The 537,023-nt window shown below is 37.0% G+C and overlaps 3 protein-coding genes across 9 annotated transcripts; 2 read left to right on the plus strand and 1 right to left on the minus strand.

The window, feature by feature from the left end:
* Window positions 1–6,596: 6,596 nt before the first annotated feature.
* Window positions 6,597–34,570, plus strand: ikzf2 (IKAROS family zinc finger 2). Of its 2 annotated transcripts, none has more exons than XM_058787876.1 (11): window positions 6,597–6,755; window positions 6,888–7,137; window positions 7,225–7,347; window positions 8,711–8,885; window positions 12,001–12,049; window positions 16,991–17,095; window positions 20,780–20,962; window positions 23,199–23,366; window positions 30,725–30,862; window positions 31,493–31,621; window positions 32,722–34,570. In XM_058787876.1, exons 5-11 carry the CDS (start codon window positions 12,016–12,018, stop codon window positions 33,447–33,449), a joined length of 1,485 nt encoding a protein of 494 aa, XP_058643859.1. In that variant the 5' UTR covers window positions 6,597–6,755; window positions 6,888–7,137; window positions 7,225–7,347; window positions 8,711–8,885; window positions 12,001–12,015; the 3' UTR covers window positions 33,450–34,570. The 2 variants fall into 2 exon arrangements, with proteins under 2 accessions (XP_058643859.1, XP_058643858.1); XM_058787875.1 differs by having other exon boundaries at window positions 6,598–6,755; window positions 20,780–20,974.
* Window positions 34,571–47,750: 13,180 nt separating this feature from the next.
* On the plus strand, window positions 47,751–393,502 carry LOC131547520 (receptor tyrosine-protein kinase erbB-4-like). 5 transcript variants are annotated; one of them, XM_058788155.1, is made up of 29 exons: window positions 54,834–55,148; window positions 160,083–160,242; window positions 201,772–201,923; window positions 246,179–246,365; window positions 280,576–280,707; window positions 283,049–283,114; window positions 291,763–291,881; window positions 294,005–294,146; window positions 296,486–296,599; window positions 298,788–298,914; window positions 299,909–299,982; window positions 304,734–304,824; window positions 307,085–307,284; window positions 310,920–311,052; window positions 313,090–313,161; window positions 315,338–315,431; window positions 329,234–329,388; window positions 330,826–330,870; window positions 339,803–339,935; window positions 342,388–342,510; window positions 343,414–343,512; window positions 346,878–347,063; window positions 378,797–378,952; window positions 380,576–380,651; window positions 380,831–380,977; window positions 382,162–382,259; window positions 382,423–382,593; window positions 386,177–386,510; window positions 387,793–393,502. In XM_058788155.1, the coding sequence occupies exons 3-29, from the start codon at window positions 201,867–201,869 to the stop codon at window positions 388,485–388,487; spliced, it is 4,026 nt and encodes a 1,341-aa protein (XP_058644138.1). In that variant the 5' UTR covers window positions 54,834–55,148; window positions 160,083–160,242; window positions 201,772–201,866; the 3' UTR covers window positions 388,488–393,502. The 5 variants fall into 5 exon arrangements, with proteins under 5 accessions (XP_058644139.1, XP_058644138.1, XP_058644135.1 ...); XM_058788156.1 differs by lacking the exons at window positions 54,834–55,148; window positions 160,083–160,242 and adding an exon at window positions 47,751–47,765; XM_058788152.1 differs by lacking the exon at window positions 160,083–160,242.
* Window positions 393,503–473,249: 79,747 nt separating this feature from the next.
* cps1 (carbamoyl-phosphate synthase 1, mitochondrial) lies at window positions 473,250–532,636 on the minus strand. 2 transcript variants are annotated; one of them, XM_058787596.1, is made up of 39 exons: window positions 532,189–532,635; window positions 532,006–532,079; window positions 531,757–531,866; window positions 531,226–531,370; window positions 530,731–530,820; window positions 530,595–530,651; window positions 530,409–530,501; window positions 530,247–530,336; window positions 530,039–530,167; window positions 529,597–529,703; window positions 529,243–529,384; window positions 528,720–528,797; window positions 528,427–528,525; window positions 528,236–528,331; window positions 527,057–527,246; window positions 526,812–526,969; window positions 526,545–526,673; window positions 525,831–525,975; window positions 524,802–525,012; window positions 520,542–520,740; window positions 520,175–520,351; window positions 517,708–517,826; window positions 513,283–513,424; window positions 513,134–513,199; window positions 512,556–512,619; window positions 512,237–512,418; window positions 506,472–506,666; window positions 503,416–503,483; window positions 494,337–494,412; window positions 491,804–491,881; window positions 490,644–490,751; window positions 489,849–489,938; window positions 489,390–489,560; window positions 483,981–484,055; window positions 483,260–483,358; window positions 481,494–481,553; window positions 481,234–481,346; window positions 474,490–474,619; window positions 473,250–474,413 (listed from the first exon to the last, which is right to left on the minus strand). In XM_058787596.1, the coding sequence occupies exons 3-39, from the start codon at window positions 531,825–531,827 to the stop codon at window positions 474,285–474,287; spliced, it is 4,371 nt and encodes a 1,456-aa protein (XP_058643579.1). In that variant the 5' UTR covers window positions 531,828–531,866; window positions 532,006–532,079; window positions 532,189–532,635; the 3' UTR covers window positions 473,250–474,284. The 2 variants fall into 2 exon arrangements, with proteins under 2 accessions (XP_058643579.1, XP_058643578.1); XM_058787595.1 differs by having other exon boundaries at window positions 532,006–532,636.
* Window positions 532,637–537,023: the final 4,387 nt, after the last annotated feature.

Below are 537,023 nucleotides of genomic sequence, written 5' to 3' on the forward strand. Positions count from 1 at the left end.
TGACAGTCATGAACAAATCTCAGTGTGAATTATTGCGCAATCCCTACATTGAATAAGTTTTGTCTTTCTGTGCTTTGTTGATTTCTGTTTTGAATTTGTGAACCGATGAGGGGGAAAGTGTTTTACACCCGCATATGTTGAATCTATATTTCGCTGCCTTAGGCAAAATGACAGAAAACATTCATCTAACATAAAATTAAGCAGGGTTTATGTTATATTTTAAAAACTGACTGTGCAAACATGAGTTTAATAGCAATGTTTTGTCTCTTTTTCTCATCATTTCTATGGTTCAGTCATCTTTTAAGAGGAGTAAGAGGGTTGAATAATTAAGTAATTTATCTGATGAAATCTTTTGGATGTGAGGAGATGGAGTCAGGGAAATGGGCTTATTACTTAACATGCTGTGTGAATATTGAATTGTGTTCAGCTGGAGGATCTGAAAGACCAATAGTGCCATCTACCAGCTACCAAAGGCTACATATCCTTGTCCTAATGGAACTGTATAAGCATCCAGTCTCCTTGTGTTACAGCATGAAAGCATGATGGATTAAACTGCCATGTTTAAATGCCATGATTTTGTTGAAAAACCTTGCGTCTTCTCTCATGTTTTGGTAAAAGGCACATTGAAGGAATATTCTCCAATCCGGATGTTTTCAAACTGGGATAGGGGGCTGGAAGGGGGTGTTAAAAAAAATCTATTTTTGTGATGTCATGCTAAATAAAAATAAAAATAAAAAGGTATTAAACCTTTCTGCATCAGGAGCTGTACAACCCATAAAACTCAAGAGAAGCATCAATGGATGAAGTAAAGAAACTTCCTCTAGGAAAGCATGTTTTGATCCACAAGAGCACTTTGACTCTTTGAGAGCGATTTATGTACTGACAGGGAACATAATGGCATGACGCAAAAACCGAAAAGCGTATGTTCTGGAGTGGCTCAATCAAAAGCCTGGTCCACAATTCAATGTGAGCGTATTTGTCTGGATTTTTTAATCTTTATCATCCTTTAACCTGCTTGCATGAGAACCGTTAATAGCACTTCCAGACTGAAGTTATTCCACAGATGCTAAATTGGATTGAGGTCTGTGCTTTGACTGGGCCTCTCCAGCACATACATATATTGTGGATCATTGTCCCATTGGATGATGACTCATCCTCTAAATCCCAGTGATTTTGTGGATTTCAGTTGTCTTTCAGGATTTCGCTGTGCTCTATTCATTCTTTCTTTCAATTTTATGAGTTTTCCAGGCCCTGCTGCAGAGAAAAACTACTAACGAATAATGATGCTATCACAAAGCTGCACGGGTAATTGCACTTTGTTTTGTTGTTGTCAAACATAACACTTGAAACCTGAGAGATTATATACTGTACACATTGTATTTATATATATTTCTTAAAGAAATTATTACTTTTATTCAACAAGGACATATTAAATTGATCAAAAGTGACAGGAAAGACATGTTACAAAATATTTCTTATTCAAATAAATGTTGTTCTTTTAAACTTTGATTAATAAAAAGTGTCAGAGTTTCCACAAAAATATTAGTCATATTTTTGTGTTTAGTTTTCAATATTGATGATAATATGAAATATTTCTTGAGAATTATGTCAGTATGTTAGAATGATTTCTGAAGAATCAACAATGAAGACTGGAGTAATAGCTGCTGAAATTCAACTTTGCCATTAAAGGAATAAATGACATTTTCACAGTATTACTGTTTTATTGTATTTTTGATCAAATAGATCCAGCCATGGTGAACATAAGATACTTTTTTAAAGACATTAAAAAATCCTACCAACAACAAACTTCTGAATGGTAGTGTGTACATTCCTATTCTCTAAGTATTAGAGAAATGCATCATACTACAGCCTGATTTATAAAATTATAAATACTTAACAGCTGTCATACTATTTATATGCTGTCACTAGGCAGTGAAATGCTTCCTATGTGCAACGTTAATATGCTTGAGGTGCCTCATTTAGTCAAAAGCAGGAAATGGCTTTCTCCTGTGAAAGACCTTGGGTTGTGTTCCAGTCTTGGGTATGAAGATGTTTCCTGTTTAAAAGTGCGTCAGTGACTGTCAGAGAAGCCGATATGCACCCTGCACGCTCTCACATGCTTTCAAACATTTTCACATCTATGGCCATCGATCCTCTGTGCAGGTTGTGCAGATATCCAACCTCACTACATGTGATCTCAGTGTGGGTGTCTGAAACTCGAACCTATCTGAGGTTTTGCTTTGGTTCTCTTTCTGTGTGCAAAGAGCACAAGTCTGGTGACACACGTATCTGTGGTGAATTAATACAGGTTGATTATGTGTGTGTGCATGCTAAATGTGGCATAAACCTCACTTTTGGATATCTTTAGTTATATAAAACGACTTGTAATTTTTTTCTTTTTTTTTTTGTTATTATAAAAATGCTAAAAGTTTTCTTTAGGGTGGTTTGTGAGTGTACAGTATGCATGCTTGTGTATACATACATGTGATTTGAGTCCATCAGAACAAGATACTGGAGTAAAACATCAAATGTAAAGAGCATAAGTGCAAAACATTAGAAAGAGTGCAGTGACAGTTGTTGTTCATACATATCTATTTTTTTTTTTTTTTATGTGTGTGCGCTTTGGGGTACAGAGGGTTGGAACTGGGGGAGGTGAGTGAAAAAAAAAAAAGAAGAAAAAACATTCTCAATTAGAATATGAGGAAAACGAGGCCTGTGGTTTAGGGTGTTTTTCTAATCAGTGGTTTTGTGACACATTTTTTAAGCTTGAATTTGTGTTGCATGATGTTAAACGCACATGAGCATATGCCAGATGAGGATGAAACAAATTCTTGTCTTCTTGTCTGAAACCAAGTTTCAAAAGTTTTTGCAACCATGATAGTCAGGCTCAATCATATGATCCACACTTTTGTCAGATTTCCTGACAGGTGTTTCTTATTTTGAGACCTCTTAATCCTGATATATCCTCCTCAACTTTGTTTTTTAAATGGAGAATAATTAAATGCTTTTAGAAACATAAGGACTCATACCACAAAATAGTTCTGATTATTAAAAACAGAAGGGACCACGCTCATAGGGAATGCTGTAAAATCATCCGAGGGATTCGGTTGCCTTAACTCTACCAGTGAACAGAGAAACCATATATATATCTGTGACATTATTATTCTGAATCATACTGAAGTCATAGGAGATGATTGTTCTGGAGAAATAGTTCATCCTAATCCAGACATCTTTCGACTTTATATTTCCTTTGTAAAATCCTTATTCTGCCATCTAATCCTGATAGATAGAGACAATACAATCCTATTTTATCTACACGAGTTATGTTGAAGTGAATCTAGTTGAGAAAAATAGAGAGTACCCAAGAGTAACAGTATTGAAAGAAGTGAGATAAACTACTGCAGGAATGAACTGGAAAGTTTACTATAGAGATGAAATGACTGATCGACTGGTAGTGAATTATGATTCTTTTTTTTCTTTCTTTTTTTTCTTTTTTTTGTGCTCAGTAGGAATCCAAAATGTTACTATTATTGTACAATGAACATTTTGAGGAAGAGTGATATACTCACGGGTGTATTATTTCATTGATTGTATATGTAGAGTACAAAGGGCTTAAAGGTCTCCTGTGCTAAAAGGCCTATTTGTGTGTGTGTGTATATGTGTCAAAACACTCACACACAACAGCATTTTCTCAAACACCTGTTGTTGCATTAATCTATTGGAGTGTAAGAACAAAATATCAATTTTGATGTCATTTGATTTACATTTTATGTGGCTAATTGCAAACATTTGTTACACTTGTTTATGATTTTCACTTTTTTGTAAGGTGATTAAATCAATAGTTTTTCAGTAATTATTGAATAAGTGAAAATATTTAAGCACTCACACACTACAACAACAAAAAATAAAAAAGTTCTTAAACTTGTTTCGGAATTGTTATTAAATTGTAATGAATCTATATTTATCTGACACAATCAACACAACTCCAGTCTATCAGTAATGAAGCTAAAAGCTGCATGACTGTAAGCAATGAATCCATCATTAAGCCATCTTAACTTCAAACCATTGCTTCTGGCCAAAACACTAGTCCACAATCCATAATAATGCTTCCTCCAGTGAAAAAGTCTATCCTGTTTCTCTCATGCTGAGACAACGTTTTTACTGGAGAAAGCATTAGTATGGATGGAGGATTTGGTTTGAAGTTGAAACGTCTTAATGGTGAATTTGTTTCTTACAAACAGGCACACGTCAGAAGTCATTAATTAATGAACTTTAGTTGTCTGGAGTTCCTTGTTTTATTATTGTGATGTTTGTATCAGCTGTTTTAACTTTCATTCTGACGGCACCCATTCACTGCAGAGGATTCACTGGTGAGCAAATGATGTAATGCTAAAGTTTACAGAATCTGTTTCAATAAAGAAACATTCATCTACATCTTAGATGTCCTGAGGGTAAGTAAATTGTAATTTTTGGGTGAACTATTCTTTTAAGGGTACCTTTTACCTTTAACCTAAGTGCAAGGAAAAACATGCAACTATGTTTTCATGTTTTTAACATCTACCAAATACAGAAAAATAAATTCAACCCATGTAACTATAAGAAACATTGTTTAAGTTTAAGTACAACACACTTTACATACATTGGGTGAACCTCGTTACCCACGATTAAACCAGCACAGGATGTACAATGAACTTCATGCTTCAGTTAGTACATTTGCTTTTCTATTGTCAATATGTGCCCTGACAATATGTGCAGTGTATTTCATATCATCAACTACATCTTTAAATTGAAATGATCTGCTTTATTGACTTATATTCTTTTTATGTTTTATTGTGCGACTGATTTGTTTTCTCATTTCATAGTCTATTGTTTAACTTTACTAGTTAAAGTTTGCCAAAAAAAAAAAAAAAAAATGATTGCTTGATGAAGTCATTTTTATTTTTTTGTTTAATGTGTCATGTTTAATGTAATGAGCCTTTAAATCAAATCTGTGGAATTTAATTTTAGTCATCTACTGAGTCCAGTTACAGCCTAAATTGTTCACTAAACCTAAATGATGCTGACACTCACCTGAGAATCCTTGTTTGGGACTGAGCTTAAGTCTCTGTCCGTTTTACTGGCATTGAATGGATTATGATCATGTAAGACTGTGGAAACCATTATAGAATGAATGAGGTAATTCTTGGATGGCTGAAACCTAAAGAAGAGAGAAAAGTAGACGGCAATGTAAAAAATAAATAAAGACATAAAAGAAAGGTAGGGGAGAGGGGGGCAGAGGAGGGGGGCGTCTAACGGTTTCCCCTCTACTTCAAACAGTGCTCTATAAACCATGGAAAGTTAACCAGCAGCTTCTGAACAAAAGCAACTGATTGTTATCTGAGGATACTTTTACAAATCAGAGAGCCGATGTTAGTGTAAACAAACAATGCAGCCTCAAAGAGCACAGTTGAACACATAAACGGTGACCTTATTAAATTGTTCAAAGCAAATCAACTTTTGCTCATTTTCCACAAGATCACTTTTACAAATATTTGTGGCTGAGAAATGATCTCAGCCTAATTTTATAATTGTTTGCATAGTTGTTACTGTGGTAAACATGTTTATTTGTTTATGCGTGTATGTATTTAATCAAATTATTATCTTCTTCTGTATGCAGTAACAAGAGCGCAATTTCTTAAACCATTTCAAATGGTGATCTATTTTTATAATTGTGTGCTTTTTTTATTTTTTTTTATTCATTTGGTTCACCTTTTTTATTTACATTTTGATTGTTTAAAATGATTGATTAAACTTATTTTTGTATAAAACACAAATAGCACAATTTTTAAACCATTTTAAACCTTAGTTAAAAACTTTAGATTGATCCAGGTGTTGAACAGGCATGTTTCAATTCACATCACCAAACAGTCAAGGAAAGAGAACTTAGTGAAATTGAAAAGCAATGCAGTTGGTATAAAATAATTGCAACTTTTCTCCTCCTCAAAACACCTCACTTACAGTAATAAATTTTGATTCAATTTACTGTAAAAGAAACAATGAAAAATGGAAATGCACAACCTTTCATGACTAATATGACCTGCTTCATTTCCTTCTGTTACAAGCTATTCATCTCAGTGAAACATCTCAATGCCATTCTTATGCAGATCCTAAAGACCACACTGATTCACTCTCCAAGGATGATAAAGAAAATGACAAGATCATTAGTAGCAGTGGTTTCACTGACTGTATAGGCTAGTTATACTGAAATTACTGCTCAAAGTTTTTTTTTATTTATTTTTTTTTTATATAAAGATCTATCTTAGATTTTGATCTGATATGTATTGTATTGACGTGAATTTTAATAATGTGTGATTTCCTCAGCATTTGCAAAAAGTACTTCACTGACATCACCAGCTCTCCACAGTTCTGACAGGATTCCAACTAGGTCAGTGGTGTACTGCTCTCTCTGGTCAGTAGAGGGGGCCCAAGAGAAGAGAAGAATTACTGTCATTTAAACTGATGCCCAACCTGAATTTTTTATTTTTATTTTTATTTTTTCTCCATAAAAATCAATTTGCATGTAATAATTGTGACACATTTCTCACCTTTTTCTTTCCCATTAGAAAAGTGTTTGGAGAAAAAAAAGCTTTAAAACGAAAACTATGTGGCCTATATGCTAAGGAACCAGTGAAGAGGCATATAAGGATGTATAAGGGAGAGCAGCCCAACAGTGGTCATTGCATGATCTAGAATGCCTAAAAATAGACCAAATAACAGTAACAGAGGCTTAATATGTTAACAATTAAAATATTTTGTTGTAACATAAGGTGTGAATATATTATAATATGCCACGGGTTTTGGAATAACAGGTTTAATTCCAGTCTCTCTTCTTTCTTGCGTTCCTATAGATATCTAAATAGTGGAGATCATGCCAAACGCATTTTAAATGCACTGATAAGGCGTCTAATCGATTACCGAGTGGCACTGATAGATCCGTTTCTCTGAGTCAGCCGGTCGCTGCTGTCCGTTCTGAAGATGGAGGAAGCAGGGGAAGGGAATCACTATTGCTGCGCGTCTATCGCACTGCAGTGGATACACAGCATTTAGATGCTCCATATCAGATTAGATGGATGCGTGGCACCCTGTCCATTGATAAAGGTAAGCTAAAACGTCCGTTGCGAAAGTCAAGGTTTTCCTTTCTTTGTTTAAAGGGTTTATTCGTGTGTGTATTCTGTGTTTTGACAGGTCCAGGAGGCGTCCGGATCAGGGTGCGAATTATGTGGGAGTTTGACCCCTTTAAGGGTTGAACCCCTCAAAACAGGTTAAAGAAAAAGCTGTGGGCTCTTAAAGTGTTTGTTCGTTTTACATGTAAGTATACTTGTGTTTCTGAAGCTTTTTCAAATAACGTTTCAGTAACCAAAAAGTTACATTACAAGTTACAAGTGCATACGGTACAAGTCAGAGTGCGCTAAATGTATTGCTCGCGAACAGAAATGAACCCAACGGCTAATTGAGGTAACCATAGCAACAGGTGCTTAATTGCTTTCGGTCCCGCGTAAAACATAAATATTTCGTACATTGTCCGGCGACTGTAAAAGTATTAGTCGCTAACAGTATATGAATTGTTTAAAATAAATAAATAGCCCTATGTAATGAATTGTTTAAAAAAAATAAATAGCCCTACATGATACACATACATGCATACATAAGGGCGGGAAATGTCTGACTATTTTTCTGGGGCAAGTCCCAGTTTGAGTTTTGGCGCCTCTAGCGTACATTCCAGATAATAGCTAGCAGCCTAAATATTAAAGCTTATTTTTTTATTTATTTTTTTTCCTCAAACTTAAAAAATATATATATTTTGTTATATATTTGTGATAGGTAAATGCGTATTAACATGATTAAATATGATAGTACTTATTTTTTTGTTGACGATAAACAGCGATCAAGTTGTTGTTATCTTTCGAAGCAAAAGCGATTTGTAAGCATAGGCTATATAGCCTATTTAGCACACTCAAACTAACTTATAATCTAACTTTGTAGTTAACAAAAACGTTTAAAAAAATGCTTTTGAAACGCATGGGGAAAATAATTAGTTACATACATTTAAGACCCCCTCCCCCATTTTTTAAAATAATTGATACCCTAATCCTCCCATAATTCGCGCTTTTATTAACATTTATGACTTGTTTGTAAATAAAGGAATGATTCATTGCCGCGTTTATTGCGCATTGGGAGAAGTCATGACGTCTCTGCCAAGAGTATGCGTTTAAATTGATGAGAATTAGCCTACTATCGGCGTATGTGTCACATGAATACTGATACACTGAGCTGCACATGAAGCATATAGAAAACACGCACACAGTCATCCCACAACCTTTGACGGAGTGTCAGACAGGTGGAAATATTGGGCTCTAAGCCTGTTGTAGGCAGTTCCCATCATTTCCTTATTTATGGCTTAATTCCCTTGGAACCGGTGGATCCAGTTGAGTATTCGTCTCAGCCTGACATAGATTGACCCAGGTGTTGAACAGGCACAGGTTTCACTTCACTATGTCAAAGCAGTTTCAGATCAGAGGAAGAAATCTAATAGTCGGGGGGAAAGCTCTTAGACGCGTGTGAAATGGAAAAGCTGACGGGCTTGTTCAGCGCAAAGGAAGTCACCAAAACATACAAAGCCAAGCTTGCTTCCTAACTTTTTTTTTCTTCTTTTTTTTCGTTTTGGTGCAAGATCGTCCCCTGTTTGTGACCAATATGAACTCCAGTTGAACATGACAGTCATCAGAGGACTTCATCATCACAGTAGAGACTGAAAAGCCTCTGTCATTGGAAATAATCGATTGTTTTTACGCAAGGATTTCTTTGGACACATTTGCGTTTTCACAGGGGGGAGACCAAACAAAAAGGTAAACGTTTCATTTTTTTATTGTTAATAGCTTACCTCGTAGAGTCTTGTAGTTCAATTAAAGTTCGGAAAGACGTTTTTCTATATTATAATGCTTATATTTAATTACCTTTTTTGCCATTGTGTATTGATACTGCCTCATAGCTAAAGTGACACATGTATATAAAATCTTCATTAATGTCCGTTTATGGGTCAATGATGTGACGCTAATTTTTGTTCGGATCTAATAACTTTATCAGCACTTCTTGAGTACACATCCTCTATAATTAACATGTTTTTAGTGTCTTAATTAAAGTCATTTTGATATTTTTTTTATCTTTATTCCTGTGGGGCTTGAAGTAAAAATTGTCTAGAGAGATTGTGGGAAATAAATTAATTAAAAAGTGTCATTACCGTTCTTGAAATTGTTGGTATCATTAACTTGGTAGTCTTTTATTAGTATTTATAAATTTATTTTTAAAAGCAGTCAATTTTGAGATCATTAATTATATATTATATAGGAATATTATTATTTCAAAAAGTCAGTGTGGCATAACCAACATGCAGGAAGCCATTTTGTTTTCATGTGACAACCCTAAAACAGAGACCCCTGAGGACCCTCATAACTGTGTGATGATTTTTTTCTTCGTATATTTTGACCTTTTTATGAAGATATTTTATTTTGTTTTTAAGTCAAATAGATTAACCCTAAAAAAAAGTCCCGATATTTCTCAAACATTTTATATTTTCTCTATTTTGACTTTAGTTTTAAATGTTATAAAACGTCAGTGAAAATAATGATAATGTGGTGTAGAAAAATATTTTAGAAGTTCTTACTTGATGGTTATACCACATGACAATTTTAGAGTCATAAAATTGAATTCTTCATAGAAAATATTTATTTTTTAATGTGTAAATCTAACATGAATCCAAAGATTACATTTCTAAGAACAAAGTGCATGTGGTTTGCATTCAGTTTTTAGCAGTTCTCTTTTTTTTTAAATAATTTAGGACATCCTTATTCGTCATTGACCCATATAGCACATATAACGTCCATTAAATCTCAAAGTAGTTCAATTAGGAATTATTTTTTAACTAGGAAAGAGATATTAGTTGTATGTCGACTGTTCATATTGAGGAATTAATAGGGGTCGGCAGTGTTGTGCTGTAGTGCTGGATGAAGGCTGTGTGCCGTTATCAGTGTGTATGCTGGGGCCCCTGGAGAAGCGCGGCACCATACATTAAGGGCAACTTCACTCCTAATGCTTTGCAAGACATGTTGTTTAGTGCATTTAATTTGAAGGCTAATTTTGTCTTCTAATCTGGTTGTATTTCCATATCAAGGAGCTGTAATTTGTGTCTTGTTTATTCCAGAAACTTTGATCTGGGGTCAGAGTATCCAGGTGCACTTTTGTGTAATGTCAGATTATTCGTCATGATTTATGGAATTTCAGGGAAGATGGTTCTTGATATTGTGTGATTCCTTACTTTATGAGGGCTGATTGGGTAGCAAAAAGCTAACTTTATAGTTTACTGATTTATCAGTTTTTAATATTACATGTGCACATTATAGTTAATATTGCTTTTAAGACCGTGCATTTTCACAGATCATTATTTAAGAGTGCAGGGCAGAGAAATTATTTAATTATTCTATTAATCAGTAGTATTCTATTAAACAGTTATTTTCTGTCTTGTTCATTTGCTTAGATTTTTTAAATTATGTTCGATTTAATGAAGCACAACAGTGAATGTGTTAACTCAGTATTAAGCTACTTAATTGGGTTACTTGATATTAACTTAATAGGTTTAGAAATACTATGTTTCAGCCAACTTTTTTTGTACAAATGCTAATGTCAGTGCTTTATGAGCTAAATCATAATTAGTTGTTAAAAATTTTAAAGTTGTTTAATATATATATATAAAAAAATATTAAATATTAAAAAAATCAAGTTTCTTTCCAAACCTGACCCAGTGCTTATAAATGTCATACTCTCTAGCATAGAGGTTCTGTAAGGATTATTTGGGTCTAGGTCAAGAGATTATATTTTTACAGATGTACATGGAGCCATTTATGCAATTTCCATCTATCAGCAAACCACAAGCAGCGTGCAGTAGCTCTTATTTATGATACTGTTCTAATAAACATCACAGAATTTCTCATTTTATGTGTCATCACTAATGAAAATTGCATTCCTCCCAGTCCGTTCTAGAATATTAAACAGTGAATGCTTGTTAATGCTGTGATCAGTTGTCTTTGTAATATTTTATGTTTTTTTTTTTTTTTTTTTTTTGTAAATGATTATTTCATATGACTGTGCTCTAATATGGGCCTTAGATTTATTGTTTTAGTTTACTTAAATTAAAGCTGTATAAGTTATGGAATATGTTATATCGTGGCGAAACGTGTTTCTGTCCTGCAGTGAGGTTGGTTTGAAATGATCTAATGGACGATATACATCCGATGAGGCATTACTGATTTTCGCAGCTTACTTGCTCTGTCCAAGCATTTAATTTTTGACTTGTATTTCAATAGAAGGACCTGAAACTCAGTGAAAACATGGCAATTTTCACACTTTGCATGCATCTTTTTTTGCCTAACCAGGAAGTTGTCACTTCCCTAATACTTCACAAGACAATTTAGAAATGTTTTATATAAAATGCATTTAACGTTTTAGAGTATGCATGGCAGTAATAGCGTAATAGACAGTTGCGTTCAGTTCAGAAGAGCTCAAATTTGTAACAGAAAAGTGCAACATTGAGGAGTCGTACATTTGTGTATTTCTGCACAGCAGCTTGTTTATGTTCCAGAGATACTGGTTTGCTGATTTGGAAATGAAAAATTTATTACAAAAACTGTCGACATTGAACGCCTGATGTTTGTAACTTGGTGTTGTATAATTTAAGAGGCAAAACTGAACTAAGCAGTTTAAATGATTAAAATCAAATTATTATATAATTTTTTGGTCACTCATTTCTTTTTAAAATATCTTCTTGTTCTCTACATTAAATCTCACTAGATATGAAAATGTTCACTGTAATTATTAAAAGAAACCTATGCCAGTAATGTTTGTCAAATGTCCATTTTTAAAGTCATACAGAATCATTCATCTAATTTATAACTCATCTTGATTTTACAGTTCTGCCCCCTGAATATGGACATGGAGGCGTCAAATGGCTATATTGCAAGTAAGTAAGGTTTTTTGCATATGGCCATATTCAAGAAAGTATATTTTTAAAACATAAAAGCATGTTAAAAGGTATTTTTGAGGGGTTTATGCTTGTCAGGTTAATTCAAAAGTGTTTTTCTTGGGGAAAAAAAGTGTCTTCAGAGATTGTTCTTTATGAATTATGTCTATTGCATGGATTTAGTTTTGTATTTGTTTATATATCTCCTCAGTGTTGCTTACTGTAGATTTAAAAAAAAAAAAATTTATAGGAGAGTTAATTGGAGACATTGAAATATAAATAATAGCACAGTAGTAGTTTTACTGTAATCAATCAGAGCACATAAAGACCTAAAATAGTCAAGCAGTTCCGCCATCACAGTGATTTTATCATGTCACCTGCTTCTCTCATGCTGGGTTTGTTTACAGCACACACTTCATTAGGTTTAGACTTTAGCATATTGGTAATTGTCATTTTGCTCTGGCTTCTGAAAATTAGCTTCACATATTTGGATCAGGGTTTATCGAGGAATGCTTTCTGTTTGGATAGCCTGGTCATCTAAAAGCTTAACGTTTTTACATTGTAGACATAATTTGTTGCTTTATTTTGCATGTGTATTGATTTATTTTAGACATGCTATCTAAATCCAGCAGCACTGTGGGAGTTTTTCTGCAGCTGTAAAGCCAGTTCTGCTTTATGAATATGTGCAGTAGTCAAGCACACTAGCTGCCCCCAAGATCCCGTTCAAAAGCTAACTCTTGGCTCCTCTTGAGATTTGTTATCTGGACGGAGCTTCAGTACCAGGTGCTCAGTGGTACCTTCAAGCCCGTTAACTCCCCCGGCAGATTCCCTCAGATGGAACATGCTGATAAAACGTCCCTCATCTAAAAATTCTTGCAGGTGTCTTGGAAAATGAAAGGTTTACAGTTGAACTTGGTTCCATGCACTTTTAAAGGCTTTTTCCTTTCTTAAAGGGCTTGTTATATTTAAAAACATGATTGAATGCCGATCCACACCTTGTTTTTGAATAGCGTTATCACATTTCAGAAAACATAACTCTTTAGAGTAAAAGATAACAAAGTGCTGATGACTTTAAACTGTGTCTCAGAAGTGTCAAAGTGTCTTCACAGAAATGTTTTGCTTATTTTCACATCATTTACACAGTTTCTTTCTTTCTTACTAAAACCACTTAGTGATAGTTTTCCAAATTTGGGAGTACTTGAACAGCAGCTTGGTTTCGGTTTGCTAAAAAAGAGAGTCTTAAGTTTGTCCATCTCAGATCACAGGCTAATACTTCAGCCTTTTGTACAGTAAACTGCTATTGATATGCTAATAAGACCTTGTCCACTTCAGCTTGTTCTTTTAAACAAGAGTAAATCAGTAGTGGCAGGTGGTGAGGAGCGTGAGTGGGAATGTGCTTTGTGTTTGATGTGGAAGGATGGTTTGGAGGTGTGTGGACGGACAGGATAAACCTGATCCACGTTCGAACTTTAGCATCTACGACATGCCACAACCAATCACTCTCTTTTCTGGGAGAAGCGTTCCTGTTAAAGACTCTGTTTTTTTGTCTAGTATCGGCACTCTGGCACAGAACCTGCCTCCAAGCTCCACCCCAGTACTGGAATAGAGCCGGTTGGCAACCATGATGCACAAATCACTTCAGTGTTCTATCAGCCATTGAGTTTAATGATAATATTTGCATAGTAACCCAATCCTATGCATAACCAGCTCGATTTCAAACAGTTTCTGGTAAACTATGCAGAGACATTTTGCTTGTTTGTCTTCCTCCTGAACTTAAAGTCAACATGAAATCCAAATTGACCATTTGTCATATGATTCATTGGTGCATGAAAAAGCTATTCATAATTTAGAGTTAAACTGAACTTTTTCCAGTATTCAACATGCACGTTTTGTGCTTCAACCATTACCCGATGAATACAAATCTTATTATTATTTTTTTTTCTCACTGAATATCCAGTTTCACTGTAAAATCATTATAGAAGTCACACGTGTTGCGTTTCACGTTGACTTTAACCCGTGGGCCACTATTGAAAACACCCCCAATTATTTTCCTCATCGATCCACTAAAAAAAGCGCATGGAACAGTCCATTCTGTAGGTTGCTGTTTGATTGGTATACACACAGCCTTAGCGAATGAGTGAATCGGGATCTGATTCTGACTCAGCAGTGGCACAGGCCAGACCTGTAGTCACTCCAGTAGTCTCCAAAGGGCCTACGGATTTTCAGCATGCATCACTACACGGGGGAAGATGGTAGCCTTATTAATATAAACTGTATGCTGTAGGCCGTCATTACAAGAGAGCTCTCGACCCATCAACAATCATATGTGTGGGAATGTCAGTGTGATTTGTAGAACAAATTAAACAAAGTGGAATCATTGTAAAACTGTGAAAGCCACATATTAATGTGCGTCAGAGATTGTTCATATGATAGCAGAGCCAAGCACAGACTGCAAGACTGTGTAATTGGGAAGCTGGACCCAAAAAGAACCAAATATAACATTTTTTACCAATCAGAAGTCAGTAGGATTTTTTTAAAGAAATGAATACTTTTATTCAGCAAGGATGCTATAAACTGATCAAAAGTGACAGTAAAGAAAGTCATGATGTTGCAAATGATTTCTATTTCATATATATTCTGTTCTTTTTATCAGGGTTTCCGCAAAAAATATTAGGCAAGGATTGTGTGATGCTGAAAATTCAGCTTTGCCATCACAGGAATAAAATTAATATATATATATATATATATATATATATATTTAAAATATTGCAATTAAAAGATGTTATTTTTATGTAATTGTTTAACTATATTTTTGACAGAAGAAATTATGTATACTACCTACTATAAATTCATCTAAAGATAAGTTTTAAAGACAATCTTTAAACACACACAGGCTAATAAACTTCAGTCTTGTAGCGTGCGCTTGGCATTGGAAATGATATTTATCATGGTTCAGTTTAGATTTGGGATAAGAGAGCAGTTTCAGTTGCTACTGTACAAGAGTTTAATTTATTCTCACAGATCTCTTTTCCTGAGAACCTTTCTCAGGCCGGGAGGCCATCAGACACAGCGCTCTGTTATGGAAAATCCTCCCCTCGGCCGTCACTCAAATCGGAGTGGCTGCTTGTTTCCCGTTGCCAAGGGACTGCCGGTTACCTGAGATTTCCCTCAACCCCGGCACCGTAACCGGAGACGGGCTTTGGGATTGTGTCATTGGCTGCGTCTCCCCGAGTTGCTCTCCCTGTCAGAATGACAGTGTCTGTCGGCCAGCGTGACAGCACAGATATCCTCAAAGGCCCTCATTTACTGATTCATTTACTTTAATCACAAATGTAAAACTTTTATGGGGCATGAAAGTTAAAATAGTATGGGGATTGAAAACGGACCTGTTGATTCACAAGAACAACACAGGCAAATGAATCGTTAAAAATGCCATGAATACTGTTTTAAAGCCCTTTGGCAGGCTGACTCTGCTACCCAACAAACCTGTTTGAAGGAGGGACTGACTAGATTTAGTACATTGGTTAGAGATATAACAGCCAGCTTAAAAGTGACATCCAAGGTACTTTCCAGTCATAAACGCGGAGTTTAAGGAATGATCTAAGCCGCAGTACCGCCCTTGGTGGCTGTGTGTATGCATAATGCAAGCATTAAGAGCCATCTAATGTCGTTGCCGTTGTATTGAGTGTTTGGCTCTGAAGCGGTCAGTGGGTAACGGGATCAGGGAGCAGGAATCGCTCCCCCTGAGTGGACGTGCTGAAGCCGTATTATTTCCCGAAGCCGGTGCGCGGCGGGTGCGGAGAGATGAGGAAATCCAATCTGAATCTTAAGGATGTGGCTGAAAGCTTAACAAGCTCTCCCCACATGAGATGATGGCACACCGTCTCTGTAAACTGTGTTGAGCTGGTCACTGACCCTAGAGAAATTTCATCTCAGGTGACAGAGACGGGTGCTATTAAAAGCAGTTAGTGTATACAGTACCTGAAAACCATTTTGATACTGTATGCTGCTTTCCTTTACCAAGTTATCAATGGGTATTATGGAGGATCAAAGAACATTTTAGATGGATATCTATTTAGAGTATTCAAATGTACAGAAAGTGAATATGAGCAGTTGTGTAAATTAATCAGTCGAGATGATTCAGTCATTTTATTTAATAAATAATATTTTAAATATTAAATTATATTTTGAGTCAAATAAAAATATGTATATATGATAGACATAATGATATACATAAATAAATGTGTATAATTTATTTCATTCATTTAAATGGACCACAGCTTACCTGAAAATCATTTTTAATTTATTAACTGTTAAACTATATAAAATTTTTTATATGCATTATTACATTATGTCAGTATTATGTAATATAATTTAAAATATTCAGTTCAATAAATTTTTTTACATTTTAGGTGGTATATTTTAGTTGTATGATAGAGTAAACAAAGAGTGTTAAGAAGCAGACTGCAGTAGGAAGTAGATTTGAGTTTTAGTAAAAAAAAAAACATTATTTCATGAGTGATATACAGTATACAGTGACTAGTTGAACATGTGAAATACTTCATATCTGTTGCTATATTGTGTTGTACACTGTATTAACCAATCATCATCTCAGACCAGAACTGTAATAGGGTTTTGAGCAGTTAATAAATTGCTGTAAAAAGTATAATAACCAGTATTCAGCAGAAAGTTTTACAGTTGAAAGTGTATTTGAGTAATAAATGACAGTAAGAAATAAATCTAGAAGACTTTTTTGTTGCAGTTATCCTTTATTCAGCTTCTTCTTTGACTGATAATCTCCCAAGTGCAGTGGTTATGCAAGGTGTTCCTTGAACTGTCTGCTTGTATAGATCTGAGTTCAGAGCTGCATTTAGCCACAATAGCTGCGCTGCCTGGAGCAAGGCGATGTCCTCAGTGCACTTGTTTCTGTCTGTCTCCTAGGTAACGGCGACTGCTCTCCCAGGAAGGAGAACTCGAGAATGCTGGTGGACCTGTCGACCAGCACACCCAATGGCCAACGTTCCCAAAGTCCTGATTCCCCTGCTGGTGAGTCTTCTAACAAGTCCACTCCCAGCAATACCTGTTTTCATTTGACTTTCTTAGATGTGGTGCATTGATTAGATTATCTTAAAGGGATAGTTCACCCAAAATGACGTTTCTATTATCATGTAACCTACTTGCCCTCATGCATCTCAGACAAAGGCATTACCTTAAGGTACAAAAGCTAAAAGGTTCTCTTTAAAAGTACCATTTAAGGCAGGGGTGTCAAACTCAGTTCCCGGAGGGCCGGAGCCCTGCAGAGTTTAGATGCAACCCTAATTAAACACACCTGATCCAGCTAATCAAGTCATTTAGGCTTATTTGATAACTGCATGGTTTGTGTGTTGGAGCAGGGTTGGAACTAAACTCTGCAGGGCTGCTGAGTTTGACACCCCTGATTTAAGGTTTACATTTAAAGTACCATTTAAGGTACCGATATGTACCTTTTAGCTTTTGTAAAAGCTAAAAGCTGGTACCGGCCCAGTGACAGCTTTGTACCTTTTTTTTTTTTTCTCAGGGAATGTGTTATTCTGATACTGTATGACATTCTTTCTTTTCGTGTGACACAAAAGAACATGAAAAAGGAGAGCTAAAGCAGAAGTAATGATCTGTTTTACAAGTGAATTGTTCTTTTGACTCCGATTTTGAAAGGAATCACTGATTCAGTTCATAAAAGAAATGATTTGTTCATTTGAGTCAGCTCATTGACTCACTGAGTGATTCAGTTGAAGCAGTTGTCATGTTAACAACTTATTAAGAGAGGAGTTTTTCACACAAAGCTTTCATATTGCTTCAGAACATTTGAGATATAGCACACAAGTTATTATTTACGATAGTTTTAGTGCTTTTACATCCTTTTTTAAAGCTTGAAATAAGACAGCAAATGCTGACAGAACTGCCATTTTTGGTTAACTATCCCTTTAGCCTTAGAATAAGAAGTACAGTATCTCACTTTCTATTGCAAAAGATCTGAAAAAGGAGAAATGAGTGTGCATCAACTCACAAGGGACAGAGGAAGGACCTTTATCTTGCAGTATAAAAAATAGAAGTTGCAGCTTGATCTACGATACGATGGGATAGGCCCAGTCTGTGACATGTCCCTTCCTCAAAATCAACTGCTGGTATGATGGAGGGCTTGTCAGCATGAGCTTGCATACTGAGAAAAGGGAAGCGCTCGCCGATGAAGGATGGAAGTGCAGACCATGATCCCAGATGGAGATTGTTCTTCTAGATAATTTATTGGTCATGTTGCACAGGACGTTGAGAAACATCTTACTGGGTAAAGAGAAGTCTAATCTACACATTTGGTTTAGTTAACCCCATGCTTGCACTCGGAGGCGGAGAGATGCGTTCTGTGCAGAAATTATTTAAAGCCTTTTGCCAGAAGAACTTTCTGCAAAGGTGAAATTTTAATAGAAAGAGACCTGACACATTATTTATGCATCTGACCATGTCGGTTTACTCTGCTTTTGTCATGTGAGCCTGTTAGCCGCTGGCTCGGGTGTATGTATCCTCAGCACTGAGTGCGTTTTGTTCTCATTCACCTCCTTTGATCAGTTGATGATGAGAATGCTAAAGGATTCTGTATGTTGTCCCGGCAACCATTTCAAGTTCACTCGGCTGCAGCCATTATAGACACTCCATAACGTGTGTGCTAGAGCTGTTTTCTGAGGTCAGTGATTGACAGAATGGACATAGAATTTGGAAAAACATACTTCTCGTCACATTAAGGTAACTGCGTTCGATTGTGATGTGTTGACAGGATTACACGCATTTGCTGTGGGTATAGAGCAAGTTTTATTTTGTGCACCGAGGCTTGCCACTCTTATTGCGAGTCATACGTGTTTCTTTGAAAGTGAAGATCTCTTGTGCAATATTAAGCAAGTACGCTTGTAATACTTCGTTGGAAGTGCTAGCGGGTGAAGTGAGGGTTATCGTTGTGGCACTGCCACAGAGCACTTATCTTTCAAAAGCTCTGTGAACCTGTATGTTATCGTGTGTAAACAGTTTCTAAACTGAGATATTCAAACAGATGCTTGATATATTTGACAGTAATTTTTGTCTGTGTATGGGATTTTCTAAACTGATTCGAATGGGATGGGGATCTTATTAGTTGACACCAGGGTGAGAATGTGTATTGGAAGAGGGCTTTTCAGTAGGTCATGTGCTGTAAAATGTGCCATTTTTAAAAATGTTTTAATTACCATTTTTATATACCAATTCCACCTAAATATTTTTGGAATAATTAAGATTTTTGAAAGAAGCTCACTTTTATGCTCACCAAGGCTGCATTTATTTGATCAAAAGTACAGTAAAAACTGTAATATTGTGAAATATTATTAGAATTTAAATAAACTGTTTTATTTTTTTAATATATTAAAATATGTAATTTATTCCTGTGATGGTAAAGATGAATCTTCCGCAGCCATTACTCCAATCTTCAGCATCACATGACCCTTCAGAAATCATTCTGATATGCTATATATGATATAATATGCTTAATGGATGAATTAACAGAGTTTATCTCACACTCAGACTGATCAGACTTTCCTTATTGAATTATTATTTTTTTTTTTTACATTCAATAAGATGAGTACTTGAGTCACCAGCTGTTAGAGCTACAAGTTGGCAGAAAGGAGAAAATCCATAATGAGGTTGCACTAGGGAGCACAACGACATATTTAGCCTTACTTACAGTATTCAAAGGTCATTATAATCAGAAGAAGTCTAAAACTATGGGTAATTTGCTTCATAATTTTTACCAAGATTGCTTGAGGAAAAAATGCTGTTCAGACAGATCACAAAGTATGTTTGTGAAACACACATTTTCCTCCTCAAGGCAAACTAGTCCCATCTGAATAGTGTTTATGGGTGATATTGCTCTGTTGTGAGTGTTTGCGAAGATTGGGAGCTGCTGACCTTTTTTTAGGGGGATCAGAGAGATTTCAGTCATACTCGCAGACTGTGACTCAGATCTAGTGAAGCAGCAGAGCGGTTTGCCTGAGGGACAACACTCACACGGACGGGAAAGACGGAGGTGACTCAAAGCTTATTCTCAAGCTCTCGCCCAGAGATTAAACTCGCGGTAAAATTACAAACAGGTTTGTCAGGATGGCATAGAAAGCTGCCTGCTCTTTTTCCACCTGTCTTGAAACCTGGAGAGTGTGCGTGGTTGAGACGGAAAACTTGAGGGCCGGGCTGTCGCGTGTTTACGTGTCGCTATGTGTTTATATGTCCCTTTGCATGTCTATTTTTGTCACGCTCTGTGTGTCTGCTCGTGTGGGGGTGGCCTCCCTGGAGGTGCTTGACAGCCTGCGCGCTGCGATAAATGGAGAGGCCCGCTCAGTCCAGACCAAAGCGCTGGCCCTCCTCCTCTACGCTGTCTCCCACTGTCAGTCATGTAGAACTCCACCTGCCCACCGTTTGCCTCGCTACCCTAGAGACTACAGCTGCGTCTGTCTTTTTTTCCTGTTTGCTGTCATCCCGATGCTGTTATCGTGTTGGAGGACAGATTTCGTGGTCACTGTGCTGTCATAGTAACCAGTGATTTCAAAAGAGTTGCAATTCACACTTCAGTTCTTGATCATGTGTATGGAAACTACTGTAGCGTGTGTAGTGGGCGATGAAGTCTGACTTTTGTGTTTTGTAGTGTGTGAAAACTCGTTTAAAAGCTTGAATGTTTTCGCACAGCACGCACAATCAAACAAGAGGAAGGTACTGAGGAGGAGACGGAGAGAAGACCGGATGAGGCGGGACACAGTGGTGAAGAAGGCTCTGGATTGGAGGAGCCCATGATTGACAGCCCAAATAACTTACAAGATGCTGGGCCAGGAACAGAAGTGCAGAGTGAGACGGGGATAAGACTGCCAAATGGTAAATATAATGGTAAATATATTTCTAATTTATATATAAAATACTTTTTTTCACACACACACACACACACACATATATATATATATATATATATATATAAAGCCTGGACATGGAAACCTTGTCCAGGTGAATATATTTCTTCTAGGATTGATATCATCTAAAAATTTCTTCAGCTAAGTATTGGTCTTTGTGGGGTCTTGAGCAACTAAACATACATCATCATAATCATAAAATGACAGAAAAGTTATGGAAAAGTCAGAGAATTAATAAAATGTGTGTTAACCCTAAATAACATGAACGTTTAAAATAAAATATATATATATATATATATATTTATATATATTTATAAAAGACAAATAAATGTATATTTTATAAAAGAAAAAATATTTTATGCAACGCACTATAATCCAACAATGATTTGCCTAAATTCACACAACACTGTGAAGTAAGCTTCGACTGAAAACATTTCACTGACTTCCCATTAAAATAGCAAAACCCTTTCGTGACCAAGGCTTGTCACTCATGCGTTCTTCCTTTTTTCAGTGTTAAAAGGGTGTGGAGCGGGTAGCTGTTCTGTAAGAAGACAATAGTTAAGACTAGGAGTTATTCTCAGGGAAAACATCCCAGGAATCCTCCACAACCTGTTCCCAAGCCCAGGGCTGACGTTGATACTGCCAGACAACACGCTAACAGGACAGGGTCATATTTCACTTTTCCAGGTTTTCATCTCCGCTCACAATGAGAAAACATTTAACTAATTAAGCCACGGCAACATCCCAACCCTCAGTGTGGGGTTAGAGAAACCGATGACTGAAATATGCGTGTCCATCAGACATGTGTTATGGATCACAGGCTATATTTAGAGCAGGTGCTCACGCAGCAGGTCTAATGCATGAGTAATCCAATTAATTCTACATAATTAGGTTCACAATCAGCAAAACCTGAAAATTGTATCTAATAGACTTTGCATACTTATCATAGCTGTGAAATATATTTTTTAGATCCTTAGGAGTGCTCATTTGGTGACAATGGCAATGACGGAGGTCACATGGTATCATTTACATAATATTATGTTTAACCGACAGCAAATGCATGGTATTCTGTGGTGCTAGTAATGCTGGGTGATACATTTAAAAATTATATGTAATTTAATATTTTTTTTTAATATTATTATGTATTTGTGTAAATGTGTGTATATTTGCATAAGAATGGTTTAATGCGGGTAAATATTTTCAATCGGAGAAACATAATTTGAACCAAACTGCCATTTTAGCCAAGTAAACTCAAAATCGATGTGTAATTAAGAAGGAGAAGACAGTAAAAATCTAGATAACGTTCAAGATATGCCTTCATCGTCACTTTTAATTATTATTAAATGAACATGCACCACCATTCAAAATTGTGGTCCAGTAAGATTTTTTTTTTCTTTTATGTTTTTGAGAGAATCTTATGTTCACAAAGGCTACATTTATTTGATCAAAAACAATAATTTTGTGAAATATTATTACGCTTTAACATACATGTTTTCTGTGTTAATATATTTAACATTTATTCCTGTGAGGGCAAAGCTGAATTTTCAGCAGTCATTTCTCGAGTATTTAGTGTCATCAAAATAGCTTTTATTTAAAATAGAAATGTTGTAATATCGTCATGTTTGATCAATGTAATGTACATCATTGCTATAAAATATTATTTCTTTCAAAAAAACTTTTGAATGGTACTGAATGTCAACAAATTTAAATGAATTTTATTTATATTCATCAATATAAACAGCAGTATGTATCTACGCAAATGCCTTGAGATTTTTTGATTCATTGAATCAGACAGTTTGAACCAATTTATGAAAATGAATCAAACTCCATATTTAAGATATGCAGACATTTTGGTTTCTGAAATGATTTTATGGTTGTATACATTTGAACTTAGAGTGAGTGATAGTGCAAACGATTAATATAAATAGACTGATTTGTGTAAATACATTTTACAAATCTTACTCCATTTTTTCCACCGAAGTTTGTATCAAAGCCATTATTGAAAAGTCTAAATGTTGCTTCATTTGATATTTTTATATTCAATATATCGTCCACCCTCGAGTGGAAACAGCAGTCCGTGCATGTGCTGTGTGGTGAACAGTCTATATAAAGACAGCTACGCTGAAAACACTGCAGTATTTATATGTTTTTTAACATCAGCATGTGTCTCTTGTTTGTGACTCTGTTCATCCTCTGTCCATCAGGTGAACGTCCGTTCCAGTGTAACCAGTGTGGGGTTTCATTCACTCAAAAAGGCAACCTACTGAGGCACGTCAAACTCCACACGGGAGAGAAGCCCTTCAAATGCCCGTTCTGCAGCTACGCTTGCCGCCGCCGCGACGCCCTGACTGGACATCTGCGCACACACTCAGGTCAGGCTCCCACAACTCTATGCAATTGCTATAAGAAGACACACGTATGAGCGGTAGTGCGGTATCAATGTGTGTCGTAGCCTACAAAACGATTGCGGTTCTGTGACCGCAGCTGACATGCTCTGGAAAAACCGAGCAGAGCTGTTCTGTCCTGAGGGACGTGCATAGAGAAGCCTAGCAAACTCTGTGGTTAGGCCACCTAGGACATGCTGCTCTGTTGCCTGCAAGTGTTGCACTCCACCAAAGGAAATGCTCTCTGTCAACCAAAGGGAAGTGTCGCTTTGGTGAAGCATCACTCTCTAACCCACTTTCATATCAGCCCACCATCAGTTGTCTAGTCCTCATCGTTGAAGATCCGGGTCATATGATACCATCAGCGCTCGGCTCGGGACTTCACGAGCTGTCACTCAGGGACGGCTTGCTTAAAATGCACAGGGAGAGCAGGAGCGACCTATCACTCTCATCGTGTTTTGCTGCCTTTCTTTGTCTTTTGTCATTTCCTGTTTTGCAGCTCTAATCACAGCGCAGGGATAACGTAGTTTTTTAGGCCAGGCAGCTGATGTCTGTGGTGTCCTGTTTTTGTGGGCAGAATTTATGAAATAATTCTTAAAGACGTAGCTACCTTTGGTTTCACATATGCGCATTGATGGTCGCGGGTTTTTAAGGGCTGATGACCACCATGTATTTTTGTTCACACAATTGACCGAATTTCTGTTTTTCATGATACTGTGTTAAAAACCATTTGATCGAAATATTTGAAATTAGTCCTTTGATCTTCAAATTAGGGCTGTCAATCTTTAATCACGATTAATCGCATGATTGTCATGAGTTAACTCGTGATTAATCGCAACTTAATCACACATTTTTATTTGTTCTAAATGTGCCTTAAATTAATACCCTTCAAGTTTTTAATACTCTAATCAACATGGGCATGGACAAATATGGATGCTTTATGCAATATATGTTTATTATTAGTGAAACCATAGTCAACATAGAGTATGAAGTCTAGACATGTTTCAAAGGTCATAGATGTTTTTCAAATAACTTATTCATGTCTTTTAGACACATGAAAAAAGAAATACCAGGTTCCCATTACTTCTCTTTCTTTGCACTGACCAATTTACGTACACAAACCTGTTTACATCATGCACGGCAGGGCAGCTCACTTCTTCTGAACATGCAAAATGTACATTTATTATTTATTATTAGACTTGTTTGCCTCTCTTTGCCCACATACTGTATTTTGATACAGCTAAATTCTCAATAAAACTGTCTTAATTGATATATTTTACTGTTTCTGTTGTCAGACAATGGTATGAATATGAAATAGTGACTGAAACGCGACCCCTTAAGACTACATAACCAGATCTCCCTTCCAAGATGTTAATCTGCACAAACATCCTGATAATCAAGCCGTTGCCTGATGAAATCAAATACACATGAGACAATGACAATAGCTGTGCTGTGATTTCTGCTATAGCCTACTTGCATGTAAAATTAGAGAAGCATCATAATATCTGTGTTTAACTGAAAGCGCTGCTCCTCTCCGCCGCTCGCTGAACAGAGCAGACGCACAGAGAGAGAGAAAGGTTGGTACTGCGCGGCAGTACCAACAAGTCTCAGAAACTAAATAAGGTTTGGGCAAACCCTAAAGATTTGTCGCTAGGTGCCTTTTTTGAAGGGGGCTAGTCGCTAAAGGGGTCTGCAAAATCGCTAAGTTGGCAACACTGTGCATCTCCATTTCTCCAACTATGGGCTAGGCCACGGGTCAAACAGAAAATGCGCGCTGCTTTAATCGTGCGATAATAAAATTAGTGCCGTTAAAATGAATTTGTTAACTTTGACAGCACTACTTCAAATTGATACAATTGAATATTAAACACACTCCCGTTTCATTTATTGGATTAAAAATATTGTAAAAACAGTAATATTGTGAAATATTTTTACAATTCACAATAACTGTTTTCTATTTTAATATATTGTAAAATGTAATTTATTTCTAAGCTGAATTTTCAGCAGCCATATCTAGTCATCAGTGTCACATGATCCTTCAGAAATCATTATATGCTGATTTTTGTAGTTCATAAAAAACAGCATTTATTTCAGATATAATCTTTTGTAACACACTGTAAATGTCACTTTTGATCGATTTAATTTGTCATTACTGAAAAAAATAAATAATAATAGTACGAATACAGTCTTGCTGACCACAAACCTTTTAATGGTAAATTGTGCCTAAGCATGAATTTCTTTACAAAACATTTACATTTAAAACGTTATTGGTCACTAAGTACTTCCATTTGTATTATTTCATAGCTTTGATGACTTTACTATTATTCAATGGTAGTCATGATACAGAATGAGTAGGTGTATCCAGTCTGGTAGTATAGATTCTCCATCATTTAATAACTAACTAACTATGCAAAATTTGTGGTGTGTGTGTGTGTGTTGTGGTCTATCATATTGATATCAAATGTCAGTGCGAGAACTTTTACCACCAAAGCCTACGCACCAAACTACCTCAGCATATATACGTTTGTGGCCGATGAGAGTCATTAACTCATTTGCACATCCTTTTCTAAAGGCATTGTAAGGAGATGCCACAAGAAAGCTTTGTTCTACCACAGTGTGAGATGTGTAGTTGTTGCTGGAGTCATTTTAAGGAGTAACCCAAGCAGCAACGTCGCCTGGGGCGGTCTCGCCCTTTTTGCCATAAGTCCATCCCCGGTCCTCGCTGACCCGTCCGCCTTCCCGCCAGCAACCTCAGTTGGAGCGGAATGTGAGTGACTTAGCAGGTCTGACGGCTTCTTGTGCAACGGGCACCACATGAAAGGCCCTTTCCTCTCTGGCCCTTGGCAACAGGAGGATTGGTGGCAAACAGCCTAGGAAATTTAAGTTAAGAGGGAGTGAAAACGTGCAAAACATTGGCTATCCGATCGTTGACAAACGGCTGTCGCTGGAATCCATATGCATGCACGCAGACCACAAAGTGCTCTAAAAGATGAAACTGAAACAGCATATGTTGCACCACAGTTTTAGGCATGTGTCATAATGATGGTGACTTTGCCTTGGGTTGCTTTGGCTGTTTTTGGCAGTTTAGTAAAATAAGAAACGTGAGGTGAGTGGCCAACGTTTGATTCAGGGAGAGGATGCTTTAAGCTGGGTGTGTGTTTAACTACCAGTTGAGTAAGTCGAGCACTTTTGCTGATGCTCTACAATTGATAGGCATTTACTTGAAATGAAATGTCATCCTCATCTCACTGTTTCCTGTTTTCAACCCGAATGGATGCGGTTTAGAGGGCTTTAATGCAGCACTATGTGCATGAATTTGCATTTGAATAAGTGCTTAGACAGGGATTTTTTTTTCTGATTTGTCCAAACTTTGCTACAGGAACTCATAGGGTTTTGAACAGCTGCTATTAATCGATGAAGCAGCTTGTTGCGTTTCTTTCGCACCATACGAGTTTGCATCTTTCTCTTCGTCGCGTATTAGTGTGAATTCCTGTCCCAGACTTTTGCAGTTTGCAGGTGTTTTTGACAGTTCATTGAACCAAACAATTCAGTTCTCTTTTTTTTTCCATTTATAGTGTAGATTTGTCAGTGTGGATGAACTATATCCTCTGTATGTCTGTTCCTAACCATTTCTCATGTGCTGTCATGCGCACACCTAAATTTTTAAAGCCTCGGGTTTATTAGAAATATTGAAAGTATGACAAAAACTGACACTTTCAGAGCTGTCTCATCAGGTGAAACTGTTTCCAATACAGTCACCCACTGACATATAAAGACCCCAAAACTATTGACGCATAAATGTCTGCCCTAGATCCCTTGATTACCTGACATTTACAGAATGACATAAAGACCACGTTTATGAACTATTTAAATGTAGTAATAATAATAAGGGAATTTAGTCATTCTTCACAGTTGATATGGTGTGAAAGTTTACGTGAATGCAATATAAGCATAGATATTTATATTTTTATATGTATTTTTATTTTATTTTATATATTTTTATTTTATTCCAATATTATATATTCTAACATTATAAATTGTTAATCATTTGTGTATGAAGAAAATTTATTATATGAATTTTGGTAAGTAATATTATATATTGTTATTGTAAAATAATATTTTATTTTATTTTTTAATTTTTCTATGAATAAAAAGAGTTTTATTTTATAATATTTTAAAATAATTCATAATATTTAAAATATATGTATTTAATATTTACAATATTTAATATTTAAAATTTATAATACTTTTGTTATGAATAAAATACAGTTAATATATATATATATATATATATATATACAGTGCTGCTTGTACATTTGCAAACCCTTTAGAATTTTCTATATTTCTGCATAAATATGACCCAAAACATCATCAGAGTTTCATATAAGTCCTGAAAGTAGACAAAGAGAACCGAATCAAACAAGTGAGAGGAAAAATATATTCTTTGTCATGTATTTATTGAGAAAAATGATCCAGTGTTACATGTCTGTGCGTTGCAAAAGTATGTGAATCTTTGCTTTCAGTATCTGGTGTGACCCCCTTTTGCTGCAGTAACTGAAGGTAAAGTTTCTTGTAAATGCTGATCAGTCCTGCACAATAACATTAGGAGTTTTAGCCCATTCCTTAGTGCAGAACCACTTAAACTCTGTGATGTTGGTGGGTTTCCTCCTATGAACTGCTTGCTTAGGTCCTTCCACAACATTTGAATTGGATTAAGGTCTGGACTTTGACTCGGCCATTCCAAAACATTAACTTTGTTCTTCTTTAACCATTCTTTGGTAGAATGACTTCTGTTGTTGTGCTTGGGGTTGTTGTCTTGCAGCATGACCCACGTTCTCTTGAGACTCTGTTCTTAAACAGATGTCCTGACGTTTTCCTTTAGAATTTGCTGGTATAATTCAGAATTCATTGTTCCATCAATGATGGCAGGCTGTCCTGGCCAAGATGCAGCAAAACAGGCCCAGATGGGATAAGATTCTTGAGCTGGAATGTGTTCTTTTCTCTGAACATAATAGCTTCTCATTTAAACCAATAAGTTCTATTTTGGTTTCATCCATCCATTAAACCTTTCTCCAATAATCCTCTGGCTTGTCCACATGATCTTTAGCAAGCGATTTTCTTTTTGGAGAACAGTGGTTTTCTTCTTGCAACTCTGCCATGCACACCATGGTTGCTCAGTGTTCTCCTGATAGTGGGCTCATGAACATTAACATTCGCCAATGTGAGAAAGGCCTTTAGTGGCTTAGAAGTTACACTGGGAACTTTTGTAACCTCGCAGACTATTACACATTCTGCTTTGGAGTGATCTTTGTTGGTCGACCACTTCTCAAGAAGGTAACAGTGGTCTTGAATTTCCTCTATTTGTACACAATCTGTCTGACTAGATTTGTGGAGTCCAAACTCTTTAGAGATGGTTTTGTAAACTTTTCTAGCCTGATGAGCAACATCAACTCTTTTTCTGAGGTCCTTAGTAATCTCCTTTGTTCGTGACATGATTCACTTCCACAAACATGATCAGACTTTGATATATCTCTGTTCTTTGAATAAAACAGGTCACGTACTGACATTTGATAGTGATTGCACTGACTGAATTCTATTTCCACAGCATGACGGTAAGATCTTATGGATTTGTGAATAAACCGCTTGTTTTAAAATCATCCCGGCCTACTAACATTTGTGAACCTGGACCACAAAACCAGTCTCAAGTAGCACGGGTATATTTGTAGCAATAAACACAAATACATTGTATGGGTCAAAATTATCGATTTTTCTTTTATGCCAAAAATCATTAGGATATTAAGTAAAGATCATGTTCCATGAAGATATTTAGTAAATTTCTTACCGTAAATGTATCGAAACTTAATTTTTGATTAGTAATATGCATTTCTAAGAACTTCATTTGTACAACTTTAAAGGCGTTTTTCTCTGATTTTTTCTGATTTTTTTGCACCCTCAGATTCCAGATTTTCAAATAGTTGTATCTCAGCCAAATATTGTCCGATCCTAACAAACCATACATCAATTGAAAGCTTATTTATTCAGCTTTCAGGTGATGTATAAATCCCAATTTTAAAAAATTGACACTTAAGACTGGTTTTGTGTGTGTGTGTGTGTGTGTGTGTGTGTGTATATATGCATTAAAATTTAATTTTATTTATATAATTAAAATTTTATTTTATTTGAGCTTAGTTACACTATAAAAAATTTCAACCCACTCAATCTGAAATGTCAGTGATCTAATGTATGATACATTGTCTTCCAGGCGAACCAAAGCTATTTTTTCTGTTGCTGTAATCCATCCTTTCCCACAGAAGTGACAGGGCCTCCGTTGTTTGACACGCGTTCTACATGCAAAAGGTCACTTCACAGCGTCTCAGTCAGTAGCTCTCACTTTCACTGTTTGCTTCAGACTGAAAGCACTATGGCGCTTTGAAGAGGGTTACCGAAAAGTGTAGGGGGTATTTTTACAATTGGCACACTTTACAGGTAATCCCACAGGCTTGCTAGTAACAGGTGTGAATTTTCATTCTGTTCTCACGTGCAGTAAGAGACTGGTTAACTGCGTTCATACAGCATGACTCAATTCACTAGGCTGTTTTGTTTCACTGCCATGCTCTTTATGAATAATTCTGAAAGTCCCTTTTACCAGAGGATTGACCACAGAGCTGAAAGCAGCCCCTGTCTCAAATTCTATTAGGTTTTTAGCTGACATAACAGAACAGAGCAGACGTAATGGTGGGCTATGTTCCGATTTGATACTGATGAGTGAAAAAGAAAAACATAACAGATAAATGAATGACTCAACCAATTGATGAATGAAGCTCGGAATGAATCAATGAACGAATCATTCCATTAGCTACTGGAAAACTCACATCTGTTTCTGGAGGCTAAGCATCGTCCTCCTCCTACTCTCCTCTGCCCACGACGGAAGGACAAGGTACTTGTTCCTTTTGCATCTTTCTTTGGGAGGTTCTGTCCCGCATTATCGCCCTTGCACTGACCTAATCTTAGTGGAACTGACTGTGAATCACTTCACACCTTATCCGGCTGAGGAGAAACACTCACTCCGTTTCTGTTTATTGTTCAAAGAGACTTTCCAAGTCATCACTCGTGGTGCCAATCACAGATCGATGACGATAAATCAACATCAAATACTACTACTATAGTACGTAATTCTATGGAGCAAACCCCCTCACCGTGTTGTAGTGGTTGCATCATCACGAAAATCTGGCTGTGCCCACTTTCTCGCTTACTCAGTTGGAGACCGAAACTCATTTGTGTGAACGGTCTGAATGAGTTATTTTACATCTAATACTTAATTTTGCTATTCTTTGATGTCTTTTTAGTGGGCAAACCACACAAGTGTAACTACTGTGGGCGGAGCTACAAGCAGCGCACGTCATTGGAGGAGCACAAAGAACGGTGTCATAATTACTTGCAGAGCGTCGGCATGGACTCCACCTCCAATCCTGGCCCGTATCCAGGTGAGTGGCTCATTACTTTGACGTTTTTCCACCTCATTGGTCTAGTGTTATGCTGACTTATTGTGAAAACCTCGTTCCACAACGGTGTTCCACATGCTGGTCTAATTTCTTGGAAACAAAATTATATTAATTACTAACATAGAATTGCTACATGTAACATTTATGGGGTACATTTTGTTTACACAAAGGTTTTGTTGGTTAGTATGGTTAGACCCTGTGTTATCTAGTGTTATTGTGAAATCATTACGGTGTTGGATGACACAATGGTGTTCCACAAGCTAGTCTGTTTCTTGGAAACAAAATAAATATGAATTACCAACATCTAATGGCTACTTTAAACCTTTATGGGGTACATTTTGTTGACACCAAGGGGTTTTGCTGGTTAGCATGGTTTGCCTCTACTGGTAGTTTGGTCCGAACCACACCATCTGACAGCAAGAAGCTTCTTTCTCCATTTAAACTCACTCAAACTAATCATTCTAGATAAAATCAGTGTAGTCCAGAGAATTTGCGGCTCAAAACAACCTGGCTGCAAAACTTTGAGATTTGTGGGAATGATAACGAATAGTTTTCTCCAGGTATTATGGACCAGCTTTGTTGATATGCTGAATCATTTTATTGTTTTCCCAGGGGAGGTACCAAAGGATCAGAGGCAGCTGGAGGCTGCTGGGATGGCGGCTTTTGACCGGCCTCCTGTAATTGAAAGACTGCAGGGGAATGTGGGTAAACGGAAGAGCACCACGCCACAGAAGTTTGTGGGTATGTGTCACCTCAGCAGTAAATGTGGTTGAATCTACTGTATGCTACACACTGATCTTCAAAGTTCTAGCTGGGCTAACGAACGCACAAGAAACATTTTCAATCTCACAAATAAAGTCCCTGTATGTGCATAGTGCAAAATGGATGTGCTGTCTGCGTTGTTTTAAATCAGGTAACGGCACATACACGGCCAAAATGGGCATCTGAGTTGAGTCCAAAAATGCTAAAAAGAAAGCTTGTCTTAAGTGCATATATCTGATTATTATATTTCATTGCTTAATCATCATTTCAAAAATTACTTCCACAATAATCATTACAAATGTACACAAAAAAAGAGTACCTTCTACTTTTTGTAGGAGCAACAGTAATTGTGTCAGGCAAATAGGTCTGGGTTTTGTGAATTAGGCACAAGCTATAATAGATCTAATTCAGAAAGTCTCACAAATAAAGACAATGGCTTATTTAAATACAGCACATTACTATTTTAGAGCATTTAGCGCCTGGTTAAACTAGATTGCCGGTGGTTAGTGAGTAACATGCAGGTTTTGGAGCTGAAAATACCACATGCAACTGTTTAGTCAACGCTGAGTTTCCACATGAAGGAACAGAGAGCAGAACTACATTTCAAAAAATAAAGAGATAATTAATTTGTCATGGAAGATCTCTTAAAAGAGATAAAATGTATGCACAGTAGCACAACTTTATCAGAGACATTATTTGAAATGAAACTCATTACATGCGTTGTAATGACAATATCTGCGGAAATCAAACTAAGTATTAAAGTGAAAGAGAGAGAGAAAAAAGTTTGAGTAGGAGTTGTTTTTTTTTCATTCTGTGGTTTTTGCACACCTGTAACTTTGCCATTGCTTTTACTGACTACACCAGAGCAGTTTACCGCATCCATATTATGCAGGGGTTAAATTTTCTCACTTCGGTCTCCAAACGGGGCTTTCCGTCATTAATGCATCAAAACCCTAGTAACAGTACTTTAGATGCACTTTTTACAGTAAATTGCAAGGTTAGTCTATTTTTTTTTAAATCATAATGAAAAGTACTTTGGGGCTGTTCCTAATGTATCTTTTATTGCATTGTCTGTTAAGGTGAGAAAATGGTTCGCTATTCGTACCCCGAGCTGAGCTATGAGATGGGCCCTAAGTATGAGAAGGAAGCTGAGGTGATGCATGCCCAATTGATGGACCACTCCATTACCAATGCCATGAACTACTTGGGCGCCGACTCCATGAGGCCTGTGATCCATCACCCATCCCTCTCCATGGCCGAAGTGCTGCCTATGGTGAACCCGCTCTTCCATCCGATGTACCCGCTTGGGCCCCGCATGGACCGTCCCAGCAGTCGCGAGCCTCCGTCTCTGCCCCACCCGAACCCAGAGTTCCCGCACCCAAGCAATGGTGCGATCCCCTTGGTCAGGCCCAAGAATCCTCAATTGGCCCGAGACGTGTCCCCGTGCAACAGCGGACAGGATTCGGCTGATTCAGCACGGAGCAGCCCCCGGGACAAGCTCAGTGGGGCCGGGCTCAGGACGAGATCCAGCCCGGGGTTTGGCCGGGCAGAGGAAGGCAGGGCAATCGATGCCGCCCGTGTCGCCGCCAGGGATGGCGTCCGCGTCTTCAGCCGCGAAGGCCAGGAGCTGAGGGTGTTCCAGTGTGAACACTGCCGCGTCCTGTTCCTGGACCACGTCATGTACACCATCCACATGGGCTGCCACGGTTACAGAGACCCACTCGAGTGCAACATCTGCGGCCACTGCAGCAAAGATCGCTACGAGTTCTCCTCGCACATTGTCCGTGGAGAACACACCTTTCGTTAAGAATCCCATGCACTCTCGCAGTCAGTTTACTGCCGAAGCATTACGTGAGCACCAATCGGCAGATATATGAAGGTTTGGGTCCAATAGAAAGTTTTCATGTTGGAGCTGTTTGAAGATTTTTGTTCTGGGTAAGGGGATGAGTATGTTTATGTTGTGAATGTTTTTCGTTTTAAAGTTCTTTTTAATTTTTTTCACCCCACACACAATTTATTGTTGCATGCAGTCATGGCCAAAAGTATCGGCACCCTTGGTAAATATGATCAAAGAAGGCTGTGAAAATTAATCTGTATTGTTAATCCTTTTGATCTTTTATTTAAAAAATTCACAAAAATCTAACCTTTCATTGGATAATAAGAATTTAAAATGGGCGGAAATATCATTATGAAATAAATGTTTTTCTCAAATACACGTTGGACACAATTATTGGCTCCCCTAGAAATTCTTATGAGTAAAATATCTCTGAAGTATATTCCCATTCATATTCACAATTTTTTTAGCACTCCAGGGTGATTATGAACATGAAATTATCCAGCCATGGCTTCCTGTTTCACAGAAATATAAATAGGAGGGAAAACAAAGCCCAAATTCCCTTAATCATCCATCGCAATGAGAAATGCCAAAGAATATATTTCTAATGTGCAGCAAAAGATAATTGAGCTTCACAAATTTTAGGCTTTAAGGAAAGAGCTAGAGCAGTGAAAATTCCCATTTCCACCATCAGGGCAATAATTAAGAATTTTCAATCAACAGAAAATGTTACGAAACTGTGTCTATATCGTCCTAATGCACGGTGAGAAGGAGAGTTTGAGTGGCTAAAGACTCTCCAAGGACCACAGCTGGAGAATTGCAGAAAATAGTTGAGTCTCGGGGTCAGAAAACCTTAAAAAAAAAAATTGTCAAACAGCACCTACATCACCACATGTTGTTTGGGAGGGTTTCACGAAAAATTCTCCTCGCTCATCCAAAAACAAACTCCAGCATATTCAGTTATCAGACACAACTGGAATTTCAAATGGGACTGGCTTCTATGGTCAGATGAAACTAAAAAATTTGTAATTCTTATTATCCAATAATGCTAGATTTTTGTGAATTTTTTAAATAAAAGATCAAAAGGATTAACAACGCAGATTAATTTTCACAGCCTTCTTTGATCATATTTACCAAGGTTGCCGATATTTTTGGCCATGACTGTATGTACTGAACCTTCTAACAGAGCAGCTATGTGTTATATAAAGTTGTGAAGTTCTTTCTCTTTTTTTGTCATCTGTATTACCTCGACGCATGCTGTCATTCTGTTTATGGACCTTGATCAATATTACAGGTAAACCGAGCAACCAGAGGACCACTGGAGAACTAAACCGCTTAATTTTGCATACAAAAAAGACTTTAATTCATAGCTTCTTGCTGCTGTGGCTTCTTAGTGCCTTGCTAATGTTTCGAATGGCACGATTTTGCCTTTTATGGAGTGTTTTGTAACTTTTTAATGTCTATTCTCATCACTCGCTCCCTTTCGATGAAGTTCTGGGGTGTATGAGCTGAAGCTTCAGTACTCGTGCTAATGTCCTCATGTTGGTGCTATTCTAGTTTCACAAAAGCAGTCCTGTAGGGTGGCACAAATCTTTTAGACACATTTTAATGAAGTGTTGATGACAATCCCCCTCGTGTCTCGTAGATTTTAACGGGAGACTTAAGGACAGAAGAGTTTTCCACGCTGTGTTTTGCTGCTGTTTCACACTTACTATCATCTCTTGCGTTCTTATGCACTTCGCTGAAAACAGCACTGCGACATGCCTTGATAAACCTGTTTTTGCACTATTAGCTTGAGGCCTTGGGCTAAAATATGCTATTTCCATGCTATTGATAAAGCAAACAAAGGTCAGTGTGTAGTTTAGCTAGTATATTGTCATCTGTGATTCAACAGGGAACAAGTCTGCACCTATATTAACATGCTTTAACAACAGGGTTGCCATACTTTGGATTGAAATCTGTGAATTTCATTCAGCCTTCAGACCAAATGCCTCATTATTAATGCCTCGTTAAATCCAACTCCTCTGACTGTCTTCAGTGTTAACTCAAAAAAGAGTTTAGATTTTATTGTTTTCTCTTTTTTTTTTTTTTTTTGGCCCACACATGGACCTACAGTATGCGTTTTATATTGAGCTTTCTAAGAGCTAAGATCTGAAATATGCACTTACATGCACTGCATATGTATTTTTGGTTAGACTCTGGTTAGCTAATACATTTTATCATTTAAGTAACCTTTGCACAATGACAATTGATAAAAAAATCTGCCTGGTAACAGAACAATGCAGATCTTATAAAACAACAACTTTTATAAATGACGATTAGACGATTGCCATCGAGATTTCATCACTAACCCGAACTGCACAAGAGCTTTAGTAGATAAAACGCGGTTTATTAATCAGACAATGTTTGGCCCCCTGAACAATTTTCCCATACTTGATGCAGAGACTTTTTTCACATTGTTTTCAGGGCATTGAAATCAGTCAAATGTAGACTGTTTTGAATGTTCACGTAGCCGTTCATTCTCCTTTCCTGTTTCTCTTCCCTTCTTTCTTTTTTTCTTTACTCAATGTTGATGAATATTTACATCGAGCATTCTGTAGCACAACCATAAATCCAGCTTTAATCAATGCATACAGCTTAAAGTGTACCACCGCAGCCTTCACGACGTTCAGAACCTCCCTTGCACATTTGTTGGGCTTTTATGTCAGCGCTAAAAGAGCCTTACATCGCTATCAGACTTTGTTGTACCTATTGTTTTTTAAAGCTTTGCTTTTGTCTTTTCTGCTTTGAGAAAAACTGCAAAAAAAAACTGTGAATATGCCCTTTAAACGTTATGAGGAAAAAGACTTAAAAGGCACAACAGCACTGATAGAAATGCATTCATATTGTTTGAACACATGATTTTATTGTTCTTTAAAATATAGCTTTGCCTTTTTACACTTCCAAAAGATGTCACAAATCTCACACACACACGCCGCCTGAAACATTTTGAAGAATTTTATTTGTTCTTGTGAAGCATGAATATCTTTATGCATTTTAGAATTTTTTTTCTTTTTTTTGGATTGGTGTCACATGCAGGCATGATACTGAATGTGCTCCACAATTCCAGGGCATTTTAAAGATTTATTATCAAAACTTATTGTATATTAGACATTGTTTTTTTTTTTTTTTTTTCCAAAAAAGGAACAAGGTGAAGGAAATATTGATGTAAGACTATGTTTACAACCCGAATGAACAAGAGCACAAGAACAAAATGTGTTCTTACGATGAGTCCACACTTTTGGGACTGGAGAGTACTTGAAATTACAAGAAAGGCACTCTAGAGTCAGGTTTCACTTTTTACCTTAAAGTGTATGGGACTGCTATTTTCTCATCTGTGTAAATATATATTTTTTGTGAGAGAAAGGTGTTTTTTTAACTGTTCTTATTCACTGTGGACCTTACAAACAGTAAGACAAGGGTTTGCAGTGTATTTTTTTATATAAGTGAATAAATGTATGAATTATATACAGTATATTTTGGTAAAAATGTTGAAAGGGGGTTATCTTTTGCTGTGTGACGGTTCGCTTTTTTGGGTTTTCTCAGGTACAGTGTTGTCAAAAATCTTCTTATAAGGCATTTGTATGGAACTGTTGGAGAGAATTGAATAAATATTGAATTGTTTAGTACTATTTGACTTGAAATCCAAAGTCAAATATCCAAATAAATATATATAAATATATATTTTTATTTTTAAAATATAGAAATCTTATACAGTAAGTACGACCAAGGTTTACTGTTGTAAAACTGTTTCTGAGGTTGACTTTTGTAACCTTGGCATCTTTAAGGAAAGTGTGTGTCGTTCTATGTTGGTTTTTAAAGCATGGGCTTTTCTGCATTAAATACTGTTATCATCTGAACCTGTTACTGTCTGTTCTGCTCTTTTCCTTCACACAGAACTGTTTTCACATGGTTGTGTGGTGTTTATATTGTTGCTTGTGTGAATCTCTCGATCTTGTACTGAGAATAGATATGTGGTCTTATATAGAATGAGGCCCCCTTTTTTTGAAGGACTTGTGGTTTTAGTCAAAGGCCATCTCTTTTCTTTCCACTGCCCCTCTCCGGTATATGCTTAGCAGACTGAGAGAGCAAATGTTGAAGTCAAACCAACAAACACACGCAGTGTTACAGGAAAAACCAGCAAGAGATTGATAATACTGGTACTGATAAAGAAAGCAGTAATTACCTTAATTCGGATTAATAATTTTAAATTAATATACACCACTATTAAAAGGTTTGGGGTCAGTAGGAGTTTTTTTTTTTTTATTATTAATACTTTATTTCAGCAAGGATGCATAAAACTGATCAAAACTGATACAAAAGATTTCTATTTCAAATAAATGCTTAAAAAAAATAATGCTAAATAATGTTGTTTCTTCAGCACCAAATCAGCATATTAGAATGATTTCTGAAGGATCATGTGACACTGAAGACTGGAGTAATGACGCTGGAAATTCAGTTTTGCATCACAGAAATAAATTACATTTGAAGTTATAATGAAATATACAACAGTTGTTTTAAATTGTAATAATATTTTACAATATTGTTGTTTTTACTTTGTGTTTCATCAGATACATGATTCTTGGTGAGCGTAAAAGACTTCTTTCAAAACATAAAAAAGTTAGCAACCCCAAACTTTGAACTGTAGTATGTGGGTACAATAAATAATATATAATAATATTAGATAATGCAAGTAATAGAAGTCAGTAAGTTATTATTTATTACTATATTTTAAGTGCAAACAAAACGGATACATTTGTTTGATTCAAGGTAGGTAAATAATTTTGCAAGTTGATTTAGATTGTGCTTTTATATATGGATTATTAGTTTGGTCATTTTTTTACTGATTTATTTACAAATTAATAATTCAAAGTTATTATAAACCAGATTGGTTGCTGAATGGCCTATGTTTCAGTTATGCTTAAATGCACAATAACAGAAGGTTGGCAAATTTTTATTATATATTTATAATAAAAATAGTTGTAAAGAAAATTTGTCCCTGATATTTCTATTGCATTAACCTTTTTATAAAAGCAATGAGGCCCCCGAGGCTGTTTATTATGCTTACCTGTGTTCTTTAAAACTTAATCTACACATTTGTACCTAATTGTTTCATTTAAATTGCCTTTAATTACCATCTTTCAAAGCTTTCTGACTGACTCAAGTTTGACTGACAGGTAAAGGCAGGTATTGTCTGCCTGCAAGCGTCTGCTGGAGCAGGACGTTTAAATGTTTTATTTGGACACAGACATGCGATACTGTTTATTTTACACTGGATGTGTTCTGAGAAGCCCTTGAGGGACCTCTAACAGCACTGAACCCGCCGGGGCTCCTCCAGCATTGCAAAAAAAAGCTGCTTCTTGTCAGAGTCCATGACCTTTGCTTTGGCTCGTGTGTTTCTTGAGTGATGCTCCAAATGCCAGGTGGCAGTGGGTACCTCCTTGTCTGTGGCTTTTTATGCAGCAACGCTGGCATCCCCTCTACCTCTCAAAGTCCACATGCATCAAAGTCCTGCTCGATTCTGTGCGCCCACAATGTCAAAGCCCCCCAGAGATGCGTGCAGTTGCAGAGAGATTATAAAGATATGTTTGCGTTGAAGGGGCTGTGTTGGTTAAGAAATGATTGCAACAGAATATCTCTAAACCTGCGCTCAGCCCTCCTTATTGTTTGGGGTTTTGTCAGTTTGCTACTGTCTTTCTCTCTCTCTTTCTTTCTCTTTTTTTTTTTTTTTCGTGAAATGTTGCTGGCCTGATCTTGTCTGAACATGACTCATATCCTTAACAGTGAAGGTGAGCTTTATCTCTTCAACAGTTTTTTTTTTTTTTTTTGCTTAGCTTTGATTTTAGGAGTGCTGCCAATGCACTGCCTCATACAGGCAAATAATCTTTTAAAGCCACACAACATGAGAGCTTTTCTGTATATTAATCTGAAAGATATTGTATCAGAGTGTTCAATTGCTTTTATAATGTTTTTATATATTAGAAAACTACAAACTTCACTTCTGAGGACTGTAAGTGCCAATGTTAGGGAAGCTCCTGCTTCACATGCTAATATTTTAGCTTGTTAGCTGAAAGCTACAAACAAGTAGCTAACAACTTTAAAGCTACTTATCTTTTTACATAACATAAATCAGGTTATATAACTTGTCATTTAATCATAGAACTTAAAATGCTAGAATACACAGTAATGTATACTGAGGTGAATGGCAGTGATTAACAAACAGCATTGAACAAAATATTTTAATATAAAAAGAAGATGCCAAGTAAATTGGTTCATTTACAGAAATCATTCAAATAAATCGATTCACTTAAATGAATCAGATTTTGCAATGATATAAGAGTCAAGCTAACCGTGCTATGAAGCTAGAAGTGTAAACACAGTAAACCTATGTGACGTTAAAATAGAAATGTAGTATTTTGCCACATTAAAACGCTAATGGTTGTAAGATGTAGATGTTTACTGAAAAAGCTATGCTTTTTGAAAATAGCTTGAGCTATATTGCCTATAGAAAATGTAGGTGGTTTACCTGAAAATGAACTCTCGCTTCATTTTCTCACACTCCCCTGCTGAAAAAAAAACAGTAGAACCCTGCCCAAAACACAATAGAAAATGTAATGGATTTAATGGTTATAATGGGAATTGCATTGGTTTTAATGGAAACTATAATGGTGTCTACTGGTATGCGATGGATTCTATTGGTGGGATGTTAAATCCTATTGTAAAAATGCCCAAAACACACTACAAAAAGGAATTTTGTAATGGTTTCACTGAAAAAAAAAAAAAAACTAAAGGTTCATAATGGTATTTTAATGGAAACCACTGGTATTTCTGTGATGTTTCTATTGGGCTTCTATTGTTTTTGTTTTTTTTAGCAGGGTCATGTTGTTCCAAACCTCTATGACTTACTTTTATCTGTGAAACACAAATGAAGGTGTTTTGAAAAATGTTGGTAACCAAACTGTTTTGGTGAGCATTGAATTCCATTGTAAGGACAAAAAAAAACATTTCTCAAAGTATATTTGTACGCTTCACAGAAGAAAGAAAGACACATGAGGGTGAGTAAATGATAATAGATGATTTCATTTTTTGTGTGAACTATGCCAATAAATTAGAAGCATTGCTTCTGTTTGTTAGTTACTTACCAACATCGGTTAGTGCTGAAGGCTGGTAGTGCATTAACAAGTGGGGATGTTCATGTCTCACATTTTATCTGTGTAAAATCTTAGGGAAGCTGGAGACCAGAGTCTACCACAGTGTGAAGGAGAGCTAAAACTGATGTGTGACTTGTGCCATAAAATGCTCTTGGCCTTTAGCCCTTATGCTGCGGCAAATGTACAATGAGCCCTCAGCTAGGTGTGAACTTACTCTGTGGCATTTTGTTGCTTCCTTATTTCAATATTCTCACACAACTTGAGCGTCAGAATGGAAAGAACCGTATAACTTTCTTGTAACTTGTTCTATTCATTTGGCACCAATAGGTTTTGATGATGGGTTTTAATGAGTTTCGAATGGCATGTGTTATATATTTACACTACTGTTGAATGAATTACTTTTATTCAGCAAGGATGCATTAAATTGATGAAAAGTAAGAGTGAAGGCAGATTTATGTTAGAAAATATTTATTTTTTCAAATAAATTTTGCTCTTTTGAACTTTCGTCTACTTTCATTTCATCATAGAATCTTAAAAAAGTATCACACAAAAATATTAAGCAGCACAATCTTTTTCAACATTGATAATAAGTTGTTTCTTGAGCATCAAATCAGCATATTAGAATGATTTCTGAAGGGAGTGCATCTGTAATGGCTGCTAAAAATTCTGAAAACTTAATGGTATATATGCAACAAGATCTTTCTTTTACTTTAAGTGCCTTTTAACAAAGATTGCTTCTCATTTTTCAGTTTATGAATGGCCGTCACTCATCTCTTGAAACTTCCAGCCGAATTCAATGGAACAGAGTTTATATTTTGGAACATTCAACCCTTTTTTCACGCTTCCCTCTTCTCTCTAATGATCAGAACCAATCAGATGAGTCAGCTTTATGAGGGCTCCAGTGAAGCGTGCCAACTTTTGGATGGTTATTGTTGTGTTGGTAGGTAAAAACTGATCACTGTGACCCAGAAATATCTTCAGGATTGTTGTGCAATCATCACAGGTGACTCCTATTCCAGTTTTTCCAGCCCAGCAGTGTGGGGGTTGTCTTAGCTGGCCTTTGTGCCATCCATTGCACTGGAGAACACACCCTATTAAAATGCATGCCTTCATAAGACCAACGCGCCACACACCTCCACAGTCAGAGGCCAGGATTTAGCATGTGCTATGACGGGACATCCAAAAAATGTACGGAGCTCAAATCTTAAGTGTCACGACTGTCACGGTGTCTATTTACTAGAGTTATGAAAATGATGTGGGGAAAACAGAGCGATTGTCATTCAGTGTTTAGCACTGGGAGTGTCAGGAGAATCCAGCTCCACTGGTGTGGGCGGTTTACTGCCACTGTCACGAAGTCCCAACAGCCAGTATCCTTTCTTACAAAGCCTCAGGAAAGCAAGGCCAGTATCTTAAGTGCCTGAAGCTACTGTTGTAATCCTACACAGACTCAGGAGAGGTGAATATCTGCGAGAAAGGAAAAATATGTGCTGTCAACATTGTGCCTGAAGCCACTTTCGTGAAAACTAAAGAGAAAACTTGGGTGTGATCTACCGAGTCTTGATTTTTTTTTAAATTGTTTACCCAGAAAATAAGCATTTTATCATTACTTTCATGTTCAATATTAGTTTCTTTTTTTGAATTTAATTTGTTAATATTCGTAGTAGATGTAGACCATTTATACTGTGGCTCTGCTGGTTACCCAACATGCTTTGTGGTCAGGATCAAATTAGACTGAGTTACTTGCTAGGACTACAAAAGAGTGTGAAATGTTTTTTGGTGGGTATTCAAAACATATTGTAGGTTTCCATTTTACTATAATATTGCATGTTGTGCATGTGTTACTGGTGTTGAACTATATAGTCCCAGAAGTAAAGTGCCAGCTGTCATCCACATTTGTCAGGGATAGTTCCCCTAAAAATTTAAGTACTTCCTCTTTTATGTGTCCCCATGTAGTTCTAAATGTGAGTGACTTTTTCTGTGGAGGATAGTGGCACGGTTGCCAAACTACTTTTTGTCTTGGAAACTAGATAAGGTTTGTCCAAGAAGTTACTAGTTTTGTCACTAGGTGCATTTTTTTTAAAAAGTTGCTAAAGACATCTGAAAAGTTGCTAAATTGGCAACTTTGTAAGTTTGATTTCTGTGGAAGCTTTAAAGAACATTTAGCTCTATTGATATTCTTTGTATATATTGTTAAAAAAAAAATAAAAAATAAATTAGACAGTTTTTTTGGGGGGGGGGGAATCCTTTTTCCCTCTGTAGTCCTCTTCCTTAACACATTGACATGGTTAACATCAAACAGGTTAAGTCCTCGCTTATCATGTGTTTGAGCTGGTTTAAGCCGGTCCTTAGCTGGTCATGAGCTGGTTTAAGCTGATCATGTGCTGGTCCTAAGCAACTAGCTCCTGCTCAGGACCATCTTAGGACCAGTACATGATCAGCTAAGAACCAGCCTAAACCAGCTCAAACCAGCAGTCATGCTTCAATGCTAGTGTTTTCAACAGTGACTATAGAGTTAACTAAATTTATTATGTGTGTATTATGTATAATGTTTGAAGTGGATGTCATAACAAATGTGACCTTGGACCACAAAACCAGTCATAAGGGTCAATTTTTGGAAATTGAGATTTATACATCATCTGAAAGATGAATAAAAAAGCTTTCCTTTGATGTATGGTTTGTTAGGACAATATTTAGCCGAGATACAACTATTTGAAAATCTGGAATCTGAGGGCGCAAAGAAATCTAAATATTGAGAAAATCACCTTTAAAGTTGTCGAAATGAAGTCCTTAGCATTGCATATTGCTAATCAAAAATTACGTTTTGATATATTTACGGTAGGAAATTCACAAAATATCTTCATGGAACATGATCTTTACTTAATATCCTAATGATTTTTGGCATAAAAGAAAAATCAATAATTTTGACCCATACAATGTATTTGTGTTTATTGCTACAAATATACCCGTGCTACTTGAGACTGGTTTTGTGGTCCAGGTTCACAAATGTTAGTAGGCCGGGATGATTTTAAAACAAGCGGTTTATTCACAAATCCATAAGATCTTACCGTCATGCTGTGGAAATAGAATGCAGAGTTGAAAAGGGACGAAGCTACACAAGGTCTATCCACCTTTTTCTTCAACACGGATGTAAGCCTACGGGCGAGACTTCCGGTTCATTAGCTGCTATAGGTAAATAGCGAGAAGAATAACAACGTGCAGTAAACGGTAAAACTGTTTGCACTACAAACCAGTGTGTTCATAATTAAGATTATACATTAAAATAATATGGTAAGTCACACCAATTTTCAATATCAAGCAGCTATTTTTGTTCAGCTAAAAATAGCTGGACGAGGATAAGACCGGAAGCTAGACCCATAGAAATGACATATGGCTGCGCCCATTTTCACGGCAAGAAAAAGGTGGATACCATAAGAATGTGAGTTTTGTTAATGTAATCCGGACATACTACATCCGTCATGTTGTCATTGTCATGTGACCCACAAGCATCAATTGTGTTGCTTCGCTGTTGTTCACAAAGCCTCTCCAGTGGCCTCATGGGATAGTAAAGTGTCCATTACATGTGCACGTCAGAATCTGGCTAGAAACAGTAATGTAACTTTTGCGTGACAATGCAAAAACTTTGAAATACAAATTTTCTTCCATGCATTTGTTCTCCCTCCATGGACCGCTTTTATAAGATTGTATGGTGCTCTTTGGATGCATCCGAAAAAGCGTATTCTCTGAGTAGGTACTTCTTTTGAATAAGAAATAACTTTACGGTTGTTAAAAAAAGTTTGTTCTATATATTATGAATATGTGGAGTATGAATTTAATCTAAACGTATTACTATCAAACACTATCTACTATAATCACTATCTACTTGCATAGGATCTTCTGCCTAAGATCTCCTGTTGTTTTTCAGTGTTCAGTCCAAAAGTGCTTTGGAGGCTACATGAGCACCTCAGAGTACTGTTGCCTCCAAACTCCTCATTGCTTGACCCTCTCTGCCCTGTAATATCACACCTTTGCCTAGCTACGGGGATGCTACACCTCCATCTTGGTTTGTCTGAAGGGGCTGAGGATTGCTATTTCCTGTGCTGAGTGTGAAAGAAAGAAATTGAAGAAGAAAAAAAGAACAGAGAAAGAGGGAGAGAGAGAAAGAGACTGCTGCAAAGACCTCTGGGTATTGGCTGGTTTGTGGTTAGGCTAGGTCGCTGAAGCGAGAGGAGGAAGGAGGAGCGGGAGGGGGGCTTCCACTTTCCTTCCTACCACTCACCAAATTGATACAGCCACTGCCAAGGGGAAACTCCCAAAGCGGGACCCATTTAGGGCAAAACAGGCCAAAAAAGCACAAAAATAAGATGGCACAACCCTAAAGCTCGCAGAGAACTTTGCTCTCACTCGAGGAGGGAATGCACTTCAGCGACACAGGCAGAAAAGCGAGGGTTGTGTGTTTGCACCTGTGTGGAGCCCGGCTGAAAGGAGATGTGTGGAAAGAGACATCTGTGGAGAGGTGGAGGAAAGTGAGAGAAGGCTGGAGGGAGTTGTATGTGTGGGGAGAGAGAGACAGATAACTGGAGGAAAACTGTGAAACAGTGGTTTGATAAAAATGGGTGCACAGCTGTCAATAGCTGAAGTGAAAACAGGAAACAAATGAAGATGACATCTCCCGACACATCTGACAACCCCATGATGACATTCAGAAGGTATTTTAGGATGCAAGTAAGAGTGAGAATTCACGGGCGTTTTGACCTCTGTCCGATCACACAGACCCCTTACTCAGTATCGCACCATACCCTCCTTGCGGGTACGAGGCAGACATTAGGCCTCAGAATCTGAGTGTTAGCGACTTGCTTGCTCTGTTCACACTCTCACATCCTGAGCAGGCGTTTGAGCGTTGCGGACTGAAAAGGTCAGTGGAACGTAACCACAGAGGAGCTGAAGGAGCCGGTTAGCTGTGACAACCAAAGGCCTAACACTGGTCTCACATGGTCTCTGTATGGAGCGCGGTGTCACTTACTCAGCAAACCCTTATTGCAAAGATGTCCCTGACACTGTAGAAGTGTTTCCAGACACTGTCTTGACAAAATACCAATAACAACAAAAGTATAATTAATATTAATATTAATATTTTAATTGAATTAAATTTAGTTTATTTTTATTAAATGTTTCATTTCATGTTAAGTTTAAAATATAATATTTAACTGAATAAAATATTAAAATGTTATTAAATTGTGAAAAATAAGCAATGGACAGTAACAGTGTAGAAACATTTCAAGGAGAATGTCAATGCAACATAAAATGAAATGTTACATTTAATTTGATTGCTATATTATTTTTTGTTAGTTTAACAATAATTAAATACAATTTATATTAAACTAGTATAAAATATTAAACTAATGACAAATAAAACCTTGTATTATATTTTAACTTTTTTGATAGCCCTTTTCGCCTAGATAAAACATCCTGGACTGATCTGTTCATGAAATCCATCTAGTGTTATTTTAGTATGATTGAGATAGGGCCTACTGTTATAGTTTTTATTAATATTTGAAATGTATTTATTTTTTTTATCTATTTTCATTTTAGTTAAGGTTTTATTAGTTTTGCATGCTTTTTATTTTAGATTTTTTTTTTAAATTATTTGTATATAGTTTTTTATTATTATTTTGTTTTCAGTTTTAGTTTTAACTATTAGTACATCAAGTTTAACTACAATAAAATAATAAATGTTTTGGCAACTAGCGGAATTTTTGTTTTTATATTTTATTTATTTTAATATTTTATTTTAAGTATTTTTTAAATATCTTATTACTGTTTTAGTTTTTGCTAACTATAAAACCCTGGGTCCATCGTGGGCTGTGCTTTATCAACAACAGTTTCAAGCTGAAACTTTTTGACTGCTTTTGTTTCACTACCTGTATCAATTTCAGTGTTTCAGTTAATTTCAATTATTTTTTTTAAAAGAAATTCATATGTAGGTACAATTTATTTATGCATTTATTTATTTTCAAACATTACAGCCTTGAAAGCCTTTAGATCAAGAGTTTTTAAAGATCACAAGAAATGTAAATTCGGTCAAATTCCAACCTTTTGGTCGTGCAGCTCTTTGATTACATCACTTGTACTGTCTAGCCCACATAAACGTATGTGACAAACTACATTTGGCATTGTGCCTTCTTCTCCAAATGTCACAGAGACTGCTGTGTCTCCACTGTACTGTTATGAGTAGGAAGACTTTTGGTAGTTAACTGCGGATAAAGTTATGTGTGTGGGCTGGTATCCAGCGAGAGGTTATGGCAGGTTAGATGTGAAACACTTCAACAAATGACATAGACACATATAGTTTGGGTTGAGAATTATTTAAAAGCAATTGTTTGTGCCCTGACAGGAGGATCCAGACGTCATAGCTACTGTAAGCAGCCATTGTGGTTTCAAAACTTTTAGGATTTTCCCTAAGACATTGCAGAAGGCATTATATATGTTAATATGAGCCCAAGTAAAAATTAAATAAAAAATGTAAAGCAATTAATTGTCCAAACACTGTTTAAAGGAGATCCCATATTTATTTATGATTCTTTTAAGACAATAATAAAGATAGTGACTATGCTCAGACTTGGAAGTGACAGATAAATAGAATAGAGTAACACACACACACACACACTATAGGCACATACACACAACTACCTACCAGCCCTCATGAGGCCTTGCATTATAATAGTGATGTTTGATTCGCATCGTTGTTTTGAGGCTATTCATTTTAATCATTCACTTGAACAATACACAAGAGATTTGTAAACTTGACTGTAAAACCATCAGGTAGAAACAAACTGATAATTGATCAATTTGGTTAAAGTATATAGTGCTAAATATAAAATATAGCGATAAACAGCAATTTTTCTACTAAGACAAATGAGACCTCGTGGACTCAAAAGAATCGGTGAATCATTTTTTAACCGATTCATGTAAAGGAGCCGTCTGAATGAACCGGTTCGCTTAAGTACAAGGAAAACAAACGAATCACAATTCAGTATGTAAATAGATGTTAGAAAGAAGACCAATCACAATGTAGTTTGGGAATCTTCCTACTGTTTGAAAGGTGAGCGTCCAAGTTTTAAGTTTAGTCAACTGGCAATTTTTCAGCTTTAATCTTTCATTTTCCTGAAGTGTGTACCATCTATAAAATGTGAAATAGCACATTTAAGACTTAATTGATCGCACAGGCTTAAGACAAACCCCAAAGCAGATTATTTGACTCACACACAGTTCAAATAGTAGTTACAGTAAGTTAAACGAATCGAGTTCACTTAAGTTATAGGTGTTGAACCTTATGGCGTCCCATTCACGCGTGATTCAATGTTGAATATTATGGCTCATTCGACCCTCTCTGCTTTCGATAATGACGATAAGTTAATAAATAACGACAATATTAAATATAAAAGAACAGTTGATTTGTGGTGAGCATACAGTAAAAAGACTGTGGTTTGTATGTGCTGTTAGTTGGTAACAGACCGTTTCTTCAACCATGGCCTCCACTTCAAGGAACTGACTGTATGTGCATGACTGTAAGTTTCTGTCTGTGGCCGTGGGCCTTTCATTACAAAAGAAGTAGGTTGAATAATTAGGAAATTGTGTAGAGTCTGGATGCTGCTGGAGGTTAAGTGGTGGGAGTGACTTAATTGTGTGATAGTGGAAAGTTTTAGTGTAGGCCTACAGAAACAAACTGACACTTGTACGTGGACGAAATCACTCACGCACACGTGCAAACTTCTGCACGCTTACAAATAGGCTACTACCCATACATGCAAAGTCAAGCTTGTGATCCAGTTTGTACATACATATACATATGAGAGCGTTGACACATGATGAGCTGGTGTTAACCTCCTTCTCTATCAATATAGAAATAGTGATAGCTGTGAATATGAACTATCGGGTCCATATACCCACTCCAGACCGCAGGGCTGCACTCTTGTCTTTTTATAGAGACTCAGAGCGGGTTTGTCAGCCCTTTTATCTGTGAGAAAAACATATGTGCATGGCTTCTTAGTGGCCCACTGTACCTCAACGACAGATAACTGCTGTAATTATGTAACAAGTTGTAACTGAACTTTCGGTGTTTACTTGTTGTCTCTGTGTCTTGCATTGTACTTTTTTTTTTGTTTGTTTTTCATGTCTGACTTCAAAATGCAATGGTGCATGGCTACAAATGCAGTTTTCATACCAGCTGGAGGAATGTACAAAACACTCAGTTTACCCAAGTCTGATGCTGCCTCCAAGTGGTAGAGACTTTTTTTTTATTCTTCTGTTAAATTTTAGTCTCTGGTTTTCTTTTTCTTTTTCTTTATTACCTAACTAGTGGCGTGTTTTCCCCAAGTGCCCAGCAGATGTCATCATTTCACAAACAATATAGAGGTACATTTATGTTTTGAGGTAATAGTTCATCCAAAAATGACAGTTCTTTCATTATTTACTCACTCTGGCACACTTAAAAAAAAAATAAAAATAAAGCTCCTAAAGGGGGTTTTCGCAGCAAAGGCATAGTAGAACCATTTTGGGTGAATGTTGTCTGTGGATGTTAAAGGTTCTTTATTAAATCATCAATGCCAACAAAGAACCTTTGATTTTAAGTGTTTGCTGCTAGATGTTTTGCATGGAAGACAAAATGAGAAATTGCTCATATGATTGTACTGTTAACTTCTGAGTTTTCTGAGGCCGTACAGTAGATTTGTGTGAGAAACACTGAAATCTGATGTCCAAGTTAAACCATTGTAATTTAATTACTGATTTAAAAAGAAAAAAATACATCTAATTTAAACACTTTTCCATTCTTCATATTCAAACTGGCACTTTATGAAAAATATGAGAACTAATGTTGTTTTAGCATTGGTGATGTCAAACATGCCACAACATCTTAATTTAGGTCTAAATTCATTAATTTCTAAAAATGAAATGTCAAAGATTTTCAGGATTATATATATATATATATATATATATATATATATATATATATATATATATATATATATATAATTTTTTATTTATTAATTTTTTTATTTTTGTGAGCGAATAATGATAGAATGGCATACTTTAGTGTGCATTTTCTATTATTTATTTGTTGTACATAAAGAAATGTTTCTGTTGTTAATATGTGAAGTCATGGAATTTTAACCTTTTACATTTTATTTAATTTCCTTTAAAAAGTTGGTTTAGTGTGATGGTACCCCGAACCCATCCTGTAATATACCAGCAATTGTCAAACTCTCTTAAAGGAATAGTTCACCCAAAAATATTTAATTTAGTCACTCAGGCTATCCAAGATGTAGATGAGTTTTTGTTCATCGTAACAGTTTTTCAATGAATAAATGCTTAAAATTATGCTTCTGGACAAAACTTCAGCAAATTTTCATTTGTGGGTGAAATATTCCTTTAAAGGTGCACAATATATATATATATATATTTATTATTATTTTATTTATTTATTTTCTCTGTCAATTCTATGAGTTGACGTGGAGTCTTCATTTTATAGCCTACATATTTTCAGAAAAACTTTTTGACAATGGAAAAAGTACATTTGTGTACCTTTTAATACTGAAGTCTTTATTATCTGTTGACTGTTTCATCTTCTACTGACTTTGAGCCACATTTATCACACTTTCTGTAGTGCTTCTGTGGTCCTGAAGATGGCAGCATCCTATAGCAAATCCTGCTGTCATCTTAATGGTCTGGAGTCACAAGATCGCTGTTAAACAAAAGCACACTTAAATTAACAAGCTGAAGCGCTTTTGTAGAAGGCGTATGAATCATTACAATTATATTTCATCAGTCTGTTAGCCAATGATTCCATTCTCTGTTCAAATCTAACTCCACTTGAGTCATATGAGGGTCCCAGTGAAAATTACGAGGAATTTAAAACCCAATTGACAACATCTTCACACAGGCTGCTATAATTAATCAGCTCTTAGCTAAACCATAGACTCCCTCACTCTCTTATTCACACAGCTATACATTCATACCTCTCTGCATGTGTTTTAGTGGGTAAATGTTTATGAAAGGTCTGAGCAGATGAAAACAGCAAGAACCTGAGTCAGAAAACTCTCGCAATGAGACTGTAGCAGAGAGCATCCACCGAATGGAAAACAATTACACAGTCACTGAATCCTCTTCTAAGTTCTGATGAGGGCGGTTAGTAATGGCAGTGGCCACGTAATGGTGTGTGTGTAATTCGGTAATGCTTCTCATTGCTCAGCGACTCCAGATCTAAGCTGCCTAAAGACGACACAATTTGTCAATTGACTCTGGGCCATTAAAAAAGGAACAGATCATCAAACTTTAAGGCAGCTTTAGATTACTGAATGCAGACTCATTCAAAAGAGCATAATTATGTCATAAGTTGGTAATTTGTACATTGTGATGTATTGATCTCGATTATGGTCTGAGATAGTAAAATTAATTCTGTGTCATTCAGCTCAGTTATTTTCTCAGAAATGGATCATTTGTTCTCTGCCGTTCGTCTTAGACTGATTCAGTTCGGTTAAAGAGTCAAATGTTTGTTCAGACAGGAAATTAAACACACACAACTATATTATTCTATGGAGTTTACTAGATGAGGTAACACCGTTTAATTTGCAGACTATATTTAAAGGAATAGATCATCCAAAAATAAAAAATAAATTGCTGAAAGTTTACTTGCACTGAGGTCATTCAAGATCACTTACTTACCTGCAGTGAATGGGTGCAGTTGGAATGAGAGTTAAAACAGCTAATAAAACATCACAACGTGACTCCACTACATCAGTTGACATCTTGTGAAGTGAAAAGCTGCATGTTTGTAAGAAACAAATCCATCATTAAGACTTTTTAACATTAAACAGTCATTTCATGCCAAAACACCATATTAACGTATCCTACCAGTGAAAAAGTCCATCCCCTGTTGTCCTTTCCCAACCAAATCCACTGGCGTATTTGTTTAGAACTGATGTAAATGGTGCTTGATCTGTGCATATTTCTCTCCTGATTCAGGTGAGGCAACTTTTTTTTTTTTTTTCTGAAGAAAACAATAGTATGGATAGAGTACTCAAAGCTTTTGCTTCACAAAACGTTGATTGACTGGAGTTGTGTGGATTACTTGTAGATTAATGTGATGTTTTTATCAACTGTTTGAACTTTCATTCTGACGGCACCCATTCACTGCAGAGGATCTATTGATGAGCAAGTAATGTAATGCAAAATTTCTCCAAATCTGTGTGGCCTGAGAGTGAGTTAAATTTCAGCAAATTTTAATTTTTGGGTGAACTATTCCTTTAGAGAGTCAAATGTTTGTTCAGACAGCAAATTACTACTATATGGAGTTTACTAGATAAGATAACACGGCTTCATGTACGGCCTATATTTAAATAAAAGTTTTTACATTGATTGACACTTTAATAGGACTGCTTTTTTGCTTTGATGACTAACACCTGAGTTATTATTTCAGTTCAGTTTGTACCCTGAACCATTTCTGCCCACTTTTGTAGCCGTAATACATTCAGTCTGATATAATCTTTAGTGATTCTGGTGGTCTGTCGGGAAATAGCATTTCCTGAATGTAAATCATTTCAGTTTTTTCCAAAATTAACTAATTCTCTGGCACACGCTGCTGTTGGTCTTTTGTGGCAGGCTGTTGAGTGTCGATGCCGTTTGAATGCAGGAAGTGTAATGGGAGATAGCAGGGGAGAGAAGGACACTGGTGGAAATAAGCTCTGCCTAGTTTGATAAAGCCGCTTCATTACTTGGATATTGTGTGTCTGGAATCATTATGCACGGAAGGGCCTCTGGAGGCTCAGGTTTTATTGGCGGTCCTTGCACAGCTAACTCTCATCCATTAAACAAATCATGGAGTCATGTATTAGATTAGCTCTACACCCGGCATCAAGGGTGTTTTTGCCAACCGGCGGAACCTCTGCTATTCACTCTCCTAATCCAGAGAATGAATTATGCGATTGAGAGCATCTGGAAGATATTGTCATACATACCATTCTGAGAGATTTATTAAAGGAACAAAAAAAGCCCATTCGAATATTTTGTCGCTTAATTGTGTTGTTTGCTCTTGAGCTGACAAATGAGAACAGGAAAGCGTCTTGTTAAGTGACAGCCAATGCTTTATAATATTTAATCAAATCGCAAAACTTAGTTGCTTCTTTAAAAGAGCTCCTTGTCTGCATATAATAAGAACGAGAAGAAGCCAATGTCATTTGCAGGGCTGTATGCTTGGGTGGAAACAGCTTGATCTCCTGCTGGCTCTGACCCTCGGTAACCCCAGAGGTGTGGTTATGACTCCCTCCTGTGGTGAAAGCTCAGTACTACAGTAACTATGCAGTTACGACACACACCAGGAGAACGGGCTGTCAAACCCTTCTTCGACTCCATCATAAATGTAATGTGAAAAGCAGAGTTTACAGGAATAAGAATGAAGTGAAAATGAAAGTGCATAGGATTTTCTGGGTCAACCCAGTTTCATTTAATCACCACATGAGTGTGTGTGTGTGTGTGTGTGTGTGTGTGTATGTATGTATATAATGTGTATGTATACATACACACATGTTTGTTTTTGTGAAAAGTGGGGACATCGCATAGGCGTAATGGTTTTTATACTGTACAAACCATATGTGCTATTGCCCTACACCAACCCTACCCCTTACAGGAAACTTTGTGCTATTTCAGATATTCAATACACTCCATTCTGTGTGATTTACAAGTGTCTTGAAAAATGGGGACATGGGGTAATGTCCTGAAAAGTCACCTTCTCTTTGTAATACCTATGTCAAACCCTTGTCATTATACAAATTTATGTCCTCATTTGTCACATAAACGTGGACACACAAACACACACACACACACAATATTTAAGATGTAAAAAAGTGTATATGTATGTGATTCAGTTACAAATATCTTGCAATATGAATATAATAAACATATAAATCTTGTAATATTACATATATCTTGTTACATATATTTTGTAGCAATATTGACAGATATATATATATTGAGGTGCACTGAAACATTGGCAGTTTTAGTCAAATTCAAAACAATAGCGTATCCAAACTTTGCATTGTATATTTCTGTTGTTCTTGAGTAATGTGACCTATTTATATGAGGGTGTGTGTGAAGCATACCAGATGCTTACTGTATTATTGCATCTGACTGTCCCCGTCTTTGATAGCAGGTGTGAATGACGTGCAGTGCATCATTGAAGTGACTTGGCTAAGTGTCAGATTGTAGCTTGTTGGTCCGAACCAAGAGTTTTTCTACTTTAGAGACCCAGGGATGCTCAACTAAGTCAAGTGCTACTATTATAGAAAGCTAGATTTTCTCTGTAACACTTTATAATAGTGATCTTTTCATTGATAACACTGCAAAGCTCACACAGTAATAGATGCCTGTAAAATATTAGGAAATTTTAAGATTCTGATTTCCAGCTCTGGAGAAGTCATGGGAATACATTAAATAATCAATACAAATGGTTATAGTTATATAAAATGCTATACTGTGATTTTTAAAAACTATTACAGTAATCCAAGTAATCGAGAAGGTCATAATAAAACCGTGTAAATTCATTTGAAATCTGACATTAAAAGACTGACAAACACGAAGCTTGTAGCTACCGTCTATATTATAAATATTATAAACCATTTTTAGAGATATATTAAGACAATGTGTGTTTTATACGCACATAGCCTTCTATAGCCAGCCTTTACAAAAAAAGGCTGGGGTTGTCCTGAGTGACTCCTCTGGTGCTACATAGTATTTCCCGTGGAAATGCTATGGTACTTTTTGATACTTTTATAAGTGTCCTACACAACTTCTGTAGAGCTTTATTCGAAATAACGACGTCAACATGCGTTCTCCGGAAATTCATGATGGGAGAACCTTTGAAAACCTCTTGAAATGTGAACAAACGCCCAGTTGAAGAAGACGCCGTATGCAGAACAAGACAGGTGTATTTAAAAGCAAGCGCTTCTTGAGCCAATCAAAAACTTACGCTGAGCGTGAGAGGGCGGGTTCTTGTCTAATTATACAGACTTTGGACCAATCAGATCAGCGGAGGGCGGTGTGGAGTTTGGTGGGGGCGTGCCTTAGGCTTTGTGCCGTCGCAGCGCTGAAGAGCGTCTGAAGAGAGTAATGGCATGAGCCTTGCGTCGAGATCCTGTCAAAGCACTATACAGCGAATTTCTCGTACCTGAACTTTTACACTCTTTCCTGAGGACTATTTTACCATTTAAACGGGACGTCATATCACGTTATTTACTCTGACACGCAACAGCAGCACTTGAGAAGTCACTCCGCCGCAGTTGCGTTCCTGTCTTGAGACATTTAAAATAAAAGGATATGGTGTTGGACATGTGAAATACACGGGCAACTTCAAACATGAAGCTGGCATCTTCTCTGTGTTGCCTCGGGTTTCTTCTCACTTCTGTGGCGGTCCGTCTCAGCGACTCGCAGCAAGGTGAGTAAACGACTGACCGTCGTCTCGTGCGCAAAGGTGTTTATGCGTCTCGTGCACGCACCTATGAGCTCTGCTTACTTTTCGTGGATGCTTCTCGGGGTACCCATCCTCTGGTGCGAGGAACCATTATTGTTTCTTTTCATTTCTCTTAACAATAAAACCCTGAAGTATATATGCGTTATTGTGATGGTAAATGAGTGCCATTCATTCAGCATCACAATGATGCATAGATTTCACGCATAGAGTCTCTTATGTGTCTTGGTGTGAAATAAGCTGGCATACAGTTGGAGCAGTGGCACTGATAGCGCAGAATGGCACTGTTGAAGTGGTACTGAAAGGGGCATTCAGTCTCACTGGACGTTTGTTTTGTTATTCTCAGTCCGTACACTGTCTGAGAAAGAGTTGGAGTGGTCATTGCTTTCCATGCATGTGAAAAGTCACTTCTGTTGCCTTGAGTCGAACCTCTGGTGCGTGTGACTGGTTTAAGGTTGACTTTTCGGGGGCTGACAACTTAAAATGTCAGCGTGCAATCAAATGCACAATATTTGATTTCTCATCCGTTTCATTTTTTATTTTTTATTTATTAATTTATTAATTTATTTATTTTTTTGATGTAGAAATGCAAACATACTGTTATATGTAAGCTGTCTTATTGTGTCATTTTAGTAGGAATTCACGGTCTATTCCGAATGTGTGTTATGGAAAAGTTTGCTCAACTAAACAGACTCATTGTGTTTGGAATGCAAATAGCTTTTCGGAAAATATAACACACAACAAGATTGGCAGATTTGCTGTTTTATGACATAAGAATAACCTGAATACGCGTCAATGTGGCGTTCAGATCTCCACATGGTGGTAGTAGATGAACCGAGATGGTCTGAATCACAAATCTCCTTCCCTCCCTCTCTCTCCCTCTTTCTCTGTAGGCTACTTTATTGGAATGTACATATATGCATGCAAATAATGCATAATCCAAGTATATATAATGTTTAAAAACAATGCCATTGAAACTATAATTGCAATATGTAATATAAAATAAAACGCAAAGCAATAATTTAAGCAAAGCATTCTCGTTCTCTCTCTCTCACACACACACGCAAACACATGCATTGATGAATAGTCATCATGACTAATTTTCAGACGTAGATCATCTAGAATAGGCAAATTCATCAATATGAAACCTCAATATCGATTATAGTAGTATGAATGATGCTGTTGCCACCGATCCTCCATCACAGTCGAGCTGAATTGACCTCATTAAAAGCATCCAAGAAAACTTTATAGCGAAGCATTACGCCATTCGATGAATTTGAAAACCTCAAAACTATTTAAAATGATTCTTCTGTGTCTTTATGCGCGGTTTGCGTTCTTTTTTTTAACCCCTAATCAGTTACTTATTATAGTGAAGATTAGACACACTGACTGTTAACTAACGGGTAAAATCGAGCCATTTCAGATGGCTAATCGAAAGCAGGTAAAGAGCACGAACTAATCAGGTCTTTTGGTTCGTTACTGATCTCAGTGTCATTGGCAAAGGCACGCGCTCCTGACTCACTTCTGCGCTCCGCTGCGCTGCCGGAGGAGACGCGATGCTGATCCAATTGTTATTTTAGATTAAATAAATTAAAAAGCCTGAAGGGAGAGCGATTTTAATAGGTTTACAGGTAAAAACAACAACAGCAACACCACTGTAAGATATTCAGCAAAGTTACAGTTGCTAAAAGTAAATAAATAACACATTTATTTGGAAAAGAAATGGTATACTGTAGCTCCGGATTGTTTTCTTTTGCTTGCAACAGTAGCAGAACCACTTTTGTGTCGAATAGACTTTTTTAAGTTTCACAGAGAACTTTTTTGAAAGTGCAGGTGTGAAGAACATTAACCTTCACAAAAACATCCATTTTAACAGTAACTGTTTTACACTGAACTATTGTTGGGTGGTTCAAGATGTTGTGTAGTGGTCAAAAACTGTTGTAGGGTAAATGTCGAGTTCATCTATAATTAATGTGAATGCTGGTTTTGTAAGCTAATATTCATATGGAGACATTTGACATTTTGATACACATCACAGGTGGATTTTAATTGAACAAAAAATGTGATTAAAAAAAGTTTGGCTTATGACATATACTTTTCCATATGCAGGACAGTTTAGTAAGTCTAAATACAGAAGTCTATAATTGCTTTAGTATGTATAGCTGAAAAGTATGAATAAATAAAATATTAAAAATACAAATATATATATATTTTTAAAATAATCTTGTTTTGGTCAATAATATGTTCATATTTAGGAGTTATTGTTGTGTATAAATTGTCTCATCAGTTCCAGGTTGTAATATGGGCAATTCATGAAGTACGTCCTTCTGTTGATTGCAATGTTAATGAAAGGGTTAATGATTATGATGATGAGAGATCTGACCACTGCAGTGTGCTGTTGTTTAGTTGGCTGTATTACTCATTATTGTGATCTGTATCGGTTATCGCTTCAGTCTGTCTGAAGACGGCTGTGAATTTAAATCAGTCTCTTCCTTGACATTTAGGAGCCGTGCCAGTAGCAAGACTTGTGGGGAATAGTAGGAACACAAATATCAGTTTGTTAATCGGCTTAGCTTTGGATTAAGTCCCGTCAGTGAGACTGGCTGCTGATGAAAATTAATCGTTCAGCAATTTAGCTCTCTTTTTTTCTATCTGATCTTTTTCTTGGATAGATTCCCTGTTACAATGGAGCTGTGTAACAAGCATAGAAGTGAATAACACAGTGTACACTAGTTCATCTGTATATCACACTCTTAATATTGAGGAAAAAAATAGTTAAAATTGTGCCAAACTTACCTATATTAGTGTTATTTGACTTGTGACCGTAGCATAATCATTTTAGGTGGTCAGTTTCCTTTTTTAATGTAGGTTGCATAAAGAAACTTGCTTTGGGAAAAGTGTGTGTTTAAATCAAGGGAAATCATTCTTTAGTTAAAAATGATTAAAATAAGTCGAGGTTTATTCATTTATTTATTTATGAAGATTCAATTTTTGATGACTGTGGGAAAGTAAGTTTTCTTAGCTCACCTCTGTCCATTCTGATCTAGCCTCTTGAGGTTTCACACAAGCTTTTGATTGACAGGTCCCATATGAGGCCAGAGTATCCCATGGGAATATTCTCTTGTTTTTATCCCTTCACTTTTTTGGAAAAGTTTCACTGCTCTTATAAAATGCATTTTAAGCTTGCGGTCTTCCCTAATGGAATGCTTTTTTCAACACTGTTGTTTACTCAGATCTTTTTGTTTTTGTGCTTTATAACATGTAACTCCATCTGGGGCTTATGATATGGCACAGACTTGTTTGCAAGGCATTGTAAATTTATTTCCAGGCTCGCACCTCTCAAGTTCACAGTACATCTAAATGTTTACACAGTGTGACACAGACAGGAAGCCCTATCAACAAAGAAGGGTAAAGTATTTACTTTTATCGTGGCAGTCGAAGCGCAGCATCCCTCGCTCCCTTTTTATTTCGTCAAAGCGAGAGGCCACAGTGCTACAAACGCCTGCCCACACAGCAATAACCCATTGTCTCACAAAGCCCATTTATTCAGTTTTTCTCCATCTTGGTCCAAGAAAGGCAGGCTGACCTCTGAGCCCATGTGTCTCAATGGGAAGAAAAGCAGCCTTTGATTCTGTTAGGAGCGCCAACTCCTGCCAAGTGAAGGCGGGTTCCTGCGCAGCGTGTTGCTCTCTGCTCCGGCTCTGAGTGTCTCTCTCTCCCACTGGAACTGCACTGACTGACTGCTGCCGCTGCTGTACATGCGCTGCCTCATCCTTCCAGAGGCTAATGGGAATTTGATGAGTTGTTTGAGGATTTGATCACGGTAGACCCGCTACTGGCTCAGAATGCTTTGCTTATTCGTTCTGTCACTTTCTCTCTATCTCTTAGACTTGTCATAGATTTCTACACTGATTTAACCAACAAAAGCTGCCCCCTGGCTCCTTTGACAGATTTGTGTGAGGCACAAGGTTCATACCTAGATGGTAACGTCGTCTTAAAGGAATAGTTCACCCAAAAAACTTACATTTTGTCACATTTACTTTCATTGGATCTACATATTACTTTTGTGCTGCACAATGAGAAAAATTACATGAAGGTGAGTAAATGATGACAGAATTTAGATTTTTGGGAGAACTGTCTTTTTAAGAATTATCTAGCAAGATTCTTTTTTATGGTGTTCATCTAGTTTACATAGGATGTGTTGCGTTATAAACATCTATATTAGCTGTGAACTGACATATGGAGGCATGTTTTTAGATACGTTATTACACTGTTGGCCAACATAAAAACTAAATTAGCTCTTCCATATGTAATTATGTAAACACAGAACATATGTAACACGTATTTGCATGCATCCTTGTCTACATATAAATATACAAACAAAACTTTACCCAGTTTAAAAAAAAAATTTTTTTATGAGAATTTGTGGGATTTTGCATAAAACATGCTGGATGGAAACACCAGAATGTGCATAAAACAACACGTATTCCTGTTCGGGCGGATACATTTTTTATTCAGTAAGAATAAACTGCATTTTTAACTTGAAACAACATCCTAAAAATGCTGTGTTCATGGTATGAGGCGCTGAAAAAACCTAGTGAGGTTTGATGTAATGTCCAATGATGTCCATCTGACAGATGCACGTAGACAAATAATTGCAAAATACCAAAAAAAAAAATCATACTAGAACACATCCTGTGCACTTTCACCAAACTACTTTTTTCTTCTCGGCATCTAGAATAAATTAAATTAAATGACATGACCTTTTAGCAGTTACTAAGCAGAATTGTGCTACAATTAGCCTAGTGCCAACAACAAGTGTGAAATGCCTTTATAGAGCATGAAGTTTAACACTTACAGAATACCGTAAGGGAGAGACACTGAAAGAGAGAGAGAATGTGTTTATAATGTGGCCGTTCTTGTGAATTTATGTTCACGTGCTGTGTTTACAATCTTCTATTGCTTCGACACATTACTGAATTGCTATCAGTATTCATGCATGCAGTGTTTGACCATGGGTAAAAGGACATGGGAACTCATGTGTAATTCATAACGCAAAATTGTTTGCAGACCAAACGTTCAATCTGACAATAGCTTTTCCCAAGTATACACTGAGTATCTAAGAGAATCGCATCAGACAGTAGCTGGCTATTTTCCTTTCTAGGCCAGTTACACGGTAAGTCAGAAGTTCAAATCATTTAACCTTGGACTGCACAGCTCTGTTGGCTAGGGATGCTTTCTCTTTATCTAGAACAGCAGTGATTGCCAGATCGACCCCATGTAGCTGTTTTCTTGAATCCCATCTTTACAAGTTCAGCAGTGATGTATTGAAACAAGAGCAATCTCAGCTTGAAGAGAATGTGATGGAATCGAATTGTTTTGAGCTAAGAGAGGCAGTAGAACGGTTACAGCATGACGAAACCTTTCTGTCCATGTTCATGCATCTCTTTGTAACTTTTGATTTCCTCGGTTCCCCCGAAAATGCAATGTTCGGAGTTCAGTGCAAGTAAATAATCAAAAGCACTTGTGGTACAATTTTGATTACCATGAAAAATCATTTTGACACATCTCTTCTTTTCTTTAAAAATAATAGAGTACGGTGAGGCACAAGTAAAAGGAGACAATTTTTTGAGGACATAAAAGCAGAAATGTGAAGCTTATAATTTTAGCACTTACATTAATTCCTCTGCTAAAACTTATTATTTTAGGTGTAAAGCAGTTTAAATAATTTTGTGGTGTTGTAAAATTGGCTATAACTACGGTACACAGAAAAGGTTAGTAAGGGAATTTTCACTGTAAAGTGCACATTATTTTTTGTGATATTCAACATTGACGCAAGTGCTGTCGATTGAGATTGCTTGTACTGAATCATTGTTTGGTTTATTGTATGACTAGTTTGTACTGAGGAAAAACAACAACAACAACTTTGATTTTTGAAGGCTGCCATGAGGTTGCTAGGGTATTCTGGGTGGTTGCTACTAGGTGGCCTAAGTCATAGTGATTCTTTCACATGTTTCTGGTCTCTCTTTTAATGTCTATGGGAGTTTTTTTTTTCACTTGTTTTGTCATTCACCATGCAAAATTTTAAAACTTAATATCTCATCAACAAAACACACAATTTAGGTCTCATTCATGTCTGTGGTGGTAAATGAGTTAAAATAGTGCCAAAAATGTCATTGGGGTTTGACATTTTTCTAACCCTTAAGTATGAGTCTTAGCCATCACTGCTATAGATATAATTTAAACATTCCAGCTAATCATTAGCTGCAATTTTCAGATTTGCAGACTGTAGATTTTGTCAGTTTCACCTGAGTCAGAGTTCAGATTAACAGACAAGTTTAATAATAGTTCTGTTCACTTTTAAGTGACAAGAGTGAAAGAGTGACAGCCAAGCAGGCAATAAACAGCACAGCACCAATCAGTGGCAAACAGCCGCTCGCTGTTGTTTCACGCAAACTCAAGTTCCACCTCTCGGCACTGACAAAATTCATAACGTTCAGTGCTCTGACTCATTATACAAAGTGCTATTCAGATGTACATGAGCTGCTCAGACGTCTGTGACTATGATGTTTGAGAGCTGCTTTTGTCCCTCTCTCCCAAAGCCAAAGACAGGCTTTGTCAGCCTACAATTAAGAACAGCAGAGGGGCTGTTAATAAGTGCCATTCTGAGGATTTTCTACTGCGTGAGGACAGAGATGGAGAAAACGAAACATTGGCTCTGATTGACACTGCCAATCGTTTAATACAGAGTCATCCTGCTCTCCAGGCTTCTCCTCAGTCTGCTTCAATTCTTCCTTTCAAGTTCTTTCATCCCTTTTCTTGTGCATGCCACAAAAGGAAAAAATTAGTGTGACAATGGATATAGGCCTAATCTTTGCTAAAACGCACTCATTACTGCAGCGCGTGGAATTAAAAGTGATTGTACGGAATTAAAGTTAATTGTGCATCCCCAATTTCTTGTCTTTTTTCACTTGTTGTTCCCTCTGAAGTCGCTGACAACTAAGTGAGCTGTTTCTCCTTATATAAACCCCGCCCTCCTCCCCTTTTCGCTTTTTCCGAACTCCTGAATAATGAACTTAACAAATAAAAGAATAATTACAGACTCGTGTTCTTGGCTATAAACGAAATGCACCTCCCTCTAATGAGCGTTTCATGTTTTTCTTTCTTGTGAGGGGCTGCTGAAGGGGCAGTTTCTCTGTATGCCTCGCACTCCTTCCCTGTAATCCTTTTTTAAAATATTCGGTGCTAATCTGCACTTACGATGTAATTACTGGAAGGTTTTGAGTGATACTGAATGTTGCAAAATAACTGTGGTGCACGATTGGACTTAATCTTGATTTGCTAATGTGTGTGAGTAAATATCAGAAGAGCAGTCAAATATGTGGATGAATGGATTAGCGCTGAATATTTTACTGGTGCTTGTCTTTTAATATATTTTATATATAGACCTTTTTTATTTATTTATTTATTTATTTATTTTACATATTGTGATGTGTTTTTTTTTATTTTTTATTTTTTTAAATTGCACTGAATATTTTAAGGTACATATCTTTTTTTAAACATATTTTATAAATGGACAATTTGAGTGATGGAAATATTTTTTTCTATTCAGACCAATGTAATCTTTTTTTTTTTTTTTTTTTTTTTTACGAAATTATGAGGAAAATAGGAATGCAAAAATATATCCCTTTCTGTTAAAGGGATAGTTCACCCCAAAATGAAAATTCTGTCATTTGCTCACCCTCAAGTAGTTCCAAACCTGTATGAATGTCTTTGTTCTGCTGAGCACAAAGGAAGATATTCTGAAGAATGGTGCCCCAAAACAGCCTGGTTACAAACTTTCTTCAAAATATCTTCCTTTGTGTTCGGCAGAACAAAGAAATTCATACAGGTTTGGAACTATGTGAGGGTGAGTAAATGATGACAGAATTTAATTTTTTGGGTGAACTATCCCTTTAACCACTATTGAAATTTATGTATAGAATATATATTCATTAATCATTCATGACATCACCATCACCAATAGCTAACAATTTTTTTTAAGTTTATTTATTTAATTAGTTAATACAATTTTTGACAGTTTTTTGACAGATCGTTAAAATGAATTTTTAAGTACTGATTAAAAAAGTAGATGAGTGTGTAATTTTAGCAACATTAATAGAACCAAATTGCAGTTCTCAAACACATTTCAAACACTCCCCCATCCCACCCTAAACTCATACCCTTTGCTTTAAAATCAGTGTTTTTATCAGTTTTAATAGACAGATTGCAGTTTCATTTGTTGCCACTCATGGTGCAGAGATTGCACACTTCACTTTTAAGTCATTTCTCTTTCTTTCAGTGTTCCTCTCTCCGTTTTTTTATGCCATTGCTGTATAATTAAATGTTTGTATTCCCTGGATTTTCATTGTGCTGCACACAACAGACACATTTTGTCCCCACTAATGAAGCTCTTATGGATATGAGCAGTTATAGGTGATTTTGCAGCTTGTAAGGAGACATCAGGGAGAGGGGAAATAGAAGAGATGGAAAATGTGAGCGCAAATGAAAGATTTAAAGGGGAGGAAAAAGACACTGAAGTATAAAAGAAAGTACTTAAGAGAAAAGTGAATGCTTATGCTATTTATGAGAGCAAAAAATGGAGAAATGTGAAATGAAAGTTAATGGCAAAGTATAGAAAGAAGCAATAATGCGATTTAAAGACTGCAGAAATATAAAAAGTTGAAATGGGAAAACAATGAGACCGAATTACAGGGTCAGGCCAGCACTGCATCTGCTGATCTCTAACGTTTGCCAGCAGTCTGTGCCAGTCTCTTGTGGGCCAGCAGTCACCTTGGTGCAGAGGAGAAATAACGTCGGCCGTAAAGGGACATAAAGCATTGAATGAGAGGAAAGGGGGAAAGGCAATTGACCTTGGCTGGCTGACTGACTGCAGGAGAGATGAGCCATGTGCTGAGCAAGGACTGTCGTTCAACCTGAGGAACGGAGAGATGCTGTCTTTGTGTCTGTCTGCTGAGTTATTTTTCTCTGTGAAAGTCTGTTTTTAGATTCGTTTTACCTGGAATTGATACTGAGCAATTTCCCCAATGAATGGACTTTGAAGCGAGCTCATTCTTCTGTAGATGGCAGAGTTGGAAGCCAAGAACATTTTTTTTCTTCTTCTTGCTTTTTAATACCAGGAACTGAATGATGTTTGGATGGCTCTCATGAGCTGATTCTTTTTAGATCAGAACCATACAGTGCAGCCATTGTAGGCCAGTCAATTTCTGAGTGAATGGCTCTTATATGAACCAGTTCTTTTTATTAAGTTGATGGTCACACTGGTTTATTAAAGTAATGGTTCACCCAAAAATGAATATTCTGTCATTAATTACTCACCCTCATGTTGTTCCAAACCTCTAAGACCTTCATTCATCTTCGGAACACAAATGAAGATATTTTTGATGAAATCTGAGAGTTTTCAGACCCTATAGACAGCAACACAACTGACATGTTCAAGACCCAGAAAGGTGGTTAGGTCATCGTTAAAATAGTTCATGTGACATCAGTGGTTCAACCTTAATTTTATGAATCTACGAGAATACGTTTTTGCGCAAAGAAAACTAAATAATGACTTCTCTTCTGTGTCAGTGTTCAACATGCTTTCATGAGAGTAGCACGGATGCGTGTGGTGCTGCTGATGCAGGAGTCAGCCTTTTGATGTAGAAGCAGAGGAACGCGTTGGAAAATGTCAAACGAGGGAGAGCAGATGAGTGAAAGAGACTTTCTCTGCCCCTTTAAGGCCCTGTGAAAGCAGGGCTACAATCTGTACACAGAGTTTATACACTAAATAACTTTGGCAACACCTGCATTTGAAGCTCTCTAGAAAAAGTAATTTAAACATTAAATATACATGAAATATATGAACGCGTTTTTTACAAGCAGAGGAAGACGCATGCTGTACATAAAACTGTCTTTGTAAACATGTTTTATGATTGACAGAGAGGATGACTTGCAAGTCGAAGACTTGCGCACAAAAAATATTCTCACAGCTTCATAAAATTATGGTTGAACCACTGATGTCACATGGACTATTTTAATGATGTCCTTACTACTTTTCTGGGCCTTGAACATTTCAGTTGTGTTGCTGTCTATGCAGGGTCTGAAAGCTCTCGGATTTTATCAAAAATATATAATTTTCAAAGATGAGCAAAAAAAATGACAATTTTCATTTTTGGGTGAGCTATCCCTTTAAGTCCGTGTTACTAGTGCAGTGCAAACTGCAATTCAATAAAAAGAACACATACCGTATAATAAATTAGTAAAATGAGTTACCTTTTTTTTATTATTATTACTGCTATTTAAATATAGTCAGTGGCCTGGACTGAATTTTCTGCCACCTCTAAAACAACTGAGAAGTCATCAAAAAATTAGTCTAAACAGACCTTTTTGCATGAATTTAGAGATTTATCTATCATTTCATCATTTGGAAATGGAATTGCATGTCTGATTTCCTAAATAGTTTTCTTTCAAAACTACTGAAAAAACTGTCAGTGGAACCACATTCGGAAACGGAACGTTACGTTAGATTCCTTAACATTCCTTAGAATTCCTATCTCTAGTAAAAGGTGATTCAGTGGAGTAGAAAATGAAGGGCAGCACTGCAGGGTTTAGTAGGACTTTGGGCTTTGCATAGCAATTTTGTTGCAATGTCATCTCTGTTGAATTTTGCCTTCTGTGACTATTTACTGTGGACAGCGGTGCTTTATCTAGGAGGCCTGCTGGTGACCTGGCTATAGATTTAATGGTTTGTTTCACACTTGTACACACGCACACATGACCGAGACTGAGACTTGCTCTGTAAATGCTTCATGCTGAGGTGTCTGCTGGTTGAATGTCCCCTGCTTCCCGATGCACATGCATAAAGACACATTAAACCCCCCAGCAAGGTGAACGGAATGCTGATGCAGGATCATTTTGGAATATGTAGGGAGAGAGACAGCAAACATGAGAGGCGAGGGAAGAGGGTCTCTAATTTTAGCCGCAAAGACTCGAAGGCCAGATATTCGCTTCTTTCTTTATTCGTTCCCTTTTTTGGCATGGGGTTGAGTGAAAGGGGCATGGGTACGGTTCCCAGGAGTGCTGGGCAAAGCAGCCGCTATCAGAGAGGCTGGACAGCCCAATTAATCAGAACTCACTCTGGGGAGCCACAAGCCTCTGACAGGGACGTTTTATTCTGGCCTGCCACCGGACACCCAGAGTCTGTCATCTACACAACCGCTGCATGTCGCTTGCTTTTTCGGTCTCTATCTCACACCGCTGCTCCATCTTTTCTCCCTCCAAACTTACCCCTAGCACACCCCAGGGATGCCTGAAGGATTATGATCTGTGATACGCAGAAGAAAAATGTACCATACAAAAGTTATGAGTCATGCCACCTACTGTACTGCGTTCACTTCCTATGCAAAACACCTCAGATTAATTATTATTATTGTTATTTAGACCGGTAAATTGCATACCAGTATGCCTACTCATATCATATTTACTCGATCAGCAAAATCCTACGTTTCAACCTTCCATCGGAAGCCATCACATCAGACCTCATTGATAACGTCAGTGCGAACATGGATAAAATCTATTGGACCGTACACCTTCTACATAAGTTTATAATGGATTTTTCTGGTAATTTTTATATTTCTTACACTACTATTTTAAAAGTTTGGGGTCAGGTTTTTTGAAAAAATAAATTAAATTAATGCATTAAATTGATTAAAAGTTACAGAAGATATGTTTACGTTGTTACAAAAGATTTCCGTTTCAAATAAATGCTGATCTTTTGAAGTTTATATTCATCAGAGTCTTGGACAAAAACTGTCAGTTTCCACAAAAATCAGGATCATGTGACATTTAAGACTGAAGCAATGGCTGCTGAAAATTCATATTTGCCATCTCAGGAATAAATTATAATTTGAAATACATAAAAATATAAAAAACATACTTTAAATGATAATAATGTTTCAAAATATTACTGTTTTGTGGCATTTTTGATCAAATAAATGCAGCCTTGGTGAGCATAAAAGACTTCAAAAATGTGAAAAAAATGTATTGACTCCATGGACTTTTGAATGGTGGCTTTTATGGATATGATTGTTATTAAAAAGGAGTTCAGTATAGTTGCTGTAGTGAAAGGCCGGATGCTGTGCATATTGTGACGGGAGGAGCCAACGACAGACACAGTGGGTGTGGCGTCAGGCCTCGGAGAGGCTTTTATTAAACAAAAATCAATAAAATAAAGTGTCCAGGGGGAAGAAGTGTCCAGACGAAACAGGGGGATCTGGTGTCCTCGTTGTGCTGCGGGGCTCGTGAAGGAAGGCAGTGTTCCAGGAGGAAGGGTCCAGGGAAGGGGCGGAGTCCGGTGGCCGCACGTGCTCCCGCTCTGGTCCGGTTACGAGCGGCGGCTCTTCCTCTTCTTCCTCTGCCTTTGGCGGGACTTGAACGGCCCGGCATCCTGGCCCGTCGGCCGTGGCTTTCATCCTGACTCTGGATCCTGCGGCTCACATCTCTGGTGGCGCGACGTCCCTCAACACACCCTTCCTGGACCCACGAGGACACCAGCGTGCATGCACGGGGGAAGAGACCGGTCTCTCGAGGAGAGGCGCGCTTGGCATTTAACAGCGGCGATGATGAGGCTTCATTCAGTCCAGCTGTGCCTCATCACACGCCGCCAGCCCTCGCTGTTTCCACGCCCCTCCTCTCTCACACACCCACTCCCGTCGGGAGCCTGGTGAAGGGCGGCGAATAAGGGACGGGGTGGTGATGAAGAAAAGGGGGAGGGCAACCGACTCGTCACAATATGTATTGAGGTGATTGGAAATGTGAATGGATAGCTTTCTACAGGTACTGCAGACCTACCTGATTAAGGTTTGGATTTGAGTTGGAGAAGCTGATCGTAGACTAGCTGTTATAGTTACGATTTTTTTCCCCAGAGCTGTAATCCGAAGCAGCAGGCAGTGAATTGAGTGAAAGAATCCCACCCCGAATTGCTAGCATTTGCATTTAACTATGCATATACACACAACATGCCCATGGCCAGAGGAAGAGTTCCGTTCTGCACATCCTAAGCTGCTTATGAGTTATATATATATATATATATATATATATAATATTTCATGTATATTTAACGTTTAAATTACTTTTGCTAGAGAGCTTCAAATGCAGGTGTTGCCAAAGTTATTTAGTGTATAAACTGTGTACAGATTGTAGCCCTGCTTTCACAGGGCCTTAAAGGGGCAGAGAAAGTCTCTTTCACTCATCTGCTCTCCCTCGTTTGACATTTTCCAATTTTCTCCTTGTCGCTTGTTAAGTCATGGCTTGGAATTTGATTTGAGAGTGATTTTATTTGTGATTGCGCATTTCTGTGCAGGGTCGTGTAAATCTTCCGACATCCTCTGGTAAATTCACAGCCTTTTTTTTTTTTTTTTTTTTTATCATCTGTCTTTCTATTTTGAGTGAACAAACTCTTGATCTTGTTTTTATAGCCTGACTAAACACTGTTTGGGGGGACCCACTGCTCTCTTGTTCTCTCTCTGCATCCTTCTCTCTGAACTCTTTCATTAAGGTGTTGAAGCCAAAAGCTAGTGTGTGTGATTTTATTTTTCTTGACCAACCATAATTGATTACTGCAAACAATATGAGTAAGCAGAAATCTGTTTAAGGAAGAAAAGGAAGTTCAAAGGAAGTGCTTGGCACAGGGGACACAAACACATTCAGGTTAATGCATCAGTTGTTAATGAACTAAGCTAATAAAAAAATACACTATCAGTATGATTTTTATGAAAGAAGTGTCTTGTGCTGACTAAGTCTGCATTTATTTGACTAAAAAAGTGAAATATTAATTAAATTGTGAAATATTATTATGTTTTTATAATAACTTCATATATTTTATATATTTATATAAATCATAATATCCAGATTTAGTGCTAAAGAAACATTTCTTATTATTTTCAGTTTTGAAAAACATTCATATTTTGCTTAACATTTTTATGGGAAGTGGGTTACTTTTTTTCAGAATTTTTAAATTAATAAACAGAACAGCAGTTATACGAAATACAAATCTTTTATATAAATGTAAAAGTCTTTATTGTAACTTTTAATCAGTTTAATGCATCTCGCTGAAATTTATAGATTTTTTTTTCTTATAGAACTGGACTGTAAATTTAGATCTTATTTTTACATTTACATTCATGCATTTGGCAGATTCTTTTATCAAAAGCAACTTACACAGTACGTGCATCCAAAGTATATATTTTAACAGTTTTGTGTGTTCTCAGTGAATCAAACTCATGACCTTGGTGTTTCTAGCACTGTGTTCTACTTATTCTGCTACAGGATCTCCAATGGGCCAATTACTATAATTTGTTATGGCCAATTGTGCAGCTAACCAATAGCATTACAGGCATCCAGCAGTAGGAACGCCCACTATGACCAGCATTACAGCCATTTATTGAACTCTCAAGTGTGAATCCCCAATAACTGTATCTGCTGAGTATCCTGAACATCCTCTCGTGTGATCCTCGGGTACTCCCATCTTCTTCTGTGCTTCTCTTAGCGTGTGTTTAGGTTTCTACACTGTGGCCTGTGGAGTAATAATAGCTAGCTTGGTGCTTCCCAGACTCCTCTCCCATTACCCAAGTCCTGTGTTCCCTCCTGGGGTTGAGCCTGTAAAAGAACACCGTGCTCGGAGACGGGCCAAAGCCCCGAACAACAAACATGCAGTCTCTGAGTTAAACAGCCCCTGTGATGGAGGAGCCATCTCTGAGGAGTTTCTTTGATCACGTGATCCAATGTGGAACATATCCAGCATTTTTTCTCCCCTCAGACACTGTCTTCTCAGGTAGCTCAACCTGAAAGCAGTTTTGTGGATTCGGATTTGCATTTATTCAGTGTAAATACTGGAAGCTGCAAGTGTGGGAAGTAAAAGTGCTGTCTCTTTCTCTGTATTTCCCACTCACCTGCTGACAGGCACAGGATGAATAAAACATTGTACAAGACATCGTACAGATTTTCTCTTTGGGAAAGAGAAAACTTGCCATTAGTTGTAACCCTTCTTTTCAGTTTACCCAGACAGTGATGGTAATTTTATACATTGCTATGCTTTATAAAGCAAAGTATTTTTTTTCCCACCCCTCTTGCATTTGTTGGTTGTTTGTTCACCAATGGGGGCTTTTATGGCATGTTTATGGCCCAAGAGCTGGTTGATTGATAGATTTTAATTTTATTTTAATTTTTTTGTTATATGAAAGTAATTATTGGTTAATCTTGGAAATTAGTTAGTTTTCTTCTTTTTGTTATATGAAGGTCAAATTGTCCATTTAATAAATGAAATCAAGAAAACACAGAAAAGTCATAGTTAAATGTTACTTATGAATATAATATTCTATTGTGTGTCATTTCCAATCATACACAATTTGTCGAATTATGCAGAAAAAGTTCAAATATTATTTAATTGTATTTAGTATACATAAAATGCTTGCTAATAAATAAATAAATAAATCTTAAAATAAACCTTAGCAGTATATCAATATACATGTGATGTAGTTTACATTACAAAATATAGGCTGCAGTGCAGAATGTTGTGCCCAGTTGAAGAGACACTTATGTATTCTTGTTTCTGTCCCATGTGAAATGACAGCACACATCCAGCTGGGCCTTTTTTTGTGTGTGTATTCTTGTTATTCTTTTTTTTTTTTTTGCTCTCTTTCTTATACAAACTGGCTTTTGCATGCATCCAGCTGGGCTTTTTTCCACTTCACGCTCTCTTCCCGGAGTTCATGACTTGTTCAAGCTCACATCTAATTAGAGTACTTGTTCGACTTAGTTTATACATGTTTTCAGTGCCCCGTCTCTGCCTGAGCAAACCAAGCTATGGCAGCTATTGCCGTCCCAACCTGTTTGCATGGTTTGCACTACATATCTTCAGCAACATTTTTGTCATCCAAGAACTAATCAAGCCAAACCTTGCTTAACTTCAAGAGGTCAGATGAGATTGGGAGTACCCGTGGTTGTATGGCTGTAATACTTTTGTTAAAAACATTCTTTAACATAATTTTTCATTGTGCTAACGAGCAAGTATGGAGTACTTTAGGTTTGGGATTTAGAGCATAGTCTTTTAAGGAATATCAGTACTGCGGTGCCTCGCAAGCCCTGTAATCACACTGTGACCTCCCCATATGCCCAACCTCATGCCACAATGCCCAGAGTCCATCCCCTCACACCCTGCCCATCCTCAACGAGTTACAATCAGCCGTGTTGCCAGTGTCAGTGTGGCATGGGTTTAATTAGCAAGGTATAAGGGCACCCAGCTGCCAGATCCCATCATTCTAATGGGCACTCATACTCCATGCCCCTGGGGGAGCTGGCAGGTTCAGCTGCTCTCCCCACTAGCACTCCTCCATGAGCCAGGTCAGCAAAGAGAGAGTCTCATTTTCTCTGTTGTTTTGTAATTGCATGTATAGTGAGGTCTGAAAGTCCACTAGTGAAAATGGTTGTGTTTTGCGCTTTAATGAGAGTAGAAGACATGAACGTCAGGTTTGTATAAAACCTGATTATAAAGTTCTCCAGCATGATTTGCAGATTATCAAAATCATCTTGTGCTTTAAGGGAAGCATGAAAATGTGAACTTTTGTCAAATAAGTGACAAAAATATTGCAGAATCTTGAATATTTTTCCCTGAATCTATTCTTTAATTCTTTTTTTTTTTTTTTAAATCCTAAAGCCCCCTTTTTGTTTTGTTTTTTAGTTTAAATTAGATTTTAACTTTTGGACCCCACTGCACAAGTGAGATTAAATATTACCATATTCTCAATGCCATAATTGAATTTTTATTCTTAATGTGCTTTTTGATATCATAGCAGTTTACACAATGTTATGAATCTCAGCTGTGCAAGTTATTAAATGTCATCTAATATTTTGCTGCCTAAGAAGCTTAAGTTAAAAATTAAATTTTTGGGGACCTTGCAAAGCTCTATGCAGAAGCTTCTGATTCAGCAGATTTAGCACTTTGTGTTATTGATCGCACTGTTGCTTCTCTGTAGCCATCTGTCATGTTGTGAAGGGAGAAGCCCAAAGCAAGGCTGAGGGAACTCAGGATGCTCTGGTCTGAACAGAGCATTGCCACTTTACTGGCCAGTTTCTCCAACAGTGTCTGTGCCATCTTCAGCTGCAGAGCACAGCAACTTTTATTTTCTCTGCTCAGCTGCCAGCAAGGATTTATAATAACTCAACACATGGGACATACTTGTCCCACACACACATAAGCAGTGTTTTATTATTTTTTTTCAGGAGTTGCAGAAGTTGAGTTGTGCAGGATATGAAGTTGGGTTATAATCATTAACTAAAACTAAAACCATTAAAAAAAAGCATTACTTGAAATAAAAATGAACTGAAATAAAAAGTATGAAATATTTATAAAAAGTTAACCTATTAACAGCATTTTTCATTTTTGTTTGGTTTAAGTTGAAGTACTAAAATAGAAAATAAAAATAAAATCCAAATTTAAATAGTAACAAAACTTATAATACATCAGTGATACTACAGTAACAATAGGATATTAGGATATTAGTTGATTCAATATCATGAGAATAATTATAAAAGATATAAATGTATATATTATTTTATCACGTCAGCAGCATCTAATCAAACATGATTAGTGTCCTGGCTGCAGCTTGTACTCACCGGTCCTCCAGCCACCACATCTGTACCAGCTCCCTGTGGAAAGTTCTGGGGGCATCAGAGAGGGAGGAAGTGGGAACATTTCCCTGCTTTGTAGCCATCTGCCCCTGCATTTCCCTAATTGAATTAATTAGAGCAACAAACCTGACAAAATGCTCATTAGAGCTACACTCCAGATTGTAGCGAGTCACAGTGAAGTATAGGAGGGGCGGGGAGGACAGGTGATGCTCCGCCCCAACTTGAGTGCACAATTAATCGAATATGGAATGGTGTTTTGTTCTAGTATCACATTGCTCACTGTCTGTATTTTCAGCCATATTACAAGTACACAGGAACACTGCTTGATTTATTTAATGACTTGCAGCTCAGTATGTAAGTCAGATTAATTCAGTTATCACTCTAACTAATAAGTGGTTTTGATTCACTAAAAATGTATGGAATGTGCAGAAACACTTGTATTGAATATTTTATAAATGATAAATGTAATACACACAATGTAAAAATAACTCTGTATATATAGCCCTATACACACACACACACACACACACATACAATATATATATATATATATATATATAGGGCTTCGTTCATAATCGAAGGTGATTCATCTGCGATTATGAACACGATATTGCGTAGCTTGTCAGCGATCTATGGCTCATTGAATTAAATGCCGCTCGATCTGAATGCACGTGATGGAGATTTGCTACTAATCACAGAACCGGCTTTACTGACGACATGCGCGTGATAATTGCATGCGATTTATCGTGCAGCCTTAAATTCAGTCAGAAATTGCTAGTAAATTTAAAAAAATTATCGCAAAGAAAGACTGAAATAGTATTTTAAACTTGAATAGTATTTTGAAATAGTATTTAAATGGTAAGCATGCTTACATAATCTGCAAATAACAAATATATATTAAATTAACTATATTAAAATACTGTATGTATGTGTGTGTGTGTGTGTGTATTATACAGTGCCTATAGAAAATCAGTGCCTATAGAAAATCATCATACCCTGTGAAAACCTTTTACCTTTTGTTACATTACACCCTGGAAAATAAAATAAATGAAGTCTAAGTTTTTTGAGCTGCATGCACACATTATAACCCTCATCATTAAAGTAAAAATATAATTTAAAACAATTCTGGAGAATTATTAATAATTAATCAGTGAAATGCCTGGTTTGGTAAAGTGATCAGCCCCTTAGAGAATGCCATTATAAACATGCTCAGATGCAAGCAATCAACTTCCAGATTAAACAACAGGCTAATTGCCCCACCTGATATCAAAAGTAGTGGTGTTGATTACTTCACAATATACAAGCTGTTTCTTGAAGATTCCATTGTTAGTAGTTCATGGTACGGCAAATAACTCACCATGATTGGGAAAGTGCTTTCAAAAGATCTCCGGGATAAAGTTGTAGAAAGGCACAAGTTAGGAGAAGGCTACAAAAACATTTCAAAGGCTTTAGCTATTCCTCGGAGTACTGTTCAGAGCATCATTAAGAAGTGGAAAGCGTATGGCACCACCAGCACATTGCCTAGATCAGGCCATCCATCCAAAGTGGATGACAGAGCCAGGAGGACATTGATAAGAGAAGCTACCAGAAGGCCAAAGGCAACTTTGAAGGACTTAGAAGGCTTTATGGCTGGGTCTGGTCAGTCTGTGCATGTGATAACTAACTCCCAAGCTTTACCCAAAGCTGGCCTGTATGGCAGGGTGGCAAGAAAGAAGCCTTTCTTGTTTGCACTATGCAAAAACACATTTCGAAGAGTCTGATACCTTCTGGTAAAAGGTGCTATGGTCTGATGAGACCAAAATGTACCTTTTTGGACTGAACCGCAAGCACTATGTTTGGCGAAGAGCAAACACAGCACACCACCCAAAACACACCATACCTACTGTGAAGCATGGTGGTGGCAGCATTATGTCGTGGGAGGTGTTTCTCTTCAGCTGGGACTGGGCAATTGGTCAGGATTGAAGGGAAAATGGATGCTGCCAAGTAAGTTCCAAAATTCTTGAGGAAAACCTGCGTCCGTCTGCTAGACAGCTGAAGATTGGCAGGTCATTCACCTTCCAACACAACAATGACCCTAAACATACTGCCACAACAACAATGAAATGGCTTAATGATACGAAGGTGAATGTCCTTGAGTGGCCAAGTCAGAGCCCTGACTTAAATCCAATCGAAAATCTGTGAATGGATTTGAAGAGAGCAGTCCATTGCCGCTCACCACAGAATTTGACTGAACTTGAGCAATTCTGCAAGGAAGAATGGGCAAATGTTCCCCAATCAAGGTGTGCAAAGCTAGTACAGACATATCTAAACAAGCTGATGGCTGTAATTAAAGCAAAAGGTCTCTACGAAGTATTAAATCAAGGGGCTGATGACTTTTCCAAACATGTTATTAAGTTTTTTTATTAATTTGCAGAACTGTTGTGTTTTTTCTTTCATTGGTATGATGTTGTAAGACCAAAATTGTAAATAAAACTGGAAAAGTTATTTGGAATTTAGGCTTTAGGACAAATTAGGTAATTATTTCAAAGGGGCATGATGATTTTATGTAGGCACTGTATATATATGTATATATAGGTGTGTGTGTGTGTGTATGTGTATAGTATGTATATATTAAATGAACTCCTAGTTCACACGATATTTAATTAGTTATATTTAATTTGATTCGGTAAAACATACATACATACATACATACATACATACATACATACATTTGAAGAGTTCAGATGCAAAAGCCTCTAAGTGCCATTTGAAATTTTTTTTTATCAGGCTCCTATGTGTAGGTTCAGTAGTTTCATAAATAACTGAGCATAAACATGCTAGCACATGAGCATAATCATGCTAGAAAAATGCTAATTTTAGAAGAAAATTTCAGAAGATAGATAGATAGATCAAATGTATGCTATCTTTTGACTCTAAACTCCAAAAAAAGGTCAAGGTTTGTCTGTTTAATTGGCATATCATTATTTTAAAAGCTAGTTTAATAGTTTTGAAAAGTCTAAAAGAAAGCCACCACTGGTAAAAGTGTAGATCATGAGCACAAAATACATTTGTTAAAACCCAAATCTTTCATTTACCTCTTGCTTTCCTCTCACCGTTCTTGCTTTGCAAGACCATTGGACCCAGAGCATTAGGATTGCAGGACGGCTCACTCTCTTGCTGACAGACGGGATGTCTGCCTGACGGGCTGTGAAGGGTAGAGGATTTAGCGCTAATGGTGGGGATGCTAATGAAGGCATGAATGAATAACTAAGAGGAGGGATTGTTTATGAGAGCTGCAGGTGAGGCGAGGAAATGTGCAGTCGTGCTAGCAGAAGCTCTAATGACAGGCAGCTGCAAATTGGCAGTGGTGTTCTGCGCTGTAGTGCGTTTCGCTGCCTTCCCAGTTGTGCACACACACACACACACACACAACTGTCACCCGGACCCATATCGTCCATCAAACTGGCATCTCAGGCTGAGCGTGAGGCTAAAAGGCCATGCACCGATTGGCATGGGATGTCTCCTCACTTTAGCGCATCGGCTTCTAACCTCTTTCCTTTCTCTTTTTTCTGCCTCTGACCCAGTTTTTATGTGCAGTGTTTGTATGCATGCAGGGTTTTGTTTTTTATTTGGACTTCTAGGAAAATGTATACATTTTTATATTGTGTAACAGGTTTAACTACATACTATATTTAATTCTGCAATGCTATTCTGAATTTTCAGCAGCTATTTGTCCAGTCTTCAGTGTCACATGAAACATTTCTTATTATTATCAATGTAAACAATTGTGCTGCTTTGTCAAACAGTGTTTACTTGAAATATAAATCGATCTTTACTTGAAATATAAATCTTGAGCCAAAAATTTTGAACTGTAATGAATTTTCGTTAAATCTGAGAAAGTGGATACAGGTATGCAGGAAGGTAGGCTTCCTCAAAGTTCTGGATCAGCAGGTGTCCATTGGTAAGGGTCACTAATGCTAGCATGCATGGCAGGAGACAGATGATCCAGCACTTCTTGGAGTCATTGTGTGAGCACAATTGGAAATTTTCCTCCTCTCAGTATCTCATCAGGGGAAACAACTGCTGTCAGGAAGCTCTTTTACTATGCTTTAAAGTTGTTTTGATGACATGGGCCTTAATAGGGTGCTTTTGCATATGAATACTGTAGATGATATTACATAATATATTTGTTTTGACCCTTTGAAAGTAAGAGATGCAACCAAAATTCACTGCTATACAGTAGATGCAGACTTCTCTTTCACCACATACACACTGCAGAGCTTTAGCAGTGACTGTACTGTTAAGTATGGTTATGAATTCCCCTAATTATTTCTGGTATACACTAGATGAATTTAATAAAAATATGATAGTTGCTGGGAGTTTATTTACTTGTAGAATGTGGTTGTTACTCCCATAAATAACCAAACTTAGAAGACTCATCATAAGAAATTTAATACAAACTGATGGTAATAGCAATAGTAATAATATGTATTTTTTCCATGTTGATTGTGTTTAAAGAAATTATTTGGCTAATTTGACGGAATTTCAACTAAAAACGGAAAACTTGTATTTTGGCAGTTCATTTACACGACAGTGGCATTTTGGGGGCATGAAAATGTAAACTTTTGAAAATAGGTTTCAAAGTATGCAAAACTTTTCAAGAACGCAATAGAAAAAATTGTTAATTACTGAGTAGTTTTTAGTACACTTGTTGTCGGGAAAATGTAACATTGTGTGTATATGGTCATTTAGGACCGGCATGTTATGATGGGACCAGGTCATCATTGCTGGGACAGTCACATATTTCTAATTCCAGAGTGCACAAGTACAGTGAATGTGGCATCAGGTGCAAATGGCATTTGGGAAGGTCTTCAGTGTATGTGCCCTACCAGATTTGCTCATATTTTCCGCATTTGTGTCTTTGCGAGCGAAGGCTGCAGTCAGCATCTGTGCTCAACCATGCAGCTTGATTGCATGTGACTGCTCATCTGTCTCTTATATTTAAGGGTCTGTTCTTGTTGGAGCTGAATGAGCTTGTTTATGTTTGTTTGCTTATCTAGGTATCCGGTTTCCCGTCTCCCCTTGGTTTACCCAGTTGAGTTTCTGTAGCTGCTGGAAGCAAAGCAAAACTTTCAGAATAGGCTCCTAATTAGTGGAATTAGCTGCAGATCAAAGAAGACAATTAAAGGTGGTACTGGCACAGGGGCGGGCAGGATGCCGACTTCATTTGCATCACAACACTGCAGCCGTGGTCGGCACGCCGGCGAGCACTTGCTCCTCATTACTGCCAGCCTAAACAATATGGCTGATGGGCCAGCTTGCTCGTCAGATGAGTCTGCCTCAGTTGCGTTAACTGCCCTCTCTCTCTCTCTGACACATATACTGTACAGACACTTATTCTGTACAGATTTTTTTTTATTTTATGTTCTCTGAGGCTGCATTGTTTTGATCAACAAATACAGCGAATACTGCAATATTATGAAATACTTTTACAATTTAAAATGACTGTTTTTGTTTTGATTTATTAAAAAAAAAAATAATAATTTTTTAAGTTTTAACAAAGCTGAATTTTCAGCAGTCTTTACTCCAGTCTTCAGTGTCATGTGATCCTTCAGAAATCATTCTGATATGAGCTGTGCTGCTTAACATTTTTGTGAAAATCATGATACTTTTAAAACTTTTTTTTCAGGATCCTTTGAATAGAATGTTCAAATGAACAGCATTTATTTGAAATATAAATATTTTGTAATATTATAAATGTCTTTACTGTCACTTTTGATGAATCTGATAAATAACTGTCTATATCAAAAGGTAGCAGTAGTCTATATTATCATTCAGAAAGGGAAGATATAAAACCTAAATAAAGCTCCTGTTTTTAATATGAATCCTGTTAGTTGCTTTCTTCATTCCAGACGGCCATATCGTTATGATAATATTCACGTATTGGAATGCTCAGCTAAAATTATGTAAAATCGACACTGATTTAACATGCTCTATCAGCAAAAAGCTACCATAAGGATTTGGGTAGTGCCAATGGCGCAGAACAAACCGCAAAAACTGAGCTGACTGGTGCGCAATGTCAGGCTGACGTTGGCTGACCCTTGACTTTGTGTGTCAGGCCTTTAAGTGAAATCTGGAACCGAATTCTGACAACAAAATCATTAAGAGCAGAGCACTGTCATGAAGAATTGTCTTTCCAATTCGTGAAAGTACTGAATCAAGTAGCCCATAAATCCAGCCCTTTTTGTCCTATTATAGAAGGACACACTCAAAAATGTTCTTTCTCAGATTATGTGGTCAAAAGTGCAGCAGAAGAAAGCAGACTTTATATGTTTTATGCATGTCTAAGATGCTTTTATCATTGTGCACCATAAATAATCAGACAGTTGTTTTTATTGTGTAGCATTCGTGATGGCCAGACATCATTGATCTCATGTCATACAGGAGGGATGTTTCGCATCAGAGAGCATCATGGGATTTATGTCTGCTGGTTTCTCAGTACTGTCACTCAGTTTCAGTGTATAGCTGTAAGCTCCATCTGAAGTGTTTGATAAATGGCAGGTCTGTAACTGAGTTGACCTCTTGTTTCTGCTGAAGTGTCATTCTTTAGTGCTCAGGAGACCCATCCACACTTATGATGGAGTGGAGTGCAAGAGTGTAAATGTTGCTCATTCACCGCTACTCGTACTCTGACCGTTTCAGCTTTGGGCAAATATAATATAAACATGTTATAGAATGAACCACTTTGAATGAAAGGTGAGAGCCGAAGACTCAAAAGGGTTCGGTCATGAGTTCAGTGTGCTATATTAACAGATGACTTTCAGAATTTGCAACTCGCAAATCTCTAAATCTCTAAAACAGTTAGATAAAGTAATGAGGAGGAAGCAGGCTAGATACTATTTTGCCAAATGCCAGAATAACCAGTAAGTGTAAAAGGTGTCGAAGTCTATCTAAAGGATCTAAAAGTTAGAAATAAGTGGTTAAAGTAAATTTTTTTAACAATAATCCTGATTGTATTAGTCAGTTAAACTTATCGTATTGGAGTGCTACAAAGAACTTTTTTTTATATGAAGAGGATATTTACATATGGAAGCTTTTTTCAGCCACTGAATAAAAATGTAAAAAAAAGGATTGCGACTTTTGCGAATTCTGACTTTTTCTCAGAATTGTGTGATATAAACTCAAAATTGTAAGAACTGGACTTTGTATCTTGGAATAGCAAGTTTATATCTCACAATTTGAGAAAAGAAGTCAGATTTGCAAGATGATAACTCACAATCGTGAGATAAAAAGTTGCAATTACCTTTTTATCCTAAATGGGTTTTGAAGGCACAGCACAAAAAATGTTTTACCATAAAAACTGTAATTATATATTATTATATATACAAATATTATACTGCCAACCTAAGAGGGAAGAATATAAACAGTATGATAACCCTTTAAATACTTTATTATAGTGTTATAATTACATTCAAGAAATTGTGCTGCTTCATATTTTTGTGGAATATTTTTACAGGAGTCTTTGATGTCTGAATAGACTTTTTTTTTTTTTTTTTTGAAGTTATCTAACTTGATGCATTTTTCTGTTTTATATATGGCGATGGACTAATGTATTCTCAGGTCGCCGTGTCCACATGGCATACTAATTGAACAAAGCACCGCTTTTTATCTTCTTCAAGGAGGGCAGAAGGTTGAGGCTTTGTCTTTTATGAGGTGTTTTAATTGTTCGTCAGCATGTCCCCTTTAGCTTCTGGGACACTCTTTGATTGATGTTGCTCCTAATCACTATAATAGCTGCCGGAGCATAATTCTGCCAACAGCGTCTCTCCACCGGCTCTGAGAAAAGCCCCTGGAGTGTGGCCTTCTTCTGTTCCGATTGGGCGATGAGAGGAAGACAGGGTGAACCTGGATCACAGAAGAGCTGGGAGAGACAAATAAATGCCTTCTCTTCTTAATGTAATCATCAGATGTTCAGCGGCGGTCTGGGAGTGACAGATGCTGCTGTAGAGAGCATGCAGGTCAAATCTGAGAGTTTAGAGATTACAACGAGCGCATGTTTCTACCTCCTCTCTTTTGTGTGGGATTTATAGGCAGTTTTGTGGCGCTCATGTTCAGCTATTTAACATTTCCAAGTTGGCAGTAACTTTTCAGAAAGCAAACGCTAAACGGAGACAACAATGTTCTGTGCTTTTTCTTTTTAACGCTTCTCCTTCAGCTAGCCTTTGGTGTTATCCTCGTATTTCTGTCCTCGCAATGCTTTAATTTTCCACATTTATTCAACAAAATTTCCTCGTTTTCTATCATCTTTTTTTTTTTTATTCTTCTGTCTTCATCCTCTGTTTTCATTTTCCACGCTATCTCTTCATTACTGTCGGTAAATAGCACTCACGAAATGGGATTGTTAAATATTGTAGTTATCTATAAAAGAGCAGCTGTAGCTGAGCTGATAGTGGCGCGTGAAGAACAGCCAGCAGCTTTGGTACCTGCAAAGGACTTCTGCGGCTAAAAGAGTGAATGAAAATACTCTCTTTCTGAGCTTCCTGATCAACTCGTTTGAGGCAAAATTGCTCTTGAATTGTGTTTATTAGACCAAAATTACGTGACGACTCAATACGGTGTATACACAAAATGTTTATAAACTCTGCTGTGATATACTACTGTTTTTTTGTTAACCTGTCTAATGGGATATATACTGCTTTTAAAGCAATAGTTCACCAAAAAATAAAAATTCTGCTATCATTTATTCAGCCTTGTGTCATTCTAAACACATGTGACTTTCTTGTTCTTGTGGAATACAAAAGGAAAAGGAAAAAGGTAAATTATGAGTAAATTTATAAATTTTTCATTTTTGGGTGAACTATTTTTATTTTTTATTTTATAATTAATGTTACATTTTGATGGTGGACATGAACATGAAGTTTTTTTTTTTTAGGTTAACGTATATATTTGTACACTGAACATATTATATAACTGTAAGTTGATGCAAATTGCCAAGTATATTTAATAGTATTTAATGAGAATAAAATGTAGGACCAGACTTGATTTAACCCTTCTGGAATTGATTGGAACATGAAAAGATAATAGAGATAAATAGAGTTAGATTGAAAGCAACTTGCCACGTCAGTGGCAAAAAAAGCTACTGGCTGTTGGTTGGTTGGTTATGAATCATATTTAGACAAATAATAGACAATAGACCCATTTGATATAATGACAGGTGCTTTTTAAATTTGATTTTGACAAAATAATTATTAATTTAATGGAATAGCACTAGAGACATACAATGGAAGGCTGTATATCCATGCAGTTGCATGATTAAGTTGAGATGAGAGAGGAAAAAAAACGAAAAAAAAAAACTCCACACAATTCTCTAACGTCACCATTATTGTCTCTAACATTCCAGATGTACTTACTTAATTATCTTTTTGTAATATCATTGCACAATTTATATATAAATAGATACAGTTGTGCCTATGAATACACATGACTAAAATGGAAAATTGCATTAGTAAGAGTTGATTAAATTTTGGTGGGAGAATGTGTGAATAATGAATCTTATTTTATTTGTACCTTCCTCCATTTTCAGCCAACGGAGACTTTTTTTTTTTTTTTTTTTTTTAACAGTGTGGGCTTTGATTTCATTGCTGGGAACAAAAGACATTTCCTTCCTTGTTTAGCTGACTGCATTGTTCAAAAACACACTTAAGGAAAAGCCTGTCTCAGCTTTTCAGCCACACTGCTCCGCTGCCTTTTACAGCAATGTTGTCACGGTACAATGGCCCAGGTTTTACTCCCTGGGTCATAATCCATATCTCTTGACTGTCATTTAATTAAATGCCTAACGGCTTTTCCTTTGTGTGTGGCCCACGCCCCGGCTGGTGGAGTGGTATGCTGTGATTTGGCAGGCCATCAATCTGCGGCCGTGTGAAGGGTTCTCCCTCCGTCCGGCCCTGGAAGATGAATAGATAAATGAAGTTTCATTATGCTCCGGTGTCACCTCCTCCACCTCCTCCTCCTCCTTCCATGAATGCAAATGCAGCGATGCTGAGGTTGTTCTCTCAGTGTCTGATTCAAATCTTGGATAGTTTTGCAGTGGTGAATGTGAAAAATCACACACCTAGAATTGTGTTGAGTAAGGAATAATGTACAGCGAAATTGAGCTGGACAAAATCAAAGTGCTCTTATACCACCCTGAAGCAGTTTATTAAGCGATACTGAATGCCAGACTTCCATTTTCTGGCTTATTACACAAATACTTGCTAACAACTAAATAAATGGACTTTCTGTTAGTCCGAACAATGTTTGGAGAATCAGTTTGATTGTAATTATTTTTGCCTTTCCATATCTTGTTTACTGATGATTTGGAGAAATTTAGCATTATGTCACTTGCTCACCAATGGATCCTCTGCAGTGAATGGGTTCCGTCAGAATGAGAGTCCAAACAGCTGATAAAAACATTACAGTAATCCATACGACCCCAGTCCATCAATTGAAGCATTGTGAAGTGAAAAGCTCTGTTTTTATAATGAACAAAACCATTACTATGATATTTTTATCTTCAAACCATTGATTCGGAATCCTATATCCATAATATTGCTTTCTCCAGTGAAAAAGTTGTCTTGTCTGAATCAGGAGAGAAATATGCACAGATCAAGCACCATTTACAGTTCAAAACAGTTTTAAACATATGTCTGTGGATTTTGATGTGGGAGGACAACAGAGGATGGACTTGTTCACTGGAGGAAGCGTTATTATAAATTATGGACTCATATTTTGGCCAGAATTGGCATTTAAAGTTAAAACACATTGAAGTATTTGTTTCTTACAAACACACAGATTTTGGCTTTATAAGATGTTAAATGATGGACTGGAGTCATGTGAATTACTTGAGGATTATTGTGATGTTTTTATCAGACGGCACCCATTTACTGCAGAGGATCCATTGGTGAGCTGTACATTCAATGCACTACACAATTCTGTGGTGGTACTGCAAAGAATGCAATATTAATTTCAACCATAGCTGCTGAGTTAAGAAACCAAGGTTTAGCTAAATGTTCCACTGTTCTTCCCACATTAAAATGTATTGAGTAAGATTTCAATTTAATGACTTTGAACATCAATAATGATTGTTTTAATGGCTTTGCATCATAACAAAGAATGTACATAAATTAATATGCTGATATATGCATGTTTTTATAAGCCAGACTTACAATGCAACACTGTTTTGTAGAATATGCATCAGGGGGTCCTTTCTCCATCTCTCTCTATCCACCAAGAAGTCCTTGGCATGAAAAGAAAAGAAAAAAAAAAAACCTGAACTGAAATATTACATATATGGTACATGATTTTCTAAAGAACTAAAGAGTAAAATGGAACATGTCGTTGTTTACTTTAATGGCCTCGAGCTGTAAAAATCATTTTGGATGTAGAATGTTTATTTCTAAACATAAAATGAATGACTTTTTTGTGCCCAATTACTATACATATTCTGCTTTTGCTGAATGTAATTTGTCATTTTGGAGTCGAGAAGTTTTGTTGTGAATGTGAATGAATGCATGTTTTTAATGGCTTTTGGCATGCACTCCACTTTCTTAGCTGTACATTTTACACTGTTTGGAAAACATAAACTACTTATAGTATATAATTGCAGAAATATGTAGTTTTTCTGTCAGAAAAACTATACCCACCAGACACAGTATGTCTCCCCTCGCTACTGTACTCAAATCATCATTATCGTAAAAGATGTATTTTACAGCAACCTCACTCTCTGATGAATTTTATATCTTCTTTGTCCAATAGCAATTAGTCCAGGCAAATGGCAGGAATTAACAGTTTGTAAAATCTGGTGAGTGTTGTTTGCCAGCTGGAGCAGATGCTCAGAGAAAGCTGAAAGATAAAGTCCAAAGCTCAAAAGGCAAGAGGAAAGACGGTTGGAAAGAGGAGAGGAACCGTGCGGAAGTAAGAAATGCTTCCTGTTTAAAAACTAAAATAAGAAGGAAATTGAAAACAGAGGGAGAGAGAGAGTGTGAGAGTAAGTACGTAAGTGAGTGAGAAGAACAGAAGAAAGAAATTAGATTTAGCCAATTAGGGTGGGAAGCCACTGGTAATTATCTCTCAGGGGACCCCGATGAATAGTTCTGCATATCGTTTACATAACAAGGAGGAAAGCTTTTCTGACGCTTCTCTCCCTGTTTGGTCAGGCAGGATGTTCTGGTCTATATGGATCTGTGTTGTAAAGCTCACTTAATGTAATGCACTGTCCTGACAGTCAGTCACTACAGTAAGTACAGAGACAACATAGAAAACCACAGAGGGATTTAAATCTGTAATAAGCAAAGTTTTGAGATTCTGGACTATTTCTAGGTCACTAATCGAGTGCATGTTGTCAGTAAAGAAAAATGAACATGTACCAAATTCACTCAAATGTATTTTGCTGATGTATATGAATTTGCACTAATGGTCTGAGATTTTTGGACCCACACTCTATAGATAGCCATCCTGGGTTAGATCAGAAACAGAATTTAAACATAATTCAAAGCCAGTGTATTTGTTTTTTATAAGTTCCCAAAAAGTTTATAAATGGAAATTTATGATAATCCTTCTGTCTTCTGTCATTGCTTTACAGCAGGAAAACTCTGAAAATTTTCCTTCTGATATGCATGCATTCCAGTTTCACTCGACTCAGCCGGTCCGCCAGCTTTTGAGGGAGCTTTTGGGCCCTAAATCGTTAGAAAATGGTAAATTGAAGTATATTTTTTATGTTCAGTTGTGCAGTACAAAGTAGTAGTTTTAAAACCAGTCTTTTGACTATCTAAAACAAGACCCAAGTCAATTTTTAAGTCTTTTTCTTTTTCTAGCTTGCGTTCTGCTCCAAATGAGTGAATGTGTTTGATGAAGAGCACAGAGATTCATAACTGCAGGTTATGTATTTCTTTTTTTCCATTTCTCTGCTGCTGCCTTTGATGGCAAAGAGAGAATTAAAGTGTTAAGTTTGCTTCCTCTTTTATTAAAGGAGGCTTAATTTAATTAGTCGCCCATTATCAGGACCCTCTGCTGCTGTGTGAAGGTTTCCGTCGCTCCGAGGGAAAGGGAAGTTAGTGTCTCCTGGTCTCCAAGGAGGAAGTGTCCTTTTAATCAGGCTTCTGTTTGCCTTCCATTAGCATCTGTCTTACTTCGGCTAGAACCGTTGATGTTGTTGTAGACACACTGTTTGAACATAAAATATGCCTTTTGTTTTCTGAATAGAATTTAACATGGTGGCAGAAATTCATCTTTAATATTTCATTGCTTCAAATGATGCTGTTAGCGCTGTCAATTTAATGACAAATATTAATCAAATGTATTACATGATTTGCTGATTTGATTAATCAGATTAATTGCAAAGTATTGGATACATCCATATTTGCTATGAAAATGCCCCAAATTAAATTTTTGTTTGGTTTGGATTCTGTTTTTGGATTGGTCCTATAGGATGAGGTATTAGAGTTGTATCTGTCTTAACCTGAACAATGCAAGTGCGTAAAGGTGTTGTTTTGGCTCAGAGGTAGGTGGGAAAATGTGTGTCCCCTGCAGGATTTCAAGGGCTCAGGACCGAGGAACGTGTGCCTCTACAGACTCAGACAGCCTCATTCTGTCAGGATGTGGACGGTCATTAGAATGTATGTGCTGACAGCATTCACTCACAGCCTTCAAACTAGGCCAGAGTGACACCAGTTCCTCTTCCAAAATGTACACAGCAGGGTTCATCCTTTACTGCTTTTCAAAATAAGCCTTTGATTGTTACTACCCATGGGAAAGAAAGTCAAAAAGATCCCTAATATCTCAATTGGTTCTCCTTGATCAGTTTAAATGGAGGCTTTTGGTACAGTATTAGTTTCCTCCTTCTCAGATTTTTCACCTTAGAAAAAGACCCTAGTAATTTCAAGTGTCTTCTGTTGAGTTGATCTGGACAGGGGTGTGTTCCCCAAAAGCAACTATGGTCGCAAGTTCTGAAACATACCCCAGACTTGTAAAGATACCAGAAGTTTATAGCATTATACTCTTAATGTATGTCAGTGCACTCATTTTTGTAACCACAATTTTTATTGTAAAACATAGAGATGCATAATATATTGCTTAATGGACATTCGTTCATTCATTCAAATATCTTAATTTATTTTACTTAATTAATTTTTTTTTTTTTTTTGTATCGGTCGATATTGGCTATATTTAGGCATGCTCATTCCCCTGTTTTTACATTGCATTGCTGTATTTTAACACTCACTTATAGTTGATCTTAAATTATTTTAATGACCCGGATAAATTGAATTTTAAATGTTTAAGGTATAACCTATATTTTATCAATTCATGCCTTCACTGAGAATTGAGCCCATTCTCTACTGTTAAAAAACATGCACACATACGTAACTGTGAACTCCTGAGAAAGGAAAGAGCAACCTCTGAGCAATAAAGTGTTCTTCTGGGTGGTGGCTATGCAGGAAGTCAAGCAGATTGTCACTACAGGAAGTCGATTTTTATTTTGTTATGTTATTGCGGTTCTATGATATAAGTATGAGTCAGGTGTCACTGGTATGTGATGAGTTATATTTTTCGATATGCACAACTCAAACCATAGGTTGAGTCAGCTCACAAACAAACAATGTTGAAAGCACCACAGAGGCCCAGTGTCTTCTGAAAGTCAAATGTCTTATATTTTAACATCGAAAAAGTTACATGAGTTTTAAAGTGTCTGCTAAACCCCCAGCTGAGGATACTAACCACTTTACATATAAATACAGCTTAGCCTGCAGGCCCCAGTGTTTCTTCAAGTGGAGACATTGTTATTTCATCCTCTTGAGTTCAGCCGAGGGGCCGCGCTTATCCTTTTCCTCCTGCGATGCTTGAGACTTCTGGGAAGAGCGTTGGAGACCTTACCCTCTGACACCATGCACCTCCTCTAATACCACCCCAGATTCTCATGAGGAAAATGGGGGAGTCCAGACAAGAGGGCCATTGATTAGCCCCAGACAGCTCCTAAAAAAGGGGGTAATGGTCCTTGTGATAATCCGTTTAGAAAGAGGATGACGAGGTGTGAGTGGAGGGACAGAACTCATTCATGATGTTGTGTCACACACATTCAAGGCTTGCCTCAGACAGACTGTAAGTCTGTGTGTTTAGAAGATATAAGATTTTTGAAAAATGAAAGAACTTGAAAACTTTTCTGAAAATAATTATTAATATTATCTGTATCCAAAGGGAAATATTTTAAACTTAAATATTACTTTTTGCCTTGTAGTTGCACTATTTGATATTTTAGATGCACTATTTTTTTTTTTCGTTGTGAAAATGACTTTTTCAACATGAATACCAAAATCACATGCCTTGCAAATTAGATCTTACTGTAAATTTTCAATGACTTTATTCTAGTGAGCACAGCAAGTTATGTAGACTGCAGTATCTGAATAGTGGCTCTACACCAACTTTAATACTCTACTACAACTTTAATACTAGATTAGACTCTGTGTCTCCATACACTCTTTCTTAAGAGCAATATGAATACAGTTGTGCCTACATTAGACATAATGGATTTTAATGAGAGCATCTCTGGACATTGACATTGTTTTCTCTCATAAAGTATAGATTATTCTCTCTCTTATTGCATTTGCAGAGATGTCATGCTGTGCTACTGTATTCTAGTTTGCCTCAAGTTGCTCGGCGCATTGTGAATTTTCTATTTATTTATTACATCACAGTCTTGGGATGGGTTTTATATGTATATATTAATAGTTTTATTTCTTACATCATGCAATGTTTTTTTGACCAAAAATACATAGTTCTGTACATTCCAAATATAGATACACTTTCTATCTCAATAGCTTCCGTCTGACACTTTATGGCAGTGCTAAGAAATGGTGTTGTGTTTCTGAGGGTATTTACTCACTGATGCACTCATGAAATGCCACAGCTTCTCAGTTTCTTGGCTGCTTTTGCCATTGTGACGCATGGCCATGAGTAGCGAGGTCTGTCTAAAACTGACCCTCGAATGACCTGGAATAACAACTGCTAACACAAATCTGTGAATCACTCATGTATGGCTCATTTAACAGTACTGTCCCAAACAACAATCTCATAATTCATGTGTGAGAGACAGACTCAAAACTAATTTAAACAACTCCTCCGCACTGAAGAACCCTTATTAATGGCATAGTTCACCCAGAAATGAAAATACAGGTTTGGTCCAACATGAGGGTTTGTAAATGATGACACAAATTTACATTTTTGAGTAATATGCTCCTTTTAAGATAATGGCTACCGTCACCATGTCTTAAAAACATTGCTTTTATATAAAATCTGACACTAGTAGAATGGTTTCTAGCACTCATCTGAGTCCCAAGCGGCTGTTTAACAGGCAGAGCATTTGCGTGCCGCTGTTTTAAAACAGCGGGCACCTGTTGTTTTTATAGTAGCGTAACTAATAACATCTTGGGCCCCATGCTGGAGGATGTACCTCTCTGTCTTCAGTTACAGTGTTAGCAGTAGTGTTAGCAAGGTGAGGTGAAGAAAAGCAGACTTGTAAAAGAATAAATTGAAGGGTTGCTTTCCTGGCCCTCCGCTCAGGCTCCATTAAAACCCTCTTGAGTCTTTCTAACATGCTTATGCATGTGTTAAATGAACATGGACCCCACAGTTAGTAAGCTAAAACCCCCGAGGGAAAGGTAGCTTGCTAATGTGGCTCATTTTCCCGTCACTACATTGGCAGTAATGCGTCTAAATGCCTCCCAACACGAGCTTGTTCTCTCTCTCACAGATACAGTACTTCTTTACAGCTGCACACTGGATTGCATAGTCTGTATAGTATTTTTGTAACAACTTCTGTATTATTTTGCTTTTAGTAAATGAGCTGTGTACATCTTAAAGCTGTAATTTTAGTACCGGCGTATTTCGCAAATTAATCTCTGGTGTGACTGCTGCAGTCAACATGGACCCATTTTGCGCATCGCAACAAATCCATTTCTCCTTATGCAAAATAATTTGGTGCAGTACTACAGGTGTTTTTAGGAAAAAGCTGTAGCATTTTGTGTGTGTGTGTGTGTGTGTGTGTGTAGTGTTTTAAGAGACTATTGCATCCAATTTTGTTCTGGGGAAGCTTTAGTCCCATTATATCTTGTATTTCAAATCATGATGGTATACTGTATTATTCAAAAGTTTGGGGTTGTAATTTATTTTTTTAAAAGTCTGTTATGCTCACCAAGGCTGCATAATGATTAATATAGTAAAAACAGCAATATTGTGAAATATTATTACAATTTGAAATAACCATTTTGTGTTTTAAATTTTATTTAAAATGTAATTTATTCCTGTAATGAATAGCTACATTTTTGGCAACCATTGCTCCGGGCTTCAGTGTGATGCGATCCTTCAGAAATCATTTTAATATACTGATTTGGTTCTCAAGTAATTATAATATAATATAATATAATATAAAAACTTACAATCTGTATTGTGTAAAGCACTATATAAAAAAAATGTGACTTGACTTTATATATCTAAATATCCAGCTCCTGGTCACGTCCCTCTGTACAGGGATTCACATAATATGCTGATAAACAGTCTTTGCTATTGTGTTTGGCAAACAAACCAAACCAGGTTTCTTATTGAATCACAGATTAGAAATTATATATATACACCTGTTTTGCTGTCAGAATGCAGTTCTTTGCAGAATGTCTATGTCAAGTTATGGCTGTGGTGGTCTGGTGGATGTGGCTATTATGATTCAGTAGGATTTGCCCATGGTATGTACTGGGTTTTGGTGTGGGTTTGTATTGCTGAGTAGTGTTCATTTTTGGTGTGTGTGTCTGAAAGTTGGGGTGGGTTAATGTTTAGCTCTATTCTGTTTTCACTGTTTGCTGAAGCTGATAAGCGGTGAGGTCAGCGCAGTGAATGCGTCCCAGAGCTGTATGCTGCTGCACATGACTTCAGTCAATATCATAATTGCAGTGAAATCATGCCCGTTATCACATATGGGTAAGTTGAGTCAACAACACACACAATAAACACAATGACACTAAAGCTATTGACAAAGTTACAACACAGATAATTAGATGGACTTTCAATCTCTTTGGGCCGCTTACCCAAACTCCATCACACATACAAATGAAGCTGTGAGCTTCTATCTGTCTGTCTGTCTGTCTGTCAAGTCACATTTATTTATATAGCGCTTTTAACTATACAGATTGTGTCAAAGGCAAGGCAGCTTTACAGTATCAAATAGGAAAATAGTGTATCAATAATGCAAAAGGACAATAGTAAAGTAGTAATAGTTTTCAGTTAAAGGCAGTTCATCATTGAATTCAGTGATGTCATCATCCAGCTCAGTTCAGTTTAAATGGTATCTGTGCAATTAAGTCGACGATATCGCTGGAAATTAAGTGTCCAAACTAAGCAAGCCAGAGGCGACAGCGGCAAGGAACCAAAACTCAATCAGTGACAGAATGGAGAAAAAAAAACCTTGGGAAAAACCAGGCTCAGTTGGGGGACCAGTTCTCCTCTGGCCAGACGAACCAGCAGGTTGTTCCATGCTGCAGCAAAGTTAGATTGTGCAGAGGACTCATCTGGTTCCCGTGGTCTTGTCCCGATGGCTGTCTAGGAGACAAGGTCTTCACTGGGGATCTTTCCCTGGGGCTCATCTAGCTGTCCTGGTCTCTGCTGTCCATCTATCTATCTATCTATCTATCCATCTATCCATCTATCCATCTATCCATCTATCCATCCATCCATCCATCCATCCATCCATCCATCCATCCATCCATCCATCCATCCATCCATCCATCTATCCATCTATCCATCTATCTATCTATCTATCTATCTGTCTGTTGGTCTGTCGGCCTATCTATCAGTCTATCGGTCTGTCAAAGTTTGTCATTTACTTTACTTATTGTCATTATTTATTTATTCATTTATTTTAATTTAGAGGTTTTTCAAATATTTGAAAAGTTCTAATTACTTTTCTGAATGCATTTGAACGTTATGAAGTTCCTATTTATTTTATTTCATCTACAGTTTTGTTAGTCTGAGCTGTGTTTTCAGTGACTGTGGTGTGTTTAGAGATCATCTCAGTCTGCTATAGTTTCTGTATTTGCCATTGTTCCTTAGCCCATACATTCTTCTGTTTTCTTTTCCTGTCATAATGGGGCCTATTGATCATCTTTCATACTCTCTTTTTTTCCTTTCTCCCTGCAATGGAGCCACCATCCCTGGACTGCACCCAGGTCAAGGTTCCTTCAGCCCCGATCGCTCTCACTGTTTGGTTTCCGAATTGATTGGGCGAGTTCGATACCCACACAAATCTGCAGGAAAGGTCAAGTGGTTCGGTGGCGAGAAGGGGAAAAAAACACTTTACATTCGGCTGCAGTGTTACAAAGACCCCAGGGGCCAGTAAATGTGTCTGGTGCTTAGTGTATAACGTTAAAGACTCAGACTTCAGGAGTTCTTTAGCTCCGATTCAGCTATCACCTCAGGCGGCAGACATTGAGCGCAAAGCAAAGGCATAGAGACAGCAGGGGCGGTGGGAGCTAATGAAGTTGGCGGATTGATGAGCAAAACCTGCAATGTAGGGGTCAAGCAGAAATAAAGTGCTCTTTCGAAAGCACGACAAGTCCTGAATGAGATGCTCGTCTTAATATGTCAGTGCTTGCGAGTCTCGTGTTGGGTGCATTCGGTTGAGCTAACAGCAGAATTAGCAGCGGCCTCTTGTTCCGCCACGTAGTGATGCATGTTCATTTTCATACAGGGATTTTCCTAATCAATGCACTGGCATTTGAGTGAAAGAGTCTATTATTGTAGGATGAGTGACTCAATTAAGTAAATGTGTGCTGTGTTTACCGGGTCTTGCACTTCCTCCTCTAATGAATTTAGTTTATGTAGACGATGTCAGCATGGCTAACACAGAGTAACCTCAAATGCTTGTTTAAAAATGTGACCAAGTTCTAAAATTAAATGCCAAATGGAAAAAAAAGGCTTGGCTGAGTACATAAAACTTAAAAAAATTGTTTGGTAACTTTATTTGGAACATTATATGGTTTGAACTGTTCAATTGATTTAGATAATTCAAATTCAGACATTAAAAATGTCTGCTAAAGAAGAAGAAAGACATCTTTCGCAACTTGTGCATTATCTAATAACTATTATGTGTAATTTAACTTTATATATTCATACACATTAAATCTGTTTATATATACTACTGTTCAAGAGTTTGGGGTCAGTAATATTTACTTCTACTGTTTTGAAGCCTGGAGTAATAATGGCTACTAAACATTCAGCTTCACAGGAATAAATTTCCGTATATAGCAATGGGATTTACAAGTGCATATTCATATTTGTCAAATTAGAATGCAAAACTGCATCTTTTAATTACAAAAAGTAATATTGTGAACTTTTAAAATATATATACATATAATAAATATATATATATATATATATATATATATATATAATATGAATACATATACATAAATATGAATGGGAATATACTTCAGAGATATTTTACTCATAAGAATTTCTAGGGGTGCTAATAATTGTGGCCAGTGTGTATTAGAGAAAAATATTTTAAATTCTTATTATCCAATGAAAGTTTAGATTTTTAAATAAAAGATCAAAAGATTAACAATGCAGATTAATTTTCACAGTCTTCTTTGATCATATTTACCAAGGGTGCCGATATTTTTGGCCATGACTGTATATATATGTATGTGTGTATATATATATATATATACTGCCGCTCAAAAGTTTGAGATCAGTAAGTTTTTTTTGTTTTTTTTATTGATCAAAAATACAGAAGAAAAAAAAACGGTAATATTGTGAAATATTATTGCAATTTCTAGTATTTGTTTCCTATTTTAATATACTTTAAAATATATTTTAATTCTTTAACACAACGCTGAATTTTCAACTGCCATTACTCCAGCCTTCAGTGTCACGTGATCCTTCAGAAATCATTCTAATATGCTGATGTATTATCAGTGTTGAAACTGTTGTGCTGCTTTATATATATATATATATATATATATATATATATATATATATACACTATCTTTTTCTTTGATGAATAAAAAGTTAAAAAGAAAAGCATTTATTAAGGTACAGGAAGTTGTTTTGATAGGACAGATACCAAAACATTAAATGAGGAAAAAGTTACTGTTACAGGAAAGAGTACTTGTGAGCAGTTCTCACACATGCTGGCATTTCATTTCATTCTGATTGCCTGGACAGTCCTGCAGGCGGACACTTGCTTACACTGGCACCACCAGCTGCGTCCCCCTGATGTTTTATGCTGTTGTGTCCCCCATTAGGTCTTGTAGTCGTCAACTCTCATTCTCACCTCCTCACAGATGACCTCTGATTGGTGATGAACCCAGAGCAGCACATACTGCAATACAAAAACATTTCTTCCTCATTTTTCCATTGTTTTATTCTCTCTAACACAAACTAGAACCTTGTCAGATTTAGTACATTGTTGATTCTAGAGGTCTGTGCATAATTTCATCATAAAGGAATTGCTTCATTTGCTTCCCTTTCCATTTTCCATTAAATGTCGTCGGCTTGCGGGATTCAATTTTTGCTAAGCATCTAAAACAAGTTAATGTTATCACAGTGGATTTCGGCACAGACAAGCAAATAGCTCTCATAATCATTTCTTGAAAACATCAGCTCTGTTTCAAAGCATTTTAAACGTGGACTATGAGAGGGTTTCCCATGTTCTTCACCTGACAGCATGAAGAATGAGTGACATGAGGAGAAAAAGTAAGTGTTTGTTTTTCACCATGGCACCGCTCATTAACATAAACATTTCATTTGCATACGCACATAATGACTGTGGCGGCATGCCACAATATGCATCATTTTCACCCTCGATACTCAGCTACAGCAATCTCTACTTCATATCGTTCATTCCTGTATTTCATTTGCCTCACAGATTTGCTTTGGCGCTGAGGAATGTGTGCATGTGTGTGTTTGGCATCAAATCTGTCTCTATTGTTGTGTGTGTGCGCCATGCGACTCGCTGGTCCGTCTTGTGTGTTGTCTTGTCTCAGTCTTGATGTAGAGGGTGTGTGTTGTGTATCCGAGTCACTCTCATTATCTTGTTCCTTCTGCTCTTCACGAGTGTCATTATTCTCTCCAGCCCTCCATCTCAGCGTCGCTCTCTGCCTGCTCCGCATTTAATTAGCTCACTTTGCCAGCCATTTGTTGGAAACAAAATCCACACCGATGGAGCTCTTCAGAATAATTATCCCAAATATGATGCCGGACTCTTTGGGTTGGAACTCAGCCCAAACCTCTTTGAATTTGAGCTTCTCTCTAACAGCAGCAAGAGTACCACGACGGAGCTCTCTGAGACCCACCTAGTCTTGCTGGGCCACACTTTTGACTATTTGTGTAAAGTCTTGTCCTCCTCCATTCAGATTAGAAATTAGAATGCCTTTTAAATTCAAATTGGATTCCTGATTTTTTACATTGAAACAGAAAACTGGATGCAGAATTTGAATGTAGGTAAATTTGAGCGAAAAGGGGGAAATACGTGAATGTTGGCATCACAAGGCCTTGTTTGAATGTTTTTTTATGAAAAAAGTTTTTAAAAGCCCTGCAGTTTAAAGGGTTAGTTCTTACAAATAGATGAATGGATGGATGGATAGATTTATCGTTTTTTTTTAGTTTTTTATTTTTTGTTCGCTCACCTTAAATTTTTTGATTCATCTTTTTGCTTTGACTTGAGAAGTTTTGTTGTTATAATGCGAAAATATATTGAATATACGCTTTAAACCACTTGTGCAGTCTTCCTTAAAAGCTAATTGTAAAGTTAAGTTTTAAACCAAGAAGTACAAATATTTACTTAAAATGTTCACCATCATAAAATTTGTTAATATTTTGAAAAGAAGCTCACAAAGATAGCTGACAAACTAATTCTGTCTGTATCTGTCTTCATGGATCTTGTGATAATTGCATAATGTTGGTGAGAATGTGATATCGTTCAATGCATGTTTTGAAGTTGAGGGGCCAAATATTCTAGTTACGTCAACTTACAAACTAGCAGAGATGTTGAAACTTAAATGTTAAGTTTAAAAAAAATAATCAGAAACTGCAAGCTGTATCAGTTAAAAGCATTTAAGCAACTAAACTGCAAAATATGTTTACACAATAAATATAGCATTAAGAAATGTCAAAGTTATTTTATTTTACTTTATTAATTATTTTTCCATTACCTGTATTAAATGCAATTCATGCAATTCCTTATTCCGTCATTCAAATTTAAGTTCCAATTCAACTTCCTGTGGTGTCCAACTCCGTTTAAATTCAAACTAATGCAAAAATATAATAAACCAATGAGGCCTGTGGGGAAAAAAATATGTGGAATGTATATTATTTAAAATTTAATAGGCAAACAAAAACATGATTTTTAGGACTGTGATAAGAGGCCAAAAGGGGCATGAAATGGTAACACGGAGTCTAACAAAAACAGCTTATAATTTGAAACCTTTTTTTCATTTATATATAAAGTGAAATGCATTAAGTAAGTCGTCTGAAAAGAGGTAAAATAATGTGTAAAATTGTGAGGGGGTTAAAAAGGACACATATGCACAGGCAGAAACAAAATGTGTCGCTGTGTAATTTCAGAGGATTCTACCTGGCAAAGGATCTAAAATTCTCGGCAGCAGAATGAGTGCAGATCCACGTGGCCCTGATGAAGCTCTGTCCATCTGGAAGAATCCTGCCTCTCAGGACAAACACTCTGCTCCATAAATGACATCATACCCCTGGCACAGAGCTGCTACAGACTGGGTTTGCATGATCTTGGATGCTGAAACTCTTTGGAGCGTAGCAGGGGAAAAGCCTTGTTCCACACAGGGAAAGACCATAGCAAGCAAAATTTTCAATTTTACAGGTTAAACAAATTAAGAAGACTAGGATCCAAAACACAACATATACTGGTGCATTAACAGATTGCTAAAATATTGATTTTGAAGGAAAGTAATCTGTGAGTTTCATTGGTAGATCTTTCACCTTGAAAATGTAGTCTCAGAGTGTGGTGGCTGTCACCAGCTGAGCATCCGTCACCTCACTGCCCACCAACAGGGACGTGACATTTCCACTGGCCGTCACAGATCGATGGCAGCCGTCACGCTCACCCCACTCTAAGAGCTTCACACACCAGAGCTGCTCCTCTGCTAACAGATGGAAAGGAACCACCCTGCACCTCATCGTTTCTTCCGTCATTTTCCCTCTTTTCCTGCCTGGTAAACACCTTCTGTTTTTTCCTCTTCATCTATTTGGTGGCAGGAACTTGGGCTCAAACCAACAAACACTCATTTCTTCTCTCTCCTCTTCTTCTGTTCAAACACGACTCCACTGACCAAACTCAATTACGAGCTATATTTGTCATGTCCGGGAACACTTCCATGTTCAGGAGTCTAGGAGTAAATCTTCGGCCCCAGTCAATATTCTGTTCACCAAGACGAGGGCTCTCCATTGTCATTAGCCACCCAGCGGTGAAAGGAGGAAGACAAAGACTCGAGCAGTCATCTGTCTCTTTAATGGTGGCATGGTCACACTTCATTCGAACTCTGAAGACAGCATCATATATAGTACAGCACTGTAAACTATAGAACCACACAGTTTTGTTTTTTTTTTGTGAGGGGTGGGCTTGAGTGATCGATAATGGAAAAACATGTTCATTGCTTGATTTATTTCCCCCCTCCTCTAACTGTAAATATGTATAGTAATATCTGCATGCAAAAATGCCAAATTTGGAGCTTTCTTTATTTTATTTTTTTTTGGCTGGGCAGTTAATCAAATTGTACTTTCAATTAGAATTTTGGCTTACAACGATTACAAAAATGAGATTAAAAAAAAAAGATGATCATGATCCAGTACAACTATAAATGATTTTGTTTAAGGTAAAACACTGTTACTAGTACAAATAGTATACAACAAATAATATACAAATATGTATTTTTTATTATTTAAATATATTTTTTTTAATTATCTAACTAAATTATCTCTTATTTATTTATTTATTTATTTTATTTTACTTTTTTATTTGTTTTTTAATTACTGCATGATGCTTCCAAAGCCAAAAACCATGTTAAATAATAATGTTTCATTACATGTGAGAGAGAAATTACCTGCTATTTTACTATTGCCGTAAAATTGTGTTTTTTTTTTTTTTTTACCATTTTGCTTCTAAATAATACTGATATGCCTTCCATGTATTTTCCCTTAAGCCTGATTATTATCTGTTTTTCTTTCTCATCGTGTTATGTCGGTACAAATAACATTTGCACAACTGTGGAACAGGCCTTGGCGAAGTTGCTGAGATGGCAAGTAACTCTTCAGAAGAGGTCGTTTGTTAAATATATTGACCAATCTCAAACGCTGCTGGTTCTTAATGAACTGAGAACCAGTGTGGTGAAGCATCGGTCAATACTAGGGGAAATAAATAATTAAAAGTGATGAGGTTTTTACCTGTGAAATCTGCATCCAGTCTGAGATAGATGAAAAGAGGGGAGTTTATGGGTTGTTGATGGATCTGTTTTTCTAACGCCGCATCCAGAATATAGATGAGCCGAGACTTATTTATAGTTGAAACATCACAATTTACATATGAAGTTTAACTCGGATGATGTTTTAAAAGTTTGCAAGGACATTGAGCCGGGTGACCGATGTTCCCCAGTGACACATTTGTCACCAGTCATTATTCACTAATGAATTTTATGTAAAGCGGAGTCATATTGTCAAATATGGATGGGATATTTCTGGGTTTTTAGATCTGTGGAGACTCTTTCCTCCATTAAAAGCTTCTGTCATTTGGGCTAAACTCTAGATCTGTTTTCTTCAGCGGTTTTGACTTACTGTTCTGCCCTGGACACTTCCTCATACAAACCTGGCCTGAGCTCTCTTGAGTACTACCCTGTGCGTTTTATAACTGATAACTGCCCTCTCCCACAGCAGGGAGGCAATAACAATAAAGCACTGAAGCAATTTATCTGGAGATTATCATGAAAATATATGGTTTTCTGTCGTAAACAGTCAGAGGAAACGAGAGAGAGAGAGAGAGCGAAAGAGACATTATCTGTAATGAAACAGTTTATGAATGAAACCAGCACAGCTTCCTACAGATTACTCCCGCTCTCTCAAAGAATGAGAGTTTGACGAGACGGTAAATGACGCTGAAGCCTGCAGTGATGCAGGTATAATTTTTTATTTTTTCCCCCTGTGAAGTTGTTTGATGCTGTCTTAGCTTGTGAATCACAGTAGTGTTCGGAATGCAGAGAGCAGACTTCATCTGTGTTTTCTGTAGAATGGTTTTAGAGAACAGAGATCTGAGGTAAACGCATGATCTACCTCTTCTTTAGGCTCTTTCATCTCTGCTCAAGCAGATGAGAGCTCATTTATGAGGTGTGCCGTGGATCTCCTGTGTGTACTCATTTAAATTGCGTGTTTTTTTTGCACAAGTATCATTCACACTCATAAATGCAGTCAGAATGGCTGTGTAATTGTACAGTGTTTTGACTTCAATCCCTTCCACTTCTATTCAAGGTCTGCACAGAGGATATAATGTACTTAAACTTGGCCCTCAATCGCTGTTTTAATGAAACATTTTTTCCAACTACTAAATTTTCAAGTAGACATTTTTAGTTTTTTGAGGCTGATTATGCATACTTTTAAGAGTTACTTCTTGGAGTTGATTATCATCCCAGAAAGTGTCATTTTCAGCATGTATAACTTTGAAAGTAAGTACACAGTGCTTGTTTTAGGAATCTGTGAGCTGCATCAAATTTTTTGGTAAATGCATTTATAAATGTATAGAACAATGTATATGTATTTTATATAATATTTATACCACTTATAATTCTTATGTAAGGCATATCTTATATAAGCTTATGCAATATATTTACACACACACACACACACACACACATACATATACACACATACAGCTTATAGAAATATCTTGTATAAGCGTATACTTCTTAAAATAAATGTAAATTATTATATATTCACTTATGAAATAATAAATAAATAATAAATATGTTAGAAAACAATTTACATATACATTATACATATACATTGTTTTATAATAATATATTCATTCATATGTGTGTGTGTGTGTCTATATATATATATATATATATATATATATATATATATAATAATAAAAAAAAAAAATTAACATAAAGTACTTTGTAAAAGCTGTACAAATCTTTGATAACGAGATAGGGGAAGTTTTTTTTTTTTTTTTTAATTAAATGTATCATGCCATCAAAGTGGCACACTCATATCCACATGGATGCTGCGCTTGAGGCATTATATTGCTTGCTTGCGCTGTTTCCAGATCAGTGTCCATTGCATTTGCCAGCAGGATTTGAAAGCCTGCAATTATCATGTCAAGTGTTTGGCTGGAACACTACCGATGATGGTTTGTATAAAGGTGTGGGGTAGAATAGTATATCTTTTATTTTCTTGAAAGAGGTGGAAAGCGTTCTCTTTAACAAAGAATCAAAGTAGTGCAAGGAGACACTTGTGTTTCTAATCAAAGCAACAAATCCAGGTCTAATCTTCGCTGTCATCCCATGTGGAGTCTTGTTGAACAGTGTCTTAGAGCATGTATGACTAAAGACCATATCGAAGTCATTAGTTTTAGATATGTAATTAAACCAAATCCCTTTAAAGGACTGAAGCACTGACTCAACAGTGAGCACTCTATTAAAAGAACATTTAATCATTAATCTCAGGGGAGGCTAATTCAGCTCTCACTCAATGCCAGGAAATTTAGGGGAAGTTTAGCCTGTTAATAGTTTTGATAGGTACTTGCATACTGTGTTCTTGAAGAGTCAGTACCTCCACCACATTTAAAACCCTCTCTGTGTGTCTGTATTGAGTTTTAAAGTGGTAGAGATCTATGTGCAGACGTTCAACAACTGTTAATGATGACCTAAATTTAGACCCAGCAGCCCGTATACAGCAACTGTCCAGTCAAGATAAGCCTGACCAGTCCTGGACATTTAGCACAGATCTACTCCATCTCTGTCTAAACATAATATTGGTTTTGTTGTTCTGCTTTCATGACAGCTCTCGTGTATTGAAATGAAGTGAGTTGTGAATGAATGTTCGCATTGGTGATGTCTCTGGGGGGAATCCATGAGTTGTTCAGACTCCATCTGTCTGAGAGCACAAGTTTGATGAATGAGATTCTGCTGTGATTTAGTGATGGCAGTGAGAGTGCTGGCTGAGGCCAAAACTTTCCCAATCCCTCCACCAGTTTGTTTAGACTTGGTTAAAATCCAAACTCCAAAATCCAAAAAAAATCCCTTTGCATTTCCCTGTTCCCCCTTCCTTTTCCTTGTTTCTTTTCCCTTCCCTCTTTCCTTACCATCTTCATGTGTTTGTCTATCAGTCTCTGTCTCCATCTCCAGTTAGTTTCCTTTCCTCCTTCCTGTTCCATTCCCTCTTTCCTTACCATCTTCGTCTCTCTGTCTCCTGTCTCTGTCTCTTGTCTCTGTCTCCATCTCCAATGAGTTTCCTTTCCTTTCCTTTTTCTTTGATGTTCTAGGATATGTGTATGTATCTAATGTGTTTGAGCATGTTAGTGTGTGTACACAGTATCTATGTGTGATTGGCGTTGCTGCATCAGCAAGTTTGAAGCTGGGCTCTGTATAGAGGCCTGTGGTAGCATGACAGCAGGCTGATGGGAGTCTGACTAGAAGAGGTGACAGGTGGACGTATTGCTTTTTGTAACCTGACAGGCATGCTGCAGACAGTCCACATCACTCTGGCTGTTTGCCTCCAGCTCAGAGCAAACAGCAAGGCTAAAAGGAGGAGGAGAGTAAAAGAACAGCTCCACACCAGGACAACATGGAGCCTGAGAATCGTTTCAGCATGCAGACAGTCAAGCCTTCCAGATGCCTGCTGACAATCCCACAGCAGACCTCAGGTGTGTACACAGCTGCCTGTCAGGACATACCTCAGTCACTGTAGACTTTTGCTGTCACTGAAAAAAGCATCATTCTGGATTTTCTGTGTGTGTGTAGAAACGTACATTCACGCTCACGCTTGGAAACGCTCCCCTAAATCCCCTTGAGTGTTGCGGCATGACTCGTCACACTGAAGTAGAGCAGATGAGAGACAGATGGTGTCGTTGGGCTCTCCCCGACACAGAGCCAGAATCCAGTCTGTCTCCTTTGGGTTTCGACAACCGGCCACCCCAGCCTGTGACTCAGGACCCCCTGGAGACAGATGTCAAGGGCCCCCGAGTGCAGGGTGGAGCCCAGCACACAGTTGTACTAAGCACTCAGCATTTTCAGCTTACGCCAGCCAGCTGGCAGGAATGTGTGCCCTGTTGCTGTGTGTGTGAGTGCCGGTGAGTGTGATGCTTGCAGTACTATGTCTGGTGTAAGGCTTGAGATATTTTTGGAGTGGCCTTCAGAATTAAGCCCATTCACCACGTATCACCTGCTAATTTCTGTCAGCAAATTGTCTCTATCGGTATTCATATGCTCACACTCAGATAAGATACATACATAAGGTCTGTTTCCAAACCTAGTTGAACCTAGAGTTGCCTACTTCCTACATAGACTGCTGCCTTCTAAGGCGGTATCTTAATAGAAACGTAGCCTCATAAGTGGCTAAATCAGAATGCTCTATATATGAAAAGTTCATATTTACAAGTTCGAAAGTCGTAATTACAACATCAGGTGCATTCCAGTCACTTTGGTCGGAGCAAGATGACAATGTACCTTTTATACATAAAATTCAACAAGAATTTTTTTAATCTACATCTATAAAACGATAAAGAATGCACATTGGGTGTGTTTTTGCTTTTTAATGTTTTTATTCAGTTTATGAAGATGCTGTAAATTAAGTTGTTATATAGCCTAATCTGTCGTAATTGTCATAACAATACTGTGGTATTTTAGTACATGTAACTTAGTTTAACTGTAAGTGGGGAAAAAAAAACAAACATTAATTTGAACAAATTAACCATTAATATACACTCTGCATCCATTGCGTCCGACATGTTTTCTAACTGACCCGCCTCCAACTTGGAAACTCGGGGCTTAAAGAAAATCCAGAGTTTCCCATTCATAATTATGATGATGTAGTCAAGTGCATTCAACTGGTGTATTTATAGTAATTATAATTACATTCATACATTAATCTTACATCATTCACCCTTTTGGAAAGCAACAGATCTGTATTGTGACAAATATCCAAGAGAAATGAATTACTGAAATAAAAAATAAAAAAGTAAATGAAGAGACTTGATTTTATCCTTAGGCTGGTGACATGAAGGCAGAGAATGTTCAGGTGATTGAGTAAAGACATTTTGATTAAAAATTACAAGCTCAAAACGAAATCATGGATGAATTGTTTGCAATTAGATTTTTTCTTTTTTTAATCCCTTTTTTCTATTCCTGTTCCTTTCCTTTTCTTTAACAATTTCATTCATTACAATGCTTTCTGAGCTCATTGCAATGCATTCTTCGTGAAGTATAGCGCCTGCACCTTAAAATGGGACTCACTAGGTTTTGGAACAAATCTATAGGCACACACACATACACAGGCAGATTTCTCAGGGATATTTAGTGTGTTTTGTTTTTTTTTTTCGCCTCACCTTCAGAGCTGTCTCAGTCTGTTTGTTTTACTCCGTAGTCTCTGCCAAAGACATTTGTCAGGATTGTGGCTGACAGAAATCCCTCAGTTTGTGGATTTGCTGTCGAGTCTAAACCCTAATATCCACCCACCCACACCTCGTCGTTGCTACTACAAATTGTTTGACACTCATGAACGTGGTTTTGTATTGCATTCAACCATTGAACATCATTTATTTTACAACTTTATGCACATTGAGAACAACTGGTTTGGTTACCTAGTTTGTGTCGTACTGTATAGTGTAATGTCTTTGATTGATTGTCAAACAACTTTTGGCTTTGCAATGACTTGAGAAAGAAGATTGCTGAATTAAATATTGTAATGGTCACGTGACATTTTTCACATTTAAGAAACTCCTATTTTGAAAATGTAGAGCATAACAGATTGCTTTACATGTTTAACAAATGTTGTATGACAGTATGCACTGCATGTACTACTGTGCAGCGAGTAGTAAACTAGTAAACTGTTCTGAGCATAGCTATTGTAAACTAACTTTACTCAGAGATCAAGGCTTATGTTAAACTAAAATGCTCAACCCAACCCCTTCTGTAACACGGAAACAAAACAAGCGCACATGCCTGGCATGCACAGATCTCTCATGACTCAGTAACTCAATGCTTTATAGGGCCGTATCACCCACCTGTCTGAGCCTGAACAATTCTGCCTGCGGTTCTGCCAGCTAGCACCTCCTCAGGAGAGGAGCAATCGCTAGCGTTCAAAGCCAGCGGCACAGCATCGCTCCACATATATTCACTGCTCTGCTGTTGGAGTGCCATTTGTGCTTTTAGAGCCCATGCTGTTTATTTTATCACTCTCTTTGGTCAAAGTCAATATTATGAGTTAGATGTCTAGAAATGTATCGTGAAAAGCTGTCGTTTGATTTTTTCTACTGGCACACACTACCATAGAGAACCTAATTATGTCATGATGTTAGGGCATTCAGGAAATTAGGCATAATATTATATATCTACTTGGTCTTGTGAAATAATCGTTTGCTCTATCAGGTTGCTGGGTTAATGTTTTCTTTTGCCCGCTGTAGGGTCGTGTTTATAGCACTGGTCATATGCTGTGGATCCTCCATAGCCTACCACGTGAAACTTCGCTAATCATCCATGTACAGCTGGGAACTGGACACCTGATTGTTGAAATTGCAACATCTCTCTGTGACTAACTAAACTAAAGGTTAACTGAAAGGAAAATGGATAATACACTTTACAATAAAGATCTATAGTACATTAGAATCAGTTAATGCATTAGGTATCATGAACTAACCATTAACATCTTTTACAGCATTTATTAATCTGTTAATAATAACTGTTACTATATATATACAGTATATATATATATATATATATATATACGCTGTCGATCGATTAAAAAATTTACATGGACTGTGATTAATCGTGATTAATCGCAAATTTAAAATACTAGGATTTACCTGTAAATGTGTTGAAATAAAGAAATGTATGACAAACTAGTCTAAGGAAACAGAACCTTTCACACTTCTGCCAGGTATGAGACATAATCCTTATTCTTTTATCATTATTCTTTTGTTTTTATTCAGCCATTATCAGCCTTTATACTGGCAATAAAACGTTTACCAAGCCACATCACTTCAATCCCAGTGTACATTTACCCAACTATTATCAAAAGTATTTCTAAATAAATACAACAAAACATTTTCTTGTGACCTTACATGAAGTATTATGACAAAATGCATTATAAAGAAGAATTGGACCTGTTCTGCAGGTGCATTAGAGCTAATATTAGCATCATGTTTCATAAGACAATTTATGAGATTAATAGTACACTTTTACTCAGAACTCACTTCAAACCACCATCGAGTGTTTGTAATAACTTACTTTTGCGATCACATGTGGAATTTGGTCGTTTGCTGTTGTTAAAATATGCTATTTATAGCCTTTTATATTGCTGCATAAATTAGCATTTATATATTCATACAAATATCCTATCGTAATCGTGTGTTTATTATCTTATATAATCTATAGTGGCTGTTGTCAAGTTTATTTCTGCTGTGTAAAAGCTTTAACATGTGCTCTGCTGAAACTCACGTTATTTGATGATACAACCACCTCTCTGTTCTTAAGTTGCCAGGGATACATTCCAAGTATAATACACATTAGTAAAAGGATCTATTTTAATTTTTATTTGTCTATATACATCTTGGGCTCTGTAATTTTTCCCGCGACTGTATTTTCAAAATAGCCCACTTGTGCCGTTACCCTGGCAACACTGGTTCGCTGTACCCTCATCACACAATAATAGATAACCTTCCGCGCTGCGATGGTGGGAAGAAGTTGGGCTCAAACCTTACCAAACGATTAATTTGCGTTAAAAAAATATTAACGCGTTAACGTTGACACCCCTAATAAATATATATCCTTAAATAGTTATATTTCCTTTCATGTTTAATATTGTATTAGCTATGTTACATGCTGTATGTTACATTTCTGTTAGCTTATGTTGCACTAATATTAAGGTAACATTAGCCCATCTGGAATAGTTTTTACTCTATTTTACCCAGTAAGCTACTGTACATTTTCTAAATGGAAAATGTTTGTGCAAGGGAGAAAAAAATAAATACGGTAAAATAATGAAGCAGAGATTTCTAAATTGCCCAAAATCACTTTCTCCATCAGTGATGGTTTTTAACCTTGAAACAAGTGCTACTGTGTGATGTCACAACATGACCCGTTTGTGGAACACCGCTAGTTAGAAGCCAAATTTGGATTCTACATTAGAGAGAGAAACATTCGCTTTCATTTTATGTCCTTAAGGCAAACATGCCTGTCTCTACAGGAAGCTATGTTAATGATCACAATAAGTGCACTGGTCCTTTTACTGCTCAAGGTTCTTCTGTTCGTATTTCTATCAAATTCTCTTTTGTGCCGGCCTCATCTGAAAAATGAGAGAACTAGAGGGTATGTTGTGTCAGATATTTTTATAGTGCGGTGTAAAGCACATTTCTCACGACAGAGGAGGCAGACACCTGTACCGCTGCTCTTTTATTTGTTTCATGTTAAATGTCAACTGTTATTAAGTGCCAAACTGGCTGTACCAGATTGTTCTGGACCGTGAGGTATATCTTTACGATTCCTGTCACTGTTCATCTTCGACAAGTTTGGCTTTTACCTACATGAATGATGCTCTTTTACTGCGGTGCCTGTGGTTATTGGTGGAGGACACGCATTATTCATGTTCTTTTCAAGTAGATAAAATATCATACGAACGGCGATGAATGAGCCATCTTTGTCGAAGCGCTTCAATGATTTCGATTATTGATTTAATTAGTAGAGTAACTAATGATGGGTCCATTTCCAAGCCATTTTTCTATTTTGTAACCTTCATGTCTGGTCGCTTACTCACCAGTTACTGATAAAAGAGCAAAACTCATTAAAAACTCTAACCCTGGTTAATCTCATTCCCACTTCTATTTTCAAGCCCTTTCATCACCACATGCAATCCCTAATGGATAATGGGACTCTTGTGGACTGCATTGGACAAAAGATCCTTCTCACTGAATGGTTAACATAGACTTTCATTTTCAATTTGAAAGGTTGACTTCAATTATATTTGCAGAGGTGTTAGCCAGGCATGAAAATATGGCGGCAGACTCGTGGCGGTGCTTTATGCGCGACGAAAGCCGAGCAAATGTTTCTCAGTCGAGGTCAAGGTCAAAGTGGCTTTCCTCCAAGCCCGTTCCCCTGGAGAAAGGGGCAACGGGGCATGTTTGCATGCTCTAATCCCATCTAATGGGCCGCACCAGCTGCTAAGAAGGGACAGTTGTGCTTCGTGCCGCCTTGGTCCCCATCAGCCCCCATCATCGAGCTATGGGAATGTGCAGCTGGGGAATTCTTCTCCACCTGTCTCCCTCCACGGGCGGCCCTGCCAAACGCGGTCACGGCTAAATATAGCTTGCGTGTTGGAGGCTGTGGGGAAGGGCACATGGGGGAGGAGGAGGAGGAGGAGGAGGAGGTCTGAAGTGCCAGACCTGGTTGGGGGTGGGTATAAATAAACAGAGGGCTGGGTGGCAGGAGTGGGCGCCGACACTGAGATTCAACAGCCTTCTCGTTCGTGCCAAGCCTTAGGCGCTGAACGCTGCTGACGGGGAGTGCCAGCGTATCTTGGCCCTCGGTCTGACAAGCGGTGTTGCATGCTTGCAGTGTAGGCTGCTTTGGTGATTAGAATGGGAGTGTTGTAGCTTTGTTGTGTCACATCATGTTGTTCAATTGCAGTGTAGACAGATGTTTACTCATTAACAAATAGATAAATAGGCCTAAAAGAACTTAAACTCTTTGGGGAAAGCAGGTTGTGTGCAGAAATCATCAGTCTTATTTCATTTATAATCAGGCGTGGGTATTGAAAACCTGTTGTTATTCAGTATTTGTTCTATTATATAAAATATTGGAACCTAATTTTGTGCTAGATAGATAGATGGATGGATGGATGGATGGATGGATGGATGGATGGATAGATAGATAGATAGATAGATAGATAGATAGATAGATAGATAGATAGATAGATAGATAGATAGATAGATAGATTAAAACATTACAAATGACAAAAAAATTACAAATGAAAAAAATACAAATTGCTAAAAAATTACAAATTACAACATTTTTTTTTTTTTTTTAACTTTTTTTATTTAATTTAATAGATTCACAGCCTAAATAGAAACCCAGTAACAAGACAATTTGCCCAATGATATAAATAAGTGACAAAACAGTACTACTTCAAATTTACAGAATTCACAAAACAATTGTTGAAAAGTAACCAGATGACCTATTACTTCTAGAAAGATTCTAAAGTGTGCATCCAGTGGACCCTTTACTATCCCATGAGGCCATGGGAGAGGATTTTCTGAATGGCAGTGAAGTGATGCAGCTGTCGCTGGTAGGTCACATGACAAAGACAACATGGCAAATGTAGTACTTAAAGATTACATTCATACTACACGCATGCTATAGAAAATATGGTCACAAAGTAATTACTTTTTAAAAAGAAGTACCTGCTTAGTATGTGATTTCAGACACCGTCTATGGTTTTCTATTGCATTGTCTGATTCTCAAACCAACAGCTTGTGTGAGCCAATTCTTAATTAATTAATTGGTCAAAACACTCTCAAACTAGTCTCGATCACTCATTGGAGTCGATGTTGACTTGCTTTACTCTAATCGTGTGCCTCTTGAACTGAACCAGAGAACTGTTAAAGTATTGTTTAGGTTTCGTGATCAATGTGATCAATGTAATTACTGACTGGCTGTTCGTATGTCGTGTTTTTGTTTAGAATAAAAGAACGATTAATGGAATCATCAATCAGCAACCGGAATCATTAAGTGCCTTGCGATTTCAAGTATATAATGAAACAATAAATGGTCCATCATTACACTGATCTACAGTGTGCAAACTTCGTGAGATTCTCTTGTGGTCTCGTCAGAGGCTTTGACCCGTAGGAATTCAATCACCGCACAGTCATGCTACAGAGTGGCCCGGCCTGTCCCTTCTCAAAGGCACTCAGAGGAATAACAGGCCCAAATAAGAGAACCAACGGCCTACTTTATCTCCACAGTCCTTAAAAGCCTGACGTACCCTCTTTATTTTTAGGATGCACCCTGTGAGGAAACTCAGCCGTATGCAAACACAGACACTTCAAAGCTCCCTCACCCCTCCTCGCCTTTGCTTTCTTCTTTTTGATTATAAGGCCTTACATTGTTTTTATCTTGTTTTCGTAATGTAAGAATATGCCATATCAGCCGCTTTGAGGCTTCTGCTGCGTGCTCTGAATCGCCTCAGAGGTAGAGCTCATTCTCGGGCTTGTGTTGGCATTTTTTTTCTCTCTCTTTTGTGATACGATCGAGCTGGAACACTTGGATCGGCCTTCTGCCGTTGGGGATGGTACTCTCATGAACATGCTCTCTCAAGTCAGATTCAAAGAAACATTGCAGGGGCCTTAACAAACTGTTCAGTCGTATGGGAATTTGTAAGGAGGGAATATGTGCGGGAAGCAGCTGCGCAAATATTATACATAAAATATTTCTCTCATTGAAGGATTCAGAAGTAATCATGTATTTTGGTCAGGTGCATATACTATATACTTGAATTAGATTTTTGTGTAAAATGAGCATGGTTGATATGAATAGTTCACAAAAATGAAATTGCTTTTGTTATGTACAGTACTCATATTCATGTTACTCCAAAGTGTATGATTTTCTTGATTTGTAGAATGCAAAAGGAGATATTTACAAAAATGTCCAAGCTGCACATAATTACATAAATGAACTATAGTGTCCTACACCCACTAGTAAAAAAAAAAATCAAAAATTATATCTGGTGTCTGAATAATTTTTGGTTTGACTGTATGCGAGATTGCTGGGTTCTTTTGATCAGGAGGAAACGCATAGAAACGCAGGAAGTCACCATTTGTTCTCCTTTTAATCTCAGTGCTGTCTGTGGAGCAATGATAGAGATGTTAAATAACATACTGCACACTTTTCAAGAACGGACCACTACTGACACCCTTACACAATATCTCCCCTCCATCGACGCCATGTTTTGTTCATTTTCCATGAGAAACTCAGCCCAATCAGTGAGATGAGAATCTCTATTTGGCACACGGTTTACCAAACAGGCTGCTGGTGGTGGATTTTTCATGTCTGCGGTGGTGTAGTGGAGGCTGATGCTATCTGTAAGTGCTGTTGTCTGCAGTGAAACCCATGACTGTGGATTTTCATGGGTGAGTGGCAATCCAGGGCTTCAGCTGAGAGAATGATATGGGGTGCGTGGACTTGCACTGTAGAGACCTGTATCAAATCCTTCCTGTGGGCAGGTTATTTGGGGTTTTATGATTTGATTTCATTACAGTTCTTTGCTTTATTATTGAGATTTTGTCATTTGTTTAATTCAGTTCTGTCTAATTGAATTATTTGGGATCAGGGCTGCATTTATTTGATCAAAAATACAGTAATACTGTGAAATATTATTACAATTTAAAATGACCGCTTTCTATTTCATCACAAAACCAGTCATAAGAGTACATTTTTCGAAATTTTTCTATATTTGGCCGAGACACAACTATTTGATAATCTGGAATCTGAGGGTGCAAAAAAAATCAAAATATTGAGAAAATCGCCTTTAAAGTTATCCAAATGAAGTGCTTAGAAATGCATATTACTAATCAAAAATGAAGTTTTGAGATATTTACAGTTGGAAATTTACAAAATATCTTCATGGAACATGATCTTTACTTAATATCCTAATGATTTTTGGCATAAAAGAAAAATCGATAATTTTGACCCATACAATGTATTATTGTTGTGATTACTTATGACTGGTTTTGTGGGCCAGGGTCACATTTAATTTTGTGAAGGCAAAGCTTTTCAGCAGCCATTGCTTTAGTCTTCAGTGTCATGATCATTCAAAAAAAAAAAAAAAAACATTCTAATATGCTGATTTGCTGCTCAAGATTTAAAAAAAAAATTATTATCAATGTTGAACAAATTCGTGTAATTTAATATTTTTGTGGAAACTCATGCATTTTAATGATTATTTGATCAATATAAACACTTATGTAAAATAAAAGTCCTTTGTAACAATTAAAAATGTCTGTATTTTGCACTATATTCGAAAAATGATAATATATCAGGCTTTATGTTCAGTCTCAAACTGAAAATTGCACATATAAAATTTTAATAATGAAGAATAATCACTTGTCAAGGCATGGTAAAGCATATTTTAAACTAGAATAGAATAGAGAAGATCTAGAATAAAATTCAACTGGGAAAGAAAACAAACAATTAGCTTACAAATATGAATGATGATGCTGAAATCTAAAATCAGCAGCATGAACTTTATTCATTTAAAATTTGAAATTGTTTCTTCAAACTTACGTCTGGTGTGAAAATGTGGATGTAATCTGAAACATCATCTGTTACACATTGGATATTATTATTATTATCATAATAATTGGTTATTAAATACTATAACCTAAGCATTTATTTTTATTTTTTTTATTTATTACAGTTTTTACACCCCTAATTATAAGTACAGTTTCAGACAAAGGTTTGCTCACAGGTTTATAATACATGCACATGCATGGTTAGTGAATGACACCCTTTGTTTGGCCTACATTGTGTTGTTTTTTTGGTGACACAGGCAGTTAGCAAGAATGGAGTTGCATGTTTTGTAATACAGTGCCGTGTTCTTGGAGACTGCAGGTGTGTCTGTTTGCGCCTGAGGTGTTCTTGAATGTTTATGTATTTTTGTGTTCTGCCATATGGGCGTTTCAGCATTTCTGCTGTCACACTTCACTAGTCCTGAACGGTGACTTCTCCGAGGAAGAGGAATGCATCTGTGGCTCAGCAAACTACCCAATCACCTCCCTCTCTCCCTCTCTCACTTCCTCTCCCCGAGCAGAATGCGATAAGAGAGCAAACTGACGCGGTCCATCACTTTATCTTGTTCCTCCGCTTATCTGTGTAATATAAAACCATCTCTTATTTCTAAACAACCGACCCATCTGATTAGGAGCTGCATTGCGCTGTCAGTTGGTTTCAGTCTGGAAGAAATCTGTGAAATCAAGTGACAGTGGTGTCTAGGTGTAGTAAACAGGAAGTTAGTGTGTAGATAAATAATGTGAGAATCTGAAATTGATTAATACGTGCTTTTTCTAATGACGTATATTGACCAAGTGTGAAATTACATTTTTCATCACTACTAATCACTATTGGCAGGTTTCCCAGAGGAGTTCTTCTTAATTGATATTATGCAGGTGTTGTTGGATTGTTCGTAGGAGTTTTGTGTGAGATGGAGACCAAACAATGGAGGAAACGAGAGCGTGAGCGATTTATTTAAGCACCCAGAGTGTGCGCCAGATATAACAGCAGGCCATTCCTTAATATTTTCCCTCCTGTGTGAAGTTGTTTGATTACTGTTCATCCAAAGTCATGTGCGCTCTATCAAATCAATGGCCAACATATTGAGAGCTGATGTACTGAGGTAATTAGAGCTCTTAATTGTCTTCATCGCTCACTGTGCAACTCTCTGAACCGCTAGCAGCTGCTGTGTCACCCCGTTGTGTATGTTTGTGTGTTTAAAATGTGTCTGGAGGGTTAGTTCACTTAAAAATGAAAATTCTGTCCTGGTTTGACCCCTTTTTTTGAGAAAGTGGTTCCTGAACCAATGAGATCAAACTGGTTCCCTCAGATCGTACTCGACCAACAGAATTGAAAATGTGCTTTAAGGGTCAAGGAACACTGAAGCACATTTTTCAAGATGTTAGCAGATACAGGTGCATCTCAATAAATTAGAATGTTGTGGAAAAGTTCATTTATTTCAGTAATTCAACTCAAATCGTGAAACTCGTGTATTAAATAAATTCAATGCACACAGACTGAAGTAGATTAAGTCTTTGGTTCTATTAATTGTGATGATTTTGGCTCACATTTAACAAAAACCCACCAATTCACTATCTCAACAAATTAGAATACTTCATAAGACCAATAAAAAAAAAAAAAGCATTTTTAGTGAACTGTTGGCCTTCTGGAAAGTATATTCATTTACTGTATATGTACTCAATACTTGGTAGGGGCTCCTTTTGCTTTAATTACTGCCTCAATTCGGCGTGGCATGGAGGTGATCAGTTTGTGGCACTGCTGAGGTGGTATGGAAGCCTAGGTTTCTTTGACAGTGGCCTTCAGCTCATCTGCATTTTTTGGTCTCTTGTTTCTCATTTTCCTCTTTTTCTCTTGGTCAGGTGAGTTTGCTGGCCAGTCAAGCACACCAACACCATGGTCATTTAACCAACTTTTGGTGCTTTTGGCAGTGTGGGCAGGTGCCAAATCCCGCTGGAAAATGAAATCAGCATCTTTAAAAAACTGGTCAGCAGAAGGAAGCATGAAGTGCTCCAAAATTTCTTGGTAAACGGGTGCAGCGACTTTGGTTTTCAAAAAACGCAGCTGACCAACACCAGCAGATGACATTGCACCCCAAATCATCACAGACTGTGGAAACTTAACACTGGACTTCAAGCAACTTGGGCTATGAGCTTCTCCACCCTTCCTCCAGACTCTAGGACCTTGATTTCTAAATGAACTACAAAACTTGCTCTCATCTGAAAAGAGGACTTTGGACCACTGGGAAACAGTCCAGTTCTTCTTCTCCTTAGCCCAGGTAAGACGCCTCTGACATTGTCTGTGGTTCAGGAGTGGCTTAACAAGAGGAATACCACAACTGTAGCCAACTTCCTTGACGCGTCTGTGTGTGGTGGCTCTAGATGCCTTGACCCCAGCCTCAGTCCATTCCTTGTGAAGTTCACCCAAATTCTTGAATGGATTTTGCTTGACAATCCTCATAAGGCTGCGGTTCTCTCGGTTGGTTGTGCATCTTTTTCTTCCACACTTTTTCCTTCTACTCAACTTTCTGTTAACATGGTTGGATACAGCACTCTGTGAACAGACAGCTTCTTTGGCAATGAATGTTTGTGGATTACTCTCCTTGTGAAGGGTGTCAATGACTGTCTTCTGGACAGCTGTCAGATCAGCAGCCTTCCCCATGATTGTGTAGCCTAGTGAACCAAACTGAGAGACCATTTTGAAGGCTCAGGAAACCTTTGCAGGTGTTTTGAGTTGATTAACTGATTGGCATGTCACCATATTCTAATTTGTTGAGATAGTGAATTGGTGGATTTTTGTTAAATGTGAGCCAAAATCATCACAATTAAAATAACCAAAGACTTAAACTACTTCAGTCTGTGTGCATTGAATTTATTTAATACACAAGTTTCACCATTTGAGTTGAATTACTGAAATAAATGAACTTTTCCGTGACATTCTAATTTATTGAGATGCACCTATATAAACGTGTAGCGTCAATAATATCACGATTAATATCATATTCTGAATATTAAAGGGATAGTTCAGGCAAAAATGTTTATATATCGTATTGTTTCAAACCTGTATTAAGATTGGGTGATTTAAAAAATGTAATGAAAGTCATTGGGGTCCAATGTTGTTTGGTACCCCAAACATTCTTCAAAATCAAATTAAAATCTTATTTTGTGTTCAACAGAACAAAGAAAGCCATAAAGGTTTGGAAAAACATTAGGACGAGTAAATGATGACAGATTTAGATGGTCTTTTAATGGTCTTTCGATAAAATTACTGCACTGACTGATATATAGGTGGCACCTGAAAGCTGAAGAATGCTTTTTGCACAACATCCTGTCATGCAGTTTTATGATAATTATAAGAATAATTCATTTTTGAAACGTTGTAATTCATCTGACGATTTTCATTTTAGCATGATTATGTCTAAAGCTCATTTGAATTTGCTCTAGGGCCATAAGACATGAAATTATGGTGCCTTAAAAGTCTGTCTACAACCTGTTTCCTGAGGTACTTTCATCTCAAAATTCTGTCTTTTGTGAAGATACTGACCTGCTGGGCTGCAAGACAGCTGTCTAAGTTTCAAACATAGCCATGATTCTCTGTGCAAAGCTGTGAGTATCTTTCTTAATTACTTAGAGCAGGAACTCTCAACTGCGGCCCACAGGCAAAATTCAGACCATTGATCATTTTATGCGGCCCCTCAATTGATTATGATGAAATCATTCCAACATCTGGTACATCAGAGAGCAAAACTGATGAATAAGTTCAAAAGCAACCAGTGGAGGTCTATATCTGAACATAATCAAACATGTTTAAACTGTTTCTGGCTGTAGTCCTGATACCCTTGTATCTCAGACACTGACCAGAACCATTTAAGAGAACATACATTACTGTACAATTTTTTTAAAATTATTATTATTTTTTTATTTTATTTTTTATATATGTTCATCAAGGCTGCATTTATTTGATCAAATAAAGTAAATTAAGTAAAAACAGCAATATTGTGAAATATTATTACAGTTTAAAATATTAGTGTTCTACATTAACATATTTTAAAATGTAATTTATTCCTGTGATGGCCAAGCTGAATTTTCAGCATCATTACTCCAGTCTTCAGTGTCACATGATTCTTCAGAAATCATTCTAATATGCTGATTAGGTTTTCAAGAAACATTTATTATTATTATTATTATTATTTTCAATATTGAAAACAGTTGTGCTGCTTAATATTTTAGTGGAAACTGTGATACACTTTTTCTTTGATGAACAGTTCAGTAGATAAAGTCCAGATAGATAGAATCCAATGCATTTTCCACACTTCTCTTGCAATACATTGAAATCAATGGATTTCCAGCTTTCTCTGTCCACAATCAACCATAGTACAGTATGTTTTCTTATAGTGAGACTTTCTACACATAAAGTGAGCTTCTTTAAACTTGGCAAACCAAAAACCTTCTTAAAAAAGCATATGGCACTGGTGACGTCAGCATTTTATCAAAACCATCCTGTGTAATGCCTCTGCAATTCCCACACCTCATTCCTCATTTCCCTTCAGGAATGTCCCCCTGGGAGGTTTCAGACATGGGAGAGATGTCAGATTTTTCCTGTATCCATCATTTGTCGCTCTGGTGAGCGGCAGGCAGATGGGCCGTGGTGGCGTTAGGTTTGAAATCCAGCGTGCTGCGAGTCGATCCTCATTACTTTCCATTAGGCCGCTACAGAGTATGACTCCCCACTGACTCGCTGTTACCGCCTCAGAGCAGAAGCAGGAGACTTGTACACGTGTGTGCACGTCATTTCACACTCTGGTGCCACTAATGGAGGTCACACTGAACCTATCGTACTCCAACTCACTTCCCCAGCAGCCTCTGCCATTGTGTTATGCTAATGAGACTGTCTTTGGGATTTGTATTTAATTTGACATTTTAAGCATAATACTATTTCTCTGCCCCCATCGATACAATGACTTTTTGCTTTTTTCCCATTCCTATTCTTTATATCTCTCTCTCTCTCTTACTCTTTCTGGAGGTTGAATGAGAGTAAAGCAGTCAGAAGATGAGAGGAGGCTCCTCTTCAAAGCTCTCAAAGCGAAGGCCTTATCAAAGGCCCATCCCAAGGAAATCAGAGACTTGTTTTTCCTTTAAATTTTTCAATTACTGAGCTGATGAAAAGGACTCGTGCGGTTCAAGTGAGATTCCAAAGTGCCGCGTGAGGGGCCGATTCTTGCGCAGTCTGCAGAAAGGTCCGCTGGCGGGAAAAAGATGTAGCAGAGACGTATATCGGTGGATGTCATCATACTCTGATCTGCTTTGTAAATGACGCACTTGTGTCTATTTCTATTTATGAATCGTGCACTCTTAATGAGGAAAAGGAAATGAAAAGTCTGTCATCATTTACTCACCCACGTTATTCCAAACCTGTATGACTTCCTTTTTTCTGTGGAACACAACAGATGAAATTCTGAAGAATTATGTTGGTTGCTATTTTCAGTGAATGGGGACTGAAGCGTTCATGGTTCAAAAAGGGTGCAAAAGCATCATAAACGTGACATACAGTACACTATTGTTGAAAAGTTTGAGGTCGGGACACTTTTTTTTTTTAAAGAAATAAATATGTTTATTCCATAAGGTTAAATAGTGATAAAAAGTGACTGTTTTCTTAAAAAGTTACTGATTTCTGTTTCAAATCATTTTGAAAAAATCAGAGAATCCTGAAGGGAAAAAAAATACGCTTTCCACAAAAATATTAAGTAGCACAATTGACCCTTTGCAAAAACCTGCCCTCCTTAGTTACTGTTGCTATCTCCAACAAGCCATGCCACTCTCTCGCTACACATCACGTTCTCACGCAGTAAAAGTACATCGCAGAGCACAGAGGAAACTGACAACATGCTGACCGACAAGACAGAGCAGGTTACTTCTGGTATGAAACAAAGGGCCAGATTTACTAAATTAACATTAGAGCGCAATTCAATAAAAGCGCAGATGGGAGGGGAAAATTCTGCAGGTGATTTACTGACAACGCGCACATTAAAGAACACAGACGCAGCCAGAGCATTTCCTTAATGACCAGCGCAGTCTACCAAGAGCAGCGCAAATAACTGCCTGTTTTTTGGGTGCTAAATAATGGCACAAATACCAGTAATCCGATGAGCGCATTCATTTTAATACTCTCCTCCCATAAATTTTGGGTCTGAAAGGGAAATTCCTGCAAATGCGTATTCAATGAGGTCAGGCGCAAAAATAACTGTGTCCATGCCTTTTCAGTGATAATTCTTCAAAAGACGGTTTGCACTGGCGCAAGCTGTTAGTAAATCTGCCCCAAAGTCTCAGTTTTCAAAATTTGTCATTTTTTTAGAAATTCAAACAATAAATACAATTTTGTGGCTCTTTAATGTACAGATCACTGTACTGCCTCAGATCAAGCGGCACATGTGAACCGAACGTCTTTTCATATTTACTTAAAGCACGGAATGAACATGAATGAACACCAGAATGTATTTTATTTCAACTGTGGAAAGACTTCAATGCACACCATTTTTCACGTTTAAGTCCACTGAAGTTAATCTACGCTCCCGTCTGATTTGTTTGTCGGACAAGATCAGATCGCCTGTCAATGAAGCTCTTTGTGAACAGTCAATTGCTTTTAACATCAATAATAAGATTAACTTAAATTTTGAGCACCAAATCAGCATATGTTAATGATTTCTGAAGTGACACTGAACACTGGAATAATGATTAAAAAAAATAAATAAAATAAAATAAAAGCTTTGCCATTACAGGAATGCGTAACATTTTAAAATATATTAACATATAAAACAGTTAGTTTAAATCTTAATATTTCACAATATTTCTGCTTTATTTTTGATCAAATGCAGCCTTGGTGAGCATAAAATATTTTATAAAATAAAATACAATTACTGACCCAGAACATTTGAATGGTAGTGTAAAAACTCCCAGTCCATGTGACCTCTGCACTATATTCAAAGTCCTCTAAAGTTTATATTATATTATAGCTTTATGTGATTCAATTTAAGCTATTGTTCGTGATATTATTCCCCTTTATTGAGCTGTTACCTGCTGCAACCAGATCATTCACCCTCACTCTTAGCGAGTTCATTCTCACTGATCAATGGCTCATTCAGGCCAATTATTGAAAACATATGGTTCCATTTAAAATATGAATTTTGATTTACTTTAAGTTGGATTGATGTTGTTCATGTAGACCATCAAAATTAGTCCATTTTAAATGCACGATTCAAGCCACAGTTTTTCAGCCCAGTTTTTCTCCTGAAAATGAACAATATGATTCATTCACATTGTGAGCAGTAAAACATGGAGTGTCTCTCATCCGAGGTGAAGCTGTGTACACTATTAGAAGAGGCTGCAGACAGTGTGGGTCAGGGCTGATGTGCTGTTTGAGAGGACTGGATGAGAGCTGAGGACATTGGGTCTCAAAGAAAGGAGAACCAAAGCTGAGCTGTTTATCCCATCATTACTGAGAGGAAGAGTACTTAAAGCAACAGTACTTAGAAAGACAAGAGAACTGGGCCAAGGCAAAGCAAACATAATGGCTTAGACTGTGTTCTGTTTGCTGGGTTTCAATTAATTGTCATTGGGCATTTTGTGCTTTTTTATTTTCAAATGCATGTGCAGTTGAAAGCAAATTCACTGTATGTCTTACTAAAGAACATTTTCTTCAGAGATTTTTCTGTTTTCCAGTTATGTTTTCCCCACAATATATAGTTTGATAGCAGGGTAAAATCAGAAAGAAGCAATGATTTGCTTGAAATGTCTATGGTTATCAGTGTTTTTAATATCAAGATACTTTTATAGTTTTTATTAATATTTCAGATTAGATTTATATATAATTTTTATATTTCTCGTTTTCTTTTTAATTTGTTACATTTTTATTCATGTATTTATTCATTCATTTTTTAATAGTTTTTAAAATATTTAAATAGATTTTAGTTTTTTTTTTATTTCAGTTTTAGTAATTTTAGTGCATTAAGTTAAATGAAAATGAGAAATGTTGCCTTGTTAACGTATATATGGTTTTGGTTTTAGTTACCTTTAAAACGCCTGTTGGATATTTTAAGTAATGGTAACCTTTTAGAAAATTAATCTTATAAATGAACTTGGATAATTTTTATTTTACTGATTTTTATTTTATTTTATTTTATTTTTCCATCAGAAACACTCTGCATTTCCTTCACAAACCCCTATATTGATTTTCACTGGCCGGGAGAAAGAGGATTTTTGTGTCCAGACTGTGTAATTATGGCATCTACTAACAGTGGGGAATCTTGTCCCCCAACCTTCACATCTCTGAAATAGCTATAAATTGAATAAGTTCACTATTACAAACCTGTTTATCCCATAACGCAACTGAATGATGCATTGCACATCTTAACGCGTTTGCATTACCATCCTCAGTGAAGTGTTTTCTGTCAGATTGTGCTGGCAAGTTCTCTGAATCTTGGACAGAAGAAGAGGGTCTTGTGAGGACCATATGGAGACGATGAGAGAGATGCTTGTGTTGCTATCACACTGCCTCAGTGCAGTGTTGCTCCTTATCATTGCCTCATTTTAGTAAGTAGCTCTAATTGACCGCGAACGAGCCTGTGCTGCTGTTCTCTCTTCTGCACGCTTATATAAGCTCCACTGCTAGCAAACAGGTCTGACCTGAAAAGGCAAGGCGTAGGACACACTTACACACAAATACACTTTCGTACAGCTTAAACCAGAATATGATTTCCTTTTTCCTTTTAAAAGAGATCCATGCCTGTTTTCCTAATGGAAGTGACAGGGCTAGTTAACTCTAGTGGCTCGGCAGCAACCAAGCTTTCGTGAACAATAAACCCAAAGGCTAGAAGCACAGGACATGACAGAGCGCAGGATATAACAGAGCGGCCCAATTTTCCACCAGACTGCTTCCCGCCACAGCCGTCCGCTTGTAACCAACAGGCCTTTCAACGTGAGAGGGATATCTTATAGCCAGTCCCGCTGTGAAAATCTTATAGCGTGGTACGACTGAGAAACGGCTCCAGAAACCTTGGCCCAAGTGCCCTTGCGGACAAACTTAACTCCTGGCTGTGTTTCTGAACAGCGCTAAGTCTGTGAAGCAGAACTGGGCTCATTATAATTGCCGCTGGCATATCAGGCCACAGTTATCAACGCCGGCTTATTCAGTCTTTAATTGCCTCATTTAATTTGTTCACATTTGGCGCAGAACAGCGTCAACCTGCTGCAGTTGAAAGTGATTAGCTCCAAGGACATGATATGCACAATACAAGCCTATTGGCTGTTACCTTCATCGTTCCTTCACTTTGAAAAATGACCTACTATTAAAGTATCCCAAATGAAAACACGTTACAGATAACGCCAAACTTTTTTCTTTTGTTTTCATCTCCACACAGCTTACAGGCAGAATTTGGGCCAAAATTCATAGTTTCAGCTTGTAAATTGAGGCAATTTGTACAAAAATAAATAAATAAAAAATATAAAATATAAAATTAATGTTAAAATAAGTACTCAATAATACTACAAAAAGTGTATATTTATTTATTAATGTATTTATTTAGTTATGTTTTTTTTTTTTTTTTTGCTTTACCTCTACACAGCTTGGGCCAAAAATGTATAAACATATTTTTATAAAACAACAACAATAATAATAATATTTTATATAATAATAATACAATTCTTATTCTTATTATGTGTAGTTATGGTTTATTATTATTATTATTATTATGTATTTTTTATACAGTGTACCAGGGTTTAAAGTGAGTCAAATTCACTTCAAATTGGCTGGCAACAAACAGTAATACTTAGTTTAAAGAAAAATACTATTTATTTATTCATGGATTTTTAATTTTTTTAATAAATATTAATGGTAACAGGAATATTAAAATTAATATTAAATTAAATATTCAAATTTAATGGTAAAATTTCTCAATTATCTCATTTAGCAGGTGTGGCAAAAGGTTTGTTTTGGACTCTGTATATGCCACTTCAGATACAGTCACAATGACCCTGCAACCCCCATCTGTTTCCCACTCCTCTACCTTCCAAGCACAAGTTAAACTGAAAAGTGAAAATTGTGTATTTCAGATAGAGCGATATTATGCTTGGGCTAACACTTTTGTGCTAACCACACACACACACAGAGAGAGAGAGAGAGCTGGGCTGTGCCTGTGCATAATTACCTGGTTAAACATCTAATGAATGAGCTAATGTATTCATTTATCCATCAGCCTATTTATTAGGGCAAATTGAAATGTTTTATGGCAGAGTTTGGGGAGCAGTCGTTTTCACCTTGTCTTTAAGAGGAAAGAACAGGGACATTGACGCTAATGAGACTGAGAACATGTCGTATAATACCGTTTATGAGACTCCTTCAGGCTACTTTGTTTAAAGAGCCTTTCAGTAAGTTGGTTTTGGGGCTAAAAAACCACGTTCCTTGTATTTTACAAAAAGGACGTAGTTGTTAAAGCCTGTGCTTTGCAAAAGATGTTATTTGATTGTTATTACTGTGAGACAGTGTCAGGTTTTTATTATTGTGCCATGTAACCAGGGTCCAAAATGAAAACTTGCCAAGTGCCAAATGGCACTTAGAAATAGAATTTCTGGTCAGACTTTATATTAGGTGGCCTTAACTACTATGTACTTACATTTAAATTAATAATTTGGTACAATGCACTTATTGTGTACATACATGTTTTTACATTGTACTTATATTTTTAAAAATACCTATATGTAATTACATCTGTAATTAATTTCTGTAATTACATTTATAATTACACTGTTGACCCATCACTTACACCTTAACCCACCCTTAAACCTACCCATACCACCAAACCTGTCCCTGACCTTACCCATATAAGCAGCAAAAGTGTTTTGCAATACAACATGAATACAATAAGTACATTGTACTTATTTTTTGATGTAAGTACATAGTAAAGGCCACCTAATATAAAGTGTGACCGAATTTCTTGTAAAATAAATCATCTCCCATAATGTTTTATTTACTACTTCATTATTTATAGCGTAGCAACATTATTAGAAAATGCAGTTTTATACTAGCTTTATATAAATTTGTAATAATTTTAATCTGACACTCCACATAAAGAGTTATATAAATCTCCATTATAAGACACACAAAGGGTTTGCTATGTTTTTACTGGTGTTTTTTTTTTCTGTACATTTTATACTTTTCAGATTTTCTGCATTGATCCACTTTTATAAATTATTTATAAAAAATTATGCTAAACAGTAAATTTTGTCCCTTCATTCGCAGATGTATCAAAAGTTAATTTTTGACTATAATAAATATAATTTATTATAAAATTAGATGGATTTCTTAAAATTTCCTATATAATTCTACAGTACAGTAACAAATTAATTCTAAGCTTAATATTCCAAGATATCTGTGAATATTTTTAGTGACACAGAGGATGCTTTAGCTCTCTAACAGGAAGAAGAGTGACAGTACATTTGGTACAAGCATTACTCTCACCTGCTTATGGAGCAGAACAAGGCATTGTGAGCAAGCTTTGTAAAGCAAATCGTCCAGAAAAGGCCCTGCTAGCCCTTTTTGTCACTTTGTTCGGTTAATGAGGTCTGGGTTGAACACAAAGACCATTCTGTAACATTGAGACCCTGTCCTGTAGATTCAAGCAGGGTTTTACAGGACACTATGATGTGGGCAGAATTATTCATGAAGTATGGTTCAGGGCAGAGTCTTGCCGTAGACATTAATGTGAGCCTAGGAGCTCGGGTATGTCTGTTCTCACAGCACTCAATACCACCTACAATTCAGGAAGTTCCACTTATCCCCTGGATAAGACACACAGATCCTTTGGTCGGTGGAAGATATTGAGATTCCCTATGTGTGTGTGTGTGTATGTGCGGTCACTGCCGGAGGCTGTTTGCAGTTGGGTGATCATTACCCAACTGTCTGGAAGGAATGTAAGACTTAAAACTGTCTCACTCTGCTTTGGCGTCACATTCTTTTTTTATTAAATAATCAGAATGTATTATTTATATTATAAATATGCACTGCATAGAATTTAGTAATAACTCTCTCTGGGACTAGCAGTAAGTTTAAGACTACATATGACCAAAATCTTGTAGTGCAATTATGAGTAATGTTAATGGTGTGTGTGTGTGTGTATGTATGCATTTATGTATGTGTATATATATATATATATATATATATATATATATATATATATATATATATATATATACAGGACATTCAAACCAAAATTGTTTTATATACTACAGAACCATATAGTAATGTTTTTTTTGTTTTTTTCATTATTATTATTATTGATGCCATGTGTAAAATCCAGTTTTTTATTATGTTATCATGTATTTGTGTTTTATTGTGTTAGTTATCTGCTTTTTAAAGTAATTTTTAACCTAGTCAAAATAACCCAACGGAGTTATTGTAATACTTATACTTGTTATGGTTGTTTTCCCTTTGATTTTAAACATTGTAGAGCTTTTATTTTGGCTGAAAACTGCAAGGAAACATCTCTTTTGAAATGCTTATCTTTTGTTGACAATAGATTTATAAACCATTGCAAACTTGAGAAGATGTTTGGTGCATGTTGCTATTTGAAATGCACGTTATAAGCAACTCAGGTTTGTGTGTGTGTGGGTATTTATTTGTTTACTTTATATATTTTTTATATATATATATATATATTATAAATACACATTTAAATTTAATGCCCAAGACAGGTATCTCTAGGAATCAGTCTGTAGAGATACAGGGGATGTGGAGGTTGAGAAGACCTCTGCCAGTAAGAAAACAGCCAGATTGGTATCTGCGTTGCCCGTGGCCAAACACAGAGAGCACTGTGGGCGGCAAAACCCCATCTCACAAAACATCATCGGAGGTGTGAGGAAGTAAAGATTGGCAAAGAAGTGTGGGTAGATGATTTCCCCACCTCACCGAAGATCACCCGCCTCAATGTCTTCATAGCTGGAGATCTAGCAACTTTTTACGGTATAGCGGTAGACAAAATGAACTTTTCTCTGTCACCTTTTAAATAAACAACTCTTTCTCTCTCCATTCTTCTCACAGTGACTGATATCCAATATGACGAGGCTTAAATCCACAGCCAGTATAATTCTGTCATGCTCCTGGGACGATATCACATACTTCTGCTCATCTGGATTATGCATGCGTTATCATGACAGCTGTTTTATGACACTCATCGATCCGCTTTACCCAGGGTACCCATTGATCTCAGTTATTATTGTCCCAATCCCGAAGCTGCACGAGGAGTCACGAACCCAGCTTAAAGGTCAAAAGGTGCTCCGGTTGTCATCAGAAAACTCCGCTTTTCCCCAGACTCTGAATTAGTATTGTTTGCACGGATCTATTTATTGTAGTGTTTTGTCTGATCCATTGTCTTTCTGTTTTTAGCCTGATGGCTCTTGGCAAGTTCTCTACAGCCCCATTTGCATTGCACAATCTCTCGCACGCCACTGTGCCATTGCTGCTTTGAAGGGGCTCCCAGATGCACTTATTTCTGCGCAGTGGTTCGTTTGGGAAACTTAGTTAATTAGTGTGTATGTGCACGCCGCTTGTTTTACTGTTAATAGAGTCTCAAGGCACCCGAAGCAGAGGCGCTCGATACAGCGTCTCCTCCTGTTCCTCTCGCACTCCCTCACATCCACAAAGATGGCCTCATTCCACCAGAACCCTTGAGCTGGAGGCCAAGTATTTGATAGATCTGAAGGTTTGTAGATGTCTTTATCGCTTTGTGCCATTAGTGTTGTAATACTCTGAAGTGAGCTCTGAAAGGGACTGCTTTGAGACAGTTTTTCAAAACCTACTTCATCACCGGCTGAATGAGTGTCTGTGTTCACACTAAACTAAATATTAAATAATGTGTGTGTGTGTGTGTGTATATATATATATATATATATATATATATATAAAATATAAAATTTGACACGCATATTAAATATAAGATATTTAAAAAAAAATATATATATATATATATATATATATATATAGTTCAAACATAAATATAAATAAAATATAAAATGTAAAAGTGTATAAATTATTGAATATATATATATATATATATATATATATATATATATATGAGAAAGAGCTATATCTATATATCTATATCTATCAACCTATCTCTATACGTGTGTGTGTGTGTGTGTGTGTGTGTGTATATATATATATATATATATATATATATATATATATATATATATATATATATATATATATATATATATATATATATATAAAATTGTTTTTTTTTTTTTTTAAGACAGATATGCTATGTTTATATATTAAATATTCCAGTTTTCATTCCAGTTGATCTCAATCAAACTGCAGTTGGGTTATTTTGATTAGGTTAAAAATAATTTAAAAATACAGCTAACTAACACAATAAAACATGATAACATAATAAAAACATGTTTTTTTGAAAAAAAATAAATAATTATTATAATGAGTGTACATTAATGAGGAAAAAAAAAAAAGAACTTAAATGATTTTAGCAAATTGCTGCAATATAACAAAGAGTGAAAAATTTAAGGGGTCTGAATACTTTCCGTACCCACTGTATATATATATATATATATATATATATATATACATATATATATAGAGAGAGAGAGAGAGAGAGAGAGAGAGAGCATCTTATTTCATTAAACAATAATTTTGCCCTCAGCTGTGACATTTAGGGTTTCATGGCTTGGGTTCTTGATTTAGTGGTTTGATTGGCCAGCTGTTGGCCTCCTTTGGAATTCATCTGTGCTTCTTTTGCTCTGGGCTTTTTCCAGACCTCCTGCTCACTTACACTGGCTAATCTCATTTTCTCAAGATGGTGCCTGGCGATCTGTAAACTACAGTATTCTTTTACCGATTGGTTGTGTTGTGCAGCATGGAGCCGCATCCTCTTTTGTGGAACAATAAAATTTCACATTCTGCATTACTTATTAGATTAAGAAACCCTAATAGGTAATTATGAATAAGCACAGGCCAGTTGGAACGCATTCAAATAAGGAGATTAATCTATTCATTGCAAGTAGGAGGAGAGGGTTGGAGCTTTACCAGTCGAGCATTCCTGTCCCAGTGGCACTACCACTGCTCCGGCTGAGTAAGAGTGAGACAGAAACGGCTCTGCATGGTGAGCATATCTCCGTAAATGCTGGCCAGAGGCCCCGGGGAGTTCCTTATCTCTCAGTTTAGCTCCACTTACAGAGGTGAGAAGGCCATGTTATCTCCGAGCCTCTGCCTCCTATGGTTCTCTCTGCCAGGCTCTGCCAGCAAGCAGAGAGGCCGGGGGACACCGAGGTACAAGGTCTGATTATAGCCCACAAATGGCAGATCTATAGAGCTCAACCGGAGGCCTCATCGATCAGCAGGCATAGGGAAGCAATTTACTCACATTCTTAGGCTCATTCGTCCCGGCCGGGGCACTAGGGCGTGAAATTCAGATTGTTATTGCAGCCAGCCTGTTCCATAAGGAGGAGGCAGGACATGCGTCATTGGCTGCTTTCCTCTATAGGGGCGAAGACTTGCCCTTTGCAGCCTAGACAGTGGTGACTTTAGGTGTGTTCAACTTGAAGCGGCGCTACGCAGAATGATCAGTGTATGGCACAACAGAAAAACATTTATTTCATAATGATATTTCCCCCCATTTTAAATTCTTATTATCCAATGAAAGGTTAGATTTTTGTGATTTTTTTAAATAGAAGATCAAAAGGATTAACAATGCAGATTAATTTTCACAGCCTTCTTTGATCATATTTACCAAGGTGCCGATATTTTTGGCCATGACTATATATAGTGTATATATATATATATATATATATATATATATATATATATATATATATATATATATATATATATACTAATTTATAATAAAAATTAAAAGACACTTCCTTGCTGAATAAAAGTATAATTAAATAAAAATAATTAAATAAAAATATTAAGCAGCACAACAGTTTCAACACTGATAATAAATCAGCATATTGGAATGATTTCTGAAGGATTGTGTTTTATTATAAATATATATATTAATTGAAATTAGAGCAATTATGAATTAAATTGGCTGGTGGAATTAACTGGCAAAGCTTAGCAGAAGTGTAATGGCTAACGCCGCTTACTGCACCTTTAAATACCTAACCATTCTGAAGCAGTTCACACTGATATGACCTTACACAGTGTCATCACAATAGCTTTCTCAGGCTTCGTATGTTTACATTGTATGACAAGATGCTTTACTGTGTAAGATCAATGTTCTGAACCTCCTTTATGGGGAAAACAGTGGTAGATGGTCTCTTGACTCTAGGAAAGAAAAAGGTGGACTGTTTTAGACTTAAGTTTCCAGCTTTGAGCTGAGATTTTTTTTCTATAAACATTAAGGCTGGAAATCTGTTTAAGTATGTCTATAAACAATCAAGGAATACAGAAAGAAGTGTAGAGAGACACAGAAAGCAGTATGAGAGTGTTGAAAAACAGAACGGCCATTAAAACCAAGCTGCGCGGGACAAATTAACTGTCGGTCGTTGAACACAGTGAGGAATTTTGTTCTCTGGCCTTGGATCAGAATTAATTAAGATTGCACTGTCAGACATGTGAAGAGCACAGTCGAGGTTGATTTAGCCAGCGTTTGTGTGTGCTAATGGAGAATCAATGGGCTCTGTAGCGAATGGCTGCAGGTCATAGAAGTGTTGTCTTTGTTGCTTTGCCTCCTCTAGAGAGATTCTTCTTTGCCATATGTCAGTACAGAGGTTTACTGCTGAAAAGGAAATGTGAATGGTTCGTTAATCATGTTCTTATAGGAGGTGCATCTATTCCTGTATACTGGATTCCCTCCAAAGTCTTTTTGCTACTCAAGTGTCACCATTCATAGAGTTTCTTTCCTGCCAGATCCTTTAAGCCATTTATAGAAAGATCTATAGAAGAATCATCTGTGGGCATCATGGGTTTGCAATGTAAATCCATTCTCAATCCGGTCTGGTCTTGGATATGAGGACTTGATGAACAGTTGAGCATTGTTAAAAAGCATAGATTGAGTAAGACACTGTTGTTTTGTAGGTTATTTTAGTCAGGCAGTAGATTATTGTTGTTGTATATGTGTTCTTAGAGTTTAAAAACATAGTTCATCCAAAAAAGTTTTGTCGTCAAGTTGTTCCAAACTAGTATAAATTTCTGTCTTCTGCTCATCACAGAAGATATTTTTAAGAATGTTGGTAACCAAATAGTTGCTGTTCCCCATTTACATCAGAAATAGTTTATTAAGCCAATTTGGTTACTTGGTTACTACTACTGCCCAATGGCAGTCGCAGGTGATTTGTTATCTCCTGCACATAGCAGCAGCGGTAGGCTTTAGATATTCAGGGAGTTCAGGGAGAGATGTTGGGTCTGGGATTTTCTCTCCATCGTCTTATCTTTTTCATCTCTCTCCCATGAAATCAACATGACAATAGATCCTATCAGGAGATGAGGGGAATATTAAGTCCATTTGAGTCAATAGCTTCCTGTGCGCTGCAGCAGTCAAGTTTACACACACACTGGCCCACTGAGGCTTAAGCCCAAAGTCACTGATATTCCTCACATTCTCCAACATCTGCTGAGTGCCAAATTGCTCAATAGCACTCTATCCCAATTTACATATTCTCCATCCAAAATAGTATGCAAAATAGCAATTAGTGTGTCCTAAATCATAGTATTTTGAAAAAAGTACACCAAAAATACACTTTTTTTCCAGTGGATTTTAGAAATATGAGTCGGTAGGTGATTTCTAGGGTAATATGTCCCGCAGTTCTATGTGCAATGGCGCATTAGATAAGTTTGTGAGGTTTGTGGCTTTTCTTTTTTGTTTTTTTATCAGTTGAGGAAAAGCTACTACACATTTTTCAATATGTTGAAATACTTGTGTAATATGTAAAAAAAAAAAAGGTTAGATATTTATCATGACATAGTTTTCTAACATTGATGTATGTCACATTAATTAAAGTCTCACTACAGTATATACTCAAAATTATGGATTTTTGCATGGCCGGAAAAGTATATATATTTAGTACACTGAAACAAAAAGTAAATTAAATGAAAATTGAATTAAATAAAATAAAATTTTGAAGTATGTGTTTGTATATACATATATACACACACACACACACACACACCAGTATATAATACTGTTTTTGGTCCCCAGTTTTTTGAGTTTTCATTACTTTTCGATTGATTGATTCAAGTAGTCTGTCCTGAAAGGGTTAAACACTTGAAGTTTTACCTGTGTTGCATAGTAAGATTGCGTTAAGTTGTCACTGCCAAGTCAAATTTGCAACCTGTCTGTCTGGTACAGAGAGGCAGAGGGTAAAAAAATAAAGTTTTTCTGGCATGTGTCCCAGCTGCAATCAGGTTTCTAACCTGTTCACGGCCCCATGTGTTGAAGTTATGCATAACCACTCTCAGAATGCACTGATTGCTCAAGTAAAATGGATTCAGCAGAACAAACAAACAAACAAACAAACCAAAATATGTCCATTTGCATAAATAAGACTGTTTCCTATGGTTTGAACAATGACCGAGGCCAATAAACAATGCAGAACAGCTTGTGTGATGTCAATCTTTTGAATGTTGTTTGTAGTGTATGTTTGTGAATGGAGCTGTGATGGAAAGTTCAATTGTCTTGTTTTTTCTTTTTTTGTCTTTGCAGGTAAGATATGGACATTTGTTCTCCTCTCTCAACTACAGCTACGCAGCGCAAGTCATGAGTAACAGCAAGTTTTTCACACTGCACTTCTTTTTCCTTACAATACTGGAACAATCAGTTGGCTTGTCAGTCAGTTTGTCAGCACACAATGGTCTCGTAATAATAACCTGCTGATCTCTCTTTGTGTGTCAGATGACTGTCTGAGATCACTGTGTTTTCTTCTTAAAGCCGCTGAGCACCAATTCAATCTGGTTGTGTCAACACAAAATAGCATTTGCAACTCATTGTGGTTGCGTAATCTGACATTTTTTAGAGTGAAACAGGATGCTAAAGGGAAAAAGTGTAGGGTGAGACTTAATTTGGTCCATTTTGAATTCATTGGATTGTGAAAATGTACCAGAATGAATAGAGGTCATAAGAAAATGATTGGTGATGTCAGCTGAAATTGCAGTCGAAGGATTATGCAGACCTTTTTCAAGAAGAGGTCCATCAGACTTTGAATGTTGTCTTGACAAGTCTTGGAGGTTTAAAACAGTTTGAAGGTTAGTTTGAAGCCTCAAGGTTATATAAGCCTCATGTACATCGAACACTTGGGTTGATTTGGAGATTTGAAGTTTGAAGGGATGTAGGCCTTCAAAAAACAAACAAACAAAAAATCTTACTGACCCCAAATATTTGAATGTGATGGATGGATGGATAGATGTGTATGTAAGTGTGCATTCCAGCTGGGTTGAGTTCTCTGATGTGGAGGAACAGGTCTAGCAGTACCTATCTTTCTGGGTCATGCATCCAACCTGTCTTTCAGTTTCACAGCACAGGCACTGCTTACTTTGAGCCTATGTGTGAACTGTATTGATTTGTACACACTCCGTCACCCAAATTGAAGCATTGTGGGAAATTATTCAGTCTTTTTCCTATAGCTTTGATGCATGGGATCCCTCAGCCAAAGCTTGAACTGAGTGTATTTGAATAATGTGCACATCTGATGCCTATATTCTTACTGAATTCAAGATTAGATACTTATTGTACAGTGTTTACCAGAAATAATAATGTAATGCCTGGAGGTTTATGTATAAATGCTAGGTCATTGGTGATTATTTGCCCCACATGCTGGGACTCAAATGGTTTCAGGGGCTTTCTGAGAGCAGATCTTTTGCTTCTTTTGACACACACTGATGTGCAACTCCACCTCCAGCAGAGCGCTGACCTTAGACCTGGCCGAGCAGCTCATATAGCGCTTATTAACACAAACTCCTACTGTTCCAACAACCTGTTACCACAGGTCGAGAGTGAGAAATAGAAGGAAAGAAAAAAATGAAACCGAGAAATGGAGAAAGACCTATAGACTCTTTTAGTGCCGACGTCTCGATTACGTCGCAGCGCTAGCTGGAGGCAAAACAAAGCGAAAACTGGAGGTGGCCCATTCAAAACAGCGCAGATTCGGCTACACAAGGAGCTTAAAATATTATCTTGTTGTGATGTTGGGTGCCAGAATCGATGTAGTAGAGGCTTCAGTTTGAAATTCTAACACATACTGCTGCCTCTGCCAGACAAAAAACGATGACAGCTGTGGTTAAACGCGATAAAACGAGAGGACTGGACAGAAACGATCGTCAAAAATGCTCGCATTTGCAGTGCACTCTTCTCATCAGAAAAGGTTAAATAAAGTATTGTCTTTTGTTGTTATGGGCGCTTTTTATGCGTCTCACCACTATGTTGTGTATGAAATAATGTCTGTGTACATGTGTGTAAAACAACAAACTGACGATTTATATGCTTAATCATTTATATACATTGTTGTGATTTAATTGTGGCTGGAATAATAATGTAGCTGTAAAAATAGTTGCCTATTGAAATTAAAATATATACATCTTCACGACTAGACAAGGTGAGTTTGTCTTTACTATACAGCTTAGATGTGAGTCACTCAACCGGAGGGAATCCTGTCAGATCATCCATCCTTTGAGTAAAAGTGGCCAATCTGGTTTCGTCCGTTAAAGTTAACCTTTTCAAATAACAATCGCGGTCCCGGACAGTGAGTGACCTTATATATGCAGGTAAAATGCGGAATTTCTCCAGTTATTGTTAAAAAGCAAGCTAACAAACTTCATAGCAAGCGTTAGTGAAGCGGTCAGGGGAATCTTTCTGCCTCCAGCTAAGCTCCGTCCACAGAAAAACGTCACAATGTTTACTAACAGAAAAACGGTCTATATAAGACAGCATGAGAAAGGGATGTGTTCCTGGAAATTCTCTGTGAATCTCTTCTAGTCAGTACTGGGTTGTCATGGTCACTTGGCTCAGGACCAGCCACCGCTAAAGGGGTCTGCGGATAATTTGGTCACGGAACATTGTAAAACAAACACATGCTGAGTAAATGCCTAAGGTGCTTTTCACTAAGGGAGGGACGCTAAGATCATTTCAGTTGATCTGGTGCCCAGCACTGTCGTCACTCCAAAACGTCATTAAGCACTCTGGAATTTGACTTTTAGCACCAATACTATGACATTTTATTTTATTTTTTATTTTTTATTTTATTCCAAGTATTCCAAGCAAATTAATAGTTTACACTGCAAAAAGAAAAAAAAAAAAACAATATTTGCCTTGTTTTACACTAATGTTATGTAAACACCCATAAAACACGTTACATTTACTTACATATACCATTATCATTAAAATTAGAGCAATTTGCCTAAAATAAATAAATAAATAAATAATTGTATTTAAGGGATGTTTAATTTAGGGATTTTTTAATTTAGGGGTGTAAGGATAGGCCTATATATCCGTGTGTGTGAATAAATGGATTTATATTTATTTATATTTAGTCATTTAGCAGACGCTTTTCTCCAAAGTGACTTACAAATGAGGACAACAGAAGCAAACAATTGTAGTATTAAAACAACTAAAACAGATCCAAAACTAAAAGCTAAAATTTTATAAATACTATATATACACACATTTTAAAAAAATAAAGAAATTAAATAAAAATGACAAATGCATACAACAAAATTTCAAAACTTGACATTTAAATGAAAACAAAAAATAAAGCTAAAAACAATTCAAAATATTAAAGAACAAAGGTATAAGAGTATAATAATGATTCTAACATAACACTAAGCCAAACACTAAAAAACAACTACATATACTGTATGTGTATGTACAACCACACACACATACATATATGTAAAGTTTTATCTAAAGTTGGAGTAATGTTTGTCATTTTATTATTATTATTATTATTTTTAATATTATGTCTGTATAGGTTTTTTATTAAGTTTTAGTTTTATTTAATTTGAGTTATTTTAGTACTTCAACAAACTACATGGAAATGAAATAATATATTAATATATATTGAATTTATAAATGTACATGTTGTTATTCAAGCGGCATCTGTAACCATGAACATGTTGACATTTTAACTGAAATTAATATACTTGTAAGATTTACCTTAAAATTTAGCTGTGTCATGACAGTGGAAAAATGCTTGTATTACAAGAAATGTACACGAGTACCTGTTATGGCCCTTTTGTCTGCAAATACGAATTCTCCTCTACATTTCACAGTGCAAACTCAAATTGTGTAGCTAGCATTTTTGTTCACATACTTGGCTAGGGTATGTCTCGGGCCTAAGTGTTGTAAACTAGTTTAAGAATTGAATGTGACACATTTTGCCCATCTGGAGGTGAAGGTACACCTGACACCTCAGATAACATATGACCTCTCTTGGTGTGTATCCAGGCGTGCTCACCAGGCCATTACAGTTCGCACCATACTTGCAAGGCAGTTCACGTACTTGTATGACCAACGTAATAGCTCCAGGCTATTTGCAGTATTTACAAATGCGTATTCTTCAGAACAGGTTGTGGTTATGTTGTTTAATATGGGAAGCTAGTTTGGTGGTTAGGGTGGCCGGTCAAGTACAGGTTCAGTGTGGTGCAGTCATGTGACAAGCCTCATGCTACCTAACTAGCTCTGTAACAGTGGTGTTCATACACACACACAGAGAATATTATGTTTTGGCAGTAATGTTTTATCTTTTTTAATAAATGTATAAATTAAATGTTAAATATTTGTAATTTATTATGTAGTTGAAGGAATAATTCACCTAAAATGAAAAGGTGAATGGGTGCCGTCAGAACAAGAGTCCAAACAGCTGATAAAAACAGTAATGGTTTAAATGATGCTAATTGACGTTAATTGATGGGCAAGAATGGTGTGGATTACTTGTGAATTATTATGATGTTTTTATCAGCTGTTTGGACTCATTCTGACGGCACCCATTCACTGAAGAGGACCCATTGGTGAGCAAGTGATGTAATGCAAAATTTCTCAAATTCTGCTCCGATAAAGAAACAAACCCTTTACTTAAAGCCTTTATATATAATGCATTATAGTTTAATGCATTAATTATGCCATGTAATGCTGCATTGTTGATGTCTTATAATTGTAAAAACGGTTATAATACATTTATAACAATTATCTATTCATTGTTACACCTTGTGTATTAAAACACACAACAAGCAAATCTTCAAATATCATAATGCATTTTAACTTTGGTTACAGATATTTATGAAAAGATAATACATTACGATGTACATATACCTTTATACTGAATTATGCATAAAGGCTTTAAGTAAAGTGTTACCACAAACTCATCTACACCTTAGATGGCCTGAGGGTGAGTACATTTTCAGCATATTTTCATGAACGCTTTACGGTAGCTTCTGTTCATAAGTTGGAAAACATTGGTTTTTGTGAAGGCAAAGAGAAGACAAATCTTTGGTCAGATGCAGTGCTGAGTTCGACCAAACGAATGAAATTATTTGATGCAATCCTACTTATTTCAGTTCAGCTTCACATTTTAAATGAGTCAGTTTTCTATCCATAATATGGCATGTTATGAAAGACAGAGCTCTTAATTAAAGGCTAGAACCCCCATCCCTCCACCTCTGCTGTTATCCTCCTGTGGTCAGCCTGCCCTGGACTCCAAAAGCCAGGATCAAAAGGTTGACCCGAGGTGCGTACTGATAAGTCGAGGGGGTTGGCAGCTGCTATGAACCTCTCACTCATTATCGCTGACCTGCACTAATCAGGGGAGGAAGGAGGCCATGACCTGCTCCTCGATAGACTCCCACCAAAATATATCAGCAATTAGCCCAGCTATAAAGCCGCTAAATTACACACCCCTGCAAGTCATTTGAAAAATGCGATGAGAGTGAGACATCCCAATTAATTGATACAGGTGATGCATATGGACATCAAAGGTTTAAACATGAAAAGTATCTAGATTTCTATTTCTTTTATGATTCTATGTACTTTCTCTTCCAGTCTGTCTGAATCTAGATGATTTAAGGGGTCTATTATTGCAAGTTAGATTTTGGGCTTTGTTCTGTCCTGAAAACATGCTGCTTTTATGAAATTCACTCACATAATTGGTTTGGAAATTGAGTTTTGTTCTGTGTTTTTTGTTCACCTAAGATGTCACAAGATAACAGTCATAAAAATGCCTTTTGCTCACCAAGTGTGAGCTTGACAACAAGTAGCTTGAGCTCAGGTACACACACATCATACTTTGACTGTTTTTCCACTGCAATAATTACAAAAAAAAAAAATCAAATTTTATCTAATTAATAATAATAATAATAAAATAAAAATTATATATATATATATATATATATATATATATATATATATAATGTGTATTTATATATACTGTACATAATAAATGTACAAATATTATGTAAACACCAACTTTTATTTTCGATGTGATTAATTGTGATTAATCATTTGACAGCCCTATTGTGAATTTGACCCTAAAGTAACAGTAAGAATAAAATAGAATAGAATAGAATAGAATAGAATAGAATAGAATAGAATAGAATAGAATAGAATAGAATAGAATAGAATAGAATAACCTTTATTGTCATTATGCAGAAGTACAGTGAAACTCTGTTTGGCTTCTCCCCTGTAAATAAAAAAAAAATAGATAAAAGCATAAGAAATCTAGATTAGAATATAAGAGATTCAATTCAAGTTTATTTGTATAGCGCTTTTTACGATACAATCGTTGCAAAGCAGCTTTACAGGAAATTAAGTTTCTACTATACACATACACATATATATACATACATGCATACACATATGCACACATGCACACATATATACACATACATATGTGAAGAAGAAACCCAATATATTTAAGAGATCTAGATAAAAAACTATTTCTGTTTTAAGTAAATGCTCTTGTTATGCTCAAATGTTCTTTTGAACTTTTCAATTAATTTAAATTCACTTTTTCAATTCAATTCATAAAAAAAAACTGTAAAAAATGTTATTTCCACAGAAATATTAAGCAGCAAAACTGTTTTCTACATTGTTATTAACAATACATGTTTCTTGAGCACCAGATCATTATATTAGAATGATTTCTAAAAGATCAAGTGAGACTGAAGACTAGAGTAATGGCTGATAAATTACATTTTAAAATATATTAACATAACAGAAAATAAGAAAATAATAATTTAAATATTTTAAATTAATATTTCACAATATTCCTGTTTTTACTGTATTTTTAATCAAATAAATGCAGCCTTAGTAAACTTCAAGGGATAGTACACCCAAAAATGAAAATTTGATGTTTATCTGCTTACCCCCAGGGCATACAAGATGTGGGTGACTTTGTTTCTTCAGTAGAACACAAACGAATATTTTTAACTCAAACCATTGCGGTCTGTTAGTCCTATAATGCCAGTCAATAGGCACACAATCTTTGAGAGAAAAAAAAACATGCACACATGTACAAACGATCGGTTTGTGCGAGAAACTGAACAGTATTTATATCATTTTTTACCTCTGATACACCGCAATGTCCAACTCTCCTGAGCTCATCCACAACATCCGGCGCGTGACGCGTCAACGGCTCTGGAACATAGCTGTATATATACATAGATATATACGTAGATCCTTACGTATCGTGTCTCATAGAAACCGTCGCTAATGAGGCATCTATGTATATATATCTATGTGCCAGAGCAGGTTGATGCATCACGCACCGGATGTTGTGACAGTTGGACATTGCGGTGTATCAGAGGTAAAAAATGATATAAATACTGTTCAGTTTCTCGCACAAACCGATCGTTTCATGTCTTAGGACATCAATGTATCGTCACGAGCCGCAGGGTTTAATTTGGATTTGTGTGTGCATGTTTTTTTTTCTCCCAAAGATTGTGTGCCCATTGACTGGCATTATAGGACTAACCGACTGCAACGGTTTGAGTTAAAAATCTTTGTTTGTGTTCTACTGAAGAAACAAATCTTGGATGCCCTGGGGGTAAGCAGATAAACATCAAATTTTCAATATTTTTGGGTGAACTATCCCTTTAAGAGACTTGAGAGACTCCAACCCCAAACTTTTGAATGCTAGTGTATGGCCCACTCCTGATAACTGTTATATAGCTTTTGCCTGTTACTAAAGGAAATATTCAATAACCCAGAAATCATTGCCTCAGCTGCATTACATAGCAGAAGCGCTGTCAGATTAAAAACACAACGCAAGCCTGCTGTTGTAGGTACATTTCTGTGATGCAGGAGGCAGGGCATGTGTGAAACAGACTTTAGGCCCGTAATTCCTTGCACATATTCTGAGAGTTTGTGGTCTTGCATGTCTGTTTCTTGCTTTATCCATCACTCTGATCCCCCGTCTAAGGCTCCGCTTCCTCTCGGACTCCTGGAGCTGTGCAGGCGGGCGGATCTGATCTCTCCGTTATACCCCTCTCCCCAATCTCCTCTCAGCTCAGCGCCAACCAGTTCCCTGATCCCCCCTAATTCACTAATCCACTTCCTCTTACAATTAATGTCTGCAGGAGATCGGCTCAGCCAGGCTTTTTCCAGCAGGATGATACTTCTCACATGGCTAAAACGAATACTCTAAGTTTTTTTTTCCTTCGAGAAACAAGGAGGACTGGGAAATTGGATCATTTGAACACAAAAGGGTGAGGAGAAACTCTGTAGAAAGAGGATCGAGACCTCAGAAAAAGTGTAGAAGGAACAGTAGGAATAAGGCCTGTATCCGCCCCCGTTTTTTTGTCTGTGATATGTAAGTGGCACATATTCATTTTGGTGTCCTGCTGCAAGTAGCATTTCAGCGCTGAACTTATGTGATAACCCAGAAGTAATTTCATTTTCTGCACAGAGCCACAGCTCTGTTATGCAGCAGAAACGCTGTCTGTGTGAAAGCTCAGTGCAAGCCTGCTGTTGTAATTGTGCTGCTTCATTTATGTTCTGTGGAAGCAAGATTTGTGAAACGGGCGTAAATTGTTTGTGTTGTCAACACTGGGTTTGGAAACTGAAAACTGGATTTTATTCAGAACAGTAATGTATCAGATCTGAATGATGAAATAGGCAGCCACCACTGTAGTCTGTTTCCCAAGTGCATGACTCTTATGAACCAGTTCTTTGTAATGATTCAAAATCATACAAGTTATTATTTTTTTCAGCAGAAACATACAGCACAACCAGTATAGTCAGATTTCTGAACAAATGACTCTTATGATTTGGTTCTTTTTAGTTAATCAAAACTGTATAGTCTGACCATAGTAGTCATAGAAATTAAGTGTTAGATAGTTTAAGTATTTTTAATTGAATATGTTAAGGTCAATTATTGCATTGCATTTATGCCATCTCTAAAAAGACTGAAAAATCATTTAAAAATGTGTGTGAACAGACCTTCTGCTAGAGTTTGTCACATTTGTTTACTATTATCAAAATGATGTCATCATTTGGTAATGGAATTGTATTTCTCTTTTTTTTTTCAGATTTTTAGATTTTTTTGTTTGTTTTCCTCAGATGTGCTAAAACATTTTATTAAGAAATCTGATTTTTAAGAGGAAATGGAACTATAGGCTTAAAATATGTTTATATGACAATGTACACAAGTGTTAGAAGTAGTATTTGAAAAAAAAAAAATTAATAATAATAAGTATTTTCAATTTAATATGTCATTAAGGCCAGTGCTGAATCCAGACTAAAATATTTGGATAAACTGACTTCCATAAGAACTTTGTTCAATTTGTTTACTATTATTGAAATCATGTCAGCGTTTGGTAATGAAGTTGATTTTTTTTTTTTTTTTCAGATTTTAGTTTCTTTCTCAAACAGAAATTTAAATATTAAAATAATTATTAATGCTGCTGTTGAGCAACCAAATTCATTAAGAGGAACCGAATTGGAATGTGTTACATTCCATTTTCCTTTTGCTTCCCATCCCTATAGTCAACGGGATGTTTAATAAGTGTTGAGTATGAGTATGACTTTAATATTCTGCAGTGGCAAGTGCCAACCACTCAGTCTCAGTCTTATCTGTCAGTTGAGTGCTAACATTACAAACACCCTTAATGCCACAGTGAGTCTTATGAACTGCAGATATAGTGGCTTGCTCTATCTTTGAGCTGTTCTCTAAATGTTGGTGTTTGTTTTCCCGCTCTCAGTGGATAGTTTTGGCATTATGGAGAACATCCCTTCTCCCTCCCAGCAGCACCCGATGGGGTGCTTTTTAATGAGATGGCAGAGAGCCACAGATCCGGGCCCTCCCAGCAGAGCAGGCACAAGTACAGACGCCCAGGGGAGCGCGGATCAATCTGCTAATCAATCAGACTGGATCACCGCTCATAATGAGGATTTATTCTATGCTGTGCGGTTACATGACTTCACATGCAGTCATTCATGTTCCACTGACATATCAAAAAGAATGACTCTTTATTAATTATTGAACATTTATAGTGTCAAACATGAGTCAGCACATCTGAGCATGTATTCTATAAACAAGTGGCTTGCATTACACAGATTTATCGGTTAATAACCTTTAGTGATAAACAAGCAATTTCTGATTATTACAGTGTTCCTCATTTAGGAAATGTTTTGTAAGTTTTGTCTTGAGACTGTAAAGGCTCCTAATGACCATGCTGGTGAGAGTGCTTAGAATGTGGATACCATAAACTAAAACGATGAAATTTAGTTTCCAGTAATTTAAATAAAGCTAGAGAAAAAATCTAAATATTACATGACAAGCTTAAACTTATTTCAATTATTTGCTAAGGCAACATTTGTAATTTTAATAAGTACTAAATAAATAAATAAAATAAAATAATGAAATGTCGAAAGCACATGACAAAATTAATACAACTAAAATGAAAACGTAAACTGAAAATATAAAAAGGAAATTAGCTAATTCAAAATATTAATATTTATGTAATAGTATATAAATAATACTAAAATAACAATGATTCTTGATGCAAGGATTTAGGGATTAAGGCATGAGAATTTCCTGTTTCCTCCAGATCGATTTAGCTGCCATCTCCCCACACTTTGAGCTGTCACTCCTCTTTCAGGATTCCATCCATCAATCACTTTGTCATATTTCTTACAATAAACAGTGACGAGTCAGGCAATCAGGTATGCACGACGTAAAAAAGCAAACAAGACAGTTTAATCTGTCAGATTTACTTTAGACAGTTCAATTCATCTTGTAAATTTGCTTTTTGTTTATGCAAAAAAATTAGCTTATAAACTGGTTGTGACAATTGATACACACATGCTAGAAACAGTCAAAGCTGTCGTAAGAGAGTTCATTAAAATATTTTCATCTATCTATCTATCATTCTATCTGTCCATCTATCTATCTATCTATTCATCCATCCAGACACATGCATTATTTCAATTAATTATTATGCGTTATTATAATAATTGTTATTAAAATGCAACAGTTATTAATATAGATGATTTCTGCAACAGTGCTCTTTACTCATTTTAAAGAGAATTAATATGTCCATTGTAGTAATATTAATGATTATTAATGATTACTAAAGTTTTGGTGTCGATTAATTGTTACTTTTTGTTAGCCTGGAACTGTCTGTTTCATACTGTAGGTTTTAAGACCCCCGACCCCAGTTGGGACAGTCCATTCCTACTTGAGGGGTCACTCTTTTAACTTTTTTCAGTCTAATCAATGGCAGACAATGAAGCAGACTCCTCTACTACGTGACATCACATATTTTTCATCAGCTCTTTATTACGCTTTCACTGTGTTCTCCTTGCTCTCTCTATCCACTCATCTGTATCCCCACAACCTCGTTGAGATCCCCAGGTCTAAATGAGCTGCTCTTCTTTGCTTACCTCAGCCCCTATCAATCAGCCTAAGCTCGACTCGATATCCAATCAGCTGTGAGGAAACGTCTGCGCTTTAGGCACCGGTGATCCAGAGCGCAGCTTCACCGCCGCTGGTCCAGAGCCAGAGAGGACTCCGGGGGCCCAGCGTGTGTGTGACGGCGCAAAGGCTCTGTGGCTTAGGCCCTGCTCAGTCAGGACTAATCCCCCCAAAAGCAATTAACACCCCGGTGCAGTGTGGGTAAACAGGGAAGGTGGCTGGGGAGGCATGACTGTCTCTCTGCTCAGTGCTCCAGGTGTGGGAGAGCGTCTCATTCAGCTCTGAGATTGTGTTTGCCCCTTGACTCCGCTCGCTGTGTGGGATTAGTCTGCCAAACCTTGGGAGAGAAAAGAGAGCAGGAGAGAGGGAGAATAGGTGAGTGACAGGTCAGGGGATGATCTTTTAGCCGAGGTCTTTGGTGTGGACCCAGCCATGTCATCCTCCTTATTAAAGACTTCTCTTTCTCTTCATGCACACTCCAACCATATTATCTCTCTGTTTCTGTGACCTGTTGCCATGAAGGCCAGTTCGCTCTGGCAGACGTTCTGATCCTCTTCACATTAGTGTAATGATTTGCATGCCTGACAAAAAAAGTGTGATTCTGCTAATGATCGGGGGCCTGGAAGAATACATTTTTTACATTTTTTTGAAGATTTTTTTTTTTTTCATTTTACTTTTTGTTTATTTATATATTTATGAACAATTTACATTGTTAATCAAACATCTTCTTCCTTAAAAAGTCATTATTTTAACATGACAATTAGGTTTCATGCATCAGAAACAGTCATTATTTTGTTTAATATGACCAATTTGTTGGTAGATTATTATTTTTATTATTATTAGTTTATTTTTTTATGAAAATGTGCAATGTTCACCAAGGCTTCTTGCATCAAAAACAAGTTTGTAGATTTATTTCTTAGATTTTTAATGGAAATTTACAATGTTCATCATAGTCATTATTTTGTAACATAACAATTTTCCATTGTTTTCTTTACTGTTATTGTATTTCCTGTTGAATATGTTGTTCTATAACTATTATTTATTTATTTAGGATTGAAATGACTCTTCTTCAATACCTCCTCTAAATAAAAGTACATTTTCAAGAGTAGCTTAAATGTAGATAGAAATTAGATATTTTTTATTTAGCAAGGAGGCATTAAATGGACTAAAAGTAACAGTAAAGACCTTTTACAAAACATTCAAATAAATGTGCTCCTTTCTATTCCTCAATTAATCCAAAAATCACAGGTTTTTCCACATAAATATCAAAACACAACTGTTTTCAATATTGATATTAATCGGAAATGTTTCTTGAGCACCAGATCACCATATTAAAATGATTTTTGAAGAATCTTGTGACACTGAAAATTCAACATTGCATTACAGAAATAAATTGCTTTTTTAAAATATATTCAAATATAAAACAATATTAATAATAAACAATTGCAATAATATTTTACAATATTACTATTTTTACTGTATTTTTGATTAAATAAATGCAGTCTTGGTGAGCAGAAGAGGCTTCTTTTAATAACATTAAACAAACTCTTACCAACTTTTGTCTTACTAAAAAAAAATCTTACTAAACTTTTGAAGAGTACTGAATGTCTGTCTGTTGTATTTAATATTCATATGGCCGGTGAACATCACTCCAGTGTAGTTGTGCTCTCATGGTAGCTTAAGTCATTAAAAACAGCAGCGCTGTGCACAAATTGTTGATGCACACTGTTAATGCTTCCTCTTTCCATGTCTCAGTAACTCTTTCACCAACAGCCTCTTCCATCATTTTAATTTGAAGCCGTCTTGTATTTTTTATTGACTGGTGAGATATGATACCAAGCGCACACAAACACACACCCGTCCCTTTACAAATACCATACACTAATACACACACAAAGACTTACAGTGTTCATGTAAGCAGAGTGGATTGCAGGGAGGCCTGTGATTGATGCCGCCTCATTTAGAATGCAGAACACCTAATGCTCAGTGAGAGAGAGAGGAGCTGGTGGCAAGGAATGGGATGTGGAAACTGACACTAATTTATCTGCTGAATTGAATCTCATGTATTACAGAAGACCATGACTGCTCTCTCTCTGATATCTGTGTACCGTGACAGATATGCGTGGCGAGAGAAATGCGACACGGGGGAGAGCAAAGCGAGTGTGTGTGTGAGCATTTTGGCATTTGTGTTCAAATGCATTCGCAAACACAATAAACTGTTAGTTTGTTTTTCCAAATTGAAGATGAAAAATGTTGAAAGTTTCTAAGAAAACTAATTTAAATGTGAAAAATATTAAAGCTAAATCCCTCCCATTATAATCAGTGATGCTGTCTACACTAGAAGCATTCATTGTATGGGTGCAATCTAGATTCTAGATACGTCCAGATAATTCTGTTTCTAGTTTTGATGCACTGTATTGCTACTCCAGACACTTTATTTTCCCTGTCTGAGATATTTGAGATATAAATAATTTGTTTAAATAAGGGATGCATAATATAGTGGTATATGTTATTTCTGTATATATTGTATATTTAATTGTTCATTTACATTCCTACTGGTACATTTAGATTACCTTTCCCATCGTCTAATTCACTTCTTATAATTAATTAATAATATATATTTTAATAACTCAAATGTTAAATGTATCAAATCAAATGAATGTACTGTGGCCATGCCTAAATTATTTTAATTGTAAAACAATTCATTTTAGTTTTAGTTCATTTTAGTTCATTTTATTTATTTATTGTTTACCAAGAATACTTCAACATTTGAAAATTGGCCAATTATCAGCCAGAACATCAAGATAATTATTGCTTATTTTATTGCACTGTAATTGTAGTATTATTAATATGCTAGTATCACATTTCTGAATATTTTAAATTAGTTTCTTTATACATTTTAAGTTTTAATTTAAATTTTAGCTTAAGTATTAGTACTTTTTTTTTTTTTTCATTTTTATTAGTTATTTTTTAAATTCTTTTAAAATACTTTTAATAATATAATTTTTTTGTTTTGTTTTAGTTTTAGCCATTTCAGTACTTTTTTAAAAAATATATGTTTTATTTTATCCAAGACATTTCATTTTGGTTATTTCCCTCCGATATTTATATTTTATTTTATTTAAATTTAAATTAAACACTTGTTGGCCAGAATTTTGATGAGGACATCCCAAATTAAAATTTCTCTTACTTTCCCACCTTTTGATGTTTCTGACCTGTGATATGCTAATGTAATGTGTTGGCCTTTACCATATTTAGCAATATTAGTATTATTATAATAATAGTAATTATAGTAGTAATTCAATTTTAATACCAGTGAATTTGTGTTAGTAAAGAAGTATATAGAAGTTATTTGAACATTTTACCAACTAACATAAAACCTTTACAGCTGAGTGGTCAAAGATGGAGGATGGCCATTTATATAGAACTGGACAGTGAAGACAGCTGAACCAGAGACCGCAGATAGAAACCATCCATTCCTCCCTGTAGGGACAGTAGTTTCTATCAGCTCACAGATATCCGATAGCTCTATACAGTCAAATGTGGCCCTCGTGCATATACAGCGTCTGATTCACGGCTGTCACACTGCCCTGCGCTGCTCTCGGGTCTCCTTACATTGAACTTGGATGATGGGTGAATGAAGCGGTGGGATGCATTAGTCCTTTACGAGTCTGACGCTAATGAATGATAATGGTGCTAATGGTCTTTCTCTCTGACCATCCAGTCACTAGTCACAGTATTACTCTGACAATGTTAAATCTACTCAACGATTGCACATACAGTGAGGAAAATAAGTATTTGAACACCCTGCTATTTTGCAAGTTCTCCCACTTAGAAATCATGGAGGGGTCTGAAATTGTCATCGTAGGTGCATGTCCACTGTGAGAGACATAATCTAAAAAAAATCCAGAAATCACAATGTATGATTTTTAACTATTTATTTGTATGATACAGCTGCAAATAAGTATTTGAACACCTGAGAAAATCAATGTTAATATTTGGAACAGTAGCCTTTGTTTGCAATTACAGAGGTCAAACGTTTCCTGTAGTTTTTCACCAGGTTTGCACACACTGCAGGAGGGATTTTGGCCCACCTCCACACAGATCTTCTCTAGATCAGTCAGGTTTCTGGCCTGTCGCTGAGAAACACGGAGTTTGAGCTCCCTCAAAGATTCTCTATTGGGTTTAGGTCTGGAGACTGGCTAGGCCACGCCAGAACCTTGATATGCTTCTTACAGAGCCACTCCTTGGTTATCCTGGCTGTGTGCTTGGTCATTGTCATGTTGGAAGACCCAGCCTCGACCCATCTTCAATGCTCTAACTGAGGGAAGGAGGTTGTTCCCCAAAATCTCGCAATACATGGCCCCGGTCATCCTCTCCTTAATACAGTGCAGTCGCCCTGTCCCATGTGCAGAAAAACACCCCAAAGCATGATGCTACCACCCCATGCTTCACAGTAGGGATGGTGTTCTTGGGATGGTACTCATCATTCTTCTTCCTCCAAACACGTTTAGTGGAATTATGACCAAAAGTTCTATTTTGGTCTCATCTGACCACATGACTTTCTCCCATGACTCCTCTGGATCATCCAAATGGTCATTGGCAAACTTAAGTCGGGCCTGGACATGTGCTGGTTTAAGCAGGGGAACCTTCCGTGCCATGCATGATTTCAAACCATGACGTCTTAGTGTATTACCAACAGTAACCTTGGAAGCGGTGGTCCCAGCTCTTTTCAGGTCATTGACCAGCTCCTCCCGTGTAGTTCTGGGCTGATTTCTCACCTTTCTTAGGATCATTGAGACCCCACGAGGTGAGATCTTGCATGGAGCCCCAGTCCGAGGGAGATTGACAGTCATGTTTAGCTTCTTCCATTTTCTAATGATTGCTCCAACAGTGGACCTTTTTCACCAAGCTACTTGACAATTTCCCGTAGCCCTTTCCAGCCTTGTGGAGGTGTACAATTTTGTCTCTAGTGTCTTTGGACAGCTCTTTGGTCTTGGCCATGTTAGTAGTTGGATTCTTACTGATTGTATGGGGTGGACAGGTGTCTTTATGCAGCTAACGCCTCAAACAGGTGCATCTAATTTAGGATAATAAATGGAGTGGAGGTGGACATTTTAAAGGCAGACTAACAGGTCTTTGAGGGTCAGAATTCTAGCTGATAGACAGGTGTTCAAATACTTATTTGCAGCTGTATCATACAAATAAATAGTTAAAAATCATACATTGTGATTTCTGGATTTTTTTTAGATTATGTCTCTCACAGTGGACATGCACCTACGATGACAATTTCAGACCCCTCCATGATTTCTAAGTGGGAGAACTTGCAAAATAGCAGGGTGTTCAAATACTTATTTTCCTCACTGTATGTGCTTTAGTCACCCGTAAAATCTACAGAGACGATGTAAAACAGAAAATTGCTCTTTTCCATGTGAAAGTGAATGGAGACTGATACTGTAAAGCTCCAAAATGACACAAAAGGCATGGCAAAAGTAGTCCATATGATTTCTGTGTACCAATATTTAAGTTAATATTAATGGAAGATATGTATGATATGCTGTAGCGCTCTAATTAATCTGCTCAGAATGCAGTGTTGGGCAAGCTACTTGGAAAATGTAGTGAGCTAAGCTAACAGTAACTCTTCATTAAATAAAGCTTCACTATACTAAAGCTACAGCCCTGGGAAATGTAGCAAGCTAAGCTACAGCAACATGGCAAAAGTAGTTTAATACATCTAAGCTATTTTTTTAAAATTCATTTTCATATTGTACCAACATCATACCAAGTCAGTGCTCTCTCAGTGATCAATAAAACTGTCAATCAAGCAGATAGAAAGATAATAGTTTAGTTTGTTTATTCAACAACTGTTCCAAACCAATTTGTCAACAAAAATCAGTATCATGTACAGGGCCGGATTTACCTCATATTGTGACATAGGCAAAATAATGTTTTGCTGTCAGCCGGAAACCTCCTATTGGTAGTTGGTATTAGGGTAACACTTAACAACAAGGTTCATTAGTTAACATTAGTTAACTAGTGTAGTTAACATGAACTAAGAATGAACAATAATTCTGCAACAGTTATTAATGTAATGTTAATTTCAACATTTACTAATGCATTATTAAAATCAAAAGTTGTGTTTGTTAACATTAGTGACACAGTGCACTGTGAATTAACGTGAACTACGAATGAACGACTGTATTTTCATTAACTAACATTAACAAAGATTAATAAATACTGTAATAAATGTATTGTTCACTGTTAATGTTAGTTAATACATTAATGAAATCGTATTGTATAGTGTTACCATATACATGTATAGGCCTACAGATAGGCTACGTTTATTTGCATCATTGCATGTGTCATTATATCATTAACATTCACCAAAATCAAGTTCAAATAGCGCTCCGGACGTCACGTGACCCATTCTGTTTACACCACATGCTGGCAGCGAATATTAAATTAATGGTGCCAGCATAAGTTTCAAGGCAACAGAGTTCACTGCACACTTTAATTCAAAAGACATAGACCTGTACATAGCAAAATTTAATAGATTAAACATAACATATCCCTATAATGCCCCCGGGGTGCTTTTAACGTGTATCAAATGAACGGATAGATTTCCTGACCTGCAGTATCCTGATATGTACAACTACCTCATCAACTTTCCCTCCTAACGTTACTCCGGAGACTCTTTAAAAGCCTACAAAAGCCTGGAGGGGTACAAATGGACGCAATCTAATTTTTTGATGAATATTCAGGAGTCTGCCGGCTGAAACCATAGACTGTAAAAATGTCGTCACTGGAAGGTTAAGTCAACTGTGTTGTTAGCTGACTTAATCAACCCCAGCTGTCCTTGTAGGTAGCCAGCATATGTATATCACTGTGAGTAGGCTACAGTATACATCATAAATGTCATAAAATCTTACCCGTTTAATCCCAGATGTTGTGCACGTTTTATTGCAGTGAACCATTTTAGTCCTCTGAGAAATACGATAAAATGATTTCCGATACCAAATACGGCCGCTCCAGCGCTCTCATGTCAGAGTTTAGATTGCGTGACGTCAACCTCCGGGGCTCGAATGAGGATTACGTCACAGTCTTTTCACTACGCGTTGCATTTCGGGAAGGCGCCGCCATATTACCAGGATACGCTGTCCGTTCCCATGGTTACTTCTCATTCTCTATACGGATAACTGCTTATCTTTTGTTTTGTTTTTGCCTTTAAGTTAAACAATAATTAATTCTTCATTGTATCATTTGCAGGGAAGATAATCTAATTTGTCGCATTGCATGATCATTTGATTTTTTTCTCTTTTTGTAGAATTTCATTTACAATGTTGATCTGATTACCGTGAAAACAGTGTCACCCGCTGGACGCTCGCTGCTGCTTCAGCCGTCATATTAAATTATCCAAATAAAGTGTTTGTTCAACAAGCTGACAGAAGTCGATCCATTTCTTTGTTGGAAACTTTTTTTTTAAATGATAAAGTATAATTGTTGTCATTATAAATATTCATTTTTCCAGGCCACGGAGGAGAATCAGAGATCGTGGGTCACATTCAGCGAACAGTCACAAACTCACTGTACTTTTTATATTTATTTCAGCAAATGACAAGCAAAATCAAACCCCTAGGAGCTTGTGAACAGTTTTGTAGCATTTTTAAATGCTGGTTTAATGTACTAAGACAGTGATGCAAAAAGACATGTAGGTGAGCCAGAATATTAATGCGACATGTTTAAACATTAAACGTTTCCCTCAGAAAACCGTAATGTAGAAAGCGCTAATGGATTAAGACAGTGATATTTAATGTTGATATTTTGGGGCTCATCTTTTTTTCTGCACATATTATGATTTATTAGTAAGGTGCGTACAGAATGTTTTATTTTACTATCACTGTCTCGGTGCATTTGTTCTTATGATAGGAAAATGCTTAATGTAAATAAACGTGTTGTGTTCACATTTTGAGCTTATATGCGTATATGCACATAGTATATGCTTTACAATTTTGTCTTTATCACTGTCTTGGTACATTAAGCCACTTTAAGCAGTTTAGAAAGTCCCCTGTTCAAGTTCTGCTAATTCACAAGCCAGTCATACAAGGTAGCGTTAATTATTAAACCAACAAAATCAAATCTTTCAAAAACACACAGAAACGTGATTCTTTTATTGAGTGAGAGGCAGTGGGTTTAATCAGTGACATTTACTATTCGGCGTCTTCTCTGCGACCTGCTTCTTTTGATGTGTTTACACATAGAAAAAAGGCGAAAAAACATACTGCATTATCCAGTTTTCTCTCAGAACGATGATCTGAGTTACTATTGCAATTCTCGATGCAGCATGAATGACATACAATGGTGACATTTTTCACAATCACGACAAAATAATCAAATACTGCCCTAAACTCAATAGCGGAAAGGCAGCGTTATCCTGCAAATATGGCAGATAAACAAAGCAGTTTCCCAGAATTCTACGCGGCGTTACGTCACATTCTCATTCTCTATATGAAGTTTTTGACCAGCGAATGTTTTCCCCCATCATTACCGCCACGTCAGAGGCAGTACGTGCATCGCATTTACGTTTTCATGAACTTGCAAGTTAGTTTTCTATCTCTATGTGGGCGCTCAATTTATTTCTGTTATTTGGCCAAAATATCGTATTATAAAAGATTCAGCGCTTCGCACAAGCTATTTGGCTGTGACTCGACAACAAATGATAGACTAAGACACTCTTCTCTGCTCCAAAAACAACAAAATAATAATAATAATAATAATAATAATAATAATAAACATTAGCCTTTATAAATATAGTGATTCTTGAGTAAAGAAAACGCTGTACTTATACAATCAACAGTTCTTTATTTACCTTCAGACTGCAAATAAGCGGAGAAGTTCCAAACTGCGCGCTGCACTTCATTCACGAGAGGCGGGAGGAATAATGCACTGTAAAAAAAAAAAATAAAAAAAAAAATAAAAGTTGAGCCAACTTAAAATTTTAAGGCAACCAGCTTCAGGAGATTTTTGAGTTTGCTCAACTTATTTTTGTGGGAAATTCTCAAATTTTTGTTAAAATGACAAGTTGAGAAAACTCAAAAATCTGCTGAAGCTGGTTGCCTAAAAATTTTAAGTTTGCTCAACTTTTTTTTTTTTTACAATGTGAGGTGTGACCGACAGTTTGAGGAGCCAATGGCTTTACGAGGTTTAGTGGCGTGGCGTCACTTACTGATCCAGGATCAGTGATCCTTAGCTGTTATATTTCTGATTTGAGCTTGAGTTTCAGAAAAGCTTTGGAAAATGTAACGTTAGCTTTTGTTGATGCTACAGCGCAACTTGATCAAAAATAGAGCTTAGTTACTGAAAAGCTATTTGATTCAGAAAACAGTGACGCTACCACCACGTTACTGAGAAATGTAGCCTAGTTAAACTAGTCACTACTTGTAGCAACGCTACTGCCCAACACTGTCAGAATGGCCATTTGGGTACTGAACCTGTAACATTTGCATCTTTGTAAAGTGTTTTATTGTTAAAGGCAGTGTTTTCTCTCATTAGGTCATGTTTTGATGGAGCGAGGTCATAATTGGCTTGTTGTTCTGTGGGCAGATGCCCAAGGCGGTGATCCAGAGATTGCACATTGCAAATGTCTCACACATGCACATGGGTGAATTTCAACAGAAACAGCCATACTCTGCTGCACTGCACCCATGAGAGGGGAGAATGGACGGAGTTAAACAAAGATAAAAAAAAATCAAAGAATGAGGGAATAAAATCTAAACAAGCTGGAAGAGAAGAAAACCTGCTGATGTCACAGTCAGGGTTTTACTCAATAAACTCAAATTGCTTTTTCATAGCTCTAGAGACTGCAATGAGTAGTTCACCCAAAAATGACAATTCTGTCACCATTTACTCAGCCTCGCATTGTTCTAAACTTTTATGACTTTGGTTTATGTTTGAAACACAAACTAAGATATTCTTAATGAAAGTTTTTGTACCTTAGCTGAAGGTCCAGGTAACCAAAAAAATGACCTAAAAAGGTTATAAAGACATTGTAAAACGAAACATATGAATTGAGCTGTTTAATCCAAATCTTGTGAAGAGATACGATTGTTTGATGATCAAATGTAATTTAAGCTTACATCTAAACTATGATAAACACGTCACATATGGTAAACATGATGGAAGCTCAAATGTGTGTGTGCACGATGCATGAGAACTAATGAGAATTTTTCATGCACAAGCTGTGTTTGCCAAATGTGATTATTTAAATGCTAAAAAAAGTCTAAATTAAATCTGTTCATCATGTAAACTTTATGACTTTTTTTAGTAATCATATCTCACCACAAAGTAAAGTAATTGTATCTCACCAAATAATTTGAAATAAACTGCTTAATCTTAATCGCAATCTTAGTCTTAATTTGTTTTGAAAATTAACCAAATTAACCAAAGTCTTATGGATTCTGAATGACATGAGAGTGAGTAAATGATAGAATTTTACACTTTTCTAAAGCTGAAATAAAAATAGACACAAATCAACACACACATTGTAAAGGCCCATTCACACCAAGAATGATAACGCCTCGGTTACGTATGTAACCCTCGTTCCCTGAAGGAGGGAACGGAGACGTCACGTCGGGTGACCGACGAATTGGGATCTCGCTTACAGAGACCAATCCACTTCGAGTGTAACTAAACGAGCCAATGCACATTGGCATGCGATTATTGCATCCAGCTGCCGCTGATCACAGCATGAGTATAAGTAGGCAGCAGGTGCAGCGCATATTCAGGTTTTTGCTGAGGAGCCGAGCCGGTGACCAGGCCGCTCAGCAGTGGTACAGCAGCCGTGGCGACGGGACGTGACGTCTCCGTTCCCTCCTTCAGGGAACGAGGGTTACATACGTAACCGAGACGTTCCCTTTCAGTCGGTCACTCCGAGTCATGTCGGGTGACCGACAAATTGGGATCCCTACCAAAGGGCCACGGATACTGCCCCTTCCAGTGTCCTGTGGAAGCCTCCTGCGCCCCTACTCTTTGGCGTAGGTCAGGGCTCACCACAAGAAGACCAGTTACTGTTGCTATGGCACTACCCACTCAGTAAGACTGGATAACACTGGGAAAACGTAATCCGTTCCACTTGGAACAGGAACGCTGCGGAAGCCCATCCTTCCCGAAGGAGGTTCAGAAGCACTTACACATATAACATCTAGTGAACATGTTAGGGGTCGCCCAGCCCGCAATATGCACTTCACCTGCTGCCTACTTATACTCACGCTGTGATCAGCGGCAGCTGGATGCAATAATCGCATGCCAATGTGCATTGGCTCGTTTAGTTACACTCGAAGTGGATTGGTCTCTCTAAGCGAGATCCCAATTCGTCGGTCATCCGACGTGACTCAGAGTGACCGACTGAAAGGGAACTAGAAAGATAACTCTATTAGTGTCCACATCAACATACAATGAGCTTGTGCTGCAGTTTTGTGATCTGCCACTTTAAATGCTCGAGCTCTTTAAAGCAGGATGGATTCTGATTGGCTGTCAATGGTTTTATTGTTCTATTTTCTTTATTGTTTTATTTTCTTTATTGTAGAGAAAATCATTCTGAGAATGATTCCAACAATGTCATTTCTCTGTGCTGTTATTGTTTTAGTTGTGTTGTGGACTGTGCTTCTTTTCAGTTTAAAATGATTTTTAAAACTATATCTTTATCGTTATAGTTACTGTATCGTCTTTGGTGTGAACATGCCTCGAGAGTATAAAGCAATACAATAAATGTGGATGAGTTCATATAGAAATCCCTAACTTTTTAAGACTGATAACTTGAGCACAGATATTGCCGATCTCTAGAGGAGACACATGGTCTGAGTTTAAAGCTGGACTATCTGTTTGACCAATGACAGAAAACAGGCATCATTTTTTGCAGCTCCATTTGGTGATTCTAGTGGTGTAGAACTGATTCACTTCACCCTTTAAGCAAACCTCCATTTGATCTGCATTTAATCCCATTTCTGTCTAGGAGAAACAATTGAGATATTACAGAGATCTCATTTCCTAGGAGAATTTCCTATGCAATCATGTTCCTGCGTGGCAGCTCGTTTATTAAAGAGAGAAAATAAAGCACGGCTCTGATGGGTCCAGTACGAGTGTGATGTGCATGAGGAAGGATGTTTGTGCCCTATTAAGCTCACCTTTTAGCTGCAGTGCAGCTCTAATGCCTATTAGCCTGGACGCTTGATGGCCTACTGAGTGTCATTAGGAAATCATGGGGCATTTTCACCTCGTTCGTCTCAGAGAGTGCCGTGATAATGCAGTATTCTTCACCCTATTAAATTTCACTCCTTAATTTTATCAGGGAATTCTCTTTGTAACATTTCAGTAGATTTGTTGATGCAGTGGAGAAGTACTGTTGTTTTTTACTTCAGTATTTCACAGGAAGTTTCATTCCTTGCAATCAGTAGCATCACCCAGGCATACAAAAGAGTTTTAGACAGGAACTAAAACCACTCAAATGAGCTTGAACCACACAAACATGCACTTCTTCACATATAGCGTGTCTTATTACATTTTCGATTTCTTCAGTGGATGCAACAATTACATGTGGGTGTGGATAATCAGTAATTTCTACAGATGCTGTGTCATCTATCTCTTTAGATGACAGGGTGAATGATTGCCAAAAAATGAATGAAAGTGATTGACAGTGATCTAAAAAATAATAATTGAATAAAAATATTTCAGGTATGATGATGCAGTTCTCATATGGATTGCTTGTTTGGTGCCAGTTCCATCGCAGTTAAATCAGAATATGCATCTTTTTTGCTTTATTTATTTGTTTTTTAGTTAATATTAAAATTCATAGCAAGCAAGCCAATTAGCCATGAATCCAACATGCAAGAATTAGCGTTGAGATTTGCAAACATTTTCTGGAGTTAACTTCCATGAAGCCAGCCACAAATGCTCTCTCTCTCTGTGTGTGTACTGGAAGATGGGGTCCTCGCTGCTTAAGCACATCTCTTCATATGCAGTCACAGAGCAGGACGCTGTACCAAGCCTGGGTTTTGCATATATTTGTGATTTGAGGATACAGCGACAGAACTCAAAGATAAGAGAAAATGAAAGCGAGAGTGTGACACATGCAGAGAGATAGAGCACTAGTTAAAGTAATACAGAGATCCTGGCCGCCTGCCAATCATTCTCCCCTGCTTTCCTCTCTTTCCTTCTCTGTGGTTGTTTCTCCATGGGAGAGTGAGCAGGTGTGTGAGAGGTGGGTGTCGGGGCTTCTCGCTGTTCCTGTCAGCTGTGAGGAGGGTTTTCCTGCTCAACAGCACCTCGTTCCTGTTGCTCAGCATCTAATTGGGATGCACATGCATTTTCAAAAATGATGTAAACTTTACGAAATCCCAAGTTAAAGGAATGGTTCACCCTAAAATTCATTATTATTCATTCAGTCATTAGGCTATTTACTTGTGTTTTTCAAAACCTGACTGACTTTCTTTCATTTTTATTTATTTATTTTTATTTTTTTTAAATCATCAGTACAAAGAAAGCCATTTGTTTCTCCAGCGCTCTCTGTGGTGACACTTATGGTATGTCGAATAATCCTCGCATTATATCAATGTGAAAACTTAAGAAAGGAACAAAATCTCTCAGTTTATTTATTTCTTTGTATGTTTGTTTTATCAACCTTATTTGGCAGGCGTGGCAAAAACAACTGAAACTACATTAGGTCATAAATAAATTAATAATAACGATATCAATTCTGTAATCATTACTCAGGTTGTTCCAAACCTCTATGAGTTTCATTCAAGAGGATATTAGGAAAATATATTTGAAGAATGTTCCAACTATTTTTATCTATACAATGAAAGTCAGTGGGATCCAAAACAACAGTGAAATATTCCAATATATAGTTGAAAGCTTTAGTAAAAAAAAGAAACACTATAATTTTCCATTTTGTATTTTATATGACTATAAAAAGTGTATGACTATGTACTGTTTGTCACAAATATGCAGGGGGAAAAAATCAACTTAATTGAAAAAATTATTATAAAAATGCAAGCCACAGTATCATGACTGGTAAGAAATGTTTCATTATTTATTTGATTATTTATTTATTTGAATTTTTTCAATTGACCCACAAATACAGAAACAAATTTTAACTGGTAAGAAGAGAGATTAATTACATTTAATTAATTAATTATCTCCATTTCAATGTTGGGATATTTTTTGTGAGCGAACTGAATTATGCACAGAAGAACATTGTTCTCTGAATTTGAAATCGCTCTGATTATGGCCCTCGGTTGTCCCAGCGGCCCAGGGGAGGGGTGAGCGTGATCAGGGTTTGGGGACAATCCGCTCTGCGTCTCGTAAATTAGATTTGCAAACCACCTACTGGCTGAATGCAACACATTCTTTAAGAGCGTGTGACCTCTAAATGAAAGGTTTTTTAATTGCTGCACAAAGGGTCTCTTTTTAGAAGCAGCAGAAATAAGGGGAAAAGTAAAAGAAGAAAAAATAGTGTGAGAATGCAATATTCTCATTTGATTCTGAACACAGACCATGGCTGAGCCGCGGGTATCAGGAAGGAGACAGTTTGATGCAGTGTGACAGAGATCAGGCTGTGTTTAATGATTTCCCTTCTTCACTCTGCAGATCTTATTGTGTTTGGTCCATCACGCGCTTGCTCCGTTAATAACAGCGCTGGATGCATCTTTACACTGATTGTGTTTGCTGCGTGTTTGGCTGGTCTTTTCCACAGAGAGCCACAGGGACAGACTTGTGATTTTATGCAAAACAAAGTTTAGATCAAGGAATCTTTAGTATCTATGTTCTTAGTGCTTTCTTTTTGAAATTATATAGATACAGTGAGCCATCAAATGCTATACTGAAAGGTTTTGTATGCATCTACGGCTCTGTCCCATAACCTGCACTGCTGCCGTCTAATTCAGCATTCTAACAGAATACTTCAATGAATAGTTCACCCAAAAAATGAAAATTGTTTCATGTGTCTTCATTTTCTTTCAATTTGTCTTCTTCCTACATGCTGCCTATTGTATAATACAATAACAACATAATCTAGAATGCTAATAAGTGTGATTCTTCGTAAAAATTCAGTAAAGCTCTCTAATGTTAATGACAGAGGTTTCATAGAGTTTTATACATCCCATCAGTGAGATTAATGTAAAGTGGTGTCCTCAAACTAAATGGCCAATGAATGTATCATCTGCTGTTATTAGTGTGTATGGAGAGGAATATAATGATCCCATTAGTATTCTTAGATGTTTTCTATGGAAAGTGTATTTCACTCTCAATAGGACAGACCTTGATGCAATATCAACATATGGAACACTTTTAACAACATAAACCCTTTCATTAATGTGGAACTTCTCTTTTCTCTAGTTTTATCATCAGGCATCAGGTTTATTGTACTATACTATTATACAGTAGTATGGTAGATTTATGATTTTAATTTCAATTTTAGTTTAATTTTCTTTAATTTAATATTCTAAAAATAGTTTTAAAAATTACTCAATCTATTGACATGGCCATCTGCTTCTTGTTGGTGGATGTTTTTCACAGAATACATTTGATTCAGTCAGACCATCCAACATTATTTGAACATAAAGTCATTAATTTATCTGTATGTATTGAGTTTGTATGTTTTAATCCATATTTACTATTTCAGTTTTCACTGGTTGTTTGTCTTTCAGTAGTTTAGTCAGTCAAAAGAAATTGCTTCATAATGATTTGTACATGTCAAGTTTAATATATAAACACATTTACATTTTAGAAGCTCTCCAGGCATACATTGACATTGTATGCATCAGTGCCATGCCTGTAAAAATTGAATATTCACTTTCCATATTTTGAATACTGATGAGATGAGTTAGAGAGGAGAGGAATAAGGAGGAGTTGAGAAGCAAAGCATTTAATTGACAGTGTCAGGAAACTGAGTGATAGATTGCCTGATTACTGCCCTGGCAAGGTTGGTCTCACAGATGGTACATTAACAGCTGCCCTGTGCCCAAACAGCATCCCGTCCCTTCATTCCTCCAATCTGCATCCATCCTCTCTTATCACCCCTACCTGTCAGTTCCTGTCTCGCCTCAGTCCTTTACGTCCTCTTGATTTAGTCTTCTCAGAGTTCAGAGAAATGGATTTTTGGATGCAAGTCGTACTGTACAGTGCAGTGTACATGTTAGGATGCAATAAAAACCTAATAGCAACACTAATGAATATTGTATTTTATATGTTTTAATTAGTGGTACTTGCTAAGCTCATTTGAACAAAACACTACCTCTAAGTATTAAAGTTTGACACATATCCTAACCAGTACCGTTTATGTCAGGTGCGTGTGTGTGTGTGTGTGTGTGTTTACACAGTTTGGACAGGTGCGCTCCCTGTTGCACTGTGCAGGGATTACACAGTGGTGAGAACCAATGCCAAACTCCAGCAGCGAGAACACACTGCCCGAGCTGTGGGACCTTAATATCATATCATTAATAATATTGGTTTTTATTTACACACTCATTCGCTTTTCCACTGCCAGTCCCCTATACTGAGCCTAGAGAACAGGTAGTCAGTTGTTATGCAAAGTTAAACTTTGATGGCTATTTTATATGCTCTATATGGATATGAATACTATATGCATTTATGCCCTTGGGCTCAAGCATTAACTATTCCAGCAATGTGATTCGTATGTACAGTGCCGTTTCTGAAGGATCTTGTGGCACTGAGGACTGCTGATAATTCAGCTTTGCATCACAGGAGTAAATTATATTTTACAATATATTAAAATAGAAATGAGTTATTGTAAATTGTAATAATATTTCACAATATTACTGTTTTTACTGAACTTCAAAATTATAATGACCCCAAACCTTTAAACAGTAGTGTATGTTGTGCTCATATCTTTAAACACATGTATGAATATAAATAATCTACTGATCCTGTTCACAAAAAAAAAAAAGAAAGAAAAAAAAGTGAATTAAGCATAAGCATCTGTGTTGGTGGTTGGTCTAATGACTTCAGTGCACTAATGAACCTCCAAAGCACAAGATCGCAAACCTGAGATGATTAAATGTTCAGTATGAAAATGTACTGTGTACAAATGGCAGCAGTGTGTTCCTTTCTTTCTCCATGCCCTTTTCAAATACCACGGAAGATTAAGGCAGACGGTAGAGACCTGAAGCAAATTTGTCTGTAAAAAGAATGTCCATTTTTGCACATAATAATGTGATACTGTGCATTTACATTGCGTAACATTAATGCATTTGGCAGATGCTTTTATTCAAAGTGATTTATAGTGCATTCAAGATAAACATTTTATCAGTTTATATGTTCCCTGGGAATCAAACCCTTGACCTTGGTGTTGTTAATGCAATGCTCTGTTGTTTGAGTTTTAAAGAAGCAGGCTGTCTCTGATCAGTGCTGTTATTTTTATTGTTTAAGAATGCAGAATAAAGCAATAAACCCCAAAAAGCTGTGGTTTACAGTGAATTTAGAACAGCTAAAGGACGTTGTTAGACACAACGTGGAGCTGTTCTAAATGCACTGTAAACTATTGCTTTTACAAAGCAGTTAGCATGCACTTAGCCCACACATTAAGTCAAAATTCACAATGAAATCTGACATTCCAAAACAATTTCTTTGGAGCAGTATAATACTGGTGTAATGAGATCACATGTGTATGATTACATCGACTTTGAACACAGTTCAATCAGTCATAATCAGACCGTCTTTTTGAATCTGAATTTTTGAAAATTTTATATTGTATTCAGTCTTGCCTAGGATTGTTTGTTTATATATTTCCGATTTTAGATTTATAATAAATTCACATCAATTGATTCCAAAATACACACACCTTTTATACCTATAAACATATAGGTGAGTAAACATAGTTAAACCTGCTTAAATTTGGTGTTCCCAGCAGGCACTTGAGCATAAATTAACAAGTTTAATATTTTTATTTCAACCATTATTATTACTGATGTAGTCATGTTTAATAGGTTGTTTTGTGATGCCTTGATTTTATTTTCTACTTTAAATGATTCATGTGTTCAAAAATTGACTATTGATTTTTACCATTGTTGTGTTTTGTGCACCAAGTCTTGAGGTTTGCGTGTGAGACTGGGTCTCTTGTTTCCTCAAATATCTTGTCTCAAAAATGAGAACAAATCATTTGGCTGTCTGAAATATATATATTTAAATGTTGTTAGGTTATTTTAAGTGCCATTGTACATGTCTGAATGTTCAATGCTTCAGTCTTCAATGTCACATAATCCTTTAGAAATCAAATGCTGTTTTGGTGCTCAAGAAACATTTCTTATTATTATCAGTATTGGAAACAGTTGTGCTGCCTCATATGTTTGGAGAAACAGTGATACATTTTGTTAAGGATTCTGAATATAAAAGTGTTATTTAATTGAAATATGGAGCATTATATATGATTTACTGCCACTTACGATCAATCTATTGCATCTTTGCTTTATTAATATATAGTTTGATGTTTGTAGTAAAAGTGCAACGAACTGTACGGTGTGTGGAAATCACCAGCCTCGTTCTTCCAATTCCCAACAGTCATATTTAGTAAATTGCGGAAGCAATTTCTCACATTCATCTCACGGTTTCATTTCTCTCAAGCCTTTTTGCATAATTGCCTGATTTCCTCTCACGTCGGTGATGACAATTTCCTTTTCTTCTCATCCTCCTCTCTGTAGACAGCTCCATTTATTGCTGCCATTTGCAGGAGCTGCGGGAGGCTCGTCTTAGTGGACTCGCTCTGTCTTCTCCTCAGCTTGGATGGTTGAAGGACCATCTGCTGTGAGGAATTTCGAGCCGTCCCGAAGTGGAGAGGCCCAGCGCGTGACGCCTCGCTGTGTAACCGTTCTTCCTCTCTTCTACCATTGTGTACCTTCTGATTCGGCCCACACACTCCCACTCACCCCCTGGCTTGCTCTCCTCTCTTTTTCTCCTTTTACGATGGAATTAGAAAGGGTTAAGAGCAAAAGTGTCTAGTGGACCTCGCAGCAGACGGGTTGTTGCGTTATGCCTCTCAGCGTAAAGTGTCAAACGCGGCCACCTGCACAAGCAGCTCCAGGCACTGTCTGAGGAAACAAATCGCACACACCGCAGTCGTTTCTCAAATGTTCAACCTTTCTTTCACCCGCTTTCTTTGTGTTTCCATCTCTCAGCTCTGATCTTTCTACTAATCTCACCCCTTCTTACTCAAACACGCGTGTCCGCGCTTGCCTCCCACTTATCCGGTGAATAACTCTGCATTCGTCTGCTGTGGGTGAAGATGAGGCCATCGGTTGGGGTGCGAGAGCAGTCAGCCCAAGGCTTGGTGTTTTTGTGAAGACTTCCTCCTCAGAGCAGCTGCTCAGCGTGTGTCTATCTTAACCTTGACCTTAAGCATTTAACGGGTTGTCAAGAGGCTGTCAAGATGTTTCTATATGTGCTCTGTGACTAGCTTTTAGGGCCCTGTGCATGAAACAAATATCATTAATGCTATTATTTGTGTGTGTTTGTGTGTGTTTTTTTTTTTTTTTTTTTTTTATCAACATGTCTTAACAAGATGAGACACAATGAGTTTTATGTTGTACAGCAGTCGGTTAGAGCATGCAACTTTGTATGTAGACAGGAATTTTGGACCTATTAGTTTTTATAGAGAGAGATCATTTACAGGTCACAAACTGCTGAGGTTTGTCTAGTCCAATACCGAGATCAATTTTGGTGACTTTTGCAATATCAAACAGAAGAGAAAAGTTGGTTGTGGTATATTTGTGATTTTATATATAGTGCTAAAGTTTGAAAACACCCACATTTTGAGAGTTTGAGTTATTTTTTATTTTTTTTTATGTTTTTGAAAGACTGCACTTATTTAATCAAAAATACAATAAAAACAGTAATATTGTGAAATATTATTACAGTTTGAAAGAACTCTTTTCGATTTAAGATATTTTAAAATGTAATTTATTCCTTTGATGAATTTTCATTCTTCAGTGTCACATGATCCTTGCTAATTTGGTACTCAAGTAACATTTCAAGATGTCGAAAATGGCACTTAATATTTTAATGGAAAGTACATCTAATACAGATCCTAACGAGAGCGTTCAAGTAGCTTATTGTGGCTACTTTCCTAGACGAGTGTTGTCTGAAATCATTGATAAAGCATACTGTATATGTGTAAAGGGAAAGGCTTTTTGTATTCACTTTCTAAGCCTTTATTAAAGGAGTCAGACTCCCTTTTAATTAAACCTTGAAATTAAATGTGACCAACAGAAATGTTATTTTGTGTTTTTAGTCCTGTCTGGTTAGAGCAAAAACTCAGATTTACTCGTGCACTTGTCATTTTATCATGTTGTGTTATGGAGTGTCAGAATGAAGATTTCACAGTCTTTTTTATTATATAGAATAAGGTCCATGTGCTAAGGCGCTGAAACTTCAAGAAGAATATTTTAAAGATATAATGTAAATGTTTCTTTTTATCTTTCTCTGTAAATCTTTAAGGAAAGCTTTGTTGCCTCCTTTCACTTCTCTTCCTTCTCATCATTGTCATCCTATCATGGTTGAAGAGAATGAAATATGTTTCTTCTTTATTGAGGAGCTATATATTTTTATTTCATTTTATTGTGAAGTTGTGAAGAAATAATTCACCAAAACCTGAATGACTTATTGAGTAACACAAATGGTGAAATTCTATAACATGCTGTACAAGTGAATGGTGACCATGGCTGTCAAAAAAGATTTTCAGTTAAATGTAAATTTCAGTCTGTTTCTCGAACAAAAGTATTGTATGGCTTCAGAAGACTTGAAATATGATGCATAGGTAATACAAATTACTTTAATGATACTTTTATAGTACCTTTTTGAGCACATGACAGCGCTTATTGTATATGGGAGAGAACAGAGGGAACATTCTACAAAACATCTCCTTTTATTATCCCAAAGTGAGAGTGAATAAATGCTGACAAAATGTTCACTTTTCAGTAAACCTTCCCTTTGAACTCCCTAACATTTAATGTTGCATGGTATAGAATCATTTGAGGCTAGTTTTGTTTTCTTTTTATTCATCTCTTAAGTGTCATGTGAGTTTGTTCACCCAGAAATGGAAATGCATGAGGCAGGTAGAAAGATTTGAGCCTGTACTTGACACCGCTGGAGGATCAGGCATCCGTGCCAACAGTACAGGTCTGTAGGTTTGCCAATCAATGAAAGGATTTGGGTTTCACTGCCAAAAAGCAAAAAAAAAAAGCATCGCCGCCAGGTCCTACCATTTGAAAAACAGACATATTCTCCACAAAGGCATCTCGACTCAAATATCCTTGCCAGAAATACAGAATAGTCAGTCTATAATATGGCCTTTGTGCAGGAAACAAACAAAACGGGCCCTTTTGAGAAATGAGTTTACTTTCTCATATCACACACGCAATATCTTTATCCTCTCTCACTCTGCTGTAGTTTTTTAAACTTGATCTTCTGAGAAGTTGCGAGAATTCTACAGTTGGATTGTACAGTACACATACGACCTAATCCGAAATGTAAACCATTATTTTAAAAAGAAATAAAAAAAACAACCATAAAAGTTTTTATTTATTTATTTTTTTTATAAAAGACAATATAATCTCATATGAATTATGTGTTGGCTTTTCCCAACATTTTAATGCCATTTTGGCAATTATGAAAGCACTTCATTGTGGAATTGTGGAAATGGAATTGTTAATTACAATCAAATGAATTACCAAAAAATAATAATAATAATCAGGATTTGGCACTTCTATAGATAATACAAATTTGACTCTGATTGTTGATGTATCTCGATTCACTTCCTGATTTCGGTGATTGTCACATTACACCATTTTTGTTAGTTAAAATGTTCAATTTCTGGGTCACTACTGTCACTAAACAACTTCGTATTTCTGTAAAGCAAATTTAAAACGATGTGTATTGTGAAAAGCCCTATACAAATAAATTTGATGACGATTTTGATGAATATCATACAATGTTTTCATCTCATACAAATTATCAGTTGTCACGAGTGTTGTTTTTTCTCTCCTTTTTTATGCCATTTTGCCAATTTTGAAAACAATGCATTGTTAAAGTGGAATTGGAATTTTACAATAAAACAAATTACAGTTTGAAAGGAATAGTTCACCAAAATTTACTTACCCTCATGTCAGTATGATTTTCAAAAATTATGAATTTTTTTTTTTTTTTTTTTCCTTCGGTAGAATATAAGTAAGTGATGAACATTTTCAATTTTGTGTGAATGATCTCTATGGGAATGACATGGAATCTGAAATATGGTCTTTGCAACCATGTCATTCCGGTCCGCTCTGTTTGATTCTCTTTTCAATTCAGTTCCTTTTGCAATTAGTGATCTGCATTTAACTAACTTTTATCAATGTTTTTATTAATCACATGTTGTGACTCTCAGCAGTTTGAAGCAGCCATTGTCTAATGGTCAGTGTTCCCTTCCCTCGTGGACTGCAGAATGTGCACCTCTTCTCTGCTCTCTAAGAGGTCACTGAGTTGGGACCTCTCACGTATTCAATTTGTTTCCTTCCGAACATCCGCTTCTTAAGGGTTTTTCATGTTCCAGAACATGTGCAGCCCAGCAGAAACACCATATTACTGGTTCTGGCTGAACTATTTACAGTCTTTTAAAACAGATTTACTGAATAAAAGTCGAATGCAATATGTTGGGAGCCTGTCACAGTTCCAGGAAATATTACATCTGGGTGCCTCCGTTGTCAAGCAGTGTTAAATGTGAGTTGAAAGCTTTTGTGTGTGATGTCGCTCACTCTTCAGCTGTTTCTCCTCATTAAACTATTAACGACACACTTTCCTTCAGGCCATCTTCTCCCTGTCAAGTCAATCATGGAGAAAGGTCAGAAAGAGAAAGATAGAATATGAAGGTAACATATGGAATTGGAGAGCAGGTATAAGAGCTGTAAAAGACAACTGCCTCTTTATGAGGAGTAATATGCTGACGGGATGATGGATCCTTCCCATAACCCCATCAAGTTGCTTTCATGTTCACTGTTAAAGTGCCATGATATTAAAACTGAAGTTTTGTGGCTTTTAGTTCAAGCCTGTTAGCTTTGAGGTCATCTATATGCTAGTGTACTCTTAAAAGTTGTCAAAAGTCACTTTTAGTAGATACAAGGGTTACACTTTATTTTGATAGTCCACTTTAGACATTCTGCTAACTATAACTTTGTAACTACATGTCAACGAATACTCATTAATTTGCAAATTGTCTGGTCTTTTTTCACCAGGAAACAGAACAAAAATATTTGACTCGTCACTTAAAGGGATAGTTCACCCAAAAATGACAATTCTGTTATTAATTACTCATCCTCATGTTGTTTCAAACCTATACGGCCTTCATTCATCTTTGGAACACAAATTAAGATATTTTTGATGAAGTCCTAGAGCTATCTGACCGTCCATAGACAGACAGTCAAGTCAAGTCACTTTTATTTATATAGCGCTTTTAACAATACAGATTGTGTCAAAGCAACTTTACAATTTTACAGACTGTAATGCAACTGCCATAGGGACATTGTTAAAATAGTCCATGTGACATCAGTGGTTTTATGAAGCTTTGAGAATACAAATTAAGCTTTGCAAATACTGCATTTTGGGAATAATGATTGTTGTTAAACAGGTTTCCCCGAACTCTCATTGGTCGATCAAGTATACAGTTCCACCCCAAACTCAAACTATTGGTTCTGCCACTGTTTTTATGTGCATTGTCTAAACTACAGTATGTATTGTCTCTGGATATGAATCCAGGATAGGAGAAAGTATTTTAAATGTAAAAAATTATATTTAAAAAATAATAGTTTGTTTACTCATTTACACTACCAGTCAAAAGTTTGTAATAAAGACTTTTATACTACGGGGCCGTTGAATGCTTGAATCTGATTGGCTGACAAACATTCTAAGGTGTGCAATTATTTTCAGGGAAACGCACAGCGAACGTAGTTCCAGGCAGCTCTTGACCGTATTACATGTCCATATCACTTCGCCAAATGATTTCAGTTATTTTAAAGGTCTTAAAACAGCAAAATAACCAAAACCCACAACGACAATGGTCAAACAAATAAACATAGTAAGCAATATGATAAAAACGACAGATCATTTCCATGTTTTTGACACAAATTTTTTTTATTATGTACGGAATGCACATACTCTGTCACCTCCCACTCTCTCTCCCTCACACACGCACATACATACAGTTTGCACACATGCGAACATACACGCTAATGTTGTTAGCGCTACTCTGACAATTTTATCAGTAACTTACAAACTATGACTTCTCACAAGCGAGGTAACAACGGCGCTGTTCGTGAAGAAAATGAACTTAAAATTTCAGTATTAGAAACATTATCTGAACACTTTTGAGAGACGCACAGACTCACAGAGGTAATTCACATGTTCTCTCTCTCTCATCTCTCTCTGATAACTTAGTTATTAACTGCAATAATCTGCTATCAACGGCTCAAGCCTAGTTACTGGGTTTAAAATGACGTTTTGGAATCAGCAAAGGAGGTGACGGATGAGATCCGGAAGAAATTAATCCTACTCACAATAGCATTTTAAGGACAAAAACAAGACAAATCTGATCGATGTCTTGAGGTGTGGCAACCGTAGTATAAGCAGAATAATTGACTCCGGGCCGTTGAATTATTAGAAAAATAATGCACACCAAGGTGTAACGAATCACCACCTCCGGTGTGCATTATTTTTCTAATAATTCAACGGCCCGTCGTCAATTATTCCTTACATAATGTTGTTGAAGTTTCTTATGCTCACCAAGACTGCATTTTATTTAATAAGAAATGCAGTAAAAACAGTAATGTTGTACAATATCATTCCAATATAAAATAACTGTGTTACTATTTTAACATATTTCAAAATGTAATTTATTCCTTTGATGGCACAGCTGAATTTTCAACAGCCAAAATTTCAGTCTTCAGTGTCACATGATCTATCAAAAGTCGTTCCAATATGCTGATTGAATATGCTTTCAAAAACATAAAAAATATTTTGACCAGTAGTGTACATTTATGCATTTAGCAGACACGTCTATACAAAGTGACTTACTGAGCAATTTTTCAGAAATAACAATATTCAAGAAATGGTAATGCCTTTCTGGTTGCTTTTTCATCCCGTTTTTATTTTAAATTTCTGCGTGTGCATTTAGGTTTTGACAGAGACTATCTGATGTCTTTGACTTGATCTCTTTTTGACACGCATACATATTCAGCAGCCCATGGTTCGCCATCTCAATTATGCTTCAAACACACCAGCACACACTCGTGACTGACAGGATGTAGTTTCTCCCTGTGCGTGTGTATGTGTCCATCAGCTGCTGCGTCATGGAGACAGCCCTTTCAATTTGTTTTTCCTCAAAGCACTGTTGGTATCTTCTGTCTGTCTGTGTGACTTCAGCTCCTCACCCTGATTTCTGACGTCCGGGCAAGATTGAGTGCACAGATCAGTCACGGGAGGGATTGTGAAATGTCAAATACGATCTCTGGAACTGTGATGCTTACATATAAAACATCAAATTAGTCTCTAAGTTAAAGGCATAGTCCACCCAAAAATGAAAATGCTGTCGCCATTTACTCAGCCTCATGTCATTCCAAACCTGCTTGCTTGTTTCTGCAGAACACAGAAGAAGGTAGTTTGAAGAATGTTGATAGCCAAAGAGCTTTGTGTGTTTTTTCTGACTCCCGGTCCAGATGTTTAGACCTATCTCTATTTTATTTTTCCCAGCATGCTCTTTGGCTTTGTTTGAACACACAGCAGCAGACAGGGACAGAGCGTTACTGAAGGCAGAGTTGGCTGACACTCTGACAGCATTTTTTTTTTTTTTTTTGGCATCATAACTTGGGTTGACTTTGAGCTCTACAAACTATCACAGACCCTCCTGATGGGAATGCCAAGTCCCCCAAAAGTTTTTGATGCCTTTAAGGAAGAGTTCATCCAAAACTGACAATTCGGTCATTATTTACTCACCTTCTTGTTATTTCAAACCTTCTGTTTTTCATGGAAGACAAAAAGAGGTGTTTTACAAGGGCTAACATGTTTAAAAGAACTGCAAAGCACTGTCAAATTAGTCTAAAATACCTGTCATAATATAAATTTTGAGTAAATATTCATTGGAAAAAGCTGACCTTTGCCATAGCTTTCAAGCTGCATTTGGAAAACCAATAGCATTTGCAATCATTAATGTGAAAAAATGCATGGGCTACTTTTATTGTGCTTTTTTTTTTTTTTTTGCTTTTTTTTTTTAAAGCTTGTGCCCCTGAGAGTGAGTAAATGATGGGAGAATTTTAATTTTGGGTGAACTATTCCTTTATTGACTTTTAATGAAAGTTATTATAAAGTATTATCAAAACGGCTCTCTCAGATGTTTGACTTTCTCATATTCTCTTTCTCTTCCTCAGTACAACTGCAATCCCCAGCTTAAACCCTCATTTCTTTAGCAATTCAATCTTATACCGTCCTGCTTTTGCTGGTGAAACGAACCTGTCCTGCAGAACTCAAGCATGCGTGAACCAGGCTGCCCGGGGAAAATGAGAAAACGATTAGGCTGAAATTATAGGAATCACTGACCATTTAGCTGAAATTACAGACTACAAAGGTGATTGTCAAAACCAGCTTGGTGTCTAATAACAAATCATTTAGGCGGCATTAATCCCAAGTCTGTTATTAGACCAGCCCTTCCTCCTTGCAGGAATCAAAGCTTTTTTCCTGACTCACATTGTTTCCCTCTTTCCCGCTTCATCTCTGGGTCTAAAGGAAATGCACTCTGAAATCTGTTTTTCTTTATTTCTTTCTTCTCTGGCAGCTGGGCGGGTGGGGGGATCATTATGAAATATTTTTTTTTCTCAAATACACGTTGAACACAATTATTGGCACCCCTAGAAATTTGTATGAGTAAAATATCTCTGAAGTATATTCCCATTCATATTCACAATTTTGAGCACTCCAGGGTGATTATGAACATGAAATTATCCAGCCATGGCTTCCTGTTTCACAGAAATATAAATAGGAGGGAAAACAAAGCCCAAATTCCCTTAATCATCCATCACAATGAGAAAAAACAAAGAATGTATTTCTGATGTGCAGCAAAAGATAATTGAGCTTCACAAATTAGTGAAGTGGCTTTAAGAAAAGAGCTAGAGCAGTGAAAATTCCCATTTCCACCATCAGGGCAATAGTTAAGAATTTCCATTCAACAGAAAATGTTACGAAACTGCCTGGAAGAGGGCATGTGTCTATATCGTCCTAATGCACGGTGAGAAGGAGAGTTTGAGTGGCTAAAGACTCTCCAAGGACCACAGCTGGAGAATTGCAGAAAATAGTTGAGTCTCGGGTCAGAAAACCTTAAAATAAAATTGTCAAGCAGAACCTATCAATTGTCGTAAACAATATGTTTGGGAGGGTTTCAAGAAAAATTCTCCTCGCTCATCCAAAAACAAACTCCAGCATATTCAGTTATCAGACACGACTGGAACTTCAAATGGGACTGGCTTCTATGGTCATATGAAACTAAAAATGAACTTTTTAGCAGCAAACACGATCAAGATGGGTTTAGTGAACACAGGGATAAAAAGTACCCCATGTGTACAATGAAATATACTGCTGTATTTTTGATGTTGTGGGCCTGTATTTCTGCTGGAGGTCCTGGACATCTTGTTTAGATGCATGGCATCATGGATTCTATCAAATATCAACAGATAAAAAAAAATTAATAAGTGACTGACGTGTTAGAAATCTTATAATGGGCCATGTTTGGATCTTCCAACCGTACAATAATCCAAACACAAACCTCAAAAACAACACAAAAATGGGTCACTGAGCACAAAACCAAGCTTCTGCTGGCCATTCCAGTCCTCTGACCTGAACCCTGTAGAAAATGAGTGGAGTGAACTGAAGAGAAGAAGCACCAACATGGAGCTGGGAATCTAAAGGATCTGGAGTGATTCTGGATGAAGGAATGGTCTCTGATCTCTTGTCAGGTGTTCTCTAACCTCATCAGGCATTATAGGAGAACATTTAGAGCTGTTAAACTGGCAAATGGAGGTTTCAAAAAGTATTGAATAAAAGGTTACCGTTAATTGTGGCCAACGTGCATTAGAGAAAAACATTTATTTCATAATGATATTTCCCCCCATTTTAAAGTCTTATTATCCAATGAAAGGTTAGATTTTTGTGATTTTTTTTTTTTTTTTTTTTATAAAAGATCAAAATGATTAACAATGCAGATTAATTTTCACAGCCTTATTTGATCATATTTACCAAGGGTGCCGATATTTTTGGCCATGACTGTATGTCACGCCATGAATGTGGATGCGTGTCATATAAAAGCAGCCTGTTTCAATATTTCTCTCTGCTCTGGTATTGGCCAGATATTGTGAATCCATGACCTTAAGACTTCTGTGCTCATATGCCATATTTTCAGCATCTAATAAGAAATGCCAGAAGCACAGAAAAGCTACTGTCATTTTTAAAGGATAAGTTCACTTCCAGAACAAAAATTTCCTGTTAATTTACTCACCCACATTTCATCCAAGATGTTCATGTCTTTTCATGTTTTTTTTTTTTTTTTTGAGGAAAACATTCCAGTAATTTGTCCATATAGTTTCTTTGCGACTCAAGAAAGAAAGACATGAACATCTTGAATGACATGGGGTGAGTAAATTATCAGGAAATTGTTATTCTGGAAGTTAACTTATCCTTTAAGTTCATTCTTAAAGGAATAGTTAACCATATACCCAACAGTGACAATTCACTCATTTGCACTTGCATGTCATTCCAAACCCAAATACAGCTATTTTTGAAGCACATGGGATACATTTTGTATACTTTTTTCATATACTTGATAGTGACCATGACTGTCAAACTCCAAAATGATGAAAATAGTATCATAAAATGGTCCATATGACTATTGAACTATATTTCATGTCTTCTGAAGCTAGAAAAAATATATATCCCACACATTACTCAAGTTTGCATCATCATAAAAAATAATAAAAAAAATGCAAGCAACAGTCAGTCGACCTTCCTCAGTAAACCATGAGAAAGGTTGATTGATATATATTTGTTTAATATATATTTTTAATATTTTCATATTTTTTGTTTATTTTTCTAGAAATGTTGCTTATATTTTTCAACTTTATATTGTATTGATTTGTGTGTGTGTGTGTGTGTGAGAGAGAGAGAGAGAGAGAGAGAGAGATAGGCATTTTGTATTTTTTATGCCTTTTGAATTAAAATTAAAGATGTTATCAACCTTGTTATCTTGTACACAATTCTTACTAGTTTTAGATTTTTTAATTTTTGATTTTTTTTCTTTTTTCTGTCCTTTTTGTAATTCACAGGTATACGAGAGAATGAATAGACAGAGTTTTCAGTTTGGGTTGAAGTATCTCTTTAAACTGAGAGGAAGTACTTCATAAACTTCATGTTCTCTCCCCAATTGTTCTTTTTTTTAGTAGCCTTTTTTATTAGTTTGACAGAACAGTGGTCACTTTGTCTGGCAGGCTAATTAGTAAAAGCATCAAAGTGCTTTTGCTGTCGTTTTAGATGTGAGAATCAAACCAAAACAGCGCTTGCGTCCAAATTCAGCATCACAGACAGTAGAGTAATTAATGCCGTGGTCGCCACCTCACGCATCTTTAATTCAGCACATATTACATAAAAGCTACTTGATGTACTGTAGCCCAGTTCTGGCAGTTGGGTCTCTGTGTTTATATCTGACCCTCGAGAGAGGCCAGACATCTCTCTTTCCTTTCAAATCCTCTGATCTTCCACCAGCCCCATCTTTTCATCTTAACTCTTCCTCTGAATATTTCACCAGGGCTCTTATTCCTTCACTCGCTCACTCTCTCACTCGCTCTCGGCCTCTTTTCTCTGTCCCTTTGTTTTTATCGCTGCTCTCAGTGGTTTATTGTCTGTGTGTATATGCTCATGTTTATGATAAAGCTGGATGGTGTGACTTTATACACCAAGCAAGAGTTGAGATCTGAGAACCGGTTGAGATTTTGCTACATCATTTATACCATGGTAGATATAACTTCACAGCTGTCAGTGAGCATGACTGCTTACATTAGAGGGATGAATAAAGTTGAAGAAATGCAAAAGAAAGTGTTTGAAATACATAATGTGAAGTAGAATGTGGTTGTCACTCATGTCTTAAGCAACATCTTAAGCAAAATGATCCCTTTATCGTAGAGTTAATGTCACAAAACATCAGTTTGTTGTACATTAAAGCCTATATGTGTCAAACTGATCTTCAAGCTTGTCATGGCATCAACACACAACATTATAGATTTATATTAAATGTGTATTGTATTTCAAATTTGTACTGTATATGGGTAGTTCATGTATCACATTGGTGTGATGAAAAAAAAAAAACTCTAACATTGAAGATAAACCTCTCTCATGTTATTTGTATGTTAATAAATTTTTTTTCTGCATTTTTGCTATGTCACACCATAGGAGACAGTCCATTTTTTATTTGTCAACTACCCATATATAGCTTTAACTGATCATGTTTATATCATGGCAGAAGACGAGAACAAGCTGAATGTGTTTGCTTGTTTTCTTCTGTAATTTCTTTAAACGTTTTCATCGGCGTTCATTCCCTCTTCTCTCTTTCATTTAGTTAAATGGTGGTGCGCTGATAACCATCTAAGAAAATAAGTTTTGACACATCCAAGTCTAGCTGGAAAACATAACATGAGCATATTTGAATTCTGTGACACAAATAACATCCAAGTTGACTCAAATATCGCATCTTCTTGGTTCGTATGCAGTTTCCAGCCTCACGTCGTAGCGTGATTACATTTTCATGACTCTCTTTCAACCGGCACAAATGTTTTTACTCATCTCTATCTTGCTTTTCACAGCATATCTTTTTTCTCAGAATTCTGAGATATAAACTCACGAGTTTAATTGCTAATTATAATGTCCAATTCTGAGGGGAAAAAAGGCTGATATTTTATCAGAATTGCATGTTTATATCTCATAATTCTGACTTAATAAACTGCACTTGTGTGTTATTGCCTATATCTGTCTCTATTGATAAATCCATTTAGCCACCTATACATTTTTTATTTCTATTTATATATTATGGTACTATTTAATATTTGTATAATTTATGTAACAGTTACTTTTTTGTGGATTAGGGTGGAAGAACACTTCATTTCCCAGAATGCATTACTTGTGTTGAATTTTTTACATTTTGTTTTACTTTATACATAAACACAATGGAGTATTCACTCAAAATATTAATTACCTCACGTGGTAGCGTGATTACATTTTCATGACTCTTTCAACCGGCACAACTGTTTTTATTCATCTCTATCTTGCTTTTCACAGCATATACATTATTAGTAACTCATAAAAGTCAAGGCACACAGCATGAGGCTGCTGAAGTGTGAATACTCAGGGTGATGCGTTACATCCCTTGCACATTTCATCTTTCAGTCTGATCATCACTGTTGCACCTTTGTGTGTTGAAGAGCTGTTTTAAGTGGCATAACTTCTACGAAATCTGTCAGAAGTGCACATTCTTAAGGCTGGCCTTCGCCTCTCTCTTATATGAAAGCCTGTTTCTGCCACTGAATAAAGAATAAAAAAGCTAATTGCAACTTTTTCTTACAATTCTTTTTACAATTATTTTTCTTACAATTGATTTTTACTCGCAATCGCGAGTTTACATCTCACAATTCTGACTTTTTTTCCTTCAGAATTGCGTGATACAAACTTGCATTTCAAACATTTTCTCAGAATTGTGAGATAAAATTTGCAATTGGGAGTTATAAAGCCAGAATTGCGAGATATAAACTCGCAATTGCAGGAAAAAATGTCTGAATTGTGAGATATAAATTTGCAGTTCTCACTTTTTTTTCTCAGAATTATGAATTTGTATGTCTCAATTCAGACTTTTTTTCTCACAATTGTGAGTTTATATCTCTCAGTTCCGACTTTTGTTCTCAGAATTCTGAGATATAAACTCACAAGTTTAATTGCTAGTTATAATGTCCAATTCTGAGGGGAAAAAGGCTGATATATTAAGTTTATATCTCATAATTCTGACTTAATAAACTGCACTTGTGTGTTATTGCCTATATCTGTCTCTATTGATAAATTTTATTGATAAAATCTGTTTATATATTATGTTACTATTTAATATTTGTATAATTTATGTAACAATTACTTTTTTGTGGATTAGGGTGGAAGAACACTTCATTTCCCAGAATGCATTACTTGTGTTGAATTTTTGTTTTACATTTTGTTTTACTTTACACACAAACACAATGGAGTATTCACTCAAAATATTAATTGTGTTAATGTTGACATTCTAGTAACCCTTCAGTATTCTGTCCAATGTTAATTTATGTGAATTGCAAGTTTGAATCTCTCAACAATATTGTGTACAATAAGTGTTTCTGCTCTATTTCTTCCACGGGGCCGAGACCCTCTGTCATGGCCCCTGGTCCTAACCTTCATGTGGTGTAGTTGGAGAGGAACGGACCCTCTGTTATTCAGCAAAGGTGTGAGCCGGGTCCGATTGTTACCTCAGGCTCTGGCCACAGCTGGTGAAGACAGGCCTTGGCAGTTTTTTGAGCCCAGCACCAAGCTGACAGGCTTCGAGACCTGACCTCACACCCTGAAACCCACTCCAAGGTGACATGTCCTGGCCTGCCCCTCCGAGTCTGTCTTTCCAGTTTGATGTATTGCCATTATGTGGAAATGGCATCGCTTGAGGACAACAGGACTCAAGGACTGATTGTGAGTGTGGTGGGGGCTGCAGGGGTGTTTGGACCCATAGCAAGGACCCTGTCCAGCCCTCTTAAGTCCTGACATAGAGGCAGGAGTCATGGCAGCCGGCCCTTAACCATGTGTGTGCCCAGTGCTGGCAGCCCTGTTTCTCTGCTCTCTCTCGTCCCCGTGTCAGATGGCATGATTCGGGCAACGTTCAAGAGCTGCCAACCCGACTGTCTGTCTCCCTGTGGCAGTTCCCAATGTCTCACTGCGACGGAGAGGTCACCTCCCGAATGCCAGCTGACTCCTCCATGCTCATCCTCCGTCCTCTAATATATCGCTTCTTCTTCTGCGCTGGCCATCTTATTAGAAGGAGCTCCAAGTGATGGATGTAGGTTGTATAAACAGTCGAAGATGATGTCTTCATGGTTATCTGCTCTCTGCTCATCTGCCAAGTTATTAAGCTGAGAAGCATCCTCTACCAATAGTAACAGCTTGCTGATTTCACACCTTGTTTTTCCTCATAAAAAGAGATTGATCTGCGGAGAGTTCTTGATGCGAAAGGCCCACCCACACACTGCAAGCTGCAACTCCTGCTTTTATTTTGGTTGTGGGTATGTAGTTAAAAAAGCTCCTAATCAAAGGTCCTCATAATATACTCTAAGCCTGGATATATTTTTAGACTTAATATAATAATATTATAGCCATATAATGCAATATGGTATTAGCTGGATTGCGCGAAATTCAAAATTGGTGGAACATGACGGAAATGACAGTAAGAGGAAAAAGCGAATAGAATAGATAATTGTTTTCTATAGTTGAACTCATGAACTTCCATACAAACTGTAAAAAAAAAAAAAAAAAATTATATATATGTATGTGACCCTGGACCACAAAACCAGTCTTAAGTGTCAATTTTTTGAAATTATGATTTATACATCATCTGAAAGCTTTCCATTGATGTATGATTTGTTAGGATAGTATTTGATTGGATAATATTTGGTCGAGATACAACTGTTAAATATCTGGAATCTGAGGGTGCAAAAAAATCAAAAATTTAAAAAAAAGTTCTTAGCAATGCATATTACTTATCAAAAATTAAGTTTTGATATATTTACGGTAAGAAATTTACTAAATAAACTAATTATTTTGACCCATGCGATGTATTTTTGGCTATTGCTACAAATATACCCCAGCGACTTAAGACTGGTTTTGTGGTCCAGGGTCACACACACACACACACACACACACACACATATATATATATATATATATATATATATATATATATATATATATATATATAATATTATTATTATTATTATTATTATTATTATTATTATTATTATTATTTTATTTTATTTTATTTTATTTTATGTATATATGTGTGTATATATATATAAATATATAATTTTTTAACATAGTTTGTATGGAAGTTCATGACTTGTTTCCAATGTTGGAGCAGATTTGATTGATTTAAAAATATATATATAAACAATGTTTGGAAATGCCTATAGAAAATATGAAAGGGAAGATTTCTGGAACCCAAGCTGATGAAAAAACAGGCATTTTTTTTTTTTTTTTTACTGACTGTTTTCATCAGCTTCAAGGACAAGACAGTTAACTGCCATGGTGCTAATAGGGTCTGAAGCACAATGTCCCGAGGCCCCTTGTGACAGCAAATGTTTGAGGAACAAAATGGGATGTTGCTCAAATGTTGCACAGAACTTGTTCTTGTTCATGGCCGTTTCTTCTGTGATGAAATGTTCAAAGGCTCAAGTGCATCTGGCAATCGATCGAAAATCGAGATGCTGCTGTATTACTATTGCTCAGTGCAGAAATACACCAAGGACAGACATGTTAAGACTGAGTTATTAAAGACACAATTATTTTGCCATTTACTGTTCCATTATATCCCGAATACGCAGCTATTGATTTTGGCCTGTCTGGGGAAAGATTTTGTTTATCTCGTTCAACATCTTTTTAAAATAAAATGCAGAATAATGTTGTTAAGCATAATTTCTAAATTTAAGCAATGCACCCCATTGTTACAACCAACCTCCCATCCACCATTCGTGTTCTCAAATTCCAGGTGAACTACAGTCAGTCACATCGACTAGAGCAAAGCTGTTTCTGTTGGATATGTTTTCATTAGGGCCCAACCAGGCAGAGAGAGTTGCTGTGCTGCTACAACATACCCACAGGATCCTGTCAATCAGCTTGGAACATACAGACTTCAGACCTCCGGCTCTAAATGCCCCATTGAATCTGGAGGACATAAAAATGCCACATGGAGAGAAAAAGAGAGAATCTCTGTGAAAATAGTCATATGAGAGTATATAGCATTTTAGATGTCGGGAGGCAAAAATCAAATCCTTGAGGTCAGAAAATTCAATCTTGGCGCCTGCATTTCTTTTCCAGCAGGATATAAATGTTTAACTCTGTTTAATTTTGAGCCCAAGTCCTGTCCACCTGTAGTAATTGTGCAGGAATCATGCTTATGGGCTGTGTATACAGCAATGTGAACGTTTTAGTGATGTTATCTGAGTGTTGCTCTGTCATGCGGTACCATGGGATTGCCTGTTGCCTGGCTGGCTGATGACTTCCAGAGGAACTCCCACAGTACATTTGCTATCAGTACTGATGAGCCAGATATGAGTCACCCCTGTAAATGTCTGCAGCAGCTCCCACCAAAGGTCAACAGCAGCAGACGATACCAGAGAATGAACTGAGAAACCATTACGTCTATTTCAGCAACCGACTGACAGCTGGCAGAAATCATTAGTTTGAATGTGTTGCCGTGAAGCACAACCACGACTCAAATGGAAGTGATACAGATAAAAATATTTGTTTGGTGTTGATTGGTATTGATTTTTACTAAAGCATACTAAATATTCCCGTTCAATTTAAAAAAGCTTTTTTGGGGGAATTAACTTCTCATCCCATGACGTATTGTGAATGATGTAAGCGTTTTGTATTAATGCTGTCAAACGATTAATCGCATCCAAAATAAAAGTTATTGTTTATATAACATATATGAGTGTACTGTTTATATTGTGTATATCTATTATATGTATATATAAATACACACACATGTATGTATATATTTAAGGAAAAAGTGTTATGTTTATATATTAAATATATATATATATATATATATATATATATATATATATATATATATATATATATATATAATATAAATATATACATGTAAATACATGTAAATATTTTCTGAATATATATTGTGTGTGTGTGTTTATATATACGTAATAAATATACACAATACACATATATTATGTGGACAAAAACTTTTATTTCGGATGTGATTAATTGTGATTAATCGCTTGACAGCACTAGTTTGTACACACACACACACACACACACACACACACACATGTTTACTTAGCTATCTAAATGGGGACATTCCATAGGCGTAATGGTTTTTATACTGTACAAACCGTATTTTCTATTACCCTACACCAACCTTACACCTAAACCTACCCCTTACAGGAGACTTTCTGCATTTTTACAATTTCAAAAAAACCTTTGTTTACTTTATTTTTAAACCAGTTTTACAAATGAGGACGTCCCCAAAGGGAGGTTTTTGGAGATTTTGCCAGGTTTAACCACCCAAAATATGGTTAAGTAGGTACACACACACACACACACACACACACACAAAATAAATTGTGGGTAATGTTTTACTATTTCACCATTGATCTCAGTTTATTAAAATGCAATTAAAAATATACTATTGATTAATCCTGAAAGGTTTTGCTAAAAATCTGTTTTTCTTTTCAGAAAACGAATGATGAATGGGATTTTTATTTCTGAAACTTTCTATGCAGCTTTTCATTAGAAAACATGTTCAAGATGATCATGAGAGTGTTCCAAGAAGGAATGTAGCCTTTTTCCTGTACAATAGAAGCTTCTTTTGGGGTGAACCTTCAGCACTGAGATGAAAATTTGTTAAATAAGCTTTCATAACACATAACTGATAGCTGACCATGAGAAACAGCCATGATGAACAATTGGCCTCTGTACATGGACACAAAACCCTCGTTCACATCATTTCAGGCTAGAAATTATGTCTCAAACTCTCTATCTGGAATCCAAAATTTGCGTGTTCTGTTGACACACATTGATGTAATAAAATTGAATTTCTTTGAATTCCAGAGGGAATGACCTGGTGTTAGAAAAGAGACTTGTGATTGGAAAAATCTACAATTACATCTGATATTACTGAGAGAAAAAAACAGCTGAACTTTCCTTTTACTTGTGTAGTCTGAGATGAGTTGCTGCATCTCTGCAATAGAATGAACTGTAATGAATAGGGAAGATCAGCAGCTCTGGCTCTAATCCTGTTTGTAGCACTTATAGACATTTTGTCCCACGATGCTGACAGGATCTTTTAGATTGCTTTGGGATTTGTTTTTGCAGACCAAACAGATGCTGTATGAAATATTTGAATATATATTAATTTGATTTAGAAAACCTCTGTTCCAAAAACCTAGTCAGCAGCCTACTGCCTAATATACACAACTGCCTCTTATGACTATGATGAAACCTTTTAAAAGTGACTTTGAATGTGGATATTGAAATAAATATATAAATAATTATATTAATTTTATCTATCTATCTATCTATCTATCTATCTATCTATCTATCTATCTATCTATCTATCTATCTATCTATCTATCTATCTATCTATCTATCTATCTATCTATCTATCTATCTATCTATCTATAATTCTAGGACATCTTTTGTATTTGGAATGCACCTGTAATGCCCACTAGGTAAGCAGCTCGCTGGGTTTTGGAACAAAAAGCTAATTTGTGTGCTTATGCCTTTCATTTTTTGCTAAATCGTGTAACATGAACTGACAATACGTCACTAACATCTGTTTGGAATCAGCCAGCCTGTGACTGGTACTGTCTGTGTGTCTCGGTCTCAAGACGAGAGGGAAACGCAGTTTGATTGGACAGTTATGGTGCTGCAGGATAAAGAGTAGCGTAGCACGTGAGCCAGAGCATTGTTCAAGACTTCATCATCATAAATGAAACATTTGTGAGGCCGCATTCATTGGGTGTCATCTGGTTTCTGATGGATTCTTGTCACAGATTGGCCTCTGTCTGCTCACAGCTGTTGCGAGCTAGTAAATGACTGTCTGCGATGACATTGGCTCTGCCCCGCTGTAAAAACACTGTCTGGAGTGGATTGAGACACCCATCATTCCCTTGTTAATGTTAATGTGCTATCAATGGACTTTCATGGCTGTGTCAGAGTAGCGCACTTCCATACTGAAATTCAGTAAGGGGTGGTTTTAGATTTAGGTTGGTAACTTAAGAGATGATTTATATATGGAACTATCCTTTTTGACTAGTGTGATTGGACTGCCAATACTTGAGAAGTTTTTGCACAACTTTGAAGCTTTTACTGTTACATAATGCATGCATTTGACTCTATATTGGCAGTATATATTGTACCATATGCATTGAACAATATGCTAGTATTCTACATTTCAGAGATTCTGAGTCCTTCACAAACATCTTTTATTCACTGCAGTTCCTTATCTAACAGTGTGACTCTCCTGAATCATCAGGGGAACATCACTGGCTATTTTTCCAACACAGTACCATGGTGTCAATAACTTAGGAGGTATTTTGGCTCTTGCTTCGCTGCTCTGTCTGATCTCTGTGTTTAATGTTTTTTTCTCACTGAACTTCAGCGTAGTCTGGTATAAAGCAGCAGGAATGGAATGATGTGAGTTGGTTTAATGTGATGTTGGCTTTACAAACAAGGCGTCATTGACTATCTGATGCAATTCCAAGTCAAGTTTACTTTTTTATCGAGGTCGGTCAGAGTGGTGTTGGTTTGGACAGGTCCAGATGGATTCTCCCAGAGCGGTACAGGTTTAGCAGATGCGCTCTTAAATGTTTTGCCTGGCCAGCCGCTCAACTCCCTTAGTACCAGCACTATGATATTTTGTCCTTGAAGCATCAGGTACCAGCTTGGTTTTAACTGAATAGTAGACAGAACAGAGACGTTTTTGTTGGTCGGAATACAGCTTATATTATGTTTTTGAATTATGACTGGCATTTTTGAGATTGCCATAACAGGGTGTTTTAACAGTATCAATAATTAATTATGGAAATAGTGGATATAAAATCGTTTGCAACTTTTAAAAAATTGTTTTTTTCAATTTACCAGGCATTTTGCTATAGTTCCAATGGTAATCAAATTTGAGGTGTTTTCTGAAATCTTTTGTTCATTTCAGCTTTGCATTTATGAAATATCTTTTAAGAGTGTATGATAAAAAAACAGAACCTCTGAAAGGATTCACTCAATCATGCACTCACTGTCATGTCGTTTTAAAACAATATTACACATTTTGTAGACTGTCTGAACTGCTGTTTTTCATACAATGATAGTTAGTGGACAGTGCTTTTTTTCAGGAAAGCTCCAAATAGAACAAAAAATGTATTTATGTATTTGTTTATTTATTGCATTCAGTTGGTCAAAATTTACAGAATGGAAATTTATAAAATATTTCAGTTGCATTTCCTAAATCCTGAAGGTTAGAACAACACGAGGATGGGTAAATGATGACAAAAATTTCATTTTTGGGTGAACTATCCCTTTAATGCATTTCCTCTGCATTGTTTTTTTTTTGTTTTGTTTGTTTTTTTTCCTTAAACCTGAATCATTATCATCCAATTTCCAAGCAAATCACTTCCCACACATAGTGAACCAGTCGAGAAATGCTCATTTGAGGGCCCCAGTAACCTCATTTGCTCTGAAGTATACCTCCACACCTACACCAAAGTATTGGCTGTATGCTTACTCACACAAAATGTGATGGAGGGCACGTTCTTCAAATGAGTTTTAGTATTGTTTTGCAAATTATGAATGCCTTAATGTACCGTGCCATTTAACAGGGCTCAGACAGCAATTAAGACTCCTCTTCGGAGAGGTCGTGACAAGCTGTTGAGCTCTCAGAAGCAAGTTAGACGAAATGGTAAAAAGCAACCAAAGGCATGCTGGCGGCAGTGAAATGAAAGCAGACAATCTGGTTTTAAATGGAATCTGGCTCTTCACATTACCACTCATTACAAAATATAGAAATGAGGTTGGCTGCACATACTAGTTTTTTGAGTTTCCAAAAGTGATTGTTCTTCCGTTTGTGAACTTCGAAACAGGTCTGTTTTATAATACTTTGGCTCTGTGCCTCTTCCCCAATAATAAGCAAATGTAGATGCAAAATTAGAATACATAAATAGTAAAAATACTCAAATCGACCAAGAAATGCACCCATGTTGCCATTTAGCACTAATTCATTCAAGTCTCACAATGATGGAACGCATTCATTCCCTCAAGCATGATCTCACCGTGAGGCTGGTGCACTTTTATTGAATTAAATAATAGACTTAATGGGTAGAAATGATGCTTAACGTAGATTCGGTTCATTCTCATTAACAACCTACGAGTGCTGTGATTAGCAGGCACTTCAATGAGGCAGCGATATAGAAATCAGCTTTCCTACATCTAACGCTTTACATGTCTAGACTTTAAATGGTGAGCAATCCTCACAAAAGAAGGATTTTTAATAACATGAGACCCGGTGACTCGTGGATGGCCGTTTGATGGAGCATTACTTACAAGCCATTGAGTTTATCATTACACCTCAACATTATTCCACCCTCCCTCGGTTAGCACGCAGCTCTAGAGCTGACTAATTCACTTAATTCCTTGATTATCGATTCCACAGGCCTCTGGGCAGAAAGGTCAATGTTTTCCTTGTGCTCACCTGAAATTTAAAATGTCATTCAAAATGAGGAGGCAGCCACCAAGAAAAAATGGCCTCTTCAAAGGGCAATGGCCCACTAATAGAGACCTGGCTTGATGCTCACATGCATGTGCACATACGCTCAGAGCTGATCACACAGGACACGTCCACTGGTCTGGGATTTACATTGCTAGTAAATTTCACAAATAATTACAAAAAGTGGCAAGTAACATTGAATTAAATGTGGAATTTTGAAATAGAAAGACTGGTATAAATAAATAAATATTTATATCAGTCTTTCTGTACAGACAGTGGTTATAGCAAGTCTGCATGTGCACATAAATTGCGCCATTTGTGACAGGCCTGATTTTGTTTTAGTTTATAATCTGTGCTAGTTTGTAATTGTTTATCTATGAACCATGCTTTTAAATGGAAGTCATTGCGATACATATTGTTTTTTTTCCTTCATCTTTTTAGTCATGAATATTTTTGACATTTTCTAAAATTAACCCTGTAAAGCCTGACATATGAAAATAAATAAATATAAATAAATAAATACATTTTTAAAAAGAGTTCTAGAAAATGTAAATGCAACAAAATTATTGGACAATGTTTTACAAAATAATACTATTTCAGTCTTTCAACTTCAAAATGTCACATTTAATGCAATGTGCTTCCCATTTCTTTGATATTATTGGTGAAATTTACTTAATTTAATTTATGAGTAATAGGTTTCACCACCAAATTCAGACAAAAAAGATATAATGTAATGCAATACAATGATGATTGAGAGATCTACAAATAAACCTTCCTCAAAAGCCTGATGTATCGTATTTGATACTCATGTTTTAACGTGAATTTCAACATAAATAAAAACATTTTAAAAAAGGATAATCAAGTAAACCTAAGTTGCTTCAGTCCAGTAAATGTTCATTTTGAAATGTTACTAACAATATAAAAGCTTTTCTTACATTTCTTTTATAAAAACCAGTAAAGATTTCACAGCAAAACAACTTGAAGGTCCGAGCATGTTTTTAGAATTATACTAAAATACTTTTACTTGCTAAAAACTTATGAACTGTCATTTAGAGAGCAGAAGGCATGAAGACGTTTTTTTTTAGGAAAGTTTAGAAAATGTTGATAATTTTGAGGTCTTAGAATTAAAGTGATACAGTATGTTTTATAAAGTTAATAGTTCAAAACAAAACACAACTTATCAATGTCAGTTTTACAACAGTGGAGCAAGTTTGAGAGTCTGGGGAAGCAGCAATCTTGAGTGGTTATATTAACAGTGGGTGTATCTGATACTCATAAATCCACATTCCATTCAATTTTATTGCATTTAGATTGAAAAAAAAAAAAATGTGTGAAGTTGCATTCACTTATTAAGTAGAAATAGTTAATAGGAAATGTGGTATGGTACATTAAATGCAAATGTAAATAGAGAGATTCTGAAGGAGAATCAGAGAAAGTCTTCCTTTCACCATCTCTGATGTATTCAGCACTAGATGCCCATATCCACACCGCCAGCACTTTTGGATTTGGTTATGCTAATCAGATCCTAAACTTTAATTCTCAGTGTAGCAAGATCACTCCAGGTGAGGGAAACCACACTATACTTCTTTATTAAAAGCCTCAATCTGTCTCTGCCTTCTCCTATCATTTTCCAGTGTTACTCTTTATAAAGTATCCCGATGATAGGATGGAGTGAGGGCTTCCAGGCAATTGTACCCACATATCTACTCACTGAGAGATTTTATGAACAGAAATTGCTCAGAAGTCAAGACTTCAGAACCTATACTGGCTCATACTGTCTTGTGTAATTCAAACAAAGGATGCTTAGCTATGAACAAACTTGTGCGGATTCTGCACTCACAGAATTTCCTTAGAAAACACCACAGATTTCTAGAGATTTTAAAGTGTGAGCAACCACCAGTCACAGGTTGTTTATTAAATATTAAGGTTATTTGATGATGATGATGATGATGATATGTATGTTTGTGTTTGTTCGTTCATTCATTCAATAGATTGATTAATGAATAATCAAATGAAGAAACTTTCATTCATTCATCACTCACTCACTCACTCATTGATTGATTGATTTATCCATCCATTTTTTCATCCATTTTTTGTCATCCATTAATTAATTAATTCATCCATTCATTTATTTGTTCATTTTATTCTTTAATTCATTTAATAGATAGATTGATGAAGGATCATTCATTCATTCATTTAACAGATAGACGACTGAATAATTGCATGAACAAACTTCTTTCTTTCTTTATCATTCACTCACTCACTCACTCACTCACTGATTGATTGATCTGGTTGCCTGATTTATTCATTGATTCATCCATTTATTCAGTCATTATTTAATTAAATCATTTTATTTTCATTCATTCATTCAATGTGAATTAGGTCTGCTCAGAAGGTTGTCTTGTAATAGAGAAGCACATTCATCTTTGTGTTCTTGAGCGAGGCAGTTAACCTCAGGTTGCTTCAGGGTTATTGTTCTTATGTGCTGTCGCTTCTTTCTTACATCACTTATCTCCTCACAGCAAGAGAAACCAGTCCAACATCCGTGGAAACATGCTCTCACACACATTACTCTTGTCTATTATAAAACATGCTGGAATGGTCTGAAGTGATTTTTGTGCCTTGTTGGAATGTTGTCATGATCTGTCTTCACTTCCTTCAGAAACATTGTACTGTAAGACATTGGCCCTTTTCACACACCTACACACACATTATAGCACCGTCAGATTTGGCACTGCTGGAGTGTGGTGGGTATTTTGGGGAAGTCTTCACAGTTGGACAGCATTTGGGGTCATATTATGGTTGACTGCTATAGTGAAGCAGAACATCACCTTTTTATGATAGATTTACATAGGTTTCTTAAAACATTACGGATTGCAGCTTCAGATTAGGAATTGGAAATATTAAATAAATAAACCTTTATTGTTCGTTGAACAGACCTGTCAACTTACCAACTTGTCTTTTGTTGGGTGAAGACTTTTTTTTTATATATATATATATAGATTTAGATGTATTATAAGAGCTTTAAACTTTTTAATGTGTCACTTTAATTACCTTTTCCACATTTTGAAAGGTTACATTTTCTCACAACGTCTTTGTTTTGGGTTTGTTCCCAAAAAAGCTGCCCCGATAGTTATGTGATTGCAATCACATTAGGTGTTTTAGAGAAATGTTTCTAATTTTTAAAAATTATTATTTATTTTATTTTATTTTTTTGGCGATTGTCTCTGCATTGAAGAAACCTAACAAATTATGCTTTTCACCTTTAAGTGTAGCAGAGTTTAGCAAAAGCATCTCATCCTTCTTGCTTTTCCTTCCCTGTATTTCCTTGCGGGGTTTTCACAGCATGCCACACCATGTGATGCTCGTTTGGTCTGACTGGTTCTGCTGTACTTGTCTAAGAGGGAGGCATGGAGAGAAAAAAATAACTGTCACATTGTGCAGAGTTTTCATTCCTCAAATAAAAAACAGATGCATCCGTCAAGGTTAGCTTAGAACCTATGGATTTACTGCCATCATTATTTTCAAGCAATATTATTTTAATCATTAATCTCTAACACACATTGTATCCTTCAAATGAGATTTAGAGGAAAGCAATAAGGCTTTGCCACAGCACTCAGATAATATTACTGCACTGTCAGGGGCCATGGGGAGGCAGGGCCCCAGGCCAACTGCAGATAGAGAGAGAGAAAATATACTGGCTTCAAAAACAAAAGGTAAAACATGTCAGCAGTTGAAATGCTTACCAAAACTCTGAAAATAAAACTGGATAAGTGTCTCTTGCAGGGATACAGATTTTTTGTGGTTTAGATATTTGCTCTGACAACAGTTTTATTCTGTTATAATGCTTTGCAGAAAGGTGAAACACTGAAATTTGGTCACATTTTTAAAGGTTCATACTAATTTTCAGGTAACTTTGCATTATTATAATCCAGTTTTTAAACTCAATTAATATATGGACTGCAAATTTATTTTGAAATGTAAGTTGTAGACTTAATTATTAAATTATGTAATCAATGCATTTAATTTTCAGATTTATGCACAGTCATTTTTACACTGTTTATCTGTTTATTTTATTTTTGACAATAATACAACCAATTAAATTAATGAATGTACTAACTCACCAAATTTAGTATGAATTTAGTTTACTTGATATTAAAGTCTTTTAAAATTGCAATTTCATAATGTAAATATTTTTTTCAATATCAATTATTGTATAATTAATTATAAGATTTAAATTCTGTAATTAATGCATTTAATTTTCAGATTGATGCATAATCATTTTTATGCATTTATTTATTTTTGACAATAGTTCAATTAATTACATTAATATTTGGACCAACTCACCAAAATTTTGTAAATTACTCAATATTGAGGTCTTTTAAATTTTATTTTTAAAGCAATTTTATATTGTAAATATTTTGTACAATACAGAATTCCTTAAATATTGTAGAGTTAATTATAATTTACAATTATGTAACCAATGCATTAAATTTTCAAGTTGCAGTATAATCATATTTTACCTCGTTTTATTTTTGACAACAATTACATCAATTAAAATGATGTTGACAAATTTTTCCTGAAAAGTTACTCAATAGTGAAATCTTTTAAAAGAGCAATTTTATTATGTATATAATATAATATATACATATACACACAGTACACAACTGCCTAATTGCATTAGACAGAATTATATTTTTTATTTAATTATTCAAATTTTTTGACGTTATATTACTACTTATACTGCTTAATATTAAATTATTTAAAAAATGGTATTTTATATTGTAAATATTATTTTAGATTTAATTCTACTTTTCAATTCTGTAACTGATGTATTGAATTCTCAGCTGCGTAATCATTTATACACCTCTATTCTAATAAATTTAAGGAAAGTCTAAGAAAAGGAAAGTTTTGCTTATAAAGGAAAGAAGCCCTTGAAATGGTTTAAAGAGTGAGACTCCATGATTTGTGTCTTGAATGGCAACTTTCTCATTAGGCGTCACTAGTCAGTCAGCACTACAAAAACAGCGACACGCGGTTCTGTTTTTGCAGCAGCGGTCGCTCCATGTGTGTCCCTGCAGCCAGGATCAGGTATATCTCCGCTGAGGCTCGGGCACAGACGTGCTCTCTCTGTAATGACAGTGATAAAAGGTCAGAGCACATGTCGACCCACTTTAAAGAAATTGAGTTATAAAGACTGGCCAGTTGAAGCTCATAGTCCTTCATTTTGTGTCATCCTCTGGCAGCCGCGTGAGCCTCAGATGTGAAGTGTCTGGGCTGGTATAATGAGAAACAGTGAGAGACGGAGCGGACGGCCCCCCTCTATGGAAAGCTCCGTCCCTGCTTCACTCCGCCGCTCCGTCTCAAAGCTCGTTTCCAAAGTCATCCTGCAGTTCTCTCTCGGAGTCTCTTCATTATGGTAGATGGCAGATGGAGGATCTGCTGAGCTTGAGCTTTATTCATTGTGACTTGTTTTTCATTAGTGCCTAATTTGACGTCAGGAAGCATAACTGCCAGGAGCCAAGGGGTATATAACAATTATAGCACACGCAGGTTAGACCCTCACACGCCTCTCTCAGGTACACATGTGAGGGTTTGCTTCTAGTTAGTAGAGACTGAGGATTCATTAATGTTGGTGTGTTCAGCAAGCGATCGTAAATGAGTAGAATTTGTTACAGATGTTATATAAGATCTTCATAACTCGTGTGTCATTAATCCGTTGTTTAAGTGGAATCTGGTCAGAGTCAAGGTTAGTACTCTGGCACATTGAGCCATAGTGCTCATATAGACCATGTAAGTTTGAGTCTCATAATTTTTTATAACCGATACATTGAATTTTCAGATTGCACTATAATAATTTTATACCCTTTTATTTTATTTACTTTATTTTACTATTTACCTCTTTGATAACAATTTGAAATATGAAATACCTGACTAAATAAAAAAAAATAAAAAAAAATAAAATAAAAAAATATATATATAGCATAAATTTGAATATTGATAAAAAATATATATATGTCTTCCTCTGAAAATATATGCAATTTTGCTTTACAAGCAATATATTACTTACCATTAAACGCAACTGTTATTTTACAAGTACAATATATTTTTCAAGTAAACAACACCAAAGTTCTGATTACAATTAATTAATTAATTAACTTTAAAGTTATTTTATTTTCTTTTATGCTTCCTACTGCAGGTCTAGCTCTAAACAGAAGTGGTAGAGGGTTAAACGAAGGATGGAATCAGTAAACTACAGATAGTAGCACTGTTCCTCTGTTCTTCTGCTGTAGAGTACAGATACTGTTGGACAGCTCTACAATGAGGAGGTTTTCTACACTCCTGTCTCAGTTGATTGGGCCCAGAGTGCACTGGGCTTTCTGTAGTGTTCCTCTGGAAGGGAAGGTCTGCACGTTTAAAGAACTCCACTTAAACCACTTTTTGACTGCAAGTTGTCATGTTTCCCTTTAACTGAACTCCAAGAGCTGAAGGACTCATGGGTCAGAAGCATGGCAGCTCTGACAGAGGCTGTGATGATAGAGAATGCGAACAGGTCTTGTGTAAAGGTGACACAAGGTTTAATCAAATCCAGGTTTGTTGTGGTTTTGAATTTAGTTTTATTTCTTTTTTTTTGTTTTTGTTTTTTTGTTTGTTTTTCAGTCCCTGTAGTTTTCACTTCATGACTGTTAAATTGAATTACGTTATTATTATTATTATTATTATATTACAATATATTTTAATTTTGGTTACTATAGTTTTTTTTCTGTTTTTTTTTTTTTAGTTTTAGTTATTTGTTTTTAAATTTCAGTTTTATTTTGCTGTTTTTATTTTAGTTAATAGTATTTTTGTGTAATTGTGTAATTTACATAGCAGCATTTCTATTTTTTTCTTTTAAATAAATGCAGACTTTACAATAGATCATGTATTTAAGATTTAAACTAAAATTAGTGTGTCCATTTTTATTTTATTTTAGAACATTTTGGAGTCAGTTAATGAAAATGTTTAATTAGCTAGGTTTTGTTTTGATTTTTTGAGAACACTGAACAAGCTTTAAGTGTGATCTCAGCTGTTTCTCTTGCAGCGAGATTGAATGGAGATCAATTACTGCTTCTGCTTCTCAGATTTTGTTTTCCTGAGAATAAATCCCAGTGGTTTAATGTTTCTGGTGGTGTTTCAGAAGAAATAATGCCTTAGACTGTGCTCTAATTATGCAAGAAACCAAAGTCTGTAATCAAATTTTTCAATCCATTTGAATTTTCTGTGTTGTACATTACTGTATGTCAACAACTGTTTCATTTGTGTGAGTTTGTATCTGTGCATGTTTATGTGGTTTATGAGGACACAAATTGTATAATGGCATGGGTATGACAGGTATTACAACATGAAGGTGATTTATGAGGACACTTTCTGTGTCCCCGTAATTCAAAAGGCTTATAAATTATACAGAATGATTTATTTATTTATTTTTTGAAAATTAAAAAATGCAAAAAAAAAGTCAAAAAAGCTTTTCTGTGAGGTGTAGGTTTAGGTGTAGGGCGATAGAAAATACTGTTTGTACAGTATAAAAAACATTATGCCTATGGAAAGTCCACATAAACCATAAAAACCAACATGTGTGTGTGTGTTTAATATCTCCCGAGGCACTTTAGGAAAAACATCTGAGATGCTTAAATGCAACCTTACTGAGATCTCCAAAAGTCTAACTTCTGGGTTAGTTTTCCTCTGGGGAATCTCAAAGTAGTTGTGTTGCCCTGGTTAAATGCATCAAGTGTCTGTAGGCTGTTGTGAAGCACAAGATATTAGCATACAATGTGATGTTTAGCTCACTTTTATCGATCGAGGCAAGGCTGCCACTGTAAAATGTCTCGTACACACATGTGCTCTGAGGTCTTTGAAAGGCCTTGCTGTTGCGTCACTGTCGGAGGCCGCACGAAACTGAACTGCTCTGTTCAGCTGCCAGCTGAGATCTGTAAGTCTATTCAATTACCTCAAACACCTCCGAGATCAATGGCTGTATTTCTTCCTCGCGGTGAGTTAAGCAATTCATCTTGTATTAGTAGTGACACGGTCTTCCAAGAAATCAACTCGGCTTTCATCTTCATTCTCGTGTCCCAGGCGATGTATCGATTCCTGATAGGAAAACAGTGAGAGGGGAAGAGCGCAAGAGGGAGTGTCAGCGAGATGGAAGGAAGCAAAAAATGCGAAAACAAAGTGAAAACAGTCAGTTCTTGCTGTGGAAGTGGCTTCTGTGCCAGAGAAGAAGCCCGGGGCCTAATTTCCCATGGCTCCAGGCTAAGGGCTAATTTGTGTAAGTGAGGAGACTGACCTCCTTGAAGATTAAACAATTAGCAGCTCCCGAGCCCTCAATGAACACAACCAGCGAGCCTCAGGAGGAGACGTCAAATTAGAGCCGGCCCGAAAAAACCTCTGGGATGAGTGCTACGTTTCTCCTGTCTGTCTTGGGTTGAGATAACACCTGAGACCACCTTACACTCACAGGACCTTCTTGATTGACTTGTGCATAAGAGGCCTGAATTGGATTTTTTTCTTGTTGCAGTGGAACTTAGTTACAACAGTTGAACCTGTAGAGGTTAGAATTGGATTGAAACTCTCAGAAATGGTTGATTAGCTCAAATGGAAGACACTAAACCCATTCTCCTTTGGCTCTTGATACTTTAATGACTTCTCACTCCTTTCCATTGTGTTCAATAGCATCCCCTTTCTGCACCACGTAGCCTATTTGTTTCGTTTCTCCCAAACAGACACAAGTCATTAATAATTGGCCCGGCGTAGCTTTTACGGAGATGTAGTGGGTCTGTTCGGCCTGCATTACTACCACCTTCACAACCCTGCTGTAATTCAACACCAAGGCTGAGTGTGAAGGAGAGGGAATTGCCCGGGTATGTTTGGCAGGGATGTTTTGGCTGGGCTGTAATAACATGTCAAATTAGCATTTCTCCAATTCAGCACGTACAAAGGCCAGGCTATAATTGCTTTAACCTGCAGCTTCTTTGTGTTGATGTGGTAATGAACACTTTCAAACAATAACAACACATCCATATTCCCTCAGCGGCTCTGTCCTTGTTTAAAGCGTGAAGCTAATTTATAGAGCTCAGGTTTGGCTGTTTCTGCACGAGATACAGATTGTACTGTCAAATTTCCATTTTCAGGATTGGTAGCTGATTCGCTTGTTTGCGCACTCCGTGAAGGTATAATGAGGATATTAAAGGTGAAGTTTGTAATTTATGCGCTTCTAGTGGCACCAGATGGCAGTGCATTCTGCTTGAGCAGATATAATAACTGTTCCTTAAGCGATTGTCTGAGTGAAAATACAGATTTTTTGGCTTAATGCTTTAATTATTTCTACTAACTAACCCACTCAACTGCATACATAAAAAGAACACTGGTGTAATGTACCTAATTAGAAAATGCCTGTATCAGTGTTTTAAAATCATGTTTTACTTGAATTGAGAATGTGAGCTCACAGTCTGAAATAAATATGCAAAATAATATTAAGAAAAATTCTTAGGGTTGAAAAAAGAAAAGATGTGGATAGTTTTATCTGATTCACAACCACATGATTTTTTATGAACCAATTCTTTTTAGTGAATTAAGAACATGCAGCATGAACAGTGTAGCCCGATTCACAAACAAATGATTGTTATGAGCTAGTTCTTTTTCGTGAATCAAGAACTTGCGGCATTACTGGTGTAATCTGATTCAAAAACAAAAGACTCTTGTGATTCAGTTCTTTTAAAGAATAGTTCAAAAAGAGTCACCGTTTTGAATCCGTTTGAAACACTTCCATGTATAATTTATAATATTAGCAGAGTGAGAGTTCTAAATATACCCAAATGAACCAGAACTGAATCAAATTGATTCAATTAAACTTAATCGATACCCAGTCCAACAGTAGTGTTTTGGGTTACCTTTTTTGAAACTTATTTGAAATCAATCAATTCAAGCCAATTCTTGAAAGACAAATGCAATTTTAATGCACCAAAATTATACACTTCACTCTTAATATAAGAAGAAAAAAAATCAAGTGAGCTCAGATCTGAAAGTAGATCAAGCCAACTGTATATTTGACAGTATATCAGACTGTATATTTAAGCAGAAAACATAATCTGGAATGATGATCACCGGTGTTATGGCAGTTTGTTTGGCATGCAAAAATTTGTGATACCAAGCAGGGCTCGAGACTCATTCTTCCCACTGGTCGCACTTTTGAAACTAACTTTCTCAGTTGGTCGCACAAGCACATAATTTGGTCGCTTTTTTTTTTGCTACAACATTTGATTAATCAATGAATGCTGATGAACTTTCATCATAGTTTACAGTTATATGGTAACGAAAGTGTTCAACATTCAACCCACTGTTTTTCATCAGTATTATTTGTGATTTAAATTTTGAGAATAGGTGTTCCTTTTTTCGTGCGCTTTCACTTTCACATTCACGATCTTGGTGTCACGTTTTACAAGAAAAGATAATTGTCTGTTTTGCTATACACCTTTCACTTTTTAAGACTAAAACAAAAGATGGATTCATTGTTATTCTTAATTAAAAGCACAACAACAATAAAACAGTAGGCTAACAAACTAGCTTGCATAACACTTATTAACAAAAACGAATAAGACGAGGCATGGGATAGGATACATCACATGCTGTATTATATACCGACTAATACATTGCAGAATGTTAAGCAAACACTGAGGAATCAAATAAATAATAATATTAAAAAAACAAAATAAGGAAAGCCTACATAGCGTAACTTCAGGCAAACAACAAAGATAAGCTTTTCAAAACGAAAACAAAAAGAAAAGTAAAACTAAACTGGCTGTCACTGACTTGCATGTTTTTTTTTCTACAAGAATACAAACATGTTCACCTTCTCTGGTTTAAGAAGCGGTCTTTTACTTTAGCTTGAAAACCAAGTCCTCCGTTATGCTCCATCCGTGGCGCGCACCTTTGCGTTCGCGCTGACGCGGCGAGTGTAAACCAGGCTCTACACCTGAAGCGCTCGCGCTGAAAGCACCTCTCTTCACGTTATCAGTGAAATCTGACAACTGATACAATGTGCCGCAGCTCTGCAGATGCTATGGAGCAGCGCAGACCATGCACTCGCACACGTGCGACCACATCAAATTTTTACTCGCACAGTCTCAAAAAATGGTCGCAGCCTAGAGCCCTGCCAAGGCAGAACATAAAGCAATGATCACTGTGTAAAAGGCCAAAATTTTGAGCTGGAATCTCAGAGGTAGTGTGAGTGGGGTCTTGCATTGCCAAGCAATCTGAGAGAGCAGTATTTTCCTTTGATGGCTCTGATAGCTTATACTGTTAGCCTTGCTCTTCATCACACAGCCAACCCTTTTACCCACCTTATATATTATATTTTACAGTCTGAATGTGTGCCCACCCCTAATGTAAGTGTGGATTGCCGCCTCAATTGAATTCTATTGCTGTTCCTGCCACGACTGCATTGGCTGAGTGTTTGTATATCTTTTTAAATGCCAACCACTTGCAGTTTACATTCCTCTGCGCAGCATTAAAACGAATTATAATCGATTCAAGGCATAATGAGAAAGACAGGCCTAAACAAATTAAAAGGAAACAGCCAACATCCAGAGCTCAGGCGTGTAAAGTCTCAGAGATGGAGTAATATTCTTCACTTTCAGGCTGTTAATGTCATCCCGCACTGGCTCTGCATGTTCATGATGGAAGAGGTCAGGGATACTGATGCGTTACCACTTTCATTAAAGCATTTGCGTAAGCCCCCAACCCATCTGTCATGATGTCTCTTACACGTAAAGCTCACGGCTACGATATGAAACGGGTCTTCAGGCAGGTTGTGATGTATGCTAGACTCATTCATCCATTTTCCACCTTCCATTAGAAAGTGCTCTGAGGGGAAATGGGAGTTTGCTGATTCTGGAATATTTGTCTTGAAGTCATATGTTTTATTCCTGCAAGGTTTCAAATTGTGTCCCTTTCACTCCATGAGTTGGAATTTAAATTAGGTTGGCCACACCCACAGAAAGTTGAACACACATTTTTCATTATAGTTATATTGATATCATCCTATTATATATTATTTTGAATATATGTATTTCTATAAATTCGAATTGCGGTTTAAAAAGTGTTCTCTGTTCAGTTCTGAATGACGCAGAACCCTGCAATGCAGTAACTGAGATGATTCCACTTCACTCGTCTGTTTAAATGTGCCATAGTGACCGCTTTACCAGGTACAGATGGTTTCTTGCAGGAACTTCAGTGTAATAGAGATACAGACAGATTTTTTTTAATGCAGATGATGTCATATGACCGTGACGAGGGCAAGCAGATGAAATTAGCACGAGCGGGGAATAGAAATGTTATGTGGTCAGACCCCAGTTTTGCAAGCTGTAAGACAGATGAATAGAGAAATGAGGAGAACAGCCCACCCTGTCATGAGTGGTCTACAGTGATGGATCGCAGAGATTAGTGTTACATCTAACAGCTCGCCTAGTGCTGTGGTAGCTCAAGGATTTCTGCATGGCGTGACGATCTGGGGGATTCTGTACATCTCATTTTGAAGGCCTTGTCAATAGTAACCTAGTATAAATGAGATGAGAAATGTTTGTTTGTTTGTTTCCGATTATTGTTTTATTTTGTTTTGCTTTTTTAGCTATTTCTTTGTGTTTTTTTTATTTGTATGTGTATGTGTGTATATATATATATATATATATATATATATATATTTTTTTTTTTTTTTCTTATATATAAATATAGTTGCTTTCTACAATGAGGTATTGTCACATAAAATAATGATTTTGTATATTCAACTTGGCCATGTGGAAAAACTTTTTCTGCATGAAATTCATTTCAGAATCTTCTTGTTACCTTTGGGATATTTTCTGCAGTGGCAGATCTGTAACTAGGGAGCCACTAACCTCTTTTAAGCCAAGAAGTTGGTCTGGAAGCTCCAAATAAGCATCGACGGGCCATTTATTCATTCCCTGCCTCCTCCTCCTTATCAGTCCCACATTACACACACATATACACAAACACATACACACACATCAGATTCCTTTTCCCTTGTAGTAGAAGATGTCCCTTTCCCTGCCAGCTTTCGTGTACATTCCGTTCCTGGCAAAAAATTAGCCGGAGAAATCCTTACCCCTTTTTAATGACAGAAACGGAAGAGGGGGAGGAGCCGGAGGCTCAAGCCGCTGTAATTAATGAGGAGTGCTCGCTTACGTGATGAAGATTCATTTCACGGGCCACGTGAAGGGATGAGACGGCCTCCTGCATGAAGGATACACCGCAACACTCCGAGCAGGCAGGGGGGTAATTGATGACGGGGGCGCCTCTGCCGTAAATGTGCTGTAAAAGCCATTAGGAAGGGTTTCAGTCACGCCCGTCTGATGTCTGCACAGATAGTCCAGCCCGAGAGAATGCTGAAAACAGAACAGAAATGCTCCTTAGACACAAAGACGGTCTTTTGAAACTGAGTTCTTTACTAGCTGTCAGCACATTTCTTGCACTGTCTAATTGCCAATGACCTAGCGCTCTGAAACTCTGAGAGTTGCCATACAGCAGCAAATTAAATGCCTTTGGTTGTGGCCTCCATGTGATGGGCCTGTGATAATAAATATTCCTGCTATTAGCAGGTGACATGGATTTATGACTCGATCAACATCACCAAAAATAGGATTTGGGCCTCCGTGAGATGGGAGGATGGGAATCCGGGCTTGACCTTGGTTTAAGCAGTCTCTGTGCCTCAGGATTTGTGGCTTTCCTCCATGTTGTCCATGCGGGGAGACTCCTGAAAAGAATCTGCTTGCCATAGACGTCCTGCTGATCGGGTTAAAACAAGAGTCAAGTCAAATCAAGTCACCTTTATCTCTGTAGTGCTTTATACAGTAAAGATTGTTGGGTAGCTTCACATTAATAAACAGGGAAATAGCAGAATCAATTATCGAAACTTATCTTATGAAGCAGCTCTAAAAGACAGTAGTGTCATTATCTAGCTCAAATCAGTTCATTGTTGGTTCTCCTCAAATTAATCGTAGTGCTCCATGATGAATTGTATTTAAACTGTTATCACAATGTCTGATTCTCTTGATTTATTAAGCATAATTGTCTGCAATTTTTGTCTGCTGGTTATATTAGGAGTGTGCCATCTTTCTGTTCCATGATCATGCTGAAATATCATTTATTTTAGTTTAGTTTAGTTTAGTTAGAATAAATATATTAAAATACTATATTTAATATAATAATATATAATAATAATATTATAATGTTTTGAATATTTAAATATACAATTAAAATATAATATATTTTTGTTTCCATGGATAATTTTTCAAAGCAGCACTACAAACAAACAAACAAACAAACACATAAATAAATAAATAAATAAATGTTTTGAATATCCTAATATCTGCATGCCTTATAGTTGCATTGATTACAATGGATTATTTAAATGTTAATCTATTTCTCTATGTGATAATATAAGACCACATATTCAGCATATAAAAGATGCCTTAAATACGAAACAATTTAGTCGAAATTGTTTCACTCTCAAATGCGACAAACCAAAGCTTCTTCCCTTTGAATTCCTGTCAGAATAAGTTGAGGCCTTTTAGGGTGGAAGTTTCCATCCAGATACATTCTTCTTTCCCAGAGGAATGTCTTTTTCTCTGCCTGGTGTTAATGAGACGGCGTTTGGGATTATGGGTAATAAGGCATTGACTACGGTCAACACAGCTTATTCGAATGAGAACATTGTGAACTCCAGTACTTTGTCTTCACATTTTGAGACCTAGAAAAGAGAAAACAAGAGAGATAAAGGAGCCTGTTTGCTTTCAGACTGTGCTGTCCTTTTCCAGGACACACCGGAGGCCAGTGGTCAGGAACAAATGGTCTGGGCACAGATTATATGCTGCAGAATGAAACATCCCTCTCAAAATAGGCCCACATCCCTTTCAGTAACAGAAATACTATAGATGTCTGGTTATCAATTGTATTTTTACTTGATTGTCTTTTTTTAAAGGGATAATGCACCAAAGTGAAAAACAAAATAAAAAAATTTTGTTCACTCCCACTTATGTTACATACAACCTGTATGTCTTTTTTTTAATTGCCTTTTAACAGCTCTAAATGAATTAATACATACATACATATTTAATATGGATCTGAAGGTTTTGAAATAATAATATTTTTTAAAGACTATTTTTATTTATTTAATTTACTATGTTTTCTTACTATGTTTTTTGTCCTTTTTTATTTTTATTATATGCACGAGCAGCCAAGGTGTTCTTAAAAAAAAAAAAGTGTTTCTTGGCAGAAAGATATTCATATGGGAACACTATGAGACCGAGTAAACAATGACAGAATGATCATTTTTGAGTGAATTATTCCGAGTGAACATTTTTGGATGAACTGCCACAGTATGCTGTTAAAACAAAAATTGGGCTGACAGCTTTACGGCATCCAGTCAAAACCAGTTGAAAACGTTTAACTCAAGTTTAATCTGAGGCCTCTGGTGAATCCGATACTATTTTCATGATCATTTCATGAGACATTTACTTGATAAATGGTCTCTCCGGGTGCTTCAGAGAGCAATAAACCTATTATTTATAGGTGCACAAGCCTTCGGACAATTGTTAATGTCACTGTGTCCTGACCTCACAGGCGAGTTCAAAGCTCCAGTGCTCAGTCGGCCGAGTCAGCCTGCTAAAGTGTTTATGATACTAATATCAGCCGGTCCCATATGGAGAAGGCAGAACCGTAGACTAGTGACTGGGACGGTAGAGGACACGGTTACCGGACCGTAGCCCTGTCACGCAGAGATGCAATCACGACTGTCATTATTACCATTTAGTCCTTCACCAGATGCCCTCTTAACAGGCGACCAAACCTGACTTCAGTGGATCACACATCACCATTCCCCTCCAGCGATCAGCTCCTCTGATCTTCCAATCAGCTCACGTCCTCTAAGCCGATGCATTGACCATGTTTACCTCAGGAAGTGACATTTGCAACTTTATTTAGTTCAATGAGTTGCCGGCTATTGGCATGACCTTTTCTGCCATTGCTGTGGGTCCAATAAGCCTCAGAGACTCCGACTTCTTTTCTCGCTTATATCGGTGTTCAATAAACCCCCATTCTTCATTGATGAAGTCATTTTGCGCAATACTTATGAAATGCATCGACTAATAGAGGAGTGTTTAATTCCAATGAGAATATTTATAAATATACAAGAGTGAAGTCAGAATTGATGAGAATGGAGGTCGTGTTTATGCCAAGTTGTTTATTAGTGGGCGTGATATGAAACTCAAGTGATATAAAAATGCTATTTTGTTTGTGTGCTGACAAATATTTTGGTCCCTTGTCAAACTAGATATCAAAAACAATTTTTAGAAGGTTTAATCGGGGTTAAGTCTCACACATTTGAGATGTTTCTCTGTGAGCAATAATGTCAGAATTTTTGTTTTTAATTATTTTTTAGATTTCCCATCATGTGTCTTAAGTAAATATTTGCCGTTTAAATTCCCATTGGCTGCAGGTTTCAGACACAGCTCTAAAGGCATCTTTCACAGTGATAAGGAAGTGCTTTATGTATTCCGGTCATGTCGGATATACACACACCTCCCTGACAAATGCAAGGCCGGCAGGAGTTAGAACTATGGGCGGATGATAAACAGTTTTGTTTGTGTATCTGTGACTGAGTAAGGAAAGAGAGCATTTTATTTCTTTGATGGAATGCATTAGACATGTGCTGGGATTGAATCAGGTATGCTTCAGCATGCTGTAGTAAGAAAATTAATTAATAAAGAACTAAATAAAAATGTTTCAAAGCTACCTATTTTCAATCTTGATTTTTGTTTGTTTATAAGACTACTGAAGCTGCAAAGCAACATCAACCGTGTCTGTTGAAACAATTTATTTCAAACAAGAATTGATTTTTTTTTTTTTTTTTTTTGCATTGCAGACGTCTTTAAATCTATTCTGCAAACACCATATGTCTGCGAAAATACATGAAAAATGAAAAATATTCAAGGCTTTGTGCTTAAGAGCTGTTCATATTCTATTCTCTTACTGTGGAGGTCTACTTTTACAAGCCTGTTCTTTGTGGTAGAAATAATGCCACCTTTGGGGTTCAAAAATATAAAAGTGAAATATACCTTTCCCACATACTCAAAAAGTGTGATAGAAAACATTATTTGCTCATATGAACACACATTTATTTGTTACTAGATGCTCTGTTCCAAAACCTAGTGAGCTGCCTACAAAGGCAGCATTATAAAGCATTGTAGACACAAAGCCTTGAGGATGGGTGAAGCAAGTGAGATGTTGTAAATATTTAAAATTCAATCAATCAATGTATTATTTTTTTATGTTCTTTTTCAGTGCTTCCTTAAATGTAGGGTTTAGAGAGCTCACTAAGTTTTAAAACATAGTGATAATCTTCACATTCATTGATTATAATATAAAATTCAGAATTAAGATTCATGCCCCAATCCATAATTTGTGATCTGAAAAAACAAAACAACATACAAGACACAGTTCAATCAAGCTGCAGTCAGAGGCATAAACTGGAAATAAAGATGTCATTTTTTTGTGTTTTCTGCGTTGTGTGCGCCAGAGAGGAGGTTTGCTGAGGGGCAGCATCTCCAGCACGACTATCTTCTTCTTTATTGAAAAAGACAAATGAGGAGGTGTGTAGGCAGACGTGCTTCATTTTAACATCGTGCTGTTGGCCCATGGCAAAGTAGTGTGCAATCAATGAGTGTCAAGTATGCCAGTGATGTTGCATGATGTTTACCTGTGGTTTATTTCAGGGCTGTGCAATTAATCGAAGGCGATTAGTCTTTGATTATGAACGCAATATTGCCTAGCTTGTCCGTGAACTATGGCTCTGTGTATTAACTGCCGCTCCATCTGAAAGCAGGTGATGGCGATTTACTGCTAATCACGAAACCGGCTTTACTGACGAGATGCGCATGATAATCGAATACGATTAATTGCACAGCCCTAGTTTATTTACATAAAATGAGTGTGTATAAGGAGTATAGTAGAAACACACAACACCTCTCCTAAAGATCAGGTAGTTAAAGCTCAAAAATAATAACAAATGAAAAGTCTGAAAAAATCATTTTACTTCCATTGTTGGGTGAACTCTAAGCAAAATGTGGCAAAATGTGTTTTGTGGCTCAGTCTGATTTGAGTACAGTATATTTTGCCTCCCTTGTGATTTTGATGTTGGTGGCCTTTTTTAAAGTGGGTTAGCTGTCAGTTATGGTATAGAATGAAACCTCCTCCCTAACAAAATTATATCCCACAATTCACCTGTAATCTCACAACTGAGCCCCCGAGGGTGCAATAAATGTTTATTACCACTAAGCTTCTTTCATAATACCTCCACTCTAATGCATGTTAAGGGTTATTGAAAACACCCAAGTCTAGCACCTGACCTCAACTTATTTCAGATTCTCTTCATCTTATATTGTTCTCAAAATGTGTATTTTTAGTAGGGGAACAATTCGTTATTTTTTTTTTTTACCATGACCTGAGGTAAACTTGAACAGTTATGTGCTCGACTTTAGAGCTTTAAGGTCTTTATACAAGACAACATAAAATCAGAATTGGTCATATACTTTCCTTAAGTGCATTCAGTGTGTGTATATATATATATATATATATATATATATATATACACACATTATACTTAAAAGTTTTAAACAAAGAAATAAATAGTACTTTTGACCACTTTCAAGTTTTTCTAAAAGGATGCAAAAGCATCATAAATTTTTTTTTTTTAAAAACCCATAAAAGTAGTCTATATGAATTGTGCACTATATTTCAAGACTTCTTCAGTATAACATTAAAATTAAGTCATGATTCACTGGACATCTAATGTAGCTCTTTCCAGTATGTTAATGAGAGAATTGAAAATGTTGAGAACGAATCATTCTTTTGAGGCAAATCTTTTCAAGAATCATTTGAGCTAGTTCACAAAACTGGTCTCAGTTTAATCATGAATCAAACTGATCTGAAGTTTAAAAACAGGACACTTTTCAAAATGTCTCCTTTTGCATTCCACAGAATGAAGAAAGTCATGTAGGTTGATGAAAAAACTTTGATTTGTGGGTGAAATATTCCTTTAAAATGAAAGCTTGCAGATGTGGCCTAGAAAAAGTAGATTTATTCTACATAAAGCTGGGCTCCCCCTCATTCTGTGAGAATGTGTTAATGAGCACATGATGAATAAGGTCTCTGTTGCTGCATGTTAAGAAACTAGCATAACATACATCACTCAAACAGCTGTAGCTGTATATCAAGTATAACAGTAAGATGCATAGCTGCATTGTCAGTTAGTCTCGTCATATGGTGTTATAATGCATATGCTGACTCTCCTTGGCTTTCTCTCTTGGTCTGTCTTTCTGATGGCCACAGAGCGGGTGGCATGGGATAGGCGTGGATGTGCTCGTGGATGTTGTGACAGTGGTTCAGTGAGGCGTGAGAGGGAGGGTTACAGTCTTGGCTCAAAGGCAGTGCCAGCTGATGCAACAGATGGCAAATGTCTTTGATTGGTGCAAGGTGTTTGATGAGCAGAAATGGCTCTGTTTAATTACTTGTCAAGTTGTCCGTCTGGGGCTGGAGGCTCCTTGTCTGTCTTACAGGCTTCTGGGACTTCAGGCCTGATTGAATTGCATTGCTGGATGGACTGAAGCGCCAAACAGTTCCTGCATCTGTTGTTTGCACCATCAGAATGTAATTTTTCTCTCTCTCTCTTTTTTCTGCAGTATGCCCTGGCACAGAGAATAAACTGAGTACTCTGTCAGACCTGGACCAGCAGTATCGAACCCTTCGTAAATACTATGAGAACTGCGAGGTGGTGATGGGTAACCTGGAGATCACCAGCATCGATCGCAGTCGTGACCTGTCCTTTCTTAGGGTAAGTACTCTGTGTGAGTTATTACAGGTCTCCACATGACGTCTTGGATTTAGTATATTGTTTTTTTCCCCATAGTTTTTATTTTTATTTTATTTATTTGTTTTGTTCTGTGTCATAACAGAGTCAACGTTTCAAGGTTCCACCTAGTATATTAGTTACCATACGTTATTTGCCTCAGTCAGTTTGGCATGGTGTAAAACGAACTTAGGTGTGCGTTGCAAATTAAATCTGCTAGTTTTTGTTCCCTTACTATCAACCAGTAGATCCTTGTTCACAAATGAGATTGTTTATTCATTTCCCTCGTAAATGACCTATCCCAGTTCATTTAGTTCCTTCTCCAAACAAGATGTCTCATTTACTCTGCTAAAAGCCTTGATATACTTGCAGCAAAGTTATTTTCATTCACAAAAAGTGGTCCTTTTAAGATCACAAAAGTGGTCCACTTAGGATCACAAAAAGTGGCACAAAATTCCCAGTCACATCCTATTGAAATGAATGGAATTCAACTACAAAATTTCACAGAGCAACGGTAAATGTGACCGCACCTTTGCACAAGTTTTGCTATTTGTCACTCTGGTCAAGACGTTTATGTATGGAGCACCTTTTACATCAGATTGTTTTAAAACAAGCAGCTTTTCCGTATTAATCATGAAAAAAGACCGTCCGTGTTGATTTCAATTTGAAACAATTTTTGCCAGAGTTCGCTTTGGCAAGCTGTTTGAACTCCAAAAACAACCCAGTCACTTCATTTTGGCCTGATTTTGTTCCAAATGATGTCACACCAGTTTGTTTTTTTAAATTTCGCTTGAAGCATATTGAGGCCTTTAGGCTGAATTCAGAAAATCATATGGCAGAAATAGTAAAAGTAGTATGCTACTGTTGTGTAATATACTAGTACACCTCTGTCCTTTCTTATTCAAAACACTAAGTTCAGTAGGTCCAACATAGGGTATATCTATTCAGTAGGTCCAACCAATGATATGCTACACAGTCTGCACTTCTATGCTATTTGTTCATGCTGTAGTCAGTATTTGAAGTCAGATAAAAGCAACCAAAGCAATCCTGCAAATCAGACGAGAGAGATCTCTGTGAGTTTTAAGTGCATGGAATGAGAATGATTTGTTCACTTAAAAGATTAGAAAGTGGTTTGTTCGTGACTGAAACGCCACTAGTGATGAAAACAAACGATAGAGTCTGACCTCACTGCTGACCACTGCTGTCACAATAGCCCCATCTCCCACATCTCAGCACGTGCCATGATGAGGATAATGGGTAGTCGGAGAAAGGTCAGGGATCTTTTCTTCAGGAACAACATAGTTATAAATATTGTGTGTTGAGACGTGACTAGTGAACGTTCCTGGACTAGGTGTGTTGTAGCTGAGATGTGTAGCTTAAAATAGGTTGGTTTTGGTAGGTTAGAATAAAAATAAATGAATATGTTCAAGTTCAAATAGAGATGAATAGACTATACCAAAAAGATTCTTGGTGGACTCACCTCATTACATAGTGAGTGACAGCATTTCTAGTTGCCCCAACTGATATTAGCCCTGCAGGTCCATCAGTTTTTCCTTAGAGTCTGTTTCTGCATTACTAATTGTTCTGGATTCTGTTTTAGATGAGTGGAAAACACACACAACACCACCCTGCAGGTCAGGAAGACTGTGCAACTGTTTAGGGCAACCATTGGCCTCCCGCTGGGGTAATTGGCCAATGCGATTGTTGGTATCAAAGTAAAAGCGTTGATAAACTGAGTCATATTATTGCTCAGGCTCAATGGGATAATGGTTAGGGAGAAGAACACATTCTAAGCTTAGACATCAATCTAAAAACAATTCCAGTTCATGTTTATTTCGTCGCACCATAGGGGATCATATTGTGTACCATATATGTACCGTGAAAATCACTCCTAGGAAGAGGCTTTAAGATTTAGACTGCCATCATTGTAGGCCAATGAGGTCTCGATGTATCTAGAGGCACCTAGTTGCACAGGTTAATTGAACTTGTTAATTGAGAACAACAGCAGGGGCAAAGGGTGGAGTCACATGTGTATTTTGAGTCGGATTTTTAATATTTTAAAACATTAATATCACGCTTCCCCAGGGTCTTTCCGTCAGTTGGGGAAAACTTCACCTTGAAGAGACAAAAACGAGGAGAAGAGAAATCTTTTCAGCAGTTGACTAGCTGTCTCTTGGGTGATTGAAACTGATGCTTTCCTTTTTAAAGATAGCTGGAGATTGATGGCCACTTCCAAAACTGCCAGAATAGCTTTAGTGGTAAACAGAGTTCATCTTTTCGTGCCTTCAGGGCTGATGAATTAAACCCGCAATGTGATGAATAACTATAATTCTGCTCTCTTAAAATTTCCACATTTCTCTTTTAAAGGCAAAGGTTACATTGCATCCCAGACACGGTCGTTCGGTCCAAGTGGACGGTTGCTAGGTTTCCATGCCGTTTATGCTCATTTTCAATTTGCGCTTAAGAAAACCTGAATTTAAACACTCGATATTCGCATAAACTCGTAACTCTTTATGCACTAGGCTGAGATGGAGGTTAAGTTTTTTGTGAAACAGATTATTTTCAGGTATTTTCACCATTTGGGCGCGTTTCTGCTCTTTCTCTGGATAAAAAGACAAACACGATGCTCCTAATGTGCAATGTTTTGCATACTCTTTTGTATAATTTTCCCAAATATATTTTAAACGTTTGGATGGAAATCAAGCTACTGACACCCTCTTGCAATGATCCATAATCTTTGATTAGGCCATCTTTCGGCCCTCCATCGCATATAATGCATTAAATGCTTAGTTCAGGATTTAATGAGCCGATATAAAGTTAATAACCGGTTATCATTTCCAAGAGGAAAGCGTAAATATTTCCACAAGGCAGCATGTCATTAGGCTGAAGATTAGATACTGCAGAGTGCCTGGAGTGCGAGGTCTGATTGGAAATATTACTAGATACGGTGTTGCTATGGAGCCCTGACAGGGACCAGAACCATTCTTCTTTTTAATTTCATGTCTCTTTTTCTCATCGAGTGTCTCTTTTTTTCTTTCTATGCATTTTCCTCCTTTTCTCATGTTGTCGGTTCTAGTCAGTTCAAGTGGTTTCCCAAAAACAATGATGCTCCTAGTATAGCTTTCAGATCCTGAACTGAAGTGATTGGAAGTTATCTTTTGGCACTGTAGCACTGCTGTGACTTTGCTAAAGGGTCACCAGCCTTCAACTGTTAGTGACATTTTGCAGATTTAGAGTAGGAGCATATAAAAACGTTGCTAGCAGTATATTCAAAAAGCCAGGTCATTCTTAACAGATCAGTAGTTCTTTCAAATACATACATATGCTTAGCTAATATAATTTATTCCTGCGATGGCAAAACTGAATTTTCAGTAGCCATTACTCCAGTCTTCAGTGTCACATGATCCTTCTGAAATCATTGTAATATGCTGATTTGCTGCTCAAGAAACATTTCTTATTATTATCAATGTAGAAGTACCATAAAATACCATTCAGTTCTGGGTAATTTGCAACCGTTTTAAGTCTTATGTAAGTAAATTCTAAATAAAACAATTGCAGAGGGAAAGAAACTCCGAGTTCTCTATTGTTTTTCATAGCCTGAGGCGTCTCTAAGCCCGGGCCGAAGGTTGCCTCTGTCAGAAACATTCACCTCCACTTCCTATAAACTTCTTATTTGTTTGCTGACTCTAAATATTGATTCAAATCAAACTTACCTTGGAATAAAGAACATTTAGGCTTTCCTGGCAAATACTGTCTAAACAGCCGTTGTTGTGTGGGTTGTGAATGCTCGGTTCTCTATTTAACCCTGAGAATATGAAACTCATTCTTATGAAGATGAGCTACAATTTACTTCCATAAACTTCAAGAGAATACGAAGTATTTGAAAATAAATAAGTTTTGTTTGGTAATAGATGATTCATTGGCAGCTTTTTTCAATAACCTGCTAAACTACTGTATAGTCTACTGCCTACATAGTAATAGAGCCTCATAAGAAAGTAGCTGATTATTGTTGTTTCACAACCTGGTGTCATGGCATAAACGTACCTGGGTGCCAGACCGTTTTTACATACCTTGCTGCACGTTTCGCCGCAGTTTCAAAGAGAAATGTCCACAGAGTGGCGCTAAAACACAGGTTCAATACATAAACCCTGGCACGATATAAGTACGTATTGCTGTGTTTTTATTACGTTGCTTCAGGTACGTATTGCGGCGGTTCAGAATTCAAATATCCGGGGACTGTCCATAAAAATGTATGCTCTATCGTGTTGGAAATATGCCCTACACCAAACCCAACCCTAAACCTACCCGATAGTGTTGACAAATGCAAAACTGATATAAAAACGTATTTGTTGATGCAACCATGCTATTTGAACTTCCTTATATGCAGATTTGAACTGTTTTGTCAGCTCTCAAGTTCGTCTCCGTACTCCGTGAGCTACCGAACAAACCTACCGTCTATGAAAACCCATAGATATGAAGCTGGATATGTGTGATGCTAACGTTCAAAAGCATCAGTTTTCAAATCTCCCAGCATATTAATATTGTTTTGAAGTCATAACATGATGTTCTTCAAGTAATTGTGCGAAAATTACGCTTTATTAATCGAAACTCTGTAAATTTGTGTGAAAAGGAATAAAAGGCGTCGGAGTTTTACTGCCTCTAGTGTTCATTTATTTTGGAAACTGCAGTGATGTACTTATTGGTACATATTTCGCAATGAGACCAGGTAGTGTTGTTTATAGGCTGCTCATTGATGTTTGTCCTTCTTCAGCAGTGGTTATATATTGCTTTAAATAAAAGACTGTGGTGTGATTGATTAAACGTCTTTACACAACCATAGCATATAATTTGTGACTAAATGGATTTCCTATTTTAGTAAAAGTATAGTCAAAATTAGGAGTGAATTTTATTGGTTGGTTAGCTCAGTAAAATGGACACGGAGTAACGTAAATACTGATTGTACTTTGAAGGTCTAAATTTTATTTTATATAGGAAAAAGTTTAATTTTTGCATTAGAAATGTAATTGAGTAAAAGTCAGTTCCAATAGTGTTTCTAAATTCCTAAAATGGCATAATAAAGTACAGTAATGGAGTAATGGTAATGTCTGTAGTTTTTTCAGGGCAAATTGCTTCACACGTGCCGTGTTAGATCAGCTGTGATTGGAGAGACGTTTTCACAGCGCCCTTCAATATTAATGAAGACTGATGAAGTGTTTGGGAGACCGTGTCTTTCAGCTCTGCCTAGATGGGATTGACAATCGCAATTAGCAAACTCTCAAGTTCATTTCCGTCACTTTAATATGACACGAAGATGGGCTTAAAAGGGGAGGAGAGAGAAAGAGCATGAGAGAGGAGGAGAATTTCATATGCTTTGGTAATAATGTGTAAAATATTAGTGCAATTAGAGCATGCAAAGAAATCCTTTTCACAGAAAATCATATCTTGACTGACAGGTACAATGAATAAATTAAATAATAAATATTCATTATAAATTATATAATAATATAATTATATTATATTATATAATTTAATTATTTAATTATAATATCATATAAAATCGTATAATATAATATAATATAATATAATATAATATAATATAATATAATTAATATAATATAATATAATATAATATAATATAATATAATATAATATAATATAATATAATATAATATAATATAATAATGGTAAAAGGGCACCAAACATCTGTTTATTATACCAGAGTAAACAAAAATATACCGAACAGTGTCATGATGGAGATTTATTATTAATATAATATTTAATATTAATCTAATAAGAAATAATAACATTTAATATAATATTAATAGTTGATATTATTATTATTATCATAAAATATTGTAATTATTTATTATTGAAATGTCAGTATAAAAGGAGGAAGTATTAAAATATAAATTATTGAAAATAATAATAATAATAATAATAATAATGTTATTAGTGTTGTTGTTGTTAAAATGTCAGTGTTTATTTATTTATTTATTTTTACTTTAGTGCAATAAGCAAATTTGGAACCATGTTGGGTTGTCACTTGAAGTCTGTTGTAAAATCTGGGTCCTTCATGAAACTTTTTACCTCATGTTTATGCAGGCACAGTTTAATGGAGTTTTGGAAGAAATGTAAACACTCCCACACATGCATGTAAAAACAGAGGAAGAGAGAGACCTCTTTCTCAGCTCATGGAACGCTCGAGCATCTCCTCACTTCTCCTGCCTACGGCGAATGTCAGCACAGGTTCACATTCACAAAGGCTCGGCACACGCAGCAGTGCTGCAGTCAGGGATGTCTCACTTCCCGTAATGATGAGTGTTGTCCAGCTCTGGCAGAGCGACAACACCTCAGGAGACAGTGAGGAAGAAAGAGCAGGTGTGTGAGCTGAAAGAGAGACAGTGAGACAAGGGGAAAGCATTATAGCATTTGGTTTACTATAGTGTTGGTTTGTATGTGTTTGGGTATGTTTGTCAGCAGAAGGTTTAACTCTGTTTTGTGGATGGCTAGCAGATATATTTTGAGGCCAACGTACCATGTCACCCTACAAGACAGAAAAGAAAGTCTAACAAGATTTTTTACCGCTTCCTTCTTCATCCCTTCATTATTTCCTAAACATATATGTGAATGAGCATGTCTCAGCCACTTTACATTATGTCTAGAGTTTTGATGGAAACTGCAATAGAGAGTATATACTTTGTAGGCAAATATTTCTACTGTAGCTTTTAGCTTCTTTTTGTAATTGTGAAATATTATTACAATTTAAAAGAACTGTTTCTAGTTTAATGTGTTTTTAAATATAATTTATTCCTGTGATGCACAGTTGAATTTTCAGCAGCCATTACTCCAGTCTTCAGTGTCACATGATCCTTCAGGAATCATTCTAATATGCTTATTTGGTCCTCAATAAACATTTCTTATTATTAGCAATTTTGAAAACAGTTGTGCTGCTTAATATTTTTATGGAAGCCATAATACATTTTTTCTATGATGAAAATAATTTTGAGAAGAACAACATTTATTTGAAATAGAAATATGTTGTAAAAATATAAATGTCTTCATTGTCAATTTAATGCATCCTCACTGAAATATTTATTAATTTATAATATCAATTTCTATATTAATTTGTTTAAAAATGTGATTAATTGTATTCCACCTATCTCTATCACTGTTAATTTCAGCCACTGTATATATTCTGGCCTTACATGCAGTATTTGTATAAATCTGTAATCTGTTTTGTGTGATATTGTCATGTCATGATGAAAACAATAAAAACTTGAATTACAAAAAAAAAAAAATTGATTACTTAGAAATACTGACCCCAAACATTTGAATTGAATTATATAGTTATTGAATTATTAGGTTATGGTTACATTTCAAGTAATTTGTAATAAATGCAATTTAGAAGTTTATTTATTGTGAGAATAAACACCGCTAGAAAGCCCAGGTTGTGGTAGTTGACTCATCCGTGCAGTAGGAGGTGATGTGCTTGACCCTCGTCCCCTCACAGCAGGGAAGTACTACTGAGGTTGTGCTGGTCATGTGTTTAATAATGACTAGGTCAGTGTTTAGTGGGGAGGCTGAAGTTCACTGGGTCTGTCCTGACTCTGAGTGTCAGGAAGATGTATGAGCTGTGGTCAGGGCACATCCTCCCCTCACAATGCACACTAATGATGCTACAAGCCCTGATGGACACCTTCATTACGGTCAGATCCATCATTCCACTGTTAAGGAAGCTTCTTTCAAACTATGTCTTGACAAACTGTAAGCTACACATAAAGTAGTTCAATTACATTCATGCTTGTCTTTTCGAGTTGTTAACCACAGTAGATGTTACACAAAGTCATGATTCATTTATTGATGTGCAGTCCAGCTGGAAATATTCTTCAGGCTTGTTCTGGATTGTGAATGTGTGACCTCTGTTGTACATGGAAATATTTGCTATTTTTATTTTAGATATTTTTTGTAATGCATGAGCAAGACTTGCTCAGATTCTTCCAGGATGTTTTTTGTTTGTTTGTTTGTTTTTTAACCTTTTTGTCTGCATATCACCATAGCATGAGCAGTCAGTGTGTTTTGTGTATTAAATATCACAAGCAGTTCAAAATTTCTTAAATTTGAATATTTCTGATTCTTGTGTTAAAATTATTTTAATTAATATTTCATAATTTTATACTTTTTATTGGCTTTATATTTTGTTACTTTATTTATTTATTTATTTTTATTTTTTTCTTGTTTTATGAATTGTTTTGTGTTTCACAATTGAAAATGTATAATTCCATTCCAGTCTGTTCCATTGTGACAACTTAACCTATATAGTGTGCTGAAATTATTGCATCAATTTTCTTTTTTCTTGGGAAATAATGGTGAAAATGTTCTGTAGCTTCATTCATTCATTCATTCATTCATTCATTCATTCTTATTCAGGAAGGATGGATTAATTCAGTTAAGAATCCTGAAAAATGTATCATGGTTTCCACAAAATATTAAACAGTACATTAGTTTTCAACTTTGATAATAATAAGAAATGTTCCTTACACACCAAATCAGCATATTACAATTATTTCTGAAAGATCATGTGACACTAAAGACTGGAGTAATGGCTGCTGAAAATTATACATTACATGTTACAATATATTCAACATATACTCCATACAGTTATCTTAAATTGTAATAATAGTTCACAAAATTACTGTTTTTAATGCATTTTTTGATCAAATAAATGCGGCCTTGGTGAGCACAAGACACAAACATTCAAAAACATTTAAACATCTTACCAACCCCAAACTCTCGTGTATGTGTCTATACAGAAAAATATTCACTGGAGTATAAAGTGTGACAACTAGCCCCGGTCTCTCCTCGTGTGCAGACAGGAAGGTGACTTTCAACAGAGTGGAGGTGGAGGCATGTCGTGAAGGTGACAAGCTACTATGTGTGCCGGGAACTTCCTCCGTGTTAACGGAGATGTCTTCCACCCACCACAGCAGAGCGCACAACCTGACAAGCACTCCGCGTCTCTCATACACTTTCCAATCCCGGAGAAAGAAGAAGCAGACAGATAAAGAGAGTCAAAGAGAAAGAGAGAGAAACGAGATAAAGACGAGGAGAAGCGTAAGTTTCTTATCTCAACAGAACACCGGTCATTGAATAAAGAGCATGAGAGGAAAAGCAGCAAGGGAGTCACAATAGTCTGTCCGGGCCGCACTTACACTAGCCGTCTCGTTGTCCTATCTCCCTCCGTTCTCCATGGCAGGAAGGTGAATCTGGGACTAGGCCACGCTCGCACGCTAAATGAAATCAATTTACACAAAAGCAGCACTCACTCCGGGCTCTCAGTATGGGTCGTGTCAGGCTCACCGTGCCTACAATGGCTGAACATACTTTATTAACCGCTGCTTCCTGATAACAAAGCCATCTGGAATTAAGTGGAGATTTCCCACCATCCACACACTCCTCGCTTAAAGGAGCTCGTTCGCAAAATGAGATGCCTTTTAGTGGCTTCTCTGGAGCGCTGTTGGGGAAGCAGCTCATAATCATTGCAAACTCGTTGCTTTTGTCTTTAGTCCAAATCTAAGTCAAGTCTCTTTTTGGTTTTCTTTTCTTTGGTTGCCAAGAAAGTAATGTCCACATGAAAATAAACCCACTGAGCAATTTATTGGCCAAACATTTTTTAATTAATATTTTATTTTATTTTTGTACGTTTGCTTTTGGTTGCTGGGGTTGATTTGTATATTAATTATATTATATTATATTATATTATATTATATTATATTATATTATATTATATTATATTATATTATATTATATTATATTATATTATATTATATTATATTATATTATATTATATTATATGATATTATTTAAAAGTTTGGGGTAAGGTTTTTAAATATGTTTAAAAATAGTCTCTTATGCTCACCAAGGCTGTATTTATTTGATCAGAAATACAGGAAAAAAACATTAATATTGGGAAATATTATTGCAGTTTAAAATAGTTGTTTTCTATTTTAAGATATTTAAAAAATACGGTTACTTTCTTTATCTAAATCGTTTCATTTAACTTAACATTTTTGAAGAATACATTGTGGCAATAGATAAAATAGCAGTTTGTAGAGGATACTTGCTTGTCTGATTATTACTGTAATGACATAAAACTAAAGGATGTAGCATTTGGACCAATCAGACACACAATTTTTCATTTGATTTAACAAATCAAATCAGTTATTAGATTAACAAATAATCGCTTACCCCTCACCCAATGCACATACTGGGTGCCGGTATGTCTGTGGATGACTCCAGGCCCCCGGTTCCATGGCAACCAACCTGATAACACTAGTTTTATTGCCCAAAGGAATGCGGGCAGAGAAACACTTAGGAAAATGTGCTCTTCTCTAAATAATTCATAGGAAAACCTTTATTTGAATGAACACACATATCCTTCAGGTCATTGTTTATATTATTACTGTTCTTGTATATGTTCTTGTGTATTGTATCCTGTTTTATGCATGCTTATGATCGATCCCTAGTTAATATTACCTCACTTATACCATGTTTGGTCTCTATCATTTCGTCTTCGGATGATCTAATTGAGAGTGAATATTATATGTTGATACCTATGCAACATATTAGTGTCCTAAGAATCTTTAATAGTTTGTATATTAACTTCCAATCCAGTTCATATGAAAATCACCATGCTTGGAGACAAAGAGTCATAAACTTTCCCTCCAAAAGTTCAAGTCACCATTGGCTCTTTGACTCCCCAGAGGTGTTGACCTCTATATCAGATAAAGCTCTCACATCAGTGACCCCAGGCAGTCTGCGGTTCTGTTAGATCCTAAGAGGATGAGCAGAATGTGAGCTCCTCAGCGACCCTTAGGTTTTGCGCCAGGCCTTGCATCCTTGACTTTCCATTCAACCAAGGATCCTCGGACCTCAACAGATCTCTTTCTTAGCTCTTTTTCCCTTTCTACCTGGGAGGAAACTCCCAATTACCACCGAGCCAGAATAACATCTTTTGGAGTTCATCACCCTTCAAACCCAGAAGAACTTGAAGAACTCCAACACCACCAAACCTTCAAACCATCAGAACTTTCATCTGAGACTGCATCCGGACACTCGTTCAACGAACAAAGGCAATGCAAGTATCGTACATTTAACTAAACGAAACAGAGGTTTAGTATAAGTTATAGACCCCGTTGTAAACTGTGCTGATGGTTTTACTCAGGCGGTTAACTGACTGCATTCTCTGTTTTCTCTAATGGCTTCATTCATCCACTTTAGCTCCCCTTTGTATGTACGTGTGTGTATGTTTATTCGTTTGTTCATTTAGATTAGTTATGTGTGTTATCGTTTAGTTAATAAAAGTTGTGTGCACAAATTACATGAGTTTCTGGTTCTGCCTTGCAAATTAATGTCTCTTTACGATTTTGACCCTCACTACATGCTTTAATGCATTAATAGGAAAGTATTTTCTGTGGACACGGAAATATCCTTTCTTAGAGTTGATATGAACTTGTACTGAATGTTCGCTGGACGAACAGATCAGTTGATTGCAATTTAATTCTGCTACAGTTATTACTGTCAGCCAATATATATAATTGTAATTAATCATAATTTATTGTAATTATTTATATACATTTACTTTTTGAGCTGATTTGATACAAGGACATGAAACCAAATATGTGTAAGCATCACATACTGTATGGCTGCATAATAATGCAAGAAACAAGTAACGGCGAATGCACAGAAGACTCTTTATCTAAACTATGTGACAAAGATGTGAACAAATACCAATCTCAGAATTCTGTGTTTTTATCTCTACTGTGTACATGGGCGGCACTAGGGAGGGGCTAGCAGGTACTCCAGCACCCCCAAGAAAAACCAAAGCACCCCCATAGCACCCCCATAAAAATTGAAATTAAATTAAAACATTTGACTCATTACACATGCATAACTACTGCAATGCAATACAACACGATGTGATTTGCAGTCGCACGTAATGTCAGCATTTTATTTTAAAAATGGATTGGTTTCTTGTGCCAAGTAGACCTGCCCCCGACTAAAGATTTTTCTAGTCAACTAGTCGCACGTTTATATTAAATTTATTAGTATGATAACCTACTAAACCATCCTTTAATATAGGCATTTAGGCATATTATAGCCTATTCCGCGCTCAAGCGCACGCATAAAGCTTGCTGCAAAGCACCGGCTAATGATTATGAATGCATCGGGGAAAAAGAAGACATTTTAATTAGGCTATGTATTAATAAACTAGTGCTTTCTCAGTCAGTGTCGGCTGCAAAGATGAAGTTGCCGAATGCCAGCGCTGACTCGCCATCTCCACAGTAATGAACGTGCCTTTAATAGAGAAATGCACGTATACGGATTACATAATCAGAGAAGACATGTTTTGTTTTTTTTTAATTGGTTTTCAAGATTTCTGCAGATTTATTTCATATGTCTGTGAGCTGGTTCATTGTTGTGATGCCCTCCATTCGCGGAGACTGCATGAAACGACAGAAAGCACATCCAAAAATTACAGTAAATTCTCTGGCGCCGCCCCTGGCCGTGTACTGCAGATTCAGACTGAACATAAACACACTTTTTTCTGACTATGAAAGTGTGCTGCTCTGTGTTTAGTCAAGTAAGTGTTATCCATTGATCATGTTTGTAATGGAGGCAAGTAAGTGGGTCAGAACCTGGTGCAGTGGCATTACCTCTGTCAGTGCTCGTTCTCCCTCACCTGCTCTCTTCCACAGCTGGAATTTTCTCTTTCTCCTTTTTCTTGGTGGATATGCTCAATTGTGGTCTATAGTTTTAAGATGGGACAGAAATTTCAACCAATTTTGCCTCCACAATGTGGCATATTTCAAGACTCAATCCCCCTGCAAAATCTGATTACTTTGGATTCCAAAGTTATTCCATTGGCTAAGGGAAAAAAAAATAAATTATTAGTCAGTGCCTGATCTGAAATCTTACAATACCCCTTGATGGATAACTATGAAAATATTTTATGTCAGTCAGTCTCTCTTGAAAAGAGAAAATGGAACATTTGTCTCTCTTTGTGTTTTCAGTTAGCATCCTTACAACCTTCTAGAACAGAAAAAAAAAGAATAGAGAACATTAGTTAGTGTTAGAGGGTCTCAATTTTTTATATACATAGAAAGAAAAGTCGAAAGAATAGAAAAAGAATTGAGAACGTTAGTGTTAGAGGCTCTATTTTTAAAATAAAAAGAAAGCAAGTATTGTAAAGAGTGCAAGTGTTAAAGGATCAAGTTTTTTATATATAAATAAAAAGAAAACAAGTAGAAATAGAATAGAGAGTGCTAGTGTTAGAGGGTCAAGTACAGATTAAAATCTAAATAACAACAATAACAACAACAACAGCATAACAATATTAAATATGTTCATATTGATGTAATATATAAATATGTACTTATATAATCAATCATACTGTTTAATAATTACTGTTTTGCTTGATCAATTGTAACATTATTTTATTTTATTTTTCATATATTATCATATATATATGTGTGAAACACTTCTAATCAGGCATTACAAACTGTGATTTTGTGAGGGGAATGAATCTTACTAGAGACTGGAACCTATTGAAGAAGCTTGAAGGTGAACCAGAAAAGGTGAAGGTCAGGTTCACTGTTAAGATGCTAATGCTTCAATTGAAAAGGAAGGTCATTTCGGAGGTAGATCAATTTTACATTTTGATGAACGACTTCCAACATGCACAGATGAATCATGCACGACCATAAACGTGTTTTAAAAATCTAAATAAGATTAATTAATCCGGTTTAATGGTGACTCTTTTTTTTTAAAAATCGGTATTAAAACTAATAATCTCTCATAACAAATTGTTTTCAGGTGCCAAAGAGAACAAAAGGGAGAGAAAAAAAAATTCTGCATTTGAGCTTGTGAAACAAGAAGAATGTCCTCTGCTGGGGGTTTCACTAGTTTTATAGCAGTCAAGACAAAGGAGCTGGCTGTGGAAGGAGGCCCTAAGGACGGAGTTTCAGAGGAAGGACAGAATGGGTAAACAATGGAAATGAAGACTAATACCTGCAAAAAGAGGGCTGAACAGATGCGACACGCTCTGACGCATGATAGGACTGCCTGAGCGGCGTGTCCACACCAGACCGGCTCTCTGCAGAGAGGGTGACAGTCAGACAGGTGCGTGCGAGACAGCAGACGCTGGGATGGCTGGGAATCCATCTTGTTTTACGCCAGTCTAGCTAGGCCACAGCCACGGCACTCCTCTGTTTCTATTAGAGCGGGGGTCCTTGAGCGCCATGGGCTGGTCTTTGTGCCGCTTGACTTTCATTATGATTGGTCGGCGCTTGTCCCTCTGACCTTGTTTTGAGGCAGAGGAAACAAATCACAGTGAGGGAACGTGAGCGAAAGGGTCTGTTTTTTAACCAAGGACTAACCTGCCTTTAAGAGATGTTCATTAGAGAGATTAAAATGTCAGTTATTCTGCTTAAACTACGGTGCGACGTAGCCTCAGCGTAATCAGTTTAGTAAACGAATGGCTGTGCGTGTCGTCCGGTCTGTTTACCGGCCCCCTCCCTGTCTTACACTTTCACACAATAACTAGTGGCTGTTTAAATAAGAACTCATTAGAATTACATAGTCATTTAGCTAAGTGACATTGGGTGTAATTGTACCATCCATCAATTGCTGTGTGTAATAACACACTTGGAAGAGCTGAATGTTGATTAGCCGGTGGCCAATTTCTGGTGTAGCTGAAAATAATGACTGAGAAAAGGGCCACGGGGCAAGGTGAAATTGCCCTCTGAGGAGCCGGTCACACTCGCTGACCTGTGCGGGCCAAATTAACTTCTTTTAAAACCAATGAAGACGTCGTCATTACTCCCATGTGGGACCCAAGCCACTTCTGTTAAGCATTTTACTCATAAATAAAGCAGTGGATTTAGTTGTCACACAGGGTTGTATTATATGCCCCAATTATTATCTCAGAAACAGGTTTGAATCATACAACATGCACCTTAAATGATATAAAATCATACAATTTTAAATAATTATTTTATTTTTTATAACTTTAGAGCTAATAGTATTTAATTTTTTGTTTTTCAGTGTAATTTTTGATAATCTCTTTTATTTTATTTTATTAACTAATAGGTATAAATGTATAGATTTATAACTACTCATATATTTATTATAGGCTTAAACGGTGAAATAATAAATCAAACCATAAAAATGTAATACAATATATACATGTAATATATAATTTTTACTATTTTATTGATTGAATTTTGTGTTAAATAGTAAAACATATACTATAAAACTATTTAAAAACTAGTAAAAATCAACAGTGATACTCAGTTGTCAGAGTGTAAATAATAATAATAATAATGTTGGATTATTGTTATTATATCATTATATTTTGCATTACATCATAATTAATTGGGATATTATTATTATTATTATTACTATTATATTTTTAGATTAGATTAGATTAGATTAGATGATTAGGTTATGTTAGATTAGATTTGATACATGTGACATATATATTTTTACCATTAATGGTTAACGGCATATTCTATTATGACAATTTTTCTAATACATTGTAATGCTTTTGGGGCATATTGTTACAAAGGGTAATTTTTGGTATTTCCATGCACACACACACACACACAAAAACCTACTTTGTGAAATGTTCACTAGAGTGTGACAACTAACCCCGGTCTCCCTTACATCTCTCCCTGTACCCTGAATACCTGTCTTTTCCCCCTCATATCAGTGCTTATCTTTTCCATTTCCTGTCTTTTCATCGTTTCCTCATTTATTGCTCCTCGTTCTTAACTTGCCCTTCTCTCTTTCCTTTTTAATTTCCCTCATTCTGTCTGTTTCTGTCCTGAGGCATTAGCATGTGCAGTGTTTGCCTGTGAGGCTGCCTCCTGTGTGTTGTTGCAGTTTAATAGGGACAACAGCGCCACACATTCCCCTCTCTCCTGTTGCCCTTTCTCTCTCTGCAGAGAGGACCGTCTGAAATCCAATTGCTGGGCTATAATTATGGCTTTAACTAGGGACTAGTGCAGCCATTAATCAAGATCACCAAAAAGCACAAGCTCTGCCTGGGCCGTTTCTCCCACTCCTCGTTTCCGAGCATGTGTGGGCTAAAAATCAAACAGAAGTAGTGCTGTGGTCCTACCTGCTCCAATCTCTATTCATTGATAATCCCTCCCCCTGGAATGTTGGCCCGTTCCACCTACAAAGCAATCGTATGGCTTCAGAAGACTTGGAATATAGCAGAGAAGGCATATAGACCACTTTCACACTGCTAAATCTGGGTTCCCACAGCCTTTGACCAAAGAATTCACGTGATTTTTCTTTTACAGTCATTTGTGATTACTGGACCTTTTTTTATCATAGTGATTCTACTTGCAAAAAGCAATGTTCTGCCATAAAAAATGTAACTATAAAAATGTGAATATACAACATACACAATTCTCTGACTTTGACTTTTAAGACGATTTAAGTTTTTACCTTTTTTTTTTTTTTTTAAGGCTTAGAGCTCGTCCATGACAACTTTAATTGATTTGTATTTCTTAAAGGAAATGGCAGAACTTACAATGCATTGTGTGATAAATGTGATTATAATCCACTATGCTAATATTATAATAATATAATCACTGGGAGGTCTCAAATCTGAACATCATTTTCTTAAAATAACTTTTGACATCTTAATGTCACTAATTTTACCATTCGTTTGTTCATTCACTCATTTACTCATTCACTCGTGCATTCATTTTTATAATTAAATTTACTTTAGCATTTTGAATTTTGCTTGTCTATCTTTTGATTTTTTTTGTGAAATGATCTAGTTTGAATTGTTAAACTTCTACTTTTTGTACTGTATATCATTTCATCTCTAAGTGCACAATGTATTTTTAAACTTTGTTTACTTGACACTTTATTATTCATTTAATTTGCCCTGAAATGGAAACTTGTCATTGCCACTGGCGCAAAAAAATGATGTTTTTCCATTGCCAAAACAAAATTCAATTCTATGGTAAATCGAAAATATAATAAAGCATAAAGTGTAAACTCTAGTGTCTCGAGAGTTGAAATGATCTCCAAAATACATTTGAATAAAGATTTTGGCGATTAATTAATTGCTGAAAAGTGTAGAGGAAGAACAAAAAGACATAGAGATTTTAGTACAATGATCACTTTGTGAACTCTGTAATTAAGTGAGGAAATACTATCTGCATTTCTCACACTGTAGTTGGCCCAAATGCCGAGGACACTCGCTAACCTCACTTTGATTTGTGAGAGCAGAAGGCAGTGGCATGGCACCTGGGCTAATGAACGGGTTATAATTGAGATGGAACGAGCCGCAGAAATATTCAGCTAAGTAACACGCCACCCCGCCGGCTTAAAGAGTTCAATACGAGAGCCGTCGCCTTTCATTGCAAAATTTTAAAACAAAGGCTACTTCACGGGGAGGGGAAGGGGAGATTAAGACGCATTTCTTGCTTCTTCCCTTAAATAGACTCGACAGACTAATTTAATTGCTCATCAGCTAATGATGCTGTTTTAAAGCGCTAATATCCCTCACTCTGACAGCAAGGCCGATAAGAGTGCTGACGGAACCAATGAGGGGACAGCGGCACACGAAGAAAGAAAACGGGAGGGAAAAAGAGAAATAGGGAGCGAAAGAGAGAACGGTTGTGTAATTACAGCCCTTTACTGTGAAATTAAAGCATTGTCACAGAGCGTGCCAGCTCCTCCCCGCGCCAGTGTTAGGACTTCATCTTCCCCTCATAAATACAGTCAGAGCTGGGTAATTATAGACGTTTTGTATAGTTTGAGGCACGAATAGCAATGAAAGGCAAATTGCTTGTTCTCTTTTTTCTTTTGTTCATAAGTAGTCAAATTCAAATAATAAAAAAACGAGCAAGCGGGAAAGTGAAGTGGCTGTGTGAGTAATGTGCGTTTGGAAAGCCAGTTATTTCCAGAGCCGCCTGTAAATCTGGATGCGGCCGGACGGAGTTCTGACAGCATTGCAACCTTTAGAAAATTTGATGATAATGCCTCAGACCTCTGAATGGATGCGGGCCTGAATTTATTGCCTGGCCGAGAGAGCTTTTCTCGGGAAAGCTCATAAATTCGCCTGTAGGGATAGTGAGCACACTGTTTAAAGAGATCGATGGATTGTGCCGAAACGTGCCGTATGACACCAACACAAAACCAAAGGCATGTATGTTTCCTGCCTATATCGGGGGACATTTTCACATTAGGGCTGGTTTATATTGGCTAAGCTATTAGCTACACACATAAAAAGGAATTTGCTGCAGAAACATTTTTCGCTCAGTAAATTTCACAAAACAGTTAGAAGGAAACAGCAAGTAGCATTAAATGAAAAAAAAATAAAGTAATGTTTTCTTTGAAAAACATTTTTTATAGCCTAGTTAGGAACACAGAGTGGCCCCGAAATATTAATTGCTTCATATTTTGAAACCTAACAAACTTCATTGTGTGAAACCCAAGCAAACTTCGATGGTTTGATTGAAAAGTGTGCTTTTGTTAGATGCCATTTGTTTAGTTTTTTTGTTAACAACTGTTTATTGAAATTTTCTTCTGGGAATAGTAATATAAAACAAAAATCAACTTTGCAAATTTAGAACCCACCCCAACCCATCCCACCCCGGTAGACTTCAAAAAATAAAAAATAAAATAAAATAATAATATTAATTAATCATAATAGATAAATAAATAACAATAAAATAATTTTTTACAAAGATTTTAGAAACGCTGACCCAACATTAAAAGCTGAATGCCATATACATTTACAGTTTTCACATTAGATCCATGTATACGAGAAGTTGAGAGTTCCATCGAGATAATGTCCAACAAATACACAGTCCAGGTTCATCTGTCCATTGTGTGAGGAGGATTCCAACGGTTGACTTGCAATTTCTTTGCTGCTGTGAGAGCAGCTGACAGTAAACATCTTTGTTGGACGGACAAGGTGAGGTCCCAAAAGTCATTCATGAAAAAATTACGCGGAGTCAAACATATCTCAGTATCCAACAAATATGATAGGTCCTGTGAGAGCTCAGTCCAAAAAGGTGAGAGAGAGGGCACTCCCAAAACAAAATGCAAAAACGTGCCTAAAGATCCTTGCGAACAGAGATTACACTTAGGAGAAGATGACAGATTCATATAAAAATGTTTCATTGGAGTCAAGTAAACCCTATGCAGCAATTTCCAATGAATCATTTGGTGATTAGGATTTTTAGAAGACAGTTTAAACATACCCCATACCTGATCCGAAAATAAAACCTGCACATCCTCATCAAGATCCTTAGCCCAAACAGCTGTAATAGATAAAGGTTTGTATGAATGCTCAAGAAGAAAGAAATAGATAACTGAAGCAGAGGAGGGAGATTCCTCAGAAGGAAGGATTAGTTTGCGCAAAGGGTTGAGAGTTCCAAGGCACCCCATACGCCCGCAGGGCCGATCTAATGTGCAAATACATAAAAAAGGAAGTGCCTGGCAGATTATATTGAGTTTTAAGATTCTGGAAGGATTTTAAACCACTATCATCATAGATATTTCCCAGAGTTTTTACTTTATTATGAGTCCATTGCAGACAAAGAAATGAAGTACTGTCTGACAAAAGATTATTATTGTGGAAAATAGGCGAATGCCTATGCCATATTGTAACTAGTTGTGAATGTCTTTCAACATCCCTCCATGTGGAGAGAAGGTGGGTTACAATGGGACCAAACCGAGATTTACACTGCCTAAGCGGAACTCAGGACACAGAAGCGTCAAGATCAAATCAAACTGATAAAGGGCGGAGGGAAAAGGCTTGAGCATACAGTCTAAAATTAGGGAAAGAAAGACCTCCATGTAATCTACATTGTTGTAAGGTAGTCAGTTTAATACGAGGACGTTTCCCATCCCATATATACCGTGAAACACATCAAGTTTGTTCCAGTAGCCAACCGGTGGAGCGAGAGGAATCATGGAAGAAAATAAATTAATACGTGGAGAACATTCATTTTAATCACCGATATATGAGCCTGAAAAGAAGTAGGAAGACGAGACCAATTTTCCAAATCTGAGGATACTTTGGCTAGAATACTATTATAGTTTTTGAGACGATTTCCTGCAGGGAAGGTAAAACATCTATCCCCAAGTATTTAAAGTTTTGATCCAATGGAATAGATAAAGAAAGGGACATGGAATCAATTTTAAAATTGAGGGGAAGTAAACATGACTTACTCCAATTAATTTTAAACCCAGAGAGAGATCCAAAATGGTCAAATAAATTCAACACATGAGGAATAGAATGTGACAGCTTCTCCAAAAACAATAAGATATCATCAGCAAACAAAGAAATATGATGATGAGTATTCTGAGAAATAATTTCAGATTGTCGGACCGCTTGAGCTAAGGGTTCCAAGGATAGGGCAAATAATAGAGGAGAAAGCGGGCAACCCCTGACGAGTACCTCGATGTATAAAGAATGGATTAGAGCAAACGGAACCTGTAAGAACAGTGGCTGCTGGATTGGCGTACAGAACTTTTATCATATTTATGAAACTCGATCCTAGACCCAGATGCTGTAGAACCGCCCATAAATAGTTCCATTCTAGCTGGTTGAACGCTTTCATCGCATCTAGAGATAATACTGTGCAAGGGGAGGATGACATATTCGTTGAATTAATAATATGATATAACCTGTGTAAGTTATCCGAAGCTGAGCGAGATTTAATAAATCCTGTTTAGTCATGATGAACTAGCCTATTCATACATTTCTCTAGACGACGAGATAGTACTTTAGCATATTATTTTACATCAGTCCCTATCAAAGAAAGTGGCCGGTAGCTAGAACAAGAAGTCGGATCTTTATCTTTTTTTTAACAGGAGAGAAATTACAGCTATATTAATAGATGAGTGAAATGAGCCTTGAATAACTGAAAAATGTATCATCTCTAACATGAGGGGGCCTAAATCCAACCAAAAATTAGTATACAATTCGATGGGAATACCATCTATGCCTGGGGATTTCCCCTTGTTCATAGATCGGATTGCTGACTCCAGCTCCTGAAGAGTGATCGGTTCAGCCAGGTATTCCGAATCCGAATCTGACAGCCTAGGTAAATCAAGGTTGGAGAGAAAAGATGCAAAAGAGTCAGGGTCACCATCAGCAGAAGAAGTATAGAGGTTAGAGTAAAAAGAGTGGAAGGCGATATTAATGTCTTTTGGGTCTGTCATAATGAGCCCAGTTTGGGATTTCACTGCTGAAATATTAGCAAACCTTTCACTGTTGCGTAATCTTAGAGCTAAAAGGTGGCTTGGTCTACTCCCTTGAAAATAATAATTCTGCCTGGATCTTTGAATCAGGAATTCTGCTCTGGATCTCAGTAATGAATTAAGTTTGGACCTAGCCGCCATGATTTTGCTGAGTGTATTGTCTGAGAAACAACGTTGATTATCTCTAGTCAGATTCTAGAGTTGTGTTTCTAGTTCAACTATCTTTTTGTGTCGGTCTGAAGGAAAGAGGCATATTAAATTGAGTTATTCCTTATAAATCCTTTAACTGCATTCCAAAGTGTTCGCGGATCATCCACTGAACCTCAGTTAATTTCAATAAACTCAGCAAATTTATTTCTGAATTGACTGCAAAAGTTTTCATCCTGTAACAATTTAGGGTTAAATCGCCATCTAGTGGCACGAGATGGCCAAGGGATCAAAGGTAATCTTCACAAATTTCCATCATGATCCGACAGAGATAAGGATCAGATATCGGCATCACGAACAGCTGAAGATAAAGAAGTAGAAATGAAAATATAGTCAATTCGCGAATAGGATTTATGAGTAGCAGAAAAGAAAGTGAAAGACCTAGCAGAAGGATTTAATAAATGCCAACTATCCACCAATTGTCTGAACAAAAAGCTTGATTCCTTTGGTCCAGATCTATCGAGGATATGCGACATTACAGAATTTGTATCTGCACCCAATACAATTTCAAAATCTGAAAATTTCATGAGATTGACAAAGGGGCATAAACGGAAAGAAATACAATATTCCTATTCACTATTGTTTTTATATGTGTTATTCTATCATCTGTACCACAACCTTTATCTAAAATGAGAGATGGCCATTAATATTACAACTAAATATGACTAAATATAACAAAATATTACAGAATATTAAGGTCAGTTATAGGTATCAAACAGAATTACTGCATAATAAGACAAGTTTGAAAATAAAACCAGTTGAGTCTACCATTAAACCACCCCCCACCCTTCCGTCACTATTCAAAAAAACATAAACACATTCCCATGAACTATGGCAGATCAAACCAAGAACAAACCTTGATCTGCCAGCCCCCCTTAATATGATCCGTGGTGTTAATAAAAACCTGCACATTACTGAAGCACCAACATTGGCCCCATAGTCACATACTGACTAGGTAGTATCTCTATATAAAAAAAAAAATTAAAAGAGAAAGAGAAAGAATCTGATAAAGTCTACTAACTGACAGAAACCAGTGCACACAACGCCATAATCAGTAAGCGATACTGTATGCACAATGAAAGTTTCTAGTAACTATGAATTAAGAAGTGAACATTAAAGTGAACAGTGAAAGACGCAGTCACCTAACCATTTAGAGCATCTCTTCTCCGATTAGACGGCAATGTCCAGCTGAAGTTCACTGAGAGTTGGTGGATGAATGGGAACTGATAAAAGCTCTTGCTTCTTCTGGGGAGTATAGCATTTTAGGTTCACCTTGATTGAGAATGACCCTCAGCGTTGCAGGATAAAGAAGAAAATTCTGGATGCCAGCTTCTCTCATTTCCTTCCTAACTGGCGCAAATGCACTTCTTTTTGCGGTGACCGGAGAAAAATGTTGAAAGAAAGACAGAGTTGCTCCGTCGGGTGTTTTCACCGGGGCATGAAGTCTGGCGGCCCGCAGAATGAGCTCCCTGTCCGTGTACCGCAACAATTTAAAGAGGAAAACCCGTGGTTTAGCACGATCTGAAGAGAGCCTTGTGTACACGCGATGCGCTCGCTCCACTTCAATCTCTTTGCCCGCCAGAGACGGGAGCCATGTCGGTAGCGATCTTTTCAAAAAGCCGATAGGGTCGTCCTTTTCGGATCCTTCAGGCAATCCATCCAGGTGCAGATTGCTGCGCCTACTGCGATCCTGTAAGTCCACTACCTGTTGCTCGAGCGCGTGATCTGCGACACCTTTCTTTTATTCTCTCATCTCCCCTGTAAGAAGATCCAGTTTAGAGCATAGCGACTGAACAACTGACATGTGAGAAGCGAACTCGTTCCGCATCGCCGTCAACTCGGTTCTTAGAATGTCTCTAGATGCCATTTGTTTAGATATTTTGATATATAATGCAAACCCATGCACAATTTTTAAATTGCGGCTTAAGTCCAAATCACTTTCAGGGCCATTTTAAAAGGGTAGACACATTCACGGCAGCCCTGGATCATTTACGTCATTGTAAATATGTCACAGTGAATAAAAGAAGCTTGCTTTTAGCTTCCTTTTGTTACTAATGGATTGTGGTACCTGATAAACTCCGTTCCCTCTGTTTGAACCCAAGAGATCCGTGGTGTTTCAGCAAACTGTGTTTAGTTACTGAATCATGACAGAGGCAAGAAAAATCAATACAGAGAGCTATAGAGACTTTGTGTCGATCCAGGTGCTCTGGTCAATAAAGAGGCCACATTAACCCTGTAAGGTGAAAACGGGCTCATTCAATTAAAGACTGTTAGCATAAAAGCACAGCCCTCTCTGTGTAAAGGAGCATTCATCCTGATGAAATCACTGCAGGCCACTGGGTCATTCTTAAAATGTAGGACATTGTAAATTTAGATTTTTAGATAATTTTATTTTAATTTTAATGGTTGTTGCCTTTTATTTTTTATGTGTTGACTTCTACCATTTTCAAAAGGTACTAATATGTACCATTTAAGTAATAATATGTACTAATATATATCCTTAAAAAGTAAATAATGTATTAAGTAAATAAGGTATACTGAGAGTGTATGATGAAACTTAATTTATTATAATTTCTTTCTTCTTTTTTCGATATCTGTAATCAAAATATTTTCTAGGGAATGCTGTTTTAAGTGGTAATCAACTTCAGGCACTGCCTTTTTTAACCACAGCACAAGTATTCGAGTCACAAAGAAATCTGTGTAATATTATTAAAAATTCAAAAGATGGTCATTTTGAAATTTCATTTCAATCTCGGGCTAATATCTCTATTATTATTGTGTAAATAAGTCAGACTTGAAACGTATGTCTGACTTATGTTCATAACATTTTTAGAATATGTGTGTGTGTGTGTATACAGTGTATATATCAGGGGTGTGCAGTGGTCTTCTGAAATATGGAGGAAAAGTTTATATATATATATATATATATATATATTCTATTTATTAAAGCCAAGTATGAATCTCATCAAGTTAATGTTTTTAAGTATTTTACATTTATTCCAAAATAATAACACAAGGCCCTATTGAGAATCTAACGGTTTCAAACTACTAGTATCCTTTACAATACAACTCTTATTGTAAATGAATGACTTATGACTGCTTTGTTGCTGTCAGTGTGAACATGTCTTCAGAGTGAATGTGTGGAAGGTGAATGGAGTCACAAAGCTTATATGTCTTTCTCTTCTAAGGCAGCACAAGAGCTGATAAACAGTTATGTAGATGCTTCAGAAGAGTTTGCAAGCAGATTTCTTGAGGGAAATCTATTGTAAATGCCGGGCATTCTCCCGGTAGTCGATGTTGTCTGTCTCTGACAGCTAGAGAGAACAGAGAGAAAAGCAGCAGCTCCTGCCTCTTGTTTTTTTATTAAACAAAACCTATCAGCATACTAGCTAATATCACTATTGCATCTATTAAACAGAACGATTCTCTGCAGGCATCAGGATAACAACCCTGCGGCGTGAACGGTGAAGCTAAAAACTGGGCTAGCCAATAGCTCAGCGTGATTTGACACCCTATCTGAAAACACCTCAGCAGTGGTAATGATTGGCTAAGAAAATGACACAGCAGAGGTTAGGCTAATTAGCTTTCAGATCATCAGCCATCCACACAGGCAACATCCCTCCCTTTGAGTACTTTAAAAATCCAGTGAATCAATTCACAAACCAACAATTCTCAACTAATAGTCTTAATGCAGTGCAGCAAGACCGGTAGGTGTTAGTTACTCTCTATTTCCAGTTAGCATTAGCAAGTGTGCTATGGCTGCCTCCTTTGAGTAACACCACATAATCTTGTTATTAGTGTATGTCTGATGTTGTAATGTCAAAAATAGGTCTTGGTCTTGTTGCAAAGCATTCTCATTTTCAATATTTCATTGTGTTTACGTTTTGGGTAGCGAGTTCAGAAGTCGAGCTCTCAAGAAACAGTACATGAGCTAAAGTGGGTTACGTCCCATCGGTGTTTATGGTAATGGGGACAACTAAGTTGCAGGTGATACTGGGACAGATAGTTTTGACCTCAGATGCATTACTGTCTGATCTCCCATTAGTGGAGGACCTCAGTCGATTACTGTTGGAATTTAGTTGGAGAAAAGAAAGTCACAAATGATATTTCTTCAATATCTAAGTTTCATATTATTATTAAGTTATTAGTTTTGCCGTTTAGATCCAATTCGTAAAGCATGAAAAGAAGTTGATGAAAACTATGATACAGTTATTCATCAACGACAGTAACACTCCAGAGGTCTCAAGAGCTATTAAAGAGCAGTTTCTGAGCAAATCTGATGTTTCTCTTATTTTGGTTATGATGCAAATGAAATTTCTCACAGTTCACTGTCAGAAAAAAGGTACAAAATCTGTCCCAGGGACACCTTTGTATTTTATTAGTGTTTATTTTGTCAGCCATTTTTAATTTAGTCTTAGTCTCAGTCTTAGTTTTTAAAATTTGTCTTAGTCCTGTGTCAAATTTACTTTTGTAAATTTTACGCTTCCGTAATGAAGAGCGAGCGCATTCACATGGTTGCCAGATTGCACAAATTAAGCAAAACACAGGGCAGAAAATGTATCCTTTTAACAGAGAAGCTTTGATTTATTATCTGAAGTATTCTCGTAGCTTCGCAAACTAACGTTGAAACCCTGATGTCACATGGACTATTTTACCGATTTCCTTGCTACGTTTCTGCACCTGCGAACATTACAGTTGTGTTACTGTCTATGGAAGGTCAGAGAGCTCTCGGATTGCATAAAAAATATCTTAATTTGTGTTCCGAAGATGAACGAAGGTCTTACGGTTTGGAAAGACATGAGAGTAAGTAATTAATGACAGAATTTTCATTTTTTTGGTGAACTATCCATTTAAAGGCACATATCAATGCCTAAAGTGTACATATAAGTACCTGAGCGATACATGTTAGTACCTTTTGAAAAGGTACATCCCTAGTGACAGCTTTTGTACCTTTTCCTGAGGATTTTGTGTAATTTATGTAAAAATGGCTGCAAATATAAAGAAAAGCAGTGAAGACATCTCTTAATGGCTAATATGTGATTAGATTCTAAGTAGGCCTAAAAGGAAAGCTTATTCCTCTCCAGTTTAGTCTAATAAGACATACCTTTTCATCCTCATAACAGATCTATGACAAACAGCTAAAATTAGTTTGCGTGACTAAATGAGCAATAGTCTCTCGGCTAAATGAAGTCGGTGCGTAATTCAGTAACACCAATTCGTTCCAGAGAGACTATTAGATTTACAACCCTAAAGCACGTTCGTCATAACTTTTCTTTGTGATATTCACAGGTCACGTAAATAATTTAAAACACTCTTATCATTTTGTAATTATTTTGGATTAATATGACAAGGCCGTGCGTTCACAGGGCACGTTTCTCTCGTTTCTATGCCGCCCGAAGGGGTTAAACTAATGAACAATGACTTAATTTAGCGTTTTAATTTCGATGCAGCAGATCTTATGCATATTCATATTTTTGAAAATAAGCAATTAACCTGATGCTGTTGTTGATATCAGGGGAAAAGTCATTCAAAACCAATCAGAAGTAACGGGTTTACGGAGAAGTTTCACTCAGGTGCATTTCACATTAGGCCGTCTCTCGTGAGATGCCCAACAAAACCTTTCAGTGACTGAAAATAAGCTACTGAATAACAAACTTATCACTGCCTTTACAGAAGCTTTAAATGGCCAGAGAATCATAAACAAGCTTTTTGTGACTCTAAATGACTGTGAATGAAGCCGTTTGAAAAGCACATTGTTTTCATTGTGATCTCCATCTTCAGTCATCAGAGACGACTCTCAAGGACTACTTGACTTTGTCTTTTGTAACAAACATACAGGTTAAAATGTTAAACAGAAAAGGAATAGATTAAAATAATGGAGACAGAAACTTTTTTAAAATGTATTTTATTATTATTGAATAATATCTAAAGTAATTTTATTTATATATGTAAATGTCTGTAGTATCATTAAAGTGTGTGTGTGTGTGTGTGTGTGTGTGTGTACACAATACAAATATAATAAATTTTTACATTTATTTTACATTCATTTGTAAAATATAGAATATGTAAAATTTTACATAGATATAATTATATATTATAGTTTATCTAATAAATGTAAAAAAAATGCAGTAATATTTAAATTCTTAATGTTAAAGTTTTAAACAGAAAAGTGTAATTGAAAAATTATAATTTTTAAAAAATGTATAATAAAATGTATATATTATAATTAAAATGTGTATACACAAAATTATATTGATTTTTACATTTATTTAAAATAAATTAAAAAATATATTTATAGATACAGTTTGATACTGTATATTTTAAAATAAATGTAAAAAAAAAGATTAAAAAATAATTAATGATTAAATATATAATACATAATTTATTGTTTAATACAAAATAACATAAAAACATGTGTACATGCAATATATAATCTTTTATTACATCATGAACAGCACTTTCTGTGGTGGACATCATGAGCTGGTGTGATTACCACTACTGGATGAAGAGAACCGCAGCTCTAATTGAATAATTGCCATTCGCCCAAACGATCCCAGTGCGGATCCTCTTCTCATCAAAAGTGTGCAATATTAACCATGACACAGGCAGAACCGGACGGTAATTAATGCACCAAATCAATTACAAATCACTCCATTTGGAGAATTCCTGCAGGAGAGCCCCTCGTTATCAGGGTACTGATGGAGTCCCGCTCCCAGGAGGAGAGACACTGCTCTTCTTTAGTTCACTCCTGACACAGTGTTAGATTTACACTGCTCAAGGAGATGATTGGAGTGCCAAAGTCACAGATCTGTACAGGCCGTACCTTTCTTCTGCTCAATCATCTGTCCTAAAATCAATGAGATAGAGGAAAAAGAAATATGATTGACATGAAAGGACGTCTTAAATGTGAATGTGTCTGAACTAATGTAACACGCAAGAGAACTGTTGGCTCTTCTCTATAGTGGGAAAAGCAGCAGTGTTGTAAGCTACTGTGTGAGGAAAAATATAAAAAATGTATTTCCCCCCACACCCCCAAAATTAGATGATTAGATTTTTAGACTATTATCTGGAAATGTTTACTAATTAAGTACTAAATAAATATTTACTGATTAAGTTGGCTTTTTTTCTACCCATTATTAGAGTAATTTTAAGTAATGCCTGAAGATATTTACTTATTATTTAATGCAGATTTATTTGTTAAGAGCTTTACACAATAAATATCATTCCAAAGTGGCGTTAAACACATTGAATAAATATTTTAATAATAAAAAAGAAAAAAAACAAGGTTAATCCTAACCCTTCCCGATATTGTTAATGAATGCAAAAGTGATATAAAAACGCATTTTCTGATCATTTCCAATGAGCCTGGGTAGTAATACATGCTATACCTTAGCCAGCATTTGATGCAGTGAGTGTGAAGTCAGTGTGACTGAGATGCCTACCATGACGGCTAAGTATTTTTCCAGAAACAAAGCACAAAATAGCTAAAAGTAAGTGAAATCTTAAACGTTTGAGGGCTGCGATGCCAATAGATGACCAGAACTTTTTTTTACAGAGCAGCAGAATCTTAATCCTTCTCATGTCTGGAAAATCTACTTTTCAACTCCTGTAACAACCCGGGTGAGGAGACCTTTAAAACCCAAGGAGAGCGAACGTTCTTAAATCGTGATTTAACATCTGCTTTCGAGACAGAGAGTCTGATCTGCCACCTGCCAGGGCAAAGCTCATACATCATTGTCTGCTGCCGATGATGTCATTTCCTAGATTCAGCGACCGCAAAGTTGAAATTTCTTCTGCCTCTGAAGACGTGCAGGGTTCGACTGCAGTGCAGGGCACATTTTGACATTCAGTGCACATTTAGCCAAACCTCAAAGTTAAGGTTAATGCATCAGAAGCAAAGCTGATCATTTCCTGGCAGTTTCTAGACGACATCTTTTTCCATAGGGTGACCTTTCTAGAATGTAAATATATGGGTGATTTTTATTTTTTATTTTAAACCAAGAAGCAAAAATAACGAGGTTCACTGAGTCTGTGAGAAATCTACCAAGCATTTGAAACGGCAGCACAGGAAGTACATCTAGAACTGGGCCCTGCAATAGAGGAAATCCTTGTGGTGGCAGATCAAATAAAAAATGTGAAGGTTTGTCCCGAGCATTCCGATTCTTGTCAGTATCACATATTTAACATCTCAGTGTGCAGAGGACAAGATAAAAAGGAATCGGACACAGACAGACTCTATGTCATCTGAATCAAAGAGAAAATGCTTTTGAAGACAAAATGGAGTAGACATATTCACTTTGACTAGGAGGATACTGTTTGGAATGGGGAAAACTCTTGTTTAAAAAATAGTTTAACCACCTCTTTACCGACAAATCTTAATGGTGATTTATGTTGCCAAGCTCCAAAGAGGAAAAAATTCTGCAGTGCATAAAACATACAAGTAAAAACATACATGGCTACACCACTGTAGCCAGAAATTAAAGGGTTACTTCACCCAAAATGAAAATTCTGTCACGCTACGAGAATACTTTTAATCTTTTTTGCGCAAGGAAAACAAAATTTACGTTTGTCACATGACTAATTGTTGCGTGGAAGGTTAAAAAACATGGACATTGTGAAACTTTTTTGGTGTTTTTTTGGAGCTTAGAAGTATATATCACCATCCACTTTTATTTTATGATTGGACATTCTGTCTGACATCTCCTTTTGTGTTTCATCGTAGGAACATAAATAATACAGTTTTGGAACAGCATTGTTGGTCAGTAAATGATGAAAACAGATTTTATTTTTGGATGAACTATTCCTTTATGGAGAGGCAGAGGGTTTCTGTGGCAGATGCGAGCACATGTTGAGGAAAAAAAGCAAAGGGAAGTGATCTGTATCATGGGTAGAGTCAGCAGGAGGAGATGGCTATCGCTCTTAATTACTGTTGAGCCCAATCAATACCATAGGAACTCAAGCATGGTTCACTGTGGGGTGCTGAAGTGAGAGCTTTTATTAAGTGCAGATAAAACAAATAGATGAATGATTATATTAAGACATCTGAGAAAACACTCTGTTTTCATGAGATATCTCCCAGCAGCGAATCACAATAAATTGACACACACACACACGTCTCTAGAGAGAGGATGAGAGTGCCATATTGAGTGTCATAGCAGTTCTGCTGTTGTGATCTTTAGTCCGCAGGGAAAAGGTGGAAAGTGGAGGAAACAGGATAAAAGACAGACTTCCTGCAGAGTGACAGGTTTTCTTTTTCTCACAGTAATCAAGGCTCTTAACACACAATCCCAGACAGCCTCCATCTTAGAATGTGGCATCCCTGTAAGAGCGCCCACACTTTCCAACCCCCTCGAAGTGTGAGATGAAAGAGTTTGCATGATCCGAAGGGACCACCCACTCAATCAGAACTGGATCCTGTAATGAGCTTCACACCTGTGACTGGACCCGCATACACAGATGTTTGAAGCTGATCTTCACGACAGTGCTTCCCTTTAAACTGTTTATTGTGCAAAGAATCACAATTAGTGCAGATACTGTACATAATGCTATTTTTCAAAGCCCTAATATGACTGATAGATAGATAGATAGATAGATAGATAGATCACAGCTTTCAGTTTGACTCAGTCGAGTATATTTGTCAGAATGTCAATTGTAATGTCAATGTAAATTCTTCTGTATAATTTTGATTCACTAAAAGAACCAGCTCATAAGAGCCATGTTACCATGATTCAGATTACACTGGCGTATGTTTTTATTTCACTACAAAGAACCCACTCAAGAGTTATTTATTTGTGAATCAAACTACACTGGCATGCCTTTTTCATTCACTACAAAGAACCAGCTCATAAGAGTCATTTATTGGTGAATTGAATTAGACGTCGTTCTGGGTCATTATATGTTTTTGATTCTCCCAAAAGAAACTGCTCATATTTCATCATGAATTGTAGTAAGCTGGGTCATCCTGGGATGCATTTCCCAAAAGCATCTATGGACACAAGTTCCATCATTACCAATAGACTTCATTGGAATTTGCAACTATAGCTAACAATGGGGGAAAAAAAAGAAAGAAAAAAACGTCATGGTTTTAATTCAATTAGAAGAACTGACTCATAAAAATAATCAAGAATCAAAGTAGACTGGGCCGCGCTGTCTGTTTTTGATGCAATTAAAAGAACCAGTGCATAAGAAATAAAATAATGGGCTCATAAAAGTAATTGTTCGAACTAGAATTTGTTTTGCTGCATGTTTTTGATTTACTTAAGAACCAACTCATAAGTGAATTGAACTACACTTGCAGCCTTGTTTTTGTGTGCATCCTGCAAGGACAACTCTTGCTGTCATTTTGAACATGGTTATTGTGTTACATTCAGTACAGTCAGTAAACTCACATTAACATGCGTGTGACACTGTGCAACGGTAAAATGGGTCCATGTAGAGCAATATTTACATGACAGTTAAACAACAGCGCAGTGGACAACAATACGCTGCCTGCCCCAAAGTAGTCTAACAAACTGTGCAGTGATATCTGCAGGACACACATTAAAGATTGATCTTGTCATTTTAAGAATGGATATTAGTATTGTTCTGCTTCCTTTAATGTTTACGTAATGGTTTCTGTTTTTAATATCACTTCGAAAGCGTAAAAAAAGAATGGAAACTGCATTATATGTTTTAAATATTTATTTATTTAATTATTTATTTATATAAAGTATCAGTACATCTGGAAAAGCTTGTTTTGTATCATTTGTACACAGATGGAGCACTCCTGTGCCAGACATGTTTCCCAAACTTATTTCAGGCAGTGAAATATAAAGATATCATGTTGGAGCATCAACATTCCGCTGAGCCAGATGGTTTGAAAAAGCATGTTTGCTTAAACAAAGCCCAAAGCTCCATTAATGATCGGTGACATCACTGTAGCGGTGGGCGGCTGTCTGCTCCTGTGGCGTCTACTCTGTGAGAGATTGCGGCCCATAGCAGCAGTACGAAGGAACAGGAAGATTCGCTATAGGAACTGTTTACAGTGCTGTCAGCTCTTAGCGACAGCTCACTCCACCTTCAAAACATGTCATCTGACTCTCTCCTCTCTGAAATGACAGGTTGATCCCTCTGGAGGTGCAGCTATTAAAGCATGGATATGGTGTTTTACAACAAACGCGGTTGTTTCCAATAGTGTGTAATCGTCCGTATCTTGAGACTTTTAGAAGATATGAGAAATATCATTTCTTTTTTGCCTTTCAGTGATATTGCATTTACCATTGCTGTATGCACAAATAATGCACATCACCTCAGCTTATTTCTTCTTGCACACGATAGACTTCTAACTTTATGCCAGTAATCTTAAAGTTTATTGTCTCTGCATAATTTTTTCAGAGATGCAGGCACATTTTAGGTCATTTATACATGTAAGTTTCAGTTAAGTTTCTTATGCTCACCAAGGCTTGATTTATTTGATCAAAAATACAATAAAAACTGTAATATACAGGTGCATCTCAATAAATTAGAATGTCGTGGAAAAGTTCATTTATTTCAGTAATTCAACTCAAATTGTGAAACTCGTGTATTAAATAAATTCAATGCACACAGACTGAAGTAGTTTAAGTCTTTGGTTCTTTTAATTGTGATGATTTTGTGATGATTTTAGATTCTCTATGGGGTTCAGGTCTGGTGAGTTTCCCGGCCAGTCAAGCACACCAACACCATGGTCATTTAACCAACTTTTGGTGCTTTTGGCAGTGTGGGCAGGTGCCAAATCCTGCTGAGGTGGTATGGAAGCCCAGGTTTCTTTGACAGTGGCCTTCAGCTCATCTGCATTTGTTGGTCTCTTGTTTCTCATTTTCCTCTTGACAATACCCCATAGATTCTCTATGGGGTTCAGGTCTGGTGAGTTTCCTGGCCAGTCAAGCACACCAACACCATGGTCATTTAACCAACTTTTGGTGCTTTTGGCAGTGTGGGCAGGTGCCAAATCCTGCTGGAAAATGAAATCAGCATCTTTAAAAACAGTCCAGTCCAGTTCTTCTTCTCCTTAGTCCAGGTAAGACGCCTCTGACGTTGTCTGTGGTTCAGGAGTGGCTTAACAAGAGGAATAAGATAACTGTAGCCAAATTCCTTGACACGTCTGTGTGTGGTGGCTCTTGATGCCTTGACCCCAGCCTCAGTCCATTCCTTGTGAAGTTCACCCAAATTCTTGAATGGATTTTGCTTGACAATCCTCATAAGGCTGCGGTTCTCTCGGTTGGTTGTGCATCTTTTTCTTCCACACTTTTTCCTTCCACTCAACTCTCTGTTAACATGCTTGGATACAGCACTCTGTGAGCAGCCAGCTTCTTTGGCAATGAATGTTTGTGGATTACCCTCCTTGTGAAGGGTGTCAATGATTGACAACTCTCAGATCAGCAATCTTCCCCATGATTGTGTAGCCTAGTGAACCAAACTAAGAGACCATTTTGAAGGCTCAGGAAACCTTTGCAGGTGTTTTGAGATGCATTCTACTTTGAGATGCACCTGTATAGGTGAAATATCATTAACATTTAAAATGACTGTTTTCAAATTGAATACATTTTAAAAAGGTAATTTATTTGTGTCAATGTAAAGCTTAATTTTCAGCAGCCATTACTCCAGTCTTCATGTCTTCACAGTCTGTCACATGATTCTTCAGAAATCATTCTAATCTGCTGACTTGTTGCTTAAGAAAAATGTCTTATTTTCAATGTTGAAAACAGTTGTGTTGCTAATGTGAATGTTTTTACTGTCAATTTAGTGATTCCTTGCTGAATATTATTTTATTGATCTATTTATTAAGTATTATTTATTTAATTCAAAAAACTTTGAACGGTAGTGTATTTATTTATTACATGGCTCTCTGCATTTATATATATATATATATATATATATTAGTTATAATTTTGCTTAAGCATGGCATTCTGCGGTCAAATACATTTTTAATGTCCGCTAAACTCTACATTTGACCATGTCTATGTGCAAGTGATTTCTAACATGGTTTTGCTTGTTTTATGTATTTCTTGTATTACTCTAGGCTTTTCTTCAATGGAATCAGTTTCACTCAAATCAATACTGTAATGCGTTTAATCATATGTTTCTCATCATGGCTGCCCTTTAAAGGTTTTGATCACTTGCTTATAACTTCAGGGTGTGTAGGAGTTATCAGAGTAAATATGAAGAGACAATGTTTTATTGTTTTTTACCGTCTTCTGTAGTCTTATAATAAGGCACTTGCAATATATGGGCTTCACAAATATAAACAGTATTTGTATGTTTATCTCAGAATGTAGCTGTACAAGCAGCAAGGTAATATTCCAAAATGCTGCAATCCATTTCTTTAACACGCAGTATGAAATTACAGCGAACACCTCTCTGTCTGTCATGCCTGCGTCTGAGTTTCAAATATTTGCTGTCACAGAATGTTTTGTGGTAATCAACATATCCTGCAGGCTTTGCTTATCAACGAGCCTGACATGAGTCTGTTGCACTGTCTAAACCAATGAGAATCAAGCAGAGTGCTGCGCTGCGCCTTTCATTCACAATTCCTCTCACAGTGGAAGCCTGGCGTCTCCGTCAGTCCAAACAGATTAGACAGATGATACGCTGTATGTTCTCTGGTGACAGTAATATCCTTACAGACGTTTTATTAGAGAAGTTAATTGGTTTAATGTAGTTCAAAGGTTTGTTTACATTTATCATCCTTATTCATAAAATAATGTCTTTATGAAAAATAAATTAAAAGGGATTGTAGTTTATTTTGTTGTACTTTTGTTTAGTTTGTTCAAGATTGAACGTCCTTCTTTTTTGGTTGAAGGGTGAGATGAAACACATCAGAAGCATCTTTGGGAGATCAAAATATCAACACAAGTATTATTTATTTCAAGTGTCACTATTTGAAGTAAACATAAGGGAGAGAAATAAAGGATAAATGGAGCGTGAGTGGAGAGGGTTCAGGACTTCATAACTCTGAAACATGATACATCTAACAATAATAGTATTCAGGATGGGAATCAGGATTCAGATTCCAATTAATATATATATATTTTTATTACACTCTATATTTATCAGAATAGCAGTTGCAGCAAACACTGTCATAATTAAGTTTTGTATTTGAAGGTGTTAACAGAATAATGTGATTATAATCATTCAGCAGTTGTATTATTTATTATTTTAATCAGTTGTCCTAGTGCTTTGTATAAATAGAAAAATATATACTCATTATAAAAATGCCCATGGAGTTTTACCATTTTATTAATTTCCTTGTACATGTCTAGAAATCATATAATCATGTTTTTAAGATTAGAGATTACATTACATTACATTGTCATTTTCTTATTTGAAATCAATGTCTTTTTGAGGGCCTCCCACTAATGGGCCCCGGCCCCTGGTTGAGAACCACTGCAATATAGTATAACATGGATCACTTGAACATTGAAATATATTTGTGAATGTAGTAGGCTACTTGGTACTTGCCATGAATAGGCTATAACTTGTGGCCAAAAGTAGGTATTTGATGTGTTTAAAACAATTTACCTTTTATTGTTGGCTCATTTTGTTAATAATAATAATTTAACAAGCATTTATTACAAAATAAATAAATAAATATATACATAACTAAAAATTATTTCGCTTTTAATCAGGATGCCAGCTTGTACCGCATTCATAGAAAGTGCCACCTGGATGTTCAGTCAAAAAACCTTGCTAATGAATAATGACTACCAACTCTGCTAATAAGTAATTTTAATTACAGTTCTTAATAGAACTTTTTAGTAATCTAAAGAATGTTTTTTTTTATTATTATTTAAAGAACCTTTTGTGCAATGGAAATGTTTCGTGAATGTTAAAGGTTTTTCATGGAATCATGAATGCCTTTTATTTTAAAGGAGATAAGCATTATAACTGGGCGCATTTCCAGAATTAACAGATAAAAATGTTCCTTTAATGCCTTTAAAAATGTATCAGGGCACCAGCTTGTTCAGTGTTCATAGAAAGTACCACCTGGATGTTGAGTCAAAGAACTTTGCTAATGAATAATGACTACCAACTCTGCTAATAAGTAATTATAATAATCAAACTGAGTATTTACATAATGATAAATATGTACTCATTATAAAACTCATATAGAAATGTAGCGGAGAGATGCTGTGCTTGTATTTTCTAAGGGTAGGATTCATTAGCATAAGGACAAGCAGTGATCCAAACCCCGGAACCTCTATGTATGTCTCCGCCCACCTTTCCAAAAGACACAAAAAGATCTATATGTATGTAAATGAGCACTAATTAGCATAATGGTATACACAGGGGCATGGTGCTGCTATATGTTTACACTCCCTCTTTTATATCTCTCTCAATCTCTTTTTGTCTGGTATGTCCTCCTCCTCGCTCGTTTCCAGCCACTCTTGTCTTCTCTGAACTGGAACAGGTGGAGTATTAATTATGCATTAAAATATACAGAGGACCAACTATGATCCACTCGACTGCAGCCCTGCCACTCGCCTCATCCTCATCTCTCTGTCCATCCCAGCTCTGCTTCTCTCTTCATTCCACTCTTGTTTGAGGATTGCAGGAGTTTATTTCCACACTGAGCACGTCTCGGGGAGTGAAAAGGGGGTTTTGTTTTTGCGGCACACTTCCTCTACCCTGACACTCAACCGCTGAGAAAAAACAGAATCCCTGGAAATCTAGTGAATCTGTCCATATCTCTTTCTTTTACTTTGTTTACTGCTGTTTTCTCTGACTGCTTTTGAATGGAAGGCCCAGGGGGAATTCACTAAACAATTGTGACTTTTGTGCACTGTATTTTACCACAGAATCAAGTGTCTCGTTCACTAATTCCTCACAGTCTTATCAATAATGGTTCCAAAACGGAGCAATTCCAGAAGAACTATTATAGGTTCCCCAAAGAACTCAAAAAATAAAATAAAGCATTCTGAAGTGTGAATAACTTTTTAATAATCCAAAGAACGTTTTCCACTATAAAGAAACTTTTGTGCAATGGAAGGTTCTTCGTGAAACCATGAATGCCTTTATTTGATGGAGATTAACATTATAACTGGCCGTATTTCCAGAATCAACAAACGTCTTACAGAATCCATGCTGTAATTTGAATGGTAACATAAGGTATACTCACTTCAGATGAAGTCTTCTTAAAATAACTTTCCAGTCCATATAACAGAATCTTCACCAGCACTTATTGTCTTTCAAAGCTCAGATGCCCTTCTACTGTAATTATCATGAGAGCTTGAAGTGGACCACTGTCGTCAGGGCTTCCAAACACAATATCAGGGCTCCCATATCTCCCATTCTTTCCTCACACCTCATGGAGGAGTATGAGCTGTATTTATAGATTGGCTTTATCAGGACTGTAGGCCTGTTTCCTTCAACAAGCATCACAGGGGTCCAAATGGCTCCTAGTGCTGGATGTATCTTTAAGTGCTCTATTAGACCACCTCTATAAGAGTCTCTCTCATTGGCTTCTAAAAGCATATTTGGTGTCTGTAGTCAATTTATAAGTACAGCAGATATATGTAGAAATGCTGAGAGAGGATGTATATGTATGTATATGGTTTTTTTTTTCTTCTTTTTTTACTAGGAATATTTGTCAGTGAGGATGCATTAAATTCATCAAAAGTGACAGTAAAAAACATTTATAATTTACAAAAAAAATTAATTTCTGTTCTATTCATCAAGGATTCTTCAACATATCACATTAATCTATCATGTTTTCAAAGATATTAAGCAGCACATCTTTTTTCAGCATAGATAATAGTAAGAAATGTTTCTTAAGCATCAAATCAGAATGATTTCTAAATGATCATGTGATTCTGAAGACTGGAGTAATGAAAATTCAGAGAGATTTATCATCAATAAATTACATTATAAAACATATTGAAATAGTAAATATTGTAATAATATTTCCACATTATTAGGCTATAGTTTTTACTGTATTATTGTTATTACTGTACTTGTGATTATATGTACAACAGACTTGGTGTACATAAGAAAGTTTTTTCAAAAACATAGTATTATACATAATATCTGATATTTTCTGAACATTTTTTTTTTTTTTGTAGCACACAAAAGTTTGTCTAAAAAATAAAGATGAACAGTTTGGATTATAGATCTAACCCTGAATATCAATCATACGCATTTAACTTTTTTCCCCTATGTTTTAGACACGTTTACCAAAAAAAGTCCAAAAAACCCAAAACTTTAGCTTTGAATTTTAAAATCAGAGCTGTATATGTGCGTTGCTTACAAAGGGTTTGTTTTGTACTCTGTAGAGGATTGTTCGCCTTGAGTGAAATTCTTACTCCAAATGCAACAGAAACAAAAATGTTGAAATTTCTAATCTTACATATGAACACAGACATCACAAACAAAGATGCAGTGGCAAGTCTTCCTTTTATTACAGTTAGAAGTGCTCCTGACACCAGAGCATTAACTTTGCCTTCACATTAGAGTTGAAGGTACCTAGATGTTGAAGCAGAATGAGGCATGGCTTTGTGTGTCCATTGATCTCTATAGCTGCTCAGGTTGGATGTATTATGTTTAACAACAGGTGGAAAGAGCTCCTCATTGATGCCACGTCATTAGCTATAAACTGCGCTTGTAATCACAACAAGGTGTTTACCTTTATTTATGTGCTTCATTATTGAGCAAACAGCAAGAAGAAAGAGGGCCCAGTCCTTTCCCTCTCCTCCGCTCTCTTCTCCACTCTGGAAAGTATCGATCCACTGGCTTGAAAATAACAAATTAGTTTGAGAAAGAGGAATTAAATGGTGCTGGAAAGTGAATGCGGGAAGCCAAATAGGCTGTGTGGAAAATCTCTGCAAAGTAATCCTTTAATTAAATTAGGAGAAGTACAACAAAGATGTTGCTGTTTTTTCTCCACCCTCTACTTTCCCCCTCTCTTTCATGTCTTTTAGACAGCAGCAGGTTCCAGAGGTTGCTAGGTAACTGGGATGGGTTTAGTTCCCGGTGGCCAGGGGTGAGGGGGTTGTTGGCAGGATGTGGCAAGCACATTGGCTTTTTGTTGGCCGTAAGGAGAGGAAGAGGAAATGGAGGGACCACAGCAAGGTCAAAGGCTTGGCTAGTGTTTGTGCTTTCATCCAAATTCAGATGCCATGATGCGATCAGAGAATGTGAGTGGAGTGGAGCGACAGCATTTTTTAGATTTTCTGCTCTTTGCTCACTGGTGAAGTTTACCACATAGCCAAATTTGCTTTTTTTTTTTTTTTCTTGTTTATGGGATGCATAATTTTTATGGGATGGTATCAAATTGGTTAATGATATTAGAGAATATTAAAATTGGTGCACCGTTATGATCCTTGTTTGTTGTTAACTTCAGAATGCACATTTTTGTGACATTTTGTCGATAGTATATTACCGATTTTATATACTTTGATTGTTAAAAACCTATTAAAGTTTTTGCATTCACTGCATTTCCATTGTTTCTCTAGGTAAACATGCCTAGGAAATGTAAAAGGAAATGTTTGACCATTGCACTCACATCTCCCAGTATCTTTTCAAGGCACTTTTTAATATTTTCAATTAAATAAATAAATACAAATATTCTCTAGACCTTGCTTTTTTTTTTTTTTTCATTCCACTTCCCCTGTGGCTACCATTTTTAAACTCAAAAACATTGTCCCAATGAACACTATATTTTTTCCATATCTTAAAATATTGATATTTATCACACTATTTGTTTACCATTAATAAGGAAGGAAATGTTTTTTCACAAGTTTGTTAGAGTTTGAGAATGAACAGCAGTATGAAATAAAACATGGGGAAAATATTAAAAATATGGGAAAATATTTTGGTTGTGTGATATTCTTTAAAAATTATAACAATATTATAACTTTGAGAAGTACATTTAATATATTTGTAATAATGTCTTCAAGTAAACCGAACTATGATTTTTGCAGTTTGTTGTGAAGATGTTTCAGTTTGTATTTGATGGCAGTTTTTCTTAAAGTGAATGGTGTAAATCTCATTAAGTGACTCTTATAACAGTTCTGGTGATAAAGTTCATGTCCTCATAAATTGTTATGGTAGATGCTGAAAACATCGCAAGCATCATGCGTGCTTGAGTATGTGTGTAGTAGACTCACATGTAGACTTATTAGCGACATGACTTATTAATATGTACTGAGTAAACATGTCCAGAGCTTATCATCACTATTAACAGTAATATTATTACAATCTTGATGTGATATCATTTATCGTCCAGCCCTACCCCAACACTTTTTAAAACAAGTAGAGAATTCTTTCTAACATGCAACTGCAATATGGCCTGTTAATGTGTTACACTCTTGATGAAGCAGTATCAGAGTTATAGCTAAAAAAAAAGCGTTCTCTTCTCCAGCCCGCACTGCGTTTGAGTACCGAAGTAACACTGATTCTGCATATAGCTGGGTAGATGCTATTTCCAGCTGGTCTGCTCTCCGTACCTTCTCGTCAGAAGTCCTGTAACCCCACTTGACACAATCCTCTCAGCGCACATCAGTGATACCCCACGTACAGGCGCAGGAAGTGCTTCCTGCGATGTCCCTGCAGCTATTAGAACAGTTCATTAGCCCAGATAAATGGCTGAGGCTCTGACTGGCCTTCTAGCGCCGCTGCTAAAAAGAGCTCACGTCTCTGCCCATTAGCTGGACATGGCGGACAATGACAGCGGCAGGACCAGCCCTGTCACGCTGCATGGGTCCCGAGATGAAGCTCACGCTAACTGACGGCTGTCAGTGAGAGCACTCTCCGATGTTAGCGCTTCCTCAGAGCTAATTCTGCCCCCCAACACACACACACACATTCAGTGTCATCATTCACAGCAGGAGGTGCTCTGTCAGAATGAATGAAACTGTGTCTGCCTTAATGACAGGCGCAGTGACGGCACCAGTATGTCACGGCGAGGGTCTCGCGGATGTGGTTGGATGGATTTGAGTCATCCCCATGATCATTATCTGTCTAGTACAGGGTAGAGAGAGACGGTAAAGAAAAGAACAGGACAGAGAGAGAGAAAAGACCCTCTGGCTCATTGTGTCCTACTGCCGGCCAGACTGCTGCCCACTCTCAACACTTCAACTAATGACTGTATGATGAGCCGAGAGGCCTGAGGTGACTCTACATGCGACATTACATCACGACCACTTTAGATTTCACCTGTGTTATTGAGACACCAAAACATTTGAGCAAAATCCTATGGGAAGGGGCTATTTTTAACAAGAAATAGTTTGATGAGGTGACTGGCCCTGACCTAAACCAATAAACATAATAGCCGTGTTTCCTCCAAAGCTGCGAATTAAACTTGTGTGCAAAATTGGAATATCGCATAAAATATTTAACAATAAGCAGTATTTCCATTCCACGAGTCAAAGAGAACAAATTGTCACTTACTGATGAACTGGAAATAAATATCACTTAGAAAAGTATAATTATATATAATATTTTTTATATATAATAAATGATTTGCGCTTCAGAGCGAGCAGATGAAACACAATAAATGCGATCATTGCTTTCAGAGGTGGATGTCTGCTGTTTGGGAACGGAGTCATGTAAAATAGTTCTGGGAGTCAAAAACCACCTCAAGTGAGCGTGAAAATGTTTTTGCGAATTAAAGGGGTTGTATGATGCTATTTTAAAGATCATTATTTTGTGCATTTGGTGTAACAGAATATGTTGACATGCTTTAATGTTCAAAAAACACATTATTTTTCAAATACTGTACATTATTGTATTTTCCTCTATGTCCCGCCTCTCTGAAACAAGTCGTTTTCTACAAAGCCCCTCGTTCCGACAAGCACAGCCTGCTCTGATTGGCCAACTGACCCAGTGCGTTGTGACTGGCCGAACACCACAAGCACGCGTCGGAAATGTAACACCCCTTACCATAATCGAGCTTCAGCTTTCAAAGTAAATATAAAGACAGTTAAAAAATGTTGTTAGCTTTACCATCAGTTCAAGCCCAAAAGGAGAACAGCTGACATGCTATGATTTCTGACAGGCTGTACACTCCGCTGTGATGTGACCCTGTTCTCTTCACACACACACACACGCGCACACACAACGCGTTACTCTACACTGCGCAAAACTCCGCATTTGAACAGTCAATAACAAATACTTAAACTAATAGCAAAACCTCCTTACAGTCGCTGATTCAGAAGCGCCAAGTTGTCATAGCAAAGTCGGAATTTACCTTTTTTTTTTTTTTTCTCTTTTAGAAATAGCCTTTGTGCACATCCAGCCGTGTACTTTCCTAGGTTCACAAAACTGTCGTCCATAAAATGAGTTGCACAAATTCAAACATTTGGGTTGTGCTGTTCTGTTGTAAACAAGTCTTAACCAATGATTTCTAATTGCATCTACTTTCAGAAGGCCAAATAAAATGCTTTTGCTTTCGTATAGAAACACACAGTGTCTACATGACATGGCTGCATCAACACTACTGCGGTTACTGAAACTACGCTTTCTTTCTTTGCGTGCACATTTGGGTGGCATTACGCAAATATTTCCACATTGTGACATAGACATGTGGGGGCATGTTTGAATGAGGCGTTTTAGCCCGATCTGGATCAGCCTTCTCTTTTAGATGGAATAAATCCTTCTGTGGGAGACTTTGAGCTTTGTTACTCTGCAGATCTTATACATGCAAAAACAGCTACTTAACACACTAAAGAAAAAGAAAACAAGAAATTGCATCACATGACCCCCTTTAAGGGATTATTTTTGAAATTTGGTGTTTCCATCACTCGTTTCTCATGCAATTCTTCAAAATGCGAATAAAAACAGGGTGATGGAAATCTATCAGACAAACAATAGTTTTATTTACAAAATTATTTCAAAAATACGATAAAGCCTAGCCCTAATGGATGCCTTAGCCAAGTAAACAGACGAAACTTAGCTATCTGTTTAAAATCATTTATTTTAGTTTTTATTTATCTAGAATACACACAAAATTTTATTTCTATGTTAAAAGAAAAATGCATTTTTTGCATTGTTTTTCTGTATTATATATAATAAATAATATGATTTTGCTTTGCTCATCCTTGTTGGTCGTTGATTTCACAAAGCACATTTTTGACAATTTGTTCATAGTATATTGCAGATTTTGTCTCCTTGTTGATGTTAATGTTGTTTGAAATATTAAAGACTAGTTTAGATTTTATTCCTATATGTTAAAAGAGCATTATTTTCACTATTTAAAAAAATAAATAAATTTGTCCCCACTCACTTCCCCAATTTGTCTTTAATTTCGTGCTTTTCTAAAATTGTATACATAATATTTTGATGTTACTTTTTCTGACTGTTAAATGCTTATAAACACTGTTTAAAAAAGTAGCGCAATTACTTTATGGGCCCTTACGCTTTTAATCAAAGTAATAGAACAAAAATACTTACTATCTTCCCAATCTCGCACTGTTCTCCTACTGACACACACACACACACGGTACAATACAGCATTACTTGAGAAAAATGTATTTGGTCAGAATACAATTTTTATTTATTTTTTTACCCCCACATAACGTTTTGAAGTTGTAGGTATCTTGGTGGACAGGAATTAGCTACGTTTATTTTTTTTTCTTCTCTAAATCCAAATTCTTTTCCCCCCTATTTTGATATCTTTTTTTGATTTTGTTAATTTATTTCCAGCAGTTCCAGTTGATTCTTATTTGTTAATATTATGTTCATGTTTGTTGATTAATGTTTGTGCTTTATTCTGTCTGCAGTCCATTCGTGAGGTGACTGGCTATGTTCTTGTGGCGCTGAATCAGTTTGAGTATCTGCCCCTGGAGAATCTGCGCATCATCCGCGGCACCAGACTGTATGAAGACCGCTACGCCCTGGCCATCTTTCTTAACTACCGCAGAGATGGCAACTTCGGTCTCCGTCAGCTTGGCCTTAAGAACCTCACAGGTACAATATGAGCCTACAAGTCCACAGGTCACATGATCTGTGTGTTCATTTCTTTCTCAGTCCTTGTCTTGCTCATCTTTGAATGTACTTTATTGTGCAAAAAAATGGCATTGCTTTGATCATCATATCTTTGTTAAAGATGGTTTGTCGTTTGCTTTGAAATCCCCTTTAATGCATCGATCCCTTCTGAAATCACTCATCACGACATCAATAACTGCTGAGAACGCGTGTCTGCAATATACAAGCACACGGAGTAAATTTCACTGGCTGAGGCCTTTGTGAAGTTGGTGAGTGCTCTCCGATCTCTCTCACAGGAAAGATAGGGGGAGTATTCATGAATATGGATATCATACTAAATTGATTTCTCACAACTTCCATCAGAAGTGCCTTAGCTGGTGTTTGAGCTGGTGGATGGATGAGGGCCGACGCTGGCAGTGAAATACAGCTAAATATCTGCACCTGGAATTGGATCCATAAAACTCAGTGAGAGGTTTGGTGGGGAACGCTGAAGCTTGACCAGCTTGATGATGGCACTGCTCTCATATGAACCAAGTCTTTATTATAGCTTAGATCTGTCAGTTTTGCAGGAGCGGTAAAGGCCAATAAACTAGCAAAGGCTGAAAGAGCTAAACATTGATTGGATACTGTTTACTTAGTACAGTAAATTATGCTGTAGCACAGTAAAGTTTTGCAACTTTCTTTAGGCCATATTTGTAAAACATTTCAAGAATATTTCAGTGGCAATTGCTTTAAGACATCTCTGGAAATGTGTCTTTCCCAAAAATGTGATCAGAATTTTGGCATTTATGACAGTTTTCTATGTACAAATACTCTCTAAATACTGTAAATAATGTATACAATACTGATTGGTGTCTTAAAAGTATTATAATGTATTTTTAGAATAATTGCAAAGAAATGGCAAAAACTCTAATGCTGAGATACTTTTTCTTTTTTTCTTTTTTTTATTCTTTAACAGTTTATTTATTTGTCACTTTTGATGAATTTCTTAAGAAATCTTACTTACTCCAAACTTTTGAACAATGATTTTTCATTTTTAATTGATATGTCAAAATCCCAAAAGCTGCATAAAACCAGTAATATTGTGAAATATTTTTACAGTTGAAATTGTTATATTTTTGTGTAATTTTATTCAAGTCTTCAGAGATCATTCAATTGTGCTGCAATCCATTTTATTTAGTATTCTTTGATTAATAAAGTTCAAAAGAACAGCATATAGCACCAATATAAATATACACAACCCGAATTCTGGAAATGTTGGGATGTTTTTTTTTATTTGAATAAAATGAAAACTAAAAGACTTTCAAATCACATGAGTCAATATTTTATTTACAATAGAACATAGATAACATAAATGTTTAAACTGAGAAATTGTACAATTGTATGCACAAAATGAGCTCATTTCAAATTTGATGCCTGCTACAGGTCTAAAAATAGTTGGGACAGGGACATGTTTACAGAGGTGTAAAATACTTGAGTAATTTTACTTGATTACTTTACTTAAGTATTATTTTGGGGGATTTGTACTTTATTCAAGTACAATTTAAACTGACTAATTGTACTTTTACTTGATTACATTTCTGAAGAAAAAAACAGTACTTTTTACTCCTTACAATTTTATTACATCTTGAAAAGTACATTACATTTTTATTTTATCTTATGCACATTAAATATGGGAAACGGAAGCTCAAAATGCGGGCCTGATGTGAGAACCAATGATCATTGTTTTCATGCATCAAGCACACATATTTCTACTTCAGTTATGATTTTCATCAGGTAAATGTCTGGCTTCAAAAGCATATTGAGGTAGCAAAGTTGCATTTTCCCTAAAAATGTTTATTTGTTATTTGTTCTGTTTTGATAGAGCCATTAGCTGTGTAATATATTAGCTGAATACACAAGATTGAGTGCAAATAAAATCAGTGATGAGAATTTAAATACAATTAATATTTTTGTGGAAATATGTTTTTAATCAATTCAAAATCTCGGTAACTTTATTTTACGGTTACACCTATCAGTTGCTTATTAGCATGCATATTACTATAATATTAGCCATGTATTAGTGCTAATTAAGCACATATTAATGCCTTATTCTACATGACCTTATTCTACATCCCTAATCCTACCCAATACCTAAACTTAACAACTACCTTACTAACTATTAATAAGCAGCAAATTAAGAATTTATTGAGGGAAAAGTCGTAGTTAATAGTTAACAAGTGTTACCCATTCTAAACTGTTACCAAAATCTCCAAAAGTGTTTAAATAAACATTGTTAGGAATCAGGACTGACAATGAATTTTTTTTTTTTTTTTTTTAATCTTAATAATTACATGATTTGCTCAGTAATTATGTATCAATATTTGCTGAGAAAAAAACTCTAAAAGCCCCAAATAAATAATTACAAGATTAATTATCCTGTAAGACAATGACGTTGAATAGACAACACACAACAAAAGTGGCCTTTCAAACCATTAATGTTGTATGTTTTAACTCTATGACTCTCCTTGTTAATTCAACACATTCTTGTATTCTGTCTGGAATATTTTTCTAGCCTCTGCATCACATCTTGCTATTCAAAGGGATAGTTCACCCAACAATGAAAATTCTCTCATCATTTACTGACCCTCATATCATCCCAGATGTTTATGACTTTCTTTCTTCAGTTGAACACAAGCAAAGATTTTTAATCCAGATAATGTAAGGGGACAGAACCACTTCAGAACCCACACAAAGTGAACACGACGGTCAAGTTTAAAATATTAGTATTTGTATCCATCATTTCACTTAAGAAGACACCGATTCAGTAACAGGGGTTGCATGCGTTAGTCATATACACTTTGTGTAGTTTTTGAAGTGTCATTTTTGGATGTCCCATATGTGATTTTTTCTAAAACTCTTAATTTGTGTTCATCTGATAAATGAAAGTCATATAGGATGGCATGAGGGTGGAAAGGATGGAGTTTCCTTTTAATCCCTTTCCCTGTATTTTTTTTTCCGGTGTTCCGCTGTGCTGCATTTTAATTGTTGTTGCACTATATATACATGTTTGACCTGTGCTATTGCAATTTGTTTTTCATTTTCTCCCTTTAACCAAACTTCTGATTGTCTGTCAGAAAAGAAAGTACTTCTACTTTTTTAATACTTGAGTACAATTTAAAGTTGTACTTTTTTACTTTTATTCAAGTATGGTCCTCGGGAAGACCTCTAATCTGGACTGCAGGCAGGCCAATTCAGCACCTGGACTCTTCTACTATGAAGCCATGCTTTTGTAATAGCTGCAGTATGTGGTTTTGCATTGTCCTGCTGAAATACACAAGGCCTTCCCTGAAATAGACGTCATCTGGAGGGGAGCATATGTTGCTCTAAAACCTTTATATACCTTTCAGCATTCATAGTGCCTTCCAAAACATGCAAGCTGCCCATACCGTATGCACTTATGCACCCCCATACCATCAGAGATGCTGGCATTTGAACTGAATGCTGATGACACGCTGGAAGGTTTCCCTCCTCTTTAACCTGGAGGACACAGCGTCCATAATTTCCAACAAGAATGTCAAATTTGGACTCGTCTGACCATAGAACACTTTTCCACTTTGAAACAGTCCATTTTAAATGAGCCTTGGCCCACTGGACACGGCAGTGGTTCTGGACCATGTTCACATATGGCTTCCTTTTTGCATGATAAAGCTTTAGTTGGCATCTGCAGATGGCACGGCGGATTGTGTTTACCGACAGTGGTTTCTGGAAGTATTCCTGGGCCCATTTAGTAATGTCAATGACAGAATCATGCCGATGAGTGATGCAGTGTCGTCTGACGGCCCGAAGACCACGGGCATCCAACAAAGGTCTTCTGCCTTGTCCCTTTTGCACAGCGATTTCTCCAGTTTCTCTGAAACTATAAACTAGCAGTCATTAGAGTATTAGTAGACTGTCTGCTTAATAACTTCTAACACTTTATTTTGATGGGTCCACAATATACAACATACTGACTATGAGAAACTTTGCAAGTATATGTCAACTTATTCAACTAACCTTAAACCTACCCTAACAGTCTACTTTGAGAGTTAGTAGACATGTAGTTGCAAATTAATGAGAATTAGTTGACATGTAGTTACAAAGTTACTTATAGTTAGTAAAATATCTAAAGTGGACTATCAAAATAAAGTGTAACCGAAACTTTTAATGATGTTATGCACTGTAGATGATGAGATTTGCAACGCCTTTGCAATTTGACGTTGAGGAACGTTGTTTTTAAAGTATTCCACAATCTTTTTACGCACTCTTTCACAGATTGGAGAGCCTCTGCCCATCTTTACTTCTGAGAGACTCTGCCTGTCTAAGACATCCCTTTTATGCTACAGACCTGATCTCAATTAACTTAATTAGTTGCTAGATGTTCTCCCAGCTGAATATTTTCAAAATGTCTTGCTTTTTCAGCCCTTTGTTGCCCCCGTGACAACTTTTTTGAGACCTGAAGCAGGCATCAAATTTGAAATGAGCTAATTTAGTGGATAAAAGTGTAAAATTTCTCCTTTTAAACATTTGTTATGTTATCTATGTTCTGTTGTGAATAAAATATTGGCTCATGTGATTTGAAAGTCTTTTAGTTTTCATTTTATTCCAATTTAAAAAACGTCCCAACATTTCCAGAATTCGTGGATGTATAACATCAATATAAAAGTCTTTACTGTCACTTTTGATCAGTTAATGCACCCTTGCAAATTTTTCAAATAGAAAAATCTTCATGATTTCATGTTTTTATGCAAGTGTTACAGTGGCATATAGCAGAACTGAACAAATATGCATTACTTTACAAGTTAACTCTTTTTCACTATAGGATTCCTCAATCTTCTTAAAGGAAGAATCCATGATGTATTTTCCTTTTAGATGAGAAATAACGACATGAGGGTAAACGTCCTTTTCATTCATTCACTGATTAGTGCGGTTTTTCTGTGAAGGACCTCTTTTCAACAGCCCTGCTCTTTGTTCCATACCTATTGCATGCTGCCTATTAAATATTCTTCAGTATTGTTCAGATAGAGTGCATTAAAATGTTGTTCATTTCACTGCAAGGTCATTCATGCATTATATACTCATTCAGAGATTTTTCAATTGGTTTTTGAATTAGTAGCTAAATTTAAATGCATGCCTCACCATGGGGTTAAAAAAATGAGGCCCAACATAAGACAGACAGCGAATGCAAACCTCTGTGGAGTCTGACGTTGTAGTAAACAAACATTATGTACAAATTACAGTGTTTAACGTCTAATTTGACAGATGCATGTTGCATAATTAAGAATAAGGATGGTGAGTTGGGGGTTTTAATGTTTTTGTAAGTGTCTCTGTACTTTCTGCTTCACTGCCAGGGCTAGTTGGAAATGTTTCTTCCGCACAATACCTGATTATTGCTGTTACACAACAGTTTCACTTTCATCTGATTGGCTAAAAAAAAACTAGTATAAGTGCATTGGCCTGACATTTACTGTGCACTGCTTTTGTCTTCTTTGACAAATGACAAGTGGTACGTTTCTCCTTAGCTGTTACTTTTGACACTTCCATGGCGACACAGACTTTAATAGTTCCTGGAAGTGGTGAGCATTGTCTGTCCATTTCTTATGGCAAAACTTTCTGTAACAGGACCAGAACTGTGTAAGATCAAAACAGTGGCAATTACCAGTGAGCCTTTAGTGAGAGTAACCAGGATGCTGTTGGGCTCAGAATTGCGGTCAGTGTCACTTTTTCAGCCCAATATAAAAACGATCAAGACCATTGTCATTTATTCATTTTTATATCTAAAATGGTTTGCAGCGTAGCGTTTATAGTATACATTTTATCAGTTTGTGTTATCACATGGAATCAAACCCATGACCTTGTTGAATAACTTATATATAAATACATTAAAATGAAATTATTATTAATTATTAATACTTCAAAATATGTTTAGACATGGAGCTGTTGTAGAAACGGTTTTCACTCAGAAACTGCACAAATAAGACACTGAATTAAATGGAATATGACATTTTGAAAGAAAAATATTTTATTTTATTAAAAATGGGGGGTCAAATTATATTTATTCCTCTGATGGCAAAGCTGAATTTTCAGCAGTTAAAAACAGGTGTGGTGCTTAATATTTTTGTGGAAATGTATACATTGTTTTTCAGGATTCTTTGATGAAAAGAAAGTATAAATGCACAGCATTGATTTCAAAATATAATTTTAACAATACCAAAGTCTTTACTGTCACTTTTAATCAATTTAAAGCATCCTTGTTTTAAAGCATCCAACTTTTGAACTATATTTTTTCTGTAGATTACAATAGAGGATGAACATAAATGATAAAAATGTATATCTTGAATGCAATGCAAAGTGCTTTGCATAATAGTGTCTGCCAAATGCTTGTTAATGTATAATGTATCCCAGCTTAATATGCAGAGTCAACTACAAGTCATATTTAGTTTGATTCCTTGAAAAGTGATGGCTAAATGGTATATATTTAGAAGCAGTACTGTCTTTTTGTAATCTGTGGCAGATGAATGAATAAAGAGCGACATTGTAAACATAATGGACTTCTACGCCACACAATGTTGTTTGTTTTTGCTTTAGTTTGAATAAGTCTGTATCACTGAAAAAGGGCTGATTATGATGTGAAACCTGGCTAGATAGTTAACCCAGCGTGCATAAATGGTTCAGGAACACTGTCTCGCTCTTATGGACCAATGTTTCTGGTCCATGAAACATCTTCATTCACTTGCTGTGACTAGGCAAAGGAAATAGAGCAGAGAGAGAGACGTGGCATAGCAGACCGGGTAAATAATTTAAGCTGCGCGTATTGTTCCACTTACCCAGTCCCTCTTCTAGAGTCCACTCGACACAGCGTACATAACCCAAATGCCACATTGTAATGCTGACATCACTTACAGCCTAACTGTGCTGCATTTTGTGCTTTATTCTTGGAAGATGACAGTGTTTAGAAACGTCCAGGAGACCAGGTTCTCCCAGAGGAGCGTGATCTCCTGTCTTAGGCAGACTAACAGGGAACAGCAGTGGAGTCAAGCAACGTTTGAAATCCCAGCCATGCCTTCAGGGAAGGAGACAACACAGAAGCTCTGCTCGCTCGTTTACTCTGTCTCTCTCATCTGTCCCTTTCTTTGCCTACATTCTTTCTTTTCTTGTTCGTCCAATTTTCTTTATGAAATCTGCTGTTTCTGCCCCCTTACCTTTAACTGTATCTTTCTCTTGCTTTCATTGAGGAGTATTTTAGGGGCTTGCAGAAAGTGCATGTGTCTTCCACAGTGTTGAGGAAGCTTTTGAGCTCCATATAAAGGGTTAGTTCACCCAAAAATCATAAACCCTAAAGTGAACCAACTCACTAAAATGAATCAGATCATTTAATAGAATGTGAGTGTGTTTGATTATTTCATAGTTCGCTCTGTTGCAGGGCTCCATAAATAGAGAAATGTAACGTTTTATCAAAGTTCGCCACTACTTGCTGTTATTGGAAGGATTACACTTTTAAGCAATGGCTAAGTTAGTTCGTAGCTATTTTTAGGGACTTACTCCCAACACTGGTTTTCTAAATGCTGAACTCAGTCAGCTCCGTGTAACCCTGAGACAGATCAAAGCTGGAACAGAGCCCAGCAACATCTTTCTCATTCTCTGCCGAGGACTATCAGCTTGTCAGATCTACACATTACGAGCCTTTTGATCCCCTGTCACATTATCATGTCATTCCTCTCATAGCAGTTCTCCAGAGATGTGTAAAGTGATCAATACCATCCATAAATGATATCTAAGAGAATAAAGGCTATTAACCGCTCTGGGTCTAATCCCGAATCTGATCAAACTGGCTTGTCGGCATTGCTGCTACAGCTGAAATCCTCGGGGGTAGAAATTGCCCTGGATAAAATCAATTTGTCGCTGGTATATTCTGATATTGCTCTATTGATTTTTGGAGAGGTGGTGTGTGGGAGACACAGTGTTGTGGTGCTCGGGCTCCGGTTGCAGGGCTTCCCTTGTGGCTGGCTTTCAAACGTCCTCCCTGCTGGGTTATTAAGTCGGAGTCAATGGAGTGAGCTATTTGAGCTATTCATTTGAATGTGAAATGGAACAGCACTACATTCAATTCGCCTTGAAAAGCATTTGAAACATTTGAATGTTGTTGATTAAGGATTTTTGCATTAAATAGTTTTTTCCATTTCTTTTTACTAGTTTTTGTTTTTATATCTTCTGTCTCTTCAGCTGGTCTCTACGACATTATGTAATTTGTTCACTAACAAACTCACTGGTACTCACTGGTACTGGTAAACTCACTGTTTTTTCCCCTTGTTTTTACTGTCTGCCTGCTTGGTAACACTTATACTGTATACTGTATACTGTATATATAATGAATCAAATGCTATTAGTAAAAAATTTGGAAATACTTGACTGAATATATATGTCATGATCTATTGTCACGATATATATTTGGTGTTTGTTAATATTTTAAACGAGAAATTAAACATTTCTAAATAAAATAAACTTCTTATTTTTCATTGATTGATTGAAGCGTCTTGGAGACGTTGCCACTGTCTCAGTTTGTTCTGTTTCTTCATGTCATTCCAGACAGACTGGACGATGATGAGATCAGATCTCTGTGTGGAGCACTGGCTGTTGTCAGACTCCTTGTGAAAACACAAATCTCATTGGATTATTACAATTAACGGCAAAATGAATGTTTGGAAATGTGAACTGATATTTCCTACTGACACATTACAGCAAAAGATAGAAATAACTGACTTGAACCATTAACATGCATATTACTAGAATATTAGCCATTTATTAGTACTAATTAAACTCATATTAATGCCTTATTCTACATGACCTTATTCTACATCCCTAATCCTACCCAATACCTAAACTTAACAACTACCATACTAACTATTAATAAGCAGCAAATTAGGACTTTATTGAGGGAAAAGTCATAGTTAATAGTGAATTAGTGTTCCCTATTTTAAAGTGTTACCCAATGTTCTAATAATTTTGGGTACCACTGTATAATAATGAAATTAATTATTTTACATACTGCAATACCTACTGACTCTGCTATTGATTTATTAAAAATGTGCACAATAAACAATAAAGTGCAGATGTTTGATAAGTAGTGTAAAATTATTATTTGTGCTTTAATAATGCCTTGTATTGTATAATACATCTTTTATATATATATATATATATATATATATATATATATATATATATATATATATATATATATATATATATATATTGCATGTTCTCATAAATAATTTCAGCAGTTAATAGTGTACATTTATAATATTTATGCATTAATGGTTGTAGCTTTATTTTTACCCTTTTAATGTAACAATGAATGAATAGTGCAATAGTAGATTTCAATTATTTATGAAAAGACATATTGGATTAGAAATGTGCATTGTAATGTGTTGTGCATACAGGCTTCATGGAAAGCGTTATCAACTGCTGATGTCAGTCAGGGTGCGAATTACGTATTGACCATCAGAGCACTCTGGGAAGGGGGTTGGTGGATATTTTTTATGTTTTAAATAGGGCTGTCAAGTGATTATTATTTTTTTTTATTTTTTTTTAATCTAATTACATAATGTGGCAGTTAATTAATCTAATTAATCTCTAATTAATGGGATTAAGTAATTAACATGCACGATTAAAGATAAAGTTATTATTAAAGATAATAGTTATCAGTGTTAATTTTGAAAAAAAACACTGAATAGACTTTTTTTTTTAAAAGTAGCTGAAATATAAGTAGCTTTAGAAATAAATATTTTAATTCAACATACAAAAATTAAATTATTTTAAAGATATGACACTCTAAATATAAAACTAAAAGCACCAGTAGGTGGTGGCAAATCCCTGTCTTAAGTGAGTCATTCAATTATTCATTCTATTGATTCATTCAAATGACTAATTCATTCAGAAACGAAGCAAGTGACTGGTTCACTGAATCATTGATTCACTCGATTCATTTAAAAATGTGGATACATCAATGAAACGCCGCTGTATGTTGATCAGAGACACACGAGTTCTCTGAGGGATTTATTTTCATTGGCAAAATTACAGATAATGTGTCTAAAATGTAATTATTCACACTTTTACCTTATCTTCATTTTTAGGTAAAAACCTTTATGTAACCTATTTTTTGTCTTTCTACCAGCCAATGATGATTCTGATAGAAAACATGGAGTGTTTGTTAACAGTAACACATGCAACTTTCACACGCATCTGGCGGACAGAGCCGCGCACTTGTATTTCAGCGGGGCTGCTAATACTTTAGCAAATAGTTTGCTCCATAAATTCAGTTCAACAGCAATAAGTTGAAGAGGGTAAACTTTATCACTCGACTGAATCTACACATGCATTTTAGGTGTTCTTGCTCTGTCCAAGCAATAAATGGACGTCTTTGAATGAGCGCTGTAGCGTATTCTTCAAACGCTCAGGTAATGTCAATACGACCCATTTCAGGGACTGCCAAAATTATTAGGGCTATAGAAATGCATATTAATATTTGCGTAGGTTAGCCTTCTTTCTATATCTGACTCCCCCTACATCTAGTTTTGACGACCATCAGGGGGATCAAGCCTTCTTCAGTCCAGAAAGAGTTGTGTCTTCTTGTGTCCGTGTCCTCAAAGGCCTCGAGAGGCAGGTAATTTGTAATAATTATACCTCTTCCCACCGCTGAGGCAAAGGTTAAACTTTGCATCCTTTCTTTGACATTTCAAAGTGCCGTTCTGTTGTCATTTTCAGAAGAATTAAAAAAAATGTCATGCCTAGACAAACATTTTTTACTCAACATTTGTGCAAGTCCTTATTGTTTTTTTTTTTTGTGAAATCACAAATGCTTTTAGATAGTAATTACCTCACAATAATAACCGCCTCCATAAGAACACATGAGTGTGTAAATTTAACACAGTTTCTGTCCTTGTGTTGTTCTTTTAGAGTTTCTTTAGTTCTGTGTCCTTTTCTTTCTCTGTCTTTCTCGTTTGCCCTTGATGGCAGCTTTTGATCACGTTATTTTCTTCTCTACCCAGAATCCAAACAGAAAATGATCAATGTCAAATGTGTGTGCTTTGCGTGCATTCATTCTTTTATTGATCTGTTCATTTCTGGTTCATTTCTTCATTTGTTTTTTTCATCAATTTGTTTGATTCATTTGTTGATTTGCTCATTAATTCATTTGTTTTTAAAATTAATTTTATATACAGGCTATCAGATTTCTATTTTAATGACTATATGACTCCCAAAGTAAATTATTGTAAGGGAAGAGTGCAACCAAGCATGTACTTACTTTACTTTCCTCTCTTCTCCTTCTTTCCAAGCATCTTAGGAACTGTTTTATGATTATTTGTGCTGTAATTCATAATACAACCTTTGATTAGATGTATTATTTGATATTACCATGAATCGCTGATTGCCTCTTACACACACGGTGTAGTAGTTGCACTGCTCATTATTCTTACTTTCAGCTGTGGAAAATGGGATTCAACTTCCTGTCCTTCATGCAAGCTATTTATTTTCCTGCCTTTTAGAACAAATTATCTTGAAAGAGGACTTTGTTTTTGTCAAGGTTTGTGTCTGCGCTGTCTCAAGGTTCGGATTTTGTACTGTATGCTAGTATTTTTTTCTAGGTTGTTATGGATTGTTCTGTCGTCTTTAACTTGATCAGAAGCTTTTGTATCAGTTAATGGTGGGTTTTTGTGTGGTTCATGGCCTTTTGTTCACTTAAAAAAAAAAATGAAAATAAAAAACACTTTCTGCTTTGCTCTTAACCACTTTTGTGTTCTACACTACTTCACTACTACACTGTTGTATCCATATGCTAGAATCACCACATGACTTGAACAGTCACAGTGGTATTCGCAAAGTGTATTTTTATGCATTTTGTACACCAAGGGAATAAGCTTGAATTGATAGAGGCATTTTGAAGATCTCTAGAGTTCAAATATTTTAATCTTTACATAAGGACATTGCATGTTGTCACCGTATCTTACAAACTTGAGACTCTTGAGGCTCTCTTGTGTTTTGTGGTTTTGTCCATCTCCTACTACTTCTCATTTCTGTTCCTTGATGAATCACTTGATATTTCCTCCACTGTTTGTTTCAGATACAGCACAGAGCATGTAAAGTAATAGGTGTGTACTATTAAAAATGGAATTGGCCCTTTGCAAAGACCCCCCACCCCCTCCTTACTGTTGATATGTCCGACAAACCATGCCGCTCTCACCCCTCACATCATGTTCTCACACAGTGAAAAATACATCGCGGAGCAAAGAGGAAACTAACAATGTACCGACAGACATTACAAAGCAGGTTACTTTTGGTATGAAACAAATTCTCAGCTTTTAAATTGTAATTTTTAAAGAAATTTCAAACAATAAATACCATTTTGTGGCTCTTTCATGTGTCGTGACATCGCTGTAGTGCTTTAGTTCAAGCGGCATGTGAACTGATTATCTCTTCCTCTTTGGTAGTTATAGCATGAAATAAACATGAATGAACTTCAGAGTGTATGTTCTCTCATCTACAAAAAGATGTCAATACACCATTTTTCAAGTTCAAGTCCTCCGACGTTAATCTACTCTATACTGTCTGGTTTGTTTGTCAGTGTTATGATTGGTCAGATCGCTTATCAATCAAACTCACTGCGTAGGGACAATTGAAAATTCTGTTTGCATTCATTTCAGTAAGAGAATTTGAATCAAATTTGAATCCAGGCAGAAAACTGATGTGGAATAACAATTCAAATGCAAATGAAAGGTAGTTGGAATAACTAATTGAAATCCAATGAAATTCAGATTATTGAAATGAACTAGAAGAGCAAAGTTTGTCATGATGAACTTTGAATGTTGTCTTTATAAAGCCTTGTTTTAAAATGTTGAAATAAATGTACAAAGCCCCAAAGTTTTATAGGCCTTACAGACAGTTGGATTTTTGGCTGGATGGATATGTTTGAAATGCCACCTATAAAAATATGAATGCTGTTTGAATTCCAGTCCAGTAACAGAATTAGAATTTGAATTGAGCAAACAGGATGTGGAATTCTAATTTGAATGCAAGTAAGTAGAAGTAAAATGAACTGAAAACTAAAGAAATGTATATAATTGTAATTTTTTAATTAGAACAGTTTGTCATGACAAATGTTGAATGTTGGCTTTACAAAGTCCTTTTTTAAAGTTGTGAAAGAAGTTTAAAAATCCATGGTTTATAGGTCTTTCAGACATATGGTTGGATGGATAGATATGTTTGAAATGGCACCTTTAACAATTTGCATTTAGTTTACAGTATATATTTCATATTAAATAAATAACTTTTTGTACGCATACTGTACATGCACTTACACAAGACTGGCCCTTTATTTTTGCTCTCCAATATACCTGCACCTGTTCAAGGAGAAAATCTCGATGATCATGCATTAACCTCATTGAGCCCTGCTCAGCGTCTCATGAAAGCGTTCTGGAACAGCACACCGGAGATGAAAGACATAGAACGAGAAAAGAGGGAGATCAGCCTCTGACTGCCTCAGACACATGTCTGTCTCGTGCTCTCTCTCTTTACCCGTTTCGGTTCTTTTTCGGCTCAGCGCAGTCTGTGTAAAGGGACCCGAGAGGGAAAAAAAGAAAATTACTTTTGTTGGTGCTTGCACAACACTCATTTCCATCTTTCTTGCGGAGGCTTCCAGACCCCGGGTCACTTCCAATTGTGTGTCTAATTGATTACTTCCCATGCAATTACGTTTGTGTCATACTCGATTTTTCACTGTTTGAGGCGCAGGGGAGCGATCCTCCTTCTGAAGGACAACAGTTTCACTGCAGCAAATCTAGAATGTGGCTGTATTATTAATCTTTTGGCGCAGCTGTAGTGCAGTAATAACCAGCGACATAAACCGCAAACGGAAGGTTACAGAGGTGGAAAGGACGGTGTCAATGACAGGACATTTTCTTCAGGTACTGAAGAAAAACAGCATTAAAAGCGACAGTATTATGATTCTGCTCATTTGCAACAGCACAAACAAGTGCTTCTATATTAGGCCTTGGAAAAGACCGTTATCTTTACATTTCCCACTTACATATTCTTTGTGCATTTCACTTTTTAATTTTGCTGACTGTTTTCAAGCTCATTAGCTGAAGCTTTTGGGAATTATGTAAGCTGTGAGAAAAGAATGTAATGAAATATTGATGTCCAACCGCAGAAGGCCTTGCAAAATTTGAATCATTAGAAAAATTTGACCCTTCTGGCCTCACAAAGGAAAGAAAATGTGTGATGGTAATGTATGGACCTTTTAGAAATTACTCCTCAGTTTTTGGATTAGGATTTATTACATTTTAAGAAGATTATTTTTTTATAGTGTGTAAAATAGTGTGTAAAATAAAATTAAATAAAAAGTAAAGTAAAGTAAAATAATTTTATATATAAAATATTATATTATATAATATTATTAAAAACAATTATTTGTACATATTTGTTAGCTAAAATGTTACCTGAATGGATTGTAAAAATACATGATTTGGTTTGGTACATGATTTATCCAGACAGACAGACAGACAGATAGATAGATAGATAGATAGATAGATGGATAGATGGATAGATAGATAGATAGATAGATAGATAGATAGATAGATAGATAGATAGATAGATAGATAGATAGATAGATAGATAGATAGATAGATAGATAGATAGATAGATAGATAGATAGATAGATAGATAGATATTACATACATGCATAGATACATAGAAATCAAGTTTTTAAAAAAACAACTGTAAATGTACTTCTCTTTCTAACTGCAGTGTGTTTGTATATACAGAACACATGCAGAGTGTACTTTCCTTCACCATGGAGAAGAAAGGGTGACAGAACTGCTGAGAAACAAAGCCCTGGGAAGTGGAGTAGAAAAATGGAAGAATCCCTTTTTAAAGTTGCCTGTGTTTAAAGCCTATGATGTGAAGAGAGAAAAAAGAAAAGCGGTAATTACACAGAGATCAAATAGAGAGCGTGGGGCTAGTGCTAATACCCACTCGCCCACCCCAATCACTGGAGAAACCAGGCCTATTAATAATGAATCTGGTGTCATCATTAAGAATCTGAATGATTAAACATATCTCCTGGCTTCAAACACCACTTTTCACAGTCAAAAAAGAGAGATGGAAGCCTATATTCACACACATATGGCTCACACATACTGTAATGATATGAAATATGAAACATACTATAGGGCTACAGATTTGAAAAGATGTGAAAGTGAGTAAATGATGACAGAATATATTTGTTTGAACTATACCTTAAAGATGAAGTGCACTATTGGTTGAACCATGAAGTTTAAATGTCAGGCGCTTAAACACACAGAAGAATGTTTTGAAAGCTCCACAGAGCACTTGAATTGCTTATTTAATATTATCTTCACACATTAAGCTGAGAAAGTAAAAAAGTCATTCAACATTAAAAACTTACATCATTTTTTTTAAGTATGTCTAATGCTTTCATCCTCAGATTAGAATGTGCCACGTTCTGTTTAATTCTTGTTAATATTTTTAAATCCACTCTGCATATCCATATTTTTTCCCACATTCCACTGAAGTGAAAGTGGAGAGGTTTGCAGAATATATAGAAATAACTTTGGATATATTGGGGGGATTGAGCCTGAAGAAATACATAAATCCAACATCATGGGCAAACAACAGCCAACTCCATGAGTCTATCAGTTATTCTAATGTGCATATAGCTTTTCATGGCCCCATAGTTAATTCAATTGCACGAAGCATCCCGAGACAACATGTCCAATTAACATCACGCCATTCTGTGTACTGTAAAAAGAATCTAAGCAAAGAGAAAGTGGAGCACACCACAGAGCGGTTATATAATCTGAGGCAGGTGGAAAGAGAACAGTGCCTTCAACATGAGGGTGAACTGAGAGCCAGTGTAGAACAAGCATTGACAGAAGGGAAATTAGTGCCTGATTTATCTTTGACAGTTTGATGATGGCAGATATTGAACTTTGTTAATTCTTTAATGAATATAACACGGCAGCAGTGATTGCAATAGTTTGAAAACACTACCTGAATTAAAGGGATAGTTCACTCAAACATTTTGTCATCATACTCACATCTTGTCATTTGCTCACGCCAATGCCCTGTATTGTTTTATTTCTTGTTTGAAATAATATATCAAAGACTTTTCAACTGCTTTTTTTTCCATACACTGAAAGTAGGTGGTGATTTATACTGCCAATCAGCACATATCTACATTTAAGTGTAATCATTTAGCAGATGCTTTTATCTAAAGTGATTTATAAATGAGGACAATAGAAGCAATTAAACCAACAAAAGGTCAACAATATGTAAGTGATGTGACAAATCCCAGTTAATCTAACATAGTATGTTTTATTTATGTTATTGTTTATTGATAGAATAGAAAGTGCTAGTATTAATAGCCGGAATTAACAGAATTGTTTAGGGTTGACCCCGAATAGTCGAAGATTCGAGGAGCCTGATTCGACTCCCAATCTCACAGTCGAATATTCGCGGGGTGTTATGATCATACCATTTTGGCTATATGGGGGTGCTCAATGTCTGATTTCACATAGAACTACCGGTTTTCTCCCAATAAGTTAATATACAGTCTATTATGATAATGCTGTAAATAAGAATCTGAAAAAAACAAAACAAAAAAAAAGCTTTAAATACATATTTTAACGTGCGTGAATAAATCCAACCACCCCTATAGATTTAAGTTTCACTTTCCATAATCCGTGACCTACAGAGGAGCATTTTGGCGGCAAGGATTTAAAACTTTAACAAGACTCAAACTGACACAGAGTGAAAGACTGGATTTTTTTCGATCAGGTAGGATACAAGTGATTTCAAAACATTTCAGCCGGTTTATATATATCGTGTATATATTATTTATCTCGTATAAGATGCATTTGGTTGAGTCGCTGCAGTAAAGCGCTTCATTGAACAGTGATTATCTCTTCAGTGCGCAGCGCGAGCAGGACAAACAACTATGCTGAATAGTAATAACTATGACTGGGACTGTCATATACCCATAACATTATAATGAGAACACTATTATAATAAAACGCTGTGAATTTTTAGAGTTTAGTTCCCGTGTTTCTGCATGTTGTTGCGTCAAGAACGCGTCCACAAAAGGAGTTCATTCAAAGCGGCGCAGACACGTTCATGCATCTGGGCGTTTTAGCCTGCCTATAAGTTGTTATATTAACGTTATGTTGTATAAATAATGAAGCGTATTTTATATGAGATAAACGAGTTAAATCCCATTGATTAAAAACCTTCTATCAAATGATTAATTCTACTGGTCATTCAGCAGGCGCAGCTCAAAACAGAAATGCAGAACATTAATAACTGTCATATAGCCTACATAACGTTATAATGAGAGCACTATTGTAAAAAAATTGAATTCTTAGGGTTTCGCTGACGTTTAATGTTAACTATCTTTTAATCAAAACATAAAACATTATTTACTCCATTTGTATCTGCGAGGCGTCCATTACACATTTTCCCTGTGTGTTAAAGTTGGTATTTATGACTGTCTAATGTCTGTCTTGACTCTTGGTAATGTATTTTGCCCCACCCCCAAACACATGATTCGACTATCAGTCGACTGTCAGCAAGATTCGAAAATTCCGATTCGACTATGAAAATCCTTAGTCGGGGACACCCCTAGAATTTTTGTACATGATAATTTTCCCATCTACCAGAGCTCTCAATTTTCATTCATATTTGTGTAAAATAAAATAAAATAAAAATAAATGTACTTATTTTTCTCACACAGTGACTTCATATGGCTTGGAGTATACTACTACACTAGTTGTCTATATACTGTCTATATTCACGAGACCTTTATGGTGCCTATTTGTCACTTTGGTGCCCAGCAGTATAAAATTTCGCTCAAAATTCACTGTATGGAAAACAGAAGCTCGGACATTATGCCTAAGGATATCTTGACAGAAGAAAGAGATTGAGTTTAATACAAGTGACATTTAAAGCCTCTATCATATCATTTTGAGCTAACTTTGTTGCCTGACTTCATCTTTAGTGGAAGGGCACGTTCCTAGAAATGTGAGTGTAACATAACATCATGTGTTAGTGTGTTTTAGCGTGTTGCTGCTAGTCGACAGCCTGCTCCAGTGTTAAGAAAGCTTTGACATACACGCGTTTTAGCTTCGCCCATTTGTCTCCATTACCCGTAAGCCTCTGCTAATGGAGTCAAAGAGTCTCTAGGGTGTTGTTAGCACCTGACTTTACCATTTGATTCGAGCCTTTGTAAAATCAGTCATTATGCTCCAGCCCGAACGCAGACTTGTGCAAGCATTTTGACACAAATAGAGTTGTTCTGTGACCCAGAGCTGTACATCACGATATTGCTAAATGACTCCGTACGTTGATTATATGCATGTGTCGCTTGCAGTGCAAGCAAATGCTCACAGTTGAGAGAAAGAGGAGCAAAAAAACAGGGTGGGGAAAAAAAGTAGAGCGGCTGTGGATGTTGAATAATTCAGGACTGGCAGCACATGGGGCTTCAGGGCCAGCCGGAGTGCAGGAACTCCAGCCACTGATGAGCACTGTGCCCAAACCTCACCTTTGTCCCGCACACACACATACACAGACACAATGTGTATTAGCAGCGTTTATAAAGCTGCAAACCCTGCTCGCCTGTCCACTCTGAGCGGTTTCAGCCCTCCACCCCCTCAGATATCAGACTTGGGCCTCATTAAATGTTAATGTGATGCGTGCAAAGAATTTTAATGTCAATTAATAATCAAAACAGTTTCCTCCACAGCCCTGCCGCGTTATTTTAGAGCCGAAAACCAGGGCATTCAACACACCCAAAGCAAAGACCGTGGGGTGCACGAGACTTCAAAGTGACCCCCATCATCCCGCTACAGACCTGATCAGTTCAAACCGATGCGTAGCAGGTGATCGGCGCTGTGTTGCGGAGAACGTTTCCTGGCAGGTGTGTAACACTGTGGCGGATGTTTGAACAGCGGTGTGTTACGCTTGCCAGCGGTTCTGGCTGGGTTTCTGTACATGCATAAGCCAAAGCCTGTGTCATTGGCATCGATAGCATGCAGAGCTGGAGTCGACGCACAGCCGTACACATCTATATGCGCACAAACACTTATGCTTTCAAGTGATACAAACACTACAGACTGATAAAAGGCATCTTCACCTCCGCTAGTCCTCCTGTTCTTGATGTTGTCTCTAATTTGGCATTGTTTCATCAAGCCCACAGCAGGAAACTTTAATGAAACATTTAAGAGCGCTAAGTCAATTACCTCTGCTCCTGACAATCACAGACCTCTTGTTTCAGAGGGAATGTGATGGAATGGTTGTTCGGCTGAAGCTGTGGGATGTGCTTTGGTCACATGGTTGGTAGGTCGGTTGGAAACTGTATTGCTGTGAAGTCTAGTCCACATTGCAGCTTATTTTTTCTGAGATTGTCTGACTGGCATGTAAAGCAACTAAAGCCTCATTAAGCAGTTTAAGCAATGGTTTATCTGCAACAGTTGATGCTACTTTTATCTATTTATTTATTTAATTGTATTATTTGTTGCTGTTATATATATATATATATATATGTATATATACTACATTTTATTATATTTTAAACTATTTAAAACCTAGGGTAAAATCTAGTGGTTTGAAGGATAGTGGCAAAGATTGGTAAAGATTTGAAAATTACAATTAATTACATTTGGGGGCTGCACTGTGATCCTTAAAAAGCGTCTTTAATGAGAATCTAATCTAAACTATTCTTTTTCTAAATATGCCTAATATATAATTATATTAATGCATTGTGTTGCCTTCTTGAGCATCAATAAATGTTTCCACCCTTTTGTAATAGTTTTGTATGAGTAACTAAATTGCCCTCAGTGTGAAAAGATGGATCTCAAAATCATACAGTCACTTTTGGAAAGGGTTCAAATATGCTGAAGATGCTGGAAAACCAAAGAATGTGCAGGAGCTGGAGGATTTTTCTGAAGAACAGCAGACTCAGGACCAACAAGGGACTCATGAACAACTATCACAAAATATAAAAACAGTCGTGGATCATCCAGGAAATTACACATAGTATTAAGATTCAAGGGTATGTAAACTTTTGAATGGGGTCATTTTTATAAATTCAGTTATTATTTTATCTTGTGGAGTATATGTAAACATTTGTTACGTGAAATAGCTTATTCAGGACAGTACTACATAAAAAATAACATGCAATTTTCATGATCCCTCTTATTTTGTTTCAATTATTACCATTTTGCACATTCTGCAAGGGGTATGTAAACTTATGAGCACAACTGTATGTATATACTGTGTGTATATATATATATATATATTGTCAAGTCAAGTCACCTTTATTTATATAGCGCTTTTAACAATACAGATTGTGTCAAAGCACTTAACAGTATCAAATTGGAGGATAGAGTGTCAGTAATGTATAATGATAAGATTAAACACTCAATTTTCAGTTAATGGCATTCCATTATTGAATTCAGAGATGTCATTGTTTAGCTCAGTTTAGTTTAAATAGTATCTGTGAAATCAAATTGACGATAATCCCTAGAAATTAAGTGTATAAATATATATTCATAGATAGACAGGTCTAAATTTTTTAATTTTAAATGTAATATTTTTTATTACATATATATTTTAAACAACTTTGAAAACAAAGCAGAGTTTTTATGCTAGTTTTATTGCTAGCAAGCGCATCAAACTAAACTTTTTCAAAAATGTAATACTACTAACCTGGTTATAAGTGATTAGCTGAAATCGGTACTTTCTAAACATTGCTTTGTTCCAGCATTGACCCTTGGAAACTGTGTAGAAACCAGCTAATCCGATTAGAATTGGCGATTTTAGCTAAGGCTTACCATTTTTGTGTGCAATATGCATCAGACGGTCAGTGAATGAACTGTTCAGTAGTCTGTGGGTGTGCTGACTGAGACTAGAGACTGTATAACGTTCATTTAATTATAGAAATGCTTCTGCAATATTATGTAAAGCATTTGACTGTAACAGGTCCACGTATACATATCATGCACAATCATCTTATTAATGATATATGGGTGCATGGCAGCACTGTAAGGAATAAATGAAAAGACTGATGGGGTTGGAAATCAAAGAAGACAAGAAAATAATTGGAAAATGCCTAGAAATCACTTCTCTTAAAAGGCCACCTATTAGTTATTCTCTTTTTCCTGCTTCCTGATTGGCTAGTGAAGGTGATATCTAGGAGGAAACAGGTGAACATAACTAGGAATATCTGTCCTGACTACCATGGAGTCACATCAGACGCCACCACGAAGCATGCCCAGTGACATAGAAAACACCAGAAGGAGCAAGAGAAGCAGAAAGCAGCTGGTGTGCATCTGGAGTAGTAAATCGAGTGTGTGCCGGCTCTTGTGTTTCAGCTAAACTGGCACAGCAAGGTCTTTGCCGCAGCATCCCCGTCTCCCTCCGTGGCTTAATAATTAATGTATTTATTTTTTGCATAGTGGCTCACAGGGACGAGGTTCAGGGGCTGCACTGAATGCAGTGGAGGGTAATAGGATATGAATAGCCCCTGCTGCTGCTGCTACGGCCGCCCTGCCAAGCGCTCAAGCTGCCCAGGTGGGGTCTGCCATGCGGATGAATGCATGATGCTAAATATACCCCAAACTCCTCCCTCACTTCCCCACCTGGCCTCTTGTTTACTCTCAGAGCACATCTGAAATCACTTTTCCAAACATAGACAATTTCCTCATCCAGCCCTCTTACATCATTTTGCAGCACTACGCGTGAAATAATTTTTTAATGTGTTACACAAAGTATTTTAAGTCATCTCTAGTTTTGGTAGCAGAGAAAGGTTTGGCCCAAGCAAAGTTTTGGAGTCAAAACTAGAGTTTAAATTCACTTTAACTAGGGATGGGAAATATTTTAGGAAAATGATTGTGGTTCTGTTAGGAATGCTTTTTCAGTTGTTTTGAGTAAGTGTGAGAAAGAAAGAATAGACATGTTTAAGTTTTTTTTTTTTTTTTTTTTTTGGAGAAAAAAAATATATACTGTATATGAAGAGTTCAGATGCAAAAGTCTCTATGTGCCGACTGGAATTGTCTTCTAGAAAGAGTTTATGTTCAGTTATTTCACTTTATGAGAATGAAAATGAACCTTAAGGAAAATGAACCTGTTCATTGCCATTAAAGTGAAATTACTGAACCTACACATAGGAGCCTGGTAAAAAATGCTCATTTTAGAAGAAAATTTCAAATGGCTCTTAGTGGCTTTTGCATCCGAACTCTTTATATACACTTTATATTATATTTATAGACTATTTACATCATTTATATTATCTTTCAATCTGTTATGAGATTTAGAGGTTGAGTTCAAAGGCATTCCTGGCTTCACCTGCAGGCTATCAGGGGAATGCTGACCTCTCCCTGAGGTTAAGAGAGGTCACAGTCGAGTCATCTGTATTCAGGTGCTCTTTTGTTTCAGTTAGGTTTGTTTTTTCTCTCTCTTTCTATGAAACTCCTGGGGACAGAGCTCATTGGAGTGCCGGTGTGGGGTGAACTGCTCTGATTTCAGAAGTGTCACTCAGAGCCAACGTTGACCGCCTCTCTCTCTACATCCATGTTTTTCATTGTGGTTTACATTTTTATGAAAGCATGCATTTAAGCTCACTTGTGTTCTCTGATTAAGCCATTGTGCAGTTAAGGAGCCATTTTGCTCAGCCCAAAGAAAGAGAGAATGGATGTTTGAGAATAGAGAGAATATTCGTTAACAAACCTTTTTTCTGTGACTAAGACGAGACATTGACGAGCTAAAACTAATATCTGGTGATAAAAACTGTGACGAAATTCATGCCTCTCTCTCACGCACGCTCCACTTCTTCAGTTCTCATACAGCACGCGATCAGTTCTCAGTGCTCAAAAACACACAGCAGTCCAAGGGCCCTATCATACACCCGGCGCAATGCGGCGTGGCACAAGTGTTTTTGCTAGTTTCATCCCGACGCAGTTCTCATTTTCCCATCCTACACCGCATTGTTTAAATGGCAAATGCATTTACGCCCATTTGTGCGCCCATGGGCGTGCTGGTCTAAAAAAGAGGTGTGTTCAGGCGCATTGTTGAGGAAATGAAAATAGACTGCGTCATAGACCAACTCAAACCTAGTCTAAAGTCAATGGCGCAATATTCATTTTTTTGTTATTTAAAGAGCGCATTAGTAGAAAACGCGCCTCTGGGTGGGTTCACAATGCGCGTTCATTTTGCTTATTACACACAGGGACACACAGCAGCACATAAACATGCCAAATATGAAAAATTAAAGGATTACAGTGTAAAAGAATATTATTATGTAGGCTACATAAATATAAAAATGTCATACATGTCATAATGGATAGTCATTGTGTGTATCAGAATTAGCCTATCTATTTGCTCGCGCATGAGTAGATCCGTTTGCTCTCTGGAGATGCGTTCAGTCTGTGCGCCTTACAATTCCGCCATTTAAATAGCGAATTCGCCATGGCGCGAGCGCAACTCGCTCTTAAAGGAAATGGGAGATGAGACTCTGATTGGTTTATTGCACGTTATGCACAAAAAACACCCATTACTCATTAAGAGAATAAGGACAACCCGTTTAGACCATGCGCCCGGGATCGCCGACTGTTTTTAGGTCGTTAAACTAGCAAAAGTGGATTCGGACACGCTCTGAGTGCACTTGCAATGTGCGCTTTAGACCATGTGCTTAGATTGTTAAAATAGGGCCCCAAATGTCTATCGTGTAGAGTATCTCACGTTAAAACAGTTGGTTATGGCTTAAGTGAACGTAAACAGGTGGGTGAAAACTGAATGTGTGTCAGTATTACATGTATGCCTTCCGTCTTAAAGGGACAGCATTCCTAATTAAATACCTATCTGTGTCAGTAATGTTAACCAACAAAAGATGTTAAATAAATGTATATGTGTTAAGTAAACTGTATCTGAAAAAAATGAGTTTAATTTGTATCTCTACCAAAAAAATGAAAATTTATTCCAGTTTTTCCAAATTCAATCATTGATTCAAATTTCTCATAAGCTTAATTGATTTGGTCTAAAGAGAGAAGAATTAATGACTATTTTTGTTTGAAGACTACATATTAAATAGCTACCAAAATAAATGCTGGTAACTGCAGTTTGACTAAAAGTAATGACTAAAAGTTGACAAAAATGCAATGACTTTTCGTCGACTAAAACTATGAAAGACTCAAATGACTAAAATGTGACTATTAAGCATTTTCATCTCAAGATAAAGACTAAGACCAAATCAAAAATGCCTGCCAAAATTAACACTGCTCCAAACCTATATGAATTTCTTTATTCTGCTGAACGTAGAAGTTCAATACTATGGAAGTCAGTGGGGTCCAGCAACTGTTTGGTTACCCACATTTTTCAAAATATATATATATATATTTTTTTTTTTATATTCATTCGTTCGTTCATTCATATTTGTGTGTGTTAGGGGTGTAACGGTACACAAATATGACGGTTCGGAACGTACCTCGGTTTTAACGTCACGGTTCGGTATGATTTCGGTACAGCAGGGGGAAAAACTAAACTTGTTTTTTTTTTTTTAAATAAACAGTGGTTTACTGAACAAGTTGCTCTTTCTATATAAAAGGTAAAGGTATTTAATAGTTAAAATTTTCTTAGTGATAAAAATCTACCTCAGCTTATGCTTAAAACTATAGGGAGCCCTTTTACATTATAAGGTTACAATTAGGCCTAACAACTTAACCCAAACTTAAATTTAATTACTATTTATTTTTAAATAGATAATCAACACTCAACTTAAAAAAAAAAAAATTGTAAATTGCACATAATGCAGTTTTTAAATTAACTATTTAAATTAAATTTCTAGACTATTTGTTAAAATATATTCAATTACACACTGGCTGTCATAGCATGTTTCATAACAGATTAATTTAAACATACATTAAATAATTAAGACTAACAGGTTTAGTAAAATATGATGAGTATATGGTGTAATATTTCACGAAATGCTCTTCTCTAGACTTCATTTCTCTAGTGAACTAATGAGCTGTGGACACTGATGACTTGCTGAGGTAAATTAAATGCTATGTGACATTTTATTTCCACGCTGTTTTGTTGATGTCTTTCCGTGGTTGAAACACTGATTGAGCAATTACATGAGGCTTGAGATGTTCAGTCATGTTTATTTGCGTTAAACTACTAGTACAGAGGAAGGAATGATTACGTTCACTCGCGCTCTCCTCTGCACAAGTCTGCTCTGCATCGAGTCAATGCTTATGTTGGGTGTATACCAGCATGTTTCTGAAGTGTCCCAGAAGCGGCTTTCCAAGGCATTTAAACAGTGATCTGTCATGCCACATCAAAGACTGTCAAAACGCCATTTATTATTTGAATTTCCTGAAAAAAAAAAAAAAAAGTTTTTTTTGTATTGTTTTTTTTTTTGTACCGAAAGATCCGTACCGAAATGGTTCGGTACGAATACGTGTGCCGTTACACTAGTGTGTGTGTGCGTGTGTGTTAGGATATGTTCAACAGTATAAAGACACTCATACAGTGAACAGTGAATTAAATTAAAAATATATATTTATATAAATTATATTATATTATATTATATTATATTATATTCTTTTTTTGTTATTCTATATATTCTACTTTTAGATCATCGATGTCATCAAAAGGTATTATGGAGATTATGTAACTTTACTCCCCAACACTGCACTAACGCCATATTCAGACACTGCACTGCGCTCTCTCTCGCTCTTTCTCTCTCTTATAAAGTCATTCATCACAGTGTTGACCTAAAGTAACTGCGTTCAAATCCTCCCAGAGGATATAGCTGGCCCAGTGCACAAGTTGTGTACAGTTTTGTGGATGATGGTCTTAATCTGTGTTCGTTATCTGCAGACAAACCATTACTGTGTTTCCTTTCCTATAGGCCTGTGTTTTAGAAATCTATATACAGCGTGCCACTGCATGTAGTGATTTAACTGCTCTAATACAACAAGCTCACCTACCCGACCCAGATATGTAACATGAAAGGTTATTTCAGTTACTAGAAATGAGAGTCTTACCCTTTGCCCTCGCTCATTTATACCGCTACTCCTTTTCAATTTTTTTCTCAGATAAATAAGCAGATGCTCCCTGCCCTAGATAATTCCATAAGCCTTTAATCTTAGCCATTTTTTATAAAGATTCATCGGAAACAATTGCGTGAGGGATAACAAAATTTAATCAGCCTGCTTTAAACGCAATTACCACCCTGAGGAAATCAAGGGTGTTGGTAAAACCCACCGTCTGAAGCTGTCATCCATCATGTTTATATATATATAGTGAAGTGACGTGTGGCCAAGTATGGTGACCCATACTCGGAATTTGTGCTCTGCATTTAACCCATCAAATTGCACACACACAGCAGTGAACACACACACACACACTGTGAACACACACCCGGAGCAGTGGGCAGCCAGTTGGGGGTTCTGTGCCTTGCTCAAGGGTCTCACCTCAGTTGTGGTATTGAGGGTGGAGAGAGCGCTGGACATTCACTCCCCCACCTAGAATCCCTGCCGGACCTGAGCCTCGAACCTGCGACCTTCGGTTTACAAGTCCGACTCTTGTCTTCTATCCATTAGGCCACAACTGCCCCCCATACTGCACCTACTGATATTTATTGAGCCAACCAGCCTTGAACCCTGATAGACCTTGTAACCCAACAAACAACTCAAACTAAGACTGATGTTCAAATGCTTCCACAGTAAATGTTTATAAATAGATGTTATAGTGTATTGTGAGCATCTGTCATTGCTTTTAAAACTCTACTTTTGTGCTGTTACTACACAGTTTTCCCCTCAGCGTTCAATATACTTTCAATTCTTTCCTTATTGCTTGTATATCACACCGTCACTGTGACAATTCCCCTTATAACATTTGCCAATAAAAATTGCCCTCCTGTAGATAGAAAGGGTGTCCTATTTTTTCCACCGCCATTTTTTACTTTTTATTTGTATCAACCTTGGTTGGATTTGAAAGGGATTTATTTCAATGCAGCTCTTGCCTGTTATTTATTGCCTTTGTCATTGGTTTTTCAAGAGTTGTTATCGAGTTGGTCTTTGTCCCTCCACAGCCTGAGCAAAAAAAATAAAAAAAATGATGCATTGAGCGCTACAAGAGGGTCCTTGGTTCAGATGAATTCCAAGGTCCGAAACAGACACATGTAACCAGTAGAACACATGTTCTGCTGTCAGCGCCCATCACATATGGGCCATCAGTAGGCTCCCGTGATGCTTTGCCTGGCGTGGCCACTCATGCTTGAATGTCAACAGTGTCTCGTTAAAAGTGCATTTGCTCGCAGCCAGCGCGGCACGAATGCCTGCTGAACTACTCCTGCACAGGTCCGCGCCTTCCCCCTTTCTCTCTCCCGAACGCCTGCGGCATCAACTCCTCATAAATGCTTTTATGTAGTTAAATTAAAGCCGTTGTTCTTTTCAGGTCAGTAGTTAAATACATAAAAGTGCAATTAAATTCAAATGGAGTCTGTCTGTGTTTTATTCCTAGTTTGCCACCCCTGTTTCTCTAGATTTATGTGAGCAGCTCTTTTGCTCTGACCTTGGCCAGGGTGTTCATAGAAAGCCCATCTTTGAAGGTTCTTATTATTGTAGCTAAATAATGTGTAAGTGAGCAATGGTACACAGCTTTGAGCTTTCACACTATGGTTCAAAAGTTTGGGATCAGTAAGATTTTTTTAAAGAAATTCTTATTTTTATTTAGCAAGTACCCATTAAATTGATCAAAACTGACAGTAAAGACAGTTATAATGTTACGAAAGATTACTATTTCAAATAAATGCTGTTATTTTCAGCTTTCAATTAATTAATATTGATTAATGAATTTTGAAATCTACAAATGTAAGATAAGCAGCACAACTGTTTTCAAGATTGATAATTAATTGGTCATTAGAATGATTTTTCTGAAAGATCATGTGACACTGAATACTGGAGTAGGAGTAATGATGCTAAAAATTCAGCTTTGCCTTCACAGAAATAAATTACATTTTAAAATGCATTTAAATGGGGAAAAAAAAGAAAAATTGTAATCATTTCACTATATTACTGTTTTTACTGTAGTTTTGATCAAATAATCAATTTTATAGTCAATAAAGTGTCATACATAGTTAGTATTGTCTCATTTATTAATTTGTTGGTTTTACTTTTAAAAATTTCTTTGTTTTAATTTTATTTAGTGCTGTCAAACGATTAATCGCGATTAATCACATCCAAAATAAAGGTTTTTATTTACATAATATATCTGTGTGTACTGTGTATATTTATTATGTATATATAAATACACACATGCATGTATATATTTTGAAAATATTTAGATGTATATATTTATATTCATATAATTTATATTATATATAAATATATTTATTATATAAACATAACATTTTTCTTAAATATATACATGCATGGTTGTGTATTTATGTATACATAATAAATATACACAGTACACACACATATACTATGTGAACAAAAACGTTTAATTTGGATGCGATTAATCGTTTGACAGCACTAATTGTATTACATTTTATTGCCTGGGGGTCATATCCCGACATTGTTGACTATTATATGAAGCATTCATATAATATAGGTTGTTTGGATTGATTTTAAAGATTAGCCATTATCATCTGTAAGCAATCAGGATTCGTAAGATAGAACAAATGGTTATGTGCAGTAAGTGACTTTTTTGTGAAATAAGACCAAAAAATGTCCCTTCTACTTGACTGATTCCTCTAAAATGTATCTGTCAGGTAGTAAAACCATTTCAGGTAGTTTTCCTGAGAAATCACACCTTTCTCTGACAGTCGTAGACTCTATAAATGCTATTATTTACCTATTATCTGTCTGCTTTTGAGTCACTTCTGTATCGGTCAGTTGTGATAAGAGACACATGGAAGGAATTACTTGCATTTTTTCTCAAATTGGACACAGAGGGACACACAATCTTCAAATTTCCGGTGAAAGATGTGTGCGAATCCATAAAATGTCTTGCCATTTCTCTCTTGGTCTCATTTAGCATTGATTTTAGTGCACTCACTCTCACGAAAGAATAAAGACAGCATGACAGATATCACCCTCAACAGTGCAAAGAACAATAATGTTTGGTTAAACTACAATTAAAACACAAAGTGTTTATTGTTCTCACAAAGTCCTGATATGTTGGGTTCAGGGCGATTTTTGTTCTCCTCATCAGAAAGAAAAATCACTCTGTGTTCCCTCTCGTTGTTTGCTCAACTTTACTCATTGCATTTTTTACCCAGACAGCATCTCCTTGGTAACACGGCTGGAGAGGGCAGGCTGTGTGTTGCAGAGCCTCACTTTGATGGATGGCGCAGAAGATCACCTATTTGTACAGTGGCGGCAGGGGAAGTTGGCACAGTCTGACATATCATTCCTCATAAGCCCTGCCAGGCTCAGTCCCTCTGTGCCACACACAGAGCCAGACTGCTGGCAGTGACTGGCATAAGGCAGGGGTGATGTTGGCACTCTATGATGAATAGACGGCCATATCTATGCCTGATTGGCTTGGTCATCTTATAGAGGAAGTATTACAGTGAATGAACTACTGGATTAGGGCTCTGTGATTGTTAAAGAAGACGCTTGACTAGTTCAAGTTGAGCTAATAAAAGATCCTGTGTATACTACACCGCTGATGTCATGTTCTGCAATAAAAAAAAAATCCTAATAAATGACTTGCCTCTTAGTGCATGACAAAACGCAGTAACAAATGCTGTCATGCTATCTTGTGTTTGGAGGTGGATGCCAAATGTTTGGAAATGTAATCGTGTGACAGTTCTGGGAAGTAATTATATAAAATAATTTTGATGACGGACTTTTGCTCAGGAATTTTAGAATTATTAAAACTATATTCGAGATGGTGTGCGATGAGATTGGCACACTGGTTATCCAATCACTTAATGTTTTGAGGCAAGCCACATGAGTTTGCTGCGAATTGGCGATTTTATTCAATACATTTATGCACATGTTTTCTTATTCGATAAAAATTACTCAATTAAGTGCATACGTTTTTATGTGCATTTTAAGATTTTATGCGCATCTTGGCATTTCGATTCAGCAATTTTCATACAGTATCCCAAAATGTGCATAGAATTGGATAGCTATAGGCATGTTCTTGTTCAAAGGGTGTTCCAAAAGGTAAGATACAGAGTAAGTGACAAGATCAATTCACATTGGCAGACATATCGGATTATGATAGCTATATTTCATTAAACATTGAAGCACAGCAGTAGAAAATTGTTCATTATAATTCAAAATGGACTAAAATGTGTTTTTATGTATTTGTTATGCTTATTCATCTCATGCCATTAGCTTATTGACATGTTAACAGCTAATTTTGTTGGTCAGTTATCAAGTCGAGTCTCCTGTGTGCTTTACATTAGAAGCCCTGTTTGTATAATGCTCAGAGTTGTGTTCCAAATCAGTCACTTATGATGTTCCATTTCAGTTCGAGTGCTGCCTTATGCCTGGCTCACACTACAGGATTTTTAAAATCCTAACCGATTATGAAATCTGGTTGCAGCACACACATAAGGAGAATCTTTGGAGATTAACTTCCCTCAAATCTTAAACATGCACACACTACAAAATTTGAAATTCGTGGCGCATCACACACTACAAGATATTATTAAGATTATCATGCCAGAGGGAGTGCCTCACGTGATCTCACGCAGCAGCTCATCAGCAATGTTTACATATGTTAGCTAGCGTGCTAGCAGCTTTCACTCACCCGGTACGTTCAAAACTGAGGCGATTTCACCCCAGTGCTTCTCTTTCTCCTAATCGGTTGTGATACGTGTTTGATATATTATACAGACAATCGTGTTACTACAAAACTTCAAGAAGCAGTTTCCTCCGTCTCCACTATTCAACGGAGCCGTGCAGCAGCTGTTTTGCGGTCGCGCATTGGCTGTTAAAGTGCTGACATAATCATATAGCCATCATCATCCCGATTTAAATCCTAAATATCAAACATGTTTGATATGATCGGGGCGGCCCCGATTCGTCCTCTAGAGGATCGGGAGGTGCAAAGTTCTATCGGTGAACACATTACCAGATAATCCGCGCCGAACATCGAAACCGATCGAGGTGCTCGACAAGATTTTCCCTCCGATTCTCGGGAGGGGGAAATTGTGGCTAAATCGGGCAAAAAATCCTGTAGTGTGAGCCAGGCATTAGAAGGATGCTGCCTATGTAAGCAGTACAGTAAGGCGGCTCACTAGGTTTTGGAACAGAGCCAAGACTCGTTTTACTCTAACATGCTTCAAGCTCTTCCATGTTTTAAGTGCGCAGGTTTGACACAATGGTGTGTGTGCATGTACAGCGTTTCCCAATGACTGACATTAATGTTTTCACTTCATTTGAGACAAAATTGAATCTGTAGCTTTTACAGACCCAGAAACAAGTCAAACAGTCATTCAAATGAAACCAGCTGTCATGATAGCCGAAAGGAACACGCTTTACTGAACCCAGCGCCAGTGCTGGCATCTAGACTGCCTGTGTGTGTGTGTGTGTGTGTGTGTGTGCTTTCCTACCCCTCCAGCTGTGTGTCCTTTGATACAGGTAACTTGCCTGCCAATCTGTGCCAGTTGAGAAACTGAGATTAGGGTGATAATGTGGCCTATTTTTCCAGATTTATCAAGTAATTTTTATGCTATAGGGTTAAATAAATAAATAATTAAATAAATATTAAATGTCAAACTTAAATGAAAATCTTAAATATAATCATTAAATCGAAATCGAAATATCAAATCTAAATGTTAAATCGAAATCTATAAATGTTTAACTTTTAATCACATGGTTTATGACTGACTTTCTTCTTTTGAACACAAAAGAAAATATTTTGAAGAATGCTTTTTTACTGTACAATGAATGTCAGTGGGGTCCAAAATAAAACTGTCACTTTATGGACAGTTAAAATAGGGAAAAAATAAGAAGAGAAGTACAAGAGAAGTTCTCTGTCTTTGAGAATGATGGACCTTTCAGTAAAGAAGTTAATAACTTAGATGGACTTGTGCAACTAGCTTTAGCCACAACTTTTTTTAATGAATATTGCATGTAAACAAATGCTATTATCTGTTTTAATGTTTAGTGTTCTCTTGTATGATCGATGTTTTGATATAACATAATAGGTGCTGACTGAGCCTCTGTAGTCTTCAGTTGCGGGCTCTCTCTCGGGTGTTTTTATCTGAAGTTCGCAGTAAGGTTCAGTGAAGCTGTAAAGAAATCGTCTGTAGAGACAGAAAGACAGCGTTCCCGAGTCTCCTTCAACCGGCCGGGCCGTCTGAGGACCCCTGCCGAGTTCTGCCATTGCATTTATTTGTTTTTCTGATTCTTGCCTTTAGGATATCGCAAGACATTTGCGTTCAGCCCTCCCAGCATGTCAGATGCAGAGAACGCAAAAATTAATTTATCCATTGAGCGACAGGTTTCTCAGTGCCCTGTAGAGAGAGGGGAAATACACAATAACACCGTCTCCAATCATCCATGGAGTACAGTTTAATCAAGCTTTTGTTAGGCTATTATCAGTTTCAGATGGCCCGTGGTTATGAATACGTCTCATCTGCTCTTCCGCCACATGGCTAATCTCCTGTAGCCGTGAAAGAGAAATCCAGTGCAGTAAATAATGCAAATCTGTTATAAGCTCTCTAGTGTTTTTGTCCACGCAAGTAAGGATTACTCTAGACACGTTAAGATCATAATGTTCATTGTCGTCTGGTGTGCCCAAACAGAGACGTCTCACCCGTGAACACACGGGGAGGGGAACAACAGATTGATTTCTCTCCAAATCCGGTGATCCGTGTGAGACAGTATGATGCATATTAGGGCAAAGGATTGAGAGGCGTCTCCCTGCAGATGAAATATGAAATTACAAACCTGTTAGCGCTGCTGTCCAGAATGTCGGCGCTCCAAATCCAGGATGGATCTGATTCTGACATTGTCTGGGAATGTAATCATTTCCTTCCCTCTGTTTGTGTCTGCCGGGAGTAGACATCTCTCAGAGGAGAGGAAGAAAGTGGGGAGAAAATCAAAACAAAAACAGATTAGGGTTATTAACAGCAGTAAGAGTCTAATTCGTCTAGCCACTGTGTTAAGTGATAGTTCATCCCAAAATGAAAATTCTGTCATTATTTATTCACCCTCATTCTGTTTCAGACCTGTATGACTTGCAGTGTTTTCTTCTTTGGATCATAAAAGGAGAATTTTTGACATTCATTTTATAATGAATTGGGAATGGGGACTGGAGCGCTTAAACTCCAAAAAGGATGGAAATACACCATATAAATATGATAGGATGTATCCTTAATTTGACTAGTGAGTTATTATACATCATGCACTATGTTAGTTTTAAAATTTCGGCACCAATTGTAATTACAAAAAAAGCTGCGACTAGTACATTCAAGATTTATACTGTTGTTTCACAGAAAAATAAATAAATCTTAGTCATTTTTCTGAACTAATAATTTTGACTCGCATATCATGAATTCGTTCAAAAGATCAGACTTGATGAATTGTTCACATTGTTGTGTGTTACTTGAACACTCCTGAACATCAAAAGAGCTTGAACTTTTGGTCTGTTCCTGACATAAGACTATGGTATGTCTTCAAAATACCTGTGTATTTATTACACATCATGTAATTATGATCATTTATTGGTAGTTTTGGTCCAATAAAAAAAAAAAACTATTAGTACCTTATTCAAAATGTCACCTTTTGTGTTTCTCACGAGTCATACAGGTTTGGACCAACATGAAAATTCATTTTTGACTGAACTGTTCCATTAAACTAAAGCATCAGTCTTATCTGACCGTGGATTCCAGGCTGACTAACTTGAGAATTAGGCCAGTACTGACACTAGAGGGTCAAAAAGAGTCACTGAGTGAAGAAATCAAATTATTTTATACATTATCTTTGTTCTCCAGGGAGCCTCACTTTGCTCTTTCTATGTAACGTAAGATAGCGATGAGGTCACCTTCAGTGGAGCGATATGCTCCGAGGTGTCCGCTGACGTTAGTCATTAAGTAGTCAGTGGTGTTTTATGGTTGCTGTCTGTGTTTTAACAGAAATTCTGAACGGAGGGGTGTATGTGGACCAGAACAAGTTCCTTTGTCATGCCGATACCATCCACTGGCAGGATATAGTGAAGACCACTCGCCCTGATCACCTGGTTGTGCCGTCCAATAGCAGCAGCTCATGTGAGTACTGACCAGTCAGAGCACGAGGGACAATACTAAAATGGATTGTTAATACACTACAATTTAAGTTTGGGATCAGTACGATTTTTAAATGTTTTTGAAAGAAGCCCCTTATGCTCACCATGGCTGCATTTATTTGATTCAGAATACAGTAAAAATATATTATGAAATATTTGTGTAGTCTAAAATGACTTTTGTATTTTAATGTATTTTAAAATGTGATTTATTCCTGTGATGCAAAGCAGCAGCCATTAATGCAGTACATTACTGCAGTCTTCAGTGTCACACATACTTCAGAAATCTTATTGTATACTAATTTGGTGCTCAAGCACCTTTTATTATTATCAATGTTGAAAACAGGTTTTGCTGATTTTTTTATGGAAACTGTGGTTTTGTTTTTAGAGTTATTTGATTACTAAAAGATAGAAATCATTTACTGTCACTTTTGACCAACATGCCCTTGCAGAATATAATTAATTTCTTTACAAAATAAATAAATAAATAAAAAATACAAAACTTACTGACCCCAACCTTTTGAATAGTAGTGTACTATTGTTCTTTCTATTGAAGAAAAATGTTATACAGTGACAAAATGTCTTATTAGAATTATTTTTCCCTCTTTTTTTGGATTTGTAGATCACTCCAAAATTCAAATTTAGTCACTATTTTGTATGCTCATGTCAATCTAAACCTGTGCTGTTATTTTTCTGAACACAAAAGGAAAATGTTGTTCCCACACACGCACAGCTTTTTTATCATACAATGAAACCAGGGAGCTGTCAAGCTCCAAAAAGGATATAAAAACACCATAATGTAGTTCATGGGACTATTTTATGCTACTTTTATATGGTTAATATGAGCTACTATTGTATTTAAAAATAAAACAAAACAGCATATGGTAATAAGATAGGGGTGATTTTTAATTGTGGCGTTAACTAAAAGCTTTTTTTTTTTTTTTTTTTAATACAGCTTTTAATTATAATTTGGAGAACGTGTCCAGGCTCACGTTATACCCAAACAATCAATCAATCAATCAATCTTCTTTAACTATTTTGCCTCCCCACTCTCCAAATCTAGGGTGTTGAATTTGTAATCCACTGTAATCTCTTAGTATTTTGGGGGAGGGATTGTCCTCATTGATTTTATTTAGTTATTTAGTGAGGTTATTTACATTGGCTATTCAAAAAAACAACAGGGAATAAGCATTGCACCTTTCACCAATTAAAATGCAATCCTGCCCTTCCAGCCAATGTTTATCAATTACTTTTTTCCAATGTTTGTAACCTTCAGATTAGGTTAGAGGCAGCGGTGCAGGCGGCAAGGAAAAGCATAGAATGATCTTGACGGTCAATGTAAACATTAAAATCATTCAAATTAAACCTTGAGCATCTCTGGCATTATTTACTCACCCTTATTTTCAAACCTGAATGACATTTTAATGACCAGGAGCTTCAAAGTTCAAAAAAGCACCATAAAAGTGGCCCATACGACTCAAGGCCTATTTATGGTATATGACTTCAGAAGTCAGATTATAATTATATAGACTACTCTTATGGTGCTCTTTTGTCTCTGTAGAGCGCTACAGTGTGAAACACTGTCTAATTTGCATAGTATGACGGTGAGGAAATGAAGACATTTTCATTTAGGCTGAGCTATTAGAAAGGCAGTGGAGCAGCCCTTTCTTACCATATCTCACAAAAGTTTACAGTGAACGACAGAAATCAAGTACTAAGGCAGAAAAAGAGGAAATGAGACACAGAGTGTAAAAAAAAAAATGTTTAAGAAGGGAAGATAGTCAAAAGTGCCTGGCCCATGTAGCTGAAGAGAGTAAGCCACTAGTGTAATTACTCTTAACTGAAGTGGAACAGGGACAGAGGACAACACTCCATCAGTCAGCCATGCTCACACTGCAATTACCCAACAGTCAATTAAGCTTGGGTGGCAGAACAGCCACCCCAGATGAGTGTAGCAAAGCCATACGGGCCGTCTCCGCTGGGGCAGAGCTCTAGAGAGTCAGGGAGAACATTGTTCTGTCAGTCAGCGACGACTCTTTCCCACTTCATCAGAACAGGGTCAGTGCGGATGAAAAGAGTTCTGTCCTATAAAGCGGAATGATCCAGATTGCGGTTACTGTGATGTAACATTATGACAGTATATGAATAATGTGATGACATAATGATATGGATAGTGTGATTTAGAATGCACACAAATCAAAATTGACACTGATCTTCCTGGTGTTATCGGTGAATGTTATTTCAAATAAATACTGTTTGTTTGAGCAATCTTTTATTAAAATGCAGAAACTTGTGATCACTAAATGTTTTATCTTTCCTGGTTGCAGGTCAGAGGTGTCACAGAGGATGTAATGGACGCTGTTGGGGGCCAAAGGAGGACCAGTGTCAGAGCTGTGAGTGTCAGAAACTCAATAGTTACTTTTCCGCATTGAAATGAATGGATTTACAACGCAAACTCTAGTGTGTGACAATCATTCCTTCCTTCCACTTTCAGTTACCCAACGAGACCTTTAACCAATACACTGCATCCATGTTTGATATGATACCACCATCCTTTTTTTAGTAGTTTTACCATTTGAAAATAAAACAATAAAAATAAAAATCTTATCCCAGAGACATGACCTAGCTCTTAGCATGTGCTAGTGATCTGAGCTGTGGTGTTCATGCAGGCAATACGAGTTCAAATCTAGCTCATGTCACTTAATTGTTGGTTTCAAACAATTTGCTTATTTGATGTAATGGATGGAAACAGATTTCCATTGTCGTTATTCTATTCTATTCTATTCTATTCTATTCTATTCTATTAGGCCAAACTTTATTTTAAGGTCCAATTCTCGCTATTAACAAACCATTAACTACGACTTTTGCCTCATATTAATAGATAGTAAGGTAGTTGTTAAGTTTAAGTTTAATAGTTAGTAAGGTAGTTGTTAAGTTTAGGTACTAATAAACAGCCAACAGACCTTCTAATAATTAACTAGTTAATAGTGAGAATTGGTTCCTACACTAAAGTGTATATTATATTATGTTATATTATATTATATTATATTATATTATATTATATTATATTATATTATATTATATTATATTATTTTGTATAAATATATAATAAGATTATATAATATTATAATATTTACAAACCATTAACTACGACTTTTGCCTCAATAAACTCATAAATTGTTGCTTATTAATTGTTATGTCAATAGTTATGGTCATGCTGAATATGTGTTTTATAAGTACTAAAGTATATAAGTACGTAACATAAGTACATAAGTATAAAGTATATAAGATTATAAGTACAGACAATTTGTTAATAATATGTATGCTAATAAACAGCTAGTTAATAGTGAGAATTGGTTCCTATAATAAAGTGTTATATTATGAGCCTAATATTTGTATTTATTTAGTTAGTTTGTTAGATGGTTAGTTAGTTAGTTTGTTTGTTTAATTTTACTTGTTTTTTTTGGTAAAGCATGACAGCACTGTAAAAAAAAAAAAGTAATAAATTGTTAAATAATTAGTAATAATTTGCATGAACACAAATAGCTTAGGGTCAGATCAAACAGAAACAGCCAATTAAGTTCAAATTACAACTGTGACCTTTGGTATAACATATGTTTTTGCTCAGGTGGCCAAAATGTCTGCCTGATAGAAAAAGGTTTTGCTCAGCAAGAACATGAATTAGAGGGAACACTGGTTGAAACCATTTTCTAAAAGCATTATGCTTTTAGCATTCAAGGCCATGAGTTACAGTGATTTTATCTCATTTCAGTCGGGGTTAGGCACTCCATGTTGTGGCTCTAGAATACCTCTGTAGAAAGATTGTACCACAGATTGTACTATTAGACAATCACTGTAACAAACAGCCTATTGTGGCTTCTTATTAATTTTTAAATTTCATATTACTTTGCATAGCATACCTTATCAACCAGGATTGAGAAAAACCTCTCACAAGTAACTTTTACTCATGAATATAATATGTAGACTCTGCAGAGACAGCCGCCAGAGTGAGGTGAAGAGTCGTTCCACTCTGTGAGAGTTCTCCAGCTTTCTCCACAGGCTCGGTACGGCACCTCCAGCAGGCCGTGGCACGCCGCTGCCCTCCCAGTGGAGGATAATTGAAGAGAGAGACGGGCAGCCTGACTCTCCCTCTCCTCTCACATGTAGCCCCAGAAATCAGCTGCACTTAAAACTGCCGAGATTAATTACTTCAGGTTCCTCAAAACTCTCACACGTAGCCAGATCCTCCGTCTCTCTCTTACAGGCTTCCTTTCAACGAGCTTGATCACAACACGCCATAACTCTGATTTCCCCAGACGTGCTTTTATAATGCAGTCAAATGCTAAGTCAGGCTGCTCAAAAACATGTCATTAGCCCTGCCACGAAAAGCTCGCTAATGCACCCGTAAGGATCTCTTTTTAAAGACAAAACACTCAACTTGCACTGGATTTATTTCTCTTGAAGATAAGAAATTTTCATTTTGGAAAAAAAACCTCTCATGGCAGATAGTTTGCATTACAATCCTCTTGTTTCATTAGCATGAGCTGGAAGAGATGGAAAGCTAATGGGCCGGCCCACACAGATTCTGCACCAGATAATTTCTGCAGAAACTTTTCCACGGAATTTTAACGCCTTTCATTGACTAAGTTATAAACATCCCCTGATCCTTGCATATTCATATGCAATTCATATGGGACCCTGGACCACAAAACCAGTCATAAGTAGAACGGGTATATTTGTAGCAATAGCCAACAATACATTGTATGGGTCAAAATTATAGATTTTTCCTTTATGCCAAAAATCATTAGGATATTAAGTAAAGATCATGTTCCATGAAGATATTTAGTAAATTCCCTACCGTAACTATATCAAATCTTAATTTTTGATTAGTAATATGTGACCCTGGACCACAAAACCAGTCATAAGGGTCAATTTTTTGAAATTGACATTTATACAGCATCTGATGTTCAGATGAGTCATTGCTAAAATGCCAGTGTTTTCTTCACTCGCTCACTGACTGAATACTCTTTCTGGAGAATTCTCTCGTCAGAAACAACAAAGTGCGGATGTAAGAACCTCATTTCACAGTGTAAACAGCTTCAGTGATTTTAATGGGAGTTTTTGAGAGTGCTTGAACTCTAGACTGAAGTCAGTGCACAACATTTTTTGATAATGTAAATGTTCTTTGCTCTCTTTCTGTGCAATGAAAGTGTTATGGTTTTAGCCTAACTTGCAATGTTTTTATTCACATTAACATTCAATGTTAAATTCACATTAAATACAAAGTCAGTCGTACTAAAAATATTTTATGGCATGATACCCATATCTGTTATGTTATGCATAGTTAATAGACTACATTATTAGGTTACTTTGACCATCGCCCATTATAGATCAACATAATCTATAAAGGTGGAAAATGCATCTATTTACACATATTTGAGAATTGAGATATTTCAAGATTTAGTTAGCACGTGTGGGATTTTTTCGAATAAAAAGGAAAAAATAAATAAAACATAAATGCTATTGTGGCTGGTGTACTGACTGACTGAATCTTAATCTCAAAAAATTGACTCTTCTGACTGGATTTGTGGAACTGGGTCGCATATGGAGCTGAAAATGAGTTTGAAACCATCCTATGGTCTCCTGTCACTGTTTTATTAAATTTAGTAGTGAATTTGTCAGTATTTATAAGAAATAATATATATTTTTGTATCTGACTGTGTTTATCAATTTAAAGTGATGGACAAGGATAAATTGCATTTAATAAAAACAGCTGAAACTGTACCTAAATATTTAGCTTTTACTTTAGCACAAGCTTTTATTTTTCATGTTTTCTTATTATGTTTCACCTTTTCCCCTATAAAAGTGCAGAAAATCTGGTTATTCTCTCTGGACCTGCTAATAGTATTTCTATGAGACCATGTATCTGTATTCACGACAGTATCATCACACAGATGAGCAGAGCAGAGCGATTTCACTTTCCGGAATGGCAGGAAAACCATCATGTACCTGAAATTTGCACTGCCCTGATGATATCACCATTTATTCATGTAATGGACAATCATTTTTATAGACTTCTCCATACAGTAAAATGGTTTGGCGGGTCAAGTAGGAGAATATGAACCTTTTCTCTTCTCAAATACACCCTAATTAATCATAATGTCCTTCCTGCTTCCTCTTTCCTCTCTCTTCTGCAGATGTACCTGTCATTTCTCTCTGTCCCTCCATCTGGGTACCAACATACTCTCATTCTTCTCGCTCAGTTTTGTTTTCATTCCATCTTCAAGAGCTCTGAGAGAAAATCTGTTATTTAAATGGAGAAACCATTTATTTGAACAGGCACTGTCTCTCTCTGTGACTGTGTTCTAAATCTAGCAAGCATACTAACTAAAATGGACCCACATAAGTAATCGATTTGGAACAACTCCTCCAAACTATGCATTGTATACAAATAGCAAAGCACACACAAGACTCTGCTCTCAGTTGATTTCAATTAAGTTTTTCATTAGCGTGTTTCTTCTTACAGGAAAAAACGTGTCAATTCACAGCACACAGTATTGAATAGAACACTCCATTTCTAATTTCAATGTTTTATCAGTACTCTTCATTCAATTTTATTTATTGAAATAATTGTACTGTTGTCCTGTTCAAAATTTTGGAGTCAGTATTTTTTTTAAAGAAATGAATACTTTTATTTAGCAAGGGTGCATTAAACTGAAAAAAAGTGATTGTTACATTTATTAAAAAATATTTCTATTTTTCTAAAAGAAAATGCTGTTTGTTTGAACAAAAACACAAAGCAGCACAACTGTTTTTAACACTAATGATAATAATAAATGTTTCTTGAGCACCAAATTAGCATATTAGAATGATTTCTGAAAATTTAGCTTTGCCTTCACAGGAATAAATAGAATTTTAATAGATATTAAAATAATACAATTGCAAATTATATTATATTATATTATACAATTTATTTTAATTATAACAGTTATTTTAATAATATTTCATAATGTTACTGTTTTTACTGTTTTACTGTTTTAATCAAATAAATGCAGCTTTGGTGAGCATAAGAGACTTAAAAAAGAAAAGAGTGAGAGAACAGTATTTGAACGGTATTTTATACACAAGAAATCAACATTGAATTCTTTCACTGAGCTTATAACAATGCATTACATGAAATATGCTGTAAATGTAATACTTTTTTATTGGGGGGGCTATAATCATGCTGCTTACCTTTTTTTTGGAATTAACCCATTGTTTACTCATTCTCATTCAAATTGTTCTTGAACAGTAAAATCTGTGTAACTATTCTCCAAAAATGCCTATGTTGTTTTCCATAACACATATAACAGCATATGGGTCTGGATCAACACAAGTAAATAATGACATAATTTTATTTAATTTAATTTTTTCTGTGAGGCAAAAATGTTGCCGACATAAGCAGCTCACTAGGTTTTGGAGCAGAGCCTGTTCTCTCTTTCTTTTTCTGTCTTGTATATTCTGATCTCATTTAGATAGTCGTAAGCAAACCTTTGCTCTGCCTCCACAAAGACACTACATGTCACTGCACTGCACCAGATAAGTCTGTTCTCTCTCCTCTCCCCTCCTCTCGCCATCCTCACCTTTCTTCTCATCACGGCGGCTAAATCTGCAGCCCGGCTCACCACCAGCCGCCTAGCTTGAGTAGTCTTAATTGTCGAAACGATAAGGACGAAGTAATTGGAGAACTGTGTGACTGTGAAATGGATTCGAGTTCCATCTCACACTAATGAAGCTATTTAGTAAGTTGAGAGCATTAAACATTCTTGTCGGGTTTTTGCTGTAGCTTTCCTGTCATTTTTGCAAACTTAAATCTGTATTTCTTCTCAACCCAGTGGATACTGAGTAAATACTTCAATCTAGTATATTCAAATAATAATAATTTTTTTGGAGCATAATTAGATTTGGAATCAATTTGTGCATTGCTAAACGGGGATTAGATCTAAACAAGAGCGGCGCTTCTTGACCTAAAATCTGTCTGCGCCATAAAACACGGCAGTTGAGCTGCTAATGAAACTCTCAGAGGTGAAATATTCTGTGCTTTATAGTCTTCTGTGTACTTTATCAAATTGATGGTGTATAATTGCCAGAGCCGGATGTATTTTAAAAAGCATGTTTTATGGCAAACAAATCAACATATCATCGCAGTGGGCCTTTAGTTCAGTGCGATGTCTTTTGTTTTGTAAAATAGGCCATTTGGTGTCTATACGGTAATGTCTCGCACTGCCATAATGGCAGTGGTAAAGTGGTATTTCAGAGGAAGGCCAGTTCACATCCATTGAATCTTTTCATATAATAACCTTTATATACATGCCTCTCATAGTGTATTGAATATGTATCTTTGCATAGAAATGTAGTCTTTAACTATATTATACAGAGATGCTGTAATGGCGAGGGACACTTGTATATGTACATAGGTAGATGACCTTTTTCTATCAACATTTTAGTTTAAATGTTGTAGAAATGTATGAGGGAAAGTGTGTATAATAAGAACTGAGATATACTGGATGCTGAGATACTCACCATTTAAACCTCCTATTATTCTTAAAAGGGTCATATCAAACATTTTTATTAAAACTGATTTTTTTGTTTTTAATGACCATTGTCCTTTCTCTCTGATCCTCAACATGTTGCATCTGAGTTTCACCATGACTGGGTGGGCTGTGTTTCTGATCCCCCAGTAGGGATCACTGATGTGTAAACGCGGATGACCATGTGATAATTTATTCATGTAAAATTGCAGAAGTTCAGAAGATTTTATTTTTTTTTTTTCCACAGCTTAAATAAATTCTCTTTTTGGACTGTGAAGCAAGTTCTGAAAGTTATACATTTCATTAATCGGTGCATCTTGCATGAATATTTAAAAATATAAATATTAAATTAGATCATAAAAATTGAATGTATAATAATTATATAAAAATTAGGAAAATGTTTTACGTAGTTTGATGAAGTATTTCATGTTACCCAGCAGGAAACTGCTGTCACAGCTTGAAATTTTGTCAGCATACACAGATCCATGTACATCTGAATCCTGTCACACTTTGAGAGTCTTACGAACACTTGATAAAGAATTAACACGCATTTTTAGGAGGCTGTGTGACTTGCAGTCAGCCCGAACAAGCGTGCATATACAAATACTGCTGTGGAAATCCAATTACAGCATTTTACAACCACCGTGCTAGTAACACACACACACACTTACTCACATACATGCGGGGGCTGATAGATTAATGAAAATGACAGTCTTTGTAGGGACTGAATAAGGAAAAGCTATGCAAATGTGATTTTGTACATTGTTGCATTCCAAAACAATGTAACCACTATGGCTCGTTTCAGATCTCTTGCAGGCCAACTTATGTGATGGAAGAGTAGCAATTACTGAGTAAGTTATGTAGTCAAAGTCAACATGTTTACAGTTAGTTCTGTTCAACTTCTGTTCAAAAGTTCAGTAAGGACACATATTTTATTTATTTATTTATTTATTTTTTAGCAAATTAACACTTTTATTAAGCAAGGATACCTTAAAGAAGACCTATTATGCCGCTTTTTATAATATGCAATATAAGTCTCTGGTGTCCCCAGAATGTGTCTGTGAGGTTTCAGCTCAAAATACCCCACAGATCATTTATTATATCATATTGAAAATGCCTATTTTGAGTGGAAGCAGGAACACGCTGTTTTCGTGCAAGTATCTTTAAATCTTTTATTGCAAATGAGCTGCTGCTCCCCGCCCCCATTTCCAGAATAGGGCTGTACCTTTACATCTCGTATCTCAGATACTCTGCTAAAAAACATCTGTTTGGTTTTGATTATCATGTCTATCGCGCTGAAATCATGCGTTTTAAACCATATTAGTTTAAACTTCTGATATACGGTTTATACGGTGAAGGTCAACAGCTGTGAAAGAAGTAGCACGTTTATATTAAATGTGTATTGCAGCATTGTAATATACAGTAAATAAATCAATAAATCCACTGATCTCTTGTCTCCCCTGAGGCTGGGACTCTAAACAGTGTTCTGTGCTCCTCAGTGCAGCCAATAACAGAACAGTTAATGCTTTGCTCGAACTTTCGCCATGGCGTTAGAACTGGTACACCGTTGTCACTTGTGAAAACACAATGGTGGTGCCATGGGTGGAAATTTGCAGATTAAGGGGCGGTAATATTATAATAAGATCCCCTTTCTGAGCGGCTTTTTTTGGGGGGGGTTGTTCTTTTTCACATTTTCTTGGTTGGTAGATGCACCTGATTATAGCGCTTAAACACAAATCTCACTTAAATCTCAGTTTTAACAGAAGTATTAAGCTGTTAATATAATAAATAATGCTTGCATATTAGAATGATTTCTGAAGGAAATCCAGCTTTGCCATCACAAGAATAAACTACATTTTAAAATATATTACAGTAGAAAATGGTTATTTTAAATTGTGATAATATTGGTGAACACAAGATACTTCTTTCAAAAACATTTTTTTTTTTTTTTTATTCTTACCAACCTCAAACTTTTGTATTGTAGTGTACCTAAATAATATCTCATCCATCGTGAGGTTTGTTCCCATCCTGGCAATGTAAGAAGAGTTACAATATGTTAGCCAAGCTTTCATGTCTGCATTCGCATCCTTACAGTAGATAAAGGATATTTCTGGCCATATTTCAGAAAGCTCCCCAAAGCTCATTCAGCAGCTACACTGGAGATGTATTCTGTGTGCCATATGGTAGGAATTACTGTGAATGTCTATATTCATTACTGTGAGGATCACTAGCAGAAATAGGAAAGCAGTGCTGCTCTGTGATCACCATCAGTCTGCAGTTAAGAGACCGCACATCCCCACATGTTCTCCCTGGTTAGAGCTCTGTTTACTCACAGTGTGACTTACTGGCATCCAGACAGCTGTGTAGTACGATGAGGCGTTATGGTTAAAGAAATCATCACACAGATGCTAATTGTCATCAGAAAATGCATATTTCACTAACACACTCCCTTATCTCTGTTTCTTTCTCAGTGACGAAGACGGTGTGTGCCGAGCAGTGTGATGGCCGATGTTTTGGGCCGTATGTCAGTGACTGCTGTCATCGCGAGTGTGCTGGAGGCTGTTCTGGACCGAAGGACACGGACTGCTTCGTATGTTTTCAGTATTCATGTAACACACTCACACACTCAATCATATTGCGGGCTGCAGTGTCTAGTCGATTAGCTCTGCCACTAGTTGACGCTTTTGTGCTGTGTCGACTAGTCACAGATCACATGACTTCAGTTTGCTCTGTATGGTGACAGCAGGACGAAAATTCCTTTGTCCACAAACTGTGTTCTTGTGTATTTGCCTGTCATAGTCAAATATAAAGTGGGGTTTCACAGTCTGACTCCGCTAGCAATTTTGCCTGTTTCTATTTTAATGCTATTTTTTCATTACAATTTATTTGTGCTGCATCATAATTTGAGTGAAAATTTAAAGTTAACACTTTATAATTAGGTTCCATTTGTACTAGAACATTAAATGAGCTTACAAAGAAAAATATTTCTAAAGCATTTATTGATCTTTGTTAATGTTAACTTAATAATACATTATTAAAATGAAATAATTTATTTGGACCTGACCTAACATGAACTAGCCATGAACAGTTGTATTTTTATTAACTAAGGTTAACAAAGATTAATAAATACTAAGACAAGTGTATTGTTCATTGTTAGTTAATGAATTAATTAATGTAAAATAATGGGACCCTTCTAAAAAGTGTTACCCACTTAGACTGAAAAATTTAAATGATTTCAGAATGTCAGCATTTTGTTTTATTTTTTTTTATTACATGATCAGCATCACAATTTGAGTGGAAAGTTGAACTGAAAAAATTAACATGAATTTCAGAATTGTAGGATTTTTGCTAGTTTGTTTTGTTTGGTTTTATTTTATTTTGTTTTGTTTTATTACAAATTATAATCAGAATCACAATTTGAGTGAAAGGTTGAACTGAAGAAAAAAAAAAAGAACACTAATTTCATAATGTTTCTGTATTTGGTATTTTGTTAGCTTTAATGGCAGCAGCACTTGAGCTGCGTGAACTTCACAAATTCGTGTCAAAGGTTATAATGTTCTCCAGCATGATTTGAGATGATTCACTGAGATTATCTAAGGGGTATCTTGAGCTTCAAAGCTTCAATGAGGATTCTTTGAACCACACTATGTAAAATTATGCAAATGTGAAAGTGCAGTGAAACTGGAGTCGTCATGCTCATAAACATCAAATCAACAACTAGTCAACATCTTGTCTGGGCTACTATTTAAGTATTTGTACAAGCCTTAACTTCAGATTTTACATCCAGTGTCAACCCTCTTACAGATGTCTCAGTATGTAATAACTTTTTTTTCCCTAAACACACACACACACACACAGTCTGTCAGTCATCTGCGGCTTTATCAGCCATCCCATAAAACTGAAATTGTAGAAGTGTTTCAGTAACAGCGGCAGACCCATTCCAGCTCCCTAACCTTATCTTTGAGTTTTTGTTCAGCTGTGATATTCACTTCTCCAAAAGAGATCCATGTTGCCTATATATGACTCGCTTTTGACCAGAAATCTCCCTATAGGATATGTTCTTTGCACCAGAGATACCATTAAAATCTCATTTCCTCCCACAATGCCTTGCTGTGAATGAGAGTGGGGGCCACACCTCTGCAGCTCTTTTGTTACATGCTGCCTGGGCAGATCCCGACCGTCTCTGACTGCTCCTCGCTCCTCCGGCCCTCGGAGAAAGCAATTTATCGCACCTCTCTGGTTTTTTAATTAGTTATCCTCAGCTGTAATCATTGATATTGTACTTCTCAATTGTTCCCTTTTAATTGAAAACGCACTTTCGTGGCATGCATTGGGATTTGGATCAATGCCTTCATTTTTTATTTTTTTTATTTTTTTAACATCTCAGCAGCTCTAAGGCGGAAAACAGTTCTCACGTGTTTCTGAAGTCAGATTGATCAAGCAAAGAGCTTTTTCTATTCCGTAAGCCTGTTTGAATCATTATTTATTAGTTGCATTGTTTATTTATATTGCTTATATGCAGTATTGGTGTTGGTTGACATACTTTTTTGTGGGTCGAAGCTGATTAGCGGAGCAATTTTGCGTTCTGGCACATTCTTCTATATTGCATAATGTCCTAAAATAAGACTGTACGAGTAGCAACACAAGTTTTTGTCAGCTGTTTTATTAAATAAATGTGTATTTCTGTCAATAACCTTGTTTCTTTGTGTCCAGGCCTGCACTAATTTCAACGACAGCGGTGCATGTGTGACGCAATGCCCTCAGCCCTTCGTCTACAACCCCACCACGTTCCAGCTGGAGCACAACCCGCGGGCCAAATACACATATGGAGCGTTCTGCGTCAAAAAGTGCCCACGTAAGACAGACAGAGAAAACCAATACAAACATGTGTATGCGTACACGCACGCTTCTGGCTGGATCTTTCACTCACATAAATGGATATCAGGTGCCATGTTGATACGCGTTCATATTCGGGAATGTAAGCATGTTTCAGATTGAATGCAAATGAGGCGGATCGGCTGCACCTGAGTCCTCGCGCTCCTCTGAGCCCCTGATGTGGTGCAGGGCCGCATGTAGAGCCCCAGGAGTAGGCCTGTCTGCTAAATCTCACTCAGCTTCTTGACCTCTGGTTTCCCCATTGACTCGAGGCAGGAAGGATGGAAGAAAGAAAGAATATAGAGTATGTGGATGATCTGTAGCAGTACTACAGGGGCTCCACCAATTATTGTTTGATCTCAAAATAATTAATGTGAAATTTTAAAATAGGTATTAAAACCTACATTAAGTTAATCCTCATGTTCTGTTGAGAATTATTTGTATTTTTGATGCTCAGAGACCAATAATGTTTGTGTAAAAATTTAATTTTCATTTATTTTCCATTTGCATTATTTTAATAAGTTACTCTAATCTAATCAAATCCTAGTAGAGAAATTAAATAATGCATTATTTATTTATTTTTATTTTTATTTTATTTTTTTACAACAAAGCACGCATGTGCTTTACAGAATTGTGACGGGAAAATGCAGAGTCTGAATTAACATAGAAATCAGAAATTGAAAATCAATATTAATAATGATATCATATGTTTCTTGAAAATTAAATCAGAATATTAGAATGATTTCTGAAGGATCATGTGACATTTAAGACTGGAGTAATGGCTGCTGAAAATTCAGCTTTGTGATCACAGAAATAAATTACATTTTAAAATATAATATAATATAATATAATATAATATAATATAATATAATATAATATAATATAATATAATATAATATAATATAATATAATTAATGTAATATAATATAATATAATATAATGTAATATTCCACAATATTATTTTTTGTTACTGTATTTTGATCAAATAAATTAAGCTTTAGTGAGCATTAGAGACTTCTTTCAGAAATATTACAAAATATCACTGATCCCAAACCAATCTTATGAAATTTAAACATGTTATAAAATATTATTTTAATCAGAAACATCATGAATTATCAACTTGATTGTGTTCAGTATGTTTTCTAAGGTATTAAATTGACTTGGAGTCTCTGATCAGAATTTCCACAGTCATAGATTGCCTGGTAATATTAGGGAATCTGAAAAATTAATTTCCAGGTAATGGAAATGAACAAAACATTTAATTGGCTAGATGGCTTCTTCGTAAATGGCAACTCTATACATTTCATGAATGGCTGGAAAAGTCCTGGAAAAATAATAGAAATTCATTGGCCAGACCACAAACAGAACATAAGGGTTAACTTACAACCACAGTTACATATTGTATTCTCCGTTCCACATTAAAATGTAATAAGCAAAATTAAAAAGTGTAAATATATGCATGCATGCAATTCAACACCATATAAAACAAAGGGGTTCTGTGTTCTCCATCCAATGTGAATAGACCTGATTATTATGGTGATAAGAACCTTGCGTCTTTTTCATTGAAACGACGAAGATTTCTTGTGAACTGACCTGGTTTCTTTGAGAAGAGGAGAACGGGGAAAGAGAAAGTAACAGCGGAAGAATGAAAGAGAGCTGTGATAACAGTGATGATAGGTGAGCGCGAGTGCCATTATTCCCCCTTGCTGCTGCAGAATGAAGGGTTTGCACACTGACAGATGCCCACTCCAGTGCTCAGTCCAAGATGAATGTTATTGCGCAGTACTCAGAGACCCTCCCCAAAACCCAACCCGCCCTCCGCAGTCACACAAGGCCACTTTATTCAATGGGACGGCAGTGAAATGCTCAGTTTGGCTTTGTTTCTCTTAGCTGTCAAGTGAGGGTTGTGTTTTTTTTATCCAGGGTTATTTGTTCTTCTGGTGTCAGATGTTAAATCTAGTTCTTCACTGTAAGAGTCTGAGATTCACATTAAATGTAAGAGGTGAAGAGAGATGTTCGCACTTGAGAGCTCCATCTTCCTTTATCTGTCCCTCCATGATCCCCTCTCTCCTCTCTGGTGATGGATGCCAGGCTGCACAGTCTCTGCCGGAAATGGGCTCTTTCCATCACGCACACACGCCACAGTCACGGTTCCCACTGCGTTGGCGCGGATGTGTTAATGGTTTTTGTCTGAGAATGGATGTGTCTTCTCTACCATTACAAAATGTCAATGGCCTTTTTCACAGAGATTGCTTAGAGTTTGTTCAGGGGCCCGCCGCCGTCTGACCGTTTGTTCTGCCTCTGTGTGCGGTGTGACAGATAACTTTGTGGTGGACCACAGCTCCTGTGTCAAAGCCTGTCCCAGCAACAAGATGGAGGTGGAGGAGAACAGAATCAAGATGTGCATCCCCTGCACTGATATCTGCCCAAAAGGTGATTACACACACCATCAAACTCACCAAAATGCTCATCAAAGTTCACCAAAATGTCATGTTAGGTGACCATACGTCCTCTTTTCCTGGACGTGTCCTCTTTTTGGACCTAAAAAAAGCGTCCGGCCGGGAAATCACCCAAAATGATTCGGCTTTTGCTTTCCACAGTCGCCATTCATTGTGCATTTTTGTATTAAAGCCTTGCGCTGGACTGTTTTCTTAATCCTGCTCCCAATTTCTGACCATTACTGCCTGCTCCCAAAAATGCTATCAATATGCAGAGTATTTAAATCACTTTGGATGCAGCTCGTGTTGGAAGCAGGGTTGCCAAATCCGCATTTTTTTCCACGGAATTGGGCTTATTTTAAACTGTTGCGCCGGGTTGATTTTCTCCCATGGGTTAAAGGTTTGAAATATTACATAAATTACATTTGACTAAAATGCTTGTAGTGAAACATTTTGTATTCTACCTGTGATAAAACTGTGGTAGATGTAAAGTTAGCTGTGTTTATGATCAATCTGCAAAGCGGTGACTAAAATATGTATTTTAGGTATGGTAATGACATATTTTGAGATTTGATATAGGATATGATTTTAGTTAATAACAAAACTGATTTATAAATGCATTTAATTTAAATGTAATTATTTTGAGTTAATAACAGCACTGATTTAAAAAAATATATTTAATTTAAATGTAATAAATCTTTCTCTGAAAACAAAGAAAAGAAACAATCATTTAAACAATGGAAACAATCGATTGTAATAATTAAATATTAGAATAATTAAAATGATATATTAAGATTTTTTTATATATTTACAAAATATTCATATACATTTATATTATATTATTATTTATACCATACTCTATAACAGGGGTAGGCAATGTCGGTCCTGGAGTGCCGCTGTCCTGTAGAGTTTAGCTCTAACCCTAATCAAACACACCTGAACAAGCTAATCAAGGTCTACAGAATTGCTTGGGCCACAGGCAGGTGAGGTTGTTTTCAGGGTTGGAGCTAAATTCTGCCGGACATTGGCACTGCAGGACCGAAGTTGCCTACCCCTGCTCTGTAATGTATGTATATATGTTTTTGTTTAGTTTTTAATCTCAACAAGAAAAGAACAACAAAGAAACAAAGAAAAGAAACAATTGAATGCAATATACAACTATTTGACACTTAAAAACTACATGATACTACCAATGCTATATAGACAGATAGATACTGTGTTTTTTTTTTTGGTTTTGTTTTTTTTTTTATTTATAAGCAAAAACTTGTAGTGAAGTTCATTGGTTACTGTAGTTATTGTTACTACACCAACTTTTTTTTGTCATTAGCTGATCAGGGGTGAGTTTCCTAAAAGCAACTATTGTCGCAAGTTCTGTCATTGCCAATAGAGTTCAATGGAACTTGTGACCATAGTTAGCTAATAATGCTTCTGGGAAGCGCACCCCTAGATGATTGATCAGCCAGAAAACTTGTTGAGATCTGAGGTTCACCTTGCACCAACAACAAACCATCTACCTGCCACATTAGTAAAACATCTTAACCACCTTAAGTTAGTATGGCCTGATTTTCCATCAGGATCTGGATCTCCTTCAAACAGTGTAAGATGCTTTCACAATCATTCTTTCATTTTGCTCAATGGATTTTTTTAATGACAGAGGTGATGAACACAAAGTTACCACCAGCCTTGGAGAATAAATAACTATTAAATTAACTACATTTTTCAATAATGCGACAAGTCACTCTATTGTCGCTGTTATCAGGTTAGTACAGCTTTTCCAGTAAACAAGCTACTTTGTCCAGCAAGCAACGGTGTATTGTGACAAAACAATGCATTACAGTACTTGTATTGTGCACAGTGAACTGAGGCAATAAACGCTTTTCTAGAATGCCATCTCTCTCTAATTTAACGTAGGGTAGTCTGATTAATTGCAAATACTGCTCTGATTTAAAAAATTTAAAAAAATAAATAAATCTCATTGTTATACATTTTAAAAGATATTGCTCTGTTGAATAACTTCTGTGTTAGTAGATTGTTACTAGTTTCCACAGTTGTACTGTAGTAATAGAAGAAAAAGTCAAAACCTTGCTTACCAATTTCTTAAAGGGTCTATTTTTTCTCTTAAAGTTTTCATCAAACATGATCTGAAATCTCTATTTTACACAGTTTTCTGGTTTACATTGCAGCATGCGATGGGATCGGCACCGCTAGCCTTCAGACAGCTCAAACCGTCGACTCCAGCAACATCGACAGATTCATCAACTGCACCAAGATCAACGGAAACCTGGTGTTCCTCATCACAGGCATTAAAGGGTGAGAGTGGATTCTTCACAACCTCCGTCGGCTCGCTTCACAGCCATTACACTCTTCTTTACAGCTGAATATCGGATATTGGATTGTCGGAGGCCATTTGACCTATGCTGCTTCTTTTTATCAGATAACATCAGCTTTAATGATGCAGGAGGGGATTCATGTAGAAGAAAAGCACTAGAGAAAGCCTTCACATCATGGCCCGTGTAAAAAAAAAAAACTACACTGGCCAGTTTAATAGCACGCATTAAAAGTGACGTTAACACACTTTGCGAGTTTAGACAGTCAAGCAAGACCTACGAGACCTACTGACTCTCCAGACGGCCACAGTTAATGTGATTTTATATGAGAAATGTGTTGCCCCCTCTTTATATAAGTGCTGTGAAATATTTGATTGTCAGATTGTCAAGAAGTCGTTTGACCTCTGGTTGACCCGTTCCCTCCAGTGGCCTCTTTCTGATCCCGCTGCACCTGATTGGCCGGCCCTCTAACCCCATATAGCTGACTCTGCTCTTAAAGAGCAATCCAGAGCCAGCAGCCGCAGCATGCTGGGAAAAGCCATGTGCACACATACGCACATCCTGATAGGCATACAGATGTCATCATCTTCAACACAAACTGATATGGAGTGCACATACTTCTTACACGTATTCCCCACACGCACACTCTCACATGCTGCATCAGCAGGTGTTCTGGACACGTCCTCCCTGAAGATCTCCAGCTCAATGGTGCTATTAAAACCTGCTATACTGCGCAACAGAGCAGCATAAGGAGAAAATTTAACATACTGAGATGGATGGGGTCAGCAGGCACTGATCAGAGTGCATTTGTGTTGATAGTCTTCTGCTTGACTTTTCACAGAGTTAGATTTAAGAGCTTGTTACACAATCAGCTTCATCTTTTAGCAAATTGGCACTTTTACTTGACTGTAAAGCTGTGGCTCTCAGCAAAAACTGAGTATAATGTGTATTTGCATCAATCTCAATGTGTGTTACAGGGACGTATACCACAACATAGAGCCCCTGGATCCAGAAAAACTCAACGTGTTCCGAACCGTTCGAGAGATCACCGGTAAGTCAAGATAGTTTTATTTGGATTGGGTTTTTACATAGTAATATTGGTAATATGATAATACATATTGTTTTGAAGCATCTTCGAAAAACAAATAGCGGAAGAAAAAATTTGCTATTCACTGCGCCTAAAATGTATAATTGCAGAAAAAATATATACGTTGTATTGAACATTAATGGAGCAACAGATTTTGTGTGAAAATAAATCATTCAAGTTGTTTATTTTGTTTAAAAATCTTATAAATGTATGAGGTGGCAAGAGGGTAAAAGGAACACGGTATTGATAAATACTTCAGCTACAATAATGTTTTTTTTAACATAAAAATTTTTTAAATTTACATTTTTTAAAGTTAATACTTGTTCAAAACAATCACTTTAGCAAAGTTTGTACTATTTTCTGCTTTTTTTGAAAAATAAAATTAGTTTTTGTTCAATAAATATATTCTCATTAAAATATGTTAATATAAAAAAATATATTTTAAAATACAGAGACAAAATCATTTTAATAAGTAAGGATTCTGAAAGCATTGAAGGAGATCCAATATTATATATCAAAGACCAGACAAATAAACACGTGCATCTTGAAAAGCGGATGTTTTGGAAAGTGCGTTTTCACGTTTTTGTGCCATCTAGTGGTTTAGATGATGATAATATCAAAGGCGCAAAATTTACAAAAAAATAAAAATAAAATAAAAATTCAAATAACGTTCAAAAACATCAGTTTTCAAATCTCCCAACATATTAATATTGTTTTGAAGTCATAACATGATATTCTTCAAGTATTTGTAACTGCAGTGATATGTACTTATTGGTATGTATTTTCCGTCTCGTTAAAAAGTGCCCCAGGTACGTTTATGCCATGAGACCAGGTAGCAATCAGCATATTAGAAAGATGTGACACTAAAAACTTGAGAAATTCAGCTTTGCAATCATAGGTATAAAATACAAAATACATTAAAGTGGAAAACAGTTATTTCAATCATTTGAAATAATTCTTCAGAATATTACTGTTTTTAATGTAGGCCTATTATTTATCAATAAATGCAACTTTGGAAGACATAAGAGACTTCTTTCAAAAACATTTCAATAAATATTACCAATACCAAACGGTAGTGTAAATAAAAGTAGTTTGTTTGAATTAAAATGGAAATATTAAATGTACCTTTTATGCTTATTAGATCATCATGTTGTTAGCTTAGCAACATGCTAACGCAAACTGAAATTTTTCAGTTGAGTCACATTTCCTGCGCTCTTTTCATAAAGAGCTTTATTTGTATAACACACTGACAGTATTCCAAATCCTTCGGTAATAACTAAGGTTCCAAATCAGTTAGAGTGCTGCCTTAGAAGGCAACAGAGAGTAAACAGCAAGGCAGCTTCTTACGTTTTAGGACAGAGCCATTAATATACTTTCATAAAGAAGGGCCTGTGAAAAAAAAAAAAAAAAAAATAGCTGATTCACGTGCAGATTTACAAAATCCACCTGTCTTATTGAAAAATACATCAAAAGCACATGGAACAAAGCACAGAGGAAGATCTACAGTAGTGTGTTTGTGCGTTTGTAGATTTGTGTGTGTGTGATGTGTGTGTAAAGGGGTTTGTGTTTGTATGAGTGTCCATTTCTCAGCGGGGAGGCCCTATATATGATGAATACATGATGAGGGAGATTTCTCCAACTGAGAAGAGCATCCCATAGGAGAGCAGGACTCTTGGCTCACAATAAACATGAAAGCAGTTGAAAACACTTCTTTCTCTCTCTCCCTTTCACTCTTTACCTCTCTCGCTCTCTCTTGCCATGGTGACAGTAGTGAAGAGGGCTCTCCAAGTCAGTGAGGCATGCATGTCAGGCTGTCACATCTATATGCAGGTGGCCACAGTCTCTGACAGAACAACGTCTTCACTGGCAAGGTGTTATTTCTGCTCTGTGACCCCAGCTTGAAGACTTTGACAGATTCAGAGGCGCCAGCTATATGTATTTCTTTACAGTGGGTTTTTAAATTGAATGTGTTTACTCAGTTACTGAATTCGGTGTACATTTTTGGCAAACGCATGAAGAAGGTCATCTAGCTGTCAGGAGTTGCAAATCTCAAAGAAAGACCCTTCAGATGGCTGTAAAATGCATAACCCCTGTTCCTTAGCACCCGACCAAGTCTGTTATTTAATTTTTGTATGACTCCCAGTAAACCCCAAACAACCCTGACTGACATTAAACGAACATTTCATAGCCTCAGTCGGATGCTTCCCCACCAGTATTTGAAGATTTGGGGAAATGCCTGCGGCTCTTGCCGGCACTGCCTTCAGCTCGAGCCCTGTGTGAATCATCTCTCTGGAGAGATGGACTGAAGAGGCTGACCTGATTTACCCTCTGCTCTCAAGCCTTGAGGGAGGGGTTAGCACTGGGAGATACAGCTAAGGAAAATATATCTCAGTATATTGCAGCCTTTTAATGATGATATTTGATATATTTCTCCAACTTTATTATGTCATGTTTGTGCTCTAAAATGGCTGGAAAGGGTGTTTTTACAAAAAAAAAAAAAATATTAGGCTAACCAACCAGTGTGGCAAAGTAGATTCAGAATATGAATCTAGTGCATATATATATATATATATATATATATATTATTATTATTTTATTTTTTTTGCACTAGAGTTCGGTGTTGGTAAGATTTTTTTTTAAAATGTTTTTGAATGTTTCTTATTCTTGCCAAGACTGCATTTATCTGATTAAAATACAGTAAAAACAGTAATATTGTGAAATATTATTACAATCTTTAAAAAAAAATTAGATTTAATAAATTTTAAAATAGTGAAATAAATCAAATAAAGTAATTTATTCCTGTGGTAGCAAAGCCAAATTTTCAGCAGCCATTACTCCAGTGACACGATCCTTCAGAAATATTTTTAACCTGCTGATTTGGTTCAAAACAGTTGTTTTGCGCACTATTTTTGTTGAATTATTATTTTTAAAATTCTTTGAATAATAGAAGGCACAGCATTTATTGGGAATTAAAATCTTCTGGAATTTTATAAATGTCCTTACTGTCTCTTTTGATCAGTGCATCCTTGCTGAATAAAAGCAGACATTGCTTTCTGGATCGCAAACTTTTGAACAGTAGGCTAGAGTATGCACCAATACAAAAATATAGTATGTGGTAAACAGGTTGTGTACTGTAATTTTAACTAAAACATTTTAAAGCATGAACATTTCCACTGAGTCTTTGAGACTCAGTTTCAGCTGATTCATTTAAATAGACAGTCATTATACATTATTTAATCATATAATTCTGTGTAATATTATCAAAAGTAACGTTATCAAAAGTATTTTGCCTAGCTACAGGGTCATGTTGGCGCATGTCTATAAACCCTCTGGTGTCTGCAGCTGTATTTTGCGTTACTCAAACTCATTTGCAGCAGTTCCCTTTGTGTTTTCTTGTGTGCAATTCATTTGAGGGGCAGAATTACTCTCCTGATGTTAGTCTGGAGCCGACAGGTGTTCACTGGGACCTCGTTAGCACCATTAGCATGATGAAGTTTTGCCTCCATGTGTAAAATAAACAGATTACAACACAGACAGGCAAGCAGCCCACTCTCAAGGCACTGCACACACACTCCTTCAGACTTCCCATTGCACAGTTTTGTCATTAAAGCAATTAGTGTCAGCAGACACCACGCTAACGACACCTCACTGAGGCACTTCCTCTAATCTGCTTCCACAACCTTAGACCAAATGACACAAGCAGCAGAAAATGCAAAATCTCAAGCGTTTAACCCCATTTCAGACCTCGAATCTTAAAAGAGCAGTTTCTATGTGTGAACATGATAGAATTGTAGTCACGTTTTTATAGGTTTTGCATTAATAATGAACAGTCTGGCTATCAACAATGTGAAAAGAATATGTCAAATTTAGATGATTTATGAATAATTAATGCTATTTCTCTCTCCTTTAGAAAACCATCACTGGAGGCAAATGTCTTAATCAAAAGGCTACATTAATATTTACTGTAATCTCTTCTGGTAGACATGCTAATTAACGTGGAATCCAAACTTAATTTTAACGAAGCAGGCCAGGAATGCTAGAAATGCTTGCAGATAATGCTTGTTTGTGGCTTAGAGATATGACCATAAACTCTGAACAGGAATAACATTTATATTAGCCTCTTAACACGATATCACTTTTGCACAAACATGTCCCCCTGTAATGAATTAGTTCGAAAAGCAATCAGATATCAGTGATTACTGGAAATATGCACCATCCAGGCTTTGCAGTATCTTAAGTAATTGGAGTAATTTATGTTCTCCTTGTCCTTGAATAAGAAAGTCCTCTTTTTTTCTTTCTAAGGGCCTGTTTGTCTTTTCTTGGTGTATGCACAGGATTGTCTTCCCTTCAATAAATAATTCATTTTTTTGAATCCATTATTAAAATGTCTTCATGATCTATAGCTATCAGCTCTTCAATCTGCATTAAATAAACGGAGATAGATGCAGGATATGAGAATAAAATATAGTCAGGCTCTGTATGGTGGTCGTATTTCTCAAATAGGACATTAATGTCGCTATATACAGTCAGCACTACTCATCCACACTCATTAATGACTTAATACGCCATTAATAAGGGATTTTTAATTTATTTTATTATTATGCTGCAATGAAAGTAATACATTTCTCATAATAATAACAGTAGGTGGAATCACTTGTGCCTACTATGTTGGCTGATGATTTGGCTCACTGAGTGTGTCATCTTGTGTTTTCCAGGCTTTCTAAACATTCAATCCTGGCCAGAAAACATGACTGATCTGAGTGTCTTCTCCAATCTGGCAACCATCGGAGGCAGGTCTCTCTACAGGTAAAATCCAAGGCTCACTCTATGTTGCCAGCTCCAGAACGAATCCCTCGCCTTCTCCTACTTCCACAGGGAGTAGGAGAAGAATGTTGCCTTCAGGTGCCTTCAGGTGCTCCTGGGAAACTCAGTCAGGCAATCATTATTACATGTCGTGTATATCTAGAATATCTACATCTGAATTCAAAATAATGAGAATTATTCATTCTATCACTTATTTACACATGGTATGAAAAGTGAATGTTTGTAAACTATGAAACTTGGTTCAGTCCTTCTGCTTGTCCTTCTGTGGTTCCGAAATCAAACCTTTAAAATACTTAAAAAACCTTTAAAAATTGAAATACAATATGGGAAATTAAAATAACTTGCAAAATCCATTATAAATCACTATAGATTGTTTTCTGCACACTGAAATCCATATCTTATACATCAGTGTTTTGCTGTATTTACTCATTTGCATCATTCTTTTAGTGAATTAGTGGGCTAAAACAGCACAGACAGTATGTGCAAATAAACAGCGTAATTCATTCTTAGTGAACCCCCTCTTTTTTGTTTGCTAAAGAGGCCAAGGCTTTATTGCCAAGAGTTCAAAGAGTACGAATGAAAAGCTGTATTCACACAGTGCAACACCCATTTGCTTAGAGTTAAAGAGTCAGGAGAGACAGAAGAGAGCGGGAGTGCAGATCCACCAGCCTGTTTTAACATTTGTAGGGTCATTTGTTGAAAGCTGTACCACTGTACCAATTACCGTCTGTCACATGATGTGCTCTGTCTGATGTGTCTGGCACAAAACACAGAGAGAGAAAAACAGAAGAGAAGTCTCTGAGAGGCAGATGAACGAGATGAGAGCGATGTCAGTGTCTAAGTGCACCTGCACGTTCTGCCGCTGCTCTCTGGCTCTCTGCTGACGGCCGTCTCAAAGCCCCTTTGATGTGCTCTTCAGCACGCCTGCCTGTGATTAAAGACACTGTTGTGATTACGCCTCGGCATTAACCGATCTCATCACATCTGAAGTGGGAGATCCTCAGCGACGCTAGATGGGGGACGCAAGCTAAACACTTGCTTTAGAAATGAAACAGCATCTCTCATACTGACAAGTCACTTGTGCCTTTTGTTCATGAAGCCATCATTGTAGCTTTCTTTTTGTCAGATCTCATTCTTTTGTTTCATTCTTATTCATTCTGATCTTTTTTTTTTTTTGTCCATTGGGTCTCAAAGTCTTCAGGCTAAACAAAGTTTGGTCTTCTTTGTTTTTGTTGGATGTTCAAATTATGGCTGTCAATTTATTGTTAATTTAGATTGATTCATTATTTAAAAAGTAGTTTTTTATATAATACATAAAAATATAATGTAATATAATTTTTACTGTTTATTTATTTTAATAGTTTTTCAACATTTGTTTGTTTGTTTATTTATTTAGATAGATGATAGATAGATAGATAGATAGATAGATAGATAGATAGATAGATAGATAGATAGATAGATAGATATAGACATTCGTCAGGTTTTTGTCCTTAAAACGCTCTTGTGAGTAGGATATAATTTCATACGCATCTTATCTAGCACCTCCTTTGCTAATTCCAAAACGTCATTTTAGACCTAGTAACGGAGGCTTGAGCTGGACTATTACTTTGATACCGGTTATTTGAAAGGGAGAGAGAGAGAGAGAGAGAGAGAGAGAGAGAGAGATTAAGCATGTGTGAATTAACTCTGCGAGTCTGTGCATCTTGCAACAGTGATTGGCAGCTGCGTCTCTACTAATAGTGAAACTGAAAGTTGATATGCTCCAAGAACAGCACCATATTACCTCTTGTAAGAAATGACATGTAGCTTTGATGTTATTGAGCTTTTTTACTGGTAAAATCATCAGAGCAGTGCTGTAGGTTTTGGTTCTTTTGCTGTTTAAGGCTGTAAGGACCTTTGAGATAACTGAAATCATTTGGTGAAGTGATATGGGCATGTAATGCGGTTAAGACCCGCCTGGAACTACTTTTGCTAATACACACACACACACACACACACACACACACTATATATATATAGTAGTTCCCATTTATTTTTGTTAATATACATCATAAAAAAAATATTATTCATAAATAGTACACATAAATAATTGTGCAATTTTCACAGCGATTCAGTTGATTAAATGTGTGTGTGTGTGTGTGTGTAAAATTGTGTGTGTATTCAATTATGACATTTCATAATTAAATGAACCCTTCTTCAAAATCTTATCTGTAACCTCTCCTGTTTTTTCCCTTTTGTTCAGTGGCATCTCTCTTCTGGTGCTAAAGCAGCAGTGGATTTCCTCACTGAAACTGCAGTCTCTCAGTGAGATCAGTGCTGGAAACGTGTACGTCACCAACAACAGTCAACTCTGCTACTACAACACTGTCAACTGGACTCGACTCTTCCGCACCAACACCCAGAAGGCCCTGATCCGCAACAACCGCGACCCCAAGGAATGCAGTGAGTCCATCGCTCTGTTTTACTAAGGTTACATTTGGCTTTGAGATAAATTAGCCAAAGCCAAGACATTTGACTTGAGGTCTGGTCAAGTAATGTCTACTAAAGGGGTGTCTCACATAAAAATTTAAAAAAGAAGATGTGTTAAGGCTAGGATCGTTTTCAGGCTCCCAGCTGCTGTTTGTCCTGGTTCACCCGAACCACAGAGAGAGTTCACGATGTCTCACGCAGAGCTCACTGACTTTGAGGCAGTAAACTCGGTCACTTTGTAAGGTGCTGGTGCAGCACCTTCATACCTGTCGTACTGTCTGGGTCAGTGCACCTCACTGAGCCTAGCGGGGGCCATGAGGGCCCCGGGTTCCTCTGCAGATGGAGGGGGTCAGGAGGTATCAGATTATCAGAGTCTCAATCTGCTGTGAAAGGCGAGTACTGATGCAAGCCCCCTACTATGAACTCCCTTTTTACCCTTCAAAATCACCCCGAGATCCAGAACACAAAGTTCTTTGAGTTCTTTTTTTGAAGACTTGAAGAAGTGTGGAACAATGTTAACGCAAACCTGAAAAAATACCCCAAATGCCTCAGGTTTATGGGTGGACCGCCAATCTAATTACCCATTCTCTGCAAACATTAAGTCGCTCCATCTCGGGGAATTAATTGCAAGGAGACCCTGCAACAATTTCTGACATTTCAGATTTTTTTTTTTTCAGGAGAAGCTGTAATCACCACAGGGAATTTACTTTGACCTCTATCTTTAAGTACTCACTCTTTTCTCACTGCTGAGTGATGTTTATGACTATCTAAAAAGCTGTTTTTGCCCGTCTTTTCCATTGCACAGGATGTTGTGATGCAATAGCAATCATTAATGTCTGGCGGCAACCGTACCCTTTTGTAGGGCTTAGCGATCCCCCTGGCTCTTACCTATCTCCCTGGAAACCAAACCAGCACTGCTTTTGACGTCAACACAACCCAAATTATGTGTTTTCAACCAGGTTAAAACTTTGAAGTTGGCATCTTTTTGATCCATCTGCCACAAATGAACAGCTGAAAGGGCTTCCCACTTCTCTGTGTCGCTCCTCCTGCTGTTGGATACCTGCTCTAAGCACCAAGTTGGTCCTTGAACTGGTACATGTTGTTCCCTGTGAAATGCTTGGTTTTTGTATAGTGCTCTCTGGAGTGCTTTTACATGTCATTGCTCATTCATTCATTGATTTTTGCAAATAAATGTAAGCACATAGAAAATAATTCCTCCCAGGTGTTCAGCAGTGCTTACAGTAGAATAGAACTCTCCTTAGGGAATCAGTCCTCAAAAAGTCTTTATTTTCTAATTGAAAGCAATTTTTTCTTCACAAATTATGTTAGCAGCATAACTATTTGAGTGAAAATTGATTTGGAAAATGTATATGAAAGAAATTTAAAGTATTTTATTTGTCTAAAGTTTAGTCTGTGTAGTTTTTGATGTTGTAAAATTAAGGTTAATTGTATTAATTATTTGATTAAACATTAAGATTTGTACTCATGGAAATTACTAAAGTAGTCAAACCTGTTCATTAGAAGGGGGTGACCCAATACTTTTGGCAATATAGTGTGTATGTATGTATTTGCTGTGGTCAAAGCTGAATTTTCAGCATCATTACTCCAGTCTTCAGTGTCACATGATCCTTCAGAAATCATTCTAATATGTTGATTTATAATCAATGTTGGAAACTGCTGTGCTGCTTCATATTTTGGGGGGACCTGTGATATTTGTTTTAGGATTCTTTGATTAATAAAAAGTTAAAATGAACAGCACTTATTTAAAAAAGAAAATTTGTGTTACAATAGCCTATACAATGCTATTCAAAAGTTTTGGGTCAGTAATTTTTTCTTTCTTTTTTTTTTTTTTTTTTTTTAAAGAAATTAATAGTTTTATTCAGGAGGGATGTGTTAAATGAATAAATGCCATAGTAAAGACTTATATTGTTAGAAAAGATTTATATTTTGAACAAATTCTGTTCTTTTTAACTTTGTATTCATCAAAGAATCAAAGTATCACAGGTTCCAAAAAACAATATGAAGCAGCACAACAGTTTCAACACTCATAATAAATCAGCATATTAGAATGGTTTCTGAAGGAACATGTGACACTGAAGACAGGAGTAATGATGCTGAAAATTCAGCTTTGATCACAGCAAAAAAAAAAAAAAAAAAATATATATATATATATTAAAGTAGGCTATATTAAAATAGAAAACTGTTATTTTAAATTGCAATAATATTTCACAAAATAAGTTTTGTGTGTGTGTGTGTACCTGTTTTTCTATTCAGGTGGGGACTTAAACCTGAATACACACAGACTCATGGGGACTCGTGTCACGGTGGGGACCTAAATTGAGGTCTCCATGGGTAAACAAGCTAATAAATCACACAGAATGAAGTTTTTTAGTAGCATAACCGTTTGAGTAAAAAGTTACATTTAAAAAATGGATGTTGAAATCTCTAGTGATTTATTTGTCCCAATTTCTATTTGATGTCAGCAGCACTTAAGCAGCATGAACAAAAATACAGCATGATTTGAGGTGTTCCTACGAGTTTTCTGAGCTTCAATGGAAGAACATCTGACTTTTTGTTCAAATGCTTACAATTGCTTACATTTGACCCTCTGGATGCTCTTTGGTGATGCAATTCTCATTATTAGTTTCAGAAGTTGAAGAGGACGTCTGTGAGAAATGATGAGGTTGTGTCAGACTCAGCAGTATTTTAAAACACTCTCCCAGCTGCTGCACAATCCAGTGCCTCAGTGGGTGGGCGCCCAGACCATTCTGTCCTCATTTCAAATTGAAATACAGCGGTTCATATACAGCCAGCTTCTTACAGGCACAATTAATCCATAACCAGACAAGTAGCATTTTTCACAGATGGCGTGTACATTGTGTTCAATCACGGTTTTGCAAAGGGTTTTTTCTTTCTATCAACTGGATGTTTCCCAGGGGTGGACTGACAGCACCTTTCTGAGACTAATGTGCAATAGACTGAAATGCAGATATGCACAGAAATTAGTTTTTCATTGAGACGCCTTGGAGCAGGTGATGTTTTGTTAGAAAAATAGTAAATTAGCGCAATCACCAACAATTGCACAATTTCCTGCACAATTTGCACAGCATTATTTAAAATATATTGGTACATAATCTATTGCTGTACATGCGTAAATACATTAAAAAAATAAATTAAATTAATTTTAAATTATAAAAACATTTATATAAATAATTATAAAAGTTTATAAAAAAGCATTACAATTTAATTTTTATTTATTTGTAATTTATTTTAGTGTATTTTAAAATGTATTTTCTGAATTTTCAACAGCCATTATTTCTCTTCAATGTCACATGATTCATCAGAAATCATTCTAATATGTTGATTTGGTTTAATATTTTTGTGGAAACACAGTGATACAAGGATTTTTTTGATTAATAAAAAAGTTCCAAAGAACAGCATTTATTTGAAACAGAAACCTTTTGTAACATTAAATGTACATTATATATACGTATATGCATTATATATATTTGCCATTTTTGACAGATGCAAGATGCTAGGAAACTATGAGAAAGTTAGTCATTTACTGGCACAAATGCTCCTGCATTAATGATCATATTTTTTTGCAGTTTTGGATCGTATGGTATGTGACCCGCTGTGCTCTGATGCTGGCTGCTGGGGTCCAGGACCCGACCAGTGCCTGTCCTGTCGGTTCTTTAGCAGGGGACGTACCTGTGTCGAATCCTGCAACCTGCACGAAGGGTAAGTTGTTAAATGCCACAATCCCACAGTTATTTATTTGTGCAGGAGTTTTACTACATGAATCTACAAATCTCAAGTATCACAGGTGCACCCAAGCTATGTCGTAGAATCATTTGAATACACTTCATGACATTGTTTATTAATGTTCGCTTGTAGAAGATGTGTATTCCTAAGATTGAACTATAGCTAGCTGCGTTCTCCAGGGATTTCACCCAGATTCATGTCTCCATCCTCTAGACAAACAATAACAAAACAGTAGAGCAGCACGTCCCCTGGCTTTGGAGAGCAGGCTGCTATGATGAAACGTAAGCTTGGTTGAGCTGGAAAACAAATAACAGTGTTTGGGTGAGCTAGATGAGCTGGGTACATCTCCTACCACATATGACGTCTACACCAAATACAGTGGTGTGTGGAGCACCGTGACAGAATGAAGAACTGAGTAAAGCCTTGGTTTTGTTTTCACAAAGGCACAAAGATTTAGGCAGATAAACAGACACTGACTGTTTCCTCAACTATGGGCACTTTTGACCCTGTGGACTTTTAGAAAATAAACTCTTTAAACAGACTTTTCAAACTCACTAGTCTACTAGTAGACACATTTATCATAATGTCATAATTTCTTTGGGGGCGGGGGATCCTTTCCACACAATAAGTGGTTTTATAACATAAATCTTCATGACATTAATTCATCCTTTTGTTTAAACAATTTAATAGTATTTTTATGGTGGATTTTCATAGCTTATGCTTGATAGACTGGTTCTGTGACAAATATAAAATAATATGATCTAAACTTTAAAGGTATAGTTCACCCAAAAATGTAATTTCTGTTATCATTTACACATGACTTTCTTTCTTCTGTGAAACACTAAAAAAGTTTTTCAAAAAATGTCTTATTGCTTTTTTGTCCAAGCACTGAAAGACAATGGGGTCTAGTGTTTTTTTGAACCCTATTGACTTTCATTGTATGGACAACAACAGTTGAAATATTCTTCAAAATTTCTTCTTTTTGAAGAAAAGAAAGTCATACAGGTTTGAAACAACATGAGTATGAATAAATGACAGAATTTGAACTTTAAATGGTGAGCTATCCCTTTAAAGGCATTTAAAAAGTAGGAAAAATGTGCAGTAGAATAAGTTAAACCTTCATTTAACAAAAAAAAAAAAAAAAAAAAAATTAATAAAAGCATAAATACTGTAGATATTGTCTGTAGGTGGATTTGTAAAGTGTGCCAAAGCACTCTAGAAAACATATTTTGGAAGTCTTTTTTTGCTGTCCTTTCTTGTTTCGTGTGCAGCCAGTAATATATTGACAGTTTATTTATTTATGTATTGTCTTTGTGTTATTTCACGGTACCCAGTGTCTTTATCTCATCATAAATTCCTAAACAGCCTTGGGTAAAACTAATCATTTTGTTTTCCGAGGCGCTGTAGATTCAGAAAGTTGTGTTTTGGATGCTGGTATGCTAATGTTCCTGCCAGGCTGCTTAACTAGCTTAACCAGCAAGGCTTCCATCTTTAACAGAAAATCAACCAGTACCAAACCAGCATGAACATTATTTTTGGTAGTGATTGTTTGTCTAATACCTCAAAAAAATGGTTTGGCATGGATAAGCTCTTTCTGTTGGTTTAGAGAATTGGAGTAAGTAAACACTAAACGTGTTGATCAGTGCAGTGAAGAAGGTAATTTACAGATTGGTTTTGAGTTCCCTCTTTATTTGTTGTGTGCTTACGTACTGCTCGAAGGGAAAGACGAATATCAGCTTTTGATTGATTTGCCTGAGCAAAGCAGTGAAATTTATTTTCTCCTTTGCCCAGAGCTAAAACAAGACAATAAACAAACAGAATCCATTTTCACATTCTAAAACTGCATCTGCCCATTTAAAAAGAAAGCTCGTCCTTTGTGTGTTTTTTACTAGGACAAACATGGATGGGTGCTTGTTTTTTTATATGTATGCCATATCCATGTTGGTTGAACGTGAATCAGCACCAGGGATCATGCACCCTGAGATCATCCCACATGATTCTTTTGCCTTGCAGACTGGCCGGCTCTAGGCCCAAGCTGCTCACCAGGCCCTATGTGGTCGAGAAGCGGGAGGCGGGTTTGGAGAGGTACGGCATGGCCACAGACGCTTCACTGTCTCGCACTGTCATGTCTGCCTACTCACCCGTCCCACACACATCACCCAGTGCTCCAATATCTGTGCTGTTTGTGTGTGTGTGTGTGTGTGTGTATATCTGTTTTTGCAGGGTGATTTCAGAGTCTGTGTTTTCTCTGTCTCTCCACTGGATGTCGACCTCTGTGGTCACACTCGCTGTTCGCACAAGATGATTCACTCTGTATTTGGGAACAAACAACCAAAAAAAAAAAATGAAGAGGCCTACTGTGGTGTGTTTCAGCTGTATCTGAAAGTTTCTGAAGATGATTATGACAGTTGTTGTTGTTGTGCAGTCTGCACAGCTGGTCTCAAGTGTTTGATCACAAGTGGCTAGTGCCAAATATAGGTATATCATGTCCAGATGGCTTTGTGATCCAATCACTCGAATACATTGCATTCGAAGTAAAAATGGCCCTATGAAATTGCTAGAGTGCAGTTTTCAGTGTCAGATGATATTAGGGAGGTCATTATGATTCTAGAGTTTGGGGTCAGTCAGTTTTTATACTTGTATACTGAAATGTAAACTTTTATTTACCAAGGATGCATTAAATTGATCAAAAGTGACATTTAGGATTTCTATTTCAAAATAAATGCTGTTCTTTTTTTAACCTTTTATTCATCAAAGAATAAAAATTGAAAAAACGATGTCACCATTTCAACAAAAATATTAAGCAGCACAAGTGTTTTCAAAATTGACATCATAAGAAATTGAACGTCAAATTAACATATCAAAATGATTTCAAAAGAATCATGTAACAAGACTAGTAATAATGGCTGGAATAAATAAAGGAATAAATTACATTTTAAAATGTATTCAAAGAAAACAGTTATTTTAAATTGTAATAATTCTTCACAGTGTTACTATTTTTTATATTTTTAAATGTGGCATTGGTGAGCATAAAAGATATAATATTTTTAAAATATTTTAATATTTTCTTTTGATTGCTTCTAATGTCCTCATTTGTAAGTCGCTTTGGATAAAAGCGTCTGCTAAATGACTAAATGTAAATAAATAAATAAATATTCATTCTGACCCCAAACTTTTGAACCGTAGTGTATCTTTTGTATTTAGCTTGTGAATCACACTTCTGCTGTTGTTTATGAATCTACAAAATTCAGCCAGTCATGTTAATATTTTTTCTTTATAGTAGTATTAATACATTTCATGTTGGATTTTTGAGAGAACACAGAGTGAACCAGGAAACACCACAGAGCCTGTGAAGTTAACGTTTACATAAAGGGAAAAAGAAGAGTCCTTTAATGATAAGAGGGTCTTCAACAAGCTTTCCTCAAAGTCTATTTAAAATGTGCTGTGCCTTTTAGATAAAGAATAATTAATTGTCATTTAATTTAGCACTCATTGAGGAAACGCGTCAATAGTAATAAAAAAAACTGGCCTTTTCTTTACATATTTTTCTCTCTTGCTAAGCTACTGTCCTCCACTTGTCACGCCAACGGATGTCAGCTTCTAAAATGTCACTACCGTCTTCAGAGGAGTGATGGGACTGGGAAGCGTCTGTGTTTGCCTGTATTGAACCATTTTGTGATCATTTGTTTCAGAGGTCCCTGGCTGATTTCCTCAGTGTGGTGCTTTGAGGTGTCCCTGAATGTGCTTGATGAATTGTCACCTCGATAGGTGGTGAAGGCTGACTGTTTGCTTTTGGTCAATAGTAACTGTGTTTGCCAGCTGTGGTAGCCGTCTGAGAAGTGCTGTAAACACCCGGCGGATGTGTTAGATTCCACTGTTGCCTCCCTACGGCCTTGCAGTGCCTCGGGCGCTGAATTCCCTTCGGCTGCACTTTCACAATCTACCAGTCTGTTTTGTGTGATGACTCTTCTTTTACTGCCTGTGATTCAGACTTTCCTCATTCAAGTCCTGAAAGCTGAAGTGTATTTAATGACCAACAATGTCTGGTCCGAAAATGGAAAATTGTCTTGACTTTAAAAGGCTAGTGATTGAATAGTCTAGATGCTTGGGTAGGAATTCCTGGAAGAACTTTGAAAATTGACATGCTGGTTTTTTTTTTACACCTGAACCTTGAGTGTTCTGAAGTGGCAATTATATGTCACTGTAGCGTGTTATGTTACCTCATGTTTGTCTTTGTTCCCTTTCTCTTTCTGTTTTATAGGGATGTACGTGAGTTCGCAAACGGATCAGTGTGCCTGGAGTGCGATGCGCAGTGTGAAGTGGCGGATGATGATGGTCTCACCTGCACTGGGCCTGTGAGTTCAGTCTCATTTCTGCTCTAAAACAATAAGCCTATTTTATTTATAGTTTTTAAAAACAATAAAACTGTACCAAGAAATGAAGACCTTTATTCAAGGACACATTGAATTGATCAAAAGTCACAGTAAAGACATTTATTGTTACAAAAGATTTGCATGCTTTCTATTCATCAAATATCCAGAAAAAAATCAATTTCCACAAAAAAAAAAAAAAAAAAAAGTTTTTTTTTTTTTTTTTTAACACTGGTAGTAATAAGAGATGTTTCTTAAGTACTAAATCAATAAGAATGACTTCTGAAGAATAATGTGGAACAGTGGCTGCTGAAAATTCAGCTTTGCCATCACAGGGACAGTTATTAAGAACAAATTTTGAACCTACACAGAAAACAGCTATTTTAAATTATAATAATATTTAACAATACAACTGTTTTTACTGTATTTTTGATCAAATAAATGCAGCCTTGATAGTATAATTGCAAAAGCATATATATATATATATATATATAAGTTTTCACTCAAGTGTGAGGTTGGTAATAATAATAATAATATATATATATATATATATATATATATATATATATATATATATATATATATATATATATATATATATACATACATACATACAGTGGTGTGAAAAGTGTTGGCCCCTTCCTGATTTTTACATTTTTTGCATGTTTGTCACACTTTAATGTTTCAGATCATCAAACAAATTCAAATATTAATCAAAGATAACACAACTAAATACAACATGCAGTTTTTAAATTAGATTTTTTATTATGAAGGGAAAACGAAATCCAAACCCACATGGCCCTGTGTGAAAAAGTGCTTGCCCCCTCCTATTAAATCATGAAAGAGCTGTGATTAACCACATTATTTTAGAAAGCTGAGTTAAATTTCACTAGCCAAACCCAGGCCCGATTACTGCCAGACCTGTTGAATCAAGAAATCACTTAAATAGAATCCGTCTGACAAAGTGAAGCATGTTTAAAGAGCAACACATCATTCCGCGATCTTAAGAAATTCATAAACAGATGAGAAACAAAATAGTTTACATGTATTAGTCTGGAAAGGGTTATAAAGCCATTTCTAATGCTTTGGGACTCCAGCAAACCATAGTCAGAGCCATTATCCACAAATGGAGAAAACTTGGAACAGTGGTGAACCTTCCCAGGAGTGGCCTGCCTACCAAAATTACTCCAAGAGCACAAAGACGACTCATCCAGGAGGTCATAAAAGGCAAAAACAGCATCCATGGGAGAGTTCCAAGGCAAAAGCCATTGCTGACCAAAAAGAACACAAAGGCTCGTCTCACATTTGCCAAAAATATCTTGATTATCCCCAAGACTTTTGGGCAAATATTCTGTGGACTGATGCGACAAAAGTTGAACATTTGGAAGGTGTGTGTCCCGTTACATCTGGCGTAAAACAAACACAGCATTTCATAAAAAGAACATCATACCAACAGTCAAACATGGTGGTGGTAGTGTGATGGTCTGAGGCTGCTTTGCAGCTTCAGAACCTGGATAACTTGCCATAATTGATGGAACCATGAATTCTGCACTCTATCAGAAAATCCTGAAGGAGAATGTCCGGCCATCAGTTTGTGACCTCAAGCTCAAGTGCACTTGGGTTATGCAGCAGGACAATGATTCCAAACACAGCAGCAAGTCCACCTCTGAATGTCTCAAGAAAAACAAAATTAAGGTTTTGGAGTGGCCAAATCAAAGTCTGGACTTAAATCCAATTGAAATGCTGTGGCATGACCTTAAACAGTCCATTCATGCTCTCAAACCCTCCAATGTGGCTGAATTAAAACAATTCTGCAAAGAAGAGTGGGCCAGAATTCATCCACATGTGAAAGACTCATTGCCAGTTATCGCAAACACTTGATTGCAGTTGTTGCTGCCAAGGGTGGCACAACCAGTTATTAGGTTTAGGGGGCAAGCACTTTTTCACACAGGGCCATGTGGGTTTGGATTTTGTTTTCCCTTCATAATAAAAAACTTCATTTAAAAACTGCATGTTGTGTTTACTTGTGTTATCTTTGATTAATATTTACATTTGTTTGATGATCTGAAACATTAAAGTGTGACAAACATGCAAAAAAAAAAAAAAATCAGGAAGGGGACCAACACTTTTTCACACCACTGTATATATATATATATATACACTGAACAAAATTATAAACGCAACACTTTTGTTTTTGCCCCCATTTTTCATGAGCTGAACTCAAAGATCTAAGACTTTTTCTATGTACACAAAAGGCATATTTCTCTCAAATATTGTTCACAAATCTGTCTAAATCTGTGTTAGTGAGCACGTCTCCTTTGCCGAGATAATCCATCCACCTCACAGGTGTGGCATATCAGCATGCTGATTAGACAGCATGATTATTGCACAGGTGTGCCTTAGGCAGGCCACAATAAAAGGCCACTCTAAAATGTGCAGTTTTATCACACAGCACAATGCCACAGATGTTGCAAGTTTTGAGGGAGCGTGCAATTGTCATGCTGACTGCAGGAATGTCCATCAGAGTTGTTGCCCGTGAATTGAATGTTAATTTCTCTACTATAAGCCGTCTCCAAAGGTGTTTCAGAGAATTTGTCAGTACAACCAACCAGCCTCACAACCGCAGACCACGTGTAACCACACCAGCCCAGGACCTCCACATCCAGCATCTTCACCTCCAAGATCATCTGAGACCAGCCACCCGGACAGCTGCTGCAACAATCGGTTTGCATAACCAAAGAATTTCTGCACAAACTGTCAGAAACCGTCTCAGGGAAGCTCATCTGCATGCTCGTCGTCCTCATCGGGGTCTCGACCTGACTGCAGTTCGTCATCGTAACTGACTTGAGTGGGCAAATACTCACATTCGATGGCGTCTGGCACTTTGGAGAGGTGTTCTCTTCACGGATGAATCCCGGTTTTCACTGTACAGGGCAGATGGCAGACAGCGTGTATGGCGTCGTGTGGGTGAGCGGTTTGCTGATGTCAACATTGTGGATCAGGTGGCCCATGGTGGCGGTGGGGTTATGGTATGGGCAGGTGTATGTTATGGACAACGAACACAGGTGCATTTTATTGATGGCATTTTGAATGCACAGAGATACCGTGACGAGATCCTGAGGCCCATTGTTGTGCCATTCATCCACGACGATCACCCCATGTTGCAAGGATCTGTACACAATTCCTGGAAGCTGAAATCATCCCAGTTCTTGCATGGCCAGCATACTCACCGGTCATGTCACCCATTGAGCATGTTTGGGATGCTCTCAGTTCCTGCCAATATCCAGCAACTTCGCACAGCCATTGAAGAGGAGTGGACCAACATTCCACAGGCCACAAATAACAACCTGATCAACTCTATGTGAAGGAGATGTGTTGCACTGCATGAGGCAAATGGTGGTCACACCAGATACTGAATGGTTTTCGGACCCCCCCCACACACACACATTTTAGAGTGGCCTTTTATTGTGGCCAGCCTTAGACACTGTAAGGAATTTAGCCTTTATTTATAATTTTAGCTTTAGGGAATCAAATCGTAGAAATTCGATTTTGATCTGATTAATTGATATTAATCAAAAATGTATAATTTATACCTTATTAACGACTCGACCAGCGAGTATTAATACAGTATATTTTAGCAATTCGGCTTATTGTCGTGGCCACGATAATAATACAGAATTGGTTGGGTAAATCAAAGAGCACAGGTAACAAAATCTTTGGCAAATAATTTAAGATTTGAAAATCACGGCACCAGACTATTCGTTAAAAATGAATCGAGAGTTTATTTACTATTCTAGGATACAATACAAAACACATACACACACATACACACGTTCTGGCAAGATGAAAGCAGTTTGAAGAAAGTTTAAGGCTATTCTCTTTCCTGAGAATCAAGACGATCTGAAGACGTCACAAACAGAAGACTCGACTATCGTTATCTTTTAAAGATTCATTCAATTCAGCTCAGCAAATAGAGATTGTTTGTTTGTTTACTTGCTTTGAGTTGAGTTGAAGGCTGTTCTTCTCTCTGGATGGTTGTTTGAGGGAAATCCCGGACTTTCGTGCTGATGTGTCGTTGTCACGTGACGTCACTCGGGGAATCCTCTTTGGCTTCCTGGCAGTGCGAATGGCAAGGGTTTGAAGTTCTTACGCTGCAGGTTTTGCAAGTTACTTTGGTCAGACGTGGACAGAGTGTCCTTTGAGATGATCAGCTAGATGTTAAATCTGTAGGCGGGTGAGGCGAGACCAAAGTTTCCAAGCAGCCAATTTTTCCAGCTCAGTTTTTCATCCGCAGCTTTTCCAAAGCTGGGTGTCTGTTTTTATCGGACTGGTGTGAGTCCATCCTATTCACTGTTTGGTCCAATCACATTGTCTCTGTAGGGCGGAGCCCCGCCCAGCACGGCTCCTTTTCGTGCATACTGTACATTATCTTAATGTTTCATCCATCATGTGAGGAGCATTTATTAATAACTTCTTATAAAAGTATTCATCATTCATACGAGACTGAAAATCAACAAATAATTCCTTTCAACTTCCGGCATTTGAGATAAGCTTTACACGGCTATCTATTCCAAAAAGGCAGTTATAAGACAAAGATCAAACTAAAACACACCATGCATAACATAAAACACCAAGCATATATATATAGATATATATAAGACATCAAACATGAGGTATTTGTCATATCGAATACCTATAATTTTACCTACTAAACGGGTTAAGTCATAGATTAAAATATCCTAAGTTCTAATAACCGCAGCAAGATAAACAAAACATAAAATACCACATTCATATATATATTGTCTCTTGAGTATATTGCTTTAATAGCAGCAGTCTTTTCTTGATTGTCCTTTTGGCAAAGTCCATAAAAGTTTGGGTGCTTTTTTGGAGAAGAAGAGAAAAGAGGTGCATTCCTTTGGAAGGCGGGAGACCAAAGCTGAGGTCCTGAGGTCATTAGGAGTATCACGTTGTGTGGCTCTGGTGATCTTCTTAGCTCAGACGAAGTTGTAAGTCAGTCACTTTTTTGTTTATCAGAAGATAGTTTATGGTAAGCGGGGTCGCAGTATCGCGAACGCTCTGGTTCTGGAACCTCTACAAAGAAGTACCGTATTGTCCCGAATATAAGACGATGTTTTTTTCTTGGAAATGCATCTGAAAAAAACGCGGTCGTCTTATATTCGGGGTCTAGACTTTGGCATGTCAGTAATACACCCACAAGGTGGCGCCAAAAACGCATATAAGGAGTGTGCCATGAAATATGTAATGTAATGTGTGTTGTAAAGATCGCGAGCGAAAACAAAACAAAAAGAAAAGCTTACAGCGGCACGAGTCGTGACTGTCATGTTAACCTGATGGAACCAAACTTCCTCTGTAAGTGATTTTAAAACATGACAGTACCCAGATTTGAAGACTACAATAAGATTTCACTTCTACTGATAATAAAATGTTGGTAGGCTACTATGTGATGGATAGCCTAAATGTTATATAATTCAGATGGGCTACCTGTTATTTCAATGGTATATCAAAAAGTGTATATTTTTCAATGTCATTGTTGGTACATTTTACCAGTATTTACCATACTTTCAAAACAAAAATTAAAATAGGAAAAATATGCAATTTGAAAATAATTTAAGAAAAAAAATGTGTTTTACAGAGAGAAAAACAAACAAAAAAACAAGATTTGGTTTTCAAAAAGCCTTTTTCCAAAAGGTACATCTGGAAAAATGGGGGTCGTCTTATAATCAGGGTCGTCTTATATTCGGGACAATACGGTAGTTCTTTGTTGTTAACTCCGTGCAGATGTAGCACGGTCATTTCATCATCAAACTTATCACGGTTTACGAGTCTCTCGAGGTGATAAGGAGAGTATGGCCGGACGCTAGTCAGAGAATTGTGGCGTTGTGTTGGTCATTTGTTCATTTTATGAGTCGCTGATGGAAGATAAGTTCCTTGGAATGTTCTGAGTTAAGCTTATGTGTGTGCGTTCTTTTTGACCAGGTTCTACACCTGTGCAATAATCATGCTGTCTAATCAGCATGTTGATATGCCACACCTGTGAGGTGGATGGAGTATCTCAGCAAAGGAGAAGTGCTCACTAACACAGATTTAGACAGATTTGTGAACAATATTTGAGAGAAATAGGCCTTTTGTGTACATAGAAAAAGTCTTAGATCTTTGAGTTCAGTGTATACATATACAATGAGAACATATATAATATATATAATCTGTATTTGTTGTTCTCATTGCAAATTAATTAATTAAGCTGATTTTGTTCTTGAATATTAAAGATGTTCAGAATAGCATCTCTGAATAGTCTCTCTTCCTTATATTTTCACTTCATGTTGTGGTGCTTAATTTAAAAATATCTAGTGCAGCAGCAAAGAAAAGAGGGTTTTTTGATAGACCATATCAACAAGAGCCGTTATTATACTGAGATTTTGAAAGTTCTCTCTCCAAAGGTGATTTTTCTTGCATTTGGCGCTTGGTAATTGTTAATTTTGGATTCTGTGAGTATATTTCTTTCATTTCAGTGCAATCTCTTTCAATATCTATTAGCTTAAAGCACAAACAGAGCTGAACGGCAGACACTGCCTTCGATTGGCTTGGTCCAATGATTAATTGAATCCCTTGTTGAAGTGTACTTTTGCAGCCGTGGGATTGATTTTGCTTCTTGTTAATTTAGTGAGAAAGTAGATTAAGTTGCCTAATCTTGGCAAGTGTTTACAGAGAGTCTTGCCCCATAGGAGACACCTGAGAGTGGGATGAATAAGCTGTTTGGATGTCCATGAATCTGATCAGGTTAGAGAGACATTACCACAGATGGGCTGTGTACTCAGCACTGCCCTTTTTCCAAAACAGCCTCAAGCACTTTGGTTTAAATTGATGACTACATGACAAGGTGCGTGCGGCCGTGTGCTTGTGTGTGTGTTGCCAAAAGTGGATTTAGCCGATCCGTCTCTAATGCACAGAGGCCTCGGGCTGTTGTCTGCTTGAGTCAAACAGAAAGGTCTCGCAAATGACATGATCATGAGCCCTTAGAGACCCATATCAGCACAAACATAGACAGAAACAAACTCTCTAAAACTGTGTACGTGTCCAGAATCTTCTTTTTTTTTTTTTCACCTGTGTCTAGAAATTTTAATGACAAATTATCTCTTTCATGCAGGTTTTGCTTGATCACAGCCTGTTATCTATTAATTTCTGAAGTGGTTCTGTCAATGTGCCACCAGCCAACCAACACAAACAATTAAACTAATTTAGCAAAGAATTCTATTGTTGTCAGATTAAAATCAAACTAATTTAGCAAAGTAACAATCAAACTAGTTTAGCAAAGATTTCAGTTGTTGTCAAATATATATATATATATATATATATATATATATATATATATATATATATATATATATATATATATATATATATATATATATATATATATATATATATATATATATGTGTGTATATATATATATATATATATATATATATATATATATATATATATGTGTGTGTGTATATATGTATGTATGTATGTATGTATGTGTGTGTGTGTGTGTGAAATTAAAACACAATTTAAATAAAAACATATATTACATTAAATGAAAATAATTGTAATATTTACATAACAATAAAAATAAATCCAGAATGTGAAATGTTATCTATCATTATATTATTATTATATTGTAAAAATTTGTCATATGTAATATAACTACATTACAGTAATGCAAATATTATGAGAATTGTTTTTGAGAATTACAAATTGAAAAAAAAAAAAAAGTATATTAACATCCAGACAAGTTACTTTAATTTGAGGGAGAATGATCCTTAACTATCTTCAAAATATAAAAAACATATCTACATGGTCCTAAAATACACCACGAGAGAAACAAGGAAAACAAACTTTTTTCAATAAGGACTTTTAACACACAAACACAACCATAGGCCTCTCAGGTGTAGGCCAGGTTTAGCTAAGCTGTTAAAATGTTTGTTGTTATTAGCACAGATTAACTGCTGAGTGTTCTAATCTACCTGTGAAACAATCAGCAACATCTGTTTCACAAAGACATAATTAAACAACACTAACAAACAGTGTTTTGTGCGTGGAGAGGAAATGGAGATTTGTGTGCAGCAGGTGTCTGGAGAAGCAGCCAATTAACAGAGAAAGTGATTATGCTTTCTAGCTAACCTCACCTTGGAGGAGTTTTACGTCCACCTTTATCTATGTGCCACACTACGCTTGATTTGAGAGGCACTCTCAATGTCAGAATCAAATTGACGCGCTGGGCCATCGTATTTCTTTCCTCGTTTTTACTTACCAAAAAGTACAGTACTCTTTTTTTCAGAGCTAATATAACAAAATGATGCACATTAGGTTTTTGATTAATGCTTTATCTTCTTGTGCTCCCTCAGAGAATGATGGGAAATGTAGTTCTGTAGCCAAGCCTGTCATCTCACAAACCAGCTAAAAGAGTAGTATTTTTTTGGGAAGATTTAAAGCACCGTGCAGTGCGTGCAAACCAAATAGTTCAGTCAACATTCGCAATTTAAACTTAATTATGACCAATACTAATTTGCATCCGCCCGGATTCTTTAATTAACATGCCCCCAAACTCAATGAATATCCAGAGTTTCCCCACTGGTAATTACGACATTCTGGTGATGTTCATGCATGCTATTCTCATAAGTACAATCATTTTGATAAGACTAGAAGGTAGAATAAATGCAATAGATTTATTAATATCTAAAATGAATAATGCATTGCTGAATAGAGCTGCATGCTAGTCATCAGAGATTTGCCCTAGTTGTGGTTGAATGTTTATTCATTTGTTTTGTTTTTAGCCACTTAATAGCAATAGTAGAGTGTGGATGAGAAATGATGAGGATAGTTCACCCAAAAAATAACAATTCTGTCATCATTCTCATGTTGTTCCAAACATGTATGACTTTTCAAAAGAAGATATTTTGTAAAATATCTTTCTGTTGTCTATACAGTGAACGTATTGTTCAGTACCAGTGTTGTTTAAGTATTTACTATTATAGTTTTTGTTAATATGTTAAATGAAATAAGTTTTATTGGTAACATTTTATTTTAAGGCATCCTTGTTTCACATTACATGTAATTACTATAGTATTAGCACAAATTATGCATAATAACATGCAATAACCTTAAACCACACCCTAAACCTAACCCTATAGTAAATGCATGTTGTTAATTAATATTACTCGGTACTTAAATGTATAATCACACTGTAATTGTTACGGATCTACCAGGCTCTGTCACCAGCCAGTCACAGCGCACCCCCTCACCCGAGTTCTAATCAGCCACACCTGCACCTCATCTAATCACCAATCAACACCGGCATATAAGCACACACCTCACTACACCTCATTAGGTGCGTTTACATGGAGCATTGTAATCGGTTTAAAAGTCCAATCCGAATGAAAATGCTCCATATAAACACCTCAATCGGAATAAAAATGCCCAAACCGAATGAAATTGTAATCGGTTTGAGAGGGGTGGGATAAACCTTTCTATAAACCGAACAAAATTAAAATCCTGCCATGTAAACACTTTAAACCGATTACTTTGCGTCTACGTCATCACGTCCAGAGGTCGGGTCGTCAGAACGTGAACGTGATGATGTCGGCAACGGTACATTCTGTGATTTGGGGACACCGACACTACAGTATAGACTGGGTAATAGTGGAGGTATAAAGTTAAAATTTCCATTATACAGTTAAAAACACATTAGAAAGGAGAACGCTTGCTGTGTGACGGACTATCTGCTCTCATGTCCGGAGTGAAAAACAGATCTGAAATGAAGCGCAATTTTCTGCTTTTCAGCTTAGAAACAACACAGTGATGATAGTGAAAGTAGCTCAATGAAAATAAACAACTTGACCAAAAGTTGCCTTTGTCATTTGTATTTGTATAGATGACAGATTCATAATTTCCGATCTGCTTGAATTTATACGTGCTCACGCCATGAATGTTGTACTAAACACGATTGTGATAAAGCAATGCTCCTTTGATTCATTGTTCAGCAACTCTTGGTAAGAAATCGTGTATTTGTTCCATTTAAGTACAGTACAACTTTGTAGTATCAGAGTACAATTAATCTCAGCTGCATTACAGAGGGGCGTATGATTTCTATGATCGCGTTCTGGCCATATGACTGAGCGCTCGAATGAACGCAAGGGATTCAAATATTAACCGTTTATTCTAAGCAAGTGCAAACAGATATTAAAAATATTAACGTAAATATGGGCGTTTTTTCCTCTGGTGACTTGTTTTTGTTGTCACTGTAGGCTATTAGCATATCCTAAAATCGAAAGCACAGGCACATGTAAACACCATATCGGATTAGATAACGTCTCATGTAAACAGTTCATCGAATCTTTCAATCGGAATGATTTTAATCGGAATGACAAAAAAGTGTACATGTAAACGCACCTACTGTCTGGTCTCGTTCATACAAAGTAGACTCCTTATGCTATCACAGCGACTTACCTGCTACTCACCTCCTTATGTACTTACCTCCAGTGTTCTCTCCAGCCGTGTGTCCGCTGTGTACCCCAGTCTGTCTGCTCCAGTGATCGGCTCCCGAAGTCTGTTACTCCACCGGTGTGAGGTGTGTGCTCTGGTCCGCATTCTAAGAGTTCCTGTCAAGACAAAGATCTCCCATCAACCTATCATCAACAGTTACCTGGTCTACTGGATATTATATTCACAACCTTCAAGCCATATTGCTCTGCTCAATCCTAAAATAAACGTTTGTGATCCATCTTACTCTTGGTCTCAGTTTGCTTCTGTAACAGAAGACCAGACCATCACCGAAGGATTGCAGCATGAGCAACCCCGACTACGTTTGCAACTAGCAGCTTATGACGACTTGTGCGGATTAGAGAGCCTCATTCAGCTGTCCATACGATGTTCCACCCGTATGCAATCCTGTATCGAGGAACAAAATTCCTCCGCCCGTTGCACTCCATTTCTCCGTCAACCAGAGATCTATGACCCTCCAGAACCAGTACATGAACCTATGCAAGTGGAAAACACTCGACTATCCTACAATGAATGACAAAGAAGATTTCGCCTAGGTCTGTGTCTGTATTGTGGAGCTGAGGGACGTCTGCGTGCCGCTTGTCCGGTTCGTCCACCACGACTTTTGGTGAGTGCGATTCAACCAGCAATCCAGAACATGAAACCATTGTCAATTGAAGCCCTGCTTATCACTCCCAAATTCTCCCTTCCAGTCCATGCCCTCCTCGACTCAAGATCCGCCGGCAATTTCATCTCGGGAACCTCAGCCGTCAGCTCAATCTTAAGTCCACCACCAAGGCGAGTTATCAAATCCAGTCGATAACCGGCAAACCCCTCAACCGTAAATGTGTCCGATACCGTGCCGGTCCTGTTCAGCTTAAAATCGGGTTACTACATGAAGAGGAGATGCAACTACTGGTTCTGGAGGGATCCACAGCGGACATAGTATTAGGGCGGCCCTGGTTTGTTCAATACAAGCCCTCCATATCTTGGCGAACCGGAGAAGTCCTGAAGTGGGGTAACCAATGTTTCCCAGCCTGTTTCCCACATATCCCTCAACCCACTCCACTCCGTGTCAAGACAGTAGCCCTCAATTCCACGTCCATAGAAAGCCCACTAGAGGAACAATTGGTTACCATCCCAGACTGTTACTCCCACTTCAGTGACGTGTTTTGCCCGAAGAAGGCCTCTCAATTACCTCCCCACCGGCCATGGGACTGTGCGATAGACTTGGTACCGGGTGAGCCAGTGCCCCGTGGGAAAGTTTATCCACTTTCACTTCCCGAACAGAAGGTCATGGAAGAGTATATTGAGGAGGCTCTACAACAAGGTTACATCCGACCCTCGACTTACCCTGCTGCTTCGAGTTTTTTCTTTGTTGCCAAGAAGGACGGGGGCCTACGACCTTGCATTGATTACCGGGCACTTAACAAAATAACAGTAAAGTTCCGTTATCCCCTTCCTCTCGTCCCAGCGGCACTGGAACATCTTTGCGGAGCCACTGTGTTTACCAAGTTGGACCTCCGCAGCGCTTACAACCTCATCTGAATACGTGAGGGGGACGAGTGGAAGACAGCCTTCGTGACTCCTACTGGCCACTACGAATATCTCGTCATGCCGTACGGTCTTGTCAACGCCCCCTCCGTATTTCAGGATTTCATGCACGAGGTACTCCGGGAGTTTCCTCATAGATTTGTGCTGGTCTATATTGATGATATCCTCATCTACTCCCAAAGCATGGCCGAACATCGCCACCACGTTCGGAGGTCCTGCAACGCCTGAGAGACTTCCAGTTGTTCCTCAAGGCCGAAACGTGCTCCTTCCATCAGTCCTCAGTGCAGTTCCTTGGATACAGCATCGACAGAGGTGGCATCCAGATGGACGAAGGGAAGGTAGAGGCAATTAGGACCTGGCCCACTCCTAATACCCTTAAGGAACTCCAACGCTTTCTGGGATTCTCGAACTTCTACCGCAGGTTCATACACAACTACAGCACCATTACTAGCCCCCTGACCAACCTACTACGAAATAAACCTAAAACCCTTGCCTGGACCCCAGCCGCATCAGAAGCCTTTGAGAGGCTCAAGGAAGCATTCACCATAGCCCCTATCCTTGTTCATCCAAATCCCAGTAAACCATTCTTTGTTGAAGTCGATGCCTCTACTTCAGGAGTCGGTGCCGTATTATCTCAGCAGCAGGGGACACCAGCCAAACTCTATCCATGTGCCTTCTTTTCACGTAAGCTCAGCCCGGCGGAGAGGAATTACGATATTGGCAACCGAGAACTCCTTGCCATCAAACTGGCCCTCGAAGAGTGAAGGCATTGGTTGGAGGGTTCTCAACATCAATTCACGGTATTCACGTATCACAAGTATCTACAATATTTACAAGAGGCTAAAAGACTTAATCCCCGCTAGGCTAGGTGGGCACTCTTTTTCACTCGTTTTAACTTCATCATTTCCTATCGTCCAGGTCCCAAGAATGTCAAGGCAGACGCCTTGTCCCGTCTCTATGATGCAGAGGAGACCAATGAGGAGGCCGAATCGATCAGAATTGAAATTTAAATAGAAATATTTTGTAAAATTATAAATGTCTTCACTGTCACTTTAATGCTTCTTTACAAATTGAAGTATTCATTTCTTTAAAAAAGAAAAATCTGACTCCAAAACTTTGAACTGTAGTGTATCCCTTTTAATACTGATGGAAAACTGTAGGTTGGCAGACCTGATGCGGTGTCTGTTGCGTGCTGCCTGTCTCTCACGGCCGCGTCTGGGTGCTGTCTGCCGCTTTATTGCATCATAGGCGGTTTACAGTGTGAAATGAAGAGCAGCTGTAATTGCTGCAAGGCATTTATTCATCTCTCACAAGAGATTCGCTCATAAAGAAACACATATCTGCCTCGGTCTCAATGAGCACAGACAGATACACTCGCACACAGATGTTCCTCAAGGTTACGTGAGCGCCGTGTGCGTTAATAGAACAATACGGAGCATCTCTTCCTATTGTCCAGGAAGCATTATTTGTCTTTCTGGTTGATGAGGTGCTCGGATGACTCTAAGGGTGCTCATATTGATATCCAAGCTTACAATTCCGTCTCTTCAGCCTCCTCTCTCCATATTACCGCTATAAATCCTGCGCCGGCTGATTGTTATGGTCATTGTGTGTGTGGTGAGGGATGGTTATTATCCGTAGTTGCTGGTATTTTATGTGTCTCTTTTCTCCTCTTTCTCTCTCTCTCTTGCAGGGTCCTGATCACTGTGTTAAATGTCTTCACTTTAAAGACGGACCCAACTGTGTGGAGAAATGCCCTGATGGCCTACAGGGAGCAAACAGCTTCATCTTCAAATATGCTGAGGCCAACAATGAGTGTCACCCCTGCCATGTCAACTGTACCCAGGGGTATGAAAGTGTTTGTTAAATGTTTGCAATTTGTGAGTGTGTGGGAAATATATCTGTAGCGGTCCAGCTACTTCCTGTGCTTGTTTGCCACGTCAGTTCTAGCCTCAGGAAGTTCGGATAGCCTATTTGTCAGTGCACTGACCCTTTTTAGAGCACTTGTGTCCTCGGAGCTGGCTGTGCATAAAGCATCATTAATTTTAGAGGAAGGAGTTTGCCCTTGCTGCATTTCTGCCATCCAACTTTAGTCTAAATGATACCCATCAAGCTCTCCGAATTTATCCGGCTGGGCACCTGCAACTTAACCTCAGCCCCTTGGGGTTACATGAGAGACGGCTCAGATGTCCTGGAGAAAAACATTATCCGCTCAAGGAATCTTCACACTGAGTCACGGATTCACTTTTCTTCCTCCTGTGTCACATGAAAGCCCTCAACTGCTGACTGTCGTATCTGGGATCTCTGTCAGCCAGGGACGATTAGTGACGTTGAGCTTTGAAACACTAGCGGCGAGCTGACAAACCGACAAAGCTGTGAGCATCAGGATGGAAGGGCAGGAACTCAGACGTCAAGGAAGAGACAGAAGAGACAGGGTTATTAAAATAGGTCTAGCACTGATAGATTAGTGATGAATTGTGGCAATATCAAATTAAGGAGGATTGAGATGATTTTAAAGTGTTTTTATTTGACCGTTAAGTTGCCTAAAGATAGTCATTAGATTAGATTGGCAATCGTTATTCATCTTGCGAGTCTAAGAGCGTTTAGATGGAGGATTTTGATGTAAACAGTATCTCTGATTTAAACTTCAATAGGAAGAATGTTGCTGTTAGATGCTGTATGATTTGTTTTTAAGAATATTTTCAGACTGTCTTTTTCAATGAACTGATTCTTAGTTCAAGACCCTGATACAGTAATTCATGTGTAAATATCCAAAAAGTTCATTGGAGACATTTCATACAATTTTTTGTGTTATTTTTATTATTATTATTGTTTAATATATTTTAGTAAATAAATGTAAGTGAAGCACTTTTATTGCTATGAAGACCATAAATGTTCAAGTATAAATACATACACATAGATATTTAAATACGGATATTTTTTTTAAATATAATACTTTATACATATATTTATATCTATCTATATCTGTGTATGTATGTACCAACCCGTATGTTGGGGACAAATTTGTACTTAGAAGTGGTCCTTTTTGGAACATCCTCACTTGTATAAATGGTATAAAAAGTACATTTTTAAAATTGAAAAAATGCCAAGGTTTTCTGTTAGAGTTAAGTTAAGGAATTTATAACTAGCTGTATATAAAGACAATATAAGTCTATGGAATGACCCCATTTAGATAGCTAAGTAAATGTGTGTGTGAGTGTGTAGCTGTCTTATATGTTTATTTATTTTATGTTTTATGTTCATTCATATTCTTTATCATTTCAGATGCACAGGACCTCGTCTGCAAGACTGCATTGGCATGATGGACAGGTACACACATTTTTATATATATTTGAGTGTTTTAACAGAAAAGAAACATTGGGTAGAGAGGGGTGGAAAACCAACAAATGACCAGGAGTCGGGAGTTGAACTAGTGTCACCCGTGACTCCAACAACACGCATTTTTAATATAAAATCATTTTCATTTTACTTAGTACAAATCTAAACTCGAAAATCAATGATGTCCCGTAGCAGCACTACTTTCTCACACATATACACATAATACTACGCATACACAGTGACTTCCACTGTCAGAAGGTTTGCAAGGTCAGAATCTTGGCACCAGTTTCTCTCTCATCTTTATTTTCTGTCTCGCTTGGCCTCCCTTAAGCCATCATTTATTCATGTCATCTATTTTGGTGTTCTGCCCAATGTCCAGCACTTGATTCTAGTCACACTGGCATCAATAGAGAATCACTGTGTCTGGAGATCCTTGACACCACACACAGTTATGTCATAGCAGTAATTCAGTTGCAAGGCTTCTATACACAAGCAAATGTCTAAGACTACATTGGAAAAATGAAATGAAAAAAATAATTTCAAAAGTTGCAAAGAAAAGCACTTATAGAAATAATTGTAATTTTAATATTTAATAGCTAATTTAATGTTTAATTTAAATTTTTAGGTGACACTTAAAAAGTAAATTTGTGATTTTGATCATGTTTTTATTCAAACATTGTTACATTGAATGAGAAAAGCTCATAAAATAGAGGAATTTAACTAGCACTTTCCCACTGTACAGTATAGCGCTCTCGTTTTGTCAAACCCAGCTGCATCTGATTGGCTCATTCCTGCACTGATGACATCAACACACACGGTTCATTGTTTTAACGCCAGCTGCCTTTCAACATACAGCTCTGCTTTAGCACAAGAACGCGAGATGGGGAAAAGGAAAGTTATATAATGACCAGGCCACAGTTCTGTGATTAATGTGCTGCTGTGAGGCCTGCGCGTGTGTGTGTGCGCACACATTTGCTTCATGGCATATTTGATAAATTGATATCACTTTCTTTTGCTCTCATGGGAGAGCTGGAACAAAATACCATTAACTGCTCAGAGCAAATGCGTTTGCTGTTTCAGATCTGCCATTATGTTACACACAGTCCTGGCAGGGCAGAGAAGCCGAAGCTAGAAATCATTTGTCTCGGCTTCAGACGTCACAACCACAAACGGTTCACGGACTACTTGATGCATATTGAAAACAACTAGGGCAAAATCTTCTCACAAGCTTCAGTCTGATTGGCTCTCTTTAGATGCTTGCAGACAGGGCACACACATTTATGTCCCCTGGGATATGAAGTCTTGTTTAGAGGTTCTTCATTGAGCACTTCTAATGTTGATTTTTGGCCAGAATGAGTTGTAATGTGGACCAGGCTTTATATGAAGACTATTTGATTTCTCTCTTACATACACAGTTCTGTCCTGTCCTAATAGTGTGTTATAGAACAAGAGTGTATGCTGCTTGTTTGGACAGACTATCAGAGTAAAGGCTGCAGGGAGTAATCCTGATAAAACACAATGCTATCCTTGGAGACCAAACAAGCTCAGGGGAGAGGTGAATATCTCTAGTGTGGACTAGGTGAGAAGCGAGAGGCGAGTGGTAGCCAACATTCACAACGACATGTGGAGTCAGATAAAGATGATGTCTTATAATAATATTATTATTAGTATTATTAAATATGTACTGCTAGCTAGTGTGCTGTCACAAAAGATTGCCAACATACATTATCAATTCAAAAGTCTCTTATATTGGCCAAGGCTGCATTGATTTGATCAAAAATACATTAATATTGTGAAATATTATTGCAATTTAAAATAACTGTTTTTCTGTTTTGATACATTTTAAAATGTAATTAATTCTGTGATAGCAAAGCTGAATTTTCAGCAGCCATAACTTAAATCTGCAGTGTCATACGATCCTTCAGAAGTTATTCTAATATGCTGATTTGGTACTTAAGAATCATTCCTAATTATTATCGATGTCGAAATCAGTTGTGTTGCCTAATATTTTTTGTGGGAACAGTGATACCTTTTTCAGAATTTTTGACAAATATAAGGTTCAAAAGAACAGCATTTATTTGAAATAGAAATTTGAAATGGCTTTACTTTCTCTTTTAATCAGTATAATCCATCCTTACTGAATAAAAGTATTAATTTATAAAAATAAAAAAAACTCACTGACATCACACTTTCAAATGGTTGTATATTATTTATATCTTTTAAAAAATTATATATAGAGAGAGAGAGAGAGAGAGAGAGAGAGAGTTTATATTACATTATTAAATTATTTATGTATTTTTTTTCTTCTGTCTAATATAATACAATTCCACATAAGTGGGATGGGTGGGTTATGTCTTATCATGTCTAGGACATCAGAATCACCACCAGACCTTCAAAAATCCCAGTTTAAGCTCTCTGTAATGTGTATTCTAAGTGTTCCTCTCCAGACTCTCTCTTGCACATTTGGAAAAGACATGGCAGGTTACATAAAACAAGATGTCAGACATCCTGTCCTCCTTCCCCTGCAATATACGGCAGTGCCACGCTACGTGCTGACAGCAATGCAGCATCAACATAATTGCCTGCTCATTGTCAGTGCGAGAGAAGCTCCCTCACGCATGTGGGATCTATACACTCGCACAGGCTTCAGAGGGTGATGGTATGCACTCGGCTATGGTCTCCGTGGCTCATAAGCTTTGTATTGTGACTGCAGATCAATATCGAATTAACGGGAGAGATTCTCATCTCGCCCAGAGATAATCTAGCAGTCTATCGCTCGTCATGCCTGGGCAATGCTTCACTGTCCTCGCCTGATTGTGTGGGATTTCATTTCCATTCTACAAACTTACAGTTCTAAATTTATACAGAGGGGAAGACCAAACACAAACACCTTGTTTGAAGGCACTAAACCCTTCCTTACTGGGCTATACACACAGGAAGCAACTGGACAAGCACAACAGAATCGAATAAAACGGAAGGGTCCCAAGATGCATTTTAAGCCCAGGCTTATTGCCAGTCTGCCGTAATTAAGATATTAAATGTGCTGTAAGTGGTTTGTTTTATTGAATAAAAAAAAATGTTCTACAACCTGTCAGATATCACTGAAATAAGTGCCTTGAGAAATTATTATTCTGTAAAGCGCAAAATAAATAAATAAAATTGGACTAGTCTGCACTTTTCTAGCCAATCAGAAACATTCTGTGCCTGCATAAAAATGTAGTTATTTTGCATTTAATGTGATATTTAAAAATGCAATGTCGGATCCAACTTTGAGATGTAAAATGCCAAAGATGCCCATCTAATGTGTGTTTATCTAGACAAATAAAGATTAAAAAAAACAAAAATAAAAATAGCACAGTTGGAACATAAGCACATTCTGTGTGTATACTGTACAGCTTACATCTTTTTTTTTTTTTCTCTCTGTAAAACTAAAATCAAGACTTTATACTTGGGGCCTGGGGCATTTTATGTCCCATCCTTCTGACTCTATATATACATGATGTTTGGAATAAGGATAAAGAGGTGCAGAGACAATTAGAAAGTAAGATTGGCAGTCTGAAGAGTTGGATCTTAATGAAAGGCCTATAATAGGACAGCATGAGCTGTGTATTGTATGCAGTCAGTGCTGATTTAGTGCTGCCTTCTTCCATGCTAACTGAATTAGGCCTTTCATTAATGCTAAGGGGACACTTTCAGATAGAGATTCAAACTGAAAGCTCAAAGTGCAGCCCAGAGAAGGCTGATGCAAGATGACAGCAGTTGGGAAGGCTTTTTGCAGACACATCCAACCAAATATCTCCTTTCTGTCTGAGAGGAAGGCTTTGTTCAGGTTCCTGCTCATTTATGGGATATTGGCAATTCTCAGCCTCCTTTTCTGATGGCTTTCTCTACTGATCTGTTCTGCTATTTTGTTCACCTATAGTATGTGTCAGTGGCTCTCAACTATACAGACAAGTCTGTTGAGTTTTTCTGAAAATGTTCAATTTAGTAAATAATTAATAAATAAGTAAATACACTGGTCAAAAAATTTGAATGATATTTGTTTTTTGAAAGATGTCTCACCAAAACTGCATTTATTTGATCTAAAATACAGTAAAAATTGTAATATTGTGAAATATTAATACAACTTAAGTACCAGTTTTCTATTTGAATATTTATTATAATAATGAACCCTTTGATGCACATGCTATGAAAACCCCTTCTAATGCACAACATGGGTCTAAAATGACCCGTATTCATTTCCTGTGTTTTATCTTTTGAAATCAGTTTATTTCAGCATTTAATATTCCATGATCTATAAATTCCATGATCTATGAATATTCAAAATATTTAGTTAATTATTTATAATATAAATATTAATTTAGTTATATTATTTAAATTAATATTTAGTTTTTTCCCTAGGGTTTGTGTTACTACATCAACTATGTAATCAGGGTATTGTTCAATGAAGTTGGTGTAGGCCAGGGGTGGTCAGCATCTGTTCTGGAGAGCCACAGCCCTGCAGAGTTTTGCTTCAACCTTGATAAAAACTCACCTGCCTCTAGCTTTCCAGTAACCCTTAGACCTAGATTAGCTTGTTCAGGTGTGTTTGATTAGGGTTGGAGCTGAAGTCTGCAGGACTGTGGCTCTCCAGGACCAACATTGGCTGCCCCTGGTGTAGGCATTGAGGGTGGTAACATCCAGCACATTGCATCATAGCACCATGGGCCACCTCCGTGTTCTCTGTTTACATGAGTAGGTGCAAACCATTTTTACTCAATCTATTGGACTGGGTCTGAGTTTCCTCTTCAGAGGACTCATCAGATAAGTCCACAAGGTCATCACAGAGTCTTCTTCATCTAGGAGATCTGGATTTACATCCACAACTCCAGATTTAGACATATAGTCTAGGTCAGTGGTTTTCAAACTTTTTTCAGAGCGACCCTATTTTTTCTTTTTAAATTGATGCGACCCATATACAGTATATTCTTTCTAATATATATATATATATATATATATATATATATATATATATATATATATATATATATATATATATATATTAGAAAAGAAAGAAGAAAGGGAGGAAAGACAACTGCGCTTACAGACGCAATATGCGGACGTCCCTTCCGAAAGTTTGTTGCAAGTAAGCCACATTGGTCCTCTTAGCAACATGAAAAACTAAACTTTTATTCGAATTCTGAATGGCGAATAGACTATATACAGCAAAGAAAGCGCGCAAAGTGTGCTTCCTTAAAAAGCTGTCACTCATTTCAGTTTATCGCAAACTCTAATTCCGCTATAATCAATGAATCTGTCAACACAGCACAATTAATCTCTTATTTACATCACCTACATTTTGTTCATTATAATCAGAGGATTCGCGTCGCGAGCTTCCATAACTCTGGACTGAACAATAACACTCGCGTTCTGAACGGTGAGTGGATTCTGACTCACTAAAGCTCCTCTGATTGGCCACTGCATTATAGAAATCAACAGATATGTCTCTGATTTGCTACAATGTAAAACACTGCAAAAACAGAGCGCAAACACAAATACACATTTGATTCTGACCTGAGGTGGCTGCCGGTTACTTTCGTTTTGTTGTTTATGTTATTTAGTCGCTTCTTTCCTGAGTCTTGAACTTGGTTACATACGTTTTCCTTAAATCATGCTGGCGACCCATTTTTTAAGTCTGGTGACCCACCTGAGGGTCGCGACCCAGGGTTTGAAAACCACTGGTCTAGGTCATCAGCATCAGATATTTCAGACTCTGAATCAGGACTAAGAATTGTCTGATCTCCCTCATCATGTAGCATCTCTACAAACATGTCAGCCGTTAATCTAGCATGTCTGGGTCAGCCATACTAACACTCTAGATAACGAGTGCACAACAAGCAGTTGATCATGTATTTCCTAATTATATATTGTCGCTGTCAGACAGAAACCTTGTATGTCCAAAACCATTACTTTTCAGAAACACTGACAGACATAAAGGGTGACCATTAGCACTTATTTATGACAAAAAATAAAAATGATGAAATATGGAGATGCAATGTTTCTGCCTGACAGCAATGATATATACTTGTATATAATATATTATTTTGACTATTATTTTGTTGACCTAGCTAACATTAGTTAGCTAAAATAGAATACAGGTGCATCTCAATGAATTAGAATATCGTGGAAAAGTTCATTTATTTCAGTAATTCAACTCAAATTGTAAAACTCGTGTATTAAATAAATTCAATGCACACAGACTGAAGTAGTTTAAGTCTTTGGTTCTTTTAATTGTGATGATTTTGGCTCACATTTAACAAAAACCCACCAATTCACTATCTCAACAAATTAGAATATGGTGACATGCCAATCAGCTAATCAACTCAAAACACCTGTAAAGGTTTCCTGAGCCTTCAAAATGGTCTCTTAGTTTGGTTCACTAGGCTACACAATCATGGGGAAGACTGCTGATCTGACAGCTGTCCAGAAGACAATCATTGACACCCTTCACAAGGAGGGTTAGCCACAAACATTCATTACCAAAGAAGCTGGCTGTTCACAGAGTGCTGTATCCAAGCATGTTAACAGAAAGTTGAGTGGAAGGAAAAAGTGTGGAAGAAAAAGATGCACAACCAACCGAGAGAACCGCAGCCTTATGAGGATTGTCAAGCAAAATCGATTCAAGAATTTGGGTGAACTTCACAAGGAATGGACTGAGGCTGGGGTCAAGGCATCAAGAGCACCACACACAGACGCGCCAAGGTATTTGGCTACAGTTGTCGTATTCCTCTTATTAAGCCACTCCTGAACCACAGACAACGTCAGAGGCGTCTTACCTGGGCTAAGGAGAAGAAGAACTGGACTGTTGCCCAGTGGTCCAAAGTCCTCTTTTCAGATGAGAGCAAGTTTTGTATTTCATTTGGAAACCAAGGTCCTAGAGTCTGGAGGAAGGGTAGAGAAGTTCATAGCCCAAGTTGCTTGAAGTCCATTGTTAAGTTTTCACAGTGTGTGATGATTTGGGGTGCAATGTCATCTGCTGGTGTTGGTCCATTGTGTTTTTTGAAAACCAAAGTCACTGCACCCGTTTACCAAGAAATTTTGGAGCACTTCATGCTTCCTTCTGCTGACCAGTTTTTTAAAGATGCTGATTTCATTTTCCAGCAGGATTTGGCTCATGCCCACACTGCCAAAAGCACCAAAAGTTGGTTAAATGACCATGGTGTGCTTGACTGGCCAGCAAACTCACCAGACCTGAACCCCATAGAAAATCTATGGGGTATTGTCAAGAGGAAAATGAGAAACAAGAGACCAAAAAATGCAGATGAGCTGAAGGCTACTGTCAAAGAAACCTGGGCTTCCATACCACCTCAGCAGTGCCACAAACTGATCACCTCCATGCCACGCCGAATTGAGGCAGTAATTAAATCAAAAGGAGCCCCTACCGAGTATTGAGTACATATACAGTAAATGAACATACTTTCCAGAAGGCCGACAATTCACTAAAAATGTTTTTTTTATTGGTCTTATGAAGTATTCTAATTTGTTGAGATAGTGAATTGGTGGGTTTTTGTTAAATGTGAGCCAAAATCATCACAATTAAAAGAACCAAAGACTTAAACTACTTCAGTCTGTGTGCATTGAATTTATTTAATACACAAGTTTCACTATTTGAGTTGAATTACTGAAATAAATGAACTTTTCCATGACATTCTAATTTATTGAGATGCACCTGTATGTCAAAAACAAGCTAGATAGTATTGGACATTTCAAGGTCAAGGTAACCTTAGCTTAACATTCAAATATTATATCCAGTTATCTTCCACAGTATATCAAATATTTTCTGTGGCAATAAATTATAAAATAAGAATAAATGCATCAATTATACAAAAGCAGCCATGTTGAGTTGTGAAATGTGGGGCAGGTGAATAGTTTTCTGCAGTAAATATGTTCCTACTTGAAAAAAATAGCAAATAATCAAAGGTTCCTCTATGGGTTTTTTTTTAATATAAAGTGAAGAGAGGAAAAATAAACATCATTTTAGACCCATGTAGTGCATCAAAGGGTTAAAATGATTTCTGAAGGATCATGTGATACTGAAGACTGGAATAATGGCTGCTAAAAATTCACCCTTGTCATCACACAAACACATTTTATAATATATTAAAACTAGTGCTGTCAAGCGATTAATCGCGATTAATCAAATCCAAAATAAAAGTTTTGTTTACATACATATATATATATATATATATATATATATATATATATATATATATATATATATATATGTGTGTACTGTGTATATTTATTATGTATGTGTGTATATATATATATATATTAAATATGTATGTGTGTGTATATATATATATATATATATATATATATATATATATATATATATATATATATAGTAAAATATTTACATGTTTATATATTCATATACTTATATTTTATATTATAAATAAATATATTTAATATATAAACAACATAGTTTCTTAAATATATACATGCATGTGTTTGTATTTATATATACATAATAAATATACACAGTATACACACATATATTGTGTAAATAGAAACTTTTATTTTGGATGTGGTTAATCGCGATTAATCGTTTGACAGCACTAATTAAAATACTGTTCTTTTAAATTGCAATAATTTTACTGTTTTCACTGGATATTATACCTTTGAGAGCATAAGATATTTCTTTCAAAAACATTAAACTTTTGACTGGTAGTGTAAATAATTACATAAATAAATTCATGTTTTTGTATTTATTTATACATTCCCATGTTTAATTTTAAGGAAGTCTGATGTTAAAACATCTTGGTCATGACGCAGAATCAGTTAAGAAGCACTGGTTTATGGTGTTATGGGACCAATTACCTAGTACTTTATTGTTATTGCATGTGGCTAATGTTTGTTTTCTCCCATGTGTTTCCCTCAGGACTCCCCTCATTGCGGCTGGGGTTATTGGAGGATTGTTTGTGGTGATCATCGTGGGCCTGAGTGTTGCCATATCAGTGAGGAGGAAAAGCATCAAGAAGAAGAGAGCCTTGAGACGCTTCTTGGAGACTGAGGTTAGACAGTCCATCTTCTTTTCCTGTTTTTTTTACTATTTTTTTGTTCAAGCTTGGATTCAGAAAACAGACAGAAAACATCCTAAACACTGTTCTCTCAGACAATTCCATGGGGCCTGAAAACCCGAAGGAACTTGAGAGCAAATCAGAAACAGAACAAGAAACCAGAGAAGCAATTATGACCCATGGCACTCTGTATGTCTCTTGAGATGGTTCCTTGAGAGGAAGTACCCACCAGCAAGAGGAGGTCATTTCCTGATTAAATTTAGTGTTTCATAAGTTGAAAAAGGAACCTATGCTGGTCTAGTCATTGTATTTTGCTTGCTTTACACAAGGCATTTTATGAGCCTCACTCCACCTTTCCAGATCATATTTAGACCAGTTTTTTATTTCTGTATACCACACATGAGGTTAACAGGGAAAGAAAAAACACATTACAGTAGGATTTAGTGTACTACTATATGATGCAGTTGGTTTCATGAATATGGTACACTTTGTTTTAAAGCTGTAAAGGCACCACTTGTTTTTGGTTAAAAGACCTATATAACAAGTTTGATAAACCTCTTACAAAATCTGTGGATTGATATTCAGCTATTTGCATTTAATTATCAAAAGCTTAATATTTATATTTTAATATAATTTTAATTGACAAAAGAGCAAAATTGACAAATCAAGGTATTAAACTGTATTTTAATGTCTCAACTTTTTTATGAAACTTTTTTTATAAAATGAATAGAAAGTAAAATAGAAAACAGTTCATATATTTAGTTTGACCTCCCGAGGTTGTTGCCCTCATTTTATGAAGGTTAACTACTTCCTTTAAATGTCCTTTTGTTGAAGAAAAAAAACTCAATTGTCTTTCAGGCCCTTATTTGTAACCTATTCATGGAAAATGCCAGTTAATTAAGATTCAATAACCGAGCATACTGCAGCTTAATAAAAGTTATATGGACAGTTAAAACTACCTCACTCAGTATGCTTTTGATTATTATGAACCTCATGAACATTCAACCTGAATTTATTCCAGTGCTGAGGATAATAGCCTTTCTTTGGACCTTTTTAAAAGTAATTGTATGTGTTAATTTAATAAACATTAATGAAAAATTGTGTCCTTGCTAATGTGCTGATGGCTTCACTTATGGCCTTTTTTCCCTCTTAATGCTGACTGTCTTTCCTTTTCGTTTACTCTTTATCTTTCTATCCATCCTCCTAATATTGTAGTTTATTTTTCATATTGGGATAATAGCATCTCTTTGGACCTTTTTAAAGTGATTGTGTATGTTAATTAAATAAACATTAATGAAAAATCGTGTCCTTGATAGTGTGATGATGGCCTCACTTGCGGCTTATTTTTTTCCTCTTAATGCTTACTGTCTTTTCGTTAACTCATTCTCTTTCTATCCATCCCCCTGATATCTTAGTTTATTTTTCATATCACAGTGTGGGTGGAGGGTTCATAAGAGTGCAGGTTGCGCAAGGATCCCGCGTTCCTGTGCCCGAAGGTTCTGACCCCTCCTCTTCATGCATGCATATATCCGTATGGCCTCAGGCTTTGAATGGAGAGTATAACGCTCTCCTCAGACACTCTAAAGTATAATCTGGAGCAGACCCACGCATGCCACATAAGGAAGCACGTGTGTGTGTGTGTGTGTGTGTGTGTGTGTGTGTGTGTGTGTGTGTGTGTGTGTGTGTGTGTGCGTGTTCGTGTGCGAAAATGGACATCATGTATGCCAGTAACCCATTTGGTCTTGAATATTCCCAAATCTCCATTTTCACCAGAATAGGGTGTTCCCATTACTATAAATTCATATTGCGTTGGAGCACTACAATGCCACCAAGATTTCAGGACAACGGATAGTTCCTGATCTGTGTTTCAGCACCGCCAGCAGCGGACAGCTCCCCAGATCACAGCTCGTCCTCCCCTGGCTCTCCTCCGCCTTCTGTGTCCAGGCTCCTGATTTACAATCCCATTTAAATGAAGAAGCGCTATTGTTTTTTAATCAGGCGGCTGTGATGAGCCGGGGGACACCGCAAAGGGTCGATAGAACGGCTGATTTACGCATTCTCTCTATCTCTCATTCTCTCTTGCGCTTCCCAATCTCTCTCCTACACACTCTCTCCGTTCATATTTTTATCAGGTTAACCTTCTCTCTTTCTGTCTTTCTTTCCTGTATCTTCTCTCTTTGCTTTTTCCTCTTATCTCTGTCCCCCTCTCTCTCGTCGCATTTCAATAGTTCCTTTATCGCCAGGGGTTTTTATGCATTGATTGAACTCCCAAACTCTGATATGCGCTACATAATGACACAGAAAGACTAAATAAATTACAGGGAATTCATACACTATGGTCTGTGCTCTTCAATTTATTTGAGTTAGGGCCAAACGTTCATTGATTGCCCAGATTGATTGTAGCATCTCTGATGGCATCTCCCTACCTTTGCTTTTTGTGTCTCAGTTGGTGGAGCCTCTGACGCCCAGCGGTGCGGCCCCGAACCAAGCCCAATTGCGCATTCTGAAAGAGACTGAGCTGAAACGGGTGAAGATCCTGGGAGCTGGGGCATTCGGCACCGTTTACAAGGTAATGACATCAAAGTGGATATAGAGGGAACTTCATATTTGTGCAGACCATATATTTTGCTAAGGACAGCATGGTTACAGTTGCTCGTGTATTTGTTGGGGTTTATAAAAATTCTTAACACTAGTTGTTGAATTTTTGCACACATGGACATGAAACATTATCATTCAAAAGTTTGGTTTCAGTAAGATTTATTTATTTGTTTATTGGTTGGAAATGAATATTTTTTTCAAATTTTCAAACATGAAAAAAATGAGCATTTTTAATTGTAATAATATTTCACAATACTGCTGTATCTAACAAATAAATGTCAGTGTTATTTTAGTATCTCTGAGATACAGTTGTAGTTTGTTTTATAAATTTTTATACATGTCTGTGTATAGTTTATTTTTCTTTTCTTTTTTTAACTTTTAGTTGTTTTAGTACATCAAGTTAAACTAAATTAAAATGAGAAATTGTGCTTTGGCAACTAGCTGAAATAATGTTGTTGTTAATTAATAAAAATAATAATTTTTATTTTTTAGTTACCCTGATAAATAATAACCCTGATAAATGCAGCCTTGGTTAGCATTAGAGACTTCTTTCAAAAACATTAAAAACAATTTTACCAACCCAAAACATTTGATCTGTAGTGCACTTCAAATCAAAAACAAATGGAAAAAATCAAACAGACTTACTTTGAAGGAGATATTTGAAGGTAGGCTTTTTTAAACCACTAACAGCCAACCATCCAAATCACCCTAACAGCCACCAAGAACACCTTAGCAATGTATTAGGAACACGACAGAAAACCTTTGATGAGTTTTGCATGAGTTTTGCACTAACATTCACATTTTCTTCAGTAAAAAATAAAAAGTAAATTTCCACCCAATTCCCTCTAAGAAATATATATTTTTGTGATTTCAGGGCATCTGGGTACCTGAGGGCGAGACTGTGAAGATTCCCGTTGCCATAAAGATCTTGAACGAGGCGACGGGCCCCAAAGCCAATGTAGAGTTCATGGATGTGAGTGTCACTCTGTTGCAAGGCTTGCAGCTGTAGTTTGTGTAATTCCACTAAGCGAATATTCAGCTCTTTAGTAGTTCAAAAGGAAAAATGCATGTAAACCTCAAATTGGCCCGTCCTCTTAGATGATGCAAGTACTATGAAACACTTACCAAAGGCCTTTCACACCCATGATGAGTGCAATCTAAAACAGGTTATTTCTGCGAGCATGTTCACGTTTGCTCACTTGCGTGTAGATGCGGCTCCGTTTTGATCTGAGCTCCACATGTATTTGTCTTGAGTGAGATATCTGTGCAGATGTACATGTGTTAGAGTGGTCTCTCCATGACTCCCCCATGTAAGGTATTTCCCACAATTCATCAGTGTTAATGGGCATTCCACTTTCAGAAAATTCTTAGGGGTTTGCAGATGAACAGATCCACTCATACTGCGCTCAAACCACAGAAGCACATGAAGGCGGATCAGACATGTAGATGCTGACCCCCGCTGTTGATTGGGTGAGCAGTGTGCGTGTACGCAATCATCTCAGCAGCTGGAGAATAGCACGAGCTTGAATGCTCATTATATAACTGTCAAGTGTGTAATTTTATGTAGTGCTCAGATAATGGGTTTGTGTGTGTGTGTGTTTGCGAATATTGGATGTGTGTTACACACTGTTTTAGTTTTTAAAATGTTCAAACAAACGTAAGAGGATCCCTCCAAGGCCTGAAATCATATTAATGGCAGAGGCATCTTTTATTGCAATAATATAACCTTATGGCCCAAGGTTTGGATATTATTTCTGAATTATCCCCTTAGCTGTTTGTGGAAATTATATGTATTTTTTAGGTTCTGTATTTTCTTAGTCCCTGATACTTTTATACCCTGTGCCATCTTTTGTTTGGACCACAGGTTGAAAATGTTGGATATAAACTGGAATTAGGATCGTAAATGTGCTCTCGTTTAGTGAAATGCTTCACACACATTTCAAATTTTTTACTAGACTGCTTGATCATATTGTACTGAAAGCAACTGAAATAGACCTATGACTCTTTCAGAATAGATGGTCATTTCAGCATGTAAGTGTGCAGTGTTAGTGATTTATGAGTAATAAGACTGCCTTGTAGATCCTCCAGCTTATGCAAGTGTCGTGAAACAAAGCGAATAAATCCTACACTCATTTCGCAGACTGTAACTATGGGGCTGTTTCACAGATGAATCTCAGTGGGATGTCATGGCTGTGTATGTGTTTTTACATGCATGACAAAAAGTGTTTCAGAACCAATCTGTGATAAATCGTCTGCACTGAATCTGTTTGTAAATGTAAGATGTGTGCATTTTTGAAAATTGAAATTTAAACTTCCTGTCATTTGGTAAATATAAGGCACTTAAATTAAAGGAGTCCTACTATGCTCTTTTACAAAGTCTTGATTTTGTTTTGGGGGTGTACTAGAACATGCTCTCATGCTTGGTGGTTCGAAAATCGCATTATTTTTCACATAATTTACATTATTACAATACCTTTCTCCCCAGCCTGGCACAAACGGCTCAATTAGTTCTGGGTTTGATGAAGGCCCACCTTCCGAAAAACGAAATGTGTTGTGATTGGTTAGCTGTCCCAGTGCGTTGTGATTGGCGAACATCTTAGACGGTGTTTCAGTACTGCCCCACCCCTTGCCAAAACAGCAAGTTCGTCAATATTGCCATATCAATTCAGACCCCGAGAATATTGAACAAGAGGATCGCGCAGAACCTTTGCACGCACGGATATTGCAAGACATATTAAAGTGGTAACGTTATTGTTGTTGTTTTTTTGTTTTTTTTACTAAATCACATTTTAGATAGGATGTCAACAACAGCTTAAAAATAACTGCATTTACTATGTACAGATAAGTGCAATGGTAATATGTATTATGTTTATTGTTCTTTAATTCTAACGTTATAACATGAATTGCAGTGAAACTGTTATACGGTTGAATTTATTTATACCATAGTCCCACAGAGTTGCACTATTTGTGGCGGCATATATATGCAAATTAATTCTCTGCCAGCGGGAGACGCTGTTGGAGTAGAGAGCGAGGTTTCCCCGGTAACGCTGTACACAAAGCAGAGCTCCGCTCACAAACGCTGCTTTATCAGACATTTCATACAAGATGAAATGAAAATGACATCCAAAATTTTCTGATGACAGTCTCAATCAAGTGTTCTCGCCACCTGCCAACCATTCGAATTTCCGTAGGCGGGATTTATTTTAATGATATTCTAATGGACCACTTTGTGATATCACAAATACAGGAAAACAACTTTGTAGTCCAAACGAGCTGTTCGTTGTAGTTCTTGAAAAGGGAAATATCTCCCTATGGAGTGGACTTTGAGATTTGCAACTTTGTAGTTCTTTTTATGCCCAAACATACTGTCACGGTGCACACAGCAGGGAGGAACGACGAACACGCAGACGAGGAGTAACTTCAAAATAATAGTCTTTAATGAAGACATCAGGACAGGGCAAGACAAGGCAAGGTTCACACAGACAGGAACACCGGGGGATTAACGAGTAGACCAGACGAAAACTAACTAAACAGGCAGGAACTAAATACACATGACAATTACTGATAATAACTAAAACACAGCTGGACAAGACTTAACTAATGATAACACTTAACAAGGACAGGAACAAGACCAAATATGGACACAAGAGGCGGGAACACATGACACACACGACAGAGGACTGACACATACACACTACACACTGACTAAAATTCAAAAAGTGAAAAAGCATAATAGGACCCCTTTAATACTTTTATTCAACAAGGATGCATCAAATTGACCAAAAGTGACAGCAAAGACAAAAGATTACTGTTTAAAATAAATGCTGTTGTTTTGATTCAATTTATCAAAGAATCCTGGAAAAAAACGCATCATGGTTTCCACAAGAATTTTAAACAGCGCAACTGTTTTCAACATTGATAATATTAAAGGGTGGATAGTTCACCCAAAAATAAAAATTTTGTCATTAATTACTCACCCTCGTGTCTTTCCAAACCCGTAAGACCTTTGATCATCTTCGAAACACAAATTAAGATGTTTTTGATGAAATCCGAGAGCTTTCTGACCCTGCATAGACAGCAATGAAACTGACATGTTCGTTTAATTTCGATCGATAATTTTGACCCATTCAATGTATTGTTGGCTATTGCTACAAATATACCCGTGCTGCTTATGACTGGTTTTGTGGTCAAGGGTCATATATATATATATTATTCATTAAGATAACTAGCTCATTGAATGTGTTTACTTGAAAGAAGAACACAGTTTAAAATGTTTTATTTACATCCTGCGCAATCGATTGTTTCCTGTACTCTGAGTTCCTGTTTTGTTCCCTCCAGGAGGCTTTGATCATGGCCAGCATGGAGCATCCTCACCTGGTGCGGTTACTGGGTGTGTGTCTGAGCCCCACCATTCAGCTGGTTACTCAGCTCATGCCCCACGGCTGTCTGCTGGACTACGTGCATGAGCACAAAGACAACATTGGCTCCCAATTACTGCTCAACTGGTGTGTTCAGATTGCCAAGGTAAGACTTAACTATTGAACTCAGCATTACTCATGGAGACCACACTTACAGGATGTATCTAATCTGTTTGTGGCCTTTGATATGGCTCATGTTTTATCAAAAGCACTATTAATTTCTTTAGATGTGAGACTTAAAGTAGAAAGAAATGACCTGCATGTTTTTTTGTCTGCTGTGTGAACTTGCATTAAAACACTGTTCAGATGTTCGCTCAATCTCTTTTCCTCCCAGTCATGCAGCGAGCATCGTTTTGCCATATTTCTTTGATTTTGGACCCCCACCCCGTCTGCTGTCTGTACCAGTCTATTTATCTTCCTCCCACACCAATGGTGGTCATATTTCCCCGTCTCTGTTTCTCCCAGACTAGGAGTGCATGTGAATGATCTCAGAGCAGCAGCACCTCAAAGGCTGCTGGGATAGATAAGCAGCACACATGCACGCTCTGTCTGATCTGAGCTCCACATTGTAACTGGGAGCTTTGCTTTGTGTCACTCGAGAGGAAAAGTTCTGACACCTCTGAGATGCAGAACTGTACAGTATATTAACTCTGTGTGGGGGGTTTGAAAAACAATGATTTAACACAACAGTAACAAAGCAGCTATTTCAGGAGTTATTGTTTACAAAACATTCTTAAAAGCAAAGAAAAAAGGGCTTGAATGCGAATGCACCAGGTTATACAGGAGTTGCATCACAGCAGGTGGTAGTTGACATGACAGTCAAAGCAGTGACTGCTATGTACTTCAACTAAAACTTATAAAGTATTTGCAGCCCGAATGGTGTTTGATGATTTTACAAAGACAGAGATGAAAAGAGGGTACATACACTACCTTTTTAAAGTTTGGGGTCGGTAAGACTTTAAAAATATTTTTTAAAGAGGTCTCTTACGGTCACCAAGACTGCATCTATTTAATAAAAAAATACAGTAAAAACTGTAATATTTTGAAATATTGTTATAATTTAAATTAACTGTTTTCTATTTAAATATATTTTAAAATGTAATTTATGTCTGATGGCAAAACTGAATTTTGGGCAGGCATTACTCCAGTCTTCAGTGTCACATGATCCTTCAGAAATCATTCCAAGATGCTCATTTGTTTCTCAAAAAACATTTTGTGGGCAGCATAATATTTTTGTAGAAACACAACATTTTTGCATAAAATTTTAAATAGAAAGTAAATCAATGAAATACCTATAAGACAGTACTGTCACTTTTGATCAGTTTAATGTGTCCTGGCTCAATAAAAGTATTAAACAGTCCCCACGATTTTGAACGGTAGTGTAAGCCTTATATATACAGGCTGCAGGTGAGCATAGCCATAAGTTTCAGATTAATTGCAAGTCTAATATTGCATTAAGAAGTTAAGACTCAATATTGCCAGTTACTTTGTATTATTGCTCTGCTGATTTTTGCTTATTGCTTCATTGCTTATTACTTTATATCCATCGCACATCTAGTGGTGTTTCTGAATGAATCAGTGTCTTAAAACAAATCGGTTGAATGAATGATTCAGTGACTCACTCATAAACTTGTGTGATTTCAATATGAATCTGTGTTTTTGAACAAATTGTTTGTGAATTATTTGCTCACTCAAGTAACACCTACTAGCGTAGTGATGTAACATGCAGAGAGTGTACTTTAAAATACTTTCCCTTATAAATACATAAAATAAGTTCACGTCAACCATTACTGGTGTGAGTTTAGCTTTGTATTGAATAGATGAATAGACAAAAGCCAGTGCTGCATACACTTAAATGTTTGATTCAGCTGTTTAGATGAATCTCATGCATTTAAATCATAGTTTTAGAAGGCTAGTTGATATTCAGACATTTTGTTGCTCTACTCACATGACCACTCTCCACATGACCGCTTTCCAAATCAGCCGTATGGAATTAAGATTTTAGGCACAGTACTTTTGAGAAATGTTAACCTGAAGTGATACAATTGGAGGTTATTATTTATGTTTTTAGGCTCACCTCATAAGAGGCTTTTCTAAGAGCAGACTATGATGTGGGAGTAAAATCAGACAGCGTCTGCCCTGTTCTTTTCAAGATAATGGGTAAAATGAGCCAAGGCTTTAGAAATGTCACCTCATATACTCATAGTGTTAAATTACTGGCTTCAAAATAATAACTTAAACCAACCTTTCACTGCTGCATTATACAAAAATATGGAGGGATATTTTAGTGAGCCAATTTCTTGGACATGTACAGTATATTAAGCCTTATTGTAAACAGCTGCTGTGATTGTTGATGCAGTTAATCTTTATCAGAGAAATAGGGCTTTAGTGTCTCTAAAACTGTTTGTTCTACATACTATTTATTTTAATCCTTTGCAGAAAGTTGGCCAGTTGCTGTACACACTATACACAACTCATTTTGAAAAGAAAACTGCATTTTTAACTTATGTTTTGTTGTGGTCTATACATTATTGATGAAGCAAAACCGTGGTATATACATTATTTACAAGTACCTTATTACAGACATAGAACATGTTGTTTTTGCAGTGCCATCTTCATGCAGCTCCTCTGACATGTAAACCCATACTCAGGAACAGTGTTTGTGAGTGTGTGTGTGTGTGTGTGTGTGTGTGTGTGTCTTAGGCCACCTATGAGGGGCTTCTTCTAATGAGGCCAGAGGAAAAGAAAAACCGTCAAATAAACAGTGAAAAGAGACAATGAAAATGCTCTCTTTCACAATCAGGTTTTGAGCATTGGACTTGAGAAATACTTGAGTTTGTGGAGTTCCGTGTATGGTAACAGGAATGGAAACAGTTGTTGGAGACAATGGCGAATTGTCCATTGTCCTCTTTATAAGTATTTGAATATATGTGTCCTTCCCCTTGCAGTGTACAAAACAGTCTTCTTCATACTTACAATGCAAACCACTGAAAAGTGCTTACAAACTTCAGGGCTCAACCATAAGGATGTTGTCCTGTCAGGCCAGTACTTTACATTTTTACCTGCCCTTCAAAGATTTTGTATGGCACCACCAAAAAATAATAGTAGATAATAGTTTAAGTCATAAAAATGGATGTACAAGATTGATGAATGTGAAATTTTCAGTGAAAACAGCACTGACTCGAACACTGGCTTGGAACTCTCTCTCACTGGCCCTGGGTCAACAGGCCATTCTTATTGTTGAGCCCTGCAGAGTAATGACTACTGGAACCTGACACCGCTACTGTTCTTCTGGAGAAGGTACTGTAATGTAACACAGAGAACGAGAGAAGAGGTAAAGAGACATAAAATAAAGAGAGAGAGAGCAATTCAAAGTGTACTGGAAGACTACAAGCCTATTTTCCATGGTTTGTGTTACAGCGCCCAACAGGTTAATGGCAGCCAGAAGGTCAGTGGCATTTCTGTGAAAGAAAACACACTTTATGCAATAGATTATTGATGAAATAATCAGGCATGAGTGTAATTTTTCTGAGTAGATTGATAAATGAATAATGCAATGAGATGAGATTGGCCAGAGGTGCACTAAACCAGCATTTGCACTTCTTTATTTCCTTGACATTCAACATGTGCTCTGTTAATGAATTGCACAATGGCATGTGCAACAGAATCGGTGTAGAGATCTAAAATAGAGATCTAAAATAAATTGCCTCAGGAGCCAACACAAGCCTGACATGTGAATGTTAAATTTTGATGCCCTGTGAGATAACCCGAGACCACCAGTACTCTTCTTATTATTGGAGAAAAGGTTATAGGCACTGCAGTGATAAGTTGACCAGCAAAATAATACACTGCTCCTATCAGTGCTCAGTTAAAATGAAAGAGGCCTACAATTTATTTTTGAGTGAATTTTACTGATTTAGAGTTGTTAAAGATCCAAAATCTCAATAGTGAAATCATCACTACCATATGTCATACAATAAAACCAATACCAATTTGTACGCCCGTTAAACCCATTAAATGCCCCCTTTTTTTTTTTTTTTTTTTGATAACGTGTATAAAAATAAAAATGTTAGAAATAAAGAAAAATATTTATTTACTTAATTTTTTTACTTACATTTTCTTTACATATTATTGCAGATATTTTGTTCTTTAAAAAATTACAAACTGGAAATTACACAGCTGTAATGTAACAATGTAACTCCATTGCTAGAAAACAATGGCATAAAATGCAAAACACGTATAAATAATTATTTATATAATTCTTCATTGCACCTCCTGTTGGCAGCCTTTCCTTCAAGTAAAGATCTTGTAGAGCAGTACAAAGCAGCATCATCTCTCAAATTAACATTGTGGAGATGACAACCATCTGCAGCCATGCAAGACTGAAGTTTCCCTCAAATACTAATTGTGAGGCACTGTACCATAACATTCATGCAGTAATTACACATTTGGCCGTTGTGTTTTGAATGTTTACCACTAGAGTCTATATTTTCCGAGTGGCATTTAGGAAAGCAGCTTAGAGGTGTAATTGTTAAGGAAACAGACTGTGACACACAAAAGGTGACAGCACAGGCAAACAACAGACACACAGCATGAAACAGCAAAACGTTCACACATGCCTGCACACTCATTAAGGCTGCGTCCCATGAACTGATTTTTCAGATGTAAAGCTTCATTTACATAGTCGTTCAGGAATCAGAGAGAGTCGTTTTGTGTGTGTGTCTGAGTTAATGGCCCTGCCGACTGTCCGTCAGTATCCAGCAAAGTATACTTCCTACGGCAAACCCCAAAGGGACAAACACACATCACAGTAGTTTCAAGTAATTAGAAGTGTTGTCTGATTTTTTTACTTTTTAATTAATACATCTATTTCTACAAGTTTGACCCACTTTGTTTGAGTTTCCCCCCACTTTGGCTGATTTGCAGATCATTGTGAACATAATTATGATAAAACATGATAGTAAATTATACTGAAAGTAATTGTGTGTGTATATATATATATATATATATATATATATACACTTTGGCAACTGCCACATGCGTTAAATAATGTATAAAAATGTGTTATGTAATAAATATAAAACACAGATATTTAAAGTCTTTAAAGATATTTTCTCATCCAATTCCTTGCCTCCTCAGAGAAAACAGTCTTGACATGGTTCTGCCAACAGGAAGACAACTTTATATACTGGAAAGTGTACGTATATACACTCTGGGTGGTTTGCAGTTAAATTTCATTGCAGGTTTCAGGGTTCTTATTACGTTCAATGGTTATACTATTACCATCAGAGTCAACAATTATGCCTTTTATCCTTTCATGGTTCATTTCATCCAAGGAAATCTTGGAATCATCCCATTCTTCATGTCTGAAGCTAAGCCAATTGAATTTTCAATAGATGAAATTAAATAGAGGCTTGATATTCAATGGTTTTAAGGTGAGATGACAATCGTCTGGCTTCTAACATGCTAATTATAAGCTACGGATTGACCGTAGAGTAAGACATCTAAAGATGTCTTGAAATTACACCTTTTCTGAACAATGTAACCTAATTAGCTAAATTAAACCCTGATTTAACATTGTGGATATGTCAGCCCAGTTGGCTCATACCACCTAGAGCTGTTCTGTTTGAATTGAACCTTTAAAGGATCCTCTGAGTGCTGCCAACCCAAGACAAACAAACGCATGCAAAGCAATTTACTTTAAAGGCCATCCGTACAGATCTTTTCCAATATTCATATGAAATATATTTTGTCATTCTCCCACACACAGTCATTCATCTCACATCTCCTTCCTCTTCCTCTCCTCACTCTTTCTCAATACTGCTCTTTTTCTATGTGGGGCTGCTGAAATTTTAAACAAGAGAGAGAGAGGGGAAGACAGCACAGGTCTCAGAGAACACGGTGGATTTCTCAGCTCAGTAGACCTGCAGACACTAGAGCGACTCGCCAGTGTTAGAGATGAAGTTAAAAGGACACCAGTAGTTTAGCAGGGGCTTCACTTTCAATTATCTGAATATCAAAACCGCCTGTCTAACAGAGCAGCTTTAATTGCTTTGACCTTGGTGGATCTCTCTGGTTGTTTGTGGTGGGAAAGAACAGGCACAGGGAGCTGTCGTTTGTCCCGTAATTTCTGTGAGCGTGAGACGTGCAAACAGAAAACAGCTGCAACTTTCTAAAGAGCTGAACATTTGATGAGTTTAATGATCAGCTAAGAAAGGAAGAACGTTGTGTCTTGTTATTGTTGTGTTCTAAACACTAGTGGGTTGCCTACATAGACAGCATTTTAAGGCATAATAGGAGCACTCATATGTATTCTTAAGCAGGGTTATTATCATTAACTAAAACAAATAAAAACATTTTTGATAATTGATAATGTATAATATAAATTAGTGCTGTAAAATCGATTAAAAAATGTAATCGCGTTAATTATAGTCATGGACTGTGATTAATCATGATTAATCACAAATTTAAAATACTAGGATTTACTTGTAAATGTGTTGAAATAAAGAAATGCACGTCAAACTAGTTTAAGGAAACAGAACCTTTCACACTTCCGCCAGGTATGAGACATATGCTGCGTCCCAATTCGCCTACTTATACTATGCCCTAAAAGTATGTACTCTTTTTGTGAAGAAAAAGTACATACTTTTGAGTATGTAGCAGAATAGTAGGCAAGCTTTGGGACATACTACTTCGTCATAGCTGCGTCTTTAACAGACGCTCTGTTGCTTAGTTACGTGCATCCTGTAACTGTTTAAACTGCCCTGTCAATCATCTTGTCACAGTTAACATCATCCACATTTCATTTAATTTGATTTCCTTCCGTATTGTAGAGAAATACAGAAGCACATCGCAGGTCTTTCATGCTGAGAACTCTGCTCATGTGTTTGCATAATGATGTATTTCAAAGTTAATGACCAAACGTGTCATTATAAAAGTTCACAGTGTTGCTGCAGATGAAATATAATGTGGATAACATTTAAATAAATATTTTCTCATCAGGTTAGACACTGATTATTTATCACTCAAATCCCTTTCTCTACCTGTCCGTCGGTCGCGCATATCTGCCATGTTTGTAGTTTATAACACTTTTATGCTTGTTTGTAGTTCTAATTGAATCCTCGTCCACAGCGCAATGTGTTGTGGGCAATATTAGCCGTTAGAGTGTGCATCGATCTGCACTTCGAATTCTAACCGGAAGTAGTAGACCATCCGGGAATCTTTGGCATACTTTTTTAAACATACTATGAATTGGGACAGACTGATTCTTTTTTCGAATACTATTTAGGACGGATAGTATGCGAATTGGGACGCAGCAATAATCCTTATTATTATTTAGTTTTTATTCAGCCATTATCAGCCTTTATACTGGCAATAAAATGTTTACCAAGCCACATCGCTTCAATCCCAGCATACATTTACCCAACTATTATCAAAAGTATTTCTAAATAAATACAACAAAACATTTCTTGCGACCTTACGTGAAGTATTATGACAAAATGCATTATGAAGAAGAATTGGATTTGTTCCACAGGTGCATTAGAGCTAACATTAGCATCATGCTACATAACACAATTTATGAGATTAATAGTGCACTTTTACTCAGAACTCACTTCAAACCACCATCGAGTGTTTGTAATAACTTCCTTTTGCGATCACATGTGGAATTTGGTTGTTTACTGTTGTTAAAATATGCTATTTATAGCCTTTTATATCGCTGCAAAAATTAGCATTTCAGACGTACACATTCAACTCAAAAAAATCACATACAGACCATATCTATCGTAATTGTGTGTTTATTATCTTATATAATCTATAGTGGCTGTTGACATGTTTATTTCTGCTGTTTAAAAGCCTTGTATGTAAACAAGTATGCTCTGCTGAAACTCACGTTGTGTGTGATGTTAACCGCCTCTCCGTTCTTAAGTTGCCTGGGATACATTCCAAGTATAATACACATTAGTAAAAGGATCTATTTTAATTTTAATTTGTCTAAATACACTTTGGGTGGCCGCGGTACATTATAAAAGTAGCCCAGAAAACCGCAACCCACGGCTCTGTAATTTTTCCCGCGACTGTATTTTCAAAATAACCCACTTGTGCCGTTACCCTGGCAACACTGGTTCGCTGTACCCTCATCACACAATGATAGATAACTTTCCGTGCTGCGATGACGGGAAGAAGTTGGTGTCAAACCTTATCAAGCGATTCATTTGCGTTAAAAAAATATTAATGCGTTAAAATTTTTTGATTAATCCCATGCGTTAACGTTAACGTTGACACCCCTAATATAAATATAATCAAATAAAATGAGGTATGAATAATAGATGAAACACTTAAAATAAATGAAAATTAGAAATGCTGCTTAGCAACTGAAATAAGTGTAAAGTACCGTATTGTCCCGAATATAAGACGACCCTGATTATAAGACGACCCCACTTTTTCCAGATGTACCTGTTGGAAAAAGGCTTTTTGAAAACCAAATCTTGTTTTTTTTTGTTGTTGTTGTTGTTTTTCCTCTCTCTGTAAAACACATTTATTCTTAAATTATTTTCATATTGCATATTTTTCCAATTCTAATTTTTGTTTTGAAAGTATGGTAAATACTGGTAAAATGTACCAATGACATTGGAAAATTTTGATATACCATTGAAATAACAGGTAGCCCATCTGAATTATATAACAATTAGGCTATCCAACTCATAGTAGCCTATCAAAATGTTATTATCAGTAGACGTGAAATCTTATTGTAGTCTTCAAATCTGGGTACTGTTTTATGTTTTAAAATCACTTACAGAGGAAGTTTGGTCCCATCAAGCTAACATGACAGTCACGATCATGCTGCTGTAAGCTTTTCTTTTTCATTTGTTTTCATTCGCGATCTTTACAACACACATTGCATTACATATTTCATGGCACACTCGTTTTATGCGTTTTTGGCGCCACCTATTGTTGTGGGTGTATTATTGACATGTCAAAGTCTAGACCCTGAATATAAGATTTAAAGCGTTTTTCAGATGTATTTCCAAGGAAAAAACATCGTCTTATATTCGGGTCAATACGGTACTGATACTGGAAGAAATAAAAACTGAAATTTAATTTAACTGAAATAAATATAAATTAAATAATAAATATGACAAAAGCATAACAAGTACATATAACAAAATTATCACAATAACTAAAACAAAACAAAAAATTAAATTAACTAAAAATATGAAAATAAAATTGAATTATAATAAAATAAATTCATAAAAAGTGCTAAAATTAATGCTAAATTAATAAATTATGCTAAAATAGCACTGAATCTTAGTAGATAATGCAATCCCAAGATGCACTGTGAAAAGCTTAGTGAAAGAGAAATATAATATATCAGATATATTTCATTCAGTATTATTATAAAATCATTGTATTATATACTATGTAATATCAGGGTTGGGTAAATCACAATTTAAAGGAACACGTCACTCAAAAATGACAATTCTGTCAGCATTTATAATTTCTCAGACTTTCTTCTTAGGAGCATAAAATAAGATATTTTGATAAATGTATTTGTGTTATTTGTCCATACATTAAAAGTATCTTCTTTTGTGTTTCGGAGAAGAAAGAAAAGTCCGGTTTGGAATGACATGAAGGTGAGTAAAATGACAGAATTTTCATTTTTGGGTGAACTATCACTTTAAGAATTTGAACCTCTTTTGAATTCAGCTTGGCCACACCTGCTACAGGATGTTGAATTTGTATTGCAATGACAGGAAGAGAAAATTACTCATAACTGCTTTTATCAGACTTAAAGAGCAATAAAAACAGGCGAGTCATTTGCAAATGCAAATCTAAACGTCTAATCTGAATATAAACGGTTTTCCTCATGCCGTTTCATCAAGGCCTCTGCAATTAGCTTGAGACGATAATGACTTGGATCGATTGTTGTGCTATTTCATCAGGTCAAGTTAGCCATATTTACCACGGGCAGCCATCTGTTATGCTCTAGCGTGTACAGAAAAGATGACTAACCATGTGGCTGCGTTCAGAGCGTATCACGGACTGCTCACTGGCCGCTCGCACGCAGACAGACAGCTGGGAGCACAGATGCACATTTGGAGCAGAAATGTCTGGGAAAATACAAGACCTTTCTCAATCTCTGACTGACACTTGCTATTGAGGTTTTCCACCAGGGCTACAGTTTCATAAGGGTTTTAATTAATTTTAAGTCAGTGCTTTGAGAGCTTATGGGTGGAAATAAACTGATATATGCACAGCCAATATGAGACCCCAAGAGACGCCTGGACAAAGTTAATGATTAGTAGACTGGAGCTTAAAGGAATCCAAAAAAAAAAAAAAACATTTACTCGCCATCATGTTGTTCCAACCTGTATTTCCCCTCTTCTGTGTAATAAAATTGGAGATCTTAGGCAGAATGTCTGAGCTGCTCTTTTCCATACACCGAAAATGATTTGCAAAGTATCATAATTGTTCCTATATTTAAAACTTAGAGCTAAAAATGTGTTGTTTTGTTTTTTCTTTAGCATCATCTTCATTTAGCTATTTCACACAGTACCTGTCTGGCATGATCTCGCAACTTTCTCCTACGCTCTCTTGTTTTTCTATTTTCTCAGTTTCTCTGGTGTGTACGTGTGTAGTCTAAGCCAGACATTTGCTGTTAGAAGGAGGTTTTGCTCTGTAACACAAAACACGCACACACTTGGCATAGCGCTTTAAGTTAAAGGAGCGTAAGAATGGATGTGGCTGTGCCGCCTCAAGCAAAATGACTTTTCCCTTCTCTCATTTTTCTCATTTCTGAAGAAAATGCTTTTTGTTTGTTTGTTTTATTTTTCTTTCAGGCATGCGAACATCAGCAGATAGAGCCATACATACGCAGAGGCCTTTATGGCCTTACAGATGAGTTTAGTGTCACGTTCTTGAACTATAAAAGAAAAAAAAAACAGATATGCTGATAAACATTGCTACAGAGAACTTGAACAGTCATGATTAGGTGGTGACTGGTGTAATACTTTTATTCAGCAAGGATGAATCAAATTGATCAGAAGTAACCATTGAGACTTGTACACTGTTACAAAAAATATTTCAAATAAATGTTCTTTTTAACTTTCTATTCATTAAATATTCTGTCCTTTTCAACATTGATAAAAAATTAAAAAAAACTTTTCCTTGAGCACCGAATATGAATATTAGAATGAATTCTAAAGGATCATGTGACACTGAAAAATGGAGTACTGGCTTTAAATAGAAAAAATAACATTTTAAATGTATTTACTATTTTTTACTGTATTTTTCATCAAATAAATGCAGCCTTGGTGTGCATAAAAGACGTTTAAAAATATTACCGACCCCAAACTTTTGCATTTTATTTAATTTTATTTTGAACTTTGATTTTATTGTATTTTATTTACTTTTGAACTGTTTTATTTTATTTTATTTTATTTCATTTCATTTTATTTTATTTTATTTTATTTTATTTTATTTTATTTTATTTTATTTTATTTTATTTTATTTTATTTTATTTTATTTTATTTTATTTTATTTTATTTTATTTTATTTCATTTTATTTTATTTTATTATTTTGGATATATTTGCATTTTTGTCACAAACCAAAAACATTATTCAAAGCAAATTGATAAGTTTATTATCAGTACGAAAAGTTACATAACACTTAAGTCAACAAAGTGTTAAGACGTTATAAATATGATAGGACAAGGCATTGTAAAATACCCAATATTCACACACCAATGACATTTCATTACATTTCCCAGAAGCCTTATGCTGATGCCCTTATCATGGCTGCCACAGAGGTTTACTCATTGTTGCAATGGAGCCAGAGCAGCCTCAGAGGAAAGGCACGTACATCCTGAAAAAAACACACACAGGCCCCTGGCGCCAAACACAACCTGCAATATTGATTTGTGAGACCAGCTCCTAACAGACACTAGAGGACCGAGCTGGGTTTTGAGGAGCAGACAGGTGTGTATTATTTACTGTGGCCCGAGGAAGGCCAGACCTCACTCTGAATCTGTAAACAATTGTTCAGGCCAGGTCAGAGGCAATAAAGAACGGAGGGGAAAAAAGAAGAGAAAAAGACTCTAAAATTGGGCAGAAGCCAATGTTGTTAAAAGGGAAAGGAATAGGCTGACGTGCCAGTGAACTATCTGAGATCATATCGAGAGTAAATTAATCACCCAGTAAATGAGAGTTGAGCTCTTCTTTGTGCCCTGGTGTAATTCCACATAAAGCAAAGGACGACTGCGTGACCTTACAGCAGATGAATTCACACTGGATTCGCTGGTTTGATTTAAAGGATTAGTTTGCCAAAAATGAAAATGATGAATGATTTGCTCACCTTCGTGTTTTTTTCTTCTGTGGAACACAATGTGCTTTTCCATACAGATCTAGTAGAAAAGCTCCAAAAAGGACAAAAAGTAGTTTATATATCTTGCACACATACATAAGTGAGATTTGAGGCCTGTCTGTAGGTACAGTATTCTTTCTCTCTTTTGAGGTATTTGCACCAACTGTGTTTCATCTAATAATTCATATTTCAGAACCCTTCTTATTATGGAAAGTATAAACAGGGAGAGCTCTTTATGATGATGGTTACTATAGATTTAATATTGAATTATACCTGTCATTTGAGACCTATACGGTCATCAGTCTTTTCTCTCACTCCCAGTGTGATTCTCCCACTGAACGGTTAATGTGTTGCCAGGCATCCGTTACAGCTTAACGAGATGCACCCAGGCCAACAAATTGAGCAGTAAATTGGTGGATATGAGGTTCAATTAACAGCAACAAGTCATGTGAAGAGAGTGACGGCATCCTAGAGAGAGTGTGAGTGTGTTTGTCACCATCACTCATTTTCCCTAAAGGTTTAAGTCTGAAGAGTTGAAGTCAATCTTAACTTCAAAACATTCAGCGCTATTTTGGATGGCATTTTGAGTTGTATTTTATGTATATTTCTAAATGTTCTTCTGTAATAAACAGTTCAGTTAGCAGTAATAGTATAGATGTTGGGAAGCTTTTAAGTGCTTACTTCACCCAAAAATAAAAATTATTTCATCATTTACTCACCTTCATGTCATTCCAAACCTGTATGACTTATTTTCTTCTGTGGAACAGAAAACAAGTTTGAAGTCCAAAGTAGTTGTGGGCCTCAAAATATCTTCTTTTGCATTCCCCAAATGTTCAGGTTTGGGGCAAATTGAGGGTGAGTAAATGATGACAGAATAAACTATCCCTTTAAGGGGATCTTTTATGGTATGGAGGAGAACAGCATTGTTCCATTTCCACTTATGACTCCATTGCATGATTCAATGTCTGTAGGTCACATCAGAGGACAAATAAGACAGTGTGTTTTGGGTGGGGGTGATGCCCCCTCTCCCCTATTGTGCCCCCCACACTGTGTCGTTAATGAATTTGGCCCCCCACCCCCAAGGCCTCCACAGGTCTCCAGGTCTCACCTGATTGAGAGGAGCACGTAGGTCTCGCTCCTCCCTCACGCCGAGCACATTACCAAGCCCATCTGGTGCCCTGCGCCCCATGCCAAGTACAGCCCAGTCCGTCAGGACAAGGTCATGTGTTGGCATATGTTCTGGCACACCGTTTCCCTCCCCAAAGGCCCAATACCTGAGACCAGAGCAGTGTGCTATGGTGCCAACTACAGGCATCACTAGATGTAATTTTACCAGAGAAAGAGAGAGAGAGATCACTGGTAAGGACTAGTACAAGAATCAAAAATAACTAGAGGTATTTGTCTGAGAAAACTGTTTTTGGTTGCATAATACTAGTATACTATAATTTTTGGAATAGAACATATCTTGAGTAGGAAGGAAGGAAGGAATCATTGAGTAGAAGTCATATTGGATTTTTACCTTATATTTTCTCATAAAAATAATATCTATACCTTAAATCAGGATTTCTCGTATTTTTTGTCTTCCAACAAGATACACCTTGAGGTTGATGTCTTTTTTATGTTGTTTTAATCGAAGTCTCTTATGCTTACCAAAGCTGCATTTATTTGATCAAAAATACAGTAATATTTGTAATATTGTAAAATATTACTACAATTCAAAATAGCTGTTTTCTATTTTTATTAAAAGATTTTATTTTTATTAAAAAAATTATTTAAATTCAGTTTATTTCTGTGATGGCAAAGTAGAATTTTCATCAGTCATTACTCCTTCAATGTCTTCAATGTCAAGTGATTCTTCAGAAATCAGACAACATTTGCGCTGCTTAACATTTCCTTTTTAACTAGGGCGACCATATGTCCTCTTTTCCCCGGTCATGTCCTCTTTAAACCCACTCTTGCTGAATTTCTGACCATTGCCGCCTGCTCCCTTAACATGTGTTTCGCTCCCACGATTTTCGTGTCCACTCCTTTAAACATTCTAATATTGTATATAATTTTGGCGCATCAGGGAGCCACTCTCAGTATGCTGAGTATTTAAATCTCTTTTGAATGAGCGTTCGCGCTGTTTACTTTCACTTTCGATTTCGCGATCACACGCACTCTGTGTAAAGGGAGCACATCTTACAAGATCAGATATTTGTCAAGGAGCTCGGGATCTGTTGAGCAGCAATTACTCAAGCATGGTCTTGTCAGATATCTCTCCTCATTCTCGACCTGTGATCAGTCAAATCTGACTCCTGCAGCTCTTGTTGGATGCAGGGTTGCCAAGTCCACATTTTTATTTTTTATTTTTTTTAAACTGTTGCCATGGGTTGATTTTCCCAAGTGGGTTAAAGGTTTGAAATATTGCATAAATTACATTTGACTGAAATGCTTGTATTGAAACATTTTGCATTCTACCTATGATAAAACTTTCATGGACTTTTACATTAACTGTTCCCTCCTGGTGAATGATATTTAAAAATCTTTTAAAAGAAACGGCTGTAAACACATCTCTTTCATATTTATTTGACCCTCAAACTTTAGCACTCTCTATTCTAATGCTAATTCTAATTGTATCTGCTTGTTATTTTATTTTTTTTATTAAAAAACCTGACCTTTTTTATTGAAAAACATTTGCACTCTCTATTATATTTCTATTCTAATTACTTGAATATTAGAATAGAATTTCTTTATTTAAAAAGAGCCTTTAACACCTAGCATTCTCTATTCTTTCTGCTTATTTTCTTTTTATTTATTATAAATAATGACCTTCTAACACTAGCATTATCTATACTTTTTATGTTCTATTGACTTGTTTTATTTTTATTGATTATAAACACAAAATAAGCAAACAAATAAAAAAAAAACTTGCTACGTATACTGTTAGGTGAAACCCCGCCCCTTTTGTTTTTGCCCCCATTTTTTTTTTGCCACAAGATCTAAGACTTTTTCTATGTACACAAAAGGCCTATTTCTTTCAAATATTGTCTAAATCTGTGTTAGTAAGCACTTCTCCTTTGCCGAGATAATCCATCCACCTCACAGGTGTGGCATATCAAGATGCTGATTAGACAGCATGATTATTGCACAGGTGTGCCTTAGGCTGGCCACAATAAAAGGCCACTCTAAAATGTGCAGTTTTACTGTATTAAGGGGGTCCGGGGGGGTCCGAAAACCAGTCAGTATCTGGTGTGACCACCATTTGCCTCACGCAGTGCAACACATCTCCTTCACATAGAGTTGATCAGGTTGTTGACTGTGGCCTGTGGAATGTTGGTCCACTCCTCTTCAATGGCTATGTGAAGTTGCTGGATATTGGCAGGAACTGGAACACGCTGTCGTATACGCCGATCCAGAGCATCCCAAACGTGCTCAATGGGTGACATGTCCAGTGAGTATTCTGGCCATGCAAGAACTGGGATGTTTTCAGCTTCCAATATAATTATTTATCAATTCTAGGAAGATTACTTTCCTGGCCAAGGAACAATAGCCTACCTAATTATACAATGCTAGCAGTAGTTTAGCATGTAGCAAGGAGCAACGTTCAGTGACTTTGAATTGTGAGCGGAACACAGAGACAATCAATTGTGAATATAAGGGATTTAATAAATGAAACTATAACTAACATACAAACAAACTAAGCAAAACATATATATGCTGTATATAGAATGAAGGAAAGTAAGGAAAAGAGAGAGAAGAGCAAAGAATGGCAGTATTTCACATCAATTAACCACAACCTGAATGAGAATCATCAGAGTCACAATTCACCTTAAAAGGGGTTCAAACTTAAACACGCATCTAATCAGTTGTAAATGGTTACTTGCATTGGTTTGTTGCTGAATAAAAGTCTTGATGCGGTAGACGAGGTTCTCGATGATTTCTTTAGGAGGGAGTTGAAGAAGTCCGCAGCAAGTCCACAAAGTTACTTGAAGGTAAACACTGCCAGAAGGTTAAACTCAAGAGGAGTTTTGGAGTGTGTTTGTCTCAAGAAGAAGAGTTTTGAGCGATGATTAGTCTGCGTTCTGAACTTTTAATAGTTCATTGCCGCACCCCTTTGGTGGGTGGAGTGGCCAATCAGAGGCATGCATTTTGAGCGGGAGAGACATCCTTTGTCTCCGTTTATGGCCCATTCGCATTTTATTGCTGATCTGGACCGCTAGTGCAGCTTTTAATTCAAAACATAGTAAGAATTGTTCGATGCATTTCACGATCACATAGTGTACATTATTGTGTGAGAAATAAAGAGAAGATCATTTTGATACCAAGAAGGTAACCTCCAGACGATATTAAAGCAGAGATACACTCATACACTTGAATATAGGCATTTAACGTCTAACTAATACAAGTAAAGGGTTTTAACTAAGTTAATATAATAGGGGAATATACATACAACACATGCATATAGCAGATACATTTATAACTGCTTACTATGGCCTAAATAGAGAAAATGTCTTTAGGTGTGTGTGTGACGTGTATTGGAAATTGTGGAGACAGACAACTGGTCTAGTGCCTGGCACGGGGGGTCATCCCCCCTTCTGTGGAATGTGTTTGAAGCTTGATAAAGACACCTAGAGTCGATCTGTTTATCATCCTTTTGATAGTGATAAAGACCATCTGCAATTTAGTACCCATATAAATGTAAACGCTGAGGCCAGGTCAGTAATTTATATGCAAATGTAAAAAGGCTAAAAGGTTTTTTTTTTAAAACAAAGTGTAATCAGCCATCACTGATCCTAAACAGACGTTACACAACAATGGGCCTCAGGATCTCGTCACGGTATCTCTGTGCATTCAAAATGCTATCAATAGAATGCACCTGTGTTCGTTGTCCATAACATACGCCTGCCCATACCATAACCCCACCGCAACCATGGGCCACTTGATCCACAACGTTGACATCAGCAAACCGCTCACCCACACAACGCCATACACCGATGGACCCCGATGAGGATGACGAGCATGCAGATGAGCTTCCCTGAGACGGTTTCTGACAGTTTGTGCAGAAATTCTTTGGTTATGCAAACCGATTGTTGCAGCAGCTGTCCGGGTGGCTGGTCTCAGACGATCTTGGAGGTGAAGATGCTGGATGTGGAGGTCCTGGGCTGGTGTGGTTACATCTCAACAGTCGGGAGATGGGAGAAAGTTGTAGAAAGTCAACCATCACTGCAGCCCTCCACCAGTCGGGGCTTTATGGCAGAGTGGCCCGACGGAAGCCTCTCCTCAGTGCAAGACACATGAAAGCCTGCATGGAGTTTGCTAAAAAACACCTGAAGGACTCCAAGATGGTGAGAAATAAGATTCTCTGGTCTGATGAGACCAAGATAGAACTTTTTGGCCTTAATTCTAAACGGTATGTGTGGAGAAAACCAGGCACTGCTCATCACCTGTCCAATACAGTCCCAACAGTGCAGCATGGTGGTGGCAGCATCATGCTGTGGGGGTGTTTTTCAGCTGCAGGGACAGGACGACTGGTTGCAATCGAGGGAAAGATGAATGCGGCCAAGTACAGGGATATCCTGGACGAAAACCTTCTCCAGAGTGCTCAGGACCTCAGACTGGGTCGAAAGGTTTACCTTCCAACAAGACAATGACCCTAAGCACACAGCTAAAATAACGAAGGAGTGGCTTCACAACAACTCCGTGACTGTTGTTGAATGGCCCAGCCAGAGCCCTGACGTAAACCCAATTGAGCATCTCTGGAGAGACCTAAAAATGGCTGTCCACCAACGTTTACCATCCAACCTGACAGAACTGGAGAGGATCTGCCAGGAGTAATGGCAGAGGATCCCCAAATCCAGGTGTGAAAAACTTGTTGCATCTTTCCCAAAAAGACTCATGGCTGTATTAGATCAAAATGGTGCTTCTACTAAATACTGAGCAAAGGGTCTGAATACTTGGGACCATGTGATATTTCAGTTTTTCTTTTTTAATAAATCTGCAAAAATGTCAACAATTCTGTGTTTTTCTGTCAATATGGGGTGCTGTGTGTACATTAATGAGGAAAAAAATGAACTTAAATGATTTTAGCAAATGGCTGCAATATAACAAAGAGTGAAAAATTTAAGGGGGTCTGAATACTTTCCGTACCCACTGTATACACTTAATATATACTTTAACCCAAGCTTATTTGTTGCAGGCTTAGTCATTACATTTTAAATAAGAAAGTTCTGACAATTTCTTTCACTGCATTTTTTCCCCAACTTTTAATATAGCTGCTAATATTATGTATAATAATATATATTTTTCTATTTTATAATTATCAGATAATTTAACATATTTATAGTATTGTTTTCATTATTCTTTATTTCTTATATCATGTAAGACAATCAGATTTGTTTTCTTGGTTTCAAAGGGGGGCATCACCCTCCAGAAATTAAGATCCACTGCATTAAATAATTGTTCTGACAAGTAGTTTGTTATCATAACTATGGACTGTGTATGGTGTATGGTTCCTATATACCAGCTGTTTTGTAACAGCTTCATTTCTCTCTAATGCAATCAGATTTTTTGAGCTATTGGGATATTACATACAGTATGCATGCAAGCCAAAATCAATTCATCAAGACGAGTATAATCTGGGAACACTTACAACTCACCACTTATATCATTAGAAAGATATTATGTTGACAAGGCTGTAGTATCATTTTCCTCATTATGTTATTTTCACTGGCATCTAAACTTCAAACACTGGATGTACAAATATACAGCTCCTTTTCATGCTTTTAAGACAGGCTTAAAGGAAATAGTCTGAACTTTGAAAGTTGTTTTTGTGAGTTTTTGTTATGGCAAGCAGAACAGAACAAAGCATAGCGTAACATGGCATAGCTCAGCACTATACGTATAGTGACTCCAGAGTCCTGGCTGTAATGGATTAGCTATAAATAGGAATGACAGGTTAATGTTAATTCCATGATTTACAAAGCAGGTGCCAGTGATATATTGAAGGATGTGATCAGGGTCCTGCCTCTCCTGCCTGATTCTTTTTCTGTCAGCGTCCAGCTCGGTTTCGGTGTGGCCCGGTTGTCCTTCTGCTGTCTAAGTTCCCTATTGGTATTCTGTCACTCTGAGCACTGCTGAATGGCTAGTGAAGTGTGACGGACAGAAGCCAGGCTCTCACACACAAGGGCACACTTTCACACACACATATATACTCACACTGCTACAAACAAACGCACCCACTTCCAGTTTCCTCTTCTTTTTTTTTTTGGTCTCTTCATGCTCGTCACTAAAAAGCTCTTACTGTAGTAAACTTATGACATAAAATCAATATTGATTAACACGGCATTGCTTCTCTGCGTAATACATGCTCTTGGCAATTGTGCATGTTTGTGTGTGTGTGTGTGTGTGTGTGTGTGTGTGTGTGCCTGTTTTTCTATTCAGGTGGGGACTTAAACCTGAATACACACAGACTCATGGGGACTCGTGTCACGGTGGGGACCTAAATTGAGGTTCCCACGGGTAAACAAGCTAATAAATCACACAGAATGAAGTTTTTTGAAAATCTAAAAATGCCTGTAGTTTCCTGTAAGGGGTAGGTTTAGGTGTAGGGCAATATAATATACGGTCTGTACAGTAGAAAAAGCATTACGCCTATGGAGAGTCCCCACAAGGATAGCAAACCAGATGTGTGTGTGTGTGTGTGTGTGTGTGTGCCTTTTGTATTCGTGTTTAGAAAATGAGGAGAATTTAGAAAGAAATCACCAATTTTCTACATGCAGAACTTGGAAACAGACCATTGATTTTTACTGAAGTATTTACTAAATCCTGCCGTAAGCTGCACAATTAAAGCACAGAATTATAAATAATAGTACAGAATTATAAAGGCTTAAAGATGATGTAAGACATTTCAGTTATTTTGCTAACTTCCTCTAGAATTAAACCACCCCTGTTACAATTTTGAGCATTTATTTAGAGGCACAGAGTATTGGAAAACAAGGCACGATTGACATGACTGAAATGGCAATGCAAGGATGATGGCAAGTGGATTTTGAATGAAACATTCAAAGAAAAATGTACATACTGTATACTACCATTCATTTTTCTCTATATATAAATTAATACTTCTATTCAGTAAGAACATACTAAATTGATCAAAAGTGAAAGTAGAGACTTGTTTGTTACAAAACATTTTTATTTTAAATAAATTTGGTTCTTTTGAACTTTCTGTTCAAATATTCACACATCATATATTCCTAAAAATATCATGGTTTCCACAAAAATATTAAGCAGCACAAATGTTTTCAACACTGATAAGAAATCTTTAGCATTCATTTCTGAAGGATCATGTGACAAGGACGACTGGAGTAATGGAATAAACTGCATTTTAAAATATACTCAAATATAAAACAGTAATTTTTAATTATACTAATATTTCACAATATTACTGCATTACATAATAAATAAATAAATGCAGTTTGGTGAGCATGAAAAACTTCTTTGAAAAACAAGATCTTTCTGACCTCAAACTTTTGAACAGTAGTGATTATATATTTTTAAATTGAAATAATGTCTAAAATGATGAGGCAGAGATTACACATTCACATTGTGTTACACCAAACTGAATTATGTAATCATCTTTTGAGTCAAGACGATTAACTTTTTTCCTCAAAGGAGAAAAGGATTTATTTTGAAAATATACAAGCTGTTCTTTTTCATGCACTGAAAATGATTATCCATTTTTTTTCCCAGTTTGCTTGATTTAAAAATAAAATAATAATAATATTAAGTTTAGGTAAGGTTGGAATCATTTGTATATAGATTTTATGCAAGTATAAAATAAAAAATAAGTGTATCATGACATCCTTAATTTTCTGCCTTGTAACCATTAGTCACCTTTAAACAACCCTGATTTTGACTGGTTTCATATCATTAACACCACAACATTGCTATTTAATGCAGCACAGCTTGCAGAGACAGAGACACATGCTGTAAGACTTGCTGAATAGTTTTTTAATAGATAGCATTCTTATGTCTCTACCCTTAATTTCTCTCTTGTGTATTATCTCTATGTACTGTTCTTCATTTCTTTGTTGCTGTGCTCTTCTCTCTCTCTCTCTCTCTCTCTCTCTCTCTCTTACCACCTGTCATTGTTTGATACACCCTGTCCTCCTCCTCTCTGTGATTGCACTGGTAGTCTTCAGTGGCATGTTTACACAAACTACTTAAACAGGCCACTCTTTTGTCAGCCATGTTGTGCTGCTCAGCTTTTAATTAGCCCTTTGTCTGTGCAGCATGCCGCTCTTTATTATTTTTCCTGTGCTTGCGCTGTGTTCTTTCCAAACACTGGCTTGAAAATTGGTCACAGAGGGAGTGTATCGCCTGCCTTCTGCAGCCTGTGTGTGTGTGTGTGTGTGTGTGTGAGTGAGAGTGAGAGAGAGAGAGATTCTTTAACCTCTATTAATGCACAGTCCAGGTGCTGGATAATAACATACTTGACAGAGGAAAAAGAGACATCATTTCTAATAAGCATTTCTTATTCCTCTATTCAGCAACTAGTTGTACAGAACAAGGGGGACCGATTTTTAAAGTCTCAAATCGAGACACACAGACAAGGAAGATGTCCCCACTGGAGCTGTCTTTACAGCTATTGCACAATTTTTAATAAACATTTTTCTTCATGGTTATATACTGTGCATTTAGAAGTAGTTAATATATATGATGAAAGAGTTATTTTGTCATCTATACTGCCAGTTAAAAGTTTGGATTAACTATGTGTCACATGATCCTCCAAAAAATCATTCTGATATGCTGATTTGGTGCTCCAGGATCATTTCGTTTTTTGTAGGAAAGATGAAAACACTTGTGCTGCTTAATATTTTTGAAGAAACCATCAAATGTTAGGGGTAAGTAAGATTTAAAAAAAAAAAAAGGAAATTAATACTTTCATTCACCATAAATGATGCATTAAATTGGTCTAAAAGTAACAGACACTTAAAATGTTGGAAAAGATTCATAATGTTACAAAAGTTTTCTATTTCAAATAAATGATGTTATTTTGAACATTCAAAGAATAAAATATTAATCATTTATTGCTATTATGATAGCAATTATGCACCAAATTAGCCTATTGGAATGATATCTGAAGGATCACGTGACACTGAAGACTAGAGTAATGACTGCTGAAAATTCAGCTTTGCCATCACAGGAATAAATTACTTAGTAAATAAATAAATATATTTAACAGCTATATTCATAAAACAGCTGTTTTAACTTGTAATAATATTTCACAGTCTTACTTTTTTTTTACTTTAATTTTGATCAAATAAATCCAGTATTGGTGAGCATAAGATACTTCTTTAAAATAATAATAGTAATAATAAGTGCTGAAGTTTTCAAACTTAATAAAAGAAGGTTTTAAATGATTTTGAAGAAGGTTTTAACTGCTTTTGCACATACGATGAAAGTCAGTGGGGTCCAAAACATACTGAACCCTATTGACTTTCATTATATTGAGAACACTGAGACTTTTTTCAAACAGTTTTGGAACAACATGAGGGTAGATAAATCATGACAGAACTTTCATTTTTGGCTGAACTATTCCTTTAAATCTGATGCAGTTGGAATGTTGAGTTTTTGATGGTCAACATGGTCAATACAATCTTTTTTGGCATGACTGCATTTTTAGACAAGGATTTGAATTGCCTGAAACTTCATCTGCAAGGTCAAAGCCCCAATTTCTTCCTTAAAAAAAAAAAAAAAAAACAGCTGGCAATTTAAAGGAGTCACTAGTATGATTGAAGTTATAATCGATAGACAGATCTCCCCTCCAATTTTGTTGATTTTCATAATTTTTTCAAGCGACTATGGTCTGCTGACAGGTCTGGAATTAATGGAATGGTTCTGTGGCGGTAAAACTGTTCAGAAAGGACATTTAGAATACTGATGATGACACCTGCAAGACTACGCCTATCACACGGCTCCACGCACTGCGCTACTGAAATAGCAGGGACAGATAATTTGGCTCGGATGATGAAGAGATGGCTGAGTGTAATCCCAGTCGGATGTGGTTACAGGTATAAGAGAGGATAAAGAGTGTGCATGAAGGTGAAGAGACAGGAGGACTGAATCATTTTCACTGCGGTGGGTCTTCACAGGTCACCTTCCTCACTCTTTACTCCGAGATCATTCACGAGCACACATTATCCACAGAGACAGGAAACACGCAGACGGCTCGAATTCAGAGAAGTTCACATCACTGCAAAATGACAAACACTTAATAAGTGACAAACACAATTTAAATCCGTCTCTTAGGGAATGGAGGACATCATTCAAAAGGTCAAAAGCGAGTTGGGAAGGAAGTTAATATAATCACAGCAGTTTATGGGGAAAGCAGTATGGGCGTAGATATAGTAATCCAATAATGATGAAACGGGAGGATTTTTCATTCCTTTAAGGCTCTCGTTGAAACGTGATTACTGAACATGGAGACAAATCCTTTCTAAGATTCCTTGGGTGAGTGCGGGAATGAGCTTCCCATTTTGAGGGTCTTCAGCAGGGGCCCATTGGGGGGTCTATCATGGCACTGCAGGGGAACAGTTAATCTATTTGATCTTAACTTCTGGGGGGGGTGAAAATATGCATTACAAAAATAAAATATTAAATTCAACTGAAGCTAAAGTAGAGCTGAATTTAAGCCAAGTATAAATTTTCATTGTCCCTCCTACATTAAAATGTATTAGGTCAAATTAAAATGTAATATAGGAGTAGGACTGGGTATTAATACTTATTTCCCAATTCAATGTTAATTTTTCATGCCCGTTTTGCATATTATATGAAAGAAAGAAAGAATTAGTTATTGCAGCAAATTATATTAGGAAATCCACCTTGATGATTTGTAACATTAGTTAAGATTGTGTTTAAAAATCTTGCTGGGAATTAACTTCGAAATTACGAAAATATTATATATATTTAAAAAATTAACAGCAGGCCCAAACCTATGCAATTCAATTGCTATTTTAGAGGAAAGTCAGTATTAGAGGTAGGTATTTTCTGCAGGTTGCTTCATCACGCAAGTAGTAACAAAAGACTGTTTTTATAGAATCATTCAGTCAACCAACTTGTTAAACACATTGAATCATTCAGGATCAAAACAATGACTTTCTTATTAAGTGAACTGTAAAATAATTCACTCAAATGTTTAAATTTGTTTAAACACACCGATTCATTCAGGAATGAATCAAGTAACTGTTGCGATGTGTGAAGTACTGGGTCATTTTCTCAATTCATTTAAATACACTGATTCATTCATGAATGATACATCAATGCAATGTGTTTCTCAAAGATGCAAAGTGGTTTCTGCTGGGGCTTTGTTGGTGGTAGACCAAAACTAGACACATGGCAATATTGTGTACAAAATGTAAGTTGCTCGCTATGAACTTCTTATTTATTAAACTCTTTTTTTTAAGCAACATCGCAATATTTCACCAGTATTTAAAACAAAAGTCTTGCTCATGTGATATTGTTTAAATAGACTGTTAGTATCCCATCACTTGATGATCACTTGATATTGACGGCTCTAACACAGGGGAGTTTTTCTTTGAGTTGATTCAGTGAACAATTCACTCAAACTTATTCAAAGTATAGAACTCCTGAGTTCATGAAACTTTTTGAATGATTCATTAAGAGTCATCAGACTTTACTAGTTGACTTTTATGCCATAAAATAACCGGTTCATAAGAGGCATTTGACTGATCACCCTTTGTTACTGTGTGTAGTCCACAAGGACTATACTTAAAAGAAAGACAGGTTTTCTTGCCATTATTTTGCAATACATGCTTTTTATCTCACAATGCAAACTTACAATTCTTAAAATATGCCATATTTTGTTCATTAAGCACTGGTGTCACAAAAAACACTGATGCAAGCATCATAACAACATTAAATGCATTATTATGGCACTAAATTTATGTTGTAGTATATTAGTTTATGAATAATTATATTATATAAGCCAACAATGCAATTATACAAACAAAAGGTTGAAGACACCTGCTCTATACTGATACTTCTGTCAGCTTAAGGTAAATGGTCACCCATGTTGAACAGATGTTGAACACTTTGTGAACTAGCTGTCTCTTTGAAAACCTCTGCTAGCCCTTATAAACTCATCAAGACGTAGAATCCCCAAACTGAACATTATATTTAAAATGGGGTTGCCTTCAGCTCTTTCATAAAGTCACTTATTCTCTCTTCAGGGCTCTTCACATGCATGCGAAAATCTCTGTTGCTCTATCAGCACGTCCGCTGCATTAATGGACTGTGTGAGCCATTGATTTCTAATTACACTAAAGTCCACTCTGGGGATAAATATTGTGTGGCGCGGCCATCTTGTGGCTTATTGTAATCAGAGTGAGTATTGATTGGCTGTCCAGGCTGCAGAAGTAATCTGTTTTAAATACACTGGGACTGGAGTGAATGGGCCAAACCGGCCTGTGCTCTGACTGTGGAATGGGTTTGGATTTCGTCTTGCGAGAGACGTGAAACAACTGACGGAACCGCAGTGCAATGCTTACTCACACTGAGCTAGAGAAACTCAGTACAGCTTGTGTTTTTAAATACATGAGAATATGATATTCATCTTATGAGGATTTTGTTTGAGAGCATTCGGCTCTTTTTCAAAACCTACATAAGCAGCATGAAATAGAACCTCATTAGTGATGATTTGGAATGCTTTACATAGATTAAGAATGGACTTTAACAGAGTTTGGTGTCAGCATGTTGCTAAACTAACATTTAATACATAAAAAATATTGAAAATATTGAATACATATTCAATACATATAGTGTATGGGGGGGTTCAGGGTTCACTCACATCCAGGAGTCAATGTCAATTAAAATGATTTTAATATCCACTAAAATTGCTACCACCAAATTGTTTTTGATAAAATATATTCTATAGGATTCTATAGGACCTTTGTTTTTGTGGCTCTGATATGAACATAAATAAGAAATTCTGGGGGCCATGTTCATATTTTCTGAGTAGGCAGTGCTTTTGTCCCCAGACTGTAATGTATGGCTCTTGAGAGCACTCCAGCTCTATCTGTCTCCAAGTTTTGAGAGGCTTCACTGCTAAAACTCTCTGTCCATGCCATGGCCTAAAAGACAAAAAGTGCTTCCCTCTTCCCTCTGTCTCCTGTAACCTTCTGTAACCTTCCTTACTCATTGCAGAAATAAAGCAGCTAAAGAGAAGGAAAGCCTTTGATAGAGGCATGTTATGCTATGCTTTTGTTATTTTCCCCCACTAACATTATAATCATAACTTGTATTGCTTAAGTGATTTGAAATTTTAAAGATGATCAGATATGCTTTATGTACAAATAAGACTCTTGAAAAGCCATGCCAGTATGATATAATCACTTTTTTTGTGGCACAAGCAAGCACTTTCTCAGTCTGCAGGTACAGCTGTGCAGAAGTCAAGATTATTTACCCTGAAATGTACATTTCCCTCCTCTCTACCTCAGCTCTGCAAACGCAAAGATAATTGCATTTTGATAGACGATTAATGTTAATGTATGCTCATTAATCTTTGAAAAGCTCTTAAGACCACGTCTTTGGTGAGACGTACTGCAGTGCGTGCAGAAGGAAGGAGGAAGGCAACAGAATGGCTGCCAGTCATGGTCATTTGTTCTTGATTGTCACTTCCTTTGTGTTTGTTCATGTTTGCTTCAGAGGCCTGTCATTTTGTGAATGTGTCTGGTTTGTGTATGTGCACAAGTATGTTTTAAGTCTTGTCAGATTATACAGTACATCAAAGAAACAGTGAACAGACTGGAAACAGTCCATAAGTGTTTTCAAATAGACAAATACATTTTCACCACTTACACAAAAGTTTGGGGTCTGTAAGATTCATATATATATATATATATATATATATTTGTAAAAATTGTATTATTATGCAAGTGTATTTCTACATACATTTTTTAATTGTAATTTATTCCTGTGATGACAAATCTGAATTTTCAGCAGCCTTTACTCCAGTCTTTAGTGTCAAATGATCTTTCAGAAATCTAGTGCTGTCAAACAATTAATCGCGATTAATCACATACAAAATAAAAAATGTGTTTACATAATGTATTTATGTGTGCTGTGTATATATATTATGTATATATAAATACACACACATACAGTTTATATTTTGAAAATATTTACATGTATATACATTTATATATTTATATTCTTATATTTTATATTATATAAAAATATATTTAATATATATAAACAACATATTTTCTTTAATATTTACATGCATGTGTTTGTATTTATATACATAATAAATACACACAGTATACACACATATTATGTAAACAAAAACTTTTATTTTGGATGTGATTAATCGCGATTAATCATTTGATAGCTCTACAGAAATCATTCTTATATGTTGATTTGGTGCTCAAGAAACATTTATTATTATCAGTGAAAACAGTTGTGTTCTTTAATATTTTTGTATGAACTATAAAACATGCATCACAGTTCAAAAGAACAGGATTTAATTGAAATAGAAGTCTTTTGTTAAAAGCAATAATTTATTTTTTAAAATCTTACAGCCCCCAAACTTTTGAACAGCAGTGTATGTCTAGATGTGATACAGTCCTGTGAAATGTGGTTATGGGTGAGTATGGAGAGGAGGAAGTGATTTTTTTTTTTTTTTTTTCTTCAGCAGGCACAGAAGGTGTAATCCCCACACCATTACCTCGGATTACACTTGCTTGCTGGGAAAAGATTGCAAATGCATGGCATAAAGAGATTTGTTCCCTCCTTCTTCACAGTTCTGCAGATATTTGTATATTTCAAAGCAGGCAGATTAGCATTTCTTGTAGGAGCACCACTGGACTAGACACGACCCCTGAGGGACATTAAGGGCTTATTGTTTAATTCATTATCTTCTACAAATCCTGTTCACGCTACCCTCATGTGGCCTTACTACTAAACTAACTAGAACCACAGTCACTTTTTACTGTGGGAGGCACATCGGGTTGGTTTGTGTTGGATGAAGATTTGAATGCAAAGGCTGACAATATTTTTCTTTCAGTATTAAATGAATTATGTATATTTATAATGGATATAATATGATAATATAATGCCATACTGGATTTATTTCCTACTGTTTTAATCACAGTGCATTCTGGGAGTCCCTTCGCTACAAAGGTCATAATGAGGTATCTTAAGGGGCAGCGTAATTAAGATGCCAAGAAAATGATTCCTTTGAAACCTGCCTCTATAGGCAGCTTAGTTGGTTTTGATAAAGATTACTTGTTTCATAACATAAGAACTGTCTGAGCAACATATTAGTCTTTTTTTACTCTTGTTAGTAAAGCATTGTCCTCTTTCCCAACCCAGACCCATTTGAATACGGTAGAAATACACCCCTTTCTTCATTTCCAGCCGGTTCACTCATATTCTTGGTCATCTTAAATTGGGGGATTTCTCTTTCAGAGCTGCGCCTGCCATCATGTTAATAAACATGCTCTCAGATCTGACTGTGCTGCAAGTCATGAGTCTAGACTGTTGACATGCTGCAAAGCGAGCCACTTTCCTCATTCATTATACGTTTTATGTGTCACTGGTTTGTTCCCAATTAGAATTGAGCTCTCACTCAGGTTTGACATATACCCATTTGATTAGCATAGATAAGCTCTTCCGGGGAAATTAGAAGAATATCCAGCAGATTTGGCTATTTTTATAAAGAAAAGTACTCCTTTTATGTGTTGTTTTCCACTTCAAATAAAAGCAGAAAATCTGATTTTTATCTCCAGTCATTTGAATTTAAAAAGTTCATTGAAGACTACAGTGGATACAAGCAATTCAGCAACAAGGTGATAAGAAACGCCTGTGGAATCACAAATCTAAATGAGTGTTTTGCATAATTTGTAGTCTGATAATAAAGCTATTTAGCATATTAATAAGTAAATAGTAAGATAAAAAACTGAATGTCATAAAATTAGTTTGTTCAGTTGAAATACAGAAGAACTCTGTAACTTCTAGTTTTATATTAACAGCATAATTGTTCATCTTCTGATATAACCATCAGTTAGGTTCAGTGTTGTTATTGTTAACTAACCCCAGAAGTATGATTGTAATAAATTGAAATAATTGTAATTAAAATAAATGATAATAATAATAATAATTCATTTTTATTATTAGAATAAAATATAATATGTATATAATGTGTGTGTGTGGTTGTGTGTGTGTGTGTGTGTGCACGTGACCCTGGACAACAAAACCAGTTTTAAGTGTCAATTTTTTTAAATTGAGATTTATACATCATCTGAAAGCTGAATAAATAAGCTTTCCATTGATGTATGGTTTGTTAGGATAGGATACAACTATTTGAATCTGGAATCTGAGGGTGCAAAAAAATCTAAATATTGAGAAAATTGCCTTTAAAGTTGTCCAAATGTAGTTCTTAGCCATGCATATTACTAATCAAAAAATTTTGATACACTTACGGTAAGAAATTTACAAAATATCTTCATGGAACATGATCTTTACTTAATATCCTAATGATTTTTGGCATAAAAGAAAAATTGATCATTTTGACCCATACAATGTATTTTTGGCTATTGCTACAAATATACCCCAGCGACTTAAGACTGGTTTTGTGGTCCAGGGTCATATATATATATATATATATATATATATATATACATACCAGTAATCTGTAAAATAAAGAACTGCACATGAACAATACATAAACAATATTTTTCAATCATATTTAAATCATCTTGCAAAAAAAGTTCAGGGTTTTTGCTTTATCAAGTGCAAAAAACACAGAAATAGCCAAATCTGTTGATATCTCTTCAGTTCCCTATAAAAATGAATGCACTACAAGGATTTCCCCCAGTATATGATGCATTGCCGACTATGTCTAGCTACAGAAACATGGTGCTTTACAGGTGATGTAATACACTTTCCTCCTATGAATAAATTCTCACAGCTATTTGATATTAAAAGCGCTTGTAACCAGACTCTTTCTGTGATGACAGACGGAGTCTTCTCATCTCAGAGAGCACCTGTGATGGGCTACACTGGACCTCTCAAATTGTATTTCCCCACTTTTACAAGCTTGCTCACTATTTCGCTTTCTTAGTAAAAACCATTTTACCACAAGCTGTCCTTACCTCTCCACCAATCACATTAAGATTTAAATTTCATCCAGCCACCGGCTCAAGGGCACTTGAAAGCCCTGTTGGAGGAAAAGTAGAGAGGCTGTTTTCTTGCGAACGGATCGCGGCCCTGCGAAAGGCCTCCATGCTGCGGGTTGGACTTAAATCGATTACATGCATTGTTCGCTCCTCCAGAAAATTGATGTCTGGAGTTTTCATTGTTTTGTGAAACACAGCCACGCCTGAGAAGAGATTCATCGCTTATCAATGTGAACAATCTCCATTAATAATACTGTGACTTTTTTTCCACAGTAATCCCTCCACAAAGTGTCTTTGAAAGTGATGGTAGAACAAACAAACTTTGATTTACTGCTAATGCCTTCTTCCTCACCATTTAATTTTAAGACTACAAACTCTTCCTCATAATGAATCTTCATTTCTTCATGCTAACACATGCAGGAATACATGAAGAATTAGCTTATGAGCGATAGTGATGGTACATTAATTTAAATGTATTTTGCAGTAATGTCTTGAAGTTTTGCAGTAGACCTTATTTAAGCACATTAAGTAAATAATAAATAAGATATAATGAATATCAAAATTAGTTTATTCAACTGAAATATTTAATGTTTGCAGCATAATTGTTCAAAATTGTAAATGTAAAATTGTTTCTATTAAAAAATTGATTATATATCACTAAAATAAAAAGAAAATGATTGAAATAACGGCAATAAAGACAAAATAAAATAAAAATACATATTAGATGAAAAACGTAAACTTAGAATTAGAAATGTTGCTTTGGCAATTAACTGAAATAAATAAGTTGAAGTATTAAAATTACTTAAACTAAAACTTAAATATCTATATATAAATATAAGCACAAATAATAATAATAATAATAAATAAAACTAAAAATTAAAAAGAAAACTGAAAATATAAAAATAAAAGCCAATTCAAAATATCAAAAATACTATAATAGTATATAACTAATACTAAAATACAGTAACACCAATTAGTTTTGGCATATATACTCAAGATACAACTGGCAACGGCAGTACTGAGCAGGGGAAAAACTATCCCAAAAAAAACAGACAGAAGTTACATTGTGTAATATACATTTTCTTAACCAATAATCTGCGAAATGAAGTAGTATATGTAACCAATATTATTCAAATGATTTTTGCTTTTAGTGAATTTGATTAGCTTGTGAGATGGTATCATCACGCTTATTATTAGCGTTGATGATGATTTTGATTGTCACACAATCAAATAGTTAAATTACTGTTACTGTAATTGATGATGATTTTAAAAAGTGTGTGTGTGTGTGTGTTGATGCAGGGTATGATGTACTTAGAGGACAGGAGACTTGTGCACAGGGATCTGGCTGCTCGGAACGTCCTAGTGAAGTCACCCAACCATATAAAGATCACTGACTTCGGTCTGGCTCGCCTTCTGGATGCAGATGAGAAGGAATACAACGCAGATGGGGGCAAGGTCAGTGTCACATGACCCCAACAAGACAAAGGGCACGCACTGACCTGTTTGAATAACATCAGTTTATATGCGCTCTTTGTGTTGGAACAACAATGCTTTGAGTAATCAAGAAATTTGCTGCACTTAACATTCGTCCCTGGGTTTTAGAACACAGCCTCTAATGACAGGCTAATTAACAATAGTTGCTAAGGCCAAATGTACACTACAAAACAGAAGGTTGTCACACATTCAAAAACTCAAAGGTTCTTAAGGGTCATGTTGGTGCACACTTTAAACGACTAATCACAAACCAGAGTAAAACGCTGACTAGTCAGACATTTGTTCTTTTATTTTTCTGAGTAATAACATTTACAGTTTTTGCTTCATGATGAAATGGGCAAAGGATTTCTGCTTTTCATTGAAGGAGAAAGCCAACACTGTAAATGAATCAATCAATCAATCATTCATTCCTGTTTTTTCTGGTTAAAAAAAGGCTAATTCATCCTAAAAAATGCAATGTTATAAAATATACAGGCACTGTTTTTCATTAAGTGACAACATTTTGCCTAAAAATGTACTCATAACTACCATAATACAGGTGGTAAAATATAAAGCCACATAGTGAATCAGAGTTTATTGTAAATGGGTTTATTGTAAGTTTATTGTTGATATACTGGGAATGTCCTTTTACTGTTCTCCAGAATATATGGTAATACAAAGTTTTTACTTGCAAAAAAAATACATCTGACAGTATTTTATAGTGAAACTACATGTAATATTAAACCATTTACAGTTTTTAACTGTATATCTTACAGTTAACCAATTAACAGGTATATACTATAGAGTTTTAAAGTTTTTCAATAAAAATGCATCGCTTGAAACTAAAGCCAGATCCTAAAGAAATATAATTTGACATTTAACTTTCACCAGTAGGGAACCACCCAGAATTAGTAATCCCAAGTAACCCAATTACAACACACTAAAAATAACTCTTTTAAAATAATTGCAATAGCATAGCAACACCCTGGTAACCACCCACCCTAATATAGCGTCACAAACAAGCGTCACTCTTCCATCCTCTCTGCACCTTTTCATTTCAAACAAACTTCCACGCACCTGCAGCTGTCCTTTTCCTGCACTTCCCTTCATGTACACATTGATTTTATTTTATCCATCTGAATCTCCCTCTTGGTGCCGTTCCAGACTAGAGCATCCTGGGACTCGCTCTTCTCTGTTCAGCTCCAACCATCTACCTTTTTAAATCAGCCATGTTTGTTCTCCCACAGAGGAAAAACTCTAAAGCTTTAGTGTGGTTTGATACTGAGCAGCACTGCACACACATTTAGCCCAACCTGTTTCTTCCAATGGTGAAAGATGAAAAGAATCAGATATCCCTGATTATTCCATTTCTGAAATATTAACTTTCCAGACTTAATATATAATGCATGATTCTGTGATAAGGTTTGGTTTTAGCAATGTAAGCTTTGAAGAAACTTTGTCAAGTTCCGTAAATAAACAATAAAGCAGTACTTGCTGTGCTCACTTGATGAATGCTTTTTTTTTTTTTACTTTATTACATTTCTATGTATTTTGTATTGTGTATTTTTATTCAACACAATCCACTGTTCCCTCTTGTTTTGTCAGATGCCTATAAAGTGGATGGCTTTGGAGTGCATCCACTATAGGAAGTTCACCCACCAGAGTGACGTATGGAGTTATGGTGAGATGAGCCTTAATTGCAGTTAATTGCCTCACTAAAATGTAATTTATCTTATTTAAAGTCTAATTTCAAGTGCTTTCATGCAGTTAGACTCTGTATGAATTGGACAAACACCGACTCGACAATCTCAGCACACAAATACAAGCTTTTTATTTGATGTTTATTGGATTGTCTACCAGGAGTGACTATCTGGGAGCTGATGACATTCGGAGGAAAGCCTTACGATGGAATCCCTACCCGAGATATTCCTGACCTGCTGGAGAAAGGAGAGAGGCTTCCTCAACCTCCCATCTGCACTATTGACGTCTACATGGTCATGGTCAAATGTAAGGGAGCTTTGCACAAATTTTCATTGCAGATTTTTAAAATTTTCTTCACACCCATGACACATCATGGTAGAAGTTTTTATTTAGTGGTCAGGTAGGTTGGCTAAAGAAACCTTGTGACCTTCATGACCTTCAAACCATATGTCAGTGACTTTTGAATCCTTTAGTTAAGTAAACTGCTACATAATTATCAATAAGAAATTGTAGATTGAAAATTAAGGCATTTAAAATGTAAAAAGTCTGATGTCATGTGACTTTTTCCGGTTCCAAATGTTCTTTCGGATCCTAAACAACAGTGTTGTTATTGTTAACTAAAACTAAAACTATAAAAAATGTTAATTGAAATAAAATAAAATAAAATAAAATAGAAATGTCAGATGAAAAGAAAAAATAGATATATCGCAGAGGAAACTGAAATAAAATTTAAAGTTAAAAATAAAAAGTATAAAAATTACTAAAACTTAACCTTAAAAAATTATTAAATAAAAAAAAACAGTAAGAAATTAAAAAATTATGTTTATTATACATAAAATATGTAAATTATATAATAGTTTATAAATTATCCTAAAATAAGTGAAAAGCATACAAAAAATGGTGCTAACATAGTAGTACCAAAAAAAAAAATTAAAAAACCTGATCCTAACCTTCATCTTCACAGCTAAATCTTGATTGGCCAGACAGTGATTCATATTTTTTGAATAATTAAAATGCTGGTGTCTGGGGCATTGTGAGCTGGGAACTAAACAGCTATTGAGCTGTGGTCTTACTTGAAGCAGAGTAGAGGCTTGTACCCGGAAACAATATTATGAGACAGAAATATGTTTACAGAACATACCATGAAAGTAAGTTAATTCCAGAGGATTTAACTGCAGAAATATGAAGCTTGCAGTTTTGTTAAATCACTTATTTTAATTGCTATAAAATATGTTATTTGAGTTGTTAATGCGCTCTACTGTTCTAGGCGGATGAACTTATCAACTTATCAACATATTGTTGTGTGCGTTATTGTAAACACATTTTCTATTGTTTTAAAAATAGAGGGAAAATGATTTCTGTGGTATTTGTCAGCATTTCACAGATGCTGAAGCCAGAACCTTCTTTTAAATGTACAGAAAGCTCACAGCATTTTTTATCCATTGTGTTCTACTTTGCTGATTGAAGTTGTGCTATGTGTGTCCCTCCAGGCTGGATGATAGATGCAGACAGCAGACCCAGATTTAAGGAGCTTGCAGCAGAGTTCAGCCGAATGGCAAGAGATCCACAACGGTACCTAGTCATCCAGGTAAGAGCCTCACTGCTGGACTCAAATGGCCATGATGTGCTGTACAATAATAAAATAAATAACAAAATAGAAGAACAAATGATAAATAAAACACATAAGCATCATAAAGTCTTGTTTCTCTGCATAATACATGATATCTGATGCCTGTTGCTCTCTGTGTCAGGGGGATGACCGTATGAAGCTGCCCAGCCCCAATGACAGTAAGTTCTTCCAGAGTCTGCTAGATGAGGAGGAACTGGAAGATCTGATGGATGCCGAGGAGTATTTGGTGCCACAAGCCTTCAGTATTCCTCCACTGGCATACACAACCAGATCACGCATTGACCCCAACAGAGTGAGTGTACTACCCGATCACACACTCTTGCAGAGTAATTTAATAAACCACGCTCTGTCAGAGACAGTATAGCAGAGACGGGCCACTTTGTATTACAATGAATGGGGTAAATTGAAATGCCCATTTTGGAAGCTCTAGTAAAGGAAGGCATGTTTTCCGCATAAAAGAGCCAGTCTGCAAATTCATCACTTGGTCTTTACAATAGTTCTTGCTTTTTTTTATTGATGTCGTAACGTGAGAATTGGCTAGACCTAACCTGAAATATAATAAATGTACTTTTTTTTTTTGTTGTTGTTGTGCGTGTTTATACATGTATATACTACTGTTGAAAAGTTTGGGGTAAGTAAGGTTTTTTCTTTTAAGGTCTTTTTTTCATTTTTCAGCAAGGAAGCATTAAATTTACCAAAAGTTATAGTTAAGACTTTTAAATTGTTACCAAAAAAAATCTACATTGTTATATATTCTTTTGGACTCCCTATTCATCAAATATCCTGGGGAAATGTAGCTTTGCCATCATATATTAAAAATAGAAAATTTACTTTAAATTGTAATATTTCACAGTATTACTGTTTTTTTTTTTTTCTTTTTACAATTTTGATCAAATAAATGCAGCCTTGGTGAGCCTAAGAGACTTCTTTCAAACTTATTAAAAATCATACTGACCTCAAACCTTTGAACGATAGTACTACTTTGAATGTATCGTAAAGGACTTTGGAAACAGTCAGTGTGTAGTGGCTAAATCAGACTGTACTTTGTCCATGCAATTGTGTAAAGTCTTTCAAAATCATTGGATTGTCTTTTTCTGCAGCTCTTTGAAGTTCCTTTCACTTCATCTGAATACTTGAAATCATAATAAGCTCTAGATTTCTGTTTTGGTAAAAAGTTTGAAGAGAATCAATTCACTTAGGTGGCACTCTTCAGGATAGCACGAGTCCTGTCAGATATTGAGATATGTCTTTAGCAGGCAAAGGACAAGAGGTCGTTGATGCATTGAACATACATCATGCATCCACATTTGGGTATTTTGCACATATTTACATATTTTAGGATACCTTTTACATTTTAATGCACTTTTAGTTCTCACTCCATGAAGCTGTATTTATTGCTTGTCTGAGGCTGAATTGAGTTTTCAGATGAGTCCATCGTTTAACTGACATTGACCTTGGAGTGGATGGATGCTCCCCTGGCCAATTAAGTGCTGCCCACGCGAGCATCCCAGAAAGCCCAGCCCACCATTCCTGCACTGACAGATGCTACGCTCTCCCAGAACGAACCTGTCTACGGTTGAAATATGAAATCACGAATGCGATGACAAAAGAAAAGGAGGTCTCGCAATTCAGTAATGCCCCCCTATTGATAAAGGGTATTGAAATGCTGAGATTCACACAATCTTTTTTATTTACAGGTGCTAATTTGTCTTAGCGTTTTCAAAAGCAGAAGTGCTTTTGTGACATGCATTAAGGTTTTCCTGTGGAGCGGAGGAAGAAAAAAAATAAAGTCGTTCTCAATACGTGTGCCTATAATGGGCTCTATGCCTGGGCTTTCATTACAGAGGCATACCAGTGTAAATAACTGGGTCCTCACTAAAGTGACGATGATATTTGCCCATAGACAGGAAGTCCAGAGTGGGTATTTGCTCTGTGTTAGTCAGCCATGAGCATGTTATTAACTGTTGGTGTGCACAGCGGCGATGGGAAAGGACAACCGATTAGGATGCGTCTCAAACAGCTCTTTACTGTAACTTAGCAAGACAAAATCTCAGGGTTCAATCAGTCTTTGCCAGGGACTTAGAACGGATTTAGCGAGGGTGTGAGAGTGTGTGGGAGGGGTGGGTGTGATGAAATGTTTCCTCTTTTCGCCTGGACCGTGTTCGCTAACCATGTGTGCCATTTTGCATTCTAACTTGCGTTTTGTTTTCGTCTAACTGGGAGAGAAAAGAGAGTGAACGGTATGAATATCAATGAGGGACATCAATCCTTCAGAGCCTCTTTGGAACATTACAGAAATCTTTCGCCTGCAGTTTTCCGTATAAACTGAGCTTTGGGAAAACAAAACTCTGCCAAATAACCCAAATAGCGGATTGCAATATTAACTCAAATTCATCTCCACTCAAAATGTTTTGAAGTTTGAGCATTTTTGTGCATGTGTTGCAGCTCATCCTTGGTCAGTGGGTTGTAAATGTTTAAAGGGATACTGGGATAAAAGCTGATTTTTTTAGGTTTGGCATAAACAATAAATACTTTATTAAACTTTATATATTCATATTTACTTTGTATAAATTAAGTATAAATACCTTTAAAATAATTTTTATTCCTTGTAAACTGCAGATTTGATTTATTGAATACTCAAATGAAATTTCTGAAGCCTTTTATTCACAAGATTATCCAATAATGGGCATTACAATGTTTATTTATATACACTTTCTATAAGAAAATAACTACTATGATATGTAAAGATATAAAATTACTCATTTCATGATATGGCATTTTAATGATACTGCCCACTCCTTAAACAAGTATAGTTTTACATTAGTTGTGACAGTCTCAACTCTTAGTTCCTCTTCTTTAGAGTAATGCTCTGCCCAGCTGCACTCTTCATCCACAGCAATGAGCTCCAGTGTGCTCAAACAGCATCATGGATGGGTGCTGGAGAAGACAGGATGGGAAGAGAGAAAGAGAGATGAGATGGGTGTTTTGTGGTTAGTGGAGAAGCAGAGAAAATGTCAGTGGTAAGGGAAAATGAGGAAGCAGACACCGAATTCAGGACATAGCCAGTGTTTCTCTGAGCAGACAGAACACCTGCAAACTTACTGCTGAGAGATCACAGAATCGGTAGAAAAGTACTATGGTACTAGGTATTACCATAGTTGTATAATGGTATAGTGGCAAATTCGATTAAAATTAGTTAGAAAACCATCTTGTGATGATTATTTTTGAATAATCCAATGAATTAAATGCTTTACAAAAATCATTTGGTCTTTTATTTAGATTTGGATTAACACAAACCAAACGAGAAGATTGTTCATAGTAAATGAGTCTGCCTGCTTCACATTATGCAACACAAAACAGTAACAGTAAACATTAATGGATCATTATGACTGAATTCTGATTGGGTAATGCCATGGTATTCTCTAAAGTACTTTAGTAAAGAGCCATTTAAAATACCATAACACATGAATATGGTGATCAGTTAGTACCATGGTATTATAGTAACATGGTTTTACCATCTCGTACCTTAAAAAATTTACTTGGCTGTTTTGCCGCCACAGCACTTAACGAAAATCAAATTCACAACAAGAACTAGAAACAAAGACAGGCAGATTGAGAGAGTCTCAGGATTAGGAATAAGAAAAAACAAATAGTTTAATTGTGATGAGATTTCTAATTGCATCAGGAGAGCTGTGTTCCTACACACTCGTCTGTTTCATTCACTGTTGCCAAGTTTTCATTAAATCTCATAAACTGTATTAATATTTGGAACATCGCTAGCATAAAATATTTGCCTCTCTTGAAGTGTTTAATTGTAAAGCAAACAGAAATAGATCATGCCGAAGATACTAAAAGACTAATTTGTGTTTCTGCAGAACCAGTTTGCGTACCAGGACGGCAGCTTCGGCATGGAGGAGATGATGGCCACTATCCCGAGGGTTGTGGCTGTGTCCGCGGTCAACCCAGGCTGTTCTGCTCAGAAGCAATCTATGACCCAGCAGGGAGCTTCGGGGTCCTCTGAGGCATTTGAAGACAGCCGCTGTAATGGCACTCTCAGGAAGAAGGCTTCACCCAGGGCGAGCACCGGGGAGGACAGCATTGGCCAGCGTTACAGCGCAGATCCAACTATGATACTGTGTGAGCGCGGAGCAAGAGCTGAGACCGACCAGGATGGATACATGAGTGCCATGCAGGACAAAAAGCCCTCAGGTACTGGAAGGATAAACTAGAGCGAGCAAGAGTGATTGAGTAGATAGATCTAACAGAGGTCACATAGAGATCTGTTATGCATTTTACATTTGAAATTATTTAGTAGTCTTTGTTCAGTGATTCACATTGTTCAGGTTTTTACCCAGTGGTCAGTAATTAATCCTGTGTAGTCAGGTTTTGAGATTTCACTTTGTAAATTTGAAAAGCCTGGGTTATGTTCTTGCATATTTACAAGGTTAATAATATTGCCTCAACAAATACAGCACAAAACCTTTTTTAATAACTGCTTGTCCATCTGTATAAATTTCACTATATCCACTCTGGTTGTTTTAAAGAGATAGTTCACCTAAAAATAAAAATTCTGTCTTTTACTCACCCTCATGCGATTGCACAAATGACTGACTTTCTGCTGTGGAACACAAAAGATGTTTTGAAGAATGTTGGAAACTAGACAGTTGTGGAGACCACTGGCTTTCATTGTATGAACACAAAAATACTGAGACATCTCAAAATATGTTCTTTCATCTTCCTCAGAAGAAAGTACGTCAGTGAATGATGACAGAATGACAGAACTTGCCATCACTGTGACCTTTTTGCCTTTCCCTTAAATGTTGAAACTATATAGAACCTGTAAAAGTTTATGACTACAAAGCTCATAATATTTAATGAGAAAAGCTTTGAGGGAATTTGTGATTATTTTTCTGCTCCTAAACATTACTTTAAGATTACGTTTTTTAACTAAAGTGACTGACATTGCATCGAGAAATTAAACTGAATTTATTTACAGGAATCCTGCTAAACAACCAGCCTCTTGTTTCAAATTGCATAGCTATAGCACCAGTGCTTAGTACCCACTAAAGCTGTGTTAAACACATATCAAGCAGTTTTTCATAACCCAGGGTTCAAAGCAATGATTAATTCCTTTGAAATTACACAAAAGTTTCACATTAAGAGTTTAGGACAGTTTGAAAAGAAACTACTGAATCTTGGGCTAGTTTGTGTTAATTCGTGCACAGTCATGGGCTCACTAGCACACTTTGTAACCTCAATAATAATTTGCATTCTTCTGTAAAGTATACAGAAGTAAACTCTAGCAAAAATGTTCTTGGAAAGAACTTGGATTTACTGTAACTCTAGGACTTCAGAGAGCATCCTACCGAGTCTGTATAGAAAACCTGCTGAGATCAATGGTAGTCGGCTTTACCTTAGAGCGCTAGCTGTCACAATGTTATCATCCTGCCAACCTCCTCTCTTCTGAAAGCTCTTTTCTTTTCTCATGCAGATTATCTCAACCCTGTGGAGGAGAACCCGTTTGTCACCCATCGCAGAAACGGAGAGGTCCACACTCTCGAGCGAGGTTACCACAGTATCTCCAATGGGCAGCCCAAAGTGGAAGATGAGTATGTCAATGACCCGTTGTACCTCAACACCTTCCATAACTCGGGGGAAAAGAGTCATGACGTATTGAGGAAGAACGGAGTCCCTGTGGCGCACACGGCAGCGGCGGCAGCAGCAGTAGTAGCAGCAGCAGCAAATAGTGGAACTTCCACCAGCCAGAACCTTTCCCAAACCATGCAACCAGCGGCATCCAATGTCCACGTCACAACACAGCCTCTCTACCAAGGCAAACAAAGCATCTCCACCCTCTCAGGCCACACCCTCCATTCTGCCCATCCCGGACACACCCTCCACCCGACGCACACCCTCCATCCCACTCACTCCGGGACCATCAAGGCCGACATAAAGCCCAAAAAGACATTTGACAATCCTGAGTACTGGCAGCACAGTCTTCCCCCCAAGGCCACTCTCAACAACCCCGAGTATCTGCAGGACTGCAGCACACGCTTCTTCTACCGGCAAAACGGTCGGATCCGACCCGCTGTGGCTGAGAACCAGGAGTACCTGTCTGAGTATGCGCTAAAACCAGGCACCGTGTTGCCACCTCCTCCCTACCGCCAGAGAAACACTGTTGTGTAGCAACAACGGCCGAGACAAACATGGAAAGTTGGAGGTAAAGAGAGAGTCATAGTGTGTTTTCACCCTGGCTCTCACACCAGCATCCCGATCTCTCCACTCCTCTCTGAACTGGATTTAACACCCAACCTCCAATGACCTGGAACTGATTCACTTGAGTGAGCTTCTCCTCCAGAGGCATTGGTCACAGATGGCCACATCAATCAAAGCTCGTTCCTGCTTGTCTCTCTTCACTTCAATCACTATTAAGACCTGTTTCCACTACCTGAGCCCAACTTTTGGAAAGTGATACTCTTCCCAGCATTTGGTAGATGTTACACTCCTCTCATTGAAAGCAAGTACTGACGTTGACGTGCAACGTGGGTTGATCCAATAGCAGAGAGGACTCATTATTTTGTGCAATTACAGAAATGTTTATCATTTATCATGTTTCGGGATTTTGATTTGAAGCTACGATAAGATCTGCTGTAATTTATGACTTCGGTTAGCATAGTTTATTTTAGCACTCCATACATGATTTTATGAGGCAGATGTGTTGTATGCAAATCCATCGTATTGGGAATATCGTTGTGGGCCTTGGGACAAAAGGGACAAAAATGGTCCTCAATGTCGCCTACTGATTGAGACTCAAAAAAAAAGTAAGCGCCAGGCCTGGATGTACGCTACATGCTGTTATATACAACAAAACATATGTTCATTGCAGCATGGTGTCAACTGGGACCTTTGTTCTCCACCTTCTCGAATGGCACATATTTCAAAAGACACATTGTGTAATGTTCTGTTCAAAATATCTGCATAATTCATCTGCACATGTATTGCTCAAACAAGGCACTCTTTATTACTTCTATTGAGCCATTCTTTCTTCAGTTTTGATTCGTAAGTAAGACTGGAAGGATTGCCAACTGGAAACAGTCCTGCAGTCCATATTATACGTCTGTAAAACTACATGTGTAAAGTTGTAAAGGCAACTTGATGAAGACAAGCACTCCACGCTGAGAACAGTATCAGCACGCATATAAACGAGTCCGTACTGCAGCCCGCCACAAAATCAATAACTTCATAAAAGCAAATCTGCAACAGTCTACTGTAATAACGTTTTTATTGTTGATCTAGCCAGCATTGATCTGTATGCTCACAGAGTTGTCACCTTAAGGTATCCTTCCTTATTTTGTCATTTAATGTGTGGAACGAAAACCCAGATTGGGTCTACCTTGAACTTCAGAAGCTAAAATCAATACTTGCGACCAAGAGCATCCACGTAAATGGACATATGGCGATGAACGGATATTTACACAGCTACGGAGGCCCAGGTTTGTACGGGAGACTCGGCAGCACACAACGCCTGGCTCCTCTTCTGAAATATGGCCGGAAAACTGTTAGAACTATATAAACTTCACCCACATGCGAGTCGATGAGATGCACAAGACTTGCGATCAAGATGGCAGCTTTTTCTAGCTGGGTTCATTAAAACTGCAACAGTGAGGGACGTTTTGAAATCAAGAAGGCAGGAGTACCATCATGCAGTACCATGAGGAAGAAACGTACGAATGGAATATTTGCCCCGAGGTCAGAGATGAGACTGCCTCATATCTGTCAACTCCATTTGAACTGTCTCCCATAATGACTTTTCTATAAGAAGCGTCTCATGGAGCAACACGGATACTAATTTAGGAAGATAACGCAGCTTACTTGGGCACATTGTTCTCCTCAAATGGTGGAAAACAACTTTGCTACATCTTCGGTAAAACCATGCCATCCAGGTTTCTACGGCTAGATTTGTGTATAGTTTTGAACACTGCCAGTCACTATGCTTTTCTGTTAAGGGGAATAATAATTTTGTTGTGTTGCTGGTTTGGAGATGTGAAATGGTTTTATAGCACTTAACAGCCTGGCACAGCCGCATGAGTTTGTTTTAAACACCAACGGCACTGATTGAATACTCATTTATTATAATCATAGCTACATGACGATAGCAAACACCACCCGCCCACACATGTTTGCTCTATCATTTTTTTTTTTCCTTTGTATGTTTTTTTTTTTGTGCTTATGAATATGAAGGTTTACGGTTACATGGAGCACTTTAATTAATGAATATAACAAAGATAGAGCGGAGTTCTTTTCATTGTGGGAATTGCTGTTCCCATGCGATAACAGATTAGACAAATGACATTTTTGGCTCTCTACTGGAAACAAAATCAGGGAATGTTAGTGACGCGCAGTAATTTTGCCAAACACAGATGTTTACTAATTAAAGTATTTATCTCAAGCTTTTATCCTTAAAAATAATGCAATTAGGGCAGAATCTATGGTGGGTCGTAGTAATGCTAAGATTACTTATAACAATAATATAAGACGCCTTTGCAGGACGAAACTGATACTTGAAATTGCTTTATTTTAGCTCCTATAGTGTTTGGAAACTAGTTTATCAGTTATGAAATACAGTGTGTAGGACTAAGGCCAAATTATATTTTTATTCATCTTTCTTGTATTTATGAGTGAACCCAGTGCATAGTTGTCTAAAGGATTTTGGTTGAGGTTATGAGGTTACAAGCCAAAATAAGTACAACCTCCATGAAAACCCTTTTGTGTACAATTTCCAAGAGGGTTGAAGCTTTCGGTTACCTTCTCTTAGCCTAATTAAAGGCAAGGACCTCATGCATATGCTACTGATAAACGCAGGTCTGGGTGTCTAAATCTATATATGTAGCAACTGCTGTGAATACAGGGTGGGTAAAGATCTACTAAATCCATCAAGTGAGGAACAACTAGGCCAAAATGGAGGAAGATGCCTGAAATGTGAGGGTTGCTGTTTGTGAAGACTTTCACTATTAGAGACTGTTAGAGGATGGAACTCGTTCTCTTTGGAAACATTTCCACTTTCTAGGAACTCTAGGAAATGAGGTTTGGATGGAGCACAAAAATTTTGTCTCACTGCACATTGTTCATTGGTGACTCACATTTAGCAGAATCTAGAAGAACATGTGAAAGACATCTTGGCATGAACTTGTGTATATATACCTGAAGGGGCTTGAAGATAATTATTAAATCAAGAGTAGAGAGATAATGGTGAAGGCTTATGTTCCGCTTTGTTTTTGTTTTTTTTAAAAACATTGCTTTAAAAATCTGAAGAGTGAGTTCACTAAGTTTCAGTGCAACACACTCGAATCAACTCTTCAAAATGCTTAAAGTATGCTGGTTGTCATGCTCTTCTCCATCATTCAATTAATGATCAACAACATCTTTTATATGTAGGTTTACCGCCTGATATCTGTTAAGAGTAATAGGCCAATAGCAATGAGTTAATGAACCCAATTTACATAAGGCATGTGTATGCTAAAATAATAAAGACTTAATTTACAGTAAATACAGCGCAGAAACTATTTTGCCACATTTAGTGTTTGGTTAAACTGAATTGTGGGTGACTGGTTGGAAAGTGTGGCGTTTTGAGTTCAAAAATCAAATGCAGAAGTACTTAGGGAATTCACCCTTTGATCTTTTTTTTTTTTTTTTTTTAGCTTTTCTCCCTCATTTTTAACATATTTATCAGCCAGTTGCAATATACATGATTTAGGCACATAAAATTCCCTTAATATGTCTTAATGGGCCCTACAGGTCTTTTATAATGACCATGTCATCGTATATTTTACTGTATAGAGAGGCAATAAGCTTTACAAAATACAATGCGTTTCAGTTTCTGTTATCACATTACTGTTAAGGTACTTACAGTATGTTAGGGCACTTACAGTTAAATTAATTTACAGTGTTATCGAGTCTGCCTTTGCTGATCTGATCATGTGTATTTACATGATGCAAACAAGCACAGGTTTGTTCTTTTGGGTCCTTCTCATTAGCTGTGCCCCCTTTTCTTTTCTTGTCTTTTCTTTTATAATTTCTTTTGACATGCTCACTGGAACTTATTTTGCATGTGGCAAGGTAGTCAGAAAGTATCGGTAGACTAAGCACAGTTAAAAAAAAAAAATCATTTTATATCACAAAGGACAAAAAAAGGGAAGAAAAACACCTTCCTGCAACATTGACATTTGGAATGGTTGTTCCTCATGATTTTACTACTGTATGTCAATGAGAAAATGTGAATAGTATTTTTATAGACAGTTGAATTGGCCAGATGTATTTGTAAATAGCTGGGAAACTTATGCTCTTTTTGGACTGACCTTTTTTCCCCATTATGTTTTGTTCACTTATATTGTGTGTGACCGGTTATTCTTATTTGATGGCTGTATATATCTGTAATTTGAACAGCACATATTTGATTTTGTAGATCTTGCAGGTTCTTTTAGTACTTCGGTGTGTTTTTTCGTGACCGTATGTAGCCCGGCTTGGTGCTTTTTGTGTTTTTTAACCTCTGCCCATGTTCAAGAGGTAGGAGATGTTTTCTTTCTGTCAGGTATAGGCTCCTTCCATCACCCCACAATTTTCTCTTTTTGTACAGAATCCAGCGTGGGGAATCTGCAGCTGTGTGACGATAGCATTTGTATCTCCCAGGAATCTCTCTCAACTCCAGTTAGGCTTTTCCTGACTTTAGTCCTGGTCATATGGATAGTGTCTAGTTCTTTCTCAGTATGTAATTCATATTCATGCACAATCTCCCATCTCTTCACATCTGCAGCCAACCGCACCGTGAGCTCAGGCTTAGCTGAGGGCCGCGAGCGTAAACACGGTGAAAAATGATGGCAAAAGCTGAGCTCAACCTTCTCAAATACATCCGCCATGGTGTTCCTCCAAGAGATTCGTAAGTCAGAGTGTATTATTCACGCTGTCAAGTGGACTAATTGCCTGGAGTGGTGTTCATTTGGCCACGTTGTTATTGAGTGACGCCTCATCAAAACTAAAGTCAAGTCTTGTCATTTTTGACGCCCATCTTCAGCTCTGGTCACAGTAAATTTCTTCACCACAGCTTTCCCATTCCCCAAAGCTAGAGCATTTAAATACTGTTTCACAGTTTTGTTACCTGAATCTATATTTTTAATTTAATATAAATAAATAAATACAACACCTGATATATGAGTCTCTGTATTTTTTTTCCAAAAATGAATGCATCTCACATTCTTTGACATTAAGATGGCTCAGAGATTTTTGCTTTTTGAATGTCAGATTCTGACATTTTTTCACAGCATTTTGAATGTCTTGATGGATAGCGAGAGTCTGTCAAGTCTTTGACCATCTCGAAGGTAATGATTCAGAATTTCACTCTCTTAATATCAGATATGCCGCATCCGAATGCTTTCAGATTTCAAAAATCACATACTACAGCCTTTTTAAGCATCATAAAAAAAGATGGGCTATAACATCAAAATGTCACAGTGAACCGCTAGATGTTCTGTCCATGCTCTTGACTGCATATTCATCACTTTGTTTCAACAGAAGTCTTGTCTTTGAATTAAGCTCTAATCAGATGGCAATTGTTTTATATGGGGATGTGAGGTAGTTCAACATTTATAGGTGCTAGTCAGTGATTTAATTGTGCTTTACACTGCAATCTGATGAAAGTTCTTGCACTTTTACCTGAATTGCATTGCAACCAACTTAAAACTTAATAGCTTTGATAATCACAACAAACGTAACGTCGTAAAATGACATTATTTATGTTGTGTGCTTGTGCATGACAGATCTTTTCCCCGCAGTGACATTTTATTGTATCATCACTGGAAATCCAATATTGTAAGAGGGTGTGATCAGTATTGTCTTTATTTTTTCCCTCTCATACGGAGTCAAATCACTTTTCTCAAGCACATAATTGAGTGTGATAGACGCAATCCATCATTTTCCCAGCCCTCCCCTCTGTACCTGTGACATTCTGTATAGATTTTCCCTTGAAGAGAAATGATCAGAATCTCTGGATCTAAATATGACCTGATCTCTCCAGCTGAGATGATTTACTGCCGCTGTTTTTGTACCCGTTTTTCTGAAAACATCTGCATTCTACCCTAAAATAATTCATTTGATTGGGTAATATGCTCTAAATTAGGATCAAATTAGGTGCTTTCATATTACTCATGTGTGAACAGAACCTGAAAAATGCCAGAAAATTAACTCCAGCAATCGCTTGCCTACAGGAATAGTTCATCCAAAAATAAAAATTGTCATTCATTTACTCACTGTTCCAAACCAGTGTGGTGTAAATCACTAAATACTATTCATTCACTATAAACCATTCATTTGAAGAGTTGCAGCATTTTGGGGAAAGGTCTGCCAATGTAGCATTGTAAAATCTGGAATACATTACATTATTTTTTTTCCAGATTTTGCCCCGATATGCAGTCTGGAGATTTCACAGAAAACCACATGTGCGTGAAGGTACAGACTCCGATGTTTTAGCTTAACACTGTGATTTTATTCAGTTGGCAAGTGTATGATGCCCATAGTGTGTTAAAACCTGGCAACAAAAAAAAGTGGCATTTTTACTATAAAGTTAATCTGTCAATTTCACTGGTTTTGTATGTCAAAGTAGCTAATGGTTACTTTAATGATGATATTAGTTGTTAATTATGTCCCTCATCTCCAAATTCAGGATTAGTGTTTGTTTTAGTGATCATTTTTAAATATATCCAATATTATAAAGAATCACCTTTAGAGTCACATTTACCCTGATAATATACTGCAGCTGTCTGCATTAATGAACCAACTAAACCAAGGGAGAGGGCAAAGGTGTTCTCTTTCACAACAGAGAAATGCTATTATATTTTCACATTGTGGAGCTGAGCATCTTCGTTTCCATAAATGCAGAGATAAATGTTGTGATTCGTCATGTGGCAAGAAAGTGTATGGCGCTAAAGGCGATAGAAGGCACTTTCCAGACTACGCAGCCTGGTGTTACTGAAAGCCCTGTTGGTACATCAGCACGCTCTGCATTCGTGATTGAGTGAGCCCGGTATAGACCACTAAGCAGAGGAAGAGTTCCCCTGAGAGCTTTCATTATAGGACGCATATTACATTCCCTGCAGTGGAGAGATGAGGCGCAAAAGCCACCAAGCAAGAGTCTTTCATTTTCCCTCAACATGCCCATTGATATGTCTCTGCCTACAGGTAACCTACGGGCCAATCTCTAGAGCAATCTCATTGACTGAATCCCATTACAAAATATAATTTCTGAATCTAACAGAATGATTGCCACCAAACACTTTAGCATTTCATATTGGATATTCCTTCTTAGTTTCTCCAAGATCCTACAAGAGTGCAACAATGATCTAGTTACTAGTTTGGTCTGGCTACCTTATCATGGTCCTCTCAGCCCCTGCTATTAGATATCATAACTTCATAATCTGGCAGCAACAAACATTTTTCTCCACTGACAGCCATTCATAAGTATTTGCACATTGAAAAAAAAATGTAAGCAATATATAAATCACAAACATTTCATTATGTTATATAAGATATTTTACCAGTGCACTTAAAAGCATGAAAAGCTTTTTCAGGGCTCTTAAAATCATGAAAAGCTTTCTATTGCATTTGACGCCAGAGCTGAGGACAGTCACTATAGCGAAGGGTTGTTTGTGTATGTGTGTGTGTTCTTATGGTGCCGTCAGCCAATCAGTTCTGTCATGATGTAATTTTTCCTGCATCTCTTAGTCATTAGTCACATAGCTTCTCATGGTATTATAGAACTGCTTGGTTTTGCCCTGTAAAGCTTGACATATGAAAAAAAAATATATATATGGAACAGTTTATTGAAACTTTAATGTTTCAAAAAAGAAATCTTAAAAGTTTGCATATGTTTCTAGTTGAGTATTACATTTGATATATGAAGCTTTTATCATACAAGATAATATGGAGCTCATACTTGGAAGAAAAAAAAAGTTTTATTAAGAGGCCCAAACTGAGCAAAAATATGCATTCACAGAGAATGATCCAACAAAGAGAAGATATTGAGTATTCAGTTATGTGGGTGAAAATGCTTTGTTGATGCCGCAGGTCAGAGGAGAATAAGCAGACTGGTTTGAGCTGATAGTAAGGCAACAGTAACTCAAATATGCACATGTCAAACCTTGAAGCAGATGGGCTACAGAGGCAGAAGACCCCACCAGGTGTCACTCCTGTCAGCTGAGAACAGGAAACTGATGCTACAGTTTATACAGGATCACTACAAATTGGACAATAGAAGACTGGAAAAGGTTGGTCAGAGGAGTCTCAATTTCTGCTGCAACATTTGGATGGTAGAGTCAGATTTTGCCATTAAACAGCATGAAAGCATGTATCTATCCTGCCTTGTATCAATGGTTCAGGCTGGTGTTGGTGATGTAACAGTGTGGGGGATCATTTCTTGGCACACTTTGGGCCCCTTAGTACCAACTGAGCATCGTTTAAACACCACAGCCTACTGGGGTATTGTTGCTGACCATGTTCATCCTTTTACGACCATAGTGTATCCATCTTGTGATGGCTACTTCCAGCAGGATAAAGCTCAAATCATCTCAAACTGCTTTTTCGAACATAACCAAGAGTTCACAACCCTCAAATGGCCTTCACAGTGAGTCATCAGATCTCAATCCAAGCACTTTTTGGATGTGGTGGAACGGGAGATTCGCATCATGGATGTGTAAAAACAATTTGCAGCAAGTATCATGTCAATATGGTCCAAATCTCTGAGGAATGTTTCCAGCACTTTGTTGAATCTATGCCACAAAGAATTAAGGCAGCTGTGAAGGCAAAATAGGTACAACCCGATACTAGCAAGTGGCCGGTGTGTGCACATTCTGCAGGTATTGGTGCGATGGATAGGCTATACATTTGGTATGATTTATGCCACATCCAGCAGCCCTTTTCCACATACTCACTGAGCCTTTGAAACACACATTTCCAAAGAAAGGGTTTTCAGTGCAGAGGGAGGAAGAGACTCTGTTGAACACAATGTCTCATTAGGCTGAATAAGGAATGATGCCCGTCTCATTTTATTCATCACACCTGGAGAGATGCAACAGAGGTAAACTGTGGTTACAGAATCGTCTGTCAATTTACAACGGCTGTTTTTTTTGTTTCAGCTTTCTTCTTGCACATACTTGTTTCTCTTGACTCTTTTCTTTCCCTTTTATGAAGGAAACATCATTAGAAATGTTCATGGTTCTCTCTTTAAAAAAAAAAAATCATGCAGGCTTGTTTAAGTGGAACAGCTAAAGCGAAGAAAATTACCCCAATTATTTCTCTTCCACAACAGGATCATTCTCCAGGTCAGCTCCATCCTCAGGTGCTGCTTTTAATCACAATTAGCAATCAGGAAACAGCCGCCATGTGAAGCCATGGCAGGACGTGCGTTTGCATGTTTGTCTTGGTAATTACTGCAGAGCCTGCCTGTGCTGCGTCAGTCTGAAGTGATCTGATCTTCAGACGTTTGCTGCCTCATCTTTCTTTCTCTGTGTAATTGTTCCATGGCTTTTTCGAAGAAGCTCACACATTTGCTCTTTGTAAATGAGCTGAGAGTCTCTCTGAGCGTGATCAGCCGCGTTTGATTGGGATTTCAAGGCCTATCAGTTCCATTCTTCAAAGGCTTGAGTCTGTTTGACATTAGTGTTCAGTTTGTTTGGTTGGTGTACATACAGTACAATGCTTTTTATGACGCAAGTTGTATATTTGCGTGCTTATATTCAAAAATATACACGTATAATTTGGCTATTTTTGTGTTCAGCTATTATTATTTATAGTCGCCTTTTATATATAGTGATATGAGGTTCACGTGTAATTTATCTGATAAAAACAAGTTTATTCACCACATCATTTTTATGTTTCAGGTCTTTACAAGTTTTATCTGCACATGACCAAAAGTGATGTTGTCCGAACATTTATCAGCTGTTGAACAGTCACTTAAAAACGAGTGGTTTAAATATTATTATTTTGCAATTACATTTTACATTTATGCATTTAGCAGGCGTCTCTATCCAAAGGGACTCACATTGCATTTAAATTTGCTGTTTTTCTTCCGTTTTATTTTTGAAAACAGCCTAAATAATTGTCAAACCAGACTTCAAATATAAACTTGAAGCTTTTTTTCCTCATTGCAACCATGTCAGTGATTATAAGCGTTCATTTTAGTTCTTCTCTACACAATCTGATAGCTGCACTATTAAACATTTTATCCACTACCAGCCTCACATTTGTATGTGATATCTTTAAAATCAAGCCAAAAGGCTACCTTGGTACCTGGTAAGTAAACAATCTGAGATGCAGCCTTCATGACCGCTAGTGCCAACAAACAGCTCTTTCATGAGTCATACCTTCTGTGCTGCAGATGGGTGATGAGGCATATCTCTGCAGAGACAGCCGTGAGATACGAGAGAAGCCCTAAGGTCCTTCAGTCATCCTGGGTCAGCATGATCTTCCTCTTCCACTTCATCACCTCTCCATACTGCCGCATGGAGATGCTAGTTCCAAGAAGTTTCTGAATATAGTTGTCAGTCCAGAGAATGTCTTAACACATATCCCATGAGAACAAGCAATGAATGGAAATGTATACAATGAAAAATGCAAGGCACTGGGAAATATATTCAGTCATGAACACAACTAATAATGCCTTCATGGCTATAGATAAATATCCTCACAAAAAAAAAGTCAAAATGGCACATGCTGGAGCCAAAACAATCCTCTAAGGAAACCAAGCACTTTCTTTTTCTCTCTCACACATATGTGCTGTAAATACTAGTGTTGGGAAGTAACTACCTAAAAGTAGTGACACTACTTTTTCAGTAGTGAGAAAGTGCTTTAAAAATAATGTGACTTTTTAACAAGCATTTTTTTTTCTTTTTCAAAAGGAACATGATAAAAAATTACATTGATGCATTTCTCACACTGAGCGCACACCTTTGCAAAAGAGCCAGTAATTAAACTCATTCTCAAATGTTCATTCATTTTAATGAGTCAGAAAGAGCTGTTTAAAATTATTTTTCACTCACTTGTGAGCGTTTATATATTTGGTATACAAAATTTACACATTTAGTTTGTTATAAATTAAGTGTGGTTTAGTAGTAGTTTAGTCTTAAATATATTACCGGTATATATTAAGTTTAATGCTTTGATATCCTTATTGTCTGTGCCAGATAAATGCTGCGTTATTAATCATACTTAATATTAATTTCTACATTCCCTGATATATCAATCAGATTCAGTGTAGTTCTTAGATCTATTTAGCAGAGGTGGGGGACTCGAGTCACATGACTTGACTCGCGTCTGACTCGAGTCGCAAATTTAAGGACTTGTGACTTGCTTGACTAAATAAAGAAAATTACTTGACTTGACTTGACTTGGACTTGAGATCCAGTGACTTGAGACTTGACTTGACTTGACCTTCATGACTCGGCAGGACTTGACTTTATAACAACTAATTATTATTATAAATCATTGCGAGTGCGACATAATTTGGTAAACAAAACGCAAGCCGCTGAACCAGCGGCAAAAGAGATCCGAGTCTGCGCAGTTCATGACACTGCACGAGCGCAGGAACACAGCGCGCCAAATACACGGAGCAAGAGAATCTCGCGATGTTTGGATTAACACTCTTCCAAACTATATGCATTTGCAAAGCCAGGACGTCACCACTTCATAAAGGAAATGTATGTAAGCTTGTTCGTTAGTTGAAAACAGCATTGGTCTTAAATTCAGTTTAGGTCTGTCATTAAATTAAAGTGATTATAAATGATTAATCTCGTGTTTGTAATTAACGACGTCAAACTTTAATTTCGCCTCTCAAAACAGTGCTTTAGTGTCAAGTATCCCTCTTTGTAAATCAATATATGGAATTGTACCCCGGAAACCACAGTGTTTTCGATTAGTGATATTTCTCTTGAACCCAAAATCCAAGACATGTTGTCAAAATGGCCTTAGTATGAGTCTTTATATTTATAACGATATAGTAATATTTTCAGCGCGGCTGCCAACAGTTCCGTTGAGCCCACAGCTAGAGTTACGCGCGTCTCTAAGCAACACACTGAATACTGAACGAATCCAGGGATTTGAACGAATCGGTTGAGTGATTCAGTGGCCCATTCTTGCTTGTTCATGAACGAATCAATTTTGAATGAATCAGTTCAATGAACGCTTCTGTGATAAAGCTGTGATTTGCCACCACTTACTGGTGGCATTAATGTCGTAGAGTAGGCCTATCATTTCATTTCATATTTCTATATTCAATTTTTTAAAGTATTTTTTTCCCCCAACAGAACAAACAGAAAACAAAAACGAAACAAAACAAAAAGCTTAGGCAGACCTTAAATGCACAGCTGTCAATTTAGTTCTTATTAAGATAAAATCAAAGAAATCGATAAGTTACAGGGGAAGATACATAAACATTAACAGTAATAGGTTTCTTGTTTTGAGCCATGATGACAATAGTTTTCAAGAACAATGTTTGGGTGTCTATATCCGATGAAAAATTTGGGTCCATTTTATTTCTGATATAAGGGGTGATTTGTAGTCAACATATTATTTTAAATTGAATAGCATGTTTTGTTACACACTGAAATTCTTTAGCATGCTCCGAGACTGAATCCCAGGCTTCACTGGAGATATTTAGTGCAAAATCATCTCCTAGGATGGTCAAACTCAATATAACATAAATATGAGATACATATTTTTATCTTGTATTTTTATCAATATTTTCTCAATTACAGACTTATCAGTATACAAAGTAGTATTTTGCCTATTTTCAAAATGTTATATTTAAAACATTATTATTTAAAATGTGTAATTAAAAAAGTTAATTTCTGAGGAAAAATGAATAAGGTCGTGTGGCAAAAATATATTTGTTCCTGTTTGATACTGTGACTTGACTTGACCCTTATCAGGACTCGACTTGACTTGCTTGAGGTGAGCCAATGACTTGACTTGCTTGATTTTATTTGTACTGTGACTTGAGACTTGCTTGAGACTTGATGGTAGGGACTTGAGACTTGCTTGAGACTTGAACATGTGTGACTTGCCCCCACCTCTGCTATTTAGTAGCATATAGTGTAGCTATGTTTTTAAAAGGTTAGTTACTATCATGTTACTACTTTAGATTATGAGTAGCTTGTGGCTTTTCAAGCTACAATTTCAAAATAGCTTCCCCAGTACTTGTAAATACAGTTTTCCATCATATCTATATGACTCCCTGTAGTCCCTCCATAGGCACAGCAGTGTCAAAGATGGAAGATTTTCCACTCACAGCTTGGTGGCTGGTGCTGGGGAAAGGCCGCCCACTCTTTCTGTGCCTTATTGGTCCAGTTTTCCTTTAGAAAATGAGCATCAGCCTAAAGCAAACTCTTGGGAGTGCCCTCAAAGCAGTAATATCCCTGCAGGATAAATGTGAATGTCCTCTGACAGCGTTATTGGGTTTTTAACGCCATAATAACCGCTTCGGTGCTGGGTCTCAAGTCAACATTTCCCTGCCTATGGCCTTTCGCTATAGCAAAGTGGCTTCAGTAATTTCGGAGCGAAAGCTTATGTCCAGTAATTGTAGGATCGGAGCCATTATGACTAGGCCCAGAGCCAGAGCGAGCCGCTAATGCACATCATTAGCATGTCGCTCCCACTCATAAACAGTCATCTGACTACTGTGTTGACTGCATGTTTGCGTCTGTGCTCCTAACAAAGTGACGCCATTGGATGTGTGATGTCAGCGACTAATTCATTTCCATTCTGCTCAGCCTCAGCCCCGCAAGCCACTCGGTGACAAAAATCTGAAAAATTAAATCAACCATGAAATCAGTTAATTAATTTCCCTACACATTATCATCTCATATTGTGAAACTTTTGTCTAATCAGGAAACAGAGGGTTTGTGTCACCTTTGTGGGTGATATTAAAATTAGGCTTCCTCACTCATTTTTTCCATTTATTTATATATATATATATATATATATATATATATATATATATATATATATATATATATATAGAAAAATATATAATGTTTATGTTTGTTTGTTTTTCTTCATTTAAATGTTGACTTGGCTACTATCTGAAATAAAATTCAATTTAATTTGATTTAATTTGACAATTAGACTGTGAGGGAATGCAAATTCAGTCTGTTCGATAGTTTGTATATCATCTAATTAATATTCATGAGCCAATCTGATAAGGTTTATAATATGTTCCCTCATATTATTGCGGACTGTTTCCACACCCCTGATTATGTTACATCATCTTATCCTCTCATTTCCCTCCCTCTCATCCAAACTACAGGCAGACTTCAGTATAGATGTATTTATTCTCATCTCATAACTGTACCTCCAATTACCCCTGCTTCAGACAAGCCTGTAGCTCTAATGGCAGTGCACATACATACAGCATTATTACATAAATATGCCCACAGACAGCTTAAACACACAATCATGCATCTCAGTGCGAGCTGGAGCTCGTGGATCATTAGCGCTTTTGAAGACATGCTTAGCTCCACACTTTGCACAATTTACCACAGAGTTTTGTTTACTCTTCCATAGAAAAGAACTGCGGCATACCGCGCTAATAAATAATTCATTTTCAAAACAAATGGACAATAACGCTGTACTGCGTCCTAAACAGACATGACAAAATAAAGAGATAAAAGCTGTCTGCTTTATGCAAATCTCAGTTCTGAGACAAGAGGCATAATTTGTTTGTTACCGTAACATACATTACGCTAGGTTGCCATCATGGGCTTTCATTGGTTGTTTTTAAATATCTAAAATCATCTGACTGGCTGTGATTGTAGTAGCGTGTGAAGTCGTTCACCTGTCAAGGCCCAGAAAAGTATGAAAGACATTGTCAAAATAGTGCATCTGCCATCATTGGTTCAATCTGAATGTTATGAAGCGACAAGAATACTTTTTGTACACAAAGAAAATAAAAATTACGACTTTATTCAACAATTCGTCTCCTCTGCGTCTCATCCGCGTCAACGTAGCGCTATTTTGGAGAATATCCACTGCACGCTAACTGCATATGCTGTTCCGTGTCGATACGTTTTCTACGTTTATTTGCGCTTTGATTTGAACAAAAACAGCGTATCCGTGTGGTGCGGCTGACACAGAACAGCATACGCAGTTTGCGTCCAGCAGATATTCTCCAAAATGGTGCTACGGTGATGCGAAGGAGACGAATTGTTGAATAAAGTAGTCATTTTTATTTTCTTTGCTTACAAAAAGTATTCTTGTCCCTTCGTAACATTCAGATTGAACCACTGATGGCAGATGGACTATTTTGATGATGTCTTTCATACTTTTCTGGGCCTTGACAGTGTTATTTACTTGGCAGTCAATGGGACAGTCACAAGCCTCCCGGTTTTCATCCAAAATATCTTAAATTGTGTTCCGAAGACGAACGAAGCTTTTACGTTTTGGTTGTGAATTTTATTCAAATGACTCACACACTGTAACACTAAAAGACAATTGCCTGTCACCACCTACTGGTCGAAGAAAAGAAGGGATCACTAAATGAATTGGAGAATGCATCCGAGTAGAAACTGTTTCTTTGAACGGATTTGAAAGATTCGACTCACTGATTAATTAATGATGAAACCAACAGCCCAAACACTAACAAAATGTTATACTGTAATATCTTTTAATATTTGTTCAGAACTAACTAGGTCCTAATAACTGTATTTATCGAATTATCTCTGGCTGTGAATCCAGTCTGATTTCCTCGTATTCAATGTGTTTATTTATACTTCCAACTAACGTTCAAAAACGCTTCCCATGTGGCTCTGAGTTCTCATTTATAAAGTCCATGGCTATCAGACAGTCCTGCTGAGAGCTGTCTCTGAACTGAATCTTTTTTAATGAAGGATTTACAGTCCGCTAAGGCTCATGTTACTACTAAAGAGATCTATCTGCTGTAACTCACACATATTCAGTTTTTCACTAATTTCTCCAAGAATCAGTAGTGCCAGAGTGTAGAAATTATGCCCTTGTACACAATTTATGGCAACAGTATAATGTGTTGTGATAGTTAGCCATAAAACTGAAAAGGCAAGAGGGTTATTTTTGTATTGTTTATCTTGGAGGGGCTAATTGAAGTGTCACAATTCATTATTCAAGCTGTGTCCTCCACCCGTCCAGTGGCAAACGACAGTATCAATCTCCTTCTCTGTCTCCTCACATCACTATCCCAGCATGACTTTGCGTAGGAGTACAAGTCTGTCTCTATATTCAGATAACTCTTCCTTTATCACTTTCATGGGTTGGATTCGCAGGGAATTCAAGAACTGCATGAATTACTTTGTTAGCTTGAATTCACTGTTAGTCACTTAGGATAAAAGCATCTGTCAAATGCACAAATGTAAATGACAGTGTGTTGTGACGTCAAAAAAGGCCAGATGTTCAGATGAGTTTCAGCATATTATATTATTCGTTTAGGTGCTGTTAGAGAGCCGGAAAGAAGAAAATGCGGTGGAAGTTGCTCTTTGCAGAATGGCTGCACCTTGGAGGATTTCTGTCTGAAATGACAAACTTTCAGCGACTGGTTGAGCCAACAAGTGTTCCAGACACTCATAGAAATGCCAATCCATCCAAAGGCAGGCTCCCCCAGGCTTCATACCATCTTTTGTTCTTGAAGTGAAATAATATAATATCAGCCTGGTTTCCTACCCAAGCTTCATTTGTTATTGCCAAGCATATTGTGGTAATGCTGGATGTTTAAATGTCAAAGAAATCCAGTGCTATCCCACACAAATGAGGGGTATGAAATGTTATTGCTTTTCTCATCTGCAGATAAATCAAAGGTGATGACATGTTAATCCGGGCTGATAGACTGATGACATGTCTTCCTGACAAATGGCTACTGTATGTTGAATTCGCCCTTTTTTCTTTCTGTTCCACAGTCCTGTAATTGCCATTTAAAAGTTTTTAGGGTTAAATTGATGGATGTCAGTCTGAACAGTGCGTTACGTCCTTCTATTGCACTTTAATCTATCCTGACATCAATCATTTACCCCCGCGTGCTTCATTACGGACAAACTCTAAAGAGAGGGAGAGAGCGCTCTCGGTTTTGTCCTTGTATCAGAATTGCCGTAATATCAAATCCTGTTTTCTCTCCTGAGCAGCTGAACAAAGGGATGCAAGATATTTCGTCTTGCATTCGTGCAATAAACATCACTGCAACTCAACTCTCCGTTCCAATATTTATCTACTTTTGCAGACATGCACCACAAACCAAGCAAAAACCCATCAGCTTTGGCAACAACTGAACAACTGATCCGGCACCTATTTTGGAGGTTCCCCTACATTATACTGTGAGAATACTTAGGATGCAGGTCGATAGTTTCTGACTCATTCTGATATAATCACATCATTCACATGGTGCAGCTGATTGTTTTTTTCATCAGCAGCCAATGAGCTTGCTTCTCAACATTGAAATACTTGACTAGTGCTTGCTGTAGAAGTTGCAGCGTGCTTTCGAAACGCTCCGCCTTCCCCAGCTCCACCTACAGATCTACTATTAGGTATTTTCGTGCATGTTATATAAGGGGGTTATTTTATATATGTTATATGTGCAGCAGCAGTATTTCCTACAAGCTCACAGCAGCATGTCATTGGCAGTAGCAAAGAGAGTTGTCATGACAGAAGTGTATGCAATGACGTGCATAAGTTTCAAAGTGAAGTATAATGATACATGGTTAATGACTTGTAATCAAAATTTTTATGAAACTACAAGCAGACATCATGACAGAGTAAATGATAACGCAATTTGCTCTTGAATTATCCCTTCAAGTACTGCTCAACCAGAAACCACTGAGTTCTAACCACTGATTCCAATATACATAATGGCCTCCAGGGTTGGAAATGTCAGTTTCAGAAGTGCCAGAAATGTGTTTTCCCCTGCAAAAGTTTTTCTGTAGATCAAACATCAGAGCATGGCAATAGCAACACTAAGGCAGTGGGTTTGATTCCAAGGGAATACATGAAATGATCAAATGTGTACTTTGAATTCCATGCAAGTTGCTTTGAATACAATTGTCTGCCAAATGCATGTATATAAATGCAAAAGAAAGGCATACAGATCACTGGCATTTGTCATGGGATGATTACTATACCAGAAGAAACAGAAAGGTCATGCTTTTTGTTGTTGTTTTGCCACAGGACAGTGTGAAAAAGCACTAACCGCCGCTATTGTACACTGAGGTTTTTCTTTTTTCTGGGTTTTTTTTTTTTTGCAGTACTGTGCAATTGAAGTCTTCCTGTGCAAACCTTTGCTCTTCTTTGTTTGTCTTCCTTTACTAGCAATTAGACTCATTAGTCAGAATGTGTGTGATACAATCATGAATTAGGATGCTCATTAGTGGAAGGAGTGCTGATGAGCAGGATCATTTTACTGATGTAAGATGTGTAACGTCTCTTGTCTCCATACTGATGACTGTTCTAGTGGGACATGGCATTGACTAATCTCTCTTTCTTAACTTTTTCTCTCTTGCTCGCTCTCAAACAGCAGAACACTTTTAAAAAAAGTTTTGGAACTTGGCAGACCATCTCAGACCAGCAACACACCATCTGCTCATAGCAACTCAAGGTGGTCAAGCTGGATGTTGGAGTAGTAATGGCCAGCTAGAAACCATCTACCATGTTCCAAAACACAGCCATCAATTTAAGTTGGATTTTCCAGAGGGAAATACACCCTTTGGTGTAACTTTCGGGACTAATGATGGTGTATTATCACAGGATGTCTCATACCGAGCTTTGACAGTTCTCTCTCAGGCTGCAAAATAGACAACAATAAGGACTGACTTTCTTCCTGGGGTAATGGTAGCTCTCCTCCTGTCTCACCTGTGCTCCTCTGAGAGAGGGTTATGGTGTTGCATGCTCCCCTATTGCTTCAGTGATGCTAAATTACTGCCAGAGAGAAAGAGAAACCTAGGCAGTGCTCACAGAACTCACAAATCCTTCATAATATTGTAATTGTGGAAGCAGGAGGCAGACAACAAAGCAAACAACAAAGCTTAGAGAGAAAGAAAAGGAAAGAGAAGTCGAAGGAGCAAGGCAACTGTTAGGATTAACTGAAAACAATAAATATCTCCTGATCAAACCTCTTAATTGCATTTGTTTTTACTGTGCTGGCCTACAAATGCCTGCAAACATACTTCCCTCTCACGGCTGTGTTCTATTTTAGTTCTTTTTAGTTTTTCTCAAGAAAATCCATTGCCCTATAAATGTTTGCCCTGGGTTCTGAAGGAGTTACCATGGTTACTGCTGCTCTTGTAAATTCGTAGACAGGAAGGAGGCTTGAGTTAAGCTGTCCATTCAAAGCTGACAACAGACTCAACACCACCTTGAGGATGAGGAAAATATTGCAGTGTTTTTGCCTACATTAGGGGTTTTCTAACTGAGCTCCCGGGACCCCCAGGAGGCCTGCAATGTGGTCAGAGGAAAAACAATAATAAAATATAAAATAAAAAGCAATAATACAAAAATATAATACTTAAAAAATACAAATAACAGTATAATAACAAACAAACAGCAATACATTTAAATAATTTCAAATGTACATTAAAATTGTTATTTGTTATTTGCTATTTATGCTGCTTTCTAAAGTTCAGAAATAATTAAGGACATTTTATTCTATTAGTCATTAGTCAATATAATAGCTGTGATTAATAATTGATTAATTGTAAAATAATTGTAAAAACTGAATGATTGTAAATAAAAATAATTGTGATATTTTCCTCTCAGGTTTATACATTATTTCTAAAATAACTAATGTTGAAAAAGGTCTTAATAGAGAACATTTCCTTTTTTCTTTTCCAAATTTTACAGATATTATATTTTTAACTTATAATATACAATATACTTTAAAATGTTATAAATACATTTATAATTTATGAAATAAAGGAAAATAGTTATATTTTTATTAATTTGAAATGTATACATTTTACAGTATAAATCTTAGTCTTTAAATTAGTGGTGTCAAAATTGGCGCCTTAATGTGTCAGGAAAGGTAAAAAGAGTTGAGAGAAAATAGGCTTGTTTGAGACGCGCCTCGCCTCGCCTTGCCTGAAATGTAGGTGAGAGTAGGCGGCTACAATGAGGGGAGGAGTCAGGCCCGGAGTGGCCATCGGGAGAACCGGTAGAATTCCCGGTGGGCCGCTCTGCCCCGCTCATAAATTGGGCTGGCAGACTCGCCTGCTTTTTTAAAATTTATTTTAATTTTTTTACATACACAGAATAACGTCTATGTGTTAAAGTTACTGTGTGGCTGATAACTAAGCTAATATCACTAGATTTGAATTTAACATTAAAATGTTACGTTTTCTGTTGTCAGAGCGCGCGCGCTCTCTCTCTCTCTCTTCCTCTACACAAGCGCGTGTCCCAGGTCGTTGCCATGGAGACAAACCAAAACCATTAATGCTATGGTGTGAGTTAGCCAGAGTGCGCTAATCGCGGGAAGAATAAAATGGATAGTAATTTTTCTATTGATTGTCTGTTTCAGTTAAAAGTGATTTTAGCCTGTTCTTTCTTTCGAGATGCTTACTGATTTTCCATTTAGTTATTGATGACTGCTTGGCAGCTTTCAATTTTGAATTGAACTTTTTTTAAATTTGTATAATGTTACAGTTGTATGTTTTGTAGCAGAAATGTTTCATATAATTTATTTAATTATTTTATTTATTACATTGACGTGGATATATATATATATAAAAAACAATAGTGCAAAAATTTCTTACTGCACTATTTTCGTTTGAATGCAAACCATTTTTTCATAATGTAACAGTTGGACTACTTGTTGCAGAAAACTCAGTATGTGATTTTTTATTGATATTTATGGCCATATTTACATTATTCATATTTTTTTATTGAAACATGTCAAAAATAAATATAACAGGATAGTAAGAACAGATCTGTCACTTCATTTATCCAGATTCCACCACGGTGGGAGGGGGTTGGATCGGTGGTGGGCTGGTCTTGAGCATTACACTCCCGGGCTGAAAATGGATCCCACTCCGGCCCTGGGAGGAGTGAAATAAGCGCAGTCAAGACGGACAGTTCTGCCCTCTCGAAGTAGAACGAGATCAAACGAGATCAAAGGCAGATATCGCGTTATTCTCACTCATGCACTGTGCTGCTGATAAACATGATATCATTTCAGTTCTGTTGCTTTTATATGAATATAAATATGATGAACAAGACACTCAAAGTGCTTACCATTTAATTCCAAACGAAAGGCGTATTTATCATCCATTTTTATTTTAATTCAAACATGTATTTTAGATTTGTATAGAAAATATGACAACAATCACATATCTCACAAAGAGATCGCACTGTCATAGTGTTTGGGATATTCATACACAATTTAAATACATAACAGCATGAAATCAGATTAAAAAAATAAAACATTTTAGAAGAGAACGCAGCGTCATGGCTGTCTGAACCAATGAGCATTAAGCTGTGTCGTCAGTCAGTCGTCTCCCATCTTGCTTTTGATCAGCGCAGTCGGTGGAGAGCAACTGCGCGCGACTGCTCAATCCGACACAGCCGCCTCGCCGTCGCGAGAGTTTTTTGGCACAAGTCAGCATGACATCAGAGCAAGGCGGACGTAACTCGGACACTTTTCTAACCGGCATGCATCTCGCGGCGATCACCGGTGATCGGTTCTGCGCAGATTTTGCTCATCTCAAACAAGCCTAATATGATGCGTGTCAGATCCGCGTCACGTTCAGCAGTGGCAGCTCTTAAAGAAACAGCAGCCAAAATAACATGCTGTGATGTCTATTAATCAAATGAAAAAGAAAAAAATAAAGAGGAAAAAATAACTTTTATAGCTTTAAGGATCCATCTATATTTAATTTAATATTTAGTGTTTGATTATTCCAATTTCTGTATATTTCTGCTGAAGGGCTTATAATGGGTTTATGTGAAGATTGTTTTAAGTTCACTTAAATTAGAAGTTATTTTTTAAAAGTTTAATAAATGTCAATTTTACAGAGAAATCAGTATTGGTATCAGTGTCACTGGCCTTCGGTCATAAAAAAAAAGATGCCATTAAACATATGTGACCCTGGACCTCGCTGGGGTATATTTGTAGCAATAGCCAAAAATACATTGTATGGGTCAAAATTATTTTCTTTTATGCCAAAAATCATTAGGATATTAAGCAAAGATAAACTACTAAACTACTTTAAATGCATATAGCTAACACTCTCTCTCTCTCTTTCTCTCTCTCTCTCTCTCTCTCTCTATATATATATATATATATATATATTGGGTGGTCTGTGGGAAAAATCGCTGACCTAAATTTCCTCCATTGCTCCTCTTTAAACAAGTTGAGACATATTGTTTTTGATCTTTTGAGATAAAAGAGCTTGATGTATATAAATACATACAATAACTTTCACTCCAGTCCAAAAATAAAAATAAAAACTTCACAATAATATACTAAAACGTTTCATTCTGAACTTGTGCAAGACAAATGTGTTATAATGTGCAAATAAGTTAGAGACCCAGAAATCACTTTGTTGTGTGCTTCTTATGAGTGCAGTGTTAAACAGCCGTACGATCCTCTCATCTTCTTCCTGTCTTCAGTCTAATGACCCCTGTGTTAACACATTCACCTCCATCTTAAGATGAACAAAAGTGTACTGACTGCAGTGTTGTTGTTCCCTTAATTCACGGCTGAACTGTGTTCTGCTGTGCTGCATCCTCACCTATTGCACATGTTCGGTCTATTGGGATGCCTTTTTGACCTCTCCCTTCTCTCAATTCCATGTGAGTGTCTTTTCTGAGCTCCATCTGTTGTACCTAGAAAATTAAATAAAGATGCACATTAATTTACGTTTCGACACATTCTATATGCACAGATTATTAGCTACTGTATTAAGTCTAATGTTAATGAAGTGGGGAGCACTGAAGAGGCTATAGTTAATGAAAGGGTTTGCATGAGGTCCAGAACTTAAGGAGTTTAAAACAGTTGAACCTATTAAACAGATTATATGTCTATTCCTTACAGCCATTTGCGTTTTATTTGCGTACCATTGAATATGATGTCTACCTTTATTAAGGTCTAAGAACTTACTCCAGCCTTCCTCCGCAATGTCTGTATGTATAATGCAGTAGCATTGGACGGGGGGATTGGTCTGTTGACTGACGTATCTGGTCTGCTGAATGATAATGTCGTGGATACCTGAGATCTGTCTAAAAATAAAAGGAGTTTCATAGCCTTATGGATTTCTCCAGGGGAGGTGCCATTTGAAAAGTGCCCTGTAAAAGTTATGCTCGCTATGACAGGCGTATATGCCTGGGGTGGTGGTGAAATTGACTTCAATATTGCTGTTAGTCAGTAAATAGAGCATTGCGAATATTGGCTGCTATTTTTAAATTTTCAGAGATCATCTGAAACGATCATCTTATATAAGACAATATCCTCACGTACTTAGAAGAGAAGGCTTCTTTAGGACAGTTTCACAAATGGCAAATGTTTTATAAAACATCTAAAAATAAGATTATAAGAAAATAAAAAAATTTCCTCGCGTGCACATTTTAATCATATCATTTGTATTGAAATGTCTTTATTTGTTGTTTGTCTTTCTGGGTCATACTGTATTTCATCCTAAAACAAAAAGGTAAAGTCTCATTCTCATTGAAAAATTATTTAATTGTATCTATACATCATGGCTATACTGCCATTCTTATTTATTGATTTATTTATTGCTTTAATTTGCTTTTATTTCTCTCTCTCAATTCAATTCAATTCAGTTCAATTCAATTCATATTACTTTATTGGCATGATGACATACTTGGGTACATATTGCCAAAGCATTGTACATAGCGGAATAAAAACACAAACATACATATAATATACATCCATATATAAACAAAACAAAATACATGTAAAATGCATCCGTATATATATATATATATATATATATATATATAAAACATTAATGGTACTACTAATGTAGATGTGTTCACTCTTTACTTCTTAGTTTGTGGAAATTATAAATATGATGTACTACCAAAGAGGAAGTGGGTTCTTCACCGAGTAATATTCTTAATTTGTCATCTTCATGGAGTGACTGGAACTCAGGAATAATCAGCTGTATTTGACAGTACAGTGCATCTCTTAAGGACGTGTATTTGTCACAATGGAGGAGGAAGTGTTCCTCCGTCTCAACTGATTCAGATTTACATTCACTACACATTCGTTCTTCTTTAGGTAACCACGTCTTTTTATGTCTTCCTCTTTCTATGGCCAGCTGGTGGTCACCAAGCGGCAACCTCCCGCTCTCTCTCTCGTGAAGCCAACACGGAAGTGACCATGTTAAAATGCCCAACTTTACAGCAGAAAAAAAAAACATGTTTACAGCCTGGTGCAAAAAAAATTATTTTGATCTATATAGCTAATTTTGCCCTTCATGACAACTGTGAGGGGGTTAATTTTTATATAACTCATCCGTTTAAATTATATTAAGTCTTAAAGTTCTGCATAATTAAGGGCGTGGCCACTTGAGTGACAGGTGGACTGCTGCTCTGCTCCAGAGTGTGAAACTCGCTAGTGCGAAACTTAGAAAAATGGCTTTAAAGATTTTTATTTGTACAGAAAAATTAATTATAGGTAGGATACTGGAAATCTGGCAATTAGATGTTTTAATGAAAATGATCTCAAACTTGATTTTTACTGCTATAACCTATAATGATATTGTAGCCTACTCTGCACTGTCTGCAAAAAGTGAGATGTCACGCCAAGGCAAAAGGCAGTAACTAACTTCCACATTATAAACAATATTTGGGCGCTGATCACCATTTATAGAATCATTATAGTAACATCTGTATAAAATCTAGTGATCATTGGCTATAGGCTATAACATCTAGTAATGTGATTCAGGTTTTGTTTTTTTCTGACCGTAACAACCAGACAAAAAGTTAAACGTGATTGGAAACCGTTTTGCAACCAATTTATCTGCAATGTTTGCTTACATTAAAGGATGAAAGACATAGCCTATTGTTTTTACATCAAACTGAATTAAAATAGCTTAACCTATAAGAACGACTTAAAGTGCTCAAAATGATTGTGAATTAAACATCTCCGATGATGTTCATTGCAATGGATTTGACAATTTACGAGTTACAAGAAAAGATAGGAAAAGGATTTAATTGCAAACAGTTATTCTTTTCATGTGTGATACGCTGTCATGGCATTTGACTTTTCTCCATGATACTTATATACACATGTTAAAGCAGGTCATAATGTCCCAAAATTATCAATAACTCATTTTAGACCAAAAACAAAGTTATGGTGTTTTGTCTTTGCATGGCAGCACTGCTGCTGTCACTATAGACGGGCGTGGTTTCAGCAACTAGGCACCTCAGCTTCACCCACGTCCTGCCTTTTTGCCCATTTTCGAGTATCCGGGAGTGACGCGCTGCCAAGATGGCGGCGGTAGGCTCCGCCCACTTTAGGCTTCAAAAATGCTCTTCAGAAACCTACGAGTGACGTCACAGACACTACGTCCATGTTTTTTACAGTCTATGGTGGTCACTCAGTCTGTACTTCGTCAGTAAATGTCTGTGTGTTATATTCCTGACTGAGACCAGATAGTCAGCCAGACTGTACTCTCTGTTGAGTTTCAGATAACATTGGAGACGACTTTGGTATTTGGTTTGTTCTTTCCAATGCTGTATGTCTCCTTCTCTTCATTCATAATTTCTTTGATTCTTCCAGGTTTTTCAGGGTTGGTGATATTGAGTGCTTTGTTAGTCAGATCTGACACCATTACACAAAGGTGACTTTTTTGAGCACTCATGCTTTAAAATGAAGAGAATCTTCAGAACTAGAGTTTAAGTGGATCCAGAACTTTAAAACTCTTTTTTTAATGATTAGATTTAGGGGGAGACGGCCTAACTCCGCTCTGCAGGCGTTATTAGGCGTGTTTCTGTGGACATGAAGGATGCTTCTGCAGAACTCTACATGCAGAGCTTCTAAAGGGTGTTTGTGCCAATCTTTATGGCTGTAGTTACTCGTTGGGCCCCAGATCTCACTTCCATACAGGGCAATAGGCAGTATGACACTATCGAAAATCTTTGTCTAGATTCTGATGGGGATGTCTATTTTGAATAATTTTGTTCGTATGGCGTGCAGTGCAGGCTTTTACAAGTAATCTTTCTTTCTTTCTTTCTTTCTTTCTTTATTTATAAAGCACTTTCACACAACTACCAGTTGATCCAAAGTGCTGTACAATACAGCTAAAATAAAACAGATAAGAGACAACAGAACATCAAAACACAGCATAACAATACAGTTGACATGGCTAGACAAAAGCTATTGACAGAAGATGTTTTTTCAGCCAACATTTAAATACAGGCAAAGAGGGCGCAGCTCTGATAGAAGCTGGTAATTTGTTCCATAGACTAGGACCAGCAACAGCGAAAGCTCGATCACCTCTGCAATGGAACCTAGATCTAGGAACAGAGAGGAGGCCAAGATTACTTGATCTTAGGGACCTATTTGGTTTATAATTAGAGATTGCCTCTGAGAGATATGATGGAGCTTGATTTTGCAGAGATTTAAAAACAAAAGTTAAAATTTTAAAAGTAATTCTAGATTTGACCGGTAACCAGTTTAGGGAAATAAGAATGGGTGAGATGTGGTCGAACCTTCGTCTGCCTGTAATCAATCTTGCAGCAGCATTTTGGACCAACTGTAAACGCATTATAGAAGACTGACTTATACCATAGTATAGTGAGTTACAGTAATCTAAACGAGATAGAACAAACAAGTGGATAATCTGTTCAAACTGTTTTACAGAAAGTAAAGATTTGATTTTTGATAAACGCCGTAAGTGAAAGAAACTTGATTTGATCACTGCACTAATTTGTTTCTCAAAACCCAGGTTGCAATCAAAAAGAACACCAAGATTTTTAGCACAGGGTGTAAAGTAGGAAGAGAGATGACCAAATTGAAGAGCATATTCTTCATATGACTTTGAACCAAACAAAATGATTTCAGTTTTGTTCTCGTTTAACACTAAAAGATTCTGCTTTAACCATATTTGTAAATCGTTTAGACAATTTAACAGAGGTCCTAAGCATTCTTTACTTTTATGCTGCAAGGGAAAGTACAGCTGAGTATCATCCGCATAAAGATGGAAGGACACTCCATATTTCTCAAAAATAGCACCCATTGGAAGCATGAATATCGAGAATAAGACTGGAGCAAGAATTGAGCCCTGTGGCACCCCACAAACAAGTGGGTGTGAGGACGAACTATGTTGGCCAATAGAAACATTCCTGACTGAGACCACATCAAAACACAGCATAACAATACAGTTGACATGGCTAGACAAAAGCTATTGACAGAAGATGTTTTTTCAGCCAACATTTAAATACAGGCAAAGAGGGCGCAGCTCTGATAGAAGCTGGTAATTTGTTCCATAGACTAGGACCAGCAACAGCGAAAGCTCGATCACCTCTGCAATGGAACCTAGATCTAGGAACAGAGAGGAGGCCAAGATTACTTGATCTTAGGGACCTATTTGGTTTATAATTAGAGATTGCCTCTGAGAGATATGATGGAGCTTGATTTTGCAGAGATTTAAAAACAAAAGTTAAAATTTTAAAAGTAATTCTAGATTTGACTGGTAACCAGTTTAGGGAAATAAGAATGGGTGAGATGTGGTCGAACCTTCGTCTGCCTGTAATCAATCTTGCAGCAGCATTTTGGACCAACTGTAAACGCATTATAGAAGACTGACTTATACCATAGTATAGTGAGTTACAGTAATCTAAACGAGATAGAACAAACAAGTGGATAATCTGTTCAAACTGTTTTACAGAAAGTAAAGATTTGATTTTTGATAAACGCCGTAAGTGAAAGAAACTTGATTTGATCACTGCACTAATTTGTTTCTCAAAACCCAGGTTGCAATCAAAAAGAACACCAAGATTTTTAGCACAGGGTGTAAAGTAGGAAGAGAGATGACCAAATTGAAGAGCATATTCTTCATATGACTTTGAACCAAACAAAATGATTTCAGTTTTGTTCTCGTTTAACACTAAAAGATTCTGCTTTAACCATATTTGTAAATCGTTTAGACAATTTAACAGAGGTCCTAAGCATTCTTTACTTTTATGCTGCAAGGAAAGTACAGCTGAGTATCATCCGCATAAAGATGGAAGGACACTCCATATTTCTCAAAAATAGCACCCATTGGAAGCATGAATATCGAGAATAAGACTGGAGCAAGAATTGAGCCCTGTGGCACCCCACAAACAAGTGGGTGTGAGGACGAACTATGTTGGCCAATAGAAACACTAAAGCTTCTGTTAGTTAAAAAAGATTGAAACCATTTCAATACCTTTCCCTGTAACCCAACACAGCTCTCCAGCCTGGAAATCAAGATATTGTGGTCAACCATATCAAATGCAGAGCTTAAGTCTAGAAGCACCAAAGCCACGGCATTCCCTTTATCTGTTTCTAGTAGTTCATTTACAACTTTTAAAAGTGCAGTTTCTGTGCTGTGTTGAGACTTAAAACCCGATTGGAATTTTTCAAGAATATTATTTGACATCAAATGGGACTGCAGCTGGGTCAACACAATTTTCTCAAGAATCTTAGAAAGAAATAGTTTGATATAGGCCTAAAATTAATTAAATTTGAAGTAATGTTTTTTAATGCTAAACTGAAATTTCCAGTGGGAGTTAAAACCAGACCAAGATAATTATATTGTAAAGCATGTTGAAGTGTGGTGTTGTTTAAAGTAAATATATGTTTATGTTCTAGATTTCTGTTTTTTTTTTTTTTTTTCTGAAATATCATAATCTTAGATTTTTGGATGTTGACTTCTAGGTTCCAATCGTGGCAGTATTTAGTTAAAATGTCAAGGTTGTTCTGGAGACCTTCTGGTGTTTTAGATAGAATTAGCAAGTCGTCTGCATAAGTATTTGACTAGTCCTGGACTGTCTGATTGGTCCAGTAGATCTTCCATTGATTTATTCATTCATTCATTGATATAAATGTTAAATAAAGTCGGGCTGAGGCAGCAGCCCTGTCTCACTCCTCGCTGTTGAGAAAAATAGTCTGTCCTTTGCTGTCCAATTTTTACTGCACATTTATTTTGTTTATACATGTTTTAATTAACTCATATATTTTACCCCCTATGCCACTTTGAATGATTTTATAAAACAATCCATTTTGCCAAATGGAGTCAAAAGCCTTCTTAAAATCTATGAAGCATGCAAATATTTTTCCCTGTTTCTTTAGGTGTAGATGTTCATTTATTAATGTGTGTAGTGTGTGAATATGGTCAGTGGTTTGATGTTTTGGGAGGAAGCCAATTAGAGATTTGCTGATGACATTGTGCTGCTTTAAGAAAGATGAAATCCGAGAGTTGATTATAGAGCAAAATACTTTTGCCAAATTACTTGTTAAACATATCCCTCTGTAGTTATTAGGATCTGTTTTGTCTCCACTTTTAAAGATTGGAGAGATGAGTCCTGTGTTCCATACCTCAGGAAAAACGCCTGAACTCAGAGTCAAATTAAAAGTTTGAGTAGTGCAATCTGAAGTTCAGGAGAACTATTTTTAAGCATCTCATTTATGTTGTCAGGGCCACAGGATTTCTTACATTTGAGGGATTTCAGTTTTCCGCTAACGTTCTTGTTGGGTTATTGGATAATCTAGTGGATTTTTGTTGTTTCTGATACATGATTCAAGAGCATTCAATTTTTCAAAGACTTTTAACTGGTTGGGATTATTCAGAGGGTCAGTTTGATGTGTATAGAGCTTCTCAAAAATCCTTCCAAATTTGACCATCTTGTATGGCTAGTTCTTGTGGCTTTGTATTGTTTAGACTGTTCCAAGTGCTCCAGAACTGACCCTGATCAATTGTGTTTTCGATCTTCTGAAGTGTGTTTTTATAATAATCCAATTTCTTTTTGTATTGTTTCAGAAATTCTGAGTGCTTTAAGCTAATTCTGAGTTGACTGGATCTTTGTGTTTTTGATTTGAAATTGATCGTAGCTCTTGTCTTATTGTTTTACAGTCATGGTCAAACCACTTTTCAGAAGGTTTTTGTTTAGCTCTGTTTTTGTGTTTATATGTGGTAGTTTTATTTAAATTAGCCCTTTCTTTTTGCTATATTTTCAAAAATGTCATTAATATGTTTAATTGCTAAATTTATTCCTTTCCAATTATTATCATATGTTGAATTGTTAAACAGTGTTATGGAATTGACTATTTCATTTGACTTCAATACTTTAATATATTCAGCAGCATTACGAGTCCATCTGGTGTTTTGAGCTTATGTAGATGAAAAGGCTTTTTATGAATTTCTCTTGATTTGATGTTTTCACCTTTAATGAAAAGATTGATCTGGCTGTGATCAGACAGGGGTGACTGAGCTTTGACGGTAAGTACACTGAAATGGGAGGGGCTTATATTTGATATGGCATAATCTACAACACTGTTGCTGATATTTGAGCTATAGGTAAATTGTCCACAGGAATCTCCTTTGATTCTACCATTGAGGATATAACGACCTAAAGTTTGACAAAGGTGGGCTACCTCTTTCCCATGCCTACTGAGTCCAGTATCCTGGTTATTTCTTCTAGGTAGAGTACTGAAAAGATCTTGGGGTAAATGTGTGAACAGATGTTTATCTCCCAAGTTATCAATATAGTCTAATTCTGAACCAGTTTGACCATTTAGATCTCCACATAGTGAAATGTTCCCCAGAGTTTGATATTGTCAGGATTACGGACCTGTCTGTGTTGTGTTCTGCTCCCTGTGACCCAGTTTCTCCCTCACGTTGATTGTTTATTTGATTCCAGGTGTGTCTCCTTTCATCCCTCGTTATCCTGTCTTTAAAAGCCCCAGTCCTTTCAGTTAGTGTTTGTCGGTTCTTGAATGTATTCCGTGCCTGTGCTCTGTGTTACCATGTTGGATATTAAAGATTCTTGTTTTGTGAATTCCTCGTCTCCTCGTTCCTGGCTTCCTTGACTCCTTGTGAATCGTGACAGAAGAACCGACCGGATACAGTTACCTCTGCGTCTACCCTCCATTTTTGTTTTCCGTGTTTTCCTCAGTTTTTTTTTTTTACATTGTGTTGTTCCCTATGGACCCCCTCCTTTGCCCGAAATACCTCCTCCTAATGCTGGAGCAGGGGGAGAAATCGTTCGAGGGCCACACCAGACTGTTTTTGGTCCTCGCAAGCCTCACCACCTACCTGGACTACATGCTCTGTGCATTCTACGATGCCAGTTTGAACATCGCGTGCAGAGCACCGTCGTCTGAGGATGGCTCTCGAGTCAATTTGGAGTGGACTCTGGCAAGAAACAGCGCATGCCTGAGCCCACCGCTGACGGAGAGCCAGAGTCCACCGCGACCGACGAGCCATCGCTGCACGGAGCGACAGTGCTGAGTATCGCCGCGGAGCCAGAGCCACTGATGACGTCAGTCAAGGTTTGTGAGCTGGTAACAACACCCACCATGAGGGAGAAATCCGCGGATGGTGTGAGCGCGGAGAGGAGCTCCGCTCCCTGCACCGCGGTTGAGGGTGAGCTGAGTATGGCGCATGGACTGTGCCACAGCAAGGGAGAGAGGGCTCCTGCTTCTGAATTTGGCCCAGGGAGGGCCACAGATCCCAAGTCCAGCTCTCCTTCGTCTCTGCTGGTCCCAGCCAACTCCGCTCCTCCAGAGTGCACTCCAGTGTCGGCCCCCGTTCCTGAGTTCAGCCCTGGAAGCCCAAAGGCTCACAAATCACAAGGCCACCCACTCCTGCCTCCATCCACTTGCCCTCAGCCCCCTATCTGTACAGTGCGAGTCCCATGGGACTGCCATGCTCTGGCGTCGCCTGGGCTGGAGTATCCCTCACCTCCGCCTCCAGCCTCCGAGGCCCGGACTCCGCCTCGGCCCGTCGACCCGTCGGCTCCACCATGGCTCCTAGCTCTCTCCTCATCATACCCATAGGTCTACTGGCTCCGCCGGGTTCCCTCGTCCCTTCGGCTCCGCCTTGGTCTGGTGTCAACCATCCTGCTCCTCGGGACTCCACTCCTCTGACTGCGCCTCATCCCTCTGGCTCCGTCAGGCTCCTCCATCCCCTCGGCTCCTCCTCAGTCCTCTGTTGCTCCGGCTCCACCGCGGCCCTTTGGATCCCTGCCTCCACCTCGGTCGCTGGCACCGCCTGGGTGTCGCCCTTGTCCTCCTCCCCGTCGCCCTTGCTCATCGGCTCTCTGTCTCCGCCTCGGGCTCTTCCACCACCTGCTCCGCCACCGTTGGCCGGCACCCTGGAGTCGGCGGCCATCCCTCCTCCATGGCTCCTCCCTCCGTCGGCTCCACCCTGGGTCGACATCATGGCTGTGGTCGGCTCCTCCCTGGTCTCTGACTGCCGGCCCCCTACAAGGTGTCTGTCCTCCTCCTGAGCCGCCTCCCAAGCTCCCACCAGCATATTGTCAGGATTAGGGACCTGTCTGTGTTGTGTTTTGCTCCTTGTGACCCAGTTTGTCCCTCACGTTGACTGTTTATGTGATTCCAGGTGTGTCTCCTTTCGTCCCTCATTATCCTGTCTTTAAAAGCCCTCTTCCAGGAGGGCACTATGATTTCAGAGTAACTTGCAGGACACTGAGTGGACACATCTGATCTACACCATGTTTCTGTTAGAATTAGGACGTCAACATTTGTGATGCTATTTAAAAAAAATCTGTGTTTGTGCTTTTTAATCCAAATGTTTTAGAGCACTGAAATATTCCACCTGAATATTCCAAAAGCTAATATTTAACATTTTTATATGATCGGCGATTAAGTAATACTGCTTACTACTACCAACAAAAAAAAAAAAAAAAAACTTTTTATAAATTAAAATATTAAAACAAAACAAAATAACAAAGTAATAGTAATAATAGAGCAAGAAAAAAGGTAGTCAAACTGATTAAAATAAATGATTGTGAATAATTACTAATAATAATATTAATATAATTATAATAATTAATATATAATTATATACACTGAACAAAATTATAAATGGAACACTTGTTTTTGCCCCTATTTTTCATGAGCTGAACTCAAAGAGCTAAGACTTTTTTTATGTACACACAAGGCCTATTTCTCTCAAATATTGTTCACAAATCTGTCTAAATCTGTGTTAGTGAGCACTTCTCCTTTGCCGAGATAATCCATCCACCTCACAGGTGTGGCATATCAAGATGCTGATTAGACAGCATGATTATTGCACAGGTGTGTCTTAGGCTGGCCACAATAAAAGGCCACTCTAAAATGTGCAGTTTTATCACACAGCACAATGGCACAGATGTCGCAAGTTTTGAGGGAGCGTGCAATTGGCATGCTGACTGCAGGAATGTCCACCAGAGCTGTTGCCCGTGAATTGAATGTTCATTTCTCTACCATAAGCTGTCTCCAAAGGAGAATTCAGAGAATTTGGCAGTACATCCAACCGGCCTCACAACCGCAGACCACGTGTAACCACACCAGCCCAGGACCTCCACATCCAGCAACTTCACCTCCAAGATCGTCTGAGACCAGCCACCCGGACAGCTGCTGCAACAATCGGTTTGCATAACCAAAGAATTTCTGCACAAACTGTCAGAAACCGTCTCAGGGAAGCTCATCTGCATGCTCGTCGTCCTCATCGGGGTCTCGACCTGACTGCAGTTCATTGTCGTAACCAACTTGAGTAGGCAAATGCCCACATTCAATGGCTTCTGGCACTTCGGAGAGGTGTTCTCTTCAAGGATGAATCCCGGTTTTCACTGTACAGGGCAGATGGCAAACACTGTGTATGGCGACGTGTGGGTGAGCGGTTTGCTGATGTCAGCGTTGTGGATCGAGCGGCCGATGGTGGCGGTGGGGTTATGGTATGGGCAGGCATATGTTATGGACAACGAACACAGGTGCATTTTATTGATGGCATTTTTAATGCACAGAGATACCGTGACGAGATCCTGAGGCCTATTGTTGTGTCATTCATCCACGACCATCACCTCATGTTGCAGCATGATAATGCACGACCCCATGTTGCAAGGTTCTGTACACAATTCCTGGAAGCTGAAAACATCCCAGTTCTTGCATGGCCAGCATACTCACCGGACATGTCACCCATTGAGCATGTTTGGGATGCTCTGGATCAGCGTATACGACAGCGTGTTCCAGTTCCTGCCAATATCCAGCAACTTCACACAGCCATTGAAGAAGAGTGGACCAACATTCCACAGGCCACAATCAACAACCTGATCAACTCTAACTCGAAGGAGATGTGTTGCACTGCATGAGACAATTGGTGGTCACACCAGATACTGACTGGTTTTCGGAACCCCCGGACACCCCCAATACAGTAAAACTGCACATTTTAGAGTAGTCTTTTATTGTGGCCAGCCTAAGGCACACCTGTGCAATAATCATGCTGTCTAATCAGCATCTTGATATGCCACACCTGTGAGGTGGATGGATTATCTCGGCAAAGGAGAAGTGCTCACTAACACAGATTTAGACAGATTTGTGAAAAATATTTGAGAGAAATAGGCCTTTTGTGTACATAGAAAAGTCTTAGATCTTTGAGTTCAGCTCATGAAAAATGGGGGCAAAAACAAAACTGTTGTGTTTATAATTTTGTTCAGTGTCCATACATATACACACATACAGTGGGGCAAAAAAGTATTTAGTCAGCCACCAATTGTGCAAGTTCTCCCACTTAAAAAGATGAGAGAGGCCTGTAATTTTCATCATGGGTATACCTCAACTATGAGAGACAAAATGAGGGGAAAGAAATCCAGAAAAATCACATTGTAGGATTTTTAAAGAATTTATTTGTAAATTATGGTGGAAAATAAGTATTTGGTCAATAACAAATTTCATCTCAATACTTTGTTATATACCCTTTGTTGGCAATGACAGAGGTCAAACGTTTTCTGTAAGTCTTCACAAGGTTCTCACACACTGTTCATTCTTTCGTTTACACGGATCAGTCGTCCTGGTCCCTTTGCAGAAAAACAGCCCCAAAGCATGATGTTTCCACCCCCATGCTTCACAGTAGGTATGGTGTTCTTTGGATGCAACTCAGCATTCTTTCTCCTCCAATCACGACAAGTTGAGTTTTTACCAAAAAGTTCTATTTTGGTTTCATCTGACCATATGATCATCCAAATGCTCTCTAGCAAACTTCAGACGGGCCGGACATGTACTGGCTTAAGCAAGGGGACACGTCTGGCACTGCAGGATTTGAGTCCCTGGCGGCGCAGTGTGTTACTGATGGTAGCCTTTGTTACTTTGGTCCCAGCTCTCTGCAGGTCATTCACTAGGTCCCCTCGTGTGGTTCTGGGATTTTTGCTCACAGTTCTTGTGATCATTTTGACCCCACGGGGTGAGATCTTGTGTGGAGCCCCAGATCGAGGGAGATTATCAGTGGTCTTGTATGTCTTCCATTTTCTAATAATTGCTCCCACAGTTGATTTCTTCACACCAAGCTGCTTACCTATTGCAGATTCAGTCTTCCCAGCCTGGTGCAGGTCTACAATTTTGTTTCTGGTGTCCTTTGACAGCTCTTTGGTCTTGGCCATGGTGGAGTTTGGAGTTGGACTGTTTGAGGTTGTGGACAGGTGTCTTTTATACTGATAACGAGTTCAAACAGATGCCATTAATACAGGTAACGAGTGGAGGACAGAGGAGCCTCTTAAAGAAGAAGTTACAGGTCTGTGAGAGCCAGAAATCTTGCTTGTTTGTAGGTGACCAAATACTTATTTTACCGAGGAATTTACCAATAAATTCTTTAAAAATCCTACAATGTGATTTTCTGGATTTTTTTTTCTCATTTTGTCTCTCATAGTTGAGGTATACCTATGATGAAAATTACAGGCCTCTCTCATCTTTTTAAGTGGAAGAACTTACACAATTGGTGGCTGACTAAATACTTTTTTGCCCCACTGTATATAGTATTTAAAAATATAGTTTATAGTTAAAATTAACATTTTATGATAAATTAAATCTGTATAACACATTGTCGCTATCTGTAACTGGTCGAATCTAAAAAATAAAAGTCCTAAAATAGATTGTTTTCTTTGTGCAAAATGTTAAATATTTTATTTATTTATTTATTTGGGAATGAAATGTGACCTTGTTAGTTACACCATGTAATCTGCCCTCTGAGAATGAATAGCATTTACTGTATGTGTAGCCTGTGTTAACACTGAGGATTTAACCACAATTACCACTTATTCACTATTCCACTACTAACCACTATTCATACAATGGGATTCTGACATAAATGAAAACTGATAGACTGAACAAATAACGCATTTCAACGTTTGGGATTTCTTTGCTGTCGCAAGGATGCAAACAAGTGAGGACTCCTTGTGCGTGAGAAGAAAATCCACTCTTAGTACTTAATGTCGACTGCTCTACATTATTCCTTGAGATTAAATAAACAATTTGCCACAAACAGACTGACAGGTCTGTGAGTTACATTTCTCTTGAGTGGTGCACTGAAAAGGGAGTAATTTCATTTCGTGTGTAAATATCTGCTTGGTGTCGGCAAGTGTAGATTCACCAAAAGCTTAGCTGACAGCCCAGACAAGCAATTACTGTTCTTTGTATAGTTTACAGGTGATGGACATGGAGCAGAGAACCTCAGACCAGACAGGGCTTGCAAACGGATGAAGACAACCTGCGAGAATCAACATGCACATCAAATTCAGAGCATACTGACAGGGAGATGAAGTGTGTTTGTCTGCATTTACATACGTGCCGAGACAGCAATCGAATTATGCACACAGGGAAGATATCTGTTCTGGGTGTGATGTCATGTTTAGGACTATGTGGAGTAGACCTTCTCCTGTGGTGGAGTTGCTTTCACTTGTCAGCATGCTTGTTTAAGAACTCACCTGGCTAAAGGCTCAGATCATCTCCAGATTCTTTTGGATCGATTCTTTCTGCATGCACATACCCAGCATGCTAGAGAAGGGAAATGAGGTGGAAAGAGATTAGCCCACCCATTGATCAGTGCTGCTCAGCTCTTCATCCTGAATTTTACTCATATGCTGCCTGTGCAAAAGGTTGTTTTGCATATCATGATGGCAAGATTCAGTGGCTGTGCACATGGTATTCTGTTCAGGTGGTCGGGGATGTCGATTACATGTTGCAAGTGACTCCTCTTAAAGAGACAGTTACAAAAATGTTTGAATGATTAAGCTGAATTAATTTTAAGTGTTAAAAGACCCTGCTGAAATCTCATACGTGAGTAGTACTTTTAAATAAGTAATTACTTAACGACCATCAAAAAAGTGTGTTCTATGTAGTATGGTGTATATAGTGTAGTATGAATTAGGTGTGTGTGAAGTCGAATACCTTATTCGTAAAGGCACGGATAATGGCTTCAAAACAAATAACGGATAACAAATAATTTTGCCGAATAATATTCAAACAAAGGATGGCACTTTCACTCCTCATGTTTGCTGGATAACAGGTGAGCCAGGGGATCAGCGAAACATTATACATAAACCTCTAAATTCAATACGCAATAATGAGTGTGTGAATTGAATGAATGTGAATTAAATGTGTGCAAATCAAACAACCGCGTTGTTGTTGCTTCTCCGTGCATCTCTCAGAAATCAGAGCTTGGCAAGAGTAATATCAACTAAAATACTACATCACACACGTTCTACTGTTTGTGTATATTTAAATGTCAATGATTTAAACCTTGTATGATATGATACATGAATGAATGGAATAAGCACAGCACCATTGCCAATCAAACAGCTGTGTTGCCATTTCTGTGCGTCTCCATCTCTCAAAAACCAAACCAGCTCTCTGTTAAGAGTAGGCTAATAATCAACTTGGACACATATAGGCCTACATGTTTGCTGCTTTATCTTTTGCTGGTTTGCGTGGCACATGCACATTTGTTTAGTGAAGTAAAAAAATAAGACTAGCTTAAGAGTTCTGCGCAATGAAAATGTGTGGCTTGAATTAATTTAGTCATGTTCAGATGATCACTAATCGTTTGTCATGAAATCTCTCTGCTTTTTATGATAAATTCATTTTTAGAAATTATTCACTTTATATTTTAGAACACTGAATAGTCGAAAAAAATATATCTTTCCATACTCAGTTTTTTCCCCACACTTTTTCAGACCTGCAAATTGTGAAATTCTATAAATTTCCAAACTGTGCAGGAACCGGGGATCCAAGGGAAAGATATTTTACATAAACCTCTAAAATTACCAAGCAATAACCGGTGTGTGAAGTAAATGAGTGTAAACTCTATGAATGAAACAAGCGTAAATCAAATAGCAGAGTTGCAGTTGCCTTTTTTCCATGCATTTCCTGGAAATTACTTATGTCAATTTCCATATTTCCATATTTAATTAGAAGATATTTCAATATAATTTTTTTCGGATAACGGAAGCCTAGTGAAAAATAAATATACTTAAACGTATTTGAAATACATTTATTTCATGCTAAGTATACTACAAATACATTTTCATATTTTTGTACTTAAAATGCCCTGCAATTGTACTTTTAGTATACTAAACTGGTATACTTCAAGTTTGCTAAATTGGAACAACTAATTTTGTACTTAATGCACTTTAATTGTGCAGAAGTAGTGCTAAAGTCCAATTAAAGGCATACTTAGTATATTTGATTGTACTAAAGTGGAACTATTGCAAGTATACTTTAGGTACACTTTAAATATTTTGCATTTAAAGGGCGATATTATACAATCCTCATCAAAAGTTACATTAAAACACATTTTAGGCTTATTAATAAGAAATACTCCAAATAAAGTTTCATTCAAATTTTTATATCAGTAGGTCTCAGGTTATCTGTCAGTAAATATGTTAATAGATTTGAACTATACTTAGTATGAAATAAATGTATTTTAAATATATAATTTTTTTACTAGGGAATGTCCCCAAGCTGGGACTCAAACTCACGTCACCCGAAGCACAACCACACTGCCTATACAAGGGTATCGGCTCAGACTGTTAAAAGACATATAAATAAATGTTATAATCATAAAAAAATTATTTTAGTTAAACACGGCATATTTGTTTAGTCATAACTACGAAAAAAAGATAGGCTGTAAAACCATAAACATAACGGTCTTCTCAAGTAACTGTTTGAACTTGCAGTTCAAGCCCCGCCTTCTTCCTGTTTTATCCGAATACAGATACAAATAATGTTGTGATTGATACAGATACAGATACAAATACTGGCTCCACTGCACACCCCTAGTATGAATGGCCTCCCATGGCCTCATGGGATAGTTAAGTGTTCATTGAATGTAGTAGGTCATGTGGATATTTTTTGCATGCTGTTTTATGAATACTGTGAATTTCAGACATGCTATTCACATACTGTTTTCGCTGCTATATAGCATGCGCTATATAGTCTAATGCTGCCAGTGTTTGACTGGGATGGGTATTCATTTAATTTTAAGGCTGACTGCTCAAGGCCAAGCTTTTTTAACAAGATTTTTAAATGATTATTTAATAACTTATTTAACATATGGATGTTTGCCTACATGGAGTGTTTTTTTTTTTCTTTCATTAAAAGCATTATAAGGTAGGACCTGACTGCCATGTGTGTGTGTGTGTGTGTGTGTAACCTACCATGTTAAACCCAAAGCTATCGAATTATTATTTTTCTTTTCTCTTTGTGTAGTGTTTTTGGTTAATGTTTTATGGCAGTTTTGTCTGTTATACACATCAACCTGACTTGGCGTAACACTAAATTATTCAAACTGAGCTTCTCGTTAAATAGAACCAGCCATTAAGTACACTTTTACATAATAGGTGAAAAACAGTGTGTGAGAAGAGTAGTATGTCAGAATTCACAGTATTCATATAACAGTAGGTCTGTGTCTAAAATCACATACTATCAGAGTTGGCTGCTTCTTACACTTCAAGTTGTCATTGAAGTGTTGTACACGGCTGGTTACAAAACTTTGAACTGCGACCAAGAAAAACGAAGCTTTTAAAATATAATGATAATTTCCGAAAACGTTTTCCAAACAGAAACGCCCATGTAGATTTTGGATATGTTGTAACAAATCACATATTACTTACTAATGGCAATTTATTTTCAGTTCTTGTCACAGAGCACTTTCTGATTGCTGTTTAATGAAATACTTTCACAAATCGTGTCCTGTGGGAAATGTCCTGGTGCAGCGCCGGTGGAGCAAGAATCTTCGATAAGGTAATTGATAGATTGAGTGTCCCACCTCCCCTCCACTGAGCTGAAGTGTGCCACCCTCTTCTGTGCATAAAGGGGCATTATGGGTGAAGCTGGTAAAGGAGAACATTTTTTGTTTTGGGTTGTTCCATTAATGTGATTAATGAACTAATTATCGAGATGGGACACGAGAGGTGAGGTGTGTGCATGCAAGTGGATGCGAGTGTGTGATTGTAAACCTGAAATAGCGTTGCACATAAACGGAGACAGCATAACAATAATGTGGAGACAGCATAACAATGATGTGCAGACACCTTTGCTGTGTTCTGCTGACGTAATGCAGTTTGAGTCAATAAATGCACCCACCATAATATTGTTACAGTATGTTGTCATATTGTCATACTTTTGCATCAGTCTATAACACTTGCGCACGTCCTCAGGAGCTTTCCGAGCGCTGGTCATCTAGGAGATTTATGTATAGGCTGAAATGAACACTCCAGGGAAATGGCTCCATAAATCCAATGAAACTTACATTTGTTCCAACAGTAATCACACAAGCCCAAAATATTTTTATGGATCCCCTCTGACTCTGGTTTAACTTTTGCCCCTGGCGATGGAAGGTTTGTAGGTACATGAAGTATGGTTCTCATAAAAATTTAGTTGGGAACATATGAGCTTTATGAAGGAATAATTGAACATCTAGTTAAGAAAAAGACAAGAGCTCTGTTATTTGTTTACTAGGCCTTTAAATAGGGATGCTGGGGCTTGTAAGTGGGCAGTTACAGGCAGCACGTCGTGGATTGCATGTTGCATAAAATAATGAGTATGCTACTGAAAATGCACTTGTGTTGTATTTAATCTTTTAAACTTATTTGACAGTCTGACATGTTTTGCTGTTAAATATTTATTGATTTATTTTGCAAATATGAGAGAGATGTATTCTCACTTAAACTACAATCACAAAATGGCACTAGAAATGGAGGAATCAGTTCATATTTTTAAATCACTTCAAACTTTGTTTTGTTTTAAAATTTATTAGAGTTGTCAGAATTGTTCTCTGAAATTTAGCCTATTTGACATTTTTCATGTATACTGAAAAATATATATATATATTCGAAGTTGTAAATGAAACAAAGATTATTGAAGTTCATCAAGAATTTACTATTTCAGTCTTTCTACTTCAAAAGTTTCTTTGCAATTATGAGAGATTTAATAGCTATTTCTAAGTTCATTAAAATTTCCGAGTGAATTTTTACATTCTACACCATTTTTCCAGTGTATTACATGTTTTTATAAAAACAATTGTGAATACAAATAGCTGTATATATTGGTGCACATAAATGAATCTACATTTTGATTATTATGACAGAAAAGAAAATAACCCATCTTAACATATACTGCATACTATAGCAAAAAAGTTGATAAATATCTAGATTGCCCAGCACTAGTTAGATCAAAGGCAATAAGAGTGGGCTTACTTTATGTATTAACCTCTGCAGAAACATGATGTCTTCATGTACAATATATATATATATAACAGCTAAATCTCTTTAGCAAACAACAAAGTATTAAACGTCCCTCTAGGAGCAAAGTCTACGAAGCTATTATTGTTTTTCCCATCACTGGCATCAAACAATTCCATGTCTTGTCCTGTGTGGAATTAGTGGGTTGGCCCAAAGGCCTGTGACGGACGTGAAACAGTCCATAAGTTAGAATCCCTATAAACAGTTATAGTTCGCCTCTCTTCTTTGTAGTGAATCCATTGTTGCCATTTTGATATTAGTGGGGATTGCGTGCCAGCTGCCATGTCGAGGAGTGCCAAGGCAGATGGGATAGCAGCAGGAGGTATTTTGGGAGTGAGGAAAAATACATGCAATGTGGTGAGGAATCTGTCCTTCCTATCTCTCGTTCTTTTCTTCTCACAGTAAGGGCTGTTTAATCCACTGCTTCCCTACCTGGCCACAGCAAGGTGAACACTACTGTATTCATTTGTAAAGCACTACTTTTCTTTAATATCGACTGTATATTCTTGATCTTTTACATCCCTTTGTACCTCAAAAGTGAAAAATTGTAATAAATCAATTGTGAGATAAACAAGAAATATTGCCACAACATTCTACATTTTTAAACATCTAGGTAAGAAATATAATTGCTTTAAAACCAAATAGTCTGTACCAGGGTTGGTGCCAAAGCACACAAAGTGAGGGGGACATGCATAAATATATATACACTTCTGTAGAAATCACAGGCCAGGGCCTGTCAAGTCAGAGTCGAGTCCTAGACTTTAACCAGTTGAGTTTGGAAGACATTTATTAATGAATTTTTATCTTTCATGTTACGCCTAACGCCTAACATGGATTTGACTGTACTGTGTCCAAAAGTCCACCTGAGTCTGTTGATTTTGAATCAAAATTCATTTCAATTGCAGTCCAAATGCTAAACTAAAGTTGTGCCCCAAATGATGCACTTATACACTGAATGTATACACTATGTACTCAACTGTGTATTGTATGAATTTTATAAGCTTATTTTGTCATTCACTATCAGAGTCTGATAGCCCCTCCTCCTCCGCTGCGTAATTAAAGCTGCAACAGTTGAGTGCATGAAGTGTCCAACATTAAACACTTGTTTTGTTTTTTTCAGTTAATTAAGTGCATCATCTGGGTAGTGAATAGTGCATAAATATGCAAATTGGGATGCACCTTAAGTGACCGTAAACAGATTTTTATTCAACTGTATGAAATAAACCACAGTGATGAGACTGCTCTGGCCACCCTTATCCCTTGTTTTATTTTATTATCAGTTACTTTTGTTGTTTTGTTTATGATTGAATTAGATTTTTTTGTATTCGTTCGATTTTGTTTGTTTGGAAAGGATGGTGAAGCATCCGTCTGTGGGTCATAATCTGCTGTACAGTGTCAACAGTGCTAATTAATTTCATCACAGACATCTGCATAATATAAAACTGCTGTAGTATGCAGCACGGCTCTATAGTTGGCTGAATTAAAGTATCGCCTCAGGAATGAAACTATTCACTGGGTTTAAACACCCAATGAATGTTTCCCTTACAATCACAACTGTAGTCAGCTGAACTTGCCCAGAGGGGATGGCTGTCACCACGCAAAAACCCAACGCAGACAACCGTACTGTCAGTTAAAATAGACTTCACACTTTCACACGCTCTCTGTGTCAATTGTCCCTCGTCTCAGAAGAGAAAGAAAAAATCCCCTCTCATGGCATTTCCATTTGGGACAGAAATTTTGTGTTTGTAGAAGATTCTGTTTATTTTCTGTCTGGCCCAAAGCCTGGATCAGAGAAGATGAAAAGGCTTAGTAGCGTAAAGCTCTCCTCCTTGCCGCTACATTTGCCGTAGTTATTCATTCATGACAAAACCCATTCACGCTTTGACAGGTTATGCTCCTCTGATGTATGGCGCCTGTTCCCGGTGATGCACTGCTCAACCCTAGGCCCGCTCGCCCCGGTAGCGTTCCGCGTCTGAAGGCTGCTGCTGCTGCTGCTGGCTCGGGTGGGAAGAGTACAGGGTTGGCGTTTGATACACAGCGCAGAAAACTCGTTGATGAGGGCAGCCATGGAGAAATGTGTTGACATCACTTTTACAGAGTAATAGCTGGTTGGTGCGTTATGAATATGAATCTGTCGGGCTAATCAACGTTTCTTGCTTGCTTGTGTCATTTATTTAGTTTTCACCACCTGAACACAAATCCTCCACTGTTTATTTGTCAGAGCTCATGATTGCAGAGCTCCATGACTCAACGTGATTTACTTTAGCCACCTGAAAACTTCAGTGCAGGTCGTTTTCCATTCAGCGGGGTGATATGTAACACTACAAGAAAGTTTCTAAATCATGTTTGTTGTGTACCCGTATAAATAAATTAACTTGTACAAATATCATTTTGAATATGCAAAGTCATTCCATGTGCAGCATCGCAATGTGCAGTGCAGAACCAGGATTAAAAACCACCATCTGATTTCCCAATGTGACAAGTGATCACCAACTAATTTATTTAGGTAAACAGTATACTTATATATACACACAATATTTTTCACCTCTTTTAAAACGTAAAAGAATGATTCATATTAAAAAACATTAAATGTATTATTATTATTACTATTATTTTTATTGTTAAATACTATTAATATTTATTAAAAAAAAAAAAAAAAAACTGGACAACCCTGTGCTCTTCAGTAAATTATGTAGGGCAGCCCAGAAGGCTAATTTTTGTCTGGGTTTTAGTAATACAAACTCTATTTTCATTAAAAGTTTGAAAATATTATCTTCATTTCTTAAATTACGCCTCAATTACACCTTACCCCATAAAAAATGGTTCTGTGTAATGTGCACATTTGGTTTCTTCATTTAAATGCAAAAGTTAATTTTAGGACACTTCTGAACCTTCTGAGACAGTGACAGAACCCTTGAAGCTACTGCAAATTTATATGCTGTAAAACATTTTCAATTATTTATATTATAAAAGAGTGACGTATGTAATGCAAGTTTTATGGCTTTATCATCAAACTAATTTTAGTCCTTAGTAATTCTCTTGTTTGACTTTTGACCTTTACTTTTGTGTTTGTGGTAAACCAGTGGAACTATCTTCAAACCTCAAATTCTGAGTGGTGTGCATATGGGTGACCAAAATCTGATATCATGATATAAGTAATTTATGTTCATGGTAACGATATATATCACGATATAGTTATTTTTGCTTTAAATAAAGTCTTTCATATCAACATTTTTGATGTCATGGAAATTTCAGTACTCCCGTGCTCTATGAGCACCATCTTCACATGCGAATATACAGTATAGCGAAATGACTTCTCTTTCGAAGCTGATTGCATTTCAGTGGCTTAAAATAACTTGTTTTTAAACCGCAATGCTTGCAAATGATACACATGCAAACGATAACTCTTCGTGTCCATGTAGCATAGCAATGTCACATGAGCGTGTAACCACAATAGAGAAGATAGTCCGAAATCTCTACTGGTTGACTTAACTTTTTTTACGGGTTAATTGTGTCTACCAGTATATCGCCGGTTACATCAATATGCCATAGCTGCCAAGACGTAACTGTTTTCATGAGTAAGTTAATGAATCGTTCACTCATCCGATTTCTTCAGACATAATGATTAATTCTATAATTAAACAAGTAAGTGCCATTATGAGTGAGTCACTGAGTCACAGCCTCGTTCAACAGCTCTGATTCATTCAGGAACAAAGTTCAGTTGTTTTTTTTTAAAAAAAGGGTAGTTTTACAAGAGAGTGCCTACTTGTAATTGTTTGCATTCTGAAAGATGGCTATTTGGTAGATGGGGTTCGCTGTCCTTAAACATTTTCTGAACGATACTGCAACTTTCTATTTATGTAGCAAAAAATCTCTTGTCATGTTACATCTGCTCAGTGACTGTTACCCAGTATGTTCAAACTGCATTCAGAAGCAGCAGCATGGCTCTGTCTGCAGAGATGAGAACACTACTACACTGCCAGTCGTGTGTCTCTCCTCTTTCAGCACATTCCTGTAGTCACCTCTCATTCCCCATCTCTGGTTCTCAAGCCCAGGCTAGCATTGTTCCTCATTTCTTATACATGGTTTTCTCTAGCACTGCTGCTCCTGCCAGACAGCGAAAAACGAGCCTGGCCCATTAAATCTGTGTTTACTAGAGAACTCTTCTACAACGCTGCTGAATGCTACACACAGATGAATAAAACATCGCCCCTGACTCTGCCCAGGAGAGGCTGACATCATAAGTCAAGATGAGACTTACTGTCATAGCCTTAAAGTAGGTAATGAAGTCAGGTTTGCTGCTGAGGTGCCATTCATGTGCAGTCGGCTGGTATAAGTAATCCTCTGTCGTTTTATATAACAGCAGTGCAAGCTACACTTTAGTTTTTGAGGCCAGAATAAAGTTTGTCCGGTCACTGTTGGGTGGTACAATAACAGACAATATACAGATGTTTTACCACAGATGAAAATGTTTAAATGTGATCAATACACGCTTTATTTGTAATGCATAGCTTGATCAATTAGCCAAAATATTAAGCAAAGCAAAATCAGACTTGCAATTTCCCATTTCTAACCTCAAATGCAATGTTCTAGACAACTAACTCGTAATTGTCCAAACTCCACATCAGTTAAGTTGATATCTTACTTGTGAAACATTCTTAAATAGCAATGTTTCTAGATTTTCTAGATTTTATTTCCAAATGAGGACACAATACTTAAAAAAAAAAAAAAATTTAACCACAGTAAAGCTTTGGTAATGGCAATCATCAACCAACAAGCTAAAAATACAAACACAAAAATATGTAAATATTTGTATTTCTGTTCACCATCTTCTTGACAAGATTTCAAAAATGTAATCTTTTTTATGCTAATATTCAGTTGCTTAAATGTACTTAACACATGGTGAATTCTTGCTAAATTATATTTTTAAGTAGTTCATAATATGACTATTGCAAGTATTAGAAACCTTTAAACCTTTATTTTCCAAATATGATTGGAGCACTTCATGTTTTCTGGACAATAAACCACAGGAAATTATTGCAATTAGCACCCAATACTTGCATTTATTTGCAGCTGCATTCATTAAAAAATATATATAATTTTAGTGTGCACTAAATATTTGTAATTCATTCACTAATTATTTAACAATGAGTTCTATATATGGAGATAAGAAATAAACAGAGAAATAAATGCCATTTTATTGTCAGTGAATTCACTTATGTGCAACATAGAATACAATACTTATACTAATCACCATATTAAGAGTTGCTTCATTTTCATTTGCTAGCATTGAGCTGGTGAAGCAGTGTCTCTAGTAACATTATTGCACTGATGCTCAAGACAGCAATCAAAGCTTGTTGCCTTGGTCGAGTACCATGTAAAAGGCCCTTAAATCAGCTAATGGGACTCGCATTGAAATAATATGCAACTTGGAAATACTTTTGCCTCTTTGAATGCTATTGTTTGTCATTAACAAAAAAAAACAACTACTTTGGCAACAATAGTCCCATAAAAAAAATGTACACTTACATGCGTTTATGTAACTTTGTCCCCATGTTACCTTATTACCATGGCAACAATGAATTAAAATGGGATATTCAGACCCATGAAACTATTTGGAGGTGAAGTGAGGATTCCGCGGGCGAAGGTCAGAGGCATTTCGAACTAATATTAACATCAGTGATGGAAACTAAACCACATAATTACAAACCTCTCACCAATACAAATCCATTGTAAACAGTTCCATGACAACACATTACCCCTTCATTTCCAGGTTTGTGTATCCACAGAGAGTTAATATTAGCTTCTGGAGAAGCTAATGGTCCATCTCTGTTTGTATACTTTGTATGGAGAGGGAGGTTTTTGCTAATTGTCTCTGTTTTTGGCACAATATCAGACCAGGACTCTTTCCAGCTGAAACCGATGGTTCAGCCAGTGGTAAAATTGTACAAAATGTGAATAAAATAAGAAAGAATAAAAAGATCAAAAGCACTTAATCTTGAGCCTCCACAAAAGATAGTTGAGAGTTCTTTGAAAAGATTTAAGAGCAGAAATTTTGCAGCAAGTGTGTGCAACATTTTAGTTCAATGGACTTCTATTGTACGGTAAGAATGCCGAAATTAGGAAGCTCTTCAAATGGACTTCTTCAGGGAATATTTTACTCTGTTTCTGTGTGATCTGACCTCTGCCATGCTTTCAGAGTGTTCTTTTGAGGCTTTCAACTGAAGAACTGATCCAAATTCTTTGCAAGGATAAGAATTAAACCCCTTCTGTCCTTCTGCCAAGCACATGACCCTCTCTTCTCCAGGGAAATGGCTTACTGGCTGGACTTCCCACCGTGGAATCTCATGTTTATCAATGACCTACTCAAAGACTGGATGATAAAATAAATGTCTCTATCACATGATTTACATTTTTAGATATACAGTACAGGTCATTAGGGCAGCGTTTTGAAGGGATTTTTTGCTGTAATCAACAGATTAAGATTCTAATGAATTATGTCAAATGTATATGTTTAAATTAATTGATTCATACATTAATGCATGCATATTTGGCTGTTTCCTACTTTTACTAAAACTAACACATTTCAACTTATTACTTTTTGTTACATGGAACATTTTTCCATGTCTTCATTTATTTAATCTACTTTTCCAATGCTTTTTATATTTATATTCTAATGATTTAAACTTTCTCAGTACTCATTGTGTGAAAATTTATACTTATATTTAAGTTTTTACTAAAACTTGTAACCACCAGTTCTCCCGCAATGATAGATAGATAGATAGATAGATACATAGATAGATAGATAGATAGATAGATAGATAGATAGATAGATAGATACATAGATAGATAGATAGATAGATAGATAGATAGATAGATAGATAGATTCATGTCTGTTTTTAGTAGACAAAAAAATATAGAATTTACCACAAGTTTGTTTTCTGAATTTCCACTAGACATTTTTTTTTTTTTTTTTCTTAAAATGGCCATGAGCACTAATAAAATATGTTAGATAAGCAAAAGTCTTAAAGAGTCTTTTCCACTAGAGCAGAAACAGCTGCAGAGTCTGGTGTCCTCTGGTGACAGACTTCTTCCACAGAACCAGCCCTAAATCAAGCACTTCTCTAATGTTCATTTCTCTCTTCCCCTGCTGACTCCCCCAGAAATTATAGTATTTACTTGCTTTCGGAGCCTTCTCTAACCTGCTATATCCATCTCTGAGATATACCATCTGATGTCACCCATGTAACTCATTGAACCTATCCTATAAAAAATGAGCGGCTTTGCATTGGAGATGAAAGTGCTGGCGTCTGCCTGCTGTTCAGATGAGAGGGGCTTTAATGTGCTCAAAACCAAGTTACAAATCTTCAGAGACAAGCGCAGCCACAGAATATGTAACGGACGGTGGGGGAGGCAGAAAAACTTTGACGCAAGCAGGTGTTAGCTAAACAGTTTGTTGTTTTTCTTAGTATTACTGCAAAGTTCCAGTTAAGTCATTTTTTTCTAAAAATGTCTGGCGTTGTTGTATATTATCAAAAAGTTGGACTGTCCTACATGATAATATGATTTTTTTTGGTTCTCTCTACAAACACTTTTGAATGTGTGAGCCACACTTTTACTGTTATCACACCTGAGAATATAGGTTCATGTCATCCTATAGCAAATTGGAGGGAAAATGTGAATGTGTTATTTTTCAAATTTCAACAGACTGGACTAAAACATGTTATGACTGTACTGCAGGAGAAAAACTGGTTGCTTTGAACTCCCTTTCTCTTTAATTCCTTCAAATTATTTACGCAGTTAATTATTAAAGATTATTGGCCAATATTTTTAAAGTTATAATAATTCACAAAAATCTGTTTGCTACTTCACTGCAATTAGCGGGTTCTCACAAAAATCGTTAAGAGGCTTTCGGAGCTGCTGTACTGGTTGCTTAAAGTCATTCATACCCAACTGAATCAGAGTCAAGAGTGGCTTTCGCACCGGAGGCCTTTTCATATTTCCTAGAACTAAATTAGCTCTGACTTCAGAGTAGGGTCTAAAACAGTTCTATAGGAACTACCAGTGATGTAAGTACTGATTGGCCAAACGCATACGAAACACTGGCTACCCGGCATTTTTAAAAAGCCATGCAAACATATTTACTTCAGGAATATGGAAAACAGTGATAACGGCAGTTACCTGTTGTTTGCAGCGTTGTGTTCTTTTCTCAGCCTCGATGATATGTAAGACTGCAAGTTGTCATAGGAGATTTAGTCAGATTTTCATGCTCTTAATCATGTAAATTGTGCATTTACATTCCATCTTCATTATCACGAAACCCACAACGCACGACAAAAACAGTTCCAGTTATGACATCCTCTATTTACCAGTTGTTGACGATAGTAAATGCAGCAAATAAAGACGTCGATGTTTTCCACTTCCTCCAGTGCGAATGCAACCAGGAAAAGGGCCCGAGAGGGAAATTGGTTCTCTAGGAACCACCATGCTGGCTAGTTCCTAGAACAATGCTGTGCGAAAACCCCTAAATTTGACTGGTTAAAATGGCCCTAACAGTACAGTTTGTATGATTATACAAAATGCATCAGTTTAATTTGTCATGACCTTGACTACAGCATTTTAAGTGGGAAAAAGAGCAACAACAACAACAACAAAAAAATAGTTGAGCATTCCATAGTATGACGCATTCTATACTCCTTTGGAAAAGTCGCATCACATAACATAATATAGATATTTTCAAATTAATCATTGCTTTTCCAAAATGAGAAAAAAGTATATTGTTACATTTTTGTATAATTTCCATTTCAATAATTTATTTGTCATAATTTATTCACCCTCATTTCATTCCAAACCTGTATGACTTTCTGAATGCAAGACAAAATATATTTTTGCAAAAACTCTTCTCTCTGACTTGAGAAGAAATTCAGTCATACAGGTTTGGAAGGACATGAGGTGATGGTAAAATTTTCACTTTGGGTGAACTATCCCTTTAACACTCTGTAAGCTTTTGCTTCAAAGCAATGCATGAATAAATTGACCAATTACAATTACAAAAAACCTAGTTCAGAAATAGGTCTTTCACACTGGCAATTTAGTCCAAAATCTTTGAATGAAAAATTGGTTGTCATGCTGACTGTGGAGCAGACTGTGATATTTAATTGTTTATCATAATGGAGCATTCTTCTTGTGTTGTGACGCTCAGAGTCGCTTTAGTTTCCGGTTCTCTTCTTCTCTACATGCAGATGTTCAAGCAACAGATGGTCTCACTCTGATTTCATGCTTACCACAACTCCACAAGGATGAAATCCCCTCTGGAGCAGTCACGGCCGGCAACTACTGTGGTGAATAAAAGTCATTTTGGCTGTCTGCAGGTAAATATCTATTGTGAGTGGTGCGCTTTTAATGTGTCGCTCCCGGCAACAGAGTGAGATGTTGCTCCTGAGCTACGTGTTCAGAAAGACAAGTAAGTCTGATCGGAAAAAATTAATTCATTGAATGTTAAAAGAAAGAAACAAAGCAAAATTTGAATCAAATAAATCTGGTAAAGGTCAAGGCATTGTTGAACTTTCTGAACTCTACTGATCTTTCAAATAACTGATTAAAGGCAGCACTGTTTTGAGATTCCTCAAGCATTCTGGTCTGGGGTTTGTTCTAATCTCTAACCTTAAGTATTTAAATTCTGCAATTAACAAACTGCTTAAAAGAATAGCTAACCCAAAAATTTAAATTTGTACTCTTAAAATGTACTCACCTTTAAGTCATTCAAGATGTAGATGAATTTGTTTCTTTATCATAAAAGATTTGGATACATTTATCATTATTTGATCACCATTGCATCCTCTTCAGTGAATGGGTGCCGTCAGAATGAAAGTCCAAACAGCTGATAAAACCATCACAATAATCCACAAGTAATCTACATGTCTCCAGTCCGTCAGTTAATGTCTTTTAAAGTGAAAAGCTGTTTGTAATAAATCCATCAAGGCGTTTAACTTTAAACCATTGCTTCTGGCCAAAATATGAGTGCATAATCCATAACACGTTATCCATTGAAAACATCAATCCCCTGTTGTCTTCTCACATCAAAATCCACCAACATATTTGTTTTTCGGTGCCTGATCTGTGCATAGTTCTCTCCTGATTCACTCTTTTTCAATGCAATGCTATGGATAGAGGACAAGCATTTTTGTTCACAAGACATTAATTGGACATTAAATGACTGGAGTCGTGTGGATTACTTGTGAATTATTGTGATGTTCTTAGCAGCTGTTTGGACTATCAATCTGACGGCACCCATTCACTGCAGAGGATCCATTGATGAGAAGGTGATGTAATGCAACATTTCTCCAAATGTGTTCCCATGAAGAAACAAAGTTATCTACATCTTGGATGGCCTGAGAGTGAGTAAATTTTATGGGATTGTTGACCCAAAAATGAACCTTCTTTCATCATTTAGTCTTTCTTCCATGGAACACAAAATCAGATATTTTAAAGAATGAGTAAACTGTTTTGTCCAAAATGAATGTCAATGAATTCCAAAATAACACTGGACCCCTCTGACTTTAATCAAAAAAAATAATAATAATAATAATAATACTGTCAAAGTCATACAGGTTTGGAATGATAGGAAGGTTGACATGAAGATGACAGAATTTTCAATTTCATATTATCTTGCATGTAAAAGGTGGCACACATAGCGAGTCCTGTGACATGCCTGTCCCTCATATGGCACCATCTGATCAGATGAATCATCTGGGGTCACACTTCATAAATCAGAACAATGGCTTTTATTAAATCCAGCTCTTTCACTCTGATCTCTCGCCCTCTCTTACACACACACACACACAGGTACATTGGGGAGGGAGCACATTGTCTTTGAGTGTCACACTTCTGCGTTGCTGTGCTATCATCACCAGCATGTATCAGTCACGGTAATGACAACAATGATGATTGAATCAGTTTATAATTATGGATGCGTGCCGCTTGTCTCCTTGCTCCTACACGGATAAATCGGAAATGCTTGAAGGAACAGTGAGAGCCAGGAACGTGCTGCGCCTTATCATATCCAAAAAAAAAAAAAAAAGGCTGCATGCAGAATAAATAGTCTTAATTGGAGGAAGACGACAGCGGCAGACGTCTTTCTGTGTAACCTCATTTGAGCTCATGGTGCTTGTGTTTGCTCATTTAGTGTAACCTGATAAAAAGAGCTCTCAGGTGTTTCTGTCGAACAGTGTGCTCATGTCCTGAAACAAAAAACCCAATCGAGCAGAACAGAAAGCATTGAAGTGACTTACTTGGTAAATATATTTAATGGGCAGAGGGGATGTGTGATGTGTCCTACAGATCCTCACTGCCTGTTTTGGTCTATTTATATACTTTATTTCACTCTAAAGCATCAGTGCAAAAGCAACAAAAAGTAATGGTTAGAACTATGCAATGTACATATTCAGTTCACATATTCTGTACTCTTCAGGTCAGGTCCGGTTTTGAGCTCAAATGTAATGGCCATCAGCAAACAAGCGTTTCGCTACACCTAAATGCTAGAGTATGTTCAAAAACCTGCTGCCCATGTAGGCAGCCTATTTAAGATATTATACTATACACACAAAGACTGTTCCAAAATTAGGCAGCAAAATTGTAGCCTGGTAATACCAAACTCTGCTACTTCGCTTTGCTTCGTAGACAGAGTACAGAGTACAGAATAGAATGAGTACAGAAGCTAAATGAAATTGAGCGGAAGTACGAAGTCTGACGTAGTCAGGCTAGCAAAATTGTGCTGCCTCTTAAGATGATCACATTTTGACCAAATTTTATAGCACCACTGCATGCAACCTTTGCAAAACATTCCCAAAATGCACTGCATTTACTGTGCACTTAAAGTGCACTGTCAATTAAAAACATGTCAAATATCTCAATTCTGAACAGTATTGATAAAAAATAAAAATGTGTGCACTAATGTACTTACAGTGGCCCCCCAAAATATGCGGACACTCTTTGGCACTTAAAAGTCACACTTTTAGACACTTGAGAATGTCTACATTTAACTGCATTAAAAACAATGTCAAACCAACCGGCATCTGCAAACAAATAAAACTAAAGCTTTTTTTAAGAACCAATTTCACTTTTGCATACACTTGAGGATGCATTAAGTTGATCAAGTGTGACAGTACAGACATTTAAAATATCACAAAAGATTTTTATTTCAAATTAATATTGTTCTGTTGAACTTTCTATTCGCTAAAGAATCCTGGAAAAATGCATCACAGTTTCCACAAAAATATTAAGCAGCACAACTGTTTTTAAATTTGAAAAGAAATATTATACATTTTTCTGAATCAGCAAATTACTGTAGAATAATTTCTGGAGGATCAATGTGACGCTGAAGACTGGAGCAGTGGCTGATGAAAATTCAGCTTCGTCATCACAGGGATGAGTAAAGTTGTAAACAAACTGAAGTTGGCTTGAGAAAGCCCAGCCTAAAAGTTTGAAGCAGTTGTAAAAGCTTGAAGTTTGAAAGTTTAGACCAAAGGTAGGCAACATCGGTCCTGGAGTGCCGATTTCCTGCAGAGTTTAGCTCAAACTCTGAAAAAAACCTCACCTGCCTGTAGCCCTAGTAATTCTGAAGACCTTGATTAGCTTGTTCAGGTGTGTTTGATTAGGGTTGGAGCTAAACTCTGCAGGACAGCAGCACTCCAGGACCGATGTTTCCTACCCCTGGTTTAGATAGATGTTGATTGCATGAAATTAACATGTTGCTAGTAGTGCTGTCAAACGATTAATTGTGATTAATCGCTTTCAAAATAAAGGTTTTTGTTTACATAATATATGTGTGTATACTGTGCATATTTACTATGTATATATAAATACAAACACATGCATGTATATATTTAAGAAAAATATGTTATGTTTATATATTAAATATATTTATATATAATATAAAATATAAAAATATAAATACATAAATGTATATACATGTAAATATTTTCAAAATATATACTATGTGTGTATGCGCGAGTTTATATATACACATAATAAATATACACAGTACAAATACATATATTATGTAAACAAAAACTTTTATTTTGGATGCGTGATTAGATCGTGATTAATCATTTGACAGCACTAGTTGCTAGACATAAGCATGTTGCTAGCATGATTAACATGTTAGCATGATTCTAACATGATTAGCACATTGTTAGCATGTTTCTAGAATATAGTTAGCAAATTCTTAGAATGATTAGCATGTTAACAGTTAAAACTCCACTCCAGTTAAAACCAGCTGAAAGTTTATGGGAGTCTGAAGTCTGAAGATCTGACCCGAGTTCCGTGGTTGTAGCTTGAAAGCTCTAGGAGGAGATATAATTTAAAATTTAGTCACAAAAGAAGAAAATGAAGAAGAAGCAGCAGCAGCTTAAATAACATATATATCAGTAAATTGGCTTTCTCAAGCCAACTTAACCCTCTGGGGTCCGAAGTGATTTTGGGGCCCTTGAGACGTTTTGACACGCCCTGACATTTGTGCTTATTTCAGCTACTTATACTATTGGCCAACATGTATTTTTTTGTATTCAGCACAAACTGTGCTACAATAATTTGTGAGCAAGATTGTATATGTTTGCATTTTTTAGAAAAAAAAAAAGATTATTCGTGGTTAGTAAGTTTTCTTTTTTGGGGGAGGGGGGTGTAGCTGAAATAAGGCCATAAAACACATACTGAATAGTTCTGAATAAGGCTTGAATATTTACTTCAAAATGATGTGGAAATCATCTTGCTTACTCATTCACAGAAAACAATATATTGATTTAAATTTTGTAAGATATGTTTTGTGATAGACAAGCTTTATGCGAGGGAGTGACAATGGCCATGAATATTTAGTGATTCACACACAATAAAGAGTATTTTTAGTGTATTTTGCACTGATCTTAAAAAAAGTGAGCTGGTCACTTTGCACTTACCGTCAACCCCAGGGAGTTAAATATATTCAAACAGAAAACAGTTGTTTAATTTTATAGTATTTCACAATATTACTGTATGCCACTAAATCCCACTTGTTTTGCCTGTGTATAGCCCATTAAACCCACATACAAGGTCTTCTGTATTCACAAAGAGAATGATCTGTGCTATAATTATGAACACATCTGAACAAATCTGTTACTATACACACATTGGCAATTTGGCATGTTCCCAACACCTCTGCACAGATCCGAGAGCCTCTAATTGGTCATACCTCCTCCTGTCTGGGATCAATAATGAATGTATCTGAGCTAATAATAAGCCTAATTTGGATGGAGTGCAGTATAGGTTCAGATGAAATGATGATATGTACACTAATGGCAAGGAGGTCCTTGAAGTATTTCAAAGACCAGCCTCTCTGAGCTGGAAGAAAGACATGAAAATCTCAACGGCAGCTGTACTAAAGACTCTGATATCTCTCTTTCCCCTCTCCAAATGAGTCTTAGCATTCATGTTTATATAACAGTAAAAGACACGCAGAAATTAGGACATATATTAGTCACAGACATATACATATCAAGGATCTGGTCACTATAATGTATACACTGTATGCATATGCATCTTTTCGCACGTGAGTTTAAAATATTCTAGCTGAGCCCCCAGCTTGAGTTTTTTTAGGCGACCGTTATTTTAGAAATTATCGCCTTATTGTTTCCATGGCAACGCGTCATGCTTGTCATGTGACACACCACAAGATTAAATACGCAGGGATACGTTTTTAATTAAAATATTCATATTAATCAAGGATTTATTCACTTTTAATGCACCTTATTCGAAATGTACAGAAATACGTGCTTTAAATGTCTCATTTCAGTTTTAGTTTGGCTCTAGTTTTGTATTTATTCCAGTTTATATGAAAAGCTTCATTTAGCATGGATTAAAATTCATATACAGAATAAATCCTTTTCACTGAACACGTTAAAAATAAGTTAGAAACAGTTGTTGGTATCGTGGTGGTGGTGATGCTGTGCCGCTTTTAAGTTCTGGGGCTTTTATTTAGGCTTCAAAATTCGTCAAAGTTATATTATTTTGTGAAGATTATCTTGATGGACAAAACGTGTAAATTGAGAATGTGACGTAACGCCACGTTGAGTTCTGAGAAACTGCTTTGTTTATCCGCCATATTTGCAGGATAGCGCTGGCTTCCCGCTATTGAGTTTAGGGCAGTATTTGATTTTTTTTGTCATGATTGTGAAAAATGTCACCATTGTATGTCATTCATGCTGCATCGAAAATTGCAATAGTAACTCAGATCATCGTTCTGAGAGAAAACGGAATAAAACAGTATGTTTTTTCATCTTTTTTCTGTGTAAAAACACCAAAGGAAGCAGGTCGTGGAGAAGATGCCGAATAGTAAATCTGTTAATGTCACTGATTAAACCCACTGCCTCTCAATAAAAGCATCACATTTCTGTGTTTTTGAAAGATTTGTTTTTGTTGGTTTAATAATTAACGTTAAGTTACCTTCTTTGCTAGTATGACTCTCACTAGGCTTGTGAATTAGAACTTGAACAGGGGACTCTCTAAAATGCTTAAAGTGGCTTAATGTACCAAGATTATTTCCAATAATCAGAGTAAGGACTTAATCGCATTTTGATGTTTACATGTCAAGAGCAAAGCTCTTACTACCGTTTACATGCCATTTCCATTATTCTTATTATTCGCTAAGAATTGTGGTTCATTTTACTGCCATTATTCACATACCCCACTGGACAGCACAAATGATGGACTCAGAAAGAGCAGTGTTACTGGTCGCAGTTTTAATTTATTTACGTCTAATGCATAATGATTTTGTATCGCTGTATTCCACGCTTTTTCGGCTCCATAGAAATGTGATGGAATTTGTTTGCCTACGCTGCCGTCGCGTTCTACTCACCGTTTCTGGATTTGGGTAAGGAACAGAGAGACAGGTGGCAACTAGTTGTGTTTTCCTCAGAATGCGATGCTTTCTTCCCCTCCATCGTTTCTAATCTCCATATTATTACAGGTGCGTGTCACGTTATTCATACAGTGAGGAAAATAAGTATTTGAACACCCTGCTATTTTGCAAGTTCTCCCACTTAGACATCATGGAGGGGTCTGAAATTGTCATCGTAGGTGCATGTCCACTGTGAGAGACATTATCTAAAAAAAAAATCCAGAAATCACAATGTATGATTTTTTAACTATTTATTTGTATGATACAGCTGCAAATAAGTATTTGAACACCTGTCTATCAGCTAGAATTCTGACCCTCAAAGACCTGTTAGTCTGCCTTTAAAATGTCCACCTCCACTCCATTTATTATCCTAAATTAGATGCACCTGTTTGAGGTCGTTAGCTGCATAAAGACACCTGTCCACCCCATACAATCAGTAAGAATCCAACTACTAACATGGCCAAGACCAAAGAGCTGTCCAAAGACACTAGAGACAAAATTGTACACCTCCACAAGGCTGGAAAGGGCTACGGGAAATTGCCAAGCAGCTTGGTGAAAAAGGTCCACTGTTGGAGCAATCATTAGAAAATGGAAGAAGCTAAACATGACTGTCAATCTCCCTCGGACTGGGGCTCCATGCAAGATCTCACCTCGTGGGGTCTCAATGATCCTAAGAAAGGTGAGAAATCAGCCCAGAACTACACGGGAGGAGCTGGTCAATGACCTGAAAAGAGCTGGGACCACCGTTTCCAAGGTTACTGTTGGTAATACACTAAGACGTCATGGTTTGAAATCATGCATGGCACGGAAGGTTCCCCTGCTTAAACCAGCACATGTCCAGGCCCGACTTAAGTTTGCCAATGACCATTTGGATGATCCAGAGGAGTCATGGGAGAAAGTCGTGTGGTCAGATGAGACCAAAATAGAACTTTTTGGTCATAATTCCACTAAACGTGTTTGGAGGAAGAAGGATGAGTACCATCCCAAGAACACCATCCCTACTGTGAAGCATGGGGGTGGTAGCATCATGCTTTGGTGGTGTTTTTCTGCACATGGGACAGGGCGACTGCACTGTATTAAGGAGAGGATGACCGGGGCCATGTATTGTGAGATTTTGGGGAACAACCTCCTTCCCTCAGTTAGAGCATTGAAGATGGGTCGAGGCTGGGTCTTCCAACATGACAATGACCCGAAGCACACAGCCAGGATAACCAAGGAGTGGCTCTGTAAGAAGCATATCAAGGTTCTGGCGTGGCCTAGCCAGTCTCCAGACCTAAACCCAATAGAGAATCTTTGGAGGGATCTCAAACTCCGTGTTTCTCAGCGACAGGCCAGAAACCTGACTGATCTAGAGAAGATCTGTGTGGAGGAGTGGGCCAAAATCCCTCCTGCAGTGTGTGCAAACCTGGTGAAAAACTACAGGAAACGTTTGACCTCTGTAATTGCAAACAAAGGCTACTGTACCAAATATTAACATTGATTTTCTCAGGTGTTCAAATACTTATTTGCAGCTGTATCATACAAATAAATAGTTAAAAAAATCATACATTGTGATTTCTGGATTTTTTTTTAGATTATGTCTCTCACAGTGGACATGCACCTACGATGACAATTTCAGACCCCTCCATGATTTCTAAGTGGGAGAACTTGCAAAATAGCAGGGTGTTCAAATACTTATTTTCCTCACTGTATATGTCACAAGCGCATGCGCACTTTTTCACTTTTATTTAGATCGAAGTGTTGCGTTTATATGAGGTAAAAAATTAATCGCAATATTGAGTGCGTTTACATGCACCCTCTTAATGCGATTATAATGAGATTTTGACAATATTGCGATTAATCTTTACCTCATGTAAATGCAACACTTCGATCTAAATAATACGATTAAGGTCATAATCGCAGCAAGCATAATCGTATTAACATAGAATAATCATTATTTATTATATCATTATTAATAATCGTATTATTTTAATCGAAATACAGAGGTATGTAAACACCTTAATCGCAGTATTGCCGCTCTGAAACAAAGTGCGCATGCGCTTGTGACATATGAATAACGTGACACGCACCTGTAATAATACTGAGATTAGAAACGATGGAGGGGAAGAAAGCACCGCATTCTGAGGAAAACACAACTAGTTGCCACCTATCTCTGTTCCTTATCCTCATCCAGAAACGGCGAGTAGAACGCGACGGCAGCGTAGTCAAACAAATTCCATCATATTTCTATGGCGCCGAAAAAGCGTGAAATACAGCCATAAAAAATCATTATGAATTAGACGTAAATAAATTAAAACAGCGACCAGTAACACTGCTCTTTCTGAGTCCATCATTTGTGCTGTCCAGTGGGGGTATGTGAATAATGGCAGTAAAATTAACCACAATTCTTAGCGAATAATAAGAATAATGGAAATTGCATGTAAATGGGAGTAAGAGCTTTGCTCTTGACATGTAAACATCAAAATGCGATTAAGTCCTTACTCTGATTATTGGAAATAATCGCAATATTCGTGCGCATGTAAACGCACTCATTGACAGCTTGTTGTGTTTTCCTCAGAATGCGATGCTTTCTTCCCCTCCATCGTTTCTAATCTTGGTATTATTACAGGTGCGTGTCACGTTATTCATATATGTCACAAGCGCATGCGCACTTTGGTCAGAGCGGCAATACTGCGATTAAGGTGTTTACATGCCTGTATATTCCGATTAAAATCGGCGTACGCCACCTATGTTAATACGATTATGCTTGCTGCGATTATGAGCTTAATCGTATTATTTAGATCGAAGTATTGCGTTTACATGAGGTAAAGCATAATCGCAATATCGCCAAAATCTCATTATAATCGCATTAAGAGGGTGCATGTAAACGCACTCAGTGACTATGTTTACATGGACATCAATACTCCGATTTTATACGATTAAGACAATACTCTGATTAAGAGTCTACCATGTAAACAGAGATTTTTGATGACCTTAATCCGGCTAAAGTCATAATCGAAGTAAACACAAATCGAATTAAGACGTGGAGTATTCCTATTTTAGTCGCATTATTGAAGTGCAGTACAGATGTACACACCTTAATCAAACTATTACCGTCGTGTAGGATTTTTCACCGCGTTTTGCGACAGGACACACACACGGCAGCGGTCAACCGTTTGACGGCAAACAAAAGAGCTTCAACACCGCCGTCGTCTGCACGTACAAATAATTAACTGCACTTGAAGCGTTCATAAAATTAAAAATGCAACACCCAAAACTATATATGGCATCATCACAGAGACGAACTATATGTTTATGCGTGAAATTCTGGAGAGGACGTCGGATGGCGTCACGCGGGGACGTAATGACGCATGCCATTAATCGATCTATGTACTATAACATGTAAAACGGGAACATGAAAGGATTATTCTAAAATCAACTCATGTAAACACCTTAATCATAATATTGTCTTATTCAGAATAAGGTAAATAATTAGATTACTGATGTCCATGTAAACGTAGTGACTGATAATAAAAGATCACATTCTCTACACACCTTACTAATAAATCATTATATGTGCAGAAAAACAGATGAGCCCAAAATATGAACATTAAATATCACTGTTTCAAGCCATAAGCGTTTTCTAAAGGGAGGAAAACGCTTAACGTTTAAACATGTCGCTCACCTGCATGTCTTTTAGAGCCAGTGCTTTAAACGGCCGTGCGGGGCTAATAACCTCAGACCTGTTTTACAATAATAAGTGCTACATTGACTAATTAGTTTGTGTCAGGATTGATAACTAGTCACACAGAAATAAAGTGGTATTTACCGTTATTTCACAAAAGAAAGACACACACAGCCTATTATTCAGTCGCGTCTGTTTCTGTTTATTTGTAGTCACAGACAGTTTAGGTCTACATCACATTTAGAAAGAATTATAATTTCTTATCATTTCCCATTAAAAATAACATGAGTAGCTTTAGCTCTCTCTCCAGTCCCAATACATTGTTATATTTTCAGTAAGAAAAACAGGGAGCTCCCGAACAAAAATTAGGTTAATGATTTATTTTGAGCTAAAATTATTTTACAAGTCTTTAATGTTTATGTTAGTTTATGTTAAAACTCCGACAGTCCCGCATGTTTACTTCGAACCGGAAGACGCTCCCACTTTTGACTAGTGATGGAAAGTTCGGATCATTTTACTGACTCGGACCTTTGAGTCTCGTTCAGCAAAATGAACTAATCTTTTTTCGAGTCATTTCTTTCATTTTATTAAAATATAATTAAAATGTTACGTGCTACTTCCCTAACACATCTACTACTTATGCAACCGTTGATCACACTACAAACAATACAAAACCAATGCTATAAGAAACAGAAAAGATTAATTCATTGTTTACCTGGGTCTTCTATTATTAGCTCACCTCACCTCTTATCAGACAAGTCTTCAGGTTTGAGTCGTTCGTTCATCACGTGACAGCCTCATAAACTAAACCTATGCAGGTTTACAGTACGCGTCAAAGGGTTAAAGGGACAGCTCACCCAAAAGCGAAAATGCTATTAGATGTTTTGCAGAAGGTCGAAGGCGCTCTCTTTCAAAATAATGAAAGTGGGTGGGGACCAGGCTACAAAAACATCATAAAAGCATCATAAAATTGATGATGAATACTGTGACTTCATCAGTATGATTTATGTGAGGAACAGACTAAAATTAGGTCTATTTTCAATGGAAATCTAGCTGGACAGCTGTAGTCACCATTCACTTTATGGAAAAGAACAGCTTGATATCTCGTTCTGTGTTTTATAGAAGAAAGAAAGGATTTCATAAGACTTCATTTTGGAGCCAACTGTCCCTTTAACACATAGTAATGAAATTTTAAATCTGCTTTCTCTCTGTAAAGCGTCAAAAGGCGGCTGTCAGCTTTGTGCTAACAAACCTGTTTAAATCTCAGAGCGCAATGAATTATATATATATGAATTATAATATTTTCCCATTTACATCATATGCCAATAAAAGCATCGTCTAAATAGGGGTGAAAGTATGGCTTTGTCTATCCCCTTTGCTGCCTGAATTGAAAAACGCATACGGTAATGTGTAATTTGGCATGCATCGGTACCAGTAAATATGTATGACAACAGACTTCAACATGCTCTTATACAAGAGACTAAAAAGTTTTTCTAATTATACTTGTGATCATTTTGCTTTCAATTATTTTTGACATAAATTTCTTATTAACTGTTCAAAGCCTTGAACTCTGGGCATTAAAGCATCCGAATGTTGCAGCTGCTCTGTTTTATCCACTGCGCTTTAATGTTTTAAGAGAGCCAAAAGGGTACATGACTAACAATACCCTATGTGACTCTCACATTGTATCATGTGGATGTTTTTGATAAGGTGAGTAAGGAAGGTTGACAGGGATGTCAAGAACAATTTTTCAGACCTAGAAGCAGCAATAGTGCCCTCTGCTGGTGAAACAGCCCACTGCGAATGTACAGGGAGAGACAAAAAATAATGTGAACACCCATTATTAGAGGGGTTAGTGTGATTTTAGTAGACTACAGAGAAAAGTGAATGTTGTGAATCTTTTATTTATCTTATCTTTGTCTATATTCTCTAGTTTGCATCTCATTGTAGTATAAATTGACACCGTTTAATATAAGCCATGGGTGAAATGGGTATATTGTCAGACTTCCAAAATGGACAAATCATGGAAGTCTGTTTAACAGGAGTTTCTTTAAACTCAACAGCAATTTATTGGTGTTTTAACAACGATAGCCTTCACATGTATGGCTGCATACATGGCAAGACTTCATCAGTGAAGTAGTGGGCGAAAACCAAAATTGAATGACAGGAACCATTGAACACTAAGAAGGATTGTGTCCAAACAACAGAGAACTACTGTAGCAAAGTGACAGCAAACCTCATATTCATCTTTAAGACACTGTTTCCTCAAAAACCAACCACAGAGAGCTTAACAAATCCACCTGAAATACCTGCAATAGCTAAAACCTTAATCACAGATGCAATTGTCGTGATCATAAAACTGGACAGTTGGAGCAACAAGATGAACTTCAACATCTGACCTGGTCAGACAAATCATCTGACTTGAATATGATCAAACAGCATGGGCGGTTTTAGAGAAGAGTCAGAAGCTGATTATCTATCCCAACATTTCTAAAGCAACTGGCAGATGTTTTTTCAAAATTATTCAAAAGATGCACAAATCTGTTCTAAGAAGGCAGGAGGATGTATTTACGGCAAATGGTGGAGAAACACCTTAACAGACTGATATTGTCTAATTCCTGGATGTGCACATTATTTGGTCCAACCCCTATAAATCAGTGATCAATTTAATTTCAGATTATTTTATTTGTACAGTGCTTTTCACAATGCAAACTGCATAAAAGAGTAGACTATAGTGGAAATAATAGAAAAAGCTGCACAATGTCACATTGTATGACCCAGTGGCATGTTTACCGACCACATACATGGCCATAATTTGGCATAGAAGGTGACAACTAAACGAGAAAGCAGGTGAAGTGCCTCCAGGTGGAATTAGGAGGATCTAGATTGTTGGAATGTTTGGCCATGCCTGGAATTTCTGGATCAGCCTTCTCTACCTCCCTGAGCAGATTCTGATCTGCGATTTACCAGAGAACAATAAAGCATCTGGTTGTCATAAAGTCCCTTTCTATGCGGCTGTTTCGCAGTCACTCATTGTGCCTGGTAATTCCAGCAAATTATCCATCAACCATCCACTCCGAGAGAGGATGATGTATTGTTCCCATGTAGCAATTCAAGAGCACTGAACTGCAGAAACTTACTTTTAAAGTAATCATTGCAAAACCAAGCTGTGAGGAAACCACAAATCTGGGTTGCTTGTGCCTTTCTGAATGCACGCTAAATGAATGTGTGAACGTATGTGTGGGCGGGTGTGTGTACGGCTGATTGTGTTTGTTGTTGTGGCTGTCCTGCTCATGGACTGACGCTACTGCAGGTGTGTGTGAGGAACAAGTGAGACTCAAGCAGAAGGGTGATGTGATCACACTCCCTGTGCCCAGCAGGGGTGCGGAAGCCTGGCACTGGCAACATGCTTGTGACATGTGACGGACAGGAGGGGGTTTTCACTGCACATCCCAGTGCCAGGAACATGTGCCAGGCAGAGGACGGCAGGCAGCACTGCTTATGCCAACATGTCTCTCCACAAACAAGGTGCAGGTCTGGAAGACAAAGTGACATGATCACAATTAGGGCAGGGTAAAAATATAAATTTTCTAATCTATTTTGATTTTCATTTGAACGTTTCTCAAAACCTCAAGATCGATCTCTCACTCTATGCATATTTTCGGTGGCTGCGTAAAAAAAAAAAAAAAAGGTTAATGCAGATGTCACTGCTTCCTGATGAACTTTGCTCACTTGACTGCATAGTTTGGGGCCCTGCTGTTAATTTATAAAATTAATATTCATAATATACCAAGTTCGGGGCCATTCACAAGAAATGGATTTTTGCGCAGGAATGGAGAAGCCATTTTTTAATGGATGGCTTCACATTGATGAACAAAATGCTTTTGGGGGGAAAGGTTTATAATTTTCTAAATCGACAGCCTATCTGCTAATCTTCATTGAGTTTGTCATTAAACATTTATTTTGGATTAATCTTTAAGAGAAATTAGGGGCAATTTTTGCAAAAAAGTAAGATTCAGTTTACGGCACTTCTCATTCATTTCTATGGTATCCAGAAACTGATTGACTGTTGCAGAAATCTGACAGAAATTCAGTGACATCAAGGTTTTAGTGTTATAGAGGCACACATGATCCAAGTTGGCCATGACGCTTTCGGTGTGAGTTTGTTGTCTGTATTTGTAATGAATTGTCCTCATGGGATGGATGCAAAAACAAACATACAGCACAACCACTGTAGGTTAATTCACGAAATTACTTACAGTACAAGCTGGTTCCGTTGAGTGAATCAATCGTTGCTAATTTTTTAATGAATCAAACATACAGCGCAACCAAATAAGTTTGTCAGCGTCCAAAATTCACTCATATATTTTCATTTACTTCTATAGTGGACTCACGTCATACACTACAGTGATTGAACACATAAGCGATTTTGGACACAGCATATAAATTATTTTGAGTGAATAAAAACAAAAAAAAAAAACCTGACTCCTGAAACCAGTGGCGGCTGGTCAATAGGGGGCGCCGCCCCCATCAAGCCAGGGAAGAAGCCGACTTCAACATGTTTAAAAATAAGTTAAATATATATTGCAGATTAATCACGAAATTGCATTGTTTAGTCATTCTATTCGATTGATAATTCATGTTAACACCTATTAAAAATAAAAACAAATAAAAACTTAATTATTATTAATTATTAATTAATCAACCTGGTCTCATGGCATAAACGTACCTGGGTGCACTTTTTAGCGAGACCCTTCGTTTTTACGTATCTTGCTGCACGTTTCGCCGCAGTTTCAAAGAGAAATGTCCACTGAGTGGCGCTAAAACACGAGTTCAATACGGAAACCCTGGCACGTTTTTATTACGTTTTTATTTAGTAGCCTACGTATTGCTGTGTTTTTCTTAAGTTGCTTCAGGTACGTATTGCTGCGTTCAGAATTAAAATATCAGGGGACTGTCGCTAAAAATTAATAGGCTACTCTATCGTGTATATGCCCTACACCAAACCCAACCCTAAACCTACACGATAGTGTTGTTGACAAATGCAAAACTGATATAAAAACGCATTCGGTGATGCAACCATGCTATTTGAATTTCGTTATATGCAGATTTGAATTGTTTTGTTGAACCGTGGTTACACGGGGTTCGAACTGGACCTCCTCAGCTCTCAAATAGTCTACGTCTCCGTACTCCGTGAGCTACCGAACAAACCTAACGTTACCATCAATGAAAACTCATAGATATGAAGCTGGATATGTGTGATGCTAACGTTCAAAAACATCAGTTTTCAAATCTCCCAACATATTAATATTGTTTTGAAGTCATAACATGATATTCTTCAAGTAGCCTAATTATGCGAAAATTACGCTTTATTAAACGAAACTCTGTAAATTTGTGTGAAAAGGAATAAAAGGAGTGTTACTGCCTCCAGTGTTCATTTCTTTTGGAAACTGCAGTGATGTGTACTTATTGGTACGTATTTCGCGTCTCGCTAAAAAGTGCCCCCACGTTTATGCCATGAGACCAGGTAGAAATTAATGACCCAGCCCTAATTGCAGTCTTAAAACATTAATTTGTAAGTGAATTTATTTACAAAAGCTTTTATCAAAACAAAACAACAACAGGGCAGCTTTTCAGTACTTCATCTGGATGATGAACGCAACCTTGAACATCTCTTGTGCAAACGACTAAATATGACAAATAAAGAACACCATTCATAATGAGGTCTTTAGCTCACCTTGAAGGAAGAGAATGGTCCTTTCTTGTTTCTTTATAGAACAAAGCAACATTTTTTTTTCTAGCAACAGACATATTCTATAGTGTCGCTTATGAATCAAATATTTAATATAAAGAGCAGTATTGCTTTTGCAATTGGGTGTTTGACAGGGTGACAGAAATAAGCCAGGCGCATTCTGCACTTGTGTCTGTAAGAGCCATTTCACTTGTTTTAAAGTGGAGTTTGTCTAGTGCAAAGAAAGGGACATCAGAGAGTGCGGCACTAAAGCACGTACCATGTTCTCATTACTGCTAACAGCCTTGAGTCTGCCTTCCCATTATGGAGAATTACGTACAATTGTATCAACTATTGGTCACGCAAAGCAAAGCAGGCCCGTTCTCTCTCCCTTGATCTCATGTGGGGAGTTTTTTCTGCTTTATGTTTATGGATTTGTCCTAAATCTCTAATGACAAATCAGTCCATTTGCTGGTTTGGTACTGGTCTAGCTGGTACACCTATAGTGTTAGTGACCCTGGTATTCTGCAGTTTTCAAACAATGGTTAGAATCAGTGGGGATTTATTTAAAAGACTGCAAGGGAAGCTCGGCTTCCCCTACAATGTCAAAAAAATAATGGTCAAATATGTACTATTGTGTTAACATTTTATTGACTAAAAATGCGTTAGAACACGTTCATCTCGAAGACGAGTTCGTTCAGAATCAGCTACATATAGCAGGTCGGACTCGATTTCCTTCTCATACACTCCCGTAGCGTCAGTGTATTTCTCTGTTGAAGCCGAGCGTCCATTGACTTCAATGGGGCTGCTTTGAACAGTTTTTTTCAGTGCTTCGAAACTAGACGGTCATTGGATAAATGCTGCAATTATGTCCCGCCCACGGACGCTCAGCGTCTCTGGGGGTGAATGGAGGAGTGGGCTGGCCTGGACTCCGGGCTTCTGCGTGATGATTGGAGGGTCTGCATCTCCTTTTGATTGACAGCGATTTTGTACTATAAAAAGTCGCTGACGCTGAAGCTATTCGAGCTCAGTCGGCTTTGCACTTGGTTCTTATCAATCATTATATATTTTTTTTAATTCATTTATAATGTTATGTTTTAATATACATGCTGCTAACTCGGAAATTTCAAGATATGCGAGCAAAAAATGCTCCTGACAGTTCGGCAATATGACACGAGAAAGAGTGCTGTTTTTGTTTCGTTTGTGTTCGAATCCAAATCCGCGTTGGTTTGGGAGAATCACTGATTCACTGAGCCATTCATAAAACAATCATCTGATTCGCTCCTGAAGGATTCAGCCGTTTTGAAAGAATCATTTGAATGACTCAGTGATTCAATCACGAACTTCTGCCACCTGCTGGCCGGTTAAAAGTCTAAAAGTAGGCATATTACATTATTTTCCAACATATTTCTATATTCAGAATTTAGTATTTAAAACATTAATCTCATAACATTATTTATGCAATTATAAATACAGTCTAAATGAATAAATGCCACATCTAAATGTCACTTCATGCAGCTTCTGTGCAGTGCTAAGATGAGTTTTGTTTAGATCATTTCATGGATAACAATAGCCAATCATTCATTCACATTAATTAAGTATTCATAGAATAATATTGTCTATTTTCACTTACATCTATTTATTTATTAATTTTTGATTAATTTTGTAGAATTGAATTATAAATTAAGTTGGTATAGTATCGTAAGACATTTTTATGGTATCGTGACAACCAGGGGCGCCATGAAGAGTTTTAAGGGGGCTATGCAAGAAATTTGGGCCCCCTTTTTCCAGATGTTTTTTTCTTTTTCTTTTCTTTTAACGCTTGATAAGAAATTGAAAGAAACAGAATAAGTAAACGAAATTTAAATAATTTATCTGTTAATATTTATATTATTTCAAGTAACATTGAAATATTTTATTTCAAGTAGCCTAACTTTGTTGTAAAAAAAAAAGTTATAATTGTTTTTGACCCGTTATCTTGTATTATAATAAATAAGCTTAAATAACACCAAAATTATAGGCCTATACCAGTTAAATTTTACAATTCACGATTACAATTTCAATAACACAGCAAAAACTACTAACAAATATTAAGTTCAAACATTATTAAAGACAAGTGAACAGTCAGTAAATTAAGAAGAACAAATGAACAAATTACAAGCAATAGCAGCACAAATAAATAAATAGAACAAAGATACAAATTAAAGATATTTTGGGTTTTTAGATTTGTAGGTGTTCCAAGTACAGAAATTAAAATCATCAAATGTAAAATAACATTGCATATTATTCACTGTATAAATGGAATAGGCTATAGATTAATAGATTAAGTTATTCAGTCAAGAGCAGTGAGTTCGTTTCGATAGGACTCACAGTGGTGTCACGGTTCGGCAGCTTAAGTTTGGATACAGAAAAAAGAAAGAAATGCCAGAGAAATTTTCTTGTTTTTACCATTTTTTTTATTTTTATTAAAACTAACATCATAAAGTTTTATTTATTTATTTTTTTTTTACTTTGAACAATGCAGTGTGTCGAACAACAGTCACATCTCAGATCAGCTGCAGGAGTCGTGAGGAGAGTGAGTCGAGCTGATGAGTATTGTATTTTTTACAGTCATGCCAATAAAGCAATTTTGAATTGAAATGAAAGACAAGGAAGTTGGCGAAACGAAATATAAAAGCACCTGCGTTAAAAATATTTTAGACTTCGGAAGGCCTTTTGACTTTTGTCGTTTATCTAAGATGATTTTGGAAGCTTTTTTAACATTCGTTTCTTATTTATTTAGTTCCAGCAAATAAATGTGTTAATAATGTTTGCTGATTTTCAGTGTTTTATATTTAAACTTTGTGTGAGTTATTTATTTTATATTAGGCCTGATAGCATGGTGTTTGTATTCGCTTTGTTAATATATTAAACATTCTGTGTAAACATTCTATGTTTAATATAGCCTAAGTGAGTTTGTCATACTGTTTTGTTGTTGTCAATTCATTCAATTGAAGCGGAATTGCCGCTAATTCGAAAGTGAAAGTAAAATGCGCACATGCATTTAAAGCGAATAAAAGCGAGGAAAATAGGGAAAACTCTAACGAACTTTTGGGGATGGGAGGACCAGACATCACGTTGCCTGTTACATCGTTTGGGCTGCCTTGTTGAGGAATTTAAATGGTCAGATAATAAACTGTTTTTGAGGCGGCCAAGACGAGTATTTTGACATACTTTTGTATTCCACGCTGTCGGGAGTCACTTCAAAGATTTTACATATCAGTAGTTCTTTGGTCAATGGCTAAACATGACAGAAAGTTGCAGAAGGGAGTCAGGGAGAGGCAGTGGCATTGTTTTACGGTGTATTACAGTGACAGCTCTACAAGCAAAACATAAGGGGTCATACTGTAAATATTTAAAAACTTTGCTCTCTTTCTCCTCATCTTCATCCTCCTTATAGCCTACTCGCGAATTTGCTGGTTTTCGTGGCACATCAGCTTATAAATGAAAGAGTAAACGCGTAAAATTAGGGTAAACTATTAAAATGCAGTGGCCTCCATGTTTACTTCCGTATGACAGCGTGCTTCATGCCGTCTTGTTGTTCTTTTGCGCATGCGGGTCAGTTCAAGAATATGTCATTCATTCAATGAAATTTGGTCACATTTAATAAAAAATATTATGAACAGCCATACAAAAAAAAAAAAAAAAAAAGCAAATTGGCAAGGTGTATCTGTCCTTTAAAGTGCTAGAAGACGCGCTCAAATAAAAAAATAAAAAATAACCAAAGTCGTAATTTGGGGCCCCCTAGCGGTCTGGGCCCATATGCCTGGCATACTCTGCATCCCCCCTGACGGCGCCCCTGGTGACAACCCTATTATACACCACAGTCCTTGTTTCAGTTTAACCTAATTCCCACATTTCCTCCTTCGAGTTTAATATCTTTTTTTTAAATTGTTCATTCATTCATACAGTAGGCTAGGTTAGTGTCACTGGAAAATACGCCTAGTTGGTACGACAGGGTCACAGAGCATTTTCTTGAAAAGGAACGTAGGGCAGAATTTAAGTATAAATAAATGGACAATTTTTATGATGTAGGCCGAAAATGAGCTTCCCCTCTTTGAAAGACCAGCAGCCGCCAGCCTGCCACTGGTTAGAATGTTTGGAGAAAATGGTTGTCATGCATCTTGAACTTACGTGGGATCTCCTGGAGGTGATTTGAAATCTGTCTTCTTTGCTCGTGTAGGAAAATAATATCTTGATTGTTACATTTTTACTAGAGTATTTAACATCAGAAATGTAATTGTCATTTTATCAATTAATGTGTCCTTGCTGACTACAATGATAATAAGACAGATTGTGACTGAAGTTTTTGTTTTCTATTGCTTTTAGTGCCTGGCCATCTTTTTAATTCCTATTTAAAACTCTCTCCTTAGTTTTAAACAAAAGTATCATCACCTTTTTTGATCCTCCACTTTTCCCCATCCAACATCCTGTTTTCCCGCCCCATCCCTCTCCCTGGTTGCAAGCTGGGAATATGAATTACCTGACTGGCAGTAGGCGTTCTGCTTGGCTGACAGCTGTCATGAACATACGGGATGGATGGAGAGAGACAGAGAGGGATGAGTCTGTCAGTTCCCCTCCCTCCTTCTCTCGAGGCATTTCACTCCTTTAAGCAGTTGTATAATGTAGAGCTTCCTCCTGCGGTCTTTCCTGTTTAACACAGGGCACTGGAGCAGGCATTGTGGGCCACCATGTTTCTTGTTCTTGTGCAGACCATACACTGCAATACTGCATTTCATCACTAGCCAGACAACAAGTAGGGAAGGCACTTTAAGGTAATTCCCCCAAATCCCTGGGTCTCTGTTGTCTGTCTGTCAATCAACACATTACTCTGTTTGAGTCAGACATCTCAACATTAATTCAACCAATGGTGTTAGTTTGGGGCAGTGCTGTATGTTTGTCTGACAAATGGAAAGAGTGTTTGGGAAACTTGTTTGAAATTGCATTTGGTTATACTGCAGGGGGGTCCAGTTAGCCCATTCTGGATGGTTCAAAGGGATCATCCAAAATGAAAATTTTGTCATCATTACTCACTCTCATGTTGTTCCAAGCCCGTCTTTCTTTATTCTGTGGAACATAAAAGACGATACTTAGAAATCTTTTAAACAGCAGTATACAAACTGAGACATTTTTCAATTTCAAATCAATGCTGTTCCTTTGAACTTTCTGTTCATCATCGAATCCTGAAAAAAGTATCATGGTTTCCATAAAAATATTAAACAGCACATGGTATTCTGAATGGTAGCGTATGTTTATACAAATAAATCCAATAGGGTCCAAAGTTGTAAATAAGACAATTTTAATTTTCAAATCACATTCTTCCTGCAAACTACCACTGAGATGAATGGTAACAGCTTTCCTCCATAGACCTCTTAGGGTCACACTTCATATATAAATGGCTGAAAAAGGCTCATGAGACAGATTGATGCTTTGGTGCAACTGGAAGCTGAAACAGCCGTGGGAATTCTTTCCGAACATGCCCCGTGCGTATGAGCCATGCAAACTAATTAATCCAGATAGTCTGGTAAATGTCACAGGCAGACATATGGAGGAATGGAGGGATCCACGGAGCCCCGTCCTCCTCGTAAATTACCAAGCCCGCTGAGTAAGATGCTCCAGCACTGCCCCAAAGAGATAGGGCCCGTACATTTGATTTTCCCCCACTTAATCTAAGCTAACCATCTGTGAAAGAGGGGAGATGTGGCACTCCAGCCAAATGGGCTGACTTCATAATCAGAAGGTCCTTCCAATTATTGCTTAATGTACCACAGTATTATAGTGCGTGCCATTCTGTCCGGGCAGCTTTACATTTTAGATTCCCCAGCATCCATATCACCGTTACAGTGAGCAAGCTCACGGTCATCCTCATTAGCCGGCTGGTTGGGTCCCAGACGATAAAACCAGCGTAAAGAGCTCTCTGGAAAGCCTCTGCTTCCCTCTGTGCAGTGAAATGGCTTCCTCTTGAAACTGGTGTAAATTGCGTTCGGCGTTCTGGGTGACTTCATGGTGCGACTTACAGATTTGTCATTTGAAGCAAATGGCGCAGTCATAAAGTCAAGGCAAAATTTCGAAAGCTCACAAATCTGCAAATAGGATAGTTGCGAGAGATAACTGCGGGTTCATGTGAAGTGTTAGTATTCTTTCATTGAACAATTCCTTGAATTGTGTGCAAACCTATTGGTTGATCTCTGTTGTAATGTATTAATATTTATAGTAGGCCTGGATTAGAGGGTTTTGCCGTTTCTCAACTCATCTTATATTATCCCTCTCTTCAACTCTGTTGCCTTCTTCATCTCTCCTTTCTTGTGACTCCAGTGTCTTTTAAGGAGTGCAGTCATGCAAGGATCCATTAGGCAAAAACCAATTTCACACAGAGCCAATTTCATAAATATTGAAAGTGAGCCCACCCTCAGCCCTGCTTGAGTGGCTTTAGAGGGATATACAAAACCATCAACAACAGGCCCGGCTTTAGCACCCCTCTCCACTCACGCATTTTATTAAGCTTCACTCAACAGATTACAAAAGCTCACCCCACAACAGCAAGATGCCAAGCCTAACTGATTGGCTGCTATATCCGAATTTTTTCCTGCACTAAGAAAGTTTTTTGCTTACCATGAGGACATTAGTTTATTAGGGTTAAAGGTGGTATAAAATAAAATGAGGAGCACAAAATGATCTGCAAATATTGAATTATGAAACATGAGTTGCCATCTTTGAGTATAGTACCTTAAAATATTGCGTACATGTTGGTCAGCTATGACCCAGTGAATAGCATATAGGGTTGTGTGATGTAGCAACAAATATAAAAGTACATTAAAATCACCACAATATGCAATGTTTGTTTAATTTTATATTGGCAGGAAAATCAGTGTGAATATATGAATATTCAATATAGCACCTAGCCCTGTTACTCTAGCATATGAGCTGTATTGCTGCATAGACATACAGTAGGTTTATATTCAGCTTATGTCTCAATCCTATAAACTAAAACTAAACCCAAAAACTAAAGCAAACAAAAAATTGGCATCTATTCTACACGGAATGTGAGTCTACCTTGATCTTATGCTCTTTACTATCAGTTCTGAGAAAACACTCTTTCACATTGCAAGGAGAATTAATATTTTAAATTATATCTTAAATTAAGATGTGAAGTTCAGTGGTTGTTTGTTAAAAAGAGATGCAAAGGGAGGGAGCAGGGAGTTCAGTGATGTGAAAAAGGAACTTAGAAAGAGACTGAGATAACAGGAGAGAAAAACACGACATAGCAAAGAGAATTGGATGTGGGCTGATGTTTAACTAAAAGTCACAGAGGAGAAGTAATCAGCCTGCAAGCATCTTGTTTCTCTCTCTCTAAAAATGTTTAGCAAAATGAAAACATGCAAATGAAGGCATTACTGTATGCACGCTGTTGTTTGTAGAAAACATTTCAGAACACAAGCAACGTAAGGCATCAAATCCATTCTTGTGTAATGAAGCAGAATAATGCAAAGTTTATCATTAGATGGAGGTGAGAATTGAAATGATACACCCGTAGAGAGTCACTGAATAGAGCAGTCATGGAATTAGTTTTACCATTAGACAATGTTTTCAATCTTATCAATTTGTAGCAGTAAGTTAAGAGGTGATATTGTTCACAAGTGTATGGAGTACTTCAGGGCTCAGTACTAGGACCATTACTTTTCACCATGTACTACCCTTGGGCGCTAAATAAATAAAGGTCACTTGACTTGACAGTCTCTAAAACTCTAAGTATGTTGCAGCTATGTAAACTTTAGCAGTTTCAAAACTCAGCATTTTCTACAGCCTACACAGAGAGCTACCTTAAGCCAACCAATATGGGTTTTTACAATGAAATATTCTTAATGTTGGTCTCCCCAGTCTTGAATATTTGATTATATCTAATAGAAAGATATTGCAACTAAGAATGGAAAATATATATATTTTACCTCCATTTAAAGACAACAGTGAAATAATTATTAGGAAACAGAGTGCAGAAGTGTACGTCTGGAGGCAGGGGGGTCCCACACCTGACTGGTACTAGGAAATGGCTCTCAAGAATATTGTAGTTCAGATATTGATTATCCGCCCTGGTCTATTAGCTGGCACAGTTCATCAAGTGCCACAGTTGTAGGAAAACAGTCTGCAGAAAGGAACAGGTGAGAAGAGGAGGAGGGAAAGACCCCTTCTGCTCTCCATACTCACAGCATAAGCCATGCTTTAATTCCCTGGAGAAACAGAACTGCTCTTACTGGCAGTTTTTTCATCTGTAACAATACAAAAACAGCAGTACACATTCTCAATCTTGATGTTTGTCTTCATTTTCTGCAAAAGAGTTAAAAAGAGTAGTTTGCCCAATATGAAAATTGTCATCATTTACTTACCCTTTTTTTGTATGAATTACTTTTATGAAGCTTTTGTCCTTTTAGAGAATGATAGCTATAGTCAATGTAAAATACCTGTATAAAAAATCTTGAGAATGTATCTTTCTGTATTATACTGACAATAATGATATATAAGTAACACAATTTTGGAACAACATGAGGATAAGTAAATGATTTTAAAAATTCAATTGAAAAAAGTATTCTCTTAATAAAATCATTGTATTATTGAGTTTAACCACTACAAACAACGTAGCATCATTTTAGGTGTTTTTAATCTAAATAGGAAGTCCATTTTCAGGGCCCTGTGCATTGCTGAATTGTACTTTAAGCAAAAATTCGAGTTTAACTGCAGTATGGAGTGTCTTGCTTCCATTGGAATATAAATCACTTCTCTTAGTAATGTCTAATTATTTATATTTTCATAAAAGAAGGGAAGTAATACTACAGTTTTCTTATATGAAATGCAGTGTCTCTCTCTTTTTTTTTTTTTTTAAGTCCTCACAGAAAATATGACAGGGAAATTGTTGAGTTACATTTCTGGCTTTCTGAGACAAGGTATGACTAATTAGGGTTTTAAATTCTTCATAAGAGACAGTAATTTTGCACAGTAATTTCAGATAAGAGCACAGAGAAAATAAGAAGTGAATTAAAAAGCAGACAAATATGAAACCAAGCTGTGAGCAGCATCAATTTACAATAACAGACATAAATGGCTTGTCTTTGTGTGCAACACATTGGCTCCTGCAGTGATTTAAGCATGCTCGTATACAGCTGTTTCTTCCTTGTTTGTCTACATCAGCACCTATTGTGGGTAATAATGCACAGGATAAAATATGTGTTTGACATTCACTTTCTAGACTGATTGCTCATATTGAAGCTACATTATAAACAGCCTGTTTTTCATCTGACAAGATAGGGTACTTTGAATGACAATAAAACAAACTGATCATTGTATTGCATTTCTACAGTATACCAGTTGAGAATATACTTCATGCACATTAGATCAGTGGTCCTGATAAATTGATGTGATTATATGTTTAGAAGCATTTTATTATTCACAATTAGCATTGTGTAGACGAATGTACAGTAGTGTAGAGCTATGAAATTAGGTCTAACTGGACCCAACAAATGAGAAAAAAAAAAATTACTAAGGGATATCTTACCATATACTCATGTGTTTTACAGGAACTGGTATGTTGTCCTATTAAAACCTCAGGATTGGAATCTGCAGCAGAGTGGAAAAGGAATTTCCCTTCCCTCTGTGCTCTGTGGGATGCAAATCTGGCCAGATCACGATGTATGTGATGCAGAAGAGGAACTGCTTGTATGGCAGAGGCCAATTTTGTTCCAAGTATGGTAGTGGCTCCTATGTTAACCAAAAATAATGTTACATTTGCAAAATTTGCTCTCATTTTGCACTGTTCCATTATTGACCACCTGTTGGACCAGATTCTACCAGTCAAAAGTTTGGAAACACCTACTTATGCTTGCTTATTACTTTCTTTCACGTTTTAGATTATAGTCAAGTCTGAGACAAGACAAATAGAAGCTATAATATAATATAATCATGCACAATGTTCTAAAGAAGAATAAATATACATTTAAACATCAAAAGGTAAAGAAAAAGGGGAAAAAGTAAGTATCCTATAATTAGAAATGTAGCCCATGCAAGCATATTAATGGCCTGGAGTTCTTTCAGTATAAGGACAACCATCATGGTAATGTCATGAGTTTAACATAGAAGACATTCTGTAATTTCCCTAAAGAAATTTGACATCTCCCTTTCCTGACATCTCCTCTTCTAATCGAGATCCGGGGACATAATGGCCAAAATAATTCAGATGGCACTTAAAAACACCCATCATTTATCTGTTAACCTCTCTTGAAGATACCAGTACGCACCGTGCCTCATCCCTGCCCCATGGATAATTCATTAGCACAGCATGAGAAACCAATGTCAATTAGCGGGCCGTTTTTTCTTTCTTCAGCACACAGCAGGCCTCCTTCAGCTCAGGCAGGTGCCGTGCATTATTCAGTATGGCTGAGTCTGCACACTCGATCAGCGCAGGGACAGAGACAACTGCAGCTGCCCGGCCTACTCTGAGATCCTTTGAGAGATGGCTGAAGGTTAGATCACCATCGTCACGACACTTTCCTTAATGAGCTTCAGCTCAATTTGTTCCCACCTGCGGTGAGGCAGCAGGGATAGCATCACAAGCTTCACTCATCTGTACTAAAAGGGGGTTAAAAATGGCAAAAAAGAGATGCCATTACAGTCATGTGGGTTTCTTTTTTTCTACAGACCTTGTCAAGCAGTGCTAAACCACTGATTTCAGGCTAGTCAACTTCAGAAAGCCCAGGGACCACAAAGCAAGACCCCCTTTAATCTCAAGGACCAAGTTCCTATAGTAATTATTTTATAATATTAAGGGGAGTACACTGTGTGGTATGACCAAAAGCTGATGTTGACAGTATATGCTTTTATAAATAGTTTTTTATTAAAACATTGCGTACTTTACAGATTAAAGGTATTTCATGGCAACAGATTCTTAATAAAAATTTTTGACAATGTCAGAACTTTCTTGAAACTTTACAGTTCCAAAAATCGTCTTGGTCTTGTGGTTCACTTGTTCCCTTTCAGTCAGTCACGTTCAACGTAACGTCAAGTGACTGACGTAAATAGGATCTTGCCCAAGAGCCCAATCACCTTCGAGTGTTAAAACAAGCCAATGACAGTATAAAAGGTATAAAAGGAGAGCGCGTGCAAACGCACATCAGCTTTTCGCTTTGGAGCAGAGCCTTTTCAGCGAATCTCCGAGAGTGTTTCCAGACAGCAAGTTTCGGCGTTGGTGTTGCTTCAGTGCTTTCTCTAAAAGAGTATTTTTTCTGAGCGACAAGCAACGGGCGTCTTTTTAAAGATGGCTTCCTGCTCATGTGTTTCTGGATGCGGTCGTTTCCTGGCTTCATCTGATGGTCACGATCGCTGTCTCTCGTGCTTGGGCTTTCAGCACGCTGAAGCAGTGCTCGTGGATGAGTTATGTTCTCATTGCGGGAACATGACCATCGCGATGCTGCGCTCCAGATACCTCCTCGTCAACCTCCTCCTGCCTGAGGGGACCCTCGGCACGGACGCGCTGGCACACAGCTGGCCTCGGGGCCTACGCAAATATGCATTTCCGCCAGTGAGCCTTCTCGCCCAGACCCTGTGCAAGGTCAGGGAGGACGAAGAGCAAGTCCTTTTGATGGCGTCATACTGGCCCAATCGGACTTGGTTCCCACAACTGATGCTCCTCGCCACAGCCCCTCTTTGGCAAATTCCTCTGAGGAGGGATCTCCTTTCTCAGAGAGGGGGCACCCTCTGGCACCCACATCCAGACTTGTGGAATCTCTACGTGTGGTCCCTGGACCGGACGCGGAGTTTGTAGGTGGGCTACCTCCAGCGGTAGTAAACACCATCACTTCAGCTAGAGCCCCGTCTACAAGACATGCTTACAGGCTGAAGTGGAACCTGTCCGTCGATTGGTGCTCTTCCCGCCAGGAAGACTCCTGTAGATGCCCGATCAGGGTCGTGCTGTCTTTTCTGCAAGATGGGTTGGAGTGAATGCTGTCTCCCTCCACCCTCAAAGTGTATGTTGCCGCTATTGCCGCACATCATGATGCAGTAGATCAAAGTAAGTCTGTCAGGAAGCACAACTTGGTCATCAGGTTCCTCAGAGGGGCGAGGAGGTTCAATCTTCCGCGCCCTCATCTGGTACCCTCTTGGGATCTCCCCTCGGTCCTGACGGCCTTAAAGGAGGAGCCCTTCGAGCCTCTGCAGTCAGTACAGCTTAAGTTTCTGTCTTTGAAGACAGTGCTCCTCACAGCATTGGCCTCGGTCAAGAGGTTAGGGGACCTGCAGGCATTTTCGTTTGATGATTTGTGCCTAGAATTCAGACCGGGTAACTCTCACATTGTCCTGAGACCCCGGCCTGGATATGTGCCCAAAGTTCCCACCACGCCCTTTAGGGATCAGGTGGTGAACATGCAAGCGCTGCCCCGGGAGGAGGCAGACCCAGCCATTGCTCTGCTCTGTCCCGTCCGCGCCTTGCACGTTTACGTGGATCGCACGCAGAGCTTCAGGACCTCCAGCTCTTTGTCTGCTTCGGAGGACAGCAGAAGGGAAAGGCCGTCTCCAAACAAAGACTTGCCCACTGGATAGTGGAGGCTATAGTCCTAGCTTACCAGGCCCGACGCTTGCCGTGCCCCCTCGGAGTAAGAGCACACTCTACGAGAGGCGTTGCTTCTTCTTGGGCATTGGCGCAGGGCGCCTCGATAGCAGACATCTGTAGAGCTGCCGGCTGGGTGACACCTAACACGTTTGTAGAGCCCGTGTCCTCCCGTGTACTTGCCAGTAACACTGGACCCGCTCTGTGTTGATCACACTTGCTGCGCCATTCCCCTCTACGGACCGGATACGTGCGCTTTTACTGCTTCTCAGTTTAGTTCCCCTTGGCGAACCCTGTTGAAGTTCCTTTCACACACTCGGCAGTAAGACGTGGCGGAGGGCCAGACGCCAGGTCCAGCACTCATGTGTTTGCCCAAGGTCAGCCCTTGTGTAGTGATTCCCCTTCGGGTGATCCCACATGTGTATTTTTCCACGGTACGGCTCCACTCACGGTGAGCCCGTGTCTTTCCCTGGCAGAGACCTTCTGCCGTCTCTGCTATGTATTGATCTCAACCCAGGCTGGCTGAGTCTAACTCAGAGACTTCAATATGTAGTACTGCACTAGGCCAGTCCATATGTGTAATCTCCACATGGTACCTCCTTTATGCAGGATGTGGCTTCCGTAGCGTTCCCCTACTTGGGTACGCTTTCCTAGTGTTATCCATACCCACTGTACGGAACAGCAGTGGCTGTCATCTCTGTCTAAGCCCTGTCCTATCTTCCGTCCCAACTGGTGTGGGGGGACTTGGCGGCTTCCGCAGGGCACTGGAGGGGCTCAGCAATAGTGGCGTTTTCATAGGGATCCCATTTACATCAGTCACTTGACGTTACGTCGAACGTGACTGACTGAAAGGGAACATCTCGGTTATGTATGTAACCCTCGTTCCCTAAAAGAGGGAACGGAGACGTAACATCCCATTGCCACAGTTGCTGTACCACTGCTTTACGACCGGGGCACACAGTCTCTGATGTGCATTTGCACGTGCTCTCCTTTTATACCCGTGCTGCGGGGCGGGGTGCGCGTGGCGAAACACGCACGCCAACTGTGATTGGCTTGTTTTGTTAACACTCTAAGCTGATTGGGCTCTCGGGCGAGATCCCATTTACGTCAGTCACTTGACGTTACGTCTCCGTTCCCTCCTTCATGGAACGAGGGTTACATACGTAACTGAGACGTTGTTTATAGTGTGCAAAGCGAGCCAAGAGACTCAAAGGAACTGAACTTGAATTTAGATGTTAAAGTGTGACATACGATTCAAATTAGGCTCGAATGCAAAAAGCTTGTAAAGAGTTTCAAAGGAGTCTTGCTCTTTAAGCAAATTGTTGCGTTTTTATCAGACACACAGTATGCATGTGTGTGTGATATATAAATATATCTAAATATAATAGCTTGTCAAGACATTGAAAAGAAAAAAGATGAAAAGCCACAAAATGAATTTATGAATGTGAAGTGACATACTTCACAGATTAAATGGAAATATTAGTTACATGGCTCATGTATGATCCAAATTACCTAAACTGCAGCATGCAAAGAATGTCAAATATAGATGAAATATGTATCCATTGCCTCTGGCGTATACAGATGAATGGCAGTGCAATCTCCATCCCGAGGCAAAGTCTACATCTCCATGTGCAATTGGACCACATTTAATAACACACACACACCTACATATAGAGCAAGTCTATTAATCTCTGGCTTCTCAGAGCAATATCTTGGGGCTCTACTGATAGCCATACTAACACATTTTACATGATGTCTTTCGTTCCTTCTGAACCCAAAGAGACTTATAGGTAGGGGGAAATGCACTCTCCATCTCATTAAAGAGCTTTTAGGTTACATGTACCACGGTACAGTGGGATCAACATCAATCTAATATCATTCTAATCAATGTTACTGCTTTTTATAATATAATACACTATCGACCCTTAGAGGGTTAGGAGCAACTTGGATTCCATTCCCTTAAAAGTGCACCGCTCTCCTGATGGCCTTATTTAAGTTTCTTATACAGTAATCTCTTCCCTATCAAATTTCAACATTTAATTTTCCCAGCTAAATTCAATCAAACATTCAGCCTTGTGTGACTAGCTAATCATGACCCCTGGAAGCTCGGCATACAGCGCTCTAATCTCGGAGGTCCTCACCGAAAGGCAGCACTAAAACTCATTCATCTATAATTAAAAGTTCTCACCGCAAACGGAATATCAAGGCACGTCAGAATCCTCCGAGAGGTTTCGCATGGTGGGGGAAAATATCACACGCGCCGTAATGTGTCGTGGTAATTATGTTCGGCAGCTTTTCTCGCCTCTGTTCTCCCTCTATCGCTTTTCATTTTCGAGTGGTAATAATATGGAGAGGGTTAAGGATCCATTTTGACACTGTTGTCAGCAACGATGTACCAAGTGTCCCTCAGGGTCCCCAAGTCATTACTCTATACGCCCATTCTGCGACAGTTTAGCTGCTGAACAACAGCCAGAGGCGATATAACATTTACGCGGGCAAAAACACATCTTATTTGTCACATATGGCCTGTTCGGTTCTCCTTATTCACCAGAAAAATAAGTACACACTATTTAGGGTAGTTTTACTCTATATTATATTCTATAGCATATTTTTTTAACTAATAAAAGTAATAGCTTTGCACTGAGTCTGGCAACGTGAGAGACGCTTATTAGCATATTATCCTCTTGTGGGCTCTTTTTATAGATAAATTCTGGCTAATGCCGGGAGTTTTCTCTAGGATGTATTGAAATTGGTTAGGCCTATTAGGTGCAGGCTGAGATAGTTTGAGTTGAACTTGTTTTTGAAGCTGTAGACTGTTCCTCACGGTCCTTTAGTCTTAATGGATGTAGACAGGTCTGTGAAAAAGGATGCTATCTTTGCAGTCCTGCCATCAGTAAAGTACTTAATCAGAGCCCCTGACTAAAACAAATTAACCTCCATTTGCTTAAAGAACACAGCAAGACCCCTTCAAACTCTTTACAAGGTAAACAGAGCACTTTGCACTTTAGGCAAATTTGGATCATTTGATTCTTTGGAGAATTACCTTCAGTTGCTGTGTGGTTGCTCTGTTCTCTAACCCAGAGCACATAAGAAATTAGCCTGAGGCAGATCTTGAGCAAGTCTAAACCTGCGCTAATGATTGAAAAGGAAATGCAGTGCACTGCCTGTTCCCTCACTACATGTTCTGAGCAAGTCAATCATACAGAGCCATCAAACCCTAGTTTTATACATGAAACAAAGGTAACGCTTTACAAGAAGCTTATTTTTTAACATCAGTAAATGTATTTGTTGAAACAAAAATTAAAATGCAGTCATTATTTACTCACCCTCATGTTCCAAACCTGTATGACTTTCTAACTTCTGTGGAACTAAAAAGAAGATATACTGTTATAATCTGGGTGAACTATCCCTTTAATTTAGAAATACATTTTTGATTGTTTTAAAAAACTAAGATTAATAAATGCTGTTAATGTACTGTCTGTTATGTTATATCATATTTCACTAACTAAACTATAGAAACTTATTGTAAACTGTTACCATAATACATACTGTATATACAAGTAAGGAATATAATCCAAATCAGGGTGTTGTTGTCAGACATAACGTGGTGGTAATGGCAATACGATAATTAATAGGTAATAGGTAATTAAAATAATCACATTAAAGAAGTCATAAGTAATATAGTTAATTACTATTATAATAAGCCTAATCGTGGTGTTTAAGATTGCCAAACAACTTACACACATAAAATTTATTGATTTAGGTTATCTTGTGTACAGCTGCTTAAAAAACAACTCGACCACTTAGATTTCAAAGCTAAAAAAATTATATTTATCAGAATTGGAACAGCAATCATTCTCATAACCCTACACATACTCCACCTTTTAGGCTAATTTAATTTGAATAATCTCTGCTTTATTTAATACATTTCACCATGGTTAACTACATTCCACATTACAATTCCGCAGATTTTCCCTCAAAATCAGAATAGAAAATGGAATTTTTAAAAAAGAGAGAGAGATTCTACCTGGACCTGATAGTGAACAAACACAAATAACACCTGTTGGCAGTGATGCATGTTTAGACTGCACAACCTGCATTAGGCTGTTTGTTTCATCAACACAGAAAAATAACTCCAGGTTTTCATCCATTTGTCTTTCATTTGATCAGATGTACAGCACGGAGCTGTTTTGATCCAACAGCTGCAAAATAGCATCAGGGTCAAAATGGGCACATTCAGCATAATGCCTTAACATGCCCTGCTGAAAATGAATGGCCATTAGCCAATACAAAATGGCTTAAATATGAACTCTATCACTGCCACATGGGTGCCCCCTCATCTGGCTGACATAAGGTGCCATCTGCCTGTTGGTGTTTCAAATGCCTGTGTGCCAGTTCAGTTATTCCCGTTGATCTAATGAACCCAAAGATTCTATCTGTAACTGCTTAAACAGAGACCCTTGAACCATAGGAACTTGCATATAAGGAATAGTTCACCCAAAAATGAAAAAGATGTCTTTATTCCCTATCATGCCATTAGAAATTGTTTTTTTTGTTGTTGTTGTTTTTTCTGTGAAACACAAAAGGTGAGGTTTTTTTTTGAGGTGAGCTATCCTTTTAAGAGAATGTGTGAGGTGTGCTAAAATTCTAATATATATATATATAACTCTACTTTCTGTTTGTCTACAGTACTATAAAATGACTTCTCATACTCTACTGCTGTTTTTCTCCCATTTCGGTTTAGTTTCTCCCTTTCTGCAATCTCTTTTCATTATGAGCTGTGACATGTTGCGTACTTAGCTCCCACACAAACACAGATGTGTTGGGATTTAATTATGGCATCAATATCTAGACCACTAGATAATGTGTAACACTCTAGTGGGCTGTTTGGTCATAATATTCGCTTTTTCCAATTAGCGCAGAGTTTAAGTGATGTTTAAGTGATAAACATAATGTTTGTGCAGAGTAATGCTAATAGGTGGCCAAGTGCTTGATATTTCTATTACTGGCAGGCTAATAAAGCTGAATAAGGACTCTCCCAAGAAGCTTCAAATGTTTCACTCATGAATGGCACTTTGAGGTTAGAGTAAATGGATAAATAACATTGCACCAATTAAGAAGCTGCTTCAAATGTACTACTTTTAAATCCATTAATTTATCTTAGACCAATATTTTCCATTTGTGATTTTCCAGTAAGATGAAACATTTCAAATTAAAGCACGAAATAACAGGCTATGAAGTGGTGCATAAATATTTTGGGTCTTTTATTAGATACTCCATCTCACTAAACAGGTTAATTATAAATGACCTGTTCTTGAAGATCTACTCTAGCGTAAAATAACTTTCTGTGATGTTTGTTAATATTTATTGAGGAAAGTCGAGACATATCCTCCAATCTCACTCTGGTAAGAGGCACAAACATGGGACACATTCACAGAAATCATTATCTTTTTGTGTAGTCACACGCATATGTGCTATTGTGTGCTGAGGGCAGCAGTTTCTTGCTCTTTGGTACATTGAACAGACAGTGCTGAGTGTTTAAAACAGCAAGAAAGCTTCAACACCGCCTCACACACTCACATGCCACATTCAGCCTAATACATTTTGGATAAAAGTAGTATTGTTATGGTTAATAATAGCTGGCTTCTCTTACTTTTTTAACCAAGAAATGTATATTGAATATTCACAGTTCAAGAGAAATGGACACACATTTATAAATACCTGTAATTGTGCCGATAACTGTAGCAGGGCTCAACAATAAAGATAGATGAGCATTGTTTACAGGAGTTGATATAAATGTATAGTTTTAATAAAATTATTATTTGTAAAGAAATTAATGTAAAATAAATGTAAAAAATATAAATATACTGTATATTAATAAAATACAGTTTATAATTTTATAAATATATAAAATTTTATAAATATTAAATAAATAAATATACAACACAACTATAATAGTACACAGGGACAACTTTGGAATAATTTTTTTATAGATGAACTAAAATCAATAAGAATCATCCTGCTTTGAAGAGCTTGAGCAATTACAGCGGCAGATGACAAAACTGCAGCATGTGCTTATAATAAACAGAAGGTTATTATGTGTTGGTTATGGAAGCTAATATAATCATCGTTATAGTTATCTTTCTTGGTGTGAATGGGCCTTTACTGTTGAGCCCTGTCTAGTTAGATTTATGATTGTAAAACCGATTGTAACTGTTCAGCTGGTCCCCAATAGATAACACCACCTGGCTAATTTTTGAGCTGAGTCCCCTGTTTTAGAGGTTACAAGTTAACCATGCAGCAGAGCTCTCTGACAGTCTGGGCTCACGTTGGCGGTAGTGAAACAGGCTGGTGGCGTCTAAATCGCTGGAATACCTAATGGCTTCTGCAAACAGCTTTACAACCTGCAGAAAAGGGAAACAGGTGTTTAAGACTATAGAACAAAAATGAATTATGATACATTTAAGAGAGAAGCCTGACCTGGAAGTTTGTTATAAGTGGTACTCCGTGATCCACAGCCATTCTCCGAATCTGGAAGTTGTCTTTAAGAAACTTGGTGTTGTTATTAGGTAAGTTGACCACAAGGTCAATGTGTCCTTCACTGATAAGTCTATTTAGAAACCAGAAAATGGAGTAAATCATTAAAAAGTTTCACAAATTTCAAACAGCACACCTTTCAATACAAAAATGAACCAGATTTTATTAGGCTACTACTACACATTGATTTTCATGTGGGTGCACATGATTTTAATATTTCAAAAGTGCTATACATTATTTAGGGTATACGCCTTTGTACAAGTATCAAAAATGTTAATCATCTTCTCAAAAATTCAAACCAGACACCAAACCTTAAACTGTGAACCCAACTCTCAATAATGTATGTAAAGCTGTGTTAAAAGCGCCCTCGGATTAGTTATAAATGTGATCAGCTAAATCTGTGATCCAACTTTAGTAAACATCTCATTACAACATAACATAATAAGCCTGCAACCCTTGAGGGTAGATGGCAGACATATTTGAAGTATCTCAGCATGCAGTGTCTAGAGTACGCTTTCAGTGAATGCATTTTGCTACGACAGAGCCGTGCACCAGAGCAGAATGCTAACATAAGTGACAAAGACACTTGAATGCCTCCTCTGTTGACAGACCTAACTTCTAGGGTCTCATGACAGCCGATCGGTGACTGTCACAGCTAAATGTTTCCGATAAACAAAGCCAACAATCAGGGCATGAAAGCAGTACTATGTAATACAGCATGCAGTGGTAGTGATATATAATACAAACCAGATTCCAAAAAAGTTGGGACACTGTACAAATTGTGAATAAAAACAGAATGCAATGATGTGGAAGTTTCAAATTTCAATATTTTATTCAGAATACAACATAGATGACACATCAAATGTTTAAACTGAGAAAATGTATAATTGTAAGGGAAAAATAAGTTGATTTTAAATTTCATGGGACAAGGCCATGTTTACCACTGTGTACTATCCCCTCTTCTTTTTATAACAGTCTGCAAACGTCTGGGGACTGAGGAGACAAGTTGCTCAAGTTTAGGAATAGGAATGTTTCTTGTCTAATACAGGCTTCTAGTTGCTCAACTGTCTTAGGTCTTCTTTGTCGCATCTTCCTCTTTATGATGCGCCAAATGTTTTCTATGGGTGAAAGATCTGGACTGCAGGCTGGCCATTTCAGTACCCGGATCCTTCTTCTACGCAGCCATGATGTTGTAACTGATGCAGTATGTGGTCTGGCATTGTCATGTTGGAAAGTGCAAGGTCTTCCCTGAAAGAGATGACGTCTGGATGGGAGCATATGTTGTTCTAGAACTTGGATATACCTTTCAGCATTGATGGTGCCTTTCCAGATGTGTAAGCTGCCCATGCCACACGCACTCATGCAACCCCATACCATCAGAGATGCAGGCTTCTGAACTGAGCGCTGATAACAACTTGAGTTGTCCTTGTCCTCTTTAGTCCGGATGACATGGCGTCCCAGTTTTCCAAAAAGAACTTCACATTTTGATTCGTCTGACCACAGAACAGTTTTCCACTTTGCCACAGTCCATTTTAAATGAGCCTTGGCCCAGAGAAAAGGCCTGCGCTTCTGGATCATGTTTAGATAATGCTTCTTTTTTGACCTATAGAGTTTTAGCCGGCAACGGCGAATGGCACGGTGTATTGTGTTCACCGACAAGGTTTTCTGGAAGTATTCCTGAGCCCATGTTGTGATTTCCATTACAGTAGCATTCCTGTATGTGATGCAGTGCCGTCTAAGGGCCCGAAGATCACGGGCATCCAGTATGGTTTTCCGGCCTTGACCCTTACGCACAGAGATTGTTCCAGATTCTCTGAATCTTTGGATGATATTATGCACTGTAGATGATGATAACTTCAAACTCTTTGCAATTTTTCTCTGAGAAACTCCTTTCTGATATTGCTCCACTATTTTTCGCCGCAGCATTGGGGGAATTGGTGATCCTCTTCCCATCTTGACTTCTGAGAGACACTGCCACTCTGAGAGGCTCTTTTTATACCCAATCATGTTGCCAATTGACCTAATAAGTTGCAAATTGGTCCTCCAGCTGTTCCTTATATGTACATTTAACTTTTCTGGCCTCTTATTGCTACCTGTCCCAACTTTTTTGGAATGTGTAGCTCTCATGAAATTCAAAATGAGCCAATATTTGGCATGCCATTTCAAAATGTCTCACTTTCAACATTTGATATATTATCTATATTCTATTGTGAATAAAATATAAGTTTGAGATTTGTAAATTATTGCATTCCTTTTTTATCATCCAAAGATTCAGAGATTCATATTGGATCCAAGATGGCGGCGCGATCAGACGCAGCGGCTGCTCCAGGTCCGAAAGACGGTGCTTTTTTGTCTTTTAATGTCGTCTGTTCGTCTCCAAATAGTGTAAATTTACCGCTAGTTCATAAGGAAATCACTCCTAAACTCAAATATGTTCGCCAAAGACTTTTGGATATCGGCAACGCATACAAAGACCAACTCTCGCCGGCGGCTACTGAGAAGCTACGAGGCCTCTGTTTACTGCTGAAGCCGGACCTCGAGACCGCGGCCTCGCCTACTGTCGCTACCCGCACAAGGCGGCGTCGCAAGCGGTGTGAGAGAGGACGGAAGCGCGGTAAGCGCGGAGGTATACGAGCTAGGCTGAGGAAAACCCCACAAGACCGGCTCTTCCAACACTCATGCTCTCAAACGTTCGCTCTCTGGAAAACAAACTGGACTTAATTCAACTCAGTCGATCTACACAGCATGAGACAAGGGATTGTTGTGTGTTTGTTTTCACTGAAACATGGCTGAACGACAACATCCCGGACTCCGCCATTCAGCTGCACGGACTAACTTGCTACCGCGGACAGAGATTCATCACTGTCTGGTAAGACTCGCGGCGGTGGCTTGTGTGTGTACGTCAACAAAGAATGGTGTAACAATGCTGGGGTAGTGACAAAACACTGTTCATCGCTGGTGGAGTTTATGTTTGTGAAGTGTCGACCGTTCTATCTGCCGCGGAGTTCACGGCCATTGTTATTGTCGCGGTATACATCCCCGTGCGCAAACGCAAAGGACGCGTCATGAGCTGTACAGCGCCATCAGCGAACAACAAACAAATAACCCCGACGGCTTTTCATCATAGCCGGTGACTTCAACCACGCAAACCTAAAGACAGTTTTGCCAAAGTTCTACCAACATGTGAACTTTGCAACAAGGAAATAACACACTGGACTTTGTTTACACAACAGTTAAGAGCGCATACAAAGCTGAACCCGCCCCCACCTCGGGTACTCAGACCACATCTCTGTTATGCTAATCCCAGCATACAGACCACTTCTGAAACTGGCCAAACCGGTTCACAAACAGATCAAGGTATGGCCAGACAATGCCACCTCAGCACTGCAGGACTGCTTCCAGGACACAGACTGGAACATGTTTAAAGAGGCGGCCACCTACAACAACCACACAGACCTGCAGGAGTACACTGAAACTGTGACTGCTTACATCCAAAAGTGCACTGATGATGTGACAGTCACCAAGACCATCACCACACGCGCCAACCAGAAGCCATGGATGACAGCAGAGGTTCGTGGGCTGCTAAAGACCAGAGATGAAGCATTCAGATCAGGAGATAAAGCAGCCCTCAAAACAGCAAGAGCCAATCTGTCCCGCAGCATCAAAAATGCAAAACGGTCATATGCTCAAAAAATCAACAATCACTTCACAGACAGCAGTGACACACGGAGCCTGTGGCAAGCTATTCAGACCATCACAGACTACAAGCCCCCGCCACAGGCCTGTGATGACGACACATCCCTCCCAGATACACTCAACCACTTTTATTCACGGTTTGAAATGCAGAATGACACACCTGCACAAAAACTGCCCACACCTCCCAACGACCAGGCGCTCTGTCTGTCTCCAGCCGACGTAAGGAAGTCCCTATCTAGGATCAACCCACGCAAGGCTGCGGGTCCCGACAACATACCTGGCCGTGTACTGAAAGACTGTGCTGCACAGCTGACAGATGTCCTAACAGATATCTTAAACACCTCGCTGAGCCAGGCAGTCGTCCCCACATGTCTCAAATCCACAACAATCATACCGGTACCAAAGAAATCACCTGTGTCCTGTCTAAATGACTACCGTCCCATAGCACTGACTCCAATCATAATAAAGTGCTTTGAGAGGTTAGTCATGCACAACATCAAAACCAGCCTCCCCAACACACTCGATCCGCTCCAGTTTGCATACCGTCCGAACCGCTCTACAGACGATGCAATTTCCTCCACTCTCCACCTGGCTCTTACCCACCTAGAAAATAAAGACTCCTACGTTAGAATGCTGTTCATTGACTTCAGCTCAGCATTCAACACAATAATCCCACAACAGCTCATAAATAAACTCAACCTGCTGGGCCTTAACAATTCCCTCTGCAATTGGATCCTGGACTTTCTAACCGGAAGACCTCAGTCAGTCCGTGTCGGCCACAACACCTCGAGCACTACCACACTGAACACAGGTGCCCCACAAGGCTGTGTGCTCAGCCCGCTGCTCTTCACGCTGCTGACCCACGACTGCACTGCCAAGTCCAGCTCCAACCACATCATCAAGTTCGCTGATGACACAACAGTGGTAGGCCTCATCAGCAACAACGATGAAACGCACTACAGAGAGGAAGTGGCACAGCTGGCTGAATGGTGTGGCACTAACAACCTGTCCCTCAATGTGAGTAAGACAAAGGAGGTTGTGATGGACTTCAGGAGAAACTCCGTGATCACCCCCACTGACCATCGACAGCTCGCCTGTGGAGAGAGTCAGCAGCACTAAATTCCTGGGGGTGCACATCACAGAGGATCTCACCTGGTCCACCAATACCATGTCACTCTCCAAGAAGGCACAACAGCGCCTACATTTCCTCCGCCGGCTGAAAAGAGCAAGTCTCCCTCCACCCATCCTCACCACTTTCTACAGGGGCACCATTGAGAGTGTGCTGACCAGCTGCATCACTGTCTGGTACGGGAACTGTACTGCAGCAGACCGCAAGACCCTCCAGCGGACAGTGAACACCGCTGCAAGGATCATCGGTGCCCCTCTCCCCTCCATCCTGGATATTTTCCTCACACGATGCTCCAGCAAAGCCAATAGTATCGTGAAGGACTCCACACCCTCCCACAGTCTCTTCCAGCTCCTACCATCAGGAAGGCGGTGCGGAGCATCAGAGCCCGCTCTGCCAGACTGCTCAACAGCTTTTTCCCCAGGCTGTGAGAGCCCTGAACTCAAATCACCCCGCCTCTCTGAACCCCCATACAAACCCCTACCTCCTGTAACATGTAACGTGCAATTCGAAGTGTGCTACACACAGGTGAGTGGGCCTGTACAAACCACCTGTAGTAGCACACTCTCCTCCTCTATGCGCACTAGTCACTTTTCACACACACTGCTGTGTGTACACAAATCCCACAAAAAGAACTCCGTAATATATGTATGTTTACATGCTCATGCACTACAAATCATCCTGCACTGTTCCCCAGCCAGCTGCTTGAACTCAATGTTTCTCCTTGCACATGTACAGTACTTATCTGAAGCATTCGTATAGTTTGTATTTTTTAGTTTGTATAGGTACTTTTTTATAGATAGTATATTTATATTTATAGTCAAAATCTATCAGTAGGATAGTTGTGTATAGGTTTATATTGTCTTACTCCATTGTTGTATGCCTGTATTTATGTAGCACCGTGGTCCTGCGAGATACAACATTTCGTTCCACTGTATGCCCCCGCATGTAGCGGAATGACAATAAAGCTCAACTTGACTTGACTTGAACTTATTCACAATTTGTACAGTGTCCCAACTTTTTTTGGAATCAGGTTTGTACTAATATGTGGTCCTATGCAGTACTACTAACACAGTAGTGATGCTACTAAATTTTCAGTAGCATGACAGTGCTATAACGGATTCGAATGAATGCTACACAAATGTTTGGGATCAATAAAAAAAAAAAGTTAACACTTTAATTTAAGGACACATTAAAATATCTTAAAAAGTGACAAGGACATTTATAATGTTTCTATTTCAACTAAATGCTGTTCTTTTGAACTATATTCATCAAAGTGTATCACTGTTTCCACAAAATATTAAGCACCAAAAGTTTTCAACATTTAAAATAAGAAATGTGTTTTGAGCACCAAATGAGCATATTAGAATGTATATATTAGCATACTCTGAAGGATCATGTGACACTGAAGACTGATGTAACAACTGCTGAAAGCTTTCAGGTTTGTCATCACAGGAATAAATTACATTATAGAAAAAAATAAGGTATAAAACAGTTACTTAAAATTGTAATAACATTACCCAATATTAGTAATTTACTGCATTTTTGATCAAATAAATACAGCTTTGGAGAGACTTATTGAAAAAAAAAAAAACCTACCAACCTCAATTTTTTTGCACAATGAGTGTCATCACAAATTGCCAAAACTATTAGTTAGAGAAAACATTAATATTTAGTTTTCTTTTCTTAAAGGAGATTAAAATGTGCACAAATAAATAAATAAATGTATTATTTATTCATTATTTTTTTTTATTGCAATTTATGATAATACATTTTATTTATATAGCACTTTTAGTAAACATTTTAAAATATTTTATTTTAATATTTATAGCAATTGAGAGCCGTAATAAAAATGTAGTACTCACCTGCTGATGCAGGGTAATGTTGTATTTTTGCTTTCATGGCTTGGCCAAGCAACAGGGATTGTTGGAACATCATTAGCATTGAGCCAAGCTGATGTACCCTCTGTGGCATAGAGCTAAAGAAATAAATACAGAAGCAGAGTTGTTTTTTTATCCATGCAAGATGTAATTCAGCCAAAAAAGCTGTTTTGCAGCTGTTTTGTTGATTCACGATTTAAACCAACTCTAACTCAAACCCAATGAAGTGGATGGAAATAACTCACTTTAAAGCCCTCCTCATGAAGCTGATGAGCAGTGGACAGGAAGTTAGGCCTGAATGAATGCTGGAGACAAAAAGGTAAAATAACAACTGAGAAAGCAGAACGAAAAAGATAGCCGGACAGAAAAAAAAACTTCAAAGCCAAAAGGTCAGGCAGTCTCTGTGGATGGATGCAGAGCAGGAGACTATTTCTAGAAGAAAAGTCTTCCTCTAAGCACTTCCAGATCAATAGCGCAGCTCTGTGTTCACGGAGGCTTAACCACGGGCTGGTAATCAGGCTTTAAAAACCATGTCAGATCTGCAGTCCCCAGGTACGGCCATCAGGCAGGTAGCATCTACAGAACCGGGGGTTTGTTTCGAATGGGAATTTCATGCTCTCATTCATACCCGAGACTCCATTAGAACACAGTGCTGTCTGAGCATCGTCAATGACCCTGACAAGATATTTGATTTCCACGCTGAGAGTGGGCATGAATCGTAAACATCTGAGAGAGCACAGGAGGAAATGAAAGAGGGCATGCCGATGATGATATTACATCAAAACATAAAACAAAGCCTCCTGAAATCCAGTGTTATAGTTGAGGCTTAGAATGATGTGTGAACATCACACAGTTACAGTAAAGGAAGATGCACAATAAAATAATTTTGCCCATAGAAAACCATTTGAGGAAACAGATCAGAAAGTGCTTTGTATTTTAAGCATTTAAGAATTTCTTTATAAAGCATATCGTGGTTTCCATCTCGTGGTCGTTGCATTTCTTGGAGTAACTTTATCCAGTGAATGTGTGTCACGGTATTCTCCCCTTCGTGATGGTTATACGTTTTTGGGCAGCTTTATGGAGATTTACATGCAAAAACGCAGGTGCTTTGTTATTTTAGTAGGTTTTTATGGATAATAATCCATTTTTGAGATATGTGGCTTCACATTTGATGAGGAAAAAAGTTAGATCAATCAGTTCCAAGCAGTGCACTGAATATATGCATAATATACATTCAGATGAATGGCCTGTCACGACTGATTAATCGTCTGATCGTGGTTGTTTGATCCAAGTGCAATTATTTAAGATAATCATAGTAATTGTACCATTTAAATGTCGATCTCAAAATGTCAGTTCATACAAAAACAGTTTTCTAAGTTTAATCAAACTGTATTGTATTGTTATTATATTATATTATATTATATTATATTATATTATATTATATTATATTATATTATATTATATTATATTATATTATATTATAAATTTGCCTTAATTGTACATGAATGCAAAATAATTTTTACAAGCTATGGTGGAGGGCAAGATTTTCAGGAAGAAACATCCTAACTTTCAGTCTGTTCAGAAGGCTTAGAATACAGTGCACAATAAATACTGACCACTTTCATAATACTATTATGGAGCTATTTTTCATTTTTGTAGCTTGACAAACCTAGTTGCCATTCACTTAAATTGTATAGAAAAGAGCAGTCAGAACTTTCACAGTTTCACAGTTTTTAACAACGCAAGGGTGAGAAACTAACAGAATTTTTACATCAATTCTTAAGCTCATAAATGTGCTCTAAATATATTCAGGAATTGATTTCCTACTTGAAAACCTCATATTATAGCGTTTATCATTTTATGAGGAAATAACAACTTTACAACCTGCTCTGATCAAAACAAGCCAGAAATGTTCATGTTTTACTGAGTAAATCTGAGAGGATGTTATGCAGACCGACCTCTGAGATTCAACCCTTAAGGAAAGGGAAAAAAAAAAAAGTTTCTCCCTCACTTGTATCCCAATGAGAATCCCCTTCTGGGGAAGTCTGAATCCCGTAGAGAGCATGGCCTTCAGGAAGGCAGAGTAGATGTTTGGTCCAAAGCATGCCACCTGCAGAGAGAAAAAACAAGAGCAAGAAAGAAATATCTTGATCTTTAAGATCTTGAGTAAATCTGCAAGTATTCATCACAGCATGCAGAAACTCCTGGATAAATTATTCATTTATCTCCATTAGTACAATATCCAAAGCCAAGGTGAAATAAATCAAACATATTAAAGATGTTTCTGAATGAAGGCAGACTGGTGTGATATTACAATTATGAAAAAACGGACAGAATGGGGCCATCATAAAGTCTGTAGTGGAGATATTGTATTTCCTGTTCTAATGCTGGAAATCAGTGCTGCACGATAAAAACATTCGTCCTGCTTCATTGTCCTCCAGGCTGGTTTCTATGGTTTTCTCGTTGCCAGGGAGAGCAGGTAAACCGGCCCGCGTGGAAACATAAAAATACTCTTTGCTGGATTTGGACAGGAAAACTAGAAGTATGTGTCCATGAGAGCCACTGAACTAATAAGGCTACAATTGGTAAACAATATGTAAATATATATGTAAATATTTATCCCTGACGGTGGGACTGCTCCCCGGCAACCTGAGATGAAAACACAAGCTGGGGACACTTCAGATTTTATGACAGATGTAACAGTAATCAATGTGCCTGAAGCAGCTCCATACCTCTCCGGTGGAGGCCATCTCACAACGCAGGACAGGGTCAGCTTCTCTCAAGCGAGGCCAGGAAAACATAGGAGCCTAGCAAAGAGTATAAACATATTCAATTTCAAATAGAGGTCTTTCAATATGTTTTTTTGTTTTGTTTTGTTTTTTACTGGCTGAAGCATATACATTACCATTCAAAAGTTTCTAAATGTTTTTGAAAAAAGTCTCTCATCAGGGCTGCATTTATTTAAGAAAAATACAGTAAAACAGGATTATTGTAAAATATTATTACAGTTTAAAATAACATATCGATAGATTGATAGATGCCTTTAATTTATTTATTTATAATAATAATAATAATAATAATAATGTTATCTACCCCAAACTCTTTAAAATGGTATATACACAGAAATTATAACAACAAAATTATGAATTATGTTAACAAATACAATGTACAACAATTGATTTATTATACTGCTGTAACATCTAAGCATTTAGAATGATTTTGCTGCAGATGTAGAACTGCAAAAGAAACAGTTTGCTATATATTGATACAACTTAGGAGATGCAGGCTTCCATTTATTTAGAAAAGCCATCTGATACAAATGCTGTTTACTTCCTGACACTTATCTGTGAAGCATTATTGCACAGTGCTTATCACGCATCCTGGGAACAAGAAAGCGAGAAAATGTATACCAGCCTAATGAAAGTCTAATGTTACAATTTTTAATATAGGGTTAATGGTTTCAAGAGCATTTGACATGTTAGGGTGATTCTCACCAATCAAATGATATTATACAAGAACTTCTAATATGAAAGTTCATGAGTAAACGATAAACCTACAACACCACTGCCACCCACAGGCCAAAACATTAGCAGACCTAAATCATCCACACCGGGGACATTCAAAACATCAGTTTGTGGAAGAGACACAACAAACCCGAAGGACACAATGCTATGACTTAAAGTGAGGTAAACAACCTAGCGTCTTGAATAAGCAGAACACATATTTCAAAGAAGAAAAAAAAAGATGCTGGATGAATTTGGATAATGGGTGCTATTGAGTGTCGGCTTATAGAACATGGTGGGACTGTTAAAAGTTAAATGTTTTGGACTGGACCAACAGGGGAGCGGTTTGACTTCTATTCAAGCAGTTCTCGAGTGACGGGGCAATCTCATTGCCCTGTGAGAAGTGACGTCCTTATCGCTCCAATTAAAAGCAGACAGCTCCCATTACCTGCACAGGGGACACGGGACGCAGATTAACACGCCACCCCGGCCTCCACTGCAGAGCGCCACCAGGGGGAACTCATCCTTGAAGCCATCTAATCAGCCCTGGATAAGCCAGCCTCATTTATGCATGTAAATGCAAGAGAAGGCCGCACCGGCGGGAATAAACACAAGCAGCTTTGATTCGTTCTGGTATGGAAGCACAGTTGGCTGTTAATGTGGCAGGAATCCCAGTGGGCACCTCCATCAGGCTGAACTGTGGAGGTGAAGGACACTACTACTTCTACTACTACTGTTATTTCAAGCCGGGCACCGTTCCAGAGTCAGTTCATCGTCATAGCAGATACATTATTTACTACTGAACCCCCTGAGGATTCACATTACCCTGCGAGGAGAATCCCAGAACATGAAGTAGCAAAGAATGGTCTTCCCTATTACCAATTTATAGTGCTTCCTTTAAAGGCCAGTGGTTGGCATGGAAACCAGGCCTTTCTGGTCCCAATGGGTCACTGCATGCATTACAAGAGGAAAATTCAAATATTGTAACCAACAATAATATTGCACAATGCCAGCAGAAAGCTGTAGAAAAATCAAGTATTGGATCTTCAGAGAGATATCTGGATCATCTTCATGGACCGATTACACAAAAACACGGTGCTGTGGTTAATGTGAGGAGCAGATTCCCAAACAAGGATAACAACCACTTTCATGAAACACAAAGTAGTATGTCTATGCTCTCTGAAAAACTCTTACATGCCAACCTTCATCCAGTCTGTGAAGCTGAGGAAGGCAGTACAGACTTCACATTTGGGACTTGTTAGGCAGGAAGAGCACTGTTTCTGAGGTGCTACCCAGCTTGACAAAAGGAGAGGAAATACGAAACAGGATAATGTTCCAATGTGGACTCTGTTATATTTATTTATATTATCCTGCATCTGACTACTCTGACAGAATTTAAATTAAGGTCCTTTTATCTTTACCACTGATTTTTACTTTTTTCTTTGGTGCCACAGATCTGTTCACTCTCAACATGCCACACAATAAAGGGAAAATATCATAAATATTATGTATACACTACTTTTAAATGTTTCGGGTCTGTAATAATTTGAAATGTTTTTAAAAGTCTCTTATGCTCACCAAGCCTACAAGAGGAGTTGAACAATACAGTAAAAATAGCAAAATATTGTTACATATTATTGCAGTTTAATATACATATACTGTTTACATTTGAATGTATTTTAAAATTATTTTAAGATGTCATTTATTCCTGTTATGGCAAACTTGAATTTTCAGCAGCCATTACTTCAGTCTTCAGTTACATGATCCTTCAAAAATCATTCTAATACACTGATTTAGTGATCAAGACTTTGTCCACACTAATACATTTTTGTTTGAAAACACATCTTTTTCTCTCCGTTTTGGCCATCTGTCCACGCTGAGATGCTGTTTTTGTCAAGGAAATTGGAGCGTTTTGAAAACATTCTCCAAAGTAGATACATTTGAAAATGGCGTTTTCACATTGTAGTGTGGTCTATGAAAACGATGCCGCATGTTTAGTCATGTGAAACATATTGTACCAATAAATATCTGTTTATACTGGTGTTGTGCCTGTTATGTGCTATTCACTTTCACACTATTGCTACAGATGTGTTACTTTGTACACTCTTCATATCACAGTGCTGCAAAGACAGAAAATTTATATTGAAATAACATTATCAGCATCTTTACTGTGACTTGATTAATGATTAATGACAATGATTAATGTGAATGCTGAATAAAAGAAAAATATGCACTTGCATTATATTATAATATAATATAATATATATTTCCATTTGCTCTTGTTGGCGTTCAGGAGAAGAAACATCTGACTTGTAAGTGAGATTTCATTCATGACATCTTTTCTTATGGGAAACTGAAGAAAAAGATCACGAGAGATGCATTTGAAAGAGAGAGAGAGAACGAATCTTTAATCTTGCAAGAGAGTGTAAATCCCCTATACGTCTCTCTCCAACAGAAACATCCAGTTAGCTGTTTAAAATTCCTCTCAGCACTAAATGAGGTATTTAAAACTTTGAGATTGGCAGGAGACGGGGATTATTCCCTTGTGATTGGCTCCTCTTTGTGGCTATTGCACTGAAACTCCTTGATCATTTCACAGGAAATGACTTTGGGAGAATAGAGACACCATTCAGGCGGCAAGTGTCTTAGATTCACGTAACTACTTTGACTCCTGAACCTGTGATACAAACCAGCACAAACACTCTAGTAATTTAATTGTACAATCAATCACTTTTAAAGCCGATTAACTGGCTTGTTCAGTAAGTAGTAACTAGTAACTTGAAAAGTAAAAAACAAATAAACCTCTAAACAGTATGTGATATGTAATATTATGCTGGAAATATGCATTAATGTTTTTTTTTTTTTTTTTAAACACATTAATACTTTTATTCAGCAAGGCTGGATTAAAATTATCTGATCAAAAGTGACAGTAAAGATTCATGATACAAAACATTTCTGTTTTAAATAATCCTGTTATTTAAAACTTTTTATTCAAAGAACGCTAAAAGTCCTGAAAAATCTCAGTTTCCACAAAAATATTAAGTGGCAACTATTTTTAACATTGATGATAAGAAATGTTTCATGATCACCAGATTAGCAGACTGATTTCTAAAGGATCATGTGACACTGAAGACTGGAATAATGGCTGCTGAAAATTCAGCTTTGCCACCACAGGAATAAATTGCACTTTAAAATACATTAAAATGGAAAACAGTTATTTTAAATTGTATTGATATTTCACAGAATTACGGTTTTACTGTATTTGATCAAATAAACGCAACCTAGTATATAGATAAATATATAAATAAAATCTTTTATATACACTAGAGGTCGACCGATAATCAACCGATAGTTTTCAAAATGGATACTGAAAGAGAGCTAGTGCTTTACTATTTAAAAAAAAAACAAAAAAAACAGTAACAGTATTGAACCATAAATTGTAAATGAATAAAAATATTAATATTATTTACTATATTAATCATTAAAGTTATTTCATAATTTGCTAATGTTAAAAGAAACTTTAAAATTTTAAAAATGTAGCCTATTAGTTGCTAATAGTGAATGTTGAAATGAACACACTCTAACAAGGAACAATACTTCAACAGTTTTCATTAATGCTAGGAATGGACTCTTATTGTTAAGTATTACCATTTAATTTCAACAATCATGCTTAAAGATGGCCATCTTTAAATATCTGCACAAGGCCATAGCATTAAAATTACATACATATGGATATTGTATGTGTACTCACACACTTTATATGCTTCTATTTTTTATCACTTGATAATTATCTAATAATAAAAAAAAAAAGTTAGCCACACACCGGGCAAAAGCGCTGCGTCTAGGAGAACTCAGAGGTATCTCACACACACACACACACACACACACTAGACGCTTTGCGTTCAATTCAAGTGGCGGTCTAAAACAATTTATTTAATCCCCAAACGGACATAAGTTTGCTTCAAGAATGAACAATGTGGCATAAATAAGTTTGAAGTTCAGTGTTTAAAAAAACAGAGCAAGCGGAAAAAGAGAAAGCGCGATCTATTACAGCTCTCTATATGAAGCATACAGACTTTATTAGAGCCACAGAAAGACAAACATTTTGCTGAAAAATGCACAATACATAATTTATAGCCTAGGGTGTGTTCCACGGCAGGCTTTTCTGTCGGCTGTATTTAAATGCGCGTCTGGAGTTTCCAGCTCTGTGCAGCACACAGTGTCACGTGTCAAAATAAACAACAAGTGCTGTCAATGATTTCCGCCTCTAGAGGCCGCTCTCATACAGCCAGCGGACCCTTCTCAGCCACTCCAGCAATGGTTGCAAACCGGAAAACTATCGGCATGGATTTTGCCGATAACCGATAGTTGCGGCAATGAACTATCGGTACAGATTAATCGGCAAAACCGATGAATCGGTCGACCTCAAATATACACACACACACATTTATTTTTAATTTCCCTCTGGGCTTAATAAAGTATCTATCTGTCTGTCTATCTATCTAATTTCATTTGTAATTTTCAGTCTATATACAAATTATACTTTTGATACATTGATAATATAGTATAAATAAAGTACTATAAAATGCATGTGCGCTAACTGCTAATTCATACATTTACTTTACTTAAGACACATACCTTAATGCCAACATAGTCTATTGGAATGATTGGGTTTTCTAGGGAGGGCAGACGAGACTCGTCCAGTGGTTCTCCCACCATGACCCTGGTAGCCACATCAATGAAGTCCACACCAATGGTTTTAGAGACGAAAGGGAAAGATCGAGATGCACGCAGGTTACACTCGATCACCTGAGACAGAAACACACGGTCCTGAGTAACCAGCAAACACATTCTACAAATTACAAATATAAAGCTGAATAAAAAATAATTTCTTCCTTCCTATGACCCAATGTTTTTCAGTGGAAAGCATAATTTACAGAGTAAATAAAGAAGAAAAAATGGAAAGTAGTTCTAATAATAATTCTGGATCAAAAATGTTTCTAAATGTTGTCGGTTCACTGGCCATGAAAAAGTAATGTTCAAATTCATATCTTTTAAAGTCACAGACACATTTTTCCTAAAGCACCAATAACTTACCATTACGTCATTGCCCTTCACCAAAAATTGAGTGTTAAATGGCCCTGAAATCTCAAACGCCTTTGCGATTTTCTGTGTAGCAGTTTTCACCTAAAATAAAAAAAATATATATATAATAAAAATATATAAATAAAAACTACAAGTAATAACTCGAAGTCTTTACATAAGCAACAGCCGGAAAACATCAATCACAGTCTGAGTTATGCATGTCCTCTCAAACATACAGCAATCAAATGTACATTTTAGGAAGCGCAGAAAGTTTAATATCAACTCTGATAAACCGAGGAAGCTGAAAAGAGAAGACTTTGATGGACTGCTGGCCCTCTAACTTTGCTGGGAATAAACACGTTTTGTCAGATGTGTTTTAAGAGGTGGATTTCACAAACACACAGACTATTTTTGACAGTCGGCTTTGATTCATTTTCCTTCAAGCTGAAAAGTCACATCTGTGGCTCATGAAATACATAATCAAGACCACACTGAAAGAAACTTTAGATTAAAAATGACACCAGCATATGTTTTGTGTAGCCAGATTTGATTTTTCCTGCACAAATTGGATGTCACATTAACAATGCAAATTTTAGTAATGGATGTTTCAACATTATGTTCTTCATGGGGACAGAATCGCCAGTCAAAAATGGGAAAAGCCACAACGTTTTAAAGAAAACACCTGATGCAAAAACTTATTGTACAACAGATGGAAAAAAATGTGTTAAAATGTGATGGAAAAACAAAACAAAACAAAAATGAAATGAAATGCCTTCCTGGACAAGGTGCAAACTAGCAAGTTGAGACCTTCTCTAGAGCTCCCTGGCTGATGGTCTGGGTGGGCAGCATGAGTGTGGCATCTCCTGAGTGCACTCCTGCATCCTCCACATGCTCTGTGATAGCATGAGCCAGCACCTGTAACCACAACCAGACTTAAAACAGCTGTTTAGCTATCATTTATTTCAGCTCGTTTTACTTTTGCATTTTTCAAATCATGGATGGGCTCATGTGTAACACATTTCCCAACCATCAACAGATTGCAATGGTTGCAACTTGATACATTTTAAAAGTGTCTTTATTACTTTCGTTGATGGTACTAGCCTTTGAGTGTTGTTATTGGGTGAACTATTCCTTTAATCCTACCCAATACATGAACTTAACAACTACCTTACAGTACAATATGGTTAAGAATAATATGTGCTTTATAAGTACAAACAAACAGCAAATATGCTAGTAATATGCATACTAAAAACATATGCATACATTAACTTTTTATCTCACAATTTTGACTTTTTTTTCACAGAATTGTGAGATAGAAACTCGCAATTGCGAGTTATAAATTCAGAATTGCGAGATATAAACTCGTAATTCTGAGAAAAAAAGTCAGAATTGTGAGTTTATATCTCGCAGTTCTGAATTTATTTCTCAAAATTGCGACTTTAAGTCTCACAATTGCGAGTTTATTTCACAGAATTGCGAGTTTATATCACCCAATTATGAGAAAAAAAGTCAGAATTGTGAGATAAAAAGTCGCAATAACCTTTTTTATTTTTTATTCAGTGGTGGAAATGGGCTTCCATAAAAACTAGACGTCACATTATAATCCTAATTTTACTTAACACAACAATTATGTGATTAAGCTGTGATAAAGAAACAAAAAGGGAAGGAACATACTTACAAGCATTTTTTTAGACTGAGCCATCTTTTATTTTTGAAGGGTTTTTTTTGTTGTTGTTGTTGTCTTGTGTTTATGTGTGGGTGTGTGGGATAGCATGTTCTCAAAAGTCTTACACAACAAACTGTATCCTCACAATCAAACCACTGCAACATGGATCTTCGATTTGGGACAGTTTCAATCAAAATCTAGTGTTCCATATTCTACGTTCAGATTTCCATTTAGTGCTTGATATAGTTATTTTACTCATTTTACCCTTTTTCTGTTGGAAAATTATTCTAGCATCTCTCACCTTGCCCATTCTGGCCACTGCATCCACCTCCACTTCTCTGGCACCTCGGACGAATTTAGTGATGACCACAGGATGATCCTGTTCCCAAGAAAATGCTGTAAATAACGCCATTGCTAAAAAAGAGTCTCTTAAGAATACTGAAAAGGGCATCGAAAATGCTGTATTGAAAAGCTGATTCAAAGTGCCTTTCAAGGCTACAGCTGTACATTAACAAGGACAGAGTGTTTGTGAAGTGCTTCCCAGAATTGTTAACCGTCTCTTACAGCCACACCAACCTTAGCCTCATGCAGCACAGGGTCATTCTGTTACTTAAGTGAATATAAGCATAATGCTTTGCAGAACTAAACCCTTCCATCCAGCACATGTCTGAAAGACCCGTCTCTATTCCAATCTTCTAATATCCATTAGTCATTTGACTGGCTTTAAAGGCAACCTGACATACACTAAAATATGAATTTAGGTGGGAAAGTGAAGTTTTTAGGCTTTTGGATTTTCATTGAATGAGGTAGGCTACTGACGTACAGACACAGATATTGATTATTTCAGCCTTTCACACCGTTTAGTTAACCTGTTGTGGCAGTTGTACTGATATACAGTAAATAACACGATGACCCTTTGGTGTGTATGTGACTTGAATATCACAGCAATTAAAGGTGGGGTATGTAATTTTTCAAAAACGTTCGGGGCCGAGTACCAAAACAAACTTGTAGCCAATCAGCTGTAAGGGGCGTGTCTACTCATGATATGGAGGAGAGAGCGTTCAGTGAACATCCGAGCCGAGTGACAGAAGGAGGACCCGTGTAAATATCGGATCAGCTTTCCAGCACTGGAGAGAACTCAAGGAGCGGAAGGCCTGCGATCGGACGCCAAGGTTGCTTTGTTTCTTCTTGATAGGTGAGTAACACAGTGTCTACACCGGACACACAGCTAAAGTCTGCCTACACTGGACGCGACAAAGCAACCGTTGAAAATCATTTGAAATTTGTGTCAGTATGTCATAAATAGAATGCGGCAGCAGTTTTCTGTCAGAGATTTGTTGTGCCGCGCAGCATCCAGTGTAGACAGCATCACTGATTATAATGACTTCTATAGTTATATATATATTTTGTCACGCCGCTTGCGTCTGGTGTAGACACGGTGTAACATTGGTTTTGCTTTGTTTCACAGAACTAATCGTTGCCTGGGTTGCGTAGGCTACATATGTGGGGGGCGGAGCTATCAAAATAGGGGCGAGACACATTTAGGGTAGGGGCGTGTTTGTTTTGGTGATTTCAAATATCAACATTGGCTTCCAGAAATCGCTTACCCCACCTTTAATCACATTTTAAAATATATTTAAATAGAAAATATTTTAGTCTTATTACCGTTTCACTGTGTTTTTGAACAAATAATTGCAGCCTTAGTGAGCAAGCTTCTTCCGGTCCCCAAACTTTTTGAACAGTAGTATACAGAGAGTATGGAGAGACATAGTAAATACACTCATCTCTAACTGATGAAAGATGAACTAAGGCTAACTGAGTGCTTGAGAACATTATGTGTTCAGCTCAAGCTCATTTTACTAGAGCCATAAAAGGGTTCACAACTCTCTATAAATCTATATATATATATATATATCATTGATCTGCACTGTTATAGGGCTGTGAAGTAAAAGACCTCATGAAATCACTGTTGAAGTTCTGTGGCTTTTAGTCCACATCTGTTAGCTTAGAGTCAAAGTAAAAAAAATAAAAATTTACTTTTTAGCATTTTTTTTTTTTTTTTAATTAACAGTCTTTGACTTTTGGCAAAATGGACAACACTGAATGAATTAGCAGAAGCAATGCTAAAATGCATTCAAACACTGATGACGCATTTAACTTTATTTAACAACCTGCTTTGCTTCACATTTCAGATATAAAGTTAATAGTCATTCTTTGGCAAAGGTTCATCTTGATTTGGTTTGAAGTAGGAAAAAACATTGATTTTATGAAAATATTGCCATGCACTGCAACACCTCAGTAGTTCTCTATATCCTATAGCTACAAATCTGAATAATTTACAAGCTCGACACTATAAAAATTAATTAAATTCATTTTTGCTAGTGATGGTAATTAAAATAAAAATTATGGTGAAAAAGTACTCAATATCTTTCCTTATGTACTCAGGAATGGTGACAGTGATGGTAAAGCGGTTTTGCTGGACTCAGGAAAACTATTGCACTCTTAAATGGAAAAACTGTAAGGGGCAGCAGGAACAGGAGATGAAAATCAATACTAGCCCTGAGGTACAGAAAATCTGGAGCTGCTGGAAATGTGCTTGGTCTGTTTTTAAAAAATAAAAAGCTCTTTAGGGCATATTTTCCTAAAGGGTGTGTATAGATAGGATGAAATGTAATTTCAAGAACATCATTCATTTGTGATAATGGGTAAAAAGGCTGCATGTTACATAATTCATGACTGAGCTTTTGCATGATTCATGTGGCAAAACCAACACGCTTCACATTAAAGTTATTTATGCTGCAACCGGGCCAAATGGTTAAATGTGCAGATCTCACCTGTGACACCTGCGCGGCTTCCTCCAGGAAACGTTTCATCTCATCTTCACCGTACACCACATTCATGGCTGAGCCACTGGAAACAGAAAGATTCTCATCATTCATCACTCTGACATTTAAATAAGCCCATCAGGAGACAAAAACATGATTCGATGGTTGTAGAGTCAAACCTAACAGAAAGGAAGATATGTAGAGTTGTGTAAATGAAGAAAGGAAGAGAGAAAAAGCAAACTAGAGAAATATATTTGGGTCAGCTGTTCCTCGAGGCGATCAGCATTGAATGTGCTTCATATAGAGAGAAAAAAAAAGACTGATTTGTTTTTGTGATTTGAATGGCATCAGCCCTGCAGCTAACATTTGTGGCATAGCCAAACCGCACCTGATTAAATGATCATCCACATATATGGACATGTCCATAGAAACATTTTGGGTTGTGTGTGTGCACCTTTTTTATTAAAGAAATCAATACGTTTATTAAGCAAAAAAGTTGACGTTAAACTCTGGTTGCATCCCATAATAAAATATTACAGCAGGTAATCTGCTTAACTTTTCACTATTTAACTGACACTTAGCAATATGTTTCACTAACACATCAAAATACAGTGAACACAGAGAGACAAGTGGGAAATATACTGAGACAGCCCTAAACGTCTCTTCAGTACGAACCGTTCCACGGTCCAGATGAATTGGCAGTGTTTCTGTCAGGTTCTGTGTCGGAGCTGCAGTCCCTGAGAGTCTGAGCCTCAGGCACGGGTTTAGGCAATATAACGATGCCAAGCCACAGCTGGCACCAAACACCCACAGAAACACAGAGCAGGACTCAAAACACGGGTCTCAACTGAGCAGCTAAGCGGTGATGGAGTCACACGGGGCAGTAAATATTCAAACGAATGAAAGAAGTAATAAAATAAATAAAAAAAGCTGGGTTTTCTTGACAAATGAAAGCAAATCTCTGCAAGAGACTGTATTGTATGTGGGTGTTGATTTATACCGTTAAAGGGTATATTTAAAGTTGCAGTCCATAAGTTTTGCCTCTTTGTCACCATCTATGTTTGAAAATCTGGAATTGCAAGCTGCATATATATAGACATCTGCATATAAATTACCGACCTGGCCTCACCGTCTACATTTATATGGGAGCAAAATTGCCAATGGTTTTTCCCCACTATCAAAAAGATGCTAGACAGATCACCTCTCTGGTCTACAGTTACAACCCTTTACTTGAATTAGTTAGACTTTAAATGCCTATATTCAAGTGTATGAGTGTATCTCTGCTTTAATATCGTCTAGGGGTTACTTTCTTGGTATCAAAGTGATCTTTTTATTCCTCGAACAATGATGTACACTATGTGATCGTGAAATGCATCATACAATTTTTACTATGCTTTGAAGTAAAACTACACCAACTCTCCAGACCAGCATTAAAAATGCAAATGGACCATAAACGGAGACAGAAAGTTTCTCCCGCTCAAAATTCATGCCTCTGATTGGCCACTCCACCCAAAAGGTGGACTATCAAAAGTTCCGAACTCAGACTAATCGCCGCTCAAAACTCTTCTTCTTGAGACGGACACACTCCAAAAACTCTCCTCTTGAGTTGAACCTTCTGGCAGTTTTACCTTCAAGTAACTTTGTGGACTTGCTATGGACTTTCCTATCTTCAGAAGGACCAGAGGAAATTCTTCAGCTCACTCCTAAAGAAATCATCAAGAACCACTTGCCCACCGCATCAGGACTCTTATTCAGCAACAAAACCAATGCAAGTAACCGTTTACAACTAATTAGATGCGTGTTTAAGTTTGAAGTTTTGAATTTTGATTCTTTGATGATTCTCATTAGGTTGTGGTTAATTGATGTGAAATACTGCCATTCTTTTGCTCTTCTCTCTCTCTTCCTTACTTTCCTTCATTCTCTCTCTTTATATATATATATATAAAATGTTTTGCTTAGTTTAGTTGTATGTTAGCCATAGTCCCATTTATTAAATCCCTTATATTCACAATTGATTGTCTTCTGTGTCCTGCTCACGATTTAAAGTCACTGAATGCTGCTCCTTGCTACATGCTAAACTACTGCTAGTACTGTATAAGTAGGAAGGCTATTGTTCCTTGGCCAGGAAAATAATCTTTCCTAGAATTGATAAATAATTATATTGTCTGCTCGGTGGACGGACAGATCAAATAATTGTAATATCGATTCTGTTAGTTAATTCTAAGATCTAATCTGAATATTTATTATTAATTATAACCAGTTATAATTAATTATAAATACTCCCCTTTTGAGCTAATTTGCTACAATTGCCATCTGAACAAGTAAGTAACAAATCAGCCACGTTTGTTCTGACCAGCTGAGGAAAAAAGCATTACCATAAATCGCGCTACCAATGGTGATTTAATCTAAAGATCAGTTAGCTCATATCACATCAAACCGTGCAAAGTATTATTATTGTTATACTTTATTCTTAAATTATTAATGTTAACAACATCAGCATTGCGTGACTATGAGTATAGTGTGTTTTAGCGTGTAGATTTCAATTTCTGTAGAGTCTAATATCTAATTGTCATGCCATTCAAATTTCATATTAAGAAATTCTTTTAACCCAAAAAGCAAATTGTTCTCCCTTCAAACTGGTTTTCTTTAAAATACAAATCTTGTGTAATCCCAGGCTATCTGTAATCAGAAGCACATTTAAAACTGAAATATAATTTAATTGCATTCACATGTGTTTCATAAACACATAATCCTTTCTGGATTATAATCCACCATCAAAATGATACATTTAATGGTAGCACTTTATTTTACAGTCATGTTACTCATGTACATACTATGTACTGATTATAGCAATTACAATTACTAGGTAATAACTAGGTACTAACCCTGAACCGACCCCTAAACCTAATCCTATCCCATGTAGTTATCTTATATTACCAGTGTTTTCTTAGGTAGGTACACTATAAGTACATGTAAATTCACGTACTGTAAAATAAAGTGCAACCCATTTAATTATTCTAGCTGCTGTGAGAAAAGGCTATAAATGATCCGTCACCTGCAGGATCCTTACATACGATAGCATACTAGCCGGGTTAACTTCTTTATGTTTACAGATGTGACATAATGATGCAGTGCCACGTTCAAATTTCCCGTGAAAAAAAAAACCGGACCACTCAAATTAGAAAACATTATTATAAGCTAACCGTTGTGAATCGGGCTAAAGTAAGGCAATAGTTTTGAACACTGGCTGCTTATGTACTTGCTCAAATACTGATTGCTAAAGCATTTTACTTTCATTTAGCTTTAGTTTCATATGTTTTCAGTCTGGTTACAAGATTGAAATTTGTGCTCTGCACCTTCCACTGATATCTATTAGCTTCACACTTGGCACAATATGAGTCTCTGTATTTTGACTGCTGCAGTTCCCTGAGAAAAAAGCTCTAATCTTCTCTCAAAACAGACAGTAACCTTTGAGGCAACATCTAATGAGAACAAACAGAAAAATGCTCCACTGATGAAAGTGCTTTTATGATTGAGATGTGTATTGGGTAATGGTTAAAAGCAGAATTTTTTTTTTAGCTATTTCTGTGTGCCCTCTTGCAGCACAGCGGACTGGGTGCCGGATTTAAAAGGAATCTAATTTTCTCATTGCGGCACTCAAAATAGATGCCTACTGTCTGATTATGAGCAAATTAGCTGTTCAAGTCCTGCCAGTCTGAGAGTCTTATAATGTGGGTGAATTGCATCTTACCCAAGATTTCTACAGGCCATCATTGAGAAGCCTGGAGTGACATTTCTCTTCTTCTGACAAATCAGCAGTTGACTGCTTTACACTGACTGATGTCTACTTTCATTTGATTCAGGGCAGTCTACTTATGAAAACTGGAGAGCTATTAATGGAATCAAAAATGAAAACTTTTATGTTGTTTTTTTTTTTTGGTCTGAAAAATTCACTTTGGTCTTTTCCATACAATGACAATTCATAGTAGCAGAAAGGGACCATATTTTTGTGAGGAAAATTTTATTTATCATTATTATTATTATTATTATTATTGTTGTTGTTGTTATTATTAATTCAAATAATTAATTCACTGAAAATTATGCCCTATGGAGCTGTTAACTGATTCGTCGGATCAGAGAATCACTCTTTTGAGCTGATTCGTTTTAAATACACCATTTCAATGATTCATTCAAAATCAAGTCAATTGTTCAGTAACTAATTCTACTGCAGTAGTTTTCAAACACTGGTTTTGGCTTTTGATCCCACAAAAGTCTCTGCCAAAGAGATACAAAAGCATCACATGGGGAGTTAATTTCGTACTGTGCTTGTGTCCTGACTTCACCGGTCCCACTTTATATTAAGTGTCCCTAATACCTGTATACTTACATAGTAACTAGATGTGTACGCAGTATGTGACCACAGTGTAAGTGCACATTGGTACATAGTATCTACCGCTCTAATGTTTGTGTAACTACACATATGTAACAACCCACTGAATGGTATGTGTAAGTACAAATGTGTAACAGGACATTGGTAACAACACTTTTTGGTAATGAAAGTACAAATGTGTAACAGGACTCACAGCACTTTTTTGTAAAGAAAGTGTTACACTTTATATTAAGTAGACAATTCCTATGGATTTACCATGTAATTACTTTGATGTTACACAGAAGCGGCCAGTAAGTTAGGCTTTACATATAAATTGTGGTTGGTGTCCAAAATGTTACACTTTATATTAAGTGGACAGTTCCTGAGGAGTTACCATGTACGTACCCTGGTATTACAGTGGAGCACCAACTCCAACTCGAGATCCAACTCCTCCCACTTTACATATCTCTAAACCTACCCGTTTCAACCCCCTGGATGAAATTGTTCCAATTACTCTTATACATACTGTTGTTACAAAATGTAGTTATATAATTCCTGTTACACAAGTACTTAGTGAAGTAAAAAAAAAAAAAGTGTTGTTACCAATGTCCTGTTACACATTTGTACTTACACATACCATTTTGAGGGTTGTTACATGTGTGTAGTGTGACGAGCGTCCCGACAACTCATCAGCGTTGCCCTGGAGACGAACACGGAACACCTGCACCTGCACCTGCTCATCACGACGGGATCGGCCACACCTGGGGCTCATCAGCCCACGGCCAGATAAGCCGTGTGAGGCTGCAGGATGGGGAGAGTTCGCCTAGGCTGAAGACTAATGTGTTGTCTCTCTTTTTTCTCTCAGAAGCCAGCGAGTGACCGACCCCGCTCTGACGAGAGCTGCACGCCGTACTCACCGCACCGGGAGAAACCGCACTGAGAGCACCACACCACGCCAGTCAACCACCTCACACTTTGCACTTCTTCTATTTTGTGAATAAATCCACCCTCCAGGGTATTTATTTGAGCTCTCCTTGTCGCGTGATTCTTCCACCCCATCACAGTGGTGGAGAATGCAGGCATGATCGGAATTTTCACCGACAAGTGATCTACACGTTTCAACCCCTCCTTTTTTTCTGTTTCTGTGCACTCTCAGAACGGCGAGTACTCCTCCCCCAAGGATGGAAGAACTACTCCGGCAGCTAACCGACGTCAGCCTGCGCCAACAACAAATCGTGGAGCATCTGGCTACCCGCCAGGGCCAGGCTGACCAGGAAATCGCCGCTCTCCGCACGGCCGCCCGCCAGCGCGTTCCGTTACCGGACCCGCGAGTCCAAGCCACTCAGCTTCTGCCAAAGATGACGGCCCACGACGACGTGGAGGCCTACTTACAGATGTTTGAGAACACGGCGACTATGGAGGGATGGGATCCAGACGAATGGGTCCGCGCACTAGCCCCACTCTTAACTGGCGAAGCACAGCGGACCTTCTTCAGTCTCCCGACGGCCGTGGCTGAAAACTATGAGGCGGTGAAGAGTGAGATCCTGACCCGAGTGGGGCTGAAAAAAAGCTCCTAGTGGTCCCACGCTCAAAGACGGAGACGTTCTTGAATCTAGCACACGCCCACCCTTCGGCCGGACACCTCGGGGCTGGGAATACAATCCATCGTATCTGAGACCGGTTCCACTGGCCCGGCTTGGAAGCTGAGGTCCGACGGTTTTGTCAAGCCTGCCCCGAGTGCCAGAAAACCTCACCAAACCACCCTCCCCCCTCACCGCTCATTCCACTACCCATTATTGAGGTGCCCTTTGAGCGGATCGGGATGGATCTGGTGGGACCGTTGCCCAAGTCAGCCCGGGGACATGAGCACATCCTCGTCGTGGTGGACTATGCCACCCGGTATCCTGAAGCCATCCTACTCCGGAAAGCCACCACGAAAGCCATCGCCCATGAGCTTTTCCTGCTGTTCAGCCGGGTTGGCATACCGACGGAGATCCTGACCGATCAGGGAACACCGTTCATGTCCCGGCTAATGGCTGACCTCTGCCGACTGCTCCGGGTAAAGCAATTGAGGACGACCGTATACCACCCCCAGACGGACGGACTCGTTGAAAGGTTCAATCAAACCCTCAAACAGATGTTACGACGGGTCGCAGCCGAGGACAAGAGAGATTGGGACCAAATGCTGCCATACGTCCTCTTTGGTATACGGTAAGTCCCCCAAGCATCCACCGGCTTTACACCGTTTGAGCTCCTCTTCGGAAGGCAACCTCGCGGACTGCTCGACATAGCAAAGGAGGCTTGGGAACACCAACAACCCACCCCGCACCGGTCCCTGGTCGAGCACGTCAACGAGATGAGGCACCGAATAGACCGCGTCATGCCATTAGTCTGGGAACACCTGGCCAAAGCCCAGCAGGCCCAAGCTCGCCATTACGACCGAGCAGCTCAGCCCCGGGAGTTCAAGACGGGCGACCAAGTCATGGTGCTGGTCCCCACCTCCACCTGCAAATTTCTGGCCACCTGGCAGGGACCCTATACAGTTGTAGAGAAAGTGGGGCCGGTGACATATCGTGTACGGCAGCCGGGAAGACGAAGCCCCCAACAGCTGTACCATATTAACCTCCTGAAGAAATGGGTGGGGACCGGAGAACAGACAGCCGCCCTAGCCGCCATGAAGCCCGTCGTGGTAGACACCAACCCCGATCTGTCGGCGACCCAGAAGGCTGAGCTGCAACACCTGATCGGTCAGTTCTCGGATGTGTTCTCCTCTGTCCCCGGAAAAACCCAAGTAGTCCAGCACGACATCCGAACGCCACAGGGAGTAATCATAAAGCAACGGCCCTACCGGATCCCAGCGGCTCGTCGGCAGGCTATTGAGGAGGAAATTCAAGAAATGCTGAAGTTGGGGGTGATCGAACCATCTCGCAGCCCGTGGTCCAGCCCCATCGTCCTGGTCCCAAAACCGGATGGCACCCTCCGCTTCTGCAACAACTTCCGACGCCTCAACAAAGTATCAGAATTCGATGGCTACCCAATGCCCCGGATGGATGAATTACTGGATCGTCTCGGAAGGGCCCGGTACATCTCCACTTTGGACTTAACAAAAGGGTACTGGCAGGTACCCCTCTCTGACAGTGCCAAACCAAAAACGGCCTTTTCGACCCCCTCCGGCCACTGGCAATACCGGACCCTTCCTTTCGGCCTGCACGGGGCCCCGGCCACATTCCAACGGCTCATGGATATCATCCTCCGCCCCCACCAACAATATGCCGCCGCATATTTGGATGACGTAGTGATCCACTCAGAGCGTTGGGAGGAGCACCTAGACCGTCTGCGGAGGGTGCTTACGGAGCTGCGTAAGGCTGGACTCACCGCCAACCCCGGTAAATGTCACCTAGCGCTCTCTGAGGCCAAGTATCTGGGCTTCCGGGTCGGTCGGGGCCTCATAAAACCCCAGGAAAAGAAGGTGGAGGCGGTCAGCGATGCACCGCGACCCCAGACGAAGACCCAGGTGCGAGCGTTCCTGGGGTTGGCCGGATACTACCGCTGCTTCATCCCCAACTTTTCCTCCATAGCCGCCCCCTTGACAGACCTGACCAGAAAGGGGCAGCCTGAGCGCGTTAAGTGGACTCCAGCGACCGAAGAGGCGTTCCAAAATATCAAACGCGCACTAACGGAGGAACCGGTCCTAAGAGCACCAGACTTCGGCTGCCCCTTTCTGCTGCAGACGGACGCATCCGAGGCAGGGTTGGGAGCCGTTCTGTCCCAAGTACAGGAAGGTGAGGAACACCCTGTCTTATACATCAGCAGGAAGCTGACGAAGGCTGAGAAGAATTACGTGACCGTCGAGAAAGAGGCTCTGGCCATCAAGTGGGCAGTCCTGGAGCTGAGGTACTACCTGCTGGACCGGAAGTTCACCCTATTGACCGACCACGCGCCACTTCAATGGATGGCCAAGGCGAAAGACACCAACGCCAGGGTGACACAGTGGTTCCTCGCGCTCCAGGACTTTTGTTTCACCGTCCGTCACCGGGCTGGAGCCTCCAACACCAACGCCGATGGACTCTCTCGGCTATGGTCAGCCTACGCAGGTCTGTCAGGGGTCACTCCCCACCCACCCCCACTTTCCCCCTTATTGTTGCCTTATATTTCCACCAGGACCAGGACAACGCTTGGGGTGGTGGGGGAGTGTGACGAGCGTCCCGACAACTCATCAGCGTTGCCCTGGAGACGAACACGGAACACCTGCACCTGCTCATCACGACGGGATCGGCCACACCTGGGACTCATCAGCCCACGGCCAGATAAGCCGTGTGAGGCTGCAGGATGGGGAGAGTTCGCCTAGGCTGAAGACTAATGTGTTGTCTCTCTTTTTCTCTCAGAAGCCAGCGAGTGACCGACCCCGCTCTGACGAGAGCTGCACGCCGTACTCACCGCACCAGGAGAAACCGCACTGAGAGCACCACACCACGCCAGTCAACCACCTCACACTTTGCACTTCTTCTATTTTGTGAGTATTTATTAGAGCTCTCCTTGTCGCGTGATTCTTCCACCCCGTCACAGTAGTTAAAGAAATATTAGAGCTGTAGATACTATGTACCAATGTGTACTTACACTGTGGTTACGTACTACGTACACATCTAGTTACTATGTAAGTACACAGGTATTAGGGACACAATATAAAGTGGGACCCTTCACCGTTCCCCTTGTACTCACCTCAGAACATAGGATGGCCGCAGGAGGCAAGGGTAGCCCACAGTACTGGCAAAAGAAACCGCATCTTCCTGAAAAAGACAAAGTTAGATATCTCTTTGTAATCAGCTGCATGGCATCATCTAGTATGTGTTGCAGATGAGGTCAGGCTTCTTGTGCTCTTTCCTCCATTTGAATCCCAGACTGTGGGCAAAGGGCCAGACAATTACCACTGACCACATATATTCACCTTACTTTTAATGCTTTGTGAAGTGGCTACTTCACAGAGAGAAAAACTATAAGATTAAACAACCCTGTATCAGAGCAAACTGTTATTAGCAAGTGGAATTCTCTGTTGCCAAACTTATTGGAGAAAATACTGCCTAACTAAAGCTAAAATGCATCCATAAAAGCAATATATTGTACAAATCTAATATTAAAATTAATATTAATATTAAAATTAACATCCAAGTATCCATTGGCGAGCTTATAGTATAGGGGTGGATCAACTAAAAATGACAAATTTCATCTGTACCTCACATACCTCCAGTTTCACAGACAAGGCTTAAGTCTAGTCCTGGACTAAATTGCATGTCTGGGCTATTTTAACTGAAAAAAAAAACTTGATCAGTTCCATTGTTTTGTCTCAAAATGCACATCAGTAGTGTTTTTACATTTATAAAAGCTACTTAAATGTCCTAACTGATCTATGGCCTAATCCAGTCTGTGAAACTGGGCCATAAAGATATAAAAGTGCTGCAAGAATTACATATTTTTGTAAGTCAACCAAGAAGTTAGCATCACCCCATTACCTTCAGTAAAAAGACAGTCTACCAGTCGAATAATTGGAGTTAGAATAGTTAGTCCCAAATAGCCATTGGTTAGTATCTTTTTAAAAGCACATAAAAGCTTACTAAAAATCTTACTGATTTATTTTAATTTGTAGTATAAAATATAAAATATTTTTAGTTATCCACAGACCTTATAGACCCTTTTTCTGTTAGTAAACAATGTGACGTTTTTCTGTGGGCGGGGCTTAGCTGGAGGCAGAAAGATTCCACTGACTGCTTCACTAAGGCTAGCTATGAAGTTTGTTTACCTTGTTTTTTTAACAATGGCTGGAGAAAATCCGATTTTACCTGCATATGTAAGGTCACTCACTGTGCAGGACCATTATTGTTATTTAAATAAGTTAACTTTAACGGACAAAGTCAGATTGGCCGACCCTATGCTCATGGATGGACGATCTGACAGGATTACCTCCGACTGAGTGACTCGAGTCGCATATAACGTTAGAGAAACCTAACGAGTAGTAAAGAGAAACTCACCTGTGTCTATCTAGTCATGAAGATGTACATATATTTCAACTTCAGCGGGCTATTTTTACAGCTAACGTTACGTGAGAGTGAACTGGGCCAAAATACAAAAAGTTAAACATTCAATGTGATGATATATTATTTGAAGATGTATGTATCATGGCCAAATAGTTATTTTAAAGTATATACATCCTGTAAATTATGTAAGTTAAGTTTACAATACTTTACATACAGTACATTTAAAGGAAGATGTGACATTATTTCATGGTTGTGAGATGCATAAGAAATCTTTAGACATGTAACACAAACTATAATCCATAACAACAAAAGACAATACTTTATTGAACCTTTTCTGATAAGAAGTGTGCGCTGCAAACGCGAGCATTTTTGACGATAGTTTCTGTCCAGTCCTCTCGTTTTATCTCGTTTAAACACAGCTGTCATCGTTTTTTTTGTCTGGGAGTGGCAGCAGGTATGAGTTAAAATTTCAAATTGGAGCCTGTACTACGTCGATTCTTGCATCCAACATCACAACAAGATGATATTTTAAGTTCCTTGTGTAGCCGAATCTGCGCTGGTTTGAATGAGCCGCCTCCAGTTTTCCCTTTGTTTTGCCTCCAGCTAGCGCTGTGACGTAATTGTGACGTCGGCGCAAAAAGGGACTATTTTGGGCATTTAACCAAAACCCATTCTAAAAACCTAATGACTTTTGGAGAATTCTTTATGCAAATGCAAAAATACTAACTCGTTTCTGAGTTTTAGGACTCATTCCAACAGCACTCTATTATAAAGCTTTAAAAGATTTGGAATACACTGCATGTGATGTCTGGACTACTTTTATGGTGCTTTTTATTTTTTATAGATTAAATGGAAAACAGGAGTGCAAGTTTGGAACGACACAGCAATGACTAAATGCTGACTGAATTTTCTTTTTTTTTTTGGGTGAACTATCTCTTTTTAACAAAGCAGGAAATGCTGTGTGACATCAGGAAGCACCCGTATCCTCTCTCCTCACCTTTCCTAAGCACTGGCCTTCTAGCCAGAAACAGCAAAGTGAGCGAACCACAGAATCCCAAAAGATTCTGCTGATCTCTACTGCCTTTCTGGCTTGTTTCAACAACAGGGAGACCATTAAAATGCTGGATGTACCCTCAGCAGCGAGACAGAGACCAGCGGAGGTGAGTGGGCAGCGCCGTGGGGCAGAATGCCCTCTTTCTCCCCCCTTCATCACACCGACTTCAGCTCTTCGCTTCCATGGCCCGCGGCAAGAAGGCTGGATGTAGCTAACGGACGAGCGAGCATGCTTCCAGTCAACATGTTTCAGCACTTCTAATGTTTGCTGTTTGAAAGCACTCTGACACCTCTGGAGTATTGGGGTGAATGCAGCATTTGTAAAAGTGAAAAGTCTGGAAATGCAACTACATTGGAAGAACGTCTGCATATGGGCGATTTCTTAAAAGCCTAGAACGAATGGAGCAATAAATGATTGATTAAACAAGAAAATGCATAAGTAAAGCGGGAGGTGTTCACGATTACTGCAAAATCACATCTATATTACTCAACTGACCCAAATCAACAAACTCAAGCAAATCCTGTCCCTTTTATCCATGAACATGATGTGAATCATTAAGATAGCGATGTACAGAATAATTATTTAGTGGTTCAATTAAAAGCATTTAAAATTAAGAACCAGTAAAAACACCCCTTTCATCTCTCCTGAAACAAACCACAGATGAAGTGTGTTTGAAGAGAAACTGGCCTTACCAATGAGCTGATAGCCCTCCACGGGGCCTGGCCTACACCCAGATCATCCAATATGGAGGAGAATACAGATCTCTCTTCTGCACGATCGATCTGAAGAGGACTGGTTCCCAGAATCTTCACCCCATTCAGGTGCAGGGGCATGGCCAGGTTATTGGGGATCTGCCCACCCACAGATACTATACAGCCGGTGCAGCCCTGTGGAGGGATGGAAAGTCTCTGAAGTCTTAGTCTTGTATGAAACACTTCTGACTATCGCCATAAATCCTGATCCACACTGTAATGTATTCTGGTCAAGAACAGCCCACATAAATGGACAGAAATGTCTGACTGGAATATAAAGTGACCATAAAGTGAATAATAAAGAGGCACAAACAGGAAGGAGAAAAAAAATTAACTCAAATAAAGGTTTTTGTGAGAAACTAAACTGTGTAAAACTACATAAAATATATGTATATAAACCCTGATTAGTGAAATATGTATAGTTTTTTTTTTTTTTGAAAGATGTCAACTTGTGCACACCAAGGTTGCATTTATTTGATCACAAATGCAGTAAAAACAACAATATTTATTGCATTTTAATTTTCAACTATTATATCTATTAGACTTCTCTAAAATACACACGATAGTCTTAAAAATATTTAATACACTATATTCTTAATATTTTCATTTTTGTTTTTAAGATTGAACCTACATACCTCCATATTAATAACAGCCTGAGTAATTCATGATCCGTAAACTCTCAGGCATCAGCTATTGTGTCTATTTTGGGTATGTCCTTTATGTCCGCCTTGCCAAAATGTGGGGAGGTTTAAAGGGGGTTAAAATATTTTAAAGCTGAATTTTCGGGAGTCATTACTCCAGTCTTTGGCATCACATGACTCTTTAGAAATCAATCTAATAAACTATTTTGTTGCTTGGGAAACATTTCTAAATATTGCAACTGACAACAGTTGCAGTGCTTCATTTTTTTCCAGGATTCTTTGATAAATAGAGTTCAAATGTTCAAATGAACAGAATTTATTTGAAACAGAATTTTTATTGTAACAATGTGTCTTTACTGTCACTTTCCAGCAGTTTAATGCATCCTAGCTGAATTAAAGTATCAATTTGTTTACAAAAACCCTTACTGACCTCAAACTTTTCTTTCCACCAGTGAAATTGACTACTGTATTTATCTTACAGCTCAAATATTAAACAGTTTTTACTGCCTAATTTAACTTCAACAAAAAAAGCTTACATTTCTGTTTTAAATTTTTGCTTCCATTATATGCACTGTAAATGCACATCCTGTTCTGTTTTACAAACCGAGCGACTTAATTTAGACGGAGTCTAAATTGTCTGTAATAATCTACACCATGACAAAATTACTGTCAATAGGCATTCATGAAATATTCCTATAAAACCCAATTATTCCTTTCAGTAAACATACATCTACCAAATAACAAGTGCTTTTTATAATTACACAGTTTCAACTCTACAATTTAACATATGACTGATTGTATCGGTCCATGAAAAAAAAAAAAAAAAAACCTACAAATAGTGCTACTTATGAATTCAATAAAGCTTGCTTCATCCTCTAATACGACAGAAAATTTGTTTAACGCAAAGAAGGTTTTAATCAGAGCGCTGTTTTGACAGAAATGACTATAATCATTTCTCATTCATTGCATGAATTCACAATGATTTTCTGTTCCACTCTATATAGGCATTGCTCAAACTAGACTCTCATCCGCTGATGTTGTCTTTCTCTCTGTTTCAGGGATGAGCTGTGGTCCCAGGAGCTGACCCTGGGATATGACATGACATTATTTTATGCTCTGAGAGCTGTCATACCTTCTGATCCGATGCCAACCACATGTATGCGCACTTCACCATTCATACACACGGTTCCCTACAGGTTTATCAGAGCACACTAACGTGATGGTAATAAACCGCTACACAGCACCTGGGAATTTATTACAACCTCTGAGCATAACAACAAACACTTGATCAACCCATGCTTTAATCACCACTTTAACTAGCTTATAATGCAAAAGTCAATGGCTGTTAGAGAGGTCAGGTTTTGCATCATCAGTGAAGACTTTACTGGCTCTATCTCTATAAAGGGAATTGAAATGAGCTCACCATGCACTGCTTAGATGCTTAGAGGCATTTCCTGGTTAGTCTCTGGAGATAATGGCATCTAGGTCTGAAGCTGCATAAAAACAGCATTTATTCTCTCTACAGAGAACATTATCACAATATAAATTTAAATCTTTTCACCCAGAGGTTGTTAAGTGATGGTATATGATTCTGTAGCAGTGTGATTTCAACTTTATTTAACAATTTTTTTAATTGCCAAAATCCCGGTGAAGAACTGCTCTTCACATAATACTGAAGAATGACCAATCACAGAAATTTGTTACCATGGAAACAGAAACTGCAGCAAAATAGCTCAGCAGCGACTGCTCATTCCCAGAAAACTTTTCAAATTACATAAATACAATGCTGCTGAGCATGTATTATATATATAAAATATCGCAAATAATCGCAAATGTACAAATCACAATATGCATTTGCATAGCAAACCAGTGTGAGGAGATAAGTCATCTATGTTGTTTACTAGGGCTGCAACTAACGATTATTTTAATAATCGATTAATCTGTCGATTATTTTTTCGATTAATCGATGAATCGGATTTAAAAAAAAAAAAAAAAAAGCATTCATTTCCAACCCTTTATTCAAAAACAGAACTAAAATCTTTAGAAAGTGCACAAACATGTTGCTCCTTGAACATCCCTGAGCTGTTATAATAATAATAATAATAAAATAAAATAAAAATGGACTAACACAAAAAACATACACATGTATGCTTTACATCTGCCAAATATATAGACTTTTTTGGGGTGCAAAAATTAAATAATTTAACAACACTGCGTCGTTAGCGTTGGTATTGTATCAGACACCTGCACTTAACATTATATGAAAATCAAGCTCAAATGGAGTTAATAATGTTTTTGACCAGAGAATGACGGAGATGGAGTGTTTTGTCTGTCGTTAGAACGGCTGTTATGCAGTGCATAAGTGCATTATGCTTTCATCAACTTTTACAGGTTATATAACTTTGATTGTAGCTATATGGGCGCTTAGTTTTTTCTTGTTGTTTAATACACTTGGCCAAAATCTCAAATTAAGCGCTTATGCACATAATGCACAGGATATTTAAAACGTATATAGACAGCAAATAACTAATTCTTCTCCACTCTTCAAACACACAAAAACATTATCCTTTACTGACATAGTGTTTGAGTAAAGAAAACGCTGTACTATTCAAACACCAATTATTTATTCACCCTTGCATTGCGAAAAAGCAGAGATCTCATCTTCTCCAGGCTGTGCGCGGCGCGTCAATCTGAACGGAGGCGGGGTGAAGTTACGAGGTCTCGCTGAGAGCTCGATGATCCAATGGCGTTACGAAGTTTTACTGACAAGTTATTTTAATGCTTATCATTGGTTTACTATTTTTAAAACTCTCTGATTTAAAATAATAAAAACGAATTATAAGCGACTCAAGTTTGGATAATTTTTCACAGCACCTGACTGGGCTAGGGTATGGCAACTGCCATACTCTGCCATACGCAAACGCCGCCCCTGCTCCCACACCTTGGATGACTTGGGTCGCACGGATTTCTCTGCCTCCGCCATGTATCTTTCCTCTACCTCCGCTCGTTTTTTTTTTGTTTTTTTTTTTATTTATGAGGCGCCAAACTCTGCTAGCATCCGTGCGCGAGAGAGACCGAGTGTGTTCACTCCGCTCCGCGCTCAACTAAAGTTTTTTTTTTTTTTTAATAATCAAACGTCTCCGCGTCGCGCGACACAACGAATCGATTATGAAATTCGTTGCCAACGCTTTTAGTAATCGATTTTATCGATTTAATCGATTCGTTGTTGCAGCCCTATTGTTTACATCACTTTTTAAATATAATTTTAATGTATTTTACACACCTACAGCATTGTATTGCATTTCATATTATTTAACAATCACATATCACATTTTTCTTCATTATCATGCAGCCCTAAAAATGGTTACAGTGTTAATAACTTAAAACCATTTACAGTATACTGTACTATGTATCGTATTGTATTTTTTAATCTGTATGCTGTAACATACCAGCAAACATACCTATTTATGGCAGGAATAATACAGAATAGTAGTACGCTGTTCTGAACATAGCATATCTATTTTTCTGGTTTTCAAAAACATTTAATACTTAGAATCAAATGCTGTAATGTTGTGATTCCTTTTGAAATGCCTATGGAGAAAAAGAATGGGAAAACTGTTTCAAGAAGCAATGCAGCTGAAAACGTGTGCCATCACTGTTGAGCTTGAATATCACTTTTTCAAAATGTGTCCAGGCATTAAAGAATTCATATGCAGTGGAAACACATGATGTTGTTTGTATAGCACTGGCTGCATAAACAGTCTAACGCTGGTGGCAGCAGCAGTGGAGTTAGTCCTGCTGTGATATTCATATTAAGACCAGTCGGCTCTTGTCTACAGTCACACATTGCTGAACATCAAAGAAGAAAATGAGGAATTGCTCGCATTCTACAGACTGTCTGCTGCCGGTTTTATAAAGGACATTGCTATTTCACTTTCAACAGTGAAAAAAAAGAGCATATTAACTCTTATATACTTTCAGACACAAGATAACAGGGGAGATTGGAACATTGTATTAAGCAGGTTATTTCTTATGAGGCAGGGAACAAAATGAGAGAAAATCTATTTCCACAGCTCAAAAATGGTAACAGGCAGCCTGATAATATCAGGAAAAAATTTTTGGGACGCAAGTGTGATGAACAAAAACAGGTTTAGTATAACATCAGTGCATACGTTTCGTATTAGGCATTACAATGCCTGGACTACTATTGGAAAATACTGTTTTCCCTACAATAATGTCAAAATATTTAACTACATAAATAATTGTCCACCAAACCAGTGTTACTGTTAACTATTAAAAAAAATATAACATAATAGTTATAAAATATAAATATTAAAAAACTACTACTAAAAATGATAAAAAGCACAAATTACTATGAAAACTACAATTACAATGAAAACTGAAAATATAAAAATAAAAAATAAAATAATTTTTATAAATACTTTAATAGCAAATAATAGTAACAGTGTAACACTACCCTAGTAAAAAAGTAATATATATATATATATATATAAATAAAATGTATTTAAAATAAATTTACTTTGTGCTGAGTATACTACAAATACATTTACATATTTATGTGCCAGTATAAAAAAACTGGTATACTTAGGGTCTGTTAAATTGGAACAACTAATTTTGTGCTTAATGCACATTAATTGTGCAAAAGTAGTGCTGAGGTCCAACTAAAGATATACTGAAGTATATTTGATTGTGTAAATTCCTTTATGAAAAATAGATTTTTAAACAACATAATGGTGACACAAACCGGGCTTTGTCAAGCTGTGTCAAGAACAAATATCTTGACAAAGTTTACTTTTTCAAGATTTTTTTAAATGCCAGCAAGAGACGCATTTCAAATAATTACATGTACTGGTAATAATAAATCACAATATACTAACTTAGCCTTGCTCAACCAATCAGATTTTAGATCAAGAACTCTCCACTTTATAATACAATTTTCAGAAATGGGACCATATCATAATGTCCTTGTCAAATATGAAAGTGAATAATACCTTTCAGTTACTTAAAGGCACCAGGTGCACAGGCTGAACTTTGACCTCTCACCTCCTGCTGTGTGATGTCCAGGATGCGCTCCAGGGTTAACTCCTCAAAGTACAGACGGTCACACTCATCAAAGTCCGTACTGACCGTCTCTGGGTTATGGTTCACCACCACTGTACGCTTGCCCATCTGTCTAAGGGCACGAATGCTTGACACCGCACACCAGTCAAACTCCACACTGCTGCCTGTGGGGGAGTAGAGCGAAACTCTGCCCTGACGCACTCTTGCACTAATTGCTCATTAAAACTAATGAATATAATACATGAACGGCTTGGTAAAATGAAAATCAGAGGATGATTAGGTAAAAAAGATTTGAACTCACCAATGTGATACGGACCACAACCCACAATCATGATACCATGATCCTTAAAATCCAAGTCATGCTCCTGTTTAGAAGGACAAACCAAAATTGGGTTCATCCTCACACATATACCACAAGCTCCAATCTTCATAATGAATTGTAAAATTGTATTTCATTTTATGTCACGTCACGAGTGCCAACTTCCACAATGAATTTCAAAATTGTTTTTATTTATACCACAAGTTCCAATTATCTCAATAAATTTTATTTTATCCTGTTTCCTTTATTTTTTCCTTTCCTTTTAAGAAGATAGGATTAAATTATTATTTTTTTAAATCTTATTTTTCCCTTTTCAACTTACATATTTATTTATTAAGTCCACCATTATTTATTTTCTGTATTGTGCATTTAGGTACTCTAATGGTTTAGCAATACTGTAAATGTTAACAATCATGCTAATAAAGCTTTACCTCAGTTTCTCTTGTGTACTAAAATTGTCTAGAAAAATACTGTGGAAAAGTCTAGACAGGGAACTAGACAAAATGCCCGATGCTTCAACCATCAAAGACCCTACATAAAGGTTGGACAGAGTGGTTTACCTGACCATGGTAAGTACAATACAAATAATTGGTGGCTGCAGGGTATTCAGCAGCAAGTGTATCAATCTGAAAGTAAGCACAAGAAACTTTTATCATGAAGCAAAGGTCATTATAATCATAAACAGATATTTCTGGCAATGGGTTCAAACCTGTTTGACCCAAGGTCTGATGTTCTGGTTAAGCCTGAGCATCCGAGCTTCTCCCTCTGAGATATCCAGAGCCTGGCCAACCTGTCGGTCTGAGAAACCATCCATCTTTGCCTTCATAAGTAGATCTCTCGGCACTGTGGCGCTGAGGGCGGAAAATGGATTAAAAACTCATCAAGACATACAGTATGTGCTGACCCTAGAAATGAGCAGAATATTAACTATTTATTTCTCTGTACTGCTTGGTTACATAGCATTTTCTGAGCTGGTTTTTATTTTTATTAATTTAATTTTTTGGTAAATACATGCAAAATCATTAGAGGAAAAATGTTTTTAAGATAAATAGCAAACTGTGGACCTTTGATCTTCAGAGAGTTCATGCTTCAGTGTACATGGAAGGAAAGAAAATCTCAAAAAAAGAAAAATCCTGGCTAAAGATGCTTAATACTTATTTTTAAATCAATACAACATTTGAACAAAGATCAAAGAGAACTGGAATAAAACTTGTGGATTTTTCTTCCTTAACATTCATGTTTTATAAGCTCTGTATGGACATAAAACAATTCAGGTGATTAAAACTCTTTGATCTATTCTCATGTAAAAAAAAATACCTCTAAAAACTCTTTAATGAATTTTCAAAAAAATTATACAGCAAGACCTCAGTATATGTACTGGTCCGGGTTTAAATCTGACCATTGTTTATTAACAAAGTAAAGAGCATTAAAACCAGCAGGAGTGTGAGACAGTAGAGTGTCAGTCGCAATGGACAGAGACAACCAGTCCTCACTATCCCACGCACCAAATGTGAGACTTCACTCCATACTGTGCTTAAAGAGGTCAGCGCTCACCTGAAAGTAGTCCATTGGTTAAATATCAGAGTTGTAACTGAAAACCTGAAGGTTCAATCTTAAATGAGTCCTAAACTACAGAACAAGCTCGAGCTCAGGTTGTGCTCTAGACCAGGGGCACAAAAAAAGTAAAAATCTGGAAAAAAAATTGGATTGAAGGTTTGTTTTGCTATATTGATGAAAAAAAAAAAAAAAATGCATTCATACTCAAACAGTGTTATGAACAAACTCAAAATGCTAAAACTCAAAAAAATCTTGAGCAAATATAGTTCACAAATTTCTTTAGAAAGAAGTATTATTTTTCATATTTAAGCCCAAAAAAGGGCAGAGTGCACATGTAATCCGTTTCATTCATACTGTCGCGTGGAAACTCCACATATGCATCACAGAAGTGAAAGAACTGATGGGGCTCCAGGAAATCCCTAATATGGGCAAAGGTATACAGCTACCACTGAGACTAAATAAAAAGAAAAGCGCTTAAACTGATGAAGACAGAAAATACACGACGCAACAATATGTGACCCTGTACCACAAAACCAGTCATAAGGGTCAATTTTGGGAAATTGACATTTATACATCATCTGAAAGCTGAAAAAGTAAGCTTTCCATTGGTGTATGGTTTGTTAGGATAGGACAATATTTAAATTTCTGGAATCTGAGAGTGCAAAAAAAAATCTAAATATTAAGAAAATCGCCTTTAAGTTTTCCAAACGAAGCTCTTAGCAATGCAAATTACTGTTCTTATATATTTACTGTAGGAAATTAATAAAATATCTTCATGGAACATGATCTTTACTTAATATCCTAAAGTTGTTTGGCATAAAAGAAAAATTGATAATTTTGACCCATACAATGTATCGTTGGCTATTGCTACAAATATACCCCAGCGACTTAAGACTGATTTTGTGGTCCAGGGTCACGTATACGGTTTATCTGTGTTCTTTAAGCCATCTCTGTTTTTTTCATAATAATAAAGTAAATTTATAATCCAATGCTAATCGACATGGCCTTCATTACAGTATTGAATATTTTCTGCCTCGATCTGTGACAAAAAGCACATATCAAGTTATTTCAAACACTCGACTGATGTTGTGGAGTAAAATCATATTATTAAATGTCCTCTTTTGTTGGACAACACTTCTCTTTAAGTTGTTTGGGGCGTGTTGCTTTTAAATGCACATTAGCGACTCAAACCCAGCGGTTGCAGAGATCAAGCATTACTGCGAATGTATACATTTAATTAAAAAAACAATCAAACTGCCTAATATTTCCAGCGCAAATTGTAATAAAAATAAATTAATCTTCAGCATGACACAGGCCACGAAATTAATGCAGACTGGCCACCTGCTGAGTACCCCGGCTCCAGACGGTGGCTATGTTTTTACAACTGCTGTGAGCATGTAAGAAATACTGCTGCTGCAAATATACATGAAATAACCCCCTATAGCATACATGAATCACCTCGTTGCAGATCTATACAGGTGCAGCTGGTGAAGGTGGAGGGTTTCTGAAGCACGCTGCAAAATTGCTACAACAAGCACTAGTCATATATTTGAATGTTGAGCAGAGAGCTCATTGGCTACCGATACAGGAGAGAACCAATCAGCTGTGCCATGTGATAATGATGTCATTAGGTCAGATTGAGTTAGACCTATCGGAATGCGCCATCTAGAGTTTCATGCCAGAGCTCTGTATTTATAGAACCATTATGATATCTTGCATTGCAGCATTATTTTTATTACCTAAACCTATTTTTTATCCCAAATTCTCAATTATAATGCATCCAGACTTTAATTTTTTTGTAATACATTGATTTTTAATGTTTTTCAAGGAATACAAATGAATACTTATCACATAAGTAATTTAATAATTAATTTGTTTCACAGTAATCTAATAAATCTAAACATTATACTAATCCAATGAATGACTTCAGAATTACAGTAATGAAATATGTTAGTTATTTTATCTATTATATAATTGCTTTAATGCAATGCAATGAAATAAAAATCTAATTCCATCGTCAAGTTTGCAGACGACACTACGGTGATTGGCCTCATCAGCAACAACGATGAGACTGCCTATAGGGAGGAGATCCAGCACCTGGCCACATGGTGCACTGAAAATAACCTGCTCCTCAACACCACCAAAACGAAGGAGCTCATCGTGGACTTCAGGAAGGAGTCAAGAGGCACACACGACACCATCCACATCAATGGAATGGCTGTTGAGCGTGTCTCCAGTTTCAAGTTCCTGGGGATCCACATCTCGGCGGACATGTTGTGGAAAACCAACACCTCCAGCCTGGTCAAGAAGGCTCACCAGCGCCTCTTCTTTCTGAGGACACTGAGGAAGAATCAGCTCTCCTCTGCTATCCTGGTGAACTTCTATCGCTGCGCAATAGAAAGCATCCTGACCAACTGTGTCACAGTATGGTATGGGAGCTGCTCTGTTGCGGAGCGCAAGGCACTGCAACGGGTGGTGAAAACTGCCCAGCGCATCACAGGGACTCCACTACCTGCCATCGAACACATCCAGAGGAAACGCTGTCTGCATCGAGCTCGCAGCATCCTTAAGGACTCCTCTCACCCAGCCCACAGACTGTTTTCTCTCCTGCCCTCCGGCAGGCGTTTCAGGTGCCTCCGGACCAGGACCAGCAGATTAAAGAACAGTTTCTTCCCCAGAGCTGTCTCTTTACTGAACTCTAACCCCCGTTGATCCACTTCCTCATATATTGTTAACTCTTCTCTCCTACCTCACATCGGCCTTATTTGCACTACTGAATGTAAATTTTTATTACAGTAACAACTGTTTACTTTTGTATCTTGCACTACCATACCTAAATTGGATTATGCTCATTTGCACTGCCGACTGTTGTTTACATTATCAATGTTTACATTAGCATTTTGCACCGTACGTCTAATTGTAATATGCAATCACTTCCACTGCACTTTTACACCTTGTTTATAGTAATAGCCATCTGTATATATATTATATTGATAGTACATATCACCTGTAAATTCTGTTTATAGTAATAGCCATCTGTATATTTATTCACTATACATATTCACCTGTAAATTCTGTTTATAGTAATAACCATCTTTCTATATATATTTATACATATATTCAGTACATATCCTTGTCCTGCACTTATTCAACCATTGTATATCCTGCACTTGCTGCTATTGCACTTCTGGTTAGACCTAAACTGCATTTCGTTGCCCTGTACCTGTACTTGTGTAATGACAATAAAGTTGAATTTAATCTAATCTAATCTAAAAAGAAAAAACAAGCTTAATTTTCAACAGGCAAAATATTCATTATTCATTTCCACTGATTTTGACAATGATCGGGATATGATCTTGACAAGTAATATGATATTCACCCTCTTGTACTTTAATACATACAAGTTCACTCTGACTATCACCAATAATAATGTTTTCAGAAAAGAATACAGAAAAAAAGTGGTGATTAACTTTATCTGCCGTGTACTTAGTTTATCAAAGTTTGATGGTCAAGTGGTGTGCAGTTCTGTCTATTAATATCAGTTATGAGTGTCTGAATGCAATAGTTACTCTCTCACCTGTTATACTGACCCAGGAGCTGCTCCATCGCAGTAATGTGCTTCAGTTTGTGCAGGAACCACTTGTCTATGGCAGTTAGGTCATGGATCTGATCAATGGTCACACCACTGTGAAGGGCCTTGAGAAACAAAATAAAACAAATCAACATAATGTCTCAAATCAGCATATGATACTATAAATAGCATAAATAACATAAACAGGCTTTTCTAATAAATGATTGTGATCTACAAGAAATTGTTGGGTCACTGTTAAATGAGAAATAATGGCTCTTGATTGTTGGCTGTTAGCCTGTGGTGTCCCTTGAATACAGAGCAGAGCCCAATGAGCTGTAACTGGCTGTTGCCGTAGCGCTGTGGGGGGGATGGTGTTCCTGGCCAATCAGGACACAGCACTTAATAGCCTGTCTGCTTAACAGGAGGCATAACCTGCTCTGAATGAAATGATGTGCCTGGAGACTAACATCAAACTCCAGTACTACGAGCGAGACCAACCTTGAGAGTTATTGATGTCTCATGTCTTGATAGGATTTGCCCTATTATTCCTTAATAAATCTGCCAACATCAACGTGTTCATTTGACACTCACATGAGACTTTTTTTTTTTTTGACGAAAATAGGCTGTTTTCTCTTTAGGCAGACAGGTCATTTTAATTTTTAATGAATGCACAGGAGATACAGAGTGGTCTTGTGACAACCTGAAGGGGTTTATTTTCCTATAATGGCCAACTGCCTGTACACTAGTAAGTAAATAAACGAACACAAAACATTGATTTAAATGTAAACAGAAAAATGAGAGAGGAAACAGTTCAATCAGAAACAGGACAATTCTACACTTAAGTGGTCTTAAAAAACAAAAATATTTTATCACAAAATTCTGTGACTGACCAATCGGAATCAAGGATTTCATAAAATAATTCTTTAAAATTAAGGTTTACATGACCTTATACCCCCAAAGGATACTTACCCTACCTTTTGCACCGAATTACTATGTCCTAAAGTAGTACTATCTCCTTTCTTTATCTCGGAAATCAACTTATTCAGTTTATATATATATATATATATATATATATATATATATATATATATATATATATATATATATATATATAGCAATATATCATAGTTAACTGCATTACATTTTTCAATTTAGCAAATATTTATAGAACTATAAAATTGTATCTAGATCATTTTAGCTAAAACAGGACACAGGATTGTATTACAAAATTAATAAATTATATAAACTACCTTTCAAAAGTGTACCTTCAGTAAGGTTTATTTTTTAATGTTTCTGAGTATTTTTAATGTCTCTTAAGCCGGGCTCACACTATAGGAGTTTTAAAATCCTAACAGATTCTGAAATCTGGTTGCAGCACACACATAAGGAGAATCTTAGCAGATTATCTTCCCTCAAATCTTAAACATGCACACACTACAAGATTTGAAAATGATGGTGCATCACACACTACTAGATATTAATAAGATTATCATGTCAGAGGGAGCGCCTCACGTGATCTCACGCAGCAGATCGTCATTGATATTTCAGTAATGTTTACATATAGCGTGCTAACAGCTTTCTGGACACACCCACTACATTCAAAACTGAGGTGATTTCACCCCAGTGCTTCTCTCTCTCCTTATGGTTGTGATAAGTTTTTGACACATTATACAGACAGTCGTGTCACTACAAAACGTCAAGAAGCAGTTTCCTCCATCTTTTTTACAGTAATTTTGATCAGTTTAAAGTGCCCCTATTATGCCTTTTCGAATATTTCCTTTCATGCAGTGTGTCATGTAGCAGAAGTTGTGAAGCCGACAGTACACGATGAATAAGGTTATTGTCTATCAAAAAAAAAGAGTCAGCTCGCAATCGCTTAAACGAATCTTATTCTGTTACGGCTGTACATTTGCATTATGTCCGCCCATGGGCTGTCATTCGCGCTGTACGCGGTAGACCAATCACAAAGGACAGCGCCATCGGACCAATCACAGCAGTGAGGGCTCACGGAAAAGGAGGGGTTTAGAGAGACTGAATCTTCTAACTGCTTCGCACGAGTCGTTTACAAATCATTTAGAAATTAGGTAAAATTAAATCTATTTTTTGACAAAACTAAAGTGTTTTTTGACCTTGCATGCATGTAAACCTGTTTTAAGGAGACTCATAAGAGAATAATAGCAACCTTAAAAATGGCATAATAGGGGCACTTTAATGCATCCTTGTTGCATAAAAGATAAAACGTATTAATTTCTTTAAAAATAAATAAATAAAACATACTGACCCCAAACTTCTATATGGTAGAGAATATACACTACCTAACCTGGACAGAAAGGGTTAGGACAGATATAAAAACTGCTGTCTCATTGATTCATAAATCATGAGCCTGAATTAAACGTGGCTGTTTGATTCGAACACAATCAGAATCTATCATCTAGACTCTAATGCACTTCTCTTAATGCTCTGGGTCACACACCTGGGCGAGGGAGAAGATACGAGTACTTGAAGGCAGGGAGAGCTCTCGCTGAAGGTCTCGCTGTTCTGCCCAAGCTCTTTTCAGTGGCAGACGCGGTACAAAGCCGTCCACTGAGGGGTGGCACATCCGCAAAGCCTTCTGGATGCTCTCCTCAAAGGTTCGGCCAACTGCCATGACCTGTGAGGGGAGGAAAATTAGTGGATGGAGACAGAAGTCTTTCTATTTCTGTAAATCAACAGCACTGAATTAACTGTGATACAGACTTAAATAAAATTGGCAACGAAGAATCAAAATCATAATTTGGTCTTGGATTAGTTTTAATCTGTGTTAGAAAGCGGCAGTGTTCGGTCGCCATGACAACTCGCACCTCTCCAACACTCTTCATGGCACTGCCGATCTCCCGAGACATCCCGTGGAAGCGGTCCAAATCCCAGCGAGGTATTTTGGTGACAATATAATCCAAACTGGGCTCAAAACAGGCTGTGGTCTGCTCCGACACTGCGTTCTTTATGTCCGGCAGTGGGATGCCCAGTGCTAGTTTAGCAGCTACAAATGCTAATGGATACCTAGTGAGAAAGAGTCAGAGTAGAGTAACGTTTTCTTCAATAATAAAACAATAGTAACTGCATCCTATATTCATTAAAAATTAAAAATCTTTTAAATATCTCAACTGTTTCTCCTAGACAGCAATGACATTTCATGGAGAGCAAACTGTGACTTTTGTGATTTCATTTCACTTGTGTCTCCTCTTGAGTTTCAGAAAGATTTCAACAAGTGTCTTAAACTTTGTTCCAGTTTGTCAAGATACCAAAAATGCTATACATTTCCAAGACCAAACTATCTAAGCTATGACATTTATTTATAACCTCTATTCTCTTAATGTATATCAACCATTATCTCATTTGTGACTACTTGCATTTCTAATAAAGAATTAACAGCTGTTAAAAAAGAAATTTAAAAATTAAATTAAGTACCTAAATTAATAATCTTAATTAAAATTACTTACATTTTCCTCTTGAGATTTAGTAAAGATTAATAAACCTGCCCTCAGTACAGTTTAAAGAACAATGCTTTCCAAAAAACCCTCCATAATGATTTTTAGGGGGGGGGAAATAATAATTGTTCCACAAGGTATTAAAACTATTTTTGCCTCTTCACACTGATCTTTTTATAAGACATCAAAATCTGTTCTGTTTATTCCACACAATTTGTTTGTCTTCTTACAGTGCGTGTGGCATCAATGCTTTCAAAGGATATGGATTCATTTCACACTGAACAGACAGAGTGGTGGGTGGGTGTTTTTTAGAGTCTGGCTCTCAACATACACAGAACTTTGGCTGCAGTCAGTTCTCAATATTTTTGTGACGAAAAACACAAAACCAGCGACAGTGTGAAACTGACACCTTTAGCCGATCACAGAGAAACGTCTGTTTTGCAGGTAAAGCTCTAACCAAGCCAAAGAATTTGCTCTTAAATTTGTACCATACAGCGTTAATGAACTCAAATACAATGCAGTGAGGTCCCTAAAGACATAACTTAGCACCCATAATGCTTGCACGCATGCCTATATACTTAAAGGTGCCATACAAGGAATTGATACAGTATTTTAAATTGTTCTCTGATATCATAGAAGGTATGTGGCTTAGGTAAGGGCAAAAAAATCTCCAGAAACGATTTTAGATGTCCATTTACAACCCTAGGATTTCTCCCTAGAATGAAACGGTCTGTTATTGGCTTATTTGGCAGGGTCATGAATAATAATGAGCTCTGCTCTGATTGGCTGTTTCACAGTGTGGCTTATTTCAATAACTCACAGCAAGAAGGAAACACAGGGAGGAAAATATACAGGTGCATCTCAATAAATTAGAATGTCATGGAAAAGTTCATTTATTTCAGTAATTCAACTCAAATTGTGAAACTCGTGTTTTAAATAAATTTATACTATGGGGCCGTTGAATGCTTGAATCTGATTGGCTGCCGAACGTTCTAAGGTGTGCAATTATTTTCAGGGAAACGCACGGCGAACGTAGTTCCAGGCAGCTCTTGACCCCATTACATGTCCATATCACTTCGCCAAATGATTTCTGTTATTTCAAAGGTCTTACAACAAAATAACCAACACCCACAACAACACTGGCCAAACAAATCAATATAGTAAACAATATGATAAAAACGACAGATCATGTCCATGTTTTTGCCACAAGATTACGCTTTATTATGTACGGAAAGCACATACTCTATCTCTCCCTCACAGACCGCACACACATAACAGTTACAGTTTGACACACACTAGCATACATCGCGCTAATGTTGTTGGCGCTACTCTGACGATTTTATCAGTAAACAACTTAAAAACTACATGACTTCTCACAAGCGAGGTAACAACAACGGCACTGTTCGGGAACAAAAGGAACTAAGTTTCACTATAACTAGAGACACTGCTGCCGAACACTATTGAGAGACGCACAGAGGTAATTCTCTCTCTCTCTCTCTCTCTCATAACTTAGTTATTAACTGTATTAACTGCATTAATTTGTTATTAACAGCTCAAGCCTCCGTTACTAGGTTTAAAATGACGTTTAGGAATTAGCAACTGAGGCCTTGGATGAAATGCGGAAGAAATAATCCTACTCACAATAGCGATTTAAGTAGAAATACCAGACGAATGCCTTGAAATATATCATCTGATCAATGTCTTGAGGTGTGGCAACCGTAGTATAAGCGGAATAATTGACTTCGGTCCGTTGAATTATTAGAAAAATAATGCACAACCGAGGTGGTGATGCGGTCACGACGCGAAGCGGAGTGGCCGTTACACCTCGGGTGTGCATTATTTTTCTAATAATCCAACGGCCCGTCGTCAATTATTCCTTACTCAATGCACACAGACTGAAGTAGTTTAAGTCTTTGATTCTTTTAATTGTGATGATTTTGGCTCACATTTAACAAAAACCCACCAATTCACTATCTCAACAAATTAGAATATGGTGACATGCCAATCAGCTAATCAACTCAAAACACCTGCAAAGGTTTCCTGAGCCTTCAAAATGGTCTCTCAGTTTGGTTCACTAGGCTACACAGTCATGGGGAAGACTGCTGATCTGACAGCTGTCCAGAAGACAATCAGTCAGTACGTTTACATGGACATCAATACTCAGATTTTAATACGATTAAGACAATACTCTGTGATGATTTGGGGTGCAATGTCATCTGCTGGTGTTGGTCCATTGTGTTTTTTGAAAACCAAAGTCACTGCACCCGTTTACCAAGAAATTTTGGAGCACTTCATGCTTCCTTCTGCTGACCAGCTTTTTAAAGATGCTGATTTCATTTTCCAGCAGGATTTGGCACCTGCCCACACTGCCAAAAGCTGGTTAAATGACCATGGTGTTGGTGTGCTTGACTGGCCAGCAAACTCACCAGACCTGAAACCCATAGAGAATCTATGGGGTATTGTTAAGAGGAAAATGAGAAACAAGAGACCAAAAAATGCAGATGAGCTGAAGGCCACTGTCAAAGAAACCTGGGCTTCCATTCCACCTCAGCAGTGCCACAAACTGATCACCTCCATGCCACGCCGAATTGAGGCAGTAATTAAAGCAAAAGGGGCCCCTACCAAGTATTGAGTACATATACAGTAAATGAACATACTTTCCAGAAGTCCAACAATTCACTAAAAATGTTTTTTTTTATTGGTCTTATGAAGTATTCTAATTTGTTGAGATAGTGAATTGGTGGGTTTTTGTTAAATGTGAGCCAAAATCATCACAATTAATAGAACCAAAGACTTAAACTACTTCAGTCTGTGTGCATTGAATTTATTTAATACACGAGTTTCACAATTTGAGTTGAATTACTTTACTATACTTTTCCACGACATTCTAATTTATTGAGATGCACCTGTATATTTAAATACTTTCTCTCGCAGTATTATCGTTGGGTAATTATACTGTATATAAAATGTGGGCATCAGAGAGCCGTTATTAATACGCGAGGCATTGAAACTGCTTTTGAACGATCGGTCGATCGCGTTATAGTTTCACTTTCAAGATACACGGTCGCACTAACTCTGTTTATACTATGGAGCGGCAGCACTTACCACACATTTCACAAGATCAGATGCTTGTCAGTGGTGCATCAGGATCTGTAAATCATACGCCATCATCCTCATCTCTCCTTACTCTGTTTATGTGGTAAGTGAAATCTTATGTACTGCAACGTCACAGGCTACAGCTAGCAAGGAGCTAACCATGTCCCTTTAGTGGCTCGCATTATTTTAATAGAACGCGTTATTTGCTTTCCGTGCCTTTCTGAATATAGACACCAACCCATCCCTGCACTTCACATCCCCTGCACAGCCTGGAACATAACATTTATTTCCATGGTCTGCCATTTTCGCTGTTGTCCGCGCTTGTTTATTTACAATACCTGCAGAACTTACGGTTCAGCTGGCGGCTGGCCTAGAACAAGCGCGGGTTTATGCAAATGTTGGGGGCGTAACTATGATGTTTGAGGCTCACGGTATGTCATTTCCATATACAGAGCTGTTATTATTTAACTATGCCAAGGTAAAGACAGTTTTTCATTCTATGGCACCTTTAAAAATACTGATATATTATGATCTCACCCTGTGGCTTTGGACGCCAGTGCTGAGCTTCTGGAGAGGCGGGCATTCACCTCAATGATACAGTACTCCAGAGAGGACGGATGCAGGGCATACTGGATATTGCACTCTCCCACAATGCCCAGATGACGCACTACTTTAATAGCGGTCTCTCTCAGCATGTGGTACTCCTCATTGGACAGAGTCTGGCTGGGTGCAACCACAATGGAGTCACCTTTGGGATGACCAGAAAGGGCAATTAACTGACGCTCTTGAGAATTTACAATGCATGTCCTCATGTGATGTAACTGGTGTTTAAATTCACATGGCTTTATGGGTTATGAATATGGATGTGTGTATGCAGGGATCAATGTCAAAGATGATGAAAAGGAGACAAGAATCTTGTTTAACGTGCATGTACCACTTTCTTAATAATACAATCATGACTTAATAATGAAATATAAATTTCATTTAAAAAAGAAAGATTTAAATCATTCTCAAAAACAGTTTAGATTTAATTTTGACTACATTAAAACAGGTCAATTAATTTAACCATTGAGGTAAAAAGTACTAAAATGCTTTCCTAATTCCTTACACCATGAATACATGCAAGTCTTGATCAATATTTTCAAAATAATTTCATTTAAAAATTTGTTTTTTTTTCATTATCAATATTTTGGAGTTTTCTTAATGGAAAATGAATTCCATTTGACAACCTAAACTAACCTTATAATATGTTATATTAATATAAAAGATTTCATTAAAGACTTAAATGTAAACATATATTTAAAATATTATAATATATTAAAATGTGTATTTAAAAAAAGACAATTCAAATATATATATATATATATATATATATATATATATATATATATATATATATATATATTTGAATTTTCTTTTTATATATATATATATATATATATATATATATATTTTTTTAATAATACAAAAATAAACCTAACCTCTTTATTTTCTGAATAATGTAACAAAACAATGAGTATAACATCACTAACCTGCAAGCAAGATTGTGTTCTACATAGACAGTACCTGTATGGATGCCCAGAGGGTCAAAGTTCTCCATATTGCAGACAGTGACACAGTTATCAGCAACATCCCTAACCACCTCATATTCCACTTCCTTCCAGCCCAGCAGGGACTTTTCCACCAGGATCTGGCTGCTCATGGCCAGGGCCTGTAACAGAACAGAACAAGGGTGGACTTAACACACTTTCATCATGCCAAACCATGGCGAAAGCAGCCATATCAAGAGGAATCCAATTTTCCTTGATCTTCTTGAGATAAAAGAGTGTGCTATGAACACATACCATAGCTTTCAGAACTCAGCTTCATACCCAGCGAAAAAAAGGAGCATTTATTGAGACTTTAAGCTACAAAAATGCAGGTTTGTTGAAGGATAAAGCAGTTAAAAATTCTATTGGACCCGACAACCAACAAAAATTTAAAATGTATTTTAGTGTCTTAAAAGCATTTATATAAGGTGAAAAAAAAATATTTGGCACAAAAAACTAATATGTGGACTTTGGGGGGGAAAAAATTATAAAAAATATTTATAGTGTATATAAAATATTTAAGTATATCTCAAACATTAAACAACCTTTAATAAAACTCTCTTTGTTCAGGAACAAACATTAAGCTTTCTTGCCCTTTACCTGATCATAAAGCAGACAGCTTTTAAATTCAGAGCATCAGCATTAATAGAATGAATTAACATCATGTTATTTCATGTTTTACAGTGCTTACCTTGTGAGCAGTGTCCTCTAGCTTCTCTTTATTAGCACACAGGCCTGAGCCAAGGCCACCCAGGGCATAAGCTGATCTCAACATGACAGGGTAGCCAATCTCATCTGCTGCCTTCAAGGCATCTGCCACCTTCCAGGCAAAACGGTCATCAGTACATAATCAACAACAAATATCTATTCAAACAGTGTCCAAACGTAGAATCTACAATGAAAGGTTTTTGGAATCACAACTTTGAGCAGTGACACATTTTGCAAATGTCCATCTCACTGTTTTAACAGCAATACTGGGAGCAATCTTTTCGTTGATCTCCATTAGTTTATCTGAAAAGAGCTGCCGGTCCTCAGTGGCCATGATGGACTCCACAGGGGTGCCCAAAACATGCACTCGATACTTCTGAAGGACGCCACTCTGAAAGAGCTCCACCCCTGACACAATGGACAGGAACATACTGCACTATCAATCGAGCCTTTCAGTGTTGGTGAATTTGGTAAAGTTTGATGCTGAATGCTCACCACAGTTAAGAGCCGTCTGTCCTCCCATGGAGAGCAGGATGCCGTCGGGTCGCTCTACTTTGATCACCTCCGTTACAAACTCAGGAGTGATGGGCAGGAAGTACACAGAGTCTGCCTGCTTGGTGCCAACCTCGTTAGTCTGTACTGAGGCAATGTTGGGGTTAATCAACACAGTTTGTAGGTTTTCCTCCTGTAGACAGAAATAAGAAACACTGCTGTGAGCAAGAACGCCTGTACTGTGGCTTCAAGTAGGTCAGTGGTTCTAAAACTGTGGTACACGATACGATTCTGGAAAATGTACAACTCTTTTCTGGAAAATGTTACAATTAAAAAATATATAAATAAATAATAATAAAAAAAAAAACAATCTTAAAAATATTTGAAAAAGTAAACTATATATATATATATATATATATAAATATATAATGAACACACACATTGATGTTGTTATTGTTACCTAAAGCTAAAAAAAAATTAAAGCTGAAATAAAATATAATTAAATTAAACAAATAATAAAATAAAATTTTGAAATTTTGCCTTGGTAACTATTTGAAATATGTTTAATTACTAAAACAAAAACAAAAATATTAGTAATAAAAATAAATTGAAGCTAAAACAAAATCTAATTTAAAAAAATTACAAAAGCACATAACAAAATCACTAAAACTGAAAGAAAAAAAATAAAATGAAAACTGAAAATATAAAAATTATAAAAATACTAAATACTTTTAGTATATAAATAATACTAAAATAACACTGACAGAGACTCACCAAAAAGATCAAAATATCAATAAAAAAGGTTGCCCTGCTGTTGTGTTTTGGATGCAGACATGCTAGTGTCCTAAGTTAACTAGCATAACCTGCAAGACATCCTTTGTTAACTAGCTTAATCACACAAGCATTTTTGCTGATAAACAATGCTACAGATAGCACAGCAGCAACAAACTAGCATAATATACACACAATCTTGAATCTGCATAGAAATTTATACTAAGGCCTAAACTGTTTTTGTCATCAAAATGTGCCTAAAATAGACTCTATTTGCTGCTAATGGTTAAAAAACAAATTCAGGGCAATAATGTCTGTGGAAAGGTGGTACTTGGATGATCTGATTTGAAGAGGACTGAACTAGGTTATTGAAAAGAGGCACAACTTGCAGAAATTAACAAAACTTCTCACCTTCATAGCTTTGACAGCCTGGGATCCCGAGTAATCAAACTCTCCTGCCTGACCAATGGACAGGCCTCCAGATCCCAGCACCAGCACTTTGGACACCTGGGAAAAACAACAAACAAGTACTCTGTATCAGGATATCTGTACTCAACACCATGCAGACAGAACTTCCAACTCATGTAGTTTGTCTCCCCCACCTGGATTCTCTGAGGAATAGCAGGTTTCTTTGGCATCACAGATGCAATGCTCCCCTCCTTCCCATTCCTTATCAGAGAGATGAAAGCATCAAACAGGAACTATAAAAGATAATTGAAGAAAGTGCTCAAGTACACTGGTTGGTTTTTAATTAAATAATCAGCACCCTGCTGTGCAGGGCAGCCATGTATGAATCCCTACAGAGGATTCAACACAACGTGATCAAGAGAGAACATTCAGCCATGAAAAACAAAAAGATCAGACTCTTCACAATCCTCTGACAGTGCTGCGGTACCTCTGTGTCTGTGGGTCCTCCTTTGGCCTCGGGGTGGAACTGAGCTGTGAACACTGGCTTGGTATTATGCATAATGCCCTGAAAGAGAAGCAGAGAAAACAGTGTTAGGCTTTAACCCAGATTCCACTAAAAACAAAACAAAGGTTTTTACAAATATAAATCTTTTCTAAACAGCCTAAGAGTTCATTAGGAATAACCATCAAACCAATATATGTTACTTTAACAGCAAAATGCATTACTGAAAAACCAACCAGACTCTCGCAATTAATTTTTGACCAGGTAGTCACAGTTCAAGCAAAAGTTCACCCAACAATGAAAAACGTTTCATTACTTATGAAAGTAAGTCGTTTTTTATTTTTTTTTATTTTTTTTTAGCCTGACAGACCAAGTCCCCATTACTGACATTATATAGAAAAGCCAACCCAAAAATCCACATTTTCACCTGTATTCCATGGAAGAGACAAAGTCATACAGGTTTGGAATGACACAAGGGTGGTTAAATTATGAAAAATTAAATCCAGACCTCATTGGTTCCATCATTTGCATTGATGAAGAGAGGACTCCAGCCTGGAGGAAGGGACTCGCTGTCTATGCCATACCCATGATTCTGAGCTGTGATGAAAGCTTGGCCTGTCATCATATTCACAACTGGCTGGTTTTGGCCTCTGTACGAAATGAGAACAAATTATTTTATTAGTCACAAAGGTGATTAATGACAAAACTTAGGACACAAATGGCAAAAGTAAAGTTGTCTCTTCTTCTGCCAGAATAATTTTGCATTGTATTTCATTCCCAGACCCACATTATAACAAATTTGACAAATAATCAGTAAATTATGGTCTATTTACCATAAAATATGTTGTATAATAATTTGTACCTGTTTCCCATTGGTAGTTTATAAGACTGTGCACCCGCTGCCAGAGCTGTGATTTGATTCCCCATACAAATACCAAACAATGGCTGAGGACGATCACTTTCCAGCACCTGACGGTCATTATGATGGCAAGATGAATGATAAACATAGAGTGACAATTTTCATCCATATTAGTTAGTGTGGCTGAATTTAATCTTTTTTCATTAGTTGTCAATGTAAATAATAGTCAGTGTCAACTGTTGTTCGAAACCCACTTTACCTCTATAATACGAAATTCTTCCAAGAAAAAAACATATAAAAAAATTTACCAGTTACCGGTTACCAGTATTGCTCAATTGATGTCAGCAGTAAATGTCATTTCAGATGAAAGATGTTGTCTTTTTTTTAAATAACATGCACAGATGAATTGTTCAACATAAAGACAATGCTATCTTTCACTGTGTACCTTGCGGACATTTTGAATCAGGGTCTTTGCCAGTGAAGGATCTCCTGGGCCGTTGGAGATGAAGAGACCGTCATACTCCAAACTCATCAGGTCTTGGTCCCACGGCACTAAATGCACTTCTGCTCCACGCTAGGATATAAAAATGAAAAGTCTTGAAATATTGCTTGTTGCTTCCACATCTTTCTAGGGGGAGACCACAATTCCTTACCTTGACAAGTAGTCTTATAATGTTGTGCTTGATTCCACAATCAACAGCAACCACTTTGATAGGATTGCCTTTCCCAAACACTTGAATATCCTTAAAGCAGGAAACGTCATGGTGAACATTTAAAATGCAAGGCACAGCAAATTGACCAAGTATGCTGGTTACCTTGGTTGAGACCTCAGCTACGAGATTTCGCTGGTTTGGGTCTGTGATCTCTACTGACCGTCCATCAAATTCAATCTTCCCCAAAACAGTACCCTTATTCGAAGAAAAAAAACTAGGAACCTTCAGAATGTATTTAAAGCATCATTCTGGACAAACTGCATACTTCAAAGTAGTGTAAATTCTGACCTTGTCTCTAATGATCTTTGTTAGCATCCTGGTATCTATCCCAAAAAGAGCCGGCACCTGCAAGCACAGGGTAAAAAGATATGCTTTAAATACTTACTGTGGAAGAGAGTAGAAATTAGAATATATGGAAACCCACCTTCTCCTCTTGAAGCCACTGTCCCAGTGATTTGACAGAGTTCCAGTGACTGTACTCAAAACTGTAGTCCTGAACCAACAGTCCTGAAACCTTCAGCAACAAAATATATGGAAACAAACCATCATTACTGCAGAATATACACTAATATTTGCGATAAAACATTTTTAAAAGAAGTCTCAAAGTCACAAAGGCTACAATTATGTAATCAAAAATACAGAAAAAAAAATATTGAGAAAAAGTATTTCAATTTAAAACAACTGAAGACTGGACTAATGGCAGCTGAAAATTCAACTTTGTCATCAAAGTAATAAATGACATTTTAAAATAGATTAACATATAAAACTGTTATTTTAAATGTTAATAATACAAGTGTATGTATTTGGTAGATGATTTTATCTAAAAATTACTTATATTGCATTCCAGGTATATATCAAATATATGTCATTTTGTCAATTCCATAAGGTATCAAACCCATGATCTTGGCATTGCTAGTACCTGAATGCGATCAGACTCCACATTTTTCTTCAATCCCTGCTCATCCAATTGCTGAGTATTGGGAACACCATAGTTTCCAACAATGGGGTAGGTGAGGGTCAGGATCTGCCCTCTGTAACTGGGGTCTGTCAGAGCCTCAGGATAGCTGGAGATCATACACAAACTTTAACACAATACTAATACTAAAATATTAAAAGCTAATATGATCATCTCGAAACTACAAAAGGAAAGTGGAAATACTGACTTGACAAAATAATTAAATAAAGCTTTTATTTGTTATGTAGCTAAAACTTTTGAGAAGAGATTTTAAGTTTGAAAACTATGTGGCTGCAAGAGCGTTCTGGATGGCTGGTAGACTGATGCCAGGCTGAAGGACTTGAACACTTTAAAAGATTTAGGAAGAGTTACAGCTGAAGTATTTGGACTCGGGTTAGAAAAAGGTTTTACATGAGTGTTGCCAGTGATTTGTCATCTGGGAAGTTGTTTCTTTTGCCAAAACACTATGACCATATTCAGAGGGTCCCTTCTTACCCAACTAGTCCTGTGTTGAAGACCAGCTCTCCAGCTGCAGAGTGATCATGCCCAAAAGAGTAGCCCTTCATCTTCGTGCCATCTTCAAGCACCAAGTGCGCGGTCTGAGCCTGGAAATTACACAACATTTAAAGGCAACAAATGTGTGGATTCGTGATGTACAACAAGCTTTCCAGGATTTCTGACTGTCAGTCTTCAGTAAAGTGTCTTTACTTCGTTTCACTCGACCAATTAACTCCGTTAACACACCTTCGTGCTGAGCAATCTTGTCGACGTTCTCCAGTTGCGCCATCCCAGCCTCAGTGATTTGGCAGCTCCGCAGACTGTTAAGATTTTTGACATATTCTGTCCAGAAGTGTTCTTTTCAGAAGTGCTAATGTCAAACTACCTGTGAATATAAACTATGACAGGGTTTAAAATATTTCCACGCACCGGTGAATGCAGCGCGGTCTGTTCACCTGCTACCGCTTTGAGTGAAGTTGTAAATCAGCTCTGGAGCGCGAGAGTCTCACTCTCTCATCGCTTACTCAACGCGCTGTGCTCTGATTGGCCAGTTAGACCTCGATTGCTGAAGACAATAATCAGCCTTTTAAATATCTGTCATGTTTAGGCCTCCATGTGAAATATTTCAATACTACACCTCTACTTTTTTTAAGCTATATTTTCAGATATATTACTATGAAAACTTGAAACCTGATGTTATTGTTATCTAAAACTAAAACCTATAAAATCGTTTTCGTTTAATGAAATAAATCTGAAATAAAATAAAATGATTGATTAAAAATCTAAACGTATAAATCTATTTTGCTGAAATAAGTCTGTTGAAATTCTAACATTTCTAAAATCTCAATTTAAAATAAAAAACTCTTTTTGTAGAAAATAAAAAATAGAAATGGCAAAACAACAAATAATTAAAACAAAAATATAAAAATGAAAGATAATTCAAATTATTAATAAATACTGTAATAATATATAATGATACTAAAATAAGAATGATTAATAGCATTAATGCAGTTTTATTATGGTAATGGAAATATTTACAGTAAGTTGATTTGATAATAACATCTATTAAACTTCAGATATCACCAAAAATTGTAATAGAAAAGAATAATAAATAATAAAATATAACACAATGTATAAATCTGTTAATTTCAGTATCACTTCAACCATATTGTTTCATTGTGCAATTTTGAAACATTTCATCAATGCAATATTTTTATTTTTTTTACAGAGAGAACACTGAAAAAAATGATTCATTGAATTTACTAAATTTTTTAAGGTAAGTGGTTGCAATCAATTTATTTTAGCTACATTTAAATAAACACATTTAGTTGACTAACTTTCAACATATTTTTTTTAATTAAATGTAGCAAAAATAAATTGTTTGCGACCACTTACCTTAAACAATTTTTTTCAGTGAAGTATAGAGGAAAAGGGTATGTAAAATGGCAACATCGCATCATAATTCTAGAGCAATGACCCAACCAATAAACGCATCTTCAGTGAATTATGAATATGACATTTGCATGTTTTTAACATGAAACAACCTTGCATCAGTTCAAGTGCTTGTGCAAATCACAGGCTAAAGTAATGTCATATGTTCTTATATTTAGGATTTTTAAAAGAAAGATGTAATATAAAGGAGATGAACACAGACGAATGAAACTACAAACTACTCCCCAACCATGCATTCACATTTGCAACTCAGATCCACAGTTTGCTACAGTGAGCAAATCCCTGCTCTTTTCCTCTCCTTCTGACAATAGTGGGAGCCCCTATCAGGGGATTAATGCTAGTGCAGGACTTTTGCTGAGCGTGCTGAGAGGGCTCAGTGCCAAGCCCGCCACTCTGGTGGATTCAGCAGTCTGTCAGAAACAGTACATAATGTGTGGCACCATTCAGCAAGATACAGACCTCGGGCAGGAACAATATACATCAACTCAGTGTGAATTAAATGACCCCTGAGCTAACATGTGGAGGTCATAGGTCAAAGCTGTGGAAGGTTGTAAGCAGTGACAACTTGACCACAAACTAGCCCATGGTAGGCTGTGTGTGTGTGTAGCACACTGCATATTAAAATCTTGAGTGTAACTGATCCAGTTTGATTTGTTGTTACAGTATATGTAGAATTCATGCACATTTTAAACTTTAAAATTAGCCCAAAACCTTTAACAACTTAAAAACGATTATATCATATACAGAATAATTAATACTGTATGTATTGCTTACTATTTAGGTGGTTTACTTGTTCTCCTACTCAAGGCCAAAAGAGGGCCTCTCATTCACCTGTTCACATTTTTGTAGTTTAAGTTTGTATATTTGTGTAATAACTGTGGCCAACATTTAGAGGTGTTTGCTAAAGTTTTTAATTATTAAATGCTGTTTTATAGCACTTACCTTTTGTGTTTTCTGGATAGACGTATTTTAGGCTGCAAAGGGGAAATGGTAGCATCTGTTATAATGTATGGAAATATTTGCATTTTAAATGTTGGTTAAAAAAATTACTTACTTACTTTTTAATAGCCCCCAATGGCATGATTATAGTAAACCAAACTAAAACTAAAACCATGAAAAAAAATAAAATAAAAAAAGTATAAAAATAAAAAATAATATGAACTGGAATAAAACATAATAAAACTTTTTTTCAGCTAGTTGCCAAGGCAACATTTAAAAAAATAAAAAATAAATAACATAAATGACACAAACACAAAACAATTTACAAAAACTACAGCAAATTACTAAAACTTTAACTAAAATGAAAATGAAAAATGAAAATAAAAAAAAACTATTCAAAATATTTATAAAAAATCTATAAAATAATGTTATACTAAAATAACACTGGTCAATGAAGAAATATGTTTTTTGCCACCATAATGTTGTAGTTACAGCCTCTACCAGCATGGGCTTTACAGTAGAAAATAACAAGCCAAACCCTGATCTATTGTTTTATACTGTCCACTGCCCTCTAGTTGTCATCCTATGAAAACATCTTCTGTTGAAATTTCTTGGGACTAATCTAATGTGATGATTAATCTGAAGTCTTTCAAATTTAACATTATCATAATAAGGAAAAACCCTCAAAATAAGGAATAAGGTATTATAATTAAGTTCCTCTTAATTTAAATATGTAAACATACATTTCATGTCATACAGTGCAGTGCATTAACTGCAGCATTGTGCTTCAGTAGGCTATCAGTGTTATGTATCTTAAATAGCCATATGTTTTGGGATCAAATTATCATGTTTACATTAACTAATTCTCCTGCAATATGATCCCTGTGTCTACAGTACATGAGAAACTGAATGGAGAGAACATCCCTGTCTGCAATACTTCTGTGCTCCTTTTCTATTCTCGGAGCCTTCTGGCATAATAACACAGAAAATTGCTAAGTGATTAGAGGGTATGGGGGTGCTTCAGAAATGCATAGCTTTCTAATACAGCTCAGATCTGGATCCTCACACTCTCCTGGCGTCTTAACAAATACGGTGAGTTTCTCCTTCTGGATTTTGGCTGGGATCCCATTTGCTGTTTTCAAAGATCCCTAGCCATATACAAAGGTCTGAAAATAACCAAGGCCATGTTGGTCTCTATGTAAATGCTCATTAGGCATGCCTCTCTTCTTTAGATGACAACAGAAAAAAAAAACGAATGGCCATTTTTCAATATCAAACAATTTTAAATTAATATAGCCATTTCAGAAGATTTGATTTCAGAAACTCTTATAAATAAATAAATATATAAATAGTTTGTAGTTTGCATTTATTTATTATTTAGATTCATGGATGAGATTTGGGGTCTGACATTGTATTAGTTTTTTTTTTTTTTTTATCATGCTGAAGAGTTTATCCACATCTCAGGATATCTAACACAGCACTAGAACATTCTAGCAGCCTCCAGGATATGCAAATGATTACTTTGTATTTAATTCCATCTCAACACTTGAACCAGGAGTGATGGGCATGCCTCTTTAATGACGTGTTTTCGTGACTTCAGCAATTCCAAGGAACTATAATAGGTATTATTTTACAGTAAGGGCTGCTTGGAGACCCTCACTGGGAGTTACAGCCACTTTCCAAGGCTGTGTGCTGCTTTGTTTAGCTGTAGCCTTTATAATCTGTCTGAGACGGCTTTAAGGGATAGGCAGGTGACGCTGAATCAACCCCCTTAAGGAGTTGTGCCCCCCCATCAGAGAGATCCCAAGAAAACTTCGCACCTCTTCAGGAAGGGCTATAAATAGGGTCCATCTGTCCAGGGGCTAAGTTACAATCCCATTCCTTATGGAATTAGTAAGGAGTCCAGGAGGGTGAGTGGCACCGTTAGTTATGGGGCGCTCACATCAGATTCACTGAGGTCTGAGCTATGCAGAATCTGTGACCTCTGAGTCAGAATGCTTCTGTTGCTCTGCCTTAAGGTTATCTGAAAATAACGCCACTCACTTCCCGCTCCATTCTTAAGACAGCAGCACCATGTTTCGTTCACCAGAATGTAGTTTGTCCTTTTAGATCTCTTTAATTCTGGAGTCATATAATGAAGTAAATACTCTATTCACACTATTTTATATGCAGGATTTGAGAAAACATCCACAAATGGATACTTATATCTATGAGTGGTATTCAAAATATATCTAGTAATACGTTATGAAGGGCAAAAGTGCTTTTCAGGGGAGTGTTAAAGGCCCCAGCTCAGCTGCACTTCCTGTTCTACTCATTTAAATACCAAATAACAGAATAAAACTGAATAAAAAACATAGGCAAAGAGAGACACAAATACAAGATAACATACATTCAGTTTTTTTTTTACCAATGAATTGTGGGTATATACAGATAATATATTAATGTGTATTATTTATGTATTTATTATTTATAATTTAAATATTGCACATAAATTCTTCTACACAATATAGGCTGTATCTATAAGAGAGGTGGCCTGTGCGAAGAAACACATTGGTTAAAAACAACAAGAGGAGCTGTTTTTGAAAACAGTGAACCATATATGTCACTTAATGTTATAAGACACCAATAACTAATGCCTCAAATAGTTTTTCAATATATTTAGACACAGGAAAGAAACTCTGTACTAATCACTTTCACTTTATGTGTCGTTTTAGTCATAGTTACAACTCGAACTTAAGATAGAATTAAAAAATTACCCCACCAAAATTTTACAAACAAAATAAGCAGTATGTTATTTATCAGCTAGAAAATGTATGCTATCGAAGAAAAATATGGTAATTTCCTCAGCCACACATGGAGAAGTGTTTCACCGT

The sequence above is a fragment of the Onychostoma macrolepis genome, chromosome 09 (genome assembly GCF_012432095.1).
Source record: "Onychostoma macrolepis isolate SWU-2019 chromosome 09, ASM1243209v1, whole genome shotgun sequence".
Lineage (NCBI taxonomy): Eukaryota > Metazoa > Chordata > Actinopteri > Cypriniformes > Cyprinidae > Onychostoma > Onychostoma macrolepis.

Excerpts from the sequence above, each read along its gene's own strand:
- cps1 (XM_058787595.1), bottom strand. The coding sequence starts at position 532,098 with ATGTCAAAAATCTTAACAGTCTGCGGAGCTGCCAAATCACTGAGGCTG. Across the intron at positions 530,337-530,408 it reads TAGCTGAGGTCTCAACCAAG|GATATTCAAGTGTTTGGGAA; the intron begins GTAACCAGCATA and ends TCCTGCTTTAAG. Across the intron at positions 494,413-503,415 it reads CGGCCATCCTATGTTCTGAG|TGGCTCAGCCATGAATGTGG; the intron begins GTGAGTACAAGG and ends TTCTGTTTCCAG.
- ikzf2 (XM_058787875.1), top strand. The coding sequence starts at position 12,016 with ATGGACATGGAGGCGTCAAATGGCTATATTGCAA. Across the intron at positions 12,050-16,990 it reads GTCAAATGGCTATATTGCAA|GTAACGGCGACTGCTCTCCC; the intron begins GTAAGTAAGGTT and ends TCTGTCTCCTAG. Across the intron at positions 31,622-32,721 it reads CACGCCACAGAAGTTTGTGG|GTGAGAAAATGGTTCGCTAT; the intron begins GTATGTGTCACC and ends TTGTCTGTTAAG.
- LOC131547520 (XM_058788152.1), top strand. The coding sequence starts at position 55,070 with ATGAAGCTGGCATCTTCTCTGTGTTGCCTCGGGTTTCTTCTCACTTCT. Across the intron at positions 201,924-246,178 it reads GTGACCTGTCCTTTCTTAGG|TCCATTCGTGAGGTGACTGG; the intron begins GTAAGTACTCTG and ends TTCTGTCTGCAG. Across the intron at positions 386,511-387,792 it reads GCAGGACAAAAAGCCCTCAG|ATTATCTCAACCCTGTGGAG; the intron begins GTACTGGAAGGA and ends TTTCTCATGCAG.